At 40.0% G+C, this 576,716-nt stretch overlaps 9 protein-coding genes and 1 long non-coding RNA gene across 24 annotated transcripts; 4 read left to right on the top strand and 6 right to left on the bottom strand.

Moving 5' to 3' along the window:
- Positions 1–16,370: 16,370 nt before the first annotated feature.
- Positions 16,371–43,581, bottom strand: wnt10a (wingless-type MMTV integration site family, member 10a). Of its 2 annotated transcripts, none has more exons than XM_020089669.2 (4): positions 42,922–43,581; positions 40,730–40,995; positions 34,240–34,613; positions 16,371–18,972 (listed from the first exon to the last, which is right to left on the bottom strand). In XM_020089669.2, the coding sequence occupies exons 1-4, from the start codon at positions 42,981–42,983 to the stop codon at positions 18,424–18,426; spliced, it is 1,251 nt and encodes a 416-aa protein (XP_019945228.1). In that variant the 5' UTR covers positions 42,984–43,581; the 3' UTR covers positions 16,371–18,423. The 2 variants fall into 2 exon arrangements, with proteins under 2 accessions (XP_019945228.1, XP_069389390.1); XM_069533289.1 differs by having other exon boundaries at positions 40,730–40,990.
- Positions 43,582–54,984: 11,403 nt separating this feature from the next.
- wnt6b (wingless-type MMTV integration site family, member 6b) lies at positions 54,985–77,769 on the bottom strand. The gene is made up of 4 exons (XM_020089695.2): positions 77,459–77,769; positions 68,294–68,514; positions 58,759–59,075; positions 54,985–57,463 (listed from the first exon to the last, which is right to left on the bottom strand). The coding sequence occupies exons 1-4, from the start codon at positions 77,539–77,541 to the stop codon at positions 57,002–57,004; spliced, it is 1,083 nt and encodes a 360-aa protein (XP_019945254.1). The 5' UTR covers positions 77,542–77,769; the 3' UTR covers positions 54,985–57,001.
- A 473-nt stretch (positions 77,770–78,242) lies between these two features.
- LOC109631074 (FAST kinase domain-containing protein 3, mitochondrial-like) lies at positions 78,243–95,544 on the top strand. Its single transcript, XM_069532910.1, has 11 exons — positions 78,243–78,372; positions 89,357–89,420; positions 89,958–90,826; positions 91,009–91,159; positions 91,330–91,517; positions 92,037–92,205; positions 93,076–93,161; positions 93,290–93,461; positions 93,709–93,778; positions 94,208–94,322; positions 94,483–95,544. The coding sequence occupies exons 2-11, from the start codon at positions 89,375–89,377 to the stop codon at positions 94,645–94,647; spliced, it is 2,031 nt and encodes a 676-aa protein (XP_069389011.1). The 5' UTR covers positions 78,243–78,372; positions 89,357–89,374; the 3' UTR covers positions 94,648–95,544.
- Positions 95,545–95,849: 305 nt separating this feature from the next.
- On the bottom strand, positions 95,850–108,600 carry cfap65 (cilia and flagella associated protein 65). Of its 4 annotated transcripts, none has more exons than XM_069532906.1 (35): positions 108,465–108,600; positions 108,097–108,179; positions 107,330–107,517; positions 107,083–107,185; positions 106,694–106,860; positions 106,326–106,534; positions 105,652–105,788; positions 105,337–105,562; positions 104,900–105,168; positions 104,615–104,809; positions 104,249–104,481; positions 103,961–104,120; positions 103,645–103,773; positions 103,158–103,409; positions 102,926–103,065; positions 102,710–102,794; positions 102,459–102,605; positions 101,791–101,956; positions 101,421–101,549; positions 101,090–101,303; positions 100,759–100,887; positions 100,362–100,452; positions 100,147–100,220; positions 99,886–99,952; positions 99,561–99,671; positions 99,224–99,415; positions 98,811–98,969; positions 98,550–98,693; positions 98,223–98,339; positions 97,942–98,076; positions 97,810–97,860; positions 97,483–97,703; positions 97,271–97,393; positions 96,236–96,571; positions 95,850–96,116 (listed from the first exon to the last, which is right to left on the bottom strand). In XM_069532906.1, exons 2-35 carry the CDS (start codon positions 108,175–108,177, stop codon positions 96,074–96,076), a joined length of 5,223 nt encoding a protein of 1,740 aa, XP_069389007.1. In that variant the 5' UTR covers positions 108,178–108,179; positions 108,465–108,600; the 3' UTR covers positions 95,850–96,073. The 4 variants fall into 4 exon arrangements, with proteins under 4 accessions (XP_069389007.1, XP_069389008.1, XP_069389009.1 ...); XM_069532907.1 differs by having other exon boundaries at positions 108,097–108,203; positions 108,465–108,590; XM_069532908.1 differs by having other exon boundaries at positions 108,097–108,194; positions 108,465–108,590.
- Positions 108,601–108,692: 92 nt separating this feature from the next.
- LOC109631227 (motor neuron and pancreas homeobox protein 1-like) lies at positions 108,693–112,413 on the bottom strand. Its single transcript, XM_020089850.2, has 3 exons — positions 111,742–112,413; positions 110,639–110,799; positions 108,693–110,115 (listed from the first exon to the last, which is right to left on the bottom strand). Exons 1-3 carry the CDS (start codon positions 112,193–112,195, stop codon positions 109,780–109,782), a joined length of 951 nt encoding a protein of 316 aa, XP_019945409.1. The 5' UTR covers positions 112,196–112,413; the 3' UTR covers positions 108,693–109,779.
- A 13,800-nt stretch (positions 112,414–126,213) lies between these two features.
- myo1b (myosin IB) lies at positions 126,214–188,435 on the bottom strand. 5 transcript variants are annotated; one of them, XM_020089911.2, is made up of 32 exons: positions 188,117–188,320; positions 179,994–180,140; positions 176,466–176,581; positions 162,508–162,602; positions 159,275–159,379; positions 157,354–157,400; positions 155,292–155,355; positions 152,812–152,910; positions 151,247–151,350; positions 148,675–148,822; positions 147,650–147,768; positions 146,968–147,054; positions 146,774–146,839; positions 142,283–142,387; positions 140,245–140,307; positions 139,866–140,066; positions 139,509–139,735; positions 138,965–139,165; positions 138,003–138,096; positions 136,928–137,077; positions 136,752–136,820; positions 136,551–136,637; positions 136,079–136,165; positions 134,945–135,031; positions 134,036–134,122; positions 132,647–132,721; positions 132,408–132,542; positions 130,951–131,057; positions 130,637–130,769; positions 129,691–129,843; positions 128,513–128,643; positions 126,214–128,431 (listed from the first exon to the last, which is right to left on the bottom strand). In XM_020089911.2, the coding sequence occupies exons 2-32, from the start codon at positions 180,117–180,119 to the stop codon at positions 128,299–128,301; spliced, it is 3,501 nt and encodes a 1,166-aa protein (XP_019945470.1). In that variant the 5' UTR covers positions 180,120–180,140; positions 188,117–188,320; the 3' UTR covers positions 126,214–128,298. The 5 variants fall into 5 exon arrangements, with proteins under 5 accessions (XP_019945470.1, XP_019945471.1, XP_069388501.1 ...); XM_020089912.2 differs by lacking the exon at positions 136,079–136,165 and having other exon boundaries at positions 188,117–188,395; XM_069532400.1 differs by lacking the exon at positions 134,945–135,031.
- Positions 188,436–189,785: 1,350 nt separating this feature from the next.
- Positions 189,786–198,102, top strand: LOC109631277 (eIF5-mimic protein 2-A-like). Its single transcript, XM_020089915.2, has 12 exons — positions 189,786–189,920; positions 190,628–190,701; positions 191,249–191,425; positions 192,497–192,591; positions 192,695–192,760; positions 192,913–193,048; positions 194,401–194,510; positions 195,039–195,209; positions 195,528–195,674; positions 196,417–196,555; positions 197,081–197,203; positions 197,422–198,102. Exons 2-12 carry the CDS (start codon positions 190,638–190,640, stop codon positions 197,451–197,453), a joined length of 1,260 nt encoding a protein of 419 aa, XP_019945474.1. The 5' UTR covers positions 189,786–189,920; positions 190,628–190,637; the 3' UTR covers positions 197,454–198,102.
- A 33,483-nt stretch (positions 198,103–231,585) lies between these two features.
- Positions 231,586–279,939, top strand: LOC138411838 (uncharacterized). The gene is made up of 3 exons (XR_011244327.1): positions 231,586–231,639; positions 235,668–235,803; positions 277,960–279,939. It is a non-coding gene; the product is annotated as an uncharacterized lncRNA (long non-coding RNA).
- A 10,807-nt stretch (positions 279,940–290,746) lies between these two features.
- lrp1bb (low density lipoprotein receptor-related protein 1Bb) lies at positions 290,747–538,050 on the top strand. 7 transcript variants are annotated; one of them, XR_011244330.1, is made up of 93 exons: positions 290,748–291,266; positions 355,979–356,101; positions 376,171–376,308; positions 394,336–394,455; positions 395,023–395,151; positions 397,294–397,551; positions 398,437–398,599; positions 406,162–406,384; positions 407,870–408,062; positions 408,205–408,348; positions 409,601–409,837; positions 410,181–410,361; positions 414,064–414,283; positions 415,921–416,110; positions 418,013–418,135; positions 418,472–418,615; positions 419,396–419,521; positions 420,480–420,593; positions 425,004–425,084; positions 425,516–425,686; positions 426,878–427,060; positions 431,101–431,301; positions 433,545–433,790; positions 437,787–437,984; positions 438,715–438,919; positions 443,857–444,021; positions 444,365–444,609; positions 452,154–452,285; positions 452,487–452,714; positions 452,922–453,096; positions 453,390–453,484; positions 456,735–456,884; positions 461,182–461,322; positions 461,406–461,531; positions 461,691–461,822; positions 465,159–465,293; positions 465,527–465,656; positions 466,114–466,240; positions 466,357–466,508; positions 467,184–467,308; positions 467,471–467,842; positions 470,743–470,932; positions 472,970–473,174; positions 475,205–475,397; positions 478,722–478,847; positions 479,987–480,115; positions 480,280–480,399; positions 481,262–481,375; positions 481,891–482,040; positions 482,264–482,386; positions 485,984–486,103; positions 487,915–488,043; positions 488,373–488,495; positions 489,784–489,924; positions 490,173–490,360; positions 491,992–492,175; positions 492,266–492,351; positions 495,161–495,283; positions 498,224–498,405; positions 498,622–498,821; positions 499,376–499,564; positions 499,706–499,854; positions 500,081–500,174; positions 500,449–500,565; positions 501,154–501,273; positions 502,107–502,226; positions 505,484–505,600; positions 506,683–506,789; positions 508,280–508,412; positions 509,939–510,045; positions 510,268–510,400; positions 510,803–510,925; positions 511,099–511,221; positions 512,961–513,104; positions 513,369–513,503; positions 514,370–514,489; positions 514,627–514,868; positions 515,196–515,419; positions 515,954–516,060; positions 517,683–517,799; positions 517,984–518,157; positions 519,882–520,007; positions 521,022–521,186; positions 527,911–528,072; positions 528,589–528,763; positions 529,034–529,138; positions 531,224–531,337; positions 533,115–533,191; positions 533,850–533,940; positions 534,233–534,383; positions 535,523–535,597; positions 536,839–537,672; positions 537,805–538,050. XR_011244330.1 is itself a non-coding variant. In XM_069533042.1 (92 exons), exons 1-92 carry the CDS (start codon positions 291,176–291,178, stop codon positions 536,977–536,979), a joined length of 13,932 nt encoding a protein of 4,643 aa, XP_069389143.1. In that variant the 5' UTR covers positions 290,748–291,175; the 3' UTR covers positions 536,980–538,050. The 7 variants fall into 7 exon arrangements, 6 of the variants coding, with proteins under 6 accessions (XP_069389148.1, XP_069389143.1, XP_019945155.2 ...); XM_069533042.1 differs by having other exon boundaries at positions 512,964–513,104; positions 536,839–538,050; XM_020089596.2 differs by having other exon boundaries at positions 536,839–538,050.
- Positions 538,051–540,046: 1,996 nt separating this feature from the next.
- On the bottom strand, positions 540,047–543,594 carry LOC138411905 (zinc finger MYM-type protein 1-like). The gene is made up of 2 exons (XM_069533403.1): positions 543,143–543,594; positions 540,047–543,036 (listed from the first exon to the last, which is right to left on the bottom strand). Exons 1-2 carry the CDS (start codon positions 543,146–543,148, stop codon positions 540,862–540,864), a joined length of 2,181 nt encoding a protein of 726 aa, XP_069389504.1. The 5' UTR covers positions 543,149–543,594; the 3' UTR covers positions 540,047–540,861.
- Between the last annotated feature and the right edge of the window lie 33,122 nt (positions 543,595–576,716).

Here is a 576,716-nt window from a genome sequence, read left to right as displayed (position 1 = left end):
TTTGAGACACTGAGAAAAATGCATTCATTCTTTTACAGCTGTGCTTTTCTAATGATTTTGTTTCGGGGGCAGAGTGCCTTACTTGATGCTGACAAAAGGTCAAATACAGATTTTGGCCATTACAATAAAACGTGCAGTCTCTCTGCACCCCAAAGTAAATAGCCTGTTTGTATACTGGAGCTATTATCACATGGACACCCATCAGAACCCATCAGGATCCATTGCCACCCATTGAGACCTGTCCGCACCCATCAGGCTGAGTTCAAAGTAATTTTTTTAAGATTTAGGGTGTTTGGTCACATTGCCTGGATAATCTATTTGACTTTCTACAATGCACGTGTCTGTAATTGGTGAAAAAATCTGACTTAGGTCGGGTTCAAACAAACAAAAACGTTTGGGTCTGGCTGGATTACTTTTCTCTTGGACAGAAAATTGCGGTCCAAGCTGCAGTTATGAAGAGAATGAGGAGAGGAGAAGCTTGATTGAGATATTGTTATATTTAACAGAGTGGAAGGCTACAGTGCCATACTACCAACCAGAAAATAGTTCTCCCATTTCAATCATAATGAGAATTTTAGGCTTCTGTCAGAAGCCACCGCCAACCAATGGTGAAGCAGACCATATGACAGATATTACTCCACTTTCTTTATATAGACCTAACCCAGCCTGGCCCTGCCCAAAGCTTTCCTCTGGGCCCCAAACCTGAGGAGTAAAAGAGAGGGAAGAGACGAGAAAGAGAGAGAAATACATTTGGAGAGTAATTAACGAACAAAACATTTCTGAGAATGACATAGTTGCTAAAGATGGAAGATAAGGAAGATATCAGAGAAAGGAAAAAGACAGAGAGATTGAATCTGGATCTGCGCTCCATGGAGGAAGAAACCACAGAGAAACCCTATGTGGCCAAAGCATCCATCATCCTCATGTTACTGCGATGGGAAGAGATTGCTGACCTCACCAGCAGATGTGCAGCCTCCAAGCTGGGCTGGGCTGCATGAGCAGGCTTGGGCAGAGAAGAGTTGGACTGTTGAATTTACATGGACATTCCCATTCAAGTCTTGGCCCGTATATGTCTTATGCTTATAAGTGGTCATTGTACTGGCACACTTAAGATTTAATGGTCATTTTGCCTGAATGTTTAAAAATAAATAGATGGTTAGTACACTGATGGAGCCAATGAACATGCTGTATTGTAATATAGGCTGGTTTGCATTTATTTTAACATAAAAAGAAAGATAATATTGAACATACCAGCAAATCATTTACCGTCACTTTGAATGTCATGTTGATTTTATGATAAACCAATGATTTTGTTAAACATTTAAAAAAATAGATCACCAATAGTCTATAGAACCAACCATGTGCGGCACAGTGAAAGTCAAGTCAGTTTTATAACTCATTATTACAAATAGGACATCTGTCTTAATAGTCTTCACATACTGTATTCCAGAAATGACCAACTATCCTTGTTCCTCTGATTCAGAGAAGGAATAAATCCTCTTGATGGGAAAAAAGTGGAAGAAACCTCTGGAAAAGTAACACTGGAGGGATCCCAAAATAAATTATGGTGTGCAAAATGATGATAATGACTATATTATAGATCGACTGTGAACATATATGATGATAGTGATGCAGGAGGATGTTGGGGATCTTCCAGGTGCATGTGACCAAACAGGTAGGACCGGAGTCACATGATCTCCTCTCCACCGTGTGGATACCTGTCTGGAGCGAGAACAGATTATGCAAAAGCAAAATGCAAAACTCAGGAAAAATACCATACACATGAGTGTGAGAGACATAAAGACACTATGCATATAAGCCAAAGAAAAGGAGAAACCGTAGAGGAGAAGTGGAGTCTCTTGGAGGACAGATATCCGCCGATGTGTATATTCTGTGCCAGAGGACATAAGACTGATTAACATTATAGGGTAAACCATAACGAAAGCCAACACAAGGACGAGCAACTTATTACAACAGTGCATATCTGCTTAGTCATTTCTTTAAGTGCCACAATGAAGAAGTTTGATTAGCCTGTAATGGCATATTGTCCATAAATACTTGGTTCCATGCCTCTCCATGCTTACGCCATGTCAAAATGATCAACCTCCAGTGGCATGTCTACACAGGAGGCGTGATGTTGTTTTTCAGTTACTGTCTCACCTGCATCTGATGGAACAGGTAAGCTTCCACTTTAATCAGTCCAGATGCCAACACAGGCTGTGACAGCTCATGTTTCATTTGCTCTTTGCACGCATTTACACAACCCCTTTGATCTGTTTATTTTTAGATGTGAGTGAACCAACCCCATGTGGCAGTAACCTATAAAATATTTATTCTGTATATAGTTCAATGAAACAATTATCTGAAATTAATATAGAAAAATATCACAGACAAAACATATTTTTATAGTATGAGCTCTCTTATCAGCCCAAGCAACTGCCAAATCATTTCCACTACTGCCAAAATGTTTAGTAACATTCATTAATTAATTAAATTAAAACAAATAATTAAAGGGGGTGCGGCAATCCAAATTCAAATATTAAATATCAAAATATCAATGCTATAATTGATACCTATAGAACCTAGAACATATTCCTTCACCAAGGTCCAAAAGTCTTAGATCATCATTAGATCAAACTGAGCCAAATTTCACACACTAATAGAATTCCACCTCAAGATCGATGAATTATTCCCAGAGAAAACGTAATGTGGAGTGAAAAACTGCTGCCTATGTTAAAGAAAGTGATCGTCCCCAGATCTGGATCGGTACCACATATGTTCTTTCTTGAACCAAACCGCATCCTTCCACCAAGTTTCATGCTCTGCCCAGTAGTTTTTTTGTAATCTTGCTTACAAACAAACAAACAAACATACAAACCAACTAACAAAGGGACAGGGGTGAAAACCTAACCTTCTGGGTGGAGTTAATTATTTGTTAAGGTTTTATCTTTCTATGATTTTGCACATTTCCTTCAACCTCAGCCTCGTCTCATCATCTGCTGTCCTTTCCCATCTTATACCTTTTTGCATTGTCACTACTATACGTTTTCCCCTCTTTTGCTTTTTTCTACTTCGCCTTGCAGATATCTTTCTTCCTTCATTCCTCCCTCTTGATCCCACTGCTCTCTCTATCTCTCACTTCCCTATACTGGAAAGTCCCATGAGTTGTGCAGTAGCACCGGGAGCTGGAGCAGCAGTGTTTGGGTCACACTGGTGAGGGAAAGGCACGCCACTGGCAGCTGGCCTACCACATGAGAGGACTTTGGTGTTTGCATGTGTGTATGCGCATGTATGTGTGCGCTTGCATGTGTGTGAGTGCATGCATGTGTGTACAATAATAAAAGCCCTGCTGCCTGTCAGCCACAAGGCAGCAGCTGCTCAGGCCCACAGATTAGAGGCCTGCACTGCACTGGATGCCCTTAGTGAGTGGTTAGAAGGATGGATGGATGGATGATTGGAAGGATGGATGGATGATGGTAGGATGGATGAAGCAGCTATACAATAAAAGTACTGGGAATTATTAAAAATATATTGCAGTTTTTGGGATTGCAGACAGAAGTAATTTTTATCGCTGAAATATTAATCAATCAATCAATCCAATTTTATTTGTATAGCCCATATTGACAAATCACAAGTTGTCTCATAGGGCTTGAACAAGGTGTGACATCCTCTGTTCTTAACCCTCAACAAGACTAAGAAAAAACTACCAAAAAAAACATTTTAACAGGGGAAAAACAAGTAGAAACCTCAGAGAGAGCCACATGTGAGGGATCCCTCTCCCAGGACGGATAGAAGTCCAATAGATGCCACATGAGTAACAGTTTTTTTATACATACATACGTTCATACAATAAAACAAGAATAAAGTCATAATCTTAGGCAATGTTTCATCTAACAGGGGGAAAATCAGAAGATCGGCCTGTTGTCTGAGTAAAAACTAGGAATGAGGAGCATCTTGTTAAGTTTATGTAAGTTCATGTTTCACAAATAATGAAATATTAAATCTTCAGGCAAATAAGCACCACATTAAAGATTGTGCAATGAAACTGGCTATTCTGAAGAAAGAACCATATGGACATGGGGGAAATTGTTCCTTTGTGGAGGAGGACATTGCTTGCCGGGGTTGATGGCAAAGTTACCGTTGGTTACATCTGCGTGCTGTTCAATAGGGTTTTGATGTTTCTCAAGAGATAAAGCCATTGGTAATTAAGATTTTGCATCTATAAGTTTGTATACTTTATAAAGTACTTTTCTCCATAAATTCCAACTTTTTTCTCAAAATATTACAACCCAATTCTTCAAAATGACCCTAAACTCTGTTGTATTGTCAGTTGTATCTCGGCTAGATATTAAGATGATGTTTAGGGTTCAATATTTACTGAGAATAATTTCTGCCTGGCTCATTTGAAAATAGCTATCTGCAAATCAACATTTGATGGGTCGATAATAAAGGTCTAACCATGTAGAAAACCTGCATGTAAATAAGCAGCATCGACCTGACTTATTATGTAGAGCTCCTCAGATGTTTAATTTTTACTATGTTAAACTCACAGAGCAGGAGTGAGAAAAGCTAAACTTTATGACTGTCATGAACTGTAGTGAGAAGGTGTGTCATTACTGTTTGTATTTTCCCTGAAATACAGCTGCAACAAGAACAGTCCATCACTGGCATTGTAAAAGTGTCACTCGGAAGTTGTCCTCACCAGAGGAATAATAGTGGGCTGTTGCTCATTTGTTGAAATACTTACGATGCCGGACTTTTATGACCGTGCACTGTAAGTGTCCTATTGCAGTCATTTGAATAATCTTTATCGTCTGTCAGTAGCAAGGGTCAAAGTAGTGACATTGCACTGCTGCTGAATAAAAATGTCACAAAGCTCTGAAGAAGGTCGGAGTTCATCCTGTAGCTGCAACCAACTTGGATGACAATTGTTAAGTTGCAAATCATTTTCTTTACGTTTGGAGATGAGAAAACAAGAGCTATAGATATATTCACATATCAAATGTATTCTTCAATAGATCCTCCATTTTCATCTGCTTGTAAACATAAATTATCCCACTTACTGTTTGAAGTCAGTTTGTTTAATCTTTATCTCAGACTGACTCAATGTTCTGTTCTATTCTACCTCCACAAAAATGCAAACAAATTGTAATTTTATCTAAAACATTGGTGCCAAATCATTAAACCAACCCACAGAAGCTCAGTAATAGACTTCCTTTACATGCATACCTGTATAATTGGCTCTTGGGAGCACTTCAGTTCCCCCAGGTCAAAAATAAATGTAGGTCTAATTAAGAATCCACCTTCAAGTATAACTCTTGCACATTATTTTAATAATCTAAGACAGCGGGTTAGTGTAGGTCATTAAAAGGTTACTGATAAAATAGCTAAACTTACCATGACTGCAATTACAATGTCATTGAAGAGGAAACTGACTTTGTGACACATTTGACGTTTGAGCATTTCTACAAAATTAAATCTTATCCCAATGCTGTTACAATCATGTATTAAGATCCCAAAACATTAGTTCTGCCACTTTGGCTCACTTGTATTTCATTTATTATCTAAAGTAGCTGAGATAAAGTGGACTCTCTACCTGCAGCTCAAATCCTCCCCCTCTAGCTGCTCCTCTGCAGCAAGATTTCCATGTATTCAAACTGAATTCAGCTCAATTGCCATTATCACAAAGACCTATATAATGGAGTATGTGACTGTCGTCCACCCCACCTGCGCATAAATTCAGTTTTAGGGTGGAATTCCCCCTCAGGTGAGTCCCATCAGTCATATGCTGGTCAGGTATCCCCCTTGATCCTCTGTTGTGGTTTCTCTGGGTGAGATGAAGGATATCACCGTGACTCTGGGAGGCAGGCGCACTCTTAAATGCTCCACCTTTGTGTCTGATCCACCTGATCTCTTTGTTCCCTACACTCTGGCACACGCATACAGTACATGAATGGAAAAACGCAAACATAAATGAGTGAACACAAGTACCTGTGAGCGCATATGCTGACCTGCAAACACACACACACCCATAGTTTGGTAATGCCTGTAAGAGTATACTCTTTATGTCATAACCCCAATTAGAGCCTAGCCTACCAGATGTCTGGTGAGTGTATCATTGTGTTGGGCAGATCACGTAAGATGAATGCTAACTGGCTACATCAGAGGGTATTCTGAATTCCCTCTCACACGTCATCCAACCAGAAGGTGTGATCATGTCAGTGGTAGAGCGGTGGTGAAACACCAGCAGTGACTGCCTCATACGAAAAGGAATGCTGTTCATAAGACATCTGGTGTAGTTAAGGATGCAACCCGGTCAAATATTATGTCATCGTGTTCAGGTGCTGGCGATGACAAGGGGGAGTGTTTCATACACCTCGTTCTGCACTCGGCACACACTGACATAAACTGCCTCCCTCGCTCTGACACATAGCACATGCACACACACAATATAGCACATGTGTAATTTTACTCACGACTTGATTTCAGAAACATATTTCCATAAAAATCACAGTAATGTTAACTCATTATTGTGTTAACATGTTATCAGAGAAAAATACCAATGCCTACAATTCCATATCTTGAGCTTGAGTTTTTAAGTTCGTTATGATGAAATGTTGATAATTGTGGCAAATTAAAAAAACATTTTGTTTTACAGGCAAATATGTGCAGAAGGTGAAGGTTATTACTACACTGTAAAAATGTGATATTTATTTTAAAAAATTTAAGAAACATATGCTTGAATAAGAGTATCATTGATTAAACATAACGATTCATGTTATCTACTTAAAACCTGGTTGTACTTTTCATTTTTATTTTGTCATGTTGATCCAAATTGAAAATGGCTTGGGATTCTAAATCACATTAGTTTGATGGATACTGCCTAAAAACATCAAACAATATTCTGATTGGGCCATTGTCACTGAATGGCTTTCATTGTCATTCATGAGGACATTACTTCCATAGTGACACTGTAATATACTGGGCTTTTTCAATGGCAAGAGACTCAAGCAGAGAGAGTCCTGTGCACACAGTTTCACTCATGGTGCCAAGCTTCGTGCTTTACAACAGCGACAGTACCGACACTAATGAAAGAACACACATTACATATATCTACAACATTGTCTCATAGCATCCTTTGTGGCTCTGCACATCTATCCTCAACATGCTAAAATACCAACTTTGGATGTTTCCTGTACTGCTTTACTGCACATGTGCACCACTGACCTCTCATTTACTATAGTAATAAAAGTCCAGTTTATCCAAGTGGATGTAGTTTTATACTCAAATTACATTCATTGAATCAACTGGATATCGGATAAACACTAATGTAAAGTACGTAAGCATAGGTGTTATATTTTACAAACTTATGAACCTCATCAACAGTTGCCGACCATATCTCTGAGTTATTGTTGTGTTGCCGCTTTTTTATGATTCTGAACACATTCTTGCACCACTGCACTGAGTGTGTTGATCAAATCACTTGAGGACGGGAACCCCATACAATTCTACACATTCAGCACAGTGGGAAGTAGTCCAGTGTTGATTTGGTCTGAAGACTACAAACTTTGAAAATTAAAAATATAATCTGGCAGCACAGAATGAGAAAGAAGTAAGCTAAGCAGGACTCTGTAGTTCACTCCTCATCTTTGCTGAGGCTACAGACACAAGGCAATATTTGCTACGAATAGCATAACTCAACTGAATCTCCAATTGAACTGTCATCGTGGGTATAGTAGGCATCAGTTTTTGACAAGTAAATGGAATAATAGTTCTGGAGCATAATCTCTTTTTAATATGATTTCTGTAGCTGTAATGACATTTAAGGCGACTAATCACAACTGAGGGCCACAGAAAGCAGGTTTCTTAGAAGCAGAGAAAAAGCATCGCCACATTTTACTTTTTATGTTGACATTAATGACCATCATTAATCAGCTTCATTATTAAGATATTAGCTTTGGATTTGGAATCGTCTACCTTCACTGGAAGCTGGGTGAATCTGCAGAGATATATACTTTGTATGAGGGTGTACATGCACATATACATGCACAACCACACTCACAGGCACATACACCAACCCGCCCTTAGCATGGGGCAGGTCTGAACACTGTGGCAGCAGTGAAGCCTTGGCACTCCCCCTCTGACATGTTCAAATCTGTCCTCATCATTGATTCTCCCCTTAATCTGCACCGGATCACGTCTGTCACATCAAAAGGTGAAAGGAGGGTGGCAGAAAGACAAATGGTGCATTCTGGGTGTTCCTCTATAATTCCTCTAGTTATTTCCTAATATGAAGTGAAAAATAAAGAACCTTTAAGTTCAAGTGGAAGAAGCAGAGAGCAGCATCGTCATCTAGAATTGGTGATGGGGCAGTGGGGTGGTGGAATAGGGGGATGGGCTCCAGTCACACCTGTATGAAGCAGAAGGTGAAAGTGTTGGGCTACATTCTTCACACTCTTCCCTTTAGTTAAACACATGGAATGTACTGTATTCTGTACAGATAAAAAACACCAAGGTCTGTGTCAATGCTGAGCATAGACAGGCACATGCATGTGTATTGCAGATAAAACATTGTCGGGAAAAAGTAACTTTATTTTGAACCTCAATCACGTGTGAAGGACACAGTTGCTTAGACATCAATGACTGACTGTATTTCTCTGTCACAGAGGTTTGGAAATAAGTCAAGCCAGTGTGTGTGTGGGTGTGTCAGCATGACAGGAATAAATAAAGAGTAGGAGTACATAACAAGTTAAATAAGGCCAGGTGATCCAGCCTGTTCCTGGCATATCTGCTCACGTTGTGCCACATTCTGCAGACAGCGTTGCCCTGCGGGATCGTGGGAGAGAGAAAGGAGGGATGGACAGGACGGAAGAATGCCAGGAATGGTGGGTGAGCTCAGCCCGACAGGTCTGTGCAGCCACAGCATACGCAGTGAACTCTAAGAAAGGTATTAGAAATGGCCTTGGGACACATCTTTCTGTTTGCCTCTTCATAAAGAACTTGCTACTGATAAAACTACATCTAATCAACTCACACACCCACTCCACCACACTGGCTCCACAGAAACCTCCCTGATTTGAACTGTCAGAAAGTAGGACAGTATGCATCTCAGCGCAACTGGATCAATTAGTTAAATAGACTTAGTGGTCTATTCATCTTACAGTAGATGTTGCTGACCTTTACTCAACTGTATCAGATGGTGCAGGTTTTCAATTTTTTCTCACAAAAGAAAAATCCCCTGTACAATTTATTACAACTCTGCCAATCCTTTGTTGTGACATAGAATGATTTGAGTTTTGAGTTTTATCAAAACACACTAACAATAAAGCAGACTTACTATCATTGTATTCTTCTGAACCACTAACACAGGCCAAATGATTATGATTAGGTCTAACTGACTTTGAAACCTTGGGACTACATCTGATTTCTCAAATTCGTATGATCTGGTTTTAAACTAGAGGAGACCAAAAACCACTTTGAGTTCAGCCTCGTGTGCATTTATTCTTTCCCCTAGATTTCACTGTCAGGACATGGAGGGAAATTCACTTCTCAAGTTCTCATCAAGGCAACAGCTGAGAACAGTTTTAGTAATGACCATGATTGAGGTCAAGGCCATGAAGTTGATCAAGATTTTAACCATCATTGCAATGGATAACTAGAATTCCTCTGTCACATCTGAAGCAAAACTACATTACAGTGCATTCTATTGAGGACGAAGGATATAAAATTTTAGGATTTTTGAATTCTGAATAATAACCAAGCACAACACCCACATGCAGCCTATTGTCTTTTTGCATTGTGATTAATGAAGTAATGAAGGTTGCACAGTGAAACTCACTAACTCAAGCTAAACAGTACATATGCAGTTTATCCTGATTCGGGTTGGACCACTAAATCTGCAAATACAATGAAACAGATTCTCCTCTGTTGATTCTTAGTATTCATTTCAATCATTTGATGCGCAACAGAGAATATCAACAACACTACAAATAATAATTTACTCCAAAATAAAGTATTGCGGCTTACCACTGGTTTTCAGATGTGTCTGTAGAACCATACACACCCTCTCTCTGATGCTAGTCTGGTTCAAGACCGTGGGTTGCAATCTATCATGGGTCACTTCAAGAAAAGAAGAAGGTAGGAGGTGGAGAGGAGAAGGGACATAAAACAAACCTCTGAAAAGCTGAAGATTAAAGGGAACGCTGCTTGTCCCTCGTTGTGCTATTAATGCCGAAATTACTAATTATACTGTCTCAGATGTTTTTAAGTCTTGGTTGATGGTGCAGCAATTTAACTTGTTTGGGGCAGATAACTGATCAAAGCAGAACACCCGCCTAGGTCGTAAAAGGGGAAGGTTGAAGTCCTTGCAACTATGAGCTGAAAAAACACAGCGAGACAGAGAGAGAAATGCTTTTACATGGAAACTATGACAAGTGTAAGAGGTCAGTGTCACGAAAAGTAAAATTAAGTTTCAGTCAAGTCACTTTGATTCTGAAATTTATGTGATTTAGGTTTTTAAAAGCAAGCCCAAATTCAAATACTGCACTTAGCACAGTGGTGGGTTTAAACCTGGTAATCAATTGGAGCCATTCTGACTATTCAAACGTGCCAACTATACAATTGTCACTAAAATTTTTGAGATTAGTGAAATGCATCTATACCAAAACAGCCTCAAGGCAAGCAGCATGACCTTTCAAGCGCTAACTACAGAATAATTTAATTTTGGAGCAGCTAGCTAACTATTAAAAGACTCACACAAAAATCAGTTTCTTGAGGTGCGTCTTCTTGGCACATTTTTGTCGCCTTTCTGCCTTTGCCTCCATTTGTTATCGTTTCATTTCCATTTGGTTTGAAAATTTGTATTAGATGGATGTATGATGATTATGCCTTTAATCAATACTGTATTTCTTGCACTGTATTTGAAGGCTGGCGCTATGGATGGGAAACAGTTACCAGGAGTCCCAGAGAATGCTTGAGAGATGAGGAAAGAGAAGAATGCAAAGATAAGCCTAAGATAAATGGCACATTAAGTACATTCCTTTGTTTGGGGGCAATAATCAAGATATCAGTCATCATCAGTCTTTGCCCAAGTCATGTCCTATAAAGTTCACATTAAGACAAGTACAGTCCAAACGCATCCAGCATTTTGCTGTCTTCCACTTTCCACTCTTTGAATCAGTTGAGCTTCTTCGTGAGGAAAACTGTTGGTCCGGAGGGGGTTAGACCTCTTCCATATATAGTTGTTCTTATGACGACGTGTTTGACCCTTGCTGATCAATATTTTAGGAAATTGCTCCTTGTGTCACTCCCCATCTCCCAAGATGACAAGGACGCAATCATGGTATGTGTGTGTGTGTGGGTGGGTGTGTAAGGCTTGAGTTAAAGTGAATCCGTCAGCAGGCCCATAGCATTTCTCTCCACCATCTCCTTCCTTGTCAGGCCTCAAGAAAGTGGAACTCAAATCCAGTGAAGCAAGTGTCAACTTAGGTCGAGTGGAACATGTCGCAAATGGTGTTAAAAGCATGTACTTGTTGGCCTCTGCTCTCAATAATGAATGTGTGGAGGCCCACAAAAAATGATCCCTGTTTCCTCTTTGATCCTTCCCTGGTGGAGGAGAGCATGAATAATTAACACAGATCAAACTGCTGTGTTAGCGCAGATCAAGTATTTGTAAAGAAGCTGAAAGGACTTTATACAAGAGAGGCCCTATGAGATAATGTGGATGTGCCTTACATGTTCCCTGTTCCTGTCACATTAAATTTTAATTTGGAATAGAGCAATTCTACAAGGTATATGAATGATGAATTAGTTATCCAAAGGAGAGACCTATCTTTAGGTCAGAAATGTAGGAACTTTAAAAAGCTTTCTTTTTAGAGTTTTAGGTGGCATATTTGCAACTACAAAAAATACAGAGCATGTACTGTAGTCCGCAATCTTCTGGAGAATGTACTTCAACTTAATTTGAGACCAGTGAACAAATCAGTCAACAATGAATCATTTCAAACTGATTTAACCTGAGAGGGTTGGTCTGCTTCAGCTAATTGGATTAAAGTATCCACTTGTGTGGTCTTCTCTGATCTAGACTCAACTAGGGCATCTATGCTGATGTGGAATATCTAAAATGGTAGTCAGCAACTGCAGTTCTAGTTGGAGTGGCTGGTCATGAGCTATCTATTAAGAGTGAGTCATGCAATAGATAAAAACCCACTAGCTAATGCCCTCATAACTTGGCTAGTGTCTTATCTTGTCATGTTGAAGAAAGTGGATCCACCCTTTAATTAAGATCCTCTTTTAAATGAATGGGTTCTTTCTTTCATGCACACAGACTGTATAAAAAAATGGATGACATGACTGCTCCCGAAAAATGAAGCACAGAATCTTGATCGCCACCTGATGGCTGGCTGCAGTATAGGTCATAAATCCCTCCTCCTCCGTGTTAGTGGATGGGACATTGATCAAACTGAATAGTCAATCACTTCTGCGCAGACTTTGGCACCAAATGTGCCTGATGGGAGAGATCGTATCCAGGATATTCTGGCTTCATTTCTGGGGAGAGGTAGGCAGTGGCGATGTTTCATGGAATTTGGTTCAGTAGTTTTTGAGAAATGCTGCTGATAGACAGACAGCAAACGGCAAAGAATACATAACCTCCTTTCTCCTGTTGATTGCGGACTGATTTTGTTTCTTCTTTCTCCCTCAAGGTTTTGTTTTGTCATTGGCTATCAGCCTCTTCTTCTCTCTATGTGTTTCTGTGTTTGTTTTCTTTTTCTCTTTCTGCAACATTTAAAAGGTAGCCTCAATTCACATGTGGCATGCACACTCAGCAAATGTGGATTACTGTGATGATACACTATTCAATATTATCCTCCTGAGTTTACTTGTAGCAACTGGTCCACACAAATGTTCTTTTCAACCCACCCTTGAGGGAAAAGGCAAGGAGAACATTTATTTCTCATCAAGCTTGTAGCAGCTGGCAGCTAGTCTGTCTCATTATCTTTAGTTTCCTACATATCTTTCTTTCCATCCGTGATATGGTACTGTTTTTCTTAGTCACCTGTAAACGTTGCTTGGCTTTAACTTTATTTATCTTTCTATCTTTATGTCTCTGCACCTTATTCCTTCAAAGAGAGCATTTGTTTAATCCCCTTCAGCAATGCACCTAGTTAGTCTTTTTGTTTGGTCTTTGGGTTGTGTTTAAACAAACTTACCTAATCGGCTCAGGTAAGTGATGACACAGCTCAAGGCCTCAGAGTTTAAACGTCAAGAAGGACAGCCACTAGATTTGCTGGTGTTTTTAATTCACAAAATGTACAGACACACCCAAACAAATGCACATGTCATACACAAATAAAGTATGCTAAGAGTGTGGATATATACTCTGTACTGTTAAAACAAATACATATTCCTAGAAATGACAAAAATATTTAGCTGTGAGTAGCTCACCAGGAGCACCAGGCCAGTTTCCTTTTGGCCCAAAGATTAACATAATACTAGAAAGTTAAAATGCAACAAAACACAATTCTCGGTATTTCAAAGATTAGATTGTTGAATTCTGGATCTGCCCTGACCAGGATCCTGACCAAAATTTAGTAGGTTTTCCTATACCAGTCCACCTGTGTTCTGAATAGAGATTCAGTGCTGCTTGCCTCTAGCAATATGCAACAGTGATACCTTTAATTAGTTTGTTTACAGCGAGGATAACCGAGCAATTAAAATGTTCATTATCAGACATCTCAGAGTCCCCCAGGTTAAGATTAATGAATTGTTGACAATTTGGTATGCAGCATCAAGAACGAAACTTGTCTGGGTCCCAAATACATTTCAACATCGATTTGCAAGGTAATGCGGTGGTTTGAAATGTCAAAACACTTGTGACTGAGTGTTATTTATGTGCACAGTGAATGTCCATTGAGGCGTCACTGCAAAACAGCCTTGTCCATGAAATCATTACAGAATGTTTAACAAGAATTGCAAGTTCATGCAAAAAGGATCCCAACACAATAAATCTCAATCAGCAGCATAATATTGTTTCAGGTCATATCTGGAGTCACTTTGGAACCTGCTCTCTATCAACATAACAGCCACTGTTCAAATGAACTAAACGCACAAGTCCAGGCCTGACATTCGCAGGCATGAGCTACTCTCATGAAGATTAACGTTTTTTGTTTTCTTTTGAGTAATCTTATATTAAAAAAGTATTTATCAAGGATCATGATATCTGTTGAGGCGCTGATGAGTTATATGATCCCCTGGCATTTGTTTCTTTCCACGTGAGGAGAAATCATTAAAGCAGGAAAGAGAGCCGAGCGTTTTCATTAATTTATGTCCGTACTTTTTTACTTCTCTGCAATCGAGCAGCTGAACTTTGATTTGGCTGCAGACAACGAGCCCAGCAGGGATGTCTGAGCAGACGTTACTCAACCTTGACTTGGGTCCATTGTCAATACATAATGTGAGAATACATGAACTCACCCTGTCACTTAAATGTGTGCACTCCCACAAAGAGAAACACACATTCTCGCATAAACAAACACACACATAACGTTTCACACATGGTGTGTTGTCGCCGTCAGTACGCGTCCACACATAAACTATTTATACCTGTAGAGAGGGAGATGAAGAGAGTGTTCACTTAAATCAGCGCACTGAAAGATGCACCGTGCATGCTGAACTCAACGTACAGATGGTTCCAGCAGAGAGGGGGGAGAGAGGCCGGAGTGGGAAAAAGAAAGCTCTTTTTTTTCTACCCACCCTCCCTGAATGTTCACAGTATGTTCGGATAAGAATAGAAACACATTTCTCTGAAATAGCACCTTTTTTACTGCACATCTGTTTGCTTTGAAAGTGTATCTCTTGCATTCTTACACTTGACTTGGTGACTTCATAACTTCCCTCAGGGCACAGAATACATAAGTGAGTCAGGACACTCAGCCGGATTTCTCTCTGCACGCAAGCAGCAACTAGTGGCAGAGGGGTTTGAACGCTCCTGGTCTGTCTTAAGATTGCTCAAAGAAAGTTATTACTATTTCTATGATTGTTCTTTTTTGAAGGGTTTTCCAATCCAATAAAATCTTGAATAAATTCTTCTCAGTATATATATTCTTGACATATATTAGCTGAGGTTTGAAAGACCTTCATACATTTTATGTATATGTGTGACCCAGTATATACCTGTATCTTATAAAGGCTCTATTCCTTTTAAATTTTTTAGATCATAACAACATACATAAGGAAAACAGGTTAAAAAATAATGTATATTCCAAATTTGCACAGTTTAGGATTTTGGGATACATACAGTAGCCTATGAAATGCATATAATATACTATATACTGTATCTGTATGTTAAGTAACGAAGGTTGTCATCACTCTCTTGGTCTGGGCTTGGAGGATACACATTTGGAATAGAAAGCATCCATTAATCAGAGTCTATTAGACAGGGAAGTCCAAAATGAACTGTTGTGTTGCATTGTAGCAGAGATTTTCAAACTGTGAGGTGTACCTTCACAGGAGGTTACGGGAAGGCAAGGAGGGAGACTGGTGAGGCACAGATGAGGTGTGAGGTGATTTGCGCAACTTGCTTTGGACTCAAGTTAAACTCTGTCCCAGTCACAACTTAGTCATAACCGAAACACTTTTATCACCAGTGTGACTTAGACACTGGATTTCATTATCTCTGGTTTCTATCTCATGAATAAACATGAAAAAACTCAACTTAAAAGTCATAGACATAACCACAACCTTCTAACTAAGCGATTTACCTGAGAATCATCACATTTTCAAGTCATTTCTCTTCTGTATCAGTTTAATCCAGGGATATGTGTCACTGTGGCTGAACTCCAAACCATAATCGTACATAGCTAATTCAGGAAGATTTTAGGAACATTTTACAAAATCTGGATTTAAAAAAATAAGTTATTGCTCAGGTTATAACCCACAGTTGACTTCATGGCCTCATTATACCTGTTTTACATCCCCTCAAGCATTATGGGAACGGTGCTTTGGAGGTTTTGGAAATTTAGTTTGCCATTTGTCTATATTTTGCCTGTCGGGGGGGCACCCAGTAGCCCAGAGAAATATGGAGAAATCTGTTGAGTCCGATATCGACACGGTAGTAAACAAACTGAACCGTGTATTTTCTCTCAAAGAAGAACAAACCACTGCATGCTGTAGTCTGTTTACACTTATCATCACTTATCGCACTATGACTTGTTTTAGGTTTGTTCTGTGACCATTAATAATGCCTCCGAGATGAACTAATGACCCCTGAAGTAACCTTAATATAAATACATGGTATCACACACTGACTGAGGAATTCATCATCATCACTCTGCTGATGGAAGCTGATTTACGACAAAATAAACATGAAACGGTTCTCTTACCAAATCCACTGGTTTCATGTATTTTATTATTCATCACATTAAAGCCCCTTTTCAATATTATGGTCTTTCTTTTATTGTCTTACAAATATTAAGTTATCCACAAAAATAAAATAACTTAGATAATAACAGTATTAAAACATAAAAATAAAAACATACATTACATTTATGACATGAAAAAAAATGCATATAATAGATATTTTCCCAGAGTTTTCCTGGACAGTTCTGTATGTGCAAACTACTTATCAGAATCAAAATACTCTGTTGCACTGGAAGCATCATCCCTCTGCTTATAACACTTAAAACACATCTGCTTGAAATAAATTACACTGATAAGGAGACCTCACTCATACAAGTTACTTGAGATCAAATATGATCTTCAACATGTGCACAGGCAGACATCCGTATCAACTTATTCTTATTTATATACCTTGAAGTTGACATCTCCGTCGTGCACGTTGAAGAAATGTGAAGGAGGTGAGTGTAGATATAATACAGGGAGCTTTCAGTGTCACACACAGCACATTGCATCACAACACTTTGGATGTTAACAGTGCGAGGAACTGAAGCACGTGCACTCAGTTTCCTGAGGCACTACAAATGTATTGACCATATTTGTGCAGCATCAATATGTTTTATTTACAATGCTGTTCAGATCGTGCTCAAGATGAAAGCTGTATTTGTTAAATGAATTGTCAGCTGTGCACTCGGTGTACTCTGACAGGCCTCTTACATTACACACCACACACAGACACACACTACACATGGTGCATTTTGGATAAATGTTAATGCAGGACAATGTGTCTGTGTTTAAGGTAGGTCTGAAAACAAATGTATGAGATTGGGTCACAATAGGTTGATATTTAGATGGATTCTCATAGTGTATAGGAATATAGTGCTTGTTTTCGTCTACTGAAAGTGAATGTTATCAAAACATCTTCCATATAGGAAAGGAAATTCTTTCAGATGTCAGGGTCTCATATGAGGAGTCCCAGGAGGTGAGTTCCAGATCAATTTTTCATCATTGCTGCAATGTCCTCCTTTCCACTGTGGTCATCAATCATTATTAAAGTTTTGCTCTTTTATTGCAAACTTCAGATTTTATGGATGCTGAATCAACATTCACACTTAATACTCCAGTTTGCCCTGGGACTTGAATCTCTAATTTCTGCCTTTTCCACCAAGCTGTATTTATTGTGTAATGCCATTATATTTAGCAGGGTTAAATTTATGACTGATATACCTGAGCCAGACAAAAAACCCTGATGTCATCTATATAACATGGTATCTGCTATAAAACACCGAAACTGTTACTGCCTTTGAACAAGGCACTAAATCCTTAAGTGCTCCAAGTGTGTTGTGCTATGTCAAATCCTGTGCATGGTGATACCTTGTGTGTTCAGGTCTATGTTTGTCCCTGTATGTTGTATATGGAGACAACAAATGCTGTATGTTTATGCTCTAAGTTATTATATAGACAATGGAGGGACTACTGTTTGAGTTGTGATGTAGTTGAAAACCTTTTAGATGCCCTCCCCCGTATTTGAACTTTCATGGGCTGAAGACATCAGCCGCTCACCTTAAATATCTCTGGTGCTATGAAGCAATATTATTTTCTTTCTGCATGCAATCTACTGCTTACGCTCGACTTCCTCTTTGCCCACCTGAATCTCCTGCAGCTGAATGTCAGTCAACATCAAGAGTTTGATTTTTTCAGAGCTCAGATCTCATGTCGGGAGTTTTCAGATATTCATCTGATAGAATTGTGTTCCTTTGTCTCATGAGGAAGGCAGTGAACGTCCAAGCTCTCTGAGATGTGGCAGCTTTACACATACCCTGCGTGTGCACACCAACGTGCACATCTTTCTTTCTGCTGGCTCAACTGCTTCACATGCACTGTCTTTGCTCTTCTGGAAAACAGCAGTCCACCGCAAAAAAACAGGGTACAAATATTACAGTCATATTCCCCTTTCAAATGAAAAGTCTCGGTTTTAAAATGTCTCTTTTTCTTTGTTTTCTTTGTGTAGTCTTTTTGACGTGTATTTCTTCATTTACAGACACTGACCCACTCTGTTATCCTGCACTCTTCGCAGACCACGTAGCAACACCAGTGAAACTTGCAGTTGCAGCGTTCGCTCCGCGTCTGCTGCAGGATATTGTGTCCTCTGCCGCAGCACAGACTCTCGCAGTTGTCCATGCCGGGACTGGTCTTGTTGCAGATCCGGCCCTGCGTGCCGGCCGAGTCCGACCCCAGGTCCCGCTCACAGAAGTCCGGCGACTTCTCAAAGTAGACCAGCTCGTTGATGCTCGGCCGCCGCCGATGTGTGTGGTGGTGATGGTGGTTGTTCTGATGATGGTGGTGGTGGTTGTGGTGGCTGTGATGGTTATGGTGGTTGTGGTGGTTGTTGTGGTGGGAGTGGTCGAGCTGCCCTGTGTTCCGGTTGTGCGCTTTGATAAGTGTGGCGATGTGGAAGCGCTCTTTGAGGATTGAGCCCACCACACGGAACTCCGGGGTGACTTGCCAGCAGGTCTTTAGCTGGCAGCTGCCCGACGTGCCGTGGCACTTGCATTTCCTTCTCATGTGGTCAAGCACCACCTGCGAAAATCAGAGACAGAGACAGACAAAAAAGAAAGAGTGGGATGAAGCGAGGGAATGAGCAGAGGCGAGGGAGTCAAAGGAGGGAGGGAGGGAAGAAAATGAGAAGGATTAATAACTTTCTTGATCACTGCATTTGAAGTTTAATATATACAAGTACTGTGTGTTGCAAGGTGCATCTCATATTTCATACAGTGCCGGCTTTCTTTTTTTTTTCATTTGCTTGTTCTTCTAAGCAAGCGACTGTTCCACTGTGAACTGAAAGACACACAATGCCCTGAAGAAATTGGTCCCACATTTCAAAAGCCAGGTGGTCCAACTCCGAGCCAGTTTGTCAAACACACTGATATCAAATAACACAGATGGATGCAGGTATTACCCAAACAGAAGTGATTGTCATTATTCATATTTTGGCAGCAGGGAATGACCCTGAGCTTGACCCACATGTAGTGGCACATTAGGCATCGGAGCATTACAGTATTTACATATTTTAAATATTATGGTTCAATGCTGGATAGTGGAACCACATGGATATGGAAAAGCCACACTGTTTTATTTTTATTATATTTAAGAAAACAACATGAATGAATAAATGGAAGTAATTTCTACACAAGTTGGGCTTGTTCACCTAAAGGTTCACTGTGGTCCCTGATGTAAGAAAAAAACTACACTATGCACAGAGAAATTCTCATACAGGGCATTTGTAAAATATTTTTTTATGGTACATTTGGATGCATAAACAAGCACAGACACAAAGTATCCTGCCAGAGCACGACCAGCATTGCAGGACCTCCCCACCCTCTGTCAGTGGCACACACACGCGCACACATAAACACTGGTACATCCCACATCGCGTAAATCCTGTCCTGTAATGTTCCTCAAGGCAATGCATGTGTGTACACATGTACATGTGTTTGTGTCTGTTTATCAGTCATCACCCATTCTAAACGTTAAGATTAAATTACCTACAGGAACCTAAGGCCACCCAGATCACTGACAGATGCTGATGCCGCTGCTGCAGCCCCTATCAACACATACACACACACAAACTCACATACACGCACATACACATGCAGCACACATGCACAGTTAAAAACATTCCACGCTAGTGACAATGATGGTTATATCCATGGACACACAAAATTTGACCCACGCACTAATTCAAATTCAAAACTAGTTTAATGCCACTTCTAAACCTGCCTGTTTGCACTGAGCTGTTGGTTTGGCCTGTGGTGATGCTGACAGCAGGACTCAGTCCTCAGAACTAGAAAGCTGCACCACCTCTGCTGCACAAAGAGCTGTTCACCTGCTTATTCAAAGTTTATTAATATTGAATGTATCCCGTGTCCAGATTGCACCAAATTTAACACAGTACTTCCTTGGGCCCTAAACAATAGATTTGCCAAGTGTGGAGCCAATAAGATTATATTGAGATATGCCAGCCACATACAGATTGGCAGGGATTTCTATAATTGTTAGGTAGATGAGACACAGGCATACAGGTATGAACAATTTAAGTAGTTATTTTTTAGTTTAGTTTTTTTCATGGTATGTGGCTGCATAGATTTGTAAACATGAAAATCAACAAGAGATTAATCAGGTTTGTCATTAAACTGCAGCACTTTCAATTTGGATTAATGTCAAAAATCTTCTGCTGTTTCCTTGTTCGACTCCACCTGTCAGGGTGACTATCGTTTCCTTTAACTAGGGGAATGAATCAGCGGAGAGGTGCACGAGACAACGAAGGTGTGATAAATGGAACCACTTGACTCATCTGTTTGGAATGAACAAGTGAAGAGTACAGCAAAAGAAAAGAAAAACCCTCCTATTTGCCACAGAGCCAAAGCTAACAAGGATCAATGATAGTTTACAGGAAACAAAACATTACAGTTAAATTTAAAAAAAAAAGAAAAAAAATCAGGTTACTGTTGCAGAACATGTAGTGCTGGAAGATTATGATGCATGTAGAGCTGCAAAAAGAAATCCTGCTTTACTAAGACTTAAAGTCTGTGTAAATGTGCTTATGTAAATATTGCTCTTACTGATGTAGACACGTGTATAAGGTATTTGTACGTACTGTATATACATTTATGTTTTGACATATGTTTATGGGCACTCATGAAAAATTAAATGTTAGAAACTCTTGCTGCAGATTTAAATCATTTAGATGGTATGTTGTAATAATTGTGTAAAAGAAAGCAACGTATTGTTTTAGTCATCACAGCATGTTTTGTTCATAATGTGTGTAAGGGTAACAGAAAGTGAATAAAAAGTATGCACTTTAGAAAAAGAAAAACATGGTTCCTCTGTAATTGCGTGTTGAAAAGAAAGTTTTAAAGAAACTGTGATCAGTGGTGAGGAGATAGCTACTACAGAGGCAGTAAGACTTTATAGTAAACAACACGATAATAGCTCAAACAGCGCTTGCACTGGGTTCAGATTGCAGCGTTCGGCTCAGTTTTACATAAAGGCAGAGGCAACCCCAGAATCACAAACGCACTGGCCTTAAACACACAGCAGAGTCTGTAATCATAAAATGCTCTAACCTAAACCTTAAGGAGACAAACTGACCCTAGAGTCATAATTGCATCCACATTGCTACTGTGTGACGGTACTTTCACAACAGGATAAAGGTTTCAAAGGAGAGTAGAACAACAAAAACAGCTAGAAAGTGTTATTTTTATGACAGATGTATTGTTGTAGCCTAAAGATAATAAAATAAAAATAAATGCAGCATGTTTCAAACTTTAACATGTTTTCTGCAAACTCCCACAAAACTATAGCTCTCCAGTAGTACAGCACATCTGGCTTCAGTACCTAATGTTCAGAAAGCACCATAATTTAATTCAACATTTGCTAAATCCCTCCTCCAAACATCAGTTGTCCAGTCTCAGTTTGGCAACTGCAGATAGGCATAGGTTTGGATTTCTCCATCCACATGCCAGCAATGTGTATAGGGCTGGAGTACAAGTTTGACCTTTAAATAGTTTGGAGGATGGAGTCTTAGTTTTTGCATATATAAAACTTAAAGTGCAAAAACAAAATTACTGTAAGTTTATTGCAGTCTAAGCTTACATTTTCCCTTATCAAACTCAGTAATACTTATGTAGTTTCATCAAGTGTGTATTTCAAAACCCCCTGCAAACTTCAGCTGGAAAATCTATCCAGAGATTAGAACTCAACAAACTCATAAAGCTAGCCTTAGTTTACGTAGCTATGATGTAGCAATGATTTTAAGGAAAGGTAGAATTAATAGTTGCTAGACAGGAATTAAAAAAAAAAAGGCATTGCTTCTACTAATTTAATTTCTGTCTATGCAAGAATATTTGGCACTTTATATGTGAAGTGCATACTAGCTGTACAAGTCCAGGATGCTTTATAATTGGGTATGGGGCTTGTGTAAAGGAAACCTTTGCCACAAGTTTATGTGTCACTATAAAATGATAATGCTGCATCCTAGACGTTTAACTTATTCTGTCAGACACAGACAATTAGGTTTACAACTTGTTGTTGCTCAACATTAGTCAACCGGGTTAACCGCTGACATGGCACAGTAGTTAGCATTAGAATGGCGCTTCAATTAACATTTAACACATCTGCCAATTCAACATCACAGAAATAACATCTCTGTTCTTTTTTAGGGTGAAATTATCTTTCAGACACACGAGGCATGCTGCACACCAACTGCACTGACTGGGCACAATCACACTCGGTGGCAAGGTTCTTAAACTTAAACAAAAGTACTCAACTCCAAGTGAAGTGTAGTTTGTGTGTGTAGGTGCAATTTTCATTTGACGTGTAGTTGAAAGGCAAACAGGTATTATCCAGACCCTTAACAGGTAATAGGAAATAGGGAAGCTGTCTGCTCTTGCTGTATTCGAAGTGGTCTGTCAGTTTGATATGTGAAGGGCTGATCCACCTGACAAAGGAGCAAGTTAAGAACATTTTGTACAAGTTCAAGCCCGACCGATATGGACTGATATGAGGGAGTAAAAATTTCCATTCCACCAAATTGTAATTGATTTGCATGTGCAGCTCAGTGACTGCCTCGGTCAGGGTTCCCGTGCCGCTAATGCAGGCCTCATTTTATAACTTTGACCTCAGCTCAGCCTTTCACACTCTGGGCCACGGTGTAATAATGATCTGTCTGAAGTGTCATTGGCACTACTGTAGCTCTGAATTGGTTCATCACATATCTGTCCAGCAGATCCTTCTCTGTTATTCTTGAACACACCTCTTCCCCTCGTGCTCCTCCCTTTTGTGGGGTCCCACAGACATGATTTCAATTGTTATGTGAAATATACAATATCCTACTACCTCTGATTCATTATCTATTATGTCTTGCCTTAATTAAACATGCTGTCCAATTATTTCCTGCAGTTGAATGAACTCAAATCAGAAACAGCTCTAATAACAGCACTGACATTCTATTGTTTAATCTGAAAGTGTCTTCTTACAGGGTGACAGGGTCTGTGCTGTAAGAACCCTGTTGGGGCTAAATGTTTTTTAACATAACTGTTTTCATCTGTTACTTTTATTTGTCTTTTTTCTTTTCTTTTTACAATTACTTTTAACTGTTATTTCAGGTACTATTTTATTTGTTGTCTTAGATTAGTCTTTATTCATCTATAAGGATATGACACCTCCAGATGACCTTTCAATGGTATGTTTCCAAACTCAGGCTGGATAAATAATCACATGAAAGCTTTCTTCCTGCTCCTTCTCATCAGTACCTAAGGCTATGGTGTGTGTGTGTGTGTGGTAAGAGAGAGAGAGAGAGAGAAAAGACAGAATAATACAGTGTGTCTGTCTTTGTGATTTTAAGATATCTGACTTGACGTCTGTGGAAAAAAAGGAAGTAAACTGACGCATGTGATTTATTGTTGCCCTCTTGTAGATGTTGAGATGTAGCCTCAAGGACGTGGAGGGCTGGTGGAGGCGGAGCAGGGTTCAGAGCTGATGGGGGTTGTATGGCAAAAAAGGTGTGGTGGGGAGAGGAAAGGATAGAGGAAAAGAGGATGACAGGAGGAGATGATCTTTGGATTATCTCTTTGCTGCCTCTCCTCCTCTTGATACTACAAAAGCTGTGTGCGGGTTATCACAAATCCCATGTACGTCTAGCTTGTTCTCCTTCAGTCATCATGTCCTGCTGCTATAAGCCATTAAGATCGCAATCAGCATTGCTATCTAACCTGCCACCATCTGAGATTGTTGTGACAATGTAAAAGAGGGAAATATACACATGGTTCCTGGTTCTAGAAATGAGCCAAAAGCTATAAAAAGCATGAAAAGAACACCTTGCAACTCACTTTCTCTGAGCTGCGGTGTTATTTGGAGATTCAGTTGGGGGAAGAGTAAAACAGGTCACTGTGTTAAGCAGTAAGTATTTTTTGCAAACATTGGTAACTGGATATAAAGATGGAAACCTGCTAATATTGACAATTCCATGAGTTATGACTCCATGGCGCACGCTGCATGTACACAACTGTGATGTAAATGCTTCAAAGTCAATTGGTGGACCACAGTTAGAGTAAAACATCTGGTGAGTTTTAATGAGTGAGACAGAGGCGTCCATAAACCAACCCCAGACAGAGATCAAATAGGACATGTTGGTGGCAGATTAGGACTGCAGGCTACAAAATACAGCACACTGGGGGGAAAATACAACATGTTGGATGGAGCAGAGCAGACTACTGTGCAATTGGGAGGAGGTTTGAAGTAAACTTAAGATCAGAGCCTGGATCAGTGTGTATTACTAGATAAAGGTGTGAGAGTTTTATTATTGGTGTTCTTTTATTTTAATGAAGAGAAGACAGAATCATAATACAGGAAACGAGATGAGAGCTACTGAGGGTGATGACATGCGAGTCCACCAGGCAGTTAAACCAGGAAGGTTGCAGTTGTGTGTATTTGACAACAAGAACAACTGTATTCACACTTATGATCCTAATCTTTATTGCCTCTGCCAAGGAGGTTATGTTTTTGTCTGCGTCTGTCTGTCAGTTTGCAGGATTACACAAATGGATAACCAGAAAACTTGGTGGAAGGATGGCCTTTTCGATTCCTTTTAATAAAAATTCGAGATAGGTTATAGGTAATTCATGGATATTGATGAGAAAAATCATCATAGGGGACCGATACTTGCACTTGGTGCAGGCCCAAATATAAATCTGGATCTAGTGAATTTAAATGTGGTTTCATAAGGGGAATGTTGGGCCTTGGTGGAGGTTGTTGTTTGTGTTTTGTACATCTCATTATGAAGCCACTGCTTGACAGGTTGTTATTTTAGTGATTAAAACAAATGTTTCATTCCATCTTTTTAAATGTAAATGATGTCCATCTGAGTTTTTGCACGTTTAATCCATTTAGCAATACTCAGTTACTAAAGTGATTTGTTCTAAAACATACAAACTTAATGAGGTGGTTTTTATTTGTTGCATGCAAGTGGTTGGTGCAGCTACGTCACAATGAAAGCTGTGACGCAGGACTGAAGTTACCAGTTAGCCTGATGTGACACTTAATTCTGTCATCCTGACCAAATATTGTAATTTGGCTGAGTCAGTTCTGAGTTTGTGGTAATGAAGGAGTCGATGATGACTTACAGCATTTCTTTTTTTGGAGAGGGAAAGTCCTGTGGCATGACATAAACAACAGCACAAAAGGGAGAGAAGAAACAGCCAGTGAGGGATTGATGTGTTTGCCTGTATGTGCTTGCGAGACGTTTTATAAGGAATCCCACAGCACATAAAAAAGTGTATTTCATTGTTCTCCTTGCTGTGAAATGTTTGATCCCACCCTTGGTTAATCACACGCAAGATGAGGAGGCGTAATAGTTTGTTAGTTAATGTAAAATACTTTCCTATTGGTCTCAGAGTAATCCACATTAATGTTTTGCAGTATGAGATGGGAGTAAATATGTTACATGCTCTCCAGAGGCACAGGAGTTGAGCAACTTGATTTCCAGCCTTATTGCACCACAACTTGTGCCTTATTGTCGGATTTGTTTGGTTAATTGAATTTAATCTTCAGCCAATCCCTGTGTCATCACCTCTTTTGGGAAAATCCTAATCTGGTGTCTGTGTGTCCCACAGTCGACCCTTCTCGCTGAAGAACGACCGGCTCGACTGCGAGCTGCCTCGTGTTTGTCAGTTCAAAGACAATCTGCTAAAGGGCCTTTAAAGCCAAGCAGAAAGCCAGGGCGATATCAAAGCACACAAACAAATCCCACAGCCGCACATTAAGCCCAGACATCACTTTAAACAAATCAAACGCCTCGCTTCAAAAGAACAATTACGCGTACACAGACAAATACACACGCGCACATGCAAAGACAATGACATGTAATTACTGAGTAAATGCATATCTGGGGTATACAGCAAGAAGAATAAGAATGTGAGTGTGCATGTGTGCAGTATTTACTCACTGTTAATGTCCACAGCTCTCATTTAGAGACTGTAATAAAATGTTATTACCAGCATAAGCACTTCCACCTGCTGCTTTTACTGTGAAACATTTGCCTCAGTGTACGTTTGCGAGATTGTGTGTGAGTAAAAAAGAAAGAGAGTTGTCAAGATAGAGGAGGCATGAGAGTGTGTGTGTGTGCACATGCACGTGTATGTGAGCACATGTTGGTGCGTGTACTGCGTGTGGTGGGTCACATCAAATGCCCAGCCTCTGTACTGTCAGGACTCAGGAATGCTGCGCGCACCACTGATGATATAAACCGGCCTCTGAGGAACGCTGCACTAACCCTGCACTAATATGTTGCTATTTTTTGATCAAACACACTTTGCTTTTCGTGTGGGTTCTGAGTCAATGAATGAACGTAAATGGGATCTCCAGAGCAGTTTATCACCACTTAAGGGTTAAATTAGACATAAAAGGATCTGCAGGGGTCCCACTATTGCCATTTTGGAGAGGGGGGTGGCACTCAAATCCAGTAAGGTTTAACAAAAAACTTTTAAAGTATGTTCAGTGGTCTGGTAGAGCCATTTTGTGCCCTAACGAGCAGAGTATAGGTCGCCTTAACTGTTTGAAAACATCATGTGTGAGTGGCAGATGTGATTTATCAGCTGCTGCAGTAGAGGCTGATATCAGACACAAGTGAATCCATCTTTTGTCAAGAGAAAGTAGTTTTCAGATCAATCAAAAGAGAATATGTGACATTTTAACTTAATTAGCCTCAGATAGGTCAACACATTCAGTTTGTATGTGCCTTAGGTACCAAGGGAACCTGCACTAAATGTATGTAAGGTCTCAGTGAAGCTGATCCATTGCCAAAGTGCAGGGGCCCTCAAACTTTTGCACTTGAAGAAACCCTTACAGACACAAACTAGACCACAGACCCTGTTTGACAATAATTTTGGTTTTAGACACTATCTCGGTGTGTTACCTCAAAGACCCTTAGGGATCTCTGGACCCCACTTTGAGGTCACCTAGCATTTGACTTGACCACTTTCACAAATGTGATTAGGAACAACTAGCTGCCATCAGGTAATACCGCACTTGATCATTATCTCACTGTTGTTGTAGGGCGAGAAAGATGTTTGTCACCAAAAGCAGAATTTCCATTTCCATGTTGTGTTGTTGCACCATAATTTTATGTTTTCTTGGTCCTCCACCTTATTTAACAATGCAGGTAAATGAAGTGTGACCAACTGTCCTATGCAGCCCACTATACCGCAGCACCTTCAATAAATCTGTTCCCATATTTTCAGCAATCCAGTCATGTCTGAAGGATTCACTTTGAGTCAGTTTTCAGTTGCCCTGCAATACACATAATGTTGTGAATGACAAAGACGCTCTCTTTGTGGTTTTGTTGTATCTTTAAAGCCAAAACTGCTCTCTCGGATCATAGCAGATTTCCTGCTGGACAAGTTCCACATTCTATGATAATCCAGAGTCAAGTGCCATCATGAACAAAACCCTTGAACATTATTTGAATAGAGTCGAGGCAGATGTTCAGATGATTACTCGTAGGTCTATTAAACAGTTGAGTTGAAATGTATAGTTTCCTTCCTGATACGTGCCACACCATCTCTTCTTACTCCCCTGAAGTTAGGCCCTGATGGTAAATTGTAATTACTAGAGGACGCTTGCCAGTAACACGAGTGCAGACTGTTGCACAGCCAGCACTGTCACCACTTGCCTAATAAACAGACAGGATTGAACAGAACCTCAGCGTGGCTTGCATGGCTTGGAGCTGTGCAACAAGAACACAAGCAAGCGTGCCAAAGCATTTTCTTTGAGGTGTGCTCTCTAAATGATTGAGAAAAACGCTCAGAAGAAAAAAGAAGAAAAAAACTTGGCTGAGAAATTTACTGCCTTGGTTGAGTATCTCCATGTGATGAGCAGACACTTTAAACATGAAGTCAAGCCTTTAAAACTGTGCTTTATTAACTGCTGCACAGTAGTGCGCTTGGGTTCACTGCAACAACACGTTGAAAGCGGCATTTTGCATCCTCACAGAAAAACGAATGCAGATACTGGATTACTTGACTTATGGAATTATCAAGTTGAATCAAAATAAACCACATTAAAACAAATTTGTGTCCTCAGGTATTTTTTTTTTTTTTTTACAAACATATCTTTCCCACAATGACAATGCCTAAAAATGATTTTTTCTCTTCACTCAAATTAATATCTTCTTTTGTGTGTAAACAAGCAGTTTCTAAACCTGAGCTTCACATATGCTGATGATGCTGCTGACACCATGTGTAAATAAACCTCCCCTCATCGTAAACGTCTTGTGGCTCCTCAGAATACAGTATTATTTCTGTAATCAGCCCCGCTGGAGAGAGGAGTCGGTGGAGGCCTGAGCAGGCGAGGGGGAGCGAGGGAAGGAAGGGCGAATCTCTTTCTACTTTCCGCCGTGGCGTTTGAAGTCTAAAATCTTTTGCAGGGTTTTAAACATCTGTTTCCAAACTGCCAGCAGCCACTAATTAGGGCTAAAAACAAGACGGGACGTCGTGAGAACCCTGGGGTGGGCATGAGGCGACATGCACGCCCCGCGAAAAAAAAAAAAAAACCCACCACATTCCTCTAGCCTAAAGACTACTTCGCTGAAAAAAAGGGGGTGGGGGAGGCAGGGGGTTGGAGGGGAGGAGTGAGGTGGTGGGAGGTTTGGGGGAGAAGAGACACGGGAAGGGCCAGCATTATTTGGAGGCCACCACCTGTCACCACCTGTGTGTTTCTGTTTGATTCTGGGGGCTGTGTGTGTGTGTGTGTGTGTGTGTGTGTGTGTGTGTTGCGTGGTCGAAAAGGAGCTTTGTTGTGGCTGTCTATACTATTTGAAGTCATCAAGGTGCGTGGTATCTTACAGCAACTCTACAATGACTCATAGTGAATTTGCTTTCGGTCTCTTCCTCCTTTTTCTCTGTCCTCCTTTGCCACTCTCTCTTCTCTTTCTCTCTCCATCTATCTCTTCTCTATCGCTCTGTACGTTACACTCGTTCGAGCTGATGATCTCGAACGTGTGGTGAGATGTCCCTGAGACACTCTCACAGCCCCCTGATTTCATGGCCCTAAACCCCATGAAGCATATCCATTAAGCTCATTTAGTCATTTAAAAATAGCACGGGGGATTGGACCTCTCTCACCATTAGCGCTGAGTGTTTGAAGAGGTTTTTTCCTCCATTGTAAAAGAGACATATAACCAGTATCAGATAAGCAAGCAGGCCAAAGACTGAAGCTTTGAACCCTACCAGGGTCATCAGGGGTCATCAGGCTTGAGTCAAAATGCAAGAGGTAAAGGTCAGGATCACTGGGTGTCGTTTAGCCTCTGATGGTTATAACCACCAACTCTGCCAAGAACAAGGTATCGGCTCTTTGATGTTGATGACTCGGAGTCAAAGTTTCTTTCTGTTGTTTGATGGATGCCTCTGCTCGCTTGGCTGGAAACAGGCCGTCTGGCACAGTGAAGGCAAAATTTATTGTGAGGAATCTGAGAGCCAATATTTAGCCTTTCTAAATATCATTCTGCAAAAGATCAAACTGTAAATTAAAATGAAGCTGAGTGGTGCCAGTTATAGTTTGTTTTCTTAGAGTGACTGCTGTACCTCTTAAAGTCTGAAGGGCGTGATTACATGTTCGGATTTTGAAAGATTTTCTCTGGGGCACTTCACCTGCCAAAAAAACTGTAGCTGGCTTGGTTTCATAAGCTTGTTTATAATGTATAAACTTAATTAATATCAATATTAATTAACTTTGATTTGTGTCTGTCTCTGAAGGTTGACCTCCTTGCATACTGATTTTTTGTTTTTGTTCCAAGAGTCACATTGGTAACTGACTTCTGAAATGATTTAATAAGATGTCCTGTGTCATATTATAAACGTTATGCCTACTGTATAATAATGTCATTTATATATCAGACTAAATGACTGGTATCTGTGTCATTGTGTCAGTCAACAAACAGTGAATGATATATGACCATCATTTTAACAGCTATTTATAGTTCCTTACAAATATTTTTATATATAAAATCCATTAATTAGCCTTAGACTTTCCAACCCACACTTACTCACAGGATGAGGGATTTCTGATCCGATCCAGTGGCATTACAACTGTATATACTTTGGCAAATAGGCACACTGACAGGGAGAAGAAAAACCCGGATCACATTTGGGATGTTATGAATGTTAGAGTGTATTTGTAATTATTGGGGAGCAGGCGGCCTCAGGATTTTGACAGAGTAAAGACAACATACATGAAGCCCCACTGTGATCCTGTATGTGATCAAGTTTCATAATCATACCAACTCCATCCACACTAAAAGAGACAAATTATTCATTTTCCTTGGCTCGTGAACTAATCACTGCTGATGTCATATCAGCTCCAACCCAAAGTTTACTCCTCACGTCCACATCAGTGATTGGGATTAATGTGACCAGTTCTACCAGTGCAGCTCCTGCAGGGAGGCCTGCTGCTGTTGAGCTCATCTGACGCACTCCGCATTTGTGTTTTGTCTGCATAATCAAGCAAACCAGAAGTAAACTGATGGAGAGATACAGGCCCCAATTACTCAGGAGGAAACGAAGAACAATGAGAAAGTTGCGGTCGCTTCTCCTTTGTTCCACCACAGAGCTGGAAATTGTCAAGGCTTATCACCGTCATTGGCATCTTTCTGTTGCTTTGCCCGAGGCAAAATACTATTGGAAATATTTGAGTGAAAATAGGTTTAGACTACACAGAAACAAATATCTAATGTTTATAAAATATAGTCAAATTTAAGTATTGAGTATTTTAGCCTGGCATTAGTAACATAAACATCCTTCGTGTAAAATACAATTCTCTATATGTTTTATTATAATAGTTGTGCAATGATACTGTAGCTCTCTGAAGCTGCTGTGTGCCGTCACCCTGTTTGACATCCTGGCTCATCTGACACTAATTGACCCAACACAGCCAGCGCATCTTAACAAAACAATGTTCGTCTAAAGTGACAACTTCCTCATCTGTCAAGGAAATACTTATTTGACAGTGTACTTCTGAAGAATGGACACTCTAAAAGATTTTCCCTGAAGACACAAGGAAATTATATTCAATGTGCTAGATAATAACAGATTAACACAACATATACAGTGAATACAATCTGGGATGAGCACAGGACTATGTTGAATGAATATGTTTTACATAGGGAAAATACAGAATCAAGAGATTGCTGCTAATTATCGTGCTGAACTTTATTTCTCTATACAGCTAATATCCTATAGTTGTTTCTTCTGTCATCGTTAATGAATGACAAAGGTAGTGGAAGGGGAGGGTGATTTTTTATGGTGTCTGAAAGAAGACATGCCGACACCAACCAAATTAATCTGATAATAATTAAAAAACAACATTTAAGCCCCCACATCCACTGTGCCAAAGCTTCCTTTCAGTTTCCAAAATTAATATTTTCAAAATATCACTCACACACTCACCCATAACATTTTAACATCACACTGTGAAATATGAATGAAGTGGAAGGTATAAAGTTACTCCAGACATACTGTGTGTATTAAAGTAATCCCCGAGGCAACACTTAGACATAAGAGAAGAATCAGACTGGAAAGTCCCCCAGTGGCCACCTTCACCGATACAAATACCTATCTGTGCACTGGGAGACTGTAAACTGAACTGTACAGTAACCTCAACTCCCCCTTAGTCTGTGTGTGTGTGTGTTATCTGGTCTCTCTGTTCTGTGTCTCCCATTTATTTCCCCTCTACACACCCGGTCAAGGCCTCTATGAGTGCAGCTCTTTCAGAGGCAGAAGCGAAATCCTCGCTCAGACCTCGGGATCTCAGGCTGCATCCATGCGACTATGTTTTTGTTTGAAAAACACATCAACTGCTCGACACACCTGGCGTCCACAGTACTCCAGAGCTTCAGAGCCGATAAAAAACAGTCTGGATGGTCAGTAAAAAAGATCTCTTGAAACAGTGATGCACACTTTATAACTGCTTGCTGATTGGGTCCTCTCAGTCACAACGTAGCCATAGCAGATTCATCAGGCACCTACCACATGACCCCCTTCCAGAGGAAAACAACCAGTATCAGCCTCGGCTACCAATGTAGAACGCAACACGGATAAGACCCTGTAGTCTTTGCTGCGGTGCAGATAAAGTCTGTATTTTACAATGATACAACTGTTTAAATTTTGTAGGATACGAGAGTTATTCGAGAAGTCTGTGACACTTTCCATGGTGTGGTACGTGCAGGACCAGTGTACATGAGAGGTCACGTGATAAGTGTTTTCAGGCATGTTTGTTGTAGGGTGCCATAGACAGGTGAACCAGCATCATGATACTGGTTATCCAGCATCACCAATAGTTTTAGGAAATCAAATAACCCAAGGAGACAGAGACTTCAGGGCAACAGTTAACAATATGGAATTTGGCTGCTCTGACAAAACTGTTAATAACTGTTGTTTGATTAAGTCTATTAGTGTTCACCTCAAACCTGCATCTTATCCGTGTGTTCTCTGTCTACCTCTTTTGCCTCCATTCTCTGGTTTCACTGGAAGGTGTGTAGGAACATATACACACATATGTGCATGTGTTGTTTCTCTTGTTTCTCTGTGACAACTACTACTACTTACATGATGAACGTTTCTATCTGTTAAAAGAGTGTTTCCTCTCGACTGACACCAAGTGCTTGCCAATGTTTGTAACACTTGTTTTTTAAAGTGCCTCGAGAAGCTTTGATAGTTTTACGATTGGGTTCAATATAAATGAGATTAAATTGAATTGAATAAAGTAGATGTACTTATGTGAGCATCAAACCCATAATGATGTGAAATAATATGTTTTCTCTTATATATATCCTTTCCATATGTCTGTAGTAACATACAGGGAAAGAGTCAACTTAGTTAGACAATTTAAAATGTAAGCAATAACTGCACTTGTTGGTACGAGGAATTCAAGTGTGTTATATGTGTGTTATATTACAAACATGTTGGGTGTTATGCCTCTGGTGCACTTCATTAAAACTATATTTTGCATGGTGGATTTATGTTTGTGCACAAATGAGGAGGAGCAAAGAAAACACTGTCACGGTCATTGTCTCGACATTCTGTATGTGATGAATGGAAAACATTTCAGTCTTTTTGATAGTTTTCCATTTAAAAAATCGAAACTGAAGCGACAGAGACCTGGAGCCCAAACACCAGCTGTTCAGAAGTTATAACACAGGATATTTTCACAGGATAATGCTAATGGTTCTCAAAGTGGTTCGACTTTCTTTCTCTCACTCACTGGTTATACTAATAAATTACTAAATGCGTAATAATCATTTGAGCTAGAGGATTACAGGATCCATCCCTCTCACTATAAACTGTACTGCTCACTGAGGCACGGACATTTCTTCATGAATGCAGATCAAAGTAATGCTTGCTTGTGATGCTAGAGAAACTTACTATTAACATCGATGATTACTCTTGATTGGACAATGCCACAGTTGCTTCCCCAGCATCTGAATGAGCAAATTACTTGTTTCAAAGTAGAAGCTAGTCACGAAGTACTTGGAAGGGACTTCAAGTTACAATGTAGATGGAGATGCTAATTCTTCATTCAGACATCTTCACCCAAGCTCCCTGTTTTTTGCAAAACATGGGGTTCCATCTTTTGAGTAAAATCCACTGGATGTGTAATATTAAGCATAATATTAAATATTAACCGAGCATGTATCCGCGCAGCTGTTAGATAACCTGCAGGCCGAACATACCAGTGTAGACACTGGGCCCTGAAGAAAGAATCCCAAGGAAAACATTCAAATGCAAACTTCACACTCACCTGTCTCCCAACTCTATTATTGTGCAGCCTCATTCGGGCATGGATGTCTTTGTTGGTCTCACGAGCATCCAGAAAGTCACGCGAGAACTTCTCCCCGAATTCCACATCAGGGCTGCAGCCGCCCCACTCCCAGGAGTCCTGGGGTCCCGGCAGGTCGGCGGGGAAGTGTTCCATGACGCCGTGTACCATACCCTTCCCACGGTGGATGGCCTCCAGCTGCAAGCGGTGTAGTTTGATGCGAAAGGCCTCCTCGTCCCCGCGGCGCTTCTCATCGCAGCCGCATGCCTTCAGCTTGCCCATGGAGCAGGCGTTGGCCACAGCGTGCACCACGCCTGCTGCTGCGATGGCGTACGCAAAGGCGCTTTCTCTAAAACCTGTAGGTGAGGGCGGAGACGATAGTCGTGTTAGAGTTAAACACTGAGATATTTTTATTTCAAAAACAGTCATAACTCGACTTTTTCCATCTTCCACGACATTGATGGCTGAAGTTACTGTCTCTAAAGTGACACAGGGCTTCACAGCTACGTCCAAATTGACATATGAGGATTGACTGATGGACATGAGGGCTGTGTCAGTATTTGGGAATGTGCCTTGTTTCTTTTAAGTAGCCGATGTGGAAGTGTCCAGAGTGCAAAAATGTTAAAACATTTGCGATAACCTGCAGGCAGGACATACCAGTGTGTGTGTGTCATGTACCTGTCAGGTGAAATGTTAAGATTACCAGGTAAAAGGAGGATGAAGGGAGATTTCTGTAGAGGACTCGGACTGTGGTGCTGTTTGCATGTTTTTCAGCTGTGGTAGATTCTTCTATATTAAACCCAAATAGAATCCGAAGAGCAACAGAACTATTTAATTTTCCTCATTAAAGTTGAGTTGTAAAATGTGCTGAATAACTTTAAGATGTGAAGTGACTTTCCCATCCATAAAACTCAGTTTAACAGCAACTAAGCGTGCGAGATGAAGGAATCTGTTAATTTTTCTGTTGCAACTTTGCATGTTTCAGTTGATACATACTAGGGCTGTACCCGAAAAAGTTTGTCAGTCTAATCAGATTTGACTGTTCTTATTTGTCAATTCATTCATTCTTTCATATATAGACTATTAAACAATGCTTTATTTAACTGCCAGACTTTTGAACGGGGTTTGGAGAGATGGTCAGGGTTACAGTTACATTCACGGAACAAGCACCACGTTAGCCAAGCATACATGTGCTAACATCAGATCTGCAATGTGCAACAGAAGTCAGATGTTATATGCTGTATCATAATAATTGCTGTGAACTGCAGAAGGCAGAAGATAATGCATGGTCGTGAAATCATAAATGCACGATGTTCCTGCAATGTAAAAATCTAAAAGTACACAAATGTGATTGGCTATTTACGTGCCAACGCCCAGAAGTTCAATGCACATTCAAATGTTGCGCAGGAAAAGCTGCAGCGTCAGTGTCTAGACTGCCAACATGAAGAAATTAGCGTGTGCCAGGTATCAGGTTTCCATCACTGCCGGTTGGGGCCAGAGCCGATAAAAACCTGTGTCAACTACAGAGTCATTTGACCTGAGAGTTAAAACCGATTGCATCCATTCATTACAAACACTTAATGTCAGTGGGTGTTAGTGGGACTTTTATCCAGTGGAAAAGGGGCTTCAGATTCATCGTGAATCTAGGTCCACAGACGGCACCCCTGATATCTACAGTGCATATGCCCAATGTCATAAAACCAAGTGAATCATCTGAGACAGTACCAATGAGGTGTTCTAAAACTGCATCATATCTGTGCACCAGCTGAAAATGAATAAATCCTCATCACAGGGGTTCAATTTCTCTTACTAAACTCAACCCTGTCTCCTTCTGTCTGTGCCACTGCTTCTATACAAGACCTTTAGGTGTGAAACTCTGCACTGCATTAACCATCATAGGCCTTAAACCACATAGAATGCAGTTCAGGCTTTGTATGCCTCCCTCTCTCAAACTCACCTCATCTGTTTTACAGGGTCCTGGATGACTGGCAGAGACTTGGAATCAAATGAATGAGTTCTATCCTTTTGTCTGTTTTGTCATATCATACCTTGCAATGACCAACGGACCCGTACTTTACTGTATTTTACATGCATGTGTTTAGCTTAGACAGACTGAATTACACTGCACTCAAGCTTTTGCCTTATAATCACTTCAGACTGGCTTAGACTGCAGGAGGTGGTTAAATGACTGTGTGTGTGTAATAACTCTATATGATGCGGGATGACTGTTGCCTTTACAGCTAAACACATCTCTTTCTTGCTGGAGAAAGTCTTACTTACATGCGGCACAAGTAATGAGCAACTCCACCACAACCGATCTGTAATTCAGAAGACTAACGTTGCAGTTCTCCTCTGACACACAGAATATAAAAACACTGACACATGCACCCTATCCACAAATTTCTACGATTTAAAAAAATCAATGTTGAACTGTGGATTTTGAATATCGAAGGATGAACACCAGCATTTGCTCTCGTAGCCTCTGCAGTGTTTGTTGTTGGATATCAGTTTACTGCCTGCGAGCAAGGCACCCTCAGGTTCTATAAAAGAAGCCCCACTGGCCCGTCACTTACTGGTGTAGAAAACACTGAAGATTATACTGGAAACTTATAAAGAAGACATGAAAAGAAACCACTTACGGGTTTATAGCACGAGGCTTGAAGGGGAAATGATTCAGGCTGGCTGCTGGAGTCAAATAAAAAGCCAATAACTGGAACTGACCCTTTTTTTTTTTAGCAATGTTTGATGTCACTTCATTATTTATATATTCAAGTAAACATGATGCTAGTCTGTTTTTTGTGAGATATGATGTAACATTTCACACATTTGCATTGGTATTGGAATTGTTTTGCTTTTGTGACACTGGACAAACTGAGGCTGCAGAATCACTATGTGCAACAGACAATTACCCACAGACCAACTGTCTGTAGTTCCCCAAAGCAACTCATATTCACCAGAGTTTGTACGTGTCTCTTTGAATATAAAGCTTGCATCACCCCATCATATCGAAAAACACCATTGTCCTACAATATGATGGCCAGAAACCAAAGTTTAGTATTTACAACACATGTTGTCACTTTCTTAGTGATCACTGCCATGCTCGGCTTGAACTTTCTCAAAAGAAAGCTGCATTAGTGGTGCAAAACTTCTGCACTTTGAGGCAGAACTACAGCAACTCCACATTCAAATTGACTTGTCCAGCAAGGAAGGAAAACTTTAAGTAGGAAGGAATCTTTCTACAAATGACTTTCTTGTCTTAAATTGAACATTAATAATCTGTGCAGTATGAAAACAGAAGTAAGCAGATCAGATGGCTGACTCTCAGTCAGAAAGGAAAATTATACTGTAAGTTTCAACCTGCCCTGAAACAGTCATAAGCCAATTATGATCATTGACATTCTTTCAACTTTTAAAGGACCAGTGTGCAGTGTTTTTAGTGGCATCTACTTGTGAGGTTGCAGATTGCAATCAACTCAATACCCCTCCTCTCACCCCTCCCTTCAAAGTGTGTTGGAGAATCTGCCGCGAACGCCACTCTTTGGTTTGTCCATTCGGTGATACTTTAGAAAGATGGAAGAGGACGTGCTAATGTAGTTTTAAATGACATTTAGTCTGAGATAGCAAAAAACACATCAGCTATTAATTTAGTTTATTATCTGCCAATAAAAGCACAATTTAAGTATTATATTCAATTTCTACTAATACATCCCTTAAATCCAGAAGCAACATTTATATTGAGCCCTGTTTGTGGAAACCTGACAAATCATCAAATCAGAGGTTTATTTGTTGAAAATAGGTTCATGCTGCATTTAAAAAGCAGTGAGACAGCTAGGCTACATTAAAATACTAGAGTTGAGGTAAACTGTAAAGTCCTGAGATAAATCTGTTAACTCTTTGACATAGAAGCAACAATTTGATACAGTGTCATTATATAAAAAAGAGTTATTATTGCAGCTTGAATGTTCAACATCTGATTATATGTTTGGTTTGATACAAGAAAAAAATGCACATACACAATCTCTGAGATTGCACCGACTACATATATAATTTGACTCACTCACGCCCACTCTGCCCCTCTTCCCCCCTACCAACTTGACTTATACAAGGAGGGGGAAGAGAGAGGGATGGCACTTAGGCACATCCTCATACTTAGAAAGCCTGTTTTAGCTCCAGCCCCGCTCCGAGCCGGGCTCACCGACTCAGGCCCCCGGAAGACTGGGAACAAATCAATCTAACAAATAATTCACCGGCTGTGCCACGCCCGGCTGAACTGATGGCAGAGGAAGTGGCAAAATGAATTAAAGATTCAAAGGAAACTGTCACTTTGTGTTACAGAAACCGACTAAACAGGTTTCTGCTTTTGCCTCGAGAGTTGGGAAAGTGCTGAGAGCAAATTCACAAGCACTTGCACTGGCAAGGGAAGTAAAAGCATTAGGAGCAGCCCGGCGAGGGAGGAAACAGACACAGACACAGAAGGAGAGGGAGATTCTCCTATTTCTGTCTATCCATGTCTCGCCTGACGTCCTCTTTAGCCTAGTTTTTTATGCAAGCTAAACGCGAACGAACAGAGGCCCATAAATTTTATTACAGACCATCAGCTGAGAGATCCATGGCAGCGCCAGAGAGGATCCAGGCAGCATCTGATGTAGAAACATTTGACACCAAAACAAACACTGAAACGTGAAGCACTTGAAACCCCCCTCAGTTTCCTTAGAAATATTCAGGTGTAGACACAACACCGCTGGCTTTTTAAAACCCAGATACATTTTGTGATAGCATGTGATTTGTCAATCAGAAACACCAGCTTTGGTATTCATACTCTGTGTGTGACTGGACTGTTTATTTTCTCTATGGGCAGTTGCGCCCAAAACTTGCGCTGATCACCACAATTCCGCCTAATCCACAACTGTAAATCCGTCTCAATTAAAGCGCTGCCAGTAGCTGCACGCCGTAATGGCTGCAGCATGTTTACTCGCATCCATTTTTCAGCTTCTGTGGAGCGGAATGTATCAACATGTAACAGATGAATCATCCGATTTAAAGAGGTTGTTTATGTCAGTGGTTTGGAGTTTCTGCACCCGAGGCAAACCAGGGATGCCAGACAACTAGCAACTGCCTCTGCTAATAATGACAAACAGCCTCTCAATGAGTCAGTGAGGAGTGAAAGTACATCCAGAGGTGTGTAAGCTCATTGCATTGTTTAGAGTTTTTTCTTTACTTCTTTGATAAAGGCTCTGTGGTGGTAAGAGGATACAAAAAAAATCCTTGATGAGGGAGATAAAACTAAAGTTTCATTATTACACCGCACGCAGATTAAGAAGAAGATAAATTTATGGCAACACCCCTCCAGGACAAAGCTGATGAATTTAATGAGTTAGTATTTTATAAGATTAAACGATCTACTTCATCAAGACTTTTACTTTTTGAAAAACTGTAAGTACACTTTTTAAAGCAAATATTGAAAACGTGTACTGACAGTTTGCTGTCAAAGCAATGACTGAGCTAATTTAAATGCAGCTGAGTGATAATCTCAAGCAGCGCACTGCATGTGATACAAATCTCAAGTGTAATTTCTCAAAATAATGTTTAAAAAAATGTCTTTAGAAGTCTTAAAATATTTAGTTTTAAATAACATCTGCCTCTTCATTGTGCAACTCAACTCCAGATTCAAACTACAACCTCCACAGTGCGACGTTCATCGACACAGGTGCTCAGGCCACTAAGAAATTGATGCCTTTTTCCAGTCAATAACCTGGGACGAGTCCATCCGAAGGCTTCCCATCTTTAAAGATCCTCTTTCATCCTTTGTGGCTGACTTGCAAAGCTCCGAGCACTACAAAGCCGCAGAGAAAACCGATCTGCGGGAGGGTTTGGTAATCTGGAGGTGACTAACTGCTTTTGAAGTTACCTGCTCCTTTGTACAGGTTATTGAGGAGACACAGTGGGGTGGTAAGACAGTACACACCAGCCTGCTGGTCACTACAGATAATCTAACAATTTGCAGGAGCTTATTGTTGTGAGGCAGCATTGAAGAGTTGTCAGTATGGGGTAAAATAATCTCTTTTTAAAGCCATGTTTAAAGAATTACAGTATAATATCAATATCCTTTGTTTAGGACGTGTATCTTTGTAGAGGCTAATCTTTCAAAGCCTATCCTTTCCGGGTGTTCTTTTAAAGTATGTTTGAGACTAAAAACCACAGCCTATTTGAAGACCAAACATTTGATCTTAATAGTTTTTTTCAGCAGGTAGCCTATGGAGACACCTCATATCATGACCTCTTGGACAAATACATTTTCTGTAATTATTTATTTCTAACTTTAAGAACTTGGAAATTTAGCTTCCCAGATTTTCGTATACACAGATTTTTATGACCTGGATGTAAAATGCCCACCAAACAAAATATGCATTGAACTGAAACGACACATGAGTGTATTATGTGCTGTGTTTTGTATGGTGACCATGTAGCTGACCTCTTTTAAAGACTATGCTGTCGTAGGGTATTTTGTTCCGAGTTTCCAGACTGGAGCAGTTCCAGCGGTGCCCTCTGAACTGGTGCTGGCACTCGTGGATGGCGATCTGGATTCCCTGGATCGCTGAAGCTGTCACGTCTGGGTTGCGCATGCACACGTCCAACTGGCGCCGCGTCAACCCCGGGAGTGTCAGACACACCGTGTTGGCATTCAGGATTGGGTCAATGTTGGGGAGCTTCAGGCCCAGGATTTCATTGGAGTCTACCCTGCATGGAGCACACAGGTCTGGTTATTGACAAGACAAAGATTCAACTTTCTTTATCTCTGTTCAGTCCCCTTTTGCTGCTAACAGGAGTCTAGTTAGAAGTAACTAACGCTCCATGGGCGTCACAGCAACACTCAGTTCCCACAGTACCAGACAGGCGCCCTGACTTGATGATCCCCAGTGCAGTTGATTGCTGTAAAACCTCAACAATACACGTGGTGTGGGTTAACACTTGTAAAACCATCTCCAGATGCTGACGGAAGGGGAAATGCACTATTTGTTGTTCTTTGTTTTTGAGACAGATTCACTTTATGATCATGTAAAACTGTTGCCAAAATAACAGTGGATAAAAAAAACAATGGCTCTTAAGTCCTGAGGCTGATTTTACAGGAGAGTTGTTTTATTTTAGGTTGTCTGAAGTTATAAAGGCACAATAAAATGTGGATTCAAACATATAAGATGAATCATGAATGTTTGCATTTAGTGCTAATTCCATGGCCAACAGTCATAGTGTACAAGCGTTCAAACACGTCTTTTTCCAGTGTTGATATTACATACATTCCCTATTTTTTATTGTTATATTTATACTTTGGCACAAACAGCAAATTCCTTGCAAGTGTAAACTTACTTGGCAATAAATCAAATTAAATCTGATTTTGATTGTAATTCAGTTTTGTCTCCTGGCCATAACTTTGATAATAGCTTAACTGAGCATGATAAGAGTTACAAAGCACAATTAGACAGTTGGAATTGGATACAAGAATTTTTAATCTAAAGTTACTCTGTATTCTAGTAACAGTTTTACATACAGCAAATTATCCGCCTCACAAACTCTCCTAAAGAACTTTGCAGCTGTACGGTGTGTGTGTGTGTCTTTCCTCAGCTGTCTCCTGCCTCTGCTGCAGATCAATCATGTGAAAAACAGTAATTCAGCAGGCAGCAGTCAAAGCCCCTTTTCTTCTTCACAGAGAAAGAGTAACAGCAGTAACAAGGAAAACACAGGCTGCTCTGATGATGGCTTGAGAGCTGAGAGGTGCACAGCTTTTCTTTTTCATTATCATTACACAGTAAAACACAGGTTGCGTGCCCCAGTGGTTGTGTGACTGAGAAACACAGACTCATATGCAGGCGTGGAGCGTGCATGCGGCTGTGGGCAAACACACATCTGTATGCACACCCTGCACACCCATATGCAAATACCCAGGTGTAAAGAGGCGTGTACAGTAAAACACACACAAAATGCACACACAGCTGCAAGAAATAGTTGCATAAAGCAACTTCTACCCAGTTTTGTCAATGTGTCTATCTTCTGCAAATTTCTATTCTGCAAGTGTCCCCATTAGAGAAACAGACTCAAACACTCACAAATCACCTCCTGCAAGAATCCAGCTTTGGACATGAGACAGAAAATCAAAGATACAGCTTGCTGTGGCATCAAACGCTCAGTTGCATGGTTGGTGTCCTACTTTCTTGTCAGCAAAGCGTTTTGAACCGTGTGATTCCAGTTCGGGCTTCTGTCCCTACCTGTTGTGTTTCCTGCTTTGAGAGTAGACCTGTTTCAACAACTGTCTCCAAATATAGATTGTTAACTGGCAACATTGTTTGGGAATGAGAGAGCAGATGATTGGGAGTGAATAATAAAAGAAAACAGGCTGATGATTCATTTTTTTTAATTACTTTTTAATTGTTTTCTTTGGGTGTAAAAGTTAATATCATATGTGGAATAAGTGTGACTCATTTAACTATTAATCACATGACAGAAAAGAAACTCTTATGATGCTTAAAATTATTTCTCCAGTTTATTATTGATACCTATAGGCTGATCAAAATCAAACGAAAAGAAGAACATAGAGTGAGAAAATGTGGAATAACATATACAATTGTGTATCAGCTTTGACTCAAACGTCCCTTATTTATTCCAACTCACCTTTTATCCAGGAGACAGATAACCACCAGGACGCACGTTATTCTGAGGACTGGCTGTTCCATTCTGTGCCTCTCAATTATTAAAAACAAACCAAAAAAAGTTTAAAAAATACAAAAAAGCAATAGCTTAAAGTCCAATATTCCGCTTCAGAGTTTAGAAGAGGACAAAGTAAAAGAGGAGGGGACTCAGGTCTGGTCCGGCTTAAAGTTGGCGCTGGACTTGACAGCTCCGTGTGCCGTGCGTCCAGATGTGCCAGCCAGAGGCGGGATACTCATTCAAGAAAAGTTTCATCCACCTCTCAGCTTACTGAATGGAGGAGGCTGCTGTGAAGTGTTTTGGGGGAAAGTGCAGTCTCGTCTTTCTCACACACACATCCGTACACATCCCGGTATCTCCGCCACACGAGGACTTTGCATTGGTTTTTACATCCGAGGGAAAGAGAGAGAGAGACGGACGGAGGATCCAGGATAGGCGCTGCTAAATGAAGTCTGCCTGACTAGTGATTGTTCGGTGCGCCCTGACAGTCCTCTAAACTGCTGCACTTAGCGCTGCGCCAGCCCACTTTTTTTTTGCGTCACTCCGGGAGTAGGAGAGCGCCGAGGGAGGTCAAGTGGCTCGTTAGAGCAGGATAGAGATCCTCTCAGATAAGAAACACTTTGCCAGCGCCCTCTGTGAGGAAGAACATTTATATCCACTGCGATGCTGAGGATGAGGAGGGTGGTGATGAGAAAGAGGAGGAGGAAAGTGTCTGAACTGAGGACTGTAGATTTGGTGAAAATGATGATGGTGATAATGATGATGATGATGATGATGATGATGATGATGAAGAGAGGACATGATGATGCATGCAAAAAGGTGATTTATGAAGATGAGATGGATTGCACAAAACAGATTGTAAGTTTCACCATAATCATCTTTGTGTTTAATTCTTCATACATTAATAAATTATACTTCACCCTTATGAGTTATAGATACCTTTTTAACATATCAAGGCTTATTTTACTGCTTTGACTTGAAAAGGCCCCTCCACTAAATTTAGGGTATCAAAAATAAGAGGTATTTATTTATAGACATTTTTTACGGCTTGAGCTCATAGACCATGTATAAAGATGGACGCCATGTCTCTATCTCTACTATACAGAAGGGAAGCCAAAATATCCAGAATACCATCATGACGTTTTACCCTCTCTGTAAAGCATCAAATAACTAATCAAACCACTTGAACAAAAATCAGCATGGTAAGAACAACCTAAAACGACAGAAACCCTCTTTGAGAAAAAATCATGTGTCTTTGAGACTCCTTGTCCGATCCACCAACATGGAGGAGGCGCCACTTTTGGTCTATACCAGCATGTGACAAAGGAGACACTTAATTCTCACTTTTGGGGAGAAGTCATGTCATCCATCTTTGTTGTTGGGTTCCAGAAATATTTGATCCTACTTTTATGCATCTAAGGGCATCATTATGGTTATTTCTTCAGAATCAACAAAGCACATTCCAGTTTCGCTATAAGCTTTACACAGTTGTTTTCAAAGGCGGATGAGGAATATTAACTCGTCACGTGAACTGATCTTGATGTCTAACACTTTTTTCACCTTTTTATTACAACAGAATGTGTATTGGAGGTGGACTTGCAAGGTTTTCTGTCAACAAGAAGACCCATGTCCTCTGTAAGAATCGCGTCGTAAAGAAATCAGTGTTGGTTAAAATTGTCATCTGAAGTTCTCATTACTCTCTAACCTTCCCTGTGTGTCATGGCCTTTAATCTTTCGATTTAAACGGCTATGAAGTCAAACAAAAAAGCTCCATTGTTGATGGAGACCACATGATATCACTCATCTCAGTGCTTTATGAGTAGCTTAGAATAAAGATTCAGAAACCACAAATAAAAAGGTTTCTCCCCCCCACCACCAGTGGAGGAACACAAGCATTCTGCCAGCATGGAGTCACCAGAGTAGTAAAACACTACACGAGTTCAGCATTCAGACGCAATTAGTTGCCGTACACAAATTTAGAAGATCAGGGAAACTACACCACATCAAGTTCTTCCAGAGGGATTTATCGCAGCACCCTGATCTGGAAGATTTGGCTGGGACAAAACTTTGTGCTTAATTATTTCAAGGCATGTGAGGAAAGTGGGCTTTTTAGAAGATTTACTGGCTTTTCTGACTTTGTGTTCAGTTCTGCAGTGGGACGTGTTGCACGGTGTCATTCCCATCAATTCTGTTTCTCTCACGATTAATAATAACTGACTGACTGAATCACAGTTCCTTAGAAATGTGACTCATGAGTCGCTCCCCTTGCTCCACTTGGAGGATCAAACATGGGAGAGATCACTGTGTGACCCTGTGAAGTGATCCTGCAAACCAAACTATGAAAATATGATAAAATTGGGTTTCATAATTAAATGTTAAAAGCAGAAAATGTAAATGGTAATTCCATGAACCTAAACATAAATACAGAGAAAAAATCAAAAAGAGACAAGTCGAATCTTGGAGCATGTCAGCTCTTTTCCGATGACGCGATAGCCTCTTATATTTTAAGACTTCAGGTGCAGGGTAAAGATTTTGTCTCCTGTTCGCCGTACACTGCAGTGCGACTGGTTTCTTTTTTCACGAGTCTAATGTTTCTCCTCAAAATACAAACAGTGCAACACCTTTTTGTAGGTGTTTTGAATTTATAGTTTATTAATTTTTAGTTTATGAATTCAAATTAATTAAAAAGCTGGTGCATAGGTCAAGGGGTTCTTTCTGCCTCTTTTCATTTCCACATGGACTGTAAACCTGCTGGACACCAAAGACTGCACAAACTGAAAGTGAGACCAGAAGACCTGTCCCCTGCCCACAGACTCTGCAGATTCCCATGCAGAATCTGTTTATAGAGATTCGTAACAGAGAAACTTTGTATTGAAAGATCAGATATTTGTCCTTTTTAAGAATTGAAAGTCGAATTAGTATGTAGTCACACGCCCTGCTCTGTTGAGTATATCCAGGGGCTTTTGCTGTTATAGCTAAATGACAAGTTTATTGATTAGATTTTTTTATGCTTTATCTGTGAGTGACCTGTTTATTGTGTGCAGCTGGTTTACGCAACTTTTAATGAAAAGCTGCCGCAGCAGCAATATGATTGTGATGCACGAGGGCAAAAATGTATAAAGTCAGGCAAAATATGTGGAGTGTGTCTTCTAAATTCGAACCTTTAATTTATTATGAAGGTCATAATTATTTACAGAGTACTTTAGAAGTAAGTCCAAAACAAATGGAGGGTTCTGAAATGGCAAGTAAAAGGTTTTAACTTGTTTACTTTATCATCATTTAATCTTCATTTTGTGAAAAAGACAAAAACGGGAAGTCACTGATGATTAACCTGTTTTTAGTCATGGTGGTTTAGGCAAATATCTAGGGCATCTGTAAACCTCAGCAGTTTTTATGAAGCATTGGTACTTGCAAGACATATCAGGGATAATGACTTTGGGGCCTTGACTTTTTTGTTTTTCTTATTTGAATGACAAATGTAGGTCCCAGCAGGCAACATACATATATGACATATCCATGCTATCGACCTATGGCACATTATTCAAGTGAAAAAGGATATCTTGTACAAATGTGTGCACAGGCTGACACATAATACACAATACTTCCATTTGGTCTGCAGTCCTCTGCCAAAGAGTTAGGACTGCCGTCTTTGTGTTTCTCCTCTTTCCTCCCTCTCTCTCTCTCTCTCTCTCCCTCACAGACACAAACACACACACACACACACACACACACACACTCACACACACACACACAGTCCCCTTTAATTGTTTTTCATTCTTAACCAGAGAGTGTTTTCCTGTTCAGTTACATTCGTTAAAAATGATGTGGGAAACATTTCACCGCTGATCTCAGATCAACTCGACTCCTGTGTCTAGAGACATCAGGACTTTATTTTTGTTAAATGCTCATGCCAGGTTCATTTCATAGTCCCCTATTTTGAGCCTAAAGGTTTTTGTTTTAACATGATTTTCCTGCAGCTCTTGAAGCTTTTATTATTTCTATCTTGCACTGCTCACACCCACTCGCTCTGCAACACGAAATATGAACCTGCTGAACGTTTAATTCAATAATAAACTAAAACATTGAGTTTTCCCAATAGTGCCGGTATTTTTGTGGAGTTACACTGTCTGGTTCAATTGGAACTTTATTGTCCTGCAGGGAGAGACACGGCCGAGCAAAGTTTTCACAGTCGTGGCGAGTGCCATGTAAACACATTATGTCATACTGTATTTGTGAATATATAGTCTATGGTCTTGTGCCGTCACACCGTTAACTTTTAGTGTGGTATCATGGAACAGCAGTGATTTACCACTACAGTGAAATACATAAATATATAGACTTTTTTTCTGTGGTCTTTTCTGTTTGTCTTCTGCCAGCTTTTAAAGGTTTTCAGGCTCAAATGAGGCTTAAGGCCTTAACACAGTAAGTGTTAAAACTGGATTTGTCATGTAGCCTTTGCCTGAGGCTCAACATAAAGTCTCTTACACCAAAACCCACAGTCAGACATGCACTGAATTCCAGACATTTTCCTGAAATTTTCGAGAGGGGCTGTATGTGAGTATGCAAATCACCCAGTGAGTTTCCTCAGTCCGAATAATGTCTGAACGAGCCCATGTGAGGATAAAAGCAAAAAGAATACAAATATATCAGGATGAAAAGAGGAGCCAAGACGGCGACAATATGTCAACCTGAAAGACAACGAGATGTTACGGACATTTTCCTGATGCTCTGACCAGGACAAATGCCCCAAATGTCCGGGCCCACCTTTCATATGCTCGGTTAATTATAATGTGACCTTCCTCTGCAATAAATACTTCATGTTTTCCTATCCAACTTGTACCATGCAACTTAAAAAGCAATAAAACCTTTATATTAATTGAAGTGGCATTCTAAATGTTTGAGATGCACTTAATATCCAGACATAGTGAAGATAGAGAGCACCAACACTTATCTGCTTTTATACGGAGAGTTAGCCTACATAACAAGATCAATACCATTATCGAGTCTGCATGCTAAATACAAAGCAGGAGGAAACAGGGTAGCTTCTCACATTTAGCACTGATTTAGTTTTTGTACAGATTAAACAAAAAAAGCTTTAGGTGTGCTGGTGGGCATTGAACCAGCACATTTATTTCTTGTCATCATGGTAAACTCAATTGATCAGCTGGTGCTTTATACTTAACGTATAGACATAAGGGTAGATCCTCAACAAGAATGTGAAATTTAAGTTGGATTCAATTGGTTTCCAACGTTTTGTTAATGCCTCTTGGTTCTATTCAACCGGCAGATTATTTCCTTCCTGTTAACTCCAAAGTTCAGCTGCATTCCCGCTTTCATGCTTGGGTGAAAACCATGGTAACCGTGGTCTGATTACGTCTGTCATATTCTTGTAAAGTGTAGAAGTTGTGCATTGCTGCCCTTAACACTGCAGAGGGCTCCCATTGTGCCATGACCTTGTGCTTTTTATACAGTACATGCGCTTCCATTAGTTTTGGTCCGACCTCCCTTTATTGCCACGGACTTCTGGAGATTGACCTCACTGTTGCAGAAATAGCAGAGCGGGTGTCATGGTTACGTTCACCATTTAGTGCACGCACGGGACCATCGTGAACCCAAAACCACTGTTGCTCTCGACCTGGGATCTCATACGTCCCAAATTAAGTAGAAGGTACGGTGATAGGATTTACGATAGGAGGTCAGAAATAATTACAGCATGCAGTCATTTAAAGATAGCTTGTGGCCATATTGCAAAATCCATCATCTTCTCTCTCTCTGTCTTTCTCCCTTACCTTGGCCTTTCTTTACCTCGCTCTCTCTCAGCAAACGAGCCGACAACACTGTGACACTACACTTTGCCGTATATTAACTGACAGAAGTTATGTTTGTCACACCCTCACTCCCTGCGTCTCCCGGTGAAGGGAGTTCACGCGAAGTTCACGTTTCTTGGAGAGTTTTGGCCCGGGCCGACAAAAATAAGCAAAGCGGAGGAGAGCGCGGCAGAGCAGAGGTTAGTCAATTACAAGGCTCGACACTAGTAACTAACTTCTAACAAGCAAATTCTTGGCTCCGTCTGCGTGTGTTTGCGTGTGTGTTTGTGCGAGCGTACGAGACGGGGAGAGGAGAAAAGCGACTCGGGTGCACGAGGCTGTCAATAAGAATGGCTGTTTGTGTGTTTTTGCATGCAGGGACACATGTTTTTTGTGAGGGATTTTGTGTGAAATGTGGGGAGCAGGACAAACAGTGCAAAGGAAGGGACAGATGTGCAATTACACCACAGGGAGCTGGGACAAATGACAGGGCTGCCTGTTAAACAATCAGCATGGAAGATCGATGGCCTCAGTGATGGAAGTGCTGGTTTGGAAAAGAGAAAGTTAAGAAGAGATTGTGCATGAAAACATTTTTGCTCGTCTTTTCCCCCCAAACATTTTTTCCTTCCTTCCTCTGAGTCTTTTTGACTGAGGCCACAATACGACATTGTATGGCTTTATATCTTACAGCACAAGTGGGACGTCACTCACTATGACTACCACTTTATTATTCTCTCACGTACTGTTACCAATCACTTCATCTCATTTTATCTTAGTAATCTGAAAAACACACACCCACACATGCTATGTTGTGCCACGGATCAAATGCTCACCGTACCTTCCTATGCCAGTAACACATGGATGTTATTAGAACTGTCACAAAGTTGTTTCTTGGTGTAATGCATTGTCTCTGTGTTGCAATCCCCAGGTCGAGACTGCGGTGTGGTTCTAATCAATTAACGCATCTTTGCGGGGGACTCGAAACATCCTGGGGCTGTGAGAACTGTCTTTATTTTGGATGATCCCAAATGATGCACAGAGAACACATGCCAGAGGGGAGGCAGAACTTCACTGAGGATCCATTTAACAAAACAGTGGGAAGCTAAACTTCCTTGTGTTTTTTCGTCCTCTGGTGATTGGAAAAGAAAATAGTTCCTGGGTTGTGTTTTTTGGGAAAGAAAGTGAAAGTCATGTTTTATCAGCTCAGTTCAACTAAAGTTTTGTGCAGTAATTGTGAATTTTTGTAATTGTGAACAAAAACAGCTCACATGGAATTTTTAAAAGGGGCAGGATAGTGAATTTCTTAGAATTTGCTTTATTTTCTCATTCTACTAATTTTATTCTTCAATTTTTATATAAATATAACATAAAAAATAATTAAGAAAATAATATATTTGTATAGCATTAATCACATTTTTTTTTACAATTCCACTGTTGTGGCTTATGTACTTTTTTGCATGTAGCCACCTTTGGCTCATGGAAGTAGTTTGGGGCCCAGTGCCAAAAACACTTTTATGAGGAGCCCTAACGTGCATACCATGTGGTGATGTGTGGTACGACGTCCTCCATTTGAGCCCAGTCTGTGACCTTTGCAGATCCTCATCCCTCATGGACTTTTACTACTTTACTACGCACTACCTTATAATGGTCAAAGAGGACAATCTCACATGGTTTAAACTGACCACTTTCTCTAAAAGGAAAACATTCATATCATGCTTTCAACTTACAACTCTACCTGCTGCCTCTTGGTATTGCATCAAAAATCAAAATCACATGAAATCAAAATTTTGAAATGTGAGGAATGTGTCTTCTCTTAATCTGAGACGAGGAGATGCAGTCAACTACTCTACAAAACGTACAACTACCATATGAAAGTATATGTTTGAATTTACACACACACACAAATGCACGCACGCACGCACACACACACACACACACACACACACACACACACACACTCCCTCTTTCTCTCTCCAAGTCTATTTGTTTACAGAGATTGAAAGTGCTTGTTTTACTCATCACTTCACTTACCTCTGACTTGGGATGATTAGGCTACAGTATGTTTGCATGCCATTATTGTCTCAAAAGTCTAAGTGTGTGTATGTGTGTGTGTGTGTGTGTGTGTGTGTGTGTGTGTGTGTGTAGCTCAACTCTGGAGGTATGCAAGGTAGCAGGCCCAGCCAATCCAAGAATGTGTTTACAAGCCTTATCGCAGCTTCACTGCAAAATGAGCGTATGGAGAACAGTTGGATAAAATGATATGTGTTACTTAGCTAAGAATGTCAATAAAAAATGTCTTCTCTGTGTGACACACAAAGTGGACAGACACATACTCACTGCAACATAAGCAGACATGATGTAAATATTGTACACATTGCTGCATTGGCAGAAAAGTTAAGATGATCGAAGCCAGGGCAGTTTTACTTAAGACGCCCTTGTAACTTCTGTGTTTTTGCCATCTTTCGTTTTAAACCATTATTTCGTGATTATGTTATGTTTTACTTGATGTTTGGTTTATTTTCTGTTCAATTCAATTCTCTTTCTTTTATGTTCAATATTCTCTTATTGTTATGATTAGTCCTGTCAGTGCAGTCTGCCATGCCTGGTGGGGTGGAGGTGTAGCGTTACAGTTTATCAACTTTCTGCTACAAGGACGCCATCTTGTGTTGACACACAGAAGTGAAAGGCCACTGTCAATGACACTGAGAATGAATACCAGCACTTGGTACTATCGTGTATTTTTCACAATATTCACGTTTATTTGCAATTTTCCACATTACCATATGACATAAATTACTTGTTTTATTTGGATTTTTTTGTTATTTCTATTTGGCACTGGTTCTGCATTTACTCCCTATGTAGTTAATATTTTTATTTTCACTCACAATACAGTTTATTTTATTTGTCTTTATTTTCACATACATTTTATAGACTTAATACCCTACTTATTTTTTCTTTGTTGTTGAATATATGTTGTTTTACTGTAATCTACGAGCTATTACAAGAATATCTTATCGTAATTTTTAAATCTTATCTTATCTTAATCGAAACTCTGTGTCATAAAGTATTGTCAAAGCAGATATAACTGGCAAACCTCAAATGAAAACTGCTCTCGACAAAACTCTGTTAGTACCATTCAATTACTGCTTTAATGGTGTAGTAATGTATTCAAACAGCGACTTGTCGCTGAAGTTGACACCTGTGTGCTGCTCGCTCAGCCTCCTCTTAGAGAAGCAGGCAAATAACAAAGATGCTTTACAAACTGCATTACAAGTGGCCGGTGCACATGTGCATGCACTTTAGCGAGCACGTCGTCTGCTTCCCATCAAGGCATCCCACGACTCTTGTTGTACAAACAGCCCCTGTTTATTGTCTCTGTCCCAAAGAGAAAGAAACCTGCCCCTCTTCACACAGGAACAGATACAGAGCCAAAGCAGCCACAGTAGACAGCAGGCCCCCTCCGTCTCCCACCATCACCTCTCGCAGCCGTGTTTTCACAACCCGAGATAACAGAGAAGAACAGGATGGGGGGGCAGGGACAGACAGTTACGGTCTGGAGTTTGATGAATTACAAAATCACTACGTGTGTGTGTGTGTATGTGTTTGAATGTGTGTGTGGGGTCATCTTGACGTTTATCCACCCATGACAATAATGTGGGTCGAGTGTTTCTCTAAGTGTTTCTTCCGATTGTTGCTATGACGACAGGTTCCCAGAGCAAAATAAAGTATTTCCGAATACATTTTATTTCTCAAGGAGAGGGATAACATTGCCAAAATACATTTTGTGATGAATCTGCTCTCGCTGGGCCTTTATCTGCACTGCAATTTATCAGGCTCAGCTCTCCCCTTGTGTTCAGGGCACGTATCGCGAGACAGTGACTCCAGTAACTCCTGATGTGTTTTGTTGTACTGTACATGAAGGGTCCTGAGGCAAGCCGCACCTAAAAGGCATGAGATGCATTGATGTGCACAAAATGGACTATTAAATCTCTGAGCACCAGCAGCCCTAGTTGGGTGGGCTGTGGAAGTTAGGCAGCAGCTGAGCCATCACCTCCAGGGCCTGCATTAACTCATAAAGATCACTGTCTCTCCCAAACACCCTGAGCCAGGGCCTACGTTAGGCCTGCCTGTGTTTGCGAGGAGGGACACTAATGTGAGAGTGTGCACGGCCCTCGAAAGCTTGATGGATTATACTTTTAGTGCATAATTTACCCGTAAAAGAAGTGACATTGCTTCATTTCACGGTGTGTATTAAACAAGTTTCTCTCTGTCTGTCTCCCCCGCTTCTATAATTACAGTCATTGGTATCAGATGAAACCCCACACAGAGCTGATCTCTGGATGTGCCCTTTGTGTAAGCAACATCTCACTGTTAGATTGATAGAGGATCGGAGGAGAGTTCACACAAATGGAAAGGCATTATAGTGTCGGGTTACATCTAAGTTTTCTTTCTCTGTCCCCTCAGCCTCTCAATCCTTTCCTTTGTCTCTATTTGTTAATGTTCCCGTTTCTTTACTCTTATTTCTATAAAAACTGGCCCCTCTTATTTCTCCTCTTTTGCATCTCCTGTTGTTTTTACTGTAAAAGTATGGCACATAGAAGCAGAGGACCACCAACACTCCACTGCAGGAGATAAGAAATGGAGGGACTCTATTTGTCTGACTGATCTACGGAAACGACTGTCTGCAGCATAACACTATAGAGCATTTTACTGTGGCAACCCTTCATTAATGCTTTGTGTGAGGCTGTGTGTGTGGGTGCGTGTGTGCGTGTGTGAGAATGCAACAGTCAGCGTAGGTGGAGACACAAGTCATCTCTGGTGGGGACGACGTTGCATTCCTCAGGCACTATTTTTCTCTCGGAGGGACACATGGAAAAATACACCCGTTCTAACCTGGCCGTGCACTCCAACAGACACACACATAAACACACGCACACACACATGCACTGACTGACAAAGACAGACACATGCTGCCACATGCACACAGATGTCGACAGGCAGATCTATTTATACCAGTGCTACAGTAAATCTATCCGCTCACTTGTCTATTTTCTCTGGCTTTGCCCATGCAGCACTGAATACCTGCTCAGCCTAAAGAGGAGAAAGAGAGGAGAGGAGAGGAGAAAGAGAGGAGAGGAGAGGAGAAAAAGAGGAGAGGAGAGGAGAGGAAAGGAGAGGCTGGGGGAGACAGGAGGAGATGAGTGTTCCACGGCATTTCCATCCATTTGGCCTTTACCTCTCCATGTCTTCAACACAACTGCTGGCCTGACTGCTGCACACCACTGTGCAACAAATTCCAGGAAAATAAGAACTTGTGTCAACTTGTGCAGCTCAAACTAATACAGGCCAACACCCCCCCCCCCCCCTTTCTACAGCATAAATACCTCAAAACAACACCACTGTTTTTTCTGAGCGACAAAAAGAATTGAAAGAATCTAATCAAGGCAAAGGTGCATAAAGAATCCAGTCTGGTGAAAATTATCCCTGAGGTGAAAACCTAACTCGACCCTGTGTTCAGACAGTGTGTGAAATACTCTTCTGGAACTTCTGGATGAAATCCAGAAAGAAGAAGTGATATAATATGTGATATAAATAAAATATCCTGTCAATGTTTGAAGTATTTGTTTCAACAGGAGTGCCCCTCCTCACAGGTTGTCGTATTTAGTTTTGGTTTGAATAATAGGTTTTGTCAGGATTGGGCCAGATTCAAAGTACAAAGCAACATTACACTAACTGTAACACAAAAACATGTATGAAGGGAAATGTGGTCATATGTCTATGTCTTGTATGAGGATCTTTATCTTAAAAATCAGTATTTCTTGAGCTCCTGAAATATAAAAATGTTTGTTCAAATATACTGGCAGCAAAGTGCAGTGTCTCATCACTTCATGTTTCATACAGGTCAGATACTGCACACAGAAACACAAAGTTAAACAAAAACATGAATGTTGTATTTATGAATGTGAGGAAACTGTAACATCCCGATATGAAATGATTTTTTGCAGAATGCAGAGCGAACAAGGAAATATATAGCATGAAATGACAAACCCCATTTAAATACATGACAATGGATGAATTTAGTGACATTTGTTGCGCAAAATGTGTTGAATTATGTATCTGTCATTGATTTGTGTCATTATTACCACATTTGTTATAAGAGTTATGGTTAGATCATTATGATAGAGGCTGCAGTGATGATAATAAACTGAAACCCAAGTCATCAAGATTGGAAAAAGATTTATTGTTCTGCCAGAATAAAAAATGATATTGCTTAATCCACAGTACTAATGATAAAATGTACATTACTCATCCGTCTGTTACTGGTTTATTTACTAAATAATATTTCTGTGCTGTCTAACTGCAAAATATGAAAATTGGGGCATTTTTCATTCAAACGTCCATCTCTCCTGGGTGAAAAAAAAATGGGTGAAGATAAAACCACAATCGTCTATAAATGTGAAGAACCTGCTGACACAAACAGTCGGGTAACAAAGTGGACACATCAGAATAATGGTCCATGATAAAGCTGGAGATTTCATTTTGGCCCTAACAAGGATACTGTGGGAGGATCAGGTCAATCTGCAACATGACACATAACCAACTGTTACAGCAGAACGAGATGATTCTGAATCCTCAAGGGTAAAATATAATCCTATCCCTGAACGCTCGCCCAAAACACAAACAGCAAGATGAATGCAAGCGATGCAGTATTATAGTTCAGTATATGTCGCTGTACATCGTCTGGTAATAAAACTTTAGTGTAAATGAGATGACATGATAGGTTTATGGGGGAAAAATACTCCCCCTGGAAATCAACGACTGGTAAAAGATCTTGTCTGCCTCACACAGAGACAGAAAGTCACAGAGCTGTGTGCTTTTAATAACCAACACAATGCAGTTTAACGTCAGACAGCAACTTACAGATATATATAAAAGGTACTGTCCACTGAAGGGTGATAACTGGCCTACCTGCACAAACGCATGGTCAATGGACTGCATTTGTATAGCACTTATCTAGACTGTGAACCACTCAAAGTGCTTTACAATGTGCGTCTCATTCACCCATTCACACACACACTTCAACACGCTCAACACAATCAAACCGGGAACCTTCCAATTGCTAGACGACCACACGTGGACACACACACACCTATCGAATGAGAGCCAACATCCAAAGTGCATTATTACATTAGCCCTGTATGTCATAACAGATAAACAAAATACATCATATACATTTGCTCGATACTGAACATCATGTCAACACAGGTTTTCTCCTTTGGTGAACACGAAACAGCCCACTCCAAAAAAAGGTTTTATTGCCAAACAATTACTGAGGAAGTCCATGGCAGCCGTCACATGCAAAGTGCTTCTGAGAGAGATGGAGGTGAGTAGTCTTGTCATCATATCTATATATAAATAACAGTCTTTGCTGACAGGCCGAGTCCACACCTGCAAAAACAAAGTGTTGACACTATTCTTCAAACTGGATAATGTGATACCGTTTCCCTTTTTTGGTGCATTTTTTTAATGTAGTAGCAGAAAAAAAAGTCAAGACCAGCATCTTTTTTTTTTTGGTGTTCCTATAGTTACATTTACTGTAACTGAGACACTGCTTCTGTACTATCAACAGATTGCAAGGTTTCGGAATGATAAAATATGGAGATGCAACTACGCTGGTGGTGAACAATCAGAAATCCATGATCCATAACTTTTCTGCAATGCTACAGCATGGCGCAGATAGATATCAGTACGTGCAGGACTTTTTGGTTTCATAGGGCAACGCATGATTAAATGAGGTTGGTGCCTAAATCTTTTGAGATCCACACCAAACTCTTTGCTTGAACTTGTGGAAGGAGGAGAAGGCAGCTGATCATGTCTGGTTCCTCCTGGCATCGACCGTCCTCTTTCATTTAGATGGAAAACACATATTTTCACATTCTTTGGTCCTTTTTCATAAACAATAAAAAATAGGTAGTTCTGAAAAGCAACGTTTCTTTATTTGACTTCTTTTTGTCCATCTGTCCATTGGTGCAATGTGGTTGTGTTTACCTTCTGCACTCATGTCTTTCTGGAAGTCAAACACTATCTGAAAGGTAATTTTGGGGGCATTTTCTGATTGAAGCTGGTGCAAAAACCCATTCCTTCTTTCACACTGTAGCCAAACTAAAGCACGCACCTCAAAAAGTAACAGAAGTCATTATATTTAACTACGTCTGACAACTCTCAACCTCAGTTCATCAGTGGCAGAGACTGAGCTCTTTTCGGACCAAGCATTTCTTGCACTGGACCACGCAACACCAGTGGAAACGACACAGGCAGTTCTCCTCAAACACCACCGTCTCCTCCCGGTAGCCACGCTCGCAGCACAGCAGATCACAGCCGCTGATGTCCATGGCCGTGCTGTTGCACATGCGGCCTCGTGTCCCCAGAGAGCCCGTTTTCCGATTCGCGAGGCAGAAATCGGGCGACTCGTCCGAGTAGATCAGGTCCTGCTTGTCCGGTGGCTTTATGTTCTGGCCCACGGGAATCAGGGTCTTGCCGTCGTTGCCTCCCATCACCTTGGAGGCCCCGTTGAAGCGCTCCAGCAGACGGTCGCCTACTTCGCGGAAATGAGGCATCTTTTTCCAGCACGTGCGCAAGGTGCAGGAGCCCGACAGTCCGTGGCATTTGCACTCTGTCCGCATGTAGAGCTTCACCGCCTGGGAGGAAAAAGGGTGGAGGGGTAGCATGGGTGAGGGGATTTGCGTGGGGGAGAGGTGACAGAGGGCAAACAGGTGGAAAAAAAAGAATGGAGGGAGAGAGAGAGTTGATCAAAGTGAAAAAAAGGGGCGAAGACACTTTTAACCTGGTACCCTCAAGTGAAGAAGAACTGCTTTTGACAAATGGCAAGTTCTCTAAAGAAGTAATTTATTATTATGTTTTCATGATATATCACAGACAAAGCCACCGGATCACGCACACACACACGTGCACACACTCAAACACACACTGATAGATAGGTAAGATAAAAGCAGACGCTATTCAGAAGGAATTTAACTCCACAACCCCCCTCTCCCTCCATGTTGCCTCTGGCCTTCCTACATCTAACAAGCCTTGACAACAGATCATTCACTTATACTGCACATAATTAACCCATCACACACACTCACACACACTCACTCGCACATGCACAGACACACACACACACACACACACGCACAGACAGACAGACAGACAGACACACACACACAAACACACACACAAACACACACGTGCCCATTCACCCACACACAGACACACACATATTTGCAAAGTGTGTGTACATGCATGCATGGACGATCTCCCAAACCCTCCTCTCCTCTCTTCCTCTCTACCTGCCTTTGACCCCGACTAAAGTGAACTTTATAACTCTGCGTTTCGCTTGTACATGTGTCAACATCTCTGCAGGTGGCTGCAGCAAACTTGACATCAACAAAACACTGACAGCCAAAACCAAATGTGATCTCGGAGCAAAACGATAAATTTTCCGAGCAAACACGATAATTAACTAATCTGAGTTGCTACTTTATCCACCGTTCTTTCGGTAGCTTGTCGTGACTATAACTCATCCCCCGTTCATACGTGCTACAAAAGAGGAACTTTAAACTTGAACAGGGGCTTTGGAAACGTTAGAAGCTACCTGCCTCGGAGGCTTGAAAACAAAATGTGTGGCACGCTCTTGTTTTTGTGTTTCAGAAACCTGATTCTTGTCAGAATATCAGCTTACGGCGCTACACAAATCTGGCCAGGAGCGATGTCTTTCTCTCTTGCATGTTCGTGGAATGAAAAATATTCCAGAGGGCAAGCAGCACCTCTGGTGAAACATCAACCCTGGGTTGAGCACAGTTGTAGTAGAATTAATAGTTTTAATGCTGACATTAATGTTATGATGAATTTATTCTTAACCAATTCAAATATTAATGCATAAAAAAAACCAAAGACACACTCTGGAATTCCTTCTGAAACTATCTCTTACCAGCCTCCCGGCCTCATTGTTGTGCAGGTCAATGAGCGTCCTGATGTCGCTCTTGCCTCTCCTTCTCTTGGCGTCCATAAACTGTTTTGACTTTTCATAACCAAACTCCACATCATCTCCGCAGCCCCCCCATTCCCACTTGACTCCATCACCAGAGGAGGACGACGACGACGAGGGCGAGAGCGGCCTCGGCGGTGCCCTGTTCCTGGTGGCCTCACAGCCGCACTGCAGGAGGTCGCCCATGCTGCAGGCCTGGGTCACGGCGTGGGTCACCCCAGCTGCTGTTATGGCATAAACAAAGGCTGTCTCCCGGATATCTGCAGTGAGGGAGACCAATAAAAGAAGGGTTTAATCTTTAAGAAATAGAATACACCTGTATTTGAAGGACTTATTCATAATCTAATTTTAAACAGGCCGGACCCAGAATTATAAACAAGGATTAGAACTTGGTTTCACTGATTCAATAAGTTCATCATTTCAGATCATGCACTTGTTTAAAATTGCAGGTCAAAAACTTGAAAACATTCCACATCATCATTACGCTACAGTGACAGTACAACTACATGATACACACACGCACTCATTACACCACATCACATCCAGACATCTGTTGACTTTTTTCACTGACACATGGAGGTCTTTGTATTTGATCATCCCGCGTGTCCTCCACAATCAATCGAAGGATAACAACTAGGAAAAAGAGAGAGCGCCCCAAGTGCAAGAAGCTTGTTTCCATCCATCTACTCATCCAGGCATCTGTCCCACCATCCAGCCAGTCAATATCTCAGCTCCATGGAACAGGATAAAAGCACCTTTGTCTCACTCCTGGTCCATTACTGCAATCTCAAGCGTCACTGGATTTGTAGTGCTGAGAGGATGGCTAATTCTCTCTCTCTGGTGCACAAACACACACACACACATGCAGCCTCACACTCGTACACCTATATACACACCACAGCTGCTGGTTTATTTTGGGCACCGAGCTTAACACTCCTGGCAAAAGGCACGTCCTGCCACAACTGCAAATTGATCATCTGTCCTCGCCGGGGGCTTCAGCATGGCTCTCACCCTCGGCTCAACCCATCTTTGTAGTCAGTTATTTCAGCTATTGTCATTCGCTCGACAAGTAAAGAGCAGCTATACAAAAGAATCTGAGAGATTCATCATTCACTTTTTTACAAACATGCCTTCAGGAGTGGCATTCTAATTAATTTACTTTGCTGTTGTTACTGTTTGTGAAATCCTGACTGTCACCACAAACTTTTTTGATGAATAATCTTTAATACAGTGGATCTATGAGAAATCTTTAAACCTCCAGAGCCTTAAAATCTAAACCTCTGTGTTTAGTCTTGGATTCAATTTGACGTCACTCTAACAACTAAAGATGAATTCCCCTTTGACTCAACCATGTCCTGCTGCCATAAAAGAGCAGGCCTGATCAACAAGCGGGCTGCAGTCCGGAAACGGCCCTTTTGAAATCGTCCGCAAGACTATGGTCTGCAAATCATGTGTGTGGAATAATAAAACTACAGTACATCTCTGAGCAGCCTCGTTTTATCTGCTCCCATTCCTTGTTCGCCTGCGGACCCCCTTAGCTGGTCAGTTTTCCTCACTGGCTGGTTACCCATACCTTTGTGGATGGAAGGTTCTGTCTGAGCTGCTTCAATTCAATGGATACTGTTTTACTATGTTCATCTCGTTTTATATATTTGTGGGTCAGAAAAAACACCTCGTGTTTGGGCTGGAATGTGCCATTTTGCACATCTGCATCAGCAGACTGATGGCTGCTGGAATTGATTATAATAATACCAGATCAAAGTGAAAAAAAGGGTTGCATGTCATTAGTTTATACCAAGTAATACAATATCTTCTAATATAAGAATTCTTTGTTGACAACAGTTGACAAATAATCTGTGTGGCACCAGAATCCCCCAGTGATTTTCTTATTTGGCCCACTTGCTGTTAAAGTTGAATAACCCTGCACTAGAACATTGAGTGCATGCTGCTGTAAATAGTCCCTAAAAATCACCATTTTATTCCTGTTTGAGTAACACTTGCTAAAAACCAGCTGTTTGGGGAAATTACTGAGCCTTTTTAAAAGAGGAGACATGCATCGAGTGTGACATGTTTAAAGATTTATGTCTTAAGCAGACAAAGACAAAAAAGACAAAACAAATGTATTAGGGCGAGTGAAGAGCGAAGAACAGCCACTTGTTTAGCCAGTGTGTGTGTGACACTGAGCAGAGGACTTTTATTTCTAAAGAGCTGGAAGGCGGTGAGCGTGCAGTCACCACCATCAACACTGCCAACTCCATATCGCATGATTCAGAGAATGGGATTCATTAGGAATGGTAACACACACGCACGCACACACACACACATACACACAGACTGGATGGCGTGCGACAAAACCTGCACACCCCAGCACGCCGTGATATCAATACCAGCTGTGCACCCCAACACCCAGAGATGTCTCTAATGCAGGCAAATTTGTGCGAGTTTGTGTGCGTGCATGTGAAATCGTATGTGCGTTTAAGAAGAACTGGTTTATGTAGAAATAACATTTATGACATTTCACAAATACTCAGCTTGTTTAATGTTTTTTATCTTGTGGTTTACATTTGTTTAGGTTTGGCTCTGACTGATGCCAGGCGAAACTGTGTAAGTGACTCTCTACAACTGTGTGTCTGTGTGTGTGTATATGTGTGTACGTGTGTGTGTGTATACTTATTCTCATATCCCGTTGGGGACTTTGAAGTGACACTAATCACGGTGTTACTTTGGAGACACAATTTGGGTCTCATGGGTTCTGCTCTTTTAGGGCCTTAATTCAATGATGTGTGTGTGTGTGTGTGTGTGTGTGTGTGTATGCGCACAGGCTCAAAAAGACCACACCTCTCTGCTGCTGCTGCTCAGCAGAATAGATTTTCAGCAGGAGCGACACACTCAAATCGAGATGTGTCACCTTTAAAACATCCCTGGATTTATTCAGACATGTGTGTTAAACATCAGCACACAAGTCATTACGAGAACAATGTGGTGATATTAACATAAGCTGTATCTAAACAAGCTGGGAGTCTCTCCAGATGTCCTCAGATACACTGCTGCGACACAGCGTTTCATAAAGGAAATGTACATGAGGGAAGTGTTACTTATTGAATTTCTTATTAACATTTTATTTTACCCTGTTTCAAAAAAGGAGTCAGAGATTAGGAGCTAAAATGATCCCACTAGAAGTGAGCAGAGAAAGACGACAGAACCGACCCAACAGAGCAGAGGGTTAAAAAAGAAAACAGAAAGTATTGTTATGTGTAAAAGAAGCTATCAAAAATCTGATGATTTAAATACCCTGCTTCATATTTTCCTCGGAGACATGAATTCCAAACAAATTCTCTGCCATGGCGGGTGTCTGGGCCTGTCTAGGTCTGCTTCTAATTCCAGAAGGCCCTTCTGCAAGAATTAGCACATACTCTTTTAATAGTCTGACTTTTAGGCCAAGATACAAGGGAGGTCTGGTACATCACCTGCAGCGACTGATGATCACATCAGGGGCCGTCTAGTCAAATGGCCACAGATCGGAGTTGAAGGACAGGGGGGCAGCTACCAATATAATCTCAGTATCAATATTAATAGTTGATTATATTGAATACTATCTGTCTTTTAGTGTTGAGGCCTATAGGCATCAGTGCATTGGAAACATACAACTATTTGCATTCACATGTATTAAGTCACTTGTTACCTGCATATATTTGCATTATAGGAGCACACTACAGAAGCTTGATGAAACCTTAACAGAAACAAAGGTCACTTTTTTTTACTACTACATGGGTCCATTAGGTTACTACTATACAGTCAGTTCTGTGTGAGCATTTGTCGTATACACAGTTGGATCTGAGCATTTTCTATTATGACACTATTATATACTATACTCTAAAGAAGTGGTGCAACTTTATCACAGTAGACAATTTTAGTATCCACTAAAAACCAAGCTCTCTGATTTTGAATCAGGTCTAATTACTGTAGATGTGTTTGAATCATGCCTAACTGTTCTCAGGCCCCTTTATAATCAAATCTCTTTTGATGAAAAAGAATGATAGCACTGGGTTTGGGTACAGTTGGTCTTTGTTGGATGGTGAATTATAGACTCATAACAATCACTCCATCATGCAGTGAGATGAGGGACAAATTTTGTTGACAGTCTGGCTCAAGTGATTAAAAGAGGTTCCAACCTGCTGGACAACCAGAGTCTGAATGTTCTCCCCATGTCTGTGTACTCTGGCTTCATCCCACAGTCCATGCACATGCAGATTGGGAATAGGTTGTGAGCATGATAGTTGTCTGTCTGTGTATATTGGCCTTCTAATGAAACGGCGACCAGTCCAGAGTGCACCCTGCTTCTCGCTAAATGTCATCTGGTATTGGTTCCAGCCCCCCTGACCCTCAAAGGATAAATGGTGTGAATTTCTGATCAAAGCAACTTCTCAGAAATGGGACTAAAACAAACAAAGTGATGCACAGGTGTTGAAACCAACTCACGGTAGATCCTTATCGCACCAATACCAAAGCAAAACAACCTGGCATTTATTATTTTATGGATTACTTGATGAGCATTTTATGTACAACACTCTCAGTGTACTTGTCAGGTTTGTAACACAGAATCAAACCATACAGAATGCTTCCGTTATCAGGTCAGGGAGACTCACTTATTCACACTGTCAATCACACAGTAGGCTATAGTTCCACTCCGTTTCTTATAATAACCAGTTACATATAGAACAGGAAAACACAATGTGTGTGAAGGTGTAAACATGTGTATACATGTCTAGATACATGTGTGTCTACCTTTGAACAACATAACAGAGAATTCTCTGAAATCTCTGACACGATTAATGACTGGTTTAATTAATGTGCAACCATTGTACAGCCCAGAGCGAAAGTTCTTGTTAATTCAACAGCAGTGCGAGGTTACACACACACACAAACACACACACACACCACACACACACTCATACGCACAATCTCATTTTCAAAGGAAAGCCGCAGCATCCCTTATGTGATTACCAGCATTGCTGTATGCTGGCCTGCTAGCACTGCCAGGCATGACTGCTCCAGGCTCTGTGTGTTATTTAAACAGAGCAGAGATCAAGGAGAAGATGATAATAGCTACCACTTAATGACAAGAAACCACAAATTCAACCATGTTTTGGAGCCAACTGTTCGTGAAAGGTTCATGTCCAGAGGAGAGAACATTTTGATTCTGACGCATTATAAGTTGTCATCCTTGTGTCGACATGTTCATTCATTCACACATGTGAGTTTCAGAATGTTGTGAAATCTCCTAAAACCCCTATTATACCAACACACACACGCAGCCACATGTAATGATGTGGCTGCGTGTGTGTTAATGTGCCATGCAGGTGGATAAATATATATATAATATGATAATGGATACATAATATATATACAGTATATGTAATTCATCCATTATCATGTTCGTAATCCAAAACAAGAAATTAAATACATGGACACACACAAACAGACATGGCGAGAGTGAAGACATATGAGGTGGGTAATATGTGTGTGTGTGTGTTTATTTTCCACGCAGCTGGATATATAATTTATCCATTATCATGTTAATCATCCAAAACAAGGAATGTGATACATGCACACGCGTAAACACACATATTCTCACTCACACACACACACACACACACTCACACACATTCATGCTTGTTAGCGTCAGTCATAAAAACAGAATCACTTGTACTTATCTTCTTCCTCAACTGACAAGCTACAGTACACAGTCTGTTTCTCAGTCAGACACACACGTTGACATACAGCAGTGCACCCATGCCACACAGCGAATCCCATTTGCTGGGGAATACGCCGCACAAGTGCAACCAGGTTTGTGTTTGAATAATGGCTGAAGATTGCCTGATAGCCTGGAGATATTTCTCCAGAGTGGAGACAGAAAAAAAGGTGGTGCAGCCAGTGTTGGTTGTTCTCCAGACCCAAACACCCTGTGGCTTTGTTTTCACTGCAGAGTTTAGAAGCATAACCCCGTCATAACTGCACAATGAAACATCCTGTGTCTACCCGACACCCGCATGGACACAGAGATGGATAATCGGAAAGCGGACTGCATCCGTTCTCGTCAGGATTGTGTTGTTGTTCCGCTAAGAAAGGCTTATTTCATCAGAATAATCAGTGTATAATCACATAAAACTCTAAACAGAGGTCAATGAGGTTAAGTAAACCACTTTGAAAGAGTCCATTAAACACAAAGGCACTTTAATTTGTGACGTTTACTGGTAGTTCATGATAGACAGCCATTAAGAGCAGATCCAGGTAATTGAGGACAAAGACTTCAAAACAGAGAGGCACTTTGGCCTCCCGTATAGACAGGCTGGAATTTATGATTAATTGCTAGTCTGTCTCCTACTGGTATATTCTTGCCCTCCTTCCCTCTCTCTCACTCTTCCCCTCTTTCTCAATCTGTCTTTCTGTCTTCATTCTTTTTTCTCTCCTTTGTTTCTCTGCCAGAGACACTGGCAACACTGGTATAGTCATAAATTCAGATGAGATAAGAGACTAAACAACACGCATTTAAAACATGTCAACTTCAGCTACTGACAAACGTAGACCTACTGTCGGAATCTAAAGAGACATACGCTCAGGTCTCAGGGTTTGATTGCAGGGACCCACAACACATTTTTGGACACATTTATGTTTACTATTACTACGTTACTATGTTTACTATTCTAACAATTTTTTGATTTGTCCGTTTTTGCCTTTGTCCCAACAAAAAGTAATAATATTACCACCTCGCTAATTTCAATGTCATCTGTGCAATATCTTTCCACTGATATATTTGAAAAACAAGTACAATCACACGCAAATCTCGACTTTTTCCCACATGTTCTTTCCAAAGCAAGAAACTGTTAAAATAATAATAGTCAAACATCATTTGAAGTAGTGGCATTCCATCAGGAGTGATTGAGCAGTTAGAGACAGAAGTAGACAACAGTTAGAATGACACCAAAGTGGTTACATCTCAACCTCCTGTTCCATAGAGGATCTGATATTGTCATTTGTGTTTGCAATCATTTTGTATTTCACTGTCCTCTTGTGGCTGCAATAGGACATTGTCTCTTGAAGTTGACCACCGACGGATCTAAAACTTCTGTCTTTTTCATGGATGTGATCCTGTCATGTTAAAAGGCTAGGGTTTGTCAATCCGAGGGGGAGCTACATTTTTTAGATGATTGCGCATCGAAGATAATTAAGGGAACTTTGATTGGTGGCTAGCTACTCGTTACACGCATGTGCAGTGTAGAAACTCCACCTCCTTCTGCCTTAATTAGTTCAATGGCCATGCACACCATCTCCCTCAGTGTCCTCTCTCTTCTATGTTACAGTTATTATACTATTGTTAAGTTAAGCTATCAGGGATGGCGCTGCGATAACAAGGTCCCACCAATACACGTACCTGACAAATCGTGATTCAGTCTGAGCAGTCAATAATGTTTCATAAACCTTTCATAGCATCAAATAACTAATTCAAACCTTGATAACTTTGTTGAGCTATTGGACAAACGTTAGTGTGATAAGAACAATCTAATATGACAGAAACCATCCTTGGAAAAATATATTTGATGTGTACTTTGACTTTTTAGATTTGCCAACGTCCCATCCACTTGCATGGAGGAGGCTGGCTTTGAGATACTTTGGCTTCACTATTGTTTTCAAGTACACAAACATCAGCACAGATACCTCACTGCCAACTTGTGTCTAGGTGGTGTATTGCAGAGCGATCCAATTGTATAAATGCATACGATAGTGTAGGCTGCTCGGATAATACCCAGTTTCGTAGTAGTATGTGAACTGTGAACTAGCAGTGCAATGTATGTGTCCTTTAGGAAATTTGTCAGCAAACTCTACAAGACCCAAGCCAAGTTACTGTGTCATGCAACACAAAGTCTCCCCCGTGCTTCCGGACTATGGTCCAGTAGACAACATGGAGATTGGAAAATACAAGGTTCTGCATTGTCACTGGAGTGTGTCACCATCACTTATAAAGTGATTTTTAGATATGTATGTTTTTTAGGCTCTGCTTGTCTATCTTTATTGTCTGAGTATTTTACTTCCATGCGGGAACTTGGAATCTTGTATGCCCAATCTGAAGTCGAGAACATATCACAGATCTTAAAAAATTGAACATTTTTAATTATCTTGTAGATTGAAAAATTACATTTCAGTCTTCAATACTACGTTGTGGCATAGAAAATTCATCAACTCAATAAGACTTATTAAGCTATGATATTAGTTATTGGCTGTTTGTTGACTAAACGCAGGATAAAAGTCCTCTGTATTACCATTCAAACAGGACACAGGCAGTTCTCTATGAATCTAATCACATGAGAGAAAAACCAACACAGTAATTGCAAAAGACCCAGCGCTGACCCAGCATCAGTTATATTACAGACTTCAAAGAGCGGGAGGAAGATGTCAGGAGATCTTAGAAGAGATGTTAAGAGCAAAGGCAATGTTAGTTGATCATTTCAAGCGTGCCCGATCTGATGAAGACGAGAGTCAGTCAAGTGTGAATACGTCTGGTCTGAAATACAACAGCTGCCCTTGTCTGTTGAGCTGCCATTAGACAGGGATCTGACCTCAAGTTGAGGTAAGGCCGCCGGCTGCGGTCATGAGGTCATGGGTTCAGATCCTTCCGCAGTTGCAGTTGGAAAAATGAGGACATGACAATTTATTTAATGCGTTTTTTATGCATGTGCTCAAAATCATGTGAAAGACTTTTAGTAGAACCGGTGAAGAGAGCAAAGATGGTTATGGGAAATAATTTCTCTTCCATCAAATCAGATCAGATCGTTTAGATCGGCAGTCAGAAATCTGAGTCACGAAACCACTGGTTTTCACTCTGTGCCTGACCAATTCCAAACAACTAATGTGACTTGTTGAACAGAGTCTTGTTGAAGATACTTAGTCAGTTCGTACCAGCGTGAAAATTGTTTCTGACTGGGTCAAAGGAATTGTTAAACATTTTGGGAAATATGCTCATTTTGCTAACTCAATTAATTGCAAGTTGTTTTAAAAAAATTTTTTAAATGCCCTGTATATTTTATGTAATGCACTTTTGCACAATTTCTTTGTTGTTGAAATGTTATATACAAATAAACTTGCCTTATCTTGCCTTTACATACAAATATATTCATATGCTGCAAAACCACAGATCAGCATATTTCTTGAGATATAATATGTTAATTAGCGAATTGTATAGGTGCTAGTATGTGTTTTCTTTCGTCCAGAACCACATGCTTCCACTTTTGCACTCTTTCCTCTAAACAAGCAAATAAGTTGGTGGCTGCAGCTTTATACTGAAGGGATGGACAATCAAGAAACATTTTCCAAAATGTTGAACCATGGCACAATAAACTAGATATAAGGAGCAAAGTGCAGATAGGAAAGGAAAAGACACAAAGCTGTTAAAAAATCAAGATTGCTTTCTTCCTTTACTAACCTTGCTGCAGTATTTTGCCAAAGTATTTGTTGTGGCTCGTGCAGTTCCACCGGCGGTACCTGAACTGGTACTGGCACTCCCGCACGCCGAGCCTGGCCCCTTTGGCAACCTCGCTGACGATCTCCGGCTGAGTCTGGCACAGCTCAGCCTGCTTTCCCGCCAGACGCTTCGCCTTCCTGCAGATACTGTTGGGGTCCATCACCAGGGGACTGCCCACCGCCCTACAAAAGCATTAACAATGTAAAACAATTGCAGAGTGAATTGATAACTCAAGCAACACCTGTTAAAATCTCACAGTAAATAATGTGGCTGTACTCATCAGCAGCCACAAACCAACATTTTTTTTTTTTCTGTGGCTGCTATGCCTGCCAACTCTTCCCACCACATCTCAACGACAATGTGCTTCTGGAACAGGACCATGGGAGACAAGGGATCAGAGTTTCCCAGAGGCATCTCCTCATGTCACATTCACAGGCTTAGAAGAAGTGTGTGGTCCTCACAGAGTTGGAAGTCACACAGTTGGAAGCCTCTTAACAGACAGGCCGTTTACAGTCCATCTTGACGTTAAGTTGATTTTGGTAAACCAGAGGGCCGACTTTCTAGATTCCACATGATACAGCTTCTCTGGAGATTTTTGCAGCAGTTAAGAACTTCACTGCTGAAACCACACAACTGGGCCTCTTTATGTACTTCCCAGATTAAACCCATCTCAATGAAAAGTATACATATAATATTACAGCAAATCAGTATTTAATTGCAAGATAAATCAAGCTTGCCTCATGTACTTCAAATATTTAAAACATAAAAAAAATACATGTACATATATCTTGCATTTGATCAATACAGACTACAGACCTCCACAGCAGCTTTGACAGATGAGTGTATATAATAAAGATAAATAGTTTATTCAAACTCTTAACGGGAAAGAAGGTCTTGGCTTGACCACTTTGAAGCAACGCCATGAAGCCACTGCTGCCCGTTTAGTGTCATAATACAAGAGTGGCTTTACATTACGCTTTTATTACCAATCTTTCTGTATCAAACAGCCATTTGTCGACTCTGTGCCGTGGTACTTATGCATGTCAACTTTCCTCACACTATTTTTCATTTACTCCGTCACATCTGCTGAGAATCAGCGACTTTTAGGCCATAACTGATCCACAACTTTAAATGCAATCAGAGTTTGAGGGGAACGCATAACACAGAGCGAGAGAAAGCCAGAGCCTCATAGGTTTTCGTTCGGCCTTGTGCCTGTTAATCGCACTGGCTGGTATCTTTCAACTGCTTCGAGAGTTTGTTTTAAGAAGCAGAACAAACACTCCTGTCCGTCCCCTCTCCTGGTGCTCTGACACCGAGCACACACATGCACGTTCGTCCTCGCACACTCAATCCCCATGTTTTTGAAGTTTTGAACCAATCTATTTTCATTGTAATTAGGCTATTTATGTGGCAGACTAACATGCCAGCACATGATTGAATGGAAACATAATTCATAGGGAATCTTGCGTCAGGCTCTTTGCCAGTAACAGCATGGAAAGTATTATCCAGAAGCAAACAAACACTGTTACCCACCAGAGGTTACGTAGATGACAGTGGAAGAGAGCATAGATTACAGTTATGGTTTCCTTGTAATCCGTTTTGATAATTGAACTTGTCTGAAGATTAGGATGAGTGAAGGTTCCTAATTCCACATAATCGACCTTGATATCTGGTGTTTAATGTGTATAATCTTCAAATTATATTAAAAATATTAAATGGACTTGGTCATAGTGGTCTATCCACACTCCAAGGACACCCACTGTTTCCATGGTTATTGACAGTGTATTGACAACATTGCTATGGAAACAATGTTGTTTTCTAAATACAGGTGTTTTCTCTCTCTCTCTCTGTGTGTGTGTGTGTGTGTGTGTGTGTGTGTGTGTGTGTGTGTGTGTGTGTGTGTGGGTGTGGTCCCGGTCTTACTCATTTAAATGAGTTTACACAGTCACAATATGGGGATAATCAATGTGTAACCATGGAGGCACGACTGTATGTGTGGGGTGTGTGTGTGTGAGGGGGGGCAGTCACACGGATAATTCGATCATACAGTCTGTACCTGTTAATTAGCAGGTACATGCACAATACTTAGCAAAACACACTCCAGCTCAACAACCACTCATTATCTATCATCAGTGAGTGTGTGGGTATACATATGCGTGTGTGTTTGTTAGAGAGAGTGAGATCGAGAGAAAGTAAAACTGATGCATGATCCATGCATGCAAGTGTCACGTAGTCTTCACATTTTATGGACGTGAGAAAGAGAATCACCTTGCATGTAAGGTTCTGTAAGTGTGTGTGTGTGTGTGTGTGTGTGTGTGTGTGTGTGTGTGTGTGTGTGCGTGTGCGTGTGCGCCAGCAGCATCTCTGGGAAGCCAGCTCTGTCAGCAGCTCACAAAAGCCGGCGTGGTTGTTTTATAATGAGAGGTGTAGAGTTGTAAAACTAGAGAACGTACAGGATGGAGTTTTGTGTTGCTGTCTGAAAGTGAGAGACGGAGACAATTATCACAAAAGAAAATATTCCTAAGTGGTCTGATGACAGAGACACAGTGAGACTGTGTCTGGTGGTAAAGCAGATGTACCAGTAACTGTAAAAGTTTAGAAATGAGGCACAGTGAGGATGGGATTGGGAATGTGGGCGTGAATCTGACAGCAAAGTGAACTCGGGTGGAAAAGCATATCGCTGGATATATACCCAAAAATGGGGGGCATTAATTGGATGATGGGATGAGCGAAGGTGCCCCTGCATTCTTGCCCTTGTTTGGAGAGAGAAGCTGTGAGGTCCACTAAAAGAGCGGAATCATTTGTCATAGACTCAAAACTGTGCAAGTTGCAGGTGTGAAAACAAGAAGGAAAATAATGAAGTATGGAGGAAGAAACTATTTGAAAGTAGTTGTGAAGTATCAGAGCTATTGGGTCAGAGTATCAGAGTATCTGAACTCCAGATATATATATTCTTTATCAATACTTATTTGCCCTACTTAACAACATGCACACCAAGATGACTTTTGAACATATACTCTCATGGTGTTTACTTTTATGGTGTTGGTCATTAGTGTTCCCATTATGCTGCATATTCTCCAGCTCTCTTTTCACATGCTATTGTTCAGTTATTGTACCATTCTTTCACGTATTTGTTCAGTTTTGTTGTTGTTGTTGTCCTCATCCTTGCTGTATGACTATTTCATGTACACTGAGGAATTTAAAACCAGAGTTGTCCTTGCAAATACAGCTAATAAATGCGATTTACTGCTGCAGGCAAAAATTGTAAAATGTGTTCAACTACTTCTTCTTCTGCAGTCCCAGTCAAAGTAAAGCTACTTAAATGTGTACTGATCCTACCGAATCATATACAGATTAATGTGACCACCTTATAGCTCAAGTAATTAGACAAAGATGCCTCATGTTCACACAATCTTGCATACACACATTTCTCTGAGCAGGTGCATTAGCTACAGCTCAGGCCTGCACACAGATAAAGGCTCACGTCCACTTGTGCGAGAAGGAACTTCAAAGTGAGACAGAAATCAGATCCTTCTCATGTGAGGTGGCACTGTTCCTCAGCCCGTCATGTATGGTACACATAACAGATAATGCACCAACAAAGATGTGCAGTCAGTGATTTTATCAGGAGGTTAAAGGAAACAATTTTATTGTGTGAAATGTTTTTCATAATGATAAAGTGCTAACGTACAGATAGAGGTTTATGTAGTCAGAGATAAAAGACGACAAAGCATGCAAATCAAAGCAATGATATCAGGATTATCAGCTGTTATCACCTGCAACAATCTAACAGCTTCTCCAATCAAGAACTACTTTACCTTGTGGTTCCTCTTAATTTCCTAAAGAAATGTAAGTACGATCTTATCGGTGTGGTTTCACATTTGTTTAAAAAGGTCGTTCATAAAGCACTGGAGCTGGAAAATGGAAAAAACAAGTGGTTTCAAATTAATATGTTATAAATAGACGCCTTATTCTGTGTTTTCTGGCCTCAGAGGTGGGTCAGAAAGAGATTAAACATTAGTGCACAACCTCAGGTTTCATAAAGGATCTCACGGCACCATAGATAAAGTGCTGTACTGTACGGGACCCTTCTTTTTTTTCACTCCGCCCACGAATGAGTGAATTTCATCCCTCCTTAATCCCTCAAGTATGCTGGAGATGAAGACAGTCACGACAAGCGCTAGTCTGAGACGCCAGCGTGCGAGAGAGAAAAAGAAAAGGATCAAATAGAGACAGCTCGGGAGAGTTGGAGAAAAAATGAGTGGGTGGGGAGAGGTTGAATGTGCGATAGGGAGAAATAATGAGATATAAAGAGATAAGCAAGGTGATGAAGAAATGGGGAAGAAAATAAAAACATATGTAAAATGAGTCTGCACTGCCAAACTCATTTTGGAGATGGATGGGAACAAATTAAGAACCCGTGCCACGCGGTGTCCCTGTGCGGACAGTGTGAGGGGGTCAGAGTGTCATCAACAACAGCTCCTCTGTTTTCCTGACCCTGCAGCCCAGAACACGCTGATCCCTTTCAAACATGTTCTGTTGTGTTTCGTCGTGTAGAATAAGAGGTTTAGTGCAATGGAATTCTGTTGCAATACAACATTTCACAACTCATAATTGGTAGCGCACCCAATTTAAACAGTGGCAATAAAGTGTGATCAGCAGGAAACCAATGCTAAACCAATTTCACATAAGAAAACCATCCAGGGTTTGTTCCGTTGTAATAACAGTGACACACCCAACAGCACTGACGGCCAAAAGATGAAAACTGTTTTATATCAACAGACATGTGCATGTGACAAGGAGGGGCTTGAAAGGTGCAGGGATGAGCTCAGCACTCGATACGTAACATGGCGAAAACAAGTTGTTATTATAAAGGCTAGTGTGAGTGAAAACATTATACATGGAACTGAATATTTCGCTCTGTTACTGAAGCAAAGGGGAGTTGTTTTTATCTCGTATTTTATTTTAAATGTACAATATGTAACTTTGGCCATGAGGGGTCCCCTCAGTTGGAATAGACCTGGTGTGATGATGTTGTGAAGGAGTGTGGGATCATGGGAGTAGTTGTCTTCAACATCATTGCCCTTGAAAATGTACCTAACACTGCTTAGACTCAAATAATGTTCAAGAATGAGGCAATATAATAAAGTTTTATTCACATTACGCAGCAAACGGCAATGAATAATAGTGATTAATTGCAAGTGACAAGTACAAACAGTGGAGGGAGAAAAGAGACGAAATGTATAGCAGAAACAGACAAAGACACAGGTAGAGAGGATATGAGGCAAATAAAAGGCGAATCAAAAGGAAACCTTCTGTTACCTTGAATAAATTTGTGGGTTTTAACATTGTTTGGATAATGTAAGGACGCAAGTCAACAAAATATATACCCCTTGTCGTTTTTAGTCATTCTAGTAAAGAACTGTTCCATATTTAAACTAACAAACACTATTTAAGAGTTTAAAAAGTTGTGATACATAAGCTACTGAAAGAGATTCCTGATTTACATCTGAAATCAGATAGAGCCTGACCACATAAAAGTGCAAGTGTAAATGCCCCTGAGACACATTGAGGATGGATTCTGATCTGATCCACCTCACCACCTCCGATGATAGTCAGGGGCACTTTGATATCACATTCATCACAAGTGTGAATGCAAAGGTGTTGTCACTCCACATACAAAAAGATCATAGAAATAGAAAGACATGATAAAGTTTCTGTTTTCTTGTAAATTATTATATTTACATGAGCAGTAAGAAAAAACAGGAAAGGCAGGAAAACTCCAGACAGCAGCAGCGATACTTTACGTAGAAATCTACCATAATATTGAAAGTTATCATGAAGCCATGTTACTTTGCCAGTTCTCCCTCCAGCTGGGGAGATAATTCAACATTTCTTTGATTGTTTCTTGCTCTCTGCCCTGTATATATTTTTGGGATTGGAATTATTTTTAGCTTCATGTCTACAATGTTGCACAACTACACACAATACACACATTTAATTCAGTTTACTACCTGGTGCCAAACCCACATCGTTGCCATTTAATCTTTATCTGTACCCACATCCCTGGTCCTGATTAACCATCTAGCTTTTCAGCCTCGGAGTGGAGCGGACAAGATAAGATCTGTTACAGCGAAACCCTCCTCTGGTGATGATGGCAGTGAGCGTGTGCATGCGTACATATATGTTTCCCTCACTGTACGACTGAACGTGTGCTTCTTTTTTTAACATCTCTGAGTGCATGTTGAACAGATTAACCACTGGATCAAGATGTATTTGTACTGACATACACATAAACACACAAAGGAGGGAGCTTCAGCACACAGACACACTGTGGGTTTGTGTGTGTGTGTGCACCTGTGGGCCTGTGACACGCTCCAGACAGGCTGTGACACACACACACACACACACACAGACACACAAAGTGCGGTTGGCCCTGCTAAGCACTGCAGTCAAAACCAGTATAAGAGAGCAAAGGCATTCCTAACTCCTCGGAGTCTGAGCTCTCTGCTCTCAGGCCAAATGATTAGAGCGCTCTAATCAGCAGAGGCTCTGAAAGGACAGCTATCTCCCAGCATTTCATCTCTTCCACTTTCTGTCCGTCTCTCCCTCTCTCTTCCTTCAGCGACAACCTATCTGCAATGATAGGTATTTTCCCTCAATAGACCAGTACGGCTAAAGACAGGCAGAGATAGAGACGCTCAAGAGGAGCGAGCATGAGACTGCGGAGGAGAGATGTACGATGGTATGTCCAGCAGCTTTCAACAGAGAGCATCATTGTCCTGGCAGACATGGGAGCAACCCACAGGTGTGGGTGCTGTTGTGTGTGCGTGAGAGCGCGCGTGCGTGGATGTGTGCGCTTGGGCGTCTGGGCGAGCGAGTGGGTAAGCCAGCAAGTGAGTGAGTGAAAGAAGATGAGCACGTATGCCAGTGGGGATAAAAAGAAAGTTGATGATTTCTGATTCTCTTTATCCATCGCAAAATAAAAGCCAATACAATCGTGATAGTAATACTACAGAAATGGGAGTTGTTCTCTTGAACAAGTTCATATACAAGGTAAGCCCCATAAACTATGAAAAAGTAGAATTTTCTTTTCCCTCTTTTCTGATTGTTCTTATGTTTGTATTCTAGATGTATATAAAAAAGCTAATCACGGTACAATAGTCCTTAAAAGTTCAAATTCAGTGCATTACACTTCTTTTATTTATTCTGAACATCTGTTGTTCATTATTTTCTTACTTGCTTGTATAGAAATGTTTTTATCCAAACATGTTCAAAATGAAAAACCTAACCTGTAATGTTTTTATCTCAAATTATAATTTCAGTTTGTTTAAACTCTATCAGGACAACACGATGGTTTTACCAGATTTCGCCAAAGTGAATGAGTGTTTGAGGGCAGGGTAATAAAACAGCGATCCCTCTGGGAAAGAGTTTTTCCCTCTCTCCCTCCACAGCTGGGTGGAAGCACAACTCAACAACAGATCATCACCCTCTTAATTTGATTTAGTTCGTCCATCTGAAAATTTTTCTTTTCCTCCACGTTGGCTCATCGTCCACACTGCTCCTATTGTTTTTCACACCACATACGGGACCCTCTAAAAAATGCTCTCCAGTGCGGATACATCTGAAAACAACTGCCTTGTATTTTTTGGTGTACAGGAAAAACAAGTTTTGGACAGTGATGAGATAACAGATGCAGACAGGCAGTAATGTTAGGAGAATGACAGACCCATCAGTGATTTCTCATTTTAAATGAATAATTGCACAGTATTGTATCCATTTATCCAACAACTTTGCAATAACCAAATTGTGATGTGAACAGTGGTGGAGTTTTTTAAGCCAAAATCCCAATACTTAAAAAGTACAAATAATTAAGTATAAATTATGTCTGGCTTGATGGTCAGCGGACGGCACCAAGAGAGGATTAACCAGCGGAGACTCAGCAGAGCTGTGTGTCCCTCTCGTAAACAGATGTGGAGAAACATCATCTAAAGCTGCCAGTTCATCTCCCAGTCATACAAGGACGTACTGTAGAGTCTACTGTGACACTACATCCCACATTGACCTTGACTGGGCTGCAAATGAACAGTGGGAGGATTCGCTGGGGGAAAAAAAACAAAGCTTCACATTCAAACACTGCCACTTTGCAGAAAGAGTGTGTGTGAGCGTGTGTATGTGTGTGTGTGTGTGTGTTTGAGGGAGAGAGCGAGAGAGAGAGAGATGAGGACAGAAACACTGGATGTTGTCTAATGAAACACTGCACATGAGACAATGAGAGCGCTTCACAGACAGACAGTCAGACAGACAGTCAGACAGACAGTCAGACAGAGACCCACATGTTATCAGCAGATCTGCATGGGCTGTCTGTCTGTCCGGCTGTCACACACACCTTGTGGAGCTGAGCCTATATGGATTGTTTTATGATGACATATCCACTGTGCCTAGAGGGCCACCTGACATTCCTCACTCTGAGCACCCCCCCCCCCAAACACACACACACACACACAAACACACACACCATCAACACCACCTCCCTCTCCTCTATGTATTACTGCAGGCGATGAGCAGCAGACACCTCTCTCTCTCTCTCTCTCTCCTCCCTGTTGCTCTGTCTCCTTCTCCTCTGTCCTACTTCAGGCTGTTCTTCCAACACCTTACCCCTCATAATGATGCAGCATAATAATGAACTGCTTCACCCTGCGATTACACCCACATTATCCAATCCAACTGTGACCTGTGGGTGAATATTTCAATGTCATCCATGGATCCATGGCATTTCGCATATCATCATATTATCAAATATGAGTTCATTATAGGTTAAAAGAACATTTAAAATTTAAAAAAAAGTTTTAATTCAATATTAGGCGATGGGGATAGTTATTAATAAATGAATGTTCATATAGCTGAATAGATTTAAAATGTCTTTGAGGGTAAGCAACAGCCATGTGTGTCAGTAATGTTCAGTATTTAGGTGAAAAACCGGTGCTGTGAATAGAAAACCAGATTACGCACCATGATTGCGCGCAGGAATAAAATATAACCAAGTCGTCCGAGTTCATTTAAAAACCCATGGTTGACAGAAGACAGAGAGCCACAACACACGTGGTGAACATGCAGAACACTTACCACCACAGTCCGATGATGTTGACCGGACAGAGCAGGATGAAGAACAGGGCCAGCTGGATCCGCGATAGGCGAATAACAGTCATGTTGAGCGCTGCAAATCCTCAATGAGATTCCCCAGCAAGAAAGTTTGAAGTGACTCAGCTCAGCCAACAGAGAGTCGGGTCACCTCTGAAATACATAGGAGCCTCTTGTTTTGCGGCGTTAAGACTCAGCAAAATGTCACTGGAAGCTGTCGGTCAACGAGAGCGCAAACAGGGTTCATCATCCAACTTCTCGTCTGTCCGGCGCATCTTAACGCGCAGCAAAGTCGCTCAGGAGGCTGCAGAAGAGACGTCCACTTTCAAAAGGTGTGGTTAGCCTCCTCATTGTCGTTGTGCTGTAATCTGTCGCAGTATTTTACATGTTTCCACCGGCGGTTAGAGGAGAGGAGCGAAGTGCCAAAGCAGGAAAGTTCTTTGAGGGCGAAAACAGCTCTGGCTGAGAGGACACCCGGACTCTCTTTTCTTTTTTTAAACGATGAATTGACATAAAAGACTTAGAAGAAGAGCACCGATGCTTTCCGAATGCACACAATAAACCGTGGTTTGTGTGGTGCTGTTGGGTTTTGCTCCTTCTTTGCGCACTCCGAAGTGACGCACGGATGAACTTTGTTGGAGAGGCAGTGTGCGGTGCGCGCCGGCTGCAGGTAGGTAGAAGCGTCTGCAGTGTGCCACCGGTCTGTGGGCCGATGTGTTTTCTTTGGATGATAAAGGGAGGGAAAAAATGTGCTCCTCTTCCTCGTCTTCTTCTTCCACCTTGGTGTGACGTCGCTCCGGGCGCAGCGAAATCCTCGCTGTCACTCATGAGGGGGGAGAGAGAAAGAAACCGCAATTAGCTGCAGGAGGACCCGGCGCAGAGCTGAGAGCAGAGAGAGGGTAAACACACACACACACACACACAGAGAGAGAGAGAGAGAGAGAGAGAGAGACGTGCCATACAGTGTGTTTATGGTGGACCCGAAATAAGAGCTTATGGAATGAGGTGATGTCAGTACAGGTGTGGTAGCAGCTCTCTGATACTGTGTTTTTGCCAAGAGACTGGCACGATCTGACTCCATCTCGATGGGAAGTTTCATCATGCCACATTGTTTTCTAACTCAGCGTTTATAAGCATTGTTACAAAGAGGAAACTGTAGTTTCTGTATGCGCAAACAATGGCTAAGTTTACCAGCTGCACTCCAGAGAAGTTACTTAAAGTGTGTGTGTGTGTGCGCGCGCGTGCATGTGCGCTTGCATGTGTGTGGAATATTATCACCTGCCTGGCCAAGGGCATGTATCCACTGAAATCCAACACCATTGTACTGTAGTGGGCCATAAAAGCCCTGACACCCAACTTTGTTTCACTGCTGTGATGCAATCAATCACAAGTGTAACACAAGGCGAACTCACCCAGTCAACTACCACTGTCTTTCACTCATGCACAAATACACGTAATTGAGGATTTAACTGTCACCGATGAGACTCCTTCCCTCAAGCTATTGCTGACTTTAAGCCCTGACGTAAGGCTGGCGAAGAAAAGTCCTGACTTCAAGAGTTCGATACAAAACTTTGATGAGAACAAAGTCATATTTTATGTCATACAAGTGGAACATCTGAAGAGTAAGTTCTGCCCAAAGTATGGCCCGGAGTGGCAGGATTAGTTCGTCCAAACTTTTGATCCTTTGAAATATTTGTGTGTGTCAGTGCCTTATGAAAAGATTGAAAACACTTGAAGCAAATTCATTAAAAACCACATAGCCCACATAGAAAAATTGTTTTGGCCCAGTTTTGGCCCACATCCCACACAAGGCCCACATCCCACATGGAATGATACTTGAGCGGTCTGCTCCTCTTTGCCAAATCTGAGCCACAAGTGAGCCATAGCAACGCTGCATATCAACCAAAGGTGCCAAAGGTGGCCTGAATTAGTTTTGGCCGATTTTGTTGATATTCACCATTTTTCACATGGTCCACTTTAGGTTCAAATCTGGATCACACCTTGCCTAGAGCACCGCATGTTAGCCAACAATGGCCAACATTTCTTTTGGGATATTTGGGCCAGGTTTGCTATTTTACAAGTGGGCAACTTCAGGCCACAAAAAGACCAGACGTGTTGCATCATTGCCCTAAATGGCCCACATCTGTATGCTATCTTGAGTCAATTTAATGCATGTATATCCTACTTGACATTGCAGCAGTTGAATTAATACTAATGTTGGTGTTACATCATTGTGTTTGAGAGCTTATGACCCATTTTCCCCAACTTTCTATCAAACATGATTTCCATTGATTTATTTTCGGCATGAACAACAACTTGTAAAGACTCGAAGCTTACTCAAGGTGATCCGTCACATTTACTTTCCTGCTTTTGTTTGGTCAGAGTGTAATGGAGTGGTAATGCAGCTGCAAATGTGTTCTGACATGAGAAGAATATTCATTTATGTGCTGTTCAAATATACATGTTCTCATGTAAATAATAGACAGACAATTTTTCTTTATAATGCAAGTGAATATATTTACACAGCCTTGTTTTGACATCTATGTTTTTGTCTTGTTCAGCATCTATGTTTGATTTCCTGACAACCTGGCTTGCCAGTATGACGCTGTTTATCAGCCAAATGTCAAGTCTCAAGCGCATGAATCAACCCATGCTATTTAAACAGTAGCTGCACTAACGCAAATTCATGCTGGCACAGTTTTGGCCTCAAATCCCATCACACACCTCCCCCTGAAAACCTGAAGGTTTTAACAGTGAGGAAGGATTGACAGCTTGTCAAGCTTTGCAAACATTGTGTGTCTGCTTAGTATCAATGTCAACTCTCTCTCGATCTTCAGTGGCTGACACTGACATCTGTCCCTCTCTGTAGAACTGTATCTGTACCTGCCTGATTCAGGGTGTCTCTGGAATGCAGAAGGTCTAAAACTTATGTATGTCTTTGAAAGATTAAAAAAAAGAAAATCTAAAACATGATCGCTGAAGGAGTCTGGGCTCCCAGAACAAATTGTACTGTTTTCTATTGTAATTTTGACATTTCAGTTTGGATGCCTGCATAGTTAATGCATTAATGTAAACCTTTCACACATCAGTTCATCCACACTGGTGTGAATGTGACCCACCGTGACCAGTTCCTGACCGTCTGTAGTTTTTCAATAAAGGGTAATTCCTCTTTTAAACCAGAGAGAGGATAAAACACATGACTCCACTGCTAATCAAATGCACAGTAGCTAGTGGATAATGGGCAATATTAGTTGCATATTAGTGATGCTGTATCTTGTACCCCTGACCCCTGCACTTTGTCCCGAGTTAGATTCCACAGCCTCCAAGCTGTAGTATCACTGTCCTAAATCAATTTGACCCATATTTGATAGGTTAAGGGACCTCATTATGTAAAGTGAGTAGAGATAATGTGTGTTGTGATTTGCAGATACAAATAAAACAGAATCTAATTGAACTGAAATCCCTTTATTGCACTTATACAATATGGGATTATATTGGAACTGAGTGTTGTAGTGATTCATTGCAAAACAGTCTGCAAACATGTACAAGTGAGGATTACACCAGGACTGTTCTGATAGTTACAGTACTTCATGGATATATAATACAAAGTAGGAGATACTTATATATTATTAATGAATCATTAGGTAGTAACAGGTTCATAAAAACCTGTGAATCAACACTGACCACTTCTCTGTGAGTAGTTTACGTGAGCGGCACAAAAACTAAACACTGATTCATTATTTATCAGTTGTTTTCAGGCACCTTCAGGTGAAGTTGAACATTATGCTGAGTATTTAACAAGCTTTCTTACAATGAATTAAATTACTAAAGTAAACTGTAGAGTGTTTGTCACTTTCAATCCTTGGGCCACTTGACGTGGGAATGCTCCAGGTTTGATGGGGTTGCATGTGGTTTGGGAACTAGACATCTAATCTTGATGTGAAAAGAGTTTTTCTTTCCCTTCAGTGTTTTTGGTTGTGTTTGGCCAATGCAGACAGTGTTGCAAATCAGTGAGCAGAAGCCCTTACGACCGTATTGGATTTGAAGGATTTCTGCATTAATAAAATGATTTGTACTATGTGATTCAGCTTCCTGAGAGAGGCTTTGCTCTGTGATGCCCTTGAGCCACTCAAGCGTCACCAAAATCAATTTTATCTTTGCAGCCCTGATCTCAGATGAAGAGACATTTCTTTTTCCATTCTTCTTAAACCCATCCAGGTCAGCATGAGTCCAACATAGAAAATCAGCATCTGGTTGTCTGGTCATTTCTGAATCCACCATATTCTAGAGTTTTCACATCTAGTAATGAAACTAATAGATGTAGCTCAGAAGTGATGTCAGCAGTATCTGCTCTTCCTCCAGATGTGTCCAGGCTCCCTAGGTTCTCTGTTGCTTCACTGAAATAACTGTGTTGAATTAAATTTTCATTTATTGAAAATGTATCCTTAAAAATAATAAACAAGAGTAATATTCAAATTCATGCTCCCTACACGGTATTTGTACATTTGTAGACTTACATGTCTTTCTCTTTGCCTCCACATCCATTGACCTGTTTCTTTCTCTTGCACGTCAAGTGCTCGAATCAAAACAAGGTGAATAATTAACACTCTGTGCCTGAGACAGAGCACACAGTGATGTTCTAACAAAGAAAGCTGAACTCTGTGGAGTTTGGCTGCATTTGTTCACGCATTGATATGTGAACCGGCACCAGCTGCAACAAACGTAGAACATTATGAGAATTGAGTTATCTCAATACACTATAAATAACTGCAGCATAGTTGTGAGCAAAAACATGAGACTTGAAATAGGCTTTGTGCCGGCTGTTCTCTCTCCCAACATCTATCTTTCAGCCACCTTATGCTCTCTTTTCCCCCCTCTCCTCTGTTTCTACGTCTCACTATTCCCCAGTTTCTCCCTCGTCTTGTCCCTCTCTCCGCTGGATGAGTGTGTTTTGTTAGGAAGGGCTGATTCTTCATACTTGGCTGAGGTTTTACGGACAATAAAGATCTGATTTCAAAGTCCGGCAGGGTGTTGGGCCTGGGGTCTTGGCTCACAGCTTAAGTTGCCTGCTGGGAGGAGACGCTGCACAGCCCCTAACCAGATGGCCATCAGCCCACTTACATTAGATTCATATTGTACATTATGTGCATTGTTCGGATTCTTGCCTGTTAGCTTACCTCACTATCTTGGTCTTGGACAGTGACAAAATAAGCTCAGTCATGCATGTATTGTCTGTTGTATTTGCTGTAAAAAAGAAGGGGAAAACCACTACAAGCTGCTTCTATCAAGATAAACAACGTGCATATAGAGTTTGCATGAAAAACATTGATATTCTGCAGCCGACTCTTAAAAGCTGGAGCTCCTTGAATGCACTTTAAACAGACAGCTCTTTAATTTCTGCTCAATTACAATGGAAGCTTGTCAAAGATTAGTTTAATGTGGTGAAGAACTTTATGCCATTAATAGAAGTTCTCAAAATGAGTTGAAACCAGGTGACTGTCAGAAACAGCACAAGTGACAGAATGGGCTCAAACCACCACTGTGCTCCTCCGCGAGGTTTACTCTCTCCTCTCTGTCTAATATTGCTAGAAGTGAAAGATTCAGTGCCTTGCTTAAAGACACCTCCGCAGGACAGATGTTCGCCAACACAGGAGCTGGAACCAGGGTTTTGCTCGTTTGAGCGTAGTCTCTCCATCCTCCCTCTCCCTGGTTCCCATGATGACGATGATCCCACATTGACCTTAAAAGCTTCTATGATCCACCGGAGTTCCCTCACTTGTTTATTCCATGACTGTAACATTTTAATCACATGGCTCAGAGTGGAGATGTGTGACGTGTCCCTCCAGCATGTCTAATACATCTGCAGGGACTCGGTTCAGAGTTGTAAAAAGAGAACGCCCTGATAAATACAGGAGCTTCACTCAGAGCAGCCAACAGTGCATTTTTTAGTCATTAAACATATAATATTGGTTTTGCTCTCCATGACATTTTGCAGCTGAGGAAATCGACAAATGACAAAGTCCCTGTGTCAGACTTTTTAATATATAATTCCTTTGGCGTCCTTAAACTGCAGCACTTTGTGTTAGGGCAAGTTGAGTCAAACGCAGTTCATTTCACACTGGTTCACACTTATACAATTACAATCACAGCTGCAGAGTAAAGTGTACATGCTGCTGCAGTACAGTTAATTTTAAAGCCAACATTTAATAAAATGGTAACGATTTCATTTCAAGAATTTCCTTATTATTAGATTTAATAACAACAATGGCAATAGTTTTATAGCTATAATGCCATGTCGGTTGTTTCACTTTGGCCCATGATGGACACACTTTGCTAATAGTGCCATCATACATGTCGAGATGGATCTGGAGGATTTCCGTGATCGGCTTCACCAGCTTATCCCGCCCTGTTTGCCGTTGCTTTGCAACAGAGCTGAAGTTGGACATTTCTCTTCTTTCTTTTAAATGCGTACTGTTGCCCAGCAGTTTAATCATTATAACATTTGACAACCCCTGCTGTTTTCCTCTAAAGACACCAGGAGGTTAAAGGTCCAGTGTGTAAGATTTAGGTGAAAGGGAACAATTGGCAGAAATTTAATATAGAATAATCCTCATGAGGTTTTCACTAGTTTGTTTCATCTAAATTGTATGAATTTCACTTTTCTTTACCCCAGAAAAGGCCCTTTATATTTAAATACTTTATATTTACATCGAGGGGACCGTATCTACGGAGGCTGCCATCTTTTTTACATTAGTCCAGACTGGACAAACTAAAACCTTTTGAGTTTTTATGACAATTAAAGGCTACCACAGGTTCTTTTTCATGTTTGAAAGGTGAGGGGTGTTCAGCTGCAACATGAAATTTCACCACTAGATATCACAAAATTCTACACACTGTACCTTTAAGGTTTTTATGTAGCCATCTCAACATCTAATAGATTCACATAGAAATCCATGGTTCGTACTGGAATACTGTATCATACTGTGGACTGTGTCATAATGTACTGGAAACTCTCATGTGAGAAATCTTATCTATACAGACAAAAACACTAGATAAACAATCACTTGCAATAACTTGTGGTTTCCCCTTGGGTCTGTCATTGATTGAACTGAAAGAGTGTTGGTCTGGGTTATGAAGTGTTCTCTCCCTCCCTCCTTAACCCAGGAAAAGCTAACAGGCCTAACCCCTGTCCCGCCACACCTATCACACACACGCTGCACACACATTCCCCTTCTCACACTGCTTTCATCTGGGTGTGAAATGGATTCCTACTGTCTGCCAGAATGCACCACCTATCTCTGGATGTGATTCTCTTTTGCCCTCTTTATCCTCTGTTTTTCTTTCTTTTTCTGTGCCACACGTGCGCCCCTTTTGTTTCCCTGCCTCGCCCACACTGCACGACACACATTCCCGGGCGATTATTATCCAAAATGATTAGAAATCCCATTGGGGCTAATATTTTATATGACAACTTGAGTTAGATCCAAATCAGAAACACATGACGACCCGAACGTTTTAAAAACAAACCACAGTCATCCCTGGAATCCCCAGGAGAGAGGCATGTTCATAAAATTCCTCCATAACTGGCATACACACTTAAAGTGTGTGAAAGATTGTAGTATGAAATATTGATACCTCTCGCTGCCACATGATTTTACATGTCCAGAAGCAGAAAGTCTGTTTTCAGAGGAAGGAACTGAAGTTATGCAAAATGATGGTCTTGTCACAGCAAGTAATGAAAGTAAACCCTGTTCCAGGAAACTGCCTCTCAACGAGAATGGCTGCAATCTGTCAACAAAAGCTACATAATGCAGTGTGATTCAGATATATCCTGCTTTTTCTCTAGCGTAGGACCGGCCCACTTTCAGCTCTGTGACCTGATCGTAATTGGACACATATTATTTGGACCGTAACAATCTGCAGACGCTTGAAACCGACCAGATGACCCGTTATCTGGGAGGATAAATGGTAACCCCACAAAGAGCCAATGATAAGGAGTTAAACTCCAAGGTTCCAGTGAACCAGCTACAGACCTTTTCTCAGTAAGATCTATCTGACTTATAGCACTGGAATTGCCAGAGGAATTTGAATTGTTCAAGAATCTCCTCCTGCAGTGCCATATTTGTACACAGGCAGAGAGGAGGGGAGAAAACACTTAAGTATGTTGTGCCTCTGCACAGTCATCAGGTTTGTGCCCTCACAGCTGGCAAGTTTTAATGTGACTGCTCTGTGACCTCTTCTCAGAGAATTACTTCATTGCTTTTTAAATTCAAAACTATGCAGCATAAAGCAAATTTAAAATATAAGCCTGGAAACACATTTTCATTCTTGGTTCAAAAGAGCAGGTGGACCTAAAATGCAGGAGTGAGGCAGGTCCAATAAAAAAAACAGAATTTATTCAACACACAACACAGGGAGCATGCCCCGCAGAAAAACAAAAGGCAAACATAAACTGTTCAGAAAAAACAAAGCAGAACGACAGAGACAAATCAGGCAGAGACAGAACCAAACAGACGACTGGACAGAGGTGAGGACTTAAATACACACTGAACTGATGACAAACTAGAGACAGGTGGCACGGGACAAACAGGTGAGACACATCAAGGCAGCAAAACTGGAGGGAAACACACAAAGGCAGGAAGTAAAACGATCTGAAACACATGAGGGAGACCTGAACTTCAAAATAAAACAGGAAACACAGAAGGAACAAATTTAAACACAAGGAAACTCAGATAAAAATCAAATAACCAAAAGAGTCCATAATCAGAAAGTGTAAAAAAAAACCTCTTTATCTAGAAGTTCAGAGCCGAGAGCTGTGACGTACATTCACAAGATAAATCCTAATGCTGCACACACTGCTTGAGCTCTATTTACATCTGATAGCTTTGGTAAATTAATGTTATGGTGATCACAACAAACTGTTTACTAAAGTTGTGTGCATGTTGTGATGCGTCCATTTTATATTGCTGTATCATTTAACACCTTGATATTTCTGTGGAGCTGAACACAAACAGCTCTATGGAGAGATGCTTAAGAGAGGGACCCTCCTCTGTTTGTTATGTGACGTCTGCCAAAAGATTTATGATATTCCAGAGGTTGCCGTAATGCACGGCAGAAACACAGCAGTGCATCAGCAAACCAATAAAAAAGTGATGTAACACATCCGGAATCAAACATGTGAGCGCATCAGTTTCACAAATGTTTTACAAGGGAAGAAACTGCACACAAATATGTTGTGGCCATTTTTTGTAGATAATTAAATAAGATATCATGGGAACAAATGGGATTTACAATATTTTACCAAACCATACCATACCACAGCTTACTATATCACACCAAACCATATCTCACCATTACACACCATACCAAACCACATCATGCCAAACAATACCATGCCATACATTACTTTATGAAACGTTATAAAATACTTAATAAATCTCTCAAGGGTGAGACTTTAAGTCACTTTACACTCACGACAGACAATAGTCAACAGAAAATCATCTTGTGTGGTATAATAATCACAATCCTCAGTGCAACCATCGTCCTAATCAACAATAAACCATCATCATCATCATCATACTGATATGTCTTCCACCACGGCCCAGGCAGTTTTTTGGCAGTATGACCTTATATGTGTATGATTTACAAAATAAGCTGTTCTAGGTGGCACATAGGCTGCGACCCATTCAGTGTGCTTTACAGGGTATGACATCAACCCCTCTGCAGCTAATGAGCCTTTTTAAACAAAAGCAGACATGACAGAGTTTATGAAAACATAATGAGTCTTTTATTGATTCAATAGATGTTTTGATCTTTGTAAAATTTGAGCTGAAGCTTAACGGACCGGTCCTGAAGCAGTGCTATTGCTGGATAACCATTTTAACATCTGTCACATTTCAAACACTCAAGTGTCGACACAATGATCCAGCAGACTTTCCTAATTTCTCAGTTAAGTCGCCCATTTGGAATTAGTTATTTTTAATCCAATAGCAGAAATCATTTGGGCCAGACGGGGCCAAACGTGTTCTCCAAAATGTGTCACATCTATTTGGGACTGATGAAGCTCACCACTGAGCTTTTGATTATTAGATTACATTAGATTAGGCCAACGCACGATGTGGTGTTGTTCTCACACACTGTGTTTGTGGATACACAGCATAGATCAATGAGTGTGTGTGTGTGTGTGTGTGTGTGTGTGTGTGTGTGTGTTTTGCAGCAAGCCAAAATTCCGAAGGTACTTTTCTCTGATTTGATGAAATGATAGAAAGGTATTTTTGAATTTGTATTGCTTGAAACCACATTTATTTGGTTGAGGAAGTCATGATGTTTATTTAAAGATTTACAACAGCAACAAAAATGTAAATATTTCCATTGGGTCCTTCATAAGAAATGAAATCAGATTATTTATTATTTTTTCCTCATTCCTTCACCTTCCTCACACACACACACACACACACACACACACACAGACACACACACAGTGACTATTCAGTGTGATTCATCAGCATTACCGGCAGAACAGTAACTTTATTATAACAGATCTTATCTAAGTCTGCCCTGCTCACCATTTGAAAGCCCCGGGTATTTTTACTCTTTCTTCTCCGTCCAGCTCATGTCCAGAGGGCTGGTGGTGTTGTTTGCAAAGAGATAGAGGGGGACCAGATGGGCAACACACACACACACACACACACACACACAGATGATCTTGGAGATAGAAGGAGATGACTTCTGGATCAACCCTTATACTCTCCGAGCCTCACCAGCCACACACATTCTCACACACACACACATATTCATACACACACACACACTCAGAGCAGATTTTTTTTTATAGAAGCACATACTGATATTGACCTTTTTATACTCTAATATCAAAATTTCTACTCATAAATGTTACAGGAACTTCTTTTGCTCGTAGATCAAAAGTTTTAAACAATTTAAAATGAGCTGTGACCTTGATTCCAAATTTACTTATATAATCAACATGTCAAAACTTCCCTAAAACATTGTATTCTTCAATTTCAGATAAAAGCTTCTTTATCAGTGAAACATGTTGTAATCTTCAGTCATTTATATGACAAATGCCAGTGCCTCATTACTTTACCCTCATCGTGCTGCTCTACTGGGGCCTGTCTGTTTAGGATGCACACGGTTAATGCTGTTTCTCAGTCGTTACAGAAACATCACCACTCATAGCTTGTTTCCTCTGTTAAATGTGGATGAAATGAAGCTCAGCTGTGACTTCAGGCAAAATGGGCAGATTAGTTTCTTTGTAAATACCGCCATCTTGTGGTGACTGTTCAAAACGTAAGCACTGATGCTACAACATTATATAAAAGTTAGAAAAGGTGCAATTCATACTTTACAGGAAATAACACAAAGCCAAGAGACAACAAATGCATAACACTTCATGTTGATTGAATACATTCATTGAATACATTTTTTGACCAACACCATTACTCTTGTTTTCTATATCAGTTATAAGCTATTATTAGAATAACTGTTTGGTTGTCAGCCTGTGAGAAAAAGCCCCTCTGATTAACAGAAAATATATCCATTACCTTCTTATAAACATGTGCAGACCTAATGACTCATTTGAAACTGTAAAAACACAAGTCTATGTATCACTAACATAAACACAGTTTTATGACTCATCAATCGTTGGCGTAGAGAAGAGCACCAGCATTGTAATGCTGCTGAACAGTAACTGTTCGACTCACAGGTTTATATCCATCCCTGTGGTATTGAGTTTTTTCCCCCTTATATACAAGAGCATTAACATGAAATAATAGACATTTAACTCCAGCAATATAATAAAACAATCTAGTAAATTAAAAGATTTGACAAATTTTTATTTCATTTCATTTTGTGCCAACAAAACAGGTTTCACACCTCCATGGCATGGACACCAGTCTGGAATGGCACGGCTCGGTAAATCAAGAAGCAGGTGAGGTATTGTTTAGATAAGTGTTATACATTTGTATGATACAGTCTATGATACACACACACACACACACACACACACACACACACACACACACACACACACACACACACACACACATATAGCGACCAGGCTGCACTTTGCATCCTGACCGCAGGGTGGCAGCACATGTAAACACATGGGGGCTTACACAACCCATTACCTATGAATGTTACCAAACGCTGAGGGTGAGTTCTGTAACATGCTGCTGCTCCTCCACACAACCCGGTGGTCTCTCTGAGGGTGAGTCCAGCTCAGTTCACACTATTATTGTTCGAAACTCGCTTTACGCAGAGATTTACTCCCGCTGACACTATGAGTCAAGGGCAAAAAGATTTCAACCGGATACCGTGATGTGTTTTCATTGTGACTTTGCTGTCATCCAGTTTCCACGTGTATCTGCTTCTCCTGTGATGTGTTCTAGTTTCTTTGTTCTACCGTAGTTACAAAGTGAACCACATGGTGCGTAAAAGTCACGATAACTGTTCTTGTCCCCCGCAGGAAGACACTGTCACGTCACAGAAACAATGAAGTCAGTTTCCTGCCTCTCCTCGTCTGTGAGAGCTGCGTGTCAACACACCTCAGCGTGCTCGTTATTCAATCCTCTGCTTCGTCGCAGTTCGGGGGGAAGATGCGCCAACGTGCCCGGCAGAGGTGTAGTTGTGCAGCAACCGTGCGTAACGGCTGTGCGTCCTTATCACGGCATGTACGTGAACTCAGCGGCGGCGAGTGCAGCCCCTCTCCCCACCGCAGTGCCCCTGCTAGGGAAAGGAGACGACGCTCACCAGGTTGTAAGACGCACGCCCCCTACAGCTGCTCCTCACCTCTCTCCGTACAGACCCCACATCAGACAACAGGGCAATGCAACAGCAGGAGTCAGCATCCAGTCTCTGTTTGAAGGGGAGGTGATCCCTGAGCTGCTCTCCAGACTGGCAGACTCCCCCAGCAATGACAGGGCAGAGGGCCTGGCCACTTTACTTGGAGCTTGTGCTGAATTTGGCTTGGGAGCCCAGAGCCCTGTCGTACAGCGACTGTTACAAGAGTGCCTGCTGCTCCTCTCCAACAGGGACATCGGGGCGGCACAGCTCTGCCACCTGGGTGAGGTGGCCCACGCTCTGGAGGGTCGCCAGTCAGCGGTGGTGACAGAGGTCCTGAACTCCATAGGCGCTGCTGTAGAAGAGGATGTTGTGTCTCCCAATGAGGCCGTCAGAGTCTACTCCCTGCTGGCTCTGTGCTACGACCCTGCCAGCCAGCGGCAGACGAGCATGCTGCCCACTTTGCACAGACACACACAGAGGCTGGTCCACCGGCTGACAGCCAGTCAAGTCAGCGACGTCCTGCAGTCCCTGCTGAAGCTACCGCAGAGACAAGTAGGAAGAGCAGCTACTGCTCAGATTGTTTCTCATTTCGGCTTCTACTGACACATTTTTGAACATCACAAGCTCATTTCTATTCGCGCCGACCTGCAGTTATTATCATAAGAAGTCTATACATACAGTTTATGCTGTAAGTGCAGTGTTAGGAGACTGATGCTAACATTTTGTTTCCATAGAACATTTCTCTGGTGCTGAGGCTGTGTCGCAGGGCGTCACGGGTCTTCAGTGTTTTCAGCGATGATGAAATAATGAAGGTGCTCTCTGCCCTGATGATCCTGGGACAGCATCATGGAGAGCTCCTGGTTGCTATGGAGAAAAACCTGCCAGGTGTGATTGACTTGTTTTCATTGGTTGTTTCATTCCGAAGATGCTTCGTTCTTCAAGTCATTTTTTGTTTTCGGCACAAATACTTTGAAAAAAAAATCACGAAGTGCTTGACTGTGTGTGTGTGTGTGTGTGTGTGTGTGTGTGTGTGTGTGTGTGTGTGTGTGTGTTAGGGAGGCTGGGAGAGTGCGACCCGGAGCTGATCAGCACCGTCATGGAGTATTGTCTACGAATGAGGTGCCGCTCTGAGCCGATCTTTGAGGCTGTGGCTGAGAACTTTGTGCATCATGCTGAGAGACACACAACCCTTCAGATAGCCAAACAGACTGTCGCCATGGGGAGACTCAACTACCTGCCTCAGGTACAAATCCTACAACAAGACACAACTGTCAACTGAACTTATATCTCCTCAACCGTTCATCTTCTTGGTTTCACGTCACTTGGCATGTGTACTGTTTGCGGTCCTGGGAAGTGCAGTGCAGAGATTGGTGCATTTGGACATGCAGACACATTTATTAGAAATTTAATTAACAGCTGAAGTTCAACATGTCTTCGTCTACGTCCTTGGATAAACAACAGCAGAGGCCAGCCATTGAAATCTGTCCCTCCAGATCATTTTTTATACTTTGATTCTTATAATTTCACCATATTGAACTGACACAGACATTCACAGGTGCTGATCTTCTTCGTGGCAACAACATACACGGAATTACTTCCTCTTTTGAAGGGCAATTTGTACTTGAAATTAACATGCAATGTATTGTATGCAAGATGATTGACAGAACTCACTGTTTCATCTTCTCTCCTCGAGCCAATACCGCAGTTTTACATCAGCAGGAAAAAAGAGTATGTTCTAATGTATCTCCCCTTCACTCTTCAGTGCTCCAGGCAGATGTTCAAGAAGCTTGAGAGCATTTTATCAACAAGGTTTTCCCAGTTCCAGCCTCGCTCACTGATAGAGGTGCTGCACGCCTGCATCCACCTGGAACGCTTCCCACTCAACTACACATCCAAAGTCTTCAGTCCCTACTTCCTACAGAGGCTGCAAGGTAACTACAGGACTCGTATGAGAGAGACACTGTCACACGTCAGGACAAACATTCACCGATGATTTAACAGTAGGTCTCCTTCTCGGAAGTCAAGCCTGTGTCCGTTTTAAGGAGCAGGTGGTCCCAAAAATGCAAAACCCAGGTAGAATAACAAGGTTAGGTTATAGATAAAGGGCCAACTAACAGTACATTGTGGTGCTCCTGTCACCAGCTTCCAGAAAACGTCCATATCACACGTAAGACGCAAACTGACAAAGGATGTCACAGAGACTTATACACTCAGGGATGATCGGACACAGGTGAAACACATGAGGAGCAGGTGCAGACGATCACAGGGGCGGGAAACAGGACAAAGACAGGAAGTTTAAGGCAGAGACACACGAGGAGTAGAAACAAAATAAAACAGGAAACGCAGAACTCAGAATGAAACAAGTCAATAATAAACAAAGGGTCCACAGCCAAAGCAGTGAAAAATCCTAAAACCTCGTCTAGAGTCCAGAGTCATGACAATTTTTTCCTTTCAGTTCACACACATTCTTTATGAAAAAGTTCACAGTATTTGTACTATGTGGAGCTCAGTACAAACCATGGTAGTTTTGCTGTTTTCATAGAAAAATGCCACAAAAGCTACTGATTTACAGCATGTGGCTTTTTGAGCATGTCTGTGTATGTAATGTGACGTGTGCATGTAACAAACATATGTAGTGTATGTAACGTAGTGTGTCTGTCATGTTTGTGTAGTGTGTTTGTCATGTACATGTAGTGTGTGTCATGCAGTGTGTATTTAATGTACATGTAGTGTGTATGCAGTATAGTGTGTATGTACAAGGTAAATGAATGCCATGTAACCTGTCCCTGTTCGTCCCACAGCACAGGGGCAGCCACTGGACAGGAAGGCACTGGCACAACTGACACAGCTCCATCTGTCCACCTCATTAGAGTGTAAACACTTCTGGGTGAGCATCACACAACTCAAGAGGGTTCTTTATGTTTAAATGGGGCCGATCCACTAAGATCACATTGCCAAAAAATATGAGGTTTCATTTTGCTTAAAGAAAAAAATCCTTGATGTCGTCTTCATCAGGGTCCCATACTGCCTCCTTTCCTCCATGTGAAGAAGTTCTCCTCTGTGGACCATGCCTTTGAGACACCTATGGACAGTCTCATGTACAAACATGTCAAAGGGTCACTCAGGCGGCTGCTGGGAGGGAAGTTCTACTTAACAACAATCTTAACTCCGATTGGATACACTATAGGTAAACAAATGGTGTCATTACATTTGGGCATGACGCGATTTTATGGATTAAGAGTTATGGTACGCAGCATAGCCTTTTTTGCCAATCACGTTACATGTTTATCCTTTCAAGATAATTATAAAGCTGATAAATACATGATCGCTGCAGTGGAATTAATACATCACGCTAAGCTAACCTAAATAAGACATATCCTGTGTTGCGACTGCTGTACTCATGGATATGTTTTGTTTTTCTTCTTCTTCCCAAGATGTGGAGATATGCCTGGATAAGGACGGGTATGTTCTGCCTCCCTCTCAGTGGGATCGCACTAACAGGAGGTAAGAGCTGCTGCTGCAGTCACAGAGGTTCCTCTTAAACATACGAAAAGTTGGTGATAAACTAGTGAGGCACTTAGTGGAGAGTCTACTTTCACAAAGGCCCAACATCAATTCATTCAAGCTGCACAAAATTGCACACAGTCAGATATCAGTTTCATCAAGATCCATGAATTATTCCCGGGGGGAAAAAACGCACATCGAAAAATGTTACGGAAAGTAAAAATAAATAATTTTGGCCCACGTCTATCTTTACATCAAATTTTGTGCAAATCAGAATTCAGTGGGTTTTGCTTAATCCTACTTACAAATAAACAAACAGACATGGCGGCAGTAATAAGATAATGAGACAGCCATATCCAAACACAGCCCTCAAAGAACAAGCAGTGTAGTTGATGGATGGATGATATGATTATTGTTGTTTCTGTGCAGGATGGCTCTGTGTTTAGACAGTAAAGACCGTTTCTGCAGCAACACGCAGCACCTGCTGGGAAAGGAAGCCACAAAGAGGAGACACCTCTGCAGGATGGGCTATGAGGTGGTGCAGGTATGTGTTCATCACCAAACTGGGCAGAAGGGAATTTTACAGCTTTTTTAGCTGCTATATTTGCAGCTAACTAGTGTAAAAACCTTTTATATCCGTAATATTTGTTAAATCATTTTCAGATTGTCTCCACTTTACAACAAGCTGTGTTCTTCTCTAACAGATCCCTTACTTTGAATTGGAAAAACTGAGAACAGAGAAGGAGCAGCTCCAATATCTCCGAAACAAGGTCTTTCCCACCATCTTCAAGTTCAACCACCGATGTCAGACACCTCGCAAGCTGAGGGCAGGTTCAACTAGAGCTTCTTCACTGACTTTAAATGGTTGATCGGTTTGTAGCTGTACAAATCTACCAGCCTTGCACTGAACTGGACAGAAAAATACAAAGAAGATACAAGGTTAAGCATCAAATGGTAAACAGCTTCAACACACGTCCTAATGGAATTTTTTTTTTTTGCAAAACAGGCATTCAAATGCCCAATAACCCAGATATAATTTAACTGAGTGATCTTCTGCGATTTTTTATTTCTTCCCATTTCCCCTTAGCTCTTGTCGATTTATGAAATAAGCTGCCTTATTTTAAGCATCAAAGTAAAAAGGATTCAATAAATATTTCAATTGTCTACAAGGATATCTTATATCAAAGCTGTTTACTGAGTGAAAGCAGAGACTGGATATGTGTTATTTTCTTTTATCAAAAGACTTTTTAAAAGGATAAAGATAAATAAAATCATAACTAAGCTTTTAACAGTGTTAGCAGCTGGAAAACTACCTCCCTGACCATTTGAGTGACTATACATCTTTTATTTGCACCTTATGACTGAGTGTAGCATTCATTTTAAGGCTATAGCTAACTGACCATACCACCAATTCAGGGAGCAAAATCTTTGACAAATATTTCTTGATTATTTATGGTCTGCCATGACTTAATTATGTTGCTGAATGGACGTGATATTAATTATGTTTTGTGTAAATATTGTGAAACGCTTCTATATACTGTATGTCCTTGGCCCTGTTGTACTGTTTGCACCGGTTTTGTTGGGGCAGAAAAATGAGTTTGAAATGTTCAAACTCAAAATGAGACGTACATGAGATGTACAAATCTGTGACAAGGAATTTGCTTCAATTTTATGTATGAAGGTGGAACATAAATTGCCTCAGTTCATGTTTTGGATCGGTGGTTTCATTTTATAAACTGTCCAATAAAATATTAATGAGTAACCGTGAGTGGAATCATCAAAATTATTTTAGGTAGTGGAGGAATAAATGGACGTTTGCAGCATGTTGTTAGCAGCACTGCAAAACAGTGATATACTAGTAGACAGTAAGGTGGTCTGTGGGTTCATTTTAAATCAATTTGTTAATTTTTCCATTTAAACCAATCAGATGATGATATTTCTGCCAATACCAAAGTGTTATAGATAGAATCTCTTTTATTGATCCCCAAACCTTTGGTAATAACTTAATACAGCTGCAGCAGCATTTATGTAATAGTTCTGGAAGAGTCAATGAGATAACTGAGAGCAGAGACATGGGGGCAGGAGAGAGATTTAAGAACAACTGTGCAAAGGAACAATAGATGGCACTTGAAGGGACACAGAAGAGCTACAGAATGTGTATGAGGCAAAACTGATTTTAGAAAAGAATTAATAACAGTGGATTGTGGGAAATACTGATTTAGATGAAAACAACAAACAGAGAAGCGTCTCTAGGATGTGCAGTAGATGGTGAAACTTAGTCCTCACTGTTTCCTTTTAGCTGTTCTCCTCAGTCGAGGCTCTGGACATCCTCCTGGTCCTAATGAGACACACACACATTAATCATTTCACACAGTATTTAACTACTGAAACCATGGAAAGAAGCACTGCTGCCAGAGCTACTGCAAGTGTACGTGCGTACAGTGAGTCGGTCTTCACCTGGTGGAAACAGGTGGCAAGATAACGGTGCGTGGGTGCGCTGTAAGAACAAGCTCTCCTCTGACAGCTTCCATCATCAGGTTCTGGAGGGTGTTCACCAAAACACCTTTGCTCACGTCCACAGGAGCACGTTCCACTGGTGCTGTCCCCGCCCTGTCCACCGTGCTGTGCTGTTCAGTCAGTCTAGCCTCTGGCCTATCCAACACAGCTTGAGGTCGGGGGGAAGGAGAAGATGGGGGGCAGTGAGAGGGAGAAGTTTCTGTCGGCCGGTAGGTGACAGGTTTGGAGGCCACAGTAAATAGAGACTGAGCGAAAGCTGAATCCTCGAGGATGTTCCTGGAAAGGGAAGAGGAAGGAAAATACATTAATACACACACACACATCATTTCTTGCTTGTTATTTCACGCAGACGGTCAGACATTTGTGGGATTCATATATAAAACAAATATTATGTTGCCCCCACCTGTGCAATTTGTTAGTTGGTTTGTCAAAAATGCAATAAATACAAAACTTGATAGAAGGATAGGACCTACCTAAAGAACCTATCCAGTTGATCTGACCCAGGAAGAAAATTAAATAGCTATAGGATTAACTGTGGTAGGTTTTGGTGCAGAATTTAAGAGGACTGTTGGCCTTTGACGGACGTACGCCATCTGATCAAATGTCACTTTTAGTTTGGGTGTTGTTAGACTTTACAGAAGTATACATTAAAAAAGATGTGGTTTTTGTTTTGGCCTTTATAAAGAGCCTGCGTACATTATCTGTTATCGTTTATGACTACACCACCCTGGATACCACCTGATTTCATAGGCTAAGCAAAGTCGGGCCAGGGACCAGGTGCTGTAAGCCTTTTATCTTATCTCAAATCAGCAAAGGGTGCTGCTGCTTCTCTAGTTCATTTGACAGGATGAACAGGAAACAACTTAATTTATATTTTAATCAATAAATGGTACAAACTTCTAACCTACACAAATTATCCTGCTTTACCAGACGTGGGTAAATAGAATAATTATTTTAGTTTGATCAAGGTGTTACCATAGCAGAGTGGTGAGAATGTGCACAAAGATGTCCTTCTCTGGGCTGTGTGGTGGCGGGGGAAGCGTAACAGGGAGGGGTGTGCTTGAAGAAGGTGTCTGGGACTCAACTGACTGGAGGCCCCTGAGAAAGACATCAGAGACAAAAACAAATATGACTTCAGCATTTATAAAATCATTTCTGATTTAAGTGTGTGCAGTTAAAGATGTTACCTATGGAGCTTATTGAGCTGGTCAGGGAAGTGTGTGAGATAGTCCAGAAGCCCATGGGAGTGTGCTGTAACCTCCAGGTGCAACAGAACAGGTTGGGGTGGTTCGGGCTGCCTCTGTATTTTTGCCGTTTCTTGCTGTGCCCGGCGCTCAGCTCTCATTAACTTAGAACATATCGCACCTACTGTTTCCCCACTACCACTGGCAGAGATAGGAGGAATAATCTAGAGGGGAGAGAACATTCGACATAAAGGTATGGTCAAAATTCAGTTGATTACTATGATATTCATACACAGGGCAGGCCTTATAATTACAGGTAATGAAGACCACCTTATATTTCCTGAATGGTGACTCTTTTCTTACTGACGCTCCCACAGTCTCCTGTAACAAGACAAAGAATACAGTGAATACACGGAGGAAGAGTGTTATATCATTGATAAAAAACTTAACATTTTGAACGACCTTATTGATCAGATCTCTTTGGCTTCCTGAAAGGTGCTTGTCAGTGATTGTGAATTCCTCTTCTTCTCTCTTTCTCTCCTCCTCCCAGCGTTGCAGAGCTTTATGATATTGTGTCAGTGCAGCTTCTTGAATAACCTGAGGGGGAAAGGAGAAGAAAGAGAGAACAAACTGGTCATCTTAGAAGATGTAACTTTAAACTATAGTGTGCCAAAAAAGTTCACAAATGTAACACTCGTTCAGCTTGATGCAACTTTACATCTTCACTCTTACTGCTGTGGTACCTGACAGATGAGATCCAGCCGATAAACAGTGGGGTAGTCGGTGGAAGTGAAGGTGAGGACACAAAGACTACACTCCCCTGGACTCAGGCTGCCTCGCTCTGGACGGATCTGCACCACCTGACAACATACACACAGACCTCATCAGAATCCTATGTTTAAATTTTCACCTGACACACTATACAAAACATTTATCTTTTCAAGCTAATCGTAGAAAAGAAAGATGTCATCATTGCTATATGACACATACATGAGCCAATAAAGGTGTTCTATATCTATATGTTCTAACTTACACATTTTCATAAAAGATTATTCACAGTCTTCCTGTACCTGCTGGTTGCTCTGCTGGGGAAGGTCCCATGTGTAGTGGACAGTGTCTGAGTGAGACACATTGGTGAGGAAGAGGATTCTTGACAATTCTGAGAAGACAGGGACGTCACCTAGAGAGACGCTGTCTCCAGACAGAAAAACCAACTACACCACAAATACACACACACACACACACAGAGATGATGATGCAAACAGCCTGAAATGATCACAGGTTGGGGGGAGTGGGCATGGTTGTATTAAAATGTTCAGAGTTGCTCTCACCCGTCCTGGGAACGGCACCCTCTGGACACAGGGCGCAGATTCCAAAGTATCACTGCAGTTAAATGTGTTTGAGGAGCCCAGTGTTTGAGTACCAAACCCACATCCCTCAAACCTCACCAGTGTCGAGTCCCCATCCTGGATGTGGATAGAGACGTCCATCTAATGATACACAAGATTGGAAACAGTCAAATTTTCAAATGGAGATTGGACATTCAGGGAGAATGTGTACTCGAACCCAAAATGTAGAAATACTGTGGTATGCAAATAAATAGAAGACTAAAAATCTGTGTATCTAGATATTTTCTTAATATTACAATATATGATGCCTACAGTTAAAGCTGGATAAACCACTACTACGGTTTTGAAGGGATAACAGTAACAGGAAGACAGAGAGAAGGCACAGCGGGACACACATGGTACATCTTAGCCTCCAGTGGCGAAAAGATCCATTCCAGCATGGCCGTCTTTCCAGGAGGGACCTCTCCCTCTGGACTGAGGCAGCACAACACTGGATGGTTAAAATTGTCCACCTTTAGCTGTGACAACACAGCGGTGTCCACTTCATAATGGACTGGCACTGCGCCCGCATTGTATAGTTCATACACCTGCAGGACAAACAAAGATTTACAAAAGCAGCTAGAGAAACCTGGGGAAGCTCTTTAACTGAATATAGTTAATACATAAATATTGTATGTTATTAATTGTAATGTAACATGTATTTTAGCTCGCAGTGAACAATTTGACACACACCTGCCTTGGAGGACTACAGTCTCCAATAGTAACAGAGGTGAAGACGTGTCTTTTGGAGGCAAAGTGGAGGTATGGTCTGTTTCTCTCCACTGTCACCCCCTGGAAGTTAAGCTGTGCACAGAAACATATATACAAGTATATGAAGTTAAAACTATAAAGAGTTCACCATCCATAGTAAATTAAGTTACTACTCTTTTATGACAGCTAAATGAGACCATACTGAAATAGCAGTACCAATAGTGCAACAGAAGAAGAATTGTTAATTGTCACAAATGAATTGATTTAATGTCAAACACATTTACTAGTGACTAGAGTTGTGTCTCACCAAGATCTCTCTGCCATGAGAGATTTTTAACAGAACAGGAAACCGATTTGTCCCAACAAAGTCATGACTGTGAAGGAAAAAGTAAAAATTATTTCGATATCACATAACTAGTCTTCAAATACCTAGAAGAGATGCATTCTGCTAAAAATACATATTTTGATCATTTTCTTGTGGAATTATTATCAGTGTCACAATAATTCAATAAATGCAGTGAAGCCTAATTGTTGTTACCAAACTAATATCTCAATATCAATATCTTACCTGTAGCTGAAGTGTACTGCCCTCTGCTGGCCAGGCTGCAAAGTTGCAGAACGAGGAGAAATGCTGAACAGAGCCTGAAACAGATTTTGAACATGTTAAAGAGATTAAGATATTTGAGCTTTGTCAATGTATTTTGTAAGTAAACATATCTGAGCCTCAATTAATTTAAATAAAAAAAGTGATATTTAATATAAAAAAAACCTTCTTGTACTCACCTTCATCTGGGATGGCTCAGTGCTGCTGAGCTCTCCTGTCTCTGCCCAGTAATCCAACTCTATCTGCTGGTCCTCTGGAAACAAGAACGCCCTGATAGAGAAGAGCAGGTGTCACAAATAATCAACCAGGGCTCATTTGACCACAGATCTGTAGAAAATCTATTAAAATGACCACTAACAAACTCTAGTTCACAGTGACCAGGAGTATACAGGAGGGAAATCACTATTTTGATCACAGCAAAAAATGGTAAAATGTATTTATGATGTATAAAAGCCAGGTCTGTTACACTGAGCTGAATGCATACATTGAATCTTGAATATGAAAATAATTTCTAAATGCAGATATCTTTCATCTTGGATGACTGTGTCTTCTGCAGTCTGTTGTTTGCTCACTCACCAATCGACAGGGATGGAACCAGGGTTGTGAAACATCAGTGTAAAAGCTGAGGGCTCTGAACTAATGGAAGCAGCACTGAAGTTGAAATCCAACATGGCTTTGGTTAAGGTTGATGTACAATTGCGTAGACTGGGGACCAGAAGAAGAAACAAAGCAAGGTACACACCATGCCATGACAATGCACTGTATGTTCCACTAAAAGTAACCGAAGAAATACATTTTTAAAATGTTCCTTTATGATAAGTCTTCAGTTGTAATTTTGCTCATATAAATGTAATCTACAAAGAATTCTGGACCTTTACAACAAATTCAGTGTTTAAAATGTGTCTACCTGTGCTTGGTGGGGGTTCTATAAATGAGTTCTGCAGAGGAGGGGGTGGACAGCAGGTGCTGGTTGAGGCTGTCCAATGAGAACAGTTTCCAGAGATGCATCTTGCTGAGTCTGCCCGAACTCCCACCACCGCACACATCAGTCACCTGTAGTGTAGGGAACACACCCTTCGCTCGCACTTCACATACAGCCTGTGGAGGGGATGACACAGACCCTGAGAGGAGAGATGAACACAGAAAGGGAGAAAGCAGTACGTTTTAATAAATAATAGGAAGCACATGCAGAATACATTCAAGTCGGTAGAGTTTATGTTTGAGTGTCTTCTATTTACCACTGGCATTCATTGTCTGGTAGTTGATCGTCCATAAGTACTGGCCTCGTCTGTGTGGTCTGAAAGTAGATCGAAGCAGCATTGTGCAGCGTGAAGCGATGATTCCTCTCTCACAGTCCAGCTTTAGAGCTAAAGGGTTCAAAAAGGACATTTTGCATTTAGTGTGAAACACTGGTTAAGCTTCTGTCTTAGTCTTGGTCAGCACTATTTTTGTTATGCCTACACCTACGCCAGAAAGGCTAGAAAATAAGGACTTCTCATTTACCATTCCAATATACACTCATGGTAAGATCATCTACTTTGTTTGAGAACCGATGGAAATCATGCATATACACATATTGCACACAAAGAACAGTATAACTGAGAATACCACACGGCTCAATCTCAGGATCAGAAACAAGTTCCTCATCCAGAAGTGTCTGCTGCACAGAGAGATGAAAGGACACAGAGCAGGGGCTGTTGTTCACCAGAGGAATTTCAATTGACTGGTTATTTCCAACGAGCGTGTCCTCTACATCCAGGATGGCTTTTTCTGCCTGGTGAGGAAACAAACATGCACTCACTGCTTGCTTCAGATCTCTTAAAGGACAATTCATGTTCCAAATCTGGGCTGAACAGCTATTTGAATTTTTACCTCGGCCAAGGAGGTTATGCTTTCACCCCTCTTCATTCCTGTTTGTCTGTTTTTGTGTTTGCGAGTAAGATTACTCAAAAATATTTTTAAAGGTTTCCACGAAACATGGTGGAAGGATGTTGAATGTGTCAAGAGAGCAACCGTTAAATTGTGGTGCTGATCTGGGTGGAAGATCTCTTTTACTATTTTTAATATTTCAAGCATGTCACTGTTTTCTCAGAGAATAATTCATGAATTCTGAAGGAAGAAAAACTAGCACATTTATTGAACTGATATCTATGAGTGTGGGAAATTTGGTGCAGCCTGATTGAAGTTAAGGGGACTGTTGGGCCTTGGTGAAGGTATATGCTACTGATTGCCTTTCTATTTTGGAAAATTGATACAAAAAACAATGACAGCCCTACCTCTATGAAACCTTTGGAGCCCATTCCCACCACTTTAAGTGTGATGAGGGACTTGTTTTGTTCATCAGTCCGGCTCGGCCAGAAGGTGAGAATAGGTTTGAGTGTGTATGTTTTCTCTGCCAGCGGACTGAAGGACCATGTCTGAATCTGTAATAAAAATCAAAGAGGAACACTGGTTAGTAAAGTTTTCAATAAGTTGCAATGTACTGTCTCCTTAAATGCACCATATCTTTGTTCTCTGAGTCTCTCACCAAGATCTCATTGGGATGCAGGTCACCAGCATCTGGTTCAACAGAGATAAGCTCTTGGTCTGGTTCTGGAATGCTCCATTGGAACCTGTCATGAAGGACAATCAAAGGCACCCAGCTGTATACAAGATTAATGATGCTGGGATAACTCCAAACTACAAACAATACATAAATAAATGCCAGATATACCAGACCAAACTAACAACTCTGCAAACCAACCGTAGAGGTAGACAGCTGAGATTCCTGATGTGCTGGGAGCGTTGTGTTTGTGAGCCCACAGCTGTTGGCTGAAAATATAAAGTGCCATCTCCTTCCAGAGACACACACAGCTTTTCAACCACACTCACAACTGTCAGTTCCTAAAGGTGACAGAGACAAAGACGCACAGATAAGAACAGTGGGACTATACGTGGCAGTGTGAGTCTCTGTATCCATGTAGTGTATATAGTACCTTGGTGTGTTTAGCTGCATTGAGCTGCAGCTGTAAACAGAACCCTTGTCTGGGACTTTTTATTGTGGGAGTCGTTCTGAGGGTGAAGATTTGGTGAAGCCCAGGTTGGATCAGACCGGACTGCGGAACAACGGATATTGATCTTGCAAGGGCAGGGTTTGAGCTGAGGTCCAGACAGAAAGTGAGGGGCACATCTCCAGAATTCTGGAGGAGAGCTGTCTGATAAGAAACAGCACTTAGGCCTGGAAAGACCTAAAATGAATAACAAGGTAGAGTTACCAGAGTAGCTCTCTCGTGTAAAGCTGTTACAAAGTCCTTCTATATTGATTTTTGTCAAGTTTTAGTTAGAAAAAGATCTAATTTTAACTTAACTTATTTGCTGTTCATTGAGCAAATGGCAAAACTACAGATAAATGAGACAAATACACAGAAAAAGATGAGAAGAGGTACTATAATATTTGTTTTCTTTTTCCTGCACATGTCTCACCACTTGAGGGGGCTTCAGAGAGCAACATGGGATGAAGTGTTCTTTGCCAGGTTGAAAGGAGTGACCGATGACTCTCACTGTCACACACCATGGAGGACACAGCAGTCGCTCAACCATGCGCTGATCTTCCTGAAGCATCACGATTGTGAGGGCAAAACATAAGTAAGACTTGCTGAATTAAAATTGTTGGACTTTCAGAGTTGTACTTAAAACTACAAAAGAATTTAGGCTAATTTTAAAGAACACAATTTTTTATATTAACTCAAAAAAGAAAGGCATCTTTGCTTGTTGTAATGGACAATATATTTTTCAGTACCATTTTATAGTATGCAAAGCACTCAAGTTGCGCTCCATGCAAAGTGTTGAGCTGCTTGGGATCATAGGTCACTCTGAATGAGGTAGACTTCAGTGGAGCCAGGTCACATGTTGAGGGAGAGACAGTAAATTGAGAGTCTTGGGCAACAGTCCACACCAGGCTGGAAGAGAATCACCCGACCGAGCATGGAAAACAATAAAACTGTCATTCAAGTTTCGAAGAACAGATAAAAAAAGTATGTTGGTAATGTAATATTGAGAAGCCACAGTCCTAGGCAGGAAGTCGTACCTTAGTTTCCCCCTAGTGTAGTTGGTGATGGAGACGGACTGAGAAGAAGAGGATGAAGTTGACACGAAGGAGGGTACTTTGTGGTTAAATAGCAGCTCACTTGGAAACACAGACACATGTGGAGACGATGAAGAGCTGGAGGAGAGGGGATCCATGCACCCCAAGCAAGATTGGTAGAATTCCTCCATGGGAGTTTTAAGCACATCAGTAGAGCTGTCTGGTCTCTGATTTGACTACAAGACAATGACACAGAGAGTCAGAATCTCAGAGACACTAATTAACCTACACTGTGATCTCTACTAGTGACAGCGCTAGCTTCAAGTTATTTAAAAAGACACTTCTGCACATCTGTCTGTGGCGCTTTACCTCCTCCAGGGTGCAGTGTAGACCTTGCTGATCCAAGTCTACATTATGATCTTGCTGCATGGCACTGAGACTGTCTGGTGGGCTGTGTCCACGGTACCAGTGAAGCTTGTACAAAACCAAGTGTTCAGGTTTCAGTATGGCTGGTTGCTGGAGCTCTGAGTGACAGGTTCCAATCAGGTCCAGAAACAGAGGGTCCTAGAGGGAGGATGGGTAGTTAGGTGGTTTTTGGTTATTATTTTTCTGTTTGTGTTCTGAGTGTGTATACAGCTGCGTGTTGGCTCCTACCCGGTGGAGTATGAGACATGCCACTCTCCTGTGGTGTACAATGGGCTGTGTGGGCCTGTAGACTGCCTTCAGTGTGGTTTGGCTGTGTGGCAGAACAGTGCCACTTGCAGGCTGGATACTGAACACACTATGCCCACTACAGTCAAGGTCCCATTGGTATATGGTCTCAACAGGAGAAGAATTAACCAGCGCCACTGTTTGTACGACTGCTTGTCCATCCTTAACACAGCCGAAGTCCAACACAGAGGAGGATAATGAAACTTTAGGACCTAGTGACAAAATAAAATATTTGTATTAATTTGAAGTTGCTTCCTAGTTCTGTGTTTAAAATGTTCTTCCCGTTTGATTTTTAAGAAGTTTTCTATCTGTCTCTCAGACATTGCAAAACAATGTATTTTTCGATTGTGTACGTGTTTGCCTTATTGTGGGTCCCTTACCTATACAACTTCCAGTGAGTTTAAGCAGATCTTCATTGTCTGCCCCTCTGCATTTCAGAGATAAGTACTCAACCGAAACTGTATCCACCACAGCAGGAGAAAAGGTGACTGTAGCTCGCAGGGATCCACCAGGCGCCACTTTACCCGTGGAGACATCACAGCTGAATTCTGACCCAAGCAAAGGCACCCCGCCAGATAGACGTGACAGAGAGAAAGATGTAGTTACCTGGACATGAGAGTAATATAAGGGAAGAGAGGGGTGGAAGGTCACAAAGTGTGGTCACATGCATTTCTGCATCTCTGTGTACTACTCACAGGAGAGGGGTTGAAGATATCAAAGTGTTTCTGCAAATTTTGGCCAACAGCCACAGAACCAAAGTGCAGCACTGGACCCCCCTGTTCTTTTTCCTCTTTGGCTGCAGGGTTTCTCAGCTGGAGACATGGGTATTTGGCTAAAAGAAGAGGCAAGATAAATTCCTAGCGAGAAAGTATTCCATCATCCCCTTGGGTTCATTCCAAAACAAAACAGCCATATTGTCCACATATTAAAATGAAGCTGTAAGTACATCTGTAGAACATGTGTCTTTGCTAAAAAGATTTGATACAGTCAGGTCAGTTTCTTGTTTTGCTTGACGCTCTTAAAAGTTATTAGTAACAATAAGGATACTAGACCTTTTCTTAAAAATGATTGCTTGTTTGTTTTATCAATTTTACATTACTGGTGCAACCAACGAGTCACTGCATTGAGATAAAGTTGCAGTCTAATTCATAGATCTTGGTGGTGGATAAAGCCCATCCAATTACATGTACATCACAAATTGTGCTGCCAAGTATTCGTTTAGGTCAAGATGATATAGACTGTGTTTTACACATCTACCTCTGTTGTCAAAGATGTTCAATTGAATTCATAACCTTTCAAATCCACACACACAAAAATCTATGCATCTGTTGTGTTTATCAAGTTCTGTCTCAGCTACTGGTTAAAATACCTAGTCCCAGCAGCAGCACTGTGCAGCAGCTCTCTGCCTTGTCCCCTTCCTCTCCAAACCTGCAGGAAGCCTGTTGCTGGTACACCAGCGCCTCTTGTGGCTGGAACACCACAGTGATGTGACACTCCTGACTGGGCTTCAACAGACCATGGTCAGGGCTTAACTGGAAAGGTGCAGCACACACCCACTGGAAGGAAGTCTGGAGTTTACTGTGGAAAGACAGGTATGCAGAAAGGGGGTAAAACACAAAATAAGAAGATCAGAGTAAGGAATAAATGAAAAAGAGTAACCTCAGTAAGTTGTAAGTGTAAATTGAAAGAAAAAAATATAATAGATTTTAATAAAAATGTCTTACTACACATACGTACCTTGCATTTTTGAGGAGGAAAGTGGTATGTGAGGAGTGTTGCACCGCACAAAGTGGCAGCAGTACAGAGTCTGGTACCTCCAAGGCAAGACAGGGAATGGTGGCCTGGAGGCGTACTTGGAAGCTGCCCTCTTTACTCTGAAACTCAATGCTGTCCTCATACTCACACTGTTCCAAACAGTCGAACAGAAAAACAGATACACAGACAGAAGTTATGAAATGGGCATTGATATCATTTAACACCCTTGATGATGAGCCTACAAAGTTGATTATGAGGTCTGCCATTTAAGAATATAAGGTATAATATATCAGATGTTAAGTCTGATGTCCTTCAGCACATCCCATTCAGAATACATGTAAGATTAAGTGCTGTTAGAATTGTTCCATTACCCTCTGTAGTGGTCTAAAGGAGATTGGGATGGAGAAAGACATCCCTGGGCTGATTAAAATGATCTGGGGACTTAGGATGATGAAAAATGTGGACTCTGGAGGCCTGTAAGAGGAAAAAGGGTTTGTGTTAGCCAGTGGATTCTCATCAAATCTCTAGTGTTCACATTATCTTCACATCAAATAATACATGTGTCTTTGTGAAGCTTATATATGAATGCATGGGTGTGTCTGTGTGAGTTTGTGAGACCTCAGGTGTAGCTTCTGTCTCTTATTATGAATGTTCTTTAACACTAATGTTTTGGTGAATTCTTTTCCCAGGTCCCAGTCCTCCCAGACCAGCTCTGACTTCATTTCCAACCCTAAGAAGCTGCTTTTTCTGCTGGACGCACGTCGCTGCTGCTCCCCTCCCTGTTGTCTGTGGTGATTCCCAGATTCCTGCCAGGTGGGGAATTGCAAAAAAAAAAAAAAGACTTGTCATAAAGCCTCAAAATATAATAAATGAAATAAATTATGTATTTAATGCTCACTGTAGAGCTAAAACAGCCATTATATTGTGGAACTGACAAGTAGGAAAGGATGAGATCATTAATAAATAAATCAGCATATTTTGTGCACATGTGCCATTACATCAGCAACATGATGATTAATGCACAAATGAACAGGTCAGTGTTATTACAGTGCAGTCGAGCACACACTGGCTATTGAGAAACACTTTAGCCCTCCTGAGGACATTGAAAATAGACAAATATTAACTTCATTTATCTAATTTTAAGATGCACATGTATAGTCCATATTCCCTAAAATTGTCCCTGTAGTAGCAACCTGCTACTACTTATTTTTCTCTTAGGAAGTCATAAATAGACAGATTGGTGATGAATCAACTGTAGTGGCTCATGGATCATTGCTCATTGAGGGATACAAAGTGATCAAATATAAAACACAGGTTCAGATTAACTTGAATCCACATCTGGTATAAAATCATTAAAGAGGCCATAACAGATTCTCTTCAGTTACTTTGGTATCCTCTCCAGCGGTGGGGGGCGGCCATGGTGCACCTGAACCCAGAGGGTCTGGATCTCGAGCCTCGGCTAACATGACTGTGAAAAGAGACACTGACACATCTACACATCATGAAATATGGAGGACAGTTGTCTGTGTCGTACTGACGTTTACTGTGGTAAGCATTTGTAAACGGGCACGGGTCACACACTGCTACACTCAAAACAACTGGCGTTAGCGGCGGCTGCTTCAAGTCCAAGCTAAAGGAAAGTATTTTGGAACTAGCTTAAAACTTTAGCTTAACTAGCTAACTTAACAAACTGACAGCTACACAAACTAACGTCACTGAAAACAGTTGCTCCACCGCACTGACTCATTCTTACCTCCTTTAATATGAAACGTCAAACTATAAAGTCAGACAGGTTCGTTTCTGCTGTTTAATTCGAGTAAGTTACGAAAACTGTGATGGCAACAGATGCTTCCGATGTTTGACGGCCATTGCGTTTCCCTGGCAACGAGTAGTCGTGTCCGTCGCTATAGTGATGACTGGAGCCGCGGAGGGACATTCGCGAAATGTCTTTCAGGAAAACACTGACACTTGTGTGACTTGTTGAGAAACTGTGATGGGTCGGACAGGACCCAGGCAGTGTCCCAGAAACCATATTCATTTAATAAAAATAATAGAAAATAAATAGAAAAACCATATATATATATCACACATGTTCACCTTCACAGTCTGAACTATTTAGACTCAAAAACACATTTATTTGTTTAAAACAATCCCCTTCACAAAAACCTCTAGTGTTGTATAGTGAAATATATTAAATTCTATCATTTTAAATTAAATTGACAACACCATGCGTAATATAAGAGTAGTTTACAAATTACAGGGAAATTGCCTTATCAATAAATTTCATTTTCCATACAGTACATGCAAGCATTTCTGTGTGTGTGTCTTCAACTAAATATAACATGCAGTTTCACAAAGATAATACAAAACAAAGAGCTCAATATTAATATTATTAAACACAAAGTCATGACCATGTAGCCATCAAAAAAGCAGTACAATAACCTGAGTAGCATTTTCTTGTCATACCAGTTATAATGCCCTAAAACTTTACCTTAGTATAGCCTGTAAATCCAAGTCTTCTTAAAAAATAAGAAAAGTTTCCAATATCACTCCAATATGTGTCCAGTATTTGTAACAGACCAGGAAGCCCTGATAACAATGTAACACTGACACTCCTTACAACAGCTCCAAGTAAAGTTTTATGTCTCTTCAACCTCTCCCTTCCATAAAAGTGCTGCCACCCCCAATTCATACATTATCATTACACGTACATTCATGTAATAATTAGTTCTTTGCAGTTCACAGCTTTTAACTTGTTTGTAAAACACAGGCAAATCATGCACACCATAAATGTCTTGAAGTATTTTTGAAGTCGTATTTTTGAAGTGGCCATTGAGAAAGACAGCATTTTTCCTGGTTTGATTTCATCAGTTTAAGTGCAGATGTTGACATCCTTTTCTGCTATTTCAGGACCGACAAAGAAAAATATGTTTCTATGGGTCAGGCTGTAAAATGTGAATGATCCTTTCCATAACACCTTGTTTGTGCTCCCTGATTGCATTGTCTATTGTCTTCTCAAGAGTAATAAACATAAAAACACATGCAATAAAGCATGCAGAATTTCAACGCTATGGAAAAACCCCACTTCTCGATCTTGGGCCTCCCTCCTCCAACTCCTCCTGTGAATAAGTGCTGTATTTCCCTGTTCCTCCTATGGCTTGTCTCATGAAGCCCGCAGAGCCTGCCCTCAGCACCTCCATCTCCTCTTTTTCATCCTCATCCTCCCCTTCTAGCTCTTCTTCATCTTCAAGGCTGGAGCTGTGTGAGTCTCCCTGAGGCTTTGCACTGTGCATATCCATCCCATTTCTCTCTGCATCAGTCAGTGGGGAAGTCAGGGCTGCTTGTTCCTTGGCTTTGCGACTTCTCTTCCACTTCATACGTCTGTTCTGGAACCAGATCTTAACCTGATGAAAGAAAACAGAATAACAATAAGAATGGTGGTAAACAAACTTGAACATATCCTGGGGTACTCTTTTGTGAGTAGTAAATGAAAAGAGATCACACTTGAGTTCATATTAAGCTCTACTAAACAGTTGTTTCATGTCATATAAAAAATGAGTACTATTTTCCCACTTTCCCCCTGTGCCCATATACGTGATGAAATATTGGTTTTCAAATGCCCTTATAAGGGAAGTGAGTGAGCTGGAAGTTGTGCAATTTAATAAAGCTATCATCTGGTGAACTCAAGTTTATTTTAAGACAGAAACAATAAGCCTTCATTTAGGTGCCAACAGATCTTGTCTTAGCTGGACAGTAAAAGCCAGATGTGTTTTAAAAATATAACCAACATAATGGAAAGGATGGAAACCAAGGTTTTTCTATTTTTGCATTTTCCTAAATTTAGCAGCTAGAATCTAATCTTTACTCTTATTCACAGCCTTATTATGTATGTGTGTGTGTGTGTGTGTGTGTGTGCGTGTGTCTCACCTGAGTCTCAGTCAGCATGAGTGAAGTGGCCACCTCGAAGCGTTTAGGCCTGGACAGGTACTTGTTGAGCTTGAACTGGTTTTCTAATTCCAGCAGCTGCTGACTGGTGAATGCCGTCCTGGGCCTCCGACACTTTCCCAACAATCCTGCATGGCCTGGAGCTGAGAGCGGCGAAAAACAGGGTGCCAGAGACAAACATTAGCAGAGAGCGGGGTTATTATATGCACTCATCATTATTTACATTTTATCATTAGAACACAATCATCATTTTACTGTTATTATGAACTGTGGGTCTAATGAGAAAGAGGCCTGTAGTAGCCTCAGTGAAAGAAAGAAAAAAGAAGGAAAATATCTGCCCCACAGAACTTCACACTGTTTCAGTTTGTTTTCCAGTTCATTGTTTGGAAGCCACAGGCCTACCTACCTACCTACCAGCCTGTCTTCCTGTCTTCCTGCTCGTCTATCTGTGTTCGTTAACATTTATTGCCCTGATGTGAGGTTGTGGTGAGAGGATATTGCTTTGAAGGAGTAATAAACCATCACAGAGGTCCATTACCTTAATGAAAACACTATAAATGTTATCAATTGATTAAGTGGTAGGTCTACGTCAAGTGTTACCTTTGTCATAAATGCTGCAGGTTATTTTTATGAGATAGATTGTCCTTAAGCGGCACAGCAGCTCAATGTCACGGCTCTTTGAAAACCAAGATCAAAACACAGGTATTAAAACTTGTGATGACTGGACAGAAACTTGTCAAAAGAAACAACAACAAAAAAACATATATAGTCTTGGTGCAATTAAAAAAAAAGCTCCTGTATCCTGCAATTTTAAAGTTCTTTGAGTTACTTAATAAAAAAGCTTATTGTTAGTAATGTCTTAATAAATTGGATGAAAAATTAAATAAAAGCAGCTTCCTCCAAATAAAAAAACGTTGCATATAGATTTACGATATATTTATTGTATAGGCCTAATTATTCTATAACATACTATTTACTATATCACTATATATACCCTGATATATTTAATTCAATCTAATTTCCTTTTTCTTATTATATATACATATCCAACTAGTTATCTTGACATTAATGCTGTAGTTTCTCACCTCCATATTCTCCAAATCTGGGTATCATGAACCCGGCTCTGATCCAGGGCTCCAGAGGCAGAGTCCCCGTCATGTTGGCCCCCTTTTGCTGCTCCGTGTACGGCTGCATCAGCTGCGTGAAGCCGGGGTATATGAAGGCGGGGTGCTGGCCTCCGAAGGCCGCCAGAGGGTACAAGGAGCCCGGGTGCATTCCGAGGAGACCCCCTTGGTGCAGAGCAGTGAATCCCGGCTGGGATAAATTGAAGAGCTGGGATTTGGGCAGGAGTCCCGGAGGAGCTGGAGAGGAGTTGGTCGGGTTTGGATGCGGGGAGGGCGTCTCGGAGCCGCGGGTGGACAGCGGACTGTCGCCGGGGCTCCTGCTGTACAAGCCCGGGGACGCACCGTCGCTGTCCGTCCTTTGCTCCGCGTCGTGCGCCAGCAGCGCGTCAATGCAAAAGTTTCTGGATCTCTCCATGATGGAAGTCAGTCTGTCCAAATATATCTCCACTGAGCAGCGGATGATGATGTACCAGAAACTGATCTGTTTTATTTCATATGCAAAAAAATATTAAGTTAACTGAAGAAATAACTTTAACTCTATCTCTAAGCTTTGTGGTTAAACCTCTATCGTCACTCCTCTCCCCTGAAGAAATGTCTTCTGTCTCCACTCCACTTCTGCCATGCGAGTAGAAGACACACACACACACACACACACACACACACACACACACACACACACACACACACACACACACACAGTGGACTGGAAAACCCTCAATAGAGCTATAAAGTCTGCTCCCCTGTGATTGGCCACAGCAGGACAGGGACAGGGTGTAGCCTATTCTTTCCACTCAAGGCTCAATCCATGGACCTCCTTATTAAAGTTTAGTACAACCGCAAATATATATATATCTGTATGAAAATTTAGGTCATATTAGAATCCTGCAGGCAGTTTAGAGGTAATATTTCTACTACTACTTCTACTATTTTCTTGCACATTTACAGTCCTATTTAAAGTCTGACTAATCTGTGTATCTTTATTTCTTGCTTGCTCTTTTACTTTCTGTCTCTCTGTTATCTTATTGACCTGCCACAGGTGTGATTGAGTTTTAGCTTTCTCACACTGGCTTTCTATAGTCACAAGCATGCAGCACACACTCAGAAAGACATTTTACAACTATATCGCCTTAATTACGTCATCTCACTTTAGAGACACAATGAAATTCATCATTTTACAACTTAGTCTTCGTTAGGTTATATGGCCTGCTAGGGTTGACAGAAACCCGGCAGTTCTTATCGCTGGTTTGCTGCTATTATGGGTCATCACCACACCATGGAGCAGATAAAGGAGCAGTAAACTGACAGAGAGCAAACTTATTCTCTCTGCTCACAGAACTGTATACACACAAAGTAAGACCAGGTTACACAAAATCCACTACAGTTTATATACATGAAACCTATTCAACAGTGCTTTTTTCAGCCAAAGATATTTACAAATTGATATACATTTGAAAAGTCTTCAATACTCTGCCTCGGTTACATGTGTCTTTCAATCACCTACTACTTAGTATCTATCTATCTATCTATCTATCTATCTATCTATCTATCTATCTATCTATCTATCTATCTATCTATCTACAGGCAATGCATTGTCTTTGCAGCCAACCCAAGCATGTTTCACACCTGTCTCAGAGAAACACCTCAAAGTACAAATGCATCAGGTTGACCTTTCCGCTCATGTATACGTTTAACGCTGCAAAAGGCCTTTTTTACGCTTCTGCCACAGTTTGGTGATATTCTGCCGGTCAATGCAGAACTGATAAGAGACAGACACAGGCCTGGGAAAAACTGCTCTCACTTCAAAGACAAACACGCCAACACCTGCTGAACTACTCAACATATAAAGTCAACGGCCACTGGGTTTGTGTGTGTGTTTGTGTGTGTGCGTGTGTGTGACCATCAAAGTAAATGATTATTGGAGTATAATGATACGAAGGGTTTCAGATATTATTGATTAAATCAGTAATCATCATCGTTCTTATCTTATAAAAGAGAGAAGGTTTTAATGTGTTCCTCCTCTGACACATTGTAGCAGGAGCAGCAACACTTATAGTCTAATGAGCTAATGTCATGAAATAAATGCTGATATTGTCTCTTTTCGCTTTTGACTCACTATATGAAAGGAGAAAATGCCTTCCCTCTATTCTTTGCGACAGCAATATTCGAGGTGAGCAACCTCAAATGCAATTCTAAAAGTTACTTCAGTTCCTCTATGTGTATTCCTCATGTCATTATATCATTTCTATATTTTATTACTGTTTGTTTTGTTTTTATTTTCAATCTAATCTATTTTGTTGTTACCTCCTGTGAGTAAATAGAGCAGCTTGTGCATATATTCTTATTCTTATACTTCTTATTTTTCAGTCAGTCCACTGACAGGAGGAAACATCTAAATGACAGGTCAAAAGGTTTTAATTTCTACATGACATTATTAATGATAAAGTAAATGTCATGGTTGTTGGTGAATAGGTTGTTTTTTTCTTATTGCTTTCACCAGATGAGCCACAGTAAAAAAGAAACAGAGGTTGTAAAAGCCTGCTGTAAAATAATTAGCACTCTGTGATCTGTTCTCCATTAGATAAGGAAGAGAGGGATATATCACACCGTTTAATAAAGTTTATACAATATGTCACGACAACGACACTGTATCCGAGCACAAATATCACATCATTTGAGATAAGGTCCTGTAGATAAAGACAAAGCACACCGCATTTGAAATTTCACACCACTGGGAGATTAGGCTTGGTGATATAATGTAATTGTGATTTATGGTCAGATTAACAGCCCTTAACAAAAGAGTCTTTGTGTCCATATAACCCACTCACATAGCATTTATCTATTTCCAAAGAGACAGCAGTCATAACTCGATACTTTGTACGGTAATATACTGGTGAGGGGATGGAACGATCAGGTGAGGGAGGTTGGCGTGTCCGTGTTTGGGCTGGTTGAAAAATCAAGTCACTATTGATCAATGACATTTGAAGACCCTAATTACCGGGAGAGTGTAGGACTAAATTTCATACTCCATTAATTATATTGATACACTTTATCTATGCAGCACCTTTCAAAACACAGCCACAAGAGACCTTACATGAAGGCAAACAACAAGGGAAAAAAAAGAAAAGACAATTGAAGATCACACAGCAATGGAGCAAAGATATAGAAATAAAAAATGTTACAGATGCGAAAAGAGTGAAAACAAGATAATTTATTAAATTATTATGATATTATTAAAATAGATGGTCAGGATGCACACACCTATGAGAGATTTCCCAGGGTTCACATGTTCCGTGGATTATTTATATTATTATGAGCAAGGTTTCAATATCGGCTAAATAAACACAACACCCCAAACCTGCAACTTTTTACCACAACCTATTTGATAAGTAATCTAAGGTGTAGGTCTACTGTATTGAGAGCCACTGGGGAACAGAAACCCCCTTTGATGAGTTCCCACAATAACACGTCATATTAGACGAATACAGAGCAGGGATTCAACTCAGGTTCCCTTTATGTGCTTTACAGAGCTGGGGAACACAGGAGCCTTTATCGTGTTCCCATATGTGACATATAAATCTAGGGAAGGACCCTGGGAACATGGGAAAGAGTCCCTCACATGTGGAATAGCAAACTTAACAAGCATGCAGTTTTCACATCGTGACTGCTGTGTTAAAGATGAGTTGCGAGAATTCTGTAATCGCACATTTCAGGTTTAAGCCAGCTCAGACACAAAAGTATGCATGGCCCTCAAACAGGCCCACAGATAAGAGTTAGTCTGGGAGACACAGAACAACAAGTCAGGCCCTTGCTTCTCTCTCTCCTCAGCTGTAAAAGAACCATTCATGTTGCCTCTATTCATACACAAATGTAAAAGAGGTTAAGCCAGTGGGCGACGTCTGTCAACCCACCACAGTTAGGAGGTGAAAAGGTTGACTCCACTCCAGCATTGTGCACACAGGGATATTAAGGTACATTTTAAATCAATTAAAAGTTTTTATTGTTTCATTGCTACAGTGTCATTTTCCAAAAGCAGTTATGATGGCTAAAAGGGCTAGTACTAATCACTTCCCCGCCAAGTCAGTTTGTTTGTTTGTAAGATCACACAAAAACTACTGAATACATTTCCATGAAAGGGTGTGGCATGTGTCAAGGAAGGACTGGATCTGGATCAGTGAGGAGATCCAGGATTTTTTTTCACTTTCTTTAAGTGAGTGTTTTTCCGACATTGTCACAGTTTTCCCAGAGAATAATCAATGCATCTTGATGAAAAACATCAGACATATTTAGGGAACTGAAATTCATGAGTTTGTGCAATTTGGTGCAGCTTGATTTGGACCTTGGCTGTGGTCAAGAAGGAGGATTATGGAAAAACTACTTAACCGATTTCAATGAAACTTGATGGAAGGAAACAATATTTGTCATTTTCTTCTGACTTTTTTTTACCTTGTGAGATTTTCAACATTTTTGTAGATTTCTAAGAGAACAACTCGTGAGACTTTAAGAAAAAAATTCAGGCATGTTTAGGAGACTGCTAGCTATGAGCATGTTCAGTTTGATGTGGATCCAAACAATAATCCAGGTCTAGTGAATTTAAATGTGATTTCATAAGGGTCTATTGGGCCTTGGCAGTGGAATGCACTCTGTGTTATTTATATTGTTTGATTGTTTGGGGTTTTTTTTCAACATGATACAGATTACAAGGGCCAGTGCAAGAGTAATGCAGAATATGACAATGCATCCCAGGAGACATTGAGGCAAAAGGAAATTCTTTCCAAATCCCCAACAGATAGAGGATAACAAGGCCTGTTGTTCTCCCTCCGTCTGTGTCCTATTGTGGAATCTAGTCTAATATCTTCTGTGGTTTCTATTGTTGCATCCATTGTCATGCCCCTGTTTCACCCTGGCAGGCCTAATGGACCGCAGGAATACAACACTTCCTGGTTGAGCAGGGGTGGGTGTCGAGGGTTGCAAGGTTCAACGTCGTACAAAACGTGTTGATTAATGGTGGCCGTCACAACTCAGACCGGGACATAATGAGGAGGACGAGAGGGAGGAGCAGAGGAGGAGAAGAGGAGGGAGAGAAGGGAAGGTGGGAGGAGGAGAGTTGAGATTGGATGATTATTACATAGAACAGTAAACAGTGAGATGGCAGTAGAATGAGATGAGGTCTCTGGGTAGAAGTCGGGGGGAGAGAGGAGGCACGTTGCTAATTAGTCCCAAACAGAAGTGAGTGAATGACAGGAGGAGTCAGACACACGTAGAGCTGGTTAATACACAATGAGAGGGGCAGCGACGGGGCGGTGGAGTGCTGGCTGCACAGAGTAGTTAAACATCTGTTGCTCTGTGGGACACCCAGACTGTTCTGGAGAGTCAGGTTCCCAAAATACTCATCTCCCAAACATGGTCTCCCTTTAACACAAAAACAGGACGGCTGTAAACTACAAAAAAGTCTTGTACAAAACATACTTTTTTCCATTATTAAATTAGTGTCTCCATCTTCAAAACATTATTTAACCAGGTTTAAAACTGTTAATGCGTCCAAGAAAATCTCAATGTGTAGAGAGAGAAAACACATCAAGACACATCCAGATCCATACAGACCAGCTCAAAGGATCTCTCCTTCAAATATGACAAAAATAAATGTAGACACATGTAGACACACTGATTATAGGAAAAAATCAAACAACAACTTCTCCAAGATCCATACTGAATCTGGACATGCTGTCGAGCATGTCCAGACTCAGCTGTCAGTGGGCTTGGTATGGATGTTGGTGCAGGTCAGCCATCATTTTTGTTGTCAGATTAGTCCAATAAAGGAAGCACATAGCAGAAATATACAAAGAAATAACGATTTAGAGCCTTCTTTTCTGTTTTCTTTTTTTTAAATTAAAATATAACCTAGTTTTGAAAAGTGTGTGGCCTTAAAAACTAAAAAGTATTGGACCAACACTTGTTTGTTGTGGCACTGTAGAGTAAGAGTTAACAGAACACAGAAGATATCACAAATGTGGGGATCATGTTAGCACAAATTTCATGGGAATCCATTCATCAATTGTGCAGACTCTTTCACTCTGAGCAACAACGTCAGCAGTTAGAGTCATAATCATCTGGGGACTTTAAGTATCTTGTCATAGTGTATATTTAGCTACAGTTTCTATGATTCAGTATTTCACCCTTGACCAAATGGTGGCTCAAGCATCCAAACAACCGAGATTACCAACCTGGAATAAAACACATTTCTATAATGGAGAATCTAAAAAAGAGTGGCGTAGAAAGGGAATCATACTATGAACACAAACGTACAGGACATATGTTCTCTTGTTTTACCTTCATGTTCAGTGTTCAAACTTGAAAACTGGTTAAGGATGGATGAAACAATGCTCTTCTTCCTCCTCCTTCTTTCTTTGAGTGTTTCTTTCAATAACTATTATCCCTGCTTGTTTAATCTAGTCCTCATCATTCTCTCCATACCCATCCTTTCAGAGCCAAGACAGTTCAATTAGCCTGGTGGTCCATGGACACTCCCACCAATCCATGTTTGCGGGGTTTAATCAGAAGTGTAGTGTGTGTGTGTGTGTGTGTGTGTGTGTATATGCATGTGAGTTTTAGACTATTGGTGATAAAAAGACACACATAATTCTTGATAACCACCACAACTGACACTGCCATATCATCTTTCCTTTTTTTTATTTCCTCTCTCTTGCAGCTCCTCACGAAATTTGATGAAACACACCTTTATAAGCAGGAAAGATTGGAAATAAAGGCAAACATATTGGTTTCTACGGTCTTTTATAGCTTTATGTAGGTTTTCTCTGCAGATGAATGTGTTTTTTTTGGTGGCCATGGCTGCTCGTCAAGAACGTCAGTCATTATTTAGTTAACAAGACAAGAGGATACAATTTAGCCTGATCAGAACTATTACTTTGGGGACTGATGCTGCAGTGACTCACGATCAAAACATGATGGAATGGACCAAGATTAGCTGGTTGGCATAAAAACTTCAAATCAAATAAAACCTTATTTATATAGTCCATATTTACAAATCACAGCTTGCCTCCTGGGGCTTAACAGGGTCCCACATCCTGTCCCCTTAACTCTTGACTATATCGAAGAAAAACTACCAAAAATCTCTCTTAACACAGAAAACACGTCAAAGAGAGAGAGAGAGCTGCAAGTGAAGGATGTAGCAGTAGTAAAAATATGGGCACCATACAGTATATCCACTTTAAAGAGCTAGTGCAGGATGCCCACTCTTTTTACCTCCCCCAAGGAAGTTATATTTTCATCTGCATTTTTTTATTTGTCTCTTATTTAGAAACATTACACAAAAAACAACTTGATGAATTATCATGAAACGTAATGCTACAAGATGGGAGCGATTTCATCAATTACCTAGGAACCATGGATCTTGACTGACTGTTAACTGATGATGACTGTTGGGCCGTCTAAGCTCGTCTAGTATTCTAATCCTTATATTGATCACATGTAGCCACTGCACTGTTATCCATGGACTTAATTTATATTGCAGTGTATTGTACAGAGCATTGTCCTTGTTCAGCCATGATGTTCTTGCTGCTGCTGTTTATTTGAATCACAGACTAAATGAAAATGCACTGTAAACAGCTGAATTCTGCATGTGTCAGCTCATGAGATCAGTCGGCAGTATTTCTATGTTTCTGTCTAATAAAATGTTGATACAAATATTCAGCTGCTGGCAGTGAGATAAAACCATGCCTCACAAACATAACAGACCACGTCTGGATGTAAATTACGTTCATGAATATGGAAATAGTCTCTTCTCTATATGTTCAGAGCACCGGGTAAAGAAGCATGTCCTTCACAAAACAAAAAACACTTTTGTAATACAGTGTTCGAGCGTACATCAGCAGAGCTCTTGTTTACAGCAGGAAGACGTGTTGGACAGAGGCTATCTGGAGGTTAACGGGGAAATTAGCTTTGCTCTAAATGGCTGTTTTGACAGAGGCGGGACTGACAGGCTTAGGGGAGGGGCTGTCACGTCTTGATGTATGTCGTCCCACAGTGAAGAGGAGATTTCATTTCCCTAATAGATCACCCCGTGCCCTCACTTTACACCTTCTCCCGTGATTGTTTCGCTCTCCCTTCTGCCAGTGTCTCCTCTGGTTCTACCCTGCTGTTGTGTCTTTCTCTGCGCCCACCCCACATGTTGCTTGTCTAATGACAGTCTGAACAATTTAATTAGTTACAGTAATATGTGATGAAAAACCAGGTGTTCTTCTCATTAGAGTCATCAGCTCCTCAATGAATCATTATCCTCACTGTTTAACTTTGAGCCGCCTCAGTGGAAGCCAAACATAAGAAAGAGTTTATTCAATGGGGAGCTTTTATTTCAGTTCGCATCCAAGAATCGACATTCATTTATCAAATTCACAGGCCTGTAAAGCACATGATGCAGCGTTCACGAAATATTCCGACACATTCAAGCTTTTTTATATTTTTCAACCTTTTGCAGGATGCAGTCTTACAAATCCCTCTTTAATCTACACTATAAAGACAAAGCATAAACTGAATAATAGAGATTTTGCAAATGTATTAGAAAGGAAAGACTAAAAAGATCACACTAACGAAAAGTATTTAGTAGAGGCCTGTATTTATATTGATTTATAGTCTTGATAGCCACTCAAAGCAGTTAACAGTACCGTTTTGCCACACATCCATACTTCTATGCATCTATGAGCAGAACTTTCTCTAAGGGAGACCACCAGTGGGTGGCCATTCTCAGGTTTATTCAGAGATATTCCCTTGGGTTCAAGTCAGGGCTCTGACTGGGACTGTGATCAGTCTTGGCTGTGCTCACTTTGCTGTTGTTGCAAGCATCTTGTATTAGAGAGGTACTAGTGAAGCGCCCGTCACTGGAGCGTGACCTTTAAGCAACATCATGAGGGTTGTGTCTCAAATCAGAATAAAACATGGTTATCATAGTGAGAGCAGTGAGCAAGTGCTGCTTAGAGTTTCAAAAGGAATCTCTGTCTAGTTGATTTACTAAAAACCTGCCGAGTTCGAGGATTTTACAGCTTGAAAAGAACAGACACATAGACAGAGAATCCTTCATTTATAGATAGATGGAGGAGACTAAGCTCTTTGGACCCTTCAACACAGCAAAATGTTTTTAGAGCTTTCCTCAGATCAGTTTCTCGACACAATCCCGTCTCTTAGCTCTACAACTCTGCACTTCCTTTGACCTCTTGTCTTTGTTTTTTTCTGATATCCATTGACGCAGTGATATCTTACATAGCCAAGAATGAACCTTTCCAAATCACGTCCAAACATTAAATTAAATGTACCACAGGCGGATGTATACACAACATCTCAAAGTTGATCAAGAGAGTCATAAAGGGTGTAAATACTTGTCAATGGGATGTGTCAGTGCTTCCTAAATTCTTTTTTTCACTTTAGCATAAGGCGGCAGCATAACCATGTGTTTAGAGTAAAGGTATCTGAATACTTTCTAATTTTTGAGTGCCCTCACAGGATCCTCTTCTGTTCTTTTAGCTGCCTGTGCTCCCACCTAATGTCTGCAAACAAGCCTCTAATGATGTGTGTGCAGCTATTTGCTTATCAGTGCCACAGCTGCATGTGTTCACAGACACACAGACATACTGACGTTTGTAGGCGCAGTGACAAATGAGCAGGGAGATAGTGATGATCGATTATATCACTCGCTAAAACTTAGCGATGCAAGCGAACATGAAGTCTTCTTTACAAGACAGAGGCAAGGGAGAGAAGCAAGCAGGCGCCTACAAAAGGTAGTTTTTGTTAAACTCAGAGGATGAATTCACTGACACTGGAAAATAATATGCCTATATCTGCAAGACGGATGGGCATAATGTTCCATAGACTCCCCCCTGACTTTAACAATCCCCTAAGACTCTTCTGTTACATTTCCATGACGTTAAAACATTTGTTTATAGAAGAAGCTGATGTACATTCACGTTCCCATCAGGATGAATTGCAACAACTTTGGTGACCCCTTCAATACATTTTTTAAAGCACCATCATCAGGTCGAGATAATGCAAATCCAAAGCAATTCACACTCTCATCAAACTCATAGTGAGCATTGTGAGCAGGACATTAATTACACACAGATATTGTGCAGTCCATCAGGTAAAATCAGCCTCTTTTGGCAGGTAGCAATGTAAAATGTGTGAGCAACAATTTAACATTTTAAATTTAATAGAACATGCAGTAAAATATGTAACCTATTACTGATAAGCCTAATGTGAGTCTAATTTGTAGATGTAGCAGATGAATTAAGTGATTAGCTCTTGCTTCGCTCCGTGTGCAGCAATTCACAGATGGTGCAGCAGAAGCCCATTTCCACCCTCAATACTTTACCTCCCCTCCTCCCTCCATTCTTGCCTATTGACGTGATAATGGTCACAAACTCATGAAGCCATTGAGTGTGCTGGTGACACGAGGGTGAGTGGGGACACAAACTCTCCACCACCCAGTAACACCCATTAATCAGACCTCTTCCAGCCCTCTGTCCCTCCCTCCAGACGACCCAACACACTGCCAGGGGCAGTAATGTAATCCTCTGTGTGTGTCTGTCCCCCGTCCTTGAGTGTCCAAACCTGTCTGTCTTTATTTGTACCTTATCTTTGTTTTCATACGACTGTGTATATGGTTTGTTTTAAAGATAAAGATCATGACAGTGGCGAGTTTAGGGTTTTTAAATTAAGGGTCATAAGGGGCAACAATTCACACAGAGGGGCGAAAAATCCATGCACGATCTCTCATTCAGGAAGGTGCATATTTAAGTTATTCCTTGTTTACTGTTAGCTGTATAGCTTTGATTTAAAGCCACATATGATTAAATGTATTTTGAAAATTGTTAAAAACCTAATTCACAGATTGTGTCTTTCATCACGGACGGCTCTTTTCATTTAAATCACAGCATGGATTGATGTCAGAGTAAATCAGCAGGCTGGTGTTCAATGTGTTGACATCTACATCCTAAACTCCCTCACTCAATAATGAAATCAGCCTTGTCACTGTGACAGCTCAATACAGTCAATACTGTTAACTAACTCCGAGCACACACACAGAAACAAAACCTAATGTGTGAGCAAATACTTATGCGTTTAGTGATAATAGACAGATACAGTTTAAGAGATGTGATTTTATTCAATGAGAAAATCATTGATCTCCGCTTCAGGAAAACTGATGACACTTTAGCTCCTGCTGGTGAAGAGCTGGTGTTATTGCAGTCACCACCATATAAGTGTGTGTGTGTGTGTGTGTGTTTGTGTGTGTTAGGAGATGTTACGTGTCACAGCAGAAGTATTTCCATGAGGCAATATGCAGATTAAATTACAACACGATATCTCATTTTCCAATACTTAAAACTTTTACTTTTTAAAAAATGGTTGATATAGAGATTCATTAGTTCTCACATTTGATGTTATTGACTGTGGGTGGCAGTAAATTCAGGAGGTGGAGAAGCCCAGTCTTAACCTAAGGGTATTTAAAATGATAGTTTCCTGAGTTTAATGTTTTTCGGCTTATCAGGGGAAAGCATGCAAATTTAAAAGCCTCCTCGAGGGTGTGAAATGTTGATGCAGTAAAGCTTCATGAATCACTAACTGACGGGTGATTAATGTATTCGATATCTGCATTTTTAATCCTTACATCAACATTAAATACAACTAAATGACACTGACATCAGATTTAGTAATTTCCTGACCCATTGGAATTTCCTCTTTATACACTAATGATCTAATTCTCACACTGAACCTCTTTAAAGGTTCAGTGTGTAGAATTTAGTGACATCTAGTGGTGAAGTTTCATGTTGCACCTGAATATCCCTCATCTCACCCTTCCCTTCCAGACAAGAAAGAGAACCTGTGGCAGCCTTCAGTTGTTTTAAAAACTCAAAAGGTGCTTAGTTTGTCCAGTTCGTAGAGGAGACCCACTCCTGATGTAAATATAAAGTTTTAAATATAAAGGCCTCATTCTAGGGTAAAGAAAACAACAATTGTACAATTTAGATGATTTGTGAAAACATCACTAGGATTATTTTATATTCAATTCAATTCCTAAATCTTTCACAATGAGTCCAGAAAGCTGGATTTGACTTGACACTAGTGCCTGTACTGCTATTATATTATCACACAAAAACATTCAGTTCTCTCAGGGGGACTGTCGGCTTGTGTGTCAGGCCTTTTTGGAAACTGCAGTAAAATAAATTTCACTGACACAAAATCTGAGCTTGAAACATGAAAGAAACCATTGATTTCAAAATGATGTTTTCTAAAAAGATACTGCATGCTGTAATGTTTTTTGAGCTATAACCCAAGTGATAAGACATTAATACTGGTTTTGATATCGAATTATTACTGACTATATAAAGAAAATGAACATTTATGGGTTGAATATGGCTGATAGTGAAGGTAGGAATCCACCTTTTGGTCTCCTTGTACGACATTGATGCCCCTTTCCCAGCAGACAGATAGGAATCAGCAATGAAGCTACACAGCAGAGGTGTAGGATAAGAGGACATGTCTCTGTCACGTACGACACTCGTGCAGGCCACTGTTTATCTTGACTGGTAACATCAGGTATAGGCTCCATTGCAGCATCAAGACACAAACAACTTTTCAGACATAGCTTTTATCCACTGACAATGATTTAAACACACAAATAGCTACTGTGTATTATTCTGTGTATACTCATTAATTACTGCCAGAGAGACAGAGAGAGAGAGGAAGAGAGAGAGCGAGAATTCAAACCATGTCCACTTTCACCCACAGTTACATGACAGGAAATGATTTCATGAAGAACTTCAACTTCAATCACACCTCTGTGTGTGTGTGTGTGTGTGTGTGTGTGTGTGTGTGTGTGTGTGTGTGTGTGTGTGTGTGTGTGTGTGAGGCAGGTGCGGAGGCCTGAAGTGTCAAAACGCTTCACCAGAATGAGGAGGAGTTGGTGATTCAGACTCTTTAGTCCACTTTTAAAGACTTTGAGTGATGTGTTGGTGTCTGTGCTTAATGCCCATGATGTGGAATGAATTTCACATTTATAAAGATACATACTTTCTAAGTCATATTCCTGAGTTTATTACTGGTCTTTTATCTTTATCAACATTATTACCATGATTAATTATATGCTTCTTTGTATATTTTGTACTTTTGCGTCCAAAAAAATAAATAAAAGTTATATTATTTTGAGCAAGTTTCCATTTCCATAAGGAATGTAAATGTAAATTGGAGTTGTGGTTAGAAATATTATACCAAAAATAGTCATTTAAAATTCAGACCTATAGAAATAAATTCATAAGCATTTACTTTTATTATACTATAACAAGGCATGTATTGTAAAGGTCTGTGAGCAATGTTTTCCTTTTCTACTCTACTGTATTAAGAGAGATTAATAGACATCGATAAAGTCAACTTTTCTATTGGATTTCCTTCTCCAGCTTTACTTTTTTACTGTAATACCATCTAAAATCCACAAGAGGTCGCCCCAGACTACTCAGTCTCAGTGTTGGCCTGCTCTGAGTGTAATTATCCCCCACTCTCTGGAATAATAACAGCACTAATGGCGTAATGATCTTTTCAAAGTTAAACTCAAGTGTATTTCACAAAAAGAGTCTCCGTTTCTATCAACTCAGAGAAGAACAAAGCATATTTGAACTGTTATAATTTGGTACAAGATGTTTTATTACACAGTGCCATATCTGCCATATTTTGGCTGCTACCACCACAAATTGTCCCCAGAAGCCACTCTGTGTCTCCTGCTGTGCTGGTTTGATGCAGATGTGTCCCACTGATTAAATACTACAGGCCTCGCAGGAGATGAGAGTGTGTGCTGTACAGCTTCTTTGCACTCCCACTGTGGGTTGAATATCCACGGGGAGGCCGGGACTCCTCCTTCCTTTCCCAGCCTGCCGAGCGGTGGGAACCGGGTACTGGGCAGCTCAAAATGGTTTGCTATTTATACCACTCTGCTCAATCTGAGGGCTGCTCCCTGGAGACCTGTTGCCGGCAGCTTTCCCCAAGCCGCGGAATTTAACCCTAGGACAGCTCTCCCCAGATGTGATGGAAAACATCTGGCCAGCTGCTTGACTACAATTCAGCCCCTAATGCTACTAACCCTCAGGACCCAGCCAACACCCTGTTGGTACTGCTGATAAATAACAACCTTTAAATTAATGTGAGATTTAATCATCTGATGCAATGATGTCTGGTTTTAAATATTGCCTGCAGACTGTGGGCTGCATGGAAAGTGTTACATGAAAAAAAAAAACCTGAATCATTCTCCTCCCTTCATTTAATATTGATTTAGAGTCAGGAGTTTCCTCCACAGCGAGATGTGGATGACTTGCAGAAATAAAGGCACCCCTTTAATAAATGAACACTGAACAAAATAACAATGCAAAGAAGTCCACCAACTCACAGAACAACATTTATTTATTTATTACTGATTTTGATTTAATTTAAAAAAAGATAACTTGCAAATGTTACATTGACTTCTACTGAAACAGTCCCATGTTGTATGTCTCAGCACAGGTTAACATTAGGCACACAAGAATGCAGACGCCATTTTGCAGCTCTAGCCATTGTTCAAATACGAGACAAAGACGAGAGCGAGAGGGAGAAAGGGGAGACGTCGCCTTAGCGAAGCTGCGTGGAAACAGTGCGGAGCCGAAGTACAGACACGTCAAAACTGGCTCAAACGTTCCCACGCGAGGGACCACAACGAGTGATTTCTCAAGTCCCTGTGTCATGTGTGTGTGTGTGTGTCATTAAAAACATACAAAGAACATACAACCCAAGATACTCTGGATTACAAATCTAATTACTAGACCAAGTTTGGCTGGTTGACTTAGAAACCAACAATACAAAACTCACAACCAGTACATCCAAAATACAGATGATTATAATCAACATACCTGAAAATATAGCACTCCTGCCTCTTTGATACTCATATTTGGCTTGTGTGTAAATATATGCGTACCAGTTTGTGTTTCTTGCAATGTGAGCGTACGAGAAGGTTGTAGAAGTTTAAACCGGTTGATTTTTTTTAAACGATACAGCAAGAATCAATGGTCACGTGCACGTCGTTTTTGGTCTTGAAAAGACACATCAGGGTGGATCAAGCACGACAACAAGTCAAGCTGCAGTGGCGAGAATAAAACAACAAAAAACAGCCGTTTCACAAACACAGCAATTAATATAAGGATACTAAAGAAACCCTTTGTCCATGCCAGGGCTACGACCATAAGAGCCTATGTACAGCTATGGTACAGTGAGGGCGACTGCTATGGGTTCTCACTATGGTTTCTTTGAGAATAATCGAGAAAAAGCGTTTAATTTATTGCACACAAAAAATAATATCAAGGGTTTCATTTTCCACTGGATGTCTGTACTGTGCTTTTTCAGCATCTTTAATTAAATCCCTCATAAAGTGAGCAGATGTTCTTTGAGTCATACGTGACATTCGAAGTGTAAAGGATATGAAATCAGTTTGAAATCACTCTGCAGGTGAAATGAAGCTTCATCACAAACTGTGCTGTGCTTGTAGAGGGAATGGAGATCGATCACATGTGCAGTGCAATCAAAAAACCCACCATAGCTTGATCAGCCCCATATTCAATTGTTTTTGGCCTTGATTTTATCAATAATGGGGTCAATCACCTATGTGGTTTGTATTTGCACACCGACACGTGACAAGTCATGGGAACTGTTCAATGGCACGTAGGAATTATAGATACAAAAAAGTGGTTTTACAATAATCGAGCAAATTACATCTGACTTCTCAACTTCCCACTGTGCTATTTTGTTTGTCAGAGAGAAAATATATATAGAAAATAATACATCAATACAATCAAATTCACTTTCAGCTCATCCTCTTTTGGTTACACCGAGGTGAAAACAAGTGCAGTATTTTACTTTCATCAGAGAAGCTAACTCTAAAACAGGCCGAGCCGCACGAGTTCCCGGCTCGTCTCGAATTTCAAGCCACGCGCTTAAAGAACGGATGAAAAGATCTTATGATGACATTTTCTCTGAAGACTGACTCACCATACAGGCAGAACAATCATCCACATCACCACTGGTACACAGAAGTCTCTTGAGCCCCACCAAGATCTTTTTTTTTTTTTTTTCTCATCCATCTTCAACTCTCGACCCCAGTTTTACAAAAACACACCGGTGAAACATTTTTACCAAATTTCTGTGGCATGCAACCCAGATACAGGCTTTCTTTGCCTAAAAAAGTGGCACATGATTACAGCGAAAGTGGTGCCATAGTAAATCTGATAAGAAGAGACTGAAGGAAAAGCAACAACACAACAAGCCAAATAACTGCACTGTCATATTTTTGGGGGCTCGGGGTGGGCGACGGGGTGATGGTTCTCAGGACCAGACTTTCGGAGTGGGTGGTGGTTCTGCGTTTTATCCCCCCCCCCTCAATCTGAGCCCTCGAGAGCAGCACTGGAAGCAGAGAGGAGGTGGATGATGGGGTGGGGGGCTGCACTATGCCGTTGTGGGCACCGACACCTCCAGCAGGCGGTTGTTCTTGCGCTTGCAGGACACGCTGTTGCCGTTCTTGGGGACTCCCTGGATGAACTTCACGCACACTTTGTCGTGCTTGAACTGCACCAGGAACCTGTGGGACAGACAGATTATCCGCATCATTACACACGAGCCAGACAGACGACTAATCACATCCTTGGACGTGCTCCCTTACTCGTCTGAGATGTCGATGTCCAGCTGCTCCCGGTCCGCGGCCGTGGTGCCCATGCGGTGCATTTTGGTGATGATCTCGATCAGGTGCTCGCTGCTGAGTAAGAAATCGCCTTTGACAGCTGAGGCTGAGCCCTAAAGTAAAATAACACAATTACAGTCATCATGAGCTCGATGTCATGTAATCATCCATCTATCCATCTATTCTACTACTTCCAGAAATCTCTGTCTCTCTGTCTGTGACTCGCATATCTCGAGAACCCTTTATCTTGGCATGTGTATTGTTCAGGGTCAAATGAGTATAGTGTTGAAATTGGTGACACATTACACATTCAGTATTAATAAACTTTGTATAAAAAGGTGACCAGCGCTCTTTAGCAGCGGTGGCTGGGCTTAATCGGTGTAAGTGGCGTTCATTAGTTTCACTGAACTTTGAATAAACAGGTGAACAGCTCTTTGTGCAGCAGCAGAAGTGCAGCTTCACTGTTCTGTTCAGTCCTGCAGCTGGTCAGTTCATTCCAAACAGACATTTTATTTTGCCAATATTATCGCCTTATACGAACATTTGCTCGTTGTATTTTCTACATACTCTATATTCATATACTCTATATTCATTAACAACCTTCTTTGTTTTGTAATTTTACCTTTCAATGAGTGTGTGTGTACGCTGTGTGTCTGTGTGTGGTTTTTGTCAATCAGGTGCCTGGGGTTTGGTTAACAGGAAATGCTTAACTCCTGTAAAATGTTTACTTCTTGTGTTGCTCAAGTTCAATAAAAAGCTAAAAGCACTGGACAAAAAATGTTGGAGTCAGCACTAACTGAGGTGAGAGATTTCCCATGAGCATTTAACCCAACAGTACAATTTCATTTAGGCAAATGGAGCAAATCTATTTCAGTTAGTGGAAGCTAGATCACTGCAGGCTCCACTTCCACCCTGTACAGAAATGTAGTCTAACTACTTGGTTTGGCATCCATACATATTCAAAATAACCTCACAGCTCTCCTGCACAAGTGAACAATGTTTAACTGCAGGATTCAAAGGAAAAGTTAAATAATTAAGGGACATTCTTATTTGCTTTCTTGCAGAGAGTTGGATGAGAAAATCAAGATCACAAGAATGTGGATTGAACAAACCAAAATAGAAGGGAATCATGATTCTGCTCGAACAATTTTTTCGCTTACCTCTTTGAGTTTGAGAGCAAAGAAGCCGTCACTCTGTGTGCTGACCGACACACTAGTCAGGTCTGGCAGAGGGACGCTGGCCTTCACCTGGCCCGTCTTCTGGTCAGCCAGGACCACGCTGTTCTTAGTCAGCAGGAAGATCCGAGCTGTTCCCTGAAAGTCAGAGAAGAAATGAGACACAATGAATGTGTTTGCATTAACAGCAATATTACGTTTATTGACCTTATTCATAAGATATTATTCAATTAGCAAATCATGTAAACAACATTATTCAATTGATATTCTCGTTTACAAGTAGAATCTGAATTTAACTCACTTCAATATTAAATTGCTACAACTTAGACTTGAACCCAGGGCATACAACATCAAGCAGTTGGAAACTGTCGCATGTCGATGCCGCACAATACAAGATGTTATGATGTGATAATACATGTGGACATAATGAGACTGTCAGAATAATCACCATTTCTTAGTTTGATGAACTTATTTGGGTTAATCAGAAAATGCTGTTTTCATGGCAGAGTCTTATTCATACTTCAGTCTTAGTCAGGTTATAATAAGAATATAGGTGTCGATTTAAACGTGTCTTACGTCATTCTAATATTGTGCAATGTATCAAAATTATGACATTGGCAGATGCAGACGGTGAAAACAGGTTTTGAAGTGTATTTTGTTGCTGCTGTGTCTCATGATGTGGGTCTGGGTAAAGTGTAACACACTGTGAACTTGTGCGGACACGTCTGCTACCTGCTGGAACAACACTAATGCAGGTTGTTAAACTGTCAGACAGCAGGTTGCTGCACAGTGTGATGAAATATAAAAAAACACAACATTTTTTTACCGTACTAGACCTGTGTGGATCAGGCCACAATGTAATAAAATAGATATTATTTGGACTTTGCAGCTCTTGAACAAGGTGAAAGGACGGTGAAGTGGTCTTTCTAACCTTGCCATTTGCTCTGTTGATCTTGTTAACCACATCCGCCAGCAGAACCTTCTCCTCCATCGCACTGCTGAGTTTCTGGTACTTGGGGTTCTTGCTGATCTCCAGGTAGTCTCCTTTGAAGGGCTGACTCACACTGAGACACAACACAAAGACACAGTTGTTCCCCACGTGTGGCACGCAAGACGTCTGATGCTTTTGCTGCGGAATTAGAGATTCACTAATCTACTTATCTATCAAAAAGAACAAATGTCAAGAGATATTCTTTTTATACAGCGTGAAATAAACAGCACTTTTCTCCAGTGAGTATTGGGTACCTGCTCGGGTAGAGAGCCTTTTTATCCTTGAAGATCTCACTTGCCTCCAGCTTCTCTTCATACACAGCTTTCTTCTCCTCTGTGAACTGGCTCCTGTATTTCTTGCACTGAACACACAAACACAAGAGACGTTAAATCAAGAGACTCTTGCTAAATAAAAACAACAACAAAACAATATAGCAACATTTATGTCTTTGCTCCCATGTCTCATGAGTTAAATTAAAAAGATCGTAGCTGTCTTTTTGTATCAGTTCTGGTAGAACCAACACAAAAGGCTTTTGTCTCTCAAGTTCTGTTCACAAATGTGTCTAAATCTGAGTTACTGAACACGTCTCCTTTGCCAAGATCGTCCATCCACCTGACAGATGTGGTGTATCCAGATGCTGGTCACGCAGCAGGATGTTTGCACATGGGCTGGTCAAGGAAGGTGAAATTAAGAGGTGAAATTTTGTCAAATGTCACAAAGTCACAAGTGTCGTTAGCCATGAGGGCGGGTGCAGTGTGAATGCTGATTGGAAAAATGTCTGCAGAATTGCATGTCCATCGTTCAAACATCAGTTTGTTGAGGGAAGTGTTTCCAAGAGTTTGGCAGCACCAACTTTTTTCATTCCCAATGACCACGCATCACCACGACAACCCAAAATCCATGCCAGAAACCTGGGGCCTGTACTACAAAGCAAGATTTGCAGTTATCGGGGGAACTTCAGGTTCACTTCTTATCTGGGTAAATCACCATGGTAACTTATGCTGCACGGCTAACCTGCAGCAGGTTAAGTTGGAGAAAAGAGCTCAACTAGTATAAAAGCACTTTGAAACATGACTTCACCGTTCTTAGAGGATCCTGTGGAGCTCGGTGTGGATTATCAGAGGGTCTCTGAGGAGGGCAAGGGTCTTCAGTGAGCAAATCCCTTAAAATCCTTCCACCTACTCTGATAAGTATCTTTATGAAAAATATTGATTTTCATAGGAGGAAATAATAAACCTTTTTAGCTGCAGAAGCAACCGATGTGCTCACAGTACCACAGACTGTCTGCATTGTCCTACGTTTCTTTACTTCTGGGGGTTACTTACTCACTGTGGGTGATACAGAGTAGCTCAGAAAAAACACTGTACACAATGTACATTATACATTTTGCATGTAATAGTAACGTTTTTTGTTCATTCAAAGCTGAAATAACTATAAAGTTTCTGAGATTGTGGTCTCTAATACTTAAAAATATCTTAAATGTTACACTTTCGCTCAGGCTATTATTCATTTAGCTCTGTATTGCATGTCCAATAATTCATATTTCTTTGTTTCTATTGTATTCACACTTCTTATACTCTAATCTGACACTTATCAATAATTTACAGTTGTCTAGTGGCTCCAATTTAAAGCTGTTGTGTCATCATCGTCATGAAATGACAGAAAACTGAAATGCAATAGAAATGATTGGATCTGGATTTTTGAGACTGACCCTCCAAAGATGGAAGATTCTCCGGAGCTCTGTGTGGACTCCATCCAGGAAGAGATAAGGTCTTGCAGGCCATTTCTTGTCTATGGGTGACATGGAGGGCAAGTTGCTCTTCAGACCCAGGAAGTACTTTTGCATCTGGACAAATGGAAACAAACGAGAATTGTAAGGCAAGGATATTCTCGTTAACTTGGGACAGTGTGGACTAAGCTAATAATTGTATAATTATAATAATTACGTACAATTCTCTGGATGGTGAAGTCATAGATCTTCTTGCCTGCATTCGCCCTGAAGAATTTTCTGTATTCTCTGCGGATCTGTTAGAGCAGAAAAAGTTAAAAACAAATAAACTTTCAGTCACTTATTTTCACCAGTTAGTTTGATGTGAAGCGGGGAAGAGTAAGACAACAGTGACAGGAGGATGGCAGTACAGACAAAATAACAGACATCTGGTTAGTCACAAACGATGAACAACTGAAACAGACAAAGTAAACTCCGAGCTGTTGGAATTAACAACAAAGGAATTACTGAAAAGTCAATGATGGTTATGAAACAGACCTTCATGCTGACCTTAACTGTACATATGGAGATGTAAACAGGTGCATTGTGCATGATGAGGTGCAATTAACATGATGAAAAGATTAAAGCTGCAACAATGACAAGTGATGAAACCGAACTGAACACATAACAGATAATCTCCAAAATGAGGACACACACACACCTGAAGTCAGAGAAAGAACAGGTGGGACAAAAACGGTTAGACAAAACAGTGCTGCTGTGAATGGGGTTAGTTTCACAGATACAGAAGAAGCAGACTGAGAAAGATGTTGAGAAGAGACACACACACAGTGTCTGCCACGTCTGTCAGGCTCTGTTGGTTTAAATTTTTAGCATTAAAAACCAAAGTTAGCTCGTCACATCTTTGCTATTTCCTACCAGAGAAATTGTTCCGATGAAAACTGCCGCTTTGAAGGCTGTGGATTATTTTGAGAAACCAGGGCTTGGTTTCAGTTTTTCAAAATAGGAGTTTTCCCAGTGATTTAAGCATCTCAATGAAAATTCTATTCACGTTCTCGTCACAGAGTGTCAGCAGAAGACTCAAATAAAACAATTTCTTCATGTCTGGAAACCACTGGGGTAACAGTAAATGTTTGTTTTCTGATTTGGGTGAACCTCTCCTTCAGGAGGAGATCACAGTTAATGTGGGTGACAAGGGGATAAATGATGAAGGATTGCAAATCCTAGGAGTCGCAAGAGGACTACACAAACGGAATTGAGGGGGAAACGTGAAAAAATCACTGTTGTGGTCGTATAGAAGTCACTGAAATCAGGTATTTCAAAGCCAGTTGGTGTATTACAGTTTTGATGGTGGAAATATTACGCTAGTTTGCAATTTAATCTTATTTAATACATCAGCTAATTACCACCTGATTACTCATGTCCCTATGGGCTTAACCCTTTAAAACCATGGCAGGATAATGAACTGAGTGGGATCACAACACTTGGCAGAGAGTGGCTTCCTAAAGACCAGCACAAAGAAGGATGGGATAAGATGAGGAGGAGTTGAGTCAGGGGTGATGAGTAGGTGGCAGACTTGGTGAGGAGCTGTGCCGCTGGGGGCTGGTAGGTACCTTGAGTCCCTGCCAGTAGGCCCAAATCACAGCGACGGCGTGCTTACGCCGGGCCTCTTCCTTCAGTCTCCGCAGCTCCCTGCGAGCCTGTTCAGGGGGTGGGCGGGAGGAGAAACAGAGCGGGAACAAATGAAGCCAAGAGACAATAGAAGAAGGAGAGAGAGATACTGTTTTGCCTCAGGTCAGCACGCATCAAATACACAAACACACTCATACACACTACACACGAGCCCTGTGTGACCATGAAGAGACTGTAAAAGTACAGCTCTACTGCTCCAGCATCCAGAATAGGAATATGGCTCTGTAGGTCAAATCAACTGTTATCAGGGGAACTTCTGGAAGGGAAACAGAGTTGGGGCTTCAAAAAGGCGAAGAGCAAAAGTCACAGCTCAGGCAGCAGAGGTCACCTCAAACAATCCAAACAGATCCATCTAAAAGACAAACAGCACTGCAAGGCAAAGGGTAAACATGCAGCAGCTACACAAGATAGAAGAAGTCATGCAGGAGGAGCAGGGGGCGTGCAGTGACATCTGTCCTCGTTGTGTGTGTGTGTGTGAGTGTGCGACTGCGTCTCCCATGGGATGGCGTCGCCCACGTAACAGTGAGTCACTAACTAGTATTTACATACGGAAAATTACAATTTTGCAGACAGAGCTGCAAAGACAGTATTTGAGAATAACACCAAGTTAGCAAGAGGACTTTTTTAACTCCCACATCCAGGGGACAACAGCTTGTGTGCGTGTGTGGTGTATGGTGGTAAACTGCCTTACATATGTACTCAATGTAAATGAAAATGCAAATGATGAAGTTTTCTGGGTAGAATGGGGAGTTGGTAATGGGTTGACGTAGGCAGCAAGTCACGGAGTCACGGGAAGTTAAAAAAAAAAAATCGGCAGGCTTCCAAAATACCTTGGTGCCCTGCCAGCCGGCCCAAATGACCGACACAGCGTGTTTATTCCTCGCCTCCTCCTTCAGTTGACGCAGCTCTCTCCGGGCCTGATGAAAAGCAGTGGCAGTTGTGGAGGAGGTTAATTTCAGTGACAGTCAGAGCTGAAATTGTCTCAGGAGAGGCAATGAGTGTTTGAGCAACACTGACGAAAGACAACAGAGTACGTCGAGAGACGAGACAATCGGCGGGCAACGTCAACATGCGTGAAAACAATGAGCGATGTTCATGTCATGTGACTAATTAAAATGGAGCCATGGTACCACAATGGGAGAGTCTCCTCTGTGTTATCTGTAGCTTCGATAAGAGGCTGTCATGTTCCCCAGGAACAAAGTTCACATACAAGACAGAATAATCTTTAACAGCGTATTAGGAGTCAGAATGGATCATTATCAACAGGCAATGAGACCTTGAAATAAATGATTGATTATTAACAACTAAGAATATCTGAGGTGAGTATGATAAATACTGATAAGATAATGGTACGTCACGCAGACTTTAAAATCTGCACAGTGGCTGTGATTATACCCACTGAGGCTTTTTAAGTGTCATCATACTGAAATTATTGGATGTTTATGTGTAAGAGCTTCCTGCTGTTTCTCTGTCGGCACATCAGTATATTAAAATTAGGCTTCACAGCATGAGCTTGAATAAAAAAGCTCAGTGAAAGATCGTGGGCGGTGGGCACTGTATGGCTGAATTAATTATTAGATTGCATGAAAACACCAGACTGGATAGATACCAAACCAAAACTGAATTTTAAACACAAGCTACTTTTTAGGATCTGAGTGTGACTATTAAAAAAAGATATATTTGGTGTTTATTTGTCCAGAAATCAGTTTTCTTATCTGAAATATTAAAACAACAAGAACCAAAACATGTCCAGACAATCCTACATGTAACAGGGACAAAATAGAAGAGGACAAACAACAATAAGGCACATTAATCAGGCCATTGGACAGCAGAAGGACTGGGTTCCACTCAGAGCGGCTGCTGCTGCTCTATTAACTGAAAATGGGATGGGATGGGATGCGGTGAATGGGAGGGGGGTGACAAGACAGCTGGGACAGCGACACACTATGGCTGGTCGGAAATACCTTGGTTCCCTGCCAGTATGCCCAAATTACTGTCACGGCATGTTTATTCCGCACTTCTTGTTTTAGACGCCTCAGCTCCATCCGAGCCTGGTGGGATGTGATGGGCGTTAGGTAAGGATGTGAGAAGGAAAATAATCATCAAAAGGGAGGTGACAGAGAATTGGGAGGGAGGGGAAAGAAAAAAAGAGAAGTTGCAGTTTGTGTGATCAGAAAGAGAAGCAGGATTAAAGGGAAACAGCAGCAATGATATCAAGAAGAGCTTTGTTAAAGAATAGATTTTTTTTGTAACACTGTGAGGCCATTAGGCAGGGACTGCATATGATGAAAAACAAGAGCTGAAGGCAAAACTGTTAAGTTCTCCAGAGTAGCCTTTTTCAACATGGATAAAAAGTCGGCATCAAACCCTGGCTGGTTTTTGTTGAGGTAAACACCTCACCCTCTGATATCCCTCTGCACTTCAATGCATCAGTACCTGGGTGCCGTGCCAGTATGCTGAGATGGTGGTCACTGCCTCTTCACATCGCTTCTGATATTTCAGCTCTCTCAGGAGTTTGCGGGCCTGGTGGAAAAATAACAAGCAAGCAAGCAGACCGTTTAATGTTTCTGTTGTAGTTTCTGCATTGCTCTCTGCCTCAATTTAGTCTAAACAGCGGGTTCAATGGAAGGTGCACACCTGCCATCCTCGGGTGTAGGACTGCACCACTGTGGTGGCGCTCTTGATCCTCTGGTACTTTTTTTGTTGCTGTTGGATGGAAAAGGAGAAGATTTAAAAACACCTAATGCATCAAAGCCAATCTGTTCATTTTGCTCTGTGTATGGATTTCTTTGATTCCTCAGCGAGGGACTCACCGCGTATCGGCGGTACCACGCTGCCACCACTATCTGACTCTTTTTCAGCAGCAGGAAGTGGCTGCGGCACTTCCAGCCACGGTAGATCTTCTGAATGAGTGTGGCCAGGTCTTGCAGACATTGCCTCCTCCTCTCCTCCAAGAAGAAGAGCTGCAGGAAGAGAGAAGAATTGAACTGAAGTAAACAGAGACAACAGAAACAACTTATACAATGTGTGTGTCTATTGGATTTATTTGAGAAGGTGTATAATCTTTTTCAACATAGTTATAGATCAATAAAAACACATTTTATCAAAGCGAATAGTGATTCAGTGATATCAGGACCAAAGTACAGTCCTTCCACAGGTTTACTGCTCAGGCCTTAAGTAATACAATAAAAAAATGACCTGTGTGAAACGACTTCAGGTCATCAGTGATGTACAAGCAACATTTTAATGTCGCTGTAAAGGGAGTGCACCATTCATTCATCTTCAGACTACTGGGTGTTTTAATGTAACTCACTCAGAATTGCATTTAATGGCTCCATACAACAATTTCTCAAACCTATGTAACAATCAAGCTCGAGGTGTGGCTCCGTTTAATATTTTCTAGAAACTTTGATCACGACCTGCTGAACTACACTCTATACCCGAGTGATTACACAGCTGCAGATATATGAGGGAGATAAGTTGATCAGATAGAAAAAGCGATTATAGGAGAAAATAAAAATTCCCGTAGTGTGAGATCATGTTATTCCAAGCTTTGTTTGGTCAAAGCTGGGTTGGGGGGATGTGGGGGAACTCTATTCAAATGGCTGCAGGCTCGAACAGTCGAGGAGCCTGCAAGCGCAGAGCAAAGACGTTCATTTCCCATGTTAGATGGGACGGCTAAGTGAAACCATGTGTTTGCAGAGCAGTGGTTGGATGCTAATTGCCAGAGTGGGGGCTCCGAGCGCAACCCACCCTGCTTTACAAACTTCTTACTGTGAGAAAAGCACGGCGCTGAGCACGGTGGAGGACAAAGCAGATGACAACGCTGGCAGGAATAAAGACATTTAAGGGGCACAAGTTAAAAGTGCATAAATGTGTGTTTTGTACCGTTCTTGGGTTCCTGATGAAGATCTTGGAGCGGCCATAGGAGAACTCTTCTGCAGGAACCGGGAGTTCGCTCATCAGCACCTCCACTCCTTCCCTATGGAAAGCCAGAGGAGTCGTCCAAAACTAAATTCACACTTCAAACAACATGAGCACAACTTAAAAGCAGCATCGAGGGGATGTGGACACATCGGGAAGAGGAGGAGGATAGAGAGAGGATTGCTCCAGTTAGAGGGAGAAGGAGTGATTAAAGGAGAATGAAACATATCACTCTAAGCACTGAGGAGGAAAGCTGAACAACAAGATAGTGATGTGTGGCAGAGCAGATAAGAATCAGTGCTTTTGCCAGCACAGTGGATGAAAACATGCAACTCTGGCTGGTGTGGAACGGAGGAGACAGATAAGTTCAAAACGTCTCAACATGTTGTGGTTCAGTGAGGGAATGGCTCATTTCTTCCCGACAGTGAGCAACTAGTACGTGACAAGATGGCAGATAGTGGATGGTAATAAAAGTGCACAACCATCAGTAATTATAAAGGACGTTTAAGTCTCGAGTTCACATTTAGAAAACTTTCAATAAGCTTGTAGACATATTCCACTCTGTTGGGTAAAGTGTTATTAAATTCAGCTTACAGTATTATTTCCCTCTTTTGAGCCTTTAATCCAGTGAAAGTCATCCGAGCCTTTTTCCAGCACTAACCTGCTTCACATTCTCACAGCTCCACAGTCACACCTGCCAACTGACCACTCCAACTACAATCTATTACCACTGGTCACAGTCACTCCACTGGGAGCAGTCTGAGGCTCAGTTCCTTAGTTAAAAACCTCTCTGAGCATTTCTCAGTTCACACAAACCTTGGAGCGATTTATTCCGGCAGGTGTCCAGCAACAATCCCCCCCTTTCTTTAGTCCCCCTGCCCACCTGCCCCCCTATTAGTCTCTGCTTTGGAAGAAACGACTGTTACCTGGCGGGTCCTCGCCAATGGGGCCAGGTGCGTTTGCAGAGCATTTTGTAGCGCTCCAGGCAAGGCTCGTAGGGCTGGCGGAAGGCGTAGCCCGCTCTCCTGACGCGGACGTTCTCCATCAGGCCCAGGTAGCGCAGCTGATGGCGCACCAGAGAGTCGGTGAAGATGTGGGATGCTTTCTTGTCGTTGGGCTTGATGCATCTTTGGAAGCAAGAAGAGAAGTTTTTCAAACTACAGCTGGAACAATGTACAGAGCAGATATCACACTATTAGAAAAATCTGATATGGACTTTACATTTTTGAAAGGCTGTGATATGAGGAATTAAAATCCACCCATCCATCGACCTAGCCATCCATCCATCCCTTTAATCAAATAGGTTTGGGAGATTCTGTTTTATTCTAGACAACATTAGAAGCAGCTGTTCCAAGAATTTTATCAGAATGTTCAAATGGCCCAAAAATGATATGCCAATATGCCAAGATATCAAGCCATTATCTGTAACAAGTAACAACTGATATCTTCTGTATAAAAGACAGCAGTTACCGTATGTAGTTTGGGTTTTTGGTCTGCAGGTTCCTCATCAGCGTGCCCACTGATGCTTTGAACTGGAATCCAGCAGTCGGTGGTCTCTTCAGGTTGACTTTGGCAGGGTTGCCCTCAGGAAATAGCTGTTTGATGAGGCTGTGGTTAGCCTTGTACATGGCCTGTGAGAGGTCTCGGTATAACAAGTCATTGTTCTTGTCCACAAATCCCTCGACACGGTACAGCACCTTGATGAAAAAGTAGAAACACGGGTGAAGAAAAAGCGTTTTCAGAAATTCTTTTTCAGCACTTCAACACACATCTTGTAGATTTTATCTGCACTTCTTGTTGTTCTGTGCGCAGAATAATCTATAGTACCTTGCCGGCATAGTGCTGGATCCGGAAGCAACTGTGAGGCAGGCTGTGGTCCGAGAGAAACATTGAATTCTTGCTGAGACGACTCTCAAAGTGTTGGTGCTCAGCACAGATGGTGTTCAGCTTGTCCAGGAACGTCTCGTCTGTGACCGTCCCAGGCCTCAGGCACTCCTCATCCAACATGGCCAAGATGCCGTTTTTGTTCTGACCATCACAACATGAGTCAACGTGAGAAGAGGTAGAGGTTCATGGATATAAGATGTTAAATAACAAAACTTAAAACCATCTAGTGATGTTTATTTCTTCTTATTATGTCAGGTTACAATATAAATTCATGTTGAGCTGGTTTGTGTGGTCTCTGAGGAGGAGGAGATGGACTTACATTCTCAATGAGGTCGCAGATAATAGCATTGTTGAAATACTCAATATTGGTCCACTCGATGTCCTGCAACAGACAATTTAAGATAAAGCAAGAAATATTTTGTGAGATTGACAAATCATGGAGCACTCGATCAAATAAAATTATGATCAATGCTGATACCACCATGGCTCTATCTGTAGTTTTCACAGTAGACATCTACTCATAGTTTTGTTCGGTTAAACACTCAGAACTCGGTCATGATGTTGCGGTCAGTGTTGATATTTTGCCGATAGCCACAAACAAATCATTATATGGGCACAGATAAGAGTGAAAATGGTTTCAGGGTCAGAAGATGTCAGTTGAGTAGGATGTCCTTCATATGTTGCCCAGGACGGATTTGCGTTCACACACGTTTTCCCAGACCACCTACAAAAGTGGTTTGGCGTGATCAGATACTTAGAGCTGTCAACTTGTGAACAGATCACAAAAACCACATGTTAATACCAGATGTGTGTTTTGTACGTGTACAACACCACTTTTTCATAGTCAGATATTTGTTCGTTTTTTTCTTTTGTGTCCGTCACATGTTAGAAACATCATCAACACACCAACTCACTTGTTTTTTTTCCTACTTTATTCTCACATGGTCTCACTTTGACATTTACCGGAGAGGGAAATATGTGATAAGGAAAATGTCTGGAGCAACTGACTCAAACATTTGCATTCTGGAAATTTTCCAGAGTTCTCTGAATGTCTGGAAGCAGCTCTGCAGTAAGGGGCTCTTCACAAAACTCTTTCAAAAACTGCAGTGTTTTATCTCAATAAAATAAAAAGGTCTGGACAACTGAGGAGAGTTCTACTTCCTGCATCTCCAGAGTGTCTCTCTAACCCCCAAACCTTAAATTTCACTTTGTCATAAACTGAGGTTAACTACTTGTAGACACAGACTGTAACACTTAATATTTACAAGGAGGAAGTTAGGCCTAATGGGAACAGGTCCTGGGGAGAAAAAAGAAATGGGCAGCGCCCTTTTAAAGTTACAGTCCTTCCCCCTTATTTAAGCATTCTTTAATATTTTTAGTGCAGTCGTTAAACATTATTCAATCAGTCTAAAATGTCCATACATCTTTCTTTATAACCATATTTTTCCTTGCCGGTTTGATACTAATACCAAGAAGATCTCTCCTGCTCCGTCTCCACCTCAGCCTTCTAATCGTCTGAGTAAGAAAAGAGCACAAAGCCTTTCTGATGGGACAGAAAAACATTTTCCATCTTGCCCTGTCAAAAAGGCCACTGGCCCTTGAAAAACCCACTTGGCCGACATCTAATTCACAGCTCCTAATGGGTTGGGAACATAGCTCCGGTTGATGTAAGCAATGTGACAGATATTTAGAGGAGGGAGGGAGCAAAAGAAGGTGTGGCTAAAAATGATGGGTGACTGGCTGAATTCCTGATTGGTGGACCTCCCCACTTTTTCCAGTGCTTTGGTATTTTCCCATGCAGTATACTGGACAGAACCCAGGAGTGGAATATCATTGGTGGTGGTGGTGCTGCTGGGGGAAGGAGTTTGTGGAGGGAAGGGGGGTCAGCGCTCACATCCGTAGAGCTTTGAAAACAAACAGAGCTTAAAGGCCCACAGCAGGGAGTGTTTACTCTCACCGGAGTGAGGGATCACTTCCTTCCCAGAGTCCGCCGAGGGGAGACGGGGAGAGAATAATCGGAGAGGGTGACGGACGATGGAGACATAAATGAAGCAGTTAATGCATCTTGGTCAAGGGCAAGAATGCAGATTGAGCTGAAATAGCACATGAGGTTTAAGAGATGAGTGACGTGACCAGGTTGAGAAGTTGGGGGGGCGAACGAACAAATTGGCTGCTGACATGTTGAACAATGTAAATGTACAGCTGCAGGTGAGAGAGGGCTACCAGGGCCACTGGCTGGGCTTAAAAGGCCATTTATCCAAGTTAGTGTGTGAGTGTGTGAGTGTGTGAGCGTGTGTGTGTGTGTGTGTGTGTGTGTGTGTGTGTGTGTGTGTGTGTGTGCGTGTGTATAAACTTGCCTCTCTGATGTACTCTTCCTGCTCCTCACGCAGGGTCAGCTCAATGAAGATCTGCTGCAGCTTCTCGTTGCAGTAGTTGATGATGAACTGCTCAAAGCTGTTGTCCTGTAGAAGCATTAACAGGTAAAATATTAATACCTCCAGATATTTATTCAAATGCTGAATCCTATCAATTAAAGGGTCAGTATAGCAAAAAAAGAAAAAACAAATCTGCAATTTTCCACTTGAACTCTAAACCTTTTCCTCAATCATTTTCATTTCTGACATATTCTGCTTGAATATAAATAATTTTCAGAATTCAAAATTAGTATCAGATCCAGCGCAGGAATGAAGTTTAGTCTAAGAACTAAAAATTACCCCAAAATTACCCCTTTTCCACCAGGGCAGCTCAAGGGCCAGTTTGGAGCTGGTGCCTAAGTTGACTCTTGTCTCGAAGGAATACTTGCTTATGTCAGGGGCTGGGGGCGGGATTATTGTGACCCACAAAATACTGTGATCACCATTTAAAAAAAAACAGCAGAGATGCGTCCTGTGTAGTCGGCAAAGAAGATTGAAGATTTTTACTCTGGATGCCAAAGCAATTCAAAGACCTTGTCTCCTTGTTCTTGCTGTGGTCCACCATAGGGAAATCAGAGACGTATAGAGAGACACATACAGTGATGTAATAATGGGACTCTGTGGTGGTTCTAGCCCATGGAAAAGCAAACTGGTTCCCAAGTTGAACCAACTTCAAACCAGCCCAATTTACAGCACAACAGGTTGACCTTGGGGGAAAAGGCGACAATGATCCAGTTGTCACTGGGAATTTATTTGACTGTGAATTAGTGTAATAAAATGCCATCATCAACACATCCTCTCTCACAGGATCTACACTACGCAGTAAAAAATACCATGCATCTGAAAGGTTACCAGCAATAATCATCTTGAACAATCTGTAACCTGCAGTTCAAACTTTCCACTTAATGATTGATGATCAAAACTTTCATCAACCTGGGGCCGTGAACAACTGATAACTATTGCACTTGTACCTTTTGATGATAAACCCTTATCTGAAAAGGTTCCTGTAAATTGTCATTGACTTCATTAAACATTGACGACATCAGAATTTTTTTTACTTCCTGAATTTCCCAGTTATTATTGTTGTCAGTTAAGAGCATCAAGCAGTGAGTCAGGCTTATTGGCAGACGGCCTTGTTGTGTGGGTTAGTTTGAAACTGATCTTTCTGAAGACAACGGCGGTTAGAGGAGCATGTTTAGTTTTAAATTCAGTAAAGAACACAGCAAGGTTTCTCAGTGACCAGGATTATGTAAAACAGCGACATGGAGACCGGTTATTCATGTTAAGACTCCATTTCCTTTTACTGAGAAACCGAAAGGTCGTATTCACCATGTATACACACGCACACACGCACACACACACACAAGCATGTTTACACACAAGTGGCAGCAGACACCAGGCTGAAATATGACAGTACTTCTACTGTAACCCTAAAATATTTCAGTTGCAAATCTCGTGTTTTATGACAAGCAGTTTACAGCGGGGGAGGAAGAAAAAAAAAAAAAAAATCAATGGGCTCATTATTCAGGTGTTTCTTTACTTGCACCAAGGTAGTGGACAGTACAGTCATTTAATATTATGTGCTGAAAATTAAACAGCATTTTCAGGTGGGGAAATGGGAAGCACGGACTTTAAATCTTTAGCAGATGTTATTTAAATCTCAATTGTATTTCTAATGCTAAACATTCCATGTATTTTATGGGAGAAATTCCAAGATAATAAAGTTGCCATACACCAATTTCCACGAGGTAAATTTATACCTCCACGTTTTAATTATGTTACGACGACCAAAACATCAAAAAACCCTAATCTAACAGAATCTGTATCTGTTAAGAGAGTTCAAAGTAAGGACTGATACAACTCTCAGGTCTGTATATTTAAGGTTAGGCCACAGCCAAGAAGCTTCAAGGTCATAATAAAACCAGGAAGTAAGATGAAACTAGCCTCTGTCCAAAGCAGAGTGAACCTTTACATTGCAGTAACTAAATCATTAGTGTTTTTATTCAAACGATACACAAACTGAAGTGTAGAAAAAGACGTGTTGTACTTTTATGACAGTTAACTGTACAAGCTGGACTACTTCTTGGCCGGGAGCAGTAACTCCCTGTGGTATCCTGGCAGCGACGAGACTCCAGTTACCGCTGCCAACTAAGAAATGTTCCATTTTACCTTAGGGCAGAGATTAGCAGCTAGCCTGGGCTCCTACTCTTTGTGCTGAACTTAGTTAAGGGGCCACAAGGGAACGACTCTTATTTTCATCAAGACATGACATCATCTCTCAACAATTTTACTCTTAGAAAGATTAAGTAAAAAGCATAAATCCCAAAATGGTGTAGACACTCAAATTCAATACAGTAGCCATACATTTAGTTGCCACTTTATTCAGTGCATCTAGCTAAAAAAATGCAGTCATGTACAACAGCAGCATGAAAAAACTACTAAATGAACATCTCACTACAATACAATTTAGCTGAAGCAAAAAGAGCAGAACCTAAATAAACACAGATTTGAATCAACACCTATTTAAAACCAAAGTGTTATTATACAGAATCCTTTATTAATATATATGTATATGGCAGAGCTGTAGAGCATAGAAGTGACTGCCCACTTTTACAGCTGTGGTTCTTTTATGTAAATTTGCCATTCATTTTCGCCATTGACGTTTCAGTTTTGAGCACGGAGCCAGGCTGACGAGCTACAAGATGAATCATGATCATAGAACATCTGATTAGCAGCAAAAAAAATATTGGAAAATGTAACTGGAGATAAAAGTACAAGACTGTGTGCATAACCATTTAAAGAGTTAAGAAACTATGCATCCTATAAATTAGTGTGGATGATTCCTTTCCAATGAGTTCATCATCTCCAAAAAACCGCAGCATGTTAGAAAGATAAATCATGGTTGCTCTGTGTTAAACGTCAAGTAATGCTAAACCATCCAATCATAGCCATTATGATTTTTCATGGTTGTGGTAAACACTTCTATGGTAACGAGCTCCACCAATCAGAGACGTCCACGTCAACTTTTTTTCAAACACAGTTGATATCATACAGACCTCTACAGGATTATATAACATTGTTGCACAATTAAATAGCTTGTGGTAAATCTACCTCGGATTATTAAAATATTATGGGTGATAAGGAAAATCTCTATTGAATAGGATTTTTTCATGTGGAACCACGCTGTTCAGTATTGTATTAGACGGCATTTGTTTGTGCTAGGTATACTGAATAAAGTGGCAGCGGAGTGTATGTCATGACCCAAATGATGCAAAGACTTCTTTAGCATTTCAGTCATGTGGCTGTGGCTGCACACAAGAAGCGCTGAGATGATCTGAATTAGGATGCAGAGCTGAATTAAGGGGAGAGGAGGCTTAGATCACAGCATGCACACTGGCACAGCAAACAGGCCGGTGCAGGTGTTACTTACTCCATCCTGGTGACCCAGATACAACACAACAGTCAGAGGAGAGGAAGGACTTGAGAGTGAGTGGAGGTGAACAGGCAGGGATATGAGAAAGACAAGAACATATGGGGGTGGTGTGGGGGGGCTGAAGCATCAGGCAACAATGCAAGGGACATTTTATGCCGTTTCACTTTAACTGTACAGAGCATTCAAATGGCCTGGCACAAGTTTGCAAGCAAATACTTACATGCACACTGGTAAACACATACTGTTAACCTTTGACAATGACGTTTCACATGGACATCAACATTCCAGTACTAACCTGTACAAGCCAACAGTCTGAATAAGAGGCTGCCACTTATACAGCATTTTCTGATTTCCTTAACCCAACCTTGTTCATACTCTGAACAAGCGGTAATGACATCTTAATATGTACATAACATCCTATTGGAATTTTTCTCTACATTCCGGGACATTAAACTATTTTAGGTTAGGGAATGAAAACTGGCGGAACAATGAAGAAGTGTTTGTAATGACATGAGTCATAATCAGAGTAAAAGTGCTGTGAAATGTACACAGGAATATGAATGTAATGTTGTATTATGTAAACACCATAATCAAAATAAAGTCTTATTATGATTAAAGGTCATGAGTTGGAATACTGGCGTGAATGAAAACATAGTCACTGTGATATTTCTGTCTGTGATGTGTTGAAGATGTGTCTTTCCTGTGCACTGAGAGCAGTGCATTGATGTTGTGGCCATTTTTCAGATTTCAGTGTCAAAATCACCTTGGCACAAAAAAATCATTCACCCCTGGGAGCAATAGAGCTGAACTGATGTGATCTGAATGTGGGTTTTTATCAAGCCTCAAGTTATTGTTGATAAGCTTCTCACAGGTACCAAAACATGCACGCAAACAGCCCGGGGCAAAATCCTTTCAAAAAGCAATAAAATGCCTGTGTGGTCAGATTCTGTCCTTGTGGCTTATCAGAACAGGGAGTGGGTTCAATCTGCTGCTTCTCTTACCTCAAATATCTCAAAGCCATAGATGTCCAGCACACCCATGACCTTGTGTCGAGTTTTAGCTTGTGCCTGCAGGGAGACAATATTTTCAATATTAGCATTACAGAGCAACAGAGGTGTTCTGCCAGTTTGACTGGGCGTGGAAAGGTATAATAATTGATTCAATTGACTGGAATAAAAAATTAAGCTTTACTTACTTTAATGCTTTCATTGATCCTAGTAACTAGCCAACTAAACAGACGGCTGTAGAGATTTTTGGCAAGGGCATCTCTGGCGTAGTAGGCCTGTTAATAAATAACACATTGTTGTTGATAAGGTGACGATGAAGCAACAGAAAATCCATGAATTCATTTCATTTCAATTCTGCAGAAGTGAAATATCTTTTGATAAAGTTTGATAAAGTCCTACGAGCCACTCTCTCAGTGTAAACTGCCGACACATACAGAACATTAAAGTACAGTACGCTAAAAACAAAACAATTTACACAGGCCGGCTGGTATCATTATTCTGAGGTCAGGTTAATTCTCGGAACCATTTTCTGTTTATGCTTTTGGACACAGCGACCTGTGTTTGGTGCGTCCATGTTATAGGAGCAGTGTGAGTGAACTCGCTAACCTCTAAAATATGACCTACATTTGAATTTCCAGGAGGAATATTGCTCATGTATAATGGAGAGGTTTTCACGTGGCATTGACTTGGATCAGAGTCGGCAGCCAGTGGAGCAAGTCAAGGGGAAGAAATGGCCCATTATCTTTTTATGAGAGAGTGTGTGTGTGTGTGTGTGTGTGTGTGTGTGTGTGTGTTAATGTCAATACAAGTAGGGCAGAAAATGCATTGGTATAACTGGTGCAAGGCAGTTTTGAAACAGTTTCCTCTGACCTGGGCCACATTCAGGGTGGTTGAGACTTTCTCCATCTTAGCTTCTACTGTACGGTAGCTAAACGCCCTCTCGAGCACAGACTGTTCGATCCCCAGCAGCTCACACATCTCCTTCAAATCTGCAAAGTGGACAAGGAAAACACACAGCCCATGAACATAGAAGTTCTGCAAAGATCAGGGTGGTTTTACAAGAAGATGTCAACATGCTTGTCAGCCACTTCCTTCTCAGATAGGCTTATGCTCAGACATGCTTTTAAAGATTTAAATCACCACTTGCATAATCCACTGTAATTTGCTCGCCTGTTTTTGTTGAGGATGGTTATGTGATGTTTTACTGTTGCTATGTAGTCATTTCAAACCTCTTGCTGAAAACTTAACATCAAACATTCTCTTATTCTCTCCATCTTGTTTTATCTAACTTCATTTTTCTATATAAGAACATTTCAAGAGCAATATGAAAACAACCGTATCGTACTTCTATATGGCTCTGATGATACAACAGTCATGCCTGCAGATATGGAGGGGCTGCTTGAAAGTAGTTTAGCTCAGATAAGAGCAACATATTGCAATATGGTCGCAATAATCCAGTCTTCGATTCATATGAGGAAAAAACCATATGAATTGTTGTTTTAAGCAACAGTGGCAGTAAGATGGATCGTGCCTCTGTCATGGATGTACGACTGTTAATGAAATATTTGCCGAAAGAGAGCAGCTGCGGGAGTGAAAACACACACACGGCTCTTGTCACGCAAACTTTTAAAACACAGATTAGAAACGGAGTAAAGCAGCCAACAGGGGGCAGTGCCTCAACATCAGAACAGCTGTGTATGTTTGAAAACACAAGAAAATAAATACGATTAATATATAATTATTTAATCATAACTCAACACCTGGGCAGCTCAGTTGTTCACAGCTAAACCATCCAGCAGAATCCCTAAACTGGAGGTTTCAATAAAGTGAAAAAGGTTTAGAGATATTCGTAAAGAAACAAAATCTGCCTCCTGTTTGTTGAACTGTTAACCCACCGTTTTTGTCTTTGATGCGACTCTCATCGGTGCCGTTACAGCGCGACTCTGGCTTGAACTCTATGTTGCCGAGCTTCAGCACGGCGGCCACCAGCTCCAGCACCGACTGCACCTCGTCCTCCATGAAGCCCACGATCTGCATGGCATTCTGGGAGGGCGAACATGAGGACAGAGAAAGATAGAGAGAGTCATAAATCCACTAATACATTTGTTACATTTGTATGGGAAATGTGGACGCCGCTGCAGATGGGGACTAAACTGTAAATGCAGTTTAATGTGACAGATTGTGTGACTGTGCAAACACCAGTTCACTAAGACTGAAATATTATTGTTGCAGCCCGTCAGCACTGGAAGAAGTGTTATCATGATATGAATGTGACAAATAAGTTTGTACATTTCCAACACAAATGTCTTCTGCAATCTTCTTTTAGACATCACCTCCAAACTGCAGACTGGAACAGAGACGATTGAGATCTGTTCAATTCAAAAAAATGTTTCAGCCAGATAACAGTGTTTTCAACCTTTAATTCTCCAAGACAGCTACTTAAGATGGAGATTTTTCTGAAGCTAGGTCAGGCCAAACTACTAATTCAGCATATCCAAAAAGAGAAAAAGAAGGAAGTCAGGAAAAAAACAGGAACATCTTTTTAACTGAGTAAGTAAATTGTAACCAAATATATTCTCAGACACAAACTCTGGAGAATGTGGGCAAAATTACGTCTGGACTATCTTCAGAGTTTGTCTGAATAACACAGCAGCAGATTCTCTGCTCAGACGTCCGGAGCGTTCAGGTGAGGGTGGTGCCCCAGGCAGAGACCTGGTATACCGTGATAATTCTGCTGCAAAGATCACATGTTTTTGTTTACATCACATTGACACCGGCCCTCATCATCAAAAGTTCTGCTGACGTCTTTGTCTTCAAAGTGTATGACACCTGATCATCTAGAAATAATTGTATTCTTCTTTTTTGCATCCACTGTGTGTTAGAAATTCCATCGACGCAGTTGCAACGCAGCAACTTGCTCGTGCTGAATCCTGCAGATGATCTCCTATTCTCTCATGGGCTCGCTTTCATGTTATCCAATTTTTTTCTCGGGGGCTGGCAGTAGAAACTGCATTGAAAGTTCGGAGCCTCGTTTGCATTCTCACATACAGCCCCACCGAAGAATGTTCGGAGATTTTGCGTAGTTCAGTGCACGTCTGAAAGCAGAGTACTACATTATAAACCCTCCCCTTACTTTATGTTTCTTTTGTGTTGTGGAAACGAAGTTGTTATAACCTTAGTCTTTGTTAAACTTAAGGCCACATGGACAAACTCATTGTTTAGTGCTGATGTGCTCTTGTGTTTCCGGTGGAGAAATGCAGCTGTATGGGAATATGGTTAAAGCAGGATGTGAACAGTGGAGTGTGACAGAATAGACTGAGAAGCCGAGAGTAGAGCACGCTGCAGCATGACTGATAACAATAGTGCCTCAGACACAACATCCTGTGTGTTCCCATCAGTAAGGACACAACGAAGTGCCGTTGCACATGCACACAAGATCCGGCAACATATTCAAATAAAAGGAAGCAGCTGCCTTTTCTCCTGGGGTTTTCCAAAGAACTGCTGCTGCCACTGTGCTGGTTTATGAGTTGAACCGTTGTTGAAATGATTGTGTTAACTGGTACATATGTGGAATTTCACGTGGTAATCAATAGAAACCTGGTGGGCTCAGGTTCAAGTTCACTTTCAAGTTCAGGCTCAGTTCAAAGTTCAACTGGTTTTGCAACATGTGGGCAGGAATCTGGAGTGGAACCTTTTCACAACTTTCATAATCTACACAAACTGTTGGTTTGTTATGTGCAGGAGATAAGACGTCCGACTGACTCTCCCCTTTGTACAGGATTTAGATCAACTTGGCATGATGCAACAACAGAAAGAACAGGCAAAAGAAATAAAAGGAGGCATTTTTTTTCCTTTTGTATTTCGAGAATAATGTGGAAATGCCAAGGATTAAGTCAATTATTAAGAATAAAATCAAACTAAATCAGAGAAAGATTTTTTTTGTATTCATGAATAAAGTTGCAATGTCGAGATTTAAGTCAAAATGTCGAGAATAAAGTTAAAAACTTTAGAATAAACTTGAATTGTTGAGGATAAACTCAACTAAAAAGTATTTTAGTACAATTTCAACAATTTATTTATACCCTAACCCAAACATTTTGGGGAGGCAGTCAGATGTGTTAACATCAGCAGTTAGATATATTCTTAAAAGTTTAACTTTGATCTGGATATTTCATGTTTATTCTCAACATTTCAACTTTATTCTTAAAATGGAAATAAAGGAGTTCTCTTTTCATCTTTACTCATCTGAAGGAAAGTCATTGAAGTATGATGCCGCATGTGATGAGTTTGTTATGTGGGAGACCATTTGTGGTTTAGAATTTAAATCATAATCAAGACTGTATTAGAAAAGTTGAGATAATTTCTTCCAGTCCCCTAGGTTTTTTGGGGTAATCTTAAAAGTAAACCAAGATTACATCTGGATAATGACAGACATGATAAAGACAGACATGTGTGTGCACTACTCACTCTGACTGTCCGGAAGTTGGCCGAATCGTCCAGCCCGTTGACCGCAGCCGAGTCCAGACTCAGGTAGTTGTACTTGCTGAAGTCCCGGTGCAGCTTCAGCTTCTCTGTGACACACAAACCATGCGGTTGCTATTCAAAGTGTGCTCATTTCAAGCTACTTGTCAAAAGACAAATGAGGCCTGATTTCCATTAAATGCAAGTTACACACATGCACTCACACCTGGGAGGTGCCTGACAAATAAAAAACAGTCTTCTAATAATGCTTGTGCTGCACTGAACTTGATGGTGCAAAATTCAAATGGGGGACACCACACAACACAAATTCATCCGACCTACAGGCTCCAAACAGGACTTCCACACATCGAGTTGCTGCTGTGAACATTATTCTGGGAGATCAAATAGCCCTCTTAAAAGATCTCCTATCTTGTAGCAAAGAAATCTATTCCTCTCATGGGCGCATGTGTCAGATTTCATTAGCTTTCGCATTAACTACAGCTAAATCAAGCCCCTGTGATGTGTGCGCTCTGAAGTCAATGACCATTATATTGTTCTCCTGTGTTCAGGACATAAAACAATGCCCTCCGTCCGCAGAAAAGCAAATAGAGGGAGCAGGTTTTTCGCTCTTTGTTCTCTGTAGTGTTTGTACGGCAGGAAGGCTGGGTCATTAATGTATAAGCCATGTGTTTGTGCAGCTGAAACCCTGCTGAAAAATGTATTGCATAAGATTTTAACTGAAGGACTGGAATGCTGGTGACTCCAGATAACAGGAAAGATGTATTTGAAAGGGTGATATTCAAACTCAAGAAATTTGGGAACACAAACTCCATGATCATGTTTTCCATCCCAGTCTGGTGGTTGATGATTAAATCTAAACAATGTGGCAGAAGGTCCAACAATGGTTTAATTTCCTCAGGACAAAACTGCCCACAGGCCACCGCGAAGTTTGATTCATTACTTCCTCTGAGCAGAGATGTGTGTATACAGAGCTCCGCAATTATTCTCAAAAAACAGGCTAAAAATATTACAACCCTAGTTTGAGATGTGATGTGATAAGAAAAGTAAATTTTAGTTTCAGCTTTACCAATTTAAACTGCACTTCCTCAAAAAACCCTTAAAGCTTTATGCTACATCCCAAACTACAACATTGAAAAATACACAGCGATTCCATTGGAGGCTACATCCAGATTACAGTAAAATCACTGTAAAATGCAGAATTTAACTGCACAACAGCTGTTGGCAAAGACAACAGAGTCAGCAACACTTGTATTGATTATCCATCTCAAATCCTACACTGGTAGTAAAGGCCAATGCTGGTTGTTTTTTCTACCGGAGTGGGGTCATGTGATAGGAGGCTGACGAATCAGCAAAGGCTACATTGTGACAGAAAAGACCCAATCAGCAGCTGCTGTGTCTGCGTCACAACAAACAGCTCAGTTTCAGTTTTTGCTGCTCTGATCCTCTGGAGTCGTGTGGACGCCAGGCGTATCTGCAGCAGAGTTTATCAAAGATAAATATAGCAGTGTGGATGTAGCCTAAATCCCATTTTCAGCATTTGTGCGACGTACTGAGTGAGTCGTCGGAGGCTCCAGACAAGAGCTGATAAAAGATGTGGAAGTTCCTCTCTCCTCTTGGCTGTTTCACCACACGGGACTTCTCCAGCAGATCTAAAAGAGTAAAGAACAAACAAAAGGGAACGATGACAAATGATGATAAAAGTCACTTCCTAACAATAGTTTTAGGAGGAAGTATTTCACAGAGGTGTCCTGGGGTGGTAAATATGGGGCTGACCTGCCAGTATAAGAGTGGCCTCGCCTGCATCTATGGAGCTCAACTGGGTTTCAATGATGTGTTCAAGTTGCTATGGTGACCAGGCCGTTGTTGTGTGTATAAACACCACAGGAAGTGCACAGAGAATAAACCACACAAGGATACCAAGCGTCAGCCCTTTTCTCCCGGGCTACCGACCAAGTGCAACAGTACCTGATTAAAAGGGGACCCATCATCCACTCACCGCATTAGGCTGAGTATGATTTAATTAAAGACCTACTGCGGAGCTCTGCAGCATCTGAGGCCACTTGAGATCTTCACTGCCAGCCTGACTGGATAATAGCATTTCAGTTTGTCTGGTTTGAAACCGTCTTATTTTGGGAGACTTTGTAGTCAAAGCGAACATTTTAAGAGGAATATCCACATGAACTAGCATTAAAACCACGATCCCATTCCAAGCCAGTTGTCAATCTTTCGACTGACTCAGCGATGGGTGGGTGCTGAGAGGACAGGAGCACTTCACAGTATCTGTGGATACACTGCAAGCATCTAACTGGAGGGCCCTCGACAGAGACCTGAGGTTGTCAGAGGTAGAGGTGGATTAATGTGAATCTGTGACACCCACTGGTCATGAATCACAGAAGTGGCTCTATAAGAGCAAACACATCAATAATACAACATCCATGACTGAGTGGCTGACAGCAGTGGTGCAGAGCTGTGATCAAAGACTCCGAGGGAAAGGGAAAATACCTCTGAGGAACTATTTCCTTTTATCTCATTCTTTTCCTGCATGTAGATACTTTGTGTTTTGACACCATTCTGTCAAAAACCCAAGGGGGAAGGCGATGAAGAGACTAAGATTATTGTCCTCCTAAAGGGGCCTAAGTAACATTACACCTCAGGTCCAACCACACCATTCAGTCATCTTGCATTTGCTTCTTCGGGGCCACACTTTTTAGATGGGAAACATCTAAAAACAGCATTTGCTGTGTGCTGCTCGGTTCACAACATGCTCTCTCTGCTTTAGATAAGCAAACACACACATTCAAGTGTCAATGTGGGGACAATATTGTGTTTAGACTAAAAAGCTTTGGCTATGAGGCTGCCAAAAATGTCTTATAGTTACCAGAGCTACTGAGACTAAGTTTTAGAGACGTGTTTTGTTGTCGGATGGTCTGAGGACTCTGAGGATGTACCGCTAGGATGGAAATAATGAGCTGAGAAGTGAGGAGGAATCCATCCAGGACTGCCCTGCAAAGACATCCTCATCCATCTGTCCATCCAGCCAGCTCTGTGTGAGGCAGTCACATGATGCTGCTTCTTCTTCTTCACAGTCAGTCCCTTGTGTCGGGCTGACTCAGGCCAACTCACAGAGGTTTATTTGTGTCGTGGCCATCAGCTCCTCTCTTTGTTTCTGTGACCTCTGGCGGAGGAGCCAGCACAGACACAACAATGTGAACAGAGGCGAGATCAAACCAAAACAGAGAAAAGAGCTGGGGAGAGGGGCCTCAGGTTCAGGCTGAGAATGTGAAATCTGGTTTTAATCAAGGAAATAAAATCAGTCTTAAGGGCTTTAATAAAACAAAGAACTGTACCCCATCAGTTTGAAAACGTCTTTGAAAGAGTGTGTGCTTATTATCTTCAGTATCATAATTAAATATGTACTTTCCTATAAAGTCCCACTCTATACTGGAGATGATTCCTTCCTCTGACAGAGATTTATCCTTTTTTCACTCTGTTGAGAAGTATTTTAGGGGAAGTTCCTGACTTCCTTTCTTGGGACAGAGACATCATATGATGTACAAATTGTCAAATAAACCCCTATTATAATGTGTGGTTTGTATTTTTTACGCTGCATGTAAAATTGATTTGACAATGAATTCACAACAGAGCTTAACAACACAACTGAAAATACTTTTAAAGTGTACTATGCTTCTTGCACAAAAAGAGAATTATGCAACAAATTGATAGAATATTGTCTTTATTCTCATTGCAATGACACATGCAGATTATTGTATACTGTAGTACGTATATGGTGTCAGTGTACTTTTATGTGACAAGCCATCTTCAGACTGGGACACCTGGATGTTTAACTAAATTAACTCTGTTCCTGGGAGACAGCATAATTATCAGGTTGCTGAAGGACGCGTCAAAGCAAAATTATAAAGATATGATAAGGATTAAGCAGGATGTCCTGTAAGGCGTGTACCATATCCCTGCATTTACTCGAAAATTGATTATCCTTTTTTTTTTAAGGCCTTTTCATTTCAATACTCACAGTTGCTGATGACTCCACCCAGAGGATCTCCCTTGAAGTCAAACTCAATGTCCATGTACTTCCCCTGTGGATCAGAGCACAGGAGTTACAGCTGAAATTACACTGTATTTAATTCAAATCTCTCTTTTCACCAGTGTCTTTGCTTTGAAAACACTTTGTGAGTGAGCTTACGGCTATGTGCATTAAAGAGCATGACAATGAACTGGGTCTCAAACACAGCTCATGAGTTCTGTTCTGTTCGCAGTGACGGCCGCTGCACAAACCCGTTCATGTTACAGCTACAGCACGTGTTGCTGGTCATAAGCACAACTGCCTCTGAGGAGGGATGGCCCCCTCCTGCCCAATTTCTTTCTACTAGAGGCCTAAAACCAAACATGTCAGGCCCCCTCCCCTCGTTCTGTCTGAAATTTGAAAGTTTAAACAGAGAGCCCTGTGTGTTTGATTTCTCTCCCCCCCTCATCTGAAATATTAATAGCAGACGGGTCCTCAGAACAGGCCAAGCTCTTCTGGTGAGTGGGCTCCAGCCAAACTCAATAAGCCCGCTGCACTCAGCAAAATGAAGTGACAGTTTGATTTAGAGTTTTCTGATAAACTGATGGAGCACTGATGAACTGGTGTCTGGTGGGAAGGCCAGAGATCCATGTCTGGAGGTTTATGCCAAGGTTACATAAATATAAACAGATCAGGAGCTTAATCCTTTATAATACTTCCTCTTACAACTGCACGTCCGAGCGTTGGCATGTGTGTGTACGTGCCAGTGTAGGTAGAAAATTGAATGTAGTGGAACATCTAAAATTAGGGCAGGAAAAGAACATTGGCAGTCAGCCTCTGAGCTGCTACTGACTGGAATAACCAGTTACAATTATTGTGTTAGCATGAGACATTCAGACAAAACAAACCTACAGTCTTGTGGCATTACATCATTGATCAGCTGGAAGTATTGGTAGATTAAAAAAGAACTTTAACACAACTGTGATATGTGATGCAATATCATGTCATGAGGGCGGAAACTGAAGCGGTCGGCTGCTGCTGCATTCAGGCCTCCTTCAAAATACTGATCCAATGAGAAAATCCCCCCTTTCGAAAACAGAACTACAACAACTCAGCCTTTCATTCTGCCACTGTCCGGACATTAACCCTTTTTCTGGATTTGTGTCTGTTTTCGTGCGTTTGCATCTCTGTCCTCTGTAAAGATTAGCGTTAGATTCCTTCGGCTTCCAGCAGGTGAGTGCAATCCATCAATACAGAAAAAAGAGAAATTAACTTGTACCAAGACGTAATTTGTAGTCTACATGGGACAAACTGACAGTCCAATCACACAGTTCATGGACAGCAGTGTGGGTCAGAGTACAGAGTATTTACAGAGGCCATTTAACATGTGTGAGTGGAATACATGAAGTCATAGAGTGCCTGCTGTAACTGAGGCAGTGTGAGGGCTGTGATACTGCACAGATCCAATAACTGCCTTCAAATTACATTAGAAAGGTAGATGGACATGCACCTAACAAAAGCCCCCCAAAATTAAGACTGACGCATGATGATGATGTTATTTCCTGTTTTGCATCATTTACAGAGGGTATGTGTCCACAGGAATTATACTTCATGTGAGATTCAAACCAGTTGATATGTCTCGTCATATGTAACAGCAGCACTTGTGTCGAAGTTTAACCAAATTAATTTAAAAAAAATGTGTAGTGATCTTTTGACATTGTTTGTGTCTTTTTGTATAATTTTGTTATTGTACTCATTTAGTTTGTTTCAGTTCTTTAAATTTGTAAAGAAGTGGACATTAAGACTCGATTCTCTATGACCTCTGTGCTTTAGTTAGAAAACATAAAAAAGGGGTGTGGTCCTGCTCAGCCAAACTGATGCAAGAATACGAATGTTCGAGTAATGGTGTAGAAATTATGAAAAGAAACAGATGAGGACAGAAACCCAGTGGGACCCATTTTGAAAGCAAAACACAATGCCACATAAAATGAAATATACAAACAGTGCATGTTAATTATCTACCCACATAAAATTCACATATTTTGTTGATACCTCTGCAGAGGATACTTACAAATCTGGATGAGTTATCATTCCTCACAGTTTTTGCATTCCCAAACGCTGTAAGAAGAGAAAAACAATCAAGACATGAAGAAAACATTGCAAACATTCAGGCTCATCCATCAAGAACACATTTATAGCCAATACATTGAATACAGACCAAAGCCTGTTTACAAAGCATCCAAATCTTGTTAAATGATCCTCACCACTGTACCCTCCCTCCAGCTAGCTGTCAATCATATTGGGGCTTGATGTCAAGGCCATTTGTACTGATGAGGCCCCATAATTCTGTATGGATTAACCAAAGTACCAGGAGCTTCCCAGGCTTAGGAAGGACTAAACCTTACTGTCACGCCACATTCAAATAGGAAAGTGCTTCAATTTGGGCCAGTGCTTAAAAATAAACAATAATAAACATGGTGTTCAGACAACGTGTTGTAGTGTCAAGTTTTGTGCGTAAGGACGGCAAATGTTTAACAGGCGTGCAAGCATTTATACACTAGGCCTTGTGTGAGAGTCCTCTATAACAGTATTTTTAAATCCAGGGCACATGCTTCAAACCAAATTTCTACATTAAAACGATATTAATGTGTCATGCATCGCCACGCTATTAGCCTAACTGCTTAATTGCTGATAACAGTTGATTAATGCGTAGGTTTAATGTGAACGTGTGGGCTGCTACTCTGTTACAAAAGCAGCTGGGGGGCAAGGAGGACGGAGAATAATAGAGCCAGAGAAAAGATAAAATGCAAAAGAGAAATAGGGAAAGAGAGCAAGCAGTGAAATGAAACGGAGGGTGAAGAGAATGAAACCAATAAAGATTCTGCAAGAGAGCGAACGAGAAAGAAAGAGTAAGCATGACACGGATGCATAGCAGGATAATGTGCTCGCCTCCTTTTTAGCATTAGGGCAATTAGATAGGCAGAAGTTAAACTGTTACAGATGTGTCAGGTTTCTGCAGGGACTCAACCAGGGCAGGCAGCTTCATCATTCCCGGGCATTTCCTGTCCACTGCCCCCAATTAAAATACAGCTGTTACTGTGCCAGCATTGAGAAGTGTGTGTGTGTGTGTGTGTGTGTGTGTGTGTGTGTGTGTGTGTGTGTGTGTGTGCGCAAATAGGGGGTTAGCTGAGGAAATAAAGTGTGTCCCACAGTATTTACAGGTTCCTCATCTGTGACAACATTTTCCATCCAAAACCCACAGTTGCAAACTTGCATATGTAATTTTTAGCCATCGAAATCAAGACCAAATTTAGGTCTTCTTGTTTAGCATCGTAATGCGTTTGGATAACAAATGTGTATATTTCTGAGCCTCTGCCAAGTTGGGATCTCTCCTCTTTAAGCTCATCTTTGTTTTACTGTCTGGATATGTCAAAATTCAAATAAGGTTCAAGTTCTGTAAAAAACTTTACAGTGTCAAAGAGGAAACGACATTTTTAGAAAGTTTGTAATTAAAGTTTCTATTCATTAAAAAAAAATGATTGTTGTGCGATTATTACTCATGATGTAAACTGTTCTGCATATTTGTTCAGACAATACAGACATTTTGCTACCAACGTTGCATCATAAATATCCTCCCTAAAAACTCAGTAAAATATATATAACATTAAAAAACCTTTACATTTCTGCACCAGAGGCTTCTGAAAACATTTCCTGCTTATTTATTTAGCAGCTATATCTCAAAGTTTAGGGATTATTAGTGTTGGATAGCCAGTTATAAGTTTTACAGAGTTTAACAATGATTACATGTATTTTACTGGTCTTTAAACTTTCAGAAACTAAACAAAAATATATCACAGAACTCTAAATCAACAGCAAACTGGAGCACATCAGCTGGAAACAGGTCGAGTAGGCTGCAAATATACAGTGATTGTTTTCCAAATTTTGGCTGAAGGCTGCCTTTGAAGGAATCGGGTGCATGATGCTTCACTCACCCTCCAGCACGGGATTGGACTGCAGCAGCTGTTCCTTGACCTTGTTCACCTCCTGGCCCTTCCCACACACCGCTGCCACATATGACATCACCAGCTTACTGGCCTCTGGAACACACACACAGACATTAGGTTAATGTCTTTATTAGACATGACTGAAGAGCACGTTCAACCATTTCACCATACACTATAAAATCCCCCTTACATCATCTGACACCCATCAGGACAGGGTGTGATCAGTCATGAGTCTGGGATACAGCATAGAAGAGTGGGACCCATTACAAAGATGCACTTTTGTTTAATTACATGACCATTATTGCATCAGGTTGTCATCATTCAAACTACTGATTTCGTCTGGAACCAAAGGGACGCAGTGAAGAAAGAGATTATCCCTGTTTATCCACTTCTCATGTCAGGAACTGATTGAAGATGCTCTGACACTGTGCTCTGAGTGAAGCATGTTCCCTAAAATGATTTTCTTCTGCGTTGAGGAACATGACACAAGGCTAAAGAAGCATCGGCTGCTGTCTGGAACAAGTGACCTGCCTTGTAGGATAACTGCTGGCAACAGTGTCATCTCTCCAGTCCAGTGAAATGACAGTGACCCAGAACTGATGATGTTTGTGGTGGTGCCAAGGGAGGATAGAAAGAGCTTGACAGCAGTTGTTGGTACAAACTGCTGATGAGCCTGGCAAACAAACATGCTCATACATTTAGCTCAGGTAACAAAGACTGTTGCTCCACCATCTAGGGGAGCAACAGTCTTTGTTGTGTAACAAGGTATGCATGACGTTACCTGCAGATTTTTATCACACAGGCTAGAAAAATAAACTTCCTTAGTCGCTTTTGGAACTTTGTTATGTCTCCTTTACACTTCAGTCGCATCTGATATTTTGTCAGAGAAGCAACATCAAGGCAGAGGCACGAGAAAGCTCCCAGCCAGACATGAACGTCAGTGACCCATATCGATGGGGTATTTGTGATGGCTGTATTCCACTACAAAGCTTCAGGGCTGATGAGATTACTGAAATCCAAATTCATCTCCTCAACTTTACTGAGCAGCTTCTTGGAGTGGAGTCGTTTAATTTCCATGAGAGGTTGAGAACACTCAAATCAAAGGCGAGTTCATTATGCAAAACATGATCTGTCACCTTGTACTTTCCCATTGCATTTGTCCCAGGTCTGTTTTATTAGCATATCTCTCTTTTCACTCTGGAAATTATTCTTTTATTATCATGAATAACAGAGAGTTGGCAGTGGCTCTGTTTAAAATGACTGTGTGGCTTCATGGTTCTGGATGTTTGCAGCCAAATTCATGTTGTTGATTCTGGGCTTCAGCCAGAGATCAATGTAACAATAATCCAAAACTATTAACAGTTTCAAAACAGAAAGTCCCATGATCAATACAGGCATTAATGAGGGATCGCAGCTGCAGCACATCTAGGCTGGGTGACAAATTCTTATTAAATTAAGCTTGCTTGATATTATTATTAACTTGTCTCAGATAAATATGCCTATTTTACTCATAAATATGGATTCACCAAAGACTATTATACAGCTACCGCAACATTTAAGAACCATCAAATCAAATGATTATGGCAAACAAAAAAATAAAAAAAAGCATGTTTTAACTTGGTGCCATATAATATTCAGGGTTTGAGTAAATATTTAAGCCTAGAAATAATGTGGTGGAGATAACGGTTACTGCTGATATAATAATTCTTCTCACATTGCCTAACCCCTGATTAAAGCTAGATGGTGAGTTTTAATGTCAACCAAAAGGACAGTGTGGTTGTGGATCATTCCCACACTTCAGTCAAACACATGCAAGTGTAGCTGTGGCAGATTGCAATTTGCTGACAGTGAAAGCCCCTCAGACATCAAGTCTACACACTAATGCAGCGCTGTAAATGCTTTTGGAGATAAAAGCAAACATTCGTTTAATAGTTTCTAAAGCAGAAATGCTGTGAGCCAGTAGCTGTAATAGGAAAAATGACCTCAAGATTTACAATTACAAGTGTGAATATATTTTATGAGTAGACTGGGACGACATACTTTCCCCACAGTTTATGCTAAGCCAACTCAATATGGCTTTTACCTGCATTACAGTGCTGCCAACAGAGACCTGTGATATGGCACTGCCAGCAGAGAGCAGGAAATTCCATTCCCCTTGGATTTCTGTAAGGTATGTGAATCTGCTCCAGTACATGGCCGCACTATTATAAAACCGAAAAAGAAATAAAAACGACCATGGGTGTAAAAGCAGCGGCCTCAAACACTGGCTGTGTAGTATTTCCAGTCAAGACGATTTTTAAGTTTCCCCAACTGGTTCATTTGGATGTTGACTGTAGACTAGGAGTGTCGTCAAACGAGAACACCATCTGTCTGCTGCTCGTCTACTTTGATTTGTCTGCCTCCATCATTTTACACACACTGCATGTACAGGTCAGCGCATGGTTACAGTCACATTTCATGTACTAACATGATGTTTGATCTAATCTTAAACTGCACTGTGACTTTATACATAACAACCCTAATCTTACAGACTATAAAGCACGACAAACAAAAAGAGATGAGAAGATAAAATGGCACATTTTAACTCTTCAAGGGAGCTATTTACTAAGGGACCCCTTTACCTTTAAAAAAATGAAGAATTGATTGTGTACATACTTGGAACAGATGTGTTACTCATATCAAGATCTCTAGGTAAACTAGTGCAGTGCCTGTTCTAAACCTGCCTGTTTGGAATGGGCTGTTTGCTTGGCCTGTAGTGACGCTGGTTGCAGCCTTGCTTCTTTCTGAAACTGATAAAGTGACCTGAAGTACTTCAGCCACGAGAACCAGTTGTTGTCAGACGCTGTTGTTATTATTGTAATGTCACTTGTGTTGATGGGTCCTTGTCGCCTGTTTATTCAAAGTTTATTAATATTGAACATTTCTATATCACGCCAAATTTCACACTGCACTTTCCTGGGTCCTTAACAATTTGCATGGAGAGTGTGAAGCTGATGAGATGGAACCGTTCTCTAGATGCACTTTCGACATAAACAGATTTATAGAATTATTAGATAGATACGATAGATGGATGAATAGATGATTTTACCAAAGAGATCTAATGCAAAATGTGAAGGGGGCTGTTGGAGAGGAGTGTAAAATGCTTGACACTGCGAGTGGGATTTCCCCTGAAATGAAAAGACTTATAATAAATGAAAAAGAGAGAGGATTTGGCCTCTTACCGGTTTTCCCCGCCCCACTCTCTCCTGTGATGAGGATGCACTGGTCCTTGTCCTGGTCCCTCAGTGAACGATAGGCCTCATCTGCCAAAGCATAGCTGGAAGACAAGAGGCAACAAAGGCATGAGCTCTCATATTATAATTAATTGTCCCTCGGCTTGCATTATCCACTTGTTTTTAAGGATTCTTCAGTAATATTGCAGGGAGATGGAGTGGGGTAAAATAAGTTCAGAGAAATAGTGCATTTCTCTGTCAGGCTGCATGGGTCTAGTCTAATCAACAGCATGTGGCTTTATTGGAAATGAGGTCACATCTGCAGGACAGCCGCAGGATTGGAGTGATTCAGCTTTATTTAGTAACACTGGCTGGTTTATGTTTTGGGATTTGGCTTTGATATTTGACCATTTCCTGTTCCCTTTCCCAAACTTACTACTGCACGGATGCTGCTGTTTAAAAGTCAAAAAAAGGAAGAGATAGTTTTAACTGTCCAATAATCACTTTACTATAAAAACAGTTAATAGGAAATTAAATCTATTTTAAACAAACTCTGGCAGTTGTTTAAACAAAGCATGTTGGTCAATGAGAGAGTAAAAAAACCCTGAATGATAGAAGGGTAGCGCCAATTATGAAATTAAGCCTATTGTCACACATTCCAGGACAGCGATACAATGGAAAAGTGGGACTGATTGTTGCGATTTCACCTCCCACCAAATTCCATGACTCTGTTCTCTTTATGCAGACAGTCCTGTATGATGGTTTGAGAGCAGGGTGTGGATCGTGTGAGGGCCATTTCACAATGACAACCTTGTTCTCTGTTATTTCAATGAGATACACCCACAAGGAAGAAACACTAATGGGTGAGGCAGAGGCTATTGCTTTTTACAGCTTCTATTTGGCAAACAAACAGTTGTGCACGGTGCTGTGGGAACGTGTTCCAACGTTCTCCTCCAGCAGGACACAAGGCTACAAATTAGCTTGGTCTTCCGTACCCCCCTCCGTACCTTGGCTTTCGTTCCTCTGGAATTTTTTCCAATGCCACGTCTGGTAATGGCAGTGATTAAGGGGGGAAATGTTGCATGTAGTTCCCCCTTTTTGTGCCTCATGAGTTGCCCAAAATGTGCTGTTGAGAAGTTTTGTGAGGTGGTACACTGGATATTGAATATTGAACCAATATTTAATATCAAGACCTCCATGATCAACTCTTGGAGAATGTCTGTAATGATGAACTGTTATGGGAGGGGTGGTAGGGTGAAAATGTAATGGGTCAATTTAAAGCTCACATCTAAAGGATATATCCACCCTGCTGACGTGCCTCTGAGAAATATGATGAATCACTGGGAGATCTACATGTGTGTTAAATAGCAATTCAACTCAATGACAGTAGCTTTGAAACTATCAAGGGTTTAATCTCCCTCTTAAATATCACCCTAAGATGAGTGTCAGTAAGTCTTATGTCCCCTGGGTCTGAGTAATATATAGTATTTATAAGCAATAAGTGAGACAAGAATGCAGGGGGGGTGTCTAACAATCACAGATGCTGACAGGGATTTCCATACAGCTCCACCAAGCTTGTTCTGAAGTGGAAAATCTAAGTCGGAGCGTGTGAGGTTTCATTTACTTGAAAAGGTAATGACTCAAACTGCAAACTGCACATTAAAATGTAGAGTGGCAGCACCCAGCAGGCTATAAAACTGGTTCGACAGGGTTCAAAGTGAAATCTAATGAGGGATGTTCAGACTGGAGTACATGCTGAAGGCTTATGCGGCATCATTCTTTAATTTCTTCATTATCTATACCATCTTCCACAAATGCACCAAGATGTGGAAAAACAGAAAGTAAAAAAAAAAGGTCTAAAAATGCCCAAATCTAATTTTGGGCACAGTATTAGTGGAGTCAGTGTGGCGAGGACCAGGAGTGGGAGCGTATAATCACATGCTGAACTAACACTGACCTCCAATTTGAAAAGTAGCTGATTGCTTGCAAGAAGCCATGACAGAGAGAGGGCAGAGATGGACAGCCAGATGAATGAATTCCAGGCCGCAATACAAAGTTGGAGCTCAGGCAGGCTAATGGAGCTTAGGGTTCTGCACCATCACACATTGTTTGGGACTGGAGCCAGCGCAGCCCCGCGGTCAGTACCCTGAAGTGAAGGGGTACACTAATGCAGCATTACGCTCTATAAAAATGCCTGTGAGGGGAGCTAGTGTTGAGATTTAGAGGTTTTCTTAATTGCGGAATATTATAGGACTGTGAAGAGCTCTCGTGCAGCTATGTAATGAATTACATGACGTTTCTGACTATTCCTCTACCAAGTCAAAAAAATAAGCATTGCCCCAACAAAATGCAGGCATGAGAGCTGCAAACCATTGTTAACATTGATGTTAACACAGCAGATGCAGAACATGCTAAAAAAATAAACGAATAAAACTCAAATGTTTATGAGGAATGAAATAAAGTTTATTGGGTCTCAAGGAAACACAGTGAGGGCTTTTGAGAAATGCTGAATGGAAAACTTATTTGTGAAAAATCTTTCCAGAAAAACTTTAATGTTTCATTTTCGGTGCCATCAACTGGCTGCACCAACTTGCTTTCTGTCCAACCGAGCACATGCCATACTACCGTCCCGAAATCTCTGATCAGGGCTGAACCCTCTCCCACACTTGGGACATTACGTCACTGCTGAAAGGGGCAGAGCAGCGCAGATGTCTGCTTTGTGAAAACACTCCTGTTCCCTGACCTGATCCTGACAATGAGCAAAACATCACACAATTATCTCGCCACCCCCCAGAGGAGGCCGGCTTGGGGACTGTACCAGGGGAGGGCAAGGGGGGTGGAAAATAGGAGTGGGAGGTCCTTTTACCCACACACACACACAAGAGAGCTAGCCTTATGAATGGGGGTTAGCAGAAGCAAGAGGCCACAGCTACCACTGTGCAAGCGCAGATGACATACATGTTAAATTAAGAAGAAAGGTCACAATCTCAAATTTAATCTGTATTTTTACTCCAACTCTGTACACAAATGCAGGAAACGACAAGGTAGACTTAGAAATAAAGACCGCCCGTGTGGTGACAGCATTAGGAGCATGAAAGCATGTGTGAACAGAAACTGGCCACGGCACTTCACAAATGTGGAAGTCAAATTGATGTGGAAGGGGCAAGGTCACCATCAAAGCCAGAGGAAGCAGTGAAGTGAGGCACCAAAATCCCATAGGCCTCCGTGATCAGCGTGTCGCGCTGTGTGTGTGTGTGAGGGTTAGGCTGGGATATGGCCTTGGACCATAACTGCTTGGCACCTCCCCTTCACATCTGCCTGCAGGCTGTAATTTGGATGTGCACGTGGCAGCGGTGAACACAAAGCCACACTGGCATGAGGTAAGCGGTAGAAAATAGTCTAGTCAGTTCTTTTTACTACCGACCACTGGTAACTGGGGCACAGGAGGGGATGATGGGCCTGCAGTGTGTGACCTGAATCTTAAAACAGTGGATTACTTCTCGGGCAGATTCACTCTTTAAAGTGGTGATTTGTAGATGATAATGAAGCTGTGATGTATGGGTTTGGAGCGATGCCCACCCGGCTACTGGCAGATGACAGGCCTTATTTAAATGAAATGGATAAGTCCAGTTCACTACTCTGATGCTAAATTCAGCTTATGTTTCTGTTGCGCCTGTGTATGCATTGAGGAGCCTTACAGTAGCCTGTGATCTCAGTGTGATCTGGCTCCTACAAAGGCCTCAGGAAATCCGCCTGGCTCTGATGGAGCAGCCGAGGAAGCAGCGTTTTCCTGGTGGCTTATGACCAGGTGGAAGAGTGGGTGGCTTGTGCATGGAACACACACACGCTTTAAGTGCGAGATATTCAGGCATTTTTCAGAGATTGATGATGAATTTGCTGATGTGGGTGGAAGCAGTGAGCGGATACACATAGACACAAAAGAGGGTTGTGACAGATGTGGCCCATGTGTGTACTGGTTTAGACAACGTGTTGCTGTAAGACGTGTTAAGGAGAAGAGCAGCGCCACAAATGATACACAAGACCATGATCAACATCTTATATTCAACAGATTCTCAATGTGCAACTTACAAGGTGCAATGAAGACTGCCTCTAAATCTCAAAATTAAAAGCTTGAAGTAAAAAGCTGCTACCACACATCTCTAATTTATTCGACACTCACTAGAGGTTGTCTGAAAACTCTGTTAAATTGCTCATTGATACTCCCCAACGCATACATCAAACTGTGAGGGGGGTCCAAGGCTTTAATTTACTTTACTGCACAGCAATTTAGTGTTCCACAGCAGGGGAAAACACAGGTCCAAGTTGTTTGTGTGATCCTTGCAAAAGCAGGAAATGTGCATGCTGAGTAAGGTAGCGAAAGATCCTCAAAGCAGGAGTTCTCAAACAAAGACCCTTCAGTACCTCTTTAAGCAAGTTCATGTGAATCCCTATTTGGAATCATTATAAAAAATAAAAAATAAATATATATATATATATATATATATATATATATATATATATATAAAAAATGGGGGCTAAAGGAGTTGACCAGATTGTCTGAGTCACGCTATTTCATACAATGCATACAAATATAAATGCCATGGATGATAACGTGCCTCCTTGTGTCTTTGGCTATGGGACAAAGAAAATGCACCTCAGGAAAAGAAAAATATAGCCACAAGTACAAAGCCACAGACAAGATGATGGAAACAGAAGAGCAAGATGTCTTTTTATAGCAGCTTAAGCACCAACTCCAAGATCTGAGGACTTCCTCTCGTCCTGCTCTCCAGGTCTCAGCCTTCCACTGCAGCAAGGTTTCTGGTTAATTCATGCTCACAAAGGCAGAGCTGTGTACAACACATCTTCTCACTGGGGCACAACTGACCTAGAATGAGTGCTCAAGATAGGTACAAAAAATAAGTCTCCATTGAAGGCCTTAGATTCTAATGACTGATACCAATCTTTTGATATCTACCACAAACCTGACTGCAATAGAAGATTGTGGATGATTGCTAGTCTGTCTAACTCATCTATCTGCCCCATAAAGATTTGCAGTTTGAATTGACAGATTGGTCATTGGACGCCAACTGTGATGTTGACACAACGGCTTTCCCTTTCATTTGCGTACTTGAGGCAAGGAAACTTGGTGCAGTCATCTCTAAAACAATAGGGGTCACCACTGAGAAAAATACAACCACACCTCTGGAAAGGGGCAAAGAAGATGAAATATAATAAAACTTTTTTGGTACCCGCTTCTTTATTTGGGGTGCTCCAGGCTTGTGCGAACTTCTTTGCCTTGACAAACTGGCTGTGGATTCTTTTCCATACTTTCCACCAGAATGTCTCGGTATTACGAACAATCTTTGCAAACTATTTCCAGGGGCCATCGAAGAATCTCTATGCTCCCTCATTATTGAGGGGTCATAGCAATTTGTGTGGAGACAGACCTGTTTGGATCTCCAAAACTTAACATGTTACTCTGTCAAGAATCTTCTTGATTTAAAAAAAGATATCTTAGCCTTTGAGTCTTACATGAATTGTAACATCCCTAGTACACACTGACACAAAGGCTGCATATCAACTGTAAGATCAAATTTACTGAAAGATCACTTGGCAGGCATGTCTTCTAAGAAGGAATGGCCTCAGGGTGACCATGTGACCCACTGATCCCATTCAGACAACAGACAGAGTCATTGTGCATCTGACATGTAGTGAAATGTCTGTCCCACATCAGCACCACACTGGTGGGGGAAACTCTCTCATGCTCCAAAATGAAGAAGCCACAAGCAGATTTTTAGAAGGAGATTGCAAAAACTTTAAAATATTCTTCTTTCAGAGCCAAAACAAACAGTTCACAATGAAATATTACAAATCAAAAGAGAGAAGAATGGCTAATAAAACTTATAGGCTCATAAACTGTGGGCTGATAAAAAAACATGTAAACTGGTGATTATTCAGGATTGTATGGAGCTTCACCAATGATTAAAAACATATCACATGTAACTCAGATACAAGCAAGATCAAAGGCTCTGACTTCTTGCAACTGGGTAAATGTAACCGCAAATCAAAGTACTGACATCACACAGGGATTTCCAACAGCATTTTATAGCAGAGGCAAAATGAAAACCTCCAACACAAAATTACTTTCATCCTTACAAAAAAGTCAGGCTTCACTGAAAGAAACACAGCCGCTCAGACGATGACAAGAATCAAGCGCTATATGTTCGCTTTGCATTAATTCATCAAAGCAGCATGTTAAGATGTCTTGGAAAACAGGAAATCTCAATTTATTAACCAATCTGAACTGACAGGGAAGATGCGATGGGGCCAGTCTACAGAATGTAATTATCCTTTTTTGCCATTTTGTCTCAAATTATCCAAGCTTGTTTGATTTCATATGAACAGCCACATGCTGGCCTTCCATGGCTGTACACCAGCTACAGAGTAAAAAACAGTAGCTTTACATCAATGTGTTTTCACTATGGTTTGGCTCTGCAAAAACGTAAGAACTGATGAAAGTATATCTGCCTCTTGATGGTTACCACTAAACAAACAAAGTAAATCAACTTATTGTGAAAGATATAAGGCCCCATGGTGGAACAACATATGCCACAGCTGATATGGGTCTTATCTATTTGCCTCCACTTTGGTATGCTTCTCACAGGTTGTTATGCAAGCTGTGGACACAGATAAAAAGCTAAATCCCCATTGTTCTGATTATAAAAAGGCAGAGTTTACAATGTTTTTTGGGACAGCCACAGAGAATCTATAAAATAAACTCCTGCGCTCACAGACCCAAGAAATGACGGCACGCAATGTTTAATCAGTCAGGTAGATGTATGATCTTTGAACCATTCACTATCAATTATTGCCTGTGTGCTCAGTAATTACTGATACTGCTCACAAACTGTTTGCACAGTAGGAGAAATTCAATATGAGACAAACGCTTAAGAAGAAATATGAGTATTAATAAAATAGAACTTTAATTATTATAAATTGTCCTTTGTCCTTTGAATGAAAAAACATTGTATATGATAATGCTATATTTTATCATACAGACTTATTTTTGTCAAAGCTTTCTGGTGTAGGGACAGGCAACATTGGTAGAGAGTACACTCTCCTCATCATTCTCTATCACCAACATACTGGAAAAACAGAATTAGTTTGATCAATAACTTTCATTAAACTCTAAGCAAGAAAGAGATCAAGTCTGCCTGTGTAAGTGTATTTATAAAGATGCTGTGTTTTTCTGATACAGGTATGAAGCAGGTATGAGAATGCTACCAAATGTACCAACTGATTATAGATGCATTAATCAATTTCATACATCTGCATTTTATTTCTTGGGTGAAGCCGTGGGTGGGAAAATGAACACACACACACTTTCCCTGTCATCCCTCTCTCTAGGTCCACTGAACTAAGCATTACGCCAACACACATGCTGGAGAGGACTCACTCTGCCCACCTGAGTCAAAATGCCATTTCATCAAGTACCCACTTAAATCTACCTACGTAGTTTCTGTGCTGCAGCTCCTCTAGGCATCCTTGAACACGGTCTGTTTTATATAATAGCAAAAACATGAGCACATGGCATAAGCATAGCAAATAACTGCAGCTGTGACAGATTAAAAACAAAGAAGGAACACAGAGCAATTATGATGATGACTATTTCTAAGATGGCGGTCCATGATCTTTTCCATATTTCATATCCTTTCCTTGACAGTAAGGAAGGCTGATGCCAAACATGATTTTTTTTGTATGTCTCATTAAGTTGGAGACTGATACTTGAGTCTTAAGTCTGTGCCAGTGTACTGACACAGTTAAACTTTAAACTGGGAGAACAATTTGGTTAAGTATTTACACAAGGTGAGGGGCAGGAGTAGTTCATGCAACACCCTAATAAATTCTACTTACAGTAAATTTACAACGTTGACTTATTGCCTTTCGATCAGTATTCCAGCTGACAACAGTGGAAAGACAAACACGGATGCGATACCAGGATGCAGTGAATGGCTCCAAAGTCCATCATACTGTTATACCCACGGGTATATCAGTAAGCAGACATTTTACATATAAAACAGTCATCCTGTGTAAAGATCAAAATGAATCTAAAAAAGTAGGCTGATGGGAGTTCTGAGTTGTGAAATATTGCTTCAGTTTATTCTTAGATGTTTGGCTGCAATCTGATAGACCGATGCCAATGGCAATAAAGACCAGTAATTTCACAAACAGGCATGGGTAACCAATTCTATGCACCCCTAATTATTCATAGACGCATGTTCCGAAGCTACACACATACCGGGGGAAAACATAAATAAACAATCTGATAACATGCTGAGGAGCATCACATGGTCATAATGTAGGAGCAGATGGAGGGAATGGCTCTGGTGTGACGCTTGTCAAGCAGGCACTCAGTAAAATGAGCTTACTCCCACATGTGATCTCTCATCAGCGGCTTTGACATGAAAGGCACAGACCTTTCCCTAGAAAGTGCAGTTACAGCAATTCATGAATTATTATAATCAGTGATTGGTATTTTTAGACAAGGATGTATTCATACACACTCCAGTTCTGTCATACATGACTTGGGTATTATCACAAGGCATACAATGATAAGGCGTTTCAAGGACATTTCAGGAAGAAAATCACCATTAGACAAGCAGGCTCGGGTGTCCAAACTCTAACAGAAGCAGATTTCACAGTCAAGCCGTCATAAAGCAGCTGAAAGTCCAGACATATGTCGTGCATGGGGCCTCTTTACTCCATTAGCCAGTGGTGATGCTCCCCTGTAACCAAGGCTCCATAGTGGCACTAAGTATTGAACGCTGAGCATTAGGGGTCTCAATACCTCATTAAACATTGGGGAATAGGATCTTACCCTAGAGACGTGGGGGCTAGCTGCCTGTCCACAAACACACACCTCTCAATCTGTGTCTGGCTTGGGCAGCTTGGGACACAGTAAAACACGACTCTGGGCCATCTGCAGTGCTGCTGCATGTAGAAAGGCTTCTGGTTGGTCCATCACTAATGCTCAGAATGTGTGTGGAAGGGAGGGGGAACACCTGCCAGTTAATTATAAGGTGCCTCATCTGGATAGAGAGTTTTGTGCTAAATTGGCCGGCAGAGGAAATGATGGATGGATGATTAGAGATGGGTGTGGCAGATCAGATCTCTCCAGCTGGGAGGAAGAAAAAAAGGATTGAATTTCTTCAAAATTTTGGGACTGGCTTGATTGGTTGTAAAATTGCCTGGCATTCAACCTGTCTGGGGATGGACCCCCCCTCCTGTCCTTTGCCAGCTGGGATTGTGTCCAGTCCCCCTGTGGCCCTCAAAGGATAAGCGGTATAGATAATTCTATGTCTAAATATCTTGGTATAACACATCTGTCACAGTCTGTAGAAATTGGATTACATTGCTACATATATAATACAAGCTTGCTGTCACGGTGGCATGATGTGTAGCTGGTACAAACGGTTAATGGTCTGTATTTACAGAGCACTTTTCTAGTCTTGATGACCACTGAAAGCACTTTAGATTACAGTTTCTCAATTCACAAACACATTCACAATCTGCTCTTTTCTCCTGAGCAACATTAGGTGAATTCCACTGGATGCATTTTTGTTGTTTTATTTTTCCTATAAGCTGATGAAAATGTACCAGAAGCACATTTTGCATGTTGTGATGAGTACATCACAACAGTTTTCAGACTTTTTCAAAACTAAACTGATGGATTTGTTGTACTAGTCTGGTGTCTGGCCTGAGAATCAGCCACTGTTTACAATAACTTTGATTAAAATGGAACTTAACAGGCAACAACTTAACAGACAGGGCACCAGCTGCAGTTCATCCTCCAGCTGATGAGCACACATGCACACACACAAACACACCTCTATTTGTCTGGGGAGTACAAGAACAGGTGTGAATAACATGAGCACCTGCATACATTCACTGTTACTCATACAGAGCACAAACATACACAAGGTATTTAAGTCATCCTTGGAGATGCAGACGCACACACAACAATAATGATGCAACATTAAACAAAAGCAACATGTTTTTGAAGAACAAAGATGGTCCTAAATCGTACACAAGATCAAGTTAGACAATGTGCTTGTGTTTGACACTCACAGCTGACAGTTTGTCACTGTGTCTGAATATATAAGCACATTGTTCGGCCAGGAAGTCACAGAAAACATACTGACACGTCCGATCTTAAACCTTAAAGTCCAAACAGGTGCAGCTGATTGACACGGTGGTATTATTTCCAGCGTGTGTGTGGGTGTCCAGAAGTGTGAGGGGGGAGTCGAAGGCTTGAGCTGTTATCTGCTGCTTGTCGTTTGTTCTCTAAAACATCTCTGCAGTGACAGTAAGGTGAGAAATTCAACCCAGCCAACAGCTACATGCACATTTTTTTTCCCCCATCAAGCTGCATTCAACACCATTCATGCATTAAATTACCCACAATTTTACAATGCACAGGATAAACAGTTTTTAACACAGCAATACATCAAAAAAGGCTACATCTACATATCCCAACATCTTTAGATAATGTTCTGACCTCCTGATTTCATTCTGTTTAAGTGTTTAATGAGGATCAGAGGCAGGAAGAGCAAGATTCCTCTGACCCCCTGCTGTTACCTTAATTAAAGCCCATCACTGATCCCCTTCAGCATTGGTCAGTCAATGTGGCAATAACGTCGCTCAGCCTGATGAGGCTCAGTCATGCAAAAAACAGGGTCACGACTAACAGCAATATTTTCTAGTTTGGGGGGATTGGGAGCCATCAAGCTTCTGCATCATCATCCATGGATAAATTACATGGAAATACAGAACTCTGGTGTGTTCGTCACATGCATGTACGTACTTTTCCTTTTGTATCTTCACACTTTTAATTAATGTGGTGAGCAGTGAAAGGTCTGATGGGAAATATTTTGTTTTTTTTAATTGCTGCTCTGTGTTTAAGGCTTAATGAACCATACATTTATTTACTTGTAGTGATTACCAGTCAGGTGAAATGTATTTCAACTACAGCAGCCATTTGTGTTCCCACACCACAATCAGTTGTCTACACATGAACAGATATTCAGTCAAAAGTGGAACTAAAACAATTTAACTGTAGAGTTAGGTTCAGTCTATACTGGGACAGTGATACTAAAAGTGTGCCAGTGTGTTTTATATACACTGAGGATGAAAACAAATGAGGTGAATACTCTGCTTTGCTTCTAAACAAAGGTTAGATCAGATCCGTATAATTTCGTTTCATGTAGTCAGAATATTTCTATGCTGTAGAGACAACTAAATTGTTTGTGTAACTTTTAACATGTCCAACAATGTCAAAGAGGTACAGAAAAATACTTAAGACGAAGGAGCTCAAATGTTATCATCATTAGTACCAAGGCACCGAACCCCCCAATTGCTCACAGGGAGCTGCTCCGGGGCTGCCCATCACTCCACCATCTCTCACCACATTTGCATGTCTGTGAGCCCTTTTGTGTGTGTGGGATTGTGTTTCAGGGTTAAAAACTGCATGTATAAAAATGAGTGTAAAAAGAATTTCCCCTTGAGGGATCAATAAAGTATCTCTTCTTCTTATGATCTAATGTAACTAATTTACTAACTATTGAGATAAAACACTAAGCAAGCTGTATATTCTTTGCACTAAGTGATGCTCAACATGTTGTGGCACTTTCAGTTAAAAATATGAGTTGTATGTACATTAATCAAAGTAAAATATTGAAATACCACCAAATGGTGTAATGTTAAATGAGCATGAGCATTTGACCAGATCTCGGGGGTTAACATTACTTGAGGAAGATCAATGCAAAGCCACAAAGCTTGGTCCAGATGGTCAGACCGGGGGGATTAAGATGAATTTATGTGGCCTGTTGAGACAATCTGCATTTGACTGGCATTTCAGTTCCTCTAGAAGAGCCTGTCCTATTAAACTGGGCTTAATCTTCTTTTCTTAAAACATGGTGATGTTTAACATGTTTAGATGATGTACAGATCAGATACAGATGACATATATTTTTCACCCATCACCAGAGAACCAGAGACCTGAGATGGGGAGAGATGTTGGCAGACTCCTTGGAACCAACTATTTGAACCATTTGGACCGAAACTGATCAAACTATGTATTCTATTGAATGTGGTTCAACTGTAGAGGGTGATAGATCTTATAAAGTACAACCCCAACTGCCCCTGAACCCAGGACAAGGCTTCATATCTTAGCCTCTTTGGTTTATAACAGCTCCTCCATCCTCTTTGGATTCAGACAACGTCCTGGTTTTTAACAGTTTGAGCCAGCAGAGAAGTGATGGAGTCTAGTGCAAATGACAAAAATCTATATTCCCAAAACAGCATCTAGTGTTTCCTCATTCTTTACATGACTGCCCTTTTAAAGGCAGGCACTAGTTTCAGTTCATGTCAGTGTGGTATGAAAACACTTTTGTCAACCACCCAAATCATCTTAATGCAGCTGGTCTACTGCCAAACAACATTTTTAAATTCCCTAAATGTCATTAGATCATAGATCATCCCCTGGCAATGTACATGTTTGGTTATTGTCTAAGTTTAATGATGAGGACTGTAAAATGTCTTGGTCGAAATTGATAATTGAGATTCCATGCAAATGTTTGCATGTAAGGAAGTAAATAATTGGTTGGGAACACGCTAAAAATGTTGGCATCCCTCTAATAAGTTTTTCCTTTATTTTATCATCATGAAGTTAATGTGATTGCCACCATCTGCACTTGGTTTCCTAGAAAGCCTTGCTTTCCCTATTCAAGTCTGTCTCCCAGCAGCCATGATATTTCGTGGCAAAATTAATTTGATTTCGGGCATAAGAAATCATGTCCACCACTGCATATCCAAAAACAGAAAGAGGATACCACTTTTGCTTTCCTCCTGTAGCTCGGAAGCTTTCCCCAGGTGGAGAAAACGATGGAACAACCATGTGGACACTCTACCAGGCAAAAAGGGAAAAAGGAGCCACGTTGTCAGATGAGGCAAAGTAGGCAAAGAAAATGGAGAGGGATAGAAACCGCAGTAAAACAGGAGTGAACCTCAAACAGGCATTCACGACGGAGAGACGCCATGTTACTGGTCAATGCTCAGTTTGAGCTTTAAGCCAATAAAAGCACAGAGCAAAAGCTTTTGGGGTTTTTCTCCTCTGAGCGCAGGATCTGTTGTGGCCAATTTAAGTTCTCATCACTCAAAAGGTAAATTATAGGACAAGCTTCTAAATTTCCTTTAAAACAATGTACTAAGTAACTGACAATGAGAAAAAACCCTCTTTTGTATAGTCCTTACCTACGGAAGAAGAGATGGAAGAGTCAGGCAGTGAAAAACAAAGGGATGGATGAAAAAAGTACAACAGCCTGAAACTGTGTCATGTCAGTTTTGTACAGCTGGCTGTAAAGTAAAGCCAAGGAGCTTGCTTTTGTCTGGAGGGAGTATGTCTGTTCTGAGACAAGGGCACTCTCACTCTCTCAGTCTGTGTCTCAGAGGGGTTTTGCTGCAGCCCGAGAGACACAGAGGGCTAATTGACGAGTATTGGGCTTTGTTTTATCTTGGCAGTCTCGCAGCAATGCTTACTTAATGTTGCCAGTGGACAGATGGCACGCCACGGTGCTGAATGGCCGACAGAAGCTCCAGTCCCACTCTCCACACAAGAGCTAGTGTCCCTCTGATCCCCCCCCCAACCAGCCATCCGCATTAGTCACTGGGGCCACATTGATAATCCTTACAGAGGTTTGCAATACGCTCTTCAACACACAGATGACAGCCCCTTCTACACATTCAAACTAACAAAACCATCCTCAACATCTTTGTTGAAAAGATTCCACATAAGAGGGAATCAAATTTAAAACCGCACAGTCAAAGTGCTTGAGCCTTTCATGGGGCATAGGACGTAAATGTAAGTTGTTTTTGGGGGGTAAGGGTCAGGACCTGGAAAATAAACTCACATGTGTGGACTGAGTTCATAGAAGTTTCTGTTGCGATACTCCTCCACTTTGTCAGGTGTGAAGATGGGCAGGGACCTGTAGGGGTTCATGGAGATCACCACACTGCCAATGTATGTCTGGAGAAGGAAGAAGAAAATACAGAAACATTAAGTGAGAATCCACATTGACATTTATTCAGTTTTACACAGATAACTTTTCCTCGCCTCCATCCATTTGGGTGATAATAGTAAAAAGTGGAGGTGGGGGGTTCTGCTCCTGTCTTTTTTTCCTCAGCTGGTTATTCCTGATGCAATGTTGAGACCTGCAACGCCTGGAGTGAAACTTGAGATGCTGAAATGAAAAGCTTGTGGAATCTATGGTATATGCAAACTGGAAAATGGTCAGTTTATGCATGTGTGTGTGTGTGTGTGTGTATAAACATTATACCACTACAGGGCTGGACGTTAGCAATGGGTGTGAACAAAACACAAATCTGCATGTAAAATTAAGATCTTTTAAAAACAATTCATTTGGCATAAGTGTTCCCCATTAAAATGACATTGTAACACCTGTCAGTTACACAATAGATGTAAGTAAAATTTCAGCAGTGGGGTTTTAATCAAACTTTGTATCAAAGACCTACAAAAGCACCACTTTCTCCGTTCCACACGAAGAACACCTTTATGTAAGATTCATGAAGCTCTCATTCAGCAGATAACCCTCGTCAGATATGTTTGAGAGCAAATGTAACCAGCAATCATCTTTAACATCCTCCCACGTTTGAAACGCAGTCCAGATAGCACTTTCAAAACATCAACCTGAAACATTTTTTTCTTGCTCTCCATGGTAATGGCTGTTGCATAACCCACTCTGGCGAGAGCGGAGCATAGCCTTCCCTGTGGCAACACCACAACCTCCCACTGCCTCTCGTTCAATAGCACACCGGAGGCAGAATGAGGCCTTTCTAAGTGCACAGGATGGGTACAAAGGGGATGAGTGTGTGCGCCATGTAAACAAAGTATCATGTAGTAAAATGAGGGGCTCTCTTGACCAAAAGAGACACACAAAAAAATATAGAATTTTTTTCTCATGCTTATCATGTGTATTTCATGAATCCTCTCACAGATCATACAACTGGTGTCAAAATGCTCAGGTAACTATGACCTGGGGGTTTTCACACAATTTTATTTTTTATAGTGTGATTCAAAACATTAGAAAGTTGACAATCATGCATTAACCTTTTGCAAACAAAAGATGAAGAATTGATTTCAGATTCAAAGATAAATTTAGTGAAACTGTGCTCTAACACAGAGTTCCATACACATAGAGGGCTATAGGGAGTGTCATGTCGCATCAGCATGGACCAATGCAGCTGTACGTTTTCTTTTGCATTTCTGCACCTGCCTTCCTGCTTGTTAAAACTCCATCTGTTATAACTAAATTACAGCTGCTCAGATGACACATCACAAGCAAATACATGTTTTCTTTGTAGCTCAGCTTTTGAACCACAAAATACACAATAACCTGAGTTCAGGACCTATGTGCACGACAGCATGCTCATTTTATCTGTCTAGAGTGACAAGACACATGGAGTCTGGAGTCATGGTAAATTAGAAATGAGTAGGGCAGACAGCATCAGTTTTTTACTGTGTGGGGAAAAAGAACATTTTATAAAATGTCATGACATTCATTAAATCCTTAGAGAATTAATCTAGAGAAAGTGTAAATGCCAATTAATGAGACGGGACTGATCAAGCTGCCACTGAAAGCAAATACAGCCAATGATGCTACACATAACACACATTTGGTGGTTAAAAATGAAGACGCTTTAGGAATTAAACTTTGAGAAACACTGAGATTCTCAGTGATTCCATTAACTCAGTTAGACATGAACAGATTAAAGGGTGATTTTCAGTCTCTTTGATTTTCCACTGACTTATTGGATACATGATGTGTTGTCCCTCTGGAAAACAAAGCCATGTTTCTTCTGCTGTGAGCTGTCATATGATAGTTTGGGGTGGGGGAAGGGTCCATTTGTAAGGGATGATGCCACACAAGGAAAAATCCATTCACATGCAAGGACTATGCACCACAGATTTATTGGATAAGTACAGGATTCAGACCCTGTCTTTGTCGTCAATCTTGAAGTTAATGCTTCCAAAAAGCTTCCCATTATGGACTCGTGATTTAGTTTTCCATGTTGACCTGTGCAGTCTGTACTAAAGTAAAAAGGGAAGATTTTTCACCATAATTAAGACATTTGTTATTTAACTACTTCCACAACATTGAGGTCGGCACCACACACAGTAAAAAACACCTCTCAGTAAAAACGCCATTCCAAAATCCTCAGCAGGATGTGAGCTGCAACCAAACAAAATATCTAGCACACCACGAAGGCAATAATTGCTAAATGAGGTGACATCATCCCTTGGGCCCTTTGAGCCAACAGCAGCCAGAGCTGAGCAGCAGTCGTCTTGGCTGTCATCTACAGCAGCAGCCAACCGGCAGAGCAGAAGAATCGTGGAGTGCCACAGCTCCAAACCCAGAACCAAGTGTGTGATGCAGAGATGATAGTTTAACAACCCCGGTTTTTTTCTAGTTTAACAGCCAGACAGGCTGCCAGCCTCTCTGTGTCTCTGTGCTCTGGATTTCATGCCTCATTTAAGGGCATCATCTACATTCCTCGCTGATGTGATTTATTGATTGGCTGGTTAGTCTGGTCTCTGTATATGTGCCACTTATGTAGCCATGTCTAAAATGAGTGGAGGAACAATAGAGTTCAGAAAAGATATCTGCATGGTTTCTAAGTGAAGACGTCTATAACTGTCTATGGAAGCAGGAGCGCAAAACTGTTTCAAACAACACAATACTTTAACATTTGGACTCATATCCCATTTAGAGATATTCTGATACCAGCATCTGAAATGCCTCTGAAACTGTCGGAAAGATTGAACATCAGCAAGTACGCAAATCTATGTACTGATCCAATATCACATCCTTAAAGTATAATAGGTTCACCTTGATAAAACTGAAATTTTCACATCATCACTGTTGCAAAACAGCAGTTGTGCTGTACTGCCACTGGCAAATACTGTTTGTAGAGCAGCGAAGAAGTAATGATTTCCAGCAGTGTAGTATTAGCAAGTACACAGGGATGTGTACCACGTGCAAGGCTTCAGTTTCAAGCAATTTAAAGGACGTAATTGTGTATTCCTGGAATGATTCATTCCAATCACTTTTTCAATTATCATTTAATCAAACTTGATAGTCAAAAAGGTTCTATTGCATCCATTCTCTGTATTTATTGTTTTTCAAAGGAACTTACCATGAGCCAGGCAACAACAATGACATAACTTATCACTTAGAGCTGTTAAAATACATTATATAGCAGTTTTTAAATACACTGGTACTGGATCTGTACTCTGTATCGGCCAATACTCAAAGTCCATGAATACAGATCAGTATTAGAAAGGGGAAAATTGTATGGGAACATCTCGAATACAATTCACTTCACACAATTATTATCTGCAGGTACAATGGTGAACTTACGTAGATCTCATTGTGGTCAAAGCGGTTCTTCAGGTTTTCGAGGAATGAGTCTTCAGACAGGGGCTCGAGGAGGACCATGTCGCCCACCCCAATCATGTTGTCTAGAAGTGATGTCTTCACCTCCATTTTGGCTGCCGGTTTCCCCCCCTGTGCAGAGAACCAGGAAGAAAAGATACATCAGTCATAGAGCAAATTAAAAAGGCATCCTGTGGAGCTCTAAGCCTGCAGCGATACGGAGAGATGTTTATGAGTGGGCCGCGGTTTTGTTTTGATCGTGTAACTGTGAGCCAGAAAAGTCAGTGAGAAGTAAACTGCTAGCAAGCAAATATGGATGTGAACAAAAAAACATCTAAAACTGTTTTTGTGTGGCTCTGTGTGTACTTGTTTTCGGTTGTTTTGCTTTACATTCAACATGTTTGTTGGACCTCAGACACACACAGAAACATGGTGAGAAACACTAGCTCATGTGTATCACTATATTACACCTATTAGGGTCATTATTTTATTCTTGTTCTCCATTATTCGTGAGGCTTTGGGCAAATTTCTTCTGAGTCTTCCTATGATCAGAAAATAAATGGTCCTAAACTTAGCTAAAGCAAATAAACTTCTGGGGCGGACATGTTTGTACAGCGGTGGTTTGACTCCAGGGGAGGAGTGGGGGCTTCTGGTTGGCTATTCAGTCCTCTGCTTTGGCATGTGAGAACATCCCACAGGCAATTACATAACTGACGAACTTTACTCTTAACCTCTGACTGGCTGCCCAGCTGGAATTGGCTCCTGTTTCAGGACTCCTTATAAATCAAAAGAAATGCCCCCCACCAATAGTCCTCCCCAAAAAACTGCCTCACAGTTTTTTGTTACACGACTTGCTGGATGCAGCGCTTATAATATTTGGTGGGAGTGATCTGGACGACAGAGCACTGGGACAAAAACAGTGCTGGGGGTGGCAGTTTTCAGTCTAGTGTTGCCTCCCATCTCTTTTGGGACAGTAATCCAATGCTATAGGGCTGCAGATAAAAGAGAGGCCTGGGACACATTCAGGGCCTTGATACAGGGATTTGCTGCACCAAAAACCCTAATGTGTGGTGTTGTGACAGACCGTCTGCACCAAGCCAATGGATGAGGCCATGCAGTCATCTATTGTTCACTGCTCTTGTCGCAAATACCGTACGTCTCCTTTAGTGTAGTAAGAAACAGTTCACAATCAAATGGAAAAAGGGAAAAGGCATATGTCTAAAGCCAACAAAACATTGTCTGCATTGATTAATCTCAGACACATATAAATAATTGATGATAATAATAACAATAATATTAATAGTAATATCAGACAGATGTGGATAGTTGATGGCTTGGGATTAAATAGCGGGTTCATCGACTGAAAAAAAATGAAGCTGACACATTTAAGCAGAAAACCATCATTGTGTTCCAGAATTCTACATCAACAAACAACATTTTCTTTCTGAAGAAAAATGGGATTCCTAGACGTTCCCTCTTCCTCTGGCCTCTGTGCCCCTCAGGGCCCAGTGTTATAGGCCCATAAAGATGTTGCCAGGTTCTTGGTAGTAGCCAAGAAGTTAGAAAACAACTGTCACAAAACATTTAAACATGAAGAACAATGTTGCATGATTATTAATGTTCATATGAAAATGCAACCGAGGTCTGTCACTTTGTGCCGACTGTCTGGTGCACCGTGGCTCAGTGCCAAAACGTTCCCAGTGACAGCTCATGTCTACCAGCTGCCTTTCTTGTCTGCGGTGCCGTTTTAAATCAAGTCATTTCCTTTTAGCATGGTCAAATGAAACGGAAATCACCTGCTCTGTGATCTCATGCCATATGTTATCTTCCTCTAGAGATTCATAACGCTGCAGCTTTGCTACAACATTCCAGATTTCTTTATTGCATGGATAAAACTGAAAACATACAATGTGCTGGAAGTGACTCAACTCAAATTCACAAACTGCTAGTAATGATGTTTGTGCTAGCCAGCCACAATCAATATTGGTCAAGTGAATTACAATAAAGTCATTATCTACCCAGCTACTGCGAACTTGCTGCCTAACAGTAAGTACATAGACATGCAACCCTGAAAGTGCTGAGTCTAGTCTCTGGTATGAACAAACAAGAGTTTAAAACAGAAAACAGATGCTGAAGCCTCTCTCTGACCTGGGGGAGAACACTGTGTCTATGTCGCACGAGCGTCTGTGCCATCCTGAGTAACAACATATTGCATCTGTCTGCAGCCTGGATGCCGGATATGCTCTCAGCTCCTCTGCTGATAACCCACTACCCTAGATTTGGAACTGGCTTCCAGGCAGCCAGTGACACAATCCCATTATTAAGGGTTGCTGCCTGCTGCTAACTGTTGTGCTAGATCCAAAGTGGGGGAATAAGAGAAAACCTTACAGCCTTGATTAAACTCAGGGGATAATCCTCACTGCTGAGTGGTGGTGATGACGAATATTGCTACTCTGTTATTCATTGGTAGATGTAAAAAAATAATAATTTGTGATTCTACAAGAAGAACAAAATATCACACTTACTTTTTATATTAAAGAGAAAAACAAAAATTCCATCAGTCTAAATCAAAATGACCCTTGTATAAACCTTTGGTGAATGACTCAGAAAGTGGATTAAAAGTGCCCCACTTTATCAATCTCTTTGATGCATTTTGCATCGGAGAGATTTAATCAATCTCTCTGATGAATGTTTAGGAGGTAAGCATCACATACGCCCACATGGTTTAGCCGCTATTAATCTCAAATCTAAATCTCATGAATCAGTGATGTGGCAAAACTTATGGCCAAATGCCCCTTGGCCAGGATGCGTGTCACCTTACCCGAGTGTGCACTCCAAAACTGACTGGTATGGTGCAGCCATGTGTGGCATTTAAATTTGGCACAATAAAGCTTGGCTTCATGTAACAAAGGGACCAAAAGAGATTCTGATTCAAAGAAAAATATCTTTCACATAGCTGGGCCTTGGTTTGACTTCAGAAGGACTTCCTGGAACAACTACCTGCCATAATTTATCACCCATGGCCCACATGAATTCAATGTTAATTTGCCACTGGCACTTAATTAAGCAGCCCTCCCTCCCATTGGTGTTGCAGAATATGCAGAGCATTCTGGCAAGATCAGACAGAGCATGTTGACTGTGAGGGCACGGAGTACAGGTCACATGATTAAATTTTGAAATTGCAATTTCATCTATAATTCCCGCAGATTAAAGTGCTGTATTTAGAGAAGCTAAGTTGCTCAACAGAAAAAGCAAAACATGAGCGAGAGATTTATATCATCTTGACTCTAGATTCCAGAGTCTATTATTGATGGGTGGGTTGGACCTGGGATTTCAATGCGTGTCACCAACAATATTATGATACATGTTTGGCTTCCTGACACTGACCTAGATTTCCCAATAAGATCAAGCTATGGGGGAAATGTGGAAAAAAGCCGCCATTAAATGTCCATATATTATTTACAAGACCTTGACTGAGGCTACGTGTTCTTCTCTGTCCTTCAGTGAGGAGAGAGCTTAACCAAAGGTCAACAACCGTGCAAGCACTCACATGCAAGTGGTGAAAGAGACAAACAAATCAGCTGATGCATGTGAGGATGCATGTACGTGATTAAAAGGGAAACAAGCTCATGGTGGTCATCAATTTCTAAATGGTCAATATTTGCATTCTGGTTGACGAAACAAGCAGGTGATTTTAAATGACATGTGGTTTGAGGGAAAGCAAATGGGCATTGTGTGAGCTACCCTGAGAGATGATCTGTGTCATTCTACCTTGGGTGCAGCTGTTTGAGAACCAGTGGCGTCTATGTGCAAACAAATGATAATAAAATCTATTATGCAGCGTAATCGTCTGTAAATTCACCGCAGATCAGGCCGGCCTTGTCGACGGGCAGAGGAGTCACAACATCACAGGCTGCTGGCAGTGATGGAGATTAAAAGCCCTCCCTAATGGAGCAGCAGCGGGGCGTGGGGCTGTGCCAGAGCAGGCTGGGACAGAGAGGACAGCGGTTTAGAGGGGCAGAGAGCGAGCAGCTGCCTGGGAAAGTGACCTGGAATCCACAGTCCTCAACACAGCTCCAGGTGCAGATCTGTGCGAGTGAAAAGCTGGCATATGAACAAATTGGCAGTCACTCCACTTGCTGGCACACTGACTGAGTGAACAAGCTGAGAAAGTTTTTGAACATCTTAAGCGCTTAATGACTTGTGAACTGATGACTTCTGTCTTCAGTCAAAACTGCCTAGGTTCAATAACTTTGAATTTAGACACGCTATGATGAGGTTTAGATTACACAAACGTTTCCTCGTTGGCTTAGAGTCGATTTTGAGTTTTGATGGCAGGAAATCATCCAGCCTGGTTAAACATAAACTGTGGCCCAAGCTGGGATAAAGCTGTTCCAGGCAGGTTTTCGCTTCATTTGAATTCATATGTGATCTTTTAAAAACAGCAGAAACTACTTCCCCTTATCTTAGATAAGGGGAAATAGCCCAGTAGTGAAAAACCTCCGTAACACCACGTTATCTTGCCAACAGAGACAGTAGGTATCCATCTTTCCCACATTATAAGGCTAAACGTACTGCGTTACATTCTGTAACTCATCTCATCAGTTGTACATTTCACATTGGTCGTGTATGTAGTTTTATTACAGTGTGCTAATATCGGCATCATGGAGAAAGAACTACGAGACACAAAGATACATTACAGTAAATTTCTCTCAGAAAACTCATTTCAAAGCATTAGATGAACATTACCATAATTAATACTTGTCTAAATTAAATGAATACTTGTGCATAATATATTAACATATTTAAGAGCTTTCAAGACCTATAATTGAGATTATTAAATTGACAATTTAAGACCCTGCAGTTTCTCCCTGGAGTTTCTCTCAATTTTCATTATTGCATTACTCAGCCGGCAATTATAGTTACCACTGTACACCATTCTGTTCAATACAAACCTGTGGAAATAAAGCTCACCTAGACTGCAAGCTAGCTAGTGGTGAGTCAGTAAGTTCTTTAGCTTAGCTACTCTTCACGTTGCAAGAAACACACTTAAATTAAGAATGGTTCACTGTGCATTCAGGTGCAACTCAAAAGACCCCATCTCCCAGAGTTGTGAAGTTGTTGTTCAGACTATGTGTTCATGTGTATTTATGCATTTAGTTAAAAAAAACACTTTGACACCTGTTTCCAATATTTGCATAGTAATGAAGGGCAAAGACAACAAATAATCTAGAACATATGCATGTTAAGCATAAAAACATCCGCATTGGCTAAAACGTAATGATGCTAGGTGCCTGAGAGAGACAGACATGCAGTTTATATATGTAAAAACTTTTAAGTTCACATTAAAAGCTGCTATATATTCCCAGACTTGAGTTGTTCCAACTTGAACTTATTGGATTATTCAACACCACGTGAATGCATTAAAATACAAAATGGATAGGCAAGGTAATAGGAAATGGGCCACTTCTGCACTGGCAGTGCAAAGCAGTGTGAAGCAATGTTCCATTACCTACAGAACACCAATCATGTTCACATCTATCACCCAGTCGGCATGTAATGCATTAAAACCATTAGAGCTAAAAGATCTAAACACTGGCGCACACTCGCCGCTGTAATGGCCTCTCTGTTGCTGCTGTGGCAATCTGACACTTGCATCCTGGTGTCAGGATTTACTTTAGACTGTCAAGCTGGAGTTTTACATTTAAAAAGGAAAAATTGGGATTTTGTAGTTTTCACTATTGACTTGATCAACACCCTGATCATCAGGGTGCACAATGCTGAGCATCACCAGTAACAACAACAGCTTTGAAATGACTTGATCGCTTATCAGCTATAAAATAAAACACACACCAAACCATTTTTCACCACATTACATGAACACGCTCAAATGTTCCAGCTAGCTAACAGCTTCGGCCTCGTGTGCGCGACGGGCAGCGAAACTCTTGGTCTGGCTTGGTTTCACACAAGTGAATGGAGAAAGCAGCTGCCGCACTTAACAAAGCAACAGTGAACTGAATCAAAATCATTATTAGCCCAGCTGCAAGGCAGACAAAGGATATAAAGTCTAAGTACTGCTAAGTACAACGGGGTGGAAAAATGTTTAGAGTCAAACGGCACTGGAAAAGGTTTGTTAGGCTGGTGAATTTAAAGATAATGTGCAAGATTTACTTTTACAACTCCAAAGCAAGAAAGGGGAACGAGATCTGCTTTAAAAAGGTAACAGAGTATCATTCAGACAGGTTTTGATGCTTCGTAGCTTCAGAAAATCATCCTGTGAGAGAGACCGCTGAAGGCTTTTAAGGTCTAGTCAGTTGGACTGCATGTGTCTGTCTCAGTTGATGCAGGGCTAACACAAGACACACGCCTCGCTACACTAAGCTGCACGGGTAGACAAGTGCAAACACCATTCATCACCATGGCACTGGCTGAAGGGACTTTGGTCCTCCATACACACCACATTAGACCATGGCATCTCACCCCGCAGTGTTCATGAAGAGGCCTTTGGCACATTAGGAAAAAGCAGTTGCGACGTGAAAAACAAGCAAGCTCCCACTGAGTGGAGCTCGACAAGTGGCCAACAGTCGCCAAAGGCTGCCAACGTCCACGTCTGAGCTAAACGGTTGTTACTTTTTCCAGGAGGCTCTGTGCTTCACCACACACTACCTTTCACAGTCATCTTACATCACTGTTTGTTTGATCAGGAGGGGTAATAAAGTTCCCATCTGGTTTCCCTGACTGAGACTCATGGCCAAGAGTTGTGGGGGGGGGGGGGGGAAAGACACAGTCCTTTAAAAAAAAAAAAAAAAAGAAGGGTCTTATCTGATCCTCTTGGGATTTAAAGTTCACAAATGGAATTAGGAGTTGGAACGCTGCAGCATACAGAAGTAGAAACCATCGCATGGCAATCGGGCTAAAGACGACAACATTTGAGGCAGAACAAGTCGGAGGGTTAGGAACATTTCCACTGACTTGATGTATGGCTTCAGTTATGGCTGAGTACTTCTGAAACATGAATATATTTAGACTGGAAATAAAAAGTTAAGAGTGAAAATGGAGGACAACTTGAAGAGTGAGTACAATCAGCAGTTTCTGAAGCCCCTGACTCAGCTCTGAAATCCCTGTAGCTGGAAATGCAGACCCATTTAATTTATGTATCAACAACCATGTGCAGTAAAACCTCAGCTATAGTCCTCCAAAACAACTTTTATAGAATCCTCCCTATGATTTTCTATTGTTTTCTAACCCTTTTATCTAATCCAGTGGCTGTTTCTGTTTTAAAACTCTACTATACTTTTGTCTTCCCATAATTGTTCCAGAGGAGAACCCCGGCAGAAAGAGAGCGAGACAACTCCAGACGAGGAGGAACTTTGGGAGCTTTCTCTCAGAGGGGAATAGTTTCATCCATCCAGTCCCTACTAAGTGGTACATTATCCCAGTCTGCAGCAGCAGCAGCATTACAAGCCCTTTAAAAGCAGGGACCTTGTGCAACATCCAACACTTTTTCTTCTCACTGTGTAGATCCAGGGTGTGTGCACAGATCATAGCTCAGGAATTGCAGCATATTAGTAGAATGAAAAAGAAAGTGGTTGGGTGGAGAGGATACATTGATGATGGGGGTATTTGTTGACTGAGCTTTGATAAACGCAGCATATGAAAGAACTGGAGTTAAAGAGCTGCATCTGCTGCTGTCTCTCCTGTTTGACTCTTGCATGACAAAGCCCGCAGATGTAGGCAATTAGCCATCACCCTTTTTTTTTTTGTATTCTCATTACAAGACGAGCTCTGGTCGGGATTAAGGACCCATGCAACCAGCGCAACTACACTCTGACACACAGATGTATCCCCGGTCCTGCCAGTTTTGAAACATCCAAACATAAGAACTCTCTCACAAAGAAAAAGGAGGAAAAGTCCCCCCCCCCCCCCTCCTCCTCCTACTCCCCCTCCTGCTGGAAGAAGTGAGGAGGAATGAATGAGTTGGGAAGCGGACGGTCTGTCTCCAAAGTTAACTTTGGCGAAAGAAAAGTTGCGGAGAAAGAAGATACTCCTCGCGTGTGTGGAGAGAGAAAGTTGTGCGTAAAGGAACAGTGAGCAGATGCAAAACTTGCCTCTGTATCTCTGAAAGAGTTGCTCCCTTGTTGTTTTTTTGGTCCTAAATCCACTCAAAGTTGGGATCCCGGGAGTGATCCTCCAGGTCTGGAGCGGCTCCCTGAAAAAGACCTTCCCCGCTCGGCTTCGTGCTGAACTCGTGTCCGCGGAGCAAGGACGAGGCAGGACGCGCTGTGGCTCTCAGCAGCAGCAGCACTGTGGATGGGAGCTGGGCGGGTGGACTGGAGAGGGAAGGGTCCACCGGGCGTGGGGAGCGGCTGCAGCGGAGCGGCGTCACTGGGCTCGTCCGGCGGCAGAGTCCCCCTAATCACCTCCAGTGAGGGGGGTGGGGGGGTGGCCGGGTGTTGATGCCTTCAAATGCTGTCGGAATTTTATGGAGTATTATTTTATTATTTTGTCCACATGGTGTGCACTTCCCCAAAGTTTCCTAAGGCAGACACTATGTCAAATATTTATTTATAATATTTATTTAAACATGCATGATCACAAAATGTTGCACACTAAGTTCTGGTTCAGTGTGTAAGACTTAGTTGAAAAGGATCTATTGATATAAATTGAATATAAAATAATCCTAGTGATGTTTTCCCTTCTGTGTTTTATCTAAATTGTACAAATTGTTGTTTTCTTTACCCTAGAAATGGGCCTTTATATTCAAATACTTTATATTTACATCAGGAGTGGGTCCTCTCTACGGAGGCCGCCATGTTTTTACAGTCATCCAAACTGGACTAATTAAACACCTTTTGAGTTTTTATGACAACTATAATCTTTATTATATTGTTAAAAATATTACAAAGATTGGATGGAAAGGTTTTTGTGTCCTGTCGTGTCTTTTAGCTATCTTGTCCAATGATGTAACTGCAAACCGTAGGTGTATGTCTCTAGTCTGTTTATGAGTACCCTTGCATGAACTAAAGAGCTGCTTTTATTATGTGTAGTAGATGTATTTTATGGGATCCATTGTTGCCAAAGTATTATGTGAAACTTTGTTTTTTGTTTGTTTCACTTTCTGCTAAATGCAGCTACTGAGACACTTTGTTGCATATCTCTTGTCATTTTCATGTCCTCATCCCCTGGGGATTTTTTTTAGGCAATTCTTCACATTACCTCAGAAATAATGCATCTTTTTTGTATATTTGGAAATAAATACAACTAAACCTGTGTACAGAAGTTGAATTAGAAGTAAGATTTACGAGATGAGAGTTAACGCATCACTCAAGGTTTCCCTTCATCCCACAGGCAGATCCACATCCCCCGACAGCACAACACCCCCCTCCTGTGTCTCCATCCCAGACAGCAGCCGCTTGTCCCCCGATCCCCCAGTGATACTCGACGAGTCCGGGTCGGTTCTGTGTATTAATACACAATGTTGAATATATGTTTATCTACTAGGAAACTCATCTTTTTAAAGTTTATTTTTTATTATTTATTTCTTGTCTCCATCTACTCGCTATCTAGACGATATCGAACTGTCCGGGAGGAATGGGGGTGTAAATCAGAAAAAACTGTCGTTAATGAGTTAATTCTGCAAACACAAAGTATAAATATGTAAGCAGTTTATAATAAATTTAACATTCACTTGTATATTTAATCCATTAGTTTTGCTCAAACGTCAATTCGTCGGTTTTAAACAGTTTATGATCTCTTCACTCCCCCCACACAAGTGCAGTGATCCAGATGTAGTGTCACCGCGCATGCGCTTTTGCGTCCACAATTTCCGCATCCCCCGGAAGTGCTGCAGCTGGACTTTAACGGTGTTAGTTTTTATTTCACTGACAGTTTTTGCTCATAAAGAGGATTTCGGTGAGTCGCTGTTTGTTCTAAGGTGCTGTAGTTGAGTGTTGTCGTCTTATATTCAAGCCAACTGTGTTTCTGCGTCATGAAAGCAAGATAAGCTAAAGCGAACTGTAGCTAGCTAATGCTAGCAGGTGTTGGAGTCAGACATCCGGGTGTTCTGTGCCTTTACAAATCTGTATTCTTTAGTCTGGTCATGTTGTCAGATGTTGTTTAACTAGTTAATGTGCGGCTTTAAATAACGTTTGCTAGAGTCGTGTTTTAATAGTGAACACGGGGAGAATCACATGTCTACGTCGGTCGCTGTGAATACACCAGATCTTACGTAGCTTTACGCAACTAACGTGAATAAAACATGAATGTTTCCACTCAGCAGACTGAGATCATTACTCGCCCCCTGGGTTGCTTTGCTTTGGGCCGCATGTGTGATTATACACAAACCCGCTGTGCTTCATGCAGTGTTGGTCCCTTTCCAATACAAATTTCTTTTTGATTAATTCCAATTAAGAAACACTTTAACTTTAAAATATGTTGTGGTACCATGCCTTCTCCTTTTTAAAATGAAAGGATGGCTGAAGTATTCGTTCTTTTTGGCCATGTGCGTCACCTAACAAGGCATTACTGTTTCTCAAGCAGAGAGTGCAGGGGTATGGAGAGAAAATACGTTCACTGTAATGTCCTAATACTGTCCTTATTTTCTTCCTCTGTTTTCCCAGAGTGTCTTTTATGAATAATCAAAAGCAGCAGAAGCCTACGCTAACAGGCCAGCGTTTCAAAACCAGAAAACGAGGTGAGAAGCTTGAAGGCAATCATATAGTTCTGCACATCCATCAACCCATCAGTCCATCCATCCATCCAGTATCTATACTGCTTATCCTTTGAGAGTTTCAGGGATTGGAGCCAATCCCAGCTGACATTGGTCGAGAAACAAGGTGCTCCCTGGTCACCAGTCTATAAGTTTTGCACACAGCAATTACATTTCTTGTTCAAATTCAAACTATTCATGGACTTTGATGATTTACATACAATGAAAAATACAGGAATATGACAATAAAGTTGGATCCCTTAAACACATTCCAATATGTAACTGACTTGATATTCAACAAATTTCAATTGACCTTTTGCACACTAAAGGAAAATGTGTGGCAAAAAAATGCACATTAATGAGTATTGTTTTTTTACTGCCACTGAACAATAGATTACCATAGTACAATAAATGTGACTGTCTGCAATCCCTACCTTATGTATGTTTATGACCTGAGTATGGCATTGCATTTGTCTTCATAAGATCATAAGTACATTGGGAAACTGAAAATTGGTATCTGTCTTTTCAACAGATGAAAAGGAGAGGTTTGACCCTACCCATTTTCAGGAAAGCATCGTACAAGGTCTGAACCAAACTGGCACTGACTTGGACGCTGTCGCAAAGTTCCTTGATTCTTCTGGTGCCAAACTTGACTATAGACGCTATGCTGAGACTCTGTTCGATATCCTGGTGGCTGGTGGAATGCTGGGTAAGTTGCAGGTCACTTTCAGATTTAAAAAAAATCTTAAATGTAATTATTACCAAGGGCTTTTTAGTGTGTTTATTAGGATGGAGACAAAGTACTCAATGAGCCATTAGTACGACCCTAGCTAGGATAAGAGCAAACAAGTGTTTGATACAATATAGTTGCTACATTATTAAAACATTAATAGAATGCTCTAGACTTTTAGAGCATTGTCTTAGGCCTAGTTAATGTTCATTGATTCCGTCCTTGCAAACAGGTGCATCTCTGCAGATATCTATGCTCCCCCAATAAAGTCACTAATGAGAGAGCATGGATACTCTCAGATTGCTCCAGGAGGGAGATTGCAGAGACTCTAGTTTAAGGACGAGGCATTCTGCAGGAAACAATGGGAAAAAAACAACCAGCAACCAGTTTGTCAAGGCAAAGAAGCGTGCAAAGGCACAAAGTGATGATTCTTGAGCAATCAAGCCAGTGCCAAAACTGTTTCTTTTTCCTCTGCCTTTTTCTGATTATACACTAAGTATAAAAGAGAAAGGCGTCATGATGATGTCACATTTGGGTCGTGCAATGATGAATCTGTCAAGCATAACAGCAGGTTACACGAGTGCAAAGCAGCACAAAACATCTTTAAATAGTTGTTTTTCCTGTACAGTGCCCAATTTTTAGTAAATGCATGTGCACCCATGTGAGTGCTTGTGGGCATGTTTGCACATTGCTATCTTGACAGAGTAGAAAGCGATTGGACTTTTGACCAACAAAAAACTGGTTTGAAGTCAACAGCACAGCATTTCACTGTTTTTTTAAGGATGCGTTATCAACATCGTAAAATGTGCATGTTCAATGTGCATACAGTGATTGTTACACAGTGGATGGGCAGCAGTAATGATCAATGAAACTGGCTACTTAATTTCACAAATGAAGGCAATAGACATACTCATTTAAACAGATCTATATCCTCTGTAGAGAAGTGTTACAACCTTGCAAATCCATCATTGTAACAGTAATTTGCCAAGGTCTGAGCTCATCAGACTTTTAGAGAACATGTTTTTCAAAATTAAACGTATTTCTTCACAGCCCCGGGGGGTACCTTGGCAGATGATATGACATGCACAGACTTCTGTCTCTTCAAAGCACAAGAGGACATGGAGACAATGCAGGCATATGCCCAGGTGAATACTTAATTCTCTGTCACCTTGCACCGATTACAAGAAATATAAAAATCACATGTTCAGGCAGTACAAATTATACAACATGCTTTGTTTTTTCTTCCAGGTCTTTAACAAGCTCATCAGGCGTTACAAATACTTGGAGAAAGGATTCGAGGAGGAGATTAAAAAGGTTTGTTTTACAGGAACATATAATACCTGACTATTGTATGTCAAGTTTCTGAATTCATGACCATGTTGCTCCAATCCAGTGTTAAAAATATATATATATCTGACAAAAAATTCAGCCTAAAGAACTGTGTTTCTATGTTTGCTCTGTGGCAGCTGCTGCTGTTTCTCAAGGGCTTCACAGAGTCTGAGCGCAACAAGCTGGCCATGCTAACAGGAATCCTACTGGCTAAATGCAATATCTCTGCATCCATCCTCAGCAGCCTGTTCAATGAGAACCTGGTTAAAGAAGGTACATGCTTCTCTGCCTTGTAGGCATGCCTAGTTGTGTTTTTTGGTTGTTTAGTAGATCTACAGGGAGAAGGAGTTGGGAGATGAAGAGGGCACAGAATCATCTTATACCACCCTCTTTTTTTATTTGATTTCCTTCTTAAAAACCTGTTTTGTTTTTTTTATTGTTAAAACTCTACCCTCTCTTGCCCCTTTTTAAATGCACAGTTTATGGTCTTCACAATTATTTCCCAATATATTAAGAACAGATAATCAACATAATGTTCAGCTATTTGTCTATAATATCTCCTTTACACTAAAATGAGTGGGTATATGCAGCTTTTTTAAACGTGGTATACCCACTAAAAAAGTCGATAGACTCCAACTTCATTGCCAGTCGAGTTTGCCTTTCTGTTTATTTTCTCCTGATGCATCATGTTTGTTGCCACAAAAGCACTCTCTCACCTCACTGTCTTGTCAAATTAGCGCAATTACTCTGGTTTCACATTTCCATCACTGCTGATAGAAGCCAATTAAAACCGCTTCCACTGCAGAGTCATTCCCACTGCAGACAAAACCCAGATGTTAGCTGGTTTTTTTGACCATTGGAAAGGGGGCTTAAGTATTAGAACAATTGAGAACCATTAAAATACATTGTAGTTCAAAATCCCAAAACCCCTTGTCCAATAAATGTTCTCTCTGTATCTGTACTGTGGTTTCTCAATACTTCTCTGCTTACAAATGTGCTCATGCTAACATCAGTGTAATACATTTGTATGCCTAACGCCAGAAAAAAATTGCGTTTGAATCCACTGAACTTAAGCTGACAGCTGATTTTCACAAACATGGTAGTCACAGCAGGAGAGCAAATAATTATTTATCAGTCTGCTTTGTTATCCAGAATTAATTGGTCCAAATGATTTAGCCGCTAATATGTGAAAATCGTCCCATTACATGAATTATGAATGGAAAATGTCTGAAAAAAGATGTTTTGCTTTACTTTGACCTTGTGTTGTCAGCCAGTTGTCTGTTGCTTGTGAAAGAAAGATGATGATTATCACCCATCTTGAGGTATCAAGGCTTTGTAACAGACGAAAGACATATGGGAGTAGTTGCCTAAACCTATCACCAAAATAATCTTCACTAAAACCATTTTGTATATTGTTTGGGCAGAATATAATTTTTAATATACCTCAAACTTAATTTGTTAAGAGCTTGATTTTTCAGTTTTTTTTCTTGAGGAATTGATCCAGTGAAAACCTGTCTAATCGTATCCTGCTGAGTATTGTTTACCAGTGTATTACTTAGGCCCTTAACTTCATCCTGGCAGGTCTGTTACCAACAGCTGAATCACAATTTTATGCATTTGTTCAGGTGTTTCAGCATGCTTCGCTGTCAAACTCTTCAAATCCTGGCTTTCCGAAAAGGACATCAGCTCTGTTGCTGCCAGTCTCCGAAAGGTTGGCATGGACAACAGGCTCATGGTGAGAATGATGTTTTAAATATCAAAATCTTTACAAGGTTTAGGTAAAGCAAGTGATGGGGCCAGGGGACACTGAAATGCCCCTTTCAGAGTTTCTTTTAAATAGTCAGTTTCTAACAATACTTATAGTACATATGAAAAAGTAAGGAATAATTTTTTTAAATGTATAATATTTTGTGTGGCATTGAATCTATGGAGCCAATTGTAAACAAGGAATGACTAACATGTGCACTTTACTAATCTAGGAATTGTGTATGGGTGTTGGTCATGCAATTGGCCTCCTCTAGATGAAGCATAAATTACAGTACACTTGAAATTAAGATTGTTTAATGAAAGTACAATTAATAATCAGCATAAATTTACCAGAGTTTAAGGTTATTGTTGCATCCAGTACTGCAATAAGTAGGGAACAAGGGCTTCTTAATTGCTGAACAAGGCTTGTCTGCAGAAAAAAAAAAAAGGTCTGCCACTGAATTTGCGAATGTGTGTGTGCATGTGTGCTAATTTATATGTGTCCGTGCCTTCTCAGGAGCTGTTCCCTGCCAACAAGCGCAGTTGCGAGCACTTCTCCAAGTACTTCACTGGCGCTGGTCTCAAGGAGCTTTCGGACTTTGTCAGAAACCAGGAGTCCTTAGGTGCACGTAAGGAGGTGCAGAAAGAGCTCCAGGAGCAGATGTCACGTGGGGACCCCCTGAAAGATGTAAGCCTCATTGGATGTCGAGCTTCTTTTTACACTTAGTCCCTTGTTGTATGACAACACCGCTTCTCTTAACCTCTGCCCCATTTTGTCTTAAGAAGCGTTGAAGATACAGGATGCAGTTAATCACTGACAAGTTGCAGAAATCCACTCAACCTGAACTTATTATCTGCTGCTGCTGCAAGCCCACGTATCCTGCCAGGGCTCTCATACCTGCGACTTCTGCAGCGTTTGATAAGCAATAAGTCTTGGCATATGCTGGCCGTGGTTTGTCTGCCTCGCTAATAACTTGTGTTACATCTCTGGTCTTGGGACTTGCAGATCATCGTCTACTTACGAGAGGAAATCAAGAAGAACAACATCTCTGAGCAGACGATGATTGGACTAATCTGGTCTAGCGTAATGAGCTCTGTGGAGTGGAACAAGAAGGAGGAGCTAGTCACAGAACAAGCCATCAAACTTTTAAAGGTGACACCTCCATTATATAGCTCCACTTTTTCCCAACTTTGGCAACATACTTAAAAATAGGGTTGGGTATTCTGATGCAGATGCTAAATGTGTACTTTATTCTTTAAAAAAAACACAAAATGGCAGTCGATGATGATAAGAATTGCCAGTGAAAAACTCTTTACAAATTCACATACATTCACAAAATCACATAATAGATACAGTTTCATAATGAACCGAAAAATGTTTACACTTCTCATAATAGCATAAGAGCTACCGCAAGCTTGCGCTATGCTCCATAATTTTTTACCACCTATGCAGACAGTCAGATCTCATAGTTTCAGCTGTAGTTGCAATGCAGTGCTTTCATGCGTGAATTTATCTTTCACTCTTTAGACTGTGTACCAGGATCTGTCACGCATGAAAGTGAGATGAAGATCACACACCCCACTTACCGCCATAGATTGAATGAATTATTTGGAAAACGCTGTGATGTTTATGTTGCCTTGAACCATTATCGGCCGTGTAGGAATCAGTGCCTTATGGGCACTGAATTTAAGTCCACAACCCTACTTGGAAACAAAGAAACCTATGGATGTCACCCTTAAATTGTGCCTTTGAGATGTTTCTGGCTGCTTTGAACTTAGAGAAGAGAAGATAATTGATTTACTAACCCAAAGCCACCCCGCCAAGTGAAAGTAATGTAAAAAAAATATCCCGAACCTCTCTCCATATATGAATTTTCCCTCTTTTACATTCTCAGCAATACAGCCCACTGTTGAAGGCTTTTACCTCCCAGGGCCTCTCTGAACTCACTCTGCTGCTGAAGGTCCAGGAGTACTGTTATGACAACATCAATTTCATGAAGGCCTTTCAGAAAATTGTTGTACTGCTCTACAAAGGTAAGTTCTTTATTTTGTGTCCATAAGTCTCCTTATTCCGTCCTCACATTTTGGGCTCTGTGGCAATCGACCGCACACAGCCAGAGACAAAACTATTGCTTTCCAGCTTCACTTTATCAAATCAAAACAAAAACTCCCAAGTTAAAGTACCAGCACTTTCTGCTGGTGTCTGGCTTTGCAACTCAGCTTAATGTCTCTCAGTGTTCTCAGTTCTTCTCTGGCAGCTCCACTGCTTCCTTTTAAACCTGTGGATCAGTCTGCTAACAGCTCTCACCTGCGGCAATTGATCCTCTGGCACAGGTGGAGGTGCTCGCCCCCTCAATGCCCACAGGCTCATTTTTATATAGCGGGAAACTACCCTGTATAGGAATACACGAATGAAGCCAGATGGCCTGAGATTATAGACAAAAGTTTGTGTGGATTGATGTGATAAACCTGCCTGGCGACATTTTGTTCTTCAAGCACCTGCAGACGCATCTGCGCGGTTGGCATCATTTTTAATAGATTTTTTTTTTCTCTTTAAAGCCGACGTCTTGAGCGAGGAGGCAATTTTGAAGTGGTACAACGACGCCCACCTGGCCAAAGGAAAGAGCGTTTTCCTTGAGCAGATGAAAAAGTTTGTCGAGTGGCTGAAGAACGCAGAGGAAGGTAAGTCCTTCACTGCGTCGTCTTTTCTCCGTTTTTATTTTAGACGCTCTACTTCTCACAGCTGTAGGCTGCCAAAATACATGGCAGTGGTTTGTGCAGTATCTTAAACAACTAAGTGATGTTAATTATGTATCAACGCTATTTTTTAAAGTTGCTGCTTCTTCCTGTGCATGTACTTTAAGCACATGACTGATGACTGATATTTTCTTATCTTCCAGAGTCTGAGTCTGAGGAGGAGGAGGCAGACTGAGGACCACTCGCTATATAACTACCGTCTTGATTTTGTATTTTTGACGTAAACACAGCACCAGATGCAGTAGGAGGATTCATAACAGATGTCTGGCTATATTCCGTTCTTTTTCCTTTTCTATTCTCTACCTCCTCGTATCTAGTTCAAAAGTAATGTAAGGGCTTTAATACTGCTTTTATTTTCATCATGTTTTCTGTCTGAATCAATACCTAAACTCTCCAGGAATCAGTCACAGTGCCACAGTTAAACTAAATGGATTGAAAGGCCCTTTCATGTAATAAAGGGGGATATTTTCTAGAAACATATTTCCCTTTAAAAAGAGCCAGTTTGATGTAATATTTCTCAGCTACTGTGTTAAATCATGAAGCTCTTGTTTGCCAGAGGTCTATCTGTGTAGCCATGATATCCTGATCCTCCTGAAAGGCAAACTGTTTTTGTACCCTCATTATACGTCTTTGCCAATCATTTGACAACCTTGAATTTATTGCCAGTTTTTAGATTCTGTCTAAAAACTGGCGATGGTGGCAAATCGGCCATACAATGAAATTTCATAAACCTTATGTACCAGAACCATGCTTACTTTGTAGATTTTTTTCCCTTTACCATACTCTTTTGACTTTTTAAAATAAATGGAAACTCATGATTTTCAGTTCTGCTGTTTTTATTTTTCTTTCATAGATAAAATTAAAAACTAAATTAATTACATGCAATGTAAAATATTTAAAATTGACTCAAATTTAAAATGAAAATGGTTGAAATATTTTAGTTATGTAAAGTAGTGTAGGATATATAAAACTTTCACTTTCTCCACTAACTGTTGAAAAATATTAAACCATTTCACAGCATACTTGTTTTTGAGATGCACCTGTGCATGTGTGTATATATAAAATATTTGTATTCTCATGTGGAGATACAGACAAGGAAATACATCTTAAAGCGTCACAGATCAAACTACGCTCCCTCAAAAATTTCCATTGGCTGATCTCCAGCCTCACCTCATCAAGTAATCAAGGAAGGCAGCCTGGCATGCGTGACCTGAGGTGCAAACAAGGATCTCATTCACTTCACTCCTATCCCACTTTAAATGGTAATTATGGCTCAGTCAAGCATGCAAAAATGAGTGAGACGGTGATTCAAGATGTTTGGAAACGAGGTGTCCATGCACATTCATTAGGACAAGTCATTCTACAAAGTCTGACTTTCATGTTTTGCCAGAGACAGTGTCAGAATTTTGACCCCATTTTTTTCCAGTGACATTAAACCGTCAGCCAAGTTAGTTCTGAATTCACTAAATCCTACAAACCATCCTACATTTCCACATCTGATACTTCTTACATCTTCAAACCGCACAGGAAGGATCCATTCATTCATGCTGGGGTATTTCACAAAGAGAAACAATTTTCCTTTTACAGCATCAGCTATCATGCAGTCACCCACGTCTTGAAGGCTGTGAAGGGGCTCAGCTGGATGGATGATTGATACGAGCCGGCATCTTTCACAGGAATATACTGGACAGCAAGGCAGAGCTCAAAAAGCATTAACGACTGATAATCAGTTTCACTCGGTTCCAACAGATGGCAGTAAGTCCTTAAGAGATGCCTCCCCCTCTTATGAGGCCTTTTTCTGGGTATAGTCGAACAGAAAATGACATTTTGAAGAAACTGGTCTAGAAAGTATTAGACGCGGGCAGAACTACAAAGTATCAGACAAGAGTATTTTCTCTGCCTCTGTGTCTCAGGAGGATTTGTTTGCCTTTTGGCTTTATTTAGTTGCTCTGCAGAACATGACACAGTTCTGGGAGAGTGACGTGCCGGCAGGGGGAAAACACGCCTGCGTTTAGGATTAGTGTGTGAGCGTGTTAGCAACATTGGAGTGTGCGGTGCTGAATGGCAATGATGTCCCCCCACCTGTTACTGTGCAAAGCATTGGCATTACCATCTTGGTGGGACTGTTATCTGCTTGTTACCAGTGCTGCTTCACTTCCCACCTCACGGAGAGAGAGAGAGCTCCTCCCTATGTGTCATTTTGCACAGGCGCTGAGCGTAGCACAACATGAACTCTCTGGTATAATGAGCCGTGCACACTGTGACCTGACACATCTGTTTGTTTTGCTTATCTGACATTTTCAAGCAATTACATGTGCTGTTGGGTCTCCCAAAGCTTACCTGTTGTTTGTTTTTTATTCACTGGTGTATCTTAAAGTTGTAGGAGGTAAACATACTGTACCTGACAGGCTTGTACCGTGTGTTTTACGTGTTTTTGTATCTATATCCTGCAGCATTCACAACAAAAATGGGTTTTTTTTAGTTTTAATCTCTTTTTAAAAAAAAGAGCAACAAAAAGACAGATTTAATTTATTTCTGGGAATTTCTGTCTCAGTTGGAACTCCAGCTTGAACCGAGCAGAGCAGCACGATGTGCCAGGGAATGCCAGGGGAGTTTGGGGGGAGAGCAATTATTCTGGATTTCACACTGCGGCTTTGGTCAGTAAACATGGCTCAGGCTGCATTGCAGAACTCATCTGAATAATGCTGTCACAAAACAGAGGGAGACAGTGCAATGATTCTTTTGAATGAGAGGAGAGAGACTTGAGGTAATTACTCTGTTTTCAACAAAAATAAAATATTGTGCACCCCCCTCCTCTCCCGGCTGACCGTGCTATGATGTGTTGGAACACAATGGGAGCACTGTGTTTGTGTTTTGGGCAAATTGTAAGTGATATCTGTTTGCCTTGCATTTCAAGCGGCATTGTGTTAGGGGCCAGTTTTCCTGCTCTGCTGCTTTTGAATTTTACGGAAAGACCACTCTAATGCTGGGCTTAGCACCCAGGTGAAATATGGAAATGAGGATCAACATGTTGACTCACTAAATGCTGCCAGTTTGTCCTCGGATCCACTTTTGCCAAAAATCCTACAGCAGCGCAGCCTCCCAACCCCTCGATGTAGTCATATTATGGACAGCTGAGCACCTCTGTGACAGGAAATTGCAGCTAAGCTCTTAAAACCAAGAGGGCTGAAGTGTTTTTTGGGTTATAGGCTGACTGCTGCTGTTTTCTGTCAGCTGCCTCCTCTTGGCTTGGTGGCTGCCATCCTCGCTGGATTGTGTCCGGGAGGAAGGCTGCACGTAGCTTCCTTGTTTTGCCCCTGAACCATTATGCTCAAGGTTTTTCATCATGCAAAATACTCTTGTTTCAGAGGCAGCTTAATTACACGTGACTGCTTGGTTTGAACCTATTACACTGTGGCTGCGCCCTGACTGCAGATGTACTGTACGCTGCATTTGGGGTTAGTCTCTGTATCACTTTAGGTCCTGCATTTAAATTGTCATGAAGGCAAATTCACAGATTCCTCATCTTCCAGTCTACTTGGGTCCGATATGGTCCTCGTAATGTAAATGTCGCCATCCACCAATGTCTAACTTCGTGTCGATGGCGCATGCTCCAGGTGCAATATATCGAAAATTGAAATTGAGGTGATAATAAATTCCAAGAATGTTAGTCAATAGTTGTAACTAATGTACAGGCAGTACAGTGGGTATTTCTGCTTTTGTAAATCTATATATTTAAGATTCTTATATTCAGATAAATCTTGTCACACCCTGATTTTAATCGCAAGCTAATGTTTATGAAGTCCCTTTTACTCTATTGCAGTATACGTGGCACCAAAGGATGAGTTAGGAAGCAATATTTCTGTGAGAGGGTAGATAGTAAAAACACATTTTGTTCGGTTGAGCCAAGGTGTAGATATTTGTCCACATTAAGACTAATAGTGTGTGGCCACTGTGAGGTAAGGAGATTATAATGCTCCTTTTTGCAATGACAGCTCAGATTCGGCAACACAACTGTTAACTTTCTGTACAGTTCATCAGCCTTGTCTTCCTGATGCATCTAAAGTAATTCGTCTCCAGAAACACATAAATCCTTCATCCTGCAAGATTTACTCTATTTCAACTTTTTTGGTGAATCATCAAATCAACTGTCATGTGAGCAGGGATTTGGCAGAAGATGCCAACAGAAGGTGGGTGAAGTTGTCATGGAGTCAGAGATGCACACAGCAGGTGCATCTGCAGGGCAGGATGTGCTGTGGTACATTGCAAAGGCTACTAGTTTTTCCTTCAGCCACCTGAATACCTCAGCAGGAACAGTATTGATTGCAACGTTGCTTTTTGCATTTCACTTTTCTGTCTCCAAAACCCATCTGCTGAGCCCAGAGAAATACATTTCTTTGGATGGACTATTAATAGGAAATCTGCAACAATCAATGAGCCGACTGATGCAATTGTGCTCCTCCAGTAGGTCATGGACACGCCATTAAAAACCAAGAGGCGTAGGCAGAGATGCAGTGAGAACATTGCTTGTGGCTGTCCTTATAAAAATAATGTCAAACTATGGCAGCTAAACAAACAGTAATCGTAAAGGTGAGCGCTACAAAGCTGGGCGAAAAGGGCTGTAATTGAAAGGGTGAAAAGAGCGAGTTGTGCAGACGGGATATCGGGCTCCCCGCGGCCTCAAATAAGAGCGTCTGCACTCCCTATAAGCCCTTCTTCCAGCTTATGGGGACCACATTGAGTGTGTGTAATGGCCTGGCTGTGAGAGTCCAGGGATTTAGCAGCTAGACTTGAGTCAACACTGGGGCTCATCACAAACATCATTACTTTCTCTTGGCTTGTCCTTTCCCCCTCTTCAGCGGCCCAGGTCTGATAGCTGTGTACAAACGGCCGGGTACAAAGGGACGGATGGCCTAGTTTGATAAAGACTGATCGACTCAGGGGCTGCGATTTACTGCATACGTACGCGTCCCTGGCTCCGTATCCCAGAGAAAAAATAAAGCTTTTAAGGTGTCGTGCGGAGAAGATGTTATTACCATCTCACCTGCCTCAGCTCGCGCCGCTCATTCCACTGATATTTACAGGCCACTGCTGGAATGGCTGCGTTCAGTCGGAGCCGTGCGAGGAGGAGTGTGAGGGAAGGGCTGGGCACTTTGACAGAGGCCTCATGGGAACACCAAAGCTACATCACAGCACTTTGGCTGTGACAAACCGCACTGATAACTCGCGAGTGGAATGAAAGTATGCATCTCCAGAATGTTTTTAACGAGTCTCCCTGAAGTGTGGCAGAATGACTGTAACTCTGCTACGGAGAGGGGGTATGGAGAGGGAGAGCGAGGGAACGAGTGCACAGTCTGCTCGCTACTCTCAGCTTTCTTTTGCCCGTTTATGCACCAGCGGCTCTGGGGACTCAGACAAGCTGTGTAAAGACATGAAAAAGCCTCTACAAAACTGTTTGTTTTAGTAAGGAATGGCAGCGCAGGGAGGGGAGATCCACTTAATATTAAATAACTACATTTTCACCGAGCAATTATTCAATGAAACCCACCCAACATAACGAGTATTGACATTTTCAAAAACGTAATTAGCAGAGGGCACCAAGGGCAAAGGATGGTAAGAGTAGTAAAAGCTATTTTGAAGAGTCTTCTATAAATAAAAGAATAATGAAGGGAATAATACTTTCTGTGATGAGGAATAGCAAATTCTTTTCACGACCGCCATTTTCCAGTGAATGGCGAACTTTTTTTTTCAGTACAGAGTCAGTGAATCTGGAAAAAGTGGCATAAATGTGAATGTAGTGATTTGAACTTACAGTGTTTTTGATCTAATCACTCGTGGATGCTTGAGTTTGAAGTAATTAAATTCACAACTGTATAGAGTACAGTTAATTGTGTTACATGTCAAATAACTTGTTTGTTGACTCGTTTTGTCTGTATCTTGAAGCATGGATCTTGTTGTATTAAGTGAGACATTCATGGCAAAGATGTTATTTCAAAGCTTTAGAAAAATGACCAGTGAAGTCCCAGTCTTTTTATGATCTGGGGGATGGTTTCCTGACGTTACTGGATTCCTTCACACTCAGCAGCACTTAGCCTCCATCTACTGTATACGGGGCTTCTATTTATCGAGCGACTGTATTTCTCTCCATGTATAATGGTGGCATGTGAAATGTGTTTTTAATAATTCATGTGTATGATGAAATATATTACAACAAACATCTGTAGTTTACATTTCAGTCTATGAAGTCCACAGGAGCACAGTTTTCATACCAGTGATGTGACGACATAATATGGTCAGTCAGTGCTTTACAGGCAAAACAGGCAAAAGAGTTCATTCACTTTGTAGTTGAGAGTAAAATAAAAGGGTTGGCAACAACACTCTCTTTTAAATTAGTGTAAATGATGTTTAGAGTTGCAGATTCACTTCCCTAAGCTTAGCACAGATATGAGTTGCAGCAGTCTTCTCACCTAACTGTCGTCGAAGAAGCGAATTAGCACATGCACAAATTGTATTCTTAAAACTCTACACAGACATAACAAATGGAGGTTTTGAATAAGGATTTTCAGTTTTTTCCTAAATTCTGCTGAAACACCAAAAACCAACCTTGACCTCTGACCCTTTGGAAATGGCCTCAAGACAAAAGAATGATTAATTTAAACACTAATGTTCACTAACGTCACAACAGGTCTGGAAAGATTTCTTATACCGAAAAAATAAGAGAGTGACCCAGTTAGATTGCTTACAGTGCTGCTGTCCGTTCCAATGTAACATTATGGATAAAGGCAAAATGATTGATTGTATCAAAAATATACCTTGTTATGTGTTTAAATCTGCAGAGCAGGTAACTACGGTAACAACCATTAAGTCATATAAGCAGATACTGGATGTCTGCACATTATGGATTCTCTGATTCACCTGTTAACTTTAAATGTTTTTCCTCATCATTTCCTGCAACATCTCGTGCAACATCATTTATAGCATGCCATGAAATAAAATACATTTCCGTCTCATCTGAGATGTAACCAGGCTCGTCTGAGCTTTGAAAGCTGAGACTAGGATCCTGAAACCTTTGAAGTAAATGAAGCATTAGTGCAATGTTTTCCTGTTTGTTTAGCCATGCTTATGTTGTGTTTGTGGACAGATTGTCAGCTGCAGTAACAGACTACATGTACCAGAGTGGGTCATAATTAAGAGATGTTCCAGGATTTTTAGGATAAATTAGTTAAATTTGTCGAAAATTAAGGTGGATGAAGGAAGTAAGATTACATATCTAACACTGCTTATCAATTATACAGAATTAACAGTTATTCTAAAGCAGAATTTGGTGGCATGGGGATGAAAACACATGTTCAAAACCCACCAATGTTTTGCTGAAAGGCAGCAGTGTATAATATTACAACTCTATGTTACAATAGCATTCTTTTGTTAAAAAGCTTGTGTTAACGCTTGGTTTCATGTGATGCTCGGGGTTCATGTTATTGTCTTACACACAATGAAGACAATAAGGACATTTTATCTTTGTCACAGACGAGATGAAAGAGGTAAGAGACATCATGCCTTATTGATTCCCTCTCTCAAAGCAGGAATAAACCAGGCAGAGGAAGATTTTTAAGAGACAAGTGGGATTGTGGTCTGCAGTTCAATAGCAGGAGCACGTCTAAATGACTGCTGCATTCACAGCATTTCAGCACATAAAATGCAGTTCACAGTTTTCGAGCTGGATCCAATGAGTCAATAGATGGTTTCATTTAGTAAATAAAAATATATTTCACCCAGTTTTGATTTCACAACAAAGTAATGCTTGTCTTTGCTGTGCTCCAGATTGGTGATCTCAAACTGGATTCAGAGGCCATTACTCAATTCAAAAAAGGTATGGCAGCACATCTGTGCAGGGTTTTTCCTGCGGTAAGGATGAAACATATACAGTAGGTTCTCTATTATCAATGCATCATTGCACACCATTGGACACACGGGTCAAAACTGCTCCAATTAAACCAACTTCATGCTGACATCGAGTATGTCTGAGCCGACATGTTTTATGATTCAAAACTCATTAATTATGCAGAATACAGCAGTCAAATTGTATCTTTGCAACAATGGTGGGTTTTCATTTATTCTGATTTACCTCGGATTTTGCACAGCTGCCAGACACGGAGCAGATTTTCAGATGCATGCATTTTGCTTGTTATACTTGCTTATCCCAGGGTTACCCAGGCTAGAGCTGTTTTGAACAGGCAGGAGTTTCATTTCACACTGATCTGACCATACCGTCCTTCCTCAGATCCACATACTTTAAGAATGTGGCAGGGGTCACAGAGAGATGGTGCAGATCAGGGTCTTCATTGTTCGTGGCCCTCAGGTTATAAACAGCTACTCAAAAATATAATTCAGTAAGGCTCTCATTGCCAGTGGCAGATTAGTTTGGGATACATTTATATATGCACAAGGTTAAAGCAGTCGGTGCAGCAAAATGTGCGCAGCAGACTATATATTATATCATCGAATTGTTTTACTCATGCACTAATGGTAAAACTTTATTTTACTTTTGAAGCAGAGCAGGTTGAAGTCAATTTTTAACTCTTTTGTATAGGACTGTGAAAAATGATTATTTTCTTTATGGATTCATTTTCAGATTTTTAATTTTTAATCACACACATATGATTAAAATACTAATTTAAAAAAACAGCAAATCATTCACTTTTTTTAATGTAAAATTATTTTATTAAATAGATCCCAAATAATATCAGTCAATCATAATTAATTACTGTTCTTGCATTTTCTGTTGTTTACGCCATAACAAAGCATCATATTTTATGAAGTGCCAATGTGTTTTGAATGCAGAAATCTCAATCAGCAACTAGTATTTAAAGTCTCTCCGGCAGTGAGACAGCTTTACATAGTGATGTGCCCCTTCGTATTGTTCAAGATGAGTCACGTCCCCAGGTTTGATTTATTTCTGCCATATTTTACTCATGAACAAGAAATCATGAATCAACAGCGCTTCATTTACTTACCACAACAAATAATCTCTTTGACAATACAGAACTTGCTGCTCAAGAGATTGCTTAAAAGCGCAATGGGGATTCAGTGATATCTAGTGGTAAAGTTGCATATTGCAACCAACTGAATACCCCTCGACACACCCACCCCTTCCAATAAGAATCGTTTTACTGTGGCCTTCAGGTAACGGAAAAACAAGAAAGGCCCTCTCTAGTTGGGTTTGTCCATTTTGGGCTTCGATAAAAACTCGGCAGTGCTACATGGCGGACTCTGGAGGAGGAGCCGCTCCTGATGCAGATATGAAGAACGCATTCTAAGGCAACAAGAAGACAAAGCTTGTTATAGTTTCAGGTGGTTATACATTGATTAAAACAGACACTTCCGTCTGTAAATTCCCCAAAATCACTCACACTGAACCTTCAATTTTCCTTGTTGCAGTTCCAGAGATTCTTTCTCTCCCAGATACAAAATTCAACTGAATTAACCAAGCGTGTTTGGTTTTTATCTCCAGCAGAGACATACTTTTCTTGGCAAACTGCCAAAACATTTCCAAGAAAATAAAAGTATGAAACTCTGTAGTGTTCTGCACTGTTTGAACTAACTATCTGCTGTGAGCCATTTTCACATCTCACCTGAGTTTGTGTAGTTCTGTCCTCCTAAGAGTTCCCTGATAGAGCCACAGCGGTGCTCCGACCTATCTTTAAATTACATCAGAAAACACATTTCACTTTTTATTCAGCTCCTGAACTTTTAACACAATCTTTCACTGGGACATCGGAGTTCACCTGAGATCCCGAACCTGTCGGGTTGTGACATCAGAATAAAATTACGACCGACAATGACATACAAATGATTTCTGATTTCACACATGGTAAATGTTTGGATTGATTACAGAAACTGTCATATTACTTTAGACCTGCTGCTCACTTCAGTTTGGCTTTACAAAGGACCTGATGTCTTATTATGCTGTGAGAGATATTTTTCACCTCCTAAATTAGCCAACATTTAACCACTAAATTAAATTTGACAATTATATTGATTCATGTAATTATTGTCCAGACATTTTTAATGCTGTGACCTTTGAAACATTTAAACTGTCCATACTTCATCACCAACTGTTGCTGCCAGGCCGCATCTGCTCTACAATATGGGACGCAGTTTGAAGTTGAGGGTTACCAGATCATTGTCAAAGTTTCCCCAATTTTCACTATTTATATTCATAACCAACATTTTTGCAAAAAACACACAATTCTGGCAATTCATATTTGCTGCATAGATCTTTACCAGTGAGATGGACAATTTGGCAACGGCTTGACATTGACAGACATGTCCCTATACTGTCCGTACTTAAACCTATACCCATACTCGGACCTAACTCTAACTATAAAAAAAAACCCATTCTCTGGGTTTACAGCAACAAAATAATTGGAAGCTTCCCAGCTCCATCTCTTTTTGTAATTAGGTCCAGTTGTACTGTAGTTCTTTTTCTTTTCAGTTGTATTATAATTATTATTTGTTTGTTTTGTATGCCTGTGTATTTATGTGAAATATGGATTTTAATGTTTCTTCAAGTAAAGTAAAAATTAGATCTATCCACATTATGAATTTGATGAGCAGATGTAAAAGATTCAGTGCTATGGAACTTCAAACAACAAAGGTTGCAATGTGATACTTTCCATACTGACAGTATAGTTCCTCCATGCCCTCTTTTCCAGGCCCCTACCATTCCACTGGCTAATAACTGGATCACAAACATGCAATTTTAAAACAGAGGCCCAATTTGCCAGCTGGTCCAGCAGCTGGAGCTCTGTTGAAGAGCACATTTGCATACCATCATATATTGGTTATATTATACTGCTCGTATAATGCATTTGCTTAGTGTGTTGAATTTACAGTTCTGGAGGTCTGTACTTTTCCAATAGCGGTGCAGAGAAATCCACATTATTCACTCCCATGATACCTTGCATCAATTATGGGTGCATCCTGTGGGTGACGCTTACATATTTTTTTTTTACCCTTCACTGAAGCGGTGTCTGTGAGCAGCATGTAACAGGTGTCATCCCTTTTCTTCGAGATTTTTTGGGAATAAATTATGTATGAGCACAGCCGGCCGCTGTCATGATGTGCCCCTCTAAAGAGAGTCTTTGTTATTGTATTATTTTCAGTTTCATTTTGATATCACATACTTTATGTGTTTTTCCTGACTTTGTGTAGTTTTCCTGTGACAGTCTCCCCCCCCCCCTTGATGTGTTTCACCTGTGTCAAATTACCCCTGCCTCCCTTGGGTCCTCAGTCTCTGTGCACGTCAGTTCCTCTGTTCATTTCTCTGTTGTTACCTCGTGTTCCTGCCCACGTCCCTTGTGTTACAGTCAGTCATTTGAGTTTGCATCGTCTGCTTTTCTCTCCATCCACCTGTCTGTCTGCCATCTGGAGCACCTGTAAAGCGTATAAGCTCTTCCTATTCAAATCATCCTCGCTGCTGCGTCCTCCTTCCTCATCACGTGTGTATGCATTTGGGAAAAATGAAAACCTGAAAACCACTCTTAGGAAAGTTTGACATTTTGGGAAATAGAGTAATTGGCTTTTTTGGGCTCGAGTGAGATGGGATCAAAGAGCTCTGATGGCTGGAGGGTAAAGCAGCCTGCTGGTACCACCAGCAGCCTGTTAGTTCTTCCTTCGAACAGAGGGGGTTGTAGGGAAGTAGCACAGGAATCAATGAAATCACAGGGAAAATCAACACAGATATAAAGTAAAGCTTAGGTGAGAACATATTACACATACATAGGCTTTTAATGTACAAAAATATGCTGGTATAAGCGATGTTCAGGGTAGGGAATTAAGAAGTAGTAATTTGGGGAATAGGAAAGCATAATTTTGTTTTCAAACCAACAACATTTACATAAACACCAATATTCCAATATTAATATGAGTAAGAATAAGACAATGTCATGTAAACATCTGATTCTGAATAAGGTCACACTCAGCAGAGACGTGTCGAGGATTCTGACCTTCGTTGCATCATGTCGACATGTTCACGTTTTAATTGCAGTATAATATCCTCTTTTAGTTTCCACAGCATTTTGCGCCATCGACATGACAGCCACCAAGTGCTTTACGATTCATGACCTGGCGGCCCATTGTAGATGTATGAATGTTTGTGTGAATGGTAAAAACCTGTACTGTTCAACACTTTGAGTGTCAAGACTAGAAAAGAGCTAAATACATATAAACCATTTACAATTTGAGGAGATGGAAAAATTAAATATACAAATAAAATAAAAAGAGTTTTAGCTTTTGCAACATTAGAAAGAAAACACAAAATTATAGCATTGTCCATTAAACTATTTCAGGTCGGGGTTTTAGAAGAATAACGTTGGAGTTATTGTGCAGTGGACATGATGACATGGGGGGAATATGAATCGGATATTCTATTTGCAACTAGTGTAAACACCATAATCGAAATAATATATTAGAGTTAGTCTTTCTTGCTGTGGCCATCAAACTTTATCATTCCTTCTACTGCAGGGAGGACCACGGATTGCAATCGGATAATACCAACAACATACACAATATTGTATATTCCCCTCTCTAATGTAACTTTACTTATCCTTATTCTCATTTCTATTGATATCCTCTAATAGGCACTGGTCCTGCATTACTTAGTACACACTTATTTTACTGATTTGATTCTACTTTATATTGTTCTGTACTATAATCTTAGAGCAAGCTGGCGGAACAATTTCCTTTGTGATTAATAAAGTCTTATCTTATCTTATCATTAAATGAAGCAAAATGTAATTTTACTTCATGGAATTTGTTGAGGAGAGCCTCGTAGAAGTGATTAATGCCTTGTATTGTAAAGAGAATTTAATTTTCTATCTTCTCCTGCCCATCCATGCTGCACACTCCAGTGTAATGTACACAGAGCTGGTTGTTCATGGTCTAAGAAATGGAGCGATGCCTGCGAGCTAGTTCAGGCAGCCAACTCGAGCTGCGCTGCTCCAATCATGTGACACACACCACGTGACATACCTCTCTCTCCACGATCATCTATAATACACACCCACCCGATTAGAGGGTCTATTTAAGCAGAGAAAATTTCCCATCACTCCCTTTGCTTGCCCCGCTGCTGCCAGTTGCTTCAAACCCTCCACCACTCCAGCATTCACCTGTAGGCTCTGACGGGGGGTTACAAGTTCTTGCTTATCACTCCCATCATGTCTATGTAATCATATCAGGGGGAGTGATGAGGTTGGAGTCTAGACACCAAACACCCACCTGTTCTACTGTTGCAATAACAATTGAACCTGAGTTGTCTGATTGAGAGGACTGTTGTTATCACAGAATGGATGCAATTACAATAAAATCTACTTTATGCACTTAAAATTTAAGATTTAAGAAACAGTGAAAGGCAAAAATGTACAATACAAGTTGGACCCTGCCTAGAGGGCCTCAGGTTTGTTGTGCGACCTTAACAAAAGTACTGTTTAAGATTAAAATCTCAGCAACTAGCACCTGCAGACCCCTGCTGATGTGTTATTGTCCTTTTGTGCAATCAAGCATTAAAAATATTACTGATTGTATCTTATGTATGAAAGCGCAGTTATTGAATGAAAAGACTGGAATGGCAATGGAGGATTTAAAATATGAAAATACTGTAAAGCTGTCTGACAGTGTTATTTGCTCTTCATTGTCACTTTAATACCACTGAGCATGTCAGTGTAATGTTTTCTGAAAAATCTGTATTTATTCACTGGAGTATTTTACCTGAATACACTTTATACAGGTCTTTTTTCCCCTATATCAGCTGCACCGCAGAGTGCCGAGGCAGCCAAACAAAGATGTCGAGAAAATCTTTTATGTGTGTTCATCCATAGGATGAGTGATTTGAATTAGAATAACGGCTGCAGCATGTAGACCGGGTAAATGCATGAGAAGCAGAATAACAGACACGGTTAGTGTCTCAGCAGGCAACCAACAAGCTGCTGGCAGAGTGGGACAGTGGGACTGAGTCACACAGTGTGAATTGTAATGAAATGAAAACACAAAAAACAATGGAACTGTAACACACACACACACACACACACACACACATGCTGATGTACCAGAGAAGACAGACAGACAAATAGATAGAAAGATGGACAAATAGATAGACAGACAGAAAGACTTATAGATAGATAGATAGATAGATAGATAGATAGATAGATAGATAGATAGGTAGATAGATAGATAGATAGATAGATAGATAGATAGATAAATAGATAGACAGACTTATAGATAAATAGATAGATAGATAGATAGACAGACAGACTTATAGATAGATAGATAGATAGACTTATAGATAGATAGATAGATAGATAAATAGATAGATAGACGCTTTAAAAAAAAGATGACCAAGGTTAATATAAATACATGTGGTTTTTTATAGTGCTATCAGAAAGGACTATCAGAGAGGGCTGCCAAAACACTGCCACTCACTGGTGCAAACACCCAGGGGTAGAACTAGAATTTAATCACCAAAAAATGCTTGTAACTGCTTGGAATTGCTCTTCAAGACATTTCTCCAGTCTGTTTTTGCTCCTCATTAAGCTGAGGAAACAAACCTGTACCTTGATACCAAACTGAATCATTTAAGTCTTTTTTATTTTCAGTTGTTTTTCTTGAATAAGTCTCCCTTAGTATCTTGTCTTCCAATAAAATTATTTTCAGGATTAATAAGTCTGCTTGAGTGAGTGGAGCTGAGTTCTATCTGACTACAGCCATGTCAGTTCAAGAAACCATTAGAGCTTCAGTCATCGTCAAACATCTGCCGACTTGCAGGAACTATCATCTGCCTCATCTCCGCTCCATCAACCCTGGAGTGCCCAACTCAGCTGAGAAGCCCGCCTAACTGACCCTTGTTGCTAGGCAACTGCTGTATCCCGGGGAGCGTCACCTCACTTGGAGCGCTGTGAGTGAAGCCAGCTTCAAAACAACCACTTTGGGTCCAACTGAAAGATGTTGAGCTCTGAAACGACAATGCAACTGGGCAACTGTTACCTCTGCTGTCTGCGATGAGCATTGATGATGGACGGTGCTCCACCATACTTAAGTCCCTGAGAAGTTTATCATCCCCCTGACGTTCTGCCATTAGCTGCTGACTCTGATCCACATACTTCACTTCAGTGCTGTCATACAAAACTCAACAGTTTGACTTTGGCCTATATTTATATGTTCATTATCATTTATTCTGTTGCATATATGAATAATATATATTAAATAATTTATATTAACATAAACAAATCCTTATTCATCACCAAGTGGTGGTGGCAATAATCAGTATTTTTTGTATTCTTTCAAAGAGAAACTAGCAGCAAGTGGTAACAACTTCAGATTATAAGGGGGCTTTCATATCTAACTTGTTTGATCTGGACCTTTGGACTTCTTTAGTCCAGTTGAGTCTGAACCAAAACAATCGGTCTGAAAAGTCAAAAATGTTGGATTTTTTGAATAATTCAGACTTTTGGAACCACAATGTCAAGACAGCATTAAAAATTAAAAGAAAAGCCTTGCATGTCTCTCCAGAAGTGGAGTGGACCAGGCTCGCAGGACTCATGGCAGTATCCGCCTGTGACGATATAATGTTACATCTGGTGCATTCGATCTCTCGTATTGTAAGTACTGTGCCTGAATACCACAATCAAATTACAGTGGCAAAGACATGAATGAAATAAACTAGTTCATTCATTATGTCAATTCAAAAGATTTCTACCCACAGAATTAAAAACTAGCTGACGTTAGACATACGCCCATAGCCCATGGTAGACGCAGTCCATGTAGGTGATGACATTGCTTTACAGAGCTGCCCTAATAGTGAACATCTTATCTGAACATGGTTGTTGGATAGCAAACGTATGTTAGATTGATTTTCTTGAAGAAGAATTGCACTGAGAGTTAGCTTTTAATACATCGGGTGGAGCCCCACTGTGAAAAAGACTCTCCTGAAGGATAAGGGCATTTTATTAATACTTTCTGAAATTAAAAATGTTTTTGTTTTAAATTCTAAAGACTACACATCCAAATATGTCATTGGGTGCTAAGATATAAATACCCTTACATAAAAACATGTACAACCCCTCTCGCATGAACAAAAAGGAAAGTGTAAGGAATTAAAAAGTGAAAACTATTGTAAGTTCAACACTCAGAGAGCTAATTCTGAGGCTGCTGTGAGCGCCTAGGTAACAAAGTCATCACCAGCTCTGGAGAAAAGTAGTCTCTTTTCTGAAAGCCTGGCAGGTTGAAGATATGAATAGAGAAGAAAATGTCGTGCCTGAAGTGGAGGAATGAAATGGGGATATAAAAAAAGATGGTGTTTATATCATCAGCCGGCTTCTGTTGCCTTGATTTGAAGAAAATGTTCCCTCTCCAAAGTGTGTACTTGGACCAGCATCAATTAATATATCACACTTGTGTTTCAGTAGTTCAAGGTGCTCCACTTAAGAAAAACTAGATATTAAACTGAATAATTACAACCATATTGATACAGGCGTTGCACTGACTTGCTGCTTTCACAGAGATCACTGACTGCCTGAATGAATTGCTTCAAAAGGGCAGAGCACAATCGTATAGAGAAGATATTGAGGATTTTATAGGTGAAATAAATAATAAACACATTCATATCATAGAGGAAGCCTTTTATATGCAAGACAGAAACTAAATATAGACCAGAATTCTCAAACCTTAGAAGATGATATTTTCCCAATGTACTGCACTGATGATATTGAATTAGATTTCAATCTAGAATTGTTAAGATTTGTTTAGGACACAAGTGGTTGAATGATTTAATTCTCAACAGGATTTAATACAACAGGGCATGTGAAGAATTATAACATGCATTAATATCTTGACTTATTTAATCATTTACAATATTTATACAACATCGATTTAGATTTGTTGTTATACCAAGATAATTTAGCACAGTTACTGCATCAGTTGTTTCACCTTTGAACACAAGAGGGCGCTGCATTAGGTCAGCATGAGAACATACCTTTTGTCTTCTTAATAATCAAACAATGACGTGATTGATCAAGTTGTGTGTTGCACTTATGTCATAATGAACAGATTATCCATCCGTGTTCAGTCATTTAACTTGGTTTGCACTGTGAGATTCTATATTCTGAGAACCAACATCTGGTAAATGCATCCAGCTGTTGCTATGTCGAGGAATAAGAGCACCATGGAGCTCCCCCTAACAACATGTGAACTAGAGTGGCACTCCAGCAGGGCCGAAAAATCCTTCACAGTTCTTATAGAAGAAATATACAAGAAAAAAGAAAGTGGTCTGATAACCAAAAAGTATTTATTTGTCATCAAACATAAGGAAAGTGAGGAAACAAACCACCATACCCAGGAGAAAACCTAATTTGGTGGAAGGAGTTGATGGGTATTGTTCTATTTAGAGAGAGCAGGGAGCTGCTTCCAGTCTTTATGCAAAGTCATACTACCCACATCCTGACAGCAGCTCTGAGCCTAATGCACCGATGTGATATTAATTTGAATCTTCTCATCTCTTAGATTACATTAAATAAACTAATGTCCCCCCCCTAAAAATGTTAAACTGTTCCTGAAAGAACAAAATAAAATTATTTTCTTTTTCCACTACCTGTTCATATCATCCTGTCCACCCCTCTGACAGCATTATGGTTTAATTTTATTGTGTTTTAAACCTCTTAGCGCCGGGCCTTGGCTGGCACCACCCTGCTGAAAGCTCCATCTTATAAACTCAGGGGACTGTCACAAGTGCTGTTTATATTTTCAGATTATCACTCCGTCACCACTTTCAGAGCGCATTGTAGAGCTCCCAGCTAGCAAGTGCAGCGTGCAGCCAAACATTTGATAATTTATAACAGCGTGATGCCCGTGACATCAAGCCCACAAGCAGACCACCATCAAGTTAGCCAATGTTTTTTCTACGAGGGTGGCAGTAGAACCCAAAGAGGGAGAGAATAAAAATAGATGTGGTGAAAATGCCTCAGCTTTGGATGACCACAGGTTTTTAATTCCTTTGTTACATCTGCCCCAGGCAGCTTTATATTTTAATGACCCCAAATGCAGTGATGAATAATTGGTTTAATTTCTGAGAAATTAAGAATTTTATTACTGTATCATTTTTTATATTTGTTCTGAGTGGTAAAACAGCAACACTACTACTACTACTACTGTTTCTACGACTAATTCTAATCCTATTATTCAAAGTCAGCTTTACTGTCAACTCTGCCATGTACAGGGCATAGATGGGATTAAAATGCTTTTTTTCTCTGAACCTGGTGTAAACATATAAGCAGACAGAACATATAATACGCAAGAACAGAACATATATAGGTATGCAACATATTAAGTATTAAGTCTGCGTAAAATGACAAAACACAATAGTAGGAAACATAGTTTATGGTTGGAAGCAACTACACATGAAAGTTAAAGAATGAGATTGAAGTTTTTTTATGATGCAGTAATCAGCGTGTCCGCAGTGATCAATTTACATTGTTGGTAATCGTAGTTTGCTTTATTTCTGCAAAGTAGCCAAACCCAATCCTCACGTTTTTTACGCCACCTGTGTGTCCATATGCCAACGCCTCCTTTTTGGACGTTGCAGCACACTCAGTGACACATGATCAAGACAGTATGCCTTGTCAGCATCGGCAGCAAACAAAGTTTGACTTCTTCTTTGACAAAAAACACTGGTGATGTACAATCTGAGCAGTCAGGTCAATGTTCAACCTGGGCACATAAATCTTAAGCTTTGGCTTCACATCTCAGACGATTTAGTCGTACAGTATGAGGTGGAATTTACCAACATTTCTAAAGTTGCACAGTATACGCTCATCTTAAATCAAGCAAATGTCCTCCAGGAGTCCAACTCTAGCGTATGGTAAATAAATGGGGCCAGAGAAGCGCGGGGACTTTATTTACAACCCACGTATGGAAATGAAAGCTTAACCAAGTCCACTGCGATGCCTCTGTGTTGATTGATGGCAGGCATGTGAGACCCAAGTGCAACAGCTCACTCTTTATGTCGCACCAGATGAGAAACGTCTGCCCTGTCAAATAATCCCCCGTAACGGCCTGATGACATGTGTTTGGGCGTCTTTGTGTCAACACCAGCCATCGCTGACGGTATGTGGGCTCATTATATATTTTAAGGTAGAGCCCTCAGTTGTCAGCTTCAGTTTTCATCATTTTAACAGCACTCCAAAATGAAAAAAAGTGTTGGTATTTTAGCCTGAAGAACAGTGGACGCAGCTGTATGTCCGGCTCCCTTCGGTGTTCAAAGAATCCATTATGAACGTGTGAATAAACAGAGACAAACCCGCTGAAGAGAACTATGATCTGACATCGATTTGAAGTTAAATGTATTGTGTAAGGGAGGGCTTTAAAAATGTATACAATATTTTTTATATATTTCATGTTTTTGCATATTATTACATAATATATTATAAGACTGAAGGATATAGAGGAACATTTCCACAGGAGATCCCGTGTGTAAGCATATACAGCTCAAAGGCATCTGGAATGAGGTTCTCACCTGCCAATAGACCACACATCAGCCTTATGAAGCGTGGCAGCAGAGTCATGATCCCACATTTATTTATAGTCTTGATTTAGATGGACTGAAGCCGCCGGAGGTGAAAAGCTGACAAACATGAATCATAAAGACCGTCATATTGGCTGCGCGTGTCAGTGACAATGTTTGTGGTGTCGATCTCTTTGAGAATACATTTATATACAATGGTAGTTAGGGATTTTTTTTAATATGAATGGAATGAATAATGTCACATAACTTTGTTGGCTGTGTAAGTTTTAAAACTCGGCTCATTCCTCCGAATGATTAATTTTTACCTCTGTAACCTTTTGTTTATTGCTGCAGAAGATGTGCAACAATATTGGATTTGTTCTATTAAAATAGGCCTAATTATGCGACGAGCATCATCAGTGAGAATTTTGTATTCTCTATCGGGCTGCTCATTAAGTCTGTGCCTTCAAAACTGTTCAGTCACGATGGGAGCTTTAAAATCTTCCCCAAAAGTCTTTTTATTGATTTCTCATGCAGCCCGCTGCCATCAGAACAGAGAAAAGACCACAGGAAGTTTCAGGGAGTTAGTGAACCTATAAATGTTGAGCAGTGGGAGATTGTTTGGTCTCTGATGGCACGTGTAGATATCTCTCACCAAACCTCTCTCCTCAAATCAATAACCTGAACCATCTGTCAGATTCAACATGACAGACGGCTTCACACAATGAAAGCGTGCCCGGTCTGGCAGGGTGTTCAGTGCAAGCTGCAGGGTATGCAGTATATCCTTTATGTGATATGTTGCTCCAAGATGTTGAGAGCTGTGAAGTGGCACTAAATAATGAATGCACTTCATAGTTCTTTAGACTCACTGGTAATGACTGGCTAGTGGAGAATAATCACTCAGCTTTGGAAAATGCTCATTTTTACCTTCCATACTGATCTGCTGCTGTGTGCCTCCAGGGACCCAATCACAGAGTCCTCTGCTGAGCAGCGATGAAAAGTTTTATTCATTTCAAATGTGACTTTCAACTTTCCCACTGTTGGCCATATAGGTAGAGGAACACAGCAGTAAATCCTAAGAATATATTTCTTGATTGCACACTTCCCTGTGAGCGATACAGAAGCTTCCAGAGTAAATGATGGGGGGGGGGGGGGGTTCGACTGGGCTCACACTGAAACAGTGCAAAATTGGTTGAGCAGTGTGGAGCAATGAGTTGGATTTCAGTGCCAGTACAACACACATTACCTGATACCCAAGAAAAGACGATTTGCATTAACAGCGGGATCTTAGAGCTTATCAGGGAGTCGTACTGGAACAAAGAAGGAAGAAGAGTGCTGTGGATTTCTACTGCACACTGCTGCCCGAACCAGAAAAAGAGAAAAGTATCATATTATAGCATTATAGCTTATTTTTATTAATACTACATACATAAAACTTTTCATGTTATAACACAAAATGTATCAGTTATAATGTAAAATTGGTCATGGTATAATGTGACACTTATTGTTAAAACATAAAACTTTCCATGTTATACTGTATAATGTTTCATGTTATAATGTAAAACATGTCACATCATAACGTGATACCTTTTTGTTAAAACTCAACTACACGTTATCATGTATCACCTCAGTTTTATGTTGTAATTACCAGCAGTAGGAGATTTGTATCACATCGTCTTACATCCTTCTTCGTGCTTCATTATCCGTCAGCACAGTTTTATTTTCATCTCTCTGGCAATATCACATTTTTAATATGGCACGTTGAAAGGTTTTATATTTTAACAATAATGTAACAATAATAATGTTATATGTTATGATGTGAACATTTTTATGTTTTAACAATAACTTATCACATAATAACTTGATCAATTTTATGTTCTAATAATACCCTTTTTTCTTTTTTCAGCGTGGCAGTAATACGCTTCAATAGATTTCAACCTGGAAATTTTATAAATTGAAGACAAATCAAGAGAATTCTGTTGACGCATGAATTACATTTTTTTGAATCATAATTAAGAAATATTTGTAATGAATGTTCTCTGCAACATCTTAGAGAGCATTCTTCCAAATCAGAAAGATCAACGAGAACCCAACAACACAGACAACATTAACACCAACATCATTTCCTGTTTCCTGTTACTGACCTCTCTGCAGTGTTTCGCCAACTTTAAGCTGAGCGTGGAAGAAGTGATTAAAAAAATTATGCAATATTTTGATGCAAGGCATTCATATCATGTTTTTCTGAAAATGCTCTCAACATATCACATGAAAATGTTCCTTTAAACCGTGGCTATGTGCCCGAGTGAAGTAGGACTGACGCGACGTGGTGGCCACTCTTCAAAAAACAACATCAGAGGAGCTGCGTTATCAGTGCAGCGTGAACGTGACCAGCTGTTCGGACACAGTGCTCCAGTGTTTCACTTAATGTCAAGTGAAAACATGAACTTTATGTTAAAAAGCTTGCTCTTGTTTATCTAGTTCATAAGGTCAAGCCTGCGCTCTCTGAGATCTATAATAAAAACCCACCACATGAAGTATCCACAGACACTGTAGACACAGAAGCCTAACATTTGACATTTAGAAGATATGTAATAGTTTTATGATTCTTCTCAGGGCACATTTTTGTTTGACCTGCAAACGTGGAGACAAAGCTTCCAATTCGTCTCAATGTCAGAGTCTGTCTCTTTTAGGAGGCGGCAATGCCCTCAGCTCATTATCTCAAATATTTCTCTCTCTCGCAGACTCACAGACCACTCATCTTTTCTTTTTACATTCCCGTGGCATTTCTGTGAAGCCGGGAACGACTGGAGTTTGACAATCTCCTTCACATTCCACCCCTCCATTTGTTGGTGAGCTTCTCCTCAGCCCTCTCTCCTCTCTGTCACTTTTGGCATCAGCCTCATTTCCGCTCCCACATATTGCCACACCACAAAGCCTTATCACCTCGCAGCATCTGATCTTACCTACTGTAGATCCTCCTGTGTATCATTCAGCTGGTGGATATTGATCTATATTGATCGGCTGGATGTCTGTCTTCAGATATTGAAGCGTAATGCAGACAAAAGACACTTCACCTATAACCACACTGGTCTCCACTGTACATCCCCAGCTAGGATGATGCTTTTCAACATCTTCTTTCACTTCCATCAGCATCCAGAATCCTGAGATTAGTGTTTTCTTTAGAAAGGATTGTTCGGCTTGCACAGACAATCATTTGCCTGGTTGCACCAATTTCTTTCTACTACACATTTATATATGTTTCTAAAATGCACTTGGTTTTCAGTCACGCTTGTGACTTGCCTCTTAAGATGTACAGTAACTATATGCTCCCCTTACTCTCCATGACCTTCCAATGATGTTACATTGATTTAACTGATCCTCTTCAGTCACGTCCCTCACCTTCACATATCTGCACACAAACATATGTGAACAGATATCAATATTATTTTATTATAAAAGTAAGAATCAATTGGTAAATGGTTTGTTTTTATACACTGTTTTTTCCAGTCTTAACCACTTGCTTTACGACAGAATTCACATTCACCTGTCCCCGCACACGTCAATGCAGTGCTTCCATACATCTCACATCCATTCATACACTGTCACCACAGCAGTCAGAGGCAATTCTGTGTTCAGTATCCACTTTGGAATGCAGACTGGAGGTGAAGGGGATCTAACTGCCAACCCTCTGGTTATCACAGGAAAATAAGAATGTACACATTGATCCATCCATCCATTATCTATACCTCTTTATATACCGGCCTGGAGCAAATCCCAGCTGACGTTGTGCAAGAGGTGGGGTACTACAGAAGCATATTGCTACCATGCCAGAAAAAAAAATCTGTATCCCTCTTTTAACTAGGTGAAGTTATTTTTTTAAATAAACACATGCAAATGGAAAAAAAACTTCTTTATCGATTTGACAACACAGTTGAATAGATGAAGATTGTGAAGATTTGCAGCGTGTTTTTTATTTGCAGTGTATTGAACTCTCAAGGTCACCGTACAGTCCTCATATGTTGGTACTTTCCAAAAAACATGCTACTTTTAAGTCTGTGATCATGCATCAGATTCCTGTACTAACCCTGACTTATTATTTCTGGTGATTCATCTCAACTCTTTCAATTAAACACAGAAAAAGCTCTTCACAGCTTATTTTCTGTAGTTAAGGAGCTTTGTTTACTGCCCTCTTAAATTAGGATTGAATGATCAGTAAACACCATGCTTGATTTTGTTGATTATTTGTGATCTCTGCTGCTTCCAAAGTGATAATAATGTGTAAACTCAGCAATCAGTTTCCAATTTACTCTTCAGTTTCTAATTTAGAGCAACTTAGTGCATTGGTTTTCAATGTCTGTGATTGTAGGTATATATCAAAAGCCTTTCCTATTAAATCATTATATTTAATGATTCATTGCGTCATTATAACTGGAAGTGACAATAACTTAAATAAGTACAACACATTTCACTTTGGTCTCCATCTCCATGAATCATTTTGTCTTGAGGGTACAGCACATTGGGCAATGTACATGAAATTGAAAAGGCAAACGGCTTTGCAGTAAATTGTCCACATGCTTTTCACACTTTATAATGCACCTCTCGCTCCTTTGTGTATTTTTGTCCAGTAGTAAACTTATTATAATATCCACACTATTGATGAGTAATATGAATTATTTCAGCCCAGAGTCTGCAATTTTCTAAAGGTTAGAGGCAGAGCATATTCATTTGTGTGCAGAATATTGACAAAGCTGGCTTCATTTTAAAGGTTAGAAAATATATAAGTAAAGCATTAACTCCTGGACCCCTGGAAATAAAAGCTTCTCCTTTCAGCAACTGCAGGGAGTCGTATTTATTTTGTCATCTGAATCATTAAATCAAAAATATAGACCATGTGTACAAACTGTATTAGCTAAGGTTGTGAAACATTTAGCTGTTTGCCTTTTTGGTGGCACTTTGTTGGAGTTGCACAGTTCTCAGAGGAAAGCTTTTGCTGCTTCTGCACATCTTCAGGAGGTATTATGGCTGGTAGTAATATGCAATTAACTGATACTCAGTTTGTTAAAATCTGTGTAATTGTTGCTGTTCGAGAGCATGTTGGTTTATGATATTCAATAGATTGGAACCACTGACAAATCCCCCCATTTGACTACATTTGGGTTTCATCTGTGTATAGTGAATGGGTCCATTTAGGAGCCACTTTCTGAACCTCCTATTAATAGAGTGCTGACGTCCACAAAAAAGTCATGCGAGTGCCTTTGAAAGGAGGGTTGGGAACCGTGAGGCTGTGTGATTAGTTAAGAATAAGAGGCTGAAGTTTAATTAAAGTCATCAGTCAATTAGGAGCTGACATGATAGTGCTTTACAATGCAGTTCTGTCATGTCCATTACTCTGGCTTAATCAAAGAAAATCCCTTCACACAACAGTGTGGGTCAGCCACACAGAGACACGCAGAAACACAATTTATCATTTGTAGTGCTGTTTTTATAAATAAAGGTAATGCATCATCACCTGTTAATTCCACAAACATCTGTTTTTTTTTGTTCAATTTCAATAAACCAGCAAACAGCACACATGCTTTATATCCAGCTGAAGTACAGAACTTTTATTTTGAAAAGTTGTGCACTTCGGTCTGAAGATTGGGTCAGACTGCTTATCAGACTTCAATTGCAAATGGAAAAATAGCAGCATATCAGTAAATCATTCAAACTTATATGAGCCACAGATGTGCACAGTATTGAAGCAAATTGATTTCACGAGAAAATCTTCCTTACAGATAAACCAGGTAGGATGGACACAAAGGATGCACCATAGACTGTTTCCAGCACACAAACAATAAAAAGTAACAGTATATCGTAGAAGTATTTCAGGAGGACTTACTAATGATGAGGAATAATTCTAAAGTAGCTACAGAGCATCAACACAGGAGAAGACAACAGTCCATTCCAAACAGGCAGGTTTAGAACTGGCTCTGACCAAGTAGATTTAAATAAGCATTGGACCTTTAGTACAACATATTTTATGAGGAAATCTTTACTAAAATACTTGTTTTGTTGTAATCTGATCCATTATTTCTCAATATATTGAGTCTCTGAAATGTTTAATCTGCTATGTATTGATGGCTAACACACATCGACTCCTGACTGTTTTCATGGGTGTGAAGTTGACAAACAGGATGCATTGATCTGCCATCGCTCGTGTGCCGTGCCAGACGCAGACATGTTGTAATGGGATAGAAAAGTGGAGAGGATGAAAAATAACAGACGAAGAAAAATGAACTTGACCGAGCGCACAGCTGCTGCGAGACCTGGGATTTATCGTAATGACTCAATAGTGTCAATATTTATTACCGTTGCTCCATTAGCAACGACTGTGGCTGATTAATATGTGCACATGACCTTCACAAGCATCGTCGAGTCTTGTTCCAGTTACTTTAGATTTAGTGTGAAACTTTGGAGAAGAAAAAAAACTTTCATTGCTAACAGGCATAAGCAATTAGTTCTGTGGCGTCTGATTAGGTCCTGACTTTTGAAAAACTGTGTCTGGGAAAAATGAAATAAAATACTCTGTTTTGAATGCCCCTTGCTGGTTTTTGAGTCAGACAAGATACAGGAGTTACACATTGGCAGAACACTACACCCTGGAGACAGGAAAACAAGGGCGCTCCATGCTGAAAGCAAAAGATGCCTTTGGCTGCTTGGTTATAAAATAACCCTGGAATTTGTACAGTATATCATTAGAATTAACCTAACCTACTTATACATATACACATGGACAAACTCTACAAGTTGTTTCTCAACTGAGTGACTTGAATGTCATTTCCCTCTTTATCTTTGAATTATATTTATTCAAATAACTGGGTGACATGTGTACACCTGTGGGGTAGTTGCATGTCAGTATATTTATGGGATGCTTTCTCCATTAATATTCTATACATACACTTGAGTTGTGTTTGCACAGCTCACATAAAGTATGCTGTATAACATGGATCATGAGCTGAGTAGAATCATGAAAACAATAAAATATGCAGTAGAGCTGGGTTAGTATGTATTGTATGTTTTGGGGATAACCATGTGTTCTCTAATTACTCAATCAATATGATGGCCAATAACATGTAAGACAGACAAATCCACAAAAGCATTAATATAACATCATTTTGGGATAAAAATCAATATAACAAAATGTCTGTATATATACACACTCATACAGTTTATGTGTGTGTAGCATTTTCTCTATCACGCATCACTCACATACGTTCAGCACAGCTGTCAGGGGCAGTTTGGAGTTCACTGTCTTGCCCAAGGACACTTCGGCATGCAAAACGTAGCCTGGGATTGAACCGCTGAGCCTCTGTTAAGTGGATGACCCGCTCTACCACCTCAGCCAACCTTCTATTAGAACAGAGAACATTATTAAGTGAATTGTAATGGGTGAATGTTTTGTCATTAAAAGATGATGAAAATGCACCTGAACCACAATTGGGGTTTAGTATCTTGCCTAAGGACACTGGCAGAATAGGATGAGGCTGGGATGGAACCACCAACCTCCTGGTTAGTGGATGAGTCAGCTCTATCTCCTGCACCACAGCCGCCCTGATATATGTTTGAGATATCAGTGCAGCCAGTGTGATGATGTTGACTGTGAACAGGGCGACACAGTATTACTATTATGTTCATGTACTGTCGTGCTTTGTTAGCGATATCTTCTCTTTACCTTGTTAATTGTCAGTAAACAAATGATAAGGCTACTATTGCTACCGGCTATTTTCTCAGGTTCAGATTCTTATGCAGCGCTTGTTGCTGACATTGCTTGAGGTTCCATTAATTATAAGCATGAACCTTCTGGGTTTCACTGCTGCCCTGCATACTGCAAAGTCCTAATGCTGCTGCTTCACTATTCCACCATCTACTCTGAGTTTGCCCCCTATTTATACTTACTACATGCTTGCTATTGATCGCAAATTACTTTCATGTTTCAGCATTTGAGCAAAACGTGTTGGGTTGTTGCTCGGCACATGCAACAGTTTCATGTTAAAGAAAATAATGAAGTATGAATTCTTACACCATGTCTAACAGATAAAATGGTTGGGTGTATTTTCCACCTTTGTTGTTTGTTTGAGGGTTTTTTTCTCCCACAAGTAGAAAAAAGACTCTTCTGTCGAGGGTAATTTGTTTATCATCTTTATTTTATGGTTATTTTTGCTCTTATATTTGCCCCCAGTGTAACAAAGTCAGTGCTTGAATTGAAATAACAAGGCACCAGTACTCTTGAGCAGCAGGGTGCATGGTGTGCAGTGTTTGGGGGCATGAATTGTGCACACAAATTATTTGTTTGAGGGTACATACTTGTAGTTTGTTATAGAAATTATAGTTATTCACATGTACAATTTATAAGTATTAAAAAAAACACAGGGCTGTTTGCAAACTGTTCATTAACTGAGAATTTGAGGGTGTTAGCAGAAATCTTGACATTTTTTTCTGCAGCCAGAGCAGACCACACACACAGGGTTGTGCAATTTTTGCCACCTCCTGCAGCATACTTTATATTCAGCTAAGCAATATGATATTTTTATTGGCTTTCTGTGATGGCTTTATGGTTCTTTATGTCATAATCAATTCAAACAGCCGAACCTCCTGCTCATTGTTAATTTGGCCAGCTCTCAGGGAGGTGAGAGGACTTTGCTCGCTCACACAAACTCGGTGCCGCAACCACGAGCTGCGAAGGTGTAAAACTGTTACATCGGGGGGGTTACTCAGGGCTGTGTGGAATGTGTGCGGTGCTGGGGATGGGGCTTGCAGACCGATGAGGCTTATCACGTGTGTCCTTCACGTTACCACACTTCATCGAGAGCAAGAAACCCGCGTGCGGAGCTAATCCACCCATGTCTCGGAAAGTTCACCACCAAAAAGTCGGCCCATTAAAATGGAAATGACCTGGAGATGTGCGGCGCAAGCAAATCGTAGGGTAAAGGATTGGATGCACATGAGCCATATTTCCGCTGGGATCACCTTGCAACTTATACTGTAATCCATTTTTAAATTTTTTTTTATCTTATCCACAGAAAGGCCAGTCATCAACAACACACAGAGCGGGCATGAGTAGTATAAATAGTATATAAGCCCTTGTGGCGTTGTTGTCTCTGCCTGGAGATGTGCTGGAGAGTGTTTTGAATAGTTCATGTCAGAGGCCCCGAGGCCACGAGTCAATCAGCATGTAGAAGCTCATATGGCGGCAGCCAAGCTCTGACATGTTAATTAGTGATGACTTTCCCTTCTGGCTGCGGCACGAGACAAGTACAGCAAAGGTGAAACACTGCGGGGAAATACGGAGGAAGCTTCAGAGGGCTCGGCTTGGCTTTTGATCTGCGGGGATCATTGTTATCTATTGTTCACTTTCATTTAGTGGCACTAGATGGAGATAAAAGTGGAGCTCCTCTGACAACCATGGCGCTGACAGCATCTTGAAAAGGCCCCGTTCTGCTTTTAGAGTTTGACTTTCTACTCACTGTTCAGTTTGGAATTAGCTTTTGTACAGTATATGGTTTAAACGATGTGGCTGATAGGGCCATGCACTTTTTACAATGCAGCCAATGTAGCGACAACATCAGCTATGAAATAATGAAATGTGACATCAGGTTTGATTCATTTATATTATAGATTTTTTTTGATTTGATTTTGAATTTATTGAAGATTATGACAAACAAATTCTTGCTAAACTGTAAAAACAATTTCCTGCATCACAATCGTTTAAGTTCGGCTCTGTAAGGAAATGCGAGTGTTACGAGCACGACGGCTGACAGTGATAGGAGTTTTCTGTTGAAAGCCCTCGGCGAGTGGCTTTCATCTGAATAAATGAGCTTCCATATTTAGACACTTTATCCTGTTCAATGTCACATTTTTCTTCATCTGCGACTCCAGACGTGAGGTTGGCAAATAGATGATTTCGCACTGAGACCTGTTACTGAGACTGCCCCAAAATGCAAAATCACCGATCGCGGCGAACCCCCATGGAGAGTGTGCGACGCTCATTTTAATCAAGGCTCGGAGCCACACATGAATAAAATTTAGAAGCTTCAAACATGCTGACCTTTTATTGTGCAGTTTTCTCGCGCTCTTAAAGAGGGGGTCTGTAAAAGCCTGTGAGACCAACAGGATTTAGCTCTTAATTAAAGTAAGCTGCACATTACAGTGCCCAGTCCCTCCGGCAGTAAACCTTTTAGTTGCACCGGTAGCAGAACTCTACCCTCACTGTTGTTATTGATACTCTGAAATGAGGAAGATGTCTTAATTTTAAACAGGGCACTATCCTCCCATGCACGCCGGATCACAGGTCGACTGAGCCTTATCTACTTTCTATTAATCACTCCTGTCAGTTGTGTCCACCATAATGCTGGCAGCCTCAAGGAATGATTTTCAGGTTTTCACTTTCTGATGAATACGTTTTATGACGAGTGAGTGCATAATTTGTTTACATTCAAGCAAAACAAGTACTTGAACTCTGTGCACTCTGTTTTTGTACAAACCCTGCCTGTGTAATTAAGTTGGTACCTCACTGAGAACACGGCACAAAGTGTATTTTGTGTCTAAGTGTCAATAGCTTTGAGATTTTAATGACAAGGTGTGTCTGTGTGTGTCTCTGTACGCTGTACATGTACACAGCTTTGTGGGATGCCACAAAGTTAATTTACTTCGCTATTATACATTTTCCATGTATCTGTAATTTACTTAGATTTTTTGACAAGTTCTTTTCACTTGTACTCCACTACATATATGAGCAAATAATTCTTTTTTGACAATGCGCTGAGTTAAGGCTCATTTATGCTCTACATTAAATACGCATTCCTGTAGCCAGTAGTTCAGCCAGTAGAAACTTTTAAAGAGACATTTTCAACGAGAGGTTGTGTGAGTTGGTATGTACATTTTAAATATCTATACGATGTCACTTCGGCCAGGCACAAACAAATGGTGCAGAACAGTTGGGAGGACATCTGACGGGAGTTAGGAACGAGACCACTTCATTTGGGCTGTCAGCCATCGGAGTAACCATGTTGTCAAAATTTGACCTTCACTCAATTTTGACACCCTCTAGTGGATGTCCTGCGTATAATCCATGCAAACGTAAAGGATGGAAGTATAAATGCATTGACGGTTAAATGATTGAAACAGACACATTTCAGATTTTCTGTTGTATGGACATTTTTCGATCATGGACACTACCTGATTTTACTTGTTTAGATTTGTGAGTTCTCTATTTCTTGAGGTTTATTAATTGCCTTTGTCCAGTTTCCTGCCATTGTGATCGTCTGCACTTGTTCCTCATGTATTTCACCTGTGTTCAAATATCCCCGCCTCCTCCTCACTCGAGTTGGGGGTTAAGGACAGAGAATGTCACCCCTTGCTTAGCCCTATATGAGAAAGATTGTGATTCGTGAGTATGGGCTATAAAGATAAAGCTTGATTGACTGCTTGTTTAATCGCATCACTGCATGTACATACAGTACAGACATACTGTATAGTCTGTGTTGCAGCAGTGACAATAAACATCACAATTCTTCTTGCCCCTGTGGCTCTGAAGTCTCTGGAAACCTGGGCTGAAAAAAGCACACAGATTACTGAGGCCCATATAGTAAAAAATCTGCAGGGGATGGATGTCACTAATAAGCAAAGGTTGTGTCCAGCTGTGCAGCCATGTAGGATTCAAACCAAAGTTATGACTGTCATACATTTACAGCTATTCAAGCATTATTGGATCAGTATATCAAAAGCACAGTATATTTTATCCCAGAGGCTGAATAATGTCGCTTGAATTCAGCCAGTTGATGCATCGTGTGGATGTGACTGTATTATTTAAGGTCTTGCACACCATCATTTGAATTTCATGCGGTATAATGTCATGTTCATCAATAGCACCCGTAGTCCCAGCATTGCAAATCAGTAAGAATAATACCAGTTGTAACTGTACAATGGCAGGTAATCAGGAGTGCATGAGGATATTCAAAATAACAAAGGAGTTAAAGAAACCCATAATATGAAGCTGAAGCTTAATGAATATTAATTTACTCACTGTATCATTTCAAATTATCATATTTTGTCAATGGTTACATTTTATCCAAGTGTGTTGTTCCCTGAAGCAGAACTTTTGTTTTTGATAAATTATTGAAAAATTAATGGATCACTACCTTCACCATTTTTCCTCTAGAACCTTTGGCTGTATCCCACAATCTTTTTCAGTTAATGGACTTTTGGAGTTTTTAGCGACTGGCTACAGGGATTTACTCCCATTCAGCCACAATTATCATCTGCAGTCTGCCACCGATGTTGGGTGATAAGGTGCAGCTCACAGTTGGCATTTCAGTTCATCCCAATGGTGTTAAATGGGGTTAAGGTCAAGGCACCTTGCGGGCCACTAAGAGAAGTCTTCCACGCCACACTAGACAATAGATAATAGCCCCAGACTGAAAGTACACAACAGTGTATTGACAGGTCTTCACATTTTGTCCATATCTTTTTTTAGAGTATCTTTAAATTATCCTTGGGTGTCTTTTTAGCAGTCAATTAAAGTTGCATTGCAGGTTTTTACAATTAGTATGCAGAGAGCCTCACCCTGTGCTGTTGTGCCTGGTAACTGATGAATAATGATGGAACAATCTGCACTGTAATTTTATTTCAATGACAGCAGCGTGTGTATGGTGCATATTTAAAGGGCCCCCTCCACTGAAAATCAAGTGTTTAACTCTGTTAGCATGTCCATATGGCGTTTTTTTAATTTTTTTAAATGATCCAAGACACATCATGAGCAAAATGAGCTGTCAACTCTACGGCATATCATCAACAATGACAGTGTCAATAAAATCAGCTTGTAACCACCAGGGTTTCGTACATCACAACCATGTAGTCAATCCTGTTAAGTTGAGGGGTGGAGTTTGTGTTGCTGTAGCATATCTCTGATAACCTTCATTTGGCCGTAGCATGAAAAGGGATATCAGAGGAGATGGATCATTAGTAATTTGCAGGCCAAGTGAACTAAGGTAGCTTATAAAAGAACTGATACTAAATGCTGACACACATGTTTACACACATTGTGTGTTTAGAAAGATATTAACTGGTTGATTTGATGGTTGTGATCAGTCAGAGGTTTCACAGTGTGGACACCACCGGTCTGTTCCACTTTGTTGTTTATCTGTAAACAAGGAAAAAATGCATATTGATTGGGGACTTAATAGCGGTAAATGTTGACCAATTTGCATGTCATTTTAAGAAACAAAGGCTCCAAGGTTATTCAGGCAAAATAATTCCTTGGGGACTAGTGCACCTAATTGTAGTTCCGGCAGGGTCATAACAAAGTGGGAAACAGGTACATGGGTGTTTGCTTCGGCCAGATGACTGATTCTGAGGTGTTGGATCTGTTTTTATATAAATATTATAATTTTGTATATATTGTCGATATGAATCTTGTAAATAGAATGTGACAGCCAATGGTTGTACAGATGCCTGGGCGGCTGTGGCTGAGGGGTAGATCATCCTCTAACCAGGAAGTCAGCGGGTCAAATCCCACCCCACGCAGGAGTGTCCTTGGACTCATAGATGTTGAATGAGCTAATTGGAAGTGTTGGATGGATCGATCCGTCTTGCACAGTGCCATAGAATAGTTTTTTTTCACCTGGAACTTGTGTTCCTCATTTTGCCTCCTTCGACCGCTCAGGCAAGGTCACAACAGTTCAGACCAAAGATGATCAACAGCAATAGCTCATTCACTGTTTGATAACATAATCCAACCAAAGACTCATGTTATCTGTGACCTTTATGTTTCTAATGATATAAAGATAAATACTTAAAATACCTTTCCATTCTGATACACAGACGTGTAAGTAGGCCAGTACACTTCCTCTTGGTCTTTGAATGTTTGCATGAATTACCCCTATAGCACCATGGACCACGGCAAACAAGCGGCTAAATGGTGGGTGGATTCATGGGCGGTGCTGATTTGCATATTCCTAGCTCTGTGAATACTAAATGAGGCAGCGGTGTTGAACTGCATCAAAGCCGTTTTAGTGCCATGAAATCACTTACTAATTACTTTATAGTACACTATATAGTGAGTTCGCCATTTTGAGTGTTGCCCTAATGTTTAGTGAGGTTTTTTATACCCTATATACTGCACTAATTGTTTCCCATAATGCATCATGAAAAATATTGTACAACTGATAGTCACTAACTGAGCAATATATACCATCATGCACATCGCTTGCTGCGCAGATGAGTGAAGAGACGGCAACAGGAACTGCCCAACCTGTCATACAAATGTAAATATAAGCATTAATACTAGGTGGAAAATAAACATTTGAAATTTATTGTAGAATTTTCCACTGACCAACGTTGTTGTTGTTGTGCGTCATTATCCTGGGACAATGACATCATTTGTGCAGAGTAGTGTGTCATCAAAAGCGTTCTTTTTCTGATGAGCTCACTAAACAGCTCTATATAGAAGACACTATATAGATAAAGTAGGGGTTAGTGAACAAGTGAGTCATTTTGACACTGCCATGGCTTTGTGCTTGAACTTCGCCTTTGTGTATTTGTGTTTTTGGATTTATATTCTGTTAAATTGTTACCCAAGGTTGCGTGTCCCAGCCTCAGTTTAGTTAATTTCTTGCAATCCATTTTGTTTTGTTGTTTCCTCCTTTATTTTGAACTTCACTTCCTGTTCTTCCTGTGTCCTAATGTTGGTAACTTTACTTCCTCTTGTATTTCCTGCTTCCTTGATTACCTGCACCTCCATGTGTCACACCTGTGTTTCCTCCCTGCAGTATATAAGGTCAGTGTGTTTCTCGCTTGTCTTTGTCGTCTGTTCTAATCAGTATATTGTATCCAGCACTTTCCTGGTTTCCATAGTGTTTTACTTTTTGACCTTAATTTTGGCTGCTTCCTAGAATGTTAAGACTGTTTGTTTCTTCTGCATCTGATTCAAACCATAACTAACTAATTATTCAGATTTTGTCTTCTTTGTCTGAAATCTACTAACATTTACTATATTTGCAGAGATTTATATGGCAGTTAAATTTCCAGTAAACAACCAGGTGTCCAACACATAAGATTCCTTTCAAACAGTGAAGTGTGACAGAACACCATGGAAGCAGTAGTGCTGTGTGCTGTGTGGTAAACTACACACACGAAGTGCACACTGCACAGAGAGCTACAGATCTGGACAAAAACACTAAATTTTCATTTTCACTTACTGCTTAGAAAATAAGCGCCTTGCAGCATTTCCCCCAAACAATTCCAGATGGCATAACAGGCGAGTGAGAGGCATATTGCATTCAGAATTATTTGCATCCCAGCCTCTGACAATCCCTCTGTTCCCGTTTTACTTTGTAAGTCATCTGGATCACAAGCTCATTTCATTTAAAGTAGCTGGCGTATTCTAGCACACAATCCAGCTGTATTAAAAATGCAACTGCAACATATCCGCACAGTAGCACCTCCATGCATGTCACTGCGTCACAAGCCCCGACTTTATCCACGGGTCAATGTTATCGCTTAAGGTCTGTGAAACTGAAAAAAAGTAAAACAATTGCAGTTTTATAGAGGGGAGGGATAATATGTTGGCGAGCGTTCACCGAAAAGCTGCGCTGATGGCACGTCTGAAAAATGGGGATAAAATCGTTGAGTTGTCAGATTGCCACCTGGTATAACATACGAGGGAGGAAATGAGCTTGAAATCCTCATAAACCAAAAATGCGGCAGTCTATCATCAAAGTGCGATGAGAAGGGAAATGTTTCATGCAAGGTCACAGCGAAGCAAATGTGACATTAAAACAGCTCAAGACGTTAATTCACTACAAATGTGCCATTTATATGCCATGGAAAACTTACCTGACAAAATATGCCTTGTAAAGCTTTTCGGGAAAGGTCATTGTGAAGTTTCTGCAGCGGCATTAGGAACTTTTAGGCGTATTACTTTATTAAAGTGTTGACAGTAGACATCAGAAAAATAAAACAGTCCTCAGCACAGCGAGGTGGCGTTTCTTGGCAAAATATTTGATCAGCTACTTGCAAAGACATGATGGAGTCTAATTGCTATACACTGCCAACTGATGGCTTCATTTGCTAAGCTACTTATTTTATACTGCCAGAGTAATAAAAGAGCCAGGATTTATAGTTATTTATGTGGGCAAGTTCCTCTCCGCCATGCAGACATCCACTCCTGTGATTTAATGGTATTGTATAGAGGCTGAGCTGTAAACAGGCTGTGGAAAATTGGACTGAATTTAGATTTTTCCCTCCACCTCTGCACGGCTACTTCACTTGTGTTTCTCCTGCACCGGTAAGGTTTGTGAGTCCCGCCCGAGACTTGTTGATTCGTCATGGCCGGTGCAGCCCCGGTGTTCAGAGACGTTTAGCTGCGGAGGCAGTCAGGCGTGAGAGGGTCGGACCTGGGAAGTCTGACGTGTATGACCAAGACAATACCTGACCTTGGCCTCGCTGTGTGAGCCGGTTGACAAGGAAAGTGCTCCACTGTGAATGCAAATACAGAGGATGTGTGCAGAACAGAACAGGGCACAGGGAACACTGAGTCACCTCAGTCTGTATAGTTGCCTCTTTAGCATGCTGCTCAATCCCGAGCCATACTCTAATAATGCCCTTGTTTTGTGATAACAGCATTTCCGTCCATTAAGGGCAGACAACAAGCAAAATTTGAGCAGAAGGAAAAAATGAAGCAGGGGGCTGATTGAAGAATGTAAACTGGGATTGATGGTTTTAATCTGTTCTCTGTGGAGACAAATTTACACTCTCTGGGGTCCTCTCCAAAATTTTGCCGGAGGGGCCACACGGCACAGTGCATACTAACTATTTGTCAACAGCAGCACGCCATGCCTCAGTGCTGTTGTGGGGTCTGCAATGCAATGCATACAAATGCACAATGGTTGACTTAACCGGTGCAGTTTAAGTTTATTCTTCTATAATACAAGATTGTTTTTGCAGCTGGAGCGTCTCAGTTGAAATGCCCTTTTTTTTTTTTCATCCCATCCGAGAGTAATTGATTGGTACACCTCAATGTGAACACCAGGTATTTTGTGATTGTCTGTGTATCGTTTGATAAAGTTCAGGGGCAGTGAGTAACTCCAATGACCACAGTAATACTGAACAATAAAGCTGGTTGTCTGTGAAACCGAAACATGGAACTTAATATAACTCAGATGATCAAGGTTTAAAGAAATCTATGCTGATTAGATATGGTAACAAACAGTAGACTGCATGTGTCACAGTCACACATTTTACACATTTTGTTGTAGAGTCTTGCACGGGTACATTGTTGCAAACTCGCACCTGCACCAGCAAAGTTCTGAACCGGACACGATGATCTCCAAGTCAAATCCCGACTCACACTAACCCGTCATGGCCCACGACCTGACCCGCCACCTGTGATTAAACACACATGGCCTCATGTGTTGAGGTTGATGGTCGAGTTGGAAAAGTTTCTGTCAATTGTCTCTCTTGCATTGTGGCACTTTCTAGAAGCCACTGAAAACGTATTCACCGCAGGATATTTTTGTCTTTAAGTGATCCATTTTGATGTTGTAGCCAGTTGGGTGCCTATAATAACAGTTATCTGAGCAGAACAGAAGTGCTCAAAGGTAGTTTTCTTGGGCTTTCATAATAATATAAATCCTTGCAGCAGACTTGGCATCAAAGCTGATTTAGATGTTAAAAATACTTCACAATCATTTTAATTTCTGATTTCACCAGAAAAAAAACATACTTTCCTCACCTGCATTGATAATTTTATGATGTGCCCGCTCTAGTGAATTTTACATAATTCAATTTCTCATTCGTTGAACTATTTTGCAGATTATGTGTCAGGAATGCAACCTGGCGCAGCAGCTTCAGGTTTATTTTGTATTTTTTACACATACAGTATCTGCAGGGGTATGACAGTTGTTCTGTGGCTGAGTGCATCATGTGAACAGCAAGGCGTCCTGCCGCTGTCACCCCGGCACTAACATGCTGTTCTGACATGCATGGTGGCCTTTGTAGACATGGTGTAAGAATTATTTCAGTTTGAATGTCAATGCCACTTAATCATCATCATCTCTTCTTTTACAACTCAGTGTGAACATCCCTGATCGATGGGGCATTTAATGTTTGATCACAGTTGTCATTACTCTGGTGTGCACAGTCTTTATCATGTGTATCACAACACAAATGCTGCAAGTGTTAAGTCTCATCACTCTAATTGTGATGAGAGAAGCTTCCAGGTCGAATGTGGAAATGAAGAATAAATATATGATAATGAAAGAAGCTGTTGAGAAGGATCTTAAAGTTGAACACTGTCTTGAAGGGTAGTGCATTCCTTCAAATACAGTTATAAACAGTTATAGTAACTGTTGGGTTTTGATTAATGTCAAGTTTTGGTGCCATCCAGATGAAATTGGATTGATACAAAAAAACAAACCAATGCTTTGGAAAATTAAAAAAAATCTTTAACCTGACTAAAGCATGGTAAATATACGTTGTGCCATGCTGGTCTTTATGGGGATATCTTTGTATATATGCCTGTGAGATATCAGGAAGTGACATGCTTTTTAATTTGGCGTTCTACATTAAATTGAATTGAAAAGAATAATGTTAAACATGACAGTCAAGATGTAACTTAAAACCTGTAAAACTCTATTTGAGTAAAATCAAAGAAACTTTTTCAATCTTCTCAAATCTGTACTCCTTGTTCTGTTTTTCAGAAAAAGGCTTCACAGCATCATTTTACAAGAAATCAGCACACAAGCTGCTGACCTGCTTTCATGTAGCTCATTCTCATAGCGTATTTTCTCTGTTTCCCTTTCACAGCTGAGGGAAGTCGCTGTGTGGATTTCACGCCGTCATGCTGAGTCACTTTCCGGGGAGAGCATGGAGCGCTGTGCTTCTTGTGTGTTCAGTACAGAGCCAGCCTGCCCTGGGGGAAGAGGTGTCTTCAGAGAACTAGGTAACTCTCCGCTTATAGCTTATTCATCACAGTAGTGCTGAGACTGTAATGCTGCAGACTTTAAAGTGTATTTCCCATGAATACCTGAGATTTTAAATACAAACGCTGTGCCTAGACTAAGGCATCCTGTTTTCATTTTTCGAGGATGTAATTAGAATAAGCTTCAGACAATTACTCATACTTTAAATGGTTCACTGAAATGTAGTATATTTACTAATATGCAAATGTAAAAGTTTATGACCCACTTTGTCAACATGGGCGAGAAGAAAGGAGGTACATAACTGAGACAGTGACACTGTATTAAAAGATTATCATGCAATGGGAGAGAATTTGCATGTAAACAAGCGGTCGCACAGTATTGATTATGATGTGGGATTATGTTGGATTAGCGGCAGGATTTAGAGTTCCACTTCTGCATTAACTGCACACCTCTAGTCTTTAGGGAGTAGATGTGGCTTTTGAAACCAGAGTCTCTTGAAATCCAGAGTTTAACAACAACTGCAGGATGACGTGTATGCACACAGAGTGGAGGATAAACAAGCTCCTTCAGGTTTTACATTTAAAGTCGACTTAAAGATCTCAATGTGCTACTGATCACCAGCAGAAAACGGATGCAATACAGCATGGCCGCGACCTAACACACACAATTTGTAAGGGAGTGATGCTGAAAGTGCAATAAGAGTCCCTTCCAACTTCCTCTTTGGTCAGTGTGTACATAATTCAGCAGAATAAAATTGAAATTATGGAAATGATGTGGGGATCTGCAGAGAGCACTTCCAGCCATTTATAAAGACCTGGATTCACGTCACGTTTCCGCACCATTACAACTTTAATTTTACACGAACATTTAAGTGATACTAGAGGAGATTTTCCTTTTGTTATTGCCCTGTTTGAGGCGCTGCTGAAGGTACCATAGCTATTATCACATTTTTAATAAAGTAGTGAGAAACCACTGACTGCCAGGATATTTTATGGATTACTATTACTGTCAGTTAACAGGGCATGAGAGATATCGGAGTGATCTCAGACTGATGCTGGTAAATGTGTCTGTGTGTATTCCACAGCTTGATGTGCGCTCATCAACACTATTAATTGTCTGACATAATATAGAACTGTTGTGTGTTATATCCCAGCTCTGAGACTAAAGCAAACACAGGAAGAAACACAATCGCTTAGCTAAAATAAAGAGATTTGATTCAACAAAAAGTAATTTTCATTTAACTAAGATAACAAAATAGTGAATTTAACTAATAAGACTGGCAGGAGACAAAATGAAGAACACAAAACTAGACACAGAAGTTGGTGTGGTGCAGAGGAGGGAGCTCATCTAAAAGCCAGGATGAGCAGGTCTTTTATATTCTATGTGGGAGGCAGTGGACAGCTGCCTCCGCCACCCAAACCAGGAACCTGCAACAGACACACAGGTCCTGGCCGAGGCCCTGTGCTTTTAGGTAGCTGTTATCAGCCAAAATGTTGTTTGGACCTAAAACACCTGCAACACTGTGTGTTTTGTGTGGAGAAATGTTCGACTCGAGTGATAGAAGAAACTAGTCTGATTGTAAATGGTGAGGTAATTCGTTGTTGGATAAAGCTATAGATGTGATAGCCAATGGGCTCCGAGATTAGATTTTGAGCTGTCTGGTACACAGGTGATTAACACATCAAGTTGGAAACATGATCGTGTCCAGCCTTAGAAGTTAATGGTAAAATCCCAAAGCGTAGCGTGGCTGCAGCCTGAATAAAGTCCATTACAGTCATCAAAACATTTCAATTACTTTATTTTTGGCCACAGTCCTCAGCTGGAGGAAGTCCACGTCACATAAAAACACACCTCAACACCCACTGAATTAAATGATCACTTTTTGTGGACACTTTAATGATGCAAAAAAGGTAGAGAAGACCTGGGAGTGTAGTCAAACATTCGCTGTCTCTGAAATGGAGTGAAATACGCTTCATAAATCACTCCGAGGTTCTGCAGGGAGGAAGGAGAGTTTTTACTCTGCGTTTAACGTTAAGGGTGATACAGGAGTGACATGAAGATGTTTGATAAACGCCGGCCCTGGACTGTCTGTCAACACTGTCACTCCTTGTTTAATCCTATCAGCAATAGCAAACAAATACTTCTAGAACAATCTTGAAAATGTATATTTGATGTGATCCAGTGGGAATGCCATCAAACGATTTGTGGTTAAGTGAGTGCATCTTTTAATATAGCTTATCCACTGCCTCTATATTATAGAAAAGCCTCCTCCTGGAATTAAATACCTGCTGTGTTTTTCAATAGCACTGTTCCATTTCTTAAACACTTTGATTACACAAAGCAGACCACTGTGTTTCCATTTACTGGAAATAAGATCATGGGTCATAAAATGGTTCTACATAATCAGACTGGTTATAGCTCAGTGTTTGGTCACCTGATGATTCATTGGAAAAATCAGTGTGGCTTGTCAATCTTATGTTTGTCTCTGATTCAGCTTTGTGTGTTATGATTTGGACATGGATTATGATGGACAGATGTTTTTACTGAGCACATAGGGACAATAATATCTATCTATATGTGTCTTGAGCTTAGTGTTTTTGTGGTTGCCATGCCTTAAAATATTTGTAATAATCCATTATACAACAGATAGTTTTGATCTGGTCATTTGAGAAGGCGTTCAAAGTATAACAGTATAACATTAACTGGACTCTTGTACGGTGGCTGTGAGAGGTCAACATGCAAATGGACAAATTGCAAACAAATGGAAAAAACAATTTTAAGAGCAAACATGCTCCTGGCTCCTCTTACAAGCAATACATGAATGTGCTGCATTTGCTTAGATGATGGGGTTGTTTCCAGTGATGGACCTCGCCCAAGTTAATCATCCAAGTCACAAAACACTGAACAAGCATGTCCAAGACAACTGTTGCCTGTGATGCAACAAGCAGCATGTCTGTTTGTTTTGTGAGAAACCTTTCCTGCGTTGAGGTCTCGGGATCAGCATACTTCATACATGCAGCACTCTGCTTTACAGGTTTTCTGATAAGCATTAATTATAATAATGCTCATGTGTCTGTCTGTCTTAGATTGTAACAAATTTAGAAACTAAAAGACGAACAAGTTTTTATTAATTGTCATCTGAAGAGGAGCGAAAATGATGCTTTAAGAAATGAACCCTCTCCAGACTTGGATAACAACATAAGACTGAGCTGAATGCAGTCATGAGTCAGAAAACTAAACAAAGGGCTTCAGAGCATCAACAGCTACCCTTGACTTTGGCCGGGAAAGGCACATGTTAAAATAATCTGCAACACTAAATCCTCAAAGGTTTATTAAAATATTCAGTTAAACTTTGGATACAGGGGCAAAGACCAACTCATTTATATTTCGTCCTAATATTCAAATATGAAACAAATGAAAACAGTTTCAAATATCCACCCAGAAGAGAAAATCAAAGTTTGTTTGAGGAGCCAAGAAATCACCTCTGCCCAGCAGCAACTCTCGAAATATACCTGAGCCAAATTACACCTGGTGCAGGAGCCCTCTATCTGCAGCCCTGGAGGGTAATAGCTGGGACAGATTGCTTCTGGTATAGTGCCGTTCACCTGGGAGTTAACCAGCTGTCACAGATGTTACCTGGGATGTGCAAAGAGGCAGGGACACGTGCGGTGGGGTCCACAAGTCTGACACAAAGTGGTCTCACAGAGCCGCTGCCACAGAAACCGTCTGATGAGGGAGTCGAGGTGAGGGAAATCATGGCAGTGAGTGAGCATGGCTGAGATGCTTTGTACACTCTAAATAAAAAGAGACTACAATGTGAATAGTTATTTCAAATTAGTTGTTGAAAATAAAATTATGATTATTATTTGGCTATTACTGGATTCTCCAAGCACATGTACCACACCTCAAACAGACGAGCATCACATTTTAACCGGTAACTGGTGTGAGTGGGTTTTCAACAACTGCTCACTTGACCACGGAAAGTAGCTCTGCTTATTTCAATGACAACATACATTGTCATGCACTCACTTGTGATTGTGTTTGTGTTGTGGCTTCTGCATTCTGGTTTTCTGTTAATGCAGTGGTGTGAGACATCTCGACCCGGATCATAATATATATATTGAATATGAGTATGAGCCATATTGCTGCTCTGTTGAATGTATAATCTTATATCACAAAATTTCACCTTACTGTATTCATGTCATCCATTGCTACTACTTTGATCATCATCATGCCACTGTGAGATGGTTTACACCCCAAGTACATCACTGGTGTTTTTTATTCTTATTGTTCCTATAGTTTGATTTTATTTTGGTCTGTACATGCACTAACCCCTGTTTTCAAATGCCAAGCATTTGTGTTGGTATCAAACTGTTAGAAAATCATCAAATAGATATTGTCATAAAACAAATTTATAATGCTTATTTAATCCTTTATTCCATTTTTTCAACTTAACTTGCCAACCGAGAAATTATGTTTGATTTTTGAATTCGTTAGTGCAGCGTCTGTTCCTAACCTGCCTGTTTGAAGTGGTCTGTTCTCTCAGCCTGTGTTCATGCTCCAGAGCTACTTCAGAATCATTCCTTGTAATCAGTAAGTCCTCCTCAAACAGTTCTACAATATACTGTCACTTGAGCTGACACATTCTTCATACCATAGGTCATTCAACTTTTCAAAATAAAAGCTCTATATCAATCAGCTCAATGTGAAGCAACAAAACTAATGTTGTGCTTTTAATTTGAAGACAAATTGCCAAACAGGAAGTGAATCTATGAATGTTGTTGCCATGACGAATATCAGCAGCCACTACACACGTGAATGTGAGACATTGACGATTTGACCGACCACTGCTGTAGCTTATTAAAGGACATAGATTCTACAGGGTCCACGGCACACTAGTAAATACTGAACGTCTCACGTGTCCTAATCGCACCAAACATGCCATTGCACTTCCCAGGAATTCTTAGAATAAACTCGTCAAGTTGATTATATTAATAATTTTCAAGATGTTAGTTCCACATACAGACACAAAGATGTGTGGAATCAGTAGGTAGTCGGCAGTTCGATCCTCAGTCTTCCTCATCTGCATGCCAAAGAGTCCTTGGGCAAGATGCTGAACCCCATATTGCCCCTCATAGATCAATATAGAACCTGTATGAATGTGTGTGTTAATGGCAAACTGTACTGTAAAGCACCATATAAATACAAACCATTTACCATAAATGATCAACATCAGAAAACCCACAGAAGTGCTGGCAGCAGGAATGCCAGACCTTCACCGTCATCGTAACAACAATATAGGTAAAGAAAAGATAACATTGAGGTTTGGGATGAAACAAGTTTGTCCTTAAGGTTGTCATGGTTACAGTGATAAACATTAAGGTTTGGGATGAAATTAGTTTGTCCAAAAGGTTGTCACGGTTACAATTGCAGTTTTACACAGCTGCTGCTCAGCAAAGCTAAAATTTTTACAAACAGGAAAATGTTGCAAGGTTGTGGGATGCATTGCGACACCCTGTTGCAAATATTATAAGACATTTTGTTTATGCAAAGAAGAGATTCTTGCAGGTAGCCTCTGGTGACCCCTCTCTTCATCTTTAGCTGAACATTCATTCATGCTGCACACGCTGTCCTCAAAAGACAGACTGGAAAATACTTCACATGAAAGGAAAGATTTAAGGACTAAATATAAAGGAAATACAGACTCATGGATACACAAGCTTTGTGGCTCAACTGGACTGGATCTTCCTCAAGGTCAAGAACGGCTGCTTTATGTTTTTGTTTGAGCAACAGGGGCAGCAGACATGCACAGAAAAAGAGGAACTTAGCGAACAGAGACATGAACAGATCATGCTTCCTCAAGATTTGGCACCCGCTACAGACAGACACAATAGTGCCTCAATACATTTTAGTTCATCTTTTTCTTATAATTTTAACCAGGGTGATTGCATTACATAACATTACATTTCATTAAGCTGATGCTTTTATCCAAAGCGACTTACAATGAGCAATATAAGTAGAACTGACGTTTTTTTATTTATTTATTTTTACCAAGGTGTAGTCGGAAGAGATGTGTCTTTTGTCCACAGCGGAAGATGTGTAGACTTTCTGCTGTCCTGATATCAATGGGGAGCTCGTCCCACTATTTAAGAGCCAGGACAGCAAACAGTTGTGATTTTGTTGAGTGGTTAGCTCACAGTGAGGGAGCAGCAACCCGATTGGCCGATGCAGAGTGGAGTGGACGGGCTGGGGTATAAGGTTTGACCATGTCCTGGATATTGACTGGACCCGATCCATTCACAGCACGGTACGCAAGAACTAGTGTTTTGAAATGGATTCAGGCAACCACTGCCAGTGAAGGGAGCGGAGGAGCGTTGTAGTGTGATAGAATTAAGGTAGGTTAAAGACCAGTCGAGCTGCTGCATTCTGGATGAGCTGCAGAGGTCAGATAGCACTAGCCAATAGACCAGCCAGGAGGGAGTTGCAGTAGATGTGTTCTCTCGTTGAAATGTAATTACCAGACCAAATGCAGGCCCATACCAAAAAAAGATTTGTATGATATACACCCTGCATACATCAAAACAAAACCTTTTTTAAATTGCACATGAAAATTAAACATGTCTGTTTTTAATGAGGGCATTATCCTCTGAATCATCTTAGATAAATTGCCTCACTTCAGACAATACAGTACATTCTCTATTTCTCACTGAATCAGGTTAGGTGCGATGCACAATCAACACTTATAGAAGGCTCTCCTGCTAAGTAATGTTTTCTCCTGTTCCTGTAGAGAAGGCAGGCAATGTGTGAGGAGCAGCTGCGATACTGAATCTCTAAAGGGTAGAGACACTGACCTGACTGTCTTTTAAGTAACAGGCTGTAACCTTGTCATCTGCAGACTGACAAAAATCTCTGAATTCCTCATATTTAGTCACAGTAAATATGATAGTTTCATTTAATTGGTGATAATAACACACATATTATAATGAGACATAAAATAGTGGAGGAGTTTATTAGTGTGTGTGGATTTTAATGAGCCAACTCATAATCTGGGTCACACTTGGGATCTAGTAATTTCATAATGGCTAAACATTAATGATTCCTCTATTGTTGACTTGGCTTTCTCTGACCATCACTTTACAGTTTAATGTTTTATTTTATCCTGCCATTTTACATTGAACAAAAAATAGACTGTCTTACTCCTGAGGTGACCTCAGATTTCTTAGCACATAACACCAGACAATCAGATTACATCCATTCCATCCGCTGTTGACATCCGCGTGATGCTTTTTACAATCAGTTGGTTACAGCCCTTGATGCTGCGGTTAGAAAACACAGTTAAAATAAGGAACATGCCATGAAAGAGCCATGAAACCACTAGATTGAAGCAGGCCTGTCAGACTGCAGAGGTTACATATATAGATAGAGAGATTTTGAACATCTTCGATCATTTCTTTACATACCATAATGAGCATTTTCTTGGTTAAATATGATGCATCTGTAGATTACTTAAAGGAGAAGACGTCCAACATCAGGTCTGACACTTCATCCAGTGTGAAGACCTGCTGGACAGTTTTAGGCTGGTGGATGCTGTAATACTCAGGGAGGTGGAAACAACACTGAAACACTCCATGTGTGTCCCGATTCCAACCTCGTTTAAAAAAAGAAAAGTTTTAAATCCAGTGTCTGAGTGGGATTTAGCAATTTTGACTCAATTAAATAAGATTTGTTCCCTCAGCATTTAACCCAGCAGTTAAGACAGCACACAAGCCTGTTTAGTTCAAAAGAATTGCAGCACTTAGAGCTCCAGCTGCTTTTGATTTAAAAAAACAACCTGTGAGGTTCTACCAAGTTTGATTTTATGGCCCCTTCTTATTGATAATGTTCAATGGTTCCAAACCTGCCTTTTATCAGCTCAGAACTATTTTTTTAAACATCTCTGAGAAAAGTCTCTCACACCCTGGAAATGAATGCTGCCATCTACGGAGTCTGCGCAGTCGTGATCATGGTGTGCAGCCGTGGTATATTGAGACACGCTCCACTAATCACGATCAAGATGCTTTGGCTTTTCTTTTCAGGAGCTTTCATGTCATCCATGTTTATACACAGACTATGCAATGCATAACAGTTCGGTTTTTAAGCAGATGCAGCTGCCTGCTGTGAACCTTTTTATAGGATGCATTCATTCTTAAGAGATATTGATTGAGGCAGCTTGGATTATTAAGCAAGTTAGAGTTGGACACAGCAAGTTCTGTTGAGAGTTGTGTGAGAGGGCAAGTATGTAGATGTGCCAAGTTAAATAAAGCCATACTAAGAATCTGATTCGACAATAGATGGGGTAGAAAACGTGTGAAAATGCTCACAGTGTGGGCAGCAATATTTAACAGTAAATAGAAAATATTGACTTTATCTGACTTATGAGTTAAAAGTTTTGGAAGTGGAAGACAGTTAAAGTGTTGACACACTTTGTTTTGATCGCGCTTTCATTGTCTCTTCACACACACACAGAGAGTTCCTAATGAAGCCCAAGCAGAGGAGATGGATCCAGCGTCAACACTTAAATAACTCTTCAAAGTAATTATTCTGCCCTAATTAGGTGGGAACCTGGTTCCACACATAGAAATAATTGTAGGTGAGAATTAATAACTTGATGTTATTCATCACACTTCTAAAGAATTCGTTTTTTTCAGATAAACATCCAGTTATATAATTGGCAAAGGGAATAGTTTGAAATCCCCCCTCAAAATTGAAATGGTGTTGGCAGGTAATAGAGGGAAACAAGGTAAGATAAGCAAGTCCAAAAGGGAATGTGTTGATTAACTTGATTCTTACCTCAAATGTGCCACTGAATATGCAGGTAACACAGATTTTGCATTAACCAGGGGTGGAGAAGCGTTTTTCAGAGTTGTGCCCAGTTATTCACAACAAGCCAGATCAAAATGATTGCCACCCATTTCAACATTTTCTTCACCACCATATACAAATAATATTGATTTTGAAATGTGCACTGCAGCACTAGGCCCCTCACTCCAAGATACTTTATTCACCAGCATTTGCACATAGTAGCAGAAAAAAAGCATCTGTAAAAGCGAGACTGTATCTAAAGATGGACAAAGCGAGTCCACTTCCTCCCACTATCCAGAAATGAAGCCAAAATATAATATCCCCTATAAGAGCACCACCATCTTGCGCATTTGGAGCCAGTCTGCGCAGTAGCTACAAGGGGATCGAGCAAAAGAAGAGACGTCCCGCTGATAGACCAAACCAAAACAGAGAAATGGGCAAAGATGCATGAACCCCTCCTACAGTAGCCAGTCGTTTCCTGTCTTTTCTCTGTCAGGATGCATCCATATCTTGTAATTATTGGATGTTGCCAGAAAACGAACACAGGCGCATATTGGTACATTACAACACCGGTCTGCTAAAGATGACTAGCATACTAATTGGCTTCTTGCTGAAAAAAGAGATGCTGTGAACCAAAGGTGTAAGATATGCTCCCAAAAGAACAGGGGCAGTCAGACATAAGCTCATGAAAGTGCAGGTGTTGCAACACTCATAGAACCCACAGGTGTGATGCCCTTGGCTCCCACCCACTGAACCTTTTTTTATGCAGTGAGTGCTCCTCACACTGCAGACAGAAAAATAAGCAAGAAGAAGTGGTCAGTATAATACCAAGACATCTCAGCATGAATCTTCTTTCAATGGTCTTTAGAATGCCAGGGTGGGAAAAACCCTGAACAAAAACAACCTGAGGAAGATCAGACCAATGAAAAGCTTCAGGTCACAGTATCAGATGTAGCACACAGAGATATAGTGTTAAGAAACTCGTAATGGATAAAACTTTGGTCATGGAAAAGATGAGTTGGCCATTAAGACGACAAGCATGTGAAAAAGGTGTAAATATTAAAGTAAGTTTGTAAAAGTAGGACTTTTCTTCCAACAGACTAAATAAAGCTGATGAAACCTGAAAGTCTGTACGTTACTTTAAAAACTCAAATTGGAGGTTCAGGAATCGAGCTTCGTCACGTGGGGCGTGGGTTTGCCGTGTGTCAAAATGCATATTCAGGCTTAAGGACTTAATTCATGCAGTCCCTCAGCATAAGGTCTCGTCCACATTCATTCATTATAGTTGTGGAAGTTGCAAGATAAACAGTCACAGCAGGTGATTATGTGCTGGAGGCGAAACCTGACCAAACAGAAAAGACTTTGGGGATTTTTGGACCAATATCAGTAGTAATGATCTTTGTGAGTTTTGTTTGAAGAAACTCTTAATATCCTTTGTCTCATGTCTGAGTCGGAGCTGAGCTGCTTTCTACTGTGTCTCCACCACAACTCTGCATCCACCTCTACTGACACAGAGCCTCTTTCAACCCTGAATTTACAAAGATGAATCCTGAATGATATTCATTTTTTTCTTTTCACTTGTGACATGAGGACTGACCTGAATGGAAAATTATGCAATTTAAAACTGTTGCTGAACCAGTGAAGACCACCAACTTCACGCTTCAACAGCACTTCTGACATCGGCCAACATCATCAATTTACTTTGCTTTGATTTATTCTGTGTTACTCCTACACTTAAGTTGATCATATTTCAGTGTTGTAAGCAGCAGAGGTTGTGCCGCATTGATCTCTAACTGTTTTAATGAGAAATTTCTGTATATTTCAATCATAGGAAAGGGATATTTGGAAAAAAAAAGGGAAATATTCAGTTTGATTGTTTTCTATTTGGCTAACCCACACGTTTTATCCACTGCTAATTTTATTGATCTTTTTGATACATTGTTTATTTTGCCAAGTTTTATCTCTGCCGTGTTAAGGTGACCTTGACTGCTGTGAAAGGCGCCTATAAATAATATGTATTATATTATTATTACTCGGGATGCAGTGTGTTTGCAAGCTAAATTATAGAGGAGAAGTTTTGCTTCAGTGATTGCAACTCCTATGGAAACTTCAATAAACTCAGCAAGGGGAGCAGCTGCTGCAGAGACTGCGAGGAAAATATTTTGTGCTACAACACGTACACAGATGCGTGATGTTGAGTCGTATCCCATCGAGTCAACTAACTTTATTTATAGCTCTCTTGATGCAGCGTTGCAATGCAAAGTCCTCCACATCCAAAAGAGGAAAAAGGATCAATAAGTGAATTGGAAGAATCTATTTGAAGTACGGTGTGACGATGTGAGACTGGACGGTTTTGTTCTGCCACGCTGACATGTGTTTAATAAGTGTTTGGACTGCATGAGCAACAATGCCTCACTTCGTCCCTGTGCACCCTGTTAAAGCCGCTTTGGTGCCTATGGGCTGTGGTTATTTCCCACCGCAGGATTTGTCAGAAAGGAAAATATGTATTTATTTATTTATTTATTTAAAAGCACTGAACAATCACAACAGGGAGCGGTGCTAATTTACATTTTGTTCAATCACACTGAATTAAAATGAGAGAAAAAGATGCTAGTTAATGATAAGAAAGGGTAAAGTGCTGCTCCACAATGAAAGAAATAAGAGTTAGTTGGAGCCATGGAGTGATTCATTTAATAGTCTTTTTTATTCATTACACCATCACTGCAGCATGTGAATGTAACTAAATCTAACTGAATGCAGAATTATTACATTTTTCATCTCATGTTTTTTTAATTTTCTCTTGTGCAAACTTGGGCAGCTGAGTTGAAGACTGTGGAATGTTTTTTTTTTTTCTTTTCTTTTGTACATCAACGAAAGACACAAACAAATCATGCATGACAGACAGAGAGTGGTGCCTCTGGCAGATGGACGGGATGGACACTGTCTCCACAATTATTGTCATCATGTATACACTCGGGCTCGGGCTCTCTGTCATGCAGTCTTCGTGTACGATCGTGTTTCAAGTGGCTGTGTGGCTCATCGTCGTCTTTTCAGTTTGTGCAATCTTCAACATTTCATTACACAGTGATCTTAAATTTGTAAATTTTTAAAGATGCTATAAAATATATAGTATCTTTTTTTCCCATATCCCAGTGTGTTTATGTGTGTGTCTATATGTAGACGACTGGCAAGCTCTGAACTGATGAAAGCTTTTTTCCCCCAAAAAAACTAATTTAGTGTACTTCATGAAAAGACTGGAAGATTATTTGGAGAAACAATGACAGTGTGGTGGCTTTTATTTTATGAATAACAACAAGGTATAATAGCAAGTATTATCCCTTTTTACTGAGGGTAAAAAAAACAGCAAATTGTGATTTTCAGGGCAGTGATTATTTCTCCAGCAAAAGCTAATGGTGCAATCTAATGAAAGTTTCATCAGCATTCAAACTCGGCGTGTTCTGATCCACGTTGCTGATCCTTTGCGCACTTTGGCTTCACCAGCACTTTGTTTGGATTCACATTATGAGTTCCAGTGGGACAGAAACACAACAGTATCTTTGCAACTGTCAAGAAAGATAAAAGAAGGCATCTATTCCACTTGCTACCCATGCCTGAATCAAATTCAAGACGCTAACCCTCGTCTACAGCATGACTTCTGGGTCTGCACTCATCTAGTTGGACGCAGACGTTTTCAGGCGTATATGCTCCTTCACAGCCACACTGTTCCTCCAAGGAGTGTTGTCTGGCGTAGCCATGCTCACGCACGAGGCAATCACAGTCCAGTCTGTTCTCCCTATTGGTTCCTCGATGGTGGAACGAGCTGCCGAATGCTATCAGAACAGAGGTGTCCTGCTCTGTCTTCAAGAATCTCTTTAAGAGTCATCTCTTCCATCACAATCTCAGCTGTCTGATGATGTATTAGCCTCTGGGGGCAACAGCGAATATTTAGGGTCTCATGGTGTAGACAGCAGCAGCACACCCCATCTTCCATTCACGCTGTTTGAAGTCCCACTAGTTCCTTTTATCACAGAGTCGTACGTTTCTCCACACAAAATATAACAGCGATATTTTTTGTAGGTGTTTTATGTCCAGATGACATTTTGGTTAAAGGGATAGTTCACAGAACAATGAAACTTCACTTGTATTGGATTTGGCTGCAATGCTGTTCACCCCTGAAACTCCAGTGGACTCAAACACACCATCCCTCCATTGACATAGTGGTGAGTAGATGATGAGTGAATTAGAATGTTTCTGTGAACTATCCCTTCAATATCTATTAACAACTATATACACAGATAGATTAAAACAGTTCAGTTTGTGCATTTCGATCAGTGTGTTCTGTCTCTTTTGCTCTCCAACTATTTGCCTTCGGGAAACCAAAGACTGTTCAAATGGGATTGGTCAAACTAGAAACACAAACCAGAAGCTTCTGGCCTTTTGTCCCTCGCCCACAGATTCAGCAGATTCTCACACAGAATCTGTTTATAGAGATTACTTCAGAGACCACCTCCTCTCCCAACACGTCTAACACTCTAACATGCCTAATTCGCACTTATTTCTTTACCTGATCTCCCACACTTAACGTTATTGAACATATTTATCATGTAGTACACAAGGTCTCTTATTGTACTGGAGCTTCAGTGTCGTTCCCATGTTGCAAAGTGCTTTGTCTCATATAAATGAATATAATCTAATGCAATATATCTCAGAATAGATGGAGCCTAAAATGTGACCTTATTGCAGAGTGTTATGTTTTTCATATGTGGCACGTTAACCATAATTTGGGTTAATTTGTCCCTCATCGCAGCACAATGGCACACAAGGTGAAGCTGCATTCTTGGTTACACAGTAAACCATGCTCGTCTCTCCTGCTTTTTTCAGCAGCTGCAAGAAGTGGTGTCACTCCGCTATGCACAACCTGTTTAAAATAATATCCGTTAATAATGGAGAAAATATTGTCTATTCATGAAGTCGCTCTCCATTGATTGTTGCAGCCGGAGCCGGCGCATGAGAGCAATACACAGACAGAGAACCTGAAGAGGCTCTATCACGTCCCCAAAGTGGAGCTGACTGTTGGGCAGGGGAGAGTTAAGTTAATTAGGGAAGCTTAATGCCGCTTTTTATGAGGCCTGCAGGGGTTGCTCTCCTCCTCCCTCTTATGCATATTCATCGGTCTGTTTTGTTCAAAGCCAAAAAAAGAGTAAAGAAACATCTGGATCACAGCTCTGAGAGTTTCATTGTAGAAATCTATCTCCTGAATAGTGGAACAATGTGGACTAATCTCAACAATTGACCGAAACAATAAGGGTTCAATGTTAAGAGACCTGAACATTGTGTTTTAATTGTACTGCGTGGTGCTGTAATTCACTCGCTGCCGACACAATAACAGTACCTCACTTACAAAGGAGCCCGTATAATTCAGTAGCACCTAATAGAAACATCAATAGCATTGCCCTTCACTTTTTCATTTTCTATTAGACATATTATGCTTTTTCAGTATTTGTGTCCTCTAGGGCCTTGTGTAGTTTTAAAGGTCTGTAAAATTAAAGAGTTTACAGTATAGCTCCTGAAACACCTTGTCAATAGCTGATACTTCCATGACATCATGTGACATCACAATGCCCCACATTTGCATAAGGTAAAACAATGCAGTTTAACTTATAAAGCACATTTCATAGACAGAGGTATGTTCAAGGTGCTGGTACAGGGACATTAAACACAACACAGAGACAAAGTCAAAGGAAATCAAGTCAAAAAGTTCAATTCAAAACAATGAGTTAAAAGGAGCAAGATAAAAACACAGTAAAAACTGTAAACCTGTATATCCATTGGAAAATAAGTTGAAGGAGTAAAACACAAATAAAATATAGGAATATGTAAAATAATTATATAAAATAAAATGATGGTGTGACCTTCGATTGTGCAAAATAGTTTAGCAACAAACTCCAGTGTTTAGTCTGACATGCCCCCTGTGTTCTGGAAGAGGTTGACCAGAGTGGGCCGGCAAACAGTTTTCTGAAAACTAAAACATGTAAACCTTTCAAATAATAACCCAAACTCTGAATATGGGCACAATATCTAGTATTTGTATTACTATTACATGTACAGGTTTAGAGCACAGTATGAAATGATGCACTCTTTCATATGGTCATTAAACATTGTTTTTGTCAAACTGTAAACAGAATTTCAGCTACCCCGTAAGTCATCCTGTGTTTCAACATTGTCCTGGAATATGTCAAATACAAATGCAAATAAGCACATCCACAGGGGCAGCCATCACCAGCAATACCTGAAGACTTGACGACGCCTGAGCAACCATTGTTGTTTTCCCAACCGATTAATGCCAAACCAGCAGACTGATGTCAGAATCGCATGAGGAGCTCCTGTCATAACCTTTCCCCAAAATAGACAGTTTTATTACCATAATAGAGCCCAGTCAAACCGGAGCGGAAGACAAGGGGGGGTGCCACATGTCAGGCAGACGACAGCCCGGACGTGATTCTAATTGATTTCAATGATTCTCTTGGATTATAATCGCCACAGAAGTGCGGCGAGAGAATAAGTGGGAACAAATGTCTGTTTTTCTCACTATAAAGTTGCCACTTTTGGGAAAGTCAAGCCACTGCTGAGGACAAAGACTCCGACTGGAGGAAATATTTGCATCCAGAGTGGTTACAGCTACTTTTCATGTATTGAAAAGACTTCAGCTCACAATTCTTGCATAAACTCAAGTTTTAGTGTCTCCCCCGGTGTGCGAGGCCACTGAAACATTAGGCTTGTAAAATTGTGCTCGAATGAAAGATTTTGTTTCTTGAGCACTGCCATATACCATCAATACACGCAGTCTGCATTTCTACGACTTTATATGGTCTGGCTTTTTGTCTATATACATTTATAACCTGATACAATATCACATTTTCATCTTGATGCATTAGGTAAAGCATTGATTCCAAGGTGGTGATGTTTTCACCTGTTTGTTTGTTGGTTCATTATTTAGTTTAATCATCAGCAGGATTTACCAAAAGGAACTGAGCTGAATTGTAATTGGTGGAGGGATGAGGCACAGGCCAAGGAAGAGATGGCAAAAGTCCACACTTTATTTACTCAAGTAGAATTACAGATACTTGCGTTTAAAACTACTCCAGCATAAGTACTGATTCAACCACAAAGTACAGGCTCCTAAATGCACTCAAAGTAGAACTACCGGCTGTATCTGTGCAGAGTAAGCTGAGACTTATGTCACATGAATATAGAATTTAATTTAAATAAGACCAGGGATGAGGAATGATGTGTTATTCTGCTTAGTTGACACTGTGAGCGTTGTTGGCTGATTCTTCACTTTCTTCCATGTTGTTGCATCTTGTCTTGGACATGTGTGCCTCTTCTCTGCAGTTGAGTCTCCCTCTCTTGTCTGTTTTGGTGTTTACAACATGTTACATCTGTTGCTTTTAATATGCACTGATAGATAAACAACCAGGAGTCGTCTTTTCTGCATTATTGGCCATTTAGGTTGAAATCTGTCTTGACGTTGAGATGGCCGCGCTCGATGATGCAAAATTAAAAAAAAACTCCTCTCACAAAAACCAAAGTAACAAGCCTGTTTTGAAAATGTAAGAATTAGAAAGTACAGATATTTGTGTCAAAATGTAGGGAGTAAAAGTAAATACTTAAGTACAGAAGTATAGCTAAAAGCATTTGTACTTTGTCAGTTCCCATCTCTGTTAGAAGCCCTTCCAGGAAAGTTTTTCCATCACTTTCGTTATCATTGCGAAAATGCTAGAGCATTATTCCTTAATTAGGTATAGATCTTGAGGGGAAGATCAATTATGCTGTTGAAATCTTGTACAGTTTGGTGCAGAGTTTTTCCTTCTATTACAGAATTGTTTAGCCTTGGTAGAGGAATGTGTTCCATTGGGTACCACTCTGGTTGACCATGGGGTCATAGGCTTGACTCAAAACATCTTTACCTTGAAAACAGTGTTCATAATTGTATAGCAGTGTGTTCAGCTTGATTTTTTATTATATTGTGATTCATATTAATAGGACAAGAGTACATTTTCTGTCAATGAGACTATTTGCCCTCAGTCCCACACCATCCTTGTACCAAGAGGGAGGGATTCACCCTGTGACTTCTGGCTCTTTTCATCTCAGTGCGAAGGTTTTGTATGCACATTCGCCATCTGAGCTTTTAACAAGAGGACAGTCGGCACCACGCTCTGTCACCGCTCTTTATTGTCTCACATGAAGTGGCAGAGTCCTTCACCAAACAGCTGGGGCTTTGCAGACGCCTCCAGGTCCCAGAGGAGGTCATTATGATAGGGATGAGCGGCTCGAAAGCACTGTAAGACGGATAGGGGAGTGACAGCAGGGGAGACGCGACACGTTGTGCAGGAAAAATATAAATTGGAATGTGCTGAGTGGAAATAGATCGGCTAAAGAGAGAAAGTTTTGACAGTTCAGGATCTTGTGCGTATCAGCAATCCTCCGGCCGAACAAATATGGACAGAGCTGGAAAGTTGAAAGCTATATGAATGTTATTTAAAGTATAAATATATATGATTTTTATTATACTTTTTATAAACCCATGACTCATTTGAAAAGAGAAATTGCACCATTAGCGGTTTGTTTCCAGGAAATAAAAGCAGAACTGCATAGACGCTATCAGCACTGATGGCCCCATTCTGTTAAAAGCTTTCACCTACAAGACTTTCTTTATTTACAGCATATTGTGGTAATTGCAGGACTATCCAGTGTATTCTGCATATGCCCTTCATTAACACTTCATGATGTTGACTCATTTCAAGACAATTCACACATTTGTTCTCTTTTGAAACTTTTGGATCCACACTATAAAACTAAAATAACATCATGTGAGTTTGTATTTTGTATTAGGCTGCACAGCAGGAGTCTGTACTGGCTGACCCACGAGTAGCATGCTGCTTGTTAAGGTGCTTCTCACCCTGTGTGGTTCAAACTATGATTCATGAAAATAGACACAATCTGATTTTGTTATTCTGCTCAACAGCAGCCCCAGATTCATGAACTGTCTTCTTTCAGAAGATCAACACTGAGCTGGGAGAAAGTGATTTGAGAACACTATTGTGTGCTTTCATATCACCAGGCAGTGTTTCTCAGAAAGAATATTGATCCTGGATTATTCTGCCAAAGTCAACATTTTTATCATGACTTGGACCTTGAATTAGACACATTCTGCTGAGGTATTGATTTAGCTTGGTATTCTAAAAGTATTACTTTAGCAAAAAATTATGTAAGAAGTAGCATTATGACTGTGGTGCGATTACAATATTTCTAACTCACCAGGAAAATAACAGGATTACTCATTTATTTAAATTCTTGAGAAAATGTTAATGCTCTTTTAGTGCAGAGAGTGACATTGTTAGTGCAGCAAAATCTCCAATGTACAGCTGCCGGAATGCACGGCCATGAAAATTGGTTCATAAGGTAGATTCACGGTCCCCAGAGGGTGAATCCTGGTGGTGACCTTTGTGAATATATTGGATATGGTAAAGATTATTTATGCAATATATTGCATTGTCATTATGAATGTTAGCATGCTTACTTTAGCATTAATGTCAATTCATCGTTGTCCCAGTTAAACCAACAGTCACATATTTTGCATCGCTGTCTTGTTTTAAACATGGTTGCAAATCTATTTCAACTTTAACCAAGTTAAGTCCATGACCTTCTCTGAACCATTTCTGAGTAATTCTGTTTGCCAGAGCCAAACCAAAAAGTCCACTAAAAAAACGTATTAAAATAACCCCACATTTTCTCAATCTTGAAGTTCAGATGATGAAAAGCGTCGGCATCACATGAACCTAAAATTATCAAAGAGATTCCTGTGAGTTTCTGTTGAGGAACATTGGGGATGTCATTAAAAGAAAACCTTCAAGGTGGGATATATAGAGGGGAAAATACTTCCTATGAAAATTTCATTTGGGCAGAAAATTTGCAACATGCCTCCACTCTCCAATGTGGCAATCGTGCAGGTCAGGTAGTTGTTTGCCCTGACAAGTTATAGCATAGAAGTTCACTCCCACAGTCCTCATTGGCATTCTGGTGGTTTGTTGATATGCAGCTCAAAACCTCAAGCCAATAGGGCGTTTCCATTGTCAGCTTCCAAACACCCGTTAACACAGACACATGGAAGACGTTCTCTGGAGAATAAATATCCCATCTATTTGAAGAAATATACCTCTCAGTATATCACCTCTAAGTAATGGCGGCAGCTTCCTCCACAACTCTTTCTTCCCTTCGTGCTCACAGCGAGGGGTTACTTATATGCTATATGGGTGTTCTGCCCACCTGTAGGTGTCATGTTTACACTGCTGATTAGAGTTGGGCCAACAGTTGCAAGATAGGAGAAGCTCACACAGAGGGGGTGTGACTTCATTCTCTGGATTTCATGTAAAAACTGATTGGTGGATTCTTTGTAACGTCATTGTTAGTACACTGAAAAAGAATATTAACTTGATTATCAATATGAAATCTGCTGCCTCTGATTTATTGTGATGACGTCACAAGGAAAGTAATTAACTAAGTAACTCTTCTGTGTGATGTGTTACTTTACTTGGAGGTGCAGACAGAGAGTACCTAATGATTAAATCATGAGTATGAGTCATGCTGGTATAAGATTCATCAGAAAAAGTAAGTGGTTGTTTTTCTGTCTCACAGACAATTATGAACTATTCATTACATTAATATAGCATCTCCCAGTCTGTTCTCGAGTAACTCGTCATTATCTCTGTGGTCCTCCACTCATAATTCAAGAACTACTCATTAATGGTTCATTAATTATCAGGACATTCCTATTTCTTTCTTTACTTGTTCATATTTAGTTTACCTTAGTGTAAAGCAGGTTTCCTTTAGGGACATCACATTTTGAACACTAATTTATAAGCAAGATTGTAGTTTCTTTTACCTTTTATTTTATTTGTACCCTATAATAAGAACTTTCAAAATTAATTCATAGTCATAATTGTAACTCAATTGTGCGGCGCTGTCCCCTCACAGTAAGAAGGTTCTCAATAGAAATCCTGTTCCGAGTCTTTCTCTGTGGAGTTTGCATGTTCTCTCCTTGGTTGCGTGGGTTTTCTCAAGGAACTTCCTCCCACAGTCTGAAGGCATGCAGATTGGAGTTAGGTTAATTGGAGACTCTAAATTGACTCTAGCTGTGAATGGTTGTTTGTCTCTGTATGTCGGCCCTGTTGGTGTAAATAATAGATGGATGGATGATTGTAATTCTCAGTAGCTTTGTATACATGAGTAGCATCCCAAGGTTTGAGCTTATTAGTGACTCTGTCATGCGCAGTTATTTGTAAAGTTCTTTATATTATTCTTTTTAAGTTAAAGGTCCAGTGTGTAAAATTTAGGTGAAAGGGAACTATTGGCTGAGATTTAATGTAGAATAATCCTCATGATGTTTTCACTAGTTCGTTTCATCTAAATTGTTTGAATTGTAGTTTTTCTTTACCCCAGAAAAGACCCTTTATATTTAAATACTTGATATTTACATCGAGGGGACCCTCTCTACAGAGTCTGCCATGTCCATTAGTCCAGACTGAACCAACTAAACACCTTTTGAGTTTTTATGATTACTGAAGACTACCACAGGTTATTTTTCATGTTTGGAAGGAGAGGGTGAGGTGAGGGGTGTTCTACACACTGTACATTTAAGCCAACAATACACTGCTAAACTACTTTATTAGTAAAGACAATGAAAAAGCCAAGAATGCCACTCAAACACATTACAGCTCAGCAGTCTGCTCTTGTTGGTTTATTCACATCACAGTTTCCTACATTGTGTTCTCTTATATTCTTGGTTGACCTCTGGAAAACTGCAGTGCTTTTATCTTCACCTCCTCTTGGTAAGATAATAGCAAAGCGCTCTCCTCTGGTCTCGAACAAAGATCTTCTCACCTACAGCTGCTGCAAAAATGCTTTTAGTTTCAGATGACTCTGCTCGAGGTGCAGCGATCTGAAGTTGGATAAAGAAACATTATATTTAATTTCTTTTCCCCACTAAAACACCAAAAGAGGTTTTCACCCACATTAAAACAGCAGAAACCTGTTTTGATCCCCCTCCCTCTGACAGTGCATGTTTCTGCACTGTCCACTGGATTTGAAGGTGATAGTTTGCTGCATGTTGTAGCTCCCAGTTACATCGTGAGCCGGCTCACATCCTCAGGGTGGCTCCTGGCAAGTCCAGTCCAGAGGAAACACAGAGGTGACTGAGCTGTGACAGTCAGAGCATCTGGGAAAGCCCTGCCTGAGGAGGTTTGACTAGTAGCAGCTGTGTTGAGAGAAAAAAGAAACACTTTGATGCAGGCTTTTTATCCTCGCTAGATTTTCTTTTCATGGTTTTTGTTTTTCCTTAACTTAATAGTTAAATACATTGCTCGTTTTTAATGACTAGTGCAGTGCCTGTTCTAAACCTGCCTGTTAGGAATGGGCTGTTCTTTTGACCTCTGTTAATGCTCCAGAGATACTTTAGAACTATTCCTTGCCATTAGTGAGTCCTCCTGAACAGTCTATGTTACAGAATGAAGGGAGGAATATTTGTGTTCATCCTACCTGGTTCATCTGTGCTGAAACCAATTTGCATCCATGATCCACCGGATTTCAATGTTGTCAATCCAACCTGAATCTGCTTTCTTACTGTTCACATATGTAGTTGATATGCAAGTTTGATTGACTATTGTCAACTTAACTAATGTTATTTTTTCATTCTTTTGGGTATTTCAGAGTTTTTCAAAAATAAAAGAGCTTTTATTCAGCTCTATAGAATGCATTACAGCAACAAAATGTATACTGTGTTTTTACTTTGTAGATAAATTGCTAAAGAGGAAGTGATTATGTTTGTGTTGTTGCCATGACGGAGATCAGCACCCACAACACCATCACTGTCAGTGTCAGTCTGATATGGTTAATTAAAAATAATAAAATTACCAAAATTATCTGATTGATAATATTTCTGGCAGGCAGTTTATCTGAGGACGTACAATAAGACATGTTCAACTCAGTTCTCAGACTGACTGTTAATGCCAACCACTGACTGTTACTGACTATTATTAATATTGAACGTATCACATGTCCAAATCGCACCAAATTCTTTTGCTTTCTTGGGCCATTAACAATGTACATGCCAAGTGTGAAGCCAATAAGATTAACAGTTGTTGAGGTTTCTGAAATGAGTAGGTAGATTAACTTGGAATATTTCATTTTCTTATAGCAAATAATAGTTAATAATGATAAAATCTAATGAAACTCTACATGCAGAGGTTTTACTTAATGGACTTGAAAGAGTATTGCCGTGCTTGCTGCCCTGCCAACCTTTCATGACTGTCAGATTATGTCCTGGGTGCCCTGGCCTGCAGTGATACAGAATTGAATTGTGCTGCAGGGATTTGGTGAGGAGAGATTGCTCTGAGAGTCTGGAACCACGTTCAGGCTGCTCGATACTGTTATGCCTCCATTTTAGCATCTCAAACCTGCTCAGGGACACTGACGGTTCTCTGTGTATATGAGCAGCTGATTCTTCAGATGGAAGTGAGATTAGACAGACAGTAAGAAAGATGGTTATTTGCAGCCTGGTTCATAGAGGAAATTACACAGTGCAGGGCTGTTTAAAAAAAAAAGCCCCTATGGGTGAGATCAATGAGTGACTATTAAAATCGGTGGATAGGCTGTGAGATACATGGGTGTGTGTGTGTGTGTGTGTGTGTGTTTTAATTCAAAGAGACAAATGAAAGTTTTCTCTTATTGATATGTATCGAAACCCGCCTGGCTTCATTTTAAAGTGACAGTTGATATCAGCATGTACGGTCTGTCATCATCACTGTAAAAGGTTAGGTTGATCTCAATACTACTGTGTTTTAGGATTTATTTTTTGAATGCAGTATGAGTTCAATGTGTTTGACTGGTATAATTAAGAAAAAACCAACCCATTCAAATCATGTCATTAATGAGTGGCTGTTTGCTTTTTTATTGTGAACTTCACACTGGAAGGCCACATGACACTTAATAGTGAATAAATAAGAATAAAATAAAATTTCCCCAGCTCAATTTTTCAGGGTTTGCTCAAGGTGGCACAGTCAGATATTTACGAGCCACAGACTGGGTTTGTTTTCACTGTGTGTCTGTGTGTGTGTGCATCATCAAGGCAAGATGTTGTCCTGGAAACAGAGTATTTTGGCACATGGTTACATGTCTGTCTGTCAGTCCCTCTGCCTCCCATTGTTATGTCATAAAAGAGCTGGATTTTAGACCCGAAATATTGACTGATCAACGACTAGTGAAAACACTTAATACATTTTCCGAAAACACCTGAACTGTTGAACTGAACACACCTTAATAGAAAGGGAGCAGCAGCAGCATTGGCTCCAAGTTGATGTAGGTGAAAAAGTGGTAAAACAAAAAAAAGAGGTGTGATATCAATCACTTTTCCCGGCACTTCACAGCTGACACTTTCAGTTGGCCTCAAAATACACTTCTTACCCCTGATGATGCACCGTGTGATCAGAGCCGAAAACAAGCCTGCTCCCAACCTGAATCCTGCAGCAACACACTGGCTCCCTACCCAGACCCCAGCGACGGAGACGATTTGAACCATGACTTGGTTAAAACTAGAACTCTGCTTGAACTCTGCATGGTCTTTTGGAGAGATAACTGCTGAAGTGGAGCACAGCTTATGTGTCTATTAGTGTCTTAGAAATACACTGTGTCCAGAAAATAGTCAGAACCACTGGCAGATCTGAGGCCGGTACCAGATGAATAATTCCTCCATGACAGAATCAACTAATCTGTACACAATATATACCTGTCTAAACATGTTTGTCCTATTATTATTTGGATTACTTAGTCCCACTTGAATAATTTTTTATCATTGGTCAACACTAATTAACATACATTGTTAATGAAGCAGCAGACAATGTGTGTGCTTTAAATATGAGACTCACAAACACAATGATCTGCTCTCACTGCACCTCATTATGTTGACAAATTAATTTTGTAGTGTATAGTTGAGAATCCACCATTCATCCAAACAACCCAAACTATTCTTTTCAATAAATCCTCACAAAAAACTAAATCAGAAGCACATTTATTTGCAAGTAAGTTTTCAGCAAACAAGGAATCTGCTTTGGCGTTGTATAATAAACATGTTTTATAAAAGAATTGAGAAAGTTAAGAAGCAAGAACTTTAGTAAAGAATTATGCAAATTTGTACAATATGAAACTATGTGTCATAGATTGTGCAGAAGATGTGCAAGGTAAACAAGGGATTAAAGGTATGTCTGTTAACGCTTGATTCCCATGAGTTTGGGTCAAGGTCAGTGAGGGTCTCTGACCTTGTTAGCTGCAAAATCAATTCAATCAGTTAACACTTAATTTGAAGAATTAACTAAATGTCTTGCCGTCCACAACAAGAAACTAAAGTGATATAAATTAGAGTCTATTTGGTGCTTAGACCCCTCATGATGTCATCAAGGTTAAAAGGGGGTGTGGCTGTGTAGTATAGAAAATCTACCTGGGGTCAAGACACTGGTGGTTGATGGGATCTAGAAAATGTTGAGGATCTGATGAGATGAGTGGACTCAGCTGGACTTCACCAGGGCTCTGGATATGAAGACTGTACAGGTGACTGGAGGAGGAGGGTCACAGCACATCACTGAAATGACACATGACGGCGAGAGAGAGGAGATTTAAAGTTTGACAGCAGTTACACGATCAGCTGATGGAGATCATGGCAAAATCTGATTGGATTACTGTAAACATCCAAGAGTCATCTGATTAGAAGAGGCGGGTAGAGTGAGAGAGATCTAAGTGAACGAGACATGCAGAGAAAGTCTTTCTGATTGAACTTGCACTAAGATTCATTAGAGTATACGTATAAAGCATTGAAAACATGTTTAAAACCCAGACCCCGGTGACAGGAAAAAAGATGAGACAGGACAAATGGAAGAGGTGTTGGGGTGGAGCCCTTCTCAGATGAATCTTTCTGCAGGAAAAATGACTGTGTAATAGCTGCAAGGACAGAATGATTAAATGGGCAATAACAAGGAAAATTATGAGTTGCCGTAGTAAACAAGGAGGAAAGTAACATGATTAAATGAAAAGATGTGGATGTGGCAGGTAGGACACAACGTCCTGTCCTGAGTGAACCAATGTGTGAGTGCAGAGCTGCTACTACTGGAATACTTGAATAAACCTTTTTTGGCCAGTCATTAAAGTCCCTATGATACACTGTGTTGTATAGTCCTGGGGGTTAGGATTAGTGCGGGGTGGGGTCTGGCAATCCACAAATACACTGATACTGAACATAACAGTGAAATCTTCACAGACAACATTTTTGTTTTCTGCCAAAATATCTGATCTTGCGGCACAGCATTCATTCAGTGACTGCGGCATTATGAAACTCTTTTATGGTTATGTTGATGCACTCACAGCACGCGGTTATGGTTTTGGGAAACATCCTGGTCTGGTTTAATACAGGAAAAGATTCATGGTTTTTATTTACCTTTAATGAAAACCACAACCTTTCCCTAACCTCAAGCAAAGTGCTTTCCTCGCCTCGACCTAACCACAGACTGGTCTGAAATGCAAACATGGTCTCTGATGAGACCTCTGTGCACACACATATATATATATATATATTTTTATTATCTCTGTCATCTCTTTTTTTCTGTTTCTGTGTTACAATATACACCAATCAGCCACACCATTAAAACAAGTAACTGTTTTTAATTGTGTGGCTGGTGAGGTTCATTCGAAACCATGAGTTTTGTGATTAAAAACTTAAATTGTAGTTTCATTTATTTTTCATGCTATCATGGCTTGACTAAGTCAAAGATATAGCAATTAGCCACAACATAAAAGCCTGTTGTAATTTATGTGATTGGTGCATATTGTATCACAGTGGCAGTTAATAGGAAATTTATTTGGAGATAATAAGTATTTAAATCAAAATGCAAATTACTAACAGGCACTAAAATCCAAGCTGCCTATCAACCAGACTGGAGTAACAAGTCTCAGCAGACATAGTCCACTGTCTGTCTATAGGGTTTCTGCAGGATCTAAAGAAGTCTACAATTCAATTATTAATTATGTTTTAAAACATTAAGCACAAACATCTTTTGGTAGGTCTTAATTATATCAACGTTTAAGTCAGTTAAATGTTTTAGGGACATGCATAATTCACCTATTTTCTATTATAAGGACGTGGAAATAATTTTGGGACTGATATATTCTTTCATACGTCTCATATTTGACAAGTCTTAAATCTAATTTACTATGGTGTTAAAAGGTTCTTCACAAGTCAACATTTTAACATGTTGCAACCTGCAGAAACCCTGGACTGTGGTACATAAAACAATCTGACGAGCCCCATAACTCCAGAGTTGTCTCCTCAGGGCACAGGCTATAGTTTGGCATGTATGGATAGTGCCAACGGCAATAAATAGCCATGGAAATGAGCTTGTAGAGATTTTTAATACTGGATGGTTTCAGCAGTGAGTGCACATGTTTATGGAAAGTCTCGAGGGGAATCAGTCAGTCAGTCAGTCAGTCAATGCTACTTTACTGCTTAAAGCAGGCTAAAGTTTGTCGCACAGACCTTGAGTGGGTTTTTCATAAACTCTGGAAACAACCAAGTAGGTGGGAGAAGGCCAGTGGTTTTATCATGCCAAATTTGTGTGTGAGCTTATGGCTGTATTTACCAGTTAGAGTGTGGATACCCAACACAAACACATTGGTCAGGGTGGTTTTGGACAAAAATGTTGAAGTAATATCATATTATTATACAGCTTCAGCCCAGGTTCAGTCACAATAACTGCTCTATTTACTGGACACTGTACATGCCTGTAATCATGGGAAAACATTTGGTCTAGAGAAAAACAGAATGTGTGTCGGGTTTGGACAGAAAATTGTTGCCCAAGGTGCAGTCAAACCTGCAATATATCATATGCACAGACGTATCAGTAGAAAAGAGCTGTTTGTTCATACAGAGCTACCCAGCTCACTAGGGTGCTGCACAGGAATTTGTCTTCAACACAGCATTGCTAGTAGAGTCCTTTTTTTACAAGCACTTAATGAACACATCATACACAAATACTTTTAGTGCTGTAGATGATTTAAAATATATGAGGGACCATTAGAAGAAAAAGCATTTTTGCAAATGATGCTGGCAGTTGCAGTGTGAAAAATTGCTGCGTATCCCGCATTTGTGTTTGTTTAATGTGATAGCCCGGTTTCAGTCAGTCAATAACCCCCGTAATCATCTTCCAAGGTATCTCTGTCGGCCTTTGGACAGCACTGATGACAACTTAAATCATTTAGATTAACACATTTAGTTCCCATGGGACTTTGCGGCTGTGCCAGACTCTGACTGACAGGCCATAAAACCCCTGTAGGACAGAGTTACATTCACAGTTGGATTGAATGGACGTAAAGAAGCTAATACTGCAGGTGTAAATGTGTTCCTATAGTTGAGGGAAGTTAAGTCATCTGTGTCATATGATGTCATCTGTTACAGAAATAGGCTTGAAGAGTCAGAGCCAATGACGTTAGAAACGGAAACCTGGAACTCTGTGAATGTCAATGAGGGATGATTGCTGCAGTGTTGCATCAAATTGATGTGCACTGATAGACTTAATACATTTGATGACGTGTACAGGGCTGTTCAGGAGTCATTCACAATAAAGTATGATTCGATAAGAAATTTCCCACAAAGAGACTGAGCTGTCACGGCAGGTCTTTAATGTTACCAAACTTCACCAGCTAAATATATGGTTTTAAATGCGTCTTAAGCCTTTTAAGACGGATGATATCTTGGGGTAACGGCGATGAGTGAGAGCGTTGTCACAGGTGCCGCTCAAGGCCTGATGCAACCTGCTGCAAATATGTTGAAGAATTATTAGAAGGCTCCTTGAAAGTGAGTTTCGAAACTTTTAATGGCTCTGAATAATTAAGGTCCTTTAAACAACTGTCAGGCCTCATTATTGTACCCTGTCTGCCTGAGGTGACTTGGATCCCCCCCCCCCCCCCCCTACTGTTTTCTAAACAATTAACATCAGATTTTATTATTAAGCTATCAGTATTTTTTTTTTCATCTATTCTCCATCTGAAGAATCACTTCTCTGCACAATGTTTTGATCACTACCACCATTTTTATCTTACTTTTACTCTTTGTATACATTTCAATGCTTCAGTGTTTATTGCACCTTCTCCTCTCCTGGCCAGTGTTTTCCACAATGTATATACATTTTCAGCTACTGCAAATATGTCCTCATCTAATTCTTACACTGAGTTTCAGTAACTGTGTGGAAAGAGAAGGATTTTCAGAGTCGGTGAAGCAATGAGTGACAAGATAACACCAGTGGTTTAGTGTTTATGATCCCATGTGTCTGCCTACCATTACAACCCGAACCAGGCTCGAACCAGAAACCTTCTCACTGTGAGGCGAAATTGCCTCATTAAAACCCACTATGGAGAAAAGTAATATGTATTATATGGGCTATGGAAGAAGAGTGTGACTCCAGATAGGTGTAATTAAAAAAGAGGAATTAATGATATAGAACATATTAAAATGCACTTAAATATGTTGTAAAACTGGCTGGTTAGGAGAAACAGCAACACATCATATTCTGCATGAAACCTCTATAACAGGTCATTAATCATGTCATCATATATATATGAACTAAAGTAGAAGTTTTAACCTTTAAATGTTATGATAAAAATAGGATATTCTTTGCTCCAACCAATGCCACAAAAACTCTTAAAGTTTCAGCTGTGGAACACATCACACGTAGAGCACCAGCGTCTCCTGTGTCCTGTTTAGAGATTTCCTGCAACACTCTCAGCTAATATGTCAGAAATTTAATTGAAAAAGTTCCTCAGCCCCTTTGTTTCAGGAAGGACCCACTCACAGGCCACTGAGGAAATGAGACGGGGAACAAAAAAGGAAAGCTGCACAGAGGAGCCCACAGTGTGAGCTGGAAGCAGAGCAAAGTCATTACACACGCTTGTATCATTTGCTTCTCAGAAATGGAGAAGTTTGCCTTCAGACTGTGGACACACATTTGCCATTTTGTGCCTTGTCTGTGTTGCCGTAGCCTTAGGGTTACTCTCCCCCGCGGGTTCCGACTGGATCTCTATGTGGGTGAAAGTGTTCGCTCACAGCCAGGCATGACGACAGCAGCAGCCCCCGCCGGGGCTACTCAGAGAGGCAGCCTTCGAGCTGAGCTCTGATGAAACTGAGGAGACAAGTGTGTGTCCTTAGGTTATGTATATTTTAATCTCTGGCTGGAGATGTCTCCCTGAGATGCTGACAAAACCGTGTTCAAATCCAGATTTTAAACGCTCAGTTTGCTTGGAATAATACAGCATGTCAGTCAGTGTGGTCGGTTGTGCCGTGTCACAGTGGGGAACATAGAGTGAAGTTGATTTTTAGTGCTCTGCTTAGCAAGCATTGTACTAGGTAACGTAAAAAAAAGAGACAAGACCTCAACAACCTAGTCATGCTTCAAATCCGGGTAAAGTGCAGTTACTAGAGGCAGTGAACAAAAACAAAAAAAGTGTTTTCATGTTGGCTCGCTAACTGTAATCAGTGTAATACTACCAGACAAGTTAGTCTCTGTCTCTGTCTGTCTCTGTCTGCGGAATGCATATCTCAATAACAGTTTTACTTGTAGGCATCACACTTGCCATGTATTGTATTGTTTATGGCCCAGGGAAGAGTATTCTCAAATTTGGTGCAATGTGGACACTACATTAAATATTAATAAAATCTGAATAAACAGACATTGCCTTGCAGTCAGCGGGGGGCTTCGCTTCACAGGCAGCCAGCAGACCAAGTTGTCTTCTTCTATATCCTCAGACAACCTACAGCAGTGTTTGGTAATTGGTGGTCCGAGTGCCAAAACTGTCAACTACTTGATTTTTATTTCACCGTATCCGACTGACACACGTTCACGTGAGTTACAGTTGCTGATCTCCATCATGACAACATTCATAGAATCACTTCCTTTTTAGAACTTTGTTTACATAGTAAAAGCACAATATTTGAGTTGTTTGAGTGCATTTATTTTGGAGAGACGTGAACTTGGGTGTGAAGATTGTATCGATTGCTTTACAAGTCTCTGGAATAGACGATATAAAGAAATAAACAAATGCAAATAACAGTTAAGTAAATCATTCAGACTTATATATAAACCACACGTGAAAAGTTATAAAATAAATTCTGTTTCATTTTATGAAAAATATTAACTATAAAATCTTCATTGAAGATAAACCAGGATGAACACAAAGTTTCCTTACTTCACTCTGCACCATTGAGTGTTTATAAAAAGATCTTCACACAAACTATAAAAGGTGACGGTATATTGTAGACCTGTTTGAGGAGGGCTCACTAATGACAAGGAATAATTCTGAAGTAGCTCGAGAGCATCAACTCAGGAGAAGAGAACAGCCCATTCCAAACAGGCACTGCTTTTATTTTATGTCATTTTTTTTGGCAGATAATTTTTCCACCAAACAACTTATTGCTATTAGAACCCACACAAAAGCTAAGAAATGCAGATAGTGTGCTCGCTCTTTTTAATAATCTTCAGAGAATGCTCAGAGACACTGCAGCATCTACTGACAAACTGTGTTCTCTCAGCTTTTCAATCCATTCTTACTAGTTTGTTTAAGAAAACCAGCATTATTTGAATCCTTATTTTACAGTTTTATACATAGTTAAACATTTTAGAGTGTCAAATGCAGGTTATGACTCAGCTCTGACTGATAAGGTAATTTGTGTCGTGAGAGGCATCATTTCTGCAGGTTCCTTGAAAATCCAACCAGTCGTGTTAACATTTATTATTCATGACAAATGTCTAAAACCCTAATAATAAACTGCAGCAGCTCTCTAGGTTGGGGAGACATGATATCATGAAATACAATACGATACCTTCAGGAACTTTGCATCGCATTATATGGAAGTAATATTGTGTCTGTGAGCGTCTGTTATTCAACCAGTGCTAAATACAGAAAAAATGTGGAATTTAAGGTTCAAAAAACTTGCCAAAGGAATTTTTTTTTCATTTGAATCTGCACAAAAGTCAAAAGTAGTTCACTCTGCAGCAGATTTTACACTGTGTATACCCTGGATGCTGTAAACGCTTCTCAGCCAAAGGAATATTTGTGCAAGTGCCATGGTTTAGGGATAATTGTGTCCAGAAACAAAGAGTTTACAGCACAATGATGAATGTGGATGCTCTTTCCCACTGAGCAAGGGAGGCACAGGCTGACCCACTTTAGACCCATATGTGAAGGTGATGTATGGGGGGTGCTGGGGGAAGAAAGGAACGAGGCTTTCACTGTGAGGTGTGAACGAGAACTGACTGCGTTCCCCTCCTGCGTTTTATTACTCAAGTTTTATCGACTGTTGAAAACTATCATGTCGCCACGTCATCCCGTCTTTTTCTCGACAAACGTATGGTCAGGCTTCTTCTTGAGATTGTGGCACATTGAGAAAAGAACGGGAGATGTGGTTTAATGATGGTGATAAAATATTAAAAATGTAATGACTTAGAGCAATGAATTATGGACCAAATACAGAGCCCTGTGGATTCACATAACAAAGGCTCAATATTAGACTTCGAGAAAATAGTAGAGATAAAAAAATCTCTGACAGCCACTGTTGTGCTGCTGCTGGAAACCCGTTCTGCAGTCAGGCGTGTTTTTAATTTTTCCAGTCAGAGGAAGAAAAAGAAAAACCTCCATATTTGAGGTCAAACTCTAATGTGGTAGCCATGTTGGATCAGTTGGGATTTGTGAGGTCCTCAGATAGTTGCTGAGAGTCAATGATACATGATGCCTATAAGGATGCAGGGTAATTGCCGGTTACATTGAGAAGATGACAAATTGCCTCCACCAACGCGAGGTCCCTTAAGTGAAACAAGCTGCCACGAGGTCAGTCTCAGGTTAAGAGTGTTATCAGCTGCTGACCTTGACCGTTCACTCTCACTTGTGCGTGGCATGGGGCGGCGGGGGAAGGGTTGAAGCAAGAAACATGAATGGCCATTTAAAGTCTGATTGAGATCGACCAAGTGTTTTGGGTGAAGAAATGTGCAGAGGCAAACGTGTACAACAACCCAGCTGATGTCTTATGCATAATGTTACATTGAGTTTGAAAGATTCAGATTAACATTTTGGTTTCTCGTATTTTTTTCTTTGATTAATCTGCACATGAATGAAAAATATAAAGCTATGTCCAGCCAAGACAACCATCCAGAAATTATAATTTTAAGACTTGTTCAAATTATACAAACACAATGTTAATTCCTGAGCTTTAGAAGTGCTGGTTAATTTTTTTTTGACAGATTCAGGCTCTGGCTGTTTTGCACTGTCTCCATCCTTTGTGCTCAGCTCACCAGCTGCTGGTGGTAGCTTCATATTTACTGTGCAGACGCGAGAGTGTTATTGACCGTCTCGTATCACTCTTGGCACAAAAGTGAATTAAGTGCATTTCCCAAAATATCTAACTATTCCCTGACGGCCCGGCTCATTAGCCTGTCTGTGTCCGATGGTAAAGCGTTATATCTTTTCTTAGATATGTGCCCGTCTAATGATGTAAAAGCTGAATCACTTACACTTGGGTTGTTTGAAGTTCTTAATATTCATAGAGCTCCCCATCAAAAAAATAAGTAAATACATAATTTATTGCATCTTGTGTCCCATCATTAAATCACACCCTGTGACATTAAACTTAGAAATATGAAAGCAAAGCTTTTTCAATGACCTATCAATATTTAATTTGTCCTCATCAAATTTGCCTTTGGTGCTCATATTTTTAGATGGAATTTGTTATGCCATATTTCAGTGGGTGGTGCCCCATGTGTATCCAAATGGAGAATGTGGTGCAAGGATGATAACTTACTAACTCCCTTGATCTTTGCCGGGCTTTGCTCCATGCCTGAATCCTACGTGGTAATGGTTGCTGCTATTTTAAACGGGGGGGGATCCATCGGGAATGCATCTATTTTGCATTAAACCATTTCATTCTGACAACTCTCCCTGGGCTGCTGACAAATACAAGTTTCGGAGGCTGGATAACTGCACACTCTAACATATTGGACAAGAAAGCCCCTGTGATATTTCAGCCATAGCACTTTTTTTTTGCGTTCTGGAGGAGTGTGCATATGATAAGGACGTCCAGTTCTCTCAATCTAAAAGATGTTGTGGGTACGGCTTTAAAAGAAGAGACACACTGGCAGAAGATTTAGACACTGCTGTACTGTTTTACTGCTTTCCACAAGGTGCTTAAACAGCCGAGTCTTTGAAATCAACTCCTGATCTAAATATATCTCTCTCAGTCTTACCTTTCTTTGTGTAAACAGGCAAATACAGGACCGCCGAGTCCCTGTGGTTTCGGCAAGCCCTTATTTGGAGAGAGCTGCAGTGTTACAGGTTGAGGGAGGGATGTTAATCACCTCAGTGGATTCACAAGATGCTGCCTTTTCCTTTTCTTTTGTTCCGTCTCTTTATGGGCTAATTAATTATGCAACAATGCACAGGTGATTCATCTGAGAGCAGAAAATGTTTAAGCCTTTCTTCTTCCTTTCACATGTACACAGTAACTAGGGGGAGGCTTTTTACCATATGTCAGAGGTGCGGATTACTCCCCCTCAATGTACGGGAAGCTTTTAATGTAGCACCTGAAAGACGGAGGGCGACGCTCACAGGGAGCCACTCTTTTAAGGCACTGACATCAAAAGGATTTGTGAGCAGTCACCAATTAGGGCTTGAGTCTATAACTCGAAGATTTTAAACAGTTAAAACTAAATATTGCAGGTGTCTATACACATAAATATGGACATAAAGCTTGTGCTGTCATGAAGAAACATGAATGGAGGTTTCGCAGCAATACGAGTTTAAATTATCACTATGTTGGGGGTTTCTTGCGTTCACCGTCTACACACTCATGACGCGACCATTCGACATCGATTACTCTTTTTTCCACTCTTCAGCGTGACAATAAGCGTACAAGAGCATCCCGCCGATCTCGCACATACTGCCTAACTGATGTTATTTTTCAGTTGAATGGCTGTGTTCTCCCCACAGCCAACCTGTCAGCTTAACTGTAATGGAGCAGGGAGAGGGGGTGATGAAAAATGTATAGAAATCAGTGTAACCCCTGACATCCCTGCAGGCTTCACGTGAAACTTGAAGCATCGCACTGCAGCACTTTCCTTCATCCCGTGCCTCAGTGGTGAGGTCAGCCATACTATTCCCAAACTACACTTGACAAAGTGAAAAAACCCACGCTGGTATTTCCTGTACTGATATGATGGCCACCTCTGCTGACAGCACTGTCAGGAGCACATCAAACCCAACCAAGAAGAGTGCTCAGGGGGGCGTCAGTCCTTTATTACTAAACTAAAAGTTCAGTGTAGACTTTTCTTTTTTTTACCAATTATTTTACAACATGGTGCTTGATTGGTACTTTTGCGTGACCATAAAGGCTCATTCATGCTGCCTCTATGTACACAAGATTGAAAATGATGTAACCGTCACTGCCTAAAAACTTCCATGCATCCTTCACATTGACATGTTAAGAGTTTTTGACATATCCGAGAGCTTTCAGAAGACGTGCACAAATACGGTTGAATTGAATGCAGAGTACGTACAGAAGGCTCCATCTGTTTCTGTCTAAGTATCTAACATTGAGCTCAAATGACCCTAAAGCTAGGGTTGGTAATTCTGGAAACGCTAGCAAGAGCAGCTACGTCCCCACCCTACCCAACACTTGAGCACTTTTCTGTGACTTGCTCGCTAACTTCTGGCTATCTTTTCTGTTTCAGCAGGTATGCCAGCCAATCATTTAATTCAGGCCGTGTTTATTACATCGCTGCGAAGGCCACTTCCTTTTCAGACGACTTTATTTATTGATGGCTGTGGGGACGTGCAGAGGATTTCAACAAATAAGATAAAAGCCTTTCAGAAACAACTTTCCAACTCCTTTAATAGGGTCACAATTCAAATCAGCGGTGAGGGATTTTTTTTATTGTTATTACTTACTCAGTTTTATATTGGAGGTTTAAACTTCTAGCATTCTCTCGCCAGTTAGCTGAGGCTTTTTGTTGGGAACATTTTTTTTGCCAATCACATCAAACCCATAACACCCCACCTCTCCCAGTATCAAACAATATCTATTTATTTTTGATAGTACCTGCAACCATGTCTATTTAATTGGCATCAATGTGAAGATGGTTTTTAACTTAAGACAAATAACATGATCGTATATAAATCATCAGCTTTTTCTACTTCACCCAACCTCTGCTCTGAAACAGTATTATCCAAGTGGTTTCATCCTAATTCATGCCTCAGTTCACTCCATTTCCTGCCACCGCTTGCCTGTGACCTTCAAGAGTCTTAATAGCATGGTATCAATGACACGAAGGATTGCAGATGCCTGGGAGCTCACAAAGCTGAGAAATGTTGAAACATTTTCAAAAACAACAGTGACGAGTTTAAAAAAAGACTTGATCTCATGAAAACATCATGAAGATGCCAGACAGAACCCCTTGAATTTCACAAACCCATGGGAGTCAAAGTATTGCGATGAAAATGACAACATCAAAAGGGAGTCACACTGTACGTTTGTGAGATAAATGCAACAGTAAATTGCCGTCTGTCCTCCTACGCCAGACAAAGGAAGAGAAGCTGCGCCTCTCTCTTTCTGTCATCTGTTGCAGGGCCGGAGCTCAGCCTTGAAACTATCAGGAAGATGATGTGTCTCTAGAGGCAGAGACGCCTCATGAGAAAGGTAGCTCTTAATCATCGGGGACCCAGTTATCTGGCATGTTCTCATAGATGCAGGCTCACCTTGCACTGGAAATGTGTGCAGGGGTCACCTGCTTTATACACAGCTGAGCGACTGTAAGTTACAAACACTTAGGGATAATTTATGTAACAGATGTTGCTGTGTGACAGCCTACATCAGAAAATATGTTGTCCAGTGGCACAATTAATACAAAATACATCAAGGAAGGACATGTGTGGTTTGCAGTACAAAACAAAAACAGGCAGTGAAGCTCTTCCAGTTTTTGACACTAGATGGTAGAGGGAAATAAAGAATGGACGATACATCTTAAGATCAGTTCTTAATTCTTATCATTTGCTTTTCTAATTTAGAAAACCACTGGCACCAACAAAACAAGGAGGTTTTTTGGTTTGAACCAAAATACAGTTACAATAAGTAATTATAATGTAGCTATAAACAAACTGCAACACTGTTGAACGACTTCAACGTCACCATCTATTGTGCTTAAGCCCTTTGCACAAGCCTTTCCTCTTAGACATTTAGTAACAGCTTGATTTAAGAGCAAGAGTATAAACACAATGAGGCTGTAAAGGCGAACTCGAGAATAGATCAGTTTTCATGCATAGCATGATGATGTCTACTGTCCCAGATCTTACATGGCCTCTTGTTAACAATTGTCTTCAGTGTTGGTAAATTTACTGATGTATTTTCTTAAGTAGAATAAAATGTCTTGAGCTTGGGTTAACCAAAAGTATTTAACCACAATGCAATGTAAAAAAAAATCAACAGTAAGTAAAACATTGATTTTGGGAAAATGGAACTAGAAGTGCAAAAACTAACTTATTTTCAGGTTTGTTTTTTTGAATTGGTTGAATTACTGATTTCATGATATATAAACTGGATGAAATGTCATGATTGACAGCTGAGACTGACTCATGATTGGTCGAGTGTACGCATAAGCTGGATCTCGCTACTGTGGCTCCACCCCCCGATCACTACTGCATAGACTCTGGCTCCAAATATGCGGCGTTCAATGACTTCATTTCTGAATAATAGGAGGAAGTGGAGACGTGTCGTCCATTTTATCTACAGTCTATGGTTTTAGGACTCAATCCTGCAACCATACAATTAACTCCAGTTACTGTAGATAATGGGGTTTTAGCCTTGTAAATCATTTCTGTTCAGACTGTAGAAGAGATGGATATACAAGGCCTAGGAATAGATTCTGGTCTAACAAATTACTTCAGTTTACAGATTAAATTCTTTAAAGTCTGTTCTTTTGCCTCAACATGGCAAGTCGACAAAACATGTCCAATTGGTGGATGACAGTGGGAATCCATCTCCCCCTTCCATTAGGTCTGTTTGGGAATAGCAGCCACTGAGGACTGTTTTAGCCGGGTGCAGAGAGCCGCCAGGAGGATGATCATTTGTTACCAGTCATTCAAGAGGCTTCGAACCACTCTGAGATAGCAGGAGGGGGAGGCTGAGGATTCTTTTGGTGGTTCAAGTTTAATAGACATACAGCAGGGGGGATTTTGTCAACACTTTCTGAAACGACTCACTGATAATTGAGGCTGAAAAGCAGGAGATGGGCAGGTATGAGGTGGCTCAGATGTGAGACATGATTGAGAGGTCACACAAGAAGATGTTTATAGTCGAACTGCATGTTCTCATATCACAGGTTGTGCCTGATCCAGTCCAACAATCTGTTAAAAAATATTTTGTAGTGTGAAAATCAAGCTGTCAGGCTTTGCTGTACAGCTGTGGTTAACCCACCGTTCGTTCATTAAGCTCTACCACATCCGTTGATCCTTCCACTCTTGCACAGCACATATCCAGTTTACAGCGATCACGGTAGCAGATTTACCATTTAAATTTTAGCGTGAGCAGTTACACCAGCTCTGCTGCTTCCTCTGTGTCTGCAGAAGATGCGTTCAGGCACGGTAATCATGTTACAAGTCACATGTGTTTTGGAAGCGTTCAGGGCCCAATCCCTGCATGCAAAATAGATTTAATGTGTGAATATATGTTTAAAGTTGCATGTTTAGCATGACAAGGCGGTATGTTATGAAGACAGCTGGATTCTTTACACATTTTCTGAGTATCTTAGTGAGGTGGACAACTAAAAATGCTGCTGAAATATTGCAGTGATTAGTTCTCTTGAGCAACTTTACTCATGCTTATTGATTTCATCATTATTTACATGAATTACCAATTCCTGACTCATTACAATAAGATGCCCTCAGGGTGAAATCTAGAATCTTTGATTATCCTCAGACTATTCATCTATCATCAGATCACAATGTCAGTTTGTAACCTCCAATCCCAAGTGTACATGTTTTATGCTACGTGCCAAAAGCTAAAATGCTAAACTAAATTGTTGATCATATTAAAAAATCCAACTGCAATACAAACGTGTCAATGCCATTATGAGCATGTTTGAATTCTGTGTTGAATGCTATTTTACTGTCAACATTTAAAAGTCAAATTATGTTAATGTGATTAATATGGATGGTTACATCTTTCAACATCAGTTAAATTTAGAAGGATCTTACAAAACTTAACAATACAATGACTTTGTCTTCTGGCAGCATAGCACCAACAGTAAATATGCTGATTCCATGATTTACATGTGCACCCACCCACACACTGTCCTGGCTGACAGTGTAACAGTTCAAACAATTCTCTTTCACCACAGATATGCAGAGGAAGTCAGGTGGAGCGGAATGGCGTGCAGTGATGTCAGCAATCAGGCAGAGGTCAGCCACAGGTGGGCAAGCACACCTGGTGAACAGGACAAAGGGGCAGGCATCATACTAAGTCATTAAAAAAGAGATAAGAAAAAAAGGATGGAAGTAAGGAAGGAAGGAATTATAGACTGGCAGAGTGCTAAAGGACAAGTATACACCCAAGTTAGCAAATCACATGTGCCTGAATCACATGGTTAAAACACTCAGCCTGACATCGCGTCATGTTGACAGGTTGAGTTGGTATACTCTTGGCTGCAGCACAGACTGATTCTGGATGGCATCTGGCCAATAATCAGATTTTAAAGCTGAGGCGCAGTCCAACTGGTGGACAAAGACCACTAAGCCATTTCACCTCAAGTGCCTGACTTGGCTCATCAGCAGTTCTGGCAGTTGCCCACAATGGCTTATTTTGTTAATTTCCTGTCACTTCCCCCCACGCCAGCCCTTCCATCAGTTGCAGGATGGACTCAGGTTATCTGAAGTGATGATGGCTCTCAAAGACACATGGCAATGAGTTAACCAGTAAACATGAAGTGAAACAAAATCCATAAACTTTTCCATGTTAAAAAATGCATAAGCTGCAGCAGTAAGTGAAGTTTAAGTCCAGAACCGTAAATAAAAGTCCAGCAGCAGTTGGGCTCGACGTCTACTTACTCCACTCTGTCCAGTTGCTGCACCCTGAGGGCCTGCAGAGTTGACAGACAGCGGTTCATATTTTCACACATATCAAATACTCAAAAGTTAATTTCAAATATAAGTAACAAGCACCTTTAATGTTGAAAAGAAGACTGAAGAGTGCTAGAAACTACTCAGTGGTGACCTTTCTAACAACTATATTATGTCATCAAGTACCAATACAACACAACAATAAACCTGAAAACAGGCTTTTCATAAAACCACAGCAACATTTCTCCGCAAACATCTATCAATTGCAATGTAGAGCGCATTCTACAAAAGTAAGGAAGAAACAGATGAATGTTAACAGGGAATACTAATAAATTCAAATCGAACTTGAAAACATGAAAGACTGTCTCCCAAATGTAGAAATCAGAGAGCATCTTCAAATCAGGCAACCCCACTTCGGTCAGACAGGGGCCAATCGGATAATTTCTTCACTTCAAGGCTGCGTCAAGCAAACATAGCGAAACCTATATTTCAACCTAGATGGTGGTGTGTTGAACACCACAGAGTGCGGCACATTGGAAGAGAACTTTACAATCCAGTGCTTGCATTGCCTTTTAATACAGTGGGGTTTATATACACGTCACTGTTAATTGGGCAACACTTCTAGCACACCCACCACATGAGAGAAAGGCCATTTGGCACCTTTTCGAGCACACTTGTAGTTCACCTCGGAAACCAAATCAAACAGGTCAAAACATTTTAAGATTGAAGGTGCCCCTGCTTTTCTCTTGCTCCTCTCTATTCTGTTTTTTCTCGCCAGGTGATAAAAACCTGATTGTTTTCCACCTGTGCAATCCGGTCAAGTCCATTCATTGGTTTCCTCTTTGATTTCAACCTGGCCTATATCATCATGTGGGGTCCTCAATAAAAGGAGAGCCCCAGAAGAGTTCACGGGCTCACTCTCATTCACTCTGATCTGGACCTGCCTGATCTGTTGCCGCACCATTAGAGAAAACTTGTTAAGAATAATAGAAGAAGGTATGTGGAGGGAGGCAGGACAATGGGTGAGTTGGGAAACCTTTCACATTTCACACGTAGTTGACTTAATGTGTAGAGACATTAAGTTTATAGGTTGGTGCCACCTCCGTATTGGTTTTGGTGAAGTTCTTTTCTGGGTAATAAACAAGTTTGGTCTTTTGTTTGTTTTGTTTGTATGTTTTCAGCTGTCGAGATTTGTTAGCCCTAGTTTTATGGTATTGATTTCATATGGTTTGGCACAACCACCGTGTCCTGTCCTCCTCCACATATTTATTCGATTTGTGTTGAGATGAGTTGTATAGTGGTATGAGTTGTAAATAATTTCTACCCCTTAGAATTCTTTGGATGTCGTGTTATTGTCTCTCTGAGTCTCACTGGGGCACTGACTCCGTGAATCATCAGTGGTTGTGTATTCCATTAAAATATCGATTAGATGCCATAAGTGACAAATGAAAGGGTGCAATGCAGGAATGGCATTACTCTTTTTAATCAAAGCCCCTGCATTAAAATCTATGGAGTGCAAATGATGAACTAATACAGCACAAAAACATACTTTGTAAGTAAAGACTTCACTATAATAAATCTTTAAAAAAAAAGGCAAAGGCTGAGGCTGGCTTTCATCAGTCAGGCTACTGATGTCGTGTAGTCGAAATTACTTTCAATCTATGGGGAAAGTAAGTTTGGTAACCTCATTATACATCTTTGTAGTAACAGATCTCATCCAGATTTTAAATTGGGCATAAAGTTAAATTTTTCAAACTCTCATTTTGTTGCAAGAATTTTCCCAAACATTTTATGGCCTCACAATGTCAGAGCCCCATTTATTGTTGGAGAACAAACACAAACAAATGGGATGTCATCACTCATTTTAAGGTTCTCCCTCTGGTTTCTGGCTTTAGGGGAGAGGCTGTGTGTTTATTTGCAGCCAGTATGAAATGAAAGTACAATAAGATATAATTCTGCTAAGATATTTGAACACTAGAGGGGTGGTCAGAGGGGACACACCTGACACAAATGTCAAATAGTGTTTCGCATTAATTATCGAGACTGTTGTGGCCGGCCATATTCTAGTTTGTCCCGCCACAGATTCATGATGAACAAACACTACCATCACATTCGGAGCTAGGGACTGTGAATCATGTCAATCCTGATGTTTCACCATGTTTTTTCATCAATCAAGTAATTGAAACCAAATTTTTACTGCTACCTAGAATAACAGAAACCATGTGTACTTGTAATTTTTAGTTTGGTCCATATCTGCGAAAAGACGTCCCACACACTATCCAAGTTGTAATCAGTGATTTTGGTACTTGACCATCAGGCAAACATGTCGCTCTCCTGTGCACCTGTTCTGCTAAATGGTGGTGCAAAGCATCCTTTTTTTGGTCCATCCCCCATCTGCTTACATGGAGGAGATGGGATTCATGACCTATACTAAAGCCAGCCACCAGTAGTCCATCAAGACACTTTTGCTTCACATTGTCACGTTGTCCATATTTATATACAGTCTTTGGGTGAGACTGGCCTACAACACTGCTGAATCATTCTGTTACAACTAGACAAGGTTTTTATCTTCCTTGTGTCAGTTTCTTCATTCGTCTTTTCATGCACTGTAAAAACCTGTCAGAGCTCCATGTAAGGGTTAACACAACACTGTGATCAAGTTCCTCGTCCTCTGATAGCTGTTTATCATCAACATTGCATTCCAATCAGGGGAGACACAGTGGATAAATAAAGATAATTGGTTATTATACAGAAGATGTAGGGATAATAAATGTTTGGCCTGGAAAGTCTCCGATGCTCAGACTCTAGAGAGATATTTTAATCGAGGGGCTTCAGCCCTGAGCAGCAGCATAATAAATTCCCCCATGGAGTCCAGGCACTGATGGTGGTGGTTGAAGACATCTGATGAGGCTAATGAAGTGATGAGGCAGATGAATCTCCAGAGGTGGAGGGGCGTGAATTAAAGCAGCATCTCTAAACAAGATCAGGCCAAAACATAAAGCTGGAACGTGTGTGGTCAATGTGAGAAATTGAGGACATTGTTGAAAACTGGTCTGGTGTGTGTGTGTTTATAGATGTCGTCTTTGTATTTGCAGCAGATGCTGTCCAGCATCTATTTAATTTCTGGCACCAGTGCTGTCCTGCTGCCGAGCTCAGAGAGATACACTGGGGAGATAAAGATTGACAGCAGCTATGAGGTTTGTGGCGAGGAAGTCCCCACACCGTCCTGACCACCTGCAAGCCAGTCTGTCAATCCAACATCCAATCCCATTAAGTCCACACTAAGGCTTGTGGCTTCTGCTGGCCCTCCATGACCTGCAAACCCACAAAAGCTTTTCTTGGTTTAGTTTAACCCAAACAAGATATATCCGAGGGGGGAAATTGAGCCTAACACATTATTACAATGCACTGATTACACATACTTCTGCCATATTTACTCATATTTGACTGAAGTTATTTCCGTTAAAGAAGACAGCTATTGAACAAAGTGGATTATTTTCTCCTGTTCAAATTTGAAAGTCTGACTTTTGAAGAGGAATTTGAGCAAAAACGCTTCAGTGCCCGCCTGCAATAGAATATTTTTAAAAACCAAGCTGCTGGTTGAAATAATTGTTGATTTAATGTTGAATGGTTCTCCAGGAAATACAGATAACTGTGAGCTTGTCCAAAAAGAAGGTGATTCTTTGTCTCTCGTGTTCATGGGAATGGTGCATGGTCAAGAACAGACTCTCACCTTCTGAAGCATGTCTGAGAGGGTTACTAAACATGAAAGGAGCAGGAGTCATCTGACAACTCGGTGAAATTGGGCTTCCTCAGCAGAGCAAATATAGCTACTCTAATTGACAGCACAGGACTGTACAAACAGGGAACTGAGCAGCACAACCAGCAAGTGGAGGGGAAGAGGTGCCTTATGTGTTTGGTTGTATTATCGTCCTTATTAAACTAAAAATCGCTGTAAATCACAGTATGACAAATTGTTAAATTGTGTATTTTTTCCTGTCAAAACTAGTTGCTGCCTCACAACTTTTTTTCCTGCCTAAAAACATCGGGTAAAGGAGACCACTTGACAGGGTTCCTGTGTCGGGTTTCAGTTGCTGATGTGAAATCAGCCAATTGAAGGAAAAGTTTGACATCTCCTTGACATCTCTATCCTCTTTGAGGATATTGATATTTTGTAAATGTCATGGGTAACGATAAGGACTTAAGTCTCAGACTGTGCCCCAAGAAAGTGTTAGAGACAATATACATGGAGGGAGCTAAAAATCTATTCTTTCTAAACTTTATAAATAGGAACAATCACTGTAGGGGGGCATAATTGTTCATAATATAACAGTTTTCCCCAAATTTCTGACTCACAGTCCTGATTTAACATGAAACGCCCAGTTTCCTTTATGTTAGTATGTATTATTCTGACGGCTTGAACAATAATTTATTCAGTTTATTCTCCAGACTCTGATCTCACAAAGGTACATATAATTCCTCTATTTCCTTAAAAACCAATTCAAACCTTGTGTTTGCATTGGTATTCCGATAACATGTAAAATCTCCTTTATTTCTTTCTATTTGTAAGTGAAACAAAAAAAGAATCAAATAATAGTAATAAAAATAATCTCAGTTTTGGGAAATACAACTACAGAGACCACACAATGATAACACAATCACAATGGAAATGAGCTACAACAGATGTTGACAATGAAATAAGAAGTTACTTACTACTGTTAAGTGAGCCGTCGTTTTTTGAAAATTCGTCATGCAAGCCAACACTTAAAATGTGATTCTTCTATAGTCAAACATCAAATTTCAAGAAACATCTGGCTAAACTGCTCATTTCAATATCCGTTATCGCTCACTTACAATGAGGATGTTTTTTGCATTGCACTGCTTTTGTGGTTGTGTTGTGATATTTGTTTGCAGTTATGTTGTGACTTTTGCGCTTGTGTTGTGATTTTCGCAGTTGTGTGTTAACTTTTTTGGTTGTGTTGGGGCTTTTGCGGGTGCATTTTTGTTTTTGTTGTGGCTCTTGCATTCATGTTTTCCAATAATATGCTTTTGTGAGACGTCCTAGCCACTATAGAGGAAGCACCTGTATCATTCTGTGCACTGTGTAATGTACAATGCAATTATGAACTAAATAAATCGCTCAAAATTATAGTTTCTCTCACTATATATATATATATATATATATACATCATGTTTTTACTTTATATATTTGTTTCTGCAACAATGAGAGACATAAATTGTAGAATTCGTATCGGTACAGAAGTGCTCTTTACAGATGTCAATGATGGCAATGTCAAAGAACGAAAGAAGGTAATCTCGGTCCTTGTTCTACTGTGTGCACATCTCCACTACAGCATGACGAGCATTTTCTCAAGAGCACTTGTTTATTCTCAACTCGAGACTGATTTGTCTCATCCCCTCTAAGAGAGAAGAGGAGAGCAAAAGATACAAATAAAAAGCTAGAGACAGGCGGAGAAAGTTTGATTTGTACAAACCAGTTAATAAACCTGTATCAAGAACACACAATGAGGGCTTGTCTAATCTATGCTTAAAGACAAAGCATTCTGTTGTGAAACATAGAGTATAGAATGAAGAATCTAACATTTATTTGATCCGGGAACCCTTTTCAGAGTTCAGTTAATGCTGCATTAGTGTAAACATAAAGAGTGTGAGGAAACATTGAGACATTAGCGACTTTTTCTCCAACCATCCATCAATCACAGTAGGCCATTAGGTAAGGTGGCAAACCACAACCACAAACTGTCAGGTTCTGTAAATGCAATCAACACCAACTCATGCAAGATTAACAACAAAGAGAGGGAGACCTGAGGGACATACAGCTAGGGAGGCCCAGAGTGCATCTCCTGATAAAGATTCTATGAATGATCAGCTGTCTACGCCACCGCTGATGTAACATGAAGATCCTGTTCCTTTCTCCAGCGCTCCTCTGACTGCCTTTCAAGCATCACAGGAATTTCATAAAACAGATTGCTTCTGTCTGTATATGCATCCTGGCTGATGGCAACCATGCAATTCAGCTGCAGTGTTTTAGTGTTCGTTCTACAAACCTTTCCAAGGGGTAGAGCTGCGGTGAAGGTAGAAAAAAGCCAGCATTGGAGTTTAATCCAACTGATCCAAAGATCCATAGATTGTTTAAATGTCAAAGCAGTTAAGTAAGCCTAGACAATTTTGCTTTGGTGGCAAACGTATGACAATGACTTTCTACTTCCTTATAAAGACAAAAAGAGTGTTGGTCAGATTGTAAGATTGATTGGGACTGTAGATGAGCAGCAGCGACATCAAGGCCACTGCAAGGATGGAATTTATATATAGCCCACTCACAGTCCTAATTAATTCTCTCATGTTGGATTATGTCTTCACTTCCCACCACTATCTGGAAATGAAGCCAAAATATACAAGATACGAACACTGCCATCTTGCGTCAATGTCTGTGACCCATTTGCTATCATGGATGAGGCTGGGTTTATGACTTAAACTTAGACCACCAGGGGGCGATCAAGAAGTTTTGGCTTCACTTTCTGGGAGCAGTCATGTCGCGCATCTTTACATAAAGTATAATGACTGAGGCCAGACTGCACACTACATTACATGATGGGACAGTAAATGTTTCTGCAGTGACATCTCATATATAACATCAAAACAGTTATTTCCTTACATTCTGTTTATAATCTTAAATCATGATTTAATGTTTTAAACTAATAGACTTATACATTGACAACACCGGTGTCGCTTTTCAGTAGAAAACATGCCAGAGTAGGAAAAGGCACAGGCGTCAAAAGAAAATGAATAGTGGCTAAAGTCCATTTAGCTGCTTCAGTTTCAGGGTCCTGGCATTTTGCAAGCTGGCTCACTGTCACATTTTCATGGCTTAATAAGACAATTGAATCGAATAGAGTCACTGCTAATATCAGTAGCAGCATCTGAGTTTTTACTGTTATGACAAGTCAACAACATCTGCTTTGACAGAGGCCTGTGTGGATTTTGTGCTTTTATTACAATTTGCCTACCAGCGTAAAATCTACTGTAAATCAGGCAGTGTCACATTCAGTACTACCTCATCTACTGAGATGAGACGTATAATACATTTTAATATAAGTGTAGCTCATGTGTATGCATTGGCTATGCGGGGCTATTATCTTGTTTTGTCAGCTTTTAATAACCTTAGGTCTGATGATGTTTTTCAAGTGATCATTGAACAAAAGAGTTGTTTACTGTTGATGAAAGGATATGATGCTCATGTTTTACTTTGCAGCACAGAATGGAATGGACAGAAAACCCCAGAAATTTATTTTTTTTTACAGAGAAAACAACAGAATAAATTTGTTGGATTTTGGTTCCGTATAGAACAGCAGGTGTGAGGAGTCATTTTGGCATCCAGTCATACAAATCCTAATGTAAGGTAATGATGGGTATTAAACTCCTGTTCAAATTATCAGTACAAAAGGTGCTGTGTCGGAAAAATATGTTCTTTGATGTTCTGCGTATAGTTAAAAGGACTAAAGTTACACTGGTACCAAATCATTTACAGTGTAATTCTGCCTTCTCATCAGTACTGGGGATTATAAAGTACATTATGTGAAGCCTAGAATGGAATAGAATAGAAAATTGTAATAATAATAATAAACTTTATTTATACATCATACATCTGAACAATGTTACACAGTGCCTTATATGGAAGAAACAAATGGAACAAGATCATTGAAAAAAGAACAAGAGAAAAATTGAATTATATAAATGAATAGGATTAGTCATTAGTGTTAATATTTAATAACTGCATTCTTTGTAAAAGCTTCTATAAAAACAGTTTTAAGGAGGGAATTATTCTATGGGGAGTGAATTCCATAATGTGGAGGCTCTAAGAGCAAAGGCTTCATCACCCTTTGTTACAAGTTGAGACATGGGCTCCATCCGTGAATCTCAGCGGTCGAGAGGGCACGTACCAGGTCAATAAATCTGAAAGGTATTTGGGTGCAAGGCCATTTAAGCCTTAAAAGTGAGCAATAGAATTTTAAAATCAATACAAAATGTAAGAGGGAGGCGAGCACATGCAGGGTAATGTGGTCAAGCCTGTTTGTCGCAGTGATGAGCCGGGCAGCAGCATTTTGTATTAATTGAAGACGATGGAGGGAGCTCTGAGTACAGTGCATTAGGTAATAGAATAATTTATTCCGACTCATATCTCCGGCTACAATAGTAACAGTCATGTTTAATAGCTATGAAGACAGATCTGAAAGCCATGTTATAGTATATTCTCACGACTTCAGCAGCTGTCTGTCTGTCTGATTGTTATTGTTGGACCATGACCAAGGACTGAAGATTTTAAAGGAGCCTCCCTTTAGCAAGTGCCTGCTTTATTTTATTCATTACTTACAGGTCTGGTAACTTTCCAGGATAATGTAAAGCTACAAATACACGCTGTCTCCCTCCTGTCCTGCTGGGCATTTTGCTTCTTACCTACAAGACAGAGGGAGAGACAGAGCAATAAAACCAAACCCCTCCCTCCCTCCCTCCCACCCTCTCTCTCTCTCTCTCAATATAATGTTTATATATTTATATATGTAACATTTTACTGTAAATATATATATATATATACACACATACATACATACATACACAGCTCTAGAAAATAGTAAGTGCTCCAGATTTACCTTAAGTCTTCATCTCTACATGTATGGCAGCCACTTCAATTTGGACTTTGGGGTAAATGTCTTTGAAGAACAGAAATAGACATTTTATTCGAACATGCATGTACATGTAAAAATAGAGAAACTTGTTCATTTTTTTTCAGAGCTGGATATTTCTATATTCTCATGCATTACTTCTAGTGCTTCAACTGCTTTTCGATATGCACACATTGGTGACGTTTGTAACACGTGATGGAATAGATAAAGAATACAAATATATCAGGATGAAAAAGAGGTGCCACACAGAGCGTAAATAATATTTACATCCTAACCCCTGCCTGTTTTGACACCTTTCACCTGAACGCTCTAGAGAGTGAATGTGTCTGAGTGGAGAATCTCCTGCAGCGCTGTTCATGTGCCAAAGACAACCCCCAGAGAAACTCCACACCTCACTGTGTGGACATCCTCCAGTTCTGAAAACGGTTTAAGTGTCTGTGATTCTTATATGAGTTCAACAATGGCAACTACAATCTGCACAGATTTTAAGGTAAAAAAAACTCAACAAAAAAAGCTTTTCGCTTCCCGGCTGCCTCTCATGTTTTCTGTTTTGGTTTTTTTGGCTCTTTGCTTTTCACCTTCTACATTGTCCCTGCCAATTGAAGCTTTTACTTTTTTACACTTAGCATTGATAAGACTGTACATGACATCATGGAGTTTTAATAGCAAATTACAGAAGTGATCTGGAGCAGGCACTTATCAATGTAGAACCATGCTGCATATCAATAAGCCCAGGCAATGAAAAAAGAAAGAACAAATCCTTTCCTGCGGCAAATGGCTTATATTCTTCATTACGAGGCTGTTTTGACGTCAGCAGCTACAGCTCAGCTGGGGGAAATTTCCAGATCACTGTTGTATTTGATTTTTCTCAGTGATCAGAGGAGGCCAATTTCTGACCCTTCCCATAGGCATGATGAAAACCTGCAGTATAATGTATTATTTTCTGCTTGTAGTCACTTGCCCTCCAAAGAGCAACAACTCCTTTCTCTCTTTCTTTCTCATCTGCTGTTCTTGCCCTCTCCTTCTCTCCTCCATTCAGCGCTGAACAAATATCCCATGTTTTTACAGGTTAAGACAGACACAAAGCCGGAGGCAAACATAATCGCCGACATTATTGCTGCGCCGTTCTCTCCGACAACAATAACACTATTCAGTGACCTTACTTGGACACTGTTAGCCATTGCCTGTTGATAGACAACTCCCTCTCTCTCTCTTTAAAACTCGTACTGCCTGTCGAATTGGAAAAGGTCATTAATATTCCTTTCCTGAGTGGAGGCTTTAGTTTCAGGCTGATCACGTGGAGCATACTGGCTGCAACCACCCCACCAGCACGCCACCCCATGCAACTCAGATAATTACCTAGCTATTTAGATGTTGCTGAGGAGGTGTGTGTGTGCGTGTGTGTGTGTGCGTGTAGGCAGGCTATGTGTGTTTCTGTGCGGGTGTTGGCCTGCTGCCACAACTTGTGAAAAGAAGCACCATGAAGTGGATCTGTCACTATGAGTTAGAGACACCGGGCGGCTGCTGAGACAAAAAAAAAAAGGCACAGGACCACTAAACCAAACTATCAATGCCACCCAATCAAACTGCGTATATTCATGCTCAGTGAGCAGATTCTGACATTGCATTTTTTTTTCACGTTGTGGATGCTGTTTTTGAGATACTGAACGCAGCAGTCGACAGATTTCGTTCTCGTCCCGATTAATTACGGAGGATCTAATCGAAAGCTGTCATATTTCTGCAGTTAATGGACTGGCGAGGTGAAAGGCTTTTTTCCTGAAAGGTCAGCTGACTCACAGCCGCTGCCCGAACCCCCTTCGGCTCAACCCACCCACACCTCTTAAATCTCTATCAGGAACGGGATGAGTGGCCATTCATTAGCTCTGTACCTAACTTCTGTTTCCTTCATCTCGCCCCTCAGGTGCTCACACCGCCTCCTCACCGCTGCCCCTTCCTTTCCCGTCCATCTTCCCTTTCCTCAGTAGAAACACTTAACGTGGAAACACCCCTTGAGGTACAGTGAGTACTGCTGGGTAACTGCTATCACACCCTTGCAGCTCACACACACACACACACACACACACACACACAGGAACCACCTTGTCTCTCCTCTGCTGCCTCCCTGTCTCTCCCTCCTCCATGTTGAAACCATCACTATCCTTCGATGTCTCCTGCTTTTGCATCCTTCATATTTTTATCAGTGAAGCATCTCTCAAAAAGCTTCCTGTGACAGCCAAGAATGACATTGGGTGTGAATGTGTAGTGACGGCACGCTTGTGTGTGCATGCGCGCGGATACTGTATGGGCAACAAAGCCCTCGCACCGCGCCGAAGACGGCTTCAAGCAGCTCCCCACCCCCGAGCCAGAGCTGAGATTGGGCTCATTACTCACTTGGAGTGGGTTCCAGCTGTGAAAGGAAAGAGATGGTCAGTGTTGTGGCTCCTCTGACCTCATAGTCCACTGGGAACCAGCAGAAAACACTGGACTTTAAGTGTCACATAAGTGGACACATAGCCATTGGACTTTTTGTGCCAATATGGTGTCTAATGCCGAAGGAACATTTTGCAGGAGTTTTTATATTTGAAAATTAGAGTCTATTTTCTATGTGTGATTTTTGGTTTATAATCTTTGTTTCATTACATGTGTTGTGCCGCTGATGTGAATATGATGAATACATGAAGCAACACTTAAATAGAATTTCCATGCATCCCTAGATGGCAGTAGTAAGTTAGATATCAGTGCACTGCCTGCCACAGAGAAGAGAGTGTCTTTGAATTTGTATGAGCGTGTGTCTGCTCGTTTGTTTTCCCTCGTGGTTGATGTGAAGTGTGTTGGTATAATTTAAAAAAATAAATTTAAACAAAAAATGTAATAATGGAAGGGGAAAAATGCAGTATTTTCTAAATCGCCCTGCTGTTCCCCACTTTCACAACCCAGGGTTCTCCTTCACTCGTGAATAAATACAGATTGCGGAAGCAAATTTTTTCTTTGTTTTTTTTTTTTCCTTCTTCACGCAAAGGCAATTAACTTGAAATTGCTTTGTTCAAATTGCTCCTGAAACAGCTTAGTACCAGAGCAGGAAACAGCATCACAGCTACTCTGTATTTGTGAGAATTAAATGTATCATGTTCATCTCCTCTGTGCTGTGCATGAAATTGCATTGAGGAAAAAATCTGCTCTTACAGGATAACATGTTCACACTAACACTGGCTGTTGATGGAATTGCCGTATGTAAGCAAACAAGTAATATCTCAGGGATAGAAGTCATATGATGGCAAAAAACATCTATATTTAGGAGAGGAAACACAAAAGCAAACTATTGTTTGAGCCACGGCTGACTGACTGTGAATGAGGAGTCTTTAATCAGTTCTGAAGGGAGCACATCCCACTGAAACACACACAGCTCTACCCTCACGTTACCCCCACAATGAGCTGCAGTTCAAACTCACCCCTTCAAAAAATGCAAGTCACTTTCGGCACAATGACAGTGCAGTGATTCATGCAGCAAATGGGCCTGTCATCCCACTGCTTGATTAACAAGCACAGAGACCCCGGGGGAGCACCCGTGGGTCCTCATCACTTTGTGGCCCCGGCGGAGGACCAACCTCACCCTTCACAAACAAGACGGAACTAGCGTCCATCTGATGCAATCCCTTATTTCAGGCTAATAACTGTCAAAGGAAACAAAACACACACGTCAGAGCAGATGCGTTGTCCGATCTCCGCTCATTCCTCATTTTCTAGAATTGCTTTTGACTTCCGAGCGGGCATCTAGTGCTAACGCTGCTGGAAAGAATGCTGAGGCTATAGGATGGGGTGAAAAACCACAAGCATCGGTGTTATTAGCCTGATAATGAGCCTGCGACGATGACAGGGTCAAGCAGAGTCAATGGCTGCTGCTAATTTTAGAGAATGGCACTGCCATCTGAAGCGAGGGTATCTAAGTGTGGCCAAATGCAGTGTAAGAAGTAGCATGCTGTGCAGCAGTCATCATGTCAGTCAGCGGGAGGAGGTCCAAGGGCAGAAAGTGACCCGCAGAGCGTTATTGCACACATATGTTTGACCCTGAGGTAACACGGGCCGTGCGCTGTGCGACCGCGTAGCTGCGTGTCACGGAGCGACAGGCCCCATCCGTTCCTGCATGTCAGAACCTGTACCGCAAGTGAGTGACACGAAATGCATGAGTGGCCTATTAGGCTGCCCTAGCCTCTGCCATTCAGTAGCAGAGACTGCCCCTGGCTCTTGATTCCCTCTGACACATCTGCACTGAAGCAAGGCTGTGCCGGACTGCGGTGAGCATTACTTTTATTGACAGGTTCATGGCTTCTTTGTGCACGGCAACACTCAGATTTACCCAAAGGGTGGTCAATCGAAGCTGATTCGATTGTGTAGGTGGATGACTTTTTTTTCTAATTAAGGGTTAAGGTGAAAAGATAAGGACACCACCATTGACAGCTCACACAGCCCGAGCCATTCAGGATGTACAGTAAGTAGAGCTCTTTACAATGGATAGCATTTCAATCACAATCCAGCCACTATGATTGCTTTGGAAAAATGCTGTCTGCTCACTCTATTCAAAGAGAAGAAAAAAAAAAAAATAGAAAGCTTCATGAAATTATTTTTTTTTGGGGAGAAACAGAAAACAGTGCAGTCCTAGCAGGGAGAAATAGTAGATACTTTTTGTAGAAAATGTCCTTGAAGACTTGGACTTCCTCAATTCTCTGTGACAACTCAATAATAAAACATGACACATTGTTCCGCATGAAAGTTGCGCGTGTTGCCACCTCATCTGGGATACGTTTCTCTGTCACCTTAAACAATGTTTCGCTTAATGAATTTATAACAGCGTGATGGGACATGGCTGCTCATGTAAGTATAGCACTAACAGCTTGGTTCATCAACGGATAAGAAACGGTATCGTATGTGTTTCGAAGGTGCATTTAAAGGGGATATGTAAATAAGCAGAAAGTGATATAGCTGTTTCATTCATTTCTGCCTTCCATTAGCTCCAGAGATGGGTGTTAATAGAAGCTTTGCTCACGGACTTCATTAGCACCAGACGTCACCTATTAGCGTCAGATCTTTTATTTGCGGTTGCTCTTTTCTTATCACTAAAAGCATTGCAGGACATAGTAAATGAATGGAGATAGCGGACCATCCACGGTTGAGGGATTGCTTATCAAGGATTCTAGCTTGCATCGTGGCGAGGCAGTCTGCTTTGGGAGAAGTCTTTACAAAACCACTCGTTGCCATTTACCTGCCTTTTACCTCTGAGATACCTCACTGGTCCAGAAGAGAGAACAGCAAGGATTTTTCTTTTTCCCCTCTTGTCTTTGCTGCAGTCGATTGCCGGTGTAAACACTGATGCTGGAAACAGCACTAGCCGTGTAACCGACCTAATGTCTCTCCAATATAAAAAAGTACCTGGTAGGAGTTTCTATGTGTATATATGTAATATTTTCTTAAGCCAAATATGGTAAACTAGTTAAATACTTGCAAAGCAATCTCTGTTCTGTCAACTGCTGGTTCCAGGGTCATGAAGCATCAACCGCACATACATAGTGCATTTGCATTTGTTTGCAGTCAATCTCTGACTTCTTTTTTTCTAATGTAGGGTCCACTGGGACTACATGCACAATACCACAGTATACAAGTACATGCCAATAAGCTTGTACTGTTGCTAAATAAACCATCTAACTCCTCCAGTAAAAAAACAATGCACCTCTGCATTTGGCTTCAGTCACTTTTGTTCAGATCACTTTGAATGATCTCACTTTCTTCTCCTACGGCTCCTGCGCACTGCGATGCCGTCCTGCTTTACTGAAGTTCTCCCACTCTCTAGCTCAGAGGCAACATCCATAGCAAATAATGGAAAACAAAATGCAGCAGGCTCCTCTGATGTCGGCCAGTGCTCCCTGCAACAGACACTATAACGTCAGTAACACAGTGACTTCGGCCATGAAGAACAGTCCACAGTGCAGAGCAAAGCATTTTATGCACAGACTACTTGAGATTGAGACAATCCAAGATCCAAGAGATTTTCATTTCAGGGAAATGTCAAAAAAGGTAATAAAACAAAGAGTTTCACAGGTGAGGTCTGGAATAGGAATGGCAGACATGAGTGTTAAGGCTGCTGTAATTGACAGTATAGGGACCACATGGAGCCTTTATGAAATAAGATTGGAGACAGGTTGAAAGAAAACCACATAGACCTACTGTCCTTGGCATGTCTTATTAAATCACTCACAAAATTGTACTTGCTAACTCAGAACTACTTGCTTTCTGTCTTAATCCAAAAGCTATGTTGGTTAAAATACCTGCACTATGGGTACATTTAAATTGAGTTCTCCTGCATATCATGGTGATGTATTGTGCATCAAAGCAGTTTTTGATCCTCTGGTGAACCATTTGAACTTGAAATGAATTTGCATTTCATGACTCAACATGCAGGGGCATTATGTAGGACCGTTGTGCACATACAGTTTGCACTTGTGTTCTCAATGCACAGTCCCTGCAAGCTTTTCATCAGTAGCACGTCAGCCAGGTCGAGTGCACTTCTTTCTCCCCATTAAAACGAAGAGATTCCCGAGAAGAGAGGGAGAACCAGACTGCAGCGGTTCTTCCACTCAAACATAACACCACACGTGTCTACAAAGGCAGCAACTTATTTTACCAACTGAAGGTCATAAAAAAAAGCTAACAAATTATAGTTTACTTCATCTGTGTTACTGAACAAAAACCTGGCAAATTAAGCCACAGAGGGTTTAGAATGTTGAGTTCAGCTTTTCACTCTTGGTAATTTTGAATTGAATTAGTGTCATGTAGTGGGTGTCCCTGCAGATTTGGATCTATGCTATACCAGACTGTGGTGTTATCTGTGTGCTCCAGTGAGTGACAGTCTGAGGTGTCCTTGAAAGTGAAGTGTGAACAAATCATGCAGCTCTGCAGCTTCTAATGTCACATATTCACCATTTGATCAATGGAAAGATTCTCTGGCTACACGCCTTATCCTGCAGGATGTGTGGTTCTGTCTATTTCGATTCACTGACTGTGCCGGAGACAATAGTGAGAGCTGAGATTACTCATTCTTCATCATCTGACTTTCTTTCTTTCTTTGAGGACCCTCCTCTGAAACTCCCCCCTCCCCCCCCCCCCCACAGGACCTCAGCCTGACACCCACTGCTCTGACTGTACAGCTAACCTTTCAGACGAGCTGCGCCACCTCGGCAGCATTTAATCATTGAGAGAAGACAGGGAACGTACTCATTCTTTATCCTTCATCCACACTCCCACCCCGCCTTCCCTCTGCGCCTCCGCCACACACTCTCCATCCCTCTCTCCGCCGCTGCTGTCTCCGGTGCGTCTGCTCGCTGTGTGCGGAGCGGCGGTGCATGTGCATGTGTCGGGGGAGCCGGGGGAGCGCTGCACGGCTCTGCGCACTGGTTCCGCTGGACATCACCCGATACACGGCGCACGGCAACCCCGGTGCTAGTGCTGGTGGCGGCGGTGGTGGTGGTAGTGGTGGAGGGGGAGACCGGACCCGGACCAGGAGCGAGGAGCGAGGACCGGGAGAAGCACCGTGGCTGCTTCCAGCCCGCTCTCCGAAATCATGTCCGAATTTTTCCTGCTCGCCTTCCTAGCCCTGTTCTCGGGATTATTTCCGTGCGCCGACCCCTCGACTGTGTCAGACGAGGAGAAAGGTAATGAGGAACCGGGGCCGTTCGGGAATGCGCAGTCCGGGGTAAACTTGGCACGATGGGCCGTCCTCACAGCGCGGCGGTGTGGTGTGGTTACAGGGGCGCTAAATGTTGTGCAGCTGCTGGATGTTTTCACCTGAGAAGGTTCATGAATGCTAAAGAGTTGATCCCCATTCATTCTGTGGGATGCCTCATTGAAAGTCTGCATCCTTTTTTGTTGTTGGCATCATTCAGGGGTGTTGGAGATGTTGGATTATTTGCGTCCTGGCTGATAAATCACAAGAACCCCCCCCTCTCTCTTTATAATAAGTCACTGAACTTGCTCTGTGCATTCAGCAGAGATCCTGCTGAGTGTTTTCAGGAACAGTCTCGAGGCTTGTTGAGAACCAGGAGGGAGACACAGTGAGATTCAGCCGCCGCGTAAATAGCGGCGACATCCCACGGTGCAGCAGGTGAAAACCTCCCTGTGCCAAAGTGGGTTCCGTGTCTCCCGTGCAGCCTCATTGCATTACTGCCGTGGATCGTTCATTGTTGCAACAACGCGATGGATAGGACTGTATCGCGCGCGCGTGTGTGTGTGTTTGTGTGTGTGTGTGTGTGTGTGTGTGTGTGTGTGTGTGTGTGTGTGTGTGTGGGGGGGGGGGGGGCATTGTTAAGCAGCGTATTGATTGTTGCATGTCTGATTTTCACATCATAATTTCTGCACATAACAGCTGCCTGTCTTTAGTTGCCATGTGTGTAGAGATCCTGAAGGTTAATCAAACTGTCACGGACTCTTTTACATTTATGGATTAAACAACATTTTGAAAGTGTCACACTTCTATAAGCAGATGGATAATTGGTAGGATACTTGCTTACAATGAAAATCTGAGTTTTTGCTCAGTATACTTACCCTCACGCTTAAAATTAAACATTTCATCCCACATTTTTAGTCGCTTCACTTGCACAAACAGACATGCTGAATTACATATGTTGGTCATTAGAACTAGAAGAAATACACACTTTTGTGGAACATGTATCCAAGTATTGATGTCATCGCCCCCTCCTCCAGACTTTTTAATTCCCCTCGGCATATAGAGCACTGACTGCTTGGCTTGTTGTGACATCATTCCAAATGTCACCAAATAAGCCCCCCGCCGCCATCCCTCCACCTCCCCTCACAACACAGCGTGCGTAACAGCGTCCTGGAGTGTGCCCTGGCAATCACACTACAGGCAAGAAGAGCACTCTTTACCTCTCTGTGTGCATGAAATGAAAAGATGAATTTGTGTTTTGAACTTCTCGAGTCCACTCTCTCTCTGTTTCTGTATCTCTGTGTTTCTGTATCTCTGTGTGTCTGTGTGTGTGTGTGTGTATGGGTCTGTGTCTGGGGGGGTACTTTTGGAGTTTGTGTTTGTCAGCATTGCTGGACTGAGCTTTATTAGTGGAGCTTGACTCAAAGTGAGGAATTGTGTCCTGTCAGATTGTCTCCTCTGGGCTACTTGAACAACATTAAAATTGCTCATGTCTTGAAACAGTTAAGATGACAGACCCCCCCCCCCCCCCCCCCCCACACACACACACACACACACACACACACACACACACACACACACAGATCTTAAAGTAGATGCATCTCAGCCCACATTTCGATTCTGTCCTGCCCCTCTGCTATGAACTGATAATAAATGAAAGCTCTCGTAGCTGGGTCTAATTGGACGGTAATGATAATAGCATTTCTTATTTCTTCCAACACCAAAGCTGGTTGTTAGCTTAATTAGTTTGAAATTAATTTGCTTTGTGGTAGCGGCGTTATAACGTTGAATGCCAAGTAGTGAGGCCGTGGTTCTCTCTGCACGACTCTGAAGCGGTTCCAGAGCCCCATTCATAGAATGGAATGGTCTGTCTGAAATGCCTCTGCTGTGTTCCCCCTCCTTATCACTCGTGTCCATCTAACATTGAGCGGGCTGACCTGGCCCAGGCCGGAATGGCAGCGCACTCTGCTGATGTGACAGAAACGACAGGCGGCGAGAAGTTTCGACACACCGCGGTGCTGCCTGTTTATTTTTTAAAATGAAAATACCCTTGATCTCAGGCAGCGACCTCAGTGCCAGATAAGCATCATCTGGTACAAACAGCTCAAGGTTGTTTGAAATGTATACCTCATTTAAAAGATGATAGCATAGTGGGAGACACAGATAGGTCCGTGCACTAATGCAGGGGAGGCTGCCTTTAGGAGCTAATTAAATGAGTTTAGTGAGATAATGTGGCTGAAGTGTATGTAAGTGCCTCTGTACAAGTGTGTAAGTGTCCAGCACAGGAAACCCACACGATGGAGAAGTCATCCAGTGTAATAAGTCTATAGGTTTTATAGGTTTTATTTGAATGGCTCCCTTCACATTTACAGAAAGTCATTACTTGTTTAAGACAGTTTCCAGTTCATTTTTTTACATCCAAAAATTACACATTGGGGTGAACTGACAATGTAACCAAACTAAAAATATTTAGGATAATAAAATAATAATGAAAAGCACTTATTTTTTAAAAGAAAAGCTGATTTCACCAACTTTGCACTTTTATCATACATAAAGGGATTTATTTGTTTTCTTACATTGTTTTAGAGTTATTTAGTTTAGTAGACTCATGGATCATGACGACATTGACCTTTCACATACAGAACATTTAAAGATACAAGCGTCACCATGAGTACAACTCAACCTGGAAAGACAGTTGTTGCAGTGCTAAACAATTACTTATCTTAGACTTCTGACTTTTTGATTATTATTTCATTTTAAATAGATTCAAGTATTCAGAACATGATGCATTGATGTGTGTCCTGTGAGTCAGTTATTATAATTTTTTTTATATGTACCAGTACTCCTACATCTATGAATACTAGTATTAAAACTTATAATAATGATAAATATTTCCTAGTACCCAACTCTAAAACTTTAAAACGATTCCATTGAGTCATGATGCAATCAAAGCCAGACAGTTGTGATACAGCAACGTGCTTCATGCTAAAATTGAAGGATTTGGGCATTAATAATCTCTGACATCTCCACAGTGACTATCTATAACTCTCCTTCCCTGGTGCTGCGGAGTTAAGTAAATGTTCATCCCACTTAATGTCATCATTGTGTCCTCACTCATTTAATAGATGGTTTGGAAGCAGGAAATTGGTCACTAAATAGCAGCTGGACATGATACATTGCAACCAAAGGGAGATTATGTAAATCACTCGCCTTTCATTACACTAAACCAAAAATTCATACTCTTTTCAGAAGGTGCGCGTTTCATTCTGAGACACTCTGCACCGAAGTTGTTGTTCTATGAAGATCCGGATGTCGTTTTTTTACAGGAGAAGTGCTGGGTAGTGACTAATGGTTGACCTTCAAAGGTTGGACTGAATTCTGTTTTCATAGCTGTTTTACGTCTTTTTCTGGAGAGTATCAACAGAAAATGAGCTTGGCGGCGGCCAGCGCCTCCTTTGTAGCTCAATTTTCTGTCCACATCCTTTCTCCGACAGGGCAGCGAATTTGCCCACCTCAGCAAAAGGTGATCCTCGGGACGGAAGGTGGCCCGCGCCCGCCCAGTTACTCTGTCTTTAACCCGGTGATTGAAGAAACCACATGGAGATTTAAGCCAGAGCTGGTTTGGAGGGAGTAGACAAGGTGAACGCAGGGCACAGGATGAAGGGGGGAGGGTGGTCTGAGTGGAAGGTGATGCAGTCAGCGCTGGAATTAGAACTCAGCGGTGGAAAACCTGTGGAGCGGGCACTGCCTGCTGTTTTTATTGGCATCAGAGTCACATGAACTGTACTTCAGGTGTTTTTTTTTTATTGAGTGTTGCTTCACAAGTGTGTTTTGGCTTGTAACCAGACGTGTCATCAGAACAGCCCATCAGCTTTTTACATGTGGAAAAGGTCAGCTTCAGTTTATATATATATAAATATATTAATGTTTACTTTTTGTCCCACAATTACTTTAAACATCCTACAAGTCATTACAAGTTTTATGTGAAGCACATGTGCTTGGGCAGCACTTTTGCTGAATTGTCTTTTATAAGCCCTGAAAAGACATTAAAGTAGCTGACACATTCATCCGGTGATGTCAGCTAAATGTTGCTGCCATTGTGCTCTTACATCTACATCAGGGCAGAGGTGAAGTATGGCCTCGAGCTACAGCTGTGAAACCAGCCCCCACACATCTCGATCCAATGGTGTGGCACCATCGTGCAGCTCAAACCTCCTGTAGAACAAAGTTATTGCATGAAGCCATTGGATTTTGATAGTGTCACCTCTAATATCACCCCTCACGGTCTTAATGGGCTTGAATTTAATCAGTGATGGATTTTCTCAGGTTGCGAAAGCCATTGGCTGTAAATTGACTTGCAGCATTGATTACCAATGGGAGGAGGAGCAACGTTTCTGACCCACATGATCTATTTGTGTTGATGTTCTGGGCAGACTTAATTATCTGGGTGTCATGGGGTTTCATATTAAATTTTTTCAAACTGATACATAATTTAAAAAGTGAATAATGAATCAGTAATTTTTTACTTAGTTTCACTCTTTTTGCAGGACCTGAACCCAGTGGCTGGCTGAGCCGTGTACTCAAATGACTGCTGGATTAAAAAATTGTGTAGGTAAATTATTAATGGAGTAAAGTGCGTTTTATGGCCAAATATGCTAATGAAAATAAGGCTTATAAGGGCAACTTAAGAGTAGAGTATGAGGTCATAATGGGTGATGGATAAGATTAAAAGCATCATAAAATTAAATATAAAGCCACTTTTCCAATGGTCAAAAAACACACTAACACTCGCTATCATCTATGATAGCAATGGGGATGGATACATCCAACATTAAAGTTTCCCTATCTTCATTGTTTTAGCAGTCGAAATGCTGTCACTGCATCTCTACCTGCATGATGTTAGAATGTGCATTGAACTTCCAGCCATTGGCGAATAAATACTCATGAGCTTTTGTTTTTAAAGTTTCTTTTTAAAGCTAAGAAACAACAAAACATATCGTGCAAGACAGCGGGGTGAGAGAGCTTCTCAGTTTTCAGAGCGTTTGTGACATCGAATGTGACTCCCTGGGGACAGAAAAAAGCAAACTCGTCAGCTGGCCATGAGAAAGGAGTCAATCCATTTTTTAAATCAGGTTTACTGATGTTTAATTTTGATGTCAAAGAGTTATGTCTTTAATGTAATGTGCCTTGAAAAACCTCTGGTCATGCACAAGCGAGACCTTCTGCTGACAGAGCTGTGTGTCTTCTGTTGCACGGCAGGTTGTCTTGATGGTAACACTTCCAGTTAGCATGCAGCTAGGTGTGAAAAGTGCGGCCTGAGTTGAGCGAACATCTCTGTGGAAGTGTCTCCAAGGAGCGAACGAGTCTCTATCTCAGGCTAAAAGTCTGTCTGTCAGTTTGAAAGGGTGAACAGTGAGGTTGATGGAGGTGGCACCCTGAGGAGATGTCCCGTGCATCGCCCGCTCTGTGCTCAGGCACGTGCAGACATTCAGTGCAGCAGCTCTGGATCGTTGTTTCGTAGATGACAGTGATTGCTCTCATCTACAAGGCCCTCTCTTTCTTTCTGTAGCTTTTGACCAGTTAGTCGACACGTGCTCTGTGGTGTGCACCTCAAACTATCACCTCAATACTAAAATAGTTTTCCTGCAGCAGTTGTGTTGTCAGGGGTGTTGAAGCGGATTGTTCAAATTTAAAGAGATTTCCTTAACTGTTTTACAATTTAACCTTACACTTGACTGGCTGGTCTGCAGTCTGTGGTGTCTGCTGTGTATCATTGCCTAAAGGACGGAGCTACTTTGATTGATTAGCCGAATGCTTGGCAGGCTGCAAGCTGACCTAAATCAGTTTGTGTAGGTGCTTCTCTATTGTTCTATATTTCAGTGAAGTCTCAGAATGACAATATGACACGGACAATACGTAAGTGTTATAAGCTGTCAAAGGTAACATGATAAAGTGCATTTGAAGAGAGCTAAGGTGGCTGTCATTTTTGAGTATGTGTGTGTAACGTGGTTTAGAGGTTGCCATCTTCCCAGCCAAGTAACTCACCCTGCACCAACAGTTTTCTGATTGTTGTTTGAAAAGGTGTTATATTTCTCAGTGCACTCATTTCCAAGTATTAAATTGACAATCCCCTGGTAAATGTTTGAGCTTAAATGAGCTAAGCATCTTGCTGACTGATACTTACAGTTTCGATTCATCACTTTTTGCGAGCAGAGAGCATTACCTGCTTGTGTCCATACCAGTTACGGCAGAATTTAATTTAGGTGAATAGAGTGGAGATGGATGCTCTGCTTGTGTAGCAGCCCTACTTTGTGATTGAATATGATCAGCTCAGTAAAATTCCACAGGAAAAAAAAAAAGAGGCACGGATTTCCAAAGGGTGAATCATTGAATGGTGGAGCACATCTGAAATGATTGGCCGACCAAATCTATTGCGGACAAAAGGCAGTTCCTCAGGCGAACTGGATATTGCCAGTGGACCATGACCAATCAGCGGGTCAGGAGTGCTGGTGTCAAGCCCCGAGTGGCAACGGTGGTGGCCAGAGGACCAGAGTGAGGGCTGCTGAAGCCTGGCCGGGGACTCTCTCTCCCAGCTGCCACCTGGCACGGACTGAGGGCTCAGCGCCCCGTCATGCAGACTTGGCTCGGGAAACCAGAACAGGGGAGGGATTCATCCGTCCCCCAACGAGCTTCATTCAGCAAGACAAACCCATGGCCAGTTGGTGATGCTGCGCCATGTCCTTCTTAAAAGAGAAATTGGTGCACAGGGTAATTAGGGAATATTGAGCCATCGACGTGTTTCATTTGAACATATAACTCTGTAATCATCCGTGATATCCTTTTATGGATTTAAGGATGAAATGCTTATGCACTAACAGCTAACCACAGAACTATATGCCTTTGCCTGATGAGTTCTTCAGTCATCCTCACAGCCCATTGCCTTTTAAAGAGCTAAAATGTATTTCAGCCATTAAACAGAAGATGAATACACAGAATGAAACAGTCTTTAGAAAAGATGCAGGGCAGTGTATTGTGTAAGATATTTACAAAAGGCACACAAGGCCTTCTTGGTTTACTTCATGGCTCACTAACCCTTCTGTCACATATGCAGATCATATGCACACAGACAGGGACACACACACAAATTTTGTAAAAATAGCGCCCGTGCCCTGTCTGTGTTGTGGCTGCCTTCCCTGGCACAGCTCACTGTCGTCCAGTCCAGTTAGATGCAGGTTAGAAATGGAAATGATTGGCATCATTTTCATTCCTGTGTGTGCAGAGCAATGAGTGGCTACATCTACTGTGCAGCCAGTTCATTGTCAACTGCCATGAATTTCTGGGCCGCGCTAAGAACATCTGACAGTCCGATTCGCTCAATATCAATTTAGAGGAGTCAGTCAAAGTGCACTCTATGTCCAAGCCTGACAGTGCACTAAAAGAGGTTTTAGGGCCTAAAATATTTGTGAGATTGCCACTAAGGATGAATAATTCAATGCACTTTGATGGCAAAGTGCACGAACAGAAAATCAAAGATAGAGCTACACTTATGCCCCTACCTACACCTGCAGCAAGAACACAATTCACTCTCGGCAGCTGTGATGCTGCCGGCCCAGGAGGATTGAGTTCAGTCTTGTTCTCGCACCATCACTGAGTTACTTTGTGTTAAAATTAGATTGCCAAATACATCACCACCAGCTGTCATCAATCTGATTCTGTATGTTTCCCTAACATGCTTCCGAGCTGCTATTGATCTCCGTTCCCCCGCACCGCCGCCCGCCCCTCTCACACACTGTTGGATTGGGAGTCCTATTAACTGTGTTCCCATCAATCACAGTTCACCCATGTTTGTTTGTAGAAGTCTTTGATACGATTAGAGCGTCACGCTCATGCTATGTGGTTTTTTCTCCCCCGTTCCCACTCTGGTTTCGGCTGATTTGAAATGTGTGAAGTTGCTCCCTTTTTGCTGTGGTGATGTGCTTCACTGCTCTGTAGCAGAGACCAGAGATTAAGCACTTGGGCCTCAAACATGTTGACTGTCGCAGGTATCTCTCACTGCTCGCTGCCTGATAACGGCCACTTGTTCCTGAGACAGCCCCTTGCCAAGAACAAAACCCCAGAGAAATAAGAGCCCCACTATGGGCTTGCTGAGATTTAATATGCTTCTCCTGTAGAGAACATTCTTGTGATTGCTTCTGTGGCCTTGTACATGTCAACAATTCAAATTTAGTGCTTATATTTTTTAGGGGGGAAGAATGATTGAGATTTTTTCTAAAATTTCTAAATTTTTCCTACTTAATGGTTTATTTCTGCATGCCTTTACATGAACACACCACAATCAGCCACATTTTTTTTTTTATTAAGCTGTGACCTACCAGATCAGTAACTCCTTAGCATAACTCGCCCAGAGAGCCAAACAGAGCTGGTAATAAGTCTGGGAAAGATTTCCACTAACAGCTGCACTGTCACTATTATTTTACATTTAAAAAACGATTCCATTTTCTGTGAAATTACCATTTCCTGCCAACAAGAGGCAACACAGGACAGGTAGTCTAGAGGTGGTGGTATTACATTTACTGAACAGGGGAAAAGATGAACAATGATAAGTTAAAGAAGAACAATTGTTATTTTGTAATTATAAAATGGGAGGACATTGATACCAATCTTAAAACCACAGTAGAGATGGAAGGTACATTGTCCAAAATTATCTTTGAAATAGAATTTATTTTAATCGGCTCATACAACTATGTAATATGAAATATTTCCTCATGTGAGGCCAAGTAGGTTCAACATTGTTTCATTAGTCATAAAACTATCCATTTCTATTCGTGTTTCATTCAATTTCACACACACAGACACATTCATTCACTTGCTTACCTAGGCACAGTTTAGGGTCACCCCATCACCACAGGTGCATATATATGAACTTTGCAGGAAACCCAAACCACTTGAGAATATGGGAAAGCATTCAGACTTCACACAATAAAAGCCAGAGCTCCCTTTTGTCTGCGGAGATGACAGTGCTAACCACCCAGAGCCGCTCACATTTACACTTCCAAATCTGTGTCAAATATTTCTAAAGAAAATTGACCCAAGAAAAGTGGATTTCAAATGAAAAAGTTGAACTGAATTGATGCACAATGAATCTGTCTGTGAAGAAATGTCTGCAAAAAAATCTGTGTTCGTGTGGGTGTTCTCGCAAGAACGCATGTGTGCTGACAAATGTAAAAGGGGGTTTGAGATAAGGTAAGCAGTCAATAGGTGTAAATTGAACTGCACGCTGCAGGAGGTAGCCATTTGTTTAGAGAATTAACAAGTGAAGCAGCAGGATGGTGTTCGCATAGCGGAAATATATCAGCTCCCAGTCACTGTCATCATCAGACGACAGCTGAAAATTAATACCTGAGGTCATGACGAGATGTAATGAACCCCTGCTGTGTTAGAGCGACGGAGTTTGTCTGGCATTGGGAACCTGTGACCCCATTTTCGTTTTGTCAGTGCATCCACTAACATCCCTGAGGCAGTAGGAGGAGGAGAGAACTGAGCGGAGGTGAACAGGGCTTGATTCGTCTTGACTAAGCTGTATTGGGACCTCACTAAAGGTTCTTAGCAAAAGTGTTTCTGATTTATGTCTTCACACACACCTACATTGTGTACACAGGTGGCAGGTCTTATGGGATTCTGGTCAAGTTGTGAGTCTCTGAATCTATAGACTTAATTGTTAGCTTTAGCTGAAAAAGTTGTGTATTTCAAAATAACTATGTAACTTACAAAACGTAAAAAATTTAAGAAAACAATGGCCTATCAGATTTCAGCTTGGGCCTGCGCCCCCCTCTTTTCTCGCAGCTGGGCCCGCCCCTGGCTGAGTTAATCATTTCAAACAAATGCAATCACTTCATGACAGCAGCAATTATATCGAGTGTGGCTCCTTTCAAGCATATTTTGCTTGAGAGGGGAGATGACATTTGTGTGTAGCATTGCCAAACATAATTTAAATAAACATACAGACAATACGTAAATTAAAAGTTTGACTCAGTTCATGTAATCCAATAAGCGCGAGCTGGTGTCTAGCTGGGCCACTTGTGTGTAGACGACTGTATTGTCAGACATTATTGTCTCATCATTCTCAGTGCTGGGTTATTATTATTTTAATATGCAGTCTCTCATCGAGCTTCCGCTTTCATCTCTCTCTCCTCTTTTCATCCCTGCCCAAGGAATTAGCAGCTTTTAGTGGATAAAAATCAGAGGCATAATTCTAGTTGGGTGGGGCCAAATGAACAAAAGGCAGCACAGACGAAAACTATCGGAAATAAGAAAGCGGTGAAAAGTGCACTGTATCGCTGTAAAGAGACGGAAGCCTTTGTAATCTGTTCCTCCATGCTGAGGTGACATTTATGTTGATGTGCAATAAGCATGGGCATGTGTTCAAAACAACAGATTGCACGAGGGCTGTTCGGTGACATAGGTGTTGGAATAGGTGTTGTTCCGTGTTTGCTTGGCTCTGAAGTAACACTTTGAATACCATACATTGATGTACAAACAGCCTTCACTTAAAAAACCTTTCTGTTTGAAAAAAATAAGTTTGATGTTCGATGAATTGTTGTCAACTCTGATTGTTGGAGCTCTTGAAGGAAAGACAGTTTTTTATCGTCAAGCAGCAGAGACACCACATCTGCTGTGATCAGTAGAGAGTCACTTTATCATCAGGATGTGCCAGTAGAGAAAGTAGATTGTGCTTAACTAGAATGTAAATTGATAAGCGTCGTAATTAGACACAAACGTGACAGAACTGCATCAGTCTTGCATTGTAGCTCTGAATGAAGCTTTTGTTACCGTTGTAGTAACTTTAATGTATTGACAGTGTAATGGACTTAATCATGACCACATTAGAAAGTACAAACTAGGCCAAGGGCCAAGACCCAACAGTCTCTGTATGCAGTGTGGTCTAGGAAATACTCAAACATTTTACTTCAGTAAAAGCACAAATAGATATTTATAACATTTGTACATAAAAGTACTACATTAACTTATCTACTTGAGTAAAAGTAAGTAAGTACTTGCTTTTAAATATACATAAGTATTACAAATTAAAGTACTTGCCAAGTGTTGCATATTCTGTAATGCAACAGTCTACTACATTTCTCTTCAGCAGTGTGCGCTGCTGCTTCAGGAGGCGGTTGAATATGTGTAATACTGCAATGTAAAAATTGTAGTGGAGTAGAAGTACAGATATTTGCTGATAAATGTAATGGAGTAAAAAGTACAGAAAATAAATCTGCAAAGTAAAGTACTATGTTACATCCCACCACTGTTCTTATGAAACAACATTTAAATTCCCTGAATCTGGATTTTTATTTGGATCAGCTCCCTAAACATGATGTTTCTCTTAAAGATATCTATAAATTATATTTTCAGAAATCAGGGAAAATATTGAAAAATGTCCTACAAAAGGTGAAACAAGTCCTGGATCTGTATCAGTTCTTTCTCAACCCATGCCACATCTTTCCACTAAATTTCGTGGTAATCCACCAAGTAGATTTTGTGTAATGCTGCTAAAAAACTAACCAAAAAAATGCATTGATGTAAACTTAACCTCCTTGGCAGAGGTAATGCAACAAAACAATAAGGAAAAAAAATAAACCACAACACAAAGAGTTGAACAAAACTTTTGTGTGACAAACATTGATTTAGAGTGACTTCAGTCAGAGCCACAGACAATGTTCCTTGCTGACGCATAGTTTGTACAAGGCCTTGTGTACTTGATGTGCCAGAGTACATCACTGCACTCACTGACATGAATGTTCCTAAAACACACTGCACAAAAACACAGTTAATTTAAGTTCAAGGTACAGTTTTTAATTCAGTTTGAAGAAGAACAGTAGTTAGTCGACATTATGAAAACATTAAAATAGAGATTAAATGAACAACATTAATTAAGTATACACCGTGTGAAGCTTTTCCGAGCCTGCAAAAATACATGTATGATATAACATAAAGCTATACATATATTAAGCTGACATTATGCATTCCAGAATTATTTCAATCACATTACCACTACATGTTCAATTATTGCTTTCGAATATATGTATTCTCGTATCTACAATGATGTTTAATCTAGTGATTTTTTTTTTTTTTTGCTTCATTAATGATAAATGGCTCCGTCTGTAATATGTTGGAAAATAATGAAATATTCCTGTGACAATTTCCTGTAGCCCAGGGTATTTTAATCAAAGATAATGTTTTGTTCAATGAACAGTCCAAAACACACAGATATTGACATTTGTGATTAACGACTATTCTAAATTTAAATTCTTATCAGCATTGCAAGTTATTAGCAGATAAATCACAAACACTTCAAAATCAATTAGAAAATCAAAGCTGTGTTTGAAGATGATGTTTAGATAGAGTATTGACAGGAATAATTATTGTTTCTTGCTACATTATTACAAGATCTTGACCTTACTCGGCCTTAAGGTGATTTATGCCATTGTTTGTTGCTATATAAAAAACATTTAATTTAATTGATAGAGTGGTGATTGTTCTTAAAGCGGTTTCCCCCCTGTTATTAACCTCTGAGATTGTAAAAACAGCATGCATAAATGTTGTGAGACATTGTAATGACAGTAATTGGCTATGTGACTCTTCCCCTAATCTCTTTTGCGGCGACAGAAATTACCTGACAAGTGGCTTCAATAACAGAGCGACCTCTCCTGAGATGCAGCTCACCAAAGCAGCATATTAACTGTGTTGACAAGTGTCTTCTTGTCTGGTATGTCAAGGCTTTTTTTCCCTGTGAATTGTTAAAAGTGACTGCAATACATAAAAAAAAATAATTCTAAAAATAAACACTCTCCAGAAAAAAAAAGGGCTGTCATCATCATTCGTGGCAAGCAGGACATGACAGTTCTCATTTTTAGATACACTCCTCTCGACCTTCATCTTGTTCCGCTAACCAACATCTTCGTGTCTGACTCAAATTTACCTCGGCGCTCTGATTCATCATTCAGAACAGTCGGTTAAGACGAGACATCCTTGCGCCCTGATACTCTTTGATGTACAACCCAGAAATGAAGTCTGCGGAAACATTTCGAGGCAGCCTGTGTTTTCTGAGTGCACCGCTCCTTTTCGATTTTCTTCCGCCCTCACACCGAGCTTCCTTGACACAGCTATCAGAGGTCAGACTGCAGCATCTGTCTACCTGAGACACTCCTCACGCAGGACATGTCGCTTATCTCCGCGGTTACAGTATCCCTAAGGAGGTCCAAGGGGGATGTGTATGCCGGAATTGAACTTGTCAGATGTAAGTTAGAAGTGCACATTGGTTAAATAGGTATCTAAAAATAGCACTGCAGGCATGGTGACGGCTGATTGAATATAATGAATCAATACCGGAGGCAGCATCTATCTAATATTTCCATAAATCTCTGAAATCTGTCTGTGGCTCACATCTCAAGAACCATTCATCTCACCATGTGTTTTGTTAATTGTTGGACACACAAATTCAATCAATATTAATACAATTTGAATAAACAGACGACTGTCTTGCTTGTCATTGCACCTCCCAAGTTACCATGTTAGAGCGGCCACACTACCTGCGTGTAAGCCAGTGAAAATGTCGATCTCTGCCCAATATGTCACAAACATAAATATTTACTAGTTCCTGTATCTGTTTCAAAGTAAAAGCACGGTGGTGTTTCTGTTGACTGAATTAATTCCTTTATTCCTTTGTTATTGCAGGACAGGAACATACATGGCTTCATACCGTAGTGTCCTGTTATTTAGTTGAGTACATAGACCTACTTTATTGAATTTATTTATATCAGGAATGTCACATAGCAGCTCCGCAGCAGGCATGCAGCATACGTGCTTCCTGTGCTCGTGATATGCAGCAGATCATTGTGGCCCAAGTGTAATCCTGTTCTCGAGAACCCTTCATCTTATCACCTTCATACTGTGTATTGTTAAGGGCCCCAGGAAGTGCAGTGTCGAATACAATGCAATTTGGACACGCGATATATTAAATATTAATAAACTTTGAATTGAAAAGCTACACAGCCCATTCACAAAAACAACCCACTTCTTCAGTTCAGGGTTCTGAGTACTAGGTTGAGCTTCACAGAGCTTTGAATAAAAAGGTGAACAGCTCTTTGTGCAGCAGTGGTGGTGCAGCTTCAGGGTTATATAGACTGAGTCCAGCAGCAGGTCTTTACTTGCTTGTTTACTGAAGGTCACTTTTACAGTTTCAGAGAGAAAACGGCAACTAGCATCACCACAGGCAAAGCGAACAGCTTATTCCAAACAAGCGCGTTCATTGCACTAGTTTCCTAAAATGTGGATCTACTCTCGTGCTTATTTGATCTATTTCTATAAATATTATGCAATTACAGCCTCTGGTTACTGTGCACTTAAACCTCTTTATATAAAGTCTATGACTTAAACTAATGATCTTGATCAGTTCCACGTAGTCTGGGACACAGATTTAAAGAAAAAGAAATCCTTGTTTCGGATGAAGTGTTTGGTACAGGCTATATCCTGAGAGTATATGTTGAAAGCAGGAGAACAAGTGTGGATCCCTAGTGACCACAACTGGAAGGGTGGTGATATAATGCTTCCACTTTGCAGATCTTAATGCTTTGATAAGCCGCTATGCTTTTATTGTTAAAGATATGAAGCTGAGGGGAATAAGACTGATGTTGCTTTCTTATTGCTTGATAAAAAAGAAGCATATTGCACAGGGTCAGCTTGAGAATGACAGGAGCTTATGAGTGTGTCACCTGATAGTCAAGCTTTGTCGCTCTCACAGTGACATGAACTGAGCCCGGCTATAGAGCTGTTTGAGAATGCAGTGTGCCGCATGTACAGCAGCCAGTGGAGCCACTAGTCTTTTCAAATAAATTGCAACTGAGGCCTAAATTTGGATGTTCATTCAAAGCAGTTAAGTCCCGGGAGGGGATTTGCATCTGCCCATGTATTTTGGTGAGCCCAATTCCACTGGTGTGTGTTCTGCCAGTGCAGAAGGTCTCATCCACTTCATGCTTTACTTTTTTTTTCTGGCTTATTTGGATGTAAATCTTTAAATAATTAGTGTGGTTTTATTGATAACTTGCTAAAAGAATAGTTATTCATATTCATATTTACACTCTGATTCCGTCTGAGATTAAAATGCTGCCAAGCAAATCAAACCGCTATCACTTTAAGGAGTGTTAGCCAGCCCGTTTTCCTTCAGAGGCATGCTGGGACCTTTCTGCACCTCAAAATCTTTCATTTCCATAGCCGCCTTAGTGCGAATGCCTGCTGCAGGCGGTGTTTCCCTGTGGAACACAAGCTCTTCATTATTAAAGGCCCCTTGTCGACCATCCTCCACACTTCTGACCTAATGACTTTCTGAAGAGTGGAGCCGCAGTTTAAAGCTCATCCCTGTTTTGCTCTTTCTCTGTATTCCTCTAGAGCCGGAGCTTAAGCATAGCATCATCGTTGTTGTTTTTTCCCCACAAATCAGTTGGATAAGAACATGCGATTGGCCTGTTAATTAAATATTGATGTATACTGTCAGTCACATGCTCGGTGTCTCGTTATTAACTGCACAGTCATCATTAAAAAATCAACATGTAATTTACCCAGTTTTCTGTGTTTCAACTAATGTGAAGCAATTTCATGTTTAAATACAAGATGTGGACTCCTCTGATGTTATGTGCTGTGCTGTGTTTGTACCATTCACGAGAAGGTTGACAACAAATTTCACATCAAACGCTGTTTCATATCGAGCCACCAGACCGTTTTCAGCTGCTTTGCACAATAAAGGCAGTTAATTGTTGCTCGCCTGGATGCAGCTCACCACCGCCGTTCGTCCCTGAATAAATACAGTATCCTCCAATAATCAATCCCCAATGAAATGTGTTAAGTTTGCATCATAATGACTCACACTGTGTAATGAGACATGCCTGCATTACATTTTCACTGGAAATTCTGCGCTAATTTACAGAGGACGCAAGGAGAAAAATGGAGAAATAGCCAACATATGTATTTGTTATTACACATATTTAATTAAATGCTTGTAATCAGGGAAAACATTGGGCTCAGTAAGGTTTCGGACACAGAATGCCTGTTGTTTCGGGTAGGGCTCAGCTAATTTTCTCTAGGGCTCGGTCGGGTTTGGGCAGAAAATTGCTGCCTGGGCCACACTCTAAACACAACAGTCATGTCTTGCTTATACACAGAAACAAGCAGTGTGTGTAGATCTACATGAAACAGAACAGAACAATACAACAGAATTAGGTTTGACCCACTTTGCAATATAACAAAAAACAAGATCAAAAACGGCTCTGGTTTCAACTTCAAACTGTGTATTACATTTCAACTGTGTGTTATTGAGAATAAAAACATATTTGAGTCTTGAAAATACCTGTTTTCTGATTGTGCCCAAGGATGGTTATTAATGAACAGAGATTAAAAAAAAATGACGCTCAGCATTGAGACTCCCTGTGCAGAAAGGAAACTAAACATGCGGTAATTAAGTAAATACGTTTTTTTTATGTGGCACTTGTAAGCACCCACTGACGTAAACCCCTAAAATCAAAGTGGAGGAAGAAAAAAATATTCAGTATTTCCTTTGCAAATACTTATTATTATTATTATTGTATTATTTTGCATATCTTTTGCATTTCAATTCTTAAAATGCTCATTCCAAGCCAACACACTCAGAATGCAAACCTTCCTGTAGTTCATGTCATGAATTTTGCTCAAGGAAAATCCTGTTCCTCTCACTCCAAGTACTTCAGAAGTTTTGCCCTTTGAACAAGACTTGATCATTGTTGTGATCACTGAACCTTTAAATATATCTTTCAAGCTACTTTCAACTTTTAAGACATTTTGTCTGTATTTCATCAAGACATTTTATTTCAATATGCTTGAAACTTGTAAGTATTCATTGCATATATTCCCCACTGACGACATTCATACATGCATTACATTCAGTTGTTCTATAGGTTAATGTTGCCTGAGGTTTTTTTTAAGTATGTTGGGTTTCTGAGCTTACCTTTTCATAAATTCAGGATTAATAGATTACCATTGTGGATCTGTTGGATACCAGATGATGTCACCTGGTTCTGTGCACCTGGACAAAATACTGACCTTATATACCCTTAGCTCAATATGCCCAAACCCTTTCTGAATTAAGCGACACTTGAAAAGGTTCTGGGCATTCTTGCAAATTGGATTGTAAAGTACTCCCTAGTTTTCTTTTTGCTTAGTCATAGTAGTGGTAGCAGTATTTACCCAGTTCCTGTTATGATTGTTTTGCTCTGTGCATTGATGGAGGTGGGGGGTATTTTTTTGTTTAGTTTTTTTATGTTTTCACTGCTTGTATTCTATGAAGCACTTTGTTTAACATCAATTGATCGAACATACCCCAAAGCACACACAGTGAAAAAGAGTGAAATCCTAATTTACTTCATCATTAAACAGTTTGATGTGATGGTGAGATAATGGAGCCCTGCTCAAGTGGAAAAGAGGCCTAGAAGAAGAAGCCTCTTCTTACCATTCACACAGCCTCCACTAATGGAAAAGTTGATCTTTCGAGTCTGAGTGAGGAACAGACAAGCAACTATTAAAGCTGATGACACAACATGTCTGGCCTGCGCCTTAGGTCTTGTACATGTATTTTAGTCTGCGGGATACCCGCCGTGTTTTACTGCCTGGAAAACTGAGTAGATTTTTTTCTGTATCCATGAGTTCATGGAAAAGTTACCATCAGGATGTCAGTGTGAGGAATTAATGTGCTTAATGTGCTGCATCTAGTTACCACCATGCTGTTCCTTTCACTGCTGTGAAAACACAACAGTGATTGTGTGTTTGTTGGTACATGCTAATTCAGAGCTGCAGTTGTTCGGCTGTGTGCAAACAACAACCAGCCATCAGAAAGATGTGCACCCTACTTGTGAAATGATATGGCAGGAGAGGACAGAATATAGTAACAAGTCGGAATGAATAGACTCCAACAGGACTAAGTGTCTCTCTTAAGGAGAGTTTAGAGGGAGACAAGTGCAAAAGTGAAAAAATGTACCATACTGTGGAGTATTTTTATTCAGTTTGATACATTCAAAGTAGTAATATCAGCCAGGTACCTCTAACTGTATTCCCTCATGAACCATGGTTGGCAGGGCATCTTGTATATATCAAGCAGGTTAGATACGTGACATGAAATGGTTCCTTTGTAACCTCTCATCAGCTTGACATTTATAATTATGATATAAATTTCTAATGTTCCCTTTTAAACCTGCCAGTTAGTCTGGCGACTGTGGCTCAGAAGGTAAAGAGGGTCGTCCATCAACCGAAAGGTCATTGGTTCAATGCCCTGGCTCTGATGCTGAAGTCACCTTGGGCAAGATAAGAGTGAGAAAAAGTGAGATAAGATAACATAATCCCTTATTTGTGCCACTGTGGGGAAAGAGGACAGTACTAATTAGAAATAAGTAAGCATGCAATATGAACACAAGGAAATATAGAAATCATATACAATATATATCAGAATATATACAGTGTATCAGGATTTAGAATCTACCCTGTGTGTGAAAGGTGATTTATAAAGGAAATTGCCTTGCCTTGAATAGAATACATGCAGTAATAGAATGACTTATTAGACATTGCATTGCACAGAAATGACATTAAATGAGCACAGCTAAGTGAAGTTAAACCTGAACGAGTTCATACTGTTGTTCCAGTGTATGAACAGTATGTGATAGAAAAGAATTGCAGCATATGGAGCGCTGTGTGAATTTGTAATGGATCAAGTTATAGAACTAGAAAAGCCCTACACTAATACAGTCCATTTCAGTCTGATTGACTGAGTTGAACGTACTGCTATTACTAACCAAGGCTAGAATGGTAAAATATCCATGTAGCATAACAACATAATAACATAATACTTGTTTAGCTTTGTCACTGTGATGTACTCATTGTGATCTCACACCTGTAAGGGAGGGACAACTGTGGTGACGTCATTTAATTTCCCCGTAGCCCCGCCCCCCCTGAGCACAGGTATAATCAGTGCAGGTGAAGGTTTCAAACATGGACACCTTAGCATTGCACATCAGCTCTAATTGCTTTTTTTTGTTATTTAAATTTTAATTTATTTAATTTTTTTTTTTTCTGAAACTCTACTAGCTACTGTGCATTAGCCAAACAGCTACTGTCCATTGGCATTAGCAGGTACTGTGCATTAGCCTAGCAGCTACTTTGCATTACTTCAGCAGCTACTTTGCATTAGCCTAGCATCTACTTTGCATTAGCCTAACAGCTACTAGACATTAGCCTAAACTGGGGTACATGAGTGCAGTGAATGTGTGAGCTGTAACATCAACAGTGAACCGAGAGGCTGAAAGGCTCTTGAGTGCTGCAGAGTTGGAGGATAATTATCCGTGGGTTTGTCACTCGGAGTCACACACTGTATACATGGAATGAATGACGAGGAAGCCATTAGTATATAATTAGAGTCGCTTATTTTCTTTTAGCGAGCAGGATTACTTTGATGTAAAAAACAGCCATGAAACAAATGATGAGTGTAAAATGCAAACAGCTGCTCATTACCACACTGATTTTATTTGATGTATTTATCGAAGTGCCCTACATCACATGCTACCCAGCCTGTATGAGTCCACCAGTGTATGTGTGCGTGTCTGTACTGTATTGTGTGATAAGTGATGAAACTGAAATCAAATTCTGCTTAAGGTCACCATTAGGCCAGGGGCAGCATTGAGAACAGCATATCTCACCGCTATCTTTCATGAAAATACGATTTGTCTCGGGCAGAAAGCATTTCTTATCTGGAGAGCGGAAACTCCGCTGCAGTCTTTGTCCTGCTACACTTTTAATTAAAGGAGAACATGAGAGTGTATAAGGCACCTTGCCCCGTGGGGAGCTTCACTATTTCATATTTCATTTTAATAGCTGGTTGTATTTTGCAAAGGACCTTCACCTGGCACCTCTGACTCGTACTGATCACAGAGAGCAGTCATTAGCGGAGAAAATGTATTTTTACTTTGTCACCATGCCTGGTGCATGTCATGATCTGACAGCATGCTTCTGTTTTTCATGCAGCTGTCAAATGAGGGATTTTGCCAGTTGCATGGGAGTGAGAAGTGTGTTTATTCAGTGGTGGTGGTTTAACTTTTAAAATGCCTCAAGATTTTATGACAGGTAGCACATTTTATTTTATGCATACATTTGTGGGATTGCTGCTGCTGTTTTTGCATGGGCAGCCCTCGACGGTGCTTGTGTAGCTGAACAAGTGCATAATCTCAGTAAAGAGAGTTTTAGGCCTCCTGTATGGTATTGTAATTTCCATAGGAGGTGCAGTCAACTGTTAATCTCACCAAATGACTCTGAGGACTAGTGGAGGGACATTAGAACAGCTGGCATCAGGCTGTAAAATGGGAAACTAGAGTGTGAAAAATCTTTCTGAAGACACAGCGTTGAAACACTGTGGACCATCTCAATCAGCCCAGAGCAGCAGGGGGCTGCAACTTCCACATTCAGCATGGTCATAGACGGGCGCAATATGTGCAGCAGTGATAACAACAAACAACACCATGCAAAATGCTCCTGCTGGCATGAACAGGCTGAACTTTTCACATTCCTTTGAATAAAGACTAGTGTTTTGCTTTCAATTTGAGCAATGTTTATCTACATTTCTGAAAAGCACTGTCTCCGTGCTGAGGAGAGGATCAAAAACCCTGATACTGGTGCTGCAAAACAGCTTTTGGATACATGTATGTTGTTGTATCTTATCTTCTGTCATTCATTGAAGAGGCAGGTCATTTTTGAGAGAGAAAAAGCTTCATATCTAGCATGGTATGTCAAGAAAAAAAATGTGACTGATCCTTAGGCTGTGATATTGACAGATAAGTCACAGCCTGACAGCCTCAGTATTTCTAGTGAAAATTGGCAGAATTCTGATACTGGGGTTACGCTTTGGGCTACATGCTGCTTCAGAAGTGAAATCAGAAACACCTATGAACATTTATCATAAATTAGAAGAATTCTAAATGTAATTCATTTTCATTTGGTCATCACAGGGTTTTATAAATACAAATTGAAAAATAAATCCAGCTTCAGCAACTTGTGTATTATAATAGCAAGTGAAACTCTAAATATGGAGTAAACACAGTAAACCAAAGGGTATATGTGTTTGTCAATTATTGATGTCGTACTACTGCTCTGTCACTGTGCAAGTTACCTGGTTGGAATGAGTGTTTACCACATTTGCTGCTAAGCTACATGTTTTTCACGTCCAGAAGACTGACATGGAACAGTTTTTGTTGCTACATCTGACAGTATTTTAAGACAGTAGGTGTCACACCATATACCACTGTCATTTTGACGGACTGCAAGACAACATGTTTCTGTCAGTTGTGTAGTAACACAACCTTTGTAATTTCATCACATCATTCTTGGCACCGGAATATTCCAACAGAGAGCTTAGCTGGGGACTTGCCACAGCATCCGGCTTACTGCTCTGTGACTATGATGGGATTTACTGATAATGTTAATGTGGTCCAAGATCCCCTCTGTACACCACCATCCTGTTTCCCACCCCCACCAGTGCCCACCAATGAAAAATGGCCTTGGACCAGAAAATGGAAACCTGTTACGCTGAGCCAATACATTCAGTGTGAAACATTGTGTTCACATTTTAAGAGGTGCCAAATGTACTGCTTAAGAGCAACCATTATCAGTTCCATTGAGGCCAAGATAATTGACTGAGAATTAGATTTTTTCTGGCCAAACATGATTATGGTGTTGCTTAGTTGGTGGCTGCAAATGCTTGTTGCAGGTTGTTAAGGCTGGAATTCAATCAAGGTGGAACTTTTGATAGAGCTTTTGTTGTTCTGAGAAAATTATGCTTGAACAGCTATTCACAATGTTTCAACACAAACTGGTCAAATAGAACATTGTTGTAATAAGTACAAATAAAATACCTTATTTCTTTGGGAAAAATCAATTTTCTTCTCGGTGAGCCGTAGTCTATCCATGTTATTATATTATCCGAGAGGATAAGATATGAGATGTCTTACAGAATGCATCAATATCATCAATGTTTGCATTGCATTATGTGTTAATAAAGCAAGGACCGTAATATACCAAGTATGGATCTTGCGATTAACAGATTTTACGATATTCGCAATTTCATAACGTCATGATATTATAACTGTAAGAACTGTAAAAACTTCAATATTTAACTATGGTGTCCTGCCTCTCGTGAGTCATGTAATTTGTGTGCGCATGAACCACTGAAACGTTAGTTGAGAAGAGACAACTGAAGTTACTTATTTCCACCAACGCTGGACAAAGATCTCCATCGGACGGGTTCACAGCGAGAGGAGAAATCCTTGTTTACTTTTGGTTTCTAACCAGCTCCATAGGAGCGGCTGACACACACACACACACCTTCTCTCTCTTTCTTCCTATTAACCATTTTAAATGTGCCAGAGAGTTTCATTCACTGTACTGATAAGTAACAGTAAAATAAGGACATGAAGAATCTGGCTTGAACCAGGACTGTTTCAATGTTTTATTTTTCACAACTCGCTCTCAAAACCTCCGTCCCTGACCCTTCACAATAAGATCCCATACAGATACACTGCTTATGATGACAGGAAACACAAATTCTCTGACCAACCTTCCACAATAAGGCAACTTCATACAATAGCTTACATTAGCTATATTATTAGCTATATATTTGCCCTATGTTGTTTGTTGTGTGTGTTTTTCCGTCTATAGTATCAATAATCGTGAAAATCTTGAAACCGTGATATTTCCTGTGACAATAATTGTGGCACCATAATCTAGTATCGTGATGTGCCTAATACCAAGATTGAAGTGCTGTATCTTTGTCATATTGAGAAAAATTTGAAAATGTGCAGATATTGTCCCAAGTTCAGAATAATCCTTGTCTCTTATCATCATCAGAGTATCTAGTGCATATATGAAGGAAACCAGTATCTGCTGACATTAAGCCCTGTGGTAAGATCCCATGTGGCCTGCCATAAGGGCAGAAGCAGGTTGTGAGGAGTCTTCGACATTGACTTGAAGGAAAATGCATATTAATCAGTGTGAAGAGTTCAGACTTGAATTAAATTGTTCCTTTCATTGAGGTTGACAATGCTGTTTAATACCCTAGTTAGTATTCAATGAGAATAAAAAGGATTTGATCAAATCTGGATCTAAATAATACGCCACTGAGCAATCATTTTGACATTCATTCAGACTGCAGCCTTACTGACCATGACATATAAAGATCATTCTAACGCCTGCGCCATACTGGCTCCTCCTCTCAAATATGTCACAAACATAGTTATTTACACTTCCTATACCCCTTTCAAAGTAAAACCACTCCATAATTCCTGTTGACTGATTGTTTTTTAACAAGGTTTGATTGTTATTGCAGGACTGGAAGATGCACAGCTTTACACCAGGAAAATACACTAGTCATACCAGAAACCTCAAGTAGCAGTTCCCCCACCAGACCCGCAGCAGACATGCTGCCTGTGTGAACAACAGACGCCCGCGACACCCAGGGGCTCGGTGTGTCAGCCGTCACGCCCTGCACATGCAGCCAGTGTGGCCTAGGTGTTAGATTGCTTCTTATGGAATTGCCAAGGAGCAGCCAAGTTAAAACCTTTTCTGGGGAATGTGTTTAAAAAAATACATATGTTATGCAAAATCTTGTCTGCAAATGGGATATATATAACAAGGCACTAAAGGATGGGCACAAGATCGCCATAGAGGATGACACTAAATGAAGGCTCATGTTGTTTATAGTACACAATGGAAATGGTTCATCCTTTATGAAGCATGAAAATATTTATTATGTTTAGGAAACTAACTTCAGGGAACAAGCTTGTAATGATGATGCCAATTAAACCAGATGAGCACGAAAACAACTGGAATCATCCAACTAATAATTTACCAAATTTCATGCCTAGCTGGCCAGTGTAGTTGTTGAGATATTTAAGTTTGGACCAAAGTGCTGAATAAACTAACTGACTCAAAGTTGTCCAGCCATGCTTTGTTCTGAAATATCTATAAAAAGCCGAGATAAAATCCTGTAATGTAGCTGCAGCTTTTCATGCAGGTCGTGTGGACTTTCAGTTTTTGAATGGATGTGTGATTTTGAGTTTGACATTGGCTCAAGGTGGCGTAAGAAAGTTTTTTTTTATATCATATTAAATAATTTACTCACTATCTCCTACGCCTTGACAGTAATACTCTGGCATCACAGTGACAGAGGCATTTTATCGAATGGCTTCTAATCATGTCTAATGTTCCATGCCACAGTATGCTACTGTTAAGTGTGTGTCTACGTAGATGACCCAATGTGTACGTTTCCAAGGCAGGGCTTGATAGCAGCACATATGGTTTCTCAGTGGACCATGGAAGTGCAACTCAGATTTGGAAGTGCTCAGATGTCTCTTCATAGCCAGGCCTCTTGGCGCATGACCTTATTCCCTGTGACATTTTCAGCCATTAATCTAAGGACATATAGTGATGGAGTGGCCCTCTTGGGTTACATTGCACTCATGTCACACCATTTTCCAGATAACAGAGGTCGCGCAACCCTATGGTGGTGATGCTCGAATGAAGTTTAGCTTTGATTCTTTCCACTACCATGGGAGGTTGCTGTTGGGTTATCGACATTTTTATGATATTAACAAGCAATATATATTCACATATACTGAAAAGTTTTGGGGTATTTTTGAACCATTGCTACTTTTAGCACTTCAGATTGATTTTCTGTCAATCCAAGGGTTTAATTTCTTTTGGGGATGGGATGGAATGAGGTGTGCAGGGATCCTCTGTCCTCTGTTGATACAATGGATTTCCATCAATTAGATTCCACAGACGTATGAGATCAGCATACATGATAATATAATTTAAGTCTAAGAGCACAAAACTCAGATCCAGCTACCTAGCACACGATCCATTTCTCCATCACGATTGTTGCTCAGGTCATTGGTCTCATGTCATGTTGCCTTTTTTATGTCAGTAGGTGGCAGTTATAAGGAGTAAATTCACTAGGGATACACGTTTGATTTGATTCAGAATTATGCAAATGTTGTCAGTGTGTTTCTTTGTACAAAGAGATACATACAGCAAGGATCTTTGTGAATTCAGAGACAATTGGTTTTTAACTGGTTTAGTGAAGGCTATGTCTGTTTATTTCATGTAGCTGTTGTGAAATTTGTCTGTCAAATTCTGTGCAGCTGAGTGGTTTTCAGAAGAGAATAGTTATTTGATGAAAGCCAAAAAAAGTAACTTAAGATTTGAAAGGAGCAAAGTCATCACTTTGTTTTACAACAACATATTTGGAGCTTACATTTTCGTTCTAATTAAGTTTTTTTTGTAGGCAATAATACTGACAATTACAATTGTTTCTTGTAAAACACCCGCTACCAGGTGTCAAACTGATTATAATGATCTGATATTTATCTTAATTACAAAATCTCTCATCAGTCAGGAATAGATTTGGTTCTATATATTAACAGACTGTAAATTAAACACTTGAAACCTGTTGTTTAAGGGTCAATTGATCCAGCTCCAGTTATCGTAATAATTTTCATTAATAGTAGCACATTTTGAAATACTTTTGGAATCTGGAATCACCACTCTGCTGCCCACAACTCGTGTTATATACATAAAACACATGTTATACATGTGTGTTATATACATAAAACACATGTTATACATGTAGGCCTTCATGTGAGGCAGCAGACATTGCTAAAGTTGCAATTAACATCACAATCCTCAACACTTAACCTGTGAAGATAACACACATTTGTTACAAATCACACTGAGCAAGAGAGATCAGGAAAGTAAGGAGTAGAAAATGAGCCATCACTAACTGCTAAGCTAAAGAAACTAGTGAATCTGAATAGTGACTAAAATGTTGCAGAACTGAAAAGAAAGAATGGTATTGTCACTACATGTTTACAATTGGGGAGGTAAACTCTTAAAATAGGTGTATCTGTATTTATTGTAATAGCATTGGTTATCCAAATCTTTGAGTAGTTTCTGTACGGGTCTCCTGTGGGCTGAGTTTGGCAGAAGACTTTGATTCACTGTCTCTTGATATAGAGGAGAAACAACTGGGTAAACAGTGGAAGTAGGCAGATATAGGCTGTCAGGTGTGTTGCAGTGAAAGGTTAGGCCTGTCACTAAAACAGGGCTGTGGAACAAAGCTGACACGTACTTACAGCTGCGCATCCGTCCCCTTCTATCGACTTTGCTTTATCTTGAACAGTAATAACATTTTATAGATCTGTTGACGCACTGTTCACGGCAGTCATTACACACTGCTCCTCTCTTATCACAGGCGGCTGCAATTGCATTAATGTTTGCTTTCTGCTCAGTGGCTGTCGTGCCCACAGGTTGTAGTGAGCTGGTGTATCACAATTCCAGGTGACGTGATGAATTAAACTGATAAATTGTGAAATCTATGCGGCTGGTGGAGGTCTTCAATTCAAAGCATCAATTTAATTTATTTACATTGCATTTCTTTTTATGGTGGGAGATGTTGACAGATCTCCAAAAAGAGAAAACATCTATTTGCATGATGATGCCTTGTCTTTACTGTGTATTTTTGAGCGACACGTTTCACCTCACAAAAACTACCTCCTACTTTTGTGGTTTATTATCATGGATAGAGGACACAATTTGGATTCAGATGGCGCTCTGTCTTGACCCGACATGTGGGCAGTAACTTGCAATCTCTTCTGGTGAAGGTATTGACAGGCAGGCCAGAGAGAGAAGCCAGAGTATTACACCTCCAACTGTTCCAGTTTCTCATCTCTGCCTCTGAAATGATGCTGCCACTGCTGTAAGCCTGAAACTGAATTAATAATGAACAAAGTCAATAGGTCTCCGGATCCCGTTCTCTCAGACATCACCTTCAAGTGACTTTGCTCAGGTATTGAGGCACCAAGTATGAAGGGAAATCCTACTGTTTACGGCTAGAGTAAAGGCATGCTGTACTCCATTAGTATGTGTAAATGATTGCTGCTGTTGGCGTGTTATCGTGTCAGGCCTCTGATTTGAACTGCTTACGAGGCTTTGTTGCCCAAAGTGAAGGGCAATTTCTGGAACAGTTAAAGTCATTTCAAACAGCAAGTGGCCTCTTTGCATTTTCCTCTTTGAAAGCAAAGCCTTTAAGGGTAAACAATTTCTCAAACTGGAGCATTTCTGCCACATGTTTCATTGTCAAGGCCTTCTGTGATCTTTGCTCAGAGACATTTCACTTTCAGTGTGTGTAAGAACTCGGAAAATAGATTGTTCTCAATCTGTTTTGTTTTGCACAAGCTAGTAAAATATGCATCAGCTGGATGCTATTTGGAGCCCTGTTGATCGATACCTGCATATATTCCAGATTTATGAGAATTCTCCAAAGAGAAGCCATGTCAATCTGTCAGAGATCATAAGCAAGGCTGGCGAGGTGGTAGATGTGGCTTTGATGGGAGAGACAATCCGGTAGACCTGACATTGAAATCTCAGTGCCAATTGTGCATTTGTATTTCTGTTACCAATTTATTCTGAGAAATGGATGCAGAGAAAACAGACTTAACTATTTAATTGCTTATGTCCTAAAAGACAATACATTTCTTAATGCATGATTCACGATACATCACACAGCACAGCAGAGGTTTTGACTCTGAACTTGCAGTGGACGTGAGTTTTAAATATTTTGAGTAAAACAGATGAGCAGTGTGTTTTTGTTTTGTTTTTGATAACTAATGTTTGATACACACTGTTTTGTGTTTTTTTTTTCACCCATTCACATGTTGTCTCCAGCACTGAATTCTATAAATCTGCTAAATATCCTTTAGTGATTTGCTATAAAATCCAGCTGTATATTTTAATGTGTCAGTGTATATATAACTATTATGTCTGATTAAGTCCTCCTTTGGAACCCCACACATACAAAGTGAACATATAGGCAGGTGACGTGGGCATGTGTGCACCAAAGCCAAGTGTTTTTGCTGCATGAACACACTTTGTCTGCAACGTAAATTAGATTATGAATGCAGTAGAACATACTGTCAGCTTTAGTGTGTACAACTCGTGGTGCCTGTTTTAGATTTCATGCAACATATTGTGCTTTAGTGTTACAGCAGATTTGGATTTGATTAAAACCATCAACATGTCAGTTCCCTTCTTCCTGTTGAAAGTCCAAGGGACATATTCACACACTGTCCAATAAAACCACACACTTGTGCTTTTGGACACCAAGAACCTCCAGTGGAGTAGGTGCAAATTCAATAAGTGTCTAGCTTAAGGGCACCACAAGGGTCCATGGCATTTGAGAGACAAGGGTCCTGCTATATCTGGATTTTCTCTGGAACAAACAGAACATATTCTTAACATCTGTACTTCTGTAGACTGTGAGAATTTACACTGGAGGACAGTGTGTTTAAATAGTTTCATCATGGGACATGGCAACGTAAAGACTGATACACGAGAGCTTTATGTCTGACAAATAAATGGCCTGATGGGTGCAGCAGTGCATACAATTCATACACACAACCATGAGAGAAATTATTTCAAACTGAATGCTGTGGTCACTTCACTATTTGACTTAGAGATGACATAATAATATGATTAGTTGATTTTAAAATGTATAATTCTTCTTTTAAAATAGCCTTTTTGGACAAGTTCCTTTGTTCTGGCAATGCTGTGATGTTGTTTCAATTCTCTTTCTCTAAGGTTCAGTTGTAGTAAGAAAATGCTAATGGTGTCTTTATTTATTCTTTGGCAGGAGGCAGTCAAGAATGTTCGCTGCTGCTTGAGTGAAAACACTGGCCAAGGGGCCAGCTCAATTGCTGTCTGACTGGGTGTCTCAATCCTGTAGCAGTATTGTGTGGGGTTTATGGGTGTGTGTGTGTGTGTGTGTGTGTGTGGTGGGGTGGTGGGGAATGCATGCTCATTATCCCTCCTACAAAACTCTGCTTCATGCCCGTTACTATTCTATGCACAGTTAATTGGTCAAGATACAAAGGGTGACAGCAATGGTGATATTGGAGAGTCTTCGTTTTGGCAATTGGTGAAACAACAAACCACAATCCTCAAAATGTGCAGTTTTTATTTTTATTCTCAAACACTCTTTTTAAAGATGACAATCATGAACTCTGTATTAATTGTACTACATAAAAAAGGACCAAAATCAAGAGAGGTATTTAACTATCATACATTTCATTAATCAGTTACTTTTGAATTGCAGTGATGGCAGTGTGATATGTTCACATAAAATGAGAAAAAATGATTTTTGCTCATCTCAATAGACTTTTATGGTTCTTGTTCATGGATGAAGCATATTTTGAGCGATTCAGTTGAATTACTCCTCTAGTCACTGAGCAATTACAGCATGAATACTGAATTAAACAGTGGGACAATGGGTACCTGATAGAATTTTGAACTTTTTGTTTTTTTTGAGGGCGCAAACAGCTACTAACTGATTTCCAGCAAGATTAGCTGATCATTAAGCAATGGGTGGCCTCTGGCAGCTTCAACTGTGAAACCGCTGCTTCATCATTTGCTGTGTCCCCTGGCAAACTTTAAAAGAAGGATAGATTCCTTGGCCCTTTGCATTCTACTGTATCCACAGATTTATCTATTCTTTTCATCCACCATCCTTCAACCCTGCATCCCAGAAATAGTTGTCTCATATAAACTTGTAACAGCAAATTGTGACTGCATGTTTTCTGTTGACTACAACGGCAGAAATAATTATTTTTATAGAATATCTGATATTGCCGTACTTGTGGTGTCACCAGAATTATACAGGCATGATATTTGGTTAATGTATGAAACATCATGGTCTGGTTTAATATTAAAATGTCTGCACTGAGCCGTGACAAAAGTTTTCTCTTGTACCTTAGTTTTATAGAAATGTCAGAAATTATAGAAACATTAGAAACTTCAAGGAGACAGCGTTGTTCTCTGGAGAAAAGTAATACACTGCTGGCCAAAAGTACCCCAACGAAAATTAGCATGCCAAAAGGACATTCAGCATTTCACACACTGGTTTGTTGGTGTGCGCTCCTCTCTCTCTGTGTTTTCTTTGCAGGAAAAATGGCTCATCCACAGGTGCATTCGTCATTGAGATGTCAGGCTTTAGCCCCACAGATTTACCTCTGCAGTAAGGACAAGAGGGAAGGGGAGCGTGGGTGCAGAATGATTGGAAGAGCTAGTGACAATTAAACTGTAGCTGTAAAGCAAAAGAGAGGATTTGGATCATGAGAGATGTCCGCCAGTGTCCCTTTGTGTGTCAGATGGACAAGCTTTGCTTGCACCTGTGCCGGCTGTAGTGGGCAATTATGCAATCACAGCTCTGCGTCTGCTGTATTTCACTGCTATCTTTTAATTGGAGGAACAGGGGAGTCATTTTATACCAAGGATGAAGGAGATGTGTTGTACCTGCCCTCAGCTTGCTAAGAATAGAGTTGAATAGAATAAGAATCTTTAGCTGTCTCTGTAATGTGATTTCACCCCTAGGCCACAATTCTAATAGTCAGGGATGGCTCTCCTATCGAGGTTACTTTCATTTCACTGACATGATGCTTCTTTTGTGCTGGCCTTGCACAATAGGGATGTAGGATTTTTCAGCTCTGTCATTAATTTGTCCTGTATTTAAAAACTGCCATCACATATCTGGAGGGGTTACATTAATCATATTAGCACAAGTGGTCAAGTGAAGTTAAAAGTGAACGAAGGATGAAATTTAGTGTTAGTGATGAACGATAGAAGCGGGTTACAGCCGTAGTATTCCTCACCTGTCCTTGGGAGAAGAAGGAAACTTCCCAAGAATTAAGTGCAAATCAATTTGATTGATTTGCCCAATGACATGGTAAATTATGCATAAGTTTTTAATTGGCTAGTGGTTGTGGAATTTCTTCTGAGGATATGTGACGTGAGAGGTGAGGGCATGTTGTGTCTTGCAGGGCTGGATGGTTTCCAGAGGTCACAAAGCTGAACAGTAGGGAGCTGACTACCTGCTGTGCTGCCTCTCCCCTACACACCTCTTCCACTGCCCCCTCACCTCACACTGCCTCTTGATAGCAGCCAGTTTACCCTCAGGCCAATAAACGGGACATATACCACATGTTCTTGCAGCTCTGATTCCCTTTCTGTATAAATAGTCTTAATATAGCTGCCCTTCTTACAATGAAGGTGTTAGACAAAGGACATGCTTTTGACCTTAATAGGTTATCCCACAAATACTTTGAATGGAAAGGCCAAGCTACCCCTTGACTAAATGCTTTGAAGGGATTTATATCCAAAACAATGATTTTGTTAGATTTATAAAAGACAAATAAATATAAGAACTTTTAAAATTATGTAGTACGCTGAAAATGTAGTCTAGGTGTCAACACTGAAAAGGCATATTTCATTTCACTGGACCCTCAGGTACAAACTAGTTTTGTGCTGTTGATGTGAAAGCATTTGTCTAACAGGTTTCATAATAAAAAATGACCTTTGGCTAACACCTACCTGTGAGCCGAAAAAACAAAGCCATTGCATGCTGTAAAATGTAGCTGACATTTGCTCTAACAGTTTGCTGAGCTCCCTTTAAGAGCCAGTACATGCTATTACTGAGATTTGGTAAATCACTGTACTGAACCGACGAAAATTATTGCAAAACCTTTTTGGAGTTTTAAATGAAGTGCTAATATCAGCTGCAATACTTTGCAATTAACAGAACTTTTAAAACAACTTCTCCCTCAGCTAATGATCCATTAGCTTTTCTACTGCATAGTGTCTTCTGCTCAGCTATAGCCATCTTGGTACATCCATGTTTATGGAAATAGTAAAGAGAGCCCAGAATTGAAAGTGTTAAATTGATGGGTTCTTTTCCATGCGCTAGATGAAATGTGAACTTACATAAAGATATTAATAAATTGCCATATCTGCAGTAAGAGGGGATTTGAAATTAGCCGTGCAATGTGTAAGACCGTTCTGTACAGAATCCGAGATAACTTAATGAGGTTTCTTAGATAAGACTAGAGAAATTGGCTTGTCTAAGCTTGGGCAGAAAGTGCAACGGAGACTTCTTATGCCGGACTTATTGTTGAAAAGTCATTAAAGCGTTTCAATTCACTGAAATTAGATAAACAAGGACAACAACGAATGTTGCACTTTGTTTACATGCAGGATTAGAAAAGTTAAAAGATAGATTAGTTTTTCAAGTGATTTGCCACATTAAGAGATATCCTAGTGTCCTTTAGCAAATGTGTTAAAACTTTAAATTCAGTTAATCGATGAGATATCCCTGAGATCTGTGATGCACAAAACTATCACTTAGTTTAAAAAAGTCTTTTAAGAGAGTACCTAGTAACTAATGCATAATGTTGTATTATTTTTTACTTTGTGGGCTGTTTTGGAAATTTGTTTAAATTCTTATATAGTATGATTAAAAACAAAATACAGCATTTGAACACTACTTTGGACATCGATTACCAAGCAGCTTTTCTCAGAAGTGTACCTGCTCCGGAGCAGGTCAGGTGTGCGGTAGAAGTAACCATGGCGATGGCTACCATTCCACCTGCCCGTTACCCTTGCTTTATGTAACAATGCATGATGGGAAGAGCATCTTGTAAAAGCTTCTATAGAAAAAAACTCCACAATAGAGGATGGGAGAGAACCGATTGCTGTCCTTTCACAACAATACCTTCTACTTTTAGTTGGTTATGAAGAAACACAAATCTAATGTGGTGAGTTTGAGTGGCCTCTTTGTCGATCCTGGAAAATATCAATATGGTCTCAATAACTCTCTAGCTTGTTATTGAGGTTCATGGACTCAAAACATGTTTAGATGTATTTCAGATGCAGCACTCTTCTTATGACATGGTGTCTATATCCAATACTTGATAAAATTTTTAGTTTGATAAGCATAGGATAAAGGGTTTGAGTAAAGTTCTGTGGCTGAGCAGAATAATTTTGCTGTTGTCATCTCATTGATATTGTTAATGCAGCAAACTTCAAGATTGCACTCTGTAGACAAAGTGCTATGAGATTGTTAGGAAGCGGAGTGTGTGGGTGCTTGTTTGTATCTATGTGCGGCTGTGATTAGTGCTGATGCACAGAGGAAAGCCAGGATGAAACATTTATGCCCAAAGCAGCCTCCAAGACCCAGCTTGCCTGCAGCCACACCCGCCAGGCACCAGTGCACTCCTTTCTATATACCCCGGGGACTCGCTCGGAGGTGTGATAAATGTATTCTTCTTAGATGCTGCTATGAATGTGACTTTGAGTACAACGGCTGGTCTTCAATAAAAGGAAACGACCCAATCCAGTAATGGCAAGATATGTATTTCAACGACTACCTCTGTCTGCACATTAATCGCATCATATGCCAAAACCTAGTGACATAACCACCTTATCCCTTTCATTACAGTATTGATATTGGAGCCACTGACATCGTGGACTTCAGGTTCTTTTCTATATTTTGTTAATGTTTCATTTAAAATGTGAATAACTGGTAATCAGGCTGAGTAACTATTAATCCTTTGACTTACCCAGTAATTATGGAATTCCTGGATTTTTCAATTCGCCCTTTGTTTTAAAGATCCTATTTTCAAATGACTAAATGAGAAACAAAACCCTATGTTTAAACTCGATTTTCTAAAAACCAGAGGGCAACTCTTTTTGTCATCTCCACAACAGAACCCTGTGGCAGGGACTGATTGCTGCTCTGCCGATTCCCATGGTCCCGCTGGGCTGTGCAAATGCCTTCTTGAGATGGGGTGCATTTTTAATGTGTCAACTGAGACCTAAGGCAGACCGTGATCTAAATCACAGGCGCATTACTTCTGGTAGTAGAAAAAAAAAAACGAGACTTATGATACTTTCAGGTGCATTTCTCGACGTTGAGTAAAATCTTGACTGCCGGCGTCAAAAGCTAATTTATCTGTTAAAGGCCATTTTAGTTTTGTATAACAAATATCATATTTCCACTAATCAATTAGATCAACTGAAACAGTGAGATTGAGTTTCACTAGAGGCTATTTTAAAACACATTGTGCAGGCCAAGTCATTTTCCAGCTGTGGTCCAGCTGTGAGTGGGGAAACCTCCAGTTTTCCACACCAGAGGGGGAAGTTGCAGAGAACTGCTGTTTGAGCCACCACACTGAGAGCTGACCTGCATTCTGCCCATAGCTGATAGGTTTATCCTACACATGGGTTGATGTCATGGTAGGGAACTGGCTGTTTGTGCTGGCACATTATTTTGCGATGCCTTGGTGAGCACTGTCACGCACCACAGTCGGGTTTCCCTGGATCCGTGGACGGCCAGGAAAAAACAAAATCACCTGAATAGTAACAAAGGGCTTTCTATTACTGTCGGAGAAAAGAATTGCATTATACAGCAGCAGTCTTAAGGCTTGGATTTTGCAGTCCTCACAGCAGCGAAGTACTGCTTATCAAAACAAACTCAAACTCTGGTCTGCGACGTGTCAAAGATAAGTCTAATCATCAAGAACAAAACCGTTTTCCTTGAACACAGGAAACAAAAAGGAACGGCATGTTTACAAATGCTGTTTGCATCTATCCTGTGTCCCTCTTAGTGTTCTCACAAGCTCAGCCGACCTTCAGGTGATACTCATCATTTGTATCTAATTGCTGGTCTACCTGAGTAAACAACAGGTTTCTTCTGTACAGCTATGCAAACATTAATCATCACACATAATAAGAGTCTTGTGATGAGTTGGATACCAATAATTAAAGTTTGAAATATGGACTGATACTGGCACATGAAGACATTGTTAATTATCTAAGGTGACATTTTCTAAAGAGACAAGAGCATTTTGAGCTTTCAATATGACTGCATTGAGTACTTTCAAGAAACATGAGAGTTAACTACAAAATCAAATAAAGCCTGCGATGAAGGATCTTCTTCCCATACATTTGGCTCACCCACGTACAAACAGGATGTGTTTTTCACTTACACTTACACTTAGTGGTGTCTAGCCGCAGGTTGCACCTTTCATGTATTGCCATATGATTTGAGTCACAAAACTAAGCATGGTGTATTGTGGAAAATAGAGATGCCTTGCAACCTTTGAGTTCGAAAAATTGCAGCTGTTTTAGAGCATATTTAATAATAATAATTTTGTATTATTATATTTCATCTGCTGTACAACAACTTTTACCGGTTTCCCCAGTTATGCGACCAAAACATTATTTTTTAGAAAAGACCCTAAAAACAAATCTCTGCTGTGGCTGAAAAATATGGTGTGGGAGATGGAACCACACCAGTGTCATTAAATCCTGGATGATAAGTAACTTCCTTTTGTTAAATACAGAAACTAATGTGTTGATTTTCTGTGGCCTGAAAGCACATTGAGAATTCATGAAGCACATTTTACTTTCTGTGGAATTTAACTGTGTAACAGGAGCCGTGTTTTTTTATTCTGACTTTAACTTCTCTTCTCATATCTGTGGCATAACACAGCTAGCTGTGTGCTCTGGAGCATTGCAAGGATAAGATATTTTCTTCCATTCCAGTACACAAAAATCCTTATCCATGCCTTTTGTTTACAGCCATCTGGACTATTACAATTCTTTTTTCACAGGCCTTACCCAGAAATCGATTGACAAGAACTGTAAAATATGACCATATATTTCCTGTGCCTTGCACTACCTGTGGCTGGAATTGACTTTAGACTTATGGCACGTATTTTTAGGCACAGATACAGAAGGTCTTGCTGCACCTTGATGCTCTTCTGCTGTAATATTGTTGCTCAAAAAGTTGACTATCCACAGGTTGAGGCTGTTTTTAATTTCTTATATTTCACTTCTTGTTTTATTCCCAAATTTTTCTCTTTTTGCTTATTCCATTCTCTCAAATATAATGTTATTTATTCCAAATACCATTTCCTGTCCTAACCTGACAATCAGACTGATACTCACCATTCATTAGGCCTAATACATTACCAATTTGTTATGCATCCATAAGGTTATCAGTAATTTAATAAATGTGCTGAGATAAGAGCTGTTTGTTTTCTGTAGCTATGTAGGAATACACAATTCTCAACCACATCACACTTTGTCCATCCTTTTGGAAATAACCATTATTTGGCACAACACCAGATTCTCTATAATGGAACAAATCAGAAATTTGACGGTCTAGAATTGGCTTACTCCTGTCCCACTGTTCTATAAAGCTTGGTCTCTGCCATTTTCAATCCATTAGGTTTATCCTACAAACACAAACTGTCTGTTTTTAACATGCTGTGGATATTCTTTGGGGAGTGGGATACATGCAGGTCAAGGTGATGCAAAGCATTTCTGTAGTGGTCATTTCTGCAGTCCAACTCTTTCATCTTTGGTTTTTAAACAGCAGCAGACAGCGAGGGAAACATTGACATGCAGCTGTTATTGTGACTTTAAAAGCAAAATCTGTAACAGTTTTTTTTTTAAACTGTTGTGACTAAGCCGCTCACACAGAGAACCAGACTGACTTTTATTTGTAATCCTGCGGCTGCATTGTAAAAATGTGTGCTGACATGTTGCATGTCTAGATATCAAAGCCAGTGAATAAAGGCAGAAATGTGTATGTCAGCAACAGAAAGCTGATGTTTTTCTTTTTCCAATTTTTATTGTTGACAACTTAGAATAAAAGTCACCCATTTGTTTTCTCAACAGAAGACAAGGGGACAGTGTAACTCTTTTCAGTAGAGGTTGAACTACAGACCTACTCTTTCCCACCTAAAACTTAAAAATGACCCCCTCTAAGTCAGGGGAGTGAATGATAGATGACTTGTTTCCTCCTGTGGGAAGTGATCTGTATTCTTCTGGTAAACCAAATGGTAACATACAAGTACTCTGTGTGGTATCTTCTAAGACTTATTCTAAGAGCCATTCTGCCATATAACTGCCTTTCCCTGTTGCATATAGGGAAAAACAAATAGATGCAAAGATTCATTGATATTCCAGCATTAGGTAGTCTTAGCCTGGTAATCAAACTGGTAATCACCATTCATTCAGCCGGATACACTACCAATTAGTAATCAGTCCATTGTGTTATCATCAATAGAATAAGCAGGCAGATTTAAAAGCTGTATTTATTGTCAATGACTCGTAACCCCATAATCATTTTACTCATCCTTTTGGAAATGACCATCAATTAGCATAACACCCCATTTCCTTGTTGCATTGGAATAGATACAAAGATTAATTGGTAGTTACTGTTAGTCAGTGTTTTGCATATATAAACCTGTCAGAGCTTATAAATTACAACTTATGTAAATCTCATAATGTGTGTGTATGCTTCAGTTCCCATGGGTTGTGGCTTAACACTTCATTTTATCTTCACATTGGACAGACCTGCATCCCTGCTCATGTCACGAAAATTCATTTTTGCGGTGAGGTCTCTTCATCCCTTGAAAATCGTTCAAACACATTTTTTTGTTTGGCGCCAAAACAATTACTCTCCTATTGTCACATAACTTTCAGCACTTTTGAGTTTTCTCACTGGACTGGCAAAGTAAGAGATTAACTAAAACATTCAGAATATATTAATTCTAGACCTCTATCATTTCATTTCCACCCATTCCTCTGAGGATGCTCATAGCTAATTCGCCCTTGAAGCTACATTTTCCTTGTTAAGACTCGAGGGCTTGTCTTTTATCTCAGCCGTGCCTGTACTGTTGGAGTATGCCTGATGTATGTGTAGTGAAAGGCCAAATCTTTGCATAGAAAGAAAATTGGATCCGCTGTTACATTCTTACAGAGGAAAGCATTATTTTGTATCCCAAGGATTCGCTGCTGTTGGGCAAACATCTGCCATCGGGTAGACCAACAGCCAGGGTATTCTTTGGAGCGACGCTTTATTCAAAAAGACAGCACATTATTCAAGATGTGCGCCTCCACAAATTACTGGGCTACCTTTCAGTCCTCGCTGTTAGGAGGGATATTTGGAAGGTAATACTGAAATAGGAAACACCTTGGTGAAATCTGTGGGAAGTAACTGAGCTACAGTACTTGGCTGTGTGATAATATCAAGGTACTTAAGTGGTAACATTTTTTATTTAAAATAAAGTTATTACTGTGGCACAGAGCTGATGCTTTTCAAACAGAAGGTTTTAGGAAAAGATTGAAAAATGATAACATTTAATTTGTTTCAGACACAGTTAGTCCTTTTTTAACATGGAAATATAACAAAGTAATATAATGGGCATTTGTATTTCACACACATATACACTCATATATATACATATATACAGTATATGACTCTGAGCAATGTGCCTGTGCAGCTACTTATCAGATGAAGGACAGCAAAGTGTGGAAAGGCCCGAAGCACACAGATTGATTTACAGCTTTTAACAATGCAAACAAATTTACATTTCAATACATTTGACTCTGGGGAAGTCACAGCAGTGTCAAAACATCTATTAGTATGATTATTCTCTCCCTTTGAAAATTCCGGTCAAACATGCAGAGAGGTCACAGTAGTTTCAGCAGTAGTGTGCACAACCACATGAGGCTCCAATTATAAGACGGTCAGAGTCTGTATTGTTTGGAGCCAAAACACAGAGCAATGCATTTCTTATACTGCACCCACTGTTACTGTGAGTATGTGGTAATGACTTAAAGCAAACTGGAAGAGCATATTTCTATTTTCAACTCTGAGCATTTCTCACCTGGAGGTAAGAAAGCATTGTTTAGAGATTCTGGAGTGTAAATCAAATTGTTGAAGTGGGGGCAGTGTGCTTTTCTTTCTGTCACCAACTTCATGCAAACAGCTTTAGAATAAACACTCTCTTCCAGCAGCAAAGAAATAGAATCAATCAACTGATCTACTTGTTGTGATATTCTTCCTTTCCTCCTGAAGGCCTTGGAAATGATGGTAGTTAATCAGGAGAAGAAAAAAAGCTGAATTTGTTAAAGTAGAAATCAACAGGAATGAAGTAAAACCATTGTTAGTAATACTGTTAGATAGCATTCTAACATAACATGCTGTAGATACTAAATTAACCATGCCACAGAGAACTAGGTTCAATCTCTTGCTTGTTCAGTGATCCATAAGAAGCTGGTTGTCATGTTTTCAGACACCACGTTGCTTAGTGCACCATTGACACCATTACTGAGTCGATAGTGCTTCATTGAGTGAGAGCTGCTTATGCTTGGTGTTAGAGGAAGCTACTATACCTGGACCTGTCCTGGTAACCTGATATCTCAATGAAATATTCTTAATGTTGCAATAAACTTAGCTCTGCAATATTGTGTTGCACATTTGTAAGACCAACTCAAAATAGCAGTAGCTCTATTATACAAATATCATAGTGTGATTCTATCTTAGGTGTGATTTTATCTTTTTCTCTCACTACAGATATTAGGAGTATTACATATTTACAGATATTAAAGTCTGACTGATATTTATCCGATTTTGTGTTGCTCTTTAACAAAGTTGCAGTTTGACCCCTGTTCCTCAGAATGTGATGAGGGTGGGCATGACGTTCATGTGGGAAAACATTTCAGGCGGAAAGATTGGGCACCAGAGTCACCTTGCCTGGGTGGTGCTGAGGACATGGAGCTAGTGACTCATGCTGGCCCAAGGCCACTGGAGTCTATCACCTTCAGATGGCCATTTGCCCATTAGTGTAGAGTCGCTTTGACTGCTGGTGCTCGAAGGCCTGGACTTTTACACAGAACAGGTGGCCCAGACATGCTGCCAACTGGGACGTTTTTACGTCTTTTTGTGTAAGATTTCCAAGTGGAAATAATATTTCTCTCCTGAATAACTATTCACTTACAGTAACTAATAGAAATGTGTCTAATGTGCAGCAATCTATGGCAATTTCTTTTGACAATGGTGTGCCCTGACTTGAGATAGTTCAACAATTATAAGGGATTTCTGAAGCTATTCTATTTCATTTGCACATATAGTGAACTGAAACGGAGAAACGTAGGTGGTTGAGGGAGATCCATCACAGTGTCTGATAGCTGTTTGTTTTGAAACTGCACTGAGCTGAATTCTGCATGTGTGAATCCTCTGTGGTGTGTGGGGCTATTAATTGAGAACATCAATAACAGGCAGTGTTTTCCTCTCTCTTGAGGAGAACATTCATCATGTGAGGTCAGTGCAGCCAGGAAAGAGAAAATAGGGCAGATTTGGTTATAGTAAGCAGGGCCTGGCTGAACTGGATATCTCCCCTCCCCTCACCAAAGTGACAAAGTGCCATAACATCAGCCACACTTTAGTGTGAAATTACTACAGCATGTTATTGCCCGTGGTCATGTGCATGGGTGACAAATCCAATCATATCTGAGACGGGTTTGTTTTTTTATCATGTATTTGTTTTTGTCCTGGGCCCAAAACACATTTCTGGGTTTGTTGAATTCATCTGAGTTCAAATTCAGCACTATTAAAAAAAAAAAAAATGTGAATCCAAAAATTTGTTTTCTTTGTCTGGTTTAATCAGAAAGGCCTTGAGCAGTTTCTCACAGACTAAATCCACTTAGTTTATAAATTGTCTTTTTTAAATTGTGCACTTATTATTCAGGTATTAGGCCTCAAAGAGATTTATGTCTGGGGGCAGGGTGGAGGGTCAATCACTAGAGAATGCCTCCAACTAACCAGAACATGACCTAGTAGTGTAATTGCTGTTCTTTTCTCGTTTGTTAGAGCAGGCCTTTGCTCGTGACATTTTATTTGTATTAGTAAATTTTAATCACTTTCGATTCACCGTAATTATGCTTTGTACTTTAGTAGTACTTACAAGGCTTCAAGGGAACTGACACCCACTTTTTTGGTGTGTAAAAGTTTAATTTCTCAAGGTTTTCCAATTTGTTCCACAGTGTAAGATGCACCCCACTAGTTGATGCATGACGGCGATAGATAAGTTAATGGGATGCACCATCAAATAATTGACACTGTATTAGAGCTGAAACACATTGTATTTATAGCTATGTAGATTGTGATATTATGCAACCACAATATGATGAAAGCAGTAATATTGAACGGATATGAACGGATAATGCACAGACTTTTTCTCAAGCTTGTCTAAAAGTGAAGTGACTACAGGTTTTTTTTTAAGTACCTGGAAAACACATAACAGAATCCTTCCAATATTTTGGAGATTATTTTATTATGTACGTGGTGTTGCACTGATGTCTTTGTTCCACTTTGGTTTGTCTGCTATCGGTATTAGAACTTTCTGCTAGTGCACAAGACTGTTTCTTAAAATAACACTCTCACACACACACACACAGGAGAATCCCAATTTAGAATCTCAATTTAGAAATTATGTTCAGTCAGAAAAGTAATTTTAGCTAATGGAGAACACACCCGTAGTGACACTCCACCACCCAAGTTCCGATTCAGTGTGCACATACAAATGAGGCTTATTAATATGCAAGGATACACATGTGGCCCCTACATTATGTACAACACCTAATGTGTATAAGAACTGTCTTGTAGGAGTTTGTTCATTTAATACTTTGAGCTCATTCACAATAGTGCTCAACTGAGGCAAAGGGTTTTACACATATCCTGACAAGCTGCTATACTGTATATGTATGTAATTCGTTATAACCCATTTTGTCGCAACTCTCTGTGTTTGTCTTTCGCTGTAATTTGAACTGTAAAAACTGTACGACTGGTGCCAAAAGAAGGACGATTTGATATTTTGGCTGTTATAGAAGATGGATGGACAGGTATCGGTAGATGTTTAGATGGTAGTTAACTTTTGGAGATAATCATCCAGTACAGTCATCATCTTCACGTGTGAATCCAAATGTGACATCAAAGGTAATTTTAATTGGAAACAGCTTGAACTAGTCAAATATAAGTGCACCCAGGATCAAGCCGTGACTCCTCTAATAGAAGTGTGCAGCTGTTAATACTTAAGAAGTATGTTTGGCAGCACGCACTCTTTTTTAAAGTGATTTGAGTTAATTTTGCACTACTGTCAGTGTATTTGAGCTCATGCACATGAGATTTATTCTCTACAGTGATGGTGATTGAACAATGTGTACCAAGTAAACCTACCATGGTAAAATTGCACTGAGTACATTTATAAGTGACTACACGAGCATTCTCTGCTTTGCCTCATAATGAATCAAATAGGACACTAATGAATTAGTGTTTTTATTGTCATTAAAAGTGATACATTGGACACAAGGAAAGCACAATCTCTAATATCTGTCTTGATCCTTCATTGTCTATGTTCAAGGACAGCAGCGTTTAATCAACATTTCTATTATTTATGTGGTTGATTAAAGCTAACATAATAATAGCCTTGTAATTAATTACAGATTCTGGCAACACCTCCATCAATGTATTTGTTTGTGATTATAAGACATGTTGCTATTGTTTAAATTCATTCCAGACTTGCTCCATAAAGACATTAACAAGCTAAAATTAAGAGCTTTTTAAATTTGCATCCATTTGAACAATCTACAACATAAATAGAAGTAGAAATGGATGAATACAATAATGTGTGCACACTATACAACACTACAGATGAGAAACCACAGAAATGATACTCCATTTATAGATTACAGTGCTTAGTGCAGCAGTGTGGCTGCTGTATGAGTGTGCAGACATGTTTTCTATTATCTGCTGAGATTGCTTCATAATTTAAGATAAACTTTATGGCAAACAGTCAGGAGCCTGGTGTATCTGGTCATCTGTGCAGACTGGTGTGCAAAGGCTCCTTGTATTCTCAATTAGATAAACCCCCTTCTCCATCTCCACCCTCTTATCCAAATAAGATCACTTCTGGTTCCAAAAATAAATAAAAGTGTAATGGAGCCAAAAATGCCACTATCAAGGCTCCACAACTGCATTTCACAAACCAATGGGTGACTTTATGGTGGTTTGACACCTGGGTTAGGTCACATATCCCAGCCCCAGAACAGCCTGTGCAAATGCTTCCATTCCCCCCATTCTATGCACCATTCAAACAACAGCTCTGACCTTAGCCATTGGATTGTAAAATGTAATTCAAAACACTAATTACAAGAGATCAGCACTGCTATTACCTTCCTGGTGTATATTATTACTTTGCATAAATCTAGCTAGAGATTGAGGGGTAGTAGCTGTGTGCCAGAGCAGTTAATGTCATTGACTGCAACACTGCCTGACTGTGTGCGGTGTTCTCTGTACTTTTTCTTTATTTAAAATTACATAAATAGAGTTCAATTTATTATTAATATCAAATCTTTCCTTCAGTGAGGAAATCACGGATAATGTGGATGGATAATTAATTGTCTGTCAAGATATCAAATATCATTTCAAAGTACACCATGGTAATACATTTAGACTGATGTCCCATGCCAGCCAGGTACCAAGATAAAGGATATGAATGTGGATTTTCTACGTGTGTGCTCTGGCTTTAACCCCGACAGCACAGCTTTATCTGAAGTCATTCTTAATATAAGTTAGAGCAGTGATCGCATTGCCTTAAGTTAGAATTGTATTAAGTCTGGTTGTAATTGTTGAGATTGTCAGGCCATTACGATCATTGTGGCAGGCTCTGCTATAGACCCTGCAAAAGATTATTCAGATTAAATATCCAGTCCATGATGTAGACCTCACTGTAGTATTTACCTCAATTGTCAAACATGAGGGCAAATACAGATTACCTGTCAGTTTAGATGCAGGCAATCTATACAGATAGATTTTGAAAGGCGTTAACTTAATTGTTCACCTTGATTTACTTACTTGATTATGTATGTGCTTGTTTTTTTTCTTTTTTCCAATTTATAGCTAAAATAATTGTAGAGTGATTTTGCAATAAAATATAAGAATACCAAACAACCACTAAGAAGCATTTTCTTCCAGTGGTCTAATTTGCAAATATGGAATCACAATGACTGCATAGACAACAATTAGACAAAATTGCAAACACATCTACGTTATTAAATGTACGCCTTTGCATCCCTGCGGAAAAAAAACAACTTCAATGTATCATGTATGTAAAACAAAGCAAGGGGCTTCAGAAATCAATACGAGTCCTGAGCTTAGTACAAATCTTCCTGAGACTGATATTTTCATTTTCACTATTGTCAGTCAGAAACTATCTTTGGGCAAAGTTTATTTGACATGTACTTTGATTTTTGTATTTTGGTTGATGTCCCATCACCCAACATGGAGGGAGTGGTGTTTATGACCTATTCTGCTGCCAGCCATCAGGGCGGATCCAGATGTTTTGGCTTCACTTTAGGGAGCTGTCAAGTTGTCCATCTTTTATATACAGTTATTGCTCTAGACCCTCCTGCTTCAAACAATTCATACTGACATGTGCTCTCTTGGTGTTGGCCTAAAGCTTGCAATAAAGTTGTATGATTTAGGGGGGAAACTGAATTAAAGTAAATATTCTATTACAGCACGTCGTCAGGATAGCAGAATACAACAACATACTGTGAGAAAAGTCACTTCACAGCTATATTGGCAAACAGATTGGAAAGCCAATTTGCACAAACCAAAGTTATTCATTAAATGAAGTCATATGTTGAGTCTAGTGGCTGCACACCTGTTTCCTGCGTAGACAAAAAAAAAAACAGACATTGGTGAAAATGAGTCATGTTTTGCATGATGAGTGTAAGTATATATTTAAGTGTTAGGTATTCCTTTTTTTCTGCAGGATTTAAGTGAGACAGCGTTCTTTGCCAAAATCATTTAGACAGTCAGCTGGAACACGGTTTTGACACCTTGTAGCTAATGAGGTCTTTATCAAAGCAGCCTTTCCAAAGCCTGTCATGAAATATGTATACACTTCAATTCAGGTGTTGACATGAGTTTTGGTTTAGATTTCAGTGAGCATGTGTTATGTGCTTGAACCAGTCAATACCGAACTAAGCCTCCGACTTTGAATAGGCAAAATTACCCAAAAGAAGAACCCATCCGTACTTACAGAAGCAACCCCCTCCCTTTTTAAAAAAACATTGATTCACTTTGAACAACTTCAATTTTGAACAACTGTTTCATGTCTGCTTCCAACACCCCACTGTGCTCGCACTGCATTGGCATCACAACTGTGTCTTGGAGGAATACCAAAATACCGGGTCTTATTCAAGCCTCACAACACAGCTACTAGCTATCTTGTACCTCTGTAAAGCAGTGAAACAACCCGTAGCTTACGTTTTGACATCATTGACAGGCAAGCTTTAAAGAATCCCAAGAAGGGAGATAACAGAGCAGCACAGGGAACATTTAAAACTGTATTTCATTAAAAATGGTTAATGTCACTCTTGATATACTTTTGCTTTTTATTGTTTTTCATTATTACCAGAGTTCCTTAGATATAACCTGATAAAATACTATATTTATAATATATAATGTATGCATTCATCTTTTTCATTCACATTTCAGACATGGACATTTTTCTGACATTCACGGTTTGATGTCATAGCTTCCTGCTAAACAAAAATAGCGAGAGATCCTTCAAACAGAGCATCCCCATTATGCTGTCCTGCAGACTTTGTATCAAAGTGCTGTTATCATATATTTCTGTTTGCCACACAGTGAATAAGTTGAGTACCCATACAAGTACAAAACCCTCTCTTTACTTGTCAAGATTGAAAGCTTGAAAGCCTTTGTCATCTATCTGAGGAGTGGAATTGCTATCATTTGTCTTGCAAAGCTTGAAAGCTTTCAGCTTCTTTTTCCAAGAAGGAATTGCAATAATTCATCGAACAATAGGGAAAACGATGGTGAGGTATTTAGAAAAACGAGCAAAACTGTCAGCAAAGAGTACAACAAAAAAAATCATGCCTATGCTTTCTTAAATGCTGCATCCAACTGATCAGCCTGCATCCTCCTTTACAATTTACCAGGCTGAGTATTTGCTATTTGCTATTGTCATTCTTAATTAGATTCCATTAAAAATACAGAAAGTAAACAGGACTTCCACAAGGCCCTGAAAGAATCATCACCTTCGCAAGCACTTTGGCGGCAAAAGTGAAAGTGATCACTCCATCCGATTTCACAAGCTCTCCCTCTGAGGAAAAGATGAACTTAAGCTGAAAGGCCTATATCTTTTCTAAAGCAACCTCCATTCAGTTACTGTAGTTTTTCTTGCATATATTGATCCGTTCTCCTTGGGAGCTGTAATAAACCTTTTTATTGGTTCTCATTAAACAGTGAAGCAGCACAGCAAGATGACTACATCTTGGTTTGGCTTTGTGGTCAGAGTTTTCTAACTGGGTCTGCAGTTTTCACTCCAACTATAACAGAATCTTTGCTTTGCTCTGTTTTTTTCAGCACTGCTGTAGCTTCCTGCAATCCTGATGTGGGTGTGATGTGAATATTTTGCTGACAATGTTGACGAGTGTACAACAAAAGTCAACCGGCAAACATGTTTCCCCCTTTGTAGGGAAACCCCTGAAGAGAACTTGCACATAAAATTATTGTTGAGCTGTCAGAAAAAAACTATACAAAGAAAAGGAAATAAAATAAAGTTGTATATACAGCAAAATATGTAAGAAATTAAAAACTTAGTGAATACAGTTATTTAGACAAACTATTGTACAGTTCTGCACAATGAAATCAGACTTGAATGTTATAACTTGAATCCTTAAACATGGGAAAAGATGGTAAGCTTTCGTCTTACATTTGAAGGTCCTCCAATAAATTGCCAACCACCAGCAAATGTCAGGGACATATCATTGGTTGCGTACCTTGGTGTCATTGCCTGTCAATCACAAGACAGCCTTTGCTAAGGACTCTGCAGTCCCTGATGTTTCATTTATGCTCTAGAGCAGGACTCGTCCATGTATGCCTAGTTCTCTGAGCAACCTTGAATGTTAATCTTTAAAAGATTATATTAACTCCAGTATTGCTCTTGGATTAACTGTGCAGTGGCCGGGATTTGTTTTAGTCAACTAATGGATCTTATTACTAAACTCCTTACACTTTACTGTCTTTCTAAAACAAAGTTTTAAAGTTAAACAGGTAACAAGGTCATGCGCCTTCATCTTTCCAACCAGTCACCACTGGCTTTGCCTATAACTCTGATTCTGTTGGTGCTGATGGCATAGCCATGACCTCTTGTAATTTGTTTTTGTGAAGTAGTGTGAAGCTGTGGAAACTTTTTATCACTAACCTCATTATGTTGCATTAGATAGCTCGGAGGCCAGAGTTGATTAATATTGTAACAAGCTATGGGTGGCTTCATAAGTACAGCTGCATATTGGATATAACAGAGAGGTGACAGAGGCAGAGAGAAAAAGTTGATTGTTGGAGGTAGAGTATGTTAGTCAGCAGTCAGTTATCGGCTTAATCTTCTAGTGTCTTTGTTTTTTGGTTAAAAAAAAGATACAGGACATGTGTTGGGTTTTTTTTTCATTGATCCACTGGGCCACAAAGTCTGTAGTTTTGTGGTCACGTCTTTGGGGGGTAATTGCTATAGTTTAAGTCCCGGTGTTGATAGATTATCCTTCTCCTGTGGTCGCACCACATCACATTTAATAGACTACTGCTCCCACAAACCTTTGCCACACTTTATCACTGTTATGTGGAGAAACCCTATGGTTCTCTTCAGATATTATTAGGAGTTATGACTTGAAGATATGTTGACAGTAAAACAATGTTTATTTGTGGCTCTTTTTATAATTTGTTGGTTGATGTCACAAATCTGAAGTCATTATGTTCCTCCCAAAGATATAAAGACAAACACAGGGTGAAGTGTTTTCAAATCTGCTCATTGTGCCATAGAAATGAACACACATTCTTTCCCACCCTGCTATCTACTAACAAGTACCTTGGGTCTCTTTTACAAAGCTCACGAGCTCACTCTGTATTGGCTCTTTTTAGTTGTTGGGTTTTTACGGTACAACGAGAATGTTACGTACCAATTTGCTGCACAGGGCTTTGCTGTAGTATAGTTCAAAGCTACGTCTCATCATGCTGTTACCTTTTCTCCCATGCGTTTCCAACATATGAACCCAAATTCAAAGTTGATAACAACCCTGTTAATTATCTGTGTAAAAGGTCATCTACCAAGTAATGAGGCAAGTTACACAATTCTACCACTATGACAAAATGTTCTTGGTAATTTCAAGGAAAAAGGTCACACTGTTGTTTTCACACTTAATTACACAGGAGAGTGTAGGAAAAATAAAGCTCTCACTGGACATTAGTTTGCATTAATGCTGATTGGTTATAACTTTTTGCTCTGCCTGTCTGACATAGCAAAATCACGTCATGGTCTCTATCTTCTTTGTCATTTTCATAAAGGATGAAATGAGCCTAGAAAGTGCAGTTCATATGTGATAGCTGTTGAAAATTAGTGAAAACATGTAATTACATTAATTGAATTTGATCTTGCATGCAGCGAATATGTGGGTTATTCATTTTCATCCGGGAGTGATCATTACCACGGCACGTCAAAATAGATGTTTCATAATCTGTCTGTTTTGCATGATGGCGCACATCTGATGACCTTTCTGTTTTATTTCCTGTACCACGTGTCATGAATCACAGTCATAGAGATGTCACAGCGTTTCCCCCCCACACACACACTGTTCAGTAGTGAGAGAGGAGGAGAAGCTTAATAGTCTCCCATTGCCTTCGCTCCACCTTCAGCATTGGACACACCAAATTGATTTTAATCAGGCAATAAAGCAGAGCCGATCCTCCCTCTGTTGACTCACTTTCATGCCCCAAAGAGGCCGACCTGATCGACTTTCCTGATGGATTCTACTCATAACTGCCTAAAGCCCTGTTCAATATGTACAATCTCCTTTTATTTTAGTTGCATTCGGAAAAAGACTGATGCTGTATTGGTGCTTGCTGTGAGGTTTCACCAGTTTATTTATTAAATTCCTGTCCAGTTGCTGAGCTGCTGCTGCTCAAGAAGAAAAAGAAGCTCGAGTCTGAATGTGAATGTTTTTTTCTCTTAAAAGCTTATTCCGGAATTAGCTTGGAAAGATCCAATAACACCCAAATGACCCTGAGATAATCAGCCTCCCTGTCTTACTTTCAGACACCTTTATTTATTCAGTGATGCCTGTAAATAAGTAGCTGCACTGGGATGTAATTACAAAAAAAATACTGTTAGCACTGTATTAGGGATAAAAGACACCAATACAACAATGTGGGATAACATAGGACAACTATTTTAGGATCTGAGTTACTTATGGGTATCCAAGAATTGCTATTGTATAAACTAAATATGTAGTTATTTTTTGTCTGTCAGTTAGCAGAAAAAAATACTGGATGGATTGGGGATGCATTGTGGGTACATTTTGGTGTGGATCCAGGGGCAGATCCAGGATTTGTTTCATTCATATATCGGCTGTTTTACCACATTTCCATTGATTTCTTGATGACAAATATCATTTTTAGGGGACTGATATCATGACTATGCAATTTGGTGCAGATCTGAATACAAAATAAGATACTGTGGGCTTTGGTGGATGTATGCACTCATTTAGTACTCTTATAGTTTAGTTTTCAAAGTGGAAATTTTGATTTAAATGTTTAAATCTTCAAATTATTAGTCACTTGTTTTTTTTTTTTTGTTGAGGTTTCAGACTGTAAATAGTTTTCCCTCCATGTGCTCAACAGTTGGGTGATGAGTTTAACTGTAAATGCAATTAGATAACATTGTACCAGATCCTAAAACAAATCAACAAACTGAACCAAAAAGTGCAAATAGTCACGACTTCGATCGTCCATTAGATTCCATTTTTTATTTTATTGAATTTCCCAAGGAAAGGCTTTGCAATCTGCATACAGTAGACTCACACAAAATCCCCAAAGCTGTGATATCCATTGTTTCAGAAAGACACGTTATTTCAAATGTGACCTTAAAGCCAAATTAAAGGGCAGCTGCAACCGGTCGCCAACATATCGTCCCCTTGCATATGTTTCAAATTGCCTTAAGATTTAAGGACTTAGGAAATGTTTGTGTGACTTGAACATTGCAACAACTGTGGGTAGTAACTGTCTCTGTGAGCTACAGTATGTGCTGCATATTCACGTAGTGGGTTGTAAAAAACTGTAAAAAGCCAATAAGTGGTCATAGGTCATGATCAAAAACTGCAGAGGCCTGGTTTTGCTTTTACGTTCAATCAGGCCTTGCACATGAGCCAATAACATAAATTACATCATAAATGTGTAAAAAGGCTGCTGTTTTCTGTCCCTCAGCTTTGCAGAGAAATCATTTCTCTTTTAGGAAGTGTTAATGGAGCCAGATTAGTCTTTGCTTCAGGCCGAGATGTGGAAAGCACTCTGTTCTCAGCTTTGTTTAACAAGTAATGTGGGTTGCTTATCATTCTCTTACTTTCATTAGCTTCAGGACCTACGGCAGCTACTAAACACACAGTACACCCACTTATATACGCGTTGGCATGTTAATACATAATTAATGCATTTGTCCGCAAACTGGTTGAAACTCCTACACCATTTCAATTTATAATGTGTAGCAGATTAGTTTATTCACATGAAAGTGTCTCTACTTTTACAAGGTATGACACCCAACGTCTGTCTCATTTTTATAGGAGCATCCTTTTATATCCTTGTTTAGGAAATTGGTTAACCTACAGCTTTCCTGCAGCAGTGTAAGTAAACAAAGCCTTGAATACTAATGCAAACAAGTCCTACAGGTGCCCTAGCTGTTGTTGCTGACATACAGAGCCTCTGTCTCTCAAAAGCCTGCGTTGGAACAAATTGTTACAACACCCTCTGGGGCATTATATGGACAGTACTCGACTGCAGGAAGCAATAGAGTATATTTAGAGTGGTGGGGAAAAAGATAAGTAACAAAGGGAGACAGCCTGATTAGTCATGGGTTCAACCTATAGCAAAATAATGAGAATTAACTTAATGCAAGAGCAGCACAGTCTCCAGACTTTAACTACTCAGAGCTGGTTTGGGAAGAATTTGAGCTTGTTAACCGAAAAAAATATCCAAAGTTTGTATTGATAAATCACCCTCCGTAGACATCTAAACTAAAAATACTTCTTAATCTTTTTTACAGGCTTATAAAGGTTGATTTGAAAGTACAAGCTTTAGAATTGTGTTAACATCATTTTACAAGGTCAAAATCATATTGACCCTCATTTAAACCATTTATTAAGACAGTTTATTCACCTGGAATTTTTGCTTTTACTTATAATAGGACAACAGAAATAAAACTAATTAAATCAAATAAACCAACAGCCAACCAGCAAACCAAGTTTCTCATTATTCAAGACCTGTCACTTGAGTAACATGTCTCGACTGAAACTAAATCTATTAGTAGCAAAATAAAACAAAACAATACCAGCTATACTTGTACACACTTACACCTGAACCAGTGCACAATGTACACTGTGTTTTTTCTGTAAAATCTTCAGTTTGATGAGATTGAGTCAGACTTTTTCTGTTTTTAGTGTTGGTGTATATAGTGCATGGTTTTTAGGGCATTAAGATATGATATATTTATTTAAAAAAAAGACAAGTCACTAAGATTAGGTATGGTTTAGCTGCTGCTCCTCAGTCTGGCTTATCAACTTCAAATCTGCTGCAATCACAGTTTCTAGAGGTGAAGCTATAGGGGGGGGCTGCACAATCCCAGAGAGAACTGCACTTAGCCAGACCATCTTTTCCTTCAAAGCATCACATCACCGGGATTTGAACACAATCACACTCAGTCACATAGTCTAGATGATTAGTAAATCAAGTATAAGTTGAAGAATATATTGAGAACCAACAATGTCAACACTGACTTCTTTTTAATCAACATGGGCGGGCCAGCCAACCCCCCCAAACTAACCATGATCTGTCCCCCAAATGATAAATCATATCAGTAGATCAATTATAATTATTTGGATTATTTTGACACTCTCCACATCAATTCACCATGGCTTGTGTGGTGGAAAAACTCTGATTATATAACAGTATCTGGGTGGCCCCGCTGGCTGCGCCACTGCATCCAGGCGTATTACTCAGTCAACCAGACTCTGCTCCTCTGCTCTTTTCTAATTACTTCTGTTAGATCTGATCTTTATAAAAACCTTCTGAATTCATACTGATGTTCATGGATAAACAATGAAGCATAGCGTCATAATCTGCAGGAAGAACATCTCTCCTGTCTGCAGGAGTGTGTGTGTGCCCGTCTCTGTCGCTCTTCACACAAACTGAAATGGTCCCATTTATTTAGTTATTAATCAATAATGTCGGAGACTGAATCTGGATTGTTCCAGTCACTTTGATCCTGATGTCCTGGCTTTAGGCGTCATGTCTAGTCTCATATTGTGTGTAGCAGGTGAACTGTTTGTGCACAAAATGTTGGACTTTTTATTTCCAATGTGTTAAAATCCTTGTCTCATAAACCCTCGAGCAAATCAAACAAGCACAAAGTAAACTTCAAGTACTGTACGTGCACTAATAACTTCAGATTAGTGATGGTGTTTATAAGCGTGTGAAGTGAGCGCAGGTCAGCGGGGGAGTGAGGAGGGAGGACAAGCGGCGGAGTAATACAGCTCAAACGTGCCCTCACATAAGCAGCTGCGGCAATTATCTTTCACTGCAAAATCACTGTTTTTATCCACCTGTGTCATGGTTTGTGTGCTCATGCTTAATCTGTATCATTTAGCTGTAATAATTAATACTAATAACGCTGCATTTAACTAAACTAAATTTGATCTCTATTATATATTTTTTATTGAAATGTGCAACATTTCTAACGATTGCAGCCACTGTTTTCTTATTTTAAAAATCATTAAGAAATAATCAGTTAGTAACAAGTAAGCAATGAGCAGTTAAATACATCATTTACACCAATGATTCTTTATATCAGTGTCACATCTAAACATAATGAAATTAACAAACTCCAAATAAAACAATACATTTCCTCCTGCATAATGCAAATCACATTGTTATTGATATTGTTACAAAGGCCTAGACTTGCATTAATTTGTACCTTGGGGTTTCTGTCAGTTATCAATAACAATGATGAATGAAAATGTATATGAAATAATACATAATAACAATAATAATAATAGTAATACATGAAAATGATCGGAAAGCACCTTTTACACAGGATTCAAAGCTCGACTCGAAACATGCATTTAATGCTTGATTTTTACAGTAGTAGTATAGATGATGACTATGTGAAGCCACTTTGGTATTTTAGCAAATGTCTTCATGAAGCTGTTTATCTTGTCATCCCCTTGAGGCCCCTCCTCTCCACAATTATCCCACAGCTTCTGTGAGTGTGTGCACAGGCTTTCCTATTAACCAATGATAATCACAGAATCTTTAAACCACCGTACCTAAGTTGTCTCTCTGCTGTTATTGAAGTTGATGCTGCATGAAATCATGCCTCTTAACTGCTTCAGCCTCAGCAGTGTTGATGTCCCTCTAAGGCTTCGCCGGGGAATCTCAGATTAGCTGACATTCAGGGATCTATCCAGACATGTCACTTTACTCGACAGGGTCAATGCTTAATCTGTTTATAAAATAAAGTTTCTACATTCATGTTAATTTGAGTCTTAACTGGTTTGAACTGTTGTCGCGCACAGCCTCTATTTCATGTAATATTCATCAGTCTATCAGCCACTGGGTCATTTATTTAGTGATCTTATATTAAATGCAACAAATTCTGCAAATCTTTTCCTCAATTACATCTGTGTGTGGAAGTATTAGACTCTAAACAGCTGGGTTCGACTGTCAGGACACCAAGATGTCTGGAAGCTGAATTAGTGATTGAAGCTTCATTAATTGAGAAGAAAGGTTGTAACGTACACATATTTGTACCCAGAATTTTCAGTATGAAGAGAGCTGAGAGCAAACAAAGCCCGCTCAGCGAAGTCACGACTCTTCTCTGTTTTGGCACCTCAGTGGTGGAACGAACTCCCGACCAATGTCAGGACAGCGGAATCGCTTTCCATCTTACACACAAGACTCATTTGTTCAGACTTCACCTCGACCCTGCAGAGCATGACTCCCTCCCAAACCCCAAAAATGTATGCACTTGTATGTTCGTATGATTAGCACTTCAATCATAGCACTTATGTACTTAAAGAATCTTTCACAAATGGCAGTTACGATCCTCAGATGAGGGCTTGACAATTGTTTCTATATTTTGTTTTACCCCATCGACGGTGATATGTTGTGGTTTCTCTCTTGTGACAAATGTACTTATTGTAAGTCGCTTTGGACAAAAGCGTCTGCTAAATGCCTTTAATGTAAATGTAAGTATGAGCCCTTCAGTTCGGAACTCACTCACTTGTTCTGAACAAATGCAACCACTGGACCTACAGAATTTATTTCGAGTTTTAAAGAAATGCTGAAATTAATCAATCCATGTAATACATTCTTTGATTTACTTTAAATGTACTGAATTCATAGGTTGCAGCTAGTAGTATTACAGACAGTATTACAGCCTTTGTCATCAGCAAAAGAAACGAAAAAGCAAGTTCAACATCTACTAAAATGTACCAATAACAAACCAAACTCTCAAATCTCAAATCCAAGGTTAGTACCAATCTGTGATTTCTGAAAACCCTTTTAAAAAGAGTAATGAGCAATACTTTTAAAAATGCTTTTGAAAATACACCCATTATCTACTCACCACTATGCCAATGGAGGGGTGGGTGAAGTGTTTGAGTCCACACAAAACTTTTGGAGTCTCTGGGGTAAAGAGTGTTTGTCGGTGAACTATTCCTTAAAGAGATAAAGTAATTTACCCAACATTTGAAGCTCTTAGAGATTATCAACCCACATACATGCTCATGTTTCATATACAAATGACTTCTGTCCCACTTCGAGAAGGTTTGTGTAACTACTTGACATTGAGACAAAGACATTGGCTGTTTGTTAATGCTGTGACCTCCTTAACTGGAGGCTGTGGTTGTGTCATCGATCTTCTCCTACATGTCTCGGCTCTGTGCTAGAACCTTGTAACCTTTTCAACCTTATTAACAATAAATTTTTTGAAAGTATGCTTGAATGAGAGTGTACACGCTAAATGAATAAAAATAGATTCAATTAACAAAATAATCCTGCTGCTGCTGCTGTAAGTGTGAGTGTTAAAGTCTGCAAATGTGTTTATCCCACCAGTACCATGAGACCATGACCTGTGTGATCTGATCACAAGTGGTCAGCTTTAAGTACATGTCTGAATGCACCAAAATGCATTTTGAATGTGTCTCGAGCTTTGTTCATAAAAACCACATTCGGAGGTGGTCTGGAACGCAATGTGGTCGCATCTCCTTAGCTATGTAAACCAAAATGTTGTCTGTGGACTTCCCCCTCAGCTGATGTCCTCTGACCTTTCGCTTAATCTCTCTTTTGCTCACACACACACACACACACACACACACACACACACACACACACACACACACACACTGTGTTATGCATCTGTGAACTCACACTGGCTGATAACAACATATTTATGTCTTCACGAACCCCAATTATGGCCATGTTGGTTTGCACACAGAGCAGGGATGTGAGTTCCTATCACAAGTTGCCACAGGAGACTCATTCAGGACACATTTTAATGCCAGGTCTGAAAAGCAAAACTCAACACTAACTACTTGTAATTGGAGCTCTCCAGACCAAACAGGACCTGGCATTTACTGACTCTATAGTTCATTTTAAAATATATAATCATTTAAAATATGTTTTATAGTTTGTCTATAATTCTCCGTATACTAAGTACACTGTATTTATTTTTGCTGCTTTTGATTTTCACTTAAAAAGAAAAATGCTTTTTGCTCCAGGATCGTGTTTTATTCAGTTCTTGGTTCACAGCACAGTTTAAATAGTGATAATGCTATCATGGCTAATAAGGCTTCTTTATATTGGGATTCAAATTGGAAGAGACGTGTCTCTCCATTTCTAATGGAACAAAACTAATCAGATTACCAGTTGTGCAACTTTCACGGAGGAGAGGAAAAACTCAAATAAAGGCTAAGTCCATAGTAATCACATGGTTCTATGGTCCATTTTGCAGCCAATGATACAAAAATGTCACATTAGCAATGTGTAGTGTCATATTACATCATATAGAGAGGTAAACCAATGTGCTGTTTGGTGATTTTGGCCTTTTTATTGGACCATTCATTTTTGCAGGTTGATAACTATTCAATAACTTATCTTACATAAATACACAATTCAAAGTAATGACTGTTGCAGAAGCCCTTCTGTTGTGTAGAATTTGTATCTAAGAAGAACTTGGACAGGAGACTTGCAACAGATCGAACTTTTTTATTTAGGAGCTGATGACGTGAGCTTTTGGGTTGTTGAGTCAGAGTTACGGGTGACGAAGGGCAGGCGGGGGGGGTGCTGAACTCTTGGCTGGAATGTAGATAGTGAAACAGGCAGACTGAGATCACAGGTAACAGCCCGAGGCACACTGAGTTAAACAAGGTTCAAGCAAACACAAGAGAAGTACAAACTGACCTTAGGGTTTGGCCTCAGTGTTATTACCACATTGGCAAACCCAACAATCTGGAGAAGAAGAGTGTGAGGCCAGAAAATATAGTGTACTACAGAAGCTTGATGGGAGTATGGGAAATGGGTGCACAGGTGGATTGGCTGTATGAGGAAATCGTAGCCCCACACATGAACAAAACACATACGGACAGAGGGGGACGAACAAACACAAAAGAGGGGAAATTCAGCAGAAACACTAGAAATGAGGGAATGCACTTGGGTCCCCGTGACATAAAATGTTGCCATTGTGCTGTAAATGCTGATTATTCAAAATTATAGCTGCTTGGCAATTAGGGGCTTCATCCTAAACAGAATGTAGTCTATCCAGCCCATGAAGGAGGTGGTTTCTTGGGCTGCGTCAACCACAAAGGCAGAACCAAAATGATTAAGTTTCCACAATCGGCATCACCAGCTTGTCTCATTCTTATTGCTGTTGCAATCAGGGTTTTAATGCACCTTGGTTTTTTAACATGTGTTCCCTTAGCTGTACGATTTAGTTGAAGCACTAAGCACCATGCGTCTCGTCGCTTGCCTGCGCCATTACCCCTTTGAAAACTGGTTGGTCACTGAAATGCAATGAATCCTGGGATAGGTTAGGCCAGGTAGGATCCGGCTCTTTGAGCCGTCATTCCTCTGGGATGGAAGGATGGATTTGCCGGCAGCATTTGAAGGATCCTTTGAAATGGGACAGTCTAGTTGCACTACTGTGACTCAGTCGGTCTTGAAAAGCATTTGAAATTTTAAATGAAATAAAGCTTTTGTCTTTAAAATCAAAAGGCCAAAATTTATTTTCCTGTAAAACTTTCCTTCAACCATGTCTGGAAACTGCAAAACATACTGCATGGTAAATCAGTCTTTTAGAAAATGAGTCTGTGTGGCTCATCCTGCCTTTTATCATTTGTTTTATCTCCCTGATTAATTACTTCTTCTAAACAGCTTAATGGTCAACTTGATTAAAATCAACTCCAGTGTGTGATTACGGAGAAATTAAAATCTAACAAACCCCAAGTCCTTTTTGTGTTTATATATATATTAAATTATATTTTTCAATTTGGAGTTTGGGGATTTAATGATGAAATGTTGCTGCAGCTGAAGTAGGTAATATTTTGGTACTATTGCTGAATTTAAATGTGTTCTTGTTTGCACACTTTTAATGAGGTTAACTTCGTGTGAGTTTCCAGGTAGATTGTTGAGTTGTTGGATAATGGACGGCTAGATAGGTGTCTGCAGTGGTACAGTGATGGCCAGTGAGGATGTGATCTCCTGCTATAACAGCTCTCACTCCACTCCGATAATGCAGTTTAATCTGGAGGCTACACCCAAGGCACTGACATGCCCCACAGAGTATCAGCCAGCATTGGACAAACTCAGTGGGAACCTTGACTGGCACTTCACCCCTCAGTGATGACAAAAACCCTGTCTGCTTAAGCAGCTATTACTCCACCTGATTGGTAATCATGACATGGAGTGAGACATAAATCCCTCAGACTGCTGCTGGTTAGGATATAGAGGTCTTTGAAGGAACATGATGATTAGGTGACCTTGGGTGGAGCACGGAAAAGGAGCCAGGCGAGGGGAGGCCTGGGGGGTGGGGTTGTCCTTTTCTATTATTGGCAGTATAATGACACATTCTCATGCAAATGAATTGCACATGCATAGGCCACATTCAAGTCAGAGAATGACTCAGAGCGCTTAAAATGTGTAGAATGATTTCTTGTTAGAGGGATTTAAAATACATTTCATCTCAATTGTCTTATCTGCCTCAATCAGTTTTTGTTTATTAGTGCTGTTTAACACACACTGTTGGAGAATAATGGCTGCCCACACACTCACTGTGTACTCGTATCCAGTTTTTGTGTTTAAGCACATGTCATATCCTGATTTCAGTATCTGAGAGAAGTCCTTAGCCTACTTTTAATAGACCCGAGCTAGATTACTCCATAAGTAATCGGGATACTGGTGCATGTTTACATCTTATCCTGGTTTTTGAGACATTTTCTCTCCATCCTTTGTCACTAAACTCCAACGTGACAACACTATCACAGAGGTCATGACTGCATAGCTTCATCCATTACGCCTGGTTCTGTGCTGTGGCAGTGAAAGCAGGACACCAGCCAAAGTGGAGTTTATGTTTAATATTTGTGGTCGCTCTCGTCTCCCGTTGCTGGTAAGGGAAAGAGCCAAATATTTAACATACTGTTGGAATTTAATAGATCCAAGCCGGCAATGAGCCAAAGTTATCAATAACCAACATTCAGGAATCTAAATTTAATGTGTCCTTATAAATGAAACATCACAGATATAAGAAGAGGCATCATTCATTTTGCAAATTTTACATTAGTGCCGACCGATAATAAGCTAAAAACACACATTTGTCCTGCTAGTTCACAGGAAAGTGGCAGGTCTGGGATTAAGCAGCAAAATGGCTTTTATTTACAGTTGTTATCAGTAATGAGTTTTAGGTTTTTGTCACTCAGTTCAATGCTGTAGTGCATACACACTTAGCAAGGTTTGTTGTGAGAGGTGTCATGAAATAATGAGATGAGAACTCGGTGGCAGAGAAAGTGGCAAGAATTTAATCAAAGTAATTCAAGTTTTTCTTTATCACCTCTGGTAAACTTTTAGATGAAAATCATGATCTCAATCAGAAAAAAAGTAACGCAGGCTGTGGCTCAGGAGGGAGAGCGGTCGTCCTCTTACGAGAAGGTTGTCGGTTCGATCTCATTCTTCCTCATTCTGCATGCCAAAGGGTCCTTGGGCAAGATACTGAACCCTAATATTGTCCCTTTTCATTGAGAAGGTGCTGCACATAGGTGCACCATATGAATGTGTGTGAATGGGTGAATGCCAAAACTGTACTTTAACTGGTCATCAAGCCTAGAAAAGGAGAATATAAATACATAATTTTCACATTCTAAATACACTGAAGTGGCAACACCTAGCAGTTAATCATGCATTTTAAGATCAATGTTAAGATGCAAAGGTAATTTTAATTACATAGTACATTATGTTATTTAACAGAAAAATCACTCAGAGTTGTAGTTGAATTGTTGTTGTGTCTTTGTGAATGTGCTGTTAGGTAAAAGGTCACCATACAGTATCCAGATTCATATTGGTTTTATGAGTCATTCATTGTTTACTGGTGATGGGATTTATGCCGAGGAGCAGGAGGCCATTCTTCAATTGTATTCTGAAACTTTTCATATGGCGTTTGCTTTCAATAATTTGTTGACATGCCCCTGCTGTTGTAGAGAAAATAAAAGTGACCTCACTCTGTGCTGAAGGTCAGGCAGTATCTAATGAAAACCCCAAAGTCTTCCAGCATTGATTTCTTACCCATTTCATGGCTAGAATGCAGAGTTGTTTAGCGTTGCCATGGGGGATGGCCCCGGGTACGAGCTAGCATTTCCTGGAGCCTGTTAAACCTCAGATTCTGTAAATATAATTACCTCTAGCTCTTAACACATCATTCTCTCTCTCTCTCTCTCTCTCTCTCTCTCTCTCTCTCTCTCTCTCTCTCTCTCTCTTTCTCTCTCCTGTTTTTGAACACAGCTCGCTATCCTGAGCTGGCTTTGAGATTTCTAAGAATTCCTTTTTTTTTTATCCTCAATCAACAAGGAAGGATGAGTGCTGCAGAACTGACTCGCACATATAATTGTGGGCTTGAGTCCAGAAGTGCTGTGACATTCTGAAATCGTTCATCAGTCAGCAGAGTCACGGTACTCTCTCTAGTCTCCATATTCTGATCAGACTTGACGCGGTTGACATTTAAGTCTAAATACCACATGGTGTGTGTCACTTCTCGTGATGCGCTTGTAATAAAGATTTATTATGCAGGTGAGACTTCATTGAGATGCACCGCACTACACAGCATCTTTTGGCAGATTAAAGATATGGAGACCAAATTATTCTGTTGTTATACTTAATAACCTGCTTAGTTTGGCTCGTAAACCTGTGCTTATTCATGATGCATGTCCGACCTGTGTGACACTGTAAAAGGTTTTTAAAGTCACTCTTTATGTGCATGTGCATTGGTTTCTAGTGTGTGATTTTGTATGCATGCACTTACAGAATTAAATATTCCAAGTATATTTTAACGTCTGTGCCGTAGTACACTAGTCCTCAAGTGTAAGATTTATTTATTCATTGGACTCATGTGACAAAACCATGAATCTGAGCTGGATATTTCATCCTCCCTCATATACTCACATATGTCATACATATATATTATCATTCTGACATCCTGGTGTTGGAGGAGTTTCTTGGTAATGATTTTTTATTTCCTTTAGTTTTTTGGCACATATTCACATAGTGTGAGCTGAGAATGAGTTTGATTTTTTTGTACATCAACCTTTGAAAACCCAGTTACTAATTTGTCATTCAAGTTCACAAAGCAGAATCCAGAGAGAGGGAAGATCCTTTTGTTGTCTATCACTTTACCCCATTAAACCGCTACTAGATAATTTTACACATTGATTGTACAACTGAGATGTTTGTTAATTAGTGAGAGATGATTGGCGGTAGATTTAACTACTGTCAGAGTCAGGCTTGCTGTTTCCCTCTGCTTCCAGTCTCTGTGGATAAGCTAAGCTGATGTGCTGTAGGTAATAGCTTCATATAGACAACAGCAGGTTTCCTACTAAGAAAGCAAATAAGCGTATTGGTCTGTCTGGGCTATAAAACCGCTTCTATTTAGCTCATCATAATATGTATTATTTGTTCGTGGAACATTTAAAATGAAATGATATCTATATATAAATTATACTGCTTAATTGTTTAATGTTATTCACATTCTAATGTTATTTGGCTATAATTTATGGTGGTAATCACCAGGATTTGGATCATTATTGAGATCACAATTATTTATGAGGTTATTCTTTGCTTTTAAGGACAAAATGTTTCTGGTGCAAACAACATAGCACTACTTTCTGTCCGATGTTGTGTTACAGCCCTGCTAGTGTGCAACCTTGCCTCCAAAGACAAAACACACGGCACCAAAAAAGCATTTTCCCCATTTTTGTCCCAAATAATGTAAGCCTAATGGCTGAAGTACACACACCCACAATGTCCATGGTTCGATTTTAGGTCACCTTCATTGCGCGTCATCCCTATTCTCTCCCAATGTTTTCTGCCTGCTTCTACACTGAGTCAAAGTGGAAAAAAAAGAAACACATTATTCAACTTTAATCACCCGCTCAAATTCTTTTTTGGGCCATTTTCTCCTGTGAGAGTGAAATTGTCTTTGAATCTAAAGTAAATGTTTGTTTATGCTTCACAAATTCATTTTTTGACAGAGCGATTCAATCACTTTTTTCTCATAGTTGTTGGGTGACTTTGAGCGCCCTGAATGCAACATGGGTCTAATGGACTATCACTGCCCTGTCAAGTTCACACACGGCTTTCTATGGAGAGCTGAGCAGGTTGGATGAGCTGCAAATGGCTTCTTTGAGAAGCAGCTCCTCCTCAACCTGCAGCCGTAAGATAGCTCTGACTTAGGAATATTCTCAGATCTTCCTTTTTCCAGCCGCACAGCATAGCTGACGTTTAATTTGCCAGTTTGAGCTGTGCGCTGCACTGCTGCTTTTATAACATAGGTTTTGTTTGAATAGGCCCGTGGCTTACGACTTATCCACTGTACCATATTGTGAACTGTGTGTCTGATGCAATTCAGGGGATTGTAATGCCTTAGTGCGTTGTAGCTTTGGAATATTATATTGTTTAGAGAGATAAATGAATACCTAAGCTCTCATGTAATTCAGACTTTAATAGGACTGAGAAAATGGGAGAGTGGATGCTGTATGCTGTATTGCAAAATGCAGGATGAAGAGATTTGCTGTGTGTTCATGCACTATACTGGGAAAAACAAAAAAAATGCTAGTTTTGTGTGCAAACTATCTAACCTGTCTGTCTTACTTTGATGGAACTTTGCTCCTGTGAAAATCTGTCCTTTTTTTTCAAAATGGCTTTAATGAGCCACAATTTTGTGCGAATGGCGGCTCTTGTGTTTCAGGGATGAAGCTCATGAAAATGTGCCAGGCTGAGTACATCACTTTGTTTCCCACTGTAATGATAATGGAACCAGGTTTATATATTTTTTTCTACACTTACTGAGGGTGGCTGCTGCCTATAATCTATTCCTGTATGTTTCTGTACAATTTCCTGTAAATACATAATACAGTGTAATAATAGACATTATGGGAACTCTCTTGTGCAGATTCTTTGTTAAATGGAGGACAAATAAACAACATGGTGTTCCTTCAGATGTTTTTTTCTCATTATTGTGCCCTTACTGGCTGACTATAGCCAGTGTCAAGGAGAAGGCTGTTTGGAGAAGGAGAAGGGAGAGGTGAATTAACACAAGAGGTCATTTGCTTGATTCATAGTTGGCCTTTTAGCTTTCAAGGTGAAGTGGTATGAGCAGAGGTGGAACATCAATAGGTAACTGGCTGCTCTGAGATTCGGGGGCAGTTTCTTTCATGGCTTCCATCACGAGCTCAGGAAATGGCCCTTCTGTCACCAACCCTCTGCTTTTCAGTGGTAATCAATTCAACTTTAAAGGCTTAGGAGACATCCCTGTAGAGACTTCGGCAAACTGAACATGTCTCTGCCAACCTCCAGCCCAGCATGTGCCTTTTGATGCCTTGGTGGGTTTTTTTTAGGAGAAATGTAAATAATGGAGTCAGCACACTTGGCTCACAAACACTTGACATGTGTTTTAAAATGCAATTAATGTCAGTGTAATTAATGTCACAAGACTGTGTGACCCTAATTGTAATTCACCATTAAACTGTCAAACCAGGCACAGTCCATCATACTAAAATGTCCTGTGCTGTAGCTGACAGCAGGTTTTGCTGAAGATCACAAAATTGTTCTGCTGGAATAAAGCATGTTTGACTGCAGGCAAAAATCTCGGCCTCATACAAAAATAGCGTTATAATGAAGTTAACATTTTTTTGAGGAATATTTGTCAAACTACATTGTTTTGTGTTGGTGGTATTTAACTGTTTATGGGCAGAAATAACGATCGTGCACAATTTCCTCGAGTATTATATAGGCTACCTAGTTACCTTTCTCGCTGATCAATATGAGTTGAATTTAATTGATTTTATTTCCATAAAAGGTTTGATTGCCACCCCCCCCCCCCCCCCATTTAGAATCTGGAATGGGCTTTTAATATTCAAAAGAGACCTTGATTTAACTTGTAAGATCATATTGCATCAGTGTGAATAGAAGAGGCACAATAGATGAGATGTTTGACCTTTTCAGTTTTGTCCCCAGGTAGTGAATTTGCTGGAGGGTGCCGGGGCAGAGAGCAGCCGTGCGTTGAATTATCACTCCCACTGTTCAAACGCCGCAGACCTGATCTCCCACTTGCTCCACTCCCACCACTAATGGGTTAGGAACACACTGGGAAAAGAGACGGAGATAGGGAAAGGGAGAGGGAGGGGGGAGCTGGAGCCTGCCTGATCGTCTGCGGGTTAAGCTAAGAAACAAATTACCGTTTTTCCTCCGCGCTGAGGAGAAGTAGCGACAGGTCACTTTGTGGTGTCAAATCTTTAGCAAAGGCTTATGTCATTCTGCAGAATGATCGAGCGCAGTCTCTGACAGCTACCGGCAGGAAACATGTCAACACTTTGACGGATGCTTGCTATATTGAAAGGCTATGATGACATTTTAGTTGACTGTGCTTTCACTGAACCCCCCCCCATTCAGCCATCAAATGCAAGTACAACACCAAGGAGGCAAGAAGATAAGAACAAACTTGCCAAACTGCTTTGTAATAGTTTGCCAAGGCACGAAGGACATCATGTCTTTGTTAGAGGAAAGTAGCTGTCAAAATCACAATGCCGGGCACCGCCTGTTTCTGCTTCTTTTGGTACAATTTTAATCTTCTGGAAAAAATGTATAGTCTTCTGCTCTGTCAGAGAATAGTGCTTTGCAAAAGCTATAATGCTGACAAAAGGAAATGCAGTACTCTGATGACTGTCAGCCTTTTAACATTTACATTCAGGATGGACCTCTTGGTAAAATCATGGCTTTCACGGTTTCATTCAGCTACACGCTACCTGTACAGAGGATCATGTCAATGTCTCTTCACCAGATCCAATTATGTTCACATGGTTATAAAAAAACATCCAAGTGCCGCAACTGTCGCTCCTCTCACACTCATGCTCAAGTTTACCTGCAGTGCATGTTTTCTGGTGAAACATGTGAACCACCAGTGCCATCATCTCATGCTGCATCTTTTCTGTCTGTTTCTCCACCCCTTCCCTCATGTCATCCAGAAGCCATTGTGTGTGACATAGGGGAGTTTCACTGTCATGACAAGAGCACCTGCGTCCCCGAGGCCTGGCTCTGCGACGGTGAGCCCGACTGCCCCGACGACTCGGACGAAACTGATCAAACTTGTAAGTCAGCCATCGCATCCATTCCTCACTAATGCAACACTGTCAACACCTCATTTCTCCGCAATTTTCAAAGACCTGGGACAGCATGGTAATACAATACTATGATTTTGCACAAAATATCACTTAAATATATCTTCTCATGTCCTGCAGTCCAAAGACATGGAGGCTAAACCTGTAAATGGTTATGTGTGAGTTAGAGTGAAGCCCCTGTAGCGTTTTCCTTTCCAAGCTTTAGAGAAAACTAGCAAAGCCAGAAACCTGAAGGGCATCCTGTGTTTTGTTTCCAAGCCCATTGCAGTTAATATAAGCTGCACTGACTCTGTGTTACACTGTCCCACACGTGCATGGTTATTACTTGATTTCCCTGATTAGGCATGTGAAGTGTAAAAACTCCACCTAGCTAACTTGACTGACCAGACCCAAACCTTAATATAAATTTATCTGAATGGGTTGAGTATCCACACTCTAATTTCAATATCTCACCTCTCACCCAATGTACTAAATATCAGTATAGGCTCCAGCTTCACCAGACAATGCACTGTATTAAGCAGACAGAGATAACTTCTTTGGGAACAATTCATTTTTTAAATTAGTATAACTTTATCACCTGGAATACTATTCATTTTTGGGATATGCAATTTCTGAGTTTTTATCTTAAAAAGTAATAATGACATGTAGCAGACCACACAACTGACAAACAAGTGACAGTGTCATCCAAAACAATTATACAAATGTCCCCAACCCAGCACAAAAAGAAAACCAGATGAATAGAAACATAAAAAGCACAAGTAAGTAATTGATAAATACTCTACAAAACCAAAACAAATTAACTATGTAAAATATTATTGACAACAGAGGGGGAAAAGAGGGAAGTACAATTGAAAATGTGGTGGCACAACACCTCACATCTTAGATTTGACAAATATATTGCCATCAGATTTTGCTGCACATTTCCACTGCACTCAAATCGCTACACAATCTTCCTCAAAATGTTATTTTCACTTTACAGATCTTGATGTGTGAGATGGCTGCCAGGCCTTATTACATTTATCATTAGATCTACTCAGATTTGATCCAACTTTCTCTAGTTCCAATAACTTCATTACTTCTCTAATCCAGTGAGTGTAGGTGGGTAGAAGTGACAGGACACTTACATTCAATAATTCAGAAATCATCTCTCTGACTGTTGGGTTTTTCCTACATTTACTCTGTTCAGATTTTCTGGCATAAATCTGACAATTGTTAACGAAATAATTTGATAGTCCTTGATTTAAGTCTTTTGGAAATTATCATTGTATCAAGTCTTATGGAGCACATAATTATACAATCACAGTTTAGCACTTTCTTTCTTTTAATAGATTTGATAGATTTATTTATTATTTTTTTCTTTGTTGGCTTTGTTTTTTTTTTTCTTTCTCTTATCACTAACAATGGTTCAGGATATTTTTTTCAGTGCAGCAAAATTGTGATCAAGCAATTTTAAATTTATTTGACTTTACGATCTATAGATAAATGTAGTTCCACTGCTAAGTTTAAATGGGAATATGCTGTGATTGAATATTAAATAATGCATCTGATTACATTTGAGGTATTTGAATTACAGTATCATCTATCAGACACACAAAGATGATAAATTATGTTTATAATCTGGCATAAACTAAATCTCTAGCTATTAAAACATGTAAAAACTACTGACAATGCAATATGTTGACAATATAATGTATATTATTTGTTAATTGTTGATTATTTTACATATACATAATATTGTCATGGTAAAAAGAGAAAAAAGAGCATGTACTATGGCATATTGCTATGGTTTTATATTCCAAAATTTCAAAAATGAGTGTTCCTATAAGACTTTGATTATATTTGTATTTTGACAACACCATACAGCCAGTGATCTCAGAATAAAGTAGCAGAACACCAGTCAGTGTGAAAATGTGATGCATTTGGGAGTGCTGTATTATTCTGTGAAGAATCTGCAGGTTTGAGGTGTCATGTAAACTTTTTCTTGTCTTCCACATTAGGATTGGCTCCTTAATCATTATTTACATGCTTCTGAGACATAGATACCTCTTCCCTACAGAGGAGCAGTTTCGTGTTATTATGATTATGATATTTCTAAATAATGACAAAAAAGGAAGATAAATTCTAACCTTAATTCCTGGTTCCTCATCACTGTGTCATTGGCTAAAATGAGGAGATTATAGTTTTTACAGTGACACCTGTGCACAAATTGACCACAGCGTGCGATGATTATGAATCCCCTAGTGTGCGACAGGTCATTTATAAAGTGTGCTACCTGTGGCTGAAAACGCTTGTTACAGAAAAATATATCTTACTGACAAATTATATAATGACTTGTATTCTTATGTAAACATTCAATAAATCAGTATCTTGGTTTATGGAGTTTCCTAGACACAACCTTGTAGAGACGAAGATGGAAGGATTTATAGTGTTTTTTTCTTTGTCCATTGCTGTCCCATTCTCATGAATCCATTATCTCAAGAACACTTCTAAAGAAATTCTGTAAACTTGGCATAAAGCTCTACTTGAGCTTGAGGATGAACTGATGATATAGTTATGGAATCCAAGGTCAAGGTCATACTGATGCCAAAAAACAACATTAACCATTTTTTAGACCATTCTTCAGAAATTAATTTGCCAACTATGACAAATCTTCTTCTGTCTCAGAGAGAGCATTGGAATATTTGAAAAAACACAAATTATATCATCAGAGTCCTGAGACTTCAACTTTCCAACTGTATTTGCAAAAACTGAGCAGCTTTAGGATTATGTGTTTTATGGAACTTGGTCCATGCTGGGTATACTAAAAGTCAGGATGTCTAGACTGCCTCTCTGCATTAGATGGTTATCAATCAATGGGTTGACCCTCCTTTTTTAATCTTTTTCTCACAAGTACTCCAACTTCAAACGTCCCGTTTACCATGTCAGATAGGCTGGCTCAGTTGCTGCAGCAGGAAATGTTAATTTGCTTCTGTAATCAAAGCACAGAACCAATAAATGTTAAAGATTAAAAAAAATAATCTTAACAACAAAAAAAAAACATAAAAAAGCAAGGAAGAACTAATTACATGCATGTGGTGTGTAGTATGAGATTTTAACTTTAAAATAAGTTCAAGTTTTGCTGTATATAACATTTGTTACCACATGTCGCCCACCACAGATTTCTGATATCTAGGTACGACCTGTCACTTTGCCTTTGTGCAAGATGTTTTAAATATAAAGGATAAAAAAAAAAACTCTGCACTATGCTGTGGGCCAAGTTGTAATCTCCAGAAGGCCATTAATTATCACTGTTATTAATGTTGGCACTGCTTTATTTACAATGCCTGCAACAAAATGACCTTGCATATGGATATGGAATCTGACTCAACTCATCATCATTTAATATGTACTGATTAAAACAGGAATTAGATCGACTTTGCCCTGCAAACAAAAGACAGGGTTGGAATGTGTTCTACCTTCTTCATGATAGCAAGGGCTGCAGTAACCTGAGAATAAAAGATCCTTTCGATAGGATGATATACACTGAGAAAAGCCGTGGGGGATTAAAATAAAAGCACAAGAAATGGTGCAAAGCATGGTGCGAAGCCATCAGTAGTTTGATATGACTGTGAATATTTTGGGCATTATACAGAGGAATTTATTATCTTTGGAATAAGGCAAGGTAATACATTACACTCCTGTCACCTAGAAATATGAAAATGGTGCCACTGGTGGCCTCTCTCTACCCTGCTCCCTCTCGGTCAGGGAGATATAATCTGCATCTTCAGAGCCTGTGGGGAGGAGGGACGGGAAGGTGGCCTTGGATTGCAATTCCAAGAGACTAGAAGGAGGCATTGGTTTATCCGCTGAGCCGCGGCTCCCATGGGACTGGGCAGCTGACGACAGTTATTCAGGGAGTTAGGAAAAACAGCCTGCCTCCACTAATGTCTAAAGAAAACCCAGCAAAGTGGCAACTCTCCAATTGGTCAGCAGTTCATGCAAATACTTTCTGTACAATAACTAGTTAAAGTTTTGCAGCGCGTTATGGCACCAAACAGCATCTTGTGATGTGACAGTTGTGAAAGTGGAAACATTAAAAATTCACTGAGAGCGTGATAATCACATTCTTAGCCTGTGTATCATACTCACAAGGAAGTCTAAATGCCAAGGCTGTCTGTAGACATGCACATCTGCTGTTTGCTGTACATCTGAGATTATGTGGGACAGTCATAATTTGCTTTCTGTAAATATCACTTCCAGTAGAAATGTATAACAAGTCTCGATTCTAATGGCTGTCCGCATGCAGCTCTCTCCCTTTTTTGATGCTTCACGCTTGGAAAAAGTGTCTCAGAACTTAAATCCATCATGAGTCCTTCAGGAAACGATTTCATGGACTTGGCTCGATTCGTAGTGCTGCTATGAGACACTTTTGTGAATCTGGCGAACATGGAGACCAATGAATCCTCTGATTGAATTGTCACTCCCAGAGGAAAATACAATAAAAAGGGTCAGTGGCTGACTTCAAAAACATGACCACTGGAGCTGTAGCTCGACTCGACCCAGTCAAAAATGATGTTGATCTCGGTGTCCTCTAAGCACAAGGGAGGAGAACTGTTCAAAGACGGCTCTCTCAGGGGTTCTTTTACTTATTCCCCTTCAACTACAGGGGAGGGCATGTCTCCCCATGCATTCCTCTAAACTCCTCAGATTCTCTACTTTGGGCTCATCGGTATCCTACAGAGAGCTTAAAAACAAGCGGCATGGGGAAAGAACAGTAATGAAAGAAAATAAAATATCTTCCATGATCCTGCACAGGGTGCAGCAGGTTTATTTCGTAGGTGTGCCAGTAAGTAAAACTGGGTTACTGACTTCTTGTACATGCCACTTGAATAATAATGACAGTAAAGACCTTAAAGGTTCAGTGTGTAGAATTTAGTGACATCTAGTGGTGAAATTGCATGTTGCAGCTGAATACCCTTCACCTCCCCCTCCCCCTCCAAACATGACAGAGAACCTGTGGCAGCCTTCAGTTGTCATACAAACTCAAAAGGTGTTTAGACATGGCGGCCTCCATAGAGAAGACCCCCTTGGTGTAAATATAAAGTATTTGAATATAAAGGGCTCATTCTGGGGTAAAGAAAACTACAATTCATACAATTTAAATGAAACACATTAGTGAAAACAGCACAAGGATTATTTTACATTCAATAGATCCATTTCACCCAAATCTTACACACTGGTACTTTAACTAAATAACATTGTCTGTTTCTGCTCAAACATGCAGAAATACAGCTGCCTCTAATGTTTAGACTCAACACTTGTTCTATACATCTAAAACAATTCGTTTCAGAAGTCCATCTTATTCACTGTATGTTTGATTTCGTCTCTACAGGGTTTTAGTATCCTTGTTTTAATTAGAAACATTTACAAAAACTTTCATTTCTCTCCCAGCAGATTTAGACATGTAATAAAAACATTTGATAGCTTAACCATTTAGCTTTCATTGTGAATCCTTGCTTGCATACCCCCCCACTGCCACCATCTCTGCATCATACAATCCCAGAACTCATAGACTATTTATCTTGAAATATAATATACTGATTATACTCCTAATATGATCCTCTTATTATGCTGGTTTGTCTTTTTTACTATTTATTATCTATGAATATGGACATGTGTGTGTAGTAATATGCACAGCAAATGTTGTTCTATTTTGTGCAATGACAATGAAGCTCTCTGATTCTGGTTTGTTTTTCCTTAAATTCAACAATTAATTAATAAATGAGGCAAACTCTACGATATCAGCGCCTTCTTCCTCCTCATCAAACATGTCTCTTACCAACTGAGGCTTGGTCAGTGGGTCAGAGGGAATATCGTCAGGGTCTGAATCTTCATTTTCGTTGTTGCTGTAATCAGCTTCAATATCGCTCCCCCGCTTAGATCGTCTGAAACATAACTTGAATTTTTCTTCAGCAGGCTAGAGCGCTGAAAAAAACGTTTATACATGTGATGTACACATATAAATATGTTGCATCAGGTCTAACTACTATTAACTACTATTTCGTTCTTAAAGCTTATATAGCAGATGTGACATGACAGTTTTAACGTCATGAAATCAATTCTAGGTTCTATATATTATATTTATATTACTTTATATTTATATTATTATTATATTACTTTGTCTAGTATAGTGGTTGTGTATTCTACATTGCCAATGTAGTAGGTAATACACTATAGAGTACCAACTGTGACTTTAAGGACATCTTCCAGGTTTACTGAAGCTATATATATATATATACCTCTAACTGTACTCGACCATTAATGTTGATGACACACATCGGATTCAGATTGTGATGCACATTCGTAAGATGTTATACTCTTTAAACATTTAAACATGTGGAAGTAGTTGATAAAGCTCCTGCTTACAAGTGCAAATATTATTGGGTCGGTCTGTCTGTGATGAAGCTGCAGTAACCATAGTGAGTGTATTTTAAGTTGCCTATCAACATCCTGCAGGGTATTCTTTCTGTCAAGTCCCATATTGAAATAAATGTATCGCAAATGTGTCTGGTCCCCATGAGAATTGGTGCCAGTAGGATGGAGGTTTAGGGGGTAATGTAGCGTAGCACCTTGTTATTGAGCTGAAGGACAGGGCCTGTTGCATTATGTAACATTTATTTTCCCTCTTCTCCATCTTTTTCCTCCTCCTGAGAGATAAACCTTCTGTTGACTCATCGAAAACTCCCCAAACACGCTATTATTACCAGCGTTGCATGTTTATTTTCAAGCGCCACTTTTGCATATCTTGAAGATGATTCACGGACAGCGCTGGACTTTTTATAAATGTATGAGACGATTACCTCATGCTTCAGCTTTCATTCTGCTGTCTTCTGTCAGGATGATGTGCTGAAGTTATTAGAAAGCTCACAGGTTATGTTGTCCTCACACTTGAGATCATCCTCAGCCCTGGATATGATTCCAGATCAAATGCAGCACATTGTCCTTCCATATCAACACTTTTTTGAGTGTTTCGTTTTTATTTTTGCAGCAGGAAAAAAACAAAACCATTTCCCTCCCTCTCAGCATTTGGAGCAGAACATGTGTACACTTCCTTAGGCTTTTCCCAATGTTTTCGCAGTAGCTCCAATAGACAGGGAGCTGTGTATATGTGTGTTTGTGCTTGGAAACATAAATTCCCATGAAGTCACTGTTTGCTTTTATACGTGTCTGTGATCACTGCCATCAAAATTTGGCAGACAAGTCCTCCTCTCTGCCCTTAACATTTGTTTTATGCAGGTCTCTGCCTGCTGCCCTATTTCTGTAGTTATAGTCTCTATGTTTGAGCATTAGGCGAAATCATTAGTTGGGAATGAACGTTGTTGCTTGGTGACAATCTTGTGCCCACTCCGTGTCTCATCCACGTCAGAAGTGATGCACCAGCAGGAGCGCTTTACTGCTTTGTCTTTGCTCCCACAGCCCCCATCCCAACAGTTAAGCTGCACTGACACATTTTCCCCTTTGTATTCCCGGCTTGTATGAATATTATAAAGGACAGCGTCCCAGCTTGTCACCTGAAGAACCGAAGAAAAGAGCATACTTTATAAACTTGACACGCTTGCTGCCATGGAACCAGTGTGACATTTAAGCGCTAAAGTCTGCATTATCTCCCTGCTGCCACAGCAGAGAACAAAGCATCGCAGCGATATGAGCTTTAACTCAGAGCAAACACAGAGACACATACTTACAGACAGCCAATGAGAAAAATGGCCTGCAACATCGATGAGTGCTGTACGTCTCTCAGTTACACAGTAGCCAGGACTCGACTCTTAATGAGCATGACTTCGTGGCTCTGGCCTTTATTTATTTATTAATAATGAATAATGGATTGTTTAATAGATAGTGAAAGGAATGAGCTAATGCCCTCTCTTCCAGTCACTCTATAAACATGGTCATAGTCCAATGATTATTTCAAGGGAGCTGGGTTAGTGCCAGAGGATATTTAGAGAAAAATACATGTCCTCCCACTCACTGTGTATTATACTCTAACTATGGTCCTCATTAAAGGGGCCTTCAAGCCAAATCAAATGACTTATTTACTCACTTATGATCAATTGATTTGCACTATATAGGCTCTGACACCCTGTGTGAAATATAAGTAAAGGCAAAGGTCAAGGCTTTTCATGAAAACTTTAATGGAGGAATCCATGGCTAAGGGATATAAGAGCTCCCCCATTTTAATAAGAAAGACGTATGGCTAGTTTTCTCTGTCATCCACATCCTCATTTGAGTTCTTCCCTCTCTTTACTCCATCAGATTTGACCAAGCCATGACTCCAATCAACCAAACCAAAAAAGCGTGGACATTTTTTGATTTATTGGAAAAGAACATCTAACTTACTTCCTCCTGCCAAATGCCAAATGCAAGAGGAAGTTAGCCAGTAGCTTCTGCATGTAGTGGAGGTGGTGTGGAGCAAAACTGAGATAAAAGTCAGTCTATTATATGCTAGAATGTTTGTCCCAAAAATCTAATCAGATAAAATGGCAAAGCTTCAAAACTTGTTCTGCTGCTCTCACGTGGCCACATGCATAAATAAATAAAGGCTGCATTGAGAATTATGAATTTCAAGATTGAAATTGACAGTTGGTAGAATATGGAATGTGGACAGCAGTGTCTCGTGTTAAAGTCGTTCTGTAAACCTAAGTAATTTAATGGATGTGAGCAAATAACCATTTTTGCTATTTGTTTTCTGAAGATAATCTCTTTAAGGGACATTTTATCATGTTTTCGTAAAAAAAAATTGACTCCATTCATTGCAATGGTTTGGCTGCAGTGATTTCTCCCTATGTCCACGAAGAGACCCCATCTTGAAGCTGTTTCAGTGAAAGTGATGGGGGTCAAAGTCCAGTGTCCTCATTCAGCGGGGAAGAAAAATCCATTCTCAAGTTCAGCTTAATGTGATATGAGGCCTCAGCCTTCTCAGCTAGACAACTCAAGTAGAGATATTTAGTTTGTTCTAATCAACACTACAAATCTTCCTGCAGGGGATCTTGAGGTGCATGGAATCAGATTAGGGTCTGTATGTTGTGTACTGTACCTGTTTGAACATTTATTATCCAGAATATGTTAAGAGTCATTAGCCTACAGCACCACATATGGTGCAGGGATTGAAGATTTGCGCTGTAATGACTCAGCGTGATTCCCACATGACAGCGTTCCGACATGATAAAAGTGAATTCAGTTCGGGCAAAGCAATACATCAGAATCTCATTGCAACAATGATGACATTATCACATTGGTGTATTTACTTCATTGATGAAAGAATGCCAGCATTAAATACAACACTGTGTATTGTACTCCTAATGAGATCATTCTTCTCTGTGAATATTGGCTTTAACCTCTCTTACTGCAATATACAGTATGCATTATTCATTTGAAGCTGGCCCCAGAACAATTAGATTATAACATTTGCATAATGGTCGGTCACAAAAGTATCTCTATCGACTAATTATGTCGGTGTTTTCCAAATAATGATAAATTGGTGCATTTGCAGGTTTTCTTTGTATGGTGTGTCTGAAGTGCCGCTATAGTGTGCTGTCCCGAGACCACTCATTCCTCTCTGCAGACGGATGTATTGATTGTTTATTATACAGTAGAGCCAGGATGACACTGATGCCAACACATGGCTCCACTCTACTGCACAGTGGCAGAGTTTTTCATCATTTAATTTACTGGGGCAGATGCCGATAGCATGTAGCACATACTATTGTTTTTGATTTCTAAAGAAATTTGGAGTGAAGCCATGTATAATGCATGAGCTAATTTGTCATTTTTAAATGTTAATGCCACAGGAGAAGGAACAACATGAGGTTTTGACATATGTGTGACAAATGGGCAAACAGGTTAATTCTTCAATATTTGTGTTGCACTGGACTGTATACAGCATACCTTGCCTTTTTTGTACAATGCACATTACACACACCACATGAGGCAGATTAAATACAAGGATCCAGATACAGAGGAATTATGGAGAAAAGGCAAGAACAAAGGCAACGTAAAGTACCTTTCACATGTGAAGAGCACAGCGGGAGATTTTTGAGTCAGAAGCATTCACAACAACACCAATCTCCTTAGTGCTCTGGTAATGGGTGATGCAGCATGCAGGGGAAGGAAGTTACATTTGAACTGCACTGCCGAGATTGATGTGTTTTTGTTTAAAGCACCAAAAGCTCTCAAATCTCGTCAGCCTCTTCCATGTCTATGGCACAGTTTTTTCATCCTTAGATATCTGTATTGTTTTTTGTCTTTTTTTCAGTTTTGGGTCCGTCGTGTGTTAGAAACATCATCAATACAGCCACTCACTGGATAACCATGTGGGCTCACTACAGCAGTCACTCGGACATTATGCCGAGTTCTTATTCGGAGGCTGGCAGGAGAAACTGTGGAGAATGTCCACAGCAGCTGACTCTGACATTTGCGTTCTCACATACAGTACATGTCTGAAAGCAGTTTATGTCAAGTTTAGATGACCAGAGAGGTCGGTGAGCAGGAGGAAAGAATGGAGGGTTGATGCTTAAAGTGTGATTCAAGTACTGGGTTTACTTTGTAGCCTTCTCCAGAGCAGTTCTGTTCTTAACATACGTGTAACGTGATAGAGTTGGACATGTGAAGGCTGTTTTAATTTATTTAGGATTGGTGTGTCTAATGATCGTGTGTGAAGAATCTATGTTCTGGTTTCGTGGATTCTGGAGTACGCCTCTTGTCAGAACTTTCACTTCAGCAGCCAATTTTCTAATTTTTGCAGTGCACAAAGATAGGTATCCTCCTAAACTACCTCTGATCTATCTGCACTGTAGTTGGGCTGCACGAACTGTGGAGGTGGTTCTGAGATGCCTCATGATAAATTCATTATAGGCTGAAGTTATAAACTTTTTTTGTGCCTCACATTCTGTGTGGGCTGTATTTTGCTTCAATACATTTTTTTTTACTCTAATTTGTATTCATGTCCTGCAATTATAAAAGAAATCCAATATACTTACAAATAAACTTGCTTAAGTATATGTTTTGTTTTGTAGTTTTAGTTATTTCAGATCCACACCTACAAGCCTAGTTGGTTTGTAGCCATCCCACCACCTGTGATGGTCGAACTAATGAACCATTTAGTAGACTGATGGAATATGTTCTTTTAGTTTAGTGGGTGGTACACTTCTGCTTCTTATATAATCCAATTAAATAAAAACATTTAAAAAGGCTGCTTACTGTGTGACTGAGGAATCTATCAAATATGCATTTTAGAATCATGACGTCAAAAAGAAAAGAGTGTAAAATATGTTGCACTGGAATCTCCGATCAGAGGAAAGCTGCATTTCTCCAAGCTGTGAAAGTAAAGAAGTGTTGAGCTCGAGAGGTAAAGTGAAATAAATCCTGCAGCCACAGCCCTGATATTCCCTGCAAGTATAACGGAGAACATTTTCAAGACAAGAGCCTTAAGGTGTGAATGTGCATTTCTCTTTCTCTGGCTGTGCCGACGCAGACTCACTATTTTTCATCATGAATAAACAATGTGAAGTAATATATTAAATCAGATTACGGGTCGCCAGGCAGAGAATATATTGAGGACATTACAACTGAGCAGTCAATCTGTCTAGAGCGAGCACACGGCAGTCGAGGAAATGGAACACCGGTGTAGACAATTACACACGGCACAGTAAAAGGTAAAATGGTAACGTTTCTTAAATTATCACTGACAATGCATTTGTTTTCTGACAAATTATCCGATCTTGTAGCAGACGAAAGTATCCAGTTGTACCAATTACAGAATTACTAAACTTTGTCTGTGTATGTTTAGATACTGGCCTCACTTTAAAAGATCATGGTCTGGTTTAATACAGAGTGTTATATCTATTCTACACCAAAATTAACGTATATACAAATTTTTTGGGTGGGTAAACTACTATTAAAAAGCAAATGATTCCATTGTCAGTCCTTTGCCCTTCTGTTTTTTTTCCCTGGTGGTTTGGCATCATGAACGCACCAGAATCTGAGAAATTCACTTGGCTTAAAAACAATTGGTACGCAAAAGTACACGGCTTTTTTCATACCCAGAAATTCAAAAGGTGTCATAACAAAACGAAAAGAAAGTGCAGTGTCAGCTTCTAGACCGACAAAATACAAAAGACAAAGAAATTAGGGCGTTAAATGAAAACCTTTGTCTACTGCAGAGCCATTTGACCTGTGAGTGAATACTGATTGTATCCATTCCCCTCGCAGACAAGCTGCAAAATATGTTAGTGGGTTTTTTCCCCGGTGAAAAAAAACGCATTGAGTTGTACAATTTAGGCTTATAGCAGCAGAGGAGAATCAAGATGTCAAACCTGCTCTCTGGAGTCTCTGCACTTTGTATGAGCAGCTTTCATTGCAACAACCCCCTGATGAATATCCTGCCACTAATAAATATACCACATCATTCATTTTAAAATGATCTTTCCAGTAAAAAGAATCCAGCCAGAAATTACGTTTGTCATCACAGCATTATTGATAAGAGTGAACAGTTGTCACAGCAGCAGCCAAACTGAGCAGCTGCTGCCATGACAACACCAAGCAACCGTCCCTCCCTCCCTCCAGTTTTTATTGCTAACAAGAAAGTATGTTTTTTATAGATCGGTAATGCAAAAGCATAAAACCATGATAATCTAGGAGCTCAGGACTTTTTCTCTGCCTTGGTTTCTTGTTAAAGTATGGGTTACAGCAGGTGATGCAGACAGTATAGTGTATACAGATAATTTGCAGCATGATGGGACATACTGTTAGTGGGCTACCTGTGAACAGCTGTGTAAGCTCAGCACTGTAAGCTGTAACAAACACTGCAGCACAAATGGGCTGCAGTCATGTTAAAGGTGCACCATTACTGTGGTAGGCTGTGACACTTTGAAATGCTGCCAATGTACTGCCCTTCTGAAAAATCAATTCAAGAGATGCACTACTTGTAACATAGTTAATTTAAAAAAAAAAAAAAAGTATTGTATAAACTTAATTGTTAAATTCACAAACAGCATTGCATTTACCGCTCCTAGTGATTATGTTATTTAATCATTTTGCAATGTCAGCTATTTCATTGTATTATAAAAGGCTCGATGGGGGGGGGGGGTTAATGTGACATTAATCCATCTTGGTCAGGGACATGTGGGCCTGGGAGCTCCAGATGAGGAAAGTCACCTACATTTCCGAGATTTGCCAGATTCAGCTGTTAGTTGAACCCGATTGCTTCACTGTGAGGAGAGCCGCCTGCAGTCGGTGTGCCCTGGATCACTACTGTTAACCATTACAAACTTCACTGACAGCTTACACCATTTTTGTGTACGTGTATTTTTGTTCCCTCCTCGAACATAAACTCTGACCTTGTCAAGACCTGTAGACCTCATGGTGAGTGAAGCAGGTCCAAATGATGCTGACCTTAATATCTGAGGTCCTAAGTTAAGGTTAAGGGTTAGGCATGAATTAGTCATGGTTAAGGTTAGGGATCATATTTTACTTAGACTGTCCACAATGAATTGGAGTCAGTGCAAAGTCCTAACAATGACTGCTGCAGAAACACTTTGTGTGAGTTGTGCTGTGAACGTGTCGGTGCAGAAAACTCCCACTGTGTTTGTCATGTGTTAAAAGTTCAGAGCTTGACTGAGAAGCAAAATATTGTTACTTACTTTGTAATAAATATCGTGACTAACGACTGCAGATCTGATCCCTTGTGCATGGACACACCAAGGATTGTTTTTTGAAGCCCAATGGAAGAACAATGCTCTTGATTGACCAAGTCGGCATGACCTTAATCCCAGTCAGCATGTGTTTAATTTGCTGAAGACCTGACTGAAGGTGTAAAGCTACAAATACAAGAATTGTGGAAGATTATTGGACAAGCCTGGCAGAGCATCACCAAAGGCCGGCCATGCATAACCACAAGCTTGCAAAGGCATACACATTTTCCCAGCAGGGAGTCATCCAGCTCATACTGTGCTGCTGGCTGCTTCTCAATAGCTTCACATGATTTTAGTTGTCAAATGACTACTCATTGTCCTGCTGATGCTGAGGAAGCAGGCAACAGCCACACATTATCATTTCCTAAAGGCATGTGCTGCTCTCTCCTCTAAATGTGGTTGATTTGAAATCAAGCATTTGATTTACTCATAATTTGGTAAATGTGTTTCTTTGTCCGTGTAGAAACTGAATGCTTGGAGGTTTTCGTGGAAAATAATGTCTGTGTCTGCGGTCAGACAAATACAGCAAAATAAGCTCTTTTGGTAGAGTACATCACTTTAAATGCCAAGGGTAGAAAGGTCACACGGCAAAGATATTCCTTTAAAGAGCCCTTCGTGTTAAGATGACTTTTTGGAAGACTGTGGCTGTGTTGTCACTGTGTCTCTCATGCATTGATTATTTTCTAGCAGCCGACCACAACATCAACATTGACAGCCACATATTGATTTTCTACTTTTTACTATTTCTAATGACTAAAATCTAAATTGAAAAAAAAACAAAACACATTGACGAGGGGCTGTGCACAGATCTCTCCATCTGTGCACAGCCCCTCGTCTCGGTTCCCTTTGAATCCAAACATGATCATGTGCAGGAGGAAGGATTGTTGTGGGCTTTTCTCCTCAGAGAAGATGGCATGGCAAAGCTGCGGGTCAATATTGACTGCTTGCGCAATTTGATAACTTTAAAGTGAATTCTTTAACTCTGACATTGAATGTTTGCTCCCTCAATCCAGATGAGTACATTTTCAAAGACTTGTCAGGCTTGTGGATGTGCAAAGACAGTCTGGACAAAAAGAACAGAGTACCTAGAAACTTGAGAAGCTATATGTGGGGAAGCTGAACAGTGTGACCACTGTGATTAGCTTTCCTATTAATTTGTTCTGAATAATTTCAGGCTTCAACCAAGGTGGCTGTGGTAGCTGAAGCAGTGAAAGAAGGTCAGACAAGTATAGCTGCTGCTAATGAAGAAAGAGATGTAGAAGTGCAGGAGGACGACAGCCAGTTACAGCAGGATTCAATGGCAGCAGACAGATACAACTATAAGTATTGTTCAATTATTTATTTGTCACAAAGTACAAGGAAATTACAAAATGCACAGCTACAACCACAAATAGCATCTTAGGGAAGAACTGTTAGTAAACCCATTTATTCTATTGCACTGCATATTCCTGCATTCACTTTAATGCAGAGCTGCACACAAGCAGCACATACTCAGAGGAAGCTGAGATTCTTCAATTACTGTCACAGCGTATATATACACAATTCCTCCAGAATGTTGCAAAGGCAATAATGAATGCAAAATCAACCAATCACTGATTTTTGCGCATCTCAGATCCTCATCCATTCTCAAATTTGACTAATCATCAGACTTTTCTACACGTTTCAGTCATAGCCCACCAGACTCAATTTTGAGCAACTTACACAATGCACTTATTTCTTTGTTTGTGGTTGTGAAGAAGATGCAGACATGTGTGACACAAATATCTCACATTTACCAGCAGAAATTACTGCGGCACACAACCGTGCAACGCAATTCCCCAGTGTTCTGCATGAAAGCAGAGTTAATTTGATTTGTACCAAATGCAACGTTGTGTGGAAACACAAACACACAGAAAAAGTCGTGGAAGGATGTGTAAAAATAGCTCAGGAATAGAAAGTAAAATGTTTAAACATGAAAGGAAAGCTTTATACAAGAAAAACTGCAATGCTTTTTGCTACTTTCAATTGCTACCACAATTTAATTGCAGCAAACATGTATTCCAATGTTTTAAAAAAACAAGCTGTGATCCCAAGAAAAGCAGATGGAATCCTGGAGGGTCTGGTTGTAATATCACGGCGTTGCATCCGTTATTCAAGTCAAGCCCAAACATCACACATTGCCCAGACATCTTATAATCCAAACATCCTCAAGCTTTATCAATGACAGATTTGACGTTCACACAAATACACACACGTACACAAGCTGAATACCTGAAATATTCATGCCTTTTACACTTTCTATTCATTCTTCCACACCAGTGATGCAGCTCATGAGCTCAGAGATTTAACATCATCCGTTTATTTTTGTGAGCTGTTTGTCCGTGAATTTTGTGAAAGTCAACAGTACTGGAGCTATCAGGACGACGCTAGAGTTTTTTTGAATAAGTACATTAATTACTTTTTTGAATATTTATATTCAACTTTCAGTTTGTGCATATTTAACATATTACATATTACTTGTGCTTTTTTCCACACTGTTGTTAAAGTAAGGGGGAAAAAGTTACCGTATATTCGATCCCACCTCTGCAGATGAATTTGTCATGATGTATAAGGCACTGTGTCAAAAAGGCTAATTGTTACTGCCTGCAGGCAGAGCAGCTCCGCCACAGCATCGAGTAAAAGCTTTTCCTGTCTCTGCTGCTTCTCACAGCTCTGCTCCGGTTCAGATTTACCCACATGGTTTTAAATTGTCATCACTTATGATCATAGGGATAATAGGATAATAAGGTTAGTGTTGAACAATGTGGAGCAAACATTAATATTAAATATTTACCACGAGGGCCACATATACTCTTGAGGCCATTATAGGAACTCTACATTGGCGATGCCTCATGTCAGCTGATCACCATCAACCTTTATAAGAAATAGGAAAATGAAAGTGTTATTTCATTGGGATAAGTCTGAATCACTATTTATACAAGTTGAAGAATCTTCACTGCTGATAGATTATCTGTTATTTTCAACATTCCACACACTGCGAGCTGCTCAATAATTATCATAATGAACATATTGAAGCTGCTGAAGTTTTAGTTTGACCCAACTGATTTGTCCTCAGTTAGTCAGTAGGCAAATAGCAGTGTTTAATTATCAGATCCTTGTGTCTAAATGCTTCGTAGGGCCACCTACAGGCCACAGTTTTCATTAAACCCATGCAGAAGTGATGAACACAAACAGTTCATCCTGTGGAGAGACTGAAACACTCCACCTGCTTAGCATCAACATGTTTGCATTTTCATTGTGACCAGGATAAAACTGATGTAAACATTTCGATCAACACACTTCTGTGTCAAAGCACAGCCTCACAGTGCTGTCAGCATGACTGTAGACTCCAACACAGTCAAAACACACTTTGTATTTTTGTGAATAACTCATGTAAAAAAATCTCATTAACAGACATTTTTCTTTATCTGAGCAGTCCAGAGTATGTCTGGTCACATTTTGTATTACTGACCCCTGACCTGCTGTCCTTCACTAGTACATTCCTGTAATTATATTTTTGAACATGAATGGTGTTCAGTACAGTTGGAACACAGATATGGGCTTGTTTGCAGCAGTGCCAGTAATAAATGTGCAGTATTTAGACTAGATGGGGATGTTTTATTTTAATTAATAGTTGTGTTATTGTAAAGTAAGACATTGATAAATATTGATGCAGAACTTAAATGTTTTCCACTTTGCCCGAATAAGCATATCTCACTGTAATTTTTTTTAGCTTACCGGTGGAACATCTGCCTTCCACTCGAGGTGTTATGATTAAACTGGTTTTGTGTGCTTGCCCATTTCATCTGCGGGCATTATTCATTTATCAAACCATTACTAGGACAGCCCAGTTTCTATCCAACATAATTTGAGATTTCTACTTTAGGAATTGCCTAATACTACAGGGAATCAAGCACAGTTTATCTGCTTTTAACTCTTAGTCTGTCTGTCGTCCGCTAAATGTTACCAGTGTTATTTTCCTCATCCTTACGAATGCATGAAAAGATATATAAAGAAATGCACTCTGATGTGTATGACAAACATTTTTTGGAGGAACAAAAAATGGCAATTGGTGAAACACTGAATCTAGAAATGCAGTTACAATATAAACGTAATGACATGTCAATGACATATATTTGCCTCTGAGGATGCTCACCTCAATGTTCATCATCATGAATGGTCTGCAGGGAGTCATATCAGTACAATTGGATAGTGCAGCTGTCAGAGGATGTGTTAAATGAAAAACAGCACTATCCTGCGTATTCGACTCTGAGCGAGGGGCCAACACAGTACAGTAGTGTGGGAATTGACAGAGGAATCCTGAGCACCTCAGTCGTTGAGAGACCATCTGTGTCCCCCTGCATGACAGATCAGAGCCACTGAATATTCATGCCCCATCCTTTCCCCTCATCACATTAGATTAGAACCCATGCGGTGAGACAGCATGGGGAAAAGGCTGACAACACGCTTACGTTGTCAGAGACCCTTACAGCTGCGTGTTAAATAGCACATTTGCCAAATGGACATGAGCTGTGGCGCTGGGCTAAATGTTCAGTGACAGTGTTCCATATAGTGAGGACAGTTTCTCAGTGTATTTTGAAAGTTGAAGCATTCACACTTTGGTCAATCAACTCCCCACCTGGTCTCATGTAATATTTATAACCATTGTTCAGATGTTAAAAATGTCAGTGTTTTATAAGGAGAGTAATACATTCCATTTTTCCTCAATTATAACTTTTCATATGAAAACATATTTAATTTGACTACTGCTGCTTTTTAATAGAACATTAATTATCTATTTATATTACAGTAGGAATGTAAGAAGTGTTCTTACAAATACATCAATAAACACACGTCTGCTTAGGATTACATTGTTAATTGATACAATTGTACCATTGGGTGACAACAGAAAATTGTTAAATAATAAGATTTACTATATTTGAATTTCATTCCAATTTGTCAAATGTCTCGGCTGTTTTGCAATTATAATTTCACTTTTAATTTGATCACTGACATAAAAGTGAATTGTGTGAATACAGTACGGCCTCTTACCACCTGCAGTATTTTGAAGATGGAAACCTTCTCTTACTGACAACACATGCTCAATTTTTAAAGCAATATATGCCTGTGTTGTATGTATTTTCATTATCAAATACCCTAAGCTGTATGATGGATCACATATATATTTTTGTATCTTTCGCTTCAAATAAGCACACGTATCAAAATATCCATCCCATAAGCAGCAGGAAGTGAGGGAATTGAAAAAGGCGATGCTTTAAACATACTGGAGCTCAGCAGATGAGGCTGCCAGTTTGCTCATGTATGAAATATGAACTCTCACAGACAAGGTCACTTATATTTGACTTACCTAAATGTGGCATAGAAATCGTGTGAATCACTGAGGCTTGAAGAGATAGCCAAGAAACGTTCATTAAAGGAGAACATCTCCCATCACCATTTTGAGGCAGTAAAATTCTTGGGAGGAGAAACTAATGTGAGTCATTATTGTGTCAATACAGACGCTCTTCTACTTGTCCACATATTCCCTCCGTAAATCAGCGTGGGGATGACGGCCCTTTTTGGTAACAGCTGCATTAATTGTGGCGTCTCTTACCTTCCAAAGTAGAAATGGATGCTGTGAGTAAGTGATTGCCCGGTCGAGATGGTCTAAGTGTGCTGGCATGTGACTTCTTATGGGTGGTGGAGCTCCAGGGATTGTTACAGATCCCATCACGTGGGTGATAAATCTTCCCATTAAGTGGCTGCAGCGGCGCACTGGTAATTGATATCAATGTAGTTAAGGTGGAGATGTGACACATTTACAGTGGCAGTGCAGTGGTCAGCTGTGTTTTATGTGCTCTTGTGGCTGAGGGTCGCCTATGTGCCTCATGAATCCTTAAACAGCCGCTCTCTGCTGGCAGGGAGAGCAGTTTGTTATAGGACAGTTCGGCGGCTGCAAAAGCAGAGTCGTGAACATCTGTTTTGTGCAAAGAACAATGCTGTGAAGTATAAATACATTTGCATATGCATAGGTTTTTCTGCCTCCTATAAAGAGGTCATATACTCTCAGCACTTAGAAAGGCACTCAAATGAACATGTTTTTTACCTGCAAAAAAAAAGAAAGAAGAAATAGCTAATGATAATGACAGTGTTCTATTTCACATATGGTCTGTCTAATGCTCCAGTCCACATGCTGGAAAATACAGTGCTAAAGCTCACGTGGCTTTGCACTAAATACATACTGCTACAGTAAGAGAATAATGTTGTTGACTCTTGTTTCTCTTGTTATTCCAGGTGCACAGGAGGTGGTGATCAGATGTCCCCTCAATCACATACAGTGCATCGGGACAAAAAAATGTATTCACTTCAACAAACTTTGCAATGGGGCCAGAGACTGTGAAGACGGATACGACGAAGGAGTTCACTGCAGAGGTAAGAGTAAATGATGTTTTCATATCCTGATTCATTTTGCCTTGGGTTTAGAATACATAATATTATAAGCATTCTCATTATTATGGCAATTAATTAGATCATGCTCATCTTCTCTTCTCTGAGTCTTGCTTCTTTTTGCAATTGTGAAATGTATTTTACCCATTAAATCTTTATTGGATTTGTAGAATATATATCCGTGGAAAATGTAAACCTTTTTTTATTTCCTGCTAATGTGCTTTGCATAAGAGGTTCATTATTCCAAACGTTCAGTCAAGTAAATATACGCTGGAGTGTGGTCTTGTGTAATAGTGGGAGTTTAAGGTTTTAATTTGTACATGTGCATCCATAAGCACTGTTTAATATGCACTTTGTCACATGTAAATTCCACGTTTATTGCTTGAGGTTTGGTTTAAGAATGGCCGTTTGTAGTTCTAGTGGAGGAATATTGTAAACATGCCAGGGTTGGAATGGACTTCAGTGAGTCCTCCTCTCTTTTTATTGTTTGCGTGCAGGACTTTGTGTGCAGAGCTTTTTATAAACAGTTGCAGAGGGATGTTAGAACGCATTATTAAGTTTGAATGATTTACTGAAGTGCTGTTATTTTTTTCTTACGTTACATGTCAGTAAATACAGAGGTCTGTTAAGCAATCAAGCCAATCTTCAGACCCTAGTTCACAAATGTTCAAAACTAAAGCTAAGTCAGCTTGATATTACAGCTACAAAACCAGTGCTGTTCTTTTACACTGAGGACAATTTGCCAGAGTTATTCTATGAATGTTGTCATGACGGAAGTTAGCACACAGCAGTGTAGCGGGGGCACAGCAGTCTGTGTTAATCCGATAAGGTGAAAATGAAAATCATAAAATGATCAAAATGATATGGTGGTGATTTTAAACTGCAGTGTAACCCAGGTGCTGACCACTGCTATACTTTATCTGAAGATGTAAAAGAAGACAAGTTCAACTCAATCCACAGACTGAAGGCACACTGCCCCTCCCCCACTGACTACACAGCGCTGGCCGCCCTTTTTTTCAAACTATTGAATGTATTGCTTGTCCACAATCGGCACTGCACTTCCTCAGGCAATTTACAATCATTTTTCCAAGTGTGAAGCCGATTAGATGGACAAAATATAATGTCCACATACAGAAAGTCAGACGGATGTTTTGAGCTCCCACTGTCTAACTTCTGTGGCTGACCTGGTTGCCAAGGTGACTTCTCATCATCCTTCCTGTCAGAGCAGGCCGGAGAAACAGCAGGACAGCAGCACCAGGTGTTGTGTTACACATACGTTTTTTGTTGTTCCTCGCATTCTTAGCAACTATATCAAGCTGCTATACGGACACCTGGTTTGTGTGATAAGGCAGCATCTGCCTCGTGATGGCTGTGGTCTTGGCACAACATTAGCCCATGTCTGGCAGAAACCATGAACTTTTTTTTGACCTGTAAGAACGTTAAAGTCATGCTGAGCTTTGTCTCTGAGTGAGTGTAGGGTGCAAGGAAGCGGTAGCTTGTGATTCAAAGACCAAAAGGTTTGTATGTTGGCACAGAGCAGAAAAACTCTGGTGTTTCACTCCCTAAACTAATGCTTGCACTAAAGAATTTCCTTGGTAGACTGATAGACTGCCGGTGACGAGAGGGTGAAATTAAATCAATACTGATTGATGTGCGAAGACATCGTTAGGGTGTGTAGTATAGCTGGCTTGGTTTACAAGTAGCACGTTAACTTTATAGATCACCTTATTGATACACGTAGAAAAAGTCTCAGCACTACAAAAGCCTGGGAGAATTTATAATGCAACCACATAGATATAAATATAATTCCCTGCTTCCCTAATTTACTGAATTGTTTCTGATGGACTCAGTGATTTTCAGGGTTAATACTTCAGGTCTGTTCATCCAACTAAACAGCAAAGCAGAATGAGGTCTGCAAGCGTGGTTCAAACACAGACGGCGTTCATTTCATGTAAGGTGTAATGAAAATGCAAAATGCCACCTGGGAGAAATGTTCCACTCAGCCCCGGTAAAACACACAAGCAGCTTTTGCAGGCTCAACTGTATTCCCTCATTTTCTTTCGGCTTCAAAAGTGAGTCATCGCAGGCAGATAAATGACAGGTACTCCATCGATGCTGGAAGAACAAGATGATAAAAATCAGCATTGTCAAACTTTAAATTCAAATTAATATACAGGTTGTTCATAGAAGTCCTTTACACCTACAGCATAATCTATAATAATACTTATTCTGCTTCCAAATTGCTCCTTTCTATTACACATCCCCCAAAAGGAAACGTGTTAGACACTATAAGTAAGTAATAATAACGAAGACTCACCCTGGGAGCACTAATCAATCGCCGGTGGTGACAACGTCTTCAAAAAAGAAAGAGAAACTCAGAAACCTCCCTCCACTTTAAAAATGTTAAATGAAGGACAGAGCCACTGATGAAATACCAATAAATCCAGGGGCAAGCATTTTCTCTCATTCATCAGTTTAATTTGGATGTACTGCTTTGCATTTTAAATTTCAAAGTGTCAGGGTTAGAATGTTTTGTATTCTAAAGCTACCGAACGAGAGGGTCGCCTCATGTCGCAGCTGCTGCAGTGAGGACAACTCACTGTTGCACCGCAGTATTTACCATCCACTACCGAAAAAACAAGTTTGCAACATCTGCAACAAACTGTATATTTCCAGTATAATTCAAGCAATTCATGCTTTTGTTTGCATGCGCCCTCCATTTTTGCGTGGGTTTTCTCCAGGTACTCTCAGGCTTCCTCCCGCAGTTCAAAGACATGCAGATTGGGATCAGGTTAATTGGAGACTCTGGAGTGAATGTGAGTGAGAGTGGTTGTTGGTAAAGAAAAGAAAATGCATGAATGTTTTTTTATTGTGAACTAAACATCAACTTACTATAGTTTTCAATTTTACAGTCTACAACCTAAACTGAAATCTTAATTTTAGTCCACAAAATGATCTTTTATCTTAACAGAAAAAAATATTTATAGCTCCTTAAGATGTCTCCTACTATCCACTAATGCATTCCTGGTAATATTAATATGGATTATAAATAATGCTCTTTATTTTAATGACCACCATAACTCCAGCTACATCTGTTTTTGTGCTTAATTCATATTGAGTACTTTTTAGTCCTGTTGAATTGTATAGATGTTATCACTGATTTATCTTTGTTGGCTTCATCCCCATCGTCTGGCCCTTTATTACTGCTCTGGGTTCAACAGTCTATCCATTGTCTATGGACGTGTCACATTACAACTCTGTGTTGTAGATACATTTTAAAAGGTACCGCTTAGGATGAGTGATCTGAATGCTAACAGTCATTCCTCATTATGCAATGATGACATTATACAGCCAGCTGCTTTGAAAACTTCCTGGCCTGAAGTTTTAAAAAATAAAATAAAATATGAATGCATTTGTTTACTTTTTTAAAAAAAAAAACTTAATTTTAATGATACCATTGTGGTGATTCATGGAAAACCTCCTGCCTAATTTTTTTTCACTTAGGGACGTATATTTTATACTTTGTGCCTCTCACTCGCTCAGAAGCAGGAGAAATTGAGGTCACAGAAGAGAAGTTTTAGGCAACCAGCTGGGTCTCTTGCAAAACTTTTTTCCCTCCCTTTCCTGCCCACCTCTTATGAATATACATGCCGAACATCCCCAGAAGGGATTGGTATGAAGGTGCCCTGATGGAAAACCACCAAACTCTTTGCGCTCACCTTCAGGAGACTTGCTCATTCTTAATCACACGCTCATGGCTGTGCCGTGGGATCTCTGGAGTCTCCAATGCTTGCCTAGAGTAAGACAAATGTCGGAATTAAATAAATACAATTCAGCTTCAGACTTCATGTGTTATCTTTAGGGCACTCCAAGAAAGTGAACACAAACAAATTTCTATCAAATGATGGAAAAAAGAATCAGCCTGGAGCTGCTTAGAAACTGCATTTAAAGACTTTGTAAACGCGTTAAGCCCGGGATTAGATTTCTCCGAGATTTAAAAATGAAAGCTTAATTCTGGTGCCAGGCCTAATCCATGCCTGGACACTGCTCATTCAATATTTTCACTTCCCCACCAAAATATGTTTAATATTAAAGTAGTGTTATTAATTCTGAATCAGATCATTTACTGATATCCTGTTCAGGAAATTATTCTTGTCAATATCACAGTCTCTTTCTTTGTCTTTAGCAAATAAAGTATCACATCATGACATATATAAATATAAAGACAAACCTTTATCAGTATCAAGTTCTCAAGTTTGCATGGTTTCTCCTTCCAAGCAGTGATTGGATTTTAACTATCATGATAGCACATTAACAGCAGTGTTGGTATTTTAAAGTCAATGTCAGCTGTGCAGCCTTGACAGTATATATTGGAAATGAATGCAACATTATGACATTTGATTGAAGTTAGACCCTCATTCAGTTTTTTGTATTGCTGAAAACATCTGAGCTCATTTTTCTCTATTTCATTCAGGTTTTTTTTCAGACTTGTGTTGTGATAACTCTGATTGAGAAACTGGCACAATGCCAAATTTTCCCACTACCAACCAAGTCTGGTATGATGCATCAATATCACCAAATCAGACGCAATCAAACTCTTGCAATATGAGCCATTCAGAAAGTCTCCAGAGAAAAAAAAATATGTCACACTTAAAATAGAACCCTGTCCAACAATTTTTGGTAGACTAAGGGTTAGGGTTAGAAAGTAGGTAAACTAGATAAGCTGCATAAGAAGTTGTGGTGTGCAAACACAGTATTTTCTAGCTTTGTAAGAACAAAAGGTGAACACTGGTGAGTGCAGAATTCATTCAGGCATTTGTGGTTTTAAAGACATGAAATGTAAATTGATAATGCAAAATGTAACAAAATTCAAAAAATATTAGCCAATCTAGACGACTGGGATACTGACTTAAACTAAATCTTCATCTGCAAACAATATATTAGTTCCTTTGTTGTGAGATGCTAATGGTTAATATTGCACCACTGACGTTAGTAGTTAATTAAAGTAAAATTATTTAACTTAATGTTACGTTACCTCAGTTTCTGTGTGTTTCATCTGAAGGTGTTTCCTCAGGTTTTATGTTTTCCTCCCAATGATTTTGTCATGGGGCTTCTCTCCTGACAAAACTACACAGTGACGTTTTCTCTCCACTGCATTATATCTAAAGTGGGTCCAAATGTCAACCTGTTTTGTTTCCGTCGTGTTCTTTCTGCTTCTGTCTGTGTTAACTGATCTCCTACAGCCTGTTAGTTTTAGGTGAAAAGCTCGAATCAGCCTATATTTTCACAGTGCATGGTTGTGCTGCAGAAACATGATCTATAAGCACACAGGAGGAGACATGTGCTCAGCCATTCAAATAAGGTTGTCCCCTTTTTTTTCAACCAGAATATAGAATTTTAGGTTTGTTTTTTATTTTTTTAAACTTTAGTAGCTATTTGTTGATAAAATCCTAAATATGAGACCAGATAAATTATTATGTCATGCACAAAGCCTTAATCACAGGGCATTACAATTATTGATTTTGAATGGCATATGGCCTATTACAGCTGAGTTGTCCTTTAGATTCTCTTTATTTAAATGGACATGCAGTAAACTCTTGTCTTACAATATTTCTGGTTGAGTGAATGTTTAATTAACAAAAAAGACCAGACAGGTATACATGTAAAAATTGACCTTGTACTCCTGCTGACATTTAGACAACACATTAATAAGTTCTCTGGTGTTTTGATCCCTGACTAAGCTCGACCCACATAATTATTTTCATCTTTAATGACCTCATGATTGTAATAGCTCATGATTGCTTGACATTTAATGCAAAACCAGCCTATTTGTTGATGATGTGGAGAACAGAAAATGGCTGATATCCAACTTTACAGCAGATATTCTTCATCTTTAGTTAGATTTCCAGCCTTAAAAGAATGAGGTATGTGAAGCTAGCAAGGGCAGCTGGAGATAGTCTGCCAAATTCACATGATGCACTTGACTCTCATGCTGTCCAGAGCATTTCTCTAATATATTGCTGTTTAAGCTGTTAAACATGTGCTTACCCTCTCATTGCCAATGGAAGAGCTGCTTCAATGCTCACAATACAACCATAGCTGCCACAGTTATTGCTGGCTCTTACTATTCCATTTCATCCTGCTGCATGCCAAGATTCTGAGTTTTCCCCCAGTGGGGAAGTTTGTTACTCTCAGATCTCGCCTCTCTCTCTTTGTGCTAAGCTTTCAAGTGTTTTCTCCCTGGAAAAATTGATCAATGTTCTGTCTCAACTATATAATATCTCCTTTTGTTCCGTGGTACTTGTCTCAGTGAAGTATAATTTTGTCTATGAGCTTCCACAGCTGTTAAAATATGAGGATTTCAACCCCATTCTTCCACTGTTTATATCAGGATTATATAAAGGATGTATGAAAACACTTTTCAACTGCCTATTCTATGTGGTTCTTCAGCATACTTTGACAGGTAGTGTGATTGAAGGTCAATCGGCTTGTTATGGTGCTGTCGGGGAACGTAAGGCTGATGATGACAGACATTTTTAAAAACAAGACAACACAAAGGCTTACGGAAAATGGATGCACATTATACAACTTGAAATGAAAAGGACAAGCTTGAGAAAAGAGGTACAACTGCCATTTCTCCACATTTCAAAAGAAAGGCCTAGAGTAAACTGCAAATTTGGTTGTCAAACAGTGCCAGAGGTTGAAAATGTTCCCTCTGCACATTATTTTAGAATGTTTAGGATACCACAGTATCAAGAAAATTACGAAGTGATGAAATTACTTTTACACACTGGCCCTTTTCTGTTACTGGGTGGACATGTGCACAAGATTAAAAATACCAAGTAAAATAGGAAAGACAAAAGTGAAAAATCTAGAAAGAATCAGCAGACAAATCTAGTTGAATGATTTTTATTTTGGTCTGAGCAAATATCAACAATGCTTCCAATCCTTCATTAGCTTTGTAGTGCACTGGGTTCTTTTTGCTTTTCATTTTTCTTTAAATATATACAATTTTACCTATATAGACCAAAATAGATCAGATATAGACTGCGCAGTTGTCATCTTGCCTAAACAAATCCATGGCAGCACTGTGGGCTGAACCACATAGAAGCAGATGATTCTGTGTTAGTTGCTCTCAATCATTTCCATCATTTTAAAATTTGTGTAGGTCAAGGTCTTTGATTTCCTCTTCATGTTTATCTATGTGGTTCCTGCACGGCATGTTGTTGCCTTCCCAATTTGTTAAATGAAAGCTTTCCATTTCACAGAGCAATCTTAATTATCAAATAACCCTGAGCCTCAGTGAGTACTGACTACAAGCAGTCATCCACAAATGTATGGTATCATAATAGTGTCAACATCTTGTTGAAGCTGTGGTTTTGTGAAGTTCTTTTCAGGGCAACACTAGTATTACTAGCTGAAGTTTTTTTTTTCCAAATAGGTTCAATGACATTATCATTTTGAGTCCTTTTCAATGCCGCTGTTTGGCCACCACAAAGATCAATGTAACTTTGAGTCATCAGGTGCAATCTCAACATGGTGGTACATTTTTTTCAGTATGTAACTGCAAGTGAGTCCCAGTGGAAATGTACATACTTATCGAATAATAATGGAAATAGCTCCATGATGGTAGATGCCCAGATCCAATCAGAAGTCCAATATCGGCATCGGTGTGTGTCAGTTGAACCTCTTTCCGGTAATACCATTCCTTCAGACTTTCTGATATAGTGATTTATTTCTTTGGATCCGTTTGGATGTAAGCTGTTGGGGATGCGATTCAGTTCTCGCAGTCCACAGATTCAGCAGTGAGTAACAATTTTCTTGTTGTAGGGTTTTCCAGGGGAATACTGGCTTACTTTTTTATCAGTGTTTACTTGCTTTTGAAGAACCCCTGTAGAAAAGGTGGCAGCACTCCCCGAGTCCAGGACAGCACACACCTTAATGATCTCATTACCATTTGATAGCTTGACCTGGACTGGCACAATCTCTAGAGATGGTTATCACTCGGAATTCTTGAAGGAAACTAGTGGAGTATTCACTTCTGCTGCTGTAATTGCTTCAGTGCAGGGCTTCTCAACTTCAAGAGCTTTGTTTTTCCCAACATGCAACATCGGTTGTTTTTTTTCACTCAACTAACCTTCTGCTGAGCCTCTTCCTGATGTGAGTAAGTTTGTTCACACATCCAAAGCAAATTGAATTTAAAGAATGCAGCCTTCTCTTCGTGCTCTCTTTTACTCAACTTTTTACAGTTTACAGTGGTTATACAGTCACAATCTATTATATGTATCCCCAAGGTCATGCACTGGCTGTTACAGCGGTAGGGCTGCTCTTAAGAAAGACGTTCAAGTATCTTTTTGTTCAAGGCGTAATGTATGTTCCTGAACAAAGGATCATATGTAATGTTTGCTTGCCATTCATTGAAGTCAACCATTTGCTTAAAACCGATCCTTCATTTTTGTCAGCTTCTTCCCCCTTTATCAGTACTATCATGTCCACTTTATGACATTGTTTCCCTCTGATGTTTCATCATGTGCTTTATTTTTTCATAGTCCATCATTTTTTCAGCATTTACTTGGCATCATCTCTTTCAAAACAACTTTCTCTACTTCTCAACACTGCTGCCCTCTTCTCCCCTCGGCCCACTTCACCTTTGTATCTCTCCAATGATGTTGAGGATTCACTTTGTCTGCTCCTAATGCTCTTGTCTTTAGGTTGTGATGTCTGTTACGCTAAACTTTCATCATATATCAGACACGATTCGAGTCCATAGTAATCTTGACTACAACTATTCAGATCAATGTAGTCTGTATCTTGAACTTCTCTGTGATGATGACGTGTGGCAGCTTCCTCCAGCACCCTGATTTTATAGGCCCTCTAACATCTTCGATATATTTCTGCCATGTAAGGTTAATGCTGACTTTTATACATCAATGATTTCCATATCATAGCACCACTTGTCAAAGGCAACGTGTTTGCCCTCTGCAGAGACTATACGCTGATTTAAGCCATTTGAGGATTTGAATCAAAGTTGTCTTGTGAGAGCACTGGCTGAAAAGTAGCAAAACAATCTCATTACTGATGAGGAAGTAGCAGACACGAAGCAGACACGAAGCACGAAGCAGGATTGTATACTAAAAATAAGTAGCGTGCACTTTTGCTTATTTTCCTATGATAAAGCCCTCTGCAAAATAAACAATGTCTAACATGCACCTTCCCTCCCACACTCTTTCTTAACAACATTTAATTCTCTCTCTTGATTAACTTTTCATAACAACATCTCAAACAAAGGGTTGAATGAGCTTGTGATAACTGATGCACTTCTTCCAATATGACTAGTCATAAATGCAGCTCTTAAATTCTTGCTCCTCTAATAGATGGAACATTTGCAGTAAGTTGTCAATGTGATCGCTTTCCTCTCCGTTGTGGAGGTAAATTCAACCTCATCCTCTTCAGTAAAAGGTCCCATAATGCACTAAAAGAATGTCACATATCTCCACACAGATGTTATGTTTTCATCTGCATCTGTTACTTAGATCAGGGGGCGGATCCAGTAATTTATTCTCTCCTTCTTAAACATTGGTAGTGTTGGCAATTTCATGCAAATCCAAATAAATACCTGGATCTAGTAAATTGAAGTGTGGTTTTTATTCAGGGACTGTTGGGCTTTGGCGGAGGTGCTCTCTATGGATTGTAACTCATAATGTCGACAGTGTTTTATTGATTTATTGATTCAGTTTTCGATCTAGATGGATCTGATGATTGGAAGGCCCTTTTTAAACACATACAATTTTAGATTCTGTGTCCCATTTTGCTCAGCTGTTTGAGAAGTGGAAGTTCAAAGTGTTGTTGTCCTGGTAACACTTGTTACGATTGACTGCCAGACCCCGCTGCACACTTACAGAAACACAAACAACACAAACATCAGCAGACACTGACAATCAATATTTCATGCAGCTCACTTTGTTGCTCCACAGTCTGGAAAGATATTGTCACTCATATCATTACTTCCTCTAATATGAGGAAACAATCTGGTGTCATCAAATCCTATTACAGCGGATTTCCTTCCTCAGGAGTGGTTAGAATTAAAATTTCATTGTTTGTTGGAAGATTTCTACACCCACACCCAAGATGTTTCTTCCAGTATTTAAGGGCATGTCAGAAGCCTGGCAGTGCACCAGTTCTCAAATCCCTCAGCAAATTGTGCTTTGAGGGATTAACAACATTTACTGTCACATTTGAGTCGTATTTGAGCTACAGGATTAGATTTTTTCAAAAGTACATGTACATGCACATGTACCTCTCAATTTCATGGGGAAATTATACCTTGTAGACCATCCGGACAGCTCCATGTCACTTCAAAGCTGACATACTTGGGCTTCTCAGATAACTATCTAAATACTTAAATTGTGTCACCGCAATCACAGCACATCTTATAGAAATGATATTTCCCTGCGCACACTTCTTGAATGTTTGAACTCCAGAGAATATATGACCCAGTTTCATCGTTGCGGAAATCAATCTTGTCTTTTTGCCACCCAGAGGATACCAACCATAGCTATCCACTTGGAGAATAGGTTAAGCTTGTAATTTATGGGTGGAAATTCCACTCATTAAAGGTCCTTGTGCCAGCCACGGGTGTATACCTCCTGTGTTGGGTTTGCATATTAATTTAGTCCCACATTAAATACAGGCTTTGCTTGCAAACATAGATTTTGGGGGGAAAGGCTATTCACAGACAAAGGCTGTAGCCATCCCTGAAGAGAAGCCATAATTAGGCCAGATGGGGCAATCTGACTGTTAGCCTTGGGTTAGCTTCTTCTTGTCCATGGTCAGGCTTCTTGTTTGTGTTGGCAAAGGAACAGTGCCACAGTTACCATTCATACTCTGCCATCTGTTTGGCTGAATGTGTAAGGTCTGAGAAACTTCTGCTCGAGAGTTCTGTTATAAATGTGTGACGTTCTGTTTGACTGATGCTTGGAGGGAATTTTGTGTTGCAAATACTCATCATTGCCATAGATTTTAATCGATATTAATACTTTTCACACACATTTTTGTGGAAAGTAAAATAAACTCGTCATACTGCAGCTATGGTGTTTTTGAAAAGATAAAATAATTTTGGATGTATTTGTGGAAAGATTACTGTACCTTTTTGGGCTGGATTGATTTGTCTGAGGGATGCTGTGTGGTTGGAACATAACCTTCACTGTCAGTTATTTTCATCTCATCTGTGTGGGCATTTTTTCTCAATAATGATTGCAGCTGCAATTACCCACTTTTTTTCCATCTGAAACAATGTCCTCGTATTTTAACTTAATCCTTGAATTTGTCTCATGGGTAGAATTGCTTTTTAATTTCAACCAATGTAGTCAGATGTTAGGAAAATAGTCAGAAACTATTTTATTGAGGAGGTCTTAGGTGAGCATACATGTTGGTTGCCATGGAAACATAGTGTTCATCGACTCAGTACTACCTGGTTGAGCAATGACCTCAAACAAAAGCTAGTTTAATATCATATCTGTGGCTTGGCCTCTCCAAAAGCACATTTGTTTAGTTTAAAGTCATTACATATACACTATGGAGCTGCAACTGGTGGATAGCCACCTTGACTTTATCACGTAACCTTGATAAACTTGGGAATTAATTTTTCCATGCACGATGGTGGGCAGTCCAGAAACAGAGGCTGCAAAGCCGCTCCAAATCACGATCTGCATGTCAGTAAAGAAAAACAGATCTGTTATAACAATCATCCACTTGACCAGGACAGATGGGATACAAGGCCTGGTTCAAAATTTTGGGTAGGAATTTTTTTTTTTTTTATGACGTGTCAGTATATGATGACATATTTTGCATTCACTACGTGCTTCAGTTGTACAGTCTCTAAATCGGCTGTTTCTCCTCTCAAGTACGAGAGCTTGACCACACAGTTTGTGTTAATTTACGCTCGCCATATGTTCTGCCAGTGATTTGGTGACATTTCAATTTTCAGATCACTAATAGAATTTGAGGGAATCCTAACAGCCTCAAAGTCCCAATTTAACAAGGCAACAGAATCTCCTGAGCTTTGCATACAGTATCTTTGCCATCCATTTTTTTAAACCAGACATAATGTGATAACAGATGGAGTTAATTTTGTGCAATTGCTAGAATCATTCTGTTGATACATCTGATTATAGAAAATTACACTGCTGTAGACTGCAAATTAGCACTGGACTTTCTGGTGTGAATCTGCATATGCCTCTGTGCTTCAGACTGACTAACATTTGACCGCATATTCTCAGTAATTCAAATATTTTACAAATCCCAGTTTGTGGATGACAAGGCACAACTGTGTTATGTTCATCTGTTTGTATAGCAACTCATGATTATTTCTGTGTGTGCTCTGAACTTCAGCAGTCACCTCTTGCAGCTATTAACCCTAACCCTATTCTTTTAGCAGAAAACAACTGAATATGCTGCCTCTTGAGTTTATGCTTACAATTTATAATTTAAGTGGTTATGTATTCCTATGTGTCTTTTACCACTGTATTATGACTATCATCTATAGGGACAATTAGTGCCAGTATATATTAATAGTAAGTGAGAAAGATTATAGATGACGGTTAAAAAATAAGCTTTTTCAGAGCGTGTCTTTTCAACATATAGACTATTTGCAGACCATGGTATCAAGGCTACTACATGCACTTCTCTATTGACTCATGCTCTCAGTGGAAGCACTGCATAGCTCTAGATATGTGAAAGGCATCAAGCAGGCTCAGTGGCAGATATACAATCCCTGCAGCACTGTGTTTGCCAAGAGGGAAGGCTGATCATCTGGCGTCTTTGAGCTGATATAAGGATTATGTTTGAATATCTTCAGCCCAGCATGTAATCATTTTGCACACTGCTTCACAACAGGGAAGAGTGCTAGTTACCCGTACCACGCAATGAATAATAATAAAACACAGGTCACATGGGGACCACACTCGAGCCGGTGAACGAGCAAACAGAGACGGGTGCATCAGCGCCAGTTTTTGACCCACCTGTCAAGGGCTGAAAAATTGTTCAAAACTACCTCAAATAACTTAACAGGGCAACGTTGTAAGTGCTTTTCACTGTAGCATAGGCATTTACTGCAGCAACATATACAGATAGGGTATTTTGATCTGAATTGGAGTGGTAATTAAACTGGCAAATGTATCAATCAAATTTTATTTGCATACACAAAAATGCAGTAAAACACCTCTCAATGCTGCATCCATCCCGATCTATGCACAGAGCAAAACAATAACAGGAAGTGAGGAAACACATGCATCACTATACATAATACATCATTATTACACAGCTTCTAGCCTACATTTCCTACCTCCTGCTAATTCCTGTCCTGCATCTATAAGAGAACTCATTACAATTATTCTACAGATTTATTTTAGGTTTCCAGAGAGGGTGCAACTTCTGTTACACCCCCACTGTCAAGCCACTATAACAGCCAGCCAGTCTGGATCCTGTTCTTTCACCAAACCATTGTTTTTCTTGGGTTTGAGTGACTTACAGTGCATTCAAAGTGTATGGCAGTCAGACAGGCCTGAGAGTCTGTTTATACTGAGACCATTGAAATGCTAATGCCTCAGAAAGATGTCAGACTGTGACAATGTATCGCATGTGGCTCTTTGTAGCTAGATGTAATTGTGGTTATTTTCAACCTGCGGCCCTTTTTTCCCCCAGCTATCATGATGGGCCATTATATTCGCTGTTTTTGTCATTTCACTCTAGAGAACTTCATCGCTCCATTTTGCCTGGAGTGCTGCCTGAAGTCCACCCCAATATGTCTGCCACGATCTCACTCCATATAACCCACAAATAACACGTGCTTATCATCTGAATTAGCTGGACATTAAGGTTGTTGCTTCTTTGCTTGTTGCTTATAGTAACAGAAAATGTCCGTCCGATTGAAGTGACTTGGGATATTAAGCTCACACTTAATTTATTAAATGTAGTATTACTGGTGACACGATTGGAGGTACAGACTTTAAAAATAGTAATTCATGCTAATGACAGAAACTAGGACATTGATGTGAAAATGTATATGGTGATCCTTAAGATTCAGACCCGGCTTGGCTCTATAGAAAGAGTGAACCCAGACTTTTATTCTGATCCAGAGTTAATCAGGTACTTAAAAAAACCCTGTAAAGAGTAATTCAAAGCTACACAATAGATGCACTTGTTTTATGTAATGTCATAATCAGCGCTGCATTGTGTCAGCACATTAAAAATGTGAACCAACAGACTGTTACTTTCATTCTCGGAGGGTAAAACTTTAATGGTATCTTGTTAAATTGGGCTGAAAATGCATCCCGAGCCAGAAAGTAATCATTCTGTGTATTCCTGAGTGCCTGTGTAGTTTTTGTATGTATGTGTTTCTTTTTAAGCAGGGTGCTTCCCCTGTACATCTAAGAGATTTACTTTTTCACATTGAAGCAGTTCTCTTTAAATCAAAGAACAGAGTAACAGAATGAGCTCCTGAAACACATCTTAAGAGCTGAATGTTTCATCAATCCAAAAAAACATAATTTGGCAGCATTACAATTCCTGTAACACCTGTTAGCCAATGCAAATTATCTTCAGAAGTTGTATAAGTGCACGCAGACAACTGCACTTGCTTGTGTGTCTTGAAGACGTTTCCTCCAAAAGGCTTCTTCAGTTCTAACTGACTAATGGGGGGGTTCAGATATTCAACCTCTGTGTGTCTGTACCTGTTTTGAGAGTTGTTATGTTAAACAGGCAGGTCGTTGACCACCCCACCTGTTATGGGCCGTTGGGGTCCCCTGAGTCGACGTGTGAATGGCTGTTGATACGTGTAAATTGCAGGCCCACCCTGCTACTGTCTGAGTCATGTGGTCACTGGAGTTGGGGGGTGACTGGGTGTTGAGCTGCATTGCAGCATTGTAGGTAGGTGGCTGAAAGTTGGTGTCTTATAACACCCCCTCTGTTCAGAGAGGGTTTTTCCATGATGAAAAAGATGGCTTCTTCCTCCATCTGTCTTCTCTCGTCAAACCGGGTGTGGCTGTGGCTGAGGGGGTAGAGCGGTTGTCCTCTAACAAGATAGTCGGATGTTCGATCCCAGTCTTCCATGGTCATCAAGATATATAGATACACAAAATATAGCTATACAAGCATGAACATTTACCATCACCATCCACAAAAAAGTGCCACTGAACTGCCTGAGTGAAAGACTGACATTTGGGGAATCAGAATCAGAATACTTTAACGATCCCGGGGGGAAATTGTGTTTGTTATAGTTACAGTTACAGTAAAAGGTAGAAATATAGCTTAAGATTAAAAATAGAGTATAAAATAAAAATACTGAATAAAATATGAAATATATCCAATATTGTGCGTACTGTACATTGGATATTTAGTGCAAATTGATATGTTTGTAATGACTCCAGTCTGTTGACTCAGAGTTTTTCAGAGGGAGGAGTTGTATAGTTGACAGGGTTAAAGAAGTGCAGCACGCTGTCCAACAAGAACTAGACTCTTAAAAAAAACCCTGATACCTTGAAAGGAGAGTTTCTTTCATCGCCTTTTTTAAAATTGTGAGGCCTGTGCTAACCTTCCTGACATGTTTAGTAGTTTAAAAAAAACTTTTTTTATCTTGTAAAGATGTTACCTTGTCTTCAAGTGATAACTTAAGGTCTGTGTTAGTGGGAGTAAACATGTCTCTCCAGGCTACGTTGTGAGAAAGCTTCATTTTCTGCACAGTTTGGGTCTCTGGTAGTTTAAGCAGTGAAAGAACAATTTGGCCAGGGAATGTATCTCCAAGCTCTTTTGACACCATTACGGTATTTCACACTGAGAATGAACAGCGTGTTTTTACAGGATTGAAAATTGCTCTCAAAAATTAGACCTTTTGATAAATAATTTCCCTTTTTATTTACACAAAATTGTTCATACAAAAATGTTGGTTTATATTTCAATGTCACAAAAATGGAATGAATTCATTTGAATTTGCATGGGCAAAATATTTGTGTACAGTGGGTTTCAGAAGAAACCAATTTCTCTGGACCCACTTTTTGTGTTTGATGTCTCTCTGTATTCAATCATACATGGATGTTTTAACTGAAATATTTTTGTATGGTGAAAAAAAATAATTTTTTTGGGCTCATGATTCTGTGTCACGCCTTGTCTAGTGCAGAGACTTATTTTGTCTACCACCAAGTGTGTTTCAGCTTCACTTGGCAACTTTGGATAAATGCCTGCACGTTTAACTTATAGCAAAAACCTCCACCTGACAGTCGCAATTATCTAGAGTAATGAAGTATAGAGCAACCACAAAATGATTTATGTCAACAGCACGTCCTTTAAGCACATCAAAGCAGTGCCTATCTGCAAGAGTTTGCTTCCAGATTCTCTTTGAATGTACTGAGCCTCAGCTCTTTGCTGCCACAAAAGCATCTTCTCCCTATGAGCTGGTGAGAACATTTAGTAAAGGAAGAAGTAAAGAAGGCTCCCTCTTGGTCATTGAGGACCACTGCCTGCTGCAGTTTACCTCGCTCTTACGTCTGTGTTTCCCTGTTCTCCATCTGCTCCAAAAAAAGCCCTAAAAAAATGAAAATTCAGTTCACTCAACCCTCTGTCAGTCACAGCTCCCCTGAGGACTGTTCGGAAACCAAATGAACATAAAGTTCAGCCCTGTAGTTTTATCTCAGCCCCCAGTGAAACTGTTAAAGGATGCAGGGTTATTATTTTGCACCATTTTGTTTTAAATAGCAGCTCTTTGTATACACTAGACTCACATAGTTGTGACTATTTCTCCAGTTATATTGTGTAATTATTAAAAGCCCATTCAGATCTTAATACAGATTAAAAACCGTGAAGAAGTGGAGTTGTGATTATGTACGTTTGTCAGAATGCTTCATGCCCAGCTTCAGCTTGTTAGTCACACGCCATATTTCTTTGCTATATCCTCATCTCCCCTCGCTATTAAACCGATTTTATGATTATCGGTTGACGTATTGCTCCACAACAAACATTCACTGAGATCCGCAGCATATATTGCTCTCCAAACAATCCACCGGCACCATCCATCTTAATGTGTCAGTGAACCGCAGAGAAGTTTAGATACTGTAATGAAAAACAGACCTCTGATAACTCGCTGTTTTAAAAGTGACTGATCCACTGACTTTGCATAATTGCGACTCCTCAAAATCAAAAACCAAAAGACCATGTTTTTTTTTAATACAGAAAGCAATGATAACTGAAGCTTCGATTGTCATTCAGCTCCCATTGTGCTGTTGGATTTAAATACACCCTGTCAAGATTTTTTCCCCCCTTCCATCAACAGTAGTATTTCATAACATCTTGAACTAGTTATCACAGCAAAGACCAAGGACAATCAATGCGAGCTCTCATCTTTTAGACTGTAAATTGACATTAATTAGTGTTCTGCAGTGCTATATCAATCATTGTGCTTTTAAAGCTTTGTTTTGAGCCTTTTTCCACTGTGCCTTTTTTTTCTGCTGAACATTCATCACGCCGTAATTAGTTGTTCTCTGTTCATTGTTTTTTCTGTTGAATTAGATTAGTGCTATGCAGGGCGTCCTTACCGATCACAATATTCAGAAAATACTCGGGAAGTTGGTGTTTTATGAGATCAGCTGCTGGTAAATTATTGTGGCAAATGATGACTTCACAAGGAAATGTGTGGAAATGGTGGAAATGAGTTTTAAGTCCATATTATCAGATGTTCTACTCCCCAGCTGTCTATGCTATGTGAGACTCAAATGAGAACTTAATGACGATTCTTTTAGTTCTTTTCACACATAAAAACAGAAAAGTTACTTAAAAGAATAAGTGAGACATAGAAACCCTGGTCTCAGAACTTGTGGTCAGCTTTTTTTCGCCAAATGACAAGGGAGCAGTTGTGACTGAAAGAGCCAAGAAAAGAGGAAAAATCAAAAAGTAATTTCCCATTCCACCAACCCTTTCTTACCCTTTTTCTTCCAATCTCTACTCTCCCTCTTTTCTCCCCTGCAGAGCTCCTGTCAGCCTGCCACGAGCTCAGGTGCCGCTACGGCTGCGTCATGACGAGAAACGGCACCTTCTGTTTCTGCGCTGACGGCTTTGAGGTCGGTGAGGACGGGACGAGCTGCAGAGGTAGGATTCTGCGGCGCACACACCAATCTCTCCTCTTGCCCTCGGCCCAGACTTCCTTCAGATGAATAAGCGGGAGGTGCTGGGTATATGAGAACCATCTGTCTGCAGGCAGGGCCTTATGTACAGCGCATTACACCCCTAACACACACACATATTGCATACACAGTACACAGTCTCTTTCTCTTCCTATTCATGCCCTTGTTATGTGCCACAGGCCTGGTTTCTGACAGCGAGCGAGGAAGACATGATTTTGCTGTCATAGGTGCCTGTAGTTGTGTCTTATTTGGATGCTGCACGTACCTTATACCAGCGACATGGCATAAAATTGCATAATTGGAGGAAAAGGTTTAACAAGTAGCAGTGCTTCCTGAATTTGATCCTGTTTTGAGGGAGACATTAGAAAGAGTCGTTTATAGGGTACTGTAGTTCCAAAAAAACCTCATTGGTTATAAAAGTAATTATGCCTGAGGTTCTAGAGTGAGGCCACATTAAGTATACTTTATGTATTTGGGTCATGTTTGAGCACACCTAATTTGTTACAAATGCCTCTCTTCCTTTTTCCATAAGATCATGATGAATGTGCCATATATGGCGCATGCAGCCAAACCTGCACGAACACCTACGGGTCATACAGATGCAGCTGCACAGAAGGATACATCCTACAGCCTGACAGGATATCGTGCAAAGCCAAACAAGGTGAGCGGCACAATTTCATCAGGAAACAACTTCATGTGCATGTATATTTTTCATTTCTAACAATAAACAAGGCAAGTTTTCTTCAGCCAGAGCAGAATTCTAGCTTATAATCGCTATGGCGCTCACCAAGATTAATGTGGTTTAGCAGTGACCACATCTATCACCCACATGGGAATGGGTAGACATGGTCAGGCCAGGATAATGATAAAATTAATGAGCACGAGTCTTTAAGTGGAAGCAGTCTGGAGTATTTTGTGCAGAGACAATGCCCAGCGTCACTCTGATTTATGTTAATGCCTGATGCCTGTAACAAATCTGTCCCGATGAGTAAAACAGCCCACTTAGAAATAAAACAACCAAAAGAGGTGTTGTTTTTGGTGGTCCGCCATCCATGAGTGCAATCTTAACCACGTGCAGTATATATTTGTGTCTTGCATTGAACCATAAAATCAAACAGATTTTTTTTTTAGGATGTTGTCACAATGGCATATACGGTATGGGTTGAAGATAGCCTGAGGCACAACACACCTAGCTGGGGAGAACACCGCTGTTGCTGCTTTTAATCAATGTGACTGGTGTCCTACCAGGAATAAACTGAATATGATTACCCATAAACTTAACTGAACCCAATGCTCACATGCATTAATATTAATTTAGCAGAGAGCGATAGTGGTACGAGGATAACTATGGGGTTACCATTAGTTGTAAAAAGCTTATGAATATAAATTTCAAATAGAGCTCTCTGAGGCCAGAAGATGAGGAGCAGCAGGGTATGAAAAACATATTAATGTGCTCAGAGTAAGATTGAAGTTAAAACTCCACAGCACAATATTTTGGAGGCATGGAGGGGATTTCATCCTGATTTAATCTCTTCTCATTTGGCTCAGACTAAAGTGAAAGGTGTAATAATGTTTTATTCTATTTGTACTTTTGTTTGCAAATCCGACTGCACTGATGGTTTTCATGTCTTCTTGATTTTGCACTTCACTGACTCATGTGAAGTAGCAAATTACAGATTATGGAGCAGAGGGATAATTGTATGCTGAAAACAAATGCATTTATCTGACTCCTGGAGAATATATTAAATGGCAGGAAACATAATGTCTGAATAGCAGACCCACCACTGCAAACTAAAAGAAGAGAGCATTTTTTAACAAATGTATTTTTAATATAACAAATTCTATAATATTGATTGAACGTGCATCTTTCTCTCAATATCGTGCAACTGTGGCACTCAGTCCCAAGCGCCAGTTGTTCCTACTTAAGATGTAGATGTAGTTAAGGTCCGGAATATCTATTTATTTTTAAGTAGAGATAATTTAGTAATCTAGGCAATGTAGCTTCTTGATAAATAATTTTTCAAAAAGTGGTAAATACTACAGTTTCAGGGGACTACTTTCTAGCTGCAGATTAATCCTCACAATATTTATTACAATACTTATTTATGTCAAATTGAACTATTGTCCACACATAAAAACATGTAACAACATTTAATGCCAGTACATCTGCTCTAATGGTATTTGGACAACAATGGAGGTCTCTTGCACAGAGCAATAAGTTACATCAGGTTTCTGATTCTAAATACTTGATCCATTTGTTATTAATACTGATCTTTCATTGGACTTTTTACAGCAGGAAAAATATAAATGAAATGTAAAATATCGTTACCCTTATACCAAAATCAACATCATGCCGGCCAGAAGTGCACAACACAACGCAACCATTCATTTCAAGGACGGGACCACCCACTCTGATTGCAAGCGTGGCCCTTGACTTGAATGTGTCCTTCTGAAGTTCTGAAGTTGTTAACCTCATGTTGGAGATTGTGCCTGCACCTCATGCCGTTGAGCCCATAAAGCTGCTGATCAGTTACAGCCTTTCTTTCTGATTTTCTATTTTATTGTGTCTGTGTTATTCTTGTTTTCTACCTCTAATGGTGAAGGATTCTTTAATCGTGGCACTCTTGCTGTTATTTTTCTTTTTCTGTGTGTTCCTCAAAAGTATTTTAGCTCCTCTTTAAGTCCATATTTAGAAATGACTTTCCCTCTTTTCCTTGAGGTCTCTTTGGTCTCTTGATGTTTCAAGATTAAAAAAATAGTGAAATAGAGAAAGAAAATAATGCGTCCATATTTTCCACTCCAGATCCTGGTGACAGCCGTCCAGCGCTTCTCATTGGTGGCTCGGATCGGATTGTCATCACCCATCTAAATGGAACAGGCCTCAAGCCCCTGAGGTCTTTGAGTGCAAATGGAACTCTGGCGCTGGATTTCAAGCACAAGCAGGAGAGTGTGTGCTGGGTCCTGTCGACAGAGTCCTCCGGGCACCTCCGCTGTGCTGAAACTAGGAATCTGCGTGGATTCACACGGGAACAGCAAATCAAAACACAACAAAGTCTGCAACGTACGTTTTCATGTGTTTTTCTCCCACAATCCTTTATTTACTCTGATGATCATTTCTGAGTAATAACCTGTTCTTGCATCATCAAGACTTTCATATACAAATAATGATATACATCACCTAGTGCTTTCTCTCAAATACAAGCTTTATCTCTCTCTCTCTCTCTCTCTCTTTCACCCTCCCCCTCACCATTATCTGTGCGGTTGAAGGCAGGTTAGACTCAGAGGTCGTGGTTGCAGCATACATCAGCTACAGTTCTCTCACTTCCTTTCAGCCAGTTGATCTTTTCCAGATTCTCACAAATACCAGACACATTGTCATTTAACAGTTTAAAACTGGAACAACAAATCAATGCCTGCATCAGAGGAGTCAGGTTATAGATGTTTGTTCTTTCGAAGAAAAAGTAAGCACAACCTTCAAATTAATCAGGACTCTTAGTGACTTTGGTTGTTTAAATGTCCACTGCACCAATTTCACACATCAAGATAAATTAACTTGTCATGGCGAGAACTTTTTTGATTGCCGCCTGTGCCTTTTTATGTTTTATAAATAACTCTGATTATGTCATTAGGGTTATTTCAGCTTGACTTGAAGACAAAAAAAAAGACAGAAACACCACTTTACAAAGTGGTCCCTGGAGTTTGAATGTGTTAAAAGATCCTAACAAGCTGCATTATAAAAAGAGAACAATCAAATGTATTTGCAACTTGAATAGAAATTAAAAGTTGACAAATCTTAGCCTCTGTTGCCTTTGCCTTCCTAATTTGTTTAATTATTGTTTTTTTAAATTTCTTTTGGTTTTCAGAAAACTTGATGAAAAAGTGTGTTCTATCTATATATAGCTTATCCAGCTGTTCAAGATCCTAACTCAAGCTTGTCCCATTACAGATGTGGAGCAGATGGCCATTGACTGGTTGACGGGAAATTTCTATTTTGTCGACCGGGCAAATGACAAGATATTTGTATGTGACCGTGGCGGGGACACATGTGTTACTATCCTACAACTAGACCTACTCAATCCTAAAGGAATAGCTCTGGATCCTCTCATGGGGTGAGTATTCTGTAGCCTACACAATACACCATCTCTGAAAGCCCTGCAAGGCTCATTTATCATCATGCATCTTTTGTTAAGCAGAAAAAAAATCACGGAAGAAGAAGACGAAAAAAAAATCACTATGCATAACAATTGACTTGTCTGGAAGAATATGAGTGAGTTACAATGAAGGGATTTAAATGATTCCCCGTCCTTCGACTCAGCCCTTTTCTCTTTGAGCTGTGTAATTTGGTGGATAGCTGTTGACAGCTTCTGCTGTCTAGACATTCATTTGTATTCACTGATTTCACCCCACATCCCTCAGTAGAAAATTCCCCTGCAGGACTTTCCATTACAGGATTTTTGTCTCAGCAGAGATCACACACACACACACACAAAATAACTGTGAAGTAAAAAATATTGCCACAACACGCTCAGTGAAAACTGAGACATTTCCAGCATGTGGTCGACAGTCACATGGACGTTGACAGTGTTGCAGAACGTATTACCGTAAATTACCAAATAACAGCCGGGGCGTTTATTTGTTTCAATCACTTAACAGACCAGGCGTTTATTTGGGACCAGGCAGCAGTTTGGGACAGGCGTTTAATTTCTTCCTCACAAAATCCCTCTGGGCAATAGTTGTATGTCTTCTGCAAGTCAAGTTGTTGCGGCGGAGGAAACGATTTAGCCAACCAGCACTCGCGGCAAACTCCTCATCTCTGCTGTGACTCACGATGGCGTACATTTGTTTCGCCATCGCCCTGATCATTTTGTGGGACACTCTCTCGTGGCGTGCCCTTTTGCTGATAACCCATTCCCGCATGTTTATCTCAAGCTCCTCGCTAGCCTTCTTCCTACCTCCACCAGGCACCTGGCTCTTTTGCCGTCCTCCTCGGACAGACGCTGAAGCCAATCTCTCACTCTCTTGGGGTCAACAGAAAAACGTCTTGCAGCTGCTTCTCCCGAGTTTTCCCCTGCATATTTTACGACAGAAAGTTTGAATTTCAAGTCGTACTTTTTATTTTTTTGCTACACCGGAGCATTTAAAGGGGACCCTGCGGTCAATTGAAAGCCGGCTATTATTTGGTAATTTACGGCATGTAGGTTTCTTGGCAGTTTCCTATGTCATCCTGTGTGATTGCGGAAAACAGCGAAATAATTCGAATGAATTGCGTGCAGCAGTCGTAGCCGAATGTGAAGCAATTATCAGCAGCTCAATCTTTTCTGGGCTTTTATTTTCCAGTGAGCGAGAGAAGAGGAAAATCTTTATAACATGATGACTCAAGAGCAGGTAGCTTGGGGTTGAATCAAGTATTTAATAATACACTTTTTTGTATGATTTTCGAAATTGTAAAACACTGTAAAGTGTTATCATTCAACTGTTCTGAAAACTACAGTATTAGCACTGGAACTTGTATCAAAGAAAACATCCACCTCTAAACGTTAATAATAATGGAAGCATCTTGCTGCTGTTTGAAGGTTGAAGCTGAACTACACTGATTCTTTGTAGATTTTTTGGAGGTAATAAACTCTCTTCATTCAACAGCTGCTTTCAAGCCGCTGGTTTTCCTGATTAGCTGCTGGTTCCTTGATGAAATTAATTGATTTGGGCGGCAGCTTCTCTGTGTTCTCATTGCTGGTCAGCCCCTGGAAAGCCTAATGTTAATGATAAATATACTGTTGTCAGAGTATCTGCTTTGGCTGGCTCCCTGTGAATGATCTCACACAGGTCAGCTTGTCTTTTCAGTGTTTTTGATGGAATCACACATGAATCATACAAGTGCCTATACTGTTGTTTGTATAGAAGTGTGGAATCATACATCTACTCCACTGGCCCAAAAGGGAGTTGGGCATGCAGGTTGCAGGCTGATTGACAGTGTAAGACATATACGTTTTCCGATGCCTCCTCCTGACTCTAATTGGAGAGACAGTGTTGCTTCTGTTTTCTGTGTTCTGTTTCTGGGAATAAAAATCAGCCTGAGAGAGGTCTGTCAGCCCGGAGCAATGGAGTGAAAACAAAAGAAATCAGGGAGGTGTTATAGAAGCACGCCGTGTGGAGGTGTTTATAGAATATGCTCTGGTTTGGCAATCCATTTTTATTGTTATTTGACTTCCTGCCTCTCATACTATCAGGTAAGGCATTTTACACAGAAAAAAGGTTTTAATGGTAAAATAAATTTGTCTTTTATGGTTCATTGGCAATGTTTCCACCCCCCCCCCCCCCCCCCCCCACATTTCTACAAAACTGAGGCTTCCATTGAGCTGCATTTTAGTTTATGCCATGTCATGTTTGAAAGTCATGTTTGACAAAGAATTATAATTTTATTTGAGCAGTATGCCATGTGTCAGCTGAAAATCATCTTTATACAAAATCCCTTTATGTCACTAATTGTTTTATCAAATACATTTTTGGAAAACGTTTGCTCCCTGGATTGTGTTGCAGGACAATATGTTTTCAAGTGAAGGAAATGCTGTTTTTACTGATGGTGCCTGATGTTGGTTTTAGATTGAACATTAAGGCCTCACCAAAGTTATTACCATTCTTCCTGTGGGAGCCATGAATGTTTGTTCTGGTTTTCATTGCAATCCATCTCATAGCTGTAAACCTCAAAAATGTTCCCGCCATGTTGGAGCTTAAGGTAAAATCAGGGGATCAACAAAGTCACACGGAGTCATCATCATTACATTTTCACAGTCCAAAGTATCCTTTACTTTTTCTATGACGCTTGTTCATATAAATATCCAGAATCAAGCAAACTCTCTTAACTGCACAAATGTGTCATAAATAGCTTGTTTAAATAGTTTGTTTCTGACAACAATGTCCTAGAAGAATAAAAGATTACACAATGATTTTGTCATTTGTCGTATTAAAGGATGCAAAACAATAAGAAAAGAAAATAAGTACATCTGTCAATAATGTGTCATCAGAGTACCGTGTACTGTGGCGGAGACAAAGAGGCAATGAGAGAAACGGGCTGTGATGAATGTGAGAGTCGGTCATGGGGATGACACACACTGTGCTATTAGAGAGTATTTCAGCTTACAGTGAAAATGTCGGCTGTTATAACACAGGATCCTCATTGACAGGCTCCTTTATAAAGACTTTGAGGCTTTTGTCAGAATGAGAGAATTAAGCATCGACTGAAATGTATAATCACTTTGATGAAATATGCCATTAAAAAAACCTAAACCTTGTAAATTGGCGGTGGAATGATGGGCAGTATATTTTGCATGAATTGAGTTTATATAATTTGTATTTGGTATAGATTAGTCATTTTCATTAAGTACACTTTTTATGAAGGTCACTATACACTGATTTTTAACACTGCAGTATGACTAAGAATGTTTGGATTGATGGATTCATTTCACAAGGCCATCTTGTGAACATGTGAATTATGACTCATGTCTGTCAGGAGCAAGGGAGAAAGAAGTGTGACGGTGGTGTTAGTCTGGATTGTCAGATGTGGACTGTACGCTTATAAAATCCCCTTTGCTGTGGGAAACGACAGCAAAGTTTTGGCTATGACACTAGATACATTTGTTCTCAAACACTTTCCCACTAGTGGTCAATACTGGTTAACATTAGCCATGCTTTTACAAAATGCTAACAAATGAAGTTTGCCCCTCAACCGAAACAAACCTCAACCACTGTGGTGGCAGATCAGAAAAAATGATTCTGTAACATCCCAGCATTCCGGTTCCAGAAAAACTGCTAAATGCAAAAACTCGGCAACAAAAAAACATAAACAAATGATTGCATATTAAGGTTCTTGAACATTAAATCAATATAAGATTAAAATGACATCAGAATGTCTTTAAATGTCTCGTTAAATTTCCCTGCAATGCTGCTGTCTGATAGACACTGGAGGCAGGCGCAATAAAAGCATTTCCGATTTTCTTTGTGTTAATTTTGGGGATATTTAGAACCAGGCTGCAGAGGAACTCAGGGTGTGTGAATAGACATAAAGCGATGGACAATATGTGGTGCACAGAGGAGCCAATCTACTTAGTACCTCAGAAACCATAAGGATGACATGAGAATCAATTCTGAAAGACACAGGAGCCGGTGTAACTCATGGAAAACAGGTGTTGTATTTAGCCTAATTTCTTTCTTGCAACAGGGACCGAACAACATCGCACTAAACCTGAATTGTCCTTAAACTAACGTAAAGATACTGTGCACTGCCTCTTTAACTATTTCAAAATTGCTGGGTCTGCACATACAGTGTAATTAACATGGGGCACTGGCCAGGCTGTCTCACTGTGGCGCTGCGAGGACAAAGCTCCAGCAGCTTCCATTGGTAATGAGCTTCAGCCAGAGAGCAGTGGGAAGCCGACTTAATCTGCCTGAGTCAAGTCAGGGGAGAGATGGGCTGCCCTTTGAACCTCAGATCAGGCTACGCAAAAAAAAAAAAGTCAGCGTCAGCAAGGAGCACAGCTCCCCAAACAGGTGCACCTCCACGTGGCATACAAATGATGGCCTTCTGAGATCAGGATGGTGCTGAGGCCATACTCGCAAATTCTGCAGCCACCAGGAGATCCATGTAAGATTTTTGGAAATGAGCACCCCTGATAAAATGATGGCATGGTACCAAAGATTGTGTAGAGAGTGTTACAACTTACAATCAATAAAAGCTATATATATTTATAAATACTGCAAAGTCATGTTTTCTGTAACTTGTAGCTTTCTGTCTCAGTCATACAGCAGTGGTAGAAAACAGTCAATTTCCTCCAGCTGCTTTGTTCACATCATTTTTAGGCTGAAATGAAATTCCTTTTACAATAAATGAAAACGAAAGTACAAACTTTTAAACAGTATAGAGACATTTCTTTCTCTTGAAGAATATGAATCCGTTATCTCTGCTGTAAAATGACGGGCTGCTTCAGCTGAGTGTTTCTTAATTCAATTTTGCAAAAATCCTTAATCTAATAATTATTTTACTATGGCAGTGAAAGTGGTTTAAGGCTTTAAGGTGTCTGCTTGTAGTTGTAATCTTTTGCAATTTTACAATTAAAGAATACAATATAAAAAATGATGAAGATAAGGATGTATATCTTTAATATTTATACTAAATTAAGTTTTCTATTGCCAGCACCTCTATAATCCACATGCTGTCCTGTAGCATGGTTTTCAGCTGTTGCTTTCGTACACCTAGATGAAGCCATCTCCTACAAATGATTTAATTAATCTGCAACAGCAAAAACATTTAGAAAGAAATGCAATGCTGCCTGAATTACAGTTTTTAGCCCTGCTAGCAGCCCAGTGAAGCATGACAATATTGGATGATCAGTCCACTGCTTGGGTCATGGTTTAAATATCACAATAACCTTTGGATGGAAAGAAATTCAATTTTGTACAGACAATGATCTCAAATGTTCTTCACTAGTACATACAAGCCATTTAAGATCATGTGTGGCATTCTTAGAATTGTGTTTAACTTTAATACTTTTTCAACGAGTCATGAACAGAAAAACTCACAAGACACGTTATCACCTTAAGAATTAACGTGGCTTGTGGCTATTCTGTTAACAGTTGTGTTGAATAAGTAAATTACCTTGAAGCACTGTACGTGACTTCATTTAACTATGAAGCACACCTCATCATTCATTACTCACATTGAAGGAAAAGTATTTTTAAGATTTTCTTAGATTGGTTGACATTTGTCATCATCCACACCTTTGGTTCTTGCGGTTCCCTTTCATGTTGTGCTGGTCAGGCAGAGAATGAATGGACTGAAAGCAATTTATTCATCTGTATTTGGGGAGACTTTCACGAATTAAGACTTTTTTTAAAGCCCAAAACTATCGTCATTAGAATAATTTGAAAGGTGCTAAAACCACACCATTGTGTGAGGGCTCATTTTTAAGTAAAATTGGTGCCTGGTTTCTGAGAAGCAAGTCATTTGTAGTGGGGTCATTGTAGGTGTGTATCTATTATTTGGCAGAAAATGTGAGGCAAGAGTTTATGCAGCTGTGTTCAAGCTTCTCCTCTCTCAAATGTTAGTTTGGACTTTAGTGCAGTTGCAAGTTTGGGTTTCGTGAAATAAAAACAAAAAACAAGGATAACCAAAAGTATTACTCATCTTGGTTATTTTCAATTTGCATTACTTCCTTAATATAAAAGACATGTGCTGTGCTTCTCTGTTTCTCTGGTTTTAAGCCACTTTTAAGCTGTTTTCAGGCAAAAAGGTCTGCATAGGGTTTGTATTTTCTACTTAGCTGGAGATTCTTCGGTCAGATGCGTTCAGAACAACAGAAAAATCTCCGGAGCGAAGGATGGTGAACTATGCTGGAGGCAGGATTTTTTACAGCACAGGAACACATATGTCGACCCTTATCGCCCAAAAGGTCTTCTAAGTGTCTAGCTTGTATTTTACACCCTGACATTTTTTTTTTTTTTTTTCAGTTTCGCTGTCATCAAGTGTTAGAAAAACGTAATCACCGCATCAGTGGATCTTCCGAATAATATCCTGCTGTATTGCCACATGGGCTTATTCGGACATTATTCTGTTTATAGGGGGCTAGCTAGTGAAAGATAAGAGAGATTGTCCTGAATTCAGTACATGTCTAAAAAGCAGCTTTAGTTTACAGATTTAAAGTCAAATTTATAAATAGGCCCCTCATCGTAGACAGAATTAGAAAAAAACAGGCTTCACCAGCTAAATAAGATAATAAATAGCTCCACTGTTGGTTAAAAACATAATAATTCAAGGTTTATTATACTTTATCATGCTTAACGACAAAGGGAAACAGCTCCCAGATTTAAAAAAGAAAAGATGGAAAAAGATGTCTGCAACTTCAGCAGTTGAAAAAAATATATATAATTGTTTTTCTATTGCAGTTTACTGCTAATTAGTCCTATAATAATAATTAAATATATAATAATGTCAGACTTTTAACTAAACATGTTTGGAGGCTTCCCTCTCATAATTGTCCATGCAAGAGAGAGGTTATATTTATAGTTTATTGTTCATATTGTTTGTAAAAGCAGATTTCATTTTAAATTTAGCAGGAAAGGATCTGTGGAGTAGCTGATATTACTGGTAAACGCAGGGAGCATGGCTGGTGATATCTTCAGCTATGTTGTCTAGGACGTAGGCTCAAGTACTTCTTGTTGTAACACTCCACATGATATGGGGGTAAAGCATCATTCACACCTGATAATGTACCTTCATTTAACCTGTAACCTCACAAAAAGTATGCAATTTTTATTGGCCACTGCTAGTAAGCTAGTTAGCCGGGTTTGTTGGTGTCGCCCCCTTGTGTGAAAGAATACCCCACCTCTAGCTCTTGACTAGAGTCCCACTAGATTTATATACACACTCCTTCAACATGTGGACAAAATCATGCCTGTTTACAGAGCTATGATTGGATGATCAGTGTTCACAGGTCATGTGAGGCTATATATTCAAATGTCATTGTGTCTTAGTGAAGGTCAGTCACACAGTGTCAATGCAAATGCCTGTGCATGCTGTGCTTGTGATTTATGTATGTAGAAGAAATATACGGGAGGATGGAATGAGACTCTGCTAAACATCCTGATGTACATAATCATTTTATGACTCCTCCGTCTGCAGAATGCTCTTCTTCACTGATTATGGGAATGTGGCAAAAGTGGAGCGCTGCAACATGGATGGGACCAACCGGACCCGGCTAGTGGATTATAAAATTGAGCAGCCCACTGCTGTGGCATTAGACTTGGTCAAAAAGCTGGTGTACTGGGCGGACGCCTACCTGGATTACATCGATGTGGTGGATTATGACGGCCGGAATAGGCACACCGTAATCCATGGGAGTCAAGTGAGTATCGCATTCCCCTAAAAGTGTTTTTTTTTTTTTTCCTCCACAGGCTCCACAATGTGGACAAATGTCAAAGGGAATCTGAATTGACAATTTGCTGCTTTTATTAGCACTGTCTCCCTCTTGATTTCAGAGACTTTAAGAGACTGTGACATGAGAGGGGGTTTCCGTGTTCAACTTCTGTTATAATTCAGCCTTCATTTTAATAGAGAAGGTCTATTGAAAGGGGAATAGCTGGTTTATTAACTTGAAGGAGCTGAGGCACATGTGAGGCTTTCTTCTAAATGAGCATATCAAGTTTCTCTTCTGTGGAACACTTTTGAGGCCTTTCATCACACATTATGACTATTCATTAAAATAACCCTTTTAAAAAAATTGGACTAGATATTCAACATTCATAGATGAAGAAAAAAAGTAAATTTCAAATGAGTTGTTTTGTATGCAGGTGTTCTTGGTGTTCTAATTCCCATCTCTGTTAGTTTTTCACCTTATTGGAGGATCCTCTTGACATTAACGTTTTTTTTTTTTTACTTTTCTCCTTATCATTCAAAATGTCAAAAGAAAATCATCATAGATTAATTTCAGTTATATTGTTTTTTCATGTTTAAAGGGCTTTTCCATTAAAACTTGTTATATTCTAGATGAATTACTTACCTTCCTCACATTTGGGTTAATTTCCTCACTCTAAATTAATCATCAACTCCTCATCCTCGACATCCTCAACTCTCTAAATATCCTACATGCGTTCCTCGTCACTGTTGAGTCATGCTTGCAAATCATTTTGCACAACGTTCACTCTTGTGCTTCAACACATCACTATAGCAGAGGAGTCTATTTCAGTTTAACTTAAGTTCTCGTCTACCACAGCTCCTCTTTCTTCAACTTTCCTCTGATGCGGCTGATCCTGATTGGTCGATTCTGTCATTATGTTCAAACCAGCATGTACCACTGTAGTATGCATTACATGTGCTGCAGGTAAAGGTCCTTTTAAGTGTATTGTCTGGAAAGTTACAGTGTTACAGTAGAGTGCTGAGGCTAATTCCACAGGGAGAGATGGTTGAGTGGTTTGTGATTTTTTTTTAAAGTAATTTATTTATTTATTCTGACGCATGTTTCTTGGTGCACCTCGTGTTAAGGTGTCACCCAGTGAGCTCAGAGTTTACTTCTTGTGAATACAGCTCATCCAGCCATGTCGCTTTGTGTGTGGGTCAGGCTGCTAAATGTAGCATGGAGGCTGTGTTGTCAGGGCCAGTGGCTTCCCCCGTGGAGTCCAGCTTTTGACCCTGTGTGGGTAGCCAAATGTACAGACAGCCCCACCCCCCCTCTCTGCATGCTTGCTGCGTGTTGCTAGATAAAAGTCCTCTCATTAATTTATTTTTTGTTATTCTTTTCTTTCTATTCCTCTTGAGGTTTTACTTATTTTTGGCTTCAGGGATAAAGCAAAAAAAAAAATAAAAATCACCATGGATCTCTCTTATTTTTCAGGTGTCATACATTTATGCACTAGCTGTGTTTGAGGACTTCCTCTATGCTACCCACTCTGACCCTTCCAAAGGGAGTTCCTCTGTGGATCTGCTGCAGATCCACAGGTTCAACATCACAGCAGAGAGCACAACACTTGCCACCCTGGGGAATACCAGAGGGCTCCGGATTTACCACAAACTCACTCAGCCGAGAGGTAAAGAAACAATTCTATATAGGTCACATTATGTATATTACCTCACATTATGACTCACAAACTGGAGTCTGTCTTAGTGCAGACAGATGATGGAAGTGATAGTTTACAATGATTTTTCTGTCCCCTATGTTTTCGTCCACAGTCAGGAGTCATGCATGTGAAATAGATTCATACGGAAAGCCAGGTGGATGCTCCCATATATGCCTTCTGAGCGGCAGCTACAAATCCAGATCCTGCCGCTGTCGAACTGGCTACAGCCTGGGCTCTGATGGACAGACCTGCAAAAGTCAGTACATGCATGTATTTTGCCTTGGGAGTAAATAAGGTACATCATTGCGTACTTTAGTACATATCTGTAAAAGCGGTTGTGTTTCTTCCATGAAAATTCTCATCTAAAGAATTGTGCCCGGCCTCTGTTCATGAATAAGAATCGTGACATATGCCTGAATAGGACTTTATGCATCAATGCTCTCTTTGATATGTGCCTATAAAGGTCATGTGTCATATTAGAGCTGCGGGTGTGCCAAACATACATCAGCCTGAGACTGACAGTGATAAAGATCAGCGCTGCTGGACACAAACCATTTGAAAGCGACATTCCGCTATCGACCTGTTGAGATCCTGATTGATTATTGTCATAATGAGGTTTTAAGTTTGTCTGGATTTGTTGTCTGTCCTGATCCATTGCTGGACATTGTGTAGTTGACAATAAAAGCATAGGATCAAATGGATGACACAATCAGAGGGCCCACCATGTTTCGATCGGGGTAACGAAGCACTGGGAGACTTGGCATGACAGATTTGATTTATTCCCCTCTCAGAGATGTTCTGATGACACCAGCTATCTCTCTCTCGCTCGCGGTTTCTCTCTCCCAAAGCATAATGAGATTCAGTGCTAAATGGTAGTGCTTCTTCTTACAGCAGTCACGGCGGGGTTTGATATCTGGGTCTCTTGCAATGTTTAATTGTCTCTTGGGTAGTTGGTCTCTCCCTCACAAAATGATAAATTGAAGTGAGGCATGTGTGGTCCTCACCCCCAGCATCCCAGTCTCCTGGGTAGGGGCTGAGAGCGAAGAGAGGTCTGCTTCTCTCACTGGAAGCCCTCCTTCATTCCTGCTCTTGGCTCTCCAGAGGATCCCAAAGGGTTCGAGAACGTACAGCCCCCTGAGCGGCTGGCGGGCCGCCGAGGAGCTGCATCAGCTTTCTGGGTCTCTGTTTGCCTTTATACCACGACACCATGTTATTTTAGATCAGAAGCGATGTTCACAGCCAAGGTAAGTATTGCCATTGTGTGTTTGCTCAAGCATTGTCCTTCTTTTACTGTCAAGGCTGCTATGTAGCCAGACCATGATTGAGGGGGCAGAGTATAGTCATTGGCACTGATTACTGGCTCCATTAAGGTGAATGGATAGTGCTGGCTCTGGCTCACATTTAAGAACAATGTGGCCGGTAAGAGGGTTTAATGCTCGGATCAGCATTGATGAATTAGGCCAATTAATTGACAATAACAGTAAAAACGGTCCTTTCTTGCTTTGTAGAGCCCAAAAGCGATCTTTTCCTGTTCTACGGCAAGGGGCGTCCTGGGGTGATCCGCGGCCTAGATATGAACATCAAGTCCAGCGATGAGCACATTGTGCCAATCCAGGACCTGGTCAACCCTCGAGCCATCGACTACCACGCAGAACTGGGACACATCTACTTTGCTGACACCACAAGTTTCCTGATTGGGCGACAAAAAATAGATGGAAGCAGCAGAGAGACAATACTCAAAGATGGTAGGTTTAGATGCTGTTTTATAGTAAGAGCAGCAATACACTGAAATAAATTATGCCTCCTGTGATATCTTAGAATAGTGAGTCTATAGTGTAAGGTTTCATTTGCCATACTCCTATTTAATTATATAATTTAAGTTAAGTATACGTTTGTCTTTAATTTGTTTTACTAAACTGACAAATGCCATTTCTGTTGCCAAATTTGAGTTCTGTATTATTTATGCAACCAACATTATCAAGCTCCATATAACTCAGTGTTAAATAAAGTGAATGCCATCAGGTGATGATAATAATAATGATAATGATAATGATCCGGTTGAATTCTGTGCTGCTGATTCTGTTGAAGATCTCGACAACGTTGAGGGAATCTCAGTGGACTGGATCGGGAAGAACTTGTACTGGACCAACGATGGCTACAGGAAGACGATCAGCGTTGCCAGGCTGGAGAGAGCCTCACAGACCAGAAAGACTCTACTGGAAGGGAATATGTCGCACCCACGGGCTATCGTGGTTGACCCTCTAAACAGGTCAGGGAAAGGGAGAAAAAAAACACCATGAATGAAAGAGACATTCTAAAAGTCCTGTGGCCAGAAGGCAATATCTATTTGAAGCAAAAATGCTTGTAACGTGTATTGCTGTGGGTTAAAGTACGAGAATGAATAAAATGGACGAGATCTGGCCAGGCTGTGCATGGGTGATATTGGAGAAAGGTTAAAAAAGCATGTCTTGTTTTAGTTTTGAAGCAGGTATAGCTTTGATAGTATATGGAGCTGGAAGAATTAACTAAATAATTTTTTTTTATTTAGAATTTTGAAGTTAAAGGTTCAGTGTGTAAGATTTAGGTGAATGGGATTATTCTATGTTCAATTTCTGCCATGATCCCAGTGATGTTTTCACTGGTGTGTTTTATCTAATTTTATGAATTATTGTTTTATTTACCCTAGAATGGGCCTTTTATATGTAAATACCTTTTATTTACATAGTGGGGACAAACTAAAACCTTTTGAGTTTTCATGACAACTGAAGTTCACCACAGTTTCTCTTTCATGTTGGGAAGGGGAGGGTGAGATTTGGAGCATTCAGCTGCAACATACAACTGCACCTGTAGATGTCACTAAATTCTACACACTGAACCTTTAAACATGAAAAATGTTTCACCTAACACACTAATGTAGGGATTCATCACCCATACACATGGAGGGGGTAAAAAAGGGTAGTGTTGTTATTGTCTGCCAGATCCAAAGACCACTGTACTCTTTTTTTCTATACATGGATATGGATGCACATTTTTTAACAAACATCAGTGACTAATGATTCAAATATATTTCAAAATAAAATGTATAGGCCTAGATGTTATTACACCAGCATGGTTAAACTGAGAGAACCTGGAGCGATCTGTTGTTCCCTGAACCTGAAGCACAGCTATGAGCTTAGCAGTTAACCTGTTTGATAGCTGTTTCTCTGTAGTGCTCATGAATCATCTCCGCAGTCTTCCTGTACAAACGTATTTATGGAGGATCCCACCAGCAGAGATGGTAATTAGCATATAGAGAAGATGCTGTAAAAATTCATTGAGTGTCTTAAGGATCTAAAGGATTAACACTTTGGGGCTTAAATAGTATTAACACACACCAAATCCATTGCAGTCAGAGATTAGTTTCCAAGCCTCAACGGGGTTGTTCTGAACATTTTCCTATACTCTGCTGTTTCACTGCTATACTGACGGCACATACACTAAGCCAAGTTAGTTCTGATTTATTTTCTTTCCACTCGTCTGTAGCATCTATATATCTTTATGTCCTAAATGACAATTCAATCTGCTGTTTGTCATTTTTCTAGTTTTGTGTCTTGTTGTCCATCCTAATCACGGCACTGATTCAACCATTCATATTGAAGTCACATACAAGTCACAGAGGGGCAGACTGGATATTGAAGGAAATTGACGTTCTTGGTGCTGATGCAACACAGTGATTTTAAATAAAATAATAGAGGACAAGCGTGCTGGCCTCTGTTTAGACTCCCTTCCTGAATCATACAAATCATTAGAAAAGCTACTTCGGGGCTTCTGAGGGAGTATTCAGCCTGAACGCGACGGTCCGTTGATCTCTATCTGGTGACTTCAGGTGAAATGGATGCAACCCTCCTACATATTTCTTGAATGCATTCTTGTGACCTAATTTTCTGCTCCGTTTGCTATCTTCAGTCTGTGTTGACATGATAAGGACTACTAGTGTCAACTTAACTGTGTCCGACCCCTCTATCTCGCTGCATTAGGAGCCTCATACATATATTCACATAAAAAAAAATCATCTCACAAATACCACTTGACAGGAGCGATGCTTTACTCAGCTTTGCTCATCTCTGGATGATCTTTGTGACAGCTTTGTAGCAATGTCAGAGCATTTTTAATTTATTGATTCCACAATGTGGGAAATTGTCTTTGGCTGCACAGAAAAACAGCATCAATTACAAAGTAAATCTGGAGAGCTCAGAGTTCAGTTAAATCAGGTTCAACAGATGCATGACAAAAATTATTATTATTATTACAGCAACCTGTAGCCTACTTAAATTTAATAATGTATTTAAATTCTAATTTGGGTTATCAATTAAATTAATTTTAATATTAGGGACAATAATGCATTAAATTGAATTGAAATTAGGAGGAAACAAACAAACAAAAAATATTATTTATAATGCTATTTTTATATTTCAATTTGGCATTTTTTGGCAGAAATATTTGAAAAAAATGAATCAAGGTGATGTCTTTGCATGTCTTGTTTTGTCCAACCAACAGTCTAAAACCCCAAAATATACACATTTTTATACCTTAAGAAAAAATGTAAATATTTATTTTTGAGAGGCTGTTATCTTTAATTTCTTACCAATCTTCCGTTGAAAACTACATAAACAATATAACCTACAAAATATTAACTGTACAAGTAAAGGTCGTACACTATCAACTCAATCTTTACTGGGGCCCATCTTGAAAATGTACTTGTTTACAGTGTAAATAATAATCTCTTATTTGACATTGCAGTGCTTGACACGATTTTGGGGCATGGATTATGTTATATTACAGTATTTGATATTCAGAAAAAAATATTATTCACATTCTTACTATGACCGTGCAACTGCATTGTGTCTATCAGCCCATCTGATATGGTGTCTGTGCACGTTGACATGTGTGAGTGCATGTGAGTATGGCGCACCACTGAACGATTCATGAGGTTGTAAAGATTACTCGTAGAGTGAGTCTTCATTCACCTCCATATCGCATTCCGTTACATCTTTCCTTAGCCAGCCCTCTGTCATTGATGAGAGACAGGGGGCCACATGGTTCAGTCCGCAACACTCAGACAGAGCAAATCCCCCGGGCATGGTTACCAGAGAACAGATCGCATCAAAGTGTGCGCCCAGTCATGTTTCAAATACCATTGTCCCACTGAGAGTTGCAGTCTCAGCATACACAAGATACACTGATAAGTTATTTTTTTGTTGGTGAATATGGGACTTAAACGTGATCTCATGGGATTGTGTATAAATAGAGCTGCACTTCTAGGACATTCCCTGTGTCATGCGCATTTTAAGCACTTAACACAGTTTTGGTTTGGTTTAAACCATTTGGTGGCACCAAGCTGGACACATCTAAAGCTGGCTCAGTGTGCAGCCAAGCAGCACCTTAACTTGATGAGCCTCAGCATAATGTTGTGTTGAAGGGATGTTTTTTTGAGAGATCTGGATCCCAGTTGAGGCAGCAAAACTCTTTTCATGATGTAAAAGTGGTTTCTGAACTAAAGCTTAAACGTTGCGTATTTGGAAATGCAGGTTGGAAAAGGAGCAGTGGGAGAAAATCAGTATGGGACCACACTCATGTTTTTCCAGGGATGTGCAGAACAAAGCACACAATAAATTTGGCATTTTGAGAGAAGTCTGCAGAAATGTGTTGTTACATGTGTATTGACTGATAAGAAATCAAAGCAGGAGGATGCTGGTGGGGGGAGTGACAAGGACAACCACTGGACTTCAAATAGTAAATGTAGAGATGAATAAGGAGCAGACAGCTCAGCTCTGGACTTCTTAGTTTGAACATGAGATATTGTAATTTGGTTATGGTGTACGACTGTTGCTGCATGACAAATAGGTCCCTCTGAACTAAAGCTACGCCTCATTATACAAGTTTATTGGTGCAATAATTGTTTTGTTTGTTTGCATCTCTCTTTGTACGGCAGCTGGATGTACTGGACAGACTGGGAAGAGGATGAGGTCAATGACAGCATAGGGCGGATAGAGACAGCCTGGATGGACGGATCCAATCGCCGTATTTTTGTCACCTCCAACATGCTGTGGCCCAACGGCCTGACGCTGGACTACGGCAGCAGCACCATGTACTGGTGCGATGCCTACTATGATCACATCGAGAAGATTCACCTGAATGGAACTGGAAGAATGGTGAGCTTTAACCTTGTGGAGGAACTCATTTGCAGGAATTATGTTGGCTGTTATTCTATTCAAATTGAAAATTAGTCAGCTATTTAAAGTTTAATAGAGTTCAAGATCCCAGTGGAATAAGCAACACTTTATAAAACACATTGTTAATTGTAATATTTCAATGTTAGTGGTTTACTTGGAGAAGAAATTCTAGTCATTATCTAAGTAATTTGGAATTATTTATCCCATCTTTTTTTCTTCAGAATGAGAATCTGAAGAAAAAGAATGAGAATCTGTAGTCTGGAGGGGCAGAAACAGAGATATTTGGGAACAATGTCCTGATTTTTCAGCCTCCTATCACATCCAGAAGAAAACAAACAGCATAAGCCTACCAGTGAACTCAACATGGATAATCAATTATGATTGTTGGTGACCCAGTTGTCTTTGCTAACAGAAGTTGCACAGTTATGTCCTGGATTTTACAATGATACAACTGCTTGTTATTCAGTTTTTGAAAACGCACATCATGTGAGAGGTCACGTGATATGCATTTTCAGGCGTATTGGTATGGACTAGGATTAAAACACTTGTATGTACAGAGTAGTAGTATGAATGTAGCCTGAGAACAGACCCTCATTAACATCAGTACTAATAAACCATCAGCAGCAGTGTAGAGGTGTGTTCACCTGCTAAATATCACTGACACAAAACCATTGTATCTCCCTGCTGCTGTTATGTAACTGAAACTATTTTTATAGATCATGTGATTCATGAGGTCACTCACTCTCACCCTGTCAGTGTTTTACTGGACCACAGTGGGTGATTTAGACAGCTGTCATTCCAGGAACACACATCTGGATTTATAACTGACATGTTGAACTAATTGTTTATCATTATAGGATTACTTTTGATAAACCTACCAACTCACTATGACTTTAGTCAAGGACAAACCAAATGATCCATATCCTCATTATAGTTAATCCCAGTGTGTTCATGGAGCATAAGTAAATAGGTTACATATATGTGATTTTTACAGTAGCAGAAGTGGTTATGAGAAAGTCTGCCTCCAGCTTAGTGTCCTTCTACTGTCTGTCTGTAGTCTTCTCTCAGCTCCAGGTGTTTTGTGCAGAGGGAGCAGGGAATTTAACAATGTGAGGGCTTTTTTAAAAGTTTTAAAAATAGATAAAGAGCTATCAAAAAATATTGTCTTCTTCTTTCGTGGTGCCCCTGAATTTCAAGGTCCAAACTTGTTTTTTTATTTTTTACACAAGACACATTGTTGATGTGCAAAAAAAGTGAAATGATTGAAAACGGCTCCTCTTCCCACATTAACTGCCAAACAAAACAGCCCCTCATCCGCAACTGCTCTTGTCAACTGTAGCCGTGCTGGAATATTAAGCTAATGAATTATTTGCAAATGGTATTTAATCAATGCCAAGTTTCTAGCAAACATTATTATAAGCAGACAGCACTGCGTGAATAAATTTGTGCAAAGAAATTGAATCACATTCATCATATACTGTGATCAAATAATTTCTAAGCCCATATTCAAACAGCGAGAACCCTGTTTGAGATGATTGATTTTTCTGTTGCTGGTGGTGTCTCTCTGTAACTCCCCTAATCTTTTGATTACACTGCATGTTTGCTTCTTGCTGCAGGTAGTGTACAACGGGAAAGAGCTGAACCATCCGTTTGGAATCTCCCATTATCGTAATTTCATCTTCTGGACGGAGTACATGAATGCCTCGGTCTTCCAGCTTGACCTGTCTGCCAGTGATGTCACTCTGCTGCGGAGCGAGAGACCACCGCTGTTCGGCCTGCGTGTCTACGACGCACAGAGTCAGCAAGGTTGGCCGCTATCTCTTCATTTACTCCTCATCCAGTACAGCTGAACCGTGACTTCCCTAAGAGAGAAAGTAGTTGCCATGCACTGAAAATAGAACGACTCAATGCTTTATACACAGACAATTGTATCCCCTATAAGCCACTTTATATGATATATATACACCAGAGAATTACATATAGGCTATGCCATATGGTGAAAGCAGCACATTGATCAGGGCTGATACCGACTGATAACAGCTGGGGCTCCACTCTATGAAGTTAAATAAGGCGGTCGAGGTTTGGAGGTGTTTGCTTACTTCTTTAACAAATGATGATGGATTCATGCTGTTAGAAAAGAGATAGTCGAGGCTCTGGATACAGCTGACAGTGGACAACTGCATGGGCCATCACAGCAGGCATTTCTTTTGTTATTCTGTAATCGGCACATAAACACCAGTGCCCAGAAAACCTCCCCACAATCAGGGAAGCATGATGCTATTACTTTAAACACAGCGAGACATAATTGTGCACAGTTCAGTGATATATTTAAGACTCGTGACTCAGTTTGGGTCCTGAAATCTAGCGACAATCCATCAGCAGTACCTTCACGGCCGGTACCTACCAGTCCAAATCACAGTGCAGATTTCTGTGCCTCATTTCGGTGCCTGAGCTCTGTACTGAAATAGTTGCACCTGCTTACAGGTGACATAAAGCTCAGTGCATGTGTCTAGTTAACATTACAGCACTGACAGCATGTAATATTAGCCTACTGTAAGCTAGTAGCTACCTCAAACCTGAGTGAACACTACAACACACTTAAAGCTAAAGAGTTGAAAGTGTGGCTGGATGTCACGCGAACGGATTCTGACACCGGGACTTGCAACAAATGTCCGAGCATGAGCGGGGAGTCGAGGGCAACAGCTGGTAGAATTGGTAGAATAGGTGGCGGTATGCTTCTTTTTTGTTTGCCGATCCGCCAGTAAACTGAGATCGGTTGTTGGCGACTTGAGTGAGGTTTTATCATGTGATTTTGTTTTCTGGAAATTTCAGGAAATAATTTTGCAGTAGTTTATAGTCACATTTATATTTTTATTCAGTTAATATGTTAAATTTCAACTTCTAATTCACCTCAGCAATAAAGAGGCAGCTCTTAAGAGGCAGCTCTTAATGTTGACAGTCCTTTTATGCCTTTTTTTCAGTTCAGGTTCAGTTTAGGCCCTGGTACTGTATAAATTTTGCACAATTGTTGGAAAAAGATATCAAATTATACTCACCATACTCATGACATGAGTTTGTTTCATTCTTGAAACAGTGATTTTCAGAACGGCAAAGTCCGGATTTGTGGGAAAAATGTCAAATACATGATACAGATACAAATGGTTGGCTGTTGCATCCAGTCTTGTTCACAATATGCAGAGAATTTTTACCGGACACGTCTCCATTGTTCATGTCACTGAATAGATTAATTGGCTGTCCAGTCCTCTGAGTATTACTGATTGGTTCTCACAAAACCAGAAGCTTTATCTCATTGGCTCAGGCGCTGCCTTTGGGCTCAGTGTTAAATGAAAGTGACAAAGGTGCCTTATGCCTTGACTCTATATATGACAGTATTATTTTTTTTGTGCATTTAGAGAATGTCAGCTTTGTCCGAAAAGACAAATTATTCCTCTGAGAAGGATAAAAATGTCAAATGTCTTTCACCCGCGGTGTTTCCAATAATTCAGTTCACACGTTGTTATAGATCATATTGCTTACCCTCGGGATGTCGCCCCAAAACAGAGAGTAGGTTTTGAATCATTAAGATGATGCATTTTTTCAGGATTTGAAGTGACCCCAGAACAGAGAAAAAAACAGTCACTTGAGATGGGTGGTACAAAATGCAGCTTTGAATGTGCAAGACGCCTTATTTGGGATCTATTCCTCCAGGTGACAACGCATGCAGTGTGAATTATGGGGGCTGCGGTACCCTCTGCCTCGCCATCCCAGGAGGGAGAGTGTGTGCCTGCGCTGACAACCAGGTTCTGGAGAAGAACAATGTCACCTGCGCAGGTAGGAGGACATAATGAATCAGACGGAATGAGAGACCTGAGCTCAACCTATCCCAGCACACTGCAATCCCAGCTCCATCCTGTGGGACACATTTTACATATTAACCCTTTCCGCATGCAAATCTACTAATAAACAAGTAAATACAACTGAGAAATCCTCCCAGTGGTTCTTCACAAATATGAGGCAAATCCCAGTTGTAATACTTGTTACACGCAAGGTCACAAGACATTATTAACATGTTTTATGTGCTATTACAGCAATGCCAATAATTTCCCTTATATACATGCTTCATGGGAAGTCTCTTGTTGATTTTGCCTCACCACTGTTTCCCATTAGAATCATCCAGCAGTGGTTTAGAGCCACAGCGTTGTAAAAACGACGAGTTCCAGTGCCATAACTATCGCTGCGTGCGGGCCGCGTGGAAGTGTGACGGAGATGACGACTGTCTGGACGGAAGTGATGAGGAGAGCCACATCTGCTGTGAGGACCTTAAAACATATATGCAGTCAATCGCACACATGTGTTATATGTGCACATACTGAACATGCTGATTTCATGCAGAGCCGTGCATCAAGCATGGCAATGTGTATTTTTTTACAGTGTTCTCAAATCGGAGTCACCTGTGATAAGATGTAAGACGATTACATCATTTATCTGACCAATACACTGGTCTCAGTCTTGAGATATTTCCAAACAAGTTGTAATTCATCATTTGCACACAGCTGTGTCACAATATCTCCACCAAAATCCGCTCACATTAATTTAGTATGATTTATAAGAGGTGAGTGTGATAAATCGTAATGGTCAATGTGTAATAAAGGGGGAGCAGTTATAAAAATCTTATGGAGACTGGAAGAACTATGGAGGAATTGAAGAAGAAAGCACAAAGGAGAAGCATGAGCAAGATTCTTCTCTAAAACGTTTAGTTTATTTATATACAAGAGCTTGCTTATGGATCATTTTGGGTTTTGAATAGTTTCTGAGACAATACTGTTTGTGAAGATTTTTTATTTTTTCCAGAGGACTGAGAACAGTCAGATCGACTGGAGAATTGATAAAGTTTTAATATAAATAATGCCAGATGCCTTTGCTACAACTACAGAAACTGAAAATGTGATTTTTTATTATTTGAATATAGTTTTAATTTGACAGATTTGTCTTGTCTTTGTTAAACGTTGTTTATAAACATTAATTGTTTCTTTGTTTAGCTGCAGTGCAACTGACTGACATATTGTTTTGGGGTGTTTGAACTCTTTGCAGACAATCACAGTTGTCCCATTGATCAGTTCAAATGCAGTAACAATCGCTGTATTCCCAAGCGATGGCTTTGTGATGGAACGAATGACTGTGGTAATAATGAGGATGAAGCCAACACTACATGCACAGGTATGAACTCTACCACTTTTTGTTTTATTTGTCATGTTGTTCTCACTGCAGGTTGATCATTTTATGATTATATGAGTTAAATTTATATAATATGTTCTAATTTCAGCATTTTAGAGAAATCTATAATCTGGTTTCATCGGCTTTCTATGCACAAATTGATTTGCAAACTTTTTACACTCATTTGCTTCAAAACGTTAATCAATCATTCCGAATGCATGCTTAATTTAAATTTTCTAAAATAGACATTTCAGCACGACACATTGTGGTTTCATCGTCAACTGTGATGTTGACAGAAAGAATAAGAGATCTAAAAGGTCTGTCTTCTACGCTGGAAGGCAATTTAAAATGTTTTACATAATTCATTGAATTCATTAAAGAAAGATAAAGAACATAAAACATTTTTAAATTATTGCCTAGTTTCAGATGATTGATCCAAGTCTTGACCGGGACTCTGCCATGTTGCCAAAGCCGTCATTACACTTGACTCTTCTCACGAGTCGTTCCAGTTCAGTGAAATCAATCTCATTATGTCAGAGCGTTCTCCAGCATCAAAGTGTTGTAGAACCTTGGAGGAGCGATATATCAATCACATTATCACTTCCTGCTTCCTCATTGATGCCTCTCATGGGCGTTTTATCCTTCAGTGATCAATCAGTGAGCATTAGACGATGATGTATTTTCTCTTATCAGCAGATTGACACGCATAGTCCACATCAGTGAGACATGTGCGCTTGTGTTTTGTACGTGACCAAGCAGCAGTCAACTAGCAGTCCATCAGGCAGCTTTACATTTCAGTGGCCTTAAGACCTTCTGTGCTTTACTGTGTGATTGAGTGATAAAGAGTTTGCACCGGGCAGATACTGACGTCCCTGGTGTTTTGGCGATTATTAGAGTTGCACATTTATATTGACTTATGCACATGTGATTGATTTAAGTGGAACCTTGTGTCTTTTCTCAGCCCAGCCCTGTCAGGCCGACCAGTTCTCCTGCCAGAACAAACGATGTATACCTCATGCCTGGAGCTGTGACCGGGAGGATGACTGCGGGGACATGTCTGACGAGATATCATGCAGTGAGTCACACTTGACTATTTTCGTTGTGTCACATGTGTCACCATTTATGTTGCTCTGTTTGGATAAAATGTAAAACAGGTCAGCTTGGTGAATGAATTGATTACCGATAAGAGCATTTAAGGCAATGTCTGTTTGTTCTTACAGCAATAGTAATATAATATTGGTAGATTTTTTTAACATATAAAACTGGGTGATAGGGTCATTGTCAGGTAATTACATTTCATCACTTGTTCTGGTGTTACTGGCACACTGATGGTTGATGTTAAAATGATCTTGTTTTTAAAGCCAGAAATGTCCGTTCACCATTTTATCTTTTGGGATTATGTTCCTGTGTGCTGGCCTTTGGTGCTGGCTTGTTGAACGTGTCTTACTCAAACTCCAAAAATATGGTGAAGGAGCTTTTCTGTAATTATGCACTCAAGATTTAGAACAAACTGCACCCTCTGCAAATTAAAAGTGCATCCTCTGCTGACACATTTCAAAAGTTGCTCAAAACTTCATGATCTTGCTGTAAATGTCTTTTCTTTTATTCTATCTTAACCGTGCTTTAACACTTTTTATCATTTCATTGTTTTAACATGTATTCCTGTCTCAATATGTTTGTTTGTTTTTGTTGTTCAGTTTCGTTTAAAGCACTTTAAGCTTAATTTTATGATATGAAAAGTGGAAATAAAGTTTATTATTAATCTTATTATTTTTAGTTAACTGTGCCAGAAACATGACAACATTTTAGCAGTCACTCTTAAACAGGGAGACTTCAGGTTTCACCTCTAATGGACATACCGAACATTTGTGCTTTAAATCCTCATACTGGATAATTTGATATAATTTGATGAATGCATTTTATTTCACATAACGCCCTTAAAAGCACACCATGGAGAAAAAAAATCCAATGTCCCTATTAAAATTATTGGGCCTATATGTTGTAGGCAAGTTTTATTCAGGCAAGATTACTAGTTTAACAAAGATGATGAAAATATCCTATGTTTCAAATTACACTGGCTAAACATGTACATTTCAGCATCACTGGTAGCATTTAGCTCATAGCAGTGCTCTCCCATTGTGCAGGCTTATTTAAAAACCTTTATTCGTACTCTCATTTACAACGAGTTAAATTGCACAAATAGAAAATTAGGGGGGGCAACAACATAGGGTCATACAAATAAACAATTTCACAATTTACCTGAATTAACTCATTAAATTAATTGGATAAGAACAGTGAGATCAGCGAGATCAAGATTTAGCAGGAAAAAAAGTAAAAGCAAGACTTTGCAACCTTAAAATGTCTAAAAAAATACAATTGTATGAGACATTACAGTTAAAATAACTAGGTCCCAAACTTTTAATTTAAAAATCAATTTGCAAGTGGGAACATTTAAAGGTTCAGTGTGTATGATAGGTGAAAGGGATCTATTGAAAGAAATGTAATATAAAACAATCCTAGCAATGTTCTCACTAGTGTGTTTCATCTAAATTGTACAAATTGTTGTTTCTCTACCCTAGAATTGCACCTTTATATTTAAATAGTTCATATTAACATCAGGAAAGGGTCCTCTCTACGGAGGCCGCCATGTTTTTTACAGTCGTCCAGACTGGACAAACTAAACAGCTTTTGAGTTTTCATAAAAATTGAAGGCTACCATGTTTTTTTTTTTTTATGTTTGGAAAGCTGAAACTGCAAATTCACCACTAAATTCTACACACTGAACCTTTAAGGCCAGAAGTGTACTTACTTTAAGGGTGTGCAGTATTTTATTCCCCAAGTCAGGTGCACTAAAAGAAAAGGCAGATCTTCCAAGTTCAAAACAAACTCGTGGGACATGAAGCGAAAGCCAGTCAACTGAGTGGGTGTGATAAAGTCCATCTGACTGTTGGAGTAATGCTGATAGATGCCAGCCTCATAGAGCCTGTGTGGCTGTGGCCTGTTGTGATGCTCTCTGTTGTGCTGCTTTCTTACACTATTGAGAAGGGTTTTTTTTTAATCATAGTTGGTAAGGATTAAGCAACTTTTATACAATTTAAAAAAAAAAAGAGAAAATAAAAAGAGGCATGTTGGTTGTTGCATCTCATAGCAGATACTTTGAAAATAATTCTACTCCCAGCTGCTTATCATTTTTGTTCCTTGAATATGTTGCAAGCCTCTTTTACATCCACCACTTCAACTGAGAGAGTTTTAAGAGTTGAATTATTGATGTTGCGTTCTTTAGACCAGGAACTAGACAAGCCCCCACTGAAGGCATCAGCTTAGAGGGAGGGTACTGAGTAAACTGCATACTTTTGTATACAACAGTTACTTTTTTTTAAGTGCCGTCTCAGTGGTATTATACAATCTGTCAGCTCCAGTTTGTAAAAGTTGCAGTCTGATTTGGATTAATCTTTGAAACATGAATAAGAAAAATACATGGCACAAAAACACGGTGGCCTGAACTTCAGGAAGTTCTTTGAAGTAGCGTTGAACCTTTTCTCTATAGTAAGTGAAAAGAGCATTTGAGGCTGTGAAATATATTTTCATTTAGGAAAGTTGAACTGGATGAATACCCGGGATGGGATACATTTAAAACATGCGAGTAAAGGTTTAAAGATCACTCTTTAATCACTACTTGTGTTAAATCAGCGTGTTATGGTGATTGATGTTTGCCAAACACAGCGGCGGTGTGCTCCATCGGCCCAGCTTTCCTTTGTGTATCCTAAGCTGCTTCAATACACAGTCACAAACAGCCAGGGTGTAAGCAGTAATTAAAGTTCATGCTTGGCTTCATTCAGTCATAATCAAGCTGTGCAGCAAAACATATTCTCTCCCATACTGTTGTCTGAGCGTCCTCAGGCATTACTTCTCTATAGGCACTCCACTGTGCAGCTCTGGCAGCTCACTTAGCTTCAGTAGAGCTACTGTGGGTTTTGGAACACCTGAAGCTCAGTGGTGGCCCCATAGAGATTGATGCTAATTTGGATTTTGTTTGTCAGTAGTTTAGTAGTTGTCACACAGTGTCTCATATTGGGCTCTCTGTTCACTTGCAGCAGTCATTATTTATGGATGCCGGTGTTTCATTTTTAGCCAAGCTCACTGTTTACTTGAAACCTTCATAATTTATGGATGTTCATGCTTCATTTTTAATGAATGTTAAATTCCAACCAGTCATGTGCTGTCAGGAAGACCGAACAAATTTGAGGGAAATGTAGAAGACACTTGTCTGATAAAGATACGGTGTCTCCTCGACAGAGCCTGCGGTTTTCCAGGCACCGGCAGCACATGCCAGCAAATCAATTCAAAAGTCGACATTTCATACTGACATCAATAAAGCTTTAGGCATCTGATAAGGACAGCTGAAAAGTAATGCGCATGTATACAGTATCTCAAAATCGGAAACAAGACATGTATCTGATGGGAATACAAATGTGGATCCTGACTGTCATGCCATCAAGTCTAGAATATGCAGGACAATCGGTGCAACATTCTTAACATATATTGATGTTTCAACGCTGATCAGGTTCGTCAGTGAGTTCTAATTAATGGCAGTCGTGTATGTCAGAACAGATATTGGCTGACTAGTAATTAGCTGTTACCCACTTGCATTGTGAAGTCGAGTTTGTAAACAGTAAAACACAGTATAAAGCCCAATATGTTGGACATGTATAATGTATTGATCAACACTAATGAACAGTAAAAGAGCCTAAAGGGGTGACAATCATTAAAGCAGCTTAAATTCAAGAAGTGCAAAGTTGCTGGACAGGGATAATTTGATTATTGATAATGATTGATAATGATTAATGGGATATGTAGATCATTCACTATGTTCACAGTCTTTTTTTTTACTTTGCAATGTTTTTTTTTGCTGTAAATCATATATTTTTTGGTCATGAGTCCTCTTGAAGCTGATTGGCCTGGACTCAGGTTTAAAATCCCTTCTTTCTGAAACGTCAATGGAGACGTTACACTCTGATTGGCATCGCACGGTGACTGTAAAATGTCAGGTCAGTTAGTTAATTACAACATTCACATTACCTACGTGATAAGAATCAGATGTCCCTCTCTGCCTTGAATGCCCAATGTGGACTCAGCTCATTGTGTCAGACTCTATTAGCTACAATGATTAGACTCTATATTAAACCATTAGACTCAACCAACATGTGGACTTTTCACAGTTCTTTGTGGGATGATTCCTACATTTTCATAACAGTCATATAATGCAACTTATATGTAGATTTACTTTTCTCCACAGTATTAAACTAACTCATATCATAATGAATAATAATTCACATTGGCAAAGTGTTTTATCACATGGACTTTTGCCAGTTCCCAGTGAAGCAAGCTGCTTTCTTTTAACATTTCCTCAAAACATCGAAATGTGTAAATGTGTCTTCACGTTTCGATTGGACTTGATGTTTATATTTTTGCAACACATTTACAGCTTTCCCCACCTGTGAGGCCCTGACCCAGTTCAGCTGTTCCAATGGCCGATGCATCAGTGTGAATTGGCACTGTGATTCAGGTGAGGACGAGAGCCTTTCTTAAGATAATCATCACATTTATCAGCCATGGCGCGTTTGTGTGGTTGTGGATCTATTGTGCAGTAGCTGTTTAAAGCATCTAGGCATGTTTAGGTTCACATATGTCATTGCTGAGGTCAGAGTCACTGGTATAAGATCATTTAATGCATGTTTACTGATGGATGTCTTTTCTCAGAAACTTTTTTATATGTGGAAAGTTATTGTGCCACATTCACGGATTGGAATGAATCCCTTGCTCTTTCTCATTTGAACCATTCTGGCAGCACATAGAGACTGTCACCCACTGCTGTCATTAAAATTGCCTAAGCTGCAAACCATTGTGTCCAAATTCAACAGTCCTCATTAGGAGTCATCTTTGCCACCATCTCAAGAAATAACTGACTGTTATGTGGTGTTTTGTGCACGTGTGTAGATGACGACTGCGGGGACGGCAGTGACGAAGTGGGCTGCATCCACTCGTGCTCCAACACCCAGTTCCAGTGCTCCAGCGGCCGCTGCATCCCAGACCACTGGGCCTGTGATGGTGACAACGACTGTGGAGACTTCAGCGATGAGAACACGACTTGCAGAGGTGGATCAGCATGTAAGAATGCCAGCGCTACCTTTTTAAATAAATGCTATGACATAGAGTCAGATTAAAAGTAGGTAGACGAGCACAACCCCTGCAGCTTGACATGAGCCTTGTTATTATTCATGTTTTATATCAAAGCCTTAGTATGAAGCCCACTTTTATTTTTAAGATTATGCCATCATTTATTAATGCCTCTCACTTTGATACGGGTGGTGTTGTCGTTATATATGTTTTAGTGTCCTAATAATTTTAGTCACAATTGTAAGCAATGTTTAAATTTAGGTGTGAAATTACAAGCTTAACAATTAATCAGCTTGAGTCCAATAACTTTGTTTTAACACTCACATGGGACTAATCTTATCTAGTCTCTGTTTGGGGGGAATTTCACCGTCAGGAGTTGAATCATTGAATCTAATTACCACAGAAACCTCATGCAAGCTCCTCGAAAAAATCACAGCTCACTTCCTTGTCACTAGAATGTGTAGACTATTCATCAAACCGTTTCCTGATGGGAGCTGCGGGCTCCTCCACTCCCCCGTGTCTGCTGCTGCGTTTACCCCAGGGGAACTGAATCTGTCTCTGCTCTGGCTGTTGAGGAAATGTTGTTTGGATTTTACTTTTACATACGAGGAAAATGGTTAATCCGATTCAAAGCATCATATTTACTGAATGCTTTATAGCACAAATCAAATTAATTCATAATTCTGTCTTTTATTTTATTTGCAATGTTGTTCCTCTTAAACGATTCAGGAAGATTAAACCATAAAGGAAACATCCCAGAAAGCATGTGATTTATTTCTCTCAGCCATGTAGCATATTTTATCTTCACAGCTTGTGTCCAGTGACTCCAACAAACTGCAAAGCAACACATACTGTAGAAGTTAATGGTGTATTGCGACCAGCTTCTTTTATCTAGGATCAACCCCTGCTGTAGAAAGATAGAATGAATCGAGTCATTAAAAAGACTGAAACATCTTAAAGAAATAAAACTTAAATGCTAGGGGTGATAATAACCTCCCTCTTTGGAGCTCACTGACCTAATATACCTGCCAAGTGGCCAGTTGCAAAAACAAATGTTTTAAGCAGTAAAAGATCTTAAAATAATACTGGACTCTGTTGTCTTTATTGGGCTCTGTTGTCTTTGCCCATGACAGTGCGCTGTAGATGCGTGGAGCAGTAATTGCTAAATGACTTCTGTTTCAGTGCTTCCATCTGTGATTGAGTGCAGCGGGGAGGAATTCCACTGTGTCACAGATGGAACCTGCATCCCTGAGCGCTGGAGATGTGATGGAGACAAGGACTGTGAGGATGGAAGCGACGAGAAAGACTGCGAAGGCACGAAAAGGATGTGTGACCCGAAGGCCAAGTTTACCTGCAAAGATACAGGTAGTTAATGCAGTACACTTCTGAATCACACAACGAGCAGTAGAACTATTTGTGAAATATGTATTAAATATAATGTATTGACAGGAGCTATTTTTATGAGAAAGGATGCTGAAGGTAATGCTTCTTTTTCACTGTAATTCTTAGTATCACTGTGCTTTTGAAAAATAGATACCTGAAGATGTTATAATAGCTTTTCAGGTTTAAGATAAAATCAGACATATTTAAATGCTATATAGTGATTATTTTTACTCTATGCTTAGTTTAAAATCTGATGATCAAAAATACAGCTGGCATTTAAACCTTAAAATCAAATATCAGTTGTTACTCCGTCATTCAAAAGTAAGTGAACTATATTTAGAATTTTAAATGATGGCCAGGCTTAAAGGTTGTATTTGTTTATCTGTTTGTTTTTATCCTACTTCCTGTGTTCACTCATACAGTTTTTTAATTCACGTGTTTTTATGGCTCCATGAAAAAGTTTTATTCAAAGGTATTATGTTTTTGGGTTGTCTGTCTGAAGGTCTTATTCTCATGGACTCAATATCATAGGAACACATGAGGAAATGTCTTCAAATTTGGTGCAATGGTTCATTTGGACTCGAGGGAGAAGTAATTAAATTTTGGTGGTATAAAGGTGATGTCACCAAACAGATTTTGGTCTTGTAGATGCACTACATCTCAAATTAAAAAGTTACCAAAGTAAAATACATAAAACTCTGAAAGCAATTGATCTCTTGAAATGCTGCAGTGTTGTTGGATTAAAGATGAAATATTTAGAGTTTGGAGCTTTTCTGTGTTTGGATATAACCCAATTTATAAATATATTCAATGTATTTCCCCTAAAACAATAAGCAATGTTAATGTTTAATAGACACCCTGAGAACAAACATTAACTTTGACTCAAGGATGACCTTATTAACGTTTGGTGGCCAAAGGTCAATGTGACTGTGACATCACAAAAAGCAATTGTTTGGCCTCTTAAATATGATATTCTCAAAATTTGGCATTTATGTGCATTTTTTACTCCACAATGACCTGGAAAGATTTAGGATGGATAAAGGACACATGTCAAGGTCACTATGAAAACACGCAATACAGTTTCAGCCAATATTTAACAAACAAATCTGCACAAATGTGTCGGAGGATAAAATGTAAATTGTTTGGTTAGTGGAAGCATGCAAACATGAGATGATCTTTTTACTTCTATTTTTAGTGTTAGACAATGGAGCAAATTTTAAAGGGTGTGACATGTCTGGCAACAAAGTCACTAATTTGGCAACACTGCCTGTCAGCACCCTGATAAATGTAACAGAAACTGTTCGTGCCAAAAGCAACCGCCAATGAGGAAACTCCAACAGTCGGCCAGCGGTATGACGCCATTGTGGTCCAGACATAAATGTAGTTTATTGTCAAACACTTCACAATGAAAGCTTGATGATCTTCTCACCAAATTAAATAAAAGATCATCTTCACTCCAGTCTGTTCCTTGGAGAGGAGGAAAGTATCTTATTCATTCCATAAACATTTTCCTGTGCATCACGTAGAATTCAAGCTGCCAAATGGCTCGTTCTTTTCATAAAAGCTTCATTCTCTAACAGACTCTAGAGGTTTGACTAATCTCCACTGTCGAGCTGTGCAGTGAAGTTTGCATGTGCTTGTTTGACCAATTAGAGGAACCCGTTTGAATGGGCTGTTGAAACAACCCATGTCCCCAAACCCAGCATCTGCTTTCTTTCAGCAACTGTAAGGAGAAGGTCATAGAGTGATTCAGTCGCTTTCTGTTTTTAGCTCCGCAGAATTCCACTCATCCCTCGACAGTATTATCAAGAATGGAGGCAATGCAGCATGGTGAAGGGTCGGTTAGACCACACAATTATTATTCACTCTGATTGTGCTGTGTCACACTGCTGTGCCCTGGTGCAGTTTGTTCTGTCCTCCCCAGAATAAGAGTGCCCTTTCCAGCAATTTAAAAAAAAAGGGTTTCTGAAAAGAGTCAACTGTTAAACTGTTCTGTTCGCTTGAAAAGTAAAAGTCTGCTTTTATATTTCTACTTATCTACTTTATTTTTTAAGTTTTTTTATCCACAAGAAAAAAAGATAAAACCAAAATACCAATGGTGGGTAAAGATGTAACGGGTCATTGTATTATTTAAAAACAGCATGTCAGTGATGTGCTGCTAGAGACTAGTGGTACCACCTTTACTTGTCACTGGGGACTTATCTTAAGAAAATACAGCAGCAAGCTAAATGATCAGGATCACTGGTTCTTACACTTACACAGGCCTGCAGTGGTTTCAGTGAAGTGTAATGTGAACGCTGTGAATAGCAAACACAGAAACAAACACATGGAGGACACCAACACATTTATTGAAACAAAAAAAGGCTATAAAGAAAATTAAAAAAAACAGGATTATGATTTTAACTGTACATAAAAGAAAGACATCCTCAAGGGATGACATAAATAACATAAACAATAAAAAATTAAAAGTTACCAAAGTAAAATACATAAAACTATGTAAGCAATCGATCTCTTGAAATGCTGCAGTGTTGCTGGATTAAAGATGAAACATGTAGAGGTTGGAGCTTTTCTGTGTTTGGATAGAACCCAATTTGGAAATAAATTCAATGTATTTCACTTAAAACAATAAGCAATGTTAATGTTTAATAGACACCCTGAGAACAATTTCCTGATTTTGTTTCCTTCCTCATCCAAACCATCTGGCTCTCCTCCTCTGCTGTCTTCAGATAGACCCACTCATAAGACTGAAGATGCGTGGAAGTTTTATTTTTGTGTGTACGTGTGTGTCGTTCAAGGTGAAATATCCAGAATCGAGAGGAAGGAGAGTTATACAAATGATTCACCTCCTCGTCTGTGTGCATTATCGCCAACACACACATTTTGGTAACACTTAAAATGGAACAGTTCTGTGCCTCGAGTGTGATCCATATTTCATGCATGGAAAAGCTTCTACACTTGGAACTCAAATAACTCTTCATTTGTATTTGTGCAGCTGCACTGGCGTCACATTAGATATCTAGAATATTAAGGCACATGAAGGGTTAAATCCAAAATGTTATGGGACTATATTTTTGTAGGCACAGCTGGAAAGCTTGAAAAATGTTACGAAACCAAACACATACACAGAAATACCTGAAAAAACACACCCTGTGTAGTCACTGCAGCCTCCCACATCGGTTTGCACTGATCCAGCACCAAGCGCAAGCCAGTGGGATCTCAAAACGCTATGATGTAGCTTTGATGGAAAACTGTAAATTGGAATACGCTGCGATCCTAGCCTTACCTGGGAGAGAGCAAAAATGATGATACATCTCGGTATCTGTATATACCCCCACCCCCCCCCCTTGTGTGTTTCCACCTATTTCGAAGTTGCACGGAGAGGGAATTAGACTCTACTGCAGCTATCAGCATAAGGGATATTGATCTTCAGTTGTTTTTTTTTTTTCATAAAGTCAAACATTTAGCACGCAACTGAGAGAGTTTTAGGCCCCCTGTGAAAAAGGCTTGGCAATATTAGTTCTCGTATATTTATTCTAAGGATAAAAAAAAAACCTGAGAAATAGAACTTTGATCTAATCTAGTGAGAAAACATTGAATTTTTCTTAAAGCTTATTTAAAGGTACAGTGTGTAGAATTTAGTGATACCTAGTGGTGAAGTTGCATGTTGCAGCTGAACACCCCTCACATCAGCCTCCACTTCCAAACATGAAAATAACCTGTGGGGAACTTCAGTTGTTCTAAAACTCAAAAGGTGTTTAGTTTGTCCAGTCTGCACTACTGTAAAAAACATGGTGGCCTCCATAGAGAGGGTCCCCTCATTGTATATATAAAGTATTTAAATATAAAGGGCCATTTCTGGGGTAGAGAAAACTACAATTCATACAATTTGGATGAAACAAACTAGTGCAAACACCTTGAGGATTATTCTACATTCAATTTCTGACAATAGTTCCCTTTCACCTAAATCTTACACACTGGAGCTTTAAGTGCTTAAATAAGTCTCCACGTGTCTTGCTCTACAGGCAAGTGTATCACAAAGAGCTGGGTGTGTGACGGGGACATCGACTGTGAGGACCGCTCGGATGAAGAGTCATGTGAGTCTGCTGTCTGCAAGCCACCCAAGTACCCTTGTGCAAACAACACATCTGTCTGCCTGACTCCTGATAAGATCTGCAATGGCAAAGTGGACTGTGCCGACCGCTCGGACGAAGGACCCATCTGTGGTAATGCCATTTCTCTTTTTCCGTTTGTTTTGTTTCATGATCCTTTAAGATATGAAATGATACACTGCGTGACAAGTATGTGAAAGCCATTCGCAATTTTGGACGATGTCATTGTTTGCTGCAACAACAGTTGCTAGTTGCCTTTAGTTAGTTGATTGGAACTAAGTGTCTTTCCACAACAATCTATTATCAAAACTATATGGAAAGTTAGGAAGTGCACATTAAAAATGAAACAATACGGATAGAAATACTAGCTTGGAATAATAAATCTATTGCTCAAAGGTTTGCAGATGGGGCATTGTGGATCTCAGAGTTCCAGGGGGGTGAACAGACCTGCGTGTGAGGCATGTAGCCTCTGTGATAGAGTGTCATGGTGGAGGAGGTCAGACAGGTACTGGTGGGTCAGGCCATGGAAAAAAAAATTTATGCGAGGAGGAGGATTTTGTATGGAAGCCAGTCACGATGGATTATTCAAACTTTCTTCTCCTGAGGCTTAGAAAGTTTCTAAAATGTTTTTTTATAGTGGATGAATTGTATCAATGCCAAGGGATTAAAGCATTTGCACGTTACACAGAGGACAAATGTTGGGTAGACATCTGTCTGCTCAGTCCCCATTTTTGACTGAATGTACTCCCTGCGTTCCAAAGAAGGGTGATAGCCTGAGAAGTAAGATGTTGCACCTTTTGAGATATTTATCTTGATTTTTTTGATACTTGAAGAAACATGTCAACATTTGAATCTGTCGTAACCAAAATTCAAGTTGACCAAAGCTTTTCTTGTTGAGGAACATTTTATAATCACCCTTTAACCCGACAGGGGGTGAGTGTTTGATACTCAAAAGATATATTTTTGGCAAAGAATCACTTGTGAAGTGAAATACAAAGAAAACCTGTCAGAAATAATGATCTCCATGATACTCGTAGGCATTTTGGATGCTGCAGTGCTGCAACTGTGTTTGAGTTCCTTTGATTGTCATATTTTCACGGATAGAAACGCACTGGAGTCAGTGGTATTGTTTTATCAGAAAATAAAAGAGTGGTGAATAAATAAACCTCATTAACATTGCAAATAAAATCTGCAGCACAATCTACTGTGCAACTCTGTTTTGCTTTATCACCTTATTCCTCACATTTTACATTAGATAAAAAATTTGGAAATATAGCCGCACTGTCACAACGTCCATGAGGACATGTTACCTGCTGAGGCACATCACAGCTCTTCTGCTAACTTTCACTTCATTTTTTTATCTTGTAAGATCATATCATGGGATGTTGATATATCTTCCTATGAAGTTATGCTCTCTTCCTCTCCTTCCCATTAAGCAGCCTTAGAGCCTGACTAGGAGCCGATATATGTTGCCTCAGAGACCTTAAGGAACAGAACATGAAGCACATGATGGCAAATGTTTTTCCATCAGCCTATAAAGGGAAGACATAGATCTCATGTGACTAGCTCCCTTCATCTAATCTCCTAAAGTGAGCAGTGTAAACATGGAGGTTCATTTTCTAGAGTGTCACTAACCAAGCCTTGGGAGGACCCTTGAGGGCCTGTGTTATGGTGGCTGAAAGGAGGGCTTCTGCCTCCTTACAGACAATTAGGATGTCTTCAGAAGGACCTTGAGGATCTAATTGATTTTCACCAACTCAGCAGGATCCAAGCCCGACCATTGACAACTGTGCCCACATGGTCTACCCCCTGCTGAGAGAGAGCAATGCTGTCCTTGCACATAAAAGTCTTAATCACGCTGGGAAAAGAGAGGCAGGGCAGTTTAATTTTCACTTATATTCTGTTCCCTCTTGACATGGCAGCTTTAAACAAGAACCAGGTGTGCAGGGCAGAAAAATAAAAGGAAGATGAAGATAAAGAGCATGAAGTTAAGACGTGTCTGTCCTTCTATCACAATGAAAGGAAAAGTGCATTATGTCCTTTTTGAAGCAGGGACAGGTATGAAAGCCGTTCATTCCCAGAGGAATCCACACAGCCCACTGTCTACAGGCACGCTCATTATATAACACCTTAATCTGCATTAGATTGTGACAACAATGCACGTTCTGGATGTGTATGAACAAAGTGTGTTATCTTTTTGCATTATGTTCTAAAGTCAACCATTTTAGATTCATGCAATAATTTGAAATAATTATATTATGATTCATCACACTCATTATTCCAAATGCTTTTATAAATCTCGTTCTTTCTTCCAGTATCTGTAGCTTCTAATAGTCTTTGTTCTACCTTCACCCCAGATTTGTGTCTCGTAGCCAGAGGAGGTTGCAGTCACCAGTGCACTGTTGCACCAGGGAAAGGGGTTGTGTGTTCTTGTCCCCCTGGGCTTCACCTGGACTCCAGCAACAAGACGTGCGAGGTGGTCGACTACTGCAGCCGCCACCTGAAGTGCAGCCAGGTGTGTGAGCAGTACAAGACCACAGTGAAGTGCTCCTGTTATCCAGGATGGATGCTCGACCCAGACGGAGACAGCTGTCACAGCACAGGTAGCAGACGTTGGTTTTTTAATGTTTGTTTTACTGATGCTGTTTGTTGTCTAGATGCTGTGCGGCTGCGGGCTTGTGTCTGCAGTAATATAACATTTTATCCTCGGGCGTTCTAGTTCCTCTACAATCTTTGGTGCTGAGATGGAATCTTTGGTCTTAGACAGTTGGTGGAGCCTTTAATAAAAAAACTGGAGTTTTTGCATGTTATTTAAAAGCAAAGAGTTCCACCATAGGGAGGAAAAACAACAAAAGTCAAACTACATTATTGTAAGGTTCTTCTTTGACTGCTGAGAAAGTGCAGGGGTGGTCTGAGGAATAGTAATAGATGGTGATTGAGAGTACTGTCAGGTCAAATTCAATCAGTTTCAAATCTGGAGAGGCATCTGGGTGATGAGTCCTGTCTGTTTCCATCTGTACTGATGCTGAGTGAAGGAAACATGTTCTCCCTCCTCAAACCACTAGAGCTTTGTTATTTCATTCAGCTGAGCAGAAGTTCACCTCAGGCCTAATCTCATATAACCAAATGATTCACCAGTGTAATATCACATTATAGATTAAAACTTTATGCTATTTTGATGCCCTCATTGAATAATCTATTTGATGAGACAGCTTGAAATACAATAGTTACACACACATGCTGCCAGCTTGTCACATTCAGATTTATGGACCTCGTTTTGATTACTTGCCTCTCTATTTCACTCCAAGATTGATGGCGGTTGCAGCTCTAATCGTACATTAAGGCAGGAAGAGAATACAGTATTTTCTCAGGAAGCTAATCAAAATTCTACAGCTTCATCATAAATCAAATATTTCACACAAACATTCCAATTTTATATTGAGAGAGGTGTTATTGGATTGTTTGCAGTCCTGAGCGCACGTCTGCACCTCCTTTTCCTTTCCTTATCTCTGTAATAAAACATTTGTTAGGAAAACCTGCGAATGCAAATCTTCTCTCCAGTAGTATGGAAGCTAGTTTGGTTACAGCACTGAAATGTGTCATTGAAGCAAGGACACAATTTTAATTGCATTTGTGCGCAAACAGTGATGTTCCCTAAAGTATTATTTAGTCTAGAGTGCTGTGAAGATAAGGCTTGCAGAAAGGCCCATATTTGAAAGCCTGTGTGTGGATGTACAGGGAGCATTCTGTGTGTCGATAAATTAGTTTGAAAGTGTGAGTGTGTGTGATGGATTTTGAGTTTTAGTTTTACAAACATTTCTCAGAAGCAGAGCTGTTCTGGTGCTGGAAATAATCTCGCTGATTGAGCTAAGCCTCAGTGGGCAAGACAAGTTCAGTATGCAATCACTGTTGCCAGCTTTAGGACTTGTCATTAGATTTAGCCACTTCTCAGAGACCCTACAAATGTTATTTCTCAAAAGAGACTGCTTACAAATGTATCTACTTTTTCAGAAAATGGAAAATGTAATGTTTTTATCCCCAAAGTATTTGGTAGCAAATTGGTTTGGATGTAACTGATACATTCTGTAAATTTGGTGATGTCCTCTAGACAGTGGACCAGCAGAGAAATAGCAAGCTGAGTGAAATAGATATGAAACTAAATCAAGGGCATTTGTTTCAATTCCCCTCAAGATGTAAATTGAAAGAAGCAAACAACTTAAATTAAAATTTCACTTTATTGTGATAGAATTCAAAATGACTTGATGAAAAATATAATTTGGACATATATACATTACACTTTCAGTGTAGCCTCTGCTTTGGAACTGCCCTTCTATTCGCTAATGTTATACAATATATACTCCATCCATCCATCGATGTTTTGCTGAAGTTGAAGTGGCGGCAGTTCACTCAAAGTAGTACAGATATCCCTCTTCTCAGTAATTTCTTCCAGCTCCCCCTGGGAAACCTGAGGCATTCCCAGGCCAAATAAGATACTGTATGTGTAATCACTCCACCAGGTTCCGGTTCTACCCTCGGGACTCCTTCCAGTTTTATATGCCCGGAAGACCTCAGATGGATCAAGGAGTCATCTTAGTCAGATGTCCAAACCACCTTAACTGACTCCTTCCGACACGAAGGAGCATCTCCACTCTGAGCTCCCTTTGGATGTCGTAGCTCCTCACCTTGTCTTAGCCATTCTATGGAGGAAACTTGTGTCAGTGGCTTGTATCCACAATTCTTCTTTGTCACTACACAAAGCTTCTGACCATAGATGAGGGTTGTAACAAAGACTGTCGTGTAAATCCAAAGCTTTGCCTTCTGGCTCAGCTCCCTTTTCACTTGCTGCAGAAACTCTGTCCCAGCCCAAAGAGAGCAATTGACCATTTTCTGGCTTTTTTTCTGACACTTCACTCACAGCTCTAGTGCATGCTGAGGGTCACAGTCTGTTGAATGCAACAGAACCGCATAATCTGCAAATGGCAGAAAGGAAGTTCCAAGGCCCCCAAACCGGACACATCCCATCCCCTGGCAGGGCCTTGAAGTCCTGTCCATGAAAATCGCAAAGAGGATTGGTGATGAGGAACAACACTGTCAGAGGCCATTGCCCACAGGAAATGTGTTTGACTTCCTGCTGAAAATAAAAACCCAACTCTCACTTTAGTTACACATGGACTGGAGGCTTGTAGCAAAGGCCCCAGAGCCTCATATTTCCACAGGAACCCCATAAGATTCCCTGAAGGACCAAGATGGAGGCCTTTTCAAAGTATACATAGACTGAATAGGCAAACAGAAAAAAATAAAGAATGAATCCACTGTTCAATAGCCAGGGCAGAGGTCTAATTGAACTGCTTTCAGAACACTGGCTTATCTTTTCTCTGGAAGGCTGAACAGTGTGACGCCCCAATCATTTGGTACCCTGTTCCATCAGTTCATAAGTGATGTCCCCAATCTCCATACGATAATGAAGAGTTGTGTCAGCCAAGTTATCCAAACAATGTTTAGAGGCTTCAGCATCTCACTGCGGATCTAATCCACTTCTGGCATCTTGCCCCTGTGGAGCTTCTTGACTACCTCGGCAACCTCTCCCAGGGATATGGCTGAGGTTTCCTCCAAGTCTGCCTCCTTCTCAAAGGCTGTGTTGTTTGAGTTCAGGAATTCCCCCAAAGGGGTCCTTACATGGACCGACAATCCAGTCAGCAGTTCTCGTTCCCTGCTGAAAACAGCCAATTAAAGTGCACCTTTACACAATGACTGTATGACAGTAATCCACTATTCACAATATCAATATCCTGAGACTACAGCAATTTAATGAAATTCAGCAGTTTGTATTGTATTATTTTCACCTATGATGTTCCTGCTGTGAAATGTCCCAGATTATGTTAATCAGTGCCTATTGGCAGTGTAGTTGTGTGTCTGCTTTGTGTGTTTTCTTGGTTGACTCTGTTAACCTGTGCTCTCACTGCATATACACAAATTTCATGTTTTCATCTTGTGGGTTTTATAGAAGCTTTTACATTATTTACTCACATGATAGAATAGCACGATGAATTCCATAAAATGGTTTTCATAACTAAGCTAGCATTAGGTAAATGTTTTGTGGTCGCTAGGTTAGCGATTATTTAGAACCAATTGCATGGCTGGATTATAATCCAAACTGTAATAATGATCCATCACGTTTTGATTAGCTTTTTTGTATTTAAATACAGATTATTTTCCACCAAAGAATGATAATTGGTTCTGATAAATATTTGTACAAGAACATGCCCCCATATGCTTTCTCTTTCTGTACTCTGTTTACATGCAGGGCTGAATGGCTTGGTTCAAATTAATTTTAGTTATTGGGTACATGGTTCATATACCTAACATAAACCATTTTAATTTTCACTATTTATTTTTCATGTTTGACAATAATATTCCTCAGATGTACAGAATGTTTTTGTGATGAAGGGGGCGGTTACTGCTTATTAGCCTGTGTGAAACACTGTTGACTACATGATGCCCCTCATTGTTTATTAACAATTTACTCATGAAATCCGCTAGCCTGTGGTCCTACTGTTAAAAAAATGTGGTGCATGTTTCCTATCTCACCCCATGACCAGATCCCTTTGAGGCTTTCATCATTTTCTCAATCCGGCACGAGATAAGACGAATAGACCTTCACAAGCGGGACTACAGCCTGCTGGTGCCAGGGCTGAGGAACACCATTGCACTAGACTTCCATTTCAATCAAAGCCTACTTTACTGGACAGACGTGGTGGAGGATAAGATCTACAGGGGAAGGCTCTCTGAGTCTGGTGGTAAGCACAAACACACACACACACACACACACACACACACATTCACACACACACACACGCACACACACATATGCACTGCCATGTATACAAACATTTGCTATAAATCTAAAGGCTGCTGTGATGTATTGGCCAAAGAGAGTCATGTCTTGCTCATCTGTGCTCCAGTAGCTGTAATGGAAGTCAAAGACACTGCCGGTGATAACGCTGTTTTATTCTACTGTCTTTACACAAAGTCAGCTCTGATATATTGGGTTGATATTGTCGCTCCCTGAAAATTTATCTCAGCTCATCCTATTTAAAAAAGTCTGCAGGTTTAGAAACCTTCAGCTATTGTCGTACAGTGTCTACCTCATAAAAAGATGAATCAGGACTTCTCCTTCACTGTATTTTTCTGAGTGGAAGAACATTCACAGAGTTCTTTTGCCTTTATTTTCCTCCATGGACCTCTGCCTATTCCACCCTTTTGTGAGGCACACAGCTGAAAATAATTGTAAACAACTGGATTATATATATTGTGGGGAAACCCTTTACTGTGCTAAATGGAAGCCTGTGGAAAGCAATCTTATTCATATAAAAGAGCTTTCCTCAAGAGTTTCTGAATTTCCTCTTCTGCTTTTAGAATGTTTTTTTCCGAGCACTTTGAAGATACACCAACCACTGCTGCCTCTTGAATATAATTGCTGTTACTGTCTCATAGTCATGTTATGTCATGTTTATGTCATTGTTTCAGGGGTGACGGGGATCGAGGTGGTTGTGCAGCATGGCCTGGCCACCCCGGAAGGTCTGGCTGTGGACTGGATCACAGGGAAACTGTACTGGATCGACAGCAATCTGGACCAGATTGAAGTGGCCAAGCTTAATGGAGACATGCGGACCACACTGATTGCTGGAGGCATGGAGCATCCACGGGCCATTGCTCTAGACCCAGGGCAGGGGTATGTTACACACTAACTCCTGTGCAGAGCCTCCTTGTAGCTCTGCTATCCATCAGCTACTGAGATTATTGGAATGAGGTAAAATTACAGCTTCTTTGTGCTCCTCACGTCTGCATCTGCCATGATGTATGAAGATGTCTGCTGTGTTAAGGTCCATTAAAGCAGCAGATATAGAATACATCAATAACAGTGCAGTGTTCTCCATTCCAGTAATGTCAACTGATGTAGATACAACCCCTCCAACCATCACTCCAACCATCGCTCCTGCTTTACTATTGTTTCACCCCTCTTCTTGAGCAATGTTTTTTCCACATTTTAAACAAGACCTTCAACTTAAAGCCAAATATATGCTTAGTTCTTATTGTCCATCATTCCCCTCAGGGCCCAATTTTAAAATTATAGTTGTTTATCCTGCTGAGATGCATGGGGAGAGTGTTAGTAGACTGATCTGTGGCTCCAGAATGGCAGCCTTTCATTTGCCTTAGCAAGCAGATCATTAGAGGAAACAAAGCACATATTGCAATGCATTGATTAGACTTTCATTACCTTGTTACAACAAGTGTTATGATTAACCTTTTAATTTGTGAAATGAGGTTGTCAGTGGGTCGGCACTGACATCAAACTGGGGGTAACAGGTCCGACTCCCTCTGATGTTTCACACCTGCAGTAGTTTGTTATGCTGTCCAACAATTTAGCACTTTGCCATCCTGCCATTTGAAAAGAAACAGAACTGCCCCAGTAAAACAAATTTACATGGCCCTAAAAGGAAAATCCTCACTTCATGTGTGCAACACACAACGTTCTGCTCTTACATGTTCAGGTTTGTCATGTTATAATACTTTTTTTTTTCATGAAATACAAACTTGTTATTAGTTATCTTGTTGAAAGAACATCTCTATGTGGTATCTCCTTAAAATACATTTTATTCCAAACAGAATAAGGATTTAGGCCTATTTGTAGCCCTTGAACATTGAAACTAAATATATGTGTTTGCTTGTATATACTTAATTTTTATGTAATGTTAAAAGTATTTTTGAGCAGTCAATAATCTTGTTTCGCTTTATGTTTTGGACTGACAGTGTTTTAATCCAGACTAAGGATCATAATATGATGTTTTGGGTGATAAAATGATTTGAACAATGTACATTTAGTTGCCCATTCTCTTTTGGATAAAGTTTATACTTAAACCATCTACGCTCAAAGTGTCAGGGAGGTGCTAAATAGCAATAAACATTAAACTGCAGGTTGATTATAGGCAGTGTTTGTGTGTGCATGTGGATCCGTTCACTGTTCCTTACTTTCCCCCTTGTAAATCCAGCCGTGGCAGCAAACCACAAAGTAAGTTGCTGACCTTGCTTATAGCACTGGGTTAAATGATGTGCAAGGTGTAGAAAATGTACAGTATTCATATTAATGTACGAGCTATGGCTGTGTTTGGGCAAGCAGTTGGTGAAAAAAAACATGATAATGCAGAAAACTGAAATGAAAATAAAGGCATATTATCTGAACCAATGTAAATGCATCAAGCCTTATGACAGTCTGTCTGCCATCCACCCCAACAACATCCTGGTGATTCTGCTGCAGTTAATAAATGTAGCACTTCATTCATTCAGAAAAAAGGAAAAAAACATTTAGTGTAATCCAGCCAGTGATTATGTTTATTACATTTGCTGGTGCAGTTTATTTTTTTATTTACATGTAATTTTGAGGAGACAGGGTTGGACTGTCACTTTGGGTATGTGAACAGATCATTACTGCAAAATCAGTTCTTCTTTTTCTCTCTTTGCGTTTCATCAACACCAAGTGGGAGCCGCCTGAGCGAGTGCTCATTTGAAGGAGACACTACATTTTGCAAATCAGCAGATAACCACAGACCAAGCATGAATCAAGCCCTACCTAATCAAATTAGTGAAATGAATCTTTGAAAGTGGGACTATGTAGCGCACGGGTATATGTGAAATTATGGAATGCAGTCAGGTTCAGATTTGATTTAGAGATATGACACCTCCTGGTGAGGGTTGAGTTAGGGTTAGGTAGGTTTGTCTTAACTTGGATTTTGACACTGAGCTGTGGGTGCAGAGCTGATGTGTTCATGCACAACACTCCATGGACGAATAGACAGTGGGAGCTCAGGATTTAGCCACCAGCGAGTGAGTAGTGAATGACCCGATCAAGCTCCTGAGCAAAGAGCATCTATTGATCCATTACGCACTAAAACAAACAAACACCAGAACTACTGGTGCTTTGAGGCAGCCAGATGAAACAGATGAGGATATCTGACAAGTGTCTGAAACCCCTGGATCAGCAGGCAGGGATACATTGTGTCCATGCAGTCCACTATGCCCTTTTAACTGATCAGTAAAAAATGATCACAGCATTATTTGGATTAAATACATTTTTCAGTGAAGATTAAATATATTTTTTTATCATTGAAATCAATCTATTTTTAAGATATTATGTAAAATCCCATCCCTACCAGATATAGCTGAATTTATTTGCAATTTAATTTAATCTGTTAGTCGTCTGGGTCTCATTTTTTTATCCACGTCCACATACTTTTCTGAGGATGTCTTTGTCTGTTTAAGAAAATGGGCCAGTCAACAGAACCATAATGCTTTTTTGAGAAACATCCTTTTTATTCGACTACTTGATATTTCTTCAATTCTGTATATTAGCAGTAAAGAATTGTTGCCTAGCAGCAGCTGCTTTGAGTCAAAGACATGAGCTCTGCGAGGAGAGCTGCTGAGCAGATTTTTAAAAATTTAGGGGCATCTGAGTGGGGGATATGTTAAAAAGTGCACAGCCACCACTGAAGAGAGACCGAGGTTCACTTCCCAGCAGGCATGCAGTTCTGTCTTGGCCTGGCGCCCCATCAAACACAACTGTCAGTGTTTGCCAGTGCTGTCAGGTGGTGGAGCTGGTGAAGGAGCATTGCCATGTAACTGTGCTGTGACTCTACTGGCTGTTTTGGGCACTTTGGTAAAGGAAGCTGAGATCTTGGCAGGATGATGTGATTTGTTGTTTTATGTTCCTGTAGCTTACATTACCTCACAAGACATCTCTGCACTCAACCTTGAGAAACATATTTCATGTCTTGATTTTGATATGATTAAATCATGTTTAGTGCCGTGGTTTGTTGTCTTTGTCTTGTGTATTGCAGGTCGTGACACTGTATACAAATCAATGCACTTTGATTTTGTCTTTAAAAATGTCAAATATTTCTCTTTGAATAGTACAGGCTCTCAAAAGCAATATTGAGTTGTTTCATTATGAATGTGCATATTATGCCTTGTCTCTTTTGTGGACCTTAATTCCTTGGTCACCCAGTGAAACAGCAGGCTAGAAAACAAAAAAGTTAGAAAACAAATCCTATAGCTGCCACCAAACGTGAGAACTGAGCCTGTGCGTGTTGCAACTCTAGTGTTCCTGTTTGTCCCTCATGAGTGTGCTGATCTACGGGACTGACTCAGCTGCAGCCACAGGGCTGGAATCTGTGTCACACGCGTAACGTCATCGTGCAAAGCTGTTGGTGGTAGTGGCGGTGTGGCGGGTAGGCCTCTCGCTGCCTGCTCCTCATTTAATGTGGGCAGTTTGCAGTGGGTTTTTAAGACACATGTAAAAGATAAGTTCACCCTACTAGCAGGATCTTCTCGGCCCAGTTCAAAGCTATGACACCTGCTCTGTCACTGTCTTCGATGTGTTTTTGCATCAGCAAGTAATAATGAGTCAGACCTGTCCCCCATTGTGTGACTTCAGCTCCAGCTCTCCAGTCTCTTTATGTCTGTTCTCATCTACCACAAATATATTTACTTAAAGACACCAGAACACTGGTTACATTACATCAAGAAAGTGTATATCTTTTTTCTTTTTTAAATTCTCAGATGGTACATTTAGGTCCATCAAGGTACTTGAAATATGTTTCTTTTACCAGAGAGTAATGGCAAAGTAACTGTCTGAATAATAGCAATTAACAACATTTGGTTTACTTTCTCACAGTATCTGCTGCAGTGCTCGAAACACAGTTTGGGGATTTATTGCTCTTCCGTTTTTTAGATGTATATGGAAGTTCAAATCATACCAAAAATGAAATACATTTTCTATGCTGCTGGTGCGATGCTAGTAATTCATACTAGCTGCGTACATTGGATTAATGCATCTGAGATCTAGCCAGTGGTTGTATACTGTGGCCAGTATATTTCAGATTAAAGCAAAGCCCAGACATTCCTAAAATCAATTTAACACTCTTAAAAAATGACTAATCTGCTCATGCACTCTTTCCAATAGTACTTGTTCACATTTGGGAGGATGACTACGTTTCATGGCTGTGCAGAGTAGGATTAATGGGTGCTTTTGGTGCCTAAAGATGCATTTCCATCCCAGGGTAATAAATTTGATCTAATTACTTGAATCCACTCAAAGGAGTGGGTCATTGATCAGTGAGGTCTTATCAAGTGAACATCGCTATTGATCTGGACAAGGATTTTTCTTCCCAACACTGTTTCGTTGTCGTCAGGACTTGATTTAAGCCTGAACACCCATTTTCCCTGGCATTCTGGCTGACTTTGTGGACCATGTCAGGACAGAAGTGATGTGTGCTGGGTTGGAGTAGGACACTGTTCATTTTCAGGCCTCATTGAGCTGTGAAAAGTAATAATAAAACAGATGGTCTGCCATTTCAAGGCCTGTCACAGATGTTGAGGGTTGCACTGGATCACTGGGGCTGTTCTTGGACAGCCATCATCATCACTGTCTGTTAATGCATACAGGCAGAACAACATTAGTGTGTTTGCAGTGTATGTAAATGGTTCACATTGTTGAAAGGTCTGACATCCCTTTATTTTTAAAGAAACATTACAAGTTTATTGCTGCTATTCCTTGTAAAAGCAGACAGACAGTGATCAATACTAACTGCTGCCTTTTTGGTTTTCTACACCAAGGATCCTCTTCTGGACCGACTGGGACGCTACTTTCCCCCGAATCGAGGCTGCTTCAATGAGTGGAGGAGGTCGGCACATTGTGTTTAAGGACATGGAAATTGGCGCCTGGCCTAATGGACTGACTCTGGATCATCTGGAAAAGAGGATTGTTTGGACAGATGCACGGTATGCCGTTAAGAGTTTTCATGTTGCATGCAGAAGCTTTCTCACCTTTCGTTCCCATGTATGACATAATCTACTGCAAAGGATTCACCATTCCCAGTATAAAAGTCTGTCTTGAATCGCCAATGTACAACTAGTGTGCATTTAATAATGGAGTTCATGTACTATTTAGAGATCTTAGTACGATGGCCACATTTGGTTTTGAGAGTGTCTTCAACAATTTAACAGTTCCATCAGTGGACTGGTGGGTTAAACTTTGATCTGCCTACTCGCGCTGCTCCCTTTCAATGCATTTGAAGAGCAGCTTAAACTTTGATGTGGGTCTTTGTTTCCATCTTTTGAACAGCTCTGATGCCATTTTCTCTGCACTCTACGATGGCACCGGGGTCATTGAGATCCTCAAGGGCCATGAATACCTGTCCCATCCCTTTGCTGTGTCTCTCTATGGAGGCAACGTGTACTGGACTGACTGGAGGACCAATACTTTAGCGAGAGCCAATAAGTGGACTGGGCGTAATGTGACGGTCATCCAGAAGACAAGTGCCCAACCTTTTGACTTGCAGATCTTCCACCCCAGCAGGCAGCCACAAGGTGAGAACAGAATTGACATTATCTTGGTTACAACAGCACATCCTAATAGCAATTATGTTTGATGGCCTTTGAAAATTAGGCAGCTTGGGCTAAGAGCTAGTTTAGCTCTATTAAGATGGTGTTATGGATTTCCACCAGAGGAACCCAAGAGAAACAGCAAGTATTAAACATGTCCTTAACTTTGGCCTGTGGCATGCTGTCACCTGTAACCAGAACCAGGATGCATTGCATGAAGATATGCAGCTGTGACTAGAGGTTGTGGGTTCTCATGGTGGAGCTTAGTGAGTATAAATATCCATATGAATAGGTTGTCCTTTTATAGTATGTGTGTCACAGGTGGTTTGTGTTTATGCTACGTCACTTACCTGAAGCTACACCTGTGCAGGTAGTTGGCAGTGAACAGAGTCTATGTAAATAATCATAAAATCTTACTATCCATGCTGCAGCATTTTTTTTTTTTCCATAACAGGATGAAATATTTGCAAACAAACCAGAGGGGTATCATCTTTATCATGCATCTGTCTCTGTGAATTTGGTTCAACAACAACTGACCTAGATATCGTAAACTATAAGTAATTATCATTCATAACAAAGCCATTACAAGAAGTGCAATTAGAAAGGTTCAAGAGCAGTGATCATTTCATTGTAGGGATTTCTTTTTTAGGCCTGTGCACAAAAGGGGATGCCTGTTATCAACTTTGAAGATCAAACTCATCACATCCTATCAAATTTTGCTACAATCGCACCAGTTCCTGGGTTATTACAGATGAGTCATTGTCTTTCAAAACAATTCATTCTCATGAAGTGACAGGAGGTAAAAACTGCACAATGTAATTAATTTCAACTTCCGCCTCTGCCTTCATTTGACCCGTCAATCAGTGAGCGTGTGTCTGAATGAAAATGGTACTCATGCAAAGAATTAGCTAGCTTGAGTTAATGGTAACTCTGAATGTGGTTTCTCATTATCCAAATTATTGTAATTTGCTCATACTACTGTATATTAAAACTTTTTCCTGGAAGTGAATAAAGAGAGCTTCAGAATGAGAACCACATCTGTCTATGAATAATTGTGGCACATCCAATAATTGGATCAATTAGTAATATGAATAGTGTGTTGTGATGACAGGAATTACATTAAATAGGTCTGAACCTTCATTAATATTCTTAATGTACTTCATTGAATGCTTCTGAACCTGCAAGTGTCACAGCTGAATAAGTAATCAATTTTAAGTAAGCTGAGTAATTCAAGATTCTGACCACAAAAGTTTCACGGCTTATATGCTGTCTGATAAAAGAACTAGATATCTGAGACAATTTTTTATTTCATATGCAGATCAACTTGTATGATATTGCTGAGTTTAAAATGAATGAAATCTGTTTTCAGTTCTCTTTCTGTTTTTTGTTTCCGTTAACAGTCTGTAGAAATAGATTTTTGATTGATTTTTAAAGCAGGTCTGCCAAAATAAAACACTGCATGATGGATCATTCTGGCCAAGATCTACTGACCGAGCACTCTGTTCAACAACTGCCCTTTTCTGCATTGCCAAGTTGCACAATCCTTCAATTATTCCGGTGGTAATGCACTGCTTCATCAGTGTGTCACAATTTAATTTGCATGTTTCCTTCCTGTATCTGCATCCTCCTGACTGTTCACTGTAGATAAGTGTGAGCAAATGGGACTGCTTTTCCAAAGAAGACGGTAAGCGTTCCTAATCCGATTTAAAAGAGCTCATCTGGGTTGGGGGGGGATCTGGCTATTATCCCCTCTAGCCACAAGCCAGGCCTTAAAGATGTGATGCTCCACTAGACCCCGATCAACTGGAGGGATGTGGTGAGAGTGGGTGAAGTGAACAGCATATATGAGGCTTGTCTCCGGAGCCATTCAGCAGGTGCCACAGTGAAGCTCCACTGGAGCAGCCTTTAAATGATCTGTCATTTGAAAGGCAAGGCAGCAGTTTAACATAAGAATGGGTAACAGGCATATAGAAATCCAGAGGTTGATTGGCTTGTTGCTATCGTTACAGTTATTATAAAACAACTGATCAGTTGATCATAGACGAGGGGTCACAAAGTATCTATAAGTATATTTTACTATAAACACCCAGATAACACCAGTGAAGAAGATAATGTCTCTTGTCAACAGCTGGGTTGGGTTAATTCAACAGAGTATTGGAAGCCAATGTGTAATTCAGTGTTGAGATGTACTAAAGTACATGTTACTGTACTTAACTTCATTTTAAACATCTGTACTTTCTACTCCACTACATTTTTACTATCGATTGCATTACCTGTTCACATTGTTTTTATTTGTCTTCATATTTTTAACCTTTTTTAACTTTTACCTTCACTACCTTCATCGTTTTTTGTTTAATATGTGCAAAGCTTTCCAAAAACAAAATGCTATTTATGCCATTTAGAAGATACAGTTACTGCAGGCAGACAGACTGCACTATAATTGTGTCGACAGTATTGTGACACATGCAGAGAAACAAATAAGAGTAGCAGTTATAGGTTTCTCAGTGGCAGGAATAACTTGTGTATTAAATTGCATCATCGCTGATAGGGATGTACCTGGATCTAAATATGGTTTGTGAGAGAGCAGAAAAGGAACTGATATATTTAAAGTAGCTTGAATTGAATTTAACGTATATTTCTTAAGATGATTAATTCCATTATTGATGGCCTCAAGATAAAGATGTCCCTTCTGTTTGTAAGTAGGAATCTGATTTCATTAGCAACTCATTGTATTCGCTACATATCATTGTAAAACAATTTACATTCAGAGAGCTCTGTATCCAAATGGATAAAACAAATTCAGAAAATATCTTCATCAATTTACAACCCATTTGATGACCCATGCAAATACTCTCTACAAAATCAAATAGACAGGCATGCAGCTTTTATACACACAGAATAATCAGCCTTGAATTGAGGAAGACGAGCTGTAGTGAGACAAACAACTTCTTTCTTTTCATCCCATGAAATGAAACTTGGAACCTGTTATATTTACGTTATTGAAAAGGGATTAAACTGTCGCATCTAGGAAGACAAAGCGGAGGTAACAAAGAAAGAGCCTTGTGTTGTAGCTGGATTATTATCAAATCCTCATAAACTGTGAAAAAGTTTCTGTTCTGCACTTCCAGATTATAATGTAGTTATCCACATTGTCCCTGCAAACTGCAGGAACATTCTCTGCATAAGTCAATTATTCCCTTAAACTGAATGCTATTTTTTCTCATGTCTGTATCTTTTCTAGTTTCTATTTTAATCATAAAACAGAATCTTTATCTTACAGATCTGTGTCTTACAGATTCATGAAATGTAGTTTGTTGAACAGGCACAGATTATGACGTCTTTGAACATCTAATCACGACACTGCTTCTTTTCACAATATGCTTTTCAGATTGCAAATAAGCATCTCCTTATTTTTTCTGAGTACCCTTATTTTTCTACAAAGGAATCTGACAGGTTAGAGCTAGCAAACACCTCGGCTCTGTTGTTGCTGCCCGTCATCTTTCGGTAGCATGCATCTGGTGAATACGCTCCTGCTGTGATTGGTCTCTATTAGCATACTGAGTCAGCTGGGTGCTGTTTCCTGCTCGCAGAAACATAGAGCTGCAGTTTTAGCCACATTTGTGATGCAATGCCACTCTTCAATATGCTGCTGAAGGAGCCCTGGAAATGAACTTTGAATGAGCTTGTTTGACATGAATCACCCACAGTAGATGGAGGTGTTTGATGCATGAAATGTGATTGCAGAATAATGGGAAATAACTGAACTGTGGGTGACGTTCTTTAGTTTTGCTGAGGTGATTTTTCTGAATAGGGTCCTTCAAATGTATTGTGCCTTTAAAAGTTAAGAGGTGGTGGAATTCAGCTTGCTGTGCATGTCTGCTGGGAAGAGACGGGTCTTAACCTAGATATTCTGCTGCCCTACAGGAACAGGTGGTTAACATACCCTTGGCTCCTGAGAAGTTACAAAGAGTAAACATAGCTATAATATTGAACTAATATTCTAAACTCTTATACGTTGACCTTGAAAAAATGAAAATAAAATGGAACAACAGAACATCCATTGAATCAGCAACAAGCTTTGTTGATAGCCGGTACCTACCTTTTGTGTTAGAAGTTAATGCTGTTGTGTTTTGTCATGTTGTTTTCTTATTTGTTGCTGTGTTTTCACATTTGCCATTGTTTTCTGTAATTTACTATTGTGTTTTGTGATTTGCTGTTTTGATAAAAGCCTCGGGGCCACCGTACTCTGGACCTCTTCAATCCAACTGAACAAGAGATAAAGCTCACATGGTCGGACGATGAGTAAAGATCAGTCAAAATCAACATAACTTTTCCAAGCCAAACTTTTTTCACTTAGTTTTAAATAAGAAATAAAAATGACATATTGTGTCATTTCTCTTACTTGGAGCCTGTGAACTTTTAAATTGAATCTTAAAACTGAATTGATTTTCATATCTCTGTACTGAACCATCATGGTTTCATGCTTTGCAATGTTTTGTCAATAACCAAGAACATCAATATGATGATAGCTGTTTTCAGCTTTGCTTTTGTCTTCTGTTTCAAAATTGCATTTTCTTTGATGGGTATGATGACAAAGGGCTATAAATGCAGCCTTTAATGGTGCATTCAAATAATTAAATGTACTTTCTTAACTCTGTGTAATTGTTTATCACCCTCTGGATCCAATTCAGTCTTCAGTTGATCGTAGACGAGGGTCTATAAGTATATTCATTACTTGCACTATTATAAACACCCAGATAAAACCAGTGAAGAAGATAATGTCTCTTGTCAACAGCTGGGTTGGGTTTAATCAAGTATAGGAGTATAGGAAGCCAATGTGTAATTCAGTGGTGAGATGTACTAAAGTACATGTTACTGTACTTAAGTATATTTTTCATCTGTACTTAAATCAAGTGGATTTATTGTCAGCTACTTTTGACTTTAACTTCATTTTAAACATCTATATTTTCTACTCCACTACATTTTTACTATGAATTGCATTACTTGTTCACATTGTATTTATTTTTCTTCATATTTTTAAAAAATAGAAATATTGAGAGGGGAATTAGTTCACTGATCCAAAATGTACTTATACTTAACATATATTCAAAAGCAAGTACTTGAATGAGAACGATGCAGAGGATAATTAAGTCGGATCATTACCTTCACTACCTTCATCGTTCTTTGTTTAATATGTGCAAAGCTTTCCAAAAACAAAATTCAATTTATGCCATTTAGAAGATACAGTTACTGCAGGCAGAAAGACTGCACTATAATTGTGTCAACAATATTGTGACACATGCAGAGAAACAAATAAGAGTAGCACCTGGATCTAAATATGGTTTGTGAGAGAGCAGAAATAAGCTTGAATTGAATTGAACGTATATTTCTTAAGATGATTAATTCCATTATTGATGGCCTCAAGATAAAGATGTCCCTTCTGTTTGTAAGTAGGAATCTGATTTCATTAGCAACTCATTGTATTCACTACATATCATTGTAAAACAATTTACATTCAGAGAGCTCAATGCACTGCAAGTCAGGAAAACGCATCCAAATAGATAAAACAAATTCAGAAAATATCTTCATCAATTTACAAACCATTTGATGACCCATGCAAATACTCTCTACAAAATCAAATAGACAGGCATGCAGCTTTTATACACACAGAATAATCAGCCTTGAATTGAGGAGGACGAGTTGTAGTGAGACAAACGACTTCTTTCTTTTCATCCCATGAAATGAAACTTGGAACCTGTTGAAAGTCATCTAATTATATGTATGTCATTGAAAAAGATTAAACTGGAAGACGAGGCGGAGGTAACAAAGAAAGAGCCTTGTGTTGTAGCTGGATTATTATCTAATCCTCACCAAACTTTTTTCTCTTTGTTTTAAATAAGAAATAAAAATGACATCCAATTCAAATTCAGTCTTCCTCTCTGAGTTCTCTGACTACCTCTAATCAGTGCTGACTATGACGAGGTTATTATAGTCTACTGTTTCAGCCATCTCTGAATTCCCATGTGTCACAGATGTCTCTTAATTGAAACAAAATTATCTCAGCCCCACAGATAATCATGGCCACACACTTAGTGTACATACATGTGTTGAGTGTTAACACCATCACCAACACTCCCCATGTGTACGACCCTGCTATTTTTTGATGCCATACTCCAGGCTGAAGTTCCATCTCAGAATCTACTGCCTGTGAAACTAGTTCTGATATTGTTGCACCAGTAAACAACTTTAATTCCCTTAATATCTTCACTCAATGTTGCCCCTGAAAGAGCCAAATTTGAAAATAACATCGATCTTTCTTTCCTTTTGCTCAGTTAATCTGCGCGAGAGAGAGACGGTGCTGTCTGCCGGAGCACAACACCACACTCTAAGTGCACTATCAGCAGATAAAGACAATACTGGCATCATATAATAAGCTTATTAAGACTGAGAGCAACATATTTTTTAGATTTCATGACCATAACCAAGCATAGTCCCAGAACTCTTTTATATTGTTGATAGCCTTTTGAAGCATCTGCTTTTACTGGTCTTACCTCCTAAGTTTTGATTGTACGTTTCAACAATTACACTAATTAAAGTTTTACAGAATTTCAAATTTCACTGGCTGGGGTTGTTTGCTTGTGGTTGCGTGGGTTTTTTCTCCAGGTACTCCGGCTTCCGCATAGTGTAAAGACATGCAGATTGAGGTTAGGTGGTTGACCGTAGGTGTGAATGTGAGAGTGAATGACTGAGTGCGGCCCCCAGGGATTTGCTGGTGACCTGTCCAGCGTTTTCCCTGCCTCACACTGAAATAAGGATTAACTCCAGCCCCCCATGCAACCCTGAAAGGATAAGCAGTGTAGATGATGGGAGGATGGAGATGCAGACAAAAGATCACTGAACAGTGTACAAACACAGCTGCTTTAATTTAAACTGAAATTTGTATATTTTTATAGACTTGCTACACTGTCTACCAAATCTTTTTATTGATTTTAATTTTGTTTTTAAATCCTTTTGAGTCTCTTTATAGCCAGACTTTATGATTTCTGCTCTTCCTCGACCAACCTGTTTGCAGCCTGAGGTCCTCACTCAAAAACTGGATCGCTGATCTTGTGTCTAGATTCATGACTCTTGGGAATTGTTCCTTTGCTGTTATGGCACCTCAGCTCTTGAATGGCCTGCCTGAGGTGCTCAGACTCACCAGCTCACAATCTTCTGTTCAAATTCTTCTCAAACTTAATTCTTCTTGCTTATATTCATGAAAAAATTTATGATGACATCTGTCTCTATTGTTTTTAATGTGGCAGCTCTGATTATATTGTTTGTTGTGTGCTAAGCACTTTGAAACTTTGGTTTTGAAAGGTAGTATGCAAGTTAACTGTTATTATACATTATTATACTGCAGAGGCTGTTAACTAGTTAATCCATGTTCACTATTTATCCTGGACTATCTATGTGCTTGCCATCTTACCTGCTTAGACTGTGTGTTCTGGAACATCCCTTATTCTTTCTCTCCCTTCTCCTCCCATCAGCCTCCAACCCATGTGAAGAGAATGATGGACGTGGTCCCTGTTCACATCTGTGTCTCATCAATTACAACCGCACTGCTTCCTGCACCTGTCCACATCTCATGAAGCTTTCAAACAACAAACAGTCCTGCTTTGGTGAGTAAGACATTTTTCAGTTTTTAATTCTTCTTATTTTATCAGGGTAAAAAAAACAAATAGATTGTGTAAATACAAGGTGTAAGCTGTTTTGTTTAGAATACCTTATTACCAACAATAGCATTTACATTAGAGCACTTCAGTCACATCCCCACCTTGATCAGATCATTCAAATGATTATTTTCTGAATCCTCTCACCAGCACTGAAACGGTTCCTCCTGTACGTGCGGCGGTCTGAAATCCGTGGCGTGGACATTGACAATCCTTACATGAATGTCATGACGGCACTAACGGTGCCAGACATTGATGATGTCACCATGGTTGATTATGACGCCCAGGAGGAGAGGATATACTGGGCCGACATCAAAACACAAACCATCAAACGGGCCTTCATCAACGGCACCCAGCTAGAGACCATTATCTCTGCAGGTGGGTTATTAATTGTAATTATGTGTCAATTTTCTCAGTTTGAAATGAGTGCAACAATTAATAAGCAAGTGTATACATCATTTGTTGAATATCATACTATGTGTACCTTATTTTGCTTATGTTTGATGTAGTCAATGTGCCTGAGCTTATTTGAATATTTTGGCAAAGCACACAGGCAACACAGCTTTTCCACGTTCTTCCCCACAGACATAGTGAACTGCCGCAGCCTGGCTTTAGACTGGCTTTCGAGGAACTTGTACTGGCTCAGCTCTGAAAATGACGAGTCACAAATCAATGTGGCTCGCTTTGATGGCTCCCTGAAGACTTCCATCATCCACGGCATTGATAAGCCAAGGTGCCTTGTAGTGCATCCCGCCAAGGGGTAAGTAGATTAGAGCAGTCTGTGTACTTTGTCAGTACCTTACTTTCAATGCATGGTCTTAGGAGACCTGAAGATGGACTTCACCCGTACGAGTGAAAGATCAGAGCCTCCTCTAAAGAGACTATGTTCTGCAAGCTTGAAATATTTGCAGGTCTTGACCAAGTTGACACGTGGAGCAAAATCTTTTGGTTACTAGGTACAATTCGTAAAAACATTTATTGATTGTTAAACGCCTTGTTATTTCTTGTGCCTGACTGGATCACTACCTACTCACCTCACACCTCCACACACAGGAAAATCTATTGGACAGATGGCAACACCATCAACATGGCGAACATGGACGGGAGTAACAGCAAGGTCCTCCAGCAGAATCAGAGGGATCCTGTAGGTCAGTATGAAATCACTGGATTCCATATTGAACAGTAACAGCTTTAGCTCTCATATGACCACGTTTTGTCAGTTTGTAATATGTTAACGTGCATGTTATAATCTGATTTGCATGGTTTCTAATAAGGGCACCTGATTTGTCATTGTAGCCCAGTGCAAACATCTTAATACCACGAAACAAGAAATACATCTGAGGGAATTTGTCGGTTTTGTTTGGTTATAGATTCAATTTATGGTAATTTAATTCAATTAAATTTCCCAGCTTCAGCAGCTGTTTCACTACATGCACCGCGCTGCATCTGTGCTCACTTCATTCCCAATTCATATGAAGCAATTCCCCTATTTGAGCTGTGATATGATGAAGATAACACGATGAAAGTGTTTAGCAGAAAACTGTAATAATCGCACTTTGCCATAATCTGATTATCATCATTTTTTTCCTCCATGCATGTACATACATTAACTTTAACAAATCGAATCAGATGTGGTGTTTGTACCTGCTCTGACATTTTCTCTGTTTCAACAACGTCAGCGAGAATCCAAATGAAAAGCCATCTCCTCAGTGGTGATGTTATCGCAACAGGCAACGTCAAAGAGACTCTTTAAAAATGTCAGCGTCTGGTAAAGACTGTCCAGGGCTTTGCATGTGTGCAAATGCGGAATTCATTTGAAATCTATACAAATGAATGCAAAGCTAAATTTGTCCTTTTTTAACTCCAAAGAAACACTTTTAAATCTTATTTATAAGTAAATATAATAACATGGCCATGTTTGTTGTTACTGATGATATTCTTATTATAACATGAACTGACAGACCATTGTGTATTTTCATTGCACTGATTACAGATGCTCGTACAGCGAACATGCATGTTTATTTATGGGGATTCATTTTATGCAATATATAAGATTGTAATGACTCATTCTTATAATAAGAACAAGTCCTGTACAAATATTTTTCTACAGCAGAAACAATATCAAAAAGAGTGTGTCTTTCTATTTGGCGGCTTTAACCTGCGGCTATGACAGGATGACCCTGGTTTGCTATGACGTTATAATACTGTACTTCAATGTGTTGCTCTGCAAGGACAGACTAAAGGGATCATTACACCATGTTTTATTCAAAAGTGGTGGTTGTACTCTACATCTTTCTTGTAATGGTAACAGCTTTAATTTGGACTGCATATTGCTCGAGTTCACTACCTCCCACTTCCATCTGCCAAAGGCGGGCTTCCACATTCCATGATGAGTCTTAGGTTATGGTTCATCTATTGAACATCATTGAAATTATCACCTTTAGGAAGGTGAAACATCTCTACAGCAGCACACAAACCACTTTTCTGACTCGATTATGCCTTTTTATACAGACTGTACAGTGTATTTTGGCAGGTCTAGTTTATACTGAAACATGCAAATAGAAGAGAAGAGTTTACATCAAGACACAACATGCACAAAAGATTTAACAGTTTTCTCAGCAACAAACTTTTTTTATCAAAATTTAGCAGATCTTAAAAGTAAAGAAATGCCATTAAAATAGCCGTTTTTTTTAAACCCATGTAGTTGGCAGGTATTTATAATCAGAAAGGAGATTCTGTTGGATCTACTCTGCTGTGAAGCATTTCATTTAGAGGTTCTCAATTACACAAACACATCTGTCAATATTCATGAAAAACAGAGTCTAACTTATTTTTTTCTTGGAAACTTAGTCCTCCTGATTCTTTCAATCATGCACTTGCAAAGCACTGATTCCAATAGATTAGTGTCATTGATTAGAGAGTGCTGTCTGATTTTGAACAGACTGGTTCAGCTACAGGAAGTCTGTCCTGCCCACAGCAATAAGAATGTACAATTCCCACCTCTGATAGTACTTAATAGTAATTACTTTTTCTGTGCTGCAATACCATATTATATTCATACCCATTTTACCACATCTAGTTATATTTATATTTAATAATGTCAAATACTGCAATTTTGCACCTTTTGTGTCTTACTATCTGTGAATGTTGAACTGCTGCTGTGACACAACAATTTCCCAACTGGGATCAATAAAATAATCTATCTATATCTATCATTTGCAACACTAATATTTCTATTATTAACCTTTCTCCCCTTTTGAGTGTAAATTCCAATAACCATGAAGTGTGCTTCATCGAGCAGTTGTAGCCTGATTTAACGAAAACAATCATCTGGCCCTCATCTCTTGTAGTTGCCACACAGTTGAAGGTCAAACCCTTTTTCACACAAAACGGCATAATTGACTCCACTGTATTTCCTCATTCTCCCGGGCCTGTCAGCTCTGCAGATAACAGAGTGCACTGAATTTGACTGGGTTCATTTATGAGTACGGTGCCGACCTGGGGACGAGGCTAAATTAACGACACATTGTGACTGTGAAGCTGCCAGACATGAATCTAACACATGGTGGCATGGTGTCAGCCAGGAAATGGATTTAAAAGCGTTCAGTCCCAGTCTTGTTCATATTTCATGCCAACTTGTTATAAAGAGATCCCCTGCCACACGAGCCAGCAGACACATACACATTTCTATTAGACCTCGACCAAATACAGTATTTAGCTGTTGCACTGATGCAGCTCTGAAATAGTAATAATAACTTAAATGTTAATAGCACCTTTCGAGGACATATTGTGCTGTAGCCAAAAGTAACGTTTTTATTTGCACCTTCTCAGTGCTGCATATTTTGAGAAGTCAGGACATTATGTTGCCATCTCGTTACACTCAGAACAGTTCAGAAGATGGTTGAGTATGACGTTTATTGAAACACGTAAAAACTACAGCTGTGCACTTGATAGAATCACACAACTGCGGTTCTGCTCACATGCAGCAGAGACGAGCACAAACTCGCCCTCCCCTACGCACCCCACCCCACTACTACTCAACCCTGCCCGGTCAACAGTCGCTCGCTGGTCAGATTTTGAGACCCTGGATGCTCCCCTCCTCCGATTGGTCACTCCAGTCCCCAGGCTTTTTCTAATCATAGCTGCCAATTTAGGAATAATCTTTGTTCACTGTAATGTTCAGTGATATTTTAACGATGATTTTAAGGATTTTGATGTTACACGTCTGACCTATTCTTGTTTTACCATTTAAGATTTTGTTTTCTAAGTATTCATCTGTATGTCTCGGGTTTTGTTGGTAGTAAAAAAGTTAAATATTGAGTCAAGCTCTGTATCCTAACGCATCATTGCCCAATGAGAGCTAATGTGGGCTCCTCTCTTCACTTGTCTCTCTCTCAGGTCTCTCAATAGACTACACTGCCAGCAAGCTGTACTGGATAAGCTCGGCCAATGGCACTATCAACAGGTGCAATCTTGATGGCAGCGGGCTGGAAGTGCTGGAGTCTCTAAAGAGGGAGTTATCCAAAGGCACAGCTCTGGCGGTGATGGGTGAGTGCAGCTTGTCACAAGTGCATCAGATTGCCATTGGGGGATTAGTTCAAGAGTGACGAAGGGATTACTTGTTTAACCAGTTAAGTGGCTGTAGAATGGAGCCATTTAGGCGGCGCTCGCAAGTGTTGTGCTTCACGTCGTGTGAAGCAGCACGGCAGGCTGATAATTAAAACACAGAACAGCAGTGATTGATGATTGATTTTCTCACCCTCTTTTGTAATGAAAAGAGACGAAGGTGTTCATTACATGTTGATTCCTGGTATCAGTGCTGAATCCAATGTGTCTCCCTATCCATCCACTCATAGGTTCATTTGGAAATTGCCTGAGATCTAAGTCAACATTTTCTGGAAAAAACAAAAATCTCCTATTTATCTTGTAGGCTCACCAGACCTTCATTTTCATTGTTGCTTTTCTTTTTCTACAAGCGTTCAAACTGCCAATAGGACCATATGTCAGTGTAATTTGGTTGTTATTCATCAGCATAGCCAAAACTCGTTGTAGCTCTCACATTACACCGCCCACAAAGTGTGCAATATAACAACAGCAATGTGCACTGCTCACAGTTCTCAAATATCAAACATTATTTTTTATTTTTCACACTGTGCATGTCCTGCATATAAAAATCAAATTAATTTCCAGTGATTCATCCTCTTTTTTGGGGGGAATTTTATTTATTTTCTACAACAGACGGGGATTTGAATTTTACATCACCTCACTTCTACAAGCTTGACAACTGGGAAGCTTCCCAGTGAGCTACGTGAATATGTGAATGAATTTTGCTTGCCAAATATGTTAATGTGAAGGGAGCAGACACACTGGATATAAAGTTGTTAGTTGAGTTTTTATTTTTTAATGAAAAAAATTTAAATAAAATCAGCAAATGTTGTCAGGGTGATATTTTGTGTTCTTGAGGAATGTTATTAATCATGGCAGCCCTCCACTTCCCGTGTGCTGGGTATCTGTCTGTGTGTGCAGAGCATTAATTACAAGGTTACAGAGTTACAGCAGTGGCAGTATGTTGTTTTTTTTGTTAGTTTTTTTACATTCTGCCACTCTAAGGAGGAAGAGGGTTTTTTATTTGGCCGATCCAAACCTCATTATTGCATTTCTGAATTGGAAGATAGAACACAAGGTGACATAGACTAATGGCTTTGTTCCTGCACAGTAGCACGTACAGCAAAATGATGAAATTCTGGTCTCCATCAATCACAATTAATGGCATTTTGTTATGTTGAGGAAATTGTTTTGAATGGTAGAATGAACATTTTATTATCATTGCACTGCTTTTCAACATTGCATTTGTTGCATGATAATTATTTTCTATATAGAGAAGATAACAATCTTGGGGATTTGTTCATTTAAATTCATGCATCCATGAAACAGTATTTTTTCCTGTTTTGATGAAATATCACAGCTTGGTGATTGACTGCACTCTCATGTACTATAAATGTTGATCTATCAAATAAAGTAATTATATCATAGTAAATACTTTACATTATTAATATTAAGCCTTATGTTTAATAAATCATTACACCAGTATTCCCTCTCCACCAGTTTCTAGATTATATATTGGCAATAAATAATGTAAAGGTACCTCCATTAGTATTAGTATTACAACTGCAAAATATACTATGAGCTATGTATAAATATAAGACTATTTATACTCATTTTACACTTCAACATGAATATTTACTATACAATCTGTTGCTGAGCACATTCAAATGCATTGAATGTAATGTTCCTTGTTCCTTGTCTGTCAGACATTCAGGTGTCCTCCTTTACTATTAGCTATTGGGCCTACACTTTTAAAACGTATCAGGTCAACTGAAGATATGGCGGGGGTAAGACAGCATGACAGCAGCCAGACAGGTCATTTTCCACTCAGAAGCTTCTTTTTCGTTGTTGCCAAGTAAATGGACTGTTGGTGATACCCATTACAGAGTAATGTCCTTTCTGCAGATGTTTGTTTTGTCTCCATGGTGAAAGATGCAATTAAGTGCATTTGCTGGCCATTCACTCTGTTTACCACTAAGTTTTCTATATGTCCTCTCTGTGCCTACTCTGCTCAGCGAGCTATGATTAGACATCTAACGGTTTATGAACAAATATGCATTATAAATGTTATTAGAGTTACACATATAATAGCAGTCAACTGTGGCAGGGAAATAACTTGCAGGCATCATTAGGTGGCTGTTGGTGTTGTGTTTTCTGTGGGGATTTGACCAATCAGCATTAATGAGCATCAATCTAACAATGGTTCTCCTCTCTCCTCTGCTCTGTGATAGCTTTCATTGATCAGTTGGTCGTGTTTGAAGTGGTTAAGGTTACCCCTCCAAAGCAGCATCATAAATAAATGAGGATGACTTGAATTCTGTCAGGTTTTCTGGCTCCCACACAGCAGGAGGTGCAGACAGACACACAATCAGGAGAAAAGGTTTTAGCAACTGCTTGTCTCAGTGCACTGATACTCAGTGGAGGGCTGTTCTCAGACAGGAGTCTGACATTTTGTTTTGCTGAGATGCTTGTGTTTCCTTTTTTGGGGGGTTATCTATTTGGCTTGTGTGTAGTGATTGCCCGCACTGGTTGAGAAAAGGCATAATGAAGGCGCTGTTACTGACACAAGGTCGATCCACTCAGGTCCGAGGGCGCTGTAATAATTTGATTGGCCTGAGGGAAAGGTGAGGGCTTCTATTTAGAAAGCGTGAGTGATCCATCAGCTCTGACTTGTCTAGAATCAAACTAGCAGCTGAGATGGAAATTGAATATGATGTACCACAACCAAGCAATCACAGCTAGCCGGCGGTCCCCACGGCATCAAATTAACACTGGGTGCACAGCTAATCTTGGCTAGCGAGCCCTCCAGGGTCAAATGTTTCGTAAACTGCATGTAGACTGTCATTCTCACTCATGGGAATTTGTCTGATTTGTGGAAATGAGTTTTACATTCCTTTGAGCCTGAAGCTACCTATGTTTATGTTGTTTTTTATATATATTCTAAATACACCTTAAAGGTTATCTCACATTCTGGGGATTAATGAAACTGAAAGTGCACAAGTTCCTGTAATGTTTGGAAATAAAGTGACCTGAGAAGTAATCAGTTATTTATGTTATACTGGTAGCGTTCATCCAACACCACTTCAGTTTGGCTTTAAAAACATTTTTTTAAAGAGAAATGTTTCGGGACCTTCAGAAACCCTGTAGGAAGTACACTGCACTAAGCTGTGTGTTGCTCAGAATTGTTGAATTACCTTTTTTTTTATGTCTGCTTAATGAGACTGCATGAAAAGAAGCAGTGGCTGCAAGTGGTCGCTGGTTGCTCATAAAATGTGATTTAGAATAGAATGATTTTTTTTCTGGGGGGGTTGTTTAGTAAGATCTGCCTCTATGTTAATGAGTTTGTCTTTCTACTGTCTTGCCTACATTAAACATGCCTCCTCAGGGTTATATTTTGCAAATTTGGCTCGTCTGAAATGAACTTAAAATGATGTACTTCACCCCCCCTTCCAATTCCAGTGCCTACTTTGAAGGGACAGGAGCCACCTGATTCTTCTCCACTCTGCACTTCAATGGGATTTTCAAATTGAGGGTTCATTACCCCGTCAGTTGAGGCTGTGGCAAAGTGCCTGGACTGTGCATCACTAAGGAAAGAGCAGGGGGCTGAAGGATAGTGTGGTTGTGTTGGTGGTTTGACGTAGTGTGCCATGGTTAGGAGCTTATTGTGTATGCAATGTACAAAGAAAGGACACAACAGCAGTGCTGCTGCAGCCTGGAGGTTAAATACCCCACAGAGCCAGACAGGACAGAGTCTTACCTCATGAAGTTTAAAAGAATAAAGATGAGGATATGCCAAATATGCTTCTGCATGTAATATAACCAAATGTAAATATGTGTACACATCTACTGTATTTGTAGATACATTGCCCCTTTCACTTTGCCAAACCGTTGAAGTACATGGAGGAGCCACTGTTGGCATGTGTCATGGCTGCAAGATGCCCACATCATCATCATCAGAATGTTGGCTGTTCAGTCTTTAATTTGAGTGAAAGCTGAGGCACACTGTTTACACCTGGCATCAGTGTTGAAGGGTGCTGTTTGATTCTGCTCTGAGGCCTTGTTTGCATTACAACCTGATTTGCATACATTTAAAGGAGACATAAAGAACATCTTGCAAAGAAGACAAGCCGCTTCAGTATCACCTGAAGGAAGAAGGTGGAATTTCGCTCTCACTTTGCAATTTTACCTTCCCTGCTTGTGTGGCTGGATTATTTTTAGAAAATGACATTGATGCTTACAGGTGGAAAACTGTGGTGGGCAGATGAGGAGTCGGCACAGCTGGGAACGGTTAACAAGAGGGACGGACGGAATCCTGTGATTTTGAGGAACAAGACGAGCGGGGTGGTTCACATGAAGGTGTTCGACAGAGAGGGTCAGAAAGGTAAGCAGGCTCACAGATGCAGACAAAGAAAGACCCACATTGTACATATGGTTTACATATTGTTGGTTGTGCATAATATTCAGGAAGAAACCCGTGCCAGCTTAACAATGGAGGATGCTCACAGCTGTGTTTCCCCACCTCTGAGAACACCCGAAGCTGCTCCTGCACCGTCGGCTACAACCTGCGTACCGACCGCATGTCTTGCGAAGGTAAGTTTCCCAAATACTCTATCAACATTTGACATTCCATGACTCTAACTAAATATATATCAATGTGAGTTATCTCTACGTAGGTCAAAGGGCAATCAAAGTTGACCGAGCTTTAGTACATTTGTTTCAGGGTATAATAGGTCATGTCTCTTTCTTTAGGTGTTGACTCGTTTCTGATGTATTCCATCCATGAGGGAATCCGGGGAATCGCTCTGGAACCAAATGACAACAGTGAAGCCCTCATGCCGATCACAGGAACTCTGTTTGCTGTGGGAGTTGACTTCCACGCAGGTATGATACCATAAGACACACAGAGCGTTTTTCACAGTTGAATGAGTGTTTGATATTAGGTTTAAGGCAGCAGATATATAAGCCTGAAACCGACTGAAGCTTGAAGAGTTCCACTGTCTGATCTTTAGTTAAATCTATATACTACATGATGGTTCTCGTGTTTTTTTCATTAGAAATGTGAAGTTATTTGGTAGCCGTGTAAATGTGTTTGATACAAGTATAAGGGCCTTAAGAAGAAGAAAAAATAGAGAATTAAGTCATAATTTAAGGTGAATTAAGTAATAATATTAAGCTGTATTATATATAATAATGATTTATAATATTCCACTCCTTCTGAATCCTGAACCTTCTCATTGTGTATTGGGAAACAATGAAACTCCATAACAAGCAGATGTAACCAATGATATCCTCACAGTCGACCACAGCCAAACATTTACTCCTCCACAAAAGAGATAACTTCTTCCAAGTCTGGTTGGTTCTTTCTTCAGAATAGACATGATCTTTCCAAAGTCCTCATATTTATCATAATGTGGTGCTGATGAGCCAAAACAATTTTTATCTGTAAAACCCTTACCACAGTATTACTTAACAAGATGCTGCATATTTCTATTTTTTTCTAAAATGATAACTTTATGATAGTAAATGTAAAGCTTTCTTATAATATTATGACTTTGTCACATAAATGTGGCTTTTTTTCTCGTATTATTGTGACTTAATCTCATGTATTTGTTTTTTTCTCAATATTACAAATTCTTCTCTCAAGTGTCTTCAAATGTCAAGTGGAGAGAAAATTGATCACAGTTGCTACTGTGTGTTCTATTTTACTGGAAAATATCAAACAGGAAATGTGAAGTATTTTGCACAGTTTGAAATAATCTAATTTCCACGCACAGCATTTAAAACATTCTACTGTGTTTTGAAGTGAATTCCCTCTTTCCCTCATTCCCTCAGCATTATCAGTATTTCACTATGACACAAACCCTTTTCTTTTATTCTTAAAACAATAAGGTTTGTCTTTGTTATGCTCTAGGCTCTAACCTTTTGAATAATGGTCTGTGGGCTTGTGGAGTGCAGTGTAGATGGAAGAGTAATAAGTTCATATTATAGGAGAGCCTCGGCATGAATAAGATCAAACTATTTCCTCACAAGCTTCTGGAACAATCCTGATACAAAGCAATTACCCCAATATTATATCAAATGAAGGCACGGTAACATGCCTTGCAATGCATGAACCCAGTAGCTTGTGCTGTCATTTGTTACATCCCTGCTTATGATAAAAATGATAGATTCATTACACCGACAAATACTATGAATATACTATAGGCTGGTACCATTTCATATATGCAATAGGTTGCCGCTGATGCATGATAACAAACCCTGTGTGAAAGAAATTGCGTATGCATGGCTGAAATAAACTACATTTATATACTAAGGATTTGCAGCAATTCTTTGTAGAAAAAAACTGAACCAATACTGAGAGTCATGTTTGAGTAATTCCATATGTACACTATCAGTTTGCTATGTAGCTCCACAAAAGATGAGGGCGGCTGATGTAAATTTATACAAAAGGTTGCTGAAACAGATTCCTTATTGGCTGTGGCTGCCCAGCTGTGCCAGAGGCAAAGATCAGCAGATCCTTCCTCACCTCACAGGATTTAATATCTGTAGACTTTTATCTGATGAAGGGGGACATGAATTGCATTGGGACATTTTTTATGACTTTTTTAAATGTCATTTTTTTAAATTCAGTAACAACCACAATTAAATGGTCTGGTCTGTGGTTTTAGAACACTCCCCTGTTTCTCTAGTGCACCTATTCTTCATCACACATCATTCATACACCGCTGGAACAGTCATCAGGGAGATTTGGGGGTTCAGTATCTTACCCTAGAACACATGGCATGCAGAGTTTGGGAGACTGGGGTCGAGCTGCCGACCCTCTGGTTAGTGGACGACCCGCTCTTCCATTAGATGTCAGATGTAACTTTGCTTTTGGTCATTCCACCACTTTGGTTCACACTGAACAGATGTTGGATGGATTATTATTAAATTTAGTATCCATTGTTATGACTTAAGTGATGAGAAGTTTGGTTCGGATGAATATGGTACGCAGAGTTTGAATCGTCATGACATATGATTGCAAAGCCTCAGTCAATGCTAAGTAGCAAGTATAAGACCTACATGACCAACACTAAGATATCAAAATTAAACCTACTTAATATCAGCATGCTACCATTGTCATTGTGAGCACATTTACGTGCTGACCTCAGCATTTACATTAGCTCAAAGTGTCATAGTGCCTCCTTATGTATGGCAAGAACAACCTTACATACGCGCTATATGGCTGTACACTTTTTACCTCGTAGTTTTGGTGATCTGATCTTTAAACATTAACTTTGAAGCAAGCATTTAAAATGTCTGAAGAGCAAGGACACTTAAATAAATAATTATAAATATCGCTATAAATCAGCCAGAAGGAGTGTGAATGCCAACAGTAAAAAAATATTTCCAAATAAATGTTCCCTCTCTGATAAAGGCATCGTGTGAGGTGGCATGAGTCAGTTTGTATCCAGTAACTATCACAAGAGCCTGATATCTGATTCTGAAACGAAGTGACTTCCACAGCTGATGATGATCTTGATGTGTAACCACAGCTTTTAGAAATAAAAAATAAGCTAAATTCATTGCAAAATGTATTTAGGCAATATATTATAGAGCAAGATTGAAGATCACCCTCCCCTTTGTTATTTTGTGCAGGTGAACATGCAAATGCATTAGTAAGCTCATCCAAAAAGAAGCAGCGGATAGCATAATTTACATGTCATTACAGGAGCCGGGCTGCTAGAGCAGTACGGATGAAAGCCTTGCAGCTGTATTCTGTCATATGTGAGCTACGTGTTAAGTGTGTTAAGGCAGCAGGAACAAGAAAGTACAAATGAACATATAACGCCCCCTAAACTCCTAACAACCTGTACAGAGCCATAGTGACAAGCATGCACAGAGATGCACCCAAAGACGACACCACAAATAAATGACCGATATTTGAAATGCCTAAGTAATAGCACTTTAAAACCAACACCATGTTTTACATGAAGCAATAAACTGCACTGTCAAATCTGGCAGACAACAGCCTCTCCTGTTCAGGGCACTGTTCGTCATCAAGGAGCTGAGGCTGAACTGTGCCAGTATTTTTCACCATCACAGTTTATGGTCCCACACATTTGTCAAAATGGGACGAGCTGCCGTAAAATGCGGTTTCATTAGCAGCTTTGTTTGTGGCAGCTGCATTCGTCAACCAGTTTTCTCCTCTCATCAACTGTATTGTGCATTTTGCAGGAAATGACACCGTGTACTGGACGGACATGGGCCTTAACAGAATATCCCGCGCCAAACGTGATCAGACCTGGAGGGAGGACATCATTACCACTGGCATCAGCCGGGTAGAAGGCATCGCTGTTGACTGGATCGCTGGTTAGTATTGAAACTTTATCACCACAGGTTTTCACATCGATGTTGACTCACCTTAATATGCACATCTTCTTGTTACAGCGTTAAGTAGATGTCAATGGCAGGCACCCTTACATACAATGAAAAGTCATTCACAGCATATGTGTGTGCAAAATGTGTTTTTTTATATGAATAAGTCCGTGATCATTTAACCGCTGCTGTATTTTTACACTTGTACATTGCGTCTTTCTACTCAGGAAACCTGTATTGGACAGACCATGGTGTCAACCTCATAGAAATCTCCCGTCTGAATGGTGCATATCGCTCAGTGGTCATATCTGAGGGACTGGATCAGCCCAGGGCCATCGCTGTACACCCACAAAAAGGGTACATAATGTCTTTATGTGTTTTTATGTGCTTGTTTTCATTATAAGTGTGCACTATTTGATTTAAAGTATAGCAACCCTTTTTTACAGTGGTGCAACGGCTTCAAAAGACTTTTTCTTGTAGAGAGAAGTGATGTTTAATGCATTTGCCTGCGGAACTCTAAATAGTAATATAGGAAATAAAGAGATGCGTGGAAAGTAAATACACAGATGGGGTATTCAGTGTGTCGCTACATTCTTTTATGTATTATGCGATTTTGTTCTTATTTATCCCAAAATTCATGTTGAAATATGTTTGTTTGTTTCTTTTCATTCTTAATAATTTACTTAAATGCTTTAACTGTAAATATTTAATGTTTTATTTCAAGGATTTATTTCTAAAGCTAACTGTATTTGTGAGAGGTTTCTTAATTATATTATGTCTAAGCATTTTATTTGTATGTCACTGTACTGATCAGATATCTCTTCTGGACTGAGTGGGGTCAGAACCCCTGCATTGGCCGCTCCCGTCTGGACGGTTCAGACCAGGTTACCTTGGTCAACTCAGGCATCATGTGGCCCAACGGGATTACTATAGACTACGAGGTGCAGTCACATCCACCTCCACTCCTTTTTCACATACCGTCCCTCCTATTTCATCTTAAATATGACTATGCCTAGCCCGTTCAGTGTTTGATATGCATTTTATAATGACCCTCCAGGAAAATACATTATACTGGTGCGACGCCCGCACAGATAAGATCGAGAGGATCAACCTTGAGACAGGTGAGAGCCGGGAGATTGTATTGTCGGGGGCCAACGTGGACCTGTTCTCAGTGGCTGTGTTTGGGCCTTACATCTACTGGTCTGACAGGTAATTTATTATTTTCTTAAATGCACACACACGCATTGGCCTGCAAAGCTAACCTGACATTAACCCTTTACAGGTCTCATATGAAAACATTAACAACAGCAGTTCCTTCTAGCAAATGCAGAGGGCCACAACCTATTTTTCTAAATACTCCAGACACAATTCAGCGTTAGCAGGAAGGGGAGATCCTTCCTCGACCATCCGTAAAATCAGGCACACAGTTAAATTTAATGATGCCTTATTTCTTGTCGTTTTAATGCATATTTATTCCCTCCTGCAGTTCTTTGGAACACTGTTGTTGGCTCTCTGAGACACTGGCTGAGGCAGCTTTTTAAACTCCTGCAAAATAAATAGTTGCACAGTAAATAATCCCGTGTCTTGTTTGTTGAGCATGTTTTTAACATTTCTTGCATGTCTTGACAATCAATCATCTCATTCTCTCCTCTTTACAATGAGGACGACAATGGAGAGAGGCTGTTAGCTTTATTGCACTTATCTTCTCCAGCTTGAATGTTGTGTCAGGATTGGCTGATTGCAGTGTTTGGATTTTAACATTTGTCAGATAAAATGCTCTTCTGTCTGACTTTGTCATTACCTTTCTTCAGTGTTAAATCAGAATGCAGAATACTTTCTTCTCTGAAAATGAAAACGCTTCTTTTGCCTCTTCCTCTTATTCAGAGCTCACTCCAATGGTTCAATCAGACGTGGCTTCAAGACTGACACCAGTGAGGCGGTGACCATGAGGAGTGGATTAGGGGTCAATTTGAAGGATGTGACAGTCTTTAATAGAGGCAGAGAAAAAGGTAGAGCCTTTATTTTCACACTGTGACTTCTGAGCTTTAGCTGCTCTGCACTGAACCTGTGATTCTAATCTGTGGTGCATAGTGATCAACTGTTTAGATAATGACTGGACAAAGGCAAAAACTGAGACATACCACTGACTGCACATGTCTTGTGTTTTGAAGGCACCAACCCCTGTGCCAGGAGTAATGGAGGCTGCCAGCAGCTGTGCTTCCACCTGGGCAGTGGTCGCCGGACGTGCTCCTGCGCCCATGGCCGCTTGGCAGAGGATGGCTTTGCCTGTGAGCGCTATGAAGGTTATCTCCTCTATTCTGAAAGGACTATTCTGAAAAGCATCCATCTTTCGGACGAGAGCGACCTCAACTCGCCGGTTCAACCATTTGAGAATCCTGCATTTTTTAAGAACATCATAGCGCTGGCTTTCGACTATAGTCAGAAGACAGCTGGGACCAACCGCATTTTTTTCAGTGACGTCCATTTTGGAAATATCCAGATGATTAATGATGACTGGACAGGAAGATCTATTATTGCAGAAAGTAAGTGAATAGTTTACTCCCACTCTGTTTTACATTGTGTTTAAATATGTAATCAACAACAAACACATAAATTATGTGCAAGGAAGTACCCAGAGAAAATCCCCACAGACTCCTGGCCAAACTGGGATTCGAACAGGAGACCTTCCTGCTGTGAGACAACAGTGCTTAACCCCCGCACCAATCATTTACATCTCAATCGAATTTCAAGAGCTGCACAGTTTCTCCAGTATAAATCTTGACATGGTGGCAAATATTGTACCGCTGTTGGGTCATAGTAGGGTTTGTGCAGGTACAGTAACATTTGTTACACAGTTTTTACATTTTTAAACTCATTAATAGACATTTGCTATTTAATAGCATTTACCCATCCCATTTTTTCTTCCATTACTTCTTCGGAAAATATTTTTTTTTTATTAAATCACTATGAGAGGCTGCACCATTACTGTCACAGGCTACATGATGGGTCCGGTCCCTCTCAGTGTCTCCACTAAAGCTCAGTAAGTTATGTCTTGATAAGCATGACTGGATTCAGATGAACAGCGAAAGCCTCTGTTCTGCTCCACTTGCACCTTCTGCCATTGTGTGAAGTTTCCATTGGGAGCAGAGCTCAGCACCTTCCCGCCCCCTCCTCACACAGGGGGACTGGCAGAGTGTAAATGATCTACTCGCACCCCCTCCAACCATCTCCCACACTCCTTCTGCTTGTGTATTTCTCTTCTAGAAATGAACAAGCATTATTTGAACCATCTGTCGAGATGGTTAAGTGTTCTTAGCACCTTGTGACATGTGAAACCAAAGTGATGTAAACAGTTAAAACATATGGGACGTGTGATAAATTCTTTGCGGCGGTTTATAATGCATTGAAGTGCAGATAAAAAGACCATAGTTGGTGTTGAGTGAAATCAGCATGTCCTGGTCTCTTTTGATGGAATCAATAACTTCAGGCAGCATCCAACCTTGCACTGTATATAAAAGCAACACTCTTCTCTTTTCCTCTAAAACTTTGTGCCTGCATCTCGTCATTGAAGAAAGGTGAAGATGTTAATCATCCATATTTCCCTAATTAAACTCCATGTCCCCCATTAATTACTCCCTCGGCCCGCCAACAATTTGTGAGAAACTCCGTACTGCCAGACAGCTTTTATTGCAAACTATTAATTAGTGATCGGCTGACTCAGGTAGTGTCTTAAATATTCCAGTGTATGGTTTATGCGTTTGTAGATAAGAGGAAGCCAAATTCAGTTGCATCGGCCACATGCTCACCATTAAGGCGAATTAATGGGCTGCGTGGACGGACGAAAGTGTGTGTGTGAGTTACAGAAGATAGATCAGGCTCGCAGGTATTTGCCAAATGATGGACACGGATGTTATTCCAATACTAAGGCACTGTTTAATGTATTTACATTTTTAATTGTCTTGTTGTCGATTTTGGGAGTTTCATTGAGCCGATTAGCTGATTCTTTGGCCGGTCTTGGTGTTTACGTCTTATGAAAGATAATACCTTATTTTGTCAAGCAATAAAGAAACATGTTTGCAGATGGAGGAGTTACACATGAGTGCACATGAACACACACAGAGAACCCGGTTCATGCAGGTGATTTTTCAAAGCCATTTTCCTTTCTGGTATCAACTAATATCTGACAGCTTAGGGTCCACTGGCTTTGCAGAGTGCGAATGAATATATATGAATTTTCATATATAAGCTCCACTGCTACATGTTTCTCCCCAAAAACATGTTTTAATTTCCCTCCTCTGACATTGCTTTTTCATTTTGATATGTGTGTATTACTGAAACAGTGGACACCGATAGGTCCATTCATGAACCCCCTACAGAACAAATCCAGAGTGAATGGTAAATCCTGAATATGACCAGCTTCTCGTTCTGTGATCACCGTCCCTCTCTCTGGAGGTTCCCACCCTGTCACTCACCAACCTGTGAGGCTGAAACGTCTTTCTCCAGATGTGTTAGGAAATTGGTTGGCAGTGAAAACATTCAGTTGCTGAGTGACTGTTGCATCAACAAATACCTTTCTGTCCAGTGTAGTGAGGCATGAAGTTATTTCCCTGTCAGTCACCAAAGAAACATGATCCCAATTCTAACACAATTTGAGGCTGCCATCTGTTTTTGTATTTTTTCTGTATTTTTTATTTTTACCTTCATCTGCACTAGAGACGACTTTGTAGTTTAGTGCCCCCCAGATGTCAGTGGCAGATCAAATTTTATATTTGGGACACACAACAGGATGTCAATGAACTACACTTGTTTTTTACTCTCACATTTCAGTTGGCCACTTATTTTCTTGTGTATGTAGCCAATGAATGTTAAAACAATACAATGAATTAAATAAACCTCTATTAATGTTGAGAAAATCTAATTTTTCCAAACTAAATGTATTCTGATTTGATATTACACATGCATAAGTTCAACTGGTGAGAAGAGAGTCTTGATGAACTTAGCCAACAGCCAGTAAAATGAAGTTCACTTCCATTATAGCCAATCAGAAGTTTTAAGCCCACCTCCCGACTCATAATTTAAGATATGTCCAATAAGACACACATGAAACCCACATCTGATTTTTGATTACATGGTTACCACTTCGGACGGCTGTGGCTCAAGAGATAGAACTGGGTTGTCCACTGAGGTTCAGCGGTTCAATTCCAATCTAATGCGTTCTGTGAGCAGAAGTGTCCTTGGGCAAGATTCAGAATTCAAAATTGCCCCTGATGGCTGAGCCAGCAGTGTATAAGCGATGGATATGATATATATATATGGATATGTTTATGAATTTCAAAACTGTACTGTGAAGCACTTTGAGACTAGAAGACTGGAAATGTGCAACATAAATACAAAACTTTCACCATTAAACTTGAGTCCTGGTCTAATGTCTCTGTTCTTTCAGATGTGGGCTCAGTGGAGGGCCTCTCCTACCACAGGTCCTGGGACACTTTGTACTGGACCAGCTCCACCACCTCCACCATCACCAGGCAAACTGTGGACCAGACACGTATCGGTGCCTTGAGCAGGGAGGCTGTGGTCACACTGTCCGAGGAAGACCATCCACACGTCTTGGCCCTGGATGAGTGTCAAAGGTCAGTAGCTCTTCTAAGTCTCTAAACTCACTCTCACATTACTCACATCAGTTAATCCAGTTAAAAAAATGTCTGGCACCGAAGTTTCACTTTCCTCTACAATGTGTCTCAGAACATTTCAATGTTTATAGGTTGATATATGTTCGGTTGCGCTCAGTTTTATTATCACCAGGGCTCATCTTTCTCCAGCAGAGTGTTGTTTTTCTTTGCTGCTCTGACAACAACGTACACTTCATAGCTTTTGATCCTCATTATCTCGCTTACTGTCAAGTTGAACCAGCAAAAGGCTGTGATTTTATTTAATGGTCTGAGAAAATAGCAATATAACATAACACCATTATGTATGCGAACAGCATAACTAAAGTCAGGGCTTTTCTCCCTCCCTAAGATACAGAGAAGCTTGTGCATGTAGCTCTCTAAAAGGAGGCTTGACTAATGCAATGCATCGCTCTCAGATTTTCCCATAAAGTCCTTAAATAAATTTCATTTAATGCAGAAGGTCACTGTCAGAGTTTTAAGTAAAGGGGGGAAAAATGCACATTACTGATGTTTTAAAATCTGGGTTCTGGCCTATTAGTTTTATGACAGATTTTAAGATCTTTGTACTTGTCTATAAATCTATTCATTGACTATATTGTTGATATGCTGCCAAGATATATCCCAGATAGAGCTCTCAAATCCACGTGCTGTCTACTGCTCACGTAGCATAAATGCAGAGCAGTGGAGGAAAATGTAACAGCGTCATTTTCCTTCTATCGTCAGATCCGAGCTTTTTTATACTAAAAAGAATTAAGAAGAAGTTGTGTTACATTTTATTATTAATCCAATTAGTTATCTTTGATAAATAATCTATCCAATAAAGCTATGTCTGTATGTGGCTGGCAAAGATCAAGAAAAATCTAAAAAATTGAAAAAGACACACAGCTAATAGATCCCCTGTAGTTGTCTACTTACTGTATGTTTTTATTCTCGTGACTTTTTCCACTTTAGATGTAAGCTGCCACAGATTCTAGACGCTCATTGCTTTTTAAAATACCTGATTTCACAGTTTCACATCAACATTCAAATTACATGATGTTCCGATTGTGAGGAAAGACGGAGTATCTTCCTACTGCTGTTGGACTAACTAAATTAATTTCTCGACCTCAGACTGTATCCTTGGTTGGCAATTTGGCACCATATCCATCCCACTCCAGAAACACTGTCTGATAATTAGAATTCAAACTCAAGAGATTAATTAGCAGTCCCTGGTTGTGACTTCTGACCAGAATCCTTATTATCGTCCTAGAGTGGACTTCCATGACTTCATTACAGTATGGAGTTAGAGCCCAGGAGCTGGAGAGAAATAACAATTTGAAAATAGCTTTTTTCCCAGTTCTTTTTTTCCTGTTATCTGTCAACATAGCCCCTGATTTAAAACGTGCACCATCCATCTTGCAAAATCCATATAAACAAAGATAGATATTTTTTTTCATTTATTTACTTTACAGCTATTATCTGTTTTTCATACTCCTAAGTCCTCGCAGAGAAGAACATGAATAAATGACCTCTATCTCACAACCTGTGGTGCTAATCTCTTTTATCCAATGGAAAATGAGCTACACTTTATTACTGATGAACGCCTTCAGGGGAAGCCGATGACAGGCCACAGAGGTCCTGGGAGGTACGGGAGGATGCTGATAACTGAGTGACATGACGAATAAACCTGCAGGGATTTAATTCATTGAAGATACATTTTTTTTCCAATTTGTAAGGGTTTGTTTTACCTGTGCTGTAGAGATTTATCTGTAGAATAATTACATGCACTAAACATGCATTTTTTCGCAATGTATAACATGTAGACCAAATCTACAATATTTCATGCATTGATGTTTGTGACATGAGACGTACTTTTTATCACCAGTAGATAGCACTATGACTGAGTATTGATATTCAGAGGACATCAGGAAAGGCCTCTTGTCAAAGCTAAGCAGACTTGATAATATACACTTATGTTAAAACAAGTTCCTCTTTTAAAGCCAAAATTGTACTTTTTAGCCTGATGTTTTGGACCAACTGGAATGAGCAGAGTCCCAGCATCATGAGATCCACGTTGGCGGGGAAGAACATGAGGATTATCATCAGTTCGGATATTCTGACACCCAACGGGCTGACTATCGACCACAAAGCAGAGAAGCTCTACTTCTCAGATGGAAACCTCGGCAAGATTGAGAGATGTGACTATGATGGTTCCAGCAGATATGTAAGTGTGAAAATAATCTTGTGAAAGATATGAACTGTGTTTGCAACAAATCTTAAATAAACTCCTCAGATTTGCAGTGCCCCAAGTTTTTACAAATAAAACTAATGACTCCTAATATATAAAATACTTCCTGTTTTGTATGCATTTGTAAGCAATGGATTACTTTTCTTTCTTGGCTTTTTATTCTTCATAACCCTTACCCAAGGTATGGACAAGAAAAATGAAGATCAGCTTTCCAATATTTATGTAAATTCCTATGAATGAAATGCTCTTTTTCTCTGAACGAGCAGCAGTGACTCACCAGGTAGAATCTATGTTCCTCTTTTGTTTTTTAGGAATGGAGATGTTTCATTACTATACATCTGAGAATCAAGGCACATATTCAAGGACAGAATGTCAAATTGGTCTGCCCTTTTCTCCTGAAATGAAACTGTTTCTGTGTCTCCCATTTAATCTTCCATCCCTATTGAGCTCCCGGAACATGATCCTCTATATAGCGAGAAGGATATGAAATACCTCTTGATGTTCTCTCTTATATTTCATCTCTGGGGGTACAGATGGTCTCCTTAATCACCAAAGTCATTCCGCGCTAAAGTAAACAGGCTCAGCTTGGAGTTAGGACTCTGGAGTTCTCATTTTGTCCATGAAAACTTGCATGCATAATGTATGACATCCCACCTGGTTATATATCCTCTGTATCCCAATGTGTGCGAAGGATTACTGTACAAGATGGTCTTTTTTGCTATGGATTTCACTTTTGCTTTACATGACCTCTGCAGCTCATCTCCTTGGCCCATTTCAATTAGTTTCCCATATGTTTGCTGAGCCGGGTCACAAGGCTCCAAAAGTCTTCACCTCTGGGTCCCCGCCTGCACTCACTGCATTCAAATCCTGCTAATGAAGGCTTTGCAGTGAGACCGCTCCAGGTGCAGATTCTCCGTTCCAATTAAAACGTGTCTTAAACAGTCGTAGCTGATCGTCAACTTCAGCACTTCCCCAAAACTGTAGTTGTGTAGAATCTTGAGACACCCCATCCACTGCATGCAAGACATTTATACTGCAGCGATGGCAGCTTCAGGCTCCTTGTCACTTTTAAAGTCCTCTGATTGCCTCATTTTTGTATTGAGTCACATGAATGTCAACTTGGATGGCAGTGAAGTGCCCTGGAGGGTTCAGCTACTCCTCACTGCAGCAGTGCCATTGCATGCTGCCAGTGTAGTTGGTGACAGGGAAGAATAAAAGCTATGGCATGAGTCTCTCCCCTGTGCCACTTTGAGAGTGGAGACCCATGTCATTAATGACGGCGGGGTAGCAGAGTGCATGAAAAGGGAGGATGTCAGCATGTTTTGCCAGGAAAAGATGCCCTTTTTACCACGAAGAGAGGGACTATAAATAGATAGCTGTCGGCTATTGAAGTACTACATTTAAATATTGTTGAGTGGTAAATGAGTGATCAGAATAGATGAAATGTGTATGTTCACATTTACCCAAAACATGAGTTGGGCACAAATGTAATGCGTTGCTGGCTGTAAACCTAATGTGTCCCAAATCTAATTTTGTATCAATATGTTCCATCCTACACCATCTGGCGTCCCCCTCTCGTTCTCTCTCCGTCTCTGTCTCTCACTTGCCTGATGGCCATTTGTTGCTTCCACACGCTGGGCTCCTTTAATCAACACCTGTCCTATTAATCCCAGTATGGCATAGGGCTAATGTGATGCCGCTTACAAGCCTGTCCCACTAATGGCTTAGACTACAGGGCTGCTGGAGGCCCTGATCCCCCCCCTCCCCCCTCCAAAGCCCAGAGAGTCCCACAAGGAGGCATTTGATGGATTCCTGCCTCCCTGCCAATGACACTGTCATTTACTCCTCCAACATCTGGGTTAAGCAGTCATGTGGGCGGCTAGGGTGATGTGTTGATTAATGAGTCAAAATATTACTCTTCACATTTATTCCTATAGGCTTGCACCTAAACCTATGCCGATGCTTTCTTGTGGTCTTAACATCAGAACTCTCCTCTATACTTTTAGGTCATAGTTAAATCAGGACCAGGAAACTTCTACGGGCTCGCCATCTACGCAGACTTCATCTACTGGTCGGACTGGGCCCGCAGGTCTGTGCTGAGGTCAAACAAATACACAGGCGGGGACACCAAAGTACTCCGAGCAGATATACCCCATCAGCCAATGGGAATCATTGCTGTGGCCAGAGACACAAATAACTGTGAGTATTTAAACACCTTGGAAGTTTTTGGGGAAAACTTGTATCCAAGAATAATGGCATGAAGAATCCAGGTTTAGACCTTAAAATACACCTAAACGCATGAACTTGTACCACTTCAGTCGATTCACTCTGTACAAGATATAATCTATAGGATATCAAACCCTTGCATGTCCTGAGTGAAGCCACCTCTATTCACACTTTCAAGGCAGATGACATATGACTGTGTATGAGGCCTCGTCCGCACAAGTAAACGTCGGTCAACACTGTAATTCTTCAGTTCTCACCCTTCACCTCACTAAGAACACCTAACCTTGGGCTAACTAGGTACTGCTAGTTAGCACGGTGTTTCAGGCTACGGCCAGCTCAAAGTTTGCTTTACTGCGAGAGGTTTGGACATTTCTTGATTCTTAGATGCATCCCGATGCAGACGTGGACGACTCTGCATCAATACGGAGACAGAACATAATCAATTCATGTTGTCCCGCCGCTGCATAATTCTCACCCCTGCTGCTTCAGGACAGATGCACATTAAAGGTCCAGTCGTCTTTTACTGTGTCAGAGTCTCTGTCTGAGTGTCCTCCCTCCAGTCTCCTGCTGACCTGCGCTCACTTTACAGCTAAACAAAGACACTAATCAGAAGTTATTAGGACTAGGATGTTTATGTGTGTTTGTTGCTTAGGCACGTAGTTCATCTGCCACACACAACACCAGACGCACACAGTCAGGAAATCAGTGTTAAAGTGATTCATGATCCGACACCATCGATTAATGACTAAATACATGTGGTTACCTCATTGGAGGTTCATGCTGTTCTTTATGCTGGTACAATGATACACTAGGTTATTGGAGGTTTGACCATGGTTCGGTGGCTGAATACGTGTCCCATAGATTATGTGTTGTACCTCGTACCTCTTCTTCAGGGAACAGAAGTTATAATCATAACATTTCGATCTATGATCAGTGGATGAAGAGACATCTCTGCAGATATTTGTGTATTATGTGTTTGTACATGCCAGGGTTTACATGTGTGCTTTTGGTTAATTTTTTAAACATGTGCACATTTATTTTCATTATCTGTTTAATCCTTTGGACAGAAGACAACATTGAATATGTAGCTGCACTTTCTACTGCAAAATGTTAATATCAGTGTCAGTGTACAGTTTGCATGCACTTGCCTCACTGTCTTGACATTTTTCAGTTTCTATAACCTGAGTGCTGTTTTGAGGTATATTTAATGTACTTGAAGTACTTAAACTCGACTGCATTTCAGAGGAAAATATTGCACTTTCTCCTCCATTACATTTATGTTACAGCTATCGTTGCAAGCTAGTGGCTTATGTTATGTCCTATGAAAAGTATTTTATCAATTCCAACATTTGCTCCACATCACACATTTTTAATCTAGCCATTTTTACAATACATATTATCCACATGGTTTTAATTCAATAAATGCTGAAATGTCCAAATACTTTTGCTACATTTCACAGCTACTTTCACTTAATGTAGCAGTTTTCAAACACCTTTACTTGTAATGGAGCATTTTTCACTGGTGAATAAAACTAGTCCATTGCTCACCTGGGTTTTACTAACTAAAAGCGAAATATTTAAAAACGGGCCTAATTTTGATGAACGAAAACAGCGGGGATGATAAATGATGGTCTTATTTAGAATGGCTAGAAACTAAACTTTCAGAGGTAATTAATAAAAATAACAGGCCTATGTTGTAGTGGGAGTCTCCTAAGTGCCACATAAAGTTGAATTTCCAAGTAGGACAAAGGGAAGTGGGCTTCAGAGTGTCCCACTGGTTAGACTTGGACGCCAAGAGCCATGCTGTCCCTTGTTTATCCCATCATTGGAAATGATCATATCCTATGAGGCGCATGTTTATAGCTGGGAGTCAATGGCTCATGTGCAAAAAAACCATGATCTTTATGTTGTGAACCTCTTATTACATTTTTCTTGTCATGATTGTCCTGTTTAAATAAAAAATCATACAAATGTTTTACCTGGGCTGAAGACCAGGAACCGATTCTTGTCTCATGAATAAGTCGTAGCTGGGGGGCAGTTAATAACTGAGGGTCTTCATTGGCCATGCATGTCTCTAAACACTAAAGATACTTTATGTTGTTGCTAAGCTTCTTTTAGGCATAGTTCCTGAGGACTGAAGCAGCCCTTGCATTGTCTAATTGTCTTTAATAGTTAGAGTTGGCGATTGTGTTCTATATATTATATTTTATATATCCAGCACTATAATACATTTTTAACTATGGTTGGCACTCAGTAGAGTGCATGCCTCTGCCAAGACAGAGAAACCACAATTAAATTTACTAGAACCAGAATTTTATTTGAATCTGCACCAAATTGCACACTCATGAATATCAGTCCCCTGATCGTGTCTGGTTTATTTTTCATCAAGATCCATGAATGTTTCTCTGAGAATTCACAAACATGTTAAAATATTAGAGAGAGAGTAAAAAAAATTCTCAGATCTGCACTATAATTGTATGGGTTCATCACTGACCCACTTTCTTCCACCAACGTTTGTGATAATCCATCCAGTAATTTTTGCACAATCCTGCTAACTAACAAACACACCATGCCTAACTGTCTTGGCGGAGCTAACCAGGAAATGAGGATATCTGTGTAGACGCAATATTAGTGCAGGCCTTAAACTAAAACTTTAAATAACATTGAATTCATATTTATGTTGATGGTGATCATATGAATAAAAAATTAATGTTTTTGACAGTTGAATCACTCCATATACATAAGATTAATTCTTCTGCCAATAACTTTTTATTTTAAGTGATTTTTTCATACTGTTGTTTGTAAGTGGAATAACCATACGACTAATAGATTTTACTGGAGAAGGATATATGTCTGTATGTATCCTGTCATATATTAATGGCAAATGTGAGTATTTTTCATCAGGTCCTCAGATTCAAACAGTATAAGACATAATTTATTGAATTATAAATCACTGAAGGAATGTCCTTCTGATGATATGCAGATAAAACAAAGTCTGTGCCAGTACAATCCCTTGAGATTTAAAATAATTGATTTGGAATATGAGTTTGGAATATCACTTTTCCTTTTTCATAGGTGATCTAAACTTAAATGTGGGGTATCATCATATTGAATATTTCTTACTAATAGATAAGGAAGGCTCACGGTAAGTCCAGCTGACAGGCAAGTTAAAATGCCTCCTCAGAAGGTAGCTCCAGGAATGTAGTGAAAATCTCACACTGATTAAATCTAAAATAAAAAACTGTCTTGGGAGAGTTATTCTGACCCCTAACCAATTCTCTCTGATTGTGATTGAAGGTGAGCTGTCCCCGTGCCGACACATGAACGGAGGCTGCGGTGACCTTTGCCTCCTCACTCCGTACGGGAGGGTCAATTGCACTTGCCGTGGAGAGCGTGTGCTGTTAGATAACAACAGATGCGTGTGTAAGTCATGATAAGCTTCATATTTAATTCTACTGAGGGCAAAACCTCGAACCCGTCGAACATCCCCAGCATTAAGTATTGATTTTAATGGCACTTTTTTATGGATTTATTATTTCAAAATGCGTCACTGCCTGAATTTGTATGCACACTGTAACCTGTCGTCTGTGCACACTCTGGGTAAGACGTTCTCTGTGCTGTTAACACAAACCTTTGACATCTTTGAGTACATCCCTTTGTACAGAACCGCACACAAACAGAAAAGCGTTGACCAGCTGCTGACTCTTCTTCTTTGGCTTGGCAGTGAATTTGTAATGATTCCAAGAGTCTTAGTCGATACTGCTCAGGGAAGATGCAGCGATAATGCAGTGCTACTTTAAGTTTAGCCAGAGCAGAAAAAACACTTGAGAGGAGTGGGATGTTTTGTCACAATTAGTCGCCTGAAGTCACAAGTGTAGAGCATTTCTAATTAGAGACACTGCTGTGTGAATTTCGTATGCAATGTGAGGATATAGAACATAAGGTGGGAGGAGCTGTTCAAATGAGGGAAGTTTGGCTGGACTGAACATGGCAAGTGACTCAGAAGAGCTGGATGGAAGCCTGGATGTCAGAGTAGAGGACAGTGGGCTCAATTCCACTTGCTACTAGTGGACGAAGAAGTTTCAGATTTTTGAATTCTGAAGCTGCAAGAAGCACAGGGTGGGGCTTTTGTAGAAATTTTAACTTGAGTACTGAAATCACTAATGGCATTAGTATCCAAATGGTGTACTGCTGTATGTCAAACAAATAAATCAATCAAATAAAGTATTACACTATACCATGTCCCCCTTAATTTTAAGTGTAAGGGTAATGGGTATTACAGTACTCCGGAGTTGTGGGGCCACGTTTTAGTTTGAAAAATACAACCGATTGCTGATTGGCCTTGGGGGAGTCATAAGGCTCCTGTCACCAGACCCCCTTCTGGAGTAAAAAATGGGCATTAGCTGCCAGTGTAGAACGTGACATGGGTAATCAAATACAATCAATGTTTTCTTTGCTAACAGCTGTTGTACAGTTGAATTCTCCATTTTTACAAGGATGCTTTGAGATTTTGACAGTCGTGATCAGTCACCATCATTATTCATCATTGTCTTCTTCTGCAGCAGAAAATTCCTCCTGCAACATCCACACTGAATTTGAGTGTGGGAATGGAGAGTGCATAAACTACCAGCTAACCTGTGACGGAATAGCCCACTGCAAAGATAAATCAGATGAGAAGATGCAATACTGTGGTAAGAAACACATCACAGCTCTTAATCTGAAGTATATCCAGCTTAAATAGAGATATAGAAATAATTAACCTACTGATAGCTGTTTTTCCATTTACATGTCTGGTAGTGATAAGTTCCAAATATTTGTTTTTTTCTAACACTTCTCCACAATTCAATTTGTTCAGACAACAGAAGCTGTCGAAAGGGTTTCAGGCCGTGCTACAACCAGCGCTGTGTGGCCAACAGTCGTTTCTGTGATGGGATTGATGACTGTGGGGATAACTCGGATGAGGCTTTCTGTACCAGTGAGTCACAGCCGTTTGATCTCCTGTTCAATCCGTCCTGCCTCTGAGGGCAGGATCCAGCCACACACTAATGCTCATATTAATACAGCAGGCTAGGCTACATGCTGCGCTAAGCCTTCCCTTTCTAATGAGCCCCAAGATCATAAAAAGTGCACAAATTCAAAGAAGATTCCAACCTCCACCCTGAAAACATTGCCACTGAGAACCTGCATAGTGCAGATTTGTTTTTACCTCAGCAGTGAAATAACGCAGGAAAAACAGCAGTTCTGTTTATTTGCGCTCTGTAATTGGTCAAAGAGGGAAAATAAGGTGCAGAGACTCTTACCAAGCTGATTGAGCCCAGAAGGAGACAGAGGTGCTCTCATAATTAATGTGGACTCTGCATTTTGGGATTTCAGGGAGGAGTTAATTTCATTATATTGTGTCATCTTCAGCCTTGCATTTTCTTTTTAATGGGACATCAACAATAACTTCCCCTATTGCCGCTAGAACATTTAATTATAGCATTAGGTTATATACCGATAATAAAATGCAGAGAGGTGAAATGACCAGAACCATTGTGCATTAGTTGGTGAATGAACAGCACAACTAAGGAGCCCCTCTTGCATATTAAGTGTGATTTGCTCTTGCACAGCACTTAGAGGGTCATGACAGTCAAGCAATTTTTATAGCCCAAGCAGACCAACTGCACAGATACTGCAACTCATCACGAACCCTTTTCTTCCCTGCCAGTTTGCAACCTGGAGCTAATTTTCACCACCCCCAGAAAGAGGTTCTCAGCATTGTTGTGATCTGTACCTGTTAACTCCGTCTGAGTGCTGTGTCTCTTCTATCTTTTTGAAATGCTAATTTCCTCCCCGAGATGTCACGTGCGGCTCATCAGAGTCATCGTGCAGGGACGGGAGCTGTGTACCCAGCTCAGCCTGGTGTAACCAGGTCATCGACTGTGCCGACGCCTCCGATGAAAAAAACTGCAGTAAGTTCTTTCTGCCTTTGCTATGCATTGCAGGTACAATGGAAATATGATAGTGGCACTCAGTAGAGAGCATACCACTGCCAAGGCCCAACTTACATTCAATCAAGCTGCACCAAATAACACACACACTCATAGACATCAGTTCTCTCTCTCTCTATAAATATATATATATATATATATATATATATATAAATATGTGTATATATATACACATATTTATGCCTGTCTTTTTTTCCATCATGATCCATGAATTGTTTCCAAGGAAAATTGTGAAAACATTGAAAAATGCAAATTGAAAAATGCAAATGTTAAAGATCTGCACCAAAATTGAATGTTTTCATCTCTGACCGACACCATCTCCTTCCACCAAGTTTTGTGGAAATCTGTTTAATTGGTTTTGCGTAATCTTGCTTACGACCAAACACACCAACCGACAGCAGCACCTTGGATCTGCGCTCGTCACTGGGATCACATTGTGACGAGACAATTATAGTGGTGCTGTGTTTTGTATTCAGACCACACCGACTGCTCGCACTTTCACAAGCTGGGGGTGAAAGAGAAAGATTTCATCAGCTGCAACTCCACCTCGCTGTGCATCCACCCTTCGTGGATCTGCGATGGTGCAAATGACTGCGGCGACTACATTGATGAGACCAATTGCCAGGGTGGGTACACAGCACGCACACAGACACACACAAACATTTTGCCTGTGCATTGAGAGGCAGAACAAGTAAGCCAGCTTCAATTATAAAAGACTTAAGACAGATCTCATTTTGAGAGATGATAATGACAGTGGAATGAGAGATTCTGAGAGCTTAGTATAAGATAATGACCTCAATCATGACTAATGCCCAGAAGACTGACTTGGTTTTGTGTTGCTCTTGGCAGTTTCCCATGGACAGAAGTGTGAGGAGGGCCACTTCGCTTGTCCAAGTGGGAACTGCATCTCTAGCGTGTGGCTGTGCGACGGCCAGAAGGACTGTGAAGACGGGGCGGATGAATTCCAGTGTGGTAAGGGCCAACAAATCCTACCTCACACAGAAGAGCCTCCACACAATAAACTGAAATTATGTATTGTTTTCTAACTGGTAGAAATAGATGAGGTGTTTGGTTGATCTAAACAGATATTTGTTATCCATTACAAGAAGCTATTTGTTGTAGTCATTTGTCATTTAAATAGATCCAGGCCTGCAACAAATACTGCGTACAGTACAGTATATACTCAGACAGAAGGACAAGAGATGATTGTTTATCATGCCACGAGGAAATTTCTCCTCACTTTGTTTTACTCCCCCGTATTGTCTGTGTGAGATTTCTCAAGTAGGTGTTGCTGAATTCAGAGTGCGGCTGTTGAGGGCACAAGTTTTCCCCCTTCTCTCTTTGAATTATGATATACAGCACACCCAGTGTAACAATTAATTAATGAGCCATCACCGAAACGGTGATATTAAAGACGGAAATGTGGATTCAATGGAAACTCGTGACATATGAGAGGATTACACATTATGATGCCACTCCTCTTCCCTTTACTCCACTTCCCTCACCAGAGGCAGCAAGAGCATCCCTCCCTTCTGCTTTGATCCATGCTAATATATGTAGAACCTACCATGACAAAGTCAGAGACCTCTGCAATTAAACAGGAAGGCCATAATTATGTCATGGTATGGATTAATATAATTTGCCCTCAAAACCAACAGCTCACTCACGTACCCATCCACGTGTCATTGCTCTTGGCATCAAAGCAAAATGAATGGTTCCTTTAATTTAGGTGGTCAGAGCGTCGGCACAGCATCATCACGGTCACACACGTGCACAAAGTAATTAGATCTGATGAAGTGGTCCACACACACTGTCAAAACACCCCCACTCTGCATTTAACTTTAAATTGGATTTAAAACCTTTGTTGTGACATTATAAAGATGTAACCATTTGTAATTTGCATCTATCAGAAGCAAACACAATCCAGAAGCGCACGTGCGCGCACACACACGCGCACGCACACACACACACACACACACACACACATACACTTTATACTTTATATGTATGTTGAGGTTCTGTATTGCATCCTCCTTCATCTTGCCTTTTTTGCCATCATCATTCAGAATGTCAGGGATAGTAATTTAGAATCAGTTGGTCCACTACTTGAAATAAATGAGTAACTGCTTCTTATCAGTGCCACAAACAGAGATCACACCCTCACTTACTGTATCGATATTTCAACAATACCAAATACATGCAAATCTACACAGATTCAGCTGTTAGTACCTGTTAGTAAGCTGACATGCTGAACTTAGATGGTTCTACCTCCTCAAAATCAACATGTTAACAATCACTATGTTCACATGGTCACCGATATTCTAACATAAACTGATTAAGAAAATAGTCTGAATACATTTTTATTACCTTAACCTGAAGAAAGTTAATCAATAATCAAAGATTACTTTAAGACGTGAAGTATTCAGACCTTAGTTGCATTATATAGACATGATTGTATTTTTACATATTTTTAATGTTTTGAAAAACAGATAAATGCTTGACATCTTCATCAGACATGTGCTATAAATATTAATTGACTATTCTATTACCATCTCATGTAAACATAAGTGCTGCACAATATTAGGAAAACATTAAATAAATGAACAAATTTGAGGTCTATCATAAATTATGTTTTACAGTTTTTACCGGCTCTGTCAGTAATGTGCTGCTCCTCTCTGTGTCTCTATCATTCGCACTGCTCTAACCGAATCGAGCCAAACTGAGCGTGCCCCTCCATCTCCTCAGGCTCTCAATACATTGTAAAGTATCGGTCAATATGTGATGATCAGTGTTGATATTGTGGTGTCATTTCAAACAAATCAATGTTGAAACTGTAGCGAGACGTCAGCTGAGTCTGTGACAGGGAGAGAAGTGACCAGTGTGTGTGTGTGTGTGTGTGTGTGTGTGTGTGTGTGTGTGGGTGTGTGTGTGTGTGTGTGAGCGCGTGCGTGTGTGCGAGCGCGTGCGTGTGTGCATGCGTGTGCCTTTACCGATCCTTCAGGTTCTGGGACTACCATAAGGAAGCTATGTTATTATTTTGTATATCAACCGCTTTCAGATATCAATTTTGTCCAGGACAAACATAACCACTGGCAGTTTCCACAGGACTAAAATTTTGCCGGGAGGCAGAGGCGGCACAATATTTGACAAAGGCGGCTCGCTGTTCTCTTTGCAGAAAAAAACCCTGGACAATGATCTGAATGTCTTTAATTTATTACCTAGGGCAGTAGGGCCAAATATATTGACATACAGAGCATGTCTCTTCCTTTATAACTAAGCAGCACCTCTGTTAACTTTTCTTGGAAATGAAAAGCAGTAGGAACACTTGTTTCCATTTTTTAAGCTCTTCCACAATCAGATTTATTTTTATAAATTGTCCATGAATGTTGTTAGAGAGATACATAACACACAATTACCATTTTCATCCTTTTATCTAAAAATGTCATTTGTGCCTGTGTGAAACGATAACATCCCATGCTTCAAACGTGCTCATATCAGAACTGATATGAATTACGCCTCAATGAGATGCTCTGAATAGTTTTTTTCAGGACAAATAGACAATATTCCCATTCCTCTGAGTTAATTATCATATAAAACGCTCCAGCCACTGATAATCTGACTGCAGAGGGAAAGTGGTTTGAGGAAAATGTCATTACGTTTCTGAAATTCTATATTCCAGTCATCTGATTAGACGAGATAGTCATTTGTCACTTCTGAATGCATCCTGAGCTTTTCTACTATGTGAAACACATTGAAAGTGAGTCATGAAAGGCTCTTTGATACAGTTTATGTGCTGTAGACCTGCTATTTTGCCGTACACTGGAAGCAGCTGCTCACATTTGAAGTGCAAATCTGGAATCACATACAGAAAGTGCAGATAATCACGGTTTCCACATTTAGCCATTTTATGTTTATCTCATCCTTATCGTACATCATGGTATCAGTGCACGTAAAGCTAATGTGATGTACAAAGTATGACGGCGAGGAAAGCAACGCAGTGTGAGAGATGCCCCCATCCCTACCCCCACCACGCTCAGTGGGATTCATAATTCCTTGCACTGTGGTCTGACCCGGAGCACACATTCTCTCTTCCTTCTCTCAACATCTCATCAAAGCTCTGGCAGAGACCACAGAACAACTCTCCAGGGAGAGTGGGTGGCTCAGTGGCACAAACTCAGCACAGATAATGAATACATCCACATTTTTCACAATAGCTTTTACACTGTGATAGGCAGCATGCTCGTTATTGACATATAACAGGTTACCATCACCTTCAGTATTTTACTTTCTTTTATAATTTAATAGTATACATTTAATCTTAATAAATAGTAACTGGGAGCATCTATCAAAATGGCTTGCTTTGAGAGACAAAAGGAAAAAACAAATGTACAATCCTTTGTGTGGCAGCTTTACTCATGCGGTGCCACTAAGCAAAGACACCACAGAGAGAAAAAGAACAAGCCACTGGGGCAAATAGGAGCCACTTCTATAGGCTGTGTGCTGCTTTTGTTGTTGCATCCTTCTCACTCTGTTTGATTTATGGAATTTAAATTCCAATGCCCTCTGCAGATTCATCATGCTTGTGGAACCAGTTCGCCTGTTCAAAGAACAAGTGCATCGCCAAGCAATGGCTGTGCGATGGCGAGAATGACTGCGAGGACGGCCTTGACGAGAGCGTGCAGATCTGTGGTAAGAGCCCTTTCGGATGACACGGGGAATCTACTGTCGGTATAAAAGGTCACATCCGCTGTATTTCATATGGCAGCTCCATATGTTCCTCTATCAGAGCTGGAAATTAATGAAAAGAGATGAAACAATCTTAATGAGACAACAAAGGGGACTGCAGGCATTTCTGATGACTGGAGTGGGCACTGAGGCAAATAGATTTTTCATCACAGAGACCCAAGAGGCACAGTGATTTCAATTGGCAAATGAGAAGTGTGTGTGTGTGTGTAATGAATACTACAATAAAACAAAAAAAATCCAACCACAATAAAGAGACAAGACTTGCTGTGAACATTGCTTGTATAATTGGATTGTAATGGAGTGTCAAGGAAATATTAATGAAATGGCCCAAAGGTTTCTGAAGCACAGTTCTAGTCAAAAACAAGATATGCATGTTAGCGGTACATGCTCCACTGAGCTACTGTATTTACCTTTGTTTCCCTGTGCAGCAATTTTTTCTCTCCTCTTTGTCCTAATATAAAGAGTAATAATGACTTGTAATGATTCAAGTTGAAATTTTTACTCACAATAGCACGATCTTTATGTGTGAGTTGTGCACAATGGGAACTGCTGCACAATGAAAATTAGTTTTATGGGGATCAAAAAGGGAGGTACGTTGAAAACTGTAACCAAAGCTTTTATTCTATGAGTTATAATGTAGCGTTTTATTGTGGAGCCCTGGTACCTTTTGCTATTTTTCTTCTCCTATTTCTTCTAAGCCATTTGTGGTAGAGTGCAGAATTCTGTCTGAACCGAGTCCAAGATAAAACTTACCAATTCAAACCCAAACCTAAAAGGGATTGTTTTTTTTTGCCTGTGATGTGATTTAAATCTCCCTTGCCAACAATGTCAGCAAATTGTGGCCACAGACCGTGAGCATCGTATAGTGGCACTGAATGCACATGCATGCTAAGTTATGACAACCACGGCTAGTTTTGGTGTTCACCCCAACCGGTCGAGGCAGATGACCGCCCACATTGAGCCTTGTTCTGTTAGAGGGTTTTTTTTCCTGTTAACGAGGGAGTTTTTCCTCATTGTGGGAACTCTTGGGTGTCTCTATATTAAATACGATTTTAAGGTCTTGATGTCCTTCTATGTAAAGTGCCTTGAGATAATGCATAATATGCTTTGGCGCTTCACAAATAAAATTTAATTGAATGTGCATTATAAAATATCAGCTCAGTAACCTGTATATCATTTGAAATGAACCTGGCCTAGACTCGGATATGCCCATTTCCACTCATCTTCCACTGCAACCCTGCCAGATGAGACAGATAACTTAGCTTAACTTTAAAATAAAGTATTCACATATTGTGCTACTTATCATAGGCCTGGTTATATAATAAGTGAAAGTAAACGAGTTCTTAGATCAAGAGGTCTCTCAAGAAGAACGCAGTTGTCCTATGGTGATCTGCAGGATGCTGTCTGATTCAATTTGAACCAGATACTGGACTCAGGACAAAGGCATGGATACACATAACTGCACACTTGTTCAACTATAATGGAATGATGGTGTTGTATGATTGGAACAGGAAGCTGTTGCAAGATAACGCAAAAGTATTGAGAGATAATACAAAAGTAATCCCCAAATAAATTATCGCCCTGTCCCTTCATGGGCTCAGAATTACACATTCTTTGATTTATTGAAATAACTGAACCAAAACCAAGATACATTAGCTTCAGTTCATATGTACCAATTTTTCTCTGTGCTACATTTGACCCATTGTATTCTTTGGCGTTTGAAAGTAGAGCATGTGCTCCTGTTTTCCTCTCAGGCTTAGTGACATGTGCTCCGGGGCTGTTCAGCTGCCCTGGGTCGTACGCCTGTGTTCCGAAACGCTGGCTCTGTGATGGCGAGAGGGACTGCCCTGATGGGAGCGATGAGCTCTCTGCAGCTGGCTGTGGTAAACTGTGTCTTCTAGTTCAAAACCCTGAATAGCTCATTGCAAGTATAACACTTTATGCAATCCCAGAGTAGAGAAATCATTGCCTGTTTACAAATGATTGTCCTTATGTAACTTTAGATTACACCACATTAAAACAATAGCTCATAGATCATGAAACTCACTAAACACCTGCTGGAAATCTACAAAGCAGATAGTTGACATTTATGCACAACTTCAGCCTTCTGTGAGGGGATTAGCATAAAGTTTATTAATATTGACTGGCATACTGATGAAAAAAATTTTTTCTATTGATTAGCACGTTGATCCCACTTCTTTCCGTGCATTAGCACCCAACAACACATGTGATGACAGCTCATTTCGCTGCCGCAACAAGGCGTGTATCCCCCAGCGGTTTGTCTGCGATCACGATGACGACTGTGGAGATGGAACTGATGAGTCAGTGGAATGTGGTGAGATAATGTATCTCTCTCTTTTACCTCATAATATTCACCAGCATTATGTAGAAGTGTCATAATTGAAAGGTGCTAAAAACTGAGAATCTCCAGTTTGAAAAATTTAATAGAGATTATGATAAGATGGTGATGATTGGTTATGAATTAATGGAGTAATAACATATAAGGCTGTTTGACATATTTAAACATTGAAATTAGAGGCATTAGAATAATATGAAGAAATACATGACATGACAAAGACATCTTAGCACAGATCAATAAGAGCAAACAATTAAATATATTGAACGCATATTGCTACAGTGTGGTAAAGAGATAAAATTGTTTTGGATAGAGGTTGTAAATAACAAAAATGTATAAGCTCACATTGGCAATGCATAACTCATTGAGAAAACATGAAATTAGTTTGACATCTATCTGTGAGGGTGCAGATTGCATTTGCAAGGCCCTCCCCTCACCCGTCCCTCTCCAATCATGTAGGAGAACCTATGGAGGCCCTCAGGTGAAATATAAACAACGACACTCCCTGTAGAGCCAGTGTTTTTTTTGTTCGGTGTGCACTACTTTCATAACATGGCGCTGCAACTTGGCAAACTCTGTAGAAGATAACCTGCTCCTTATGTAGATATAAAGAGCTCATTCTAAGCTAATGGGAATTCAATGATTCTTGGTTTCAGGTGATTATATACTGATGAAAACTTAATTATGAATATTATATTCAATCTGTGCTGATAGATCCCTTAAACACTAGATGCTTAGAGAGGAAACATGAATATGGAAGGCAGTGTTTATACAGGTACAGTTTCTCTGGACTTTAATCACTCTTTATGCAAAATTTTGAGGGTCAGTAAAATTGTTTGAAATGATGGAATGGTTGTCTAGGGAGATTATTTTATATGAGTAGCTGAATGTATATGTAAAGCCAGTTCTTTTCCAGCTGGTTTATTATAGAACAATCCATTAGCAAGTTTTGATGTCAAAACTAGAGAGAATTATCTGTTGCTGCTTTAATATGTAGAACTGATAATTTTGAAACATGTGTTCATATTTATATAATTGAACAATGCAGCTATAGACACCATCATACATCCAGATGGCTTTGCCTGATACACAATGAATACAATTATTTTATAACCCACATATTTGTTGTTATATGAAGACAAACATTATCTTGTTCAGCTCAGTGCAACGTATTTGTACTTAATTCTACAACCACCAAAAGGTGACACTACGTCACTGCCAAGCCAAGTATAACTTGATGAAAAACCCACTCTTCCTCTTTCTTCAGTCTATCGCTCCTGTGGATCTGAGGAATTCCGCTGCAGGGACGGCCGCTGTCTTCTCAGCTCTCAGTGGGAGTGTGACGGCCACACAGACTGTCCCGACCACTCTGATGAACTGCCTCTAAACCTCAAATGTCTGGCTGCAGGTAAGACTGCTGTTTGGCTCGCAGCTGGAATCTCTTCATCAGTGTCACAAGCAGCACCACTCGCCAAGGAAACTGGTGGGGACATATGGTGGAAACAAAAGGTGCTACAACCAGGAGAGTTTTCCTGAAAAGGATTAATCTGTCAAGCCCCATTGTCAGGTTAAAAATGTTCCACAACTTAGATTGTGGGAATTTAGGATTTATTGAAGGATGTTGTGCCAGTGAAAGTCGTGTCTCGCTTTTTACAGGAAGCTTGTGCAATGGCTCCTTCTTCATGTGCTCAAACGGACGCTGCATTTCTGAGGGTAATCTCTGCGATGGGAGAGATGATTGTGGAGACAAGTCAGATGAGAAGAACTGCAATGTGAACGAGTGCCTGAATCGCAGAGTCAGCGGCTGCACGCAGGACTGCCAGGATCTTACTGTGGGATACAAGGTAAGTGACCAGTGGTCACGGTTCAGCTGCTTGAAATGCATTCTTCTTCAGAACAGCTTCCTGGCTGCAGTTAGTCGATAAAGCCTAACTCCTCCAGCTAAAGGTTAAATCAAGCTATGGAAAGATAACAACTGTAGAAATATTTTAACAACAGATAAGACAGTCACTGTGGTTTGGTGCAAGAGCAAACACCCTCCTGAATACAAATCCAGTGATCCCACTGCACAGTGAGCGTTCTTTCATAAATATGACTCAGAGATGTGTCCTTCAAACAGCGTGACAGTGCATCATAAGACTCAAGAATAAGGTTTAAATCAGTTCATATGCTATTTGTGTGTGTGTGCGTGCACGCGTGTGTGTATTACTATGTGAGTGCGATTTTAATTTAAACACTTGACTGACCTGCGGTTCTCAGCTTTAACATAATTTCCAAATCAGTGGCAGATAAAATGTGGAGCCTATGTTAGTAATAGTGTGGCCATGAATGATTAATGACCAATAATGAATCAAGCCTAACTTCTCACATCATTAAATAGATAAAGATGGGTGGGAGCATACATACATTTAGTCTCTCCCTTCTTGAATAACCTTGAACGCTGTAAGGAGTTTAATGATATGCCACCAAACGTCTGCGCTCCCTGAATGTGCCGGGCGATTGTGGCATGCGATGTTCGGGTTGAATACAGGTCAAGGCCACATCTGCCAGAATGTTCTGTTGGGCAGTCGCTTTGTCAGACTGTGATAGTTTATGTCTTCATACCTGGATTTTACTTTCATATTCTTCCATAAAAGTGTGTTCAGTGTCTGAAAGTTGAAAATGTCAGAAAACCTCTCTTTGCTGCCATGACAGGGGCTGAGCTGCACAGAGAGCACATCAATGCAGACCCTTTGCTCATCCTGATCAGGGGGACCAGTAGAAAGGCCTTCAAGGTTATAGTGTTGGATAAAAAGGGATTTGCACTGGCTCCAGAGCAGCTGATACAAGCACTTAGTTGTTTTTGGAGGCTGTGGTCACTGAAGTGTGGTCGGATTTTTGAGCTATGGTACATTATGTGTGTAGCACAGCTTTCTCAACAAGTAATTTAAAGAATGAATAAATCATGTTTTTGAGTCAGGAATAGAACATTGAATTATTTGTTGTACCCTTCACTTAAAGGTCCAGTGTGTAAGATTTAGGTGAAAGGGAACTGTTGGCAGAAATTTGATGTAGAATAATCCTCATGAGTTTTCACTAGTTTGTTTCATCTAAATTGTATGGATTGTAGTTTTCTTTACCCCAGAAAAGGCCCTTTATATTTAAATACTTAAATATTTACATCGAGGGGGTCCTCTTTACGGAGGCTGCCATCTTTTTTACAGTTGTCTAGACTGGACAAACTACACATCTTTTGAGTTTTAATGACAACTAAAGGCTACCACAGGTTCTCTTACACGTTTGGAAGGGGAGGGTGAGATGAGGGGTGTTCAGCTGCAACATGTAACTTCACCACTAGATATCACACAATTCTACACACTGTACCTTTAAATAGCCAGGTGACCATCTTTTTACAATGAAACTGAGGCTCTTGTTTCTTTTGCTCACATTTCCTGCCTCATTATTCCCAACACATATTTCTCATGTTTATGATCAGTGTAAATGCTGGCCGGGATTCCACCTGAAGGATGATGGGAAGACTTGTGTGGATACTGATGAATGCTCCACTACCCTTCCCTGTAGCCAGCGCTGCATCAACACTTACGGCTCCTTCAAGTGTCTGTGTGTGGATGGCTACGAAGCCTTGGAGCGCAATCCCAATACATGCAGGGCTCTGTCAGGTCAGCCTGATTTTCATTCTTAATTTAAGCCTCAATGTGCAGGATCGTAACGCTCATTTGACCTCTAATGCTGCATGTCCCTCATTTCAGCTGAAGAGCCTTTTCTCATAATGGCCGACCACCATGAGATCCGAAAGCTGAGCGTGGACGGCTCAAATTACACCATCTTGAAACAGGTAGGTGATAGATGCATCAATACCATCTCATGAAATATTCACTGGATTATGGATCAGTTAGTTTATCTTCATTAGATAGGAATACTGATCAGAGGCGTCATCAGCTTGTCAATGAGATTACAGCCTTGTCTTCTTTTGATTCCATCCTGTTCTGTCAGTTGTACATTACAGGGAGGAAATATGGCTTTAAATGAGTTTAGTTTAAGTTTTTTTGAAAACACAGATTTTAGTGGTAGTGGGATTATGTTCTCTAGCTGAATGTGTTTGATAAATATTAAATTTAGAAGACAGCATAGAGTTAAATTGTAAATGCATTGCTTTGTATTACCATAATGATAGACAATCATCCCAAGAAAGAATGACTGTTTTCTTCTTATGAAAAGTTAATATGATAATATTAACAAACTATTATTATAGTATGAGAATCATGCAGTGACAGTCTGCCAAAAATCAATTGTATTCCAGTCTTTTTATATTTTGACAAGTTTTCTCTTCATGATGTGGGGAGCACCTGATTCAGCTGCACGTTCCTGACCAATGCACAGACAACCCATTTTTCCTGAAAACCATGTATTACCTAAATGAAGGATAAATGTTCTCTGCATTAATAAACCATAAAACTGCACGTAAATGTGAGTGTACTCCTCAGTCACAAGCAAGTTATGTGATTAAACCTGACAATGGTGCACAAGCCTCCATAAAGCATGTGTAATGTATTGTCCTGTTTTAAATGAGATATCTAATGGCCGCCATGATTTCCCAGCCCCCCACCATATGGGCAGAGGAACATTGCCATTTTGACTGGCAGAGATCAAAATCACCCCATTGAGGACCCCATGGAAAAGCTATTTCAATCATTTCTAGGTCTCATCACAGCTGCTCTTGGCAATGCTTGAATCTGACTGGTGATTATCATAAATGCTCGGCTGTGATTTACTGTAAATCAACCGATGTATCCTACAGCCTCCTCTCACAGTCACATTAACCTCTTTACTAAATGTAAATCTGCTGTCTGTACCTCAGTTACCAGAAGCCACTACTCACTTCCGCCACTGCATTTCAGCAGCAACTGACCTCAAATCACCTCAACACTCCATTACCTTCCCTGTTCAGAGTATACGTCCATGACATTGCAGTTAGAATGAATTTGCCCTCCCACCACAAACACAAGTGACTCACAATATTGTATCACGCCAACATATTGTGTTTTAGAGCAGCTCTCTTTATGTTCTCCTACATAATACTACAAAGTTAGTGTAAATTGTTGTGGGTACTGAGAGCTGGTAGTAAAGTGTTTGTTCTAACCCTGACTGTTTGGAATGGACTTTTCTCTGGATGTGTGCTGATGCTCTTGAGCTACTACAGAATTATCCTTGTCATAAGTGAGTCCTCCTCAAATAATTCTACAATATACTATCACTTTTTATTGTTTGTGTTCTGAAGATGTGTGTAGAGGTCTATTTCAGATGTCTGATTAACAACTTTGAATTCAAATTGCTCAAGAGGAAGTGAATGAATGAATGTCGCTGCCATGATAAAGTTGAGGACACACTGGATCTCAGCGTCTGTCTGATATTGTGAAATAAGAATTATCAAAAATTATTAAATTGATTTAGTGAGACAGATATAGTTGCTGGTGAGCCAGTTTTTGGACGATGGCTGCCCGTTGCCAACCACTGCTGAAGGTTGTGGAAGGACACAGAGGAAGACACGTTCAACTTGGCCCGCACGCTATACCTTTTAAGCCCTGCCCCATTTGACTGCATAGAGATGTTTGCCTGTATTCAGATTTTATTAATGTATATTTGTGTCCTAATCGCACTAAATTCGACACTGCACCTCCTGGGATGCGTGCCGATCAGTTGAATTATTCTGGAGACATGTGTTCCACAGACAGAGATTTCTGAAAGTAGTGGATATAGTATAGTATTATATAATAATATTGTATGATTAGTAGTTATTGTGGAGTAGTAACTTGAGAATAAAGTTCTCTATAATCTGTCCTCTGAATCCTTTCGCAGTTGCTTAGTCTCTGGTTGGTTTGGGAGAATGAAGAGAAAACAAACAGCAGTTGTGGATTAAAGTGGGGCGCAGGTTTCATCTCTGCAGCTGATGTTTGTAGTGGGGAGCGGCTCCCCCAGGACACTTTGGCGCCTGTCTGTGAGGGTGTTGATGATCTGATGAAGATGTCTCATTTTGTCTGTCAGATTATCTGACACCCTCTCTCAGCACCCACCGTGTCAGACAGGGTGGGGGCACTTGTTTGGTGAGCGGCTCCGTCTGACTGACAGTGGGGTCCTGTGAGCATGACAGAGAAGCAAAGTAGCTCACTCCTCTGATTTGATAGGACCGCGACTCGCTTTTCACAGGTTCTTCAAATGCTTTGTATAGTGGGAAGCTGTGGGAAAACCATCTGAATCAATACTGCTTGTGGAGTAAATATCACAATTCACACAGACACTGTAGTCGAAGTTGAGCTTGTTGTCTATTTCTGCTGGTATTACCCACTGGTGGGTATTTCATATTAACTTAATTTGACCTCAATCATTAGTCTATCGGCACTGTGTGTGTTAAAATAAAAATGATTTATAAAAATAGTCATATAAATATGCATCATGGATAACTCTAAGCAGAAAATTCATATTAACATAACATTTAAGATTAGTGCTGTGCGGGCACACCTTTGTTGTCAATGAAAGGGCCCTTCATTTATTTTTAACCTCACAGTGAACTCAAGCACTAATCTAATTTTCTTTTCAACAAAAAATGATGTTCTTATATACTCAAGTTGTCTCTTTTGTATTTTCAGGGCCTCAACAACATCATCCACATAGACTTTGACTACAAGAAGGAATTCATTTATTGGGTGGACTCAACCAGGCCAAGCGGTCGAAAAATCAACAGAATGCGTCTCAACGGCAGTGACCTCAAGGTACCACAGGATTTAGTTTCTTTGTCTCTGTGCCATATGTTCTTGTGCCTTGGGCTAGTTTACTCAAGATTCATTGGCTTTTCTTTATCTCTGGCTCATGCTGAAAAATGTGCATGTTCCATCAATCTGCTGTCTTTTCTCTTACTTATTCATTTAAATCATCCAGTTTAACTTATTTTTCTACTTTTTTTTATTTGCAAGATCTGTCATTTGTGCGAGACCACGTAGCATGTTGCCTAAGTGGCTCATTATCACTGTTCAGGTGATGATGGGCACCCTCTAATCCTTTTAGAAGCCACAGAGTGGATATTTCTGTCGACAGCCAACGTCCTGTAAGCTTGACACTGATGAATTTGTGTAAGAGATAATGGGAATATCACCAATGGTTTTCAGATAAATACAATAGACATAATGATACAATGCTGCATAAAGAATTGTCTGGGCCATGGGATCAGAGCCAAGACAGTGGAGATATTGGGACTTCAGCTAAGCACCTGGAGGGTCTTCATCCTACATCTCATTAGCAGTGGTGTGTGGGGGCATTAAGATCATACAGCTCAATTACTTCCGCAGTCTCTGTTTCAGCCGATGCCGCAGTGAAGCAGGAGGACAAACTGTCCGAGACACCGATCGGGGAGCTCCTCACATCGGGTTAATTTAAAGAGTCACTCACACAAAGTGCTATTAGTATAGCATTGCCGTATTAGTCAGACAAGATTGGGGGAGCAGAGGGTAGTAATTCATTTGACCAGCACTGAGAGTAATTGAATACTGTGGTTTAGCTAACTAGGTACGATTTTAGATTTGGGGCTTTTATTTTCTTTGCTTACTTTATTCTTCTTCTGCACTGCATTTTGAAACTTGAAGTCCTATGCAGTTGCATTTTGCACTACACAATAACTGTGTCCCAATTCAGGGGCCTGGTCAGAGGACATGTACTGAGCAGCTTACAAAGAAGGTGGACTTCGTGTGCAGAAGAACTGAAAAAAGACAGGATGCTCTACGAAGGCTTTCTGTGATTGCGTCCCCATCTCGTCCCAACTTTACTGCTTAGCAAGAGAAAGGGAATTGGACACTAGAAGAAAGTTTTAATGCCCCTTCATTTGCACTGTTAGCTATTCGATTGAGTTAAAGCATGAAACCCAAGCATGGGATGTCTTTTCATTTGCTGGTGCCATTACCTCTTTGAAAACAGTTCATTGATTGGGTTGGGCCGGGACGGATCCACCCATTGGAGACTCCTCACCATTTCTCGCAGATAAAACAACACTTTTGTTAGAGGAAAAGCAGGAAAACATGTCCTGAGCATTTGCCTGGTAATTTGATTCACCTGCATCAACATAGATGTGTTTTGGATATTACAGGTTTGTCACTTTAGTAACTGCAAGCATTCATTATTTAATATCTCCACGATGTTATCACTATGACATCCATTGCAAAACCTTTTGTCGCGTCTGTTTACATTTTTGCATTGATAGCTGATCAAAAAACAAGGACTATGGCAATACTGATTTGTTTTATCCCATAGCAGCAGTTTACTGTCTTATGTAATTGGTTTTATCTTCAACATCCAAATGTAAATATGTGTCCATCTTTGGTGTGTAGCCATCATTGTGTAACTGTTGCTTCAGTGACAAAATATATTTATGTGGAAACACTCAAAAAGCACAAAAAACCACAACCACCACCTTTGAGGAGTCTTCTGAGGAACATTTCAGTTCTTTATTAGCTTGAATATAAATGTCTAAAAGAAAAAAAAGTGTCAGCCCAAGGTGAAACAACAACAAGACTGCAAAGATCTCTCATCCTAGCTCTCATAGACACTCTCTGAATAATGCAGTCTTTATTTTCTTGATGAGCCATATTCAAATGCTGACATTCGTGGCATTAACCTTCAGTTCTATGTGAAGCAATCTTTTTGATCAATACAATGAGATGCTATGGATAAAGTGAACCAGAGGGACTTTGTGTAATCAGGACTGGCTTCTTTTTCACCGGCTGACTTTGATCCAAATCACTGCTTCAGGAACAGCCCAGTCTTTTGGCAAGACTGTATATTTTCTCACAAATGCTGACAGAAAAGGACTCAAAGCACACCATGCCTCTTAATGACAGATTGCGTGAGTGCAGAGATTCTTTAAGTTATTCCTTTATTTTTTTATTTAGTGTGAAATACGTTTTTTTTTTAAAGGCATTTGCTTTATCTGCCAGCTGGCTCAATGATTGTTTACTTCGAACAACTGCTTTTGCAAATTCAAAGGCTAGACTATCTTGGGAATATTAGTTTGAGTTTCTACATAGATCCTAGTTTGTCCTTTAGAAAAAAAAGCCATCATACAGCAGTACCAATGATTTGTGCAGTCCATCTGTTATCTGTGAAATGGGACCTGCGTATATTGCAGATGTTATTGGCTTCTAAGGAAACTGTAATTTCCATTATGCACATACAATACATATATTTCACTGTAAATCTATGTCAATAAAAAAAACTGTTCCAGGTCATTTGATGCAGTTTTATATGTGTGACACATTTATTAGCTTTCATCACAGAGGAAATGCATGTCTAGCAATTGTCATGGCAACACAAGTATTCCTGATCTTAAACAAATCTGTGACACTCATCACAAGAATGTTCATTTCAGTGTGTGTTTGTAAAGAAAAAAACATTTGCACCTCAATTTCAATTCAATGCAGGAGATGCATCATGTGAACCAAGTCTATTGTTATATTGATTTATGTGGGACATAAAATGGTTTGTGAGTGACTGAGATTAAAATAAGTTGCTGCTGCCTGACAGAGGAAGACCTGTCCCTTGTTCGTGCGCTTTGTTTTTCCATGGTAATCCACTGAAACATTGGTTTGTTATATATTTTATTAACATAAATCAGTGAAATGGTTTGCAATGTTCAAAGCCTGGTTTTCTTCTCCCTGCCTCACTAGATAGTCCACAGAACTGCAGTGCCCAGTGCCTTGGCAGTGGATTGGATAGGAAAAAATCTATACTGGTGCGATGTGGAGAGGAAAACACTGGAAGTGTCCAAATCCAATGGGCTCTATCCAACTATCCTAATCAGCTCTAGCCTCAAGAACCCCACAGATCTCGCTCTGGATCCCCAGACAGGGTAAGCACATTATTATTACTCCAAAACATAACACCTGAGTCCAATGATTCCACAGCTTGAGGGAGAACAGGGATAGAGTTACTCTTTATTGGTGCCTAGCCTGAAATTTGTCTCTCATCTGAGGAATTAATCTTGTGACAGTACTGATTTTTATTCCCATCATGTTTGCCTGTTCTAGTACATGGCTCCTTAGAACTGTGCTATTCTTCTTCCCAGGTACGTATTCTGGGTGGACTGCTGTGAACCGCCTCACATTGGGCGTATTGGCATGGATGGCCGAGGGCAAACGGTTATCATTGACACAGAGATCTATAGCCCCACTGCTCTCACTATTGATTATACCAACAAAAGGCTTTACTGGGCGGATGACAACCACATCCTGTTTGCCAACATGGATGGAACCCAAAGACGCAAAGGTGAGACTTAAGTGTTGTATGTGCAAAGGAAGTGTTTGGTCCGCTTCTTTTTTTGCCAATAGAAGAATCATCACACCTCCTCACCTTCTTTCTCACAATTATGAAGCTCATGGGGCTTCAAGCCTAGCAGCCCAAACCTGGCTATTAAATTAAGTTTTTGAAGTTTTGAACGCAATAGGTATAGTTTGATTATATTGCGTTCCCACCAAATGGGAGGCAAAGGTTTTGTACGATGAAATTACAAAGTCAAGACACGAATAAACGCAAATACACTCTCCAGGCAGTGCAAGCAGCTTGAGTTGAAATATTTCAAATATTACTGCTGTTCATGACGTTGGAACATTGATGTATCGGTAAAACATATTAGATAACTGGTAAATATTATAAATGGATCTGTTGTCATTATGATTGATCAGAAGTTTAAAAGGATGTTGCTGAAAATCTCCAATGAAAAGTGTTCTTTAAGTGCCACTGTTACATCACAACACCTTGGTTGCTTAACTGCATAAAATGTCATGTATCAATGCCTGTGGCTCCTATTTGTCCATCTCCAGTGTCTTATGATCACATCCAAGGAGTAATGGCGCTGACTTTGTTTGAGGACTTTGTCTATTGGACGGATGGGAAGTCGAAATCACTACGTCGCGCTCACAAGACAACTGGCACTCAAGGGATGGAACTCCTCAATTCCTGGCAAGCCATCAAATCCATCAAGGTGTACCACTCCCTGCGCCAGCCTGAAGGTATGAAGTCCATCTGGTGCTCGTGTTCAGTCCATCCTCCCATGCAGAGCGGTGGTCACAGGCCTCCGATGTACTTTTAAGTAGGAAATGGTTCGTGTAATTCAGGTTGAACTCAGTCATGTCTTCCGTCCTTCTGTGCAGTGCCCAAGCACCAGTGTCAAATTGCAAATGGAGGATGCAGCCACCTGTGTCTTCTATCACCTGGTGGGGAACACAGATGTGCCTGTCCCACCAATTTTTACTTGGCTGCTGACAATAAGACCTGCCTCTCCAACTGCACCTCCAGTCAGGTTGGCAGCATTTCTCTAACTTCTTACATCTAAATGTACTCCGTCTCTGATCGGTATTACACCCTGAAGGCAAAAAGCTTTACTCTCCTACGTGTTCTACTTCTGATATGTAGGGTAGCTTCCAGGAAATGTTTGTGTATTGATTGATTTAGCTTTGAAAGATGTCGCAGCTTATACAGAGAGTTGAGAGTTATTCCTGCTCTTTTTTTTTCTGTGATACAAATAGTTTCGCTGTGGGACAGATGAGTGTATCCCTTTCTGGTGGAAGTGTGACACTGTTGATGACTGTGGGGACGGATCAGACGAACCTGCTGACTGCCGTGAGTGAAATTTTAATTTAAGCTGTTTTTCAAATATTAATAGATAGAGGTCAGCTCCTATTTTACTGAATTTATGGGGATATCACAATCAAATTGGAACTGATGGGACTTTTTTCTGTCTTTGCTGCATATTTATATTTAATCTTGTGACTTTTTTTCAAATTCAATATCATTTTGAACATCTTTTACACTACTCTGTGTCACAGTTTCTTGTCTCTTATTAATCTTTTGGGATTTATATACCGTTTCATTGGAATGATTTCCTTCGCGACAGCGGAATTCAAATGTCAGCCTGGGCGTTTTCAGTGCGGCACTGGACTTTGTGCTCTTCCTCCCTTCATCTGTGATGGAGAAAACGACTGTGGTGATAACTCAGATGAAGCTAACTGTGGTAAGAACAGAATACTTTAATTTTATATCTTTTATGGGTTTTTTAGCTGTCTCTGCATCTTGCTTTGTTTTGGAGATGAAATCTGAGTTTGTAAGGAAGGCACTGTTGAATTCTAAAATATTTATTTCATTAGTACTTAATCAATAGAAAACTATATCAATACATTATTCATCAATATAATTACCAAACATGTTCTTGCTCCTGCCTCCAAATTTAAGTTCATTTTAATGAATGAGAATGAGCTTTGCCTAAAACAATTATTGGACATTTTTATTGTTGGTTGAGATTTTACAAACCATTTAATCAGTGCCTTAAAAACACTTTGGTCCAGTAGATTAATATATAAGAATAATAATTAGTTGTCAAACAAAATTCACTATTGTTATATCTTTATATAATTAACTGTTTAACTGCAGGAATCCTACCAGACAGATTTTTTACTACAGTAAATATTAGATATGTATGTAGGAGTTTTCATAAACTGGCTATATACATGATAGTCATATGTAGTAATATAGATGCTTTGCTTTGTTTGGACTTGAAGCATTCTTATTGATCCGTCCTCCCACTGCCAATTTTCTCTTTCAGAAACATACATCTGTCTGTCGGGCCAGTTCAAGTGCACCAGGAAACAGAAGTGCATCCCTCTTAACCTTCGCTGCAACGGTCAGGATGACTGTGGCGATGGAGAGGATGAGACAGACTGCCGTAAGGCTCTGCGTCATCACTTTAAGTCTTCTTGTCTCCGAAATGTCTTTGATGAGCTTTTACCCTGGAAATCTTATGAATATATTCTACATTTGATCAGTCCGTCCCAACACTGCAGCCAAAGAACAGTCACTGTTTCGGGTTTTTTGATGTTTTTGTTTTAATGGTATATTATAACTGGTTGACATAAATTACCTTGATTGTGTCTTGTTGAATTGCTTAATTCATTTCTGTGCTTAGGCAGAATATGTGATGCCATTAACATGACATGCTCCTCATTAAGTATTCCAAAGGCAATCCTTGTTATAGCCGGGGCCTGTGAAAAGGGATTAGATATTGAATCACACAGGGACAAGAGCAGATTTTCTCTGCCATGATGTAACTCATCAGAATATCACACCCCATTCAAGTCTTTCAGACGGCCGCATTTGTCTTGCATGTGATTGCGAGAGGGACGAGAGTTTGGGGGAAGACAATGCAAGAAAGTCGGGAGGAAAAAAAAGAGACTTAAAAAAAACCTTTAATTAAAGTAAGGCTAATTACTTCACCCCTTCTTAGACTTCCAGCATGATTGGATGTGGTGTTGAACGTTCTTTTGTAATGAACACTACACTGAATTTTAAATGCTCTCTGAAACAATGTGAGGATTTATAACAATCAACTACAACCTTGCTATCACGTTCAAAAAGATATTACTTACCCATTGGTTGCTATGACATTGTTTTTTGTGTGCTGAAATGTTCAAGTTACTTCTACCAATCCAGATTTCCTCCTGTGTGGTGATGTAGCTTACATTCCTCTTTCCCACACAACACCTGTCTCTGTGCCTGCAGCTGACAGCACCTGCTCCCCAGACCAGTTCCAGTGCAAGGCCTCCATGCACTGCATCTCCAAACTCTGGGTTTGTGATGAGGACCCTGACTGTGCAGACGGGTCAGATGAGGCTAATTGCGGTGAGTTGTTGTAACCCACTTAACCATAAATCACACCACTCCACCTCTTTTTCCAGCTGAAGAGCGACTAAATTGATTTATTATGAATTCATTTGACACTTTCCTTGACTCTTCTCTTACCTAGTCCTTCTACTTGTTCTCACCATCTATCCTATTGTTCTGAGGGAGAATGCCATGAAGAACAGCTGTCCCTGGAATAAATAAGAGCTCAGCATTATGATCTCAATATGTCTGACATTTTCATTCTTAAACACAAACACAAGCAATTTTGAGTTTTTTCCCAATACTGTGAGATTTAGGTCAAAGTCATTATTTCTAGGGCAGGTAAACGACCTTGGGAAATGTTCCTCCCTCAACAGAAAGCCCCCTTCAGAGGATTAGAATATGACAAGGCCACAATGAATGCAAAGTCTTTCAAATGTAACCATGTTAGGATAAAGAGTAGGAACAACTTCACCTTCCTGTTTCAACAGACACAAGCTACATGAATCATTATTCCTTCTGAAGTTATCAGAGATTCAATTCTTTAATTACTAAAGATGATGCAAGCTGTAATCTGCTCTTTGGCTTTGTTATAAATGAGCTGTATTGTTTACTTTATTCATTTTAACATCCTTTATTGCTTTGACTTAATGCAAAAAGTGTTTGAAATTCTGGAACTAGCCCAACAGTCCAGGGCTCATCGACATGAGGACTGATTATCATTGCCCTTGTGAGAATGTACCCTTTTCACTAAGCTTTTAATTTGGCTGTTTTGGTTCGAAATGTAATGAATGATAATTTGGCATTCACCTTAAAACCTTTTGTCGATAATAGGCAATGGAGCAAAGTACTAAATCAAAATTTTGAATTGTTATCATGCAGACTTGAACTGCATTCAGTGTGAGGAAATGATACGTTTTCATAACCAGTGACTGGGTTCGAACTCAATGGTAAGGCGAGTCATTTCTTTCAGAAACTAGTATGTTTAATATAGAAATCCTCTTTACAACGAAAGCCAATAATAAAGAGAACATTTTGAAAATAGAAATAAAAAAAGCAGACATCTCTGGCCTCTGCATTGAATGAAATGATTCACTAGAGTATCTGCTGTCATTAATTAACCTACCTGGTGCATACCCGTTTAGTTAGTCTCAAAATTTGCAAGAGCAAAAACACACTCAAGAGGGAGCGCTCAACTCTGCAAGGATTGTCAGGCAGTGCACGTTTAGGTGATTTGGGCATTGCTTGTTTTTTCAGGATTACCAACCCAAGATTTAAATTACAATTTATTTACATGTAAATAAATTCATCTTGGAAAAATAACTCAGGAAAATGGTGATAGGGTGCAGATAAAAATATCATTAGTGAGGTTTGTACGAAAATCTGTTTGGTTTGGGTTCAAGATGGTTGAGCAGCCCAGTGCTTGTCACTCATCTTATTGAGACATCTGGTACCATGAAGCCATAAATCTGCTATTGGAAAAATAGAACCAGTGTGTTTTGTTTTTCAATGGTCTTTTTCTGAAATTCAGGGATTCAGTATTCACAAGGACGTGGAATGATAGTGGAAGGTTGTAGAATGAGACTGTGATGTGCTTGTGCATGTGAGGTGATCTGTGACAAATACATGCACAACACAGCTGCAGGAGACAAAACACCACCCACACACACCCTATAATATGTGTGTGTGTATATCCAGGGCCATGTCTCATTTCTTCATAAGTGTAACTCTGCTGTTTGTGTTATCTCCATACATGACAACATATCATTTTGAAATTAATAGAGCGTTCAGGCTTTAATGTTCGATGCCTCACATCTCTCACAAATTTTTGGTGTGTTTCATGTTGTGGTTTTGTTGTTGTGCAGCCGCTTTAATGTCTATTAACTCAACAAGACCCTGATGTAATATTAAGTCAATGTTAATCCTGCGTTGTGTCGTTTACTGATGTTTGACTTCCGCCCCTCAAACTCCATTATCTGTTATGTTTATCATTGTCGACCACTAATTCATCATCTGAAGTGTTCCCACCTCTTCAGAGCATGTGAGAGATGTTGTTGCTTTGTTGATATTTCACTTTGAATTACCACAGACTGTTAAAGGAAGTTTTGCTTGTTAGCACTGTATGGGGCTCTGACTAAGAAAAGAAATACTGCCTTCCTGTGTCACATCCCTCATATGGTGTAATTGACTGAGCTGGTACCTTTTGCTGCTGCTGCTTCTGCTGCTGCACTCAGCTCTCCGTCCTGATACTCTCCTCCTGCTGTTGTGTTGGAATGAGATCCAGGCAGAATCTGCCACCCTCCTCTTTTGACGCATCTCTTCCGTAACTGATAACAGCATTACCTTGGCCATTATCCCCGATGTTATCTGTGGAGAAATGACTTCTTAAATGGAAGCTCTCAGTTTGAGTTTGACAATCCATTCTGAGAAAGTACTGCTGGAACAAATGTGAGAGTTTCTGTTTTTGACAGAAAATATCTATTAATCCTTACTCTGGCCATCTCTGAACTTTTCAGATCAATATGCTCAACATTTTCAATTGGAAGTTTCACCTTGATCTGATTAGGATAAAGAACTGACTTTTTTTTTTTATATATATATCTATGATGTAGAGACGTGCAAAATGGTTGATACTAAGTCAAAATTACTAGGTGGTATTATGAGCCATGTTCAATCCATAAATGTAAATTTCATAATGAATGTGATATTAAAACCAGCATTAATGTGTTTAATCAAATAACCATTTTATAATTTCAAAATAAATGTATGTGTGCAGTATTTCTCCAAAAATATTGCACTTATAATTATATTAATAATTATCAAATGTATATAATATACAAACTAGCAACTCATTTTCTTTCTAGTTTAGTCTAGAGGAGATATAGAAATAGCAGTGCCTCTCTTTTCTTGGTAGTTGTTATCACTAACGGGAAGAAACACTCAGTTCGGGTTCGGTATGTGACAAAGCATTTGAATTGTTCCGTCTTTTCTTTAATTTTTCATGGATGTTTTCTTTATGAAAGTTCAATTTTGCCAACTTTCTGTCATAAATCCTGAGGTGTAGCGATGATTGGTAGCACAGTCAGGTATTTCATCTTAAGGCGTGTTAGCCTCTCGAGTACAAACTGTGTTTTGAACTCAGCGTCAGACTTGCTCAGTGAAACCCTGAGGAAACGATGATTACACATACAAAATGTGATAGCTAGCACACCATTAATATTCATGCTCTTTGAAGCCATTTTCATCTTCGTGTTTGTTTGCTCCTGATGAAAAAGATGAAAAGACCTGTGGACCACATGAATTCCGCTGCGAGAATAACAACTGCATCCCAGACCACTGGAGGTGTGACAGCCAGAATGACTGTGGAGACAACTCAGACGAGGAGAACTGCAGTGAGTACCCGGCTCCTTCACTTTCTGTCAGCTTGGTTTGTTCGCTCATATACACTGTTGACGCTCTACACATACTTAGTGAAGAGTTTGACTTCTCTGAAGACACCTGACTGCCCCTCCTTCCACCACAGCCACCCTAACACACACACACACACACACACACACACACACACACACACACCCTCTGAGATGTGAGCCAGGCCCAACTCTCTTTCAGGCATACTATCTGTGCTGTTTCTCTGAGAATAATGAGAGGCTTTTGAGCTCTCGATATCATCCCTCCTCTGTAATTTACCAGGCTCACATTCCCTTTTGTTTAGATATTCATCATCACCTTTAGAATAAAAAAAAATATTTACTCACAATATGACACCTCATTAAATTCCAGTTCTTTCGTGAATTTGACTGATTCCATGTGTGTGTAAATTGCTTGCCTGAACATCATGTGAGTCTGTGCATGTCCACTGTGTATTTTTGCTGAGTGGACATCATATGTGTGATTTATCAGATGCCTATTCCCCATACTTATTAATGTCACTTAAAAAGCAAATAAAAGCCAGTCAAGTGTTGGAAAGCGACGGATTAAGCAGGTGGACCAGCAGACAGGGGAGAGGCCACAAATCATATTTTGGTGCAATGCCTGCTGGGAGTCTCTGTCACAGTGCAGCTCTTAGTGCACGCCCCTGAGTTCGCTAATAGTCTATGATAACAAGGGGAGGGCCCAGACAGTGAATCTGATGCAGCTGTTTAGCTGCGTCCTAATATTGTCCTCAGGGACAGTCTGACTCTAAACGGCACACACAAGATTTTTTTTGGCTTCAGAGAGTTTGTTGCCCCTCCATTGTGAGAGCTGCAGTGAATGTATTTACATCCTGATTACATTTGCTGGGTTCTCCACTTCTAATGCAAAATGACTCTAATTAGCTAAAGCGATGGTTTTGCCAATGCATTAGCATGTGATTGTAAACACAGAACATTTGGCTCATAACTGTATCAGGGGGATGTCTGTTTATTGTTTGTGATGTTGGAAACAGATACAGTTTGGTCTGATATTTGTATCATGTGTGTTTCTCTCCACTCAGAGCCAGTCACCTGTAACCACAAGGACTTTGCCTGTGCTAACGGAGACTGCATCTCCTCCCGATTCCGCTGTGACGGGGACTACGACTGCCTGGATAATTCAGATGAGGCCAGTGTTTCAGATATTTTCAACGCTTACTTATTAAATCAAAAAGGAAGGTAAACCCACGAGAGCCCTGCTTACGAGGCGCAGTAAGACACTCTGTGGGACAAAATCATACCAGACATTCTTGTTTGTGTTAACTGAATTATTTTATAATCACGAGGTCAGTACTGGCTAATGTGAAAATGACAGATCACATTACACAAAATGTTATATTGTAGAAAACACACTGGCAATAGATGCTTAAAACTTACAAATTACAGTGCATCCAGTGTAATTGATCTCTTGGAAATGTCTGTTAGCATCTGAACCTGCCTCACAAACACAGATTAAATGCTTTTATGGGGAAAGGGAAATAATACTGGATGGGTATATTGCCTCTCACAATGAGAATAATCCCATTATAGCCGTAATTCATTGCACTGGTACAAATCTCCTCATTATGGTTGCTATGTTCCAAAACAAAGCTGGATAGAAAATATCACTGTAATGAGTTATTGTACCTTCAAATACACTGGTGTATGAAACACCTCGTATTCAATTTCTTTCAGAAATCCTAATCCTTCGCGCCTTTCAGAAAAACAAAAGCTGCTTGTTTTGTTCATAAATGTGCTTGAATATCATAATTTATAAAGCTTGAAATTGTAATTGTACTTTAATGTAATATGTGAAGAAATTCACCATCCAGTACTGCATGGTGTAAAGAGATTTTTTAAGGATTCATTCAAAAAAACTGCCCCATCATTGGTAATAATTCATTGCAGTGAATAATTCAAGGACAAAGCCATGTTATTATGACTCATTACTCTTGTTAATGTATTGCACTGTTCAACATTTGAAAAGCAATTTTTATATATAATCCCTCCCCATGCAAAGCAGTGTAACCCTAATTAACCCTTTGTTTAACCCTTTCCCCAGTAACAGCCACCTGGGTCAGCACAGTCAAATAGTTTCAGGGAAGAATAGAAAATAAAAAGTTCAGTCAGCATTATAATGCACAATGATTATTAAAATGTGTTATTGTCCATAACCATCGTGGGTCAGATTTGAGCTAATAGTTTCCGGAACAAGAAACTTTTCAAACCACAAAGATAAAATGTCCCCTTATTCATTCTGATTAATAACAGATACTTAGAATACTTGTGATGGGGAATAAAGCCAGTGTGAAAATGTCTTCTGAATTTTTATCAGTCATATCTCTTGGGTATGTGTCCTTGTTGACCTGCTGCTGAGCTGATTACTTTGATTGGTAAATACTCATTGATTAGACTAACTCAGACTTTTGATCCTCATATTAACTGTATTTGTTACTTTACATTTGGGAACAAGGACTGTGGATTTTGTCACTGACGACTTACAATAGGAACAGAAGGGATGACTATAGCAAGCGCAACCTGTTCCAGTGTTTAAATGTGCACCTGCATTAAAGAATGTTCACCGTCAAGATCTCAGACTGACACTTGATATATTAATGTTTTTGCTGTATTCTTTAACAGAAAGGCTGTGAGGAACACTGTGCAGATGACCAGTTTCGGTGTCATAACAACCTCTGCATCTCACTGAAGTGGCTGTGCGACGGCCAGGAAGACTGCAAGATGGGGGAAGATGAGAAAAACTGCCAGGGAACAGGTGCAAAGCAATATTTTCTCATTTACAAAGGACTTCTGAGCATATGAAGGCATAGATCATTGTCTGTCCCTGTGTTCTGAACCATGTGTTCTCTGCAACATGTACAGTGGCTTCAGAAAGTATTCAGATCCACTCACTTTGCCCACTTAACTGTGTTGTAGATTGCATTTAACTAGGTAACCCATGATGATAATGAAAACATATGTCTTACACTCTTGTCCTCATCTGTGCCTCGACACAATTTTACCACAGAGGTCCACAGAGGGTTTTTTTGGACTCGATTTTGTTTTTGTCCTGACGTGCAGTGTGACGTGTGGGACCTTGTTTACACATGTGCCTCTCTCAGCTGTGCCAAATCAATTCTGTTTTGCCACATGAGGACTCCAATCAACTTCTGGTAACATCTTAATGAGAATTTAATCAAAATTCAAGCAAACCTTGCTTTTCGTGGGCCTGAATATTGTTTTGTAAATGAAACCACTGTAAATATTGTCTTACTAACTCACTGTTTGCAGCTGCAGCTAGAAGCATTATGCTTTGAGGTCATTCCTGTGCCTGTTTCACATTTTTTATGCAATATACTAGAAAATGTTTTATGTGATTTTTTCCTATTCGGCACAAATGTATCCTTGGACTCATGGAACTCATTTTTGGACAATTCATATGCTTATAATGAAATAATTATCAAATCCGCTAAAATGATGAATTGATGACATTCATGTGTTCATTCACCAGAAACAGAAGGGCAGATTGTGACCATACTTCTTGTTTCCTGGTTTCTATTCTGTAAAAGTGAATTTCATAATCTTAGTTCAGTCAGTTCAGTTCATTTTTATTTTTCTGCTACGAGGTCATTCGCTTAGAATGCTACGGAGTGTGCTTCAGCAGATTCAGCATTTCCCTGTGTAAGGTCATTGTTATCCTACATAATGTAAAAGCCAAATGACAAATATAATAATGATCAATTTTCAAGACATTTACATTCATGAGAAGGTAATCTGTATAGCATGGACATAAATCCATTCTCATACATAGATAATCTCTGTGGAAATTGGTGCAGGAAGTTGTCAGCATGTTGACATTCTGGCTTAAAGATACTATCAGAAGAAATAGCATCACAATGTGGCTGATTATCAAAGGTTCCTGAATTCTCTCCATGTACAGCCATGCTAATTGTAGATATATCCTGCAATTCAATATGAGATAATGAGTGGAGGCGTAGAAATAGCCTGAGCTCTGCTGATTTGCTCTATTGAGTTCCACTTTTCATTACTGATCAAGTACTTTTCTTCAGCAGGAGCTACTACACTATGTGAACTCTTTAGCCTGAATGGACAACATAACTCAGTATTAAGGAGTGAGAAGTGCCAATAATATCTCTCTGAGAGTCTGATTTTCAGTCAGAATTCCCCCAACGTGGCGTCCACTTGTTCAGAGAGGAAGAAACTGAAAAGGTCTCACTTGAGTGACTTCCCAGGGAGAGAAGGTTGGGTTGTTACTGACTGATATACTTTCCCTTTCTGCAGTCATCCCCTCATGTTCCGTGAACGAGTATGTGTGTGCCAGCGGAGGATGTGTTTCAGCCAGCCTGCGGTGTGATGGACATGACAACTGTCTGGATGGCTCAGATGAGGTCAGTGTACCTTCACATGATTCAAAGGAGCAACCAAAGACAAAAAATGTCCCTTTTAAGTAGAGCAGTTCCACTGTGAACCGCACTTCAATGGCAAGGTTCTCGCTGTCCGATAGTGTAATGTATAAAAATGAGGATGAGAAATGTGTTCTTTTTTTTTTAATGCAGCTGACAGTGCTGGACATCAGTGGTTTTGACGGTTGACGGTGTTGTTGTTGACAGATTGGCTGTGTGAAGGAGTGCAGAGAAGATGAGTTTCTGTGTCTGAATCGTGCTCACTGTATCCCTCGACGCTGGCGCTGCGATGACGTGTTGGACTGCATGGACCACAGCGATGAGGAAAACTGCAGCCAAGGTCATTTAAAGAATTATTGATGTTTTGATACTTGAAAGTAAAAAAAAACATATAATTCTCACAGTGATCCCAAAACTTTACACTGCAAATATCATTGCAGAACAATGAAGCCATTTCAGACCATTCAATATCAACAGAGAATAGTATATGACGGAGAAGTAGAGAGCACATCTGGCACATATGAGAATGAGGGATTTGAAATGAGATAAAGGACAGAAATAGATGCCTATTTTGCTTTTGTGAAGCTTAATGGTGCAGGGCTGTGTGGATCATTATGTAAAAATCTGTCTTCTAATCTTGTCGCAGTCAGGTTGTGAGTCATATCCCCTTCAGTATGGAATGCACTCCTCTACCTGAGTAACAGTGCTCACAAGTCTCATGGACTTATCTGTGTACTTGCAGGGGCCTTCTTCTGCCGGGCTGATGAATTCATTTGCAACAACACCTTATGCAAACTCCACACATGGGTGTGTGACGGCAAGGATGATTGCGGAGATAATTCTGATGAAGACACAGACATGTGTGGTGGGTTGTTGATGTACTCTCTCAAGGTTATTTCTTGTGATGACAATTAATGCATGTTTTAGAAGCCACTCTGTTTCCCAGGAGATTTCACTGTCTTGTCATACATGATTTTGTGCAGCTTGCTCTTTTTGAAGATGCATCCATTAGCTCTTTTTGTACATTTTCATCCACAGCCAAACTCCCCTGTCCACCCACAAGGCCATTCCGCTGCAGAAATGATCACGTGTGTCTGCGCACAGACCAAATTTGCAACAAAGTGGATGACTGTGGCGACAATTCGGATGAAGAAGAGTGTGGTGAGCAAAGAATCAGCTAATACATTTCTCATATTATATCTGCATTATTAGTGAATTGTCATATTGAAGCAAATCAAATTTAGGGTGAGTTTATTAAAAAGAGTGGAGAAGTCCAGTTCTATTATTTGATAAACATGTTCCACTGATTTGCTCTTTGATCCACAGAGCTGCACATAGTGTTTCATAATAACACACTCATCTTCCCAGTCTGACACTTGACCAGTGTTAGCAGACATGAAATGGGATAACAAAACTTAGCATAGAATCCAAAGTGTAAATTAAAAATGAGTGGTCCACAACCTTTTAAAGCTCGAAATTACAAGTTACTTTGTTTTCCTTCAATCTGCGACACATTTGGGTTTTGAGTTGAACTATTAGCTGTGTGTGCTTGCTTGCATTTGTGCGGTGCATGTGGTCCAGGTATGTTGTGGGGACCGAATCTGTTTACACAGTCACATTATGGGGACTTGTCGTCTGACAAAAAGCGTATTTACTTAACGTAAATTATGAAATTATCAGGGCAAGACTTTGTTTAAGGTGTGTGTGTGTATGTGTGTGTGTGTGTGTGTGTGTGTGTGTGTGTACAGATATCTTAGTGAGGAACATTTTGAGCCTACAACTCACAGAGTGGGAACATTTTTGCGAAGCGAGGACAACTCCTCGCTTCCTGACCCACTTTGAATGGGCTGTTCCAGGGTTAAGACTTGGTTTTAGGGGTTAGGGTTAGATTTAGGATAAGGTAAGGGTCAGGCATTTCATTTTGATTGTTAAGGTTAGGGTAAGGAGCTGGGGAATGCATTATTTTAATGAGTGTCCTCACTAAGATAGATGCACAAACGGGTGTGTCAAAATGTCTCTCTATTGTCATTGATATGCTCGAGGTGCAGTCGCCCTGAGAGCTGAAAGCACTGCAGCAAACATATGCAAATAGATCAAACACAAGCAAGAATATTAAGAAAACAATCAGCTGACAACAAATGTGCCATAAATACACACAACACACCCAAATAAAACACACTGGCAAAGACATTTTCTGGATTTGCATCTGTTGCCTTAAATCGCAGTGTATTGATCTCTCTGGGCCACCGCTCCAAAGTCATATAGTGTCCTGACATGTTCCCTCATCACAAGTCTACTGTGAACGATCACACAGCAGACAGGAAAGAAAGGGACAAATCACTTCTCTCATCTTTCACTCGTTCATTCCCCTGTCCTCTATTCATCTCACTCTCTTATTCCATTAATACGCCCATCCATCTCATACCTCACTCCATTACTTCCACCCATTGTATGCCTCTTCCCACCATCCATCTCTTCAGTCTCACCTTAATCCCATTGTTCCCTTCATCTGCCTCTCCATCACTTTGTTCCTTTCCTTCTCTCGCTCTGTTGTGCCGGCCGCTGATGTCAAACACCCGTTCTTCTTTGGAATACTTAGGGAGAAAATATTAATTTAAGAAAATTAAGTACCTAAAACAAAACATGCACTTTGCATTAACATTGTTGTCGGGTAGATAATTAGCAAACAACTGTTTTTGTAATAGTTTACATCATTTATAACGGCGAGAAAAGGTTTTGTTTACGAAATTCAGTGAATTAAAAGTAATAAGATGTTTAAATAATTCCTAATAGGCTCTGTCCGCACTAGTGCACAGTAGACCACTGCAGCATATTTGCATCGTACATCATGAGCTGAGATATGAGTTCTTGTTCTTTTTAACTGACACTGTTTATTGAAGCAGAGGTGGTGGCCGGAAGACCTCGTCCCTGTGGGAAGACGGAGTTCACCTGCAGCAATCGACGCTGCATCCCAATCCAGCTGCAGTGCGACCTTTTCAGCGACTGCGGCGATGGCGGCTCAGACGAGCAGGACTGCAAGGCCTGTGAGTGCAGCACCCGATGACTTTAAGCGACAGATCAAAGAAGTATTCAGAAGAGATGAGAAGTAACGCATGTTGCTGTGAAGTGAAGGTCCTTATTTAAGACCTGATGTTTCATTATTGATGGTAATATATGTATGGCCATGTGTGTGGTGTAAGATGATGATGATGGTGCCGGTTTGGCTTTTGCACATGAAAAGAAAAGCACAGCGGGTGTTTAGGTTGCAGTGGACTGGCGTGTATTCAAAGTCCTGTCTTTATTTGTAGATTCCAGTGGTGATGTATGTGGAAAGAAAACAAATCCATGTGGAGAAGATGCAATTTGCAACCAGACATATGCAAATGCTGTATGTCAGTGCAAACCCGGCTTCAAAAGGAACCAAAAGACAGGCCAATGTGAAGGTAACATATGATCATTTTCTCTTTTTGCCTGATGCTGAGAGTTAATGTTTCGGACATTTCTAGTGAAATGAATGAAATTTAAGATAGAGTATAGCGATTTGTATTGGCTTGGAAGCATGTGATAGATTTTCTGTGAATAAAATGTCATTAGAAATTCTGTAACCTGTTAAAGTATTAGTAACAGGCTGCAAACAGATAAGATAAATAAATTATTGTTGATCAGGAATTATTTAATTTCCACAAATAATGTGATTTGTTTTTTCAGTTGTGTCGAATCAGATCAAAATATGTCAAATTAAAGCGTCTAGTCTCACAGCGGTCAACTGTTTGTCTCTGATGATGATACAGCGATTTAAAGATTAAACCAAAAGTAATGAGAACATTTAAATGATGTTCAACTGGTTACAAAAATGTAAAATTTGAGGATATTGTAGAATTGTATTAATCTGATGATTAGTGTTAAAGATTAGCATGTAGGTCAGGAAATGCTTTCAATCCTTCTGTCTACTTACACTGAAGAATATGATGAAGAACATTGACTGCAGTACGTTATCGTCTAAGGAGAGGCAGCTTTTGATTGTTGAGTCAACCCTGTGACCTGGTTCTTGTTTCCCAGATTTTTTTCACTTACTTATTGCCTCTTTCTGCAAACATATAATTTTCTCTTCACGAATGGGTCATGGAGAGAATTGAAATAAGTGTTACACTGTTGCTTGGGCATATCACATCAGCATTATGGCCTTGAGCTTTATCACTTATTATCTCTGTGTTTCAATCATATCTGAAAATATAAATAAGTAGTAAGAGATGTTTCTGAAGCAGAGTTTTCTGTGGAAAATCTAATTTTTTTTTCTCCTTTTTTTCAGAGATAAATGAATGTCTGCAGTTTGACACATGTCCTCATTACTGCACAAACACCAAAGGATCTTTTAAGTGTATGTGTGACCGCAATTATAAGGAAATCAATGGCAACTGCATAGCAAAAGGTATGATCTCAAAGTTGAATGTCATAAAATATATTTATACGTGCATAAACTGTTATACTGTGTCCTCAAACTGTTGTCTAATATCCAAATCACCCAATTTTCCCCTGTTTTCTTTTTTCTAACTATGAATAATTCAGGACCAGAAGATCGAGTGCTCTACATAGCAAATGACACTGAAATCCGAAGTTTTGTGTATCCATTTAACCAGAGCCATGGACACAAACTGCTCACTCACATTGAGGACAATGCCCGCATTATTGGAATGGACACACTCTTTCACCACCAAAAGTTTATCTGGGCTACCCAGTTTAACCCTGGTGGGATTTTTTACAAAGAGACTCTAGAGAGGAGTCAAACAAAAACAAATGTCAGAAACATTGTAAGTATATTTGATCTATATCACATTGTAGAAATGTGTGGTAGCATTGTTATAAAATATCTTTATTGTGTTGTATTAGGGTTATTGTATTGTTATGTGTCATAATAATTAATTCATTAATATATACATTAAGCTAAAATGTCACATGTGCTCATTTGCTAATGTTGTAAGTGTATGACAGGGTGATAAAAGTTATAAACCCTCAATGTTAAATTGTTTAATATTGTTCCATTGCCTTTCACTGTCTTTCATGAGCCACAACTTAAAGTGAATCTTTGCACAAAAGTTAAATAGAGCTCCTGACATTGTGGCTGTTATCGGTTGCAGTGTTCAGACTTCCGTCGCCCAAGAGATATTTCTGCTGACTGGATCACGGGCAACATTTATTGGACTGATCACTCTCGAATGCACTGGTTCAGCTATTACACAGCCCATTGGACTAAATTACGATATTCCATAAATGTGGGCCAGCTTAAGGGACCAAATTGCACCCGCTTGATTACTGACATAGCGGGAGAGCCATACGCCATTGCTGTCAACCCCGCCAAAGGGTAAGTAGTGTTCTATTTTCAAGCCATTCTCTTTTGCTGCCGACAATTTTTAACACACACACTCTGCAGACAGGTGTGCGATCATTAGAAAAGCTCTGATAACATATTCACTGCATCATATTAATAACATTACACTTTACTGTCCATGGAGATACCGCAGCTATGAGATGCTAAATTAATTATTAAACCTTTTTTCAGTTCATGTTTTACTGTGACTCAATTTCCAGCTTCTGTTAAGAGACAGTGTAAAATGTAATCAATGTAGGCCAATCATTGCTAAATACAAAATAATAAAAAATGTAAGTTTGATTAATGACTTGACTATAGTGGAAGTAGCCTAATCACAAAAATCTATACCCAAACACCAAATGTGTTATCGAAATCCGACTCTATACATGTTATATAGATGCATTTATTTATTTATAGGCTGTATACTATAGATACAGTACAAGGTCCTGTTGTACACTGTAATATCTATAATATTTTAAGAGGATGGTTTAAGGGACTTATGGTATTTGTTTTTGTCTACTTCAGGATGATGTACTGGAGCGTTATAGGCGATCACTCTCATATCGAAGAGTCAGCCATGGACGGCTCTTTACGGAGAGTGCTCTTAGAGAAAAATCTCAGGAGACCCACTGGTAAGCATTTCAATTATATCCTATTAATTACTTACATTGTGTAATATGTCTTTCCTGTTGTAATGTAGATACCTTGATCAATACATGTTAATGTTGAATGCATTTCCTTTCTCATAAAACATGCATGTTTACAGAACTGGGACATGCTCACAAAACCTTTGCTCTATAGTGATACTGGTCATCAGAAACTCCAAATTTTGACATCCATATATGTATGTACATGTTTGACCACCTTTTCTTTTTTAACTTTTAAATAAGGATCCCCTCTGTTACAAAAAAAAAAATGTCTGCAGCACAGGCACCTTCTGAAGTCAGTTCAATGATCATAAAGGATAGTGCACATAATTACTTGGCTGAAAGAAATTGGAGTCTTGGAGCGATGAACCAATGATAAGAGTAACACCAGCATATTTGAACATGAGAAATGTCGGGGACATTTTTCAGTCTTTCTTTCGCTAGAGTGTCATTGCTTTACCATTAAACTTAAAAAATAGGAAAAAAGGATTCACAATATCTTTGCATCACATTTTGAAATTCTTCATCTGAACATAAAACAGTATCATATGTCTCAAGTCCATAGAAATTCATAAGAACAGACATTGGATCCTAGTCAAGGATGTCATTCCATCACGACCACAGAAGAGAAAGTAATAAATGGTTACCTCCATAACATTCATGATAACTACATACAATCATCTGCAAATCACAGTGCTGCATGGTATACATGAGGAATAATATGATCACCCCCACCATATGACGTGTGACTCATACACTACTGCACATCTGAGGTGGAAATATATATCTTTAAAGATGCCACATATAAACTGTATATGATGCGTGTTGTACAGTCAGAGTACTCATTCTATCCAACAATTTATGTAGCTCTAATGCAGAGGCTTCATTATGGTATCTGAAGAGAAAAGGTCCTTTCTCACCAAGAAATACTTTACACTTGGAATGTGTTGGTGTGTCTATAGGGAGACACTTAGTGGTGATCTACTTTTGAAGAGCTGCTTTGGCCTCCTTTAATTCAAAGGATCCATGCTCTGTCTTGGTCTCAGAAAGAGAAATTCATCATTGATGAAAAAGCACAAAGTTATTTAAAATGCTGCCGCCAGGTGCTTTATCAACTAGTCGCACTTTTGGGGGGAAGTAAAAGTGAGTCACCGCTTTGAAATTATAATGAAAGTGTTCCTAAACTCCTCCATCAGAAGTGCAGTGCACAACAAGATACAAGATATAACTTTTATCTGCTCTGGTATTCTGGCATGAACAGAATTTAAATATTCAACAGAAGATCTAAACAAAAGAAAAAGGTGTCTTCACCTCATGTTGAACCATCATGACATTAAAGGAATAGTTCACCGAAAAAAGAAACTTCACTCATTATCTACTCATGACTATGTCGATGGAGGGGTGGGTAAAGTGTTTGTGTCCACAAAACCCTTCTGGAGTCTCAGGGGTAAACAGTGTTGCAGCCGAATTCAATACAATTGAAGTGAATGGTGAGTCATAATTTTTTCGGTGAACTATCCCTTTAAGGCTTTCTCTATTGAGAGATTCCACGATGATCCCTGTGTCATAGTTCTGGTAAATAAGCTCTTTCCATTGTTCTCCCACAGGGCTGGCCATTGATTATTTCAACCAGCGTTTATACTGGGCTGATCCGGAGCTCTCACATATAGGGAGCATGAGATTGGATGGCTCAGACCCTCTGGTGACAATCAGTGACAGACACGGTAACTGCTCGACAAAACCCAGCTTTCTTCTATTGAACACATACTATTAGTTCTTCTCAACTTTTACTTATTAAGTTATTGCAACAATGTCCTCTTTCAAAAAATTTGCATTAAAATGAATTTGCCCACATACATGCTCATCGTTCTCCTATCTAACACTTTCTTTTCTCTGCTGGTTCCACAGGAATCTCCCAACCATACAGAATCGATCTATTTGAAGACTACATCTATGGAACTGGAATTAAACATGAGGTGTTCAAGATCCACAAGTACGGCAAACAATCTGTGGAATTTCTCAATCTGGGGGTGGAGAAGCCCACAAATATTTTAATCTCCCATCGTTACAAACAGCAAGATGGTAAGTTGTTTTCTTTTTTATTGAAAGTATTAAGTATTCATCCTATCTGGGTATATCTTCTTTAAAAGAATAACAGTGAGGAATTATATTGATAAACATGACTGTTTAATTATATTTTATTCTTTCAAATGTTAGTTTGATAGTTTTTATCATCACTAAAATATAAATATTACATTTACATGTTCACTTTATTTCAGAGTTCATTTCTCATTGCCTTTGGCATTATCGTCATGATCAAAGAAGAAATAAAAAATTGGTATTTTTATAAAAATTGCCATGGACTTTATTTGCACTCTACCTTCATATAGTATTTATCTAGAAATTAAACCAAGCAAGCAATGAAGGCAATGCATACATGCAGCAGTAGACATTTGATATCGGTAATTAACCACACAGTAGATCCACCTAGAGAGCGACCACAGATACTGTACTGAATACAGCTCCTTCACCTTCAAAAGAACAAGTAATCACAATGGTTGAATTGTCATTGAGGAAAAGTGGAGGCTATATTACACGATTCTGTATAAAGAGTCTTTCACCTTTCCTCCTGTGTACATAGCACCATGATAAAATAAACATGCCCAAGGTTCAAGTGTAGAGGGTTTGTTAATGGTATGCAGTCATAACACCTGCTGGAACTCAAGAGTTCTGAAAAGGTTTCATTGACTGAATGGATTTGTGTATTTCTTTGTGGAAAGCCACATATTGCTTAATTTGAATTATATATAATTGTTTTTGAATGCAGTAGAAAATAAAGAATAAGGTGGCCTTTTCCTCACTGTGAAAGATTGAATATGTTTAGTTTTTCCATTTGGTTTTCTTTACGTTGACACACCTGAGCTTTAAATATACATAATAATTCAATTCATATGTGGCTATGGATTTTATTTAGAGTATAAGTCTAAGAGAGTAAAGACTGCGGCAGAACAATCTTGCACAAATTATTCATTTAAAAAGATTATTAAGCCTATACCGATTATACCACTGTCATTATATGATAAGATAATGCTTTATTGATCCTTATGGTGGAAATCGGGTTATTCCAAGTACAATATAAAAACAGGTAAAAAGAACAGAATGAAATGAAATTGAAAAATCAGGCACAAGTAAATTCTTGAATCACAATCAGAAAAACTGCAATGGTCACCAAAGTTCAATTGCTTTGTTGCAATGTCACAATGCACAGGAAGTAATAAGTACAATAGTACACAGTAAGTGCAAAAGCGAATGTGCAAAAAGTATGAGTGAGGTAGAATCACCCACTTCTTTTAGATCAGCATGCAGCTGGTCCAGCTTTCTACCTGCTCTGGTCAGCAGTCCAAAATACTGGGGTGTAGTATGTGGAGTCTCCTGGTAACAGAGTGGAGGATGGGTTAACTGACGGTAGTCCTCACCAACCCAAGCTCGTCCAATTGGATTCAACGACAAGAGAATGTGAAGGTCGACGCTATTCATTAAGACACAGAGAGATAATGTCTTCCACAATTCTTGATTGTTCAGTCTGGAGATGAGACGTGTGAAGTTATTCATCTGCTTTAGCCTCGAGTCTCTGTGGGTTTTCAAGAAAATAACATCCTTCAAAACAGAAATAAATCGTTTTGGTCCGAGAAAGAACAAACAAACTTTTCATAAACAAACAGCTGTTCTCATCACAGATCAGACTGACAAATTAGCTTCTCGTCTCTTTATTTGTTCACACTGCTCTTTTTTTACTTTCTCCACAGCCTCAAATCCATGCCTGAGAATGTCTTGTGATTTTATGTGTCTGCTTAACCCAACGGGAGCAAGATGTACCTGTCCAGAGGGGAAGTTACTGCTCAATGGCACCTGTAGTGATGTCAACATCTCAGGTAAACCTGCTCTTCTTTCCTCATGCCACACATAAAGGTAGGGTTGGTAAGTTTGTGAAATCCTCTTTATGTCCTGGCAACCATCAATAATCAATAATCAATAATGATGTATTTAAAAAACAAAACAAAAAACTGCCCTCCTACCTGGGTACACCCTGCCCGTACTTTCACTGTGAATGACCGTCTTCAACATGAGGGACATATACAGCTGAAGCAGAGACGATAGCCAGAAGTTTTCACGTGAGTCACAGAGAAGTCGGCTTCTAGCAGTGGTCAGCCAGCGTTCATGCGTTTTGGAGCCATAGCATGATTTGCTAATTTTTCAAGAATGACCAACCCTAGCTTTAAGTTTGTTTTAGTTACTCTATAAATAAGCAGTAGCTTTAATAATTAATGTCTCTTGGTCAAAAAGCTGAACAATCACAAACAGTTTTTACACCTTCCTTGAACCGCATAAAAAACTTATATCACCAGCAAATGGGCTTTTTTCTTTGCAGACATTTTGACATTTTCACAGTAGGAAAAGCAGAGGTGTGAAAAATAAGAATGAATGATGAATGGATTTGATATAGCAACTTCAGTTTCAAGGTCCTGATATTTTACATGTTGGTTCATTGTAACACAGTCATCTCTTCTACCTTCTTCACCGAGGTACATGCAGGTTTTTTAAATGCTGCTGAACCCTATTTACTAAAGTGATTAACTCCAGTGGAAAGAATGCTTGAACTGAACAGAACCATCATGAATCTTATCAGTAACACCTGCTTTTCCTACTCTGACACATCAAGATGTCTGCTCTGGGAAAGGCAGATAGTGTTTTGTGCACCAGAAGCATGCACAAAGCCGCCGCCTGAGTCCAAGATCAGTCAGGAACCCCAGTTGTTGTACATGCTCATCCACCTCTCCCTCCACGGTCGGCATCGTCTCACGCTAGCATCATAGCACTGATTCGACATGACTGACTGCTCCACACGCTGCTACACAGTAAGTGATATGGGCTTTGCGGTTGTGCAGGTGAGCTGTGCCGTCCACCCTGTGAGAACGGAGGCCGCTGCTTATCCAATGAGAAGGGGGACTGGAGGTGTTACTGCTGGCCGGACTTCTCAGGGGAGCGCTGTGAGGTCAACCACTGTACAGACTACTGCCTCAATGGAGGCACGTGCATGGGCTCACCTCTTGGTAAGTCAACTTCAGAATCGGAATCGGAATCATGATTCCTTCCTGTGTGCTTAGCAAAATATTTCACTTTTGATCCTGTTTTTCTTTTAACATTTATTTGACGTTTTTTTGTGGTGTTATCTTCACTCAATGCTGCAGAATCCTTTGTATTCAGCTCTAAGCAGATCAAAAAACTTTTCACCGGCACAAACAGATATTTTTCAATTCAGAGTCACCTGCCCATTTCCTCCCTGCAGACGGACCCAATGCATGATGGGTTCAGCTGCATTTGTCTTCCTTTAAACTTTCATGTCTTCCTTACTTCAGCTCAAATGTTCCACATTGCATCTTCCAGTTGAGCAATTTTGTCATTGATGCTCCTGTCAAACAGGCCTCAAATATCAACCTTCTTTCACGTCAAGGACTCTGTTCATGCTTTCATGCTTCCTGGAACAACCTTTTTTACCTCCCAGTTCAGTGAATGTATATGGCTGTGCTCAGATGACAAAGGTGGAATTGAATCAGGATATATGTCCTTATTAAATATGCATTCCTTGATTTACAGGGCTGTTCATCATTATCCCATCAGAGCCGTTACCTACAACATCTTCATTTCCAGTTGTTATAAAAATAAAAAAAATTCACTAGAACAAGGTGCTGATACAGATTTTGTGGCTTCTATTACCACATAAATATTTCCGATGGCAGAACCTCATTCAAGTGGTTTGAATTCATTAACTATGTGTGTGACATCCATAAATGAAATTTGAACACGGGCAGTATATTTGTTTGAATAATACATTGTTATTACACCCACCACTGTGGAGATAATAAATGTGAGCTTTTGATTTGTGATGGAAATTATTTTGATTACACGTTTATTTCTTTAAATCATTCGCTTACCGCTTCTTTTAAAAAAAGCATAGAATAGCATCTGTTTATTTTTCCCCTTGGCCTTTGGGAAGCATGTCTGCCCAGCATGAAATTATCTCATATTTTTCAATATCTGTATTTTTATTTATTTTGTAATTTTCTTTCAAGTTTTCCTTTTAAGTTTTTAAATGAGATCTATGTGACATGAAGAGAAGTGAGGATAGTCACTGCTGCGTATTAAATGAAATGGCGTCCATGAGGATAGCATAAGAATCATCTGTAACACTTTATATTAGGGAACACATATCAACCATTAACTAGTTGCTTATTAGCATGGATATTAGCTTATTGGCTCTTTATTAGTCATTATAAAGCACTTATTAATGCCTTATTCTTAATGACCTTATTCTGCAACTACTCCATTGATTAACAGTTTTCCCTTAATAACCTCCTAATTTCTGCTTATTGATGGTAAGTAAGGAAGTTGTTGGACATGAATTACAATGTGCTTGAATATGTTCACTTTGTGTGTTCCCTAATATAAAGTGTTAACGAATCATCTTACATGCTGGAATGAATCAGAGAAGGTCTTAGCTGCTGTTGATGACAAGCAGTATTATTTTATGTTGGGTCCATTGGCTTAGTTCAAAACGCAACACTGAATGGTGAAGTTTAACAGTTTAGAGGAAAATTAGAGTCTTGTGAAATTTGTTTGGATGTTGGTAACACTCTGTTTTGTTTCATTCACACTTTTTTGGATTTGTGTGATCTTGATTTCATTAACTGACTGTACGCACATTCTTTACTCAAGTACAGATACTTATGTTGAGAAAATTACTTTGATAAAAGTACTGATTCAGTAAAAGTATGACAGTAGGCGCTTTGAAATGCACTAGTGGCCGTATCAGTGCAAAGCAAACTGAGACTTGTATGACAAATGTTGTTCAAAGACTATTTATAACTGAAACCATTCTTAAACCATGTCTTACTAAAACATGTATTAAAGCAAAAACGGGTTAAAGCAAGAAACAATTTGTGAACATACAAATGTATCCAGGAGGAAATGTGTGTGATGTATTAATTTAAGTTTTTTTCAATCTTCTGGAAGAGTGTTTCCTTACAGGCCATTTTTCTCTCAGCATTAATAGGCACAAAAAGTTCAGCCATGTCCTCTGTTCTATCTTTTTTGATATAGAAGAGGTTTTTCTTGATTGAACCAATGTCTTTGAGGCAAAAGAATATCAGTCTAAATGAATGACCAAAGATGAGAAAGGGAGGGATTAGAGTTTAATGAGTTTCTTCAATCCACTGCTTTGGTGATAAAAAAAAGGAACCGAAGGCAAATTCACAATCAATTAGAGGCTGGAATTTGTCCAGTTGTATATTTAAAAATACAAGGTGTCATTGAATTCCTACTCTTGTGCTTTTGGCTGGTTTAGAGGCATTTTAATGGAACTTTTGGCATCAGTGCTCACACATTCAACCAAAGACAGTCGCATCTTCTTTAATTTTTCCGTATTTTTATGACATTAATGGGCAACATAAACAATTCTTACTGTGTATTTGCTAAATGATGAAACCTGGAGAATGTCATTAATAAAATAAATGAATGAACTTATAGTTCAACGAGAGCAAAAGTCCTTCATAAAATTGTTCAAATGTTTTTATGGACAGTTGGAATTTGGGACTCATTTTCTAAACATCAGGTTTATGTCCAAGTCAGAACTGTGTGTGTCTCTAAGCAATAGCTTTTTATTAATGTGCAGTGCAGCTGAAAAACATTCCATACTGATATGCAGTACTATATATGCTATAGTATATATATATATAGCCACAAGTGTGGCTTGTTGTTTGTTATTGAGAGTAGATTTCCCTTGTAACCCAGTGAGTGCAGAATATGTGGCACTTTTATAACATTATCTGGAAATGTCACACAATTATTACCTGCTTTGCATCCCATAGCTTCATTTAGGCCTTTTTGAGATAACTTATTTTAAAATCTAAATCTCGACAGGAATGTATATTTATGCTTTTAGAAAATGTGCATATTTACTGTCTAATTTTCCAAAAGTAAAATAAAAATGGTAGTGAGTTTTCCCTTATAACTCTGTCACATTAAACAGTTTCAAGCTATTTTGTAATAAACAGTCTTAACACATATTACCAAGCAAGCTGCTTCAACACCTCATTCTCTCTTTCGATCACTCTTACATCCCACTTTCCATCTTTTTACACCTTGTTCTCTTACTGTTACCTCTTGTCTTGTCTCTCTGCTGCGTGTGCATGTGAGAAGCATCATATGCGATGATTTACAATGTTTCAAACCAGTCTGTGAGACTCCTGCACTACTAAAACCATGCAGTGCCATATAGACTAGTGAATGTTAACTGGTTATAAAAGAAACACTCTATCAACATTTATGAATCATCAGCGATGGGTGTGGGACTGAATAGACTGGTATCTTAGTCAGTCTAGTACTGACTTTGGGGCGAAGGCTGTGAAAACATAGCAAGCTCTCACTCCCAGCAGACATTGTGGATGCAGCTCACACTGTCCAGGTTTATCAGGCTGGCTTTGTAATGTCTCACATCATCACATGTACCACATCTGGTTCACATTCACTCTGACAAACGTGAGTGAGTGATGTTTTGCTGCCCTTTCAGCTTCACTCGTTAACGTTAGCTTTGTAGAGGAAATAATTCACTGAAATTCAAAGGCCGTCAGCACAAACACAGTAACTGAAGGTGCTGTGTTTTCTTATGTTTTTAGTTTGTGCATGAATCAATGTTGTTAATCTGGTCTGGTCTACAGAGGATTCCCATGATTCAGCCCTCTCGTAGTTTGAATGCACCTTTGTTTATTGAAATGTGCACCATTAGCTGTTTTGTTGAGTTGTAGTGTGACACTCAAGCACTGGACGTCTCATCACTTGTCGGCACCATTACTTCATTGAAAACCGGGTTCATTATTTCCGCGCAATGAATCCCGGGATAGGTTGGGCCGGGAAGGACCAACCTGTTGGAACCTTCTTTTATTGCGGATGAAAGGACGCATTTGTCGGCCGTACTTGAAGATGTCTTTGAAATGGAACCCCCAAGTCAGGCCACTGTGACACAGTTGGTCTTTAAATGCAGCCTCTGAAGGATGCAGTCCCTGAATTGAGACAGAGCTAACATGTGACACTGGTGAATCCCAAACATTAACAATCATGACTCAGACAAGGTGATAGAAGCTAAAGAACAGGTTGAACAGCAAAAAGCCAAGACACATGTAGAGTATGTCAATAAAATATTACTGAACGCTGAGATACGTTTTTTGATTGTTAACCTGTTCAGAAAATAAGATCAGTATTGATTTTTTCCACAACCTGAAACTTGATTAACAACAAGAGCTCAGCTCAGCCTAGAATAGATAGTCCAATGACCCTTGAGCTGTCCCGGCTTAACCCATTTGGAAGCTTAAACTCCAGCAGTCACTGAGTTTACAGAGAAGTGGCTGTAGAATGATCGTCTCTTGGACCATTCAAACCCAGATTATCCCTGCCACAGAATTGTGGAGTGTGAAATTACCAAAAAGTGTAGTGTGACCCACATGGCGAGACCTGTATCCATGGCAACTTACTTTTCCACCATGCAAGCAGATTTAATGATGCTCTGTTCGTTTCAAGCTTCCTGGTAAGACATGACAGTGTGACAGTGACTCAGCATGTAGAAAACCAGCGACCAGAAACTGAAGATGCTAAATGGTATTCAGCCATCATTCTCTTTTTTTTATTTACACCTGCACTTTTCTGACATGTCAAAATGTCTGCTGCGAAAAATGTGGAGGGAATGTAATGTTAGGAGCTAACTGAAATATATCTCTACCTGTTGATTATGTAATACTCTTACTAGCAAATCACAAACTCCAACAGCAAAAAAGAAAAGTTGCATGGGAAAAAAAATGACCAAAACTGCATTATCAAGTGTCATATGTCAGGATGTTGTTCATGGAGAACAGATGGATCCTGAGACTTTAGCTGCAACTCCATTTTGTGTCTGACCATTGTGTTGATATGGAGCTGAGCCTTAAGCTAAAGCTCTCTATTTACATACTGATCTATTTTAGTCTATGTCCTGAGGTTTGGCTGCAGGCATGAGCTCTGTGACTGAAACATTAAAGCTGCCACAATCAATATGTTATATAAAGGCTCTATTTACTGTATATATGTGTCCTTTCTACTAAGCAACCCACAGAGAATTATCACCTGCCTCTCTGTTCCCCTTGAGCTCTATTTGACAATTCCAGTATCTTTCAGCTCGATCTTTTAGCTGTTATTTAAAGGTACAGTGTGTAGAATTTTTTGATCTCTAGTGTTGAAATAGCATGTTTCAGCTGAATACCCCTCACCTTACCCTCCCCTTCCAAACATGAAAGAGAACCTGTGGAAGCCTTCAGTTATCATAAAAAAGTGTTTAGTTTGTCAAGTCTGGACTAATGTAAAAAACATGGTGGCCTCCGTAGAGAGGGTCCTCTCGATGTAAATATAAAGTATTTAAACATGTAGAAAACTATAATTCATACAATTTAGGTGAAAGTAACTAGTGAAAACATCATGAGGATTATTCTACATCAGATTTCTACCAATAGTTCCCTTTTACCTAAATCTTACACACTGGATCTTTAACTGTTTCGTTTCACACTGTTTATAGTGGAACAAAAACTGTGATAAAACCCCATGTACTGTCCAAAATCAAATGGCACAGCTTGCACAGTCAATGCAAGTGACTAGCTGCTGAACATAGCGCAGCATTTGGCAGCTGATAGGCCAGATATTCTCTTTGGAGCTGGAAACCAAAACAAGACAAGAGGTAAAGGAGAGAGATGAAGAAATGACAAGTGTCCAGAATCAATCCCCAAAAGAATGTTCAATTTGATCTGTGTGCTGTGTTATTATGTATAGAAGAGTTGCGATAGAAACATGACAACCAGGAAAATGCACCAACTTCTTCTCCTGATTCATTTTAGCATGGACACTGACACTTTCTGGCAGAAGACATGATCCACATTTAATTTCTGGGGGTGTAACTAGCCAAGTACGTTTGTGCTTTTTGTTTTTTACAAAAACTGGGAACAGTGCGCAAAAGTGCCAAAGATATTTCCTTTGTATTCTGCAGAATATAGGACCACAAATAACTTTATTAAATGGTTGTGTGGTTTTGGACCAATCAAATCGCTAGACTGACAGTCAGTTGAGGCGTCTCACTGATTCTGATGTTTGTGATTCACATAGTTGATAAAGTAGCTGTCTTTCTTTCCAAGTATGGGATATAAAATATACAGGATAAAACAGAGGGGGAACTTGTTAGAAATGAAAATATGAACAGAAAAGAATCTGTGCAACCACCGCCCCCATGTTGAAGCTGGTTGAGGTCACCAGGACATCTGATTAGGATGCTTGCTGAACATTTACTTGTTAGAGATATTCCAGACATGCCTGTCGGGTAAGGAAGCCGGGCAGACCCAGAGCACACTTATATGCATCTTACGTCTGCCCTGGAATGATTTGGGTTCCCAGAGATGGACCTTGAGAATATAACTGAGGAAAAGGGGGCACCTTACTATTCTCCACATGTGCCAATCTGTGTTCACCTTGACCCACACATGAATTTGTGTCTAAAAATGATGGATATATTTTACTACTTCTGCTGCACTGCACCTTTATCATTTCCATACAACATGCAACTGTGACTGACAAGAGTGTGACCCCCACAGGATTTGGCTACACAAACAAAACTTGGGAGCAGGATTACTTAATCACTGGGTTTTGTCTTTTCATGCTCTTTTTTTATCTCAATCTTTCTTTTTACTTTATGTATTTGTTCATATCCAGGTAAGCCCACATGCCGCTGTAACGTTGGTTTCTCTGGGCCTTTCTGTGAACGGAGGATTTGCGACAACTACTGTTTAAATGGGGGAACGTGCGACATCACTCAGGGGAACCAGCCTGTGTGCCGCTGTATGGCAGAATATACTGGGGACCGTTGTCTTTACCGTGAGTCCTGCACACACTACTTAGTGGCAACAGACACAACAAATAATTATCATCCTGCATTTTGCCCTCATGATTGACATTAGCCTTTCAATTCAAGCCACAAGGGCAACTCCAACAAAGAAGCCCTGATTTTAATTAAGTTATGCTGCATAAAATCTATACAACTAAGCTTTTCAAAGTTCACACCCTAAGTGTGGAACAAAAACAATCCCCAAAAGTATTTTCTTCACCATCAAATAACCTTTGGGTGTTTTTCGGCTGAAATTATAGTATTTTCTTTTGCAAAGCGTTGACATAATGGGTTATCGGGAAGACAATTTCAACTGCACATTATTAGTATTTTCCTACTCTTGCTTGCCCAAGGGGTAATATTGTTTCATCCGTGGCTAACATGTCATTTGATGTGGGTAATTTAGTCTCATTAAATCTGAGTACGATTCAAATAAAAACCAGCTTAAACTATGTTCCCAGTTTCTGACTATACACTCTCTCGTTATCTCTCTGAATGTGGAAAAGACATCTGTCATCACTACTGTGTGAACTCCAAGGCCTGCACGTTATCCAGTAGTGGCTATGTGGAGTGTGTGTGTCCTGCCAGATTTGAGGGAAACAAGTGTGAGGTGGACAAGTGTCTCCGGTGTCACGGAGCTCCCTGCCTCATTAACGAGGAGACAGGAGATGTGGTTTGCAAGTAAGTGCTCAGTATCTAATCACTATTCTTGTCCCTCCCTTTTGTTATAGAGCTAAGGCTTAACTCTTCATTTTTTGGAAACACTGGATGAACTGATTTGATTAAATTTATATCAGTTTTGAATGTTGGTGAATTAGAAGGCAGGTGAACTCTGCTTCGTTATATGAATTATGCATATGTTTGACAAAACCACCACCGTGTCATTTTTGCTTCTTGTAAAAGTATAGCTTACCGCTTGTCATTTACATCCATTATTCTTTCACCCTGCAGTTGCACAAATGGCAGAATAGCACCGAGCTGCCAGTTGTGTGACGGATATTGCTACAATGGAGGCACCTGTCACCTGGACCCTGACACCAACCTGCCTTTCTGTCAGTAAGTCGCTGCTTAATGGGTAAAAGGAAAGTGAGAAAGAAAATAGAATGCCCCCCCCTATTATTCACACTCTTACAGGTTACATTCAAATGCTGGCTCTGCCTGAGAAAGCCAGGCTTTAGAAGCGGCACTGAAAATCATCATGGGGTACCACTTCCCTCCTTCAAGAACAGTCTGGGATAGACGCCCTCTGGAAAGAGTCTGAAGTTTTGATGTTGCTATGTGGAGGCCGCAGCACAGCAGGGGGCTGAGTGCCAGTACACCATCTTATGCTGTGTGACACCTCACTGTGGCTTAAGGTTTTTAGGCTGATAACAAAAAACGGTTTCAAACCCTTGCAAAGCTTCCCATTCGCAGTTTATCACACAGTTCCTCTGTGCGGTTAGAGCTGATGTCAGGCCTCTCTGACTCTTCAGTCGTAGGGTTTTAGAAATGTGCTCTGAGGTATTTGTCAGCTGTTGAACATGTCACGAAACTCAGCGGCAAAATCTTGTAGTCAAAGGGCTGCCCATAGAGTAATACCACCTCAGCTATAATCACATGCATTGCTGTGTTAAACTCTCACCAAGGAGGAAATTGGAAATCCATTTCAAAAGCCAACTCTGTATTTATTTAACTGCCCATTGTCCATCGTAGTTAAATTGAAATTGGGGATCCTCCATCACAAATTCCAGGGGATAGAATCAATTTCTATGCAAATGATCCCATCTTTTTCAATGAGGTGAGCTGATCTTGATAATGTGGTTTATTATTTGCTGAGAAGAACAGATATTATGGAGATGATGGATATGTCTGTGTCAAGAAATCATACTGTTTGACCCTAATACTCGGAGTAAATGTCGATTTCATCAAGCCGCCCCAAAGTGTCAACCTTGCAGGGCAGAGTTGCTTCAATTGTAATGATAATTCCTGCATTAAAGACCTAAAGAGGTTGAAGAAAAATTCAAAATCCAGCAGCACTGCAGTAAAGCCCTCCCTGCCATCCACTGAGAATGTAAACAGTCTTCTTGAAAAGGTATTCAGCTGTACAATCGGTCTATTTGTCTTTGTAGTAAAGACAATCTCAAAGGTGGCTTAGCAGTTGCACCTTTATAACACAATAGTGGGATTAAGTCTTTTTTCTTTAATGAAAATATGTTCTTAATGCAGCACAATCTTTGACAGTTTACTTTTCTTGCTGTTTTATTCCCTTAATGATTTTCCTTTCAGACTGAATAGGACTAAGTTTATTAGGTTGTACATTTCAGAAGTTTGAATCTATTTCGTCATAATAAAGTTACATTTTATCAAACTGCAAAAATAATTGGAGAGAGCCACAGTCATGATGCCCTCTCTGGGCTTCTGTACTTTTAGCTTCTGTATCTTGATGTAATCGTTGACTCATTTTATTAATTTGTCAAGAAAGAGGACTGCGTTTCATTCTAAATTTATTATAGGCCTCCTGAAAAACTAGTATGAGTAAAAACAGTTTAAAAGGCAACTAAAATCTGAAATATTCCAATATTCAAACCAAATGTTTCAAGTGGAATGACTGTTTAAGGAGCAGAAATTCAGGTTTGACTTTGGCTCTCTCTATTAATACACAGCTCATTGTTTTTATGTTTATGGATGACTAATTATGTAGCAGTAAACGCTAACTATTAACATTATAGTATGATGTCATTTTGTGTTTTTTTTGTGTTTTGAAGGATGTGATGTTCACTTTGCAGTCTATTCTAAAACGTAGATACAGCACACTATTGTATTTTTTGTCATACCCAATCATATGGTATTGCATGAATATAATATTTTGTTTTGATTTTGATCTTCTTATTACAATGACACATCTCAAAGCTGAGTTCACTGTAACAGACTCTTCCCTTGCAGATGTTCCTCTTCTCCTGGTGAGCAGTGAAGTTGATTTGTCTTTATATTATTTATTTGCTGGTTTGCTTGATGCAGACGCAACACCGACTCACTCCATCTTCTAAGTGAAGATGCTGAAAGGGTTTTTTAGTGTGTCAGTCTCCGTTCACCAAGCAGCCAACAGTTCAACAGTATACATTCTCTGGGCCCTTTTATCACTCCCAACAAAATGTTTTGCAGCTGCACGTCAGGGTTCAAGAACCAACGTTGTGATGAGCTGGCCAACCCCTGCGATTACTTCTGTCAGAATGAGGGGATGTGCACATTAACAGCTCTTAACAAACCACGCTGCAAGTAGGTCCCTCTCACCTCTCCAGCTGTATTCAGAGCCCACTCACACCCTCTGTCCACACCCCCACCCTGACTCCATCCGGCTTCATCCTCAGTCCAGCCTCAGTCCAGTACATGGGCTCTTTGTCACAGTGCAGCCTTGTAGCAACTAATCATGTAATAAGGGACAAAGTAATGACTTGTCAAAAAGTTATTCAGGGTAGGCTGAAAATATTCAACTATGAAAATATTCAACTATGATTATTTTAAATAATTGTTTTATATTATATGCTCCCCACCCACTTAAAAAATTATAAAACATGATTTGTACCCGTTATTGTCGGAATTATTCAAAGTAAAACGTGAACTTTACTGGTGTTTGTGGCAGGTTACAAATTAGCAATTTGAAATGGGTCTAGAACCTGCAAACACCTACAAGCAACCAGCAAAATCACAATGAAATAAATCAAATAACATTTTATATGCTTAGCTTATGTTCACATATCACAGTTTGCCTCATAGAGCTCAACAATCTGTGAAAGGTGTCAAGACTTACAGAACCCTGACCCCCCTCACTCAAATAGAGCAAGAAATAGTAAAGTCATTTATATATTGAACTTATTCACAATAGGCAATGTAAGCAATCCTAGCTTACTCTGACAAGCAATGGTGTATCAACTCCGGTAATATTTTTATTATCAGATCTGATAGAGGCATTGGAAATGTGTTAATATTGGTCGAATAGGCATTATAGCAAGAAAACATTTTCATATGAATCCAACCTCCTTTACTTAAGAACTCAGCATTATACTTGTATTCTATTTTGAGCAGGTATTAGCTGATGTGGCACTTATTACATTATCAGTTGCTGCATAACTCTGCACCTCAGCTGCCCCTCACTGCCACCCAGTCACCCATCTCATGCAGTCCTCACACAGCACACTCAAACCAGGGGGGACTTAAACATGGCACTGTGTTTGTGATGTTGGAGTCAGTCTGTGCATTTGCAACCTGTGCATGACGGCAAGTTGAATGTTTGTTATGGAGTCATCAAGAAGGCATAAATACCATATACCTCAGCAGGCTGAAAAAATCATCAGTAATTATTTTTTATCATCACAGGTTAAGAGAAATTTCGTGTTGCATAGGGAATCAGTATTTCTGTGGTTAAACTTCCCAAGGCAGATCAAACTCCCCATTGCCCCAAATCGTCCATTAAAATTCATGTTGCTGTGACATTTCGTTTGACGAACGCGTGATTCATTTCCTTCGGATGTGGGGCTGCATTCTTATTTTTGATAGCCTGATGTTCTGATTCTTGGAGTGCATGTAATTTAGGGTGATTTCATTCTGTCATAATGCAGTCACACCCACCACATCACTCATGCTTTACAGACCCATCTGCGTCAGTCGTGTGAAATTAGATATCACCTTCTCTAACAAGGGTCATACATCACGCCCATCAAATCCCATTGAAACACAAATGAGATGACGACTTGTTGTCCCGCTGTCATCCTTTGATTTTTTTCTTTCCTGCACTGAATATTCAACATGTAAATTCACCGCCACACCGTGTATGGACACAACATGTATACACATAGTGCTCTCTCTCCAGGTGGTGTTTTGTTTTTGTTGGATCAAAGCACTTCATAACAAGTCTGAATCATAATGTGTTGTATTTGTGAGCCACAGTCACATCGTAGTGCAGTTCATTTTGCAAAGGTGTTTTCTCAGCAGTCTTTCCTACTATGAAACATATGCTAATGAGAGTTTATTTATACTCTATTTTGACCTCCTTCAGATGTTCAGCCAATTGGGCAGGAACGCAGTGTGAGAGACCCGCCCCTAAAAGCAGCAGATCAGACAATACCAGCGGAGGTGAGAATTGGGAATTTCAAGAGGCCTTGTTATAAAACCTTACAATTTCCCACAGGAATAAATGTATGCATGTCATATTCTAGCTAAATAGCTACATGTGAAATTATCTTGTTTTTGGCCTTCCTGTCTTCAAGTTAAAGGTTGGGTTGGTAATTTGTTTGTGAAACACTTTTTATCTTATTTATTGAAATGCTCCTGATGGCCATCAAGAGATAAAGTCGTCTTCCATCTCATTCAGTCTGATAAACTGGTCGTGTTCTGATAGTTGTCACTCAGCGCACTTGTTTTGGGGGAGTAGCTTTGACGAGGGGCCAACGGGAGGGGGTGGGATGTATGAGTTGCCTGCTCATGCCAGCTATACCAGGATTACCAACCCTAGCTTTATGTTTTTAAATACAGTTAAATTATTTTATTGATTTAAAAGACTATAAAATGATCCAGAGCTTTACTTATTGACAGAGCTAAGTATTTATTTTACACTGTATTAAAGTAAATTATTATAGAGACTACACAAACATTACTCAGCCTAGTCCATTGAGAAGAGAACACATTTTCTGAGGTGGCCGTTTTGCAGTCATGATCACACATGACTCCATATAAAGTGTGACTATCTGAACTCATTACTTATCACTCCACGCCGTCTCCCCTCTGTCTGTAGGGAGCATAGCTATCATTGTGCCTCTGGTCCTGCTGGTCATCTTGATCGTGATGGTGGTCGGAGGTGTTTACATCTGCAGACGGCGGCAGAGGTAAGTTATGACGTGAATACACTAAGATAATGAAGACGAAACACCATAGCACTTTGAAGATGAATGTACATAATTAATTTATAGAGAAAAGTTTGTTTGCTTGTTTCAGCATATTCTGCAGAACCAGACGGTTTCTGGGTCTCAGCTTTTAGGTCCGCCCAGTAAATGTATCTACTCCATGTGTGCCAAGTGGTGTAATGTGATTTGCATGTGGAACAGGGAGACGCTGCACATGTGTTGACCTGCATGTTGTGTATCACGTTAATGATGACTGGCTCCACACACACCTCAGGGGAAAACGAGTCCAGAGACAGCCCATGACGAACGGTGGGATAAACGTGGAGATTGGGAACCCGTCATACAACATGTATGAAGTGGACCATGACAACCATGCTGATGCAGGCAGCCTGCTGCGACCCAACTTCACACTGGACCCTCACAAGGTTTGATTATTGAACAGAACGTTAACTGCAAACTAAATAGTTTTATTTTATACTCGTTTGAAAAATAGGTTTTTAAAATTAAATTCATTTCACAGAATAACATGACATGACGATATTAAGTTCTTTTCATTATTTGTACAACCCAAAATGCTCAGAGTCAAGAAACTATTATATATATTAATACAGTTTTTATTTTATTTTATAAAATGAACACACAGGTAATTTAAATCACTGACTTTGATTCCAAATCCACACAATTCATCTTAGGTGCACAAAATACATGAAAAATACAGTACATGAAAAGACACACGACGCAAACGACCGCACTATATAATTCATCTTCTGTGTGATAGGTGAGTTGTGTTACATGATCTTTTTCTCATTCAGAGTTGCTATATGCATTAATCCGTTTTAAGATATTCATGATTAATAATTCAGTGATTTAGTGACCTTGATTGGTGCATGATCAGTTCATCTGCAGCAGGGGAGTCACTGCTGCCCTGTAGCAGCTTAGAAGGACCTCAACCACAAACTCTCAATTTTCAATTTCCCAGCTTCATAGAAAATAATTTTGTTTTGTGTCTCTTGTCCCTGTTCCAACCTCTGTTTTGATCTGCTGCCTGGCAGTGGGACACATCCAGTTGAATTACATCAGGCTTTGTAAAGATTTTGGTAAAACCTGGCAAGTGTACAGGAATGTGCAGGTGCCATGAACCAATAGGATGTCTCATCTGGCTGGTGATTTATTCCGTTAATGGCGCCCAGCCCCAAACTAACACTCCTGAATGAATCATAACACCTTTGCTGATATTATCTCGCTCACCTGCTGGAGCTTCAACTCTAATGCTGTTACTTTTTCTCTGCCAACTCTTTCACCTGCTATTGTCAGTTCAATCTGTCTGTATTTTCAACCGAGACGCTTTGGCTTGAATCTGAAGTAGCTTCTGTGTTCCACTACACTCCCTCTGCCCCCAGTAATTCCAGACTTATCTAATTCAATGCTGTTTTATTTTGATTTGGACAGGTTATCTATAACCCAGAACTGCACTGATTACAAAGTTTGCACATGTAGATAACCAGTCTGTGATACCTGTGTGAATCTTACTGCATAAACACAGGCGGTGCTTGTTGTGTTGCAGGGCTGGTGTGTAAAATCCAGCGACTCTCATACCTTGGGCATGAACTCCGTGCCCAAGGAGGTAATCCCAGGACAGGTGAATTTTACAAACTTTACAATCCAGTATGAGTAAGAAAAAAGAATCATCCTCATGTAGATTGTTAGTAAACACTGTGTAGTTACCTGGTTAATACTTCAATACTTTTCTGAACCAAAATTAAGTTCATATCTAAGATGTGTAAAATTTAAATCAGACCAAAGTGAGTAAAGGTAACGTTCACAGTCGTCCATCACTCACATCACTCTGTGAAATCAGTAGCGATATCATACTGATGTCAAATCAAATGTGCTTCTAAAGTTATTTCATCAGGAACTGGACCTGCATGGCTTTGTGTTGGACATGGCTAATTCCTGCATGTTGCCATCAGCTAACTGTTCATGCTTGCTGAGTAATCATCCACAGAATGTATGTGTTTTGTGCTTTTCTCTGCTCTGCTTTAGATGGAGCACAGTAGAAATTCCTTCAAAGCTGCACTAATCCTTATTTTAAAATAAAAAATGTATTAGGTGCATATGTTATTTCTGCCACTTGGGGTCTCTCAATCAAAACAGTGACAAAAGATGTATTTTGTTTGAGTTGTTGCTGGATGACATTGTATTATGGGATCATGGGAGGTTGCCTTCACCACCACTGATCTACAGTGGTAGTGACATGACTCTGTAATGTGTCTAAGTTTCATTCGTGGTATATTTTTTCTCATTTTTATTCATCCTATGTCATTTCATTCTAACAAAAATAAACAGCAGTAGCTAACACAATATATTAATTTACTGTCCCCATCACAAAGCTCTCTTCATCCCAGAAATGTCACACTGATTCTACCCCTCTTTTACTTCTATAATCCTCATCTGTCGTTTGTTTCACCGTCAAGTTTTGGCTTCATACTGACTGAATGACAGAATGTGGCAGCAGAAGACAGCAAATAATCACGATCCATCACATGTAAACAATCTAGGGAGAAAAAAACAATTAAGGGGCTAAATAGCTCACTGACTTCATTTTTCTGCTCTCTACCCTAGAGATGGTGGAGACCAAACAGAACTATGAGTGAAACAATGACTCTAGATGAATGATAAACAAAGTCAATTGTTTTCTTGATTTGATTAAAACAGGCAACTTGCTTCAACAACTTTGTGTAGTGATCATATTTCACTGTTTCTAGCTTGGTCTGCTGCCCACTTGTGGCCAGAAATGTGTTAATGCAGCTTTAAGGCTTTCACTGTTGTAAAGTGATTTATGTGCATATATTTATTTTCTCTTCTTTCCTTCCCATACAGCCGATGAACTACTCCAACCCTGTGTATGCAAAGATTTATATCGATGGACAAAACTGCAGGAAGCCAGTCATCAGTATTGACGAGAGGAGAGAGCTACTCCCAAAGAAATTAGAGGGGACAATTCATGAAACCGCCGCATAGCCTAACTTTACACTTTGTACTCCGTTTTTTACCACAGTGTATAATGTATAATATGAAGAAGGATTTTTTTTTCTATTTCCTATGAGGCTCTTAGGTTTTACCGGTTTAGCATCAGCATAATGTCCTTGTTGGTGTGCTGAAGAGTTTTATTTTCTATTAGCTGTTTGCTTTCTAATGTTCGTCAAACATAAGTGATACAGCGCTATACTGTATTCTGTATGACACTGAAGTAAAGCTGCTGATTTGCAAAAACTTTATTAACACCATAAGCCACACTCGTGCACAGTTTCAACCTTAAAAATGCAGTGATGAAATCTGTACCCATATCTGTTTCTAGTTTAAGCTGAATATGGACTGTTAGTGACGGTCATGAAGGCAGGTTAGGCTCAGTCTGTCTGGACAAATATAATAAGTATTGTAGAGAAGAGTTACATCAGTTGTTTCTAAGGCTTTTTTCTGTTTCGTTTTTTTTATGTCACGTGACACTCGGACAACAAAGCTTCACATCTGAGCAGTGAAGCCCGGCACTTTTGAGGCTTTTTTATCCACGGTACCCGACAGATCTACTGACTGGATTTCCAGCGAAGGCCATAATAATCAAGATGATCTTTTCTCACACACTATGTAATTCCACAGGTCCTCTGTCTTTTCCATTTCCACGGATTTCAAGCTCCATTCACCCCCGTCTCCACGGTAATATATCACATGAACTTATCTTTTTGGTGAAAGAGATTGAAGCCCACCTTGAATGTTCTCCGATCAGATTCCCTGGATCTGGTTCTGTACACTGAAGAGACAGATACTGAATAAACCATATTTTTCTAGGTTATACGTCAACAGATGGATTGAAGACACGGAAGAGATTTACTGCAGTTACAAAAAGGTTATTAAGAGTTACTATAGAACACATCTGTTACTTCAGAAAGGGAAGATGATAAATATAAGAAATTTTATAATTTTGTATTTGATTTGTATGTTGTTTGGCTGCTCGTATTTTGAAGAAATGTACTAAATGTAAGTAATTTTTATATAAAATGTAAATCAATATTGAATAAAGGGGGCTTATTTCCACTTTGTGTCCCTGTCTCAGGCCACAGCACAAGACACAATGTCACACAAGACCCTTTAAAGTCAATCACATCGTCAGAAAAGCACAGAGTAATGTGATATTTAAGTGTGTGCAGTTCTATCAGTCTATTCAAGCAGTGATCAAACTGGCAAAGTTGTTCCACATGGTCAGTGACCTGACGAGTCAATCAGCAGAGAGGTCTTTTACCTGCTGCGCTGAGGGAGGTGGTGGACGGGAGATTACTGCCCCCCCAGTGTGTGCAGGAAGGCCAACACCCTTTGTTACCTGGTGGTGGGCACACAATATCAGGGCCACCCGCTGATTGGTAATTCAGTCCTTCTCCCACTTCTTTTTCGCAATGGCTGTCTCCTTGTACACTTCACTTCTTCCCTCACCATGGCAACCAGAGGAGGCAGCCGCGCTCCTGCCCTTTCTCCATCTGTCTGTGCTATCGGCTGGATCTGCCAGCACACCCGTCCCACCACGTTTTGATGATGTACAAATAGATAACGCGATTTCCAGCTTTCGTCATTTCCTTCCACAGTAAAAAAAAAAACTAGCAGTTTCATAACAGGACATTTCCGAAATAATGTAAAACACAAGAAATATTCATCATGGATGGATCATTTTATAAGTGCACATCATTTTAGATTGTATTCATTTTAGCTAAATTCAAATAGTTAATTGACTTGTTTTTCGATGAAGACAATGACTGAGGGCATTTCTAATTTTACTGAGATTTTATTCATAAAGTAGATAGATAGATAGATGAATAGACAGATAGATAGATAGAACACATAGAGGACAAGAATTGTGCAATCAAAAACCAAGTGTTGAAGATTCAATATGTAAAATCTTACAACAAAGTTACATTTCATGATGAATTTTACATTACAGTGGTTTTGGACTTGACATTATGGTGTATTCCCATATGAAGCTTTCCTCAAAAGAGGAAAAATCTGGAGGAGTTGCTCAAGGTTCTGGAATTAACATCTTGTTCATTTTCAGAACAGACAATTTAAGATCAATGGCAGCTGGAGCATTCCCAAGGCTTGGACAGATATGAAACTCTATTGGTCTGACTATTTTCACAAAGGCCCTGTGAGGAAGCAGCCCTGTGAGGAAAAAAGCAAGTTTCTTTGATAAAAAGTCAAACCTCTGTTCATGAAGAAGAAAAGTCAACTCCTGCTGCCCAAGAGTGTTTCACTGAACTCAACATTCTGCTGCTGTTGCTCCTGGTGACACTCAGCAGTTTGTTCACGTTCAGACTCCGGGTCAGTTTTAGATTAATCAAGTACAATGTTTTGTTGCTCTGATCTACACATCCAAGGGCTCATGGTTATTGTAGTTGGTGCCATCTCCCATAACAAGCTGATGAAAAAGAAGTAGTAGCTCCAAGAGCCTCCTGTGTTTTAACATAGACGAACATTTTATTCAAAAAGAAACCAAGAGCTCCATTAACTGCAGAGTAGGATCGTGAAATAAGAAGTTTTACACTTGTAACCTGAACAATACACAGAAGGTACTATACTGGTTTGAGTGCTGAACATTTGCTCATTTTTGCCCAAATGGAATGATACCTAACCTCTTTGGCAGTCACTTTTATTCTTACAGTGATACAGAAGGACTTGAGGTGTAAAATTCTCTTTTTCGTATTATTTTTCTGACGGGAAAAAAGGAGGAAGAGAGGTTGAGGATAAGAAATGTTCTTGCATTTGGCCCAGTGTGTTGAATCACAATTTACAGTATTTGTGGCTGCAGTATTTTGCGATCTTGCAATTAACAAAAAAATGTAATACCCTTCGCTCATCTTCATATGCAAAATTTTATATTTTAAATATATTAAAATTTGCCATCACCACCAAGAACCACCAATCGATCTCAAGTCCATTGAGCTGCACCAAATTTCACACACTCATAGATATCAGTTCCTGAATATTTGCTTTCATCAAGATCCATAAATCCACTTTGTATCAGCTTTCTATTTTGCTGGTAAGTGTTCACACTGGTAGTCTTGGGATGCATCAAGGCCTAAACCATGGAGTCAACATTGGGGGGGACCAAATTTCTCTCTTATATATATATACCTTTTTTTTCTTTTTACCATAATGATAATGCATTGCGTTACATGTTATTACATTGTATTACTTGTGTGGGCACTGGGCAGGAGGGCCTTCACTGCTCTCTTCTCATCCTGTCTTCCCTTGCCAAGCTCCTGTGGTCCTATATTCTCCTCTCTCTTTTCCTCTCTCTTGCTCTCCCGTCATCTCCTCTCCTCTCCTCTCCAGTCAAGTCAATTCAATTAAATTCAATTTGACTCAAATTTGTTTTATTGTCATGAATGTTGTGAGAACTATATTGCCAAAGCATCAGGAATACATGAAACAAAACAAATACAACCCACAGAACCAAATAAAATAAAAATGAAAAAAGTATGTATGTGTGCTTATGTCCTCCTCTCCTCTTCCTTTCCTCCTCCTCCTGTCCTCTCTCCTTCTCTATCCTCTACCCTCTTCTCCTTTCCTCCTCTACCCTCTCTTCTCCTCCTCTATACTCACCCCTCTCCTCCTCCTCTCTCCTCTCCTCCATCATCTCCCCCTCCTCTCCTCTCTCCTCCTTCTCCTCCTCTGTCCTCTCCCCTCTCACATCCTCTCCTCCTTCTCTCCTCCTCCTCTCCCCTCTCCTCCTCTCTCTCTCTCTTCTCCTCCTCTCTCCTATCCTCTCCCCTATCCTCTCCTCTCTCCTATCCTTTCTTCTCTCCTCTCCTCTCTCCTCTCCTCTCTGCTATCCTCTCCTCACCTCTCCCCTCTCCTCTACCTAGAAAAGGACCCAAACGCCTTTTTGCGTCTATCATTGGCACTGATGAAAGATTGGCATATATCTTCCAGGTCCAGTTCGTCCAGCTTCCTCTGGTGCACATGACAGATAGCAACATGATTCAGCCTGCTTTGCGTCATGGAGGATCTGAGCCATGTCTTGAGCCTTCGTAGTGCGCTAAAGCTCCTCTCAGCCTCTGCTGAGGATGCAGGGACGATGAGCAGGAGCCTTAGTAAAGCCTCCACCTGGCTGAACAGACTTCGGACTTCTGGCACCATGTCATGCATAATGCTGACAACATCTGAGCTTGTTTCATAAGTGTAATTGGCTGCGAACATGGCCAGCTGTACTTGAAGCAGTTGTGGATTCAATTCGGGATACTGGTCCACAACCTCATCAATGGTTCCCTGTAGAAGCACATTTTCAAGCTGCTGAAGTTTGTGGAATCCAGCTTGATCGAACCTCTCTATGAATTGAGTATTCACTGTGTCCAAGGTGTTGTAGAATTGGGCTCTGTAGAAGGACTGGGCATCAGGATGGATATGGGCTGAAGCCTGACCAGTGTAACGCTTTGTAGGTTTGCGGATATGAGGCATCTGAATTGGTTGCAGGTCCAACTTTGTTGCCATAGCAGTTGCTTTTGAGAACAAGACATCAAAGTGTTCCTCTGTTCGCTTTTCCTGCATGCTTGTTTTTACATGGTCCACAGCTTTCAACATGCCTGAAACTGTCTGTTTCCTATGCTGCAGGGAGGTGTTCAGGCATTCCAGATCCCCCATCAGGTCCTCAGCCATTACAAGGCCGAGCACAGTGTTGCCTTTTAGAAATGCTCCATGAAGACCATTAGCCTTAGCTGACGTCTCAGATGAGCTGCTTGATGCCATTTCTTCTAGGGCTGTCAGCACTGACTCATACTGCCTTAGAACTGAGTGGATGGCAGGGGTGCGAACAGTCCACCTGGTTGGACAGAGAGGCTTCAATGAGGTGAAACCATGCTCCGATTTGGCAATTTCCTGGAATACCAACTTGAACTTGCCAGATTGGTTAAAGAAGCCCCCCAATTCATGGACCAGAGCCATTGAATCTCTCACAAGTGGAGATGATAGACAGGCAGCCTGTGTAATTAAGTTCACGCAATGTGGACCACAGTGACAGTACACAGCCAGTGGTTGTTGTGCCCTTAATATGGCTTGCACTCCCTGCCATCGTCCAGCCATGTTTGCGGCACCATCATAAGTTTGTCCTCGGAGTTGAGACAGAGGAAGGTCTAGACGCGTCATCACATCACAAGCCACCTTGGCTATATTTTCCCCTGTTGTTGATAACACCTCGTAGAGTCCCAGGAATTCTTCCTTTGGTTGTAGATCTGCATCTACAAAGCACACACATATTGACTCCTGCTCAACACCTGACACATCCTGGGTTCCATCAATGATAAGTGCGAACTGGACCACTGGCATTGATGTTATGTCTGACACAATTTTTTTGATGATTGTATTGGCCATCAGCTGCAACAGTTCATTCTGCATTTTGGGACTGGTGAAATCAAACTGACGTTTTAGCCAGTTGGTCAGCTCTGCATCACCTTTTGCCTTGTACTTTAGAAGCTGGCTGAAATTCCCACTCTCCTTCTCATCGCCTTGAAAAGCCAGACCTTGCCGTGCCAAGTACTGCACACCCCCAGCAATCTTCATAAGATTTCTCCTTGCTTGTTGCTGCTGTCTTTCAAGCTCACGTGAAAGTTGCACATTAACAGTCTTTGGCTCCTGAAGCCTAGTCATCACAGCTAATTTGTGACACTGGCTGTCTTTATGTGCACTAAATTTCTCCAGTGCCTTCTTCCAGTTGTTAAAGCCAGTCTTGACAAATGCTGAATCTGCTTTTGATGCAAGCTTGGACTTTTGTGCTGCAAAGTATTTAGCACAATAGTAACAGAGAACACCCTTTACAGAGGGGCTGTAATGGAGCCATGTATGATCTTTAAACCACTTCTCCTGAAAGTAGAGTGTTTTATTTGATAGGGTTTGACTCGGTATGACTTTCACATTTGGATGATTTGGGAAAGGTCCAAGCTCCCTCCCTTCCTCTCCAGTGCCCTCATCATCGCCTGTCTGGCTGCTCATTCTATCTCTTTCTCTCTCACTGTCAAACTCCCTCTCCATGGGTATGATCTGAAATGCACGAGGATGATCTCATCTTAACTTAACATTAACATTAGACTGTTAAGGTTGTCATTAGTTGGTCTTCACCATTCATATTAGCTCCTTTCTCACTCACCTCCATGTCACCAGCACACACTCTCCCTGTCCTGTCACCATCCTCTTGTTCATTCTCTCTGTCCTTACTCTGAACACACCACAGTGAACATGGATGAAATATTAGTAAACCACTAGAAAGTCTAATATTTATATATGTTTACTTTAATATTAGACTGTTAGGTTGTCATTAGTTGGTCTTCACCATTCATATTAGCTCCTTTCTCACTCACCTCCATGTCACCAGCACACACTCTCCCTGTCCTGTCACCATCCTCTTGTTCATTCTCTCTGTCCTTACTCTGAACACACCACAGTGAACATGGATGAAATATTAGTAAACCACTAGAAAGTCTAATATTTATATATGTTTACTTTAATATTAGACTGTTAGGTTGTCATTAGTTGGTCTTCACCATTCATATTAGCTCCTTTCTCACTCACCTCCATGTCACCAGCACACACTCTCCCTGTCCTGTCACCATCATCTTGTTCATTCTCTCTGTCCTTACTCTGAACACACCACAGTGAACATGGATGAAATATTAGTAAACCACTAGAAAGTCTAATATTTATATATGTTTACTTTAATATTAGACTGTTAGGTTGTCATTAGTTGGTCTTCACCATTCATATTAGCTCCTTTCTCACTCACCTCCATGTCACCAGCACACACTCTCCCTGTCCTGTCACCATCCTCTTGTTCATTCTCTCTGTCCTTACTCTGAACACACCACAGTGAACATGGATGAAATATTAGTAAACCACTAGAAAGTCTAATATTTATATATGTTTACTTTAATATTAGACTGTTAGGTTGTCATTAGTTGGTCTTCACCATTCATATTAGCTCCTTTCTCACTCACCTCCATGTCACCAGCACACACTCTCCCTGTCCTGTCACCATCATCTTGTTCATTCTCTCTGTCCTTACTCTGAACACACCACAGTGAACATGGATGAAATATTAGTAAACCACTAGAAAGTCTAATTTTTATATATGTTTACTTCAATATTAGACTGTTAGGTTGTCATTAGTTGGTCTTAACCATTCATATTAGCTCCTTTCTCACTCACCTCTATGTCACCAGCACACACTCTCCCTGTCCTGTCACCATCCTCTTGTTCATTCTCTCTGTCCTTACTCTGAACACACCACAGTGAACATGGATGAAATATTAGTAAACCATAGACTAGAAAGTCTAATATTTATACATGTTTTACATATGGGGGGGCAACACGAGTCTGTACTTTAACATTGGACTGTTATGTTATGTTGGGTGAACAAATTGCAACAGAAGCAGTGTTATGTATGCAAATTAGCCATAAGTAATTAGATTATGCACTGTTTGCTCATGTTAACAACGAATTTCAAAAAGCCTGTATACATTTTTCATTTGTCTTAATGTAAGTAATAAACTCAGTAATTTACATGGTGATATCTAAGGCGGGTTAAACATTTTACCCTATTCACGTGAGGAAAATAATGAGGCTAGCGAATGGACTATATTTGGGTCTTTTTTGAAACTTGGGAAATGGGATTCTCCAGGGATTTTTTCCCTCATGTTGAGGATATAAAATCAGTTGCATTTGCTTCTGTTGCAATTTGTTCAAGGTTGTCCCCCATTTTGTCTTAAAATTACTGGACTAGACATAGTAAATTATAGACTAGAAAGCCTATTTGATTATACTATATTGACTCCTTGACATTAATGGTAATTACTCATTTTCTCACTGCTCTGAACTTACTTTATTTCTTTTCTGAAGCTGCCCAAAAAACAGTCTTATATCGCTGCCACTCTTCCTCTTGCTCATGATGACTCACTGTGAAATTGACGTGCTACATAAATGATTGACACTCAAACTTCATGTGGGTTTTCTTACAAATATAATATGGTTCGATATAGGAGCTGGGAAACTTCTCCTCTCCTCATGTTAGTTGCTCTGGCTGTTCACTAGCTAATACCTGTAAATGGAATGTAGCCTAACATTATACTAGTGAGTTAGCTCAGAATTCCCGTCAGAATGTTAGCTAATGTTAGCCAGCTAGCTAGTAGGCTATTCCTTGCAAGACCATTCATGAAATTACATTTTCATAACACTTAACAAAAAATATAATCAACAACTTTAATATAGTCGATTAGTAACATTCATATTAGGCTACATTCTGATTTTCCACTTTTAAATATGTTTGAAAGTAATGAAAAACAGAGAGAGGGTTTGACATACCCACAGCAGTCGAGCAATGAATTCTGCTGGATGGGGTGGTGTGTCAACATGGTATTGTACGGCGGGCAACACCATCTGGACAAACCACGCATAACTGCAATCCTACAACCGGTAGTAACTAGCCTATATCAAAAATGTCTTATGTTTAGCTATAATAATGATTAAATGACTTTTTTGCTATTGATTATTTCGGACAGTGGGATGTGTATGTGGTTGCCTGACTTTTTTTTTTTTTTTTAATCAGATAGATATTGGGGGGGACATTTTGAGCATATCTGAATATTGGGGGGGACATGTCCCCCCCAATGTATATGGTGATTTAGGCCCTGGGATGCATACAGCAAATGCAGCATGAATTAGGAGGAGTGTCTCTTGTAAAGCAGCTCCTGTACAGTAAAACTTGTCTCCATACTAAAGTCTTGACATGATGAAGAGCTCCAGCTCAGCAGTGATAAAACTCGGCGGCACAGGGGAGGAAAAAAATGAGGAAGCAGCTGCTGGCCCACTCACTCAACCCCCAAAGTGCATCAAAAGAAGAGAAAAAACGAAATTTGAAAACAAGTCCTGAACTATGAGATTGCTGGCACACCCCTCCCCTCACCTTGCCGATTGATTTTTTGTCTCTTTTCCACTTAGCACGCATCACCATTCTCCTGCATAAACATTTGAAAAACCCAGAGGGCTCATCTCTCGGACAGAATCAATAACAGCAGGAGTCGTATTCACGTTATAAACAACAGGTCCCGCATACTCATCCTACAGCCTGCACCAAGGCTTCTAATCGCTCAGTGTGCTGCGAGCAGGAGAGGGACTGTACAAGTAACTGTGAGAGGAAGAATGGAATGATGGGGGAGGAAACAATGCTGATAACATCTCAACACACGGGGGATTTGAGCTTAAAAAGGCTACACTAACTCCTATTACCACTTATGATAAGCAGGGAAATTAAACGAGTGAGTAAAAAAACACGTCTTACCTAACTGACATCCCTACACACAATATGCATGAGAAGAAATAAGATAAAAGTTAAAAACAAATAAATGCAGTATATATATATATATATATATATATATATATGTGTGTGTTCATGTAGTTTTCTCCAAAGCAGAGCGCCTATCAACAAAGTTTTTATAACCATGCTGCCAGACAGGCTACAATAGCAGTAAAGGCAGTATAGTATATAAGACTTTTATGTACTAAACTGCGGGGCTTAATTTGTTCCACCTGCAGATTTGGAGTAACGTCTATTTTATTGAATCTGGCACCTCCTTTGTCTCTATCAAAATCCCATTGAAGTCACTCTTAAACAGCTTGTTTGCCAATTTTGGCTGCGTTTTAAAAAAGAAAGAGAGAGAGAGATGTCAATCACTCAGGTCACACAGTTAGGTGTGTGGACTGTTGTTTGTTATGTGCAGCTGCTGCGCTAAGACCCACTTAAATGGAGCAGAGGAGCCAGACAGACAGAACACATAGTTAACTTTCTTTGCCTGTCTGCTGTTCATCGTAGCAAACAGACAAACCTTGGTCCTGATTCCATTTTCCTCCATTTCCCTCCATCGACAGAAGAGAAATGAGAAATGAGATACAGGGCAGTGAAGGGAAAAATGACGGGAAATGACAGAGCAAACTACCCACCTGCTGATTTTAAGTGATGTGAAAAAGCTGTGATTATTGAAGGTATAAAAAAAATATTCTGAGTTAAGCAATGACAGTTTAGTTTAGTTCAGACATTTAACACTTAGGTGAGTAAAGTTTAGCTCCATGCAATGCCTGCACTGGCCATCAGAGGCACCAGGATAATTCAAAGGTGTATGCGGACCCTCCAAACATTTGCAAACATTTTACCGGCCTTGTCAGTCTTTGTGTGTCATTTGAGGTTCCTGCACTTATTTCTATCCCCAGTCCTGATGGAGCAGCATCCTCTCCGTTCTGTGACCTCCTAATTTACAAATGAAGCAAAACTTGACCTGTGACCTCTAATATTATTTATTTAGGCGCACCACTTGGAGCCCACATTTTAGAGGGCTACGGATGTTGCCATTATATCTTTAATATTGGTCAGTATGAAATACACAGGAAACAAGAGAATCAAGTTCATATATCTGGAAACATGCTGACCTTATGATTTGGAAATTACAGGTTCATAAATTAGTTTTATCACCAAATGTTTTCAAAAATTTGTTCTGTTTTAACAAAGACCAGAAACATCCGTTCAGAAGCTTTTCCACCCACTCCCACTGATCTCATTTCTGGAGGCTGTTCACAACACAATGAATCTTTTGTCTTAAAAATGTTGGTCAATGAGTCAGAGTATTTACATGCAGCAGAGAAAGCCCAACGTAGATGTCCTAGCAAACCCTGAGTAACGACCGGATTAAGGGGGGAAACAGGTCTGAATTGTAATCCCAGTGGTGAGAGCGGCTTCTTCAGTGGGCACGGACAATACATCTGTGGGAGGGTCCACTCTCTCTTTGGCAGCTTTTATGTCTCTTCAACAATTCCGCTCACAGCCCTTGATCACAGCAGCATGCAGCAGTAAAGAACACATGCTGAGCGCCTGCTGCACATTTCATCCACTTAATTCTGACACTTTGACACCTGTGTTGATTATCGGACAATTTTCTAAAAATACACACAGGCTGCTTTTTAAAGAGCTTAAGGAACAAAGGTAGAAGAAATGAGATGAAGATTATCCAAGATAAATGGTTAATGGTTTGTATTTATATAGTGCTTTTCTAGTCTTGATGACCACTCAAAGTGCTTCACAGTACAGTTTGCCATTCACCCATTCACACATAATTCATTCATACAGTGCATCTATTAGCAGCACTTTTTTCTGCTCTATAAGGGGCAATTCCAGGTTCAGCATCTTCCTCAAGGACACTTCGGCATGCAGATGGGAAGACTCAGGATTGATCTGCTGACCTTCTGGTTGGAGGACGACCACTCTAGCCCTCAGCCACAGCCGCCCAGCTAACCTAACCCACCAATTTAATTTACATGCATGCAGCCACCTGGTTTAATGCATTAATCTAAGAACAATGAAAAATACTTAATTTACGTGATTGTAGTTACACTAGTTTCTGTTTCTATGATATGTTGCATCACAAATACAGACTCAGTGTTGGTATACCCACATAATCTCCATTTAGATGAATATGTAGAATCTGAGGAAGCGATGGCTGGGGCATGCAGCCTTCTGGCTCCACTTCTAGTTTGACAATCTGGTTTGAGCAGACTTTGGTTACACGCAAGTGAACAGCCTGAGAGCAAAAAATATGGAGCACATTGATGGAAATGCAGTGGCGATCGTCTGCATTCTGCATTCCTATGCAGATAGCTATTATAAGAGATACATCAAAATGTTGCCTGGGGCTAAATATCTACAAGAAGTATCATTGTTTGTCTTTTGTTTGGAGAAATGTTTGACTCCTGTAATAAAAGAAACTAATTGGACTGTAAACAGCGTACAGCAAACAGAATCTTGGCACAGATATATCCCAGTCCACTGGAAGCCCCAAAACATTGGAGGTTGCTTCCAAACTTTTAACACATGCCAGTCAACAGTTTACATTGGTGTGCAATATATCCAATATCAAAAAAGCAGATATCAGTAGCTCCTACATTGGCAGTGAACCCTCACGGGTGGAATTAAAGGAGCTGGGGATTTAACTGCCTGTGTCATATAGATAGATAGATAGATGAACTTTATTGATCCCAGTTGGGAAATTGTTGAAGTTATCTATGGTAAGATTAGAGAGAGGAGAGATATAAAAGGTTTGTTTTACCAACTTAACCCCAATGAGCTCTTCACTGCAGTCATTAACCATAATATGATTTTGAAAATACCCACTGGTGTCTCCACCTCTCTATTTATCCCCTTCCTCCCTGTTGACCTCCTCTCAGATGTGCTGAATTAGAGAGTGGAAGCTTTGGGGGGATGGGGAGGACGAGGAGGTATATGTAACACAACTGCTCTCTACCTCAGCAATATATAGTGTGAGGAGGAAATGAAAGAGGTGGAGCGGAACAGAGGTGCTGGTAGATCTTATTTGTCCTGATACAGCCAGATATGCATGGCTGCAGGGAGTGTAAACAGAGTGGACACATCTGACCTATTAGTCACAGACTGACCACCTCCATGGACCATTACTTGTGATGGATATGTACAACCATACTATGTGTGTGTGCCAAGTGAACAGGGCGGTGTACTCCTCTCTGGAAATGTTTTCAACTGAGCAGGGGAAAAAAATGTTAACATTCCCAAAGTAGCTCTGGGCTCACTTTTATCTTCTATCCATTCCTCAGTGCCAAATTGGCCTTTTACTGTCTGTCTGTCTGTGGCCTGATATGGAGCCTTGTGAGGTGGCCTAAAGTAGGAGTGCATTCAAAGTGTCTGGCAGATAATAAACGGCAAAAGTGCCTCAGTCGCAATTGGCAAGTCCGGGCTCTGTCTTGCTGCAGCAATAATCACGGCATCACTTTGAATTCACTTGGTGTCAGTCTGGCTGTGCTCTGCCGGTCTGCAGGAGGCACAAACCTGCTGCTGTGGTAGATGTCGAGGAAATGATACGTTTGCTTTTTTCTTTCTGGTGTCTCTGTGCTATTTGAGCCCCACAGCTCACGTAGTAGGAAGAGCTCCTGACCCTTTCTGCTGTGAGAGGAATGACTGGTGACAGTCAAAGGAAGTTCAGTTACATTTCATGGCCTGTCAGAATGGATACAAGATAACTGGCCCTACTCAGACAGATGACAGCTCCAAGTACAGGTGTGAACACACCCGAGATGCACATTAGAGGCCCTGTTGAGACCTGGTATTAACATCCGTCCTGAAAGATCTGATCACAAGCGGCGTATTTGTCTGTTCACACCTGACCTCAAAATGTGTCCTGTGACCATTTATGATGAGATCTCACTCCCCCTTCTCTATATGAAAATGATCATGCACGTCATCTGCGTTTGCAAAGGCCATATTATGTTGCTTTTACCCAGTTTGAGTAAAGAGATGAGTCCAATGACAATGTGTGTTTGTGTTCGTGCCACTGACTGAGTGTGGTCAGAGATCTGATCACTGGGACAATTGAGTAATCAAGCATAAGTGAGCTTTATTTCATAATAAAGCTCTTCAGAGAACATTGTATCACTCAGCCCCTCAAGGATTCTTTGACAACAGACACATCTGTGTCGTCAGTCTGACTGAAAACATCATTTGGAGTTTGTGAACAGAAATGAAGCACGTGTATATTTGCATATCCAGGGGAGGAAGTAACGTCTGATCACTTCATCCACTCAGGACACATTCAAATGTCAACTGAGAGGCGTCCACTTGTGATCAGATCACTGTTCAGGATTTTGTTTCCAGATCTGAACAGTGTCTTTATGATTCCTGCCCATGACTCCTCACAATCATGGAACCTGATGCACGTTACGTCTCTGGAGCCGCGGGCTTAAACGAACATGTAAAACTCTGAATGGTGTTTCTGATCTCTTCTGATCCGTCAGTGTGAATGTGAACATTTTTATTTAAAAGCCAAGCGAATTGAGATGTCTTGTTCTGGGTTGTTCACTGTGTAGCTTCCTGTGTGCTGCCTTTATGACCATGAATGTACGCTTAAAAGAAATACTACACAAGACAGAAAGAAAGACAGAGAGACAAAGAGAGAGAGCAGCACTAGGACCCAGAGGCCGAGCAGAGACTATATAAAGGGAATGAAGGCTCACCTGGGCCTTTCTTCCTGCATTGAAAGTGACCCAGGAGACAACACAGGCCAGCTTTTGTTTGGTAAGACTCCAGTGTGGTTTGATTTATCATGTGTGGTGAGGGACAACAACAACAACTTGAGGTAATTGCAGACACATCAGCCAAGAAACGTGATTTATGTCACCTGCATTCAACTGTGCAGCACAATTGTTCCAAACAAACAGGGCCTGACGTGCTGGATAACACAGCCAGTGTTTTCTCTCTTTCAGTCATCAGGTTGTTCTGTGGTGTCGCTACAGTATTTATTTAGGCTGTGTTTGGCTCAGCGGTTTTGGGACCATTTTGACTCTATGCCTGCTTGTGTGGTGTGAGTCATACTAGGTTCCCAACCTCAGATCCTTAAATTAACAAAAAACACTGTAAGTAAAAGCTACGCCTTGGAAAAAGCATGCATGCGTTCCAAAACAAATCAATAACATTACAGAAAACTAGCCCTTTTATTATAATGATGCTGTATTATTGATGCATTTATGTAAGAACTAGATGTAGAATTGTAGTGCTTCATTCCATTTTACATTTTTCAGTCTGCGTTATGTTTCACAAGCTCTTCTCTTTTGATCATGAAGTCTTAATCTGTAAAAGCACAGTAAAGCTGTCAAACAAAATTCTCCCTTGCATGTTGATGTCATTTCACAACATGTACCTGCACCTCCCCCCAGAGCCTCTCATCTTCATGCTTTATTAAATGTATTTGTACCAGCCTCATCACATAGAAGAAAATTGAACTTAGATATATAATATAAGACACTGGTATAATCATATGTGATGAAGTAGGGGTTATAGTGTGGTAAGATGAATAATCATCAATTAATTAAAATGTAACAATAGAAAAAAAAATTCTGAATACACAAAGAGCAAATTGAGTCCTGGCATAATTAGAAATGTCTTCTCGATGACCTGTATTTCCATTTCCCACAGTTTTCATAAAATATTCCTTTTTCCACAGGAATCATTGTTTAAATACCCAGAAAATTACAACTAATCACTGAGTGTCAATATTGACTTGATTAACTGCTCTACCTTTGCACTGTTACTTGAGCTGGACACAGTTGTTGGCTTACAAATTAACAGTAACAGCATTGTGCAGTTGTTAATCATCAATATTGTTCATTTTTAGATTGAAATACACAATGGTTAAAATGTGGAATTTATAAATAAATAAATGCAGCATGTAGCAATTGTTATAGTGTGTAGGATTAAGACAAATGCAGTAGAAATAATACATATATAAATATATTATAATAATATAATAGATAAAAGTAGCATTTCAGATCTACTCTTTTTTTTAAGTGTAGGTGATTGTGTGTGTGTGTTTGTGTGTGTTTGTGTGTGGGTAACACTACAAATTAAAGGAATAATATCATTATTGTCATTATTCCTTATCATACTGCACTGATGACTCATCTGAGCCTTGATTACACAGTGTAGTGTGTAGGGTTTAAAATTGGACAATGACAATGAACAATCCTAAATTACAATCAAAGCTAGATGGTAAATAACAAATCAGGTAGTCTAATATATCATCATCATCATCTCTTTAATTAAATGACATCACTTCAAGATGTTTCTATTCATTCCAGTTTTGTATTTTATTTTGTTTCTGGTCGAGAGGAGGACACGATAAGGACCTCCGCTGGTTAGATGAGAAGGTTTTGTAGACGAACAAGAAAGCATTGAATAAGTGGGACTGGAGATTCTTCTCACCCTTTTCATAATACCTGCTCACTCCTCAAATTCACTCCATTTCTTTCTAACCTTCAACATTATTGTCCAAACTGTGTTTGCACAGCCTCACTTGTTTGCAGTTGCTTAATCAGAGTTTTCTGTGGCTCTGAACTGTCAGTGTTGCCTGAAGCTGTCGAGCAGTAATGATGCCCTAAATGTGCAGATAGCAGACGAGTTGAGATAAGAGATAAGACATAAGAGATAAGATGGTGGTTTGGATAAGATGAAACAATGACAACAAGTTAAAAGCAATAATGACGATAGTGAGCAGAGGGTCAGCAACAGAGCTGCAGAGAAGGTTTTAATGATTTAATTATACATTTTGCATGACATGTTAGAGATATTGCTAAATGATACTAATTTCCATACTGTATTTTACATTTGCTGTCAGCAAATGCATCCTCATGTCTCCTCCTCCCTCAAGTTTTAATGACAAAATCAACACTGAAGGACAGAATGGGACACGTTCAATATGTAAATATTTGCCAAGGTTATTGTGGGTTTAGAATCACAATCAGCTCACAACAGGAAGAGTTCCTCAGGTGTGTTTCTCTCTCTCGGCTGAAATGTACTAAAAGTAACAGTCAATGGGAGCAGTGATGCATACAATATTACAATCTTCTCCACAGAAACATATCACAATAATAACTGTGATCATAACATGGAATCAGTCATATTAATTATCCCCTCATGCTCTACATCACCTATATATAATAGTCTGTGCTGCTTTACTGTAACAGCGTCACTTGGATAAACTAAATTTTTGATCTAGTAAATGTCAAGTGAAGGAGTGAAAGAAAATGCAGCATAAATACATCTCTATATGTATGTTGTGCATTTTAACACAGTAAAAAAACATCACGTCTCCTTTAAAGCTCAAAACCATCATTTTTATTCTTAATTTTGCTGGTGCATGAACATGTATAGTTAATTGAATTGAGAGTTAGGGCTGGGCGATACATTTAACTTAATTACGGTTATGATACTGGATTCTAGTAATTATGAAAACAAAGTAATCGACATAAAGTGTATTATTCTGAGGGTTTTTTTTGCAATGAGGCCCTTTTTTGTCTTGCCTTATGTCACCATGACCGGCGGCTGTGCTGCTTATTATTGCTGCCGCTGCAGACGGACATTATAAATCTGGTATCCTTGTAACGTCCTCACTCCCCCACTGACCTGCGCTCACTTTACACATTAACAATAAACACAAACACTAATCAGATGTTATTAGGATTTGAACAGCACTGACATTTACTTTATGTTTGTTTGATTCCTTCAAGAGTTTATGAGACACAAATTTCAAAACATTGAAAAAAAGTCAAACATGAGTTTACCTGCCACACACGACACAAGACGTAATGTGACATGCACCGTTAGGACATCAGGGTTAAAGTAACTGGAATGATCCGGTTTCATGATGATGACATCATTAATTAATAACTAGATACACGTGATCGTCAGTGTGTGTGAAGAGTGACATAGACACACACACACACTACTGCAGACAGTAAAGAAGTTCTTCCCTGCTCACTCAGGCAGTGTAGAAACTAGTCTGTTAACACCTTTATTTATTTACCTATATGCCTGATGTTTCCAAAGTCAATGTGGACAATATCTTTCACTATATGGACCAAGATAATCATGATTATGATTTTTTGCCATAATCGAGCAGCCCTATTAGGAGTCATGATTGGCCATTGGAAGAGTCTGTAGGTGGCGCTATAGCCATCATCTAATGTGCAGAGCTGCTATAGCCAATCTGATGGTTTGATGTAAGACACCATCCTGAACACGGGGGCTCTGCTGACTGGGATATTTGATGATATTTGATTAGTTTCCCTACCATGCATTGAACCCTTGGTTCTTTATCTATGAAAGCACAAGGTGCCACTGCATGTAGGGCTGGTCCAAATTAAATGTTGCTAGTTATTACTAAGTCGGACCCCATCGTGATTTCACCCATTGGTTTGAGAAAGGCCATTTTGAAGACTTGATTTTGGTGTTTGGTCGTCATGGTCTCTTTGAAACCATAAGTATCCATATTTGGAGGAGCAGGGGGTGGAGCCTGACTTAGAGCTCAAGGACATTGCACCTGTGACCTGCAGAATGTGGCCCCGATGCATACCATGCTTTACTGTCTATTTTAAACTAAATGCAATCGTTATAATAATGGATAAATAATACTAAATAAGAAATCTTAACTGTTCAAGTAAGAATTAGGGCCATTTTCAGATTTTCTCACCAGATCGAAGAGTATACTGGTTTCAGACGCTTCTGCATTGGTTTCTCCTTTTGATTTCGGAGTCATGTCTATTTTTATTTGCAGACTATGGTTACGAGTGCAAAACATAGTAATTGCACCAGGAGCACAGTGTAGCCACATTTTACTCCAATTACTGTTTATGTTTTGTCTCGGATGGACAAGCTGATAAATGAAACAGTGCTGCCGCAGTAATGATTACGTTAGAACAGATACACAGGTTAAACTGAAGATACATGAATATTTACTGTAAATTCTGAATTTCCAACATGTTCACCATTATTGAGGATACAAGTCAATTTGATTGGGCAGAAAAAACCATGTTGGATTTTAAACCAGGAAATAAACATCTGTTAAAGGTCAGAGGAACTTCTTTCCAGGAATATGATTTCTATTAGGCTTTAACCTTTAATTACATTTGAATTTAACCTTTAACACCTAATTAATCATAATAAGAGCTAATTTACAACTTCACTTCAGTAGGCGAACATTCATCCATGTTAACACCTAAAGTAATATCACCATCACATTAAACTGCACAAGGAGCACAGACAACTTACTGCAATTAATTCAGAAACCATGACAACTGAGGCATATGGTGGCAAAGGGACATTTGGCAATCATCTGGATAAATTGCATATTTTATCTCACAGCAGGCGCCATATGGGACAAGGCCTTTCAAATGCTTAAAGCACAGAAGCCAAACATCAGAATCAGAAATACTTTATTGATCCCAGGGGGAAATTGTGTAACATATGAATGGTGTTGTGTGTTTTTTCCAGTTGTGTAGTTGCATTTGATTTGGCACTGTATATTTTACTCACATCCAGCTCAGGTCAGAAGGATAAAGAATCTGGATTTGAATCGTGACCCTTTCAGCTGGAATATGAACTGAAATATGAATGATATAAAGAAAAAGCTGCACGTGACATGAATAGTTAATGCAAAGTTTCTTTCATTGCATGTTTCCTCAGTCAGTGTGAAAAGTGTCAGTCATGAGTACAGTTACTGGCAACTTCAAGCCATCACACATTATGGCAAATATTCCATGAGGAAACTGTTGTGTTGGCTCTAAATGTTAAACTAAGAACTGTTATATTTGATTCTGACTCAAAGTCTGAATATAAAACATGAGATACATTACATTCCCAGGGTTCATTAAAATGCAGTCATATATTAGTTTGAGATGTCTAAATCTTAAAGTTTGCTTTGTGTGCAAAGATGTTCCAGTATGAACTTTTATTATTTAAATGTAAATGCTGATGTTAACTTTGTAGAACACAATATATAATTACACCACCAAGACCTACAAAAGGAACTAAATAAAATGAACATGTTTCTGGTACAGTCCAAACCAAACTGAAAAGGAAGATTAATTGCAGAGGCTGTTGTGCAATGTGTGTTATTATTATTATTATTATTAGTAGTAATATTAGTAGTAGTAGTATTATTATAATTATTATTATATTTGCTAATGTTTTGCATCTTTCCAAACTTGAAGAAGTCTTATATGAAGGCAGTTTGAAGACGTTTGACTAAAATTCTTTAGTTTTTCTTTGACAAAGGTGAAACTAAAATGTCCAGCACTTGATCTACAAAAATCTTAAATGGAGTAAGCCAGAGACTGAGCTGAATTTTCTATTTATTTCACTTTTAATCAAATAACAAATCAATATCTGAACTAAATTGACTTCTTGGCAAAAGAATATCTTGAGTTGAGGGTTATTTGCCTGAGGGGGGAGCATTGTTTGAATCACAGTCAAACATTCATCAGGAGACACTGTGGTAAGATTCTTCAAGACTGGATTACTTGGATAATGAGCCATGTGGGATTTCCAGCTGCCTCCCAGTGAACCATACCAACAAGTATTTCTACGACCATAAGGCACTAGGCATGTTTATGTGTATGCGCACATGAGAAGTGGTCTATTCACACAGCGTTGATGTATATGTGTATGTAGAGCGAGTGGAAGCAGCAGAGTGAAACTAGTTGTGCTCTGCTAGCCTCCGCTGAGTCACCAGAAACGTGAGTTATACATCTTTCATTTGATTCTTTTACATCTTTTTCTTCAAGTAATACAAACAACACTTATCTCTTACATTGTCTTTCATTGACATAACATATTTTCAGCAAATTGCACCCACTGGCCACAGCAGGCATTTATTAAATTAAGACATTTTACAAACAGTAAGAACAAAGCATGCAAGATGAAAATAAAGAACTGCTTACGCATTTTATAACCCATAGATAATAACCCATAAACTGTTTTAAAGTCTTAAATACTGTACATTACCTTCAAAGTCTCTGTTCCGTGTTTTCATCTGCTGCTATTTTCTATTTCCAGTGAAAAGGAAAGTTCAGGGGACATTGCTCAGGTCATGATTTATCCACTTTTTCAGTTAATAGCTTTTTGGACTATTGTTTTAGTGGTACAACTTTTTCACCATATCCAATGTAAAAACCGTCTTACAATATTTCATGTTGCTTCTGATTTTCAGAAGAAGAAATGTCTGCACATGAGTTGATGCTCCCATAAACACGTCTTACCTCCCAGGGAGGCGACGTCTCAGGCCTGTGAGACATACTACTCGGGAGGTTAAATAAATAATTTAATTAGAGCATCACTTCTGTCCAGCACCTAGTGTTTATCAAGTTATGTAAGCTTTCCTTATTTGAATTTCTGTAATTTCCATTTAGATTTTCTTTTCTGTGAAATGCACCTAATAGAGAAAAATACAGAGAAGATTTGGTTCCTCTGACTCTTCTACAATCGACGTTTTTTCCTGGAAACATTCCCTGTTGAATTCACCATTAGCCCATTTCACTGTAAAGCCCCTCTAAAAAGCTTAAACCAGGAAAATGTCTGTCTGAAAGGAAGACTCATTGTCAAGGGCATTCAGTGCCTCCAAGGGCAAAGCACTGAAAAGATACAGAACGCTTCAGTGGTGTTAATTTGCAGGAGGAAATGACTGCCCTAAAAATATCCTGTTGTAGAGCGATTCAGCTGGATCATAATGTTATGTGCCAATAAGTTTGAAAATTAAGGTTTCTGTAAAACAGATCAATCTCCCATCCCATCATCCTTTGAGGATCAGTACACCACCTTGTTAATATTGGGTAAGGAGACGAGGAGAAAAAAAAAATGAAGTCCATTTACGCTTTTCAGATTTGGAGACAGGAGAATAACTCAGTACAATAAGAGTTCAGATACAGAACATGTCTCATGGGAAATCGGGCTTTGGTTGCATTTTACTGTATTTCCAGTGAAACAAAACTCTTAAGAGATAGCTCTCCTCCAGTCCCCTCTTTCTAGCCACTTCTGTGACTCCACTGTTTGATTTTAAATGTATTTCAACATCCCTGTTAATGTTACTTTTAGTTTATGGTTGGAAACAGATAACACCATGCACAGAAATGGACAGACTATCATCATTTTGATTTAACAATGCATTTGTTATCTCAATGTCTGAAAACCCTCAGCTCATCTACTGTGCAAATATTTGATTGTACAAGTTTGCAGAGTCATGTGCAGCATAGAACACGCATCATAATGTCAGACATATTAGGTTGTATCTCGTTTGCGTGCACTGTTGCATGTGCAACTGAAAGTAAACCCCAGCAGATGTATGAAAAACTCATAATAGATCAAACAGAACAGTATCCAGCACAGTCAGGAAACATAAAAACCTCTTTATTTTCATCTTTCATCTATTTCCCAATGCCATTCATTTCAAATCCTTCCCTTTTCCTTGGAAAATAATTTTGTGATTTTCAAAGTAAATGGAGCATTTTCTAAGGAAAATTAGATGCTGTATTTTCTGGGCGGATGTAATACATTCATAGTCTCTTTTAAGGTTTCTCATCATGTGTACAAAACAAATTTGGAATGTGGTCAATCTTTACCTGGTCTGTACCTTTGGAGGGATATAAACTCCCATTATGAAAACTGAGCAAATGATAGTGATATATTAAAAAAAAGACATTGCCATTAATCATTTCTTTATTGATATAATTAATCTACTTATCTGACCAGTGTCACTGGCATGACAGACTACAAGAGGGAACGTTTTTATGAATCTTCAACTTCACCTTTTTAGCATGTGCAATCTGGAAAAAGTATGTAAGAGGGTAAAAATCTTTTAGTTTCTCAAAATGTGTTTCTTTAGCATAGAACTAAATCATATCCTAAGCTGCACCATCTCATACATGGTTCCTATGGCTAAAAATTGTATAACCATAACTACAAAAACATCATATCCCTGTGTAACATTTCAGTCCCCAAGGCCAAACTTTAATGGAGCTATGAACTATTCAGTTTAGCACCTCCTCACTACTGCTTAGGTGGGACGTTTAGCACCTTTATGCAGCCAACTAGCATTGGCCCAGAAGAACCCTGCCTGCTCTCATTGGACAAGGATAATGCCTGTCTTTGAGCTAGAATGATTGACAAATGCAATCGCAAATATTCAAATGATCACGAGTGGTTATTTGCTTGCATGTTCTCACTGTGCCCGCATTTCTGGGGCTGGTTCCACCAACAGAACTTATGCCTGGTCTTAGACTATGCTGGGCATAACTTCATGTTAAAAATCCGAACTAAAACTTTAGCCTCTGCATAGTTAAGAGGTTGAAGTTTTGTTGTTGCAACCAATGTAAAATCTAGACAGACATAACATTTAGGACAAGTGTTAGTAACAACCGTCTCCTGGGATGAAATCTGATTGGAACTTTGAAGGGAGACTTGTAATTAGTTGGCAGCAAACAAACATAAACAAGCAAACTAAAAGCCAGACAGTCAGAAGGAGAGAAAATGACTGAAATGTGGTGAGAATGCTGCCAATTAAGTCGTACAACACTCAACACAATGGACTTCACACAACAATTTTCGCTTGCAAAAAAACCTTTATGAAACATGGTTCGAATAATTTGATAATAAATAATATATAGAAGAAACAGTACATTGTAGTAATGCACCCTGGCATTGGTTGCCACCCGCCAATAAAACAAACAAAGAAGAAGAAGTTATTAAAATGCCGTAAATGGTTGAATTTTGGAAAATCTAACCAATCTAATTTATTACTCACTAACATAAATTTACATGAGCATTTTTTTGAGCATTTTTATTTTATTTTTAGATTACTCTATTGAAGCCTATATGCAATATATAACAAACTATTCTACCTATGTTGAAATGTAATTGTAATGACTATATTATCCATTAATATACCATCTATTACTATCCCTAGGAAAGAAGAATAGCATGTGACAGCTGTGGCACAATCAACATGCTTCAAGAGTTTTACACATTACTTTTATTTGTGATTCTGCACACTGGCTTCCAATCAAGTGCAGTGGCCTAGGCTCCAAAACAGAACTAATATGTTCAAAGAATAGAAACGCACACGTCACTTAGATATTCAAGAAGCAGTGTGTTAGCTTTCCCCTCGACTAGAGGTCTCCAGGAGCTCACATTGACACTTAAATATCAGTAAATGATAAGCTCATACATTATTTGGTTCATTGTTATGTAATCTTCTGCACAACTCCAAGCTTCTGATGTGCTGCTGAGTCAGGAGGTTAAATTAACATCAGACAATGGATTATCTCTGTAAGACAGGTTGAGGTATCGTAACATGTCTGAACATTTATGAGGACAGTAACAGGTAGATGTCTCAGACTTTTATTGAGATTAAAAGCAGAATTCCTCCCATTTGCTCATATCACTTTGCATGCCACGAACATTTCTGATACTGATTCCCTTTGATAATTTGACTTGGGACATTTATTACTAGTTCTGTTTTTCTTGTTGAACTTTCTTGGAGATGCTTGTTGAAATTTCTTTGATATGCTCAAATGTAACCGACTGACATCAAGTTGCATTTATCATCATTTTAGTTTGCCTGTATACAGAAAAGCGAGGCAAGCAAGCCAGCATCCATGCTCGGCAAAGAGCTCAGCAAAGAACTCGGCAAACACCCTTCTGCTACCAAGGTTGTTGGTCGCTAACAACCAGTCCATAGTCAACAAGATCAAGAGGCTGTGCCTCTTATTGCACAGAAACCTGGCTGAATCCAAATGATAGCAACAACCTCATTCTTAACCCCAACAAAACAAACCAACTGATACTGGACCTCAGGAGATTAAAGCATAACAGCCATCAAGCCATTGGCATCAGTGGAGAGAGGGTGAAGCCGGTTCAGAGCTTTACATACCTGGGAGTCCACATTAGCCAGGCGCTGAGGTAGTCTAGCAACACAACTGCAGTGACCAAAAAAGGCTCCAAGAGATGTCACTTCCTGAGGTGCTTGAAAAAAGCTCCCACAACAGCTGCTGATAATTTCTACACATGTGTCATTGTGTCCATCATCACATATTGCATGACAGTGTGGTAGCCTGGTTGTACCACTGAGAACAAGAAGGCCCTCCTTAAAATGGCTCTGTGGATCATCGTCGTGCAGCTTCCAGACCTGGAAGAAATATACAGAACCTGCTAGTGCAGGTCTCTATAAGCTGTGGAATGTTTACTGGACTAGGTTTCACAATCACTTGTTTTGACAAGATACAGAAATTACACTCAGATAGTAATTTGGAATTAGGGAGTGTTTGGATGTCTCTGTCTGTTTGAACAAAATTTGGATTATAAAAAGCCTAAATAAAGGAAAAACTGTAAATGTCAGTAATGACCAAACAGCATTTGCATAATGCAAAGCTATAAATTTGAATTTGATGCTGCTAGCTGTTCATTACTCGGGATGAATTTGGCAGGATTAGAGCCATTATGCTAAAAACTGTGTTTGTGTATCAGGGAAAGAGATCTGATGGAGGCAACTCTCATTTCAATTTGGAAAATAGTTTTCAGTCAAACATAATACATCTTGCTGTAATCTTATTTAGGTCATGTACATTTATAATTGACCCTCACAGTCTTCAGTGAATCTGCCTCAGTGGTATGGCTTATGGCTCCATGCATGATTGCAATCAATCAGATGGATTACGTTTGTAGAAAAAAATACTACAGCTTGATCAGACTGTGTTGTTTTTAGTGTAGTGAAACTTTGTGAATGTTTTTATTTTACATGAGTAGTTGTGAATTCCTTGCAGGGGCAGCTCCATGGGGCCAGGCCATAGGTCTGCACTGGCCCCAGCTGAAATCTGATTGGTTGAATGTTCTCCTCGGGATGAATAGTAGTAACTCCCCAATCATGCAAATCAAAAGTAATGAGTATAAGAAAAATACCCAAATATGTCTTCTTAGATAAACACCACACGCTACAATTTATGCTTGACATCCATTCTAGTAGAGGAAGTGTGTTGCAGATTTTATCACTCAGGCCACAGAGTCAATTTATTAGAATTTAATTTCCTGCTCAATTTAATATACGGTTGATTTGATAAGTGATTGGCTGTTGATTTTTATTTTGTTAGTAATTCAGTCTCTCAACAAACTCTTGCAATAAGAAACTCATTATGCGTCTGATTACAGGGTCTCATTGTTTTATTATGTGACATAATTTATGTTCTTTTGGAGATTGCTTCTGGGAAATAATCACACAGAGCGAAATCACAAAAAGTGGTGAATTATAAATTGTTGCTGTTCGTGCAAACCTTGGGTACCTATACTTACTGTGATGGTACTTGCCTGTTGGCTGAGTGATTTAGACAGTAGCAATGGCAATCAAAGGTATTTACACAACATACTGGCTGCAACATGCAATGTACTCAGAATACCTTACGCTGTCTCTGCTGTGTAAGCCTCCATTCTCTGTTATTCACTGAGCGAAAATTGTAGTGGCCCTTCATGAAAGATAAATGTGCCTGTCCTGCCCTGACAAAAAGTACATCATGTAATTCTTTCATGCCTATGTAAAGAATGATTCCTCAATATTGATGTGCTCTGTGATTTCAGGCATTGTATGAATGTTTATGACTGAAAGGAACATCGACCCAATTTTCTCCTCTTCTTTCGCTTTTTGTGACTGTTTGAAATGAAGCAGGAGCCCAGACAGATATACACTGGTCTCAGTTATTACATATAAGCTTCAACCTGTTTGAAAACATATAGAGAATTACTTCGTAGGAGGGTTAGAAATGAGAAAATTAAGCTTTTTCTTAATTTACAGGAGAACTGTCATTACTTACAGCTTGTCCAGCCAAGAAAGGCTAACTGGCCTCATAATCTCCAACAAATGGAAGTTCACACATTCCTCAGTGTAATAAGATTGTCCATTGCTCATCCTTGGAGTTAGGAACCTCCTCATAGAAAACTGAGTTCTGCAAGTAGTCCCTTTGTCTTCAAGAACCTCTTCTGAGAGCATCTACTCTTCTAACACCTTAACATGCTTAACTAGCACTTAATGTGTCTTCAGTGCACTTCTTTACCTGATCTCATACACCGTGTCTTATTTAACAGATTTAGCATGCTAAAGAAGGAGTTGTAGCCCTTACCTGTTTATTGTCTTTGTAATGTCTACCAATTAGCGAAATAAAGCATAGCACTGGCAGAAGTTGAATAGTATCTGATCTCACTGGAATCTGTGGATCATGGATGTGGTACATTGTTTCCTGGTGTTTTTGGTACTGTTTGTTGTGTTGCTGTGTTTGCCCTGGTGGAGTTTGATCAAACAAACTAATTAGGAAAATTAAAAAAAAACTACATTGGTTTGTTAGATCAAAACAATTTTGTTTGTTTAAAAATACAAAAATGCACTCAAATAAATTGTATAAACAGCTGCCACTGCTTTGGTTAAAGTAGTTATTTGTGTTGTGGAATGCTGGACTGGAGGAAAAAAGCTTGTTGTCAGCAGGCTGACTTTTCTAGTGTCTGACTAATCTGTAGATCTTAGTGGAAACACAAGCAACTATATATGGGTCAGCTTGGGACAGACTTTCAACCCTGCACATTCCGTGACACCCAACATTCAGTACAAGCCAATAATCATAGTTGTGGAATCGTATTTTGAAGATTCAGTGCTGGAATTCCCAACCACCCTACCCAAAAACCAAATGTATCATACCCATGTTAAATATGCAATACAGAGTTGGTCGCTGAACGAAAAGGGCAAATTCAGCTTTCCTCTCCACTCTCCAAATAGATTAACCAGATCAATTTGTGTTACAAAGAGCTACCTACCAATTAATAACCTCATGAAACAACGAAATCAGGTAACTATGCTAACAAACAACTAAAGCCAACAGAGGATCGAAACAGCCAATTTTGCTCCAACATTAATACACCAATTTAGACCAAGCAGTGCCAGAAATAGAGCTGCTCTTCAATTTGTTTCGAAATTAAAAAGGGCCAACGAAATAAATAGCAAGTCTAGTCTTTGCTTATTCCACATCACCAGCAAAGGGGAAAAAAACCTTCCCTCTGAATGCAAGGAGGCACACTAAAGCAAAGAGGCTAAATCCCTCATACAAAATAATCAATAGAGAAAGATAGAAATGAACTGCTGATGCAAGTGGAAAACTTGTAGCAGATCCGACTAGCAAGTGCAATTTAAGGCACCATCATGTAAGGGTATTTAGTTAATATGCCTGATAAATAATGTAGATACAGTTGAAAATTACACAAGAAGATTTAATTATTAAATGAACAGCTTTAAGCATCTTTACAATATAAAAGAGAGAAGTCCCTTTTTACATTGCTAATCATTGCCACATGTTTCCAGTTAGCTCAGTAGTTACACAATCGTGGTTTATATAAATACTGAAATATCTGTCAGAAAACCTTTTTATTACTTGCTTCCCCTACCATTTTTAATTATTGATTATGATGTGTGATGGGGTTGACTTCTGAAGGGGGGCCAGACGAGCCACTCATCTAGAGCGAGAAATGCTAATTTTGTGCTCTTTCTGATGAGGACGTGGCTAAATCACATGTGACATATTTATTTATCCTCAGGTAGGAGTCACTTAAAAAGGCTAAAGAGAACTGGACCTGAACTCAGGCAGTTGACCCTAAAAATTAGAAAAGTGACCTAAGTACAATCAGGGGGGCTCCACTGTAACAACAAAGCTGCCAAATTAAATCAAAAACATTCAACAAGATCCAAAACAGTTACATTTGCCTTATTAGAACCAAGCTCCCCAATTATCACTTTTAAATGGATCAGCTTGTTAAACCGCGCCACAGATTTCTTGATAAATTAAAATGAATAAATGAATAAAATTCAAAAGCTGACACAGTTCAGTAAAACCAACCTTCTGTAAAGTGGGTTGAGTGGGAAGTTGCCCCAATCTTCTTTCTGTCAGCTATTGTGTAGAGATATTATACAGGAGGTGTGGTGTTTGCTATAATGCATTGATAAATATGTCTTTTCCTTTCAGTTCACTGGGTGCACTACCACAAATGTATTTGCTGTCATCGATTCACTGGCTGCCAAAGAATGTGTGGGCAATCAAATAATTAACTGTTAACACATTAAGGCAGTCGTTGGCAGCGTAATTTCTTACACTAGCTGTTATAATGCAAAACGTATAATTAATACCCTCTTGATTTTCATCAGAGACAGATTTGCTTAATATTGGTTTATATAAACTAAAAAAATTATGTTTTCATGGAGGATAGTTAGATAAAAAGCTAAAGATAGAACTTTTAGTTCTAGAACTAGAACTAATTATAATAAAATATCAATAATTATCAGTAAAAATGTCACATCATTATTTATTTTAGGTTCAAAGACTGAACATTGAGTGAGGGTTGTGGTTTTAAACTCTTCTTTATGAGCAGGGAATGACAAACACTTGATAAACAGCAAAACTGATGCTAATCTGTTCTTGAACAATGCATAAGCATAATAATAAATAGTATTGCATAAGTGCTGTCTTTGATACATTGATACATACATTACACTTTTGTTATATTGCCCTCATCATGCACCATACTAAATACAGGATTTCTCAATGACTGATTGTGAAAGTACAGAAACAAAAAGTATTTAGTTAAAGGTTGTAGTCACAAGGTAAGAAATGACTCCTTCTGCAAAAATGTTTAAGTAAAAGTGTAGATTGTAGATTTTATCCTATATCATGAATGTGTATAATATACACATTCATGATTTCACCTGAATTGGTCATTTTCCGCCCCGTCTCCTAAAACTTGTTTATATGCGACTAGTTTGTTTTCCCAAATGGATTGTGGTAGGAGGCATAATTCTGTCTGGATTATGTTCATAGGCAATGTATTTTTATGTGGAGGGAGGGAGCATTATGATTCTTTTCTCCTCTGAAGTAGTAGGGAGCTGTGTATTTGGCACAAAGCACAACATTTTGTTCAGGGTTCTCTGTCCTCAGTGAGACGACAGTGTGCTCAACACCCACTCTTGCAATTATTACTATTATTACTTTTCTTCTTTTCATTATTAATATACATCTCTTTGAGGAACTCGCATTGTGCTATGTTCTCTCTCCACCTCTCGGGAAAGAGGGGTACGAATGACGTTGAAGGTTGAGTGTGTAGAATGGAGTTATATCTAGCGGTGAATTTGCATGTGGCAGCTGAATACCCCTCAACTCACCCTCCCCTTCCAAACATGATAGAGAACCTGTTGTAGCTTCAGTTGTCATAAAAACTTGACCTTTGGACGACTGTAAAAAAACATGGGGGCCTCCACAGAAAGGACCCTCTCCTGATGTAAATATAAAGTATTTTATTATAAATGGCCCATTCTATGATAAAGAAGATAAGAATTTGTACCATTTAGATGAAACACACCAGTGAAAACACCATTAAGATTATTTTATTTAAATTTCTGCCAATAGATTCCTTTGACCTAACTCTTACACACTGAACCTTTAATGTCTCTCGGATCTTCATTGATTATCCAGGACCTGGAAATTCGTTCTTTGAATCACACAAATGTTGTTATCAGTCAATTACTGTCAGAAATTTATATTGAGTGTGAATCCAATAGTGAAGAATGGATTTCGATCATCTCAAACAGCAGCAGGAGCTAGATAAAAATTGCACCTTTCTGCAGCAGGACTTACTGTAACACAGCAGAAGAAAAAGGAGCTCCACAGGCAACGCATCAAGGTCATCACTGGATTTATTTTTATCAATGGACTCTTCATCCTCAGTCCTCTCATCATCATCGGTTGAATCTTTGTCACCACAAGATTGATCATTATTTTTAGATCCACAGAACGTGTCTTGACTGGACTGGAGAGAACGGATCAACAACTAACAATGCACACATTCATAAAAAGACATCCTTACTGAAATTTGTATTAGAAAATTGTCTTCCCAAAGTGGCCTTTGATTCAAAGGCCTCTAGAGCTCTAACCAGTTATCAGGACATAGTCTCTCTAGGAGCAACCTTTTCATTAATCTTTATCATATAGTGCAGCTCTAACCATGAAACCTGTTAAAAATATAATAAAGCATAGAGCAGATAACACGAAAAGATAACAGGAGGAGACTCTGTTCAGGAGATGTGGAGAAGTGCAATATGTCAAATATAACTGGAAGCAGATAATTGGTACTATAACAAATTACTGTGCAAGTCAATACAATTGTTGGCTGGAGTAATTTCATTCAGTAATATGTTTATCCAACAGCTCTATTATACTGCTGCTGCAGTATCTGTTGTCATACATCAACAGACTAAAATGCCCTTTAACCTCTTCTTCATCACAGTCTCTTTACAATTTATACAATTTTGTTTTAACAAACAGTACTTGGACTCAATGCTGTATAATTTACTATCGAGTAGCACTCAATAGAGCACATACCTCCACCAAGGCTCTAAAGTTCCCTTTAATTCAATCAAGCTGCACCAAATTACACACACTAAATGTGGCTTTTCATTAAGATCCATGATTTATTCTCTGAGAAAACAGTGAAAATTAAAAAAGGAAAAATATGGTGGGTCTGTCAACTGATCTGGGTCTACACCAAAATGATATGGGCTCTTTCCTATTCATGTCACATTCGTGCATGTGTCTATCACTTGTTCAATGTAAGTTCTGACTTATCTGCACCCAGGTGCAACATTGGCTTCTTGTTCAGCAGAAGGCTGATGAGGTCCTGGGCATCAGCTGGCATGGCAACTTCCTCTGAGCCCACAAGAGTGTATTTTTAGAGGAAACAGACGTTGGTCATCTGATCAAGTCATTTTCTAAATTTTCTATCTCACTAAAGGGTAGGAGGGAAAAGCTGATTTTCTTTTCTTTAAAAACAAAACATGATTGACATAGTGCACAGATTTATACCCCAAATTAAAAAAGAGGAAATAAAAGCCACCTGCCAGAGTTAAATCACAAAGTGGGAGTTCCTTTTTATTGACCTGCTGATAAGATACATTTTACAGTGTGTAAAAAAGAGCGAGGTCCTCTCGTGATCTAGGCCTACCTGATATCTGTGAGAGGAAATGGAAGAGGAAACCAAGAGGAAAAAGCCAATTATTAACAACAGATCAACAACCATCAGTGTATGAAGTCATATCAATTTTTGGGTGAAATTCACATTACTGAAAAATCCCTTAAGAAGTGTCCAGTGCTCCAGTCCATATCCTGGAGGAATGAAGTAGTTGTGCCACAGCCAAGAGGATGAAACTCTGTTTTACTGTATGTGAATACTTAAGATTAAAAACATATCTGACTCTGATAATAGTGATATACACCATGATTATATACATGTACTATATGGTTAATAGATGACATTTATATAGCTTTTCTCATCACTTAAAGCACTTTACATTACTGGATCTTCCCCATGTTGATGTGACTGCATCACATCATTTCTGCAGATTTTTCACCTGCTCATTCATGCTGTGATTCTCCTGTTAACACATCCCAAAGGTGTTTTTAGCTACTTCAGATCTGGTAACTGAGGGAGGCCAGTCAAGTTCACTAAACCCATTGTTATATTCATGAAACCAGTGTCAGGCGACTTTTGCTTTGTGACACGGTGCATTATCCTGCTGGAAGTAGATATTAGCAAATGGGTCCCAATGCCAGGTTCTCAGCACATCTTAAAATACAGAACTCCTTTCATTTCAGTCCTCAACTTTGCCATATTAGCAGGTGAGTGAGAATGAGCTTCAGATTCCAGTGGTGCTAGCTGCATGTTGATAAGTGGCAGGTTACTGTTAACACAGCATGAATTCAAGCATTAATAAAATGTCGATATATAGCACGATGCAGAGAAGGACGTTGCAATTAGTACCTGCAATCCATATAAATGTGTAGTAGACCACATGACCACTCAAAAGATTTAGAACACCTCCATTACAGAAACTAGCTTCTGAACTTAGAGCATGGAACAAATACACAATCAAGATTAAAAAACTAATGAATCCTATAGATTCAGCAGCTGAACACACTCATCATGTTCTTTCTAACATGGTTGAAAGTTCATCCCAATGCTGATGCACAAGTTCCCTGAAATATTTCGCACTTTCACAGTCTGTCCAGTTCATCCCCAAACAGCTCCGCGGGGTATAATTCTGGAGACTTTCCTATTCCCTCATTTGAAGCCGGGATGAAGAAGAAAAAGAGGGAAAAAAAAGAACTAGACAGCTCTGTGGTTCTTGTCTTCCCGTGTTTTGGGTGATTCTCTTGCCATAGGATGAACCACTGGCCAACCAGTCTGTTTGCCACTTGTCTTTTTCTCATCATCATCATCTCCTTCCTGCAGTACAGCAATGTCCTAATAATGCATCAGAGGGTGTTAGTTCCAACCCTGCCTTTGTACAGAGGGGGGTTTGTAAGAAATCATCAAAAGTTGGTGCATTTGCAGGAACAGCCTTTTTTTCCACTGCGGACATTCTGATATGTTACAGTAGGAAAAGCTCAGGTGTAAATAGGTTTAAATTTTGCTGCTTCAGTTTCAGGGTCCTGGTCTTGACTTATCAGGACCCTGGAACTAAACAGTTGTTAACTTTATCAGTATTATGCATTCAGTAACTGATTCACAGCTATTTTATGTGGAATAAAAATGCTTGTCCTCACTCGAACAACTGCAATCACGCCTCTGTCTATCCACTTGCACACTCAATCTCTCCTGATCCCTGTGTGTGCCTTCAGTGTAGCACACATTTTAACCATGTTTCAACACCTTTAGTTAAACAAAAATGTATGTTTCCATCCATCACTGTTTTGTAAATATTATTCTAGCAGGGCGTTGATAGAAAGATGATAGAAATGTGCCATTTATGTAAGTAACATAACAGTTTCTTAATCTCTCCACATAGTTCTGATGTTTTCTCTTCAGTGGAGCGGAAGCATCAAAATGTTTAGGCCTCATGCTTCATGAACACTGTGATTAATTTACAAATCCTGCCTCAATTGCACATTGCTGCTTTTAGCTTTTATAGAAACACAGATTTCTCCACCTCAGCCAAGCAGGAAAACTCTTCTGTGGTACTATGAGATCTTTTTAATTTTCTTGTGTTTCCTCGCACAGAAAATCAGGTGGCTAGAACACTACAAAGGTCGTAAAGGAGATAGAGGAAATGTCATGTCATATATGAGTCTATTATATACACATGCAAAAACCTTTTAGTGATTATTAATAATGGACAAGTATTGGGATTAAGATGGTAATAGGCCCTAATCTTGATGATTTTATAGCTATCCTCATTGGCTCCTATAAGTGAAACTTTCTTAATCTACTGTACCAGCCTGTTAAAATCCTTTTACCAGGACCGTCAATTAATCATCTGCAATTCATATTTAATTAACCACCAGCATCTCTCGATCATTTGAAAATCTTCTAAATGGATGCTTTGGGATGGAGTCTCCAGGGCTGCAGATTGAAATCATCGCAGCCAGAGTCTGTTTCATCTTTGAACCTGAGGTCAGCACCACTCCTGAATATCAAGGTCTAACACACATATCCTCGAATGTGTCCTGACAAATGTTTCCCCCGAACATCATGAATTATTAAAGAAAAATGGTCTGTGGTTAATGGAGGATAACATGAGATATGCACATGTAAGATATCCCAACTGCACATAGAAAATGGACTATATGTAAATATGTCTGTGCAGAAAAAGATGTTGGATTAATAGAAAAAAAGAACATTTCATTCAAAATAATATTTGACATTTTCAGTACTATTAATTCAGAACATCATGGAGACTTTATCTTAAGGTATGTATTTATTTGTTGGCCATTCTAAGGCCTCAGTATAAGCTCCACACAGTGACATATTGCTGCAAGGTGGAAGTCATTTTAAGGACGAGATTCACTCTCATTTTTGCTTTGTTTTGGTCTCTGGTGAACTCCTTAAGAAGAAAAAAAAATCCCCTCATTAGTTTTTGAGATGCTCCACTATGTGTGTCTGCCAATTGCTGCCAGGTAGGTGAAGTGTACAGTGGATGTCAGACTGCTTTCACTGAAAACATCAGCTTGCTGTTGGTGAGACTAGAATAACGCCTGAACAAAAATCTAAAATAGACTAAAAGAATCAAGTTAGGAGGAGTTGGGTGATTTATTTTCAATTTCATGATGAATAGTTTCAACAATTTATGGATTTGTGAAGCTCAAATGCTATTATGATTTTGATCCACGGCATAAATATAGTTTATGTGTTGTGAGTAAAATACCGTACAAGGGAGCATTACTTATTGTTCCAGCCATTCAAGAGGTTGATTGGAATAGTTTTTTTCTAGGATTCTCATGGTTCTGTGAGGATATAGGTCATCCAGGATTAAATTAATGATGTACAAGCACAAAGCATAGACAAGTTTAATTTAATTAAAGAACCTATTTAGTACTAATGCTATAGTGACAAACACTAAAGCAACAAAAAACAAAGACACAAGATGAAAAGGGGACTAAACAGACACAGACATGGTGAGTGACTCGTACTTACATGTACTAAAAAACAAAATTCCTTCTTTTATAGTCCACAGTTTTCCAGTTCATGGTTCTTCTTTATCTGGATGCAGTGTCAGAGAGTGGAGTTCGAGTGCTCTGGGTTTAAGGTGAGGTTAAATGTTGCAGACTGTTGCTGACTGTTGCTGTGGTGTCAATGGCCACTATACTGTGTGAGTATTTTCTTGTATCTTAATCATTAATTAGTTGGGCAGTGTGAGGTGGTTAGCACAGCCACAATGTCCTTGGTTCAGCCGGGGTCTTTCTGTTTGGAGTTTGCATGTTTCCCTGTGTTTGTGTGGGTTTTCCTTGGGTACTTAGGCTTCCCCCACAGTCCAAAGACGTGAGTATGAATGCAAATGGTTGTTCGTCTCTGTGTGTTGGCCCTGTGATTGACTAGTGATGTGTCCAGAGTGTCCTGCCAATGTCAGCTGTGATTGGCTCCAGCCCCCAACGATAGATAACTGATGGATGGACAGATAGATGGATGAAGAGCAGGTCAAAGTGTTAATAATTAAGACTCATGTGTATAGTAGACTTATTAATATGTAATTAGAACAATTATCTACATCAAGTGGGATGGTCTTTTTTTGTATCCCTCATATAACTGCTCACTGAATGTCTGTTCTGTGCTTCATGTTCTGATCCACAATCTTTATTTTCTCTGTGATCGTTTTGTGCCTCCAAAGAATTACAATTATTTGTGAATATGTTTAAAGACATTTAATTATTTACAGTTAAAATTATGTCTTCAATAATGTATGTGTAACAATAAAACATCTTGGAGATGATGGATATCTTAATCAGCAAAGCAACGAGTGGAGTATATTCTCTCTGAAATATAGTGTTGAGTTGTAAAACTGAAATTCCCAAATGAAGTACTGTTCCCTCTATTATCTTCTCTCACTACATTATAAATATTTGGGCTTGAGATGACAAGAACAGAATAATTCAAGCCATTATTCTGAATGAACAAGGACGAGAGAGTTTTCCCTGCATGCTCTTCACAAAGGCTTCACAGTTACTGCTTGCTTGCTGTTCAAAGCAGTGCCAAGTAGCACTTGTGTTTAGTTTATATTGGGAAGATGGACATCAATTATCCAGGGTCTAAAGAAAGAGATTCAAAAATTGAGTGTTGGATTTACAGTCATCAGATTGTAATAAATTTGTAAAAAATCCTTTAAATCTTTAAAATGTTGGAAACCATAACTGTGTGGCATATGTTAGAAAAATAAGTGAAATTAAATAATACTGTATGTTTTATTTTAAATATCTCACTCCCGAGGCAAAACACATGTACTTGTGCATGGATATAATCCTCTAAGATATAAATCTAGTGTCATGAAAACAAACAAAAACAAATCAGCAAATAAAGAATGTATGAGATCAATAATAATTATTATTTTAGAGTACAAATAAATTGTTAGAAATTGTTACTTTAAAAGTCCTGTCATTGATGTCTATAGGAATTATTCCTATTGATATGCACACTAACATTCAGATCAAGTAGCCACAGTTTTATAGAACTATTTTTCATTTTTTTTTCATAACCTTGTTGTGCTGCTCTCCCATGAGTTGTAATCACTGGTGTTGGTCCGATGCTGAAATCTATCTGATGACCAGCACTTCTGCCTCCATTGTTGACCCATTAACTTTGACCTCACATTTTGCTGTTGACGTGGATTTGATCTTGCTTCGTTTTCTCAGGAAGCTTGTCCATTACATTCTCTTTGGATCCCTTCAACTTCCTCCCTCCGGTGCATTTTTATTTTTCACTTTCTGTTCACAAAGTCGGGCTCCCAACCCACTGCTGCTGCAGCTCTGCCATATGACCAGTAATTGCATGGTCTCCAACCTGCTGAATAAAGTTGCTCATGTGAAAACACTGCTCCAGGTTTGTTAATCAACATTCCCAGAGAGCCTTTACCTCTGTTTATCTCCTTGACTTCCTCATTCTTTGTTTCCTCTCTCTTTTGACATAAATATGTTCTCTTTGCAGATTTACTGGCTGTAAGGTGTGAGTTGGAGGAGGCTGGAACTCGGGAGCAGCTCTTCATGGTCAGTTCATTGTGCCTGAATCTCAAAAATAATGGCAGCAGACAAGCCGGCTCCTAGAAATACACATAATAAATGAAGAATTAAAGAAATAAACATTGATGGAGCCAGAAGGAACAGAAGGGTTGATTTCTTTATCACGTTTAATGTATGGAATGTGACCAATTTTTTTTCCAACATCTAGCCGCGGTAACGTGACTTAAACAGTATCTAATGCCTGGATTCTTGTGATTATAAAAAGTCCCACCAGTAATGTGGAAAAGGCGTGCATGTGTATTTTGTTTTTCTAGTCATATACAGTACATAGACCTGGTATTAACATTCATCCTGAGGGAACCAATCACAAGTGGTCAGCACTAAGCATGCCTCCTCAATGCGTCCTGAGATCTGATCAGTCAGACTGCATTTAGAGGTGGTCTGGTGTTTATAACCCTTTAGTGTGTTCTAATTTTAGTTCCTTACTTTTTTGTCTCAGAACTTATTTTGACATCACACTACCTGTCACTCATCCACATGTAGATATAGTGCCTGTGTCATCTGCAGCTGGTTCCCACTCACCTGCTGCTAATACAGCAAAGCTGCAGCATTAGAGATTGAAATCAGAGAGGCCTTGTTCATCTGGAAGTTTAGTTTAGTTTTGAATTTAAATGATTCATCTTTCAAGCCCTTAAAGTGCCAACTTGACTCATGGGCCCCGTTTTGACAGGGCATTAATATACATCTCAGGTGAACGATAGCGAGCACAGGTGTGAATGCACCCAGGATGCATTGAGGACACATTTGAGACTCTGACCACATTCAGAGTTGGTCAGGGATGCTTGTGGCCACATTCTTTTCAAGGTGTGAACGCAAATGCATCCTGGGTCACGTATGAGGACCACTACTCAGCTGACGTCCTCTGACCTGCTACAGTTTCATATAAACTAAAAGTATTTTGGTTGTCCACTTGTGATGGGATCACTGGAGAGGGATGTTAATGCCGGATCTGAACAGGCCACTCTTTGTACTTGAGTGAAAATTCTCACGATACAATTTATTTATCAATATTATTCATGAATTTATACTAACTAACCTGTAGTTGGACATAAAGTAAATGAGGTTTATCTAACCCTGCTCTCTGAAACTGGTTACCAGGTCACTGTGTGTCTCTCTCCTCTGCTCTCTGTCCTTGTCGTGGATTTTGTGTGAATGCCAAAGGGCCCATTTGTTCCTGTCTTCTGTTTCCTCTCTACTCTGTGCATTTGTGTGAGTGTGTGAAAACGCTGCCCTGGGTCACACTGCCACACCGACCGGCATCTCTTGATACATCCATGACAAGGACAACAAGCAGAGGAGAGAAACAGTGAACCTGTGTCAGAGAGCAGGTTTAGTGAGTTTGTTAAACCTGCGATGTGCTGGGATTTCTGTTTTAGGAATTCAGATTACTGGAACTCTGGAGTGAATTACCACAGTAACTCACTCTGTGGACCTGACCTGCTTTACTTCAACCCACACTGAGGGTCTCTGTGTCACTGCAGAGCCTGAAAAAGCTTCATCATTCATAGAGTGGACAATAAAGCACATATTGGAGTGCATCAGTGTGCAGAAGTTTATGTTGGAAGAAGATTGAATTTATGACTGGACGTTAGTTTGTTACTCAAGACGTGTCACATTCAACTTTTTATGATCAATCAGTCAGAAAGACAGAAAGTGATTTCTTACACTGAAACAAATCAATAAATTACACTGTAACACAATAAAATGACACTGATTGGACATTCCTATAGGCTGCATATAATCTTAACCTGTTTTTACAGCATTACAGTAACAGATGAACATCTAGTTAATAAATGCTGTTGAGAAAGATTTTTTCAAAATAGGCATGTAAAAATTGTACCATCAGTTTTGACCGCAACACTTTTTCAATTACAAATCCCAGTTCTTTCGAGGGTGGTCCTGGGTCAGACTGTGAGGTTACACTCATAGATCTTAAAACTTGTCTTAACTGTTTGTTCTATATTTGCATCTTCTGCCAGCAGCACTTTGTCACCGTCAGGTTACAGGTGATAAAATATATTAAAACATTTTGTCCAACCAACAGTAGGATTTTAGCACTTTATCATCCGTTAAGGAAATTAAAGTCTGCTGGTACTGTCGACTTAGTCACACTTTTTTCCAACTCCGAGGCTCTTTCATTGCAGTTGTTTTTAAGGATAAATGTGCATTGTCACACATTAATCCTCTTGGCGCCACCAGATTAAAATGTACCTGTTCCCCTTTGTGAATCTTGTAGCAGTCTATCGATGATGGATTTTTTCCCCCTCTCACCAGGCGCGTGCTTCACTCAGAGTGAACACACTCAAGAGTTGATGGGACTTACTCGGATCAGCTGTTCTGGAACTGAACAAGAGTCTTTTTCGATCTCAGGGTTCATCTTGTCAGATTTCTGGTTTTGGATTAGAGTTTATCAAACTTGGTTATGTTGGGAAAAACGTCTGGCTGCTAAGTTTTATTGAGTCCCACCCACACACCCTGCCCTCACATCCATAGCGGTACTATCTGATGGGGGCTACATTCTAGAGATGGGCGATATGACCCAAAATTTATATCATAGTGTTTTCCGTTGTTTGAAAGGTGAAAGTATTATATCATATTAGTTTATTTTCAAGCTTTGGGAGGAGAATCCTGTCCTTTGTCGTAATATCTTTTCATCTCTATAGTTTTTTCATATTTGGCATAGCATCAGCTAGTGGACAATG

Source organism: Paralichthys olivaceus, chromosome 10 (assembly GCF_024713975.1).
Source record: "Paralichthys olivaceus isolate ysfri-2021 chromosome 10, ASM2471397v2, whole genome shotgun sequence".
In the NCBI taxonomy this organism is placed as follows: Eukaryota; Metazoa; Chordata; class Actinopteri; order Pleuronectiformes; family Paralichthyidae; genus Paralichthys; species Paralichthys olivaceus.
The sequence above is the reverse complement of the archived record's forward strand: the minus strand, read 5'-3'. Positions and strand labels throughout refer to the sequence as shown.

Excerpts from the sequence above, each read along its gene's own strand:
- wnt10a (XM_020089669.2), bottom strand. The coding sequence starts at position 42,983 with ATGGAACAGCCAGTCCTCAGAATAACGTGCGTCCTGGTGGTTATCTGT. Across the intron at positions 40,996-42,921 it reads ATCTGTCTCCTGGATAAAAG|GGTAGACTCCAATGAAATCC; the intron begins GTGAGTTGGAAT and ends TGCTCCATGCAG. Across the intron at positions 34,614-40,729 it reads CAGCATAGTCTTTAAAAGAG|GTTTTAGAGAAAGCGCCTTT; the intron begins GTCAGCTACATG and ends CCTCACCTACAG.
- wnt6b (XM_020089695.2), bottom strand. The coding sequence starts at position 77,541 with ATGACTGTTATTCGCCTATCGCGGATCCAGCTGGCCCTGTTCTTCATC. Across the intron at positions 68,515-77,458 it reads AACATCATCGGACTGTGGTG|GGCGGTGGGCAGTCCCCTGG; the intron begins GTAAGTGTTCTG and ends ATGCTTTTGTAG. Across the intron at positions 57,464-58,758 it reads ACAATGAGGCCGGGAGGCTG|GCGGTGAAGCTCTACATGCG; the intron begins GTAAGAGATAGT and ends TTTTCCTCCCAG.
- LOC109631074 (XM_069532910.1), top strand. The coding sequence starts at position 89,375 with ATGGACACCAGTCTGGAATGGCACGGCTCGGTAAATCAAGAAGCAG. Across the intron at positions 93,779-94,207 it reads TGGGATCGCACTAACAGGAG|GATGGCTCTGTGTTTAGACA; the intron begins GTAAGAGCTGCT and ends GTTTCTGTGCAG. Across the intron at positions 94,323-94,482 it reads TGGGCTATGAGGTGGTGCAG|ATCCCTTACTTTGAATTGGA; the intron begins GTATGTGTTCAT and ends CTTCTCTAACAG.
- cfap65 (XM_069532906.1), bottom strand. The coding sequence starts at position 108,177 with ATGTTAGCCGAGGCTCGAGATCCAGACCCTCTGGGTTCAGGTGCACCA. Across the intron at positions 97,394-97,482 it reads CAGCTCAATAAGCTCCATAG|GGGCCTCCAGTCAGTTGAGT; the intron begins GTAACATCTTTA and ends TGTCTTTCTCAG. Across the intron at positions 96,117-96,235 it reads TTGCCACCTGTTTCCACCAG|GACCAGGAGGATGTCCAGAG; the intron begins GTGAAGACCGAC and ends GTGTCTCATTAG.
- LOC109631227 (XM_020089850.2), bottom strand. The coding sequence starts at position 112,195 with ATGGAGAGATCCAGAAACTTTTGCATTGACGCGCTGCTGGCGCACGAC. Across the intron at positions 110,800-111,741 it reads CAGATTTGGAGAATATGGAG|CTCCAGGCCATGCAGGATTG; the intron begins GTGAGAAACTAC and ends CGCCGCTCTCAG. Across the intron at positions 110,116-110,638 it reads TCATGCTGACTGAGACTCAG|GTTAAGATCTGGTTCCAGAA; the intron begins GTGAGACACACG and ends TTCTTTCATCAG.
- myo1b (XM_020089911.2), bottom strand. The coding sequence starts at position 180,119 with ATGGAGGTGAAGACATCACTTCTAGACAACATGATTGGGGTGGGCGAC. Across the intron at positions 132,543-132,646 it reads ACTTCACCATCCAGAGAATT|ATGCAAAAGTACTTCCTGGG; the intron begins GTACGTAATTAT and ends CCATTTGTCCAG. Across the intron at positions 131,058-132,407 it reads GAATCTTCCATCTTTGGAGG|TGCAAGAAATACAGGAGCCA; the intron begins GTCAGTCTCAAA and ends TTGTGTGTTCAG.
- LOC109631277 (XM_020089915.2), top strand. The coding sequence starts at position 190,638 with ATGAATAATCAAAAGCAGCAGAAGCCTACGCTAACAGGCCAGCGTTTC. Across the intron at positions 190,702-191,248 it reads TTTCAAAACCAGAAAACGAG|ATGAAAAGGAGAGGTTTGAC; the intron begins GTGAGAAGCTTG and ends TCTTTTCAACAG. Across the intron at positions 194,511-195,038 it reads GCATGGACAACAGGCTCATG|GAGCTGTTCCCTGCCAACAA; the intron begins GTGAGAATGATG and ends GTGCCTTCTCAG.
- lrp1bb (XM_020089596.2), top strand. The coding sequence starts at position 291,176 with ATGTCCGAATTTTTCCTGCTCGCCTTCCTAGCCCTGTTCTCGGGATTA. Across the intron at positions 452,286-452,486 it reads CAACAAACAGTCCTGCTTTG|CACTGAAACGGTTCCTCCTG; the intron begins GTGAGTAAGACA and ends TCCTCTCACCAG. Across the intron at positions 480,116-480,279 it reads TGAGAAGATGCAATACTGTG|ACAACAGAAGCTGTCGAAAG; the intron begins GTAAGAAACACA and ends CAATTTGTTCAG.